Source organism: Rattus norvegicus, chromosome 7, assembly GCF_036323735.1.
Source record: "Rattus norvegicus strain BN/NHsdMcwi chromosome 7, GRCr8, whole genome shotgun sequence".
Classification (NCBI taxonomy): Eukaryota; Metazoa; Chordata; class Mammalia; order Rodentia; family Muridae; genus Rattus; species Rattus norvegicus.
The window spans coordinates 67,082,110-67,620,687 of NC_086025.1; the positions used below are offsets into that span (position 1 = coordinate 67,082,110).

The 538,578-nt window shown below is 43.8% G+C and overlaps 8 protein-coding genes, 2 long non-coding RNA genes, 3 other non-coding genes and 2 pseudogenes across 23 annotated transcripts; 9 read left to right on the plus strand and 6 right to left on the minus strand.

Annotated features, from left to right (window-relative positions):
• Positions 1 to 42,555: 42,555 nt before the first annotated feature.
• Rps17-ps10 (ribosomal protein S17, pseudogene 10) lies at positions 42,556 to 42,964 on the plus strand (annotated as a pseudogene).
• A 1,713-nt stretch (positions 42,965 to 44,677) lies between these two features.
• Positions 44,678 to 47,939, plus strand: Gltp-ps1 (glycolipid transfer protein, pseudogene 1; annotated as a pseudogene).
• A 54,037-nt stretch (positions 47,940 to 101,976) lies between these two features.
• LOC134479891 (uncharacterized) lies at positions 101,977 to 110,405 on the minus strand. The gene is made up of 2 exons (XR_010053749.1): positions 110,278 to 110,405; positions 101,977 to 102,118 (listed from the first exon to the last, which is right to left on the minus strand). It is a non-coding gene; the product is annotated as an uncharacterized LOC134479891 (long non-coding RNA).
• Positions 110,406 to 110,482: 77 nt separating this feature from the next.
• Mtdh (metadherin) lies at positions 110,483 to 168,710 on the plus strand. 6 transcript variants are annotated; one of them, XM_006241520.5, is made up of 13 exons: positions 110,483 to 111,241; positions 126,671 to 126,772; positions 138,366 to 138,450; positions 139,126 to 139,302; positions 140,609 to 140,674; positions 142,095 to 142,331; positions 145,390 to 145,479; positions 147,788 to 147,886; positions 155,357 to 155,481; positions 158,743 to 158,850; positions 161,521 to 161,661; positions 164,947 to 165,103; positions 165,777 to 168,710. In XM_006241520.5, the coding sequence occupies exons 1-13, from the start codon at positions 110,483 to 110,485 to the stop codon at positions 165,845 to 165,847; spliced, it is 2,217 nt and encodes a 738-aa protein (XP_006241582.1). In that variant the 3' UTR covers positions 165,848 to 168,710. The 6 variants fall into 6 exon arrangements, with proteins under 6 accessions (XP_006241582.1, XP_006241583.1, XP_006241586.1 ...); XM_006241521.4 differs by lacking the exon at positions 140,609 to 140,674; NM_133398.2 differs by lacking the exon at positions 145,390 to 145,479 and having other exon boundaries at positions 110,551 to 111,241; positions 165,777 to 166,019.
• A 3,004-nt stretch (positions 168,711 to 171,714) lies between these two features.
• LOC134479890 (uncharacterized) lies at positions 171,715 to 175,832 on the plus strand. Its single transcript, XM_063264606.1, has 2 exons — positions 171,715 to 174,467; positions 174,813 to 175,832. The coding sequence occupies exons 1-2, from the start codon at positions 173,653 to 173,655 to the stop codon at positions 174,985 to 174,987; spliced, it is 990 nt and encodes a 329-aa protein (XP_063120676.1). The 5' UTR covers positions 171,715 to 173,652; the 3' UTR covers positions 174,988 to 175,832.
• A 48,563-nt stretch (positions 175,833 to 224,395) lies between these two features.
• On the minus strand, positions 224,396 to 226,551 carry LOC120093852 (uncharacterized). The gene is made up of 2 exons (XR_005487604.2): positions 226,039 to 226,551; positions 224,396 to 225,131 (listed from the first exon to the last, which is right to left on the minus strand). It is a non-coding gene; the product is annotated as an uncharacterized LOC120093852 (long non-coding RNA).
• A 10,777-nt stretch (positions 226,552 to 237,328) lies between these two features.
• Laptm4b (lysosomal protein transmembrane 4 beta) lies at positions 237,329 to 280,438 on the plus strand. Of its 2 annotated transcripts, none has more exons than XM_039079227.2 (7): positions 237,329 to 238,205; positions 256,621 to 256,732; positions 266,960 to 267,033; positions 268,081 to 268,203; positions 270,557 to 270,655; positions 273,322 to 273,417; positions 279,380 to 280,438. In XM_039079227.2, the coding sequence occupies exons 1-7, from the start codon at positions 238,101 to 238,103 to the stop codon at positions 279,458 to 279,460; spliced, it is 690 nt and encodes a 229-aa protein (XP_038935155.1). In that variant the 5' UTR covers positions 237,329 to 238,100; the 3' UTR covers positions 279,461 to 280,438. The 2 variants fall into 2 exon arrangements, with proteins under 2 accessions (XP_038935155.1, NP_001013192.1); NM_001013174.1 differs by having other exon boundaries at positions 237,578 to 237,748; positions 279,380 to 280,435.
• Positions 280,439 to 298,030: 17,592 nt separating this feature from the next.
• Matn2 (matrilin 2) lies at positions 298,031 to 447,658 on the plus strand. 3 transcript variants are annotated; one of them, XM_017595223.3, is made up of 19 exons: positions 298,031 to 298,293; positions 316,632 to 316,793; positions 356,986 to 357,555; positions 367,326 to 367,448; positions 389,432 to 389,554; positions 393,064 to 393,186; positions 409,563 to 409,685; positions 412,980 to 413,102; positions 419,904 to 420,026; positions 420,259 to 420,381; positions 433,905 to 434,027; positions 435,373 to 435,495; positions 437,986 to 438,108; positions 440,200 to 440,613; positions 443,286 to 443,438; positions 444,520 to 444,591; positions 444,960 to 445,034; positions 445,360 to 445,458; positions 447,103 to 447,625. In XM_017595223.3, the coding sequence occupies exons 2-19, from the start codon at positions 316,655 to 316,657 to the stop codon at positions 447,156 to 447,158; spliced, it is 2,808 nt and encodes a 935-aa protein (XP_017450712.1). In that variant the 5' UTR covers positions 298,031 to 298,293; positions 316,632 to 316,654; the 3' UTR covers positions 447,159 to 447,625. The 3 variants fall into 3 exon arrangements, with proteins under 3 accessions (XP_017450712.1, XP_038936080.1, NP_001414084.1); NM_001427155.1 differs by having other exon boundaries at positions 298,059 to 298,293; positions 444,903 to 445,034; positions 447,103 to 447,658; XM_039080152.2 differs by lacking the exon at positions 444,960 to 445,034.
• Positions 447,659 to 450,422: 2,764 nt separating this feature from the next.
• LOC120093957 (small nucleolar RNA SNORA28) lies at positions 450,423 to 450,546 on the minus strand. The gene has a single exon (XR_005487666.1). It is a non-coding gene; the product is annotated as a small nucleolar RNA SNORA28 (small nucleolar RNA).
• A 764-nt stretch (positions 450,547 to 451,310) lies between these two features.
• On the minus strand, positions 451,311 to 454,446 carry Rpl30 (ribosomal protein L30). The gene is made up of 5 exons (NM_022699.4): positions 454,368 to 454,446; positions 454,208 to 454,260; positions 453,816 to 453,961; positions 452,412 to 452,542; positions 451,311 to 451,607 (listed from the first exon to the last, which is right to left on the minus strand). Exons 2-5 carry the CDS (start codon positions 454,226 to 454,228, stop codon positions 451,558 to 451,560), a joined length of 348 nt encoding a protein of 115 aa, NP_073190.1. The 5' UTR covers positions 454,229 to 454,260; positions 454,368 to 454,446; the 3' UTR covers positions 451,311 to 451,557.
• LOC120093944 (small nucleolar RNA SNORA72) lies at positions 451,803 to 451,934 on the minus strand. The gene has a single exon (XR_005487655.1). It is a non-coding gene; the product is annotated as a small nucleolar RNA SNORA72 (small nucleolar RNA).
• Positions 454,447 to 456,044: 1,598 nt separating the features above from the next.
• Positions 456,045 to 487,324, plus strand: Erich5 (glutamate-rich 5). The gene is made up of 3 exons (XM_006241547.5): positions 456,045 to 460,767; positions 478,569 to 479,480; positions 480,749 to 487,324. The coding sequence occupies exons 1-3, from the start codon at positions 460,707 to 460,709 to the stop codon at positions 480,877 to 480,879; spliced, it is 1,104 nt and encodes a 367-aa protein (XP_006241609.1). The 5' UTR covers positions 456,045 to 460,706; the 3' UTR covers positions 480,880 to 487,324.
• Positions 487,325 to 494,476: 7,152 nt separating this feature from the next.
• Rida (reactive intermediate imine deaminase A homolog) lies at positions 494,477 to 508,384 on the minus strand. 2 transcript variants are annotated; one of them, NM_031714.2, is made up of 6 exons: positions 508,167 to 508,302; positions 499,000 to 499,105; positions 498,163 to 498,217; positions 497,324 to 497,392; positions 496,037 to 496,092; positions 494,477 to 494,968 (listed from the first exon to the last, which is right to left on the minus strand). In NM_031714.2, the coding sequence occupies exons 1-6, from the start codon at positions 508,229 to 508,231 to the stop codon at positions 494,906 to 494,908; spliced, it is 414 nt and encodes a 137-aa protein (NP_113902.2). In that variant the 5' UTR covers positions 508,232 to 508,302; the 3' UTR covers positions 494,477 to 494,905. The 2 variants fall into 2 exon arrangements, with proteins under 2 accessions (NP_113902.2, XP_063120287.1); XM_063264217.1 differs by having other exon boundaries at positions 494,478 to 496,092; positions 508,167 to 508,384.
• An 8-nt stretch (positions 508,385 to 508,392) lies between these two features.
• Positions 508,393 to 536,078, plus strand: Pop1 (POP1 homolog, ribonuclease P/MRP subunit). 2 transcript variants are annotated; one of them, NM_001130550.1, is made up of 17 exons: positions 508,432 to 508,523; positions 511,962 to 512,102; positions 514,318 to 514,485; positions 515,707 to 515,882; positions 517,096 to 517,344; positions 518,788 to 518,875; positions 519,297 to 519,484; positions 520,370 to 520,626; positions 520,949 to 521,042; positions 522,526 to 522,637; positions 523,325 to 523,444; positions 523,677 to 523,766; positions 527,103 to 527,218; positions 529,048 to 529,239; positions 530,971 to 531,125; positions 534,302 to 534,649; positions 535,292 to 536,074. In NM_001130550.1, the coding sequence occupies exons 2-17, from the start codon at positions 511,964 to 511,966 to the stop codon at positions 535,932 to 535,934; spliced, it is 3,135 nt and encodes a 1,044-aa protein (NP_001124022.1). In that variant the 5' UTR covers positions 508,432 to 508,523; positions 511,962 to 511,963; the 3' UTR covers positions 535,935 to 536,074. The 2 variants fall into 2 exon arrangements, with proteins under 2 accessions (XP_006241605.1, NP_001124022.1); XM_006241543.5 differs by lacking the exon at positions 523,677 to 523,766 and having other exon boundaries at positions 508,393 to 508,523; positions 535,292 to 536,078.
• A 627-nt stretch (positions 536,079 to 536,705) lies between these two features.
• Positions 536,706 to 536,815, plus strand: LOC120093927 (U6 spliceosomal RNA). The gene has a single exon (XR_005487639.1). It is a non-coding gene; the product is annotated as a U6 spliceosomal RNA (small nuclear RNA).
• The last annotated feature ends 1,763 nt before the right edge of the window (positions 536,816 to 538,578 follow it).

Genomic DNA, 538,578 nt, shown 5'->3' on the forward strand with positions numbered 1-538,578 from the left:
CACATAATTTTGAAAAACTGGAAATAAATTTTTAATATAGTTTATTCATTATTTACTGACTCAGTTGGCAAATATTTAAGGAGTGAATACTGAAAATAAGCTGAACCCAAACTGTTGGGAACAAAAGGCAGCCATCAGATAGTCTAACTGGGAGATAATGTAGCAGGAATTGCTGAACATCCTACCGAAGGGAGCGACATCAAAGGTAGAAATGATCTTGCACAGGAGGGTGCACTCTAGGTCACGGAGGAGTAGGTCTGAAAGTCTCCAAAAGCAATGCTTGAACTAAGAGCTGATGCATAGCATCCTGGTTTCCAAGGGCTACCAGAGCAGATCACACAAATTGGTTGTGTGACACAACATATGTTTATTCTGTTGTGGAAGGTATTCACAAGGCCATTTTTTTTCTTATAGAAAACATCTTGCCTCTCTCTTCCTAGCTCTCAGGGATGGCTTCCAGTCCTTGGTGTTCCCCAGCTTGTAGCTATATCGTCATTCCTTCCTTTGATGTCACCTAGTGTTCCCAACTTGATGCTCATGACCATAAAGTCAGGATTTTAATATACATTTTTAGGGACCAAAGTCCTTCATTAAAGATGATGGGGCATTATCCAGTGGATAATAAAAGCACTTGGTTTTTTTTTTCCTGACCTCAATCTCAAATCCATAGAAAGAAAGAAAAAAAACTCCACAAGGCTGTCCTTTGACCTCTACACATGTGCCTCTCTCTCTCTCTCTCTTCCTCTCTCTCTCTCTCTCTCTCTCTCTCTCTCTCTCTCTCTCACACACACACACACACACACACACACACACACACACACGATAATAGTGGTGATGGTAGTGGTGATGGGGATGATGATGGTGATGTAGTAAAACAGAAGGAAAAGCCTGCCAAAGGCCCTGTGGAAAGCACATAGCATACCTGAGGGTAACTGACTGTCCTGTGGTCTCCCTTCTTGATTTACCTTGATGTTCTGATTTTTTTTGTCATGATAATTATTCAACAAAACAATGATAGTGACCTAGATCAGAATCAGAGAGTGCGTCTAGCACTTACATTTCATTGCCTGTTTCTGCAAGTCCTCTCAGGCCTATCCTTAAAGGTGGAACATGGAGATCTTCCTGGACATTATTGCTATTGCTAGCCACGAATGAAATGAAGTTTAAAACAGTTTGCCCTTCGTTCCTTCACATCCTGGGGGGTTGTGCATGTAGTTTGAAGTCTCAGAATAAATTACTAAACCAAGCCTCATTTTAAAAGAACAAACAAACAAGCAAAGAAGAACACCTTGATAGTCTCTCTCATTACAGAACAAAATCTCCTTCCTGGAAGGCTGCATCTCAATGAGTGCTGCCCTCATTTAAGGCTAGTTCACACACTGATGCTGTGGTCACTTGTTTCTTTGAATCCAGAGCAACTACACAACCAACTGTGAGACCACAAATAAAGATACAAAGCTTGATTATGTGATTCCTATAAACCATTCTTCCTAAGACACTGAATGTTGCAACAGATCCCAAAGGATGGGGAAACTCGACAATTCATGCTGAGCTGACCGAACAGTGCCAGGGCACCAAGGAAACCATACAGCAGCCCTGAAGGGCTGGATCCAATTTGGTATGGTTGTCCTAGAAAGAGCAGAAAAATAAGGGTGTGTATGTTGTTGTAGTCCAAAATACAGTCTACTTTGGAACAAGTTCTCCTAAGAAACTTCATGGGACCCCGAGAACATTGAGCCTCCCCAAGTATTCTGGAATACAATACAAGTTGCTTGAAATCCATCAAGTAAAACATTTGTCTCCCATTTACAAGTTTTATTTGACTTCTGAAAGCCCAGACACATATGCAACACTAGGATTATTGTTAATATAAGGTTCAAAACTAAATTTCCCTTGATTATATCACCTTAGTTGCACTTCAAGGTGCTAAAGGCAAACCTGGATAATGCAATATGGAGCAGAAATGATCACACTGATTTTCCCTCAGCCTTTCCTATCCTGTTTATATCTTTTCTTTTCTTTGGTGGTGGGGTTGTTTGTCTGTTTGTTTGTTTGTTTGTTTGTTGGGGGTTTTGTTGGGGTTTTCGGGGTTTTTTTTTTTTTTTTTTTTACTTTAAGGCATGTATTGTCATGGTGGAAAATGGATGTGGAGAACCATACCTCACACCTCAGGGTGGACCTGAGGTTGAATACCTAATACAGGGAAGAGTGTCGGGAAGGAAAACTTATTAACTAAGTCCAACAAGCCTTTAGGTACCTCATTAAAATGGAGATCTGTCTTGAGCCTATGTGACCTAATGGCCACAAATATATGGAGGGCTGTGACTAGTGATAGGGTCACTGGGGTTTCTAGCCTTAGCTCACCCGGGAACCAGGCTGCCTTTCACGGTACCACAAGAACTTTAATAGTATTCTAAAATAACATTTATGTCATTTTCTTATTGCAGGAGTAATTTTTTGGTAGGCAGCTAACTTTACCCTACTGCTTGCTGCTTGATCTCTAAAGACAAGAATTATACAGCCTTCCTTTCTATTTCAAATGGGAAGAAGGAAAAGTTTTAGGGGAAAAATGTTAGTAAGACCTGCTACTTGGTACAATTAGTACATGTTGATAAAGCAGGGGGGGGGTGAACTACTATTTCAGCAAAATGCTTATTGTGCTGCTGTACAGAAATGAGATTGAACTATACAAATGAAGAGACTAGTGTTGCTATATAATTTAAAAAGTGCACAACGAGTTCCTGCCAGTTCCAACCCCATGCTGATCTAGCTGTTTCTCTGTCAGCCACTTTCACACACTGTCCCCTTGACAGGTTGTTACCATGCCTGACACACATGTCGTATTCTGAGGGCCATGCTAGCATGGCTCCATGCCATGCTAGCCCCAAGCATTTTATAGCCTAGCACAGCTTCCTCTCACAGACTTTGCTTATACTCCTAATAACTCAGTGAAGGAATGACTCAACAAACTGTAATCCAACAACCAGATTTATATGTTAACTACTCAATGTACAATACATCCACACAATTAACTTACAACCAATGGATAAAAATATAAACCACCAAGGAAATCCGCTGCGTCTGAGACACTGCTGGAACCTGAAGGGACGTACCAGATAAACAGTTCTCTGCACCCAAATGCCATGGGAGGGAGAGCTAAACCTTCAGAAAGGCAGACACGCATGGGAAACCAGAAGAGTCTACATTCGGCCCACATCTCTGACTCCAGAGGAAAACACCAAACACCATCTGGAACCCTGGTGCACGGAAGCTCCCGGGAAGGGCGGCGCAGAACTTCCTGGTTGCTGCCACCACAGAGAGCTCATAAGGAACACTCCACGAGCAAACTTGAGCCTCAGGACTGCAGGTAAGACCAACTTTTCTGCTGCAAGCGAAATGCCTGGTGAACTCAAGACACAGGCCCACAGGAACAGCTAAAGACCTGTAGAGAGGAAAAACTACACGCCCGAAAGCAGAACACTCTGTCCCCATGGCTGGCTGAAAGAAAACAGGAAAACTGGTCTACAGCACTCCTGACACACAGGCTTATAGGACAGTCTAGCCACTGTCAGAAATAGCAGAACAAAGTAACACTAGAGGTAATCTGATGCTGAGAGGCAATCACAGGAACCCAAGCAACAGAAACCAAGACTACATGGCATCATCGGAGCACAATTCTCCCACCAAAGCAAACACAGAATATCCAAACACACCAGAAAAGCAAGATCTAGTTTCAAAATCATATTTGATCAGGATGCTGGAGGACTTCAAGAAAGACATGAAGAACTCCCTTAGAGAAACACAGGAAAACATAAATAAACAAGAAGAAGCCTACAGGGAGGAATCACAAAAATCCCTGAAAGAATTCCAGGAAAACATAAATAAACAAGTAGAAGCCTATAGAGAGGAATCACAAAAATCCCTGAAAGAATTCCAGGAAAACACAATCAAACAATTGAAGGAATTAAAAATGGAAATAAAAGCAATCAAGAAAGAACACATGGAAACAACCCTGGATATAGAAAACCAAAGGAAGAGACAAGGAGCCATAGATACAAGCATCACTGACAGAATACAAGAGATAGAAGAGAGAATCTCAGGAGCAGAAGATTCCATAGAAATCATTGATTCAACAGTCAAAGATAATGTAAAGCTGAAAAAGCTACTGGTCCAAAACATACAGGAAATCCAGGACTCAATGAGAAGATCAAACCTAAGGATAATAGGTATAGAAGAGAGTGAAGACTCCCAGCTCAAAGGACCAGTACATATCTTCAACCAAATCATAGAAGAAAACTTCCCTAACCTAAAAAAAGAGATACCCATAGGCATACAAGAAGCCTACAGAACTCCAAATAGATTGGACCAGAAAAGAAACACCTCACGTCACATAATAGTCAAAACACCAAACGCACAAAATAAAGAAAGAATATTAAAAACAGTAAGGGAAAAAGGTCAAGTAACATATAAAGGCAGACCTATCAGAATTACACCAGACTTTTCGCCAGAAACTATGAAGGCCAGAAGATCCTGGACTGATGTCATACAGACCCTAAGAGAACACAAATGCCAGTCCAGGTTACTGTATCCAGCAAAACTCTCAATTAACATTGATGGAGAAACCAAGATATTCCATGACAAAAACAAATTTACACAATATCTTTCTACAAATCTGGCACTACAAAGAAAAATAAAGGGTAAAGCCCAGCATAAGGAGGCAAGCTACACCCTAGAAAAAGCAAGAAACTAATCATCTTGGCAACAAAACAAAGAGAAGAAAAGCACACAAACATAACCTCACATCCAAATATGAATATAACAGGAAGCAATAATCACTATTCCTTAATATCTCTAAACATCAATGGTCTCAACTCCCCAATAAAAAGACATAGATTAACAAACTGGATACGCAATGAGGACCCTGCATTCTGCTGCCTACAGGAAACACACCTCAGAGACAAAGACAGACACTACCTCAGAGTGAAAGGCTGGAAATCAACTTTCCAAGCAAATGGTGGGAAGAAGCAAGCTGGAGTAGCCATTCTAATATCAAATAAAATCAATTTTCAACTAAAAGTCATCAAAAAAGATAAGGAAGGACACTTCATATTCATCAAAGGAAAAATCGACCAAGATGAACTCTCAATACTAAATAACTATGCCCCAAATACAAGGGCACCTACTACGTAAAAGAAACCTTACTAAAGCTCAAAACACACATTGCACCTCACAAAATAATAGTAGATTTCAACACCCCACTCTCATCAATGGACAGATCATGGAAACAGAAATTAAACAGAGACGTAGACAGACTAAGAGAAGTCATGAGCCAAATGGACTTAACAGATATTTATAAAACATTCTATCCTAAAGCAAAAGGATATACATTCTTCTCAGCTCCTCATGGTACTTTCTCCAAAATTGACCTTATAATTGGTAAAAAAACAGGCCTCAACAGGTACAGAAAGATAGAAATAATCCCATGCGTGCTATCAGACCACCACGGCCTAAAGCTGGTCTTCAATAACATTAAGGGAAGAACGCCCACATATACGTGGAAGTTGAACAATGCTCTACTCAATGATAACCTGGTCAAGGAAGAAATAAAGAAAGAAATTAAAGACTTCTTAGAATTTAATGAAAATGAAGGTACAACATACCCAAACTTATGGGACACAATGAAAGCTGTGCTAAGAGGAAAACTCATAGCGCTGAGTGCCTGCAGAAAGAAACAGGAGAGAGCATATGTCAGCAGCTTGACAGCACACCTAAAAGCTCTAGAACAAAAAGGAGCAAATACACCCAGGAGGAGTAAAAGACAGGAAATAATCAAACTCAGAGCTGAAATCAACCAAGTAGAAACAAAAAGGACCATAGAAATAATCAACAGAACCAAAAGTTGGTTCTTTGAGAAAATCAACAAGATAGATAAACCCTTAGCCAGACTAACGAGAGGACACAGAGAGTGTTTCCAAATTAACAAAATCAGAAATGAAAAGGGAGACATAACTACAGATTCAGAGGAAATTCAAAAAATCATCAGATCTTACTATAAAAGCTTATATTCAACAAAACTTGAAAATCTCCAGGAAATGGACAATTTCCTGGACAGATACCAGGTACTGAAGTTAAATCAGGAACAGATAAACCAGTTAAACAACCCCATAACTCCTAAGGAAATAGAAGCAGTCATTAAAGGTCTCCCAACCAAAAAGAGCCCAGGTCCAGACGGGTTTAGTGCAGAATTCTATCAGACCTTCATAGAAGACCTCATACCAATACTATCCAAACTATTCCACAAAATTGAAACAGATGGAGCACTACCGAATTCCTTCTATGAAGCCACAATTACTCTTATACCTAAACCACACAAAGACCCAACAAAGAAAGAGAACTTCAGACCAATTTCCCTTATGAATATCGACTCAAAAATGCTCAATATAATTCTGACAAACCGAATCCAAGAGCACATCAAACAATCATCCACCATGATCAAGTAGGCTTCGTCCCAGGCATGCAGGGATGGTTTAATATACGGAAAACCATCAACGTGATCCATTATATAAACAAACTGAAAGAACAAAACCACATGATCATTTCATTAGACGCTGAGAAAGCATTTGACAAAATTCAACACCCCTTCATGATAAAAGTCCTGGAAAGAATAGGAAGTCAAGGCCCATATCTAAACATAGTAAAAGCCATATACAGCAAACCAGTTGCTAATATTAAACTAAATGGAAAGAAACTTGAAGCAATCCCACTAAAATCAGGGACTAGACAAGGCTGCCCACTCTCTCCCTACTTATTCAATATAGTTCTTGAAGTTCTAGCCAGAGCAATCAGACAACAAAAGGAGGTCAAGGGGATACAGATCGGAAAAGAAGAAGTCAAAATATCACTATTTGCAGATGATATGATAGTATATTTAAGTGACCCCAAAAGTTCCACCAGAGAACTACTAAAGCTGATAAACAACTTCAGCAAAGTGGCTGGGTATAAAATTAACTCAAATAAATCAGTAGCCTTCCTCTACACAAAAGAGAAACAAGCCGAGAAAGAAATTAGGGAAACGACACCCTTCATAATAGACCCAAACAATATAAAGCACCTCAGTGTGACTTTAACCAATCAAGTAAAAGATCTGTACAATAAAAACTTCATGACTCTGAAGAAAGAAATTGAAGAAGACCTCAGAAGATGGAAAGATCTCCCATGGTCATGGATTGGCAGGATTAATATAGTAAAAATGGCCATTTTACCAAAAGCGATCTACAGATTCAATGCAATCCCCATCAAAATACCAATCCAATTCTTCAAAGAGTTAGACAGAACAATTTGCAAATTCACCTGGAATAACAAAAAACCCAGGATAGCTAAAGCTATCCTCAACAATAAAAGGACTTCAGGGGGAATCACTATCCCTGAACTCAAGCAATATTACAGAGCAATAGTGATAAAAACTGCATGGTATTGGTACAGAGACAGACAGATAGACCAATGGAACAGAATTGAAGACCCAGAAATGAACCCACACACCTATGGGCACTTGATTTTTTGACAAAGGAGCCAAAACCATCAAATGGAAAAAAGATAGCATTTTCAGCAAATGGTGCTGGTTCAACTGGAGGTCAGCATGTAGAAGAATGCATTCGATCCATGCTTATCACCCTGTACAAAGCTTAAGTCCAAGTGGATCAAGGACCTCCACATCAAACCTGATACACTCAAAATAATAGAAGAAAAACTAGGGCAGCATCTGGAACACATGGGCATTGGAAAAGATTTCCTGAACAAAACACCAATGGCTTATGCTCTAAGATCAAGAATCGACAAATGGGATCTCATAAAACTGCAAAGCTTCTATAAGGCAAAGGACACTGTGATTAGGACAAAACGGCAACTAACAGATTGGGAAAAGATCTTTACCAATCCTACAACAGATAGAGGCCTTATATCCAAAATATACAAAGAACTCAAGAAGTTAGACCACAGGGAGACAAATGACCCTATTAAAAAATGGGGTTCAGAACTAAACAAAGAATTCACAGCTGAGGAATGCCGAATGGCTGAGAAACACCTAAAGAAATGTTCAACATCTTTAGTCATAAGGGAAATGCAAATCAAAACAACCCTGAGATTTCACCTCACACCAGTGAGAATGGCTAAGATCAAAAACTCAGGTGACAACAAATGCCTGCGAGCATGTGGAGGAAGAGGAACACTCCTCCATTGTTGGTGGGATTGCAGACTGGTACAACCATTCTGGAAATCAGTCTGGAGGTTCCTCAGAAAATTGGACATTGAACTGCCTGAGGATCCGGCTATACCTCTCTTGGGCATATACCCACAAGATGCCCCAACATATAAAAAAGACACGTGTTCCACTATGTTCATAGCAGCCTTATTTATAATAGTCAGAAGCTGGAAAGAACCCAGATGCCCTTCATCAGAGGAATGGATACAGAAAATGTGGTACATCTACACAATGGAATATTACTCAGCTATCAAAAACAATGACTTTATGAAATTCGTAGGCAAATGGTCAGAACTGGAAAATATCATCCTGAGTGAGGTAACCCAATCACAGAAAAACACACATGGTATGCACTCATTGATAAGTGGCTATTAGCCCAAATGCTTGAATTACCCTAGATGCATAGAACACATGAAACTCAAGATGGATGATCAAAATGTGAATGCTTCACTCCTTCTTTAAAAGGGGAAACAAGAATACCCTTGGCAGGGAATAGAGAGGCAAAGTTTAAAACAGAGACAGGAGGAACACCCATTCATAGCCTGCCTCACATGTGGCCCATACATATACAGCCACCCAATTAGACAAGATGGATGAAGCAAAGAAGTGCAGGCAGTCAGGAGCCGGATGTAGATCTCTCCTGAGAGACACAGCCAGAATACAGCAAATACAGAGGCAAATGCCAGCAGCAAACCACTGAACTGAGAACGGGACCCCCGTTGAAGGAATCAGAGAAAGAACTAGAAGAGCTTGAAGGGGCTTGAGACCCCATATGAACAACAATGCCAAGCAACTAGATCTTCCAGGGACTAAGCCACTACCTAAAGACTATACATGGACTGACCCTGGACTCTGACCTCATAGGTAGCAATCAATATCCTAGTAAGATCACCAGTGGAAGGGGAAGCCTTTGGTCCTGGTAAGACTGAACCTCTAGTGAATGTGATTGTTGAGGGGAGGGCGGCAATGGGGGTGGGTGGGGAGGGGAACACCCATAAAGAAGGGAAGGGGAAGAGATTAGGGGGATGTTTGCCCAGAAACCGGGAAAGGGAATAACACTCGAAATGTAAATAAGAAATACTCAAGTTAATAAAAAAATATATATATATAAACCGCCACCTAGATAAGAGATAGTTTGCTTATCTAGACACACAAAATCCTGTACACATCCATCCCTTAAGAATAGTTACAACAACCTGTAAATGTGTAGAGAGAAATCTTTTTTTTTTTATTAAGTTGAGTATTTCTTATATACATTTCGAGTGTTATTCCCTTTCCCGGTTTCCGGACAAACATCCCCCTCCCCCCTCCCCTTCCTTATGGGTGTTCCCCTTCCAACCCTCCCCCCATTGCCGCCCTCCCCCCAACAGTCTAGTTCACTGGGGGTTCAGTCTTAGCAGGACCCAGGGCTTCCCCTTCCACTGGTGCTCTTACTAGGATATTCATTGCTACCCATGAGGTCAGAGTCCAGGGTCAGTCCATGTATAGTCTTTTTTTTTTTTTGGGGTAGTGGCTTAGTCCCTGGAAGCTCTGGTTGCTTGGCATTGTTGTACATATGGGGTCTCAAGCCCCTTCAAGCTCTTCCAGTTCTTTCTCTGATTCCTTCAACAGGGGTCCTATTCTCAGTTCAGTGGTTTGCTGCTGGCATTCGCCTCTGTATTTGCTGTATTCTGGCTGTGTCTCTCAGGAGCGATCTACATCCGGCTCCTGTCCGTCTGCACTGTAGAGAGAAATCTTAACATCTGCCTCCATGTTCTCTTGGCTGCTCCCCCCATGCTCCAGTCTTCTCTGCCTTTCTAAAACTTTTCTCCCTCCCATCCTTCCATCTTGTCCAATGAAAGGCCTCATTCTATCCTGTAACTGCCTTCACCTGCATAATTACATCAACCTACAGACTTGTGTCTACAGCCACATAAAAATATAGGCACAATGTGCTTCAATTATTCTCCCATTGTTGACCTTTAAGATTATGTACTCTTTTGAATTATGCAAACTAGCATGGTGATGGACACCTTTGAATATTCATCTTGGTCTGCACATCAGATCATCCCATCTGCATAAGTAACAATGATCATCAACAGAAAGCTCAGCACAGCGTATTTTAATGAGATACCCCCTGTCAGTCTCCATGACCTCTAGCTATCCACATTCATGTATTATTTGTGACCTTTCCTTGTTTGGTGCCTTTAGCAGTTTCTGGCTATGCCTCTAGGCTTCTGTTCTATTTTGTTTTCAACGACTCTTCTGAGGATTCTATTTTCATCCAGTTGTGCCAGGTGTCCTGATCATCAGATCTGAGCTCCTAATTAAAGCGGACTCTCCTTGTTGATGCATTCTTTTATCCCCTTGAATCCTATTATGCTGCTTTAGAAACCATTCCCCAGCACCTTCGAGGACGTGACTCTGCTCTTCTAATACCCGTGTTTTCAAAGTATATATTAAGATTAGCATAAAACAGCCTTTCTGACACAAGCCTGCACTTTGTGAACTCTATTTTTTTCCTGTAAGAAATCCCTTATGCTTAGAGGTTGTAGCTTTGGGTAATTCTTTAGATCAGAGGTTCACAGGGAAATGTGGCTGGAATTTGCACACATTGGCATCCAAATTGTAGTCAAACACCTTTCTATATTCTGTGCCTAAGCAGAATAGGCCCAGAAAACTATACCAGCCATCTCCTACAGCTAAACAAAAGGGAACCACACTTTAAAATCTAGAAACACAGAGAAAGCTTCAATGTCAAAGTGTCTTTGTTCCTTAATAATTTCACACTTTGGTACCTGTGACCGAAGACTGTTTGGATTTGTTTGTCTCAGGTTCTTGAACAGTCCTATGTCTGCCACCATGTCCTACTATGGCTTCTCCAAGCCATCTTCTTTCTGAGAGCCCGAGGATTGTCCAACGCTGCAGCAGCAGAGACAACTCTGCTATGTGGGCTCCTTGAATCCTTTCTGTCAAGCAACTGGTACAGACAGTTCTAGACAACATCAATGTTTTTCCACTCAGCTATTCAGCCTATGTAAAAAGTTCATCCTACTTCCCAACATCCACCCTCCCACCTCCACCCCCACTCCCTGACCTCCACCCTCCACCGCCACCCCCTACCTCCACCCTCCCACCTCCATCCTTCACCCCCAACCCCCACCCTTCTAGCACTTTAGTTTCATTTTCTCATTTATTCTCATGTCCAATTATTCAACAGATATTTACTAAGCTTCTTTATACTCAGTGGTATTCAGGGAATAGTCATACTGCAAGGAACACAGGAACACAGGAATAAAGATAGCTAAATAAATTGTTTCAATACTGTGTGATAAATACTCAAATGTGGCAAAGTCAACTTTGTGAGATCTCAGAGATGGAGTAAGTTACAGGAACAGCCAATGGTGAAGGTGAAACTTTAGTGTCATTCATGGTAGATGCCTACAGAAAGGTCCAGAAACCCAGTGAAAGCAGTAACTAGTTCATGAAATTGAGTATAAAGAAGGTGAGAAGTTAAGCCAAAGAATGATTTGTCTTTCATACTACACAACACAATTGTGTTTAAGCTAAAAATGAGTTGAAGTTGGCCATTTTCATTCCTGGGAAACTCAGAGCAACAAGGTTACGAAGCTATCCTTAAATTTGCCACAATTCTGATGATGATTTCATTACCAAGACTGCTCTGCATGTCTCCCAAGATTCCCCAGCCCAGCAGACACATGGCAGTGAGAAAGACAAAGAGCAAGGAAGAGTCTATAGTCAGTTTCCAGGATGATAAGGCCCACACCAAGATTCCTTAAGGCTGATGGCCCCAGTATGGTAATTGGTGAATAACATATGAATAGACATATCAATGGGTAGATGGACAGACAGATGGAGATCAGTAGCCTTCCTCTACTCAAAGGATAAATAGGCTGAGAAAGAAATTAGGGAAAGGAGCAAGTGGACAGGTCTTAACAAGCAGCTTCTCTGAGGTGTAGACAGCTGGGCATGGGCCTCCCGAGGCTTCGCCATGAGTTTCCTGATTGACTCCAGCATCATGATCACCTCCCAGATACTGTTCTTTGGATTTGGGTGGCCTTTCTTCATGTGTCAGTTGTTTAAGGACTATGAGGTGAGAAGAAACCAGTTATAATGGAACAAGAAAAATGATTCCATAAAAAAAAAGTGTGTGTTCGCTTCCTCAAATAGAAAACCTGTGCCAGTCATGGATGTGCAAACATGAAACTACACATGGGGGCTGGAGAGATGGCTCAGTGGTTAAGAGCACTGGCTGCTCTTCAGAGGTCTTGAGTTCAAATCCCAGCAACCACATGGTGGCTCACAACCATCTATAATGAGATCAGATGCCCTCTTCTGTTGTCTGAAGATAGCGACAGTGTACACTCATATAAATAAAATAAGTAAATCTTAAAAAGAAAAACTAAAAAAAAAAGGAAAGAAAAAAAGAAATTAGAAAAAGGACACCCTTCAAAATAGCCACTAACAATATAAAATATCTAGGTGTGACTCTAACCAAGCAAGTGAAAAACAAGAATTTCAAGTCTCTGAAGAAAGAAATTGAAAAAGACCTCAGAAGATGGAAAGATCTCCCATCCTCATGGATTGGCAGGATTAATATAGTAAAAATCGCCACCTTGCTGAAAGCAATCTACAGATTCAATCCAATCCCCATCAAAATTCTAACTCAATTCTTCATAGACTTAGAAAGAGTAATTTGCAAATTCATGTGGAATAACAAAAAACCCAGGATGTCAAAAACTATACTCAACAATAAAAGAACTTCTGGGGAAATCACCATCCCTGACCTCAAGCAGTATTACAGAGCAATAGTGATAAAAAAAAAAAAAACTGTATGGTACTTGTACAGAGACTGGCAGGTAGATCAGTGGACTAGAACTGAAGACCCAGAAATGAACCCACATACCTATGGTCTCTTGGTCTTTGACAAAGGAGCTAAAACCATCCAGTGGAAAAAAATACAGCATTTTCAACAAATGGTGCTGGTTCACCTGGCAGCCAGGATGTAGAACGAAAATTGATCCATCATATCACCTTGTACAAAGCTCAAGTCCAGCTGGATCAGGGACCTCTACATAAAACCAGGTACACTCAAACCCAAAGATGGTCCATATATATAACAAGGACATATATATGTATATATACATACATACATATATATATATATATATATATCTCAAGGACACACACTCCACTATGTTCATAGCAGCCTTATTTGTAATAGCCAGAAACTGGAAAGAACCTAGATATCCCTCAACAGAGGAATGGATACAGAAAATGTGATGCATTTACACAATGGAGTACTACTCAGCTATTAAAAACAATGACTTCATGAAATTCATAGGCAAATGGATGGAACTAGAAAATATTATCCTGAGTAAGGTAACCCAATCACAAAAGAACACACATGGTATGCACTCACTGATAAGTGGATATTAGCCCAAAAGCTCGTATTACCCAAGATACAATTCATAGACTACATGAAGCTTTAGAAGAAGGACAACCAAAGTATGGATGCTTCAGTCCTTCTTAGAAGGGAGAACAAAAATATCCACAGGAGGAAATTTGGAGATAAAGTGTGGAGCAGAGACTCAAGGAAAGGCCATCCAGAGACCGCACCACCTGGTGATCCAGCCCATATACATATAGTCACCAAACCCAAACAATATTGCTGATGCTAATGCCAAGAAGGGCATGTTGACAGAAGCCTGATAGCTGTCTCCTGAGAGACTCTGTCAGAACATGACAAATACAGAGGCAAATGCTTGCAGCCAACCATTGAACTGAGAATGGGGTCCCCATTGGAGGAGTTAGAGAAAGGACTAAAGAGTTTGCAACCCCATAAGAACAACAATGCCAACCAACCATAGTTCCTAAGTACTAAACCACCATCCAAAAAAGTACATAGGGACAGATCCATGGCTCCAGCTGCATATTTAACAGAAGATGTCCTTGTTGGACATCAATGAGAGGAGAAGCCCCCTGTTCCTGCATGGCTGGACCCCCTTCAGCGTAGGGGAATGTAAGGAGACGAGAAGGGGTGGGTGGATGGGTGTGAGAGTACCCTCACAGAAGAAGGGAGAAGGGGGATGGGATAGGGGGTTTATGGATGGGAAACCAGGAAAGGGGATAACATTTGAAACATAAATAAAAAAATATCCAATAAGAAGGAAAGAAAGAAAGAAAGAAAGAAAGAAAGAAAGGAAGGAAGGAAGGAAGGAAGGAAGGAAGGAAGAAAAGAAAGAAAGAAATGGAAGGAACACATGGATTAGATGCCAAGAAGGAGGAAATGATAATGTCTATTTGCTGTAAAAAGGGAAAATAGGATTTTAAATAAAAAGATTGTTTTTGTTATTGTAATAAAAAAACTAGAAGCAGATAAAAAGGAAAAACATAAGAGGTAAAGATCTTTGTGAGTCCTCTCTTTCATTAAAAGCAGAAGTCTTTATTTGAGGTATATTCTGTAACTGGAAACCTGAGATGAAAGAAAGCAAAAGCTTGTTTGCACAGAAAAGCAGGGTATCAGACAGGACTGAACTAAGGAGAGACAGGAATCATACATATGGCTACTGTGCTGATCACACAGCAGAATTATAGAAACAAAGAAATTAAGCAAAACTACTGTAGATACTGACCACTGGTGGTGTTCATTAACTATAGATATTGTTTTAGTTTCTTGTTGATGAATAAAATAACTGATGAACAGGATCCTATATGGGGGAAGGTTTATTGTGGCTCACAGTCTGAGGAGATACAGTCATGGCAGAACAGGCAGGTGGCAGGAGCAATAGACAGCATCTATAGTCAAGAAGCACAGAGAGATGGATGGTGATGCTCTGCTCACTTCTCCCTTTTTTCCTTTATTCAGCATGGAACCCCATTCAATGGCATAGCCGTACCAACATTCAAGGTGAGTCTTCCTTCCTTAGATAAACCTCTTTGGGCAATTCCCTCAAAGTCACATATCCTGATTTTTGTATTATCATTTTCTTATGTGTATGGGTGTTTGGCCTGCATGTTTGTCTCTGTACCGTGTGCATATAGTGTCTACAGAGGATATAAGAGGGCATCAGATCCCCTGAAGTTGGAGTTACAGATTTTTGTGGGCCACCATGTGGCTCTGGGAATCAAATGAATGCAAAAAAATCAAACCAGGTTTTCTGGAAGAGCATCCAGTGCTCTCACCCACTGACTGAGCAGTCTAGACCCTAACATCCTGATTTATATCAGGCATTGGAAAAGAAAACTCTCCCTTACACACACACACACACACACACACACACACACACACACACACCACACACACACACACCACACACACACACACACGCATAATAATACATGCAAATTATTGAAGGGAATAAAATTCTTCTAGAAAGACAAGCAACTCAAAGTAAATCGAGGATCATTTGATAAAAAAGAAAATGGTGGCAGACGACAGTGTTGAAGAAGCAGGCATTTGCAATCACAAAGGGGCTCTGCACAGAGCAGAGGGCTGCAGCCTAGAACTGAGGCAGCCCAGTCAAAAGTTTCGAGCATAGAATGCTTGAGTCCCAGATGGAATTCTCTGTCAATCATCTCTGTCAAAGTTAGAAGTGACCATGTGTCTTGTTTTGGTCATCTGAATGTGAATAAAAAGGACATGGCTCACCTCCCTATGTACATCTAAGAACCAGTGAGAGATCTGCCATGTCTCATTCACTTTGAGCCAATGACCAAGAATATTAAGATATTTTCTGAGTGAGTGACTACCATGGGCAGAGCCCTCCTGCGGAGTGACAGAGGCCTTGTTTGACTGAGTCACTTTGATTTTTGGGTTGTTTTATTGCTGCAATAAAACTACAGGCTATTCTGACTAAACATAGGAGGAGAATAGCAACATTGGATTTTTTTTTCAGTAATAAATGACAATACAAAAGATGGAGTAGAAGTAAGGGAGGAAGTTAATTACAGGCAAGAAAACCAATAGGGAGTTTGCAAACTGCAGTAGTCTGGAAACGAGTTGATAAAGGTCTAAGAACAAGAACAGTGTAGGTAAAGAAAAAGTAGTAATAAGTTGCTGCTGTCTTAGGGTTTTATTTCTGTGAACAGACACCATGGTCAATGCAAGTTTTATAAAAGACATTTATACTGGGGCTGGCTTACAAGTTCAGAGGTTCAATCCATTATCATCAAGGTGGGAGCATGGCAGCATCTAGGCAGGCATGGCGCAGGAGGAGCTGAGTTCTACATCTTCATCCGAAGGAAGCCAGAAACAGACTGAGCATCCTCAGGCAGCTAGGAGGAGGGTATCTAAGCCTAACTTCCTCCAACAAGGCCGCACCTTCTAATAGTGCCACTCCCTGGGCCAAAAATATGCAAACCAATCACAGTTGCCAAATACTTTAACTGAAGAATCAACAAATCTTACTGACACAATGTAACAGAGATGTTTCATCCATCTCTCCTACAAGCAAGTTACTTCTAAAACTTACCAAACTAGAGCAAAGACAGATGTATTTATCTAGGTGGACAGGAGATTCAGGAACAGCTTAACCAATGAGTCTCACTCAACAGTTTCTTTAGGTTGCATAGTCAAGAAGTTGAAGGTTTGGCTTCCTAACAAAGATCCCAGAGTGACTGCAAACATATCCAAACCAAAGACAGCTGGGCTGACTGTGGTAGGACCCCATGTTAACCCACTCAGATTCTCAGGAACCAGTAACCCAAAAATGATCTGAAACCTACAGTGATCTGATGATCTGAAAAGAACCAAATCTAATGAGATTCTCAAGTGATGGCATTGGACATGTTCTACAGTACCATTGAGCCTCTTCTATACCTAAATGTCCTGCCAAGAAACTACAGAAGCACCCTCAATCACAATAAAAGACCCTGCTATGAGGAGCCAACCCTATGGATATACTCTCTTTTAGTCATGCATTCAATTCACACAGTAACTTTCTTTGAGTAGATGCTACAGTCATTCAATGCTAGGCTAAGCTAAAATCTTTCTGGAATAGTATCTGCTAAAGTTTCTGTCCAACCATGATAGCTATTCTTGTTACAATCTTCACAATAGCTGTGCAAAGCTAGAGGCATGGGAAGCATCCATGGGAACCTGGGGAAAGGTATCTAGGTGTCCTGGACTTATTTTCCTACCAAATGATGACACTTCTGTAGCAGCAACTTGGCTCACAACCACCACCAAGTTGTTTTGTCCTAAGGGTTAAACTCTCCATTCCTTTTATGTGAGTCCTGAGAGTGGCAGAAAGCATTTGTCTTATTTCAGATGGCAGGTTTTGTCTTCCTACACTGTCGATCATCCTCCAGCTATAATTTAATAATGAGAATCCTGTAAGCCCTCAGGGGGGTGATGGGCAAATGGAAACCGGGGGCATCCAATCTTCATTTTCATTCTAAAATCTTGATTCTGGTATCTACCACCTTTCAGCTTCTTGCAGGATCTGTTACAATACATTGTGTTACACCAGGAACTACATAGGAGCTAACAAGGTGCCAATTACTGCCATGTACACCTAGGAATAGTCATGGTGGCACATGAAAAGTCAAGGTATCAGACTTTAGCTACAGTCTCCAAAGGCCTTCTGGTTCAGTCAGTAAAGCACTTCTCTTACGCTTGAATTCTAATCCCAATACCCTCGTAAAAGCCAGGCATGATACACATTTTATAACCAGCTCTGGAACAGGCAGAAAGAGGGAGAGCTCAGAGACTCTCTGGCAAGTCAGTCTAGCCAAAATAGTGGTGGTAGGATTGCCCATGTTCGTGAATGGCCCTACATTCATGAACATACGGACATCACTAAATGGATTCAGCAGGTTATAAAAAAAAAATGAAGACATGAAGTTGTAAATACATTGTATTCATATATGAAATTACAAAAGACTATATAATAAAGATACTGTTCTAAAGAAATCAGGACATCTGGCTCTAGAAATTTAAAATTATCAAACACATCCCTGAATTTAAAAGTAACAATCCATCTTACAGGAAGGCCATGTTTCAAAGTCATTATTCCCAAAAAGAGTCAACTGTAGCCAAGATGTGAAGAGCAATAGAGAACACGAGGCATTGACCTCTGGCATCTGCACATGCATGCACATACAAACACAGCTACATACATGTGCACACATGCATTGACCACATGTATACTCTCACATACACAATCAAGAAAAGAGTGGATGGTACCTGAGTATGATACCTGAGGTTAACACACACACACACACACACACACACACACACACACACCTGCTACTGATTACTGTTCACTCTCCCAGTCCTCTCTGCCCAGCTCTCAAAACATCTGATCCCCACTCCTAACCTCATTCCCCTCTCCATCCTCCCTACTACCCAGTTGCCTCCCTCTATCTAACCCCAACTATTTTATTTCCCTCTCTGAGTACTCAAGCATCCTCCCTTGTGCCCTCCTTTGCATTTAGCTTTTTTAGGTCTGTGGATGTAACATGGATATCCTGTTATGGCTAATATCCATTTATAAGTGAGTACAAACTATGCATTTCCTTTGGGTCCATGTTACCTCATTCTAGATGTTTTCTAGTTCCATCCATTTGCCTGCAAATTTCACGATGTACCTGTTTTTAACAGCTGAGTTGTATGTCATTGAGACTCCTAGCAGTGGGGATACAGAGCCCGAAGTGTCTACCCCCGGTAGCCAGCCAGGACTCCCAGTGGAGGGATAAAAATACCAACCTACCCACAAAAGCTTCTATCCAAAATTTGTCTTGCTGACCAGAAGTTCAGGGACAAAGATAGAGCAGAGATCAGGGAATGTCCAACCAATGACTGGCCCAACTTGAGATTCATCCCATGGGTAAGAACCAGTCCCTGACACTATTCATGATATTATTATGCTTGCAGACAGGAACCTAGCCTAACTGTCCTCTGAGAGGCTGTTCCCAGCATCTAACTGAAACAGATGCAGAGACCCACAGAGAAACATTAGATGGAGCTGGGGAGTCTATGGAAGAGTTGGGGAATAATTGGAGGGGATAAGGACTCCACAAGAAGACCAACAGAGTCAACTAATCTGGACCCTTGGGGGCTCCCAGAGACTGAATTATCAACCAAAAAATGAGCACAGGTTGGACCTAGGCTCCCTGTACATATGTAGCAGATGTACAGCTTGGTCTTCTTGTGAGTCCCCCAACAGCTGGAGCAGGGACTGTCCCTGAACCTGTTGCCTGTCTATGGATCCTGTTCTCCTAACTGGGCAGGCTGACTTGTCTGTCCTCGGTAGGAAAGGATGTGCCTAGTCCTGCAGTGACTTGATGTGCCAGAGTGGGTTGGTACCTAGGGGAGCCTCACCTTCTCAGAGGACAAGGGGAGAGGCTGGGGAGGGGACTGTATGAGGGAGAATATGGAGATATGGGGCGTTGATCATGATGTAAAGTGAATAAATTAATTAACAGGGGAAAAAAAGAATTTGCCTTGCTAAATTCTGGCAAGACACACATAGAGTCGTATCTTTCAGTCTGGCCCTCACCAAAAAGTCCTTAGAATCTTGCCTTCCTCACAAATCTCCTTAGGCCTTCCCTAAATTGCCCATTGATTCAAAAAGTTCTCAATGCAATGCCTTAATTTCCTTGGGTTGCTGCAGCAAATGACTCTGAGCTGGATATTAGGAGATATCAGTGTTTCTAAGATGTATTTGTTTATTTTATATATGTGAGTACACTGTATCTGTCTTCAGACACACCAGAAAGGAGCATCAGATCTCACTACAAATGGTTGTGAGCCACCATGTTGTTGCTGGGAATTGAACTCAAGACCTCTGGAAGAGCAGTCAGTGCTCTTGACCTCTGAATCATCTCTCCAACCCAATATCGGTGTTTCTAAAATAGATTTAGTCTATCACAGTTCTAAAGACTAGAAGTAAGAAAGCAATGTAACTACAGGGCTATTCTCTCTCAAGGCTCCAAGAAAGAATCCTTCCTTGCTATTTTCAGATCTAATATTGCCAACAAGGCCTGGCATTCCTTGCAGGTTGTCGCTTCACCACTTTAATTTCCATCTTTATCTCATTCAGATAGCTGGTCACCCTTCCTCTATGTGCCTATGCCTGCCCAGGTCTCCCTCTCCTCATAATGCCAGTCACTGGGTCCACACTCCATTCGAATCCAAGATGGCCTCATCTTCATTTGATCATATCCATAAACACTGAAATAAAGCCACACTGTCAGAAGCTGCTTTTGAAGACACAATTCAACCCAAAGCCATTGCCAAATGGTAAGTGTTGTACATCTGAAAACGCACTCCCAAATCGTGTTTCACCTCCCTGGCCTTCTCTGTGAAGCTGTAATGCTGTCCTCCTGTCTTCTTCAAAGGCTTACAGCCACTTAAAGCAACCTCCTTTCCCACTACCCTTTTCATCATTGAGTAATTTCTCCACTGGTGAAATGAGTCAATTCAAGCCAGATTAATATACATATATGTGTGTGTTGTATTCTGCGTGCATATATATGTACACACACACACATACACACACACACACACACACACACACACAGGTTTATTGGGTACCCGCTTTCCAGTGGGCAAGTTCACTGGCCCCCAAGAAAGGAGGCCAGGGAAGTCACCAATGGAAGGGAGAGGAGAGGGGGAAGAGAAAAGGAGTATGCCAACAGAGAGGGAAGAGAGAGAAAGAGGAGACCAAAATGGGCTGGGAAGTTCAGGCTTTCGGGGAGGGTATGCCAAATAAGGACTAAGGGATGCTGGGAGAACCTGGAGATCAGTTCTGCTTTGATGTGTGAAATATGCACCTCAGCCTCTTGTCCCAAAACCAAACAATCACTCCTACTTTTCTTTTCTCTTTTTTCTCCCTCCCTATACAAATACTAAGAGTTGGAGGCAAGATTAGCATTCCAAGTTCATCCCTGGCTACACAGTGAGTTCAAGGCCAGCCTGGGAAATGTGAGACCTTGTGTCAACACTAAACAAATAAATAAAAATAAACTTGGGGGCTGGAGGGATGGCTCAGAGGCTAAGAGCGCTGACTGCTCTTCCAGAGGTCCTGAGTTTGATTCCCAGCAACCACATGGTAGCTCACAACCATCTGTAATGGAATCCGATGCCCTCTTCTGGTGTGTCTGAAGACAGCCACAGTGTACTTGTATACAATAAATAAATAAACATTTAAAAAATAAAAATAAAATAATAAGTAGAAATCAGACACTCAAAATTTAGACTCAGACAAGATGGTGCATAAAAATCACAATATAAAGCCCAAGGAAGTCAATGCCATAAGAGAGCGGCATGGACAGTGGAACCAAACACAGAGAGAATGGACTGATTTCTGCTGGGAAGACTCCAACAAGACATTTGAGCTCAGCTTTCTCAAAAAACAAAAAAAAAGTATGTAGGAGTTGTATTTTCAGAAATGTTTTCAGAGAGATTTCCCAGTTGTGCTATGAGAAAGGGAGGGGAAGATGAACTCCCAGCCTAAGCATGCCTATCTCTGCTACAAATACATCTGAGAAACTTTAACACCAAAAACTGCGGCAGCCAAAAGAGCACATGACTCCAGCAGCAGCCGTTGTGTCTGCAGCCACCCTTTCTCAGCCACTATTTCTCTTAACGTGCTTTTTCTGTTCTGTATCTTTGAACTTTTTCTTTAATGGTCATGCATTATTTTTAATAAGAAAAAAATTGTTTTGTTAAATTGTTTAATTAAATATTTCACCTCCAAATTATTGCAATATAAAAATCTTCAAGCTAATTGCCAGCTAATCTTCAAGAATTGTAACTGAGCCTGACTGTGTTGTGACAGCAGGGGACAGACCCAGCCACCAGCCACAGATGGTTCCCAGTTTTGTTCTGGCTTTCTAGAGGTCTGCAGCTTGAGGTTTTCCTTTAGGTAAGCATTGCCTGCCCTCTGCTGGTGACTCAAAAGTCACCAAATGCAAGGGTTTGCCTTTCCTGTCTCCCAAGACAAAATGATTAAAAGACCAAAAATGTAAAACCGTCCTTCCTATATTAAAAGCATTAGTTATGTGGCTGTGATGTGTTTTCACCTTCTTTCTGCACATCCCCACATCAGAAGGGAACGTCCACACATTCACTGCCCTTCTTGTGCAGGTCCCAGGACTTCAGATCATCAGTCAGACAGGAGAAAAGGCTGGGGCCCATAGTATGCAAGGCAGGTTTCCTTTGGTTTGTAAGCTACAGGAGATCAGAGGTGAGCAACTGTAAAGTGACTGGGGTCAAGGAAGGGGTTTGAAGTCAGAAAACAGTCAGATGGGGCTAAATCCTCAACCTCATCACTGCTGGCTTTCAAGTGGGCAGTGCCTGACAGTGGGGATATCCTATGTAATGCAGGATATCTCTAAGCATCCCTTGACTTCTACCCACCAGCCATCAGTACCCCTCCTCCCCTCAGTGATGGCAGCCAAACATACCTCTGGGCATTGCCAAATACCTTTATACCATGGAGATGTGTGTATGTGTCTGTCTGTCTGTCTGTCTGTCTGTGTCTGTGTGAGTGTCTATGTGTGTTTGTGTGTATGTGTGTGTCTGTCTGTGTCTGTGTGAGTGTCCATGTGTGTTGTGCATGCCTATTTCTGTATGTTTGTTCCTTTGAGACAGGGTGTCCCCCTGAACCTTGGTTTGAGTTTTCTCAGTGAGCCCCAGTGACTGACCCTCCTGTCTCTGATCGCCTCAGAGCTGGGGTTATGAGTGCGTGCCATGCTTGACTCTCATTGCCTGGGTTCTGGAACCCAACTTTCATCTTCATTTCTCAGCAAGTGCTCTTAATAACTGAACCACCTCTACAACCAGAGATCGCCGTCTCCAGACCTGCCTTCAGTTTCCTCTTAAACCATCGATTTTTATTGTTGTTTGTTTTGGCAGTGGTGGGGGATGGGGGGTGGTAACAGTGGTGGTGGTGGTGACAGTGGCAGTAGCAGTGGTGGCACTGGCAGGGGTGGTGTTGCTGGGACTCATATTGCCTTGGGTTTCAGGAAAGCAAAACTATGTCCCTGATGTACATGATGCATCCTGTTCCCTGCACCTCAGGCTGACTTCATAGTTGCCATGCAATCGGTGATGCTCTTGAACTTTTTTTGGCATTTATTTGCGTGTGTGTGTGTGTGTGTGTGTGTGTGTGTGTGTGTGTGTGTGTGTGTGTGTAAAGGCATTTTAATCCAGCAACATGGCTGCTCTGGCAAGAGATCACATCCAAAGACTTAGGTCTGTGTGATTCAGCTGGAATGACACACATTTAATCCCTTTCTAGTTCTTTCTGAACTCTGGTTGGCTGTTTTAACTCAGCTGTTCTGGCTCCAAACTCCTCTCCAAGCTGACTGATTCAAACTGACTTCTTTCAGCTATTCGCTGAACTGCTCTGCTGGGAAAAACTGCCTCTGGATTCCACAAACTAAACTGCACCAACTACACAAACTGAATAGAACTGTGTGAACTCATCTGAACTCCACTGAATGGCCTGAACTCAACTGAACTGCACTCACTGAACTGCCCTCCAGTCCTGAATCACTTTGTGCTGATACTAAGTAACCTCTCTATCTTACCTCTGAGTCATTCTGTCAAATCTTTCTCTGATTTGTCACTTTGTCTTCCCCCTCGGTTAGACACCACTTTCAAACCTGACTACATCTTTCTTCAAACTAACTTTGCCTTCATTGTTTGAAATTAAAGATGTGTACTAAGGGCATGTCTATATTCCAGCTACAGGGATTAAATGTGTGTCATTCCAGCTGAATCACACAGACCTAGTTTTTGGATGTGATCTCTTGCCAGAGCAGCCATGTTGCTGAATTAAAATGCCTTTACACTCACTCTCTCTCTCTCTCTCTCTCTCTCTCTCTCTCTCTCTCTCTCTCTCTCACACACACACACACACACACACACACACACACACACACACACGCAAATAAATGCCAAAAATTCAAAAATTTGAACTTATATCTTGTTGTTATAACAATATTGTTGTCTGTGGAGTTAACCAAAACATATGAAGCAGCCACCATGTATAAGGCAGTGTGCTGAGTGTCCTCACAATGAACAACCAATGAGATCCCTGAGAATGGGTACAGGAAGCAGAACTCACGTAATCTACAGAAATGAATCATAGGGTTGGGATGAAGCACCTTAGAGAAGACTAAAAACTGTTCCTCAATCTTTTATTCCCATTTTTTCATAACTAAAAAAACTCTGACAACTTCTCTTCCTTCTCTTCTTCAGCTTTTTTTCTTGTCTCATTTGTTTGTTTGTTTTTGCATTTGACATCAAATTTATTTGGGACATTGGACAGGTATGGTCACACACACCTTTAATTCCAGAACTCAGAAGCCAGGGACAGGCTATTCTCTGAGTTTGAGGCCAGCGTGGTCTACACAGTAAGTTCAGACCAACGAGGGCTACGTTATGTATGAGACACAGTCTCAAAAATTATTTTCACTTAGATACCCATAATCCCTATTTAAAGAAGCTGAGGCAGAAAGACTTTGAGTTCAAGGGAACCCTAGGCTGTGTATTAAAAACTCGTCTCAGCAAAACAATTTTTAAAAAAACTGTCTGGTGTAAGCCTTGACTTATGGTTGTTTATGCTGCATCTGTTCTGAGGGTGTTTTGGTTTTTTTCTGTACAGATATTGAGGTCCAAGGATGCTTCTCTAGACTGTATTAGCTTTGTCCCATAACTATATGGAAAGTTTAGATGTATAAACTTTCTGGAACCTAACACATATGGCCCCAAGGCCTTTTTGGACAATGGACTATAGATAAATACATTGAAATTAACAGAAGACTAAGCAATATGGGAGGCAATTTTTCACAATAGGTATGTGTTCATGTCTCGTTTTCATCTTGTGCCATATAAAAATGTGTCTACAATAAGTGGGGAAGATGGGTGTGTGACCTGCAGGCGGGGCCTTATCCAGAGGCCAGTCACTATTTACATCCATTGCCCTAGACAGAAGTCATATCTCATTACAGAAGCAGCCAGGTCCCTCGCCTCCAGACTCAAAACAGGTCCCTACCACAGATGATGTTTCCCTCCAGCTCCTGACAGCAAGGGTGTGCTTCAGCCTCCCCCATGCATGCTGCACTCAATAGCTTTCTTCTTTCCTCATCGGCTGGTTCAGCAGGCTGAGGCCAAGACCAGCACCTCAGCCTCAGCCTCAGCCTCAGCCTCAACTTCAGTCTCAGCCCTGCTCTTCCCTGAGTGCATGCATAAGATATTTTTGAATATCCAACATGTGCTTAGGCATCATGCTTGCTAGTGTAGCCTTTCTTTCTGCCTCTTTTTGGGCAAGAAGGGCAAGGGGCAGAGCTATATCAACCTTTTTTCATGTCCTTACTTTGCAGGCAGTAGGATCCAAGCAGTAGAACAATTACTTAACACGTATAGGTTCCTGAATAGATCCCAGCACTAGAAACTAGAAGTAAACACCTGATAATATAAAAATACTTTTAATCGGTCATAAAAATCTATTTGCTTATTCCATAATCAGTAGTCATGAATTTCTTTTTCCTACTATGTGCATAGGTCAGCAACTCTCATTGCCTATAGCATGGTGTACCTTCACAAACAGCTTGGTTGAAAGCAGTCTGTGTTATTGTTGTGTCAATAGAATCTAAGTCTCCAAATGCTCATCTGCTGTTCTATTTGTTTATGCACCTCTATTCCCCTCTGAATACCCTTTAAAACCTTTGTATATGCTAACTGCAGGTGCCTAATGAGTGTTTGATGAAGAAGTGAAAATGCTCTTCTAACACTGTGTTAGGATTCCTTGCCTTTCTCACAGGGTTTCTCCTGTTCCCTGCAGACAGCGTAAGAGTGATTTAAGTAAGTCAAACTGTACAACTTTCTGAAAGAGTTCATGCATATTAAAAAGGAATTTTAAAGCCGATAGGTGATTGGTTTCTGCCTGCACTTGGAACAGAACTGAACCAGTCCCGTAGGGAAGAGAGCAGGACCTTCAGAAGTGCAGACAATCCTGAGAACTCAGAGGAGACAACTACTTTCTGCCCACATTCCTGACCAAAGAGGAAACCAATTAGTGCCATCTGTGCCCACTCGGCACAGGGACCTAGGAGCAGTCAGGGGCAGGACCCTTCGAGTTTCTGCCTGCACTGAGAGCTGAAAGCCAGTTGTCAAGAGTGCCTACATACCTGAGAGCAGAAGTAAGACCATCTCTTCTGCTCCAAACAACCTGCCTGGAGTAGTCAGGTCACACAAACCCAGGGGCAGCTCTCTGTTCTCAGATCCAGCTGGAAGAAAACAGGTCTACATGAGTGCTGACACACAGGCCTACAGGACAGTCAAGTCACTGTCAGAGACAGCAAAATAAGCTAACACAAGAGACAGTCTGATGGCTAGAGGCAAGCACAGGAACATAAGCAATAGAAAACAAGACTACTTGGCATCATCAGAGCCTAGTTCTCCCACCAAATCAAATACTGCTTATCGAAACACACCAGAAAAGCAAGATTTGGATTTAAAATGACATCTCGCTTCCTGGTTGCTGCCGCTGCAGAGAGCCCCTGGGCAGCACCCCACGAGCGAACCTGAGCCTCGGGACCACAGGTAAGACCAAATTTTCTGCTGCAAGAAAGCTACCTGGTGAGCTTGGGACACACGGAAGCAGAATTTCTCTAGAACCAGGCACATTCTGTGTTTACCGGAAGTCCCACACCCGCGGATCCCGGCCCGCAGCAGCTCTCTGCTCCCAGACCCGGTGAGAGAGAGACCCAACCGCCTGACAGGTGGGCACTCCTGAGGCTGCAGAGCGGAAGAGACCACCAACACTGCTCACCCCTGCCCACATCCCTGGCCCAAGAGGAAACTGTATAAGGCCTCTGGGCTCCCGTGGAGGAGGGCCCAGGAGCGGCAGGACCCCTGCCAGAGACACCGCCGGACCCTGAAGGAAACAGACCGGATAAACAGTTCTCTGCACCCAAATCCCTTGGGAGGGAGAGCTAAACCTTCAGAGAGGCAGACAAGCCTGGGAAACCAGAAGAGACTGCTCCCTGCACACACATCTCGGACGCCAGAGGAAAAAGCCAAAGACCATCTGGAACCCTGGTGCACTGAAGCTCCCAGAAGGGGCGGCACAGGTCTTCCTGGTTGCTGCCGCTGCAGAGAGCCCTTGGGCAGCACCCCACGAGCGAACCTGAGCCTCAGGACCACAGGTAAGACCAAATTTTCTGCTGCAAGAAAGCTGCCTGGTGAACTCAAGACACAGGCCCACAGGAACAGCTGAAGACCTGTAGAGAGGAAAAACTACACGCCCGAAAGCAGAACACTCTGTCCCCATAACTGACTGAAAGAGAGGAAAACAGGTCTACAGCACTCCTGACACACAGGCTTATAGGACAGTCTAGCCACTGTCAGAAATAGCAGAACAAAGTAACACTAGAGATAATCTGATGGCGAGAGGCAAGCGCAGGAACCCAAGCAACATAAACCAAGACTACATGCCATCATCGGAGCCCAATTCTCCCACCAAAACAAACATGGAATATCCAAACACACCAGAAAAGCAAGATCTAGTTTCAAAATCATATTTGATCATGATGCTGGAGGACTTCAAGAAAGACATGAACACACTTAGGGAAACACAGGAAAACATTAATAAACAAGTAGAAGCCTACAGAGAGGAATCGCAAAAATCCCTGAAAGAATTCCAGGAAAACACAATCAAACAGTTGAAGGAATTAAAAATGGAAATAGAAGCAATCAAGAAAGAACACATGGAAACAACCCTGGATATAGAAAACCAAAAGAAGAGACAAGGAGCTGTAGATACAAGCTTCACCAACAGAATACAAGAGATGGAAGAGAGAATCTCAGGAGCAGAAGATTCCATAGAAATCATTGACTCAACTGTCAAAGATAATGTAAAGCAGAAAAAGCTACTGGTCCAAAACATACAGGAAATCCAGGACTCAATGAGAAGATCAAACCTAAGGATAATAGGTATAGAAGAGAGTGAAGACTCCCAGCTCAAAGGACCAGTAAATATCTTCAACAAAATCATAGAAGAAAACTTCCCTAACCTAAAAAAAGAGATACCCATAGACATACAAGAAGCCTACAGAACTCCAAATAGATTGGACCAGAAAAGAAACACCTCCCATCACATAATTGTCAAAACACCAAACGCACAAAATAAAGAAAGAATATTAAAAGCAGTAAGGGAAAAAGGTCAAGTAACATATAAAGGGAGACCTATCAGAATCACACCAGACTTCTCGCCAGAAACTATGAAGGCCAGAAGATCCTGGACTGATGTCATACAGACCCTAAGAGAACACAAATGCCAGTCCAGGTTACTGTATCCAGCAAAACTCTCAATTAACATTGATGGAGAAACCAAGATATTCCATGACAAAACCAAATTTACACAATATCTTTCTACAAATCCAGCACTACAAAGGATAATAAATGGTAAAGCCCAACATAAGGAGGCAAGCTATACCCTAGAAGAAGCAAGAAACTAATCGTCTTGGCAACAAAACAAAGAGAATGAAAGCACACAAACGTAACCTCACATCCAAATATGAATATAACGGGAAGCAATAATCACTATTCCTTAATATCTCTCAATATCAATGGCCTCAACTCCCCAATAAAAAGACATAGATTAACAAACTGGATACGCAATGAGGACCCTGCATTCTGCTGCCTACAGGAAACACACCTCAGAGACAAAGACAGACACTACCTCAGAGTGAAAGGCTGGAAAACAACTTTCCAAGCAAATGGTCAGAAGAAGCAAGCTGGAGTAGCCATTCTAATAGCAAATAAAATCAATTTTCAATTAAAAGTCATCAAAAAAGATAAGGAAGGACACTTCATATTCATCAAAGGAAAAATCAACCAAGATGAACTCTCAATCCTAAATATCTATGCCCCAAATACAAGGGCACCTACATACGTAAAAGAAACCTTACTAAAGCTCAAAACACACATTGCACCTCACACAATAATAGTGGGAGATTTCAACACCCCACTCTCATCAATGGACAGATCATGGAAACAGAAATTAAACAGTGATGTCGACAGACTAAGAGAAGTCATGAGCCAAATGGACTTAACGGATATTTATAGAACATTCTATCCTAAAGCAAAAGGATATACCTTCTTCTCAGCTCCTCATGGTACTTTCTCCAAAATTGACCATATAATTGGTCAAAAAACGGGCCTCAACAGGTACAGAAAGATAGAAATAATCCCATGCGTGCTATCGGACCACCACGGCCTAAAACTGGTCTTCAATAACAATAAGGGAAGAATGCCCACATATACGTGGAAATTGAACAATGCTCTACTCAATGATAACCTGGTCAAGGAAGAAATAAAGAAAGAAATTAAAAACTTTTTAGAATTTAATGAAAATGAAGATACAACATACTCAAACTTATGGGACACAATGAAAGCTGTGCTAAGAGGAAAACTCATAGCGCTGAGTGCCTGCAGAAAGAAACAGGAAAGAGCATATGTCAGCAGCTTGACAGCACACCTAAAAGCTCTAGAACAAAAAGAAGCAAATACACCCAGGAGGAGTAGAAGGCAGGAAATAATCAAACTCAGAGCTGAAATCAACCAAGTAGAAACAAAAAGGACCATAGAAAGAATCAACAGAACCAAAAGTTGGTTCTTTGAGAAAATCAACAAGATAGATAAACCCTTAGCCAGACTAACGAGAGGACACAGAGAGTGTGTCCAAATTAACAAAATCAGAAATGAAAAGGGAGACATAACTACAGATTCGGAGGAAATTCAAAAAATCATCAGATCTTACTATAAAAACCTATATTCAACAAAATTTGAAAATCTTCAGGAAATGGACAATTTCCTAGACAGATACCAGGTATCGAAGTTAAATCAGGAACAGATAAACCAGTTAAACAACCCCATAACTCCTAAGGAAATAGAAGCAGTCATTAAAGGTCTCCCAAACAAAAAGAGCCCAGGTCCAGACGGGTTTAGTGCAGAATTCTATCAAACCTTCATAGAAGACCTCATACCAATATTATCCAAACTATTCCACAAAATTGAAACAGATGGAGCCCTACCGAATTCCTTCTACGAAGCCACAATTACTCTTATACCTAAACCATACAAAGACACAACAAAGAAAGAGAACTTCAGACCAATTTCCCTTATGAATATCGACGCAAAAATACTCAATAAAATTCTGGCAAACCGAATTCAAGAGCACATCAAAACAATCATCCACCATGATCAAGTAGGCTTCGTCCCAGGCATGCAGGGATGGTTTAATATACGGAAAACCATCAACGTGATCCATTATATAAACAAACTGAAAGAACAGAACCACATGATCATTTCATCAGATGCTGAGAAAGCATTTGACAAAATTCAACACCCCTTCATGATAAAAGTCCTGGAAAGAATAGTAATTCAAGGCCCATACCTAAACATAGTAAAAGCCATATACAGCAAACCAGTTGCTAACATTAAACTAAATGGAGAGAAACTTGAAGCAATCCCACTAAAATCAGGGACTAGACAAGGCTGCCCACTCTCTCCCTACTTATTCAATATAGTTCTTGAAGTTCTAGCCAGAGCAATCAGACAACAAAAGGAGATCAAAGGGATACAGATCGGAAAAGAAGAGGTCAAAATATTACTATTTGCAGATGACATGATAGTATATTTAAGTGACCCCAAAAGTTCCACCAGAGAACTACTAAAGCTGATAAACAACTTCAGCAAAGTGGCTGGGTATAAAATTAACTCAAATAAATCAGTTGCCTTCCTCTATACAAAAGAGAAACAAGCCGAGAAAGAAATTAGGGAAACGACACCCTTCATAATAGACCCAAATAATATAAAGTACCTCGGTGTGACTTTAACCAAGCAAGTAAAAGATCTGTACAATAAGAACTTCAAGACACTGAGGAAAGAAATTGAAGAAGACCTCAGAAGATGGAAAGATCTCCCATGCTCATGGATTGGCAGGATTAATATAGTAAAAATGGCCATTCTACCAAAAGCAATCTACAGATTCAATGCAATCCCCATCAAAATACCAATCCAATTCTTCAAAGAGTTAGACAGAACAATTTGCAAATTCATCTGGAATAACAAAAAACCCAGGATAGCTAAAGCTATCCTCAACAATAAAAGGACTTCAGGGGGAATCACTATCCCTGAACTCAAGCAGTATTACAGAGCAATAGTGATAAAAACTGCATGGTATTGGTACAGAGACAGACAGATAGACCAATGGAATAGAATTGAAGACCCAGAAATGAACCCACACACCTATGGTCACTTGATTTTTGACAAAGGAGCCAAAACCATCCAATGGAAAAAAGATAGCATTTTCAGCAAATGGTGCTGGTTCAACTGGAGGGCAACATGTAGAAGAATGCAGATCGATCCATGCTTATCACCCTGTACAAAGCTTAAGTCCAAGTGGATCAAGGACCTCCACACCAAACCAGACACACTCAAACTAATAGAAGAAAAACTAGGAAAGCATCTGGAACACATGGGCACTGGAAAAAATTTCCTGAACAAAACACCAATGGCTTATGCTCTAAGATCAAGAATCGACAAATGCTGAAAATGCTATCTTTTTTCCATTGGATGGTTTTGGCTCCTTTGTCAAAAATCAAGTGACCATAGGTGTGTGGGTTCATTTCTGGGTCTTCAATACTATTCCATTGGTCTATCTGTCTGTCTCTGTACCAATACCATGCAGTTTTTATCACTATTGCTCTGTAATACTGCTTGAGTTCAGGGATAGTGATTCCCCCTGAAGTCCTTTTATTGTTGAGGATAGCTTTAGCTATCCTGGGTTTTTTGTTATTCCAGATGAATTTGCAAATTGTTCTGTCTAGCTCTCTGAAGAATTGAGTTGGAATTTTGATGGGGATTGCATTGAATCTGTAGATGGTTTTGGTAAAATGGCCATTTTTACTATATTAATCCTGCCAATCCATGAGCATGGGAGATCTTTCCATCTTCTGAGGTCTTCTTCAATTTCTTTCTTCAGAGACTTGAAGTTCTTGTCATACAGATCTTTCACTTGCTTGGTTAAAGTCACACCAAGAAGTTTTATATTACTTGGGACTATCGTGAATGGTGTCCTTTCCCTAATTTCTTTCTCAGCCTGTTTATCCTTTGAATAGAGGAAGGCTACTGATTTGTTTGAGTTAATTTTATACCCCAACACTTTGCTGAAGTTGCTTATTAGGTTAAGTAGTTCTCTGGTAGAACTTTTGGGGTCACTTAAGTATACTATATATCATCTGCAAATAGTGATATTTTGACTTCTTCCTTTCCAATTTGTATCCCTTTGACCTCCTTTTGTTGTCTGATTGCTCTTGCTAAGACTTTGAGAACTATACTGAATAAGTAGGGAGAGAGTGGGCAGCCTTGTCTACTCTCTGATTTTTAGAGGGATTGTTTCTCTCTATTTAGTTTGATATTAGCTACTGGTTTGCTGTATATTGTTTTTACTATGTTAAATATGGGCCTTGAATTCCTGATCTTTCCAGGACTTTTTTCATGGAGAGCTGTTGAAGTTTGTCAAATGCTTTCTCAGCATCTAATGAAATGATCATGTGGTTCTAATCTTAGAGTTTGTTTTTATAGTGGATTACGTTGATGAATTTTCATATATTATACCATCCCTGCATCCCTGAGATGAAGCTACTTGATCATGGTGGATGACTGTTTTGATGTGCTCTTGGATGCGGTTTGCAAGAATTTTATTGAGTATTTTCTGCGTCAATATTCATAAGGGAAATTGGTCTGAAGTTCTCTTTCTTTGTTGGGTCTTTGTGTGGTTTCAGTATAAGAGTAATTGTGGCTTCATAGAAGGAATTCGGTAGTGCTCCATCTGTTTCAATTTTGTGGAATAGTTTGGACAGTATTGGTATGAGGTCTTCTATGAAGGTCTGATAGAATTCTGCACTAAACCCGTCTGGACCTGGGCTCTTTCTGGTTGGGAGACCTTTAATGACTGCTTCTATTTCCTTAGGAGTTATGGGGTTGTTCAGATGGTTTATTTGGTCCTGATTTAACTTCGGTACCTGGTATCTGTCTAGAAAGTTGTCCATTTCCTCCAGATTTTCCAGGTTGGTTGAATATAGGCTTTTGTAGTAGGATCTGATGATTTTTTTAATTTCTTCAGATTCTGTTGTTATGTCTCCCTTTTCATTTCTAATTTTGTTAATTTAGATAGCCTCTCTATGACCTCTGGTTATTCTGGCTAAGGGTTTATCTGTCTTGTTGATCTTCTCAAAGAACCAACTCCTGGTTTTGTTGATTCTTTGTATAATCCTTTTCGTTTCTACTTGGTTGATCTCAGCTCTGAGTTTGATTATTTCCTGTTTCTACTCCTCTTGGGTTTATTTATTTCTTTTTGTTCTAGTGCTTTAAGGTGTGCTGTCAAGCTGCTGACATATGCTCTCTCCTCTTTCTTTTGCAGACACTCAGAGCTATGAGTTTTCCTCTTAGTGCTGCTTTCATTGTGTCCCATAAGTTTGGGAATGTTGTATCTTCATTTTCATTAAGTCTTAATTTTCATTAAGACTTCATTAAGAAGTCTTTAATTTCTTTCTTTATTTCTTCCTTAACCAAGTTGTCATTGAGTAAAGCACTGTTCAACTTCCACGTATATGTGGGCTTTCTGTCATTATCGTTGTTATTGAAGACCAGTCTTAGTGTGTGGTGATCTGACAGGATGCATGGGATTGTTTCTTTCTTCCTGTATCTGTTGAGGTCTGTTTTGTGACCAATTATATGGTCAATCTTGAAGAAGGTTCCATGAGGTGCTGAGAAGAAGGTATATCCTTTTGTTTTACGATGGAATGTTCTATAAATATCTGTTAAATCCATTTGGTTCATAACTTCTTTTAGTTTCTCTACATCTCTATTTAATTTCTGTTTCCATGATCTGTCCAGTGATAAGAGTGGGATGTTGTAATCTCCTACTATTATCATGTGAGGTGCAATGTGTGCTTTGAGTTTTAGTAAGGTTTCTTTTATGAAGGTACGTGCCCTTGCATTTGGAGCATAGATATTTAGGGTCCTATATTCAACCAACCTGGAAAATCTGGAGGAAATGGACAACTTTCTAGACAGATACCAGGGTCCAATCAGAGTTGATCTTGGTGGATTTTTCCTTGGATGAGTATGAAGTGTCCTTCCTTACCTTGTTTAATGACTTTTGGTTGAAAGTCAATTTTATTCGATATTAGAATGGCAACTCCAGCTTGTTTCTTCACACCATTTGCTTGGAAAGTTGTTTTCCAGCCATTTACTCTGAAGTAGTGTCTGTTTTTGTCTCTGATGTGTGCTTTCTGCATGCAGCAAAATGCTGGGTCCTCTTTACGTATTCAGTCTGTTAGTCTATGTCTTTTTATTGGGAAGTTGTGAGCATTGATGTTGAGAGATATTAAGGAATAGTGATTATTGCTTCCTGTTATATTCATATTTGGATGTAAAATTATGTTTGTGTGCTTTTCTTCTCTTTGCTTTGTTGCAAAACGATTAGTTTCTTGCTTTTTCTAGGGTGTAGCTTGCCTCCTTGTGTTGGGCTTTACCATTTATTATCCTTTGTAGGGCTGGATTTGTAGAAAGATATTGTGTAAATTTGGTTTTGTCATGGAATATTTTGGTTTCTCCATCTATGTTAATTGAGAGTTTTGCAGGATACAGTAACCTGGGCTGGCATTTGTGTTCTCTTAGGGTCTGTATGACATCTGTCCAGGATCTTCTGGCTTTCATAGTCTCTGGTGAGAAGTCTGGTGTAATTCTGATAGGTTTGCCTTTATATGTTACTTGACCTTTTCCCCTTACTGTTTTTAATATTCTTTCTTTGTTTTGTGCATTCGGTGTTTTGACTATTATGTGACGGGAAGAGTTTCTTTTCTGGTCCAATCTATTTGGAGTTCTGTAGGCTTCTTGTATGTTTATGGGCATCTCTTTCTTTATGTTAGGGAAGTTTTCTTCCAGAATTTTGTTGACTATATTTACTGGCCCTTTAAGTTTGGAGTCTTCACTTTCTTCTATACCTATTATCCTTAGGTTTGATCTTCTCATTGTGTCCTGGATTTCCTGAATGTTTTGGGCTAAGAACTTTTTGCATTTTACATTATCTTTGACAGTTGTGTCGCTGTTTTCTATGGTATCTTCTGCTCCTGAGATTCTCTCTTCTATTTCTTGTATTCTGTTGGTGTTGCTTGTATCTACAGCTCCTTGTCTCTTCCTTTGGTTTTCTATCTCCAGGGTTATCTCCCTTTATTGTTTCTATTTCCATTTTCAATTCCTTCACCTGTTTGGTTGTGTTTTCCTGTAATTCTTTCAGGGATTTTTGTGTTTCCTCTCTAAGGGATTCTACTTGTTTACTTGTGTTTTCCTGCATTTCTCTAAGGGAGTTCTTTATGTCTTTCTTAAAGTCCTCCATCATTATCAAAAAAATGTGATTTTAAATCTAAATCTTGCCTTTCTAGTATGTTTGGATATCCAGTATTTTCTTTGGTGGAAGAACTGGGCTCTGATGATACCAAGTAGTCTTTTTTTTTTTTTTAACTTGAGTATTTCTTATTTACATTTCGAGTGTTATTCCCTTTCCCGGTTTCTGGGCAAACATCGCCCTAATCCCTCCCCCTCCCCTTCTTTATGGGTGTTCCCCTCCCCATCCTCCCCCTATTGCCGCCCTCCCCCCAACAATCTAGTTCACTGGGGGTTCAATCTTAGCAGGACCCAGGGCTTCCCCTTCCACTGGTGCTCTTACTAGGATATTCATTGCTTCCTATGAGGTCAGAGTCCAGGGTCAGTCCATGTATAGTCTTTAGGTAGTGGCTTAGTCCCTGGAAGCTCTGGTTGTTTGGCATTGTTGTTCATAAGGGGTCTCGAGCCCCTTCAAGCTCTTCCAGTTCTTTCTCTGATTCCTTCAACAGGGGACCTATTCTCAGTTCAGTGGTTTGCTGCTGGCATTCGCCTCTATATTTGCTGTATTCTGGCTGTGTCTCTCAGGAGAGATCTACATCCGGCTCCTGTCGGCCTGCACTTCTTTGCTTCATCCATCTTGTCTAATTGGGTGGCTGTATATGTATGGGCCACATGTGGGGCAGGCTCTGAATGGGTATTCCTTCTGTGTCTGTTTTAATCTTTGCCTCTCTATTCCCTGCCAAGGGTATTCTTGTTCCCCTTTTAAAGAAGGAGTGAAGCATTCACATTTTGATCATCCGTCTTGAGTTTCATTTGTTCTAGGCATCTAGGGTAATTCAAGCATTTGGGCTAATAGCCACTTATCAATGAGTGCATACCATGTGTGTTTTTCTGTGATTGGGTTACCTCACTCAGGATGATATTTTCCAGTTCCAACCATTTGCCTATGAATTTCATAAAGTCATTGTTTTTGATAGCTGAGTAATATTCCATTGTGTAGATGTACCACATTTTCTGTATCCATTCCTCTGTTGAAGGGCATCTGGGTTCTTTCCAGCTTCTGGCTATTATAAATAAGGCTGCAATGAACATAGTGGAGCACGTGTCTTTTTTATATGTTGGGGCATCTTTTGGGTATATGCCCAAGAGAGGTATAGCTGGGTCCTCAGGCAGTTCAATGTCCAATTTTCTGAGGAACCTCCAGACTGATTTCCAGAATGGTTGTACCAGTCTGCAATCCCACCAACAATGGAAGAGTGTTCCTCTTTCTCCACATCCTCGCCAGCATTTGCTGTCACCTGAGTTTTTGATCTTAGCCATTCTCACTGGTGTGAGGTGAAATCTCAGGGTTGTTTTGATTTGCATTTCCCTTATGGTAGTCTTGGTTTCTGTTGGTTAGGTTCCTGCACTTGCCTCTAGCCATCAGGTTGTCTCTGGTGTTTGCTTGTCTTGCTGTTTCTGAGAGTGACTTGGCCCTGCTGTAGGCTTCTGTGTCAGCACTCCTGTAGAACTGTTTTCCTGTTTTCTTTCAGCCTTTCCTGAGAACAGGTGCTCTGATTTCAGGTGTGTTTGCGCTCCTGGAGAATGTCTTCCAGCTCTAGACACGGGCAGGAATCAAAGGGTCCTGCCCCTGATTGCTCATGTAGGTCCTTGCACCCAGTGGGCACAGTTGGCACTATGCAATTCTCTCTTGGGTCTGGACTGTGGGTAGTCTCCTCTGACTTCTCAGGAGTATCCACACTTCTGCAGGTCCAGCTCTCTCCCCCATGGGATTTGGGTGCAGGGAGCTGTCTGACCAGTTCAGTTCGGTCCTGGACTCAGTCCAGAACCGCAGGTACTGGTGACTGTCTGTTCCTACATTCCTGTGTCCAGAGGCACTGTGCAGTTTCCCCTTGGACCAGGGATGTGGACCGAGGTGTGCAGAGGTGGCAGTCTCTCCTGTGGCCTCAGGATATCTGCCCAAGGCAACTCTTATAAAGACAAGCTGCACTGGGTGGAGCTTGAGCACATCTCATCCCTACAGTGACACACTTCCTCCAACAAGGCCACACCTCCTAATAGTGACACTCCCTGTGGCCCAAGCATTCAAATACATGAGTCCATGGGGGCCAAACCTATTCAAACTACCACCGGGGACTAGTGAATCTGGGGTAAAGGGGATGAGAACTAGGAGGAATGAAGAGTGGAAAAACTGTGGTCAAAAGTGTTGTATAGGGGTTGGGGATTTAGCTCAGTGGTAGAGCGCTTGCCTAGCAAGCGCAAGGCCCTGGGTTCAGTCCCCAGCTCCGAAAAAAAGAAAAAGAAAAAAAAGTATTGTATAAGAATTAAAATTAAAAAGAAAAAGAAATTTAAAAGTAAAGAAAGAAAACAAATGAATGCCAGTTATCACCCAGCTAGATTTCTCTATGCTTATAGGATCCAGGTCTCAAAACTAAGAAATGGTGCCTGCTCCCCCTCAGACTAGTCTTCCCACACAAATTAAAGCAATTAAGGCAATCCCCCACAGTTATGACCACAGGCCAGTCTGACCTAGACAATCCCTCCTGATATGCTCATCTCAAGTGATTCTAGGTTGTGTCAAGTTGAAAATAAAAACCAACTTTCAGGCTGGAGAGATGACTCTGTGATTAAGAACACCAGCTGATCTGGGTTAAATTTGCCACACCCATAGATGGCTCACAGTTGTCTTAACTCTAGTTCTAGGAGATCTAATGTCCTCTTCTGGCCTCTGCAGGCACCAGCCACGCATGCAGCTAAAACATTCTTTGTGGCGATTTGAATAAGAATGGCCCCTATAGGCGTATTAATTACTAGGGAGTGGCATGATATGAGAAAGATTAGGAGGTGTGGCCTTGTTGAAGAAAGTGTGTCACTGGGTGTAAGCTCATGACAGGCCCAGTGTCCCGCTCTCTGCCTCCAGCAAGGCCACACCTATTCCAACAAGGTCACAATAATAGTGCCATTTCCCATGAATCAAGCTTATTCAAAACACAACATCCCTTGTCAACCTAACAAACACATCACTGTTAAACTATAATGATTCCTTTCTTGTTTGTCCCCACGACCTTATGTAGTATAAAATGTAGTGCAACTCTAAAATTACCAGTCTTTAAATTTTTCAATGCTCTAAAAGTTCAAGGTCTATTTTAAAACTCCAACATCTCTCATTAACATGCTCCTATAATATTTTTTAAAATATTATATTAATTTGACAACACAGAAGTACTACAACATGGAAACCAGCCATTATTGCAAATCAGGGCTCTTCTGTTTGCCAGAAAACAGTTTGTCAAACATTCACCAACCTAGTACCAGAAAAGAAGACTCTAGGAAGTACTAAGAATTAGTGTAATTCTTGGGAGGCAGAGGCAAGTGAATTTCTGTGGATTCAAGGCCAGCCTGGTCTAAAAGCAAGTCCCAGGACAGCCAGGGTTGTTATACAGAGAAGCCCAGTCTCAGAAATTAAAAAATAATAATAATAAAATAAAATAATAAAAAAGGAGGAGGAGAAAGAGGAAGAGGAGGAAATGGTATTAAGTTCCTGAAATAAGTCTCTAATATAGGTGACGTATTTATTGGTACATTAAAAGTACTTTTCTGAGACATAGCACACAAAATGCACATGTCTTACCTTCCTAGAGTTTAGATCCCATCAAGACTAATATGACAAAACATTTAAAAGTCAATTCACTTAGTAAGATAAATGAACACACTTGGAATAGAGGAATATAATGCTGAAAGGGTACTACAAGGAGGTGCGATCAGAATTGGAAGAGTTATTGACAATTTAAAAGAGAGTGGTTGAGAAAGACTTCACCAAGTAGAAACCTTAAGGATATGAGAGAACAAATCAGCCAGACAACTTGGAGCAAAGGTAGGAGGAAGGAAGGAAGGAAGGAAGGAAGAAGGGCCAGCAAAGACAATGTGCAGGGCAGGAGCATGCATGGTTTGTTCAAGAAGTGGGATAGAACACTGAGGTGGGGAAGTGTCAGTACACAGCTTAGGGAAGGAAAGGGGGAGAGAATGGGCAGAACCTTATAGGTTGTCACATTGACTGAAGCCATTGAGTCTCTCAGATAGAAGACTGAGAAATAGTAAAAAAATGTAACAAAATGCCTGAGTATCTTGGTTAGTGTTTCTAGTGTTGTGATAAAACATCATGACCAAAAGCAACTTGGAGAGGAAAAGGTGATTTTAGCTTACAACTCCCATGTCATACTCCATCACTGAGGGAAGTAAGAGCCGGGACTGAGACAGAGGCCATGGAGGAGCACTGCTTACAGCCTGCTTTCTTCTAGCATCCAGTACCACCACGTTGAACAAGAAAATCCACTACAAGCTTCTCCACAGGCCTGAAGGACACGAGGGGCTTTTGCCAGCCTTATACCCACCCACCTAAAGTCAAGATTAGGCCAAGTTCCATTCTCCACCCACAGTTCTCGGGAGGAGCAGGAACATTGTTGAAAAACCACAGAATGTACCGACTGAGAGTCACCTGACCCTCTGGTCCCAGATGGAGTCATAATCTGCCCATGCTTGCTAACCAAAAGATTCAAAGGTCAATACACTTAGCTAATATACTTAAACTGTAACCTTGCTGATGTAACCTGTACCCCTAAAAGTATAAAAACTACTTGTTATAGCCATTCGGGGTCACCTTCTAGTCACTCGCCTTGAGGGACTAATTGAAGGTTAAACGCGATGCACCAGAAAATAAACCTCTCCATTCTCAGGTCTCACTTGGTGGGGAGGGGTTCTCCCAGTAGTTAAGTAAGACTTCAAGTCTTACAGGTCAACCTGGTTAGAGGCATTTTTTTTAACAGTTTCCTCTTCCTAGATCACTAGTTATATTGAGTTGACATATTTCCAAACAGTACACCAAGACTGGGTAGTTTAAAAAAAAAAATTCTTACAATTTAAGTGGCTGGGAAGTTCAGGAGCACAACATGAGCATCTGCTCAACATGGAAAGGGCCTTGCTCTGCACTGTCGAGCGGACCGCTTCCTGCACTGTCGAGCGGACCGCTTCCTGCACTGTCAAGCGGACCGCTTCCTGCACTGTCGAGCGGACCGCTTCCTGCACTGTCGAGCGGACCGCTTCCTGCACTGTCGAGCGGACCGCTTCCTGCACTGTCGAGCGGACCGCTTCCTGCACTGTCGAGCGGACCGCTTCCTGCACTGTCGAGCGGACCGCTTCCTGCACTGTCGAGCGGACCGCTAGCAATGCCCTGGCTCAAGTCCCTTCCTCTGCTTGAACAGTAACATGTGCTACCACCAGAGCTCAGCCTCAGAATCTTTCAAGTCCTGATTTTCTCTCCAAGCCCCACTTCTAACTACCATTAGCATGTGGACTTTGTGGCTAAGTTTCAACAAAGAAGGCAGGGTGTAGAGACCACCTTCAACCCACAGCAAGTGGCATGATCCAGCCATGTCTTTCCAACATCTTTTGGGCTGTTGTCACAGAGGACTAGAGTCCATCTGTCCAATAGCCTCTACCTCCAAGGGTGCAGTGTGTCCCATTTACTCTGGCAATGTCATCTGGTAATGATCATACTTTAATCCCACTCTGAAAAAGCGAGGAAAGGATGGGGGGGGACAATAAAATGAGAGTTGATATGATAGTCAATTAGTTTCCTAATAAATAAGAAAGACGTAAGACTATAATCTGTGTTTCCATCAGGGAAATTGAGTGGATCCCTGTCACTTTAAGGCTAAAAAAGCTAAAGCTGGTAAGTTAAGAGTAACACTATAGTGGTACTAATTAGCCTTGGAGGGTGGGTGGCCCCAGCATTCTTATTATGTTTCCTCAAGTGACTTCCACAGCTACAGCAGATGAGTAACTGGGAGCACTTGGTCACCAGGAACAATAGCCTCATTTTAAAATTCTATCACTTAACCTTGCCATAAATGGTAGAGTGCAAAAACATCAGTATCAATTCAGGTCATTAAGAAAGGACAAAATTCTGTTGTCCTGGAAACAGATCTCTTTGAATGCACCATCATGTGTTCACTGTGTATCATGACCATTAACTGCCAGTGTCCTGGACACCTACGAGATGAACAGAAGAGAGGCTGTGGCATTTAGGTTGTACTGCACTGTTCAATGTATACTTAAAAAAGAGGGTTCTTTTCTTAAACTGTACTAAGAAAAGCCAATGCCTGCTGCTTAGAGGACAAAGCTTTGCAGCAGGCAGTGATCTCTTTTCTCTGACCCTGTCTTGAGTGAGCTGAAACAAAAACCAATTACCCTCCAAGATCAAGAACTGTTTTAACTAGGTTTTAGAATTCTGGGCTGCCTTTCTACCAGCCTCCCTACTGGTGTGGGATGTAACCAAATTTAAAACATCACCAAGTAATGGAAAATTGCTCAACTCTTTCTCTTACAGGCATGTTCTATTTACAATCATTACAGCCATTTTGGGGTGAGTCTCAGACAGTTTTTAATGGAATGCCCTACAGCTCATTTTGAACCATTTTTCTCACCCTCCTTATTGACCTCCATCCCATCACCTCATTCTCTTGGGAACCTGAAACTCAACCCCATAAATACAATAAAAATTCAAACTGACCCCATTTGGAGCGAGGTCCTATTGTTGAACATGCTCTTTGATTATGTCATGACTCAAATATTCCTGGTCAGCTCTGCAGTGTAAAAGGGTCCACATGGGATTAGATCTCAAGATCTTGGTGTTACTGTGGTCACAGTGAACCACTCAAGCTGCACAAGTCCTTCCCACACTTGAGCTGATTGCTGATCCTGCCTGGACTTTGGGGTGGACTGTCCTACCACATCTCAGCATCTGGCCCAGTCCTTGCCCATTTAGTGGCTATAAGCAGTAACCAAGAATGATTCTGGGTTTCCTCTTTTACTGAGACCCATCAACATGGGCCGAGTTCGCACCAAGACCCTGAAGAAGGCGGCCCAGGTCATCATCAAGAAGTACTACACGCACCTGGGTAATGACTTCCACACCAACAAGCGCGTGTGAGAGGAGATCGCCATCATCCCCAGCAAAACCCTTCAGAACAAGATAACCGGCTACGTCACGCATCTGATGAAGCGGATTCAGAGAGGTCCTGTGAGAGGCATCTCTATCTAGTTGCAGGAAGAAGAGAGGGAGAGGAGAGATAATTATGTTCCTGAGGTCTCAGTCCTAGATCAGGAGATCCTTGAGGTAGCTCCTGACACCAAGGAAATGCTGAAGCTTCTGGACTTTGGCAGTCTCTCCAACCTCCAGTCTCACTCAGCCTATGGTTAGGATGAATTTCAAAACACCATGTGGAGCTGTTTAATCCATTATGCCATATTTTCAATAAACCTGAAAACAAAACAAAAAAACACAAAAAAGCAAACAAACAAAAAAAGAATGATTCTGCTTCCACTTTGAGATCCATCCAATTTGAGGTCTCAGAAGCCAATTCTCTGCAGAAAGATGGTCTCTGCCTTAATGTGAGACCTTAGCTGTTTGAAGAAAAGGGAAGAAGGCCATGTCAAGACAAAAGCATAGGGATAGACCTTACAGAAAGACACTAGTCAATCAGGAAATAGCAAAAACTGACAGATGAGATGATATAAAAGTATTTGCACAGCAGAGCAGAGGAGACAGCTCAGTGGATGAAGCATCTACACAGAAGTGTGAGAACTAGAGTTTGGATCCCCAGAATCCACATCGAAGACAGACGTGGTGGTGCACATCTATAATCCCAGGATTCCTGTGGTGAGTTGGAAGGCAGAGACAGGAGAGTCCCCAAACAAACCATCTAGATTGGATCCAAGGTGGCCCAAGACAAAAATCATAAACTTACTTAAAGTACTATGAGGTTTTTGTGATTTTTTTAGTAACTTGATTGTGCCATTCATAAGCATAAACCTTGAAAATTACAATGTAATATCACAATGTCAAAAGGAGGGAAACCATGTAACTGTTGGTGACATTTCCTCAGTGACTAGAGTCCTTTTCAGAAAATCCTTCCCTAAGCCTCTGACTTTTACCCCTAAAAGTTTCAGAGTTTCAACCTTACATTAACGTAGAAGCCACTTTTTTGCAGAGGATGGCTTCTGAAATGGTGAACTGGCCAGTCCACAAAGCACGAACATAGTTGATAATTAGTGTAGAATTGAGTGAGCAGGGTCCAGGCCAGGGGCACAGATAAGGCAGGACAGTCCCCCCTAGAAACAAGGCAGGCTCAAAGCAACAATAAAGATCACTAAAGGGAGAGGGAGCAGTAACAGCAGAGGGGGGGTGGGATTGTACGCTAGAGAGGCCCACAGAATCAACTAAGCAGGGTTCAGAGTTTCACAGAAACTGAAGCGCAAAACATGGACCAGTCTGAGCTGGGTCCTCTGCATGTACTTATGGTTGTATAGCTTGGTGTTCTTATGGGACCCCGAACAATGAAAGTTGGGGTTGTGCGTCTCTGAATCTTTTGCTTATGCTTGGAACTATTTTCTTCCTCTAGGTTGCCTCATCCAGCCTTGATCTGAGTGTCTATGGCCAACCCCACTGTGTCTTCTTAGGCTGTGCTGGTGAATATCCCTGGGATTGCTGTTCTTTTGTATTTTTTATTTTATGTTTGAAGGGAAAGGGAAGAGGAGTTGATCTGAGGGAGAGTAGAGGTTGGGGAATGGACTGGAGTTGTAAAGGGAGGAGAATTGGGATGCAATACCTGAGAGATGAATAAAAGTTTGAAAAAAACAAAACAGAAAAAAACAGAACAAAGGAAGAATATGAGGATACTGTACTTAATATTCTTATATGAATATACAATATTTCATATAATATACTTGTGTGAAAATGTCCTCATGTAACATAGTACCATATGTATGTATGGTACTATTGTGCCAGGAAACGTTCATGAACCTCAAAAGGTCACCAAGGAGCCATTTCCAATGTAATCACATTAAGGTCTCTTTATTGCAAACTTGAGTTTGGGCTTACTACTGACCCACAGGATGGTTTGTTGAAACAGTCTCCAAACTCTCATTGAGACAAGGTTTTCTAGGAAATGGAAGTAAGTGGGGGGGGGGGGTTGTGTCCATCCTCACAAGCATCTAACTCAATGTCTATTGTAAGCTGACAGGTGGGTACTCTGAAGCAGAGCCTTATATAGTCACAAACAGTCTGAAAGTGCATCTGAAACAATCTGACTAATATTTCATTAACTGTTGCTATGAAGTAGCTAGGGAGTAACTCTGGCCAAGGACAAGCCCTGAGGTCCTTCCTGGGTGCAGTTTGAGTCAGCTGCAGGGCAAGTTCTCAGCCTTTTTTCCATTTTTTTTATATGATGGAGACCGGTTCCAAGGTGGAGTAGGTTTGGCCTCTCAGTACTAGGTTACATGTATAATAAATAAACACAATAAATTTTTAAATCATTGGTTTTAATGAAGAATGGTATCTTAGTTTTACTGCTGTGAACAGACACCATGACCAAGGCAACTCTTATAAGGACAACATTCATTGGGGCTGGCTTACAGGTTCAGAGGGTCAGTCCATTATCATCAAGGCAGGAGCATGACAGCATCCAGGCTGATGTGGGGCTGGAGGAGCTGAGAGTTCTACATCTTCATCTGAAGGCTGCTAGCAGAATTCTGACTTCCAGACCGCTAGAGTAAGAGACTTAACACCCACATTCACAGTGACACACTTACTCCAACAAGGTCACATGTCCTAATAGTGCCACTGCCTGGACCAAGAATATTCAAACCATGACAGTTGGTCTTTAGTCTGGACAGATACATTAGTGCTAGTCAATAATGCTTCCACACATTATTATTCATTAACTCAAATCACTGAATTCGGTGCCTATTAGGAGCAAGGCATTGTGTCAAATGGAAAAGTCAATGGTTTGCCCACAGCTGCATCTCTTACTGTTCTTACAGCTGTTTCCTAACCTATACTGTTCTTGGGAAACCCAGATTTCTAACTCTCCCTTGTTTCTCTTAATGGTGACCTATCCTGACTCAACTTTCTACAGCACCTTCCCACCCCCTGTCCTTCTCACCCTCCTCTCCCCCGTCCTTCTCACCCTCCCCTCCCCCATCCTCACCCTCCCACCCCTTGTCCTTCTCTTCCTCCCATCTTTCTCATCTCCCCATCTCCTTCAGCAGGATAGCACCTCTTCCTTACCAGTGGTTCTTTTTCAATTATACCTTAATTCTTTTTTAGATTTACTTATTATTTTGTGTCAATGAATGGTTTGCCTTCATGTATGTATGTGTAACACGTGTAGCTGGTGTCCTTGGAGTTCAGAAGAGAGTATCAGATCCCTTGGAGTTGGGGATATAGAAGGTAGTGCTACCATATGGGAACTGAGAACTGAACCCAGATCCTCTGCAAGAGCAGAAAATGCTTTTAATCACTGAGCCAATTCCTCAGTCTCTTCAACATTTTTTTAATATTTAGGTTGATCCTGAATTCAAACTAAATGACCCATCCCCTAAGTCTTTCTCAAATATCTTCCTCCTCATGATCAAGCTTTTGGAAAGAGAAATCTTCACATTCTATCCTGTATACAGTCCAAAACAATTGAGCACATGTGCTCCCTGCAGGCAAGTAGCTCCCCAAAGTGAAGGCAATGGAAGGGTCTCTTCTACTCCCATCCCCAAACTTGCTCCTCAGGGGAGGTAACATGCTAAGGAAAGTGCTTTCTTCCAGGAAATCAGAGGAGTGGGAGGAAACGTTCCCTCTAATACTCAATATATGATTTTAGGAAGAACTATGAATAAATTACAATGGGAACCTAAGACACATAGTAGAGACTAGAGAGATGGCTCAGTGGGCAAAGTGCTTGCCATGCAAGCATGAGGATGTGAGTTTGGATCTTCAGCGTGCACATAAAAATTTAGTCATGGGGGTACATATTTGTAACCCCTGCACTGGCTGGCAGAAAGAGAACCCCTCACAGGAGATCCCAGAACTCATTGGCCAGCCAGTCTAGCTGTTTCTGCACCAGTGTTGACCTCTGGCCTCACACACAGAAAAAAATATAATACACGTGAGAAGGAAATAATAAAGGAAGGAAGGGAGAAAGAGAGAAAGAGAGACAAGGGGAGAGAGTACCCACTATGATGCAAGACAGTAGGGGAGAGGGCTTGTGTCTCTTCAGTGAAATGCTCAAAGAAGGTCTCACCTGAGACGCATTTGTGCAAGTCAGTGAGTAGGAAGGACATTCAGGCTGAAGGGAAAATAGAGAGACAAGATCTCGAAAATAGTGAATTAATAGTGAATTAGTGGGACTGAGACTTTAAATGGTCAGTGAGGCTGGAGCCATGGTTGAGAAATACCCTCACAAAAGATACCCACACCATAGTTCCTAAGGCCTAAGAATCTACCTTAACAGAACTTTGCAGATATGGTTAAATTCAGGATCTTGACATGGATTAATTATCCTGATTTATCTGGACCTTATGGAAACACATGTCCTTACAAGACGGAGACAGGAGAGTCACAGAGATTAAAGACTCTACACTGTTGACTTTGAAGAGGTAAGATGAATTCATGAGCTAAAGATTATTGGTGGCCTTCAAAAACTAGAAATGGTAACTGGAGCCTCCACAAAGTACACAGTTCTACCTTGACGTAGGGCTTCTGACCTTCAAGTCTGTACAGGAACAGGGATGTTAAAGTCTGATCATTCTCTCTCGTAGCAATACAAAACTAATGCAAGCCAAGTGAGTAAGAGGAGAGTGGCAGACCGGCAGACAGACACGGGGCCCTTCCTGGAGGCGGTGGCCCACCTGCCATCCTGCAATTGCCTTGGGTCCCCAGTGTTCACGCCCATCAAGACAGACATAAGCGATAACATTACCAAAATCAAAGCAGCCTATGACACTGACCCAGCCAAGTTCAAGACCCTGTAGAACATCCTGGAGGTGGAAAAGGGGATGTACGGAGTGGACTGCCAAGTTGGGGCCACGCTGGCACTGCTGTGACTGAAAGGGGCCTGCGCTTCATCCAGGTGTTCCTGCAGAGCATCTGCGATGAGGAGCGGGATAAGAACCACCCCAACCTCATGTGAGTAACCGCCAACAAGGCCTCTGAGGTGGCCCTTAAGAAGTACCATGGCCGGCTGGTGCAGACCTTCAAGGCCTCACTGTATGCAGCACCATACAAGTCCGACTTCCTAAAGGCTCTCCCAGGGACAGAACGTGACGGAGGAGGAGTGCCTGGAGAGGATCTGCCTCTTCCTGGTCAACTACACGGCCACCATCGACACCGTCTATGACATGTATACCAAGATGAACAAGGAGCTTGACTACACCATGTAGGCACCCAGACACACAGCCCACGTGGGCACAAGCAGCCCCATCTCTGTGAAACAAGCTAGGCTCCCCAGCTCAGCGCCTGGCCAGCCTGGGTCTGCAGGGGGCGGCCTTAGCTTGTTAGAAGTCTTTTGTTTTCTTGTTTTTGTTATCTTGGCCTATTCTAATGGAGCAATAAACACCTTCCACTCACCCCAGCTTTTCAGGCTGAGCCACCCTCCTTCCAATGTGGTTAAAACCAATTAATGTTGCCAATGATGAATTCCTAGGGTTTTGTCTTTCCCTCCCCTACCTAGCATAGGAGGAGACCAGCTCAAGGGAGACTCTCACTTCACCCAGCAAAGAAGCCTGGTCCATCTGGCCCAAAGATGTCTTGGATGTTTGAAGGACAATGGAGTCTGATTGGAAGTTCAGAAGGGGCCCTACTGTGGTGTGTGTTTAAAAGGTGAGCTGACAGGAGCCTCACAGGGTTGTACATCTGGCATTACCAGCCCTGGTCTCTCTCTCTCTCTCTCTCTCTCTCTCTCTCTCTCTCTCTCTCTCTCTCTCTCTCTCTCTCTCTCATTCTCTCTCTCTCATTCTCTCACTCTCTCTCTCATTCTCTCTCTCTCTCTCTCTCTCTCTCTCTCTCTCTCTCTCTCTCTCTCTCTCTCTCTCTCTCTCTCCCTTTGTCTTCTGTCAGATAGGTTTTTTGCTTTTCCTGAAATGCACCAGCAAGCCTTTTCAAACAATTGACTAGGCTCACACAGATGACCATAAGTGACTGAATTCGCATTCTTCTGCATAATTACTTTCTTCAGGGTTGGCTCTTCCAACCTAAGAAACTGCCTGTCGTGGGAGTCCTTCAGCTGCAGAGACCCAAGAAACTGCCTTCCTGCCATAACCATTCTTCTGGAGCTAAAAGAGCTATATTTTTTAAAGTATTGGGGTTAAACACACCCTGAAAGAATTGATATATGTTTAAAGAATGAGGAACAATTGGTGATTTTTATGCAGAAACTAAATAATCCTTCATGAATAAATCTACATTTTGAAATTACAAAAAAAAAGGAAAGAAAAGGATGCTGAGGTCATTAGGCAGACACATGGTAAAAACAATAAGGTATCAATGTTCGTAACAAAAGAGAAAGGCTTTGGTGGTGAGAAGAACCCATCTTGCAGGATTTGTGGTGCTACAAGCTCCTCAGACTCTCGATTGGAAACAGCAATTTAAGATGTGGATATTTAAGTTTGGAGAACAGAAGAGAAATTTAGGTTGGCAATTAAAATTTGGATTCCTGGCTCTTTAGCCACAAGCTGAAGGAAACTACAGATCAGAGGTGTAGGTGGAGGGGGAGGACTGAGTTCTGGAATGTTCTTCCCTTTTAATGTGCTGCTGCTGGAGGAGGAGGCATACACAAGGGAAATTAAGCTGGTGATTGGTGAGAAATGAGGAGATCAGTAGGTGGGTGTTTCAGAATCTAGAGGGAAACACTGTTTCCCAGCAGAAGCAGTCCACTCAGGAACTCGGAGTTGTTTCCAGCCATGGTTCAGTCAAATCTAATGAGTGACAGAGAGCTGAGTCATAGTCTCACAAACTTAACAAGGGAGAGAATACATAATTCTCCCTAACAGATGCCACCCTGAGAACTGGGCACAGGGTGGGTGAGACAGTTCAACAGGTAGGGAGGGCATGTGAAGACAAGACTGATGGTCTGAATTCAGTCCCTGAAACCTACATGGTAAAAAAAGAGAACAAGTTGTCCTCTAACCTCCTCTACATGCATGCCCACACCTAGAAAATACATAGATAGATAGATAGATAGATAGATAGATAGATAGATAGATAGATAATTATAAAAAATAAAATTCTCCTCCACCTTTCCTCCCACCTTCATCAAACCTGTGGCTCTGGAACCATATGGTCTAAAGATAAGCATCAGAGGCTGCTACACCAGGACCATGGAGGTCCACACCCCCCCCCCAACACCTAACAAGAACATGATCAAAGGCCCTCAAAAGAACATAATCAACAAAAGCCATGGTAATATGACACCTCCAGAGCACAGCCACCCCACTACAGCAAGCCCTGGATTTCCTAACACAACTGAAACACAAGAAAATGACATTAAATCCAATCTTATAAAGATGATGGAGGCCTTTAAAGAAGAAATTAATAAACCCTTTAAAGAAATACAGGAAAAGACAATCAAATAGACAGAGGTATTTAAAGAGTAAATGAATAAATCCCTTAAAAACATACAGGGAGGCTCAGTGGTTAAGAGCACTGACTGCTCTTCCAGAGGTCAAATCCCAGCAACCACATGGTGGCTCACAATCATCTGTAATGAGATCTGATGCCCCCTTCTGGTGTGTCTGAAGACAGCTACAGTGTGTTTATATATAATGAATAAATAAATCTTTTTTTAAAAAGACATACAGGAAAACACAATTAAACAGGTGAAGGAAGTAAATAAATCTGTGCAAGGCACGAAAGTGGAAATAGAAGCAACAAAGAAAACATAAACTAAGGAAATCCTGGGGATGAAAATCCTGGGGAGGAGAATAGGAACAACAGATGCAAGCATCACCAACAGAACACAGGAGATGGAAGAGAGAACCTCAGGGGCAGAAGATAGAAATTCCTGACACGAAACATCCAGGAAATCTGGGATACCATGAAAAGACCTAACCTAAGAATTATAGCAATAGAAGAAGGTGAAGAGTCCCAGCTCCAAGACCACACACACGCACACACATACACACACACATGTACACATACACACATACATACATACACACACACAAATACACACGCATACACACACAAATACACACACATACACACATACACACACATACAAACACACACACACAAATACAAACACACATACACACACGCGCACACACACACGCACACACATACACAGAGAGACACATACACAAATACACACACACATACACATATACACACACACATACATACATACATACACACACACGTACACACATACACACATGCACACATGTACACGTACACACACACAACACACACACACACACATTAACACCACCACCATCAAAATAACAGGAAATAATCACTGGTCATTAATATCTCTCAACATCAATGGACTCAATTCCCCAGTAAAAGGACACAGACTAACAGAATGGATGTGAAAACAGGATCCATCTTTCTGCTGCATACAAGAAAGGAACCTCAGCAAAAAAGATAGTCTTTACCTCAGAGTAAAGGGCTGGAACAAAGTTCTCTAAGCAAATCGACCCAAAAAGCAAGCTGGAGTACCCATTGTAATGTCTAATAAAGTAGACTTTCAACCAAAATTAACCAAAAAAGACAGGGAAAGACACTTTATACTCATCAAAGGAAAAATCCACTAAGATGATGCCTCAATTCTGAGCAACTATGCCCCAAACACAAGAGCGACCATATTTGTAAAAAGAATCATTGCTATAGCTTAAATTGCACATCAAACCCAACACATTAATAGTGGGAGACTTGGACACACTACTCTAACCAATCGACAGGTCATCCAGACAAAAACTAAACAGAGAAATAATGAAACTAACAGACATTGTAAATGAAATGGACCTAGCAGACATCTATAGAATATTTCACCCAAACACAAAACAATATACTTTCTTCTCAGCACCTCATGGATCCTTCTCCAAAACTGACCATATAGTCAGTCAGTCACAAAGCAAGCCTCAACAGACACAAGAGAATTTAAACAGCACCTTGTGTTTTATCAGACCACCATGATTAAAGCTGGGCTTCAACAACAACAGAAACACCAGAAAGCCTACATACTCATGGAAACTCAACAACTCTCTACTCAATGATCTATGGGGGGAGAAATAAAAAAAGAAATTAAAGACTTTCTAAAATTCAAAGAAAATTAAGACACAACATACCCAAATTTATGGGACACAACAAAAGCAGTGCTGAGAGGAAAGTTCACAGCACTGAGTGCCTCCATAAAGAAATTGGAGAGATCTCATACCAGCAATTTAAAAGTACACCTGAAAGTTCTAGAAAGAAAGAGAGAGAAGCAATCACACCAAAGAGGAGTAGTAGCCAAGAAATAATCAAAATTAGGGCTGAAATCAGTTAGAAACAAAGAAAATAATACAAAGAATCAACAAAACCAAAAGCTGGTTCTTTGAAAAAAATCAACAAGATAGACAAACCCTCAGCCAAAGTAACTGAAATTAACAGTACCCAAATTAACAAAATCAGAAATGAAAGGGGAGAAATAAAAACAGAATCTGAGGAAATTCAAAGAATCATTAAGTCTTACTTCAAAAGCCTGTACTCCACAAAATTGGAAAAAATCTTAATGATTTTTCTAGATAGATACCACTTGCCAAAGTTAAATCAAGATCTTAAAAAAAAAAAATCCAAGGCCAGATGGTTTTAGTGCAGAATTCTATCAGACTTTCAAAAAACTAAATCCAATACTCTTCGACTAGTCCACAAAACAGAAACAGAAGGGACACTGCCAAAGTCATTCTATGAGACCACAGTCACCCTGATACCTAAACTACACAAAGACTCAACAAAGAGTGAGTGGACCAAGAGTAGAGCTCAGGACTCGGGTGGTCTCACTGAATCTTCTCCCCATTCTGACTGGCCAGATAAAGGCTAGAGCTGATGATTGAGCTGTGGAAGGGTGCGATGGGAGGTCTCAGGGAGGTAGATGAGGTAAGAAGGGAGATGGAGCAGAACCACGTGACCGGGAGAAACCACAAGTAGCTAGGGGTCTCATAGCTGGGTATAAATTAGTATTAGTGATAGATCTGCCCGATCTAGGCATATAGCTTATAAATATAACTGAGTTGTGTGTTTTTATACGGCTTATTGGGGTAAGTACCACAACATTTGGCATATCAGTATAGGTGAACCCAACTAACCTGAGATAAAAGTTCACCCCACCACCACCCAATAAATGGCTGAGGATGAATAAATGGATGAATAGATTCTATCTAGGGCTGCCGCCACATGTGGATTGAAAGCTGAGTAGGTCTGAGGGGTCTTCAGAGAACTGGGTCCCCAAGCCCCAGGCAGACCTTGACAGCTAGAGGCGGCACCACCCCAGCCCAAGGTAGGACTTGAGCAGTGCTGGTGTTGCAACATCGTTGGGGGTTCCCCGAGCCTAAAAGGACCACCAAGGACTCTAGGGCGAGATTGCCTTCCTGTAGTGCAATTGAACAGCTGAAGAAACAGTAATTGACCTTCTAAAGCCTTCTCGCAGGCATAGCTGGCTGATCTGGGCATCTCTGCCGAAGGGATCCCCCGGTACTCGATTACCCTGCATCCCCCAAGTCTAAACAGGACGCAAACCAGCCAGATCGGCTCTACCAATTTAGATTAGCAAGCAAACGCTCAGGCTGCCAAACGACCGCAGCAGTCCAGAAGTGAACTGCAGTGTCCCGAATCAAACAGCAGAGGGAAACAAAGGTACAACAAGCTCCGGATCAGGTAACAAGATAATTTTTAGATACTTAAAGAGAGATGACGGTTCAGAGATTAAGAGCACTGCCTGCAGCACAGACTGCTCTTCCAGAGGTCCTGAATTCCAGCAACCACGTGGTGGCTCACAGCCGTCTGTAATGAGGTCAGATGCCCTCTTCTGGTGTGTCTTAAGACAACTATGGGGTACTTATATATAATAAATAAATAAATAAATCTTTTTTAAAAAAAGATGAGAAACTTTTTTATATCTATATTTCTTGGAGTAAACATTTTAAATAAATAGCATCATTGTTTAAAAAAAGATGAGAAACAATAAATAACTTTTAGATTTTATGGAATGATATTTTGATGGTGTGACAGGGATATATTTAAAGGAAATTGACACCTTGTCCAGTTATAATTATTACAATATTGAGTAGCTTGATTTACTATGTCTTCTCAAGAAACGTGGCCCTAGATGAACAATAACGAGCCTTAGAAAAGGGGTTAGAGGAAACACTGGGACTAGAGGCACAGGAATTTATAGTCAACATAAAAGACAGAGAGAGGAAAGTGAAGATTAGAGAAAACACTGGAAAAGATGCTAGAACAAAAGATGCAGAAGTTCATAGATCACTAAACAGCAAAGAGGTAGCAATAAAATTTGGAAGCAGCATCTAGAGGATAATTTACTTAAACTAGAAAATCAAAATAAGATAGAGGCTACAATATCAGAATTACAACAAAAAGAAAAATTAAAATCACGGAAAGCAGGCCTAGAGCAGAAGACACGGGAATTTATAGAGGGGCATGAACAACAGAGAGAAAAATTTACGACTTGGCAACATGGCCTAGGGAAACACTGGAGCTAAAGATACAGGAATTTATAGGTCAAGATGAGTGAAAGGGTGAGGAAAATGAAGGTTATAGATACCAGCTGGAGAAGATGCTAGAGCGGAGGATGCAGAAATTCATAGATGAGACTGAGTAGCAGAGAGACAAACTGAAGACTTGGCAACATGGCCTAGAGGAAACCCTGGAACTAATGGTACAGAGACTTATAGGTCCAGAGAAGCAACAGAGAGAGGAGAGTGAAGGTTGGAGACCGGAGCTGGAAAGACGCTAGAACAGAAGATGCAGCAGCTCACAGACCAGACTGCGTGACAGAGAGAAAATAATGAGCATTGGAAGCAAGGCTTGGTGGACAGCCTTTTAAATCATTCAATCAAAATAAAATAGATAGCAGAATATCAGAATTACAGTATGAAAAGTCAAAATGTGGAAGCAGAACCTTGAACAGAGAATACAGGAAGGCATGGAAAAATGAGGAACGTAAAATATCAATTAGGGGAAAGGAGTTGTTAGAAAACAAACTTGAGTTTAACTGGTTAGTGTATAATAAAGACCTCCAGACAAAGATCATCCACAGGGTTAGCAGGACTTTGAATGGCAACCTGTGGATGTGTTAGAACTGAAAAAAAAAAATGTAAGGAAAGAGTCACTAATTTGGGGATGCATTCACCATTTGTAAAACAAATCCTGACTTCTTGGGCTATTAAAAATGGAATAATCTCCCAGGACTGAAAGGATGTGGCAAAAGAAATACTAGATCCTGTGTCACATTTACAGTGGTTTTCATGGTGGAAAAAAGAGGTGAGGGAGATAGCGCAACAAAATAGAGCCGGGGTAGAGAGAGTTCCAAATATCAGCTGCTTGGTGAAGGTCGATTTACTGAGCTATAAGTACAGACACCAACCCACCCTCAAACTGTCAACCCAAAATGTATCCTGTTTAAAAGAAACATAGGCAAGAGCAGAGACTGAGGGAATAACCAGCCCAACTTGAGCCCCATCCCATGCACAAGCACCAGTCCCTGACACGATACTCAATTATGCTTTCGGGCATAATTGAATGGTGGTCCTCTGAGAGGCTCCACCCACCAACTCACAGACAAAATGGTGGAGCGCAGGGACTCTTCTGAAGAAAAGGAGGAGGAAGGATGGTAGCCCCTACAGGGATAGGAACTCCACAGGAAAACCAAGAGTCAACTAACCTGGACCCTTGGGGCTCTGAGAGTCTGAACCACCAACCCTAGAACATTACACGGGCTGGACCTAGGCCTCCCTGTTCATATGTAGCAGATGTGCAGTTTGGCCTTCATGTGGGTTTCAAACAACTGGAGTAGGGGCTATGTCAAAAGCTGTTGCCTGTCTGTGGGGTTCTTCTAGCTGGGCCACCTTTTTCTGGCCTCAGGGGGAGAAGCACCTAGCTTCGCATAGGCTTCAAGTGCCAGGGTTGGGAGCAAATCCCAGGGGACTCTCACCCACGAAGAGAAGGAAAGGGAGGATTGCGGAAGGATTGTGGTAGGAATTTACTGGGAAGGGGGCAGTGAGAGGGATATAAAATGAATACGTGAAAAATAAAATGTTTAATGAATAAATAAAATATGTATACCATTTATAAATATTTACATTCATATACAAATAATAAAATAAGTATAAAACATTTTTAAATAATTAAGTCCAGGCAGTATAGTGTCTATAAATGTCTTATTGTCCACATGTTATGGTAATGTATAACATAAACCTTAATATTTTTTGGCTACTGCCTTCCTTCCCTCTGCCACATTCTTCAATTCTTTACACATCATTACTTATGGCATTCACATCACTTTAATTAAAATATAATTACATCACTTCTCTCCCCTTTCCTCCCCACAACTCCTCCCATGGCCCTCCCCTAATCCCTCCCAAGTTCATCAAATTCATGGCTTTTTATTTCTTCTTCTTTTTTTTGTTTTTGAGACAGGGCTTCTCTGTGTAGCCCTGGCTGCCCTGGAATTCACTCTATAGACCAAAGTGTCCTCAAATCCAGACACCCACATACGTCTGCTGGGATTAAAGGTACACACACACACACACACACACACACACACACACACACACAAATAAAATCTGCTGAGTCCATTTGGTGTTGCTTGTGTGTATATGATGAAATCAATACCTGGACATTTCTTTGGTAAATACATTTTAGACTCAGCATATCTTTACATTGTATTCTCTAATTCTTCATGGGGCTGGGGCTGAGGCTCCATGATAGAGTACTTGCATAACAAGCTTCAGACCCTGGGATCCATCCCTAGTAATTTTCCAATCCCAATAAAAGGAGTTAATCTTCAAATTTTATCTTTTCAGTTATTTTATGACATAAGATTAGAGTTAGAAAGTGGCTGGAGAGATGGCTCAGAGGTTAAGAGCACTGACTGCTCTTCCAGAGGTCCTGAGTTCAATTCCCAGCATCCACATGGTGGCTCACAACCATCTGTAATGGTATCTAATGCCCTCTTCTGGTGTGTTTGAAGACAGCTATAGTATAGTCACATACATAAAATAATAAATCTTAAAAAAAAAACTTAAATCATTTTAAAAAAAAAAGTTGGGTTGGGGATTTAGCTCAGTGGTAGAGCGCTTGCCTAGCAAGCGCAAGGCCCTGGGTTCAGTCCCCAGCTCCGAAAAAAAGAAAAAGAAAAAAAAAGTTGTATCCCAGCCCCTGCCCCAAAAAAGTCAACAGCAAAACCAAATTTCCCAATGTACATATGAGGGAAATGGGGCGGGGGGGGGGGGAAGAGGGGAGAGAAAAGGGGAGGGAAAGACTCTGACTGCAGTGTGTTCGACGTGGCCCCCAGGATTTGATCCAGGCTGTGCATTATCTTGTCAGGAATATCACAAAAACATCCCATGGCAGGCTCTATTGTGAGCACTATTACCTTCCGTCACTTGACTGAGGCTGTTAAATTTCTCAGCACTTGTTAAATTTCTTCATTTTCTTATTTATAACCTATTGGTCCAAAAATTTTATTTTATTTTATTTTATTTAGGGATTTGGGGGATTGTTTGCGTTTTGATTTGGGGGGGGTTGTCTTGGGTTTTTTGTTTTGTTTTGTTTTGTTTTTGGGGGTTTTTTTTTCCATTTGTTACTTTATTTGAGACAGAGTCTCAATAAATCCAGTCTCAGGATGGCCTCCAACTTACTTTATTGCCAATGATGACACTGAATGTTTGATTTACTTCCCACCTCCAAGTCCCAGATTACAGCTTGGGTCACCATGGCCAGTTATGTGTCATACTTAGAGTCAAGCCCAGGCTTTAGGGCAGGAAAAATGACTCAGGGATGAGAAGTGCTGATGCCTTTCCAGAGGACCTTCAGCATGATGCTCACAAGCTGTGATTCCAGAGGATGTGGTCTCTGTGGGCACCTGTACTCGTGTGCACACACCCACAGACACAGTTCTGAACCTCATGCATTATAGACAAACACCAACTGAACTATATCATCAGCCCTAAAAGTTCTGTCTTAGTCAATGGATTTCAGTCCATTATTGTCAAGATGCCTCACATGTGCATCCTTTTAATATGCCAGATGTTTTGCCTCTTGTCTACAAGGTTCTAGATTCTATCTCTGGCACAAGGAGGAAGAGGAGGAGGACGAGGAAGAGAGGGGGATAGGGCTCATCCTGCACTGTGGGAATGAGGAAGCCATTCTTAAAATTAGCAACTTCTCCAATTGGTCCTGGATCTGTGATTGAGTCAGAGGATGGTTTTTAGGTCTTATCCATTTTTTGTGGAACTGAAGATCAAAACCAGGGCCTCATACCTCAAACTCTAGCCAAAGTAAATCTTTAGGCCTGTAATCCCAGCAGCTATAGGTAAAAGCAGAAGGGTCAGGAGTTTAAGGTCATCTTTAGCTCTATTGTAGATTCAGGCCAGCCTGTGCTACAAGAAACTCGTTTCAAAACAATTTTTTTCAAGTGTGTGTGTGTGTGTGTGTGTGTGTGTGTGTGTGTGTGTGTGTTGTGTATGTGTAGGGTGTATGTGTGTGTGGTATGTGTATGTGTGTGGGGTGTATATGTGTGGGATGTGTATCTGTGTGTATGTGGTGTGTGTATGTGTAGGGTGTGGGGGGGTGCATGTGTATGTATGTGTGGTGTGTCTGTGTGTGTGTGGTATGTGTGGGGGTGTGTGTATGTGTGTGTATGTGTGGGGGTGTGGTATGTGTGTGTGTATGAGTGGGGTGTGGGGGTGTATGTGTGGGGTGTATGTCTATGTGTGTGGTATGTGTATGTGGGGGGGGGTGTATGTGTGGGGTGTATGTCTGTGCATGTGTGGTATGTGTATGTGTGGGGTGTGTATATGTGTGGTATGTGTATGTGTGGGGTGTGTATGTGGGGGGGTGTATGTGTGGGGTGTGTGTCTGTGTGTATGTGGTGTGTGTATGTGTAGGGTGTGGGGGCGTGCATGTGTATGTATGTGTAGTGTGTCTGTGTGGTGTGTGTGTGTGTGTGTGTGTGTGTGTGTGGTGTGTGGGGGGGTGGAGAGGTGTGGTGTGTGTGTGTATGAGTCGGGTGTGTGGGGGGGTGTATGTCTGTGTGTGTGGTATGTGTATGTGTGGGTTGTGTATGTGTGGGGTGTATGTCTGTGTGTGTGTGTGTGTGGTGTGTGTGTATGTGGGGGGCGGTGTGGTATGTGTGTGTGTATGAGTGGGGTGTATGTCTGTGTGTGTGGTATGTGTATGTGTGGGGTGTGTATGTGTGGGGTGCATGTCTGTGTGTGTGTGGTGTGTGTGTATGTGGGGGGCGGTGTGGTATGTGTGTGTGTGTATGAGTGGGGTGTATGTCTGTGTGTGTGGTATGTGTATGTGTGGGTTGTGTATGTGTGGGGTGTATGTCTGTGTGTGTGCGGTATATGTATGTGTGGAGTATGTATGTGTGGGGGGTGTGTATGTGTGGGGTGTGTGTTTGTGTGTATGTGGTGTGTGTATGTGTAGGGTGTGGGGGCTGTGCATGTGTATGTATGTGTGATGAGTGTGTGTGTGGTGTGTGTGATGTATGTGGTGTGTATGTGTATGTATGTGTGGTGTGTGTGTATGTATGTGTATGTCAGGGGGTGTATTGTGGTGTATGTATGTGTGTGTATGAGTGGGGTGTGTGTGTGTGGCATGTGTATGTATAGGGTATGTATGTGTATGGTGTGTATATGTGTGGGGGATGTATCTGTATATGTGGTGTGTATGTGTGGGGTGTATGTCTGTGTGTGGTATGTGTTATGTATGGGATATATATGTGTGGGGGGGTGTATGTATGGGGTATGTGTATATGTGTGGGGTATGTGTGTGTATGTGTGTGGTGTGTGTGTATGTGGGGGGGTGGGGGTGAGTTTGTGTGTGTGTGGTATATGTGTATGTGTATGGTGTGTATGTGTGTGGTGTGTGTATGTGTTTGTAATATGTGTGTATGTGTAGGGTATGTATGTGTGTGGTGTGTGTGTATGTGTGGGGTGTGGGGGGGTTTCTATATGTGTGTATATGTGTTTGTATGTGTGTGTGTGGTGTATGTATGTGTGGTGTATGTATACATGGTGTATGTGTGTGTGTGTGTAGGTGTGTGTATGTATGTGGGGTGTGTGTGTGAGTGTATGAGTGGGGCGTGTGTGTGTGTGTGTGTAGTGTGTATGTGTATGTGTATGAGTGGTGGGGGGGTGTGAGTGTGTGTGTTTGTGTATGAGTGGTGTGGTGTGGTGTGTGTGTGTGTGTGTATGAGTGGTATGGAGTGTGTGTGTGTGTGTGTGTGTGTGTGTGTGTGTGTGTATTTGCTACTGTCCACAGATTATTTTCCGAAAAAACAAAGAAGCAATAGTAGCCCACACTTCTTAACTCAGCACATGGGCACAGAAGCCAAAGAGTTCAGGCCAACCTGGTATTAATAGAAAGTTCTAAGCCAACAAGAGCTAAACAGCAAGACCCTACCTCAAAAACAACAGAAAAAAAAAAGAAAGGAAGGAAGGAAGGAAGAAAGAAAAAGAAAAAAGAAAGAGAAAGGGAAAAAACAAAGAATGGACAATAAATAATAATTTCTATTCAGCTCATTGCATGCCTTATTAATGTCTAGATCATAGGAGTAACATACACTAATTATAGAGTCAAGTTTTCAAACATTTGGGAGAACCTCTTGAACTGGGCCTATCTATATTGAAAATAATAGCGATGATCACAAAATGAAATGTATAGGTCTTATGACCCAGCAAGCCAAAATCAGTTCTTTAAAGGTTTCTGGGAAACACTGAAAGAAGGCAAGATGCCATCCAAATGCATAGGATATTTTTGGTAAAAATACTCAAAAATAACCTATAAGCCCCACCAGCCCAGGAACCAGGAACTTTCTGGAATGCTGGGAATTGTAGTTCTTGGGAAATAACAACGCCTCATAGGAAAGTATGGTAGCCTATAGGTTTCTCCTTTTAGGCCTCCTGTAACACATGGCTAGAGGCCATTCTCAGGTGGAGAATTCTGGGAAATGGTCCTGACCAAAGTTAGTATTTAATATTTAATAAAGCTTTCTTTAAATTTGGCCCAAAATGGTAGAGTTGTTTTTTTTTTTTTTTCTGGCGAATCACAGGATTAACAATGGGAGGCTGTATAGACATAAAATGCAAATGCTTCTGGGAGAGGACACATCACAGCCAGCACATGGGAACATGAGTCTATAAAATAGACAAACATCAGTCCAGAAATGGGTAATACCTTAAATGATGATCTAAGTAAAACTTTGAGCAGAGGTAGAATAAATGAAAGGCAGGTCATTGTCCCCAAAGCAATAGAAGTGCATTTCTTTATTCCTAGCAACTTCCACGGCTTTCTGGTGCCTTCGAGTACAAAATAGCATTCGTGTTTGCTTTTTGAGACAGCCTCACTATGCAACCCTGACTGGCTTGGAGCTCTATGTAGGTCAGGTTGACCTGCAACTCACCGAGATCCCCCGCACTCGGACTCCGGGTTGCTGGGATCAAAGGCCTACACCACCACCACTCCATGTAGTCTTGTGGTGGTGGCGGCTGTGCCCATTTCTAGGAAGAAGTGATTGTAGCTCCAGCGGCCGGTGTGAGGGTTAAAGCCAGTTCAGGCAGTTGAATCTCTGAGGAGGGCAGGGTGCAGAGGTGAGGAAGGCCAATGTTATCCCCTTCACACCTTTAGTTTACTGGGGTTGTCTGTGTTGCAAACCCAATCCTTTCCCTCAGTGAGGGCTCCATCTGGTGGGGGAAACCGTCAACGAAAGCAGCAAGTGAGGAACCACTGGGGAAATGCAAATGAAAAGTTACTAAAATGGACTAGCCACATTCGGAGAACTCAAAAGCCACATGTTGCCTGTGGCTACAATAACAGAAAGTACAAACACAGAATCATTTGTTGCTGGAAATCATTGCCTGGGAAACACTTCGGTTCCAAAGACTTCAGGTGCCAAAATGCATGAGCCGGAGAGCTCGCTCATCAGCTTCAAACACATGTTGCCCTTGCAGAGGATCAGAGTTTAGTTCCCCACAGCCATTCACATGGCAGTTCCACAGGATCTGATGTCCTCTTCTGACCAGTAGTGACCTCCATGAGAGTGGCTCACACGTTTGAATGCTTAGACCCCAATGGATGGAAGGTTCAGCTCAGAATGCAAAGGAAACAAGGTGATTTTAACTGTGTCTTATATAACATCCCAGTGTCAGGAAAAGACGATGTCAGAACAGCATCTGTCCATCCGTCTTAAGTCCTCACTGAACCATGAAGTCCAACTTACGAAGGCCGGCCCTGAGGAGGAAGTAGAGAGACATACATACTTGAGCACAAGGGTCTCAAAGGAGGATATTCTTTCCTACAAGAGGGAAAGATGCCCAGTCCAAAGAGACTGGGAAGAGCCTCCTGCTTCAGGTCCTTCTCCTGGCGGTCCTGGGAAGGGGAGAATAAAAGACTACAGAGGAAACGAGATGGGATTGTTCTTGTGGTAGTGAAAAAGCCAGAGTTGGGGCCTATCTGGGACCAGTGGGAAAATTCCCACCACGAACCTCCGAGCACAGGGACCCTTCCCTTCCAGGAAGAAAAAAGCTGGCTTAGTTCCTGAAACAGCTGCAAGCCACACTGTCACACAAAGCTACCTGACTCCCAACTGAAAGTCCTGAACGGTACACCGAGTCTGTCTGAAAGTTGCCCTGACTGGAAGACATAGGCAAAGGTCACCTCCTGCCCCGTCCTGCTTGTTCTAGTCAAGACTCAGGTGACTTAGGTGAGGCTCCTGTTAGAGCATCCTGATTTCCATTTTACTGGTGCAAATGCACACTCAACAGATGCCCTCATACCACACCCAGGTTAATGTGGAGCCAATGGCCCATCGAGGCATAGCAAAGCCTATGTGCAAAGCTGAAGGGCCACCTCCATACACTGAACCCTATTTGTAATAGATCGGTGTCAACATGAAAGGAGATACGTTACATGCTAATTTAAGTGGGGGAGTCAGATTACAAATCACTAACATGCAAAGGCAGTTGATTTTTTAATAGTTTAAGATACTTTTATATATTAAAAGTACAGAGGACTGATTTTGGAGGCTGACACCTTTAATCCCAGCACTCAGAAAGCAGAAGGAGTGGACCTCTTTGAGTTCCAGGAAGCCAGGATTACCTAGTGAGGCTATGTCTAAATAAATAATGACACTACTTCACCATGTTATTGTGAAGATTGCATGGGGTCTCCAGATAAGGGCCCAAGGACAGTATCTGACATACTGACATATAGTATAGAAGGGTCTCAGTTGATTTCAGCTACCAATACTGTGTAATCTCATTACCTTTTTTTTTAATTTCAGGATAGGGTTTCTCTGTCTAGTAGCCCTGGCCTTCCTGGACTCACTTTGTAGACCAGGCTAGCCTCAAACTCACAGAAATCCCCTTGCCTCTGCTGGGATTAAAGGATGCACTACGAAGCTTAACCTCTCATTTCTTTTTAAAAAGAACCTGTGTGTGTGTGTGTGTGTGTGTGTGTGTGTGTGTGTGTGTGTGTGTGAATGTATGTATATATTTGAACATGAGAACTCTCAGGAAAAAAATACCTAATTGTTTCAATACGTGGTTAGTATAGTAGCACACAGTTTTATAATCATCTCAGAGGAAATTCTAATGGTGATGCTGTCCATTCAGATGCTAAGCACTGATGCAGAACCATGACTTACATGTTTCTAAGAAAAAAATAAAGTCCAGAAAGTGTCTGCTTTGTAAGCATGGGAATCTGAGTTTTAATCCCCATCACCTGGGTTAGACCCAGATGCAGTCATTCACAGCTGTAGCCCAGCACTGGAGCTGGGGTGGGTGCAGACAGTTTCCTAGAGCTCCTTGGCTGAATCAGTGCGATGCCTTGCATCAAAAAATAAGGTGGAGAGCAAAGAAAGATACCTGACACCAACTTCTGGTCTCCACATTCACACAACACACAAACACATGCACAAACTGGTGGGAGGGAGAGTAAGAAAAGAAATTTTACTTAGAGCCATTTACTTAAAAATAAGTCATTCTTTTAAAACAGAAGCCTGCAATAGACCTATCAAGTTTTCTTTTTCATGTTTTCCTGATTTTATTAACACTCAGAGTTTATTTTAAGTAAACCTTTGTCCCAGAGTCCCACACCCAACTGCAATGCACACACACACACACACACACACACACACACACACACACACTTGTACACACACCCTGGCCACCAGTGGTGTGGTTTCATCCTAGTCAGGCTGGATATTCCCCCTCCCAGACCTCTAAAAATAGGACAGAACAGGATCCCCCCACCCCACTACTTCCTTTCTTCGCATCGCAAACACTCCAAACTACTCTGGGTTTGAGAATAAGGAAGTCCCTGATTAGCCCGCGCCAGACACACCATTCCTCCTTTCTCTGCCACCATTTCCCTTTTTGCTCCCCTGAGATATAAGAATGTCCCTCCACCCACCCCGTCAGCCCCTTCCTTTTTCATTGTCTCTCATGAGCTGTGCCTTCCCATCCAGCAAGTTCCTCCAGAAACCAAGAATCACGTTTCAAAATCCCCACCTCCACAGAGTGGCCGGCCAAGAAAGCTTAACCCTCCGACTTCTGAGCTTTGTGACATTGGCTTGGGCTCCTCCTGACCCCCACCCCACTCCATTGCTGGAATAAACTTGATATGGGTATTATCTCTTTTTTAAACACTTGCTGTCGTTGCCGAGAACAAACAAATGGCACTCAGAAGGAGGCCACTGCATCTGAACTTTTGGAAGTGAAAACATGGCAAGGTGTCAGAACTGAGTCAAAACTGTCCCCTTCTTCCCGTGTAAGAGGCAAGGTCTCTGCTGGCACGGAGAAATCGCCAAAGCAGGCGCTGGCTACGGCACAGGGCAGTTTACTGCATCTGCAGAATGATGAAAGGGAACAACAACAACGGCTACGACAGCTGTCCTCCTTAGCCACAATGAGAAAGCCCCTAAAATCAATTACTATCAATACAACTTGCAGATAAGATAATAGCAGAATTTAGTAATGGATAAAACATGGCAAAACACAACTTCTGATTTTCCTAATACACTTAGAAATTTAGATTACATTGACAAAACAAAACAAAAAACAAACAAACAAAAAAAAAAAACACATTTATACTGGGTGGATGTGAACCTTTAACCCCAGCACTCCAGAAGCAAAGATTTTTCTTCTAGTTCAAGGCCAGCCTGGTCTACATGTTGAGTTTCAAGTCAGCCAGAGCTACATAATATTACCCTTCCTCAAAACAAAAACAAAAACAAAAACAAAAACAAAAAAAAGCCTGCATTGAGTTGTTATTTCTTTGTGGTAGAGAAGGTCAGAGGGCAATCTGTAAGAGTAGACTCTCCTTCGATCATTCAGGTTTCAGGGTTTGAACTGAGATCATCAGACTTAACAGCACGTGCCTTTATCTGCTGAGCCATCAGTCAGCCCTCTAATATGGCAATCTTTTTAACAGGCCTTATATTGCTTCATGTTCACCTCACAGAATTCCTTCCTGTCGGGAAAATGAACACGAAGTCCATGCTGAAGACTTATTCACGGCCAAGCATTAGCTGAGCTCTGGCCACATAGAGAGACTAGAGCTTTGCCACAGACAGTTCAAAACATTTATCCTCTACTTAGAAAAACATAGAAATAAAAATCACTCTCAGAAAAGCTAGAGGTAACTTATCAACGAGCATAATACCAAAGCTCTATGATCATTTTTAATAAGACCTTTAGGTTTGAGTGGGCCAGATAGGATCCCTATTAATAATAATTATTAGTAAAATGGAATAAGAATGGCCTATGTTTTTTAAAAATGTTTTCATTGTGTGTCTAAAACTCAGGTTTAACTGAACCTCCTGTATTACTATTCGCTAATTCTGACAACCTTAAAGTTGAGACATGTAGGGTACAAAAAAAGATCCTAGGCCAGTGGAGTTGGTCAGACAAGCTTCCTGGAGAATGCAGGCTTTAAGCCAGCTGCTGAGGAGAGCTTGAGATGGAAACAGAGAACGTTCCCCACGTAGGAAGTTCATGTCCTTGACACTGAAATGGAGATGAGCAAGTAAGTCCTGCTTGGGATGGCGACCAAGCTGGCTTAGCTGGTCCCCTGGACTGATGAGAACTGCAAACCCCAACAAGGAAGATCCCCTGGTTACCCTTGTTTTTCCTGTGTGGGCAATCTCTTGGCTGGATTTCTTTCTATGGAGCTTGTGAGTTTAAAAAAAAAGATAATGTTGCAGCTATTCACAGTGATATCCTTTTTACTAGGTTCTTTATTTATATAAAGCAAGACCAATTTTTAACAGTGTGGACACAAAAGCATTCCTATTTACAAGTTATACACATGTATATCAACATTAGCCTTGTATTGGATACACACCTTTTTTTAAATTTTATTTTATGTGCATTTGTGTTTTGCCTTCATGTATGTTTGATGCCGCCAAATCCCCTAGAATTGGAGCTACAGACAGCTGTGAAATGCCATGTGAGTGCTGGGAGTTGAACCCAGATCCTCCAGAAGAGTAGCAGTTCTCTTAACCTTTAAGCCATCTCTCCAGCCTGCATGGGTACACATCTTAATGACCAAAAATTATTTAAATGATTTTGAACAAGGGCATGTGTCTGTAGTTCCAGAAGGCAGACACAGGGAAACTACAGGAAAAATCATAAGTCCAAGATCAGTCTGGGCTATGTGGTGAAAGACGAAAGACACCTTATCTTAAGACAGAACAATTTGCGAGGTGTGTGTGTGTGTGTGTGTGTGTGTGTGTGTGTGGAGAGAGAGAGAGAGAGAGAGAGAGAGAGAGAGAGAGAGAGAGAGAGGAGAAATCCAGTAACAGTCTGTGTGTTCTAATCCTGCTGATACTTGGGAGTGCCTTTTGGTTTAGGTCAGCAGGATCTGCTGTCTTTGCACTGAAGAAGCAAGCCTAAGGGTAAAGAGCATGGCTGTCAGTGCTGGGAAAGGTGTTATGGTAAAAAAGAAAAGGTGTGACTGGTTCTCTTGTGTACCGCTCTGCACTTTTCTCCCAGGCTCCCTGGTCGTAGAGCCATTCCAGCGTGGCACCCTGCCATGCTGTTTTGCTTTCACTCCCAGTTCCCTTGGCGGGTTGCTACCACGCCAGGTATATACATCCCAGTTCTGCGGGGGGCTTGCTGTGTCCCACCACCACACATTCTCTTGCACTCAACTAAGTTGCCACATGAAAGAACACACCACACAATAACCTCTGATCCAACTGATAAGATATAATTTGCCCATCTAGACAGCACAAAATCCTGCACACTCCCATCTCTTTAAAATAGTCATAACAACCTGTATGTATGTGCAGAGACGAATCTTAGCATCTGCCGTCATGTTCTCCCAGCTCATCTTCCTAACTCCAGCTCCCTCCTTCTAAAACCTCTGTTCCTGCCTCTCTTCCTTCTCCCCCAATGACAGGCCTCATTTTTTCTCCGCTCTCACCTGCATGATGATATCAACCTACAGAAAGTTACCAAGAAACCACTAAGTAAATGGAGGGATAAAGAAATAAAATCCCAGCCAGACATAAAATCCCTGTTTCCTTGCTTTCAAATTCCTAGTTTTCATTCCTAGCAACCCTGTGTCTAGACTCCTACAACAAGTACACAATGGCAAAGCCAAGATTGAATATACATATATATATATATATATATATAGATATATATATATGTATATGTATAGATATATATATATATATCTGTATATATATATATATATATATATAAAATCTCCAGAACTATTCATTGTAACACTGTAACAAAACAACCGGCAGTGACCATATCTTGTGTAAGTGATGGCTAGAAGGAATAAACAGAAGCCTCCATATGACGGAGGACTCCACAGTCATCCAAAGAAAAAGCAAAGTCTGAGGTATCGCAGGCTGGTGGGAGACAGAGTCAGCACTCGGGCCCTAGGTTTGACCCCCAGCATGGCAAACAAAGAAGAGAACAAATCAGGAGAGGAGAAGCTGCTAAGCAGGCGACCTACAAAGTGTGCACCATATGCTTTAGAATGCAAGAACCAAAGATACAATACATGTGCTTACATTTAATCAATGATCATATTTTAAACAACAAGTCTAGCCTTCAAGTAAAACTTTTTTAAAGCCCCTTTATATGGGGGAGGACAGAATAGAGCAGAGATAAAGGTGAAAGAAACAAAATTCCTCCTTTGTTTATTGTATGTATATAAGTGCTCTATCTGCATGTATACCTGTGTGCCAGAAGAGGGCATCAGATCCCATTATCGATGTTGAGAATTGAACTCAGGACCTCTGGAAGAGCAGACAAAGCTCTTAACCTCTGAGCCACCTCTCCAGCCCAAAGCAAGGCTTCTTTAAATGCACTTTGTTGGGCTAGACTTAACTTTGGGATCACGTGGGTATTTAAATAGTTTATCATTTAATTATGAAAAACAAATCTTGAAAAATGGAAAAATGGGAGATAAATTAATATAAGTGTGTAGCCAATCGGTGACAAACTACTTCAAGTGACTTAAATATATTGTAATGTAAGGCTGAGGAGATGGGTCATTAAAGCCGAGGCTCACAACTAAAAGTGTAGTAGGACAGATGGGCATCGTGGTTCAACTGTAATCCCAGGGCTGAGGAGTCTCATATAGGATGGTTGCTTCAAGCATAATGCCAGCTCAGGACTCACAGCAAAAACTCTCTCAATAAAATAAAGTAATACAATAAAACCAGTGATGTGGCTGGTGTTCCTGCTGGAACTGTAAAGATAAGAATTGTAAAAAATTGTGAAGGAGCCTTTAAAGTTTAGAGTTATACTGAGGATATCTGATAGGACCCTACAGATCATGAGGAACAAAGCAAATGAGTAATTAGGAGAAATTCTCCCCTACTCGGGTCACTGAGCACCAACATTCTTGGCATAGGAAGTAGAAAATAATCTAGATAGACCGGTTAAGTTGAAGTCCAATGGCCATAAATTTTAAGATAAAGTATCAAGGAGAAGAATAACGCTTTGTATCTTTTAAACAAAAGCTGAAGCATTTCCTAGACCCATCCTAGGGAAAGTAATAGAAACGATAGCAACTGAAGTAGCAATGAACATTCTTATGTGACCTTGAAGTACCATTCCCACCAAAAGAACGAGGCTACCTTAGGAAAAAACTAACTCTAAGGACTGAAGACATCCAAGAGAAACTTGGACCATCTTGTCACTCAGGCAACAAAGAAACTATCAGACGACTGCAGCTACTCACCCAAATGGTGGCTGTAGGATCCATACTCATCTCAGCTCTCATCACAACAGCCAAGACCGGGAACCAGCCTAACTGCCCATCCACACTTAAACAGATAGAGAAACTGTGGTACCTCTATACAGTGGAGTATTATTCGGGCACAAAGAACAAAATGATGTCGCTTGCAGGAAAACAGAGTCAAACCATTAAGCAAAACAAGCCAGACTCAGAAAGGCAGATGTCACATATCTTTCTTCACATGCAGAATCAAAAGTCAAAAATAAGGGACTGGAGAGATGGCTCGGTGGTTAAGAGCACTGACTACCCCAACCACATGGTGGCTCACAACCATCTGTAATGAGATCTGATGCCCTCCCTCTTCTGGTATGTACGGAGACAGCTACAATGTATTTATATATAATAAATTTTAAAAAACTTTAAAAAACAGATAAATTTTAAAAAGAAATAAAAATATACATGAATACACATGAAAGAGTGGAGGGGCAGTTTGGATTAGTGAGAACAAGAGAGAGTAGTGGGGTGATGAGTATGAGCAAAGTACAAGATGTGCATGTGTGGAAATGACCCCTGTTGTGGAGATGACATAATGAAGCCTATCTGTGTGCTACAGAAAATGCAGATGGAAGACTCCATACTCATCCACCAGGCTCCACAACCAACTTGAAGAGGATCCTGCTGCTAGAGGATGGGCAGTTAGAGCTTTGATGTAAAGATGGCAATGAACAGAAACCTATCAATGTTTACACTATGGGCTCGTAAAGGCAGCAAGTATGACGTCATCAGTTACTCCTGGAGGACGCCAGCAAGCCAGCTCATTATTGTGAAGACTGGCCATAGACAGACAATTAGCAAGAGTAATTACTGAAAACTTGAAGCTCGAATGAGACACAACTAAGATCCAACCACACACCACAAGAACTCTAGAAGACAAAGGAACGTTCCACATGCCACAGGGGTCCAATGAACAAAGTCTAGATGACCCAGGTCTCAAAAATTAAACTTCAAACAGCAAAACAGTAGAAATTTAAAAATATTCACTAAACACACCACCAAAAACCAGCACATCTGTAGTCTCAGCACTTGGGACATAGGGACAAGAGGATCAGGAGTTAGATGCCAGTATGGACTACAAGACCCTGGTTTTTGGGTTGTTGTTTTTTAATAAAGAGTTATTTATTTATTTATTTATTTATTTATTTATTTATTTATTTATTTGGTACACAGTGTTCAGCCTGGTTGCTGGGAATTGAACTCAGGACCTCTGGAAGAGAAGTCAGTGCTATCAACCTCTGACCCATCTCTCTAGCCCGGGATGTTGCTTTTTTTAAAGACCTATCAATAATCAAAATATGAAGGCATTAATTGGAATTGGAATCTGATTTAAACAAGTAGACTGGTCCATTACAATTTTTGATACCCTTGCTGTCCAGGAACTCACTAGGTAGGCCAGGCTGGCCTCAAACTCCTAACAATCCAGCTGCCTCTGCCTCCCAGGTGCTGAGATTATCCTATTACTTTTTTGAATCAGGAAACAAGATTGTGAAATAGGCACTATTATTACCTCCATAAAACAAGAAGGAAACTGAGCCTCCAAGAGAGTAATTACCATCTTGAAGGTCACACAGCCAGAGAGAGGCTCAGCTCTACCAACCATCATCCTCTAAGTGAGCTTTCTGGAGGTCACACAATGATGCCACATGTACAGATTTGTCTAAAAGAAGAACGGAAGGTGTCCTTAGGGACAGCTGGCATCTAGGTTTTAGACATTTGAAACTTTCAACTCTCCAAAATGCATTTAAAAATGTGGGAAAGAAGAGTATGTTCAATCCATGCCAAGGAAATATATCACTGTTTCTATTCATAGAAAAAAAAACTATTTAGAACAACACATGACCAAAAAGGAAAAAGGAATACTGACCCTTTCAAGAAATGAAAACGTAAGCATAGTGCTTGTCGACAGGCAAAAAGACACACGGTCCTTAAGGGAATATGAATTTGAACAGGAAAATTTAAACAATAGAGAACAGGCTGCCGCTTAGATTCGTGGTGTATGAAGGTTGGTGCAACTCCAGAAGCCATCAAAGGACATTGACACGGGCCCAGCTGGCCTGCCAGGAAGACCATCTGGATGGGACAGAAGTGTCCACTACACATTGGTCAGTCTGACATGAGCCCTGGGGTGTTTATAGATGTGGAACTACCACAGAAGGTTAGTAAGGAGCACTGTAACCCCAAATCACAAGTTCTCCCAAAGCCTGATTGAGATATGAACAGTGATCAGAAACAACTAACCCCGTTGAGAATAAATTATTACCAAGTTCTTTTTTTTTTTTTTGTTCTTTTTTTTTTTTTTGGTTCTTTTTTTTTTTTTTTTTTTTTCCGGAGCTGGGGACCGAACCCCGGGCCTTGCGCTTCCTAGGTAAGCGCTCTACCACTGAACTAAATCCCCAGCCCCCCAAGTTCTTAAAAATCAACCTGAAGTTCATAAATCCAGTCCTACCTTGTCCCTGAATGTAGTTCAGCAACGCTATCATTATGACTCTGCTTCAGTCTGGAAATATAGCTCTGAGATTGAAAATTGTTATCTCCCTACACACTCTGCTGCGGGAGAAAAATCACTTGTTAATGTAGTAGAGACTAATTTAATCTTTCACTCTTCCAGGAAACAGAGAGAAATATTTGAAAGTTCTTAAGATAGCAGAAATAAAATATTTAACAGTTTAAAGGTGATTTTTTTAAACATCTAATTTGATTCTTAGAGAAAGGGAATGTGGTGTTTGAATGAGAATGAGCCCATATCTTTGTGTTTGATGCTTAGTCCAAAGGTGGTAGCCCTTTACCGAGAAAGAGGGTGTGGTCTGACTGGAGAAGCTATGCCACTGGGAACAGGCTTTGAGGTTGACTCTTAACACCCCGATATGCTCATAGATCAGTATTTTGCACTTCTGCTGTAGTAGATAGGAGCAAACACAGAGACCCACAACTAGACGGTAGATCTTGGAACGTTTGATCCTAAATGAAATACCTACATCAAATTCTCTTTCTCAGGACTTGGGGAACTCTGTGGAAGACTGTAAGAGCCAAAGAGCATGGAAAACTCCAAGGAAATATGGTCTTCCAGACACAGCACACGTATGAAGCCTATATGAACACACAGAGACTGTGGGAGCATGCCCAGGTTGCACAGGGCACGCACAGATCTAAGCCACGTGGGGTCTCAGTGCTAAGAGGGGGAGTAGACATGAGCCTGCGATATTAAACACTATGTTCTAAATGTAAGTTACTATGCCTATCAAACAAAATTGCCTCTAACCTAAGAAGCCCGGCTTGTTCAAGGACAGATAGCTTCCCAAAATGCTAGGGGCTATTCTTATAATTGCCTGGCCTTGTGTGGGCAAGATACTGGTCACAACTCCACTGCTTCTGTTTCTGCAAACAAAGCTTGCTTACTGGAGACATCTAAAGACATCTGTTTGCTAACTGAGCCCTTGAAGGATGTGAGCCTGCACTGAAACACAAGGTAACTTTATGGGACCTTTTGCCTTTATAAACCCCTAACTAAGTGGCTCTGCACTACATTTGAAGATCCTAGGTTTAGCTCTGACACCAATATCTGAATAAAAGCCTCTTCTTGGTAAAATATATTCACAGTCAGATGGTGATCTCTGGATGACCCCAAACCCATAACAAACCCACATCCCTAACACAGAAGCTATCCCCAACTGATAGACACTCTTAAGGGAAAAACTAGATTTCTAACTGAGGCTCCCTACCCAATAGGAGATGGCCAACATAGAACAAATTCAGTGGTATTTTTAGAGGTTTTTTTGGTCTCACAATGCTTTGTCTGAACTTTTTCTGTGTCTTTTTTTCAACCTACAATATCTTTGGCTTATACATTATAGTTTTCAATTTTGTTCTTATACCTATTCTGTGTCTGCAACTGTGTATGTCTCAGTGTCTGTATGTGCTTCTTGGGCTTTTCTTTTTTTCTTTTTCTTGTGTGCTTGCTTTGTCCTATTCCAGTTTGTTCTTTTTATTATTATTATTGTTACTTTTTTTAAAGATCCCTGCTTGTATGTTAATAACGGGCAGAAAGAAAGGGTGTGGATTTGGGTAGGTGGAGCAGTAGGGAGAATCTGGAAAGGAGGAGGGGAAACTAATTAGAATGTACTGTATGAAAAAGATCTATTTTCAATTAAAAATTAATAAAATAATAAAACAAGATAAAAAACAAAATAAATAAATTAAAATGTTTTCAATAAAAAAATATCCTGTTGGGCTGGAGAGATGGCTCAGTGGTTAAGAGCACTGACTGCTCTTCCAGAGGCCCTGAGTTCAAATCCCAGCAACCACGTGGTGGCTCACAACCATCTGTAATGAGATCTGATGCCCTCTTCTGGTATGTATGGAGACAGCTACAATGTACTTATATGTGATAAATAAATAAATCTTTAAAAAATAAATATCCTTCAAACTAGAAGGCATGTCTAGGCCATTTGCCACGGTGATGAGAGGAATTAATTTACTTCTGTAACAAAGAGAGAAGCAGGGCTACCCTTTGTTGAGTATCTGTTTGTGACCTATAGGCTTTGAACTAAAGATTCTCCTATTATCTCCTTTAGCCTTCTCCCAAACTATCTCCTCGTATGAATAAAGAAAGGCTCTAATTCAATAGTTCTCAATCTGTGGGTTCTACCCCACTGAGGGTTGAACAACGCTTTCATAGGGATCACCTAAGACCCTTGGAAAACACAAATTATTTACATTTTGATGCATAACAGTAGCAAAATTACAATTATGAAGTAGCAACAAAAATAATTTTATGATTAGGGATCACCACAGCAAAGGGTCACAGCAATAGGAAGATTGATAACCACTGTTCAATTGGTATTAAGTAATTTATCTGAGCTGATGATACAGAGCCAACATTTTTGTAGATAATTCTACAACCATCTTTTATACCAAGTCCCAGCCTTAGTACCAAGTTATTCTTGTCAAGAATAGCTGAGTAGATGGGCCAGCAAGATGGTTCTTCAGGTAAAGATTCTTGCTTGATCCCTGGAAACTACAGGTAGAAGGCAAGAACTGCAAGTTGTTCTCTGACAGCATACAAATAAACAAATAAAAGGACAGAGAGAAAGAGAATATTTCAGTGATGACTATTATTAGCTACAACTGGCTACTTGTAAACTTATACAAACGTTAAATTTGAGCTAATGTGATGGAAAACCTTCTACTCAATGATAACTTAGTCAAGGAAGAAATAAAGAAAGAAATTAAAGGCTTTTTAGAATTTAATGAAAATGAAGGCACAACATACCCAAACTTATGGGACACAATGAAAGCAGTGCTAAGAGGAAAACTCAGAGCTCAGAGTGCCTCCAAAAAGGAGCTGGAAAGAGCATACACTAACAGCTTGGCAGCACACCTGAAATCTCTAGAACAAAAAGCAGCAAATACACACAAGAGGATAGACTGCAGGAAATGATCAAACTCAGGGCTGAAATCAACCAAATACAAACAAAAAGAACTATACAAAGAATTAACAAAACCAGGAGCTGGTTCTTTGAGAAAATCAACAAGCTAGATAAACTCTTAGCCAGACTAAGGAGAGGGGACTGAGACAGTATTCAAATTAACAAAATTAGAAATAAAAAAAGGAGAGATAAAAACAGAAAGTGAGGAAATTCAAAAGAATATCAGATCCTACTACAAAAGCCTATACCCAACAAAACTGAAAAAACTGGATAAAATGGACAATTTTCTAGACAGATACTAGGTACCAAAGTTTAATCAGGATCAGATAAACCATCTAAACCATCTCATAACACCTAAAGAAATAGAAGCAGTCATTAAAAGTCTTCCAACCAAAAAGAACCCAGGACCAGATGGGTTTAGTTCAGAATTCTATCAGTCCTTCATAGAAGACCTAATACCAATACTCTTCAAACAAGTCCACAAAATAGAAATAGAGGGAACATTACCCAATTTGTTCTATGAAGCCACAACTATGCTTATATCTAACCACACAAAGACCCAATAAAGAGAACATCAGACCAAATTCCCCTATGAATATCAATGCCAAAATACTCGATAAAATTTGTGCAAACCAAATCAAAGAGCACATCAAAATGATCATCCATCATGATCAAGTAGGCACCATTCCAGGGATACAGGGATGGTTCAATATATGGAAATCCATCAATGTAATCCACTATATAAACAAACTCAAAGAAAAAAATCATATGATCACCTCATTAGATGCTGAGAAAGCATTTGACAAAATTCAACACCCCTTCATGATAAAAGTCTTGGAAAGATCAAGAATTCAAGGGCCATATCTAAACATAGTAAAAGCAATATAGAGCAAACAAATAGGCAACATCAAGCTAAATGGAGACAAACTTGAAGGAATCCCACTAAAATCAGACTAGACAAAGCTTCCCACTCTCTCCCTACCTATTGACTATAGTACTTGAAGTCTTAGCCAGAGCAATCAGACAACAAAAGGAGATCAAAGGAACACAAATTGGAAAGGAAGAAGTCAAAATATCACTATTTGCAGGTGATATGATATTATACTTAAGTGATCCCAAAAGTCCCACCAGAGATCCTAAACCTGACAAACAACTTTAGCAAAGTGGCAGGATATAAAATTAACTCAAATAAATCAGTAGCCTTCCTCTACTCAAAGGATAAAGAGGCTGAAAAAGAAATTAGGGAAAGGACACCCTTCACAATAGCCACTAACAATATAAAATACCTGGGTGTGACTTTAACCAAGCAAGTGAAAGATCTGTATGACAAAAACTTCAAGACTCTGAAGAAAGAAATTGAAGAAGATCTCAGAAAATGGAAAGATCTCCCATGCTCATGAATTGGCAGGATTAATATAGTAAAAATGGCCATTTTACCAAAAGCAATATACATATTCAATGCAATCTCATTCAAAATTCCAACTCAATTCTTCACAGACTTAGAAAGGGTAATTTGCAAATTTCATTTGGAATAACAAAAAACTCAGAATATCAATAACTATTCTCAACACTAAAAGAACCTCTAGGTGATTCACCATCCCTGATGTCAAGCTGTATTACAGAGCCATAGTGATTAAAAAAAAGAGACTCTGCACACATCTCGGACGCCAGAGGAAAACACCAAACGCCATCTGGAACCCTGGTGCACTGAAGCTCCTGGAAACGGGCTGGACATTGAACTGCCTGAGGATCCAGCTATACCTCTCTTGGGCATATACCCAAAAGATGCCTCAACATATAAAAAAGTCACGTGCTCCACTATGTTCATCGCAGCCTTATTTATAATAGCCAGAAGCTGGAAAGAACCCAGATCCCCTTCAACAGAGGAATGGATACAGAAAATGTGGTACATCTACACAATGGAATATTACTCAGCTATCAAAAACAACGAGTTTATGAAATTCGTAGGCAAATGGTTGGAACTGGAAAATATCATCCTGAGTGAGCTAACCCAATCACAGAAAGACATACATGGTATGCACTCATTGATAAGTGGCTATTAGCCCAAATGCTTGAATTACCCTAGGTGCCTAGAACAAAGGAAACTCAAGACGGATGATGAAAATGTGAATGCTTCACTCCTTCTTTAAAAGGGGAACAAGAATACCCTTGGCAGGGAATAGAGAGGCAAAGATTAAAACAGACACAGAAGGAACACCCATTCAGAGCCTGCCCCACATGTGGCCCACACATATACAGCCACCCAATTAGACAAGATGGATGAAGCAAAGAAGTGCAGACCGACAGGAGCAGGATGTAGATCGCTCCTGAGAGACACAGCCAGAATACAGCAAATACAGAGGCGAATGCCAGCAGCAAACCACTGAACTGAGAATAGGACCCCCGTTGAAGGAATCAGAGAAAGAACTGGAAGAGCTTGAAGGGGCTCGAGACCCCATATGTACAACAATGCTAAGCAACCAGAGCTTCCAGGGACTAAGCCACTACCTAAAGACTATACATGGACTGACCCTGGACTCTGACCTCATAGGTAGCAATGAATATCCTAGTAAGAGCACCAGTGGAAGGGGAAGCCCTGGGTCCTGCTAAGACTGAACCCCCAGTGAACTAGACTGTTGGGGGGAGAGCGGCAATGGGGGGAGTGTTGGGAGGGGAACACCCATAAGGAAGGGGAGGGGGGGATGTTTGCCCGGAAACCGGGAAAGGGAATAACACTCGAAATGTATATAAGAAATACTCAAGTTAATAATAAAAAGAAAGAAAGAAAAAAAGAGAGAGACTGTATGGTATTGATTCAGAGACAGGCAGGTAGATCAATGGAATAGAATTGAAGAACCAGAAATGAACCCAAACACATATAGTCACTTGGTCTTTGACAAAGGAGCTAAAAACCAGTGGGAAAAATACAGCATTTCATCAAATGGTGTTGGTTCAACTGGCAATCAGCATGTAGAAGAATGCAAATTGATCCATTCATATAGCCTTGTACAAAACTCAAGTCCAAGTGGATCAAGAACCTCCACATAAAACCAGGTACACTTAAACTAATGGAAGAAAGAGTGGGACAGATCCTCAAACATATGGGCACTGGGGAAAATTTCCTCAAGAGAACACCAATGGATTATGCTCTAAGATCAAGAATGGACAAATGGGACCTCATAAAATTGCAAAGCTTCTGTGAAGCAAAGAACACTGTCAATAGGACAAAAGAGCATCAAACATATTGGGAAAAGATCTTTACCAATCCTACATCTGATAGAGGACTAATATTCAATACATACAAAGAACTCAAGAAGTTAGACTCCAGAGAATCAAATAACCCTATTAAAAATGGGGTTCAGAGCTAAACAAAGAATTCACAGCTGAGGAATCCCGAATGCCTGAGAAGCACCTAAAGAAATGTTCAATATACTTAGTCAACAGGGAAATCCAAATCAAAACAACCCTGAGATTCCACCTCACACCAGTGAGAATGGCTAAGATCAAAAACTCAGGTGACAACAGATGCTGGCGAGGATGTGGAGAAAGAGGAACACTCCTCCATTGTTGGTGGGATTGCAAGCTGATACAACCACTCTGAAAATCAGTCTGGTGGTTCCTCAGAAAATTTGTCATAGTACTACCTAAGAACCCAGGTATACCTCTCCTGGGCATATACCAAAAGATTCTCCAACATATAACAAGGATACATGCTCCACTATGTTCATCGCAGCCTTATTTAGATTAGCCAGAAGCTGGAAAGAATCCAGATGTCCTTCAACCGAGGAATGGATACAGAAAGTGTGGTACATCTACACAATGGAATATTACTCAGCTATTAAAAACAATGACTCCCTGAAGTTCTTAGGCAAATGAATGGAACTAGAAAATATCCTGAGTGAGGTAACCCAGTCACAAAAGAACATGAATGCTATGTACTAACTGAGAAGTGGATTTTAGCCCAAAAGCTTGGAATTCCTAAGAAAAATTCACAGATCATATGAAGCCCAAGAAGGAAGACCAAAATATGGATGATTAGAAGGGAGAACAAAATACTCATGGGAGAAAATACAGGAACAAAGAGTAGGGCAGGTACTGAAGAAAAGGTCATTCAGATACTGCCTCACCTGGGAATCCATCTCATCTGCTGCCACCAAACCCAGTCACTATTGGGGATGCCAAGAGGTACATGCTGACAGGAGCCTGATATAGCTGTCTCCTGAGAGGCTCTGCCAGAGCCTGACAAATATAGAGGTGGATGTTTGCAGCCAACCATTGACTGAGAACAGGGTCCCCAGTGGAAGAGATAAAGGACTGAGGTAACTGAGGAAGTTTGCAACCCCATAGGAAGAACAACAATATCACCCAACCAGACCCCCCCCCCAGAGCTCCCAGGGACTAAACCACCAATCAAAGAGTACACATGGAGGGACCCATGTCTCCATCTGCATATGTAGCACAGGATGACCCCTTGGGGCATCAGTGGGAGGAGAGACCCTTGGTCCTGTGAAGGCTGGATGCTCCAGTGTAAGAGAAAGCCAGGGCAGGGAGGCAAGAGGGAGTGGGGGGTGGAGCACCCTCATTTAGGCAGGGTGTGGGGGGATGGGATAATGAAGAAAATATACAATAAAAGAAAGAAAGAAGAACACTGACTGCTCTTTCAGAGGTCCCAGCAATCACATGGTGGCTCACAATGAGAGCTGATGCCCTCTTCTGGTGTGTCTGAGGACAGCTACAGTATACTTATGTATAATAAATACATCTTTAAAAAAAAGAAAAGAGTGCCTTAAATGGATAGATAATCTCTGCATTTATACTACTTGAGGTAATTAGACATACAATATTTTATCCATTCCAGATGTACTTTCCTTCTCTTATTTATTAACAACTCTGCAACCTCTGTCTCTTGTTGTGGTGATTCGAATAAAAATACTCACAATAGCCCATAGGGAATGGCACTCTTAGGAGGTGTGGGCTTGCTGGAGGAGGTGTGTCACTATGGGAGCTGGTTCTCTTCCCGTTGCCGTAGGATCCAGGTGTAGACCCCTCAGCTTCCCCAGCACCATGTCTGCCTGCATACTGCCATGTTTCCTGCCATGACAATAATAGACCAACCCTCTGAGCTGTAAGCCAGCCCCAATTAAATGTTTCTCTTTATGAGAGTTGCCTTGATCATGGTGTCTCCCCACAGCAATAGAAATGCAAAGACAGATGTATTTCATACACACACACACACACACACAATACATACACCCATAATGTGCACACATTAATAATAACTTTAAGTACATTGTTGCCGGAATGCATCTGAAAAAGTTTAGTAGCAAGAAACTTAGACACTTTGGTGCTGTTTTGAAATTCATTGATACATCATGGTTAGCTTTATATGAAGTCAAATATATTTTCCAATACAAAAATATCATGCATTTTTAAAATCTCTCTAGGGCTGATGAGGTGGGCAAAGACATGTGCCAAAAGTCTGATGACTTGAGTTTGGTCCCTAGTGCCCATGTGACACAGAACCAATTCCCACAACTTATCCTCTGACTACATATTTGCACCTTGGTACATGTACTTTGGCACCTTAGACATCACCTTCTTACTGTAATGCATTGCCAGTAAAATAATAAACACCCATGTTAGAAGATCTGTACACAAGCCCCTCACGGGCCTATGGTTGATGAATGACCTACCATACAGGGATTGAACTTGACCCCACACCCCCTTCACCCCATCTGCTTCCACATCCAATCAGGAATCAGACTGTCGGTCTACTGTCATACAGTCCCTGCCCTGCATCTCCATCCTCATGGCCACTATCACACAGCCCAGTATTTCCTATGAAACCCATTCTACACATGGAAACACTTAGAAGACCAAAGCCCACGTGGGCAGGGCATCCTCTTCTTGAGATAGACGGTTAGTGTAACTTAAAAGGAAGATCCTTGAGCACACTGGCCAGCTAGTCTTACTAAGTCAAAGAACTCCAGACACCCTGAGAGACCCTGTCCTAAAGAATAACATGGAAAGTAATTACAAAAGACACCTGACATCAGCCTCTCCTCTATATGCAAGTACATGCATGCGCATGTACACACAGAGAGAGAGAGAGAGAGAGAGGGAGAGAGAGAGAGAGAGAGGCAGACAGACAGAGAGAAACACATATAGAGACATACACACATAACACACACAGAGATACACACAGAGAAACATACACACACATACACATCAACACACACACAGAGATACATACACATACACAAATACACACAGAGAGACATACACACATATACACACTAACACACACAGAGATACTCACAGAGACACAAATACACATACACAGAAAGAGAGAGATACACACACATACATCCAAACATACAGAGAGAGAGATGCACACACAGACATAAACACAGAGAGACACAAACACACACACAGGGAGACATACACACAGAAACACAAACACACACAGAGACATACAGAGAGAGACACACACAAACACACAGAGAGAAATACACACAAGAATTCTGCAGTTTTTGTACAGTGCCTAATCTCAGTTTCCCTGCTGTAGTGCCCATCGTGTCTACAAAATTATTTCACACACCTCATGTTTAGACATATTCATATTTTGGAACTGACCAATTGCTCAGTTTCTCCAGCCAGGAACAAGATCACCCAATGGATATTTCACCCATCACCTGTTTCTTCTGGCTTCATTTCAGTTCCATTCTGCACCCTATTTAAAGTTCTGAGTGTTAGATTTGAGCCAAAGAAATATCTAAGAGGTGACACAACTGAGCCCTAAAGCAGGCTTTAAATAGAGCAAGACTGCAAAGGCAAGGCTTTCATGAAACACTAGTCTGTGCCACAGAGCACTTACGAAAACCACTCCAAACACTCTCGGTTTAATAAGTCTAAGGCTGGAGTATAGTCCAGTTGAGGAAAAGGTTAGATTGTGTTATTACAAAGTAGGAGAAAATATCATTTGTTATGTCTGAAAAAAATACATATCACAAAACAAAGGAAAGAGCTGTCATGATTGAATCTTTATGTTATGATAAGATCTACACACTTCACACAAATGGTTCGCCACATAGTTACTCCTAGACAAAAAGGGAGACCAGGCAACCCTTAATATGGGGTTTTAAAAAGTGGAAAATGGGAATAGCAAGGTGGCTTAATGGGTAAAGATGCCAGCCACCAATTTTGATGATCTGAGTCCAGTTCCAGGGACCGCGTGCTCGGAGAGACCTGACTCCTGCAAGTTGCTCTCTCTCTCTCTCTCTCTCTCTCTCTCTCTCTCTCTCTCTCTCTCTCTCTCTCTCTCACACACACACACACACACACACACACACACACACACACACACACACACACACACACACGTAATTTAAAAATAAATGGAAAAAGCCACCCAGATTAGGTCGAGAGACTACACAAGTCATAGATGTTTGGGGAGGTCCTCTCCCTCCCTGGACCATGTGGATTAAGTCTACACAGCATGGATTGGCTCTCTGCTCTGTGACATTCCTAGCAATTGTTCCCACCTATGCTGTTCCTCTGGTTCTCCCCGTTGCTGGTTTTCTGTGTGTAGCCAGGTTATAAGCATTGTGTTCTATAATGACCACATTCCCTGCTAGTCTTTACTCTGTTCCACGGTAGATCTGAGGTTCACTGCCGGTCCTCTCGCCATTCCTAAAGCTTTCGTCTTTACTCTGTTCCACGGTAGATCTGAGGTTCACTCCCGGTCCTCTCGCCATTCCTAAAGCTTTCGTCTTTACTCTGTTCCACGGTAGATCTGAGGTTCACTGCCGGTCCTCTCGCCATTCCTAAAGCTTTCGTCTTTACTCTGTTTCTTTGACTGGATTTCAACACGAAGGATGGTTTTGGGGTTTTTACCTTTTTGGAAAAGGAGCTTTCAGGTTCTTTGTGTGTGTTTCTATACAAAACACTGTGAGTACGATGTTCCTTGTGTATTCATGTTCGATGGGAAGTAAGAAGATCCTCCTGCCTCCACCTTCCAAGCACAAAGAGCATACACCAGCTCACCTGGATGATGGCTTTTTTTTAGCTTGAGTTGCAGCGCTCCTTGGATATATTGTGGAGAAGAATGAACCTGCCCTGTCGCTTTAGTATTAAAAGAATGAACAAAAGAACATTTTCATAAATGTGGTTTTAAAAAGTTTTGAGATGGGAAATGACTTTTAAAATAATGAAAGCATACCTCACTGTGGTGGGGAATGATTGTTTGAAAATGCTTTCAGGTATAAAGTAACTTTATGCTGCCAGTGTTCTGTAAAGCCAAGGCCTAAATGAAGCACCAATATAATTGGCTGAAATGAATGGGGTAGCTTTCAGACTAAGGAAGCTAATTGAGCCCTTGAAAGTCAGTACAAGTCTAATAACTAATTCAGGAATGGCAAAAACTAGAATTGTCATGGCCGAGAACAGAATTTGTGACACAGAGGAAATATACACTTAATAGTGATAAGAGGATCAGGAGTTCAAAGCCAGCCAAGGCTGCATGAGACCCTGTTTCAAAAAACAGAAAACAAAAATATTCATGAAATATTCACAGTGACTGGGGTTATGATAACAATGAATATTGCTTCTACTACAGGCATTCTAAGCTTGAAAGGAGTCATAATGGAAGCAACCTTGGATAAAACACACGGGCTAATGCTCTTCACGTGTCCAGGTACCGCACTCTTCTTTTGGACAACGCTACAGCAAGACCCTGACCTCCTCAGCTCAGCCCTGGCCATTCTGTTGCTGCTATGCTTATTACACTACCGTAGCCTGGAAGACAGATGCTGCTATTCAACTCTTTCTTATTTGCAGCTCACCACACAGGTCAGTCACAGAGGCTTGTGAGATAAACAAGACCAGAGAAACAATTCCACTCACTTTGGAAACATTTCAGAGAAAATGCATGCTTGCTTTTGTTGCCGCTGTGTCACCTTTATTGCTTAACCTAAAGGAATGTTTTCAATGGTGAAAAATCCGTGACACTGAAGCCCCAAGGAAGCTAAGGCAACCTGCATTTATCAGATAAACCTAAGGACTCATAGGCTACTAAATGAGATATAACAAGGCTGAATTTGATGTAAGAGACCCCTGAGAGAAGCCGGAACAGATCTCTACCTAGTTGTGTTTGCTCATCAAACATGAGAAGTCACAATGACTCTAGCACTCCAGGAGATGGGATCCTCACCCCCAACTAGGACTACTCTCTCCCTCCCTGCTGAGATTCTGGCACTCCCACGGGCTAGCACCACATGACCTCTCCCTACTGATCTGGGACCCCTACCCTTTCTGGTAGACATCTTCTGGAACCCACTTGGACCCTACCTGGGTCCAACTCTTCTGTTCCTGGAACTTCACCTGTTCCCTCTCCCAGGCAGGGCTCACAGTGCCACCGCAGCACTGATGGGGACACCGGAAAATGAGCTGAGCTTTCCCCAAGAGCAGCTGGGCAGACTCTTCTCTGCGCCTCAAATCAAACTGCAGAAATTCTCCATACCGGCTCCACACCCATGAGCTCAGCTGCTCATAGAACAAAATCTACAACCGTACTGAGCATGGACAGACTTTGTTGCCATCGTTCCTTAACAGTATAATGGAATATTTTTACATATGGTTTATGTATTTATTTATATCTTATTAAATATTATAATCACAGGTGACAGAGTATACAGGAAGATACGTATAGATTATATGAAAATATTACATTTCATATAAAGGCATTAAGCATCTTTGGATTTTGGTAGCAATGAAGTCCTAGAACCAATCCCCCATGATCTGTACTTTCTACAGACCAACAGACAAGATCTTTCTAGAAAGTACTAAAACTCATTATACTGTGTTAGCTGAAGACTAGACCAGTCAGAGGCATCTAGCTTGCTCTGTAATACTGATTCTACCATTTAAAAGATTAAGGATAAAAGCTGAGGCAGAGAGTGCTAGCATGCAGGGCCTCACAGCCTGGCATCCTGGAAGCGTACCCCTCCCTCTGACCTGCTGTCCCCAGGACCTCGAGCCCTGACCCTCACTTCTCTACAGATTCCCCGACTTCAGTGTGGGACAAGAATGATTCAGATAAGCAAAGAAACCTGGTCTTGTTGCTTCCCAGAGAATCGAGAATAGGAATACCTTGCCTTTATCAATTTTCTTTATATAAAAAAAAAGGTATGTTGCATTTACTTTACTGAAAAAAAAAGCTAAGGCAGAAATCATCTGGGGCAGGAGTATTACTCACTGCCTTCTTATAAAACATGTGACTCATTAGTAAACTCAAAGACCACAAACTGAATAATAGATTTAACAAGTGTGGAGTGTCCACGGCTGGCACATCCCTAAGATATGTAACATTTAATCGCACTTCATCTGTATACTATGCACTTGGGTCGGCTTGTGCAGAACTGGGGTGGAATCCAAGGGTGTTGCACCTCCATCCCCCATTCTCAGACTTGTTTTTTGACAATTTCCTTTCAGGGTTGTACTGGTGGTTCATATTTTTACTTTTGTTGTCTTTGCTCTGTGACTAGACGACAACACGCTTAGTCCATGAGCACATATCTGAGGTGAAAAGTGCTAACATGTGGCATGCCATGTCTGTCGGTCCCATGCCCCTTTAGGAAATGGAGTCGAGTTTTAGCTAGAGCCATTTTCCAATGTCCCTTGTAGCTAGGTTGACTGTGTCACTAAGTGTTTCTGGAATTCCCAACCCTATTAAGCCCATATAAAAACCACGCAATCCAGATATCATAATTATAAGCTATATGCCGAGATTGGGAAGATCTAGCACTATACTAACTTATTCCCCAGCTAAGAGACCCCTTGCAACTTGTGGTTTCTCCCAGCCATGCAATTCTGGTCCATAGCGGCTTCTCCCAGCCATGCAATTCTGGTCCATAGCGGCTTCTCCCAGCCATGCAATTCTGGTCCATAGCGGCTTCTCCCAGCCATGCAATTCTGGTCCATAGCGGCTTCTCTTCTTCCTCCATCCTCTCTTCTCCCTTTCCCTTCCTTCTTGTCTTTTCTACCTCTCTTACCTTCCTCCTCTCCTCCTATCCCCCTCACTCCCCACTCTCAAACCTCCAGTTCCACCTTTCCCCTTTATTGCCCAATCACCAACTCTAACCTTCTATTGACCAGTTACCATGGGGAGAAGGTGCAAATGACATCACCTGACTCCCTGGTGGTCTGCTCATCAGGGGCAACCCCTCTTGAGGAACCAGTACTAACATCAGAATACAAACAATATCAAGCCAAGCCACCACATTTCCCCCTTTTTGACCAATTAAAAAGGTCCTTTCTCTTACAGCAACAAACAATACATAGTAGGAACTATTTTCAAACAATCATGAAAGCTATTAAATATAAATTACACTTATAACATCCAGTCCATTATACTTGGCAATTTAGATGAAGTATCTTATCATCTATCATAACTCAAAGAGTTCACAATTCTGTACCTCAATCATGTTTGATTTTAACTTGCATTACCATCTGAAAACCATGTTTTTAAATCTAGAACAACTCCAATACTAAGCAACTGAAGTTCCATTGTGAGACTGTAGCTAGCCTTCAGCTCTGCCAGAGATTTGAGAAGGAATTAAACATCACCGGAGTATGCAGGGAGCACAAAGACACAGCTTCCAAAAATTAACAATCAGCAGAGAAAACTGACTGCCTGGACAGTCACCAATATTCCTACAACTAAGATCTGGTCAAACTAGCAGAAATAACAAGTAGAACTCACTATATGGGTGTCCTAAAAAGACCGTGTATTCTACTCAATATTCTCCCACCTTGGGGCAAGGGACCAGGGATTGGCAGCAAGGCATCTAGGACCAAACAAATGAAACTAATACTTTAATGTACATAAATTTACGAATGTAAGAAGCCAACACATTATCACTGTGCAAGAAATAAACCAGACTACCAATAGAAATAATCTTATCTTGATTAAGTTTCTAGTATTAGTTAAAGCGGCTGAATCTTAATCCTTGTTGAAATATCCTGCAATTTCTATCTAAATTTTATCACATTTAGATTATATTATGTTCAGTTTATGTCCTGCCATTAATTGCTACTTCATTTCCACCTAACTGCTAGAATATTCAAGGCAATAAGCTATAGAACAGTCAAAGAAGTTCACAGGTTTCTTCACAAAGAGGAATGGGAACGTTGCAAAGTTTGATGACAAACGCATAGTGTTTCAAACGGTCCCAGTAGTCATTCCCTACGAAAGTCCAAGTGCAAGGAATAACCATACTCCAGAGAATGCAAAATGCCTCCCATAGCCAGGAAATTGTGCATTAAAGGACTGTGCAGGACACTGAGTTTCTTTCTTGGCCTCGTGCATCAGCTACCTTCAAAACTAGAAAACATTCCAGGTATCCACAATAAACCAGTGATTTCCTAGGGCGTAATCCTAACAGCCAGTGTAGTGCAATCACTCTGAGTCTATATTTAACAGTCTTGTATGCTTCAGTTTTAGAGTAGGCTAAGAATAGTTTGTCCAGACAGAGAATGAACATGTTTTGAAAGAGTTTGATATAAACTGGGATTGTGATGAGTGTGAGCTCTTTCAGAAAGTACTTTGCCACTAGATGCAAATTTCCATTCATAAATAATTCATTCTGCTAAAGGGAAATGGGAAAGAAAGCTGAATCTTTTCTTATGGAATAATAATAGCAAAGAAATAAACAGGAAACAAATTTTGTTTTTAAGACAAGGTATCTAGCCCAGACTGGCTTGAAACTCCTTCTGTAGCCAATGATGGTCTTGAACTTCTGACTTGTTGTATCTACTTCCTAAGTCCTGTAATTACAAGCGCATAACATCATCCCCAGTTTACACTGGTGTAAGGGAGGGTACTCAGAGCCTCATTTAAGCTAGACAAGCGCTCTGCCAACTGCACCGCATCCCAGTCCAAGAGAATTATTTACTTTCTTTATTCTATGTGTATGAGTGCAGTTTAGCTGTCCCCAGACACACCAGAAGAGGGCATTGGATCCCATTACAGATGGCTGTCAGCTGTCATGTGGTTGCTGGGAACTGACCTTGGGACCTCTGGAAGAGCAGTTTTATTCTCTGAGCCATCTCTCCAGCCCCCAAAAAGTAATTTTTAAGTGAAGATCTTTAGTGACGACGGCTGATGTGACCACATTTCTATGTCTGCATTTGGTGATCACAAATAAAAGAAATGCTATCAGTACAAGAGAAACGTGCATCCAATTCTCATAATTGCCTTTGGGCTACCAAAGTTGCGTGAGAATGATAAGAAAATAACAACCCTGAACATATCTGAGACAGAAATCACAAGTCTTCAAATAACGCTCAGGAAGCACCTGGAAGTAGCCACAAGGAGTTTCAGTTTCACAATTATAAATGTCCTAAGAGTCACTGTGTTTCAGAATGAAAGTTGGTGGTGATAACTAGTTTGGTAGTGATAACTAGTTGGGTAGTGATAACTAGTTTGGTAGTGATAGCTAGTTTGGTAGTGATAACTAGTTTGGTAGTGATAGCTAGTTTTGGTAGTGATAACTAGTTTGGTAGTGATAGCTAGTTTGGTAGTGATAACTAGTTTGGTAGTGATAGCTAGTTTGGTAGTGATAACTAGTTTGGTAGTGATAGCTAGTTTGGTAGTGATAACTAGTTTGGTAGTGATAGCTAGTTTTGGTAGTGATAACTAGTTTTGCTGGTGATAACTAGTTTGGTAGTGATAGCTAGTTTTGGTAGTGATAGCTAGTTTGGTAGTGATAACTAGTTTGGTAGTGATAGCTAGTTTGGTAGTGATAACTAGTTTGGTAGTGATAGCTAGTTTGGTAGTGATAACTAGTTTGGTAGTGATAGCTAGTTTTGGTAGTGATAACTAGTTTTGCTGGTGATAACTAGTTTGGTAGTGATAGCTAGTTTTGGTAGTGATAGCTAGTTTGGTAGTGATAACTAGTTTGGTAGTGATAGCTAGCTTGGTTCAACTTCACCATTTTTCACTAAAGAACAGTTATCACGTTGCTCAGTCACATTAGCCATCCACGGCTGCTTCTTCCCTATCCATAGTCACTCACTGTCACCCTTTCTCCATACTTAGGCACATGCTACCTCATGTTTCAGACCCAGGAACAGCTTCTTTTCCACTTTATTTTCGCTTAGTATAGCCATTAGTTTCTTTCATCAACAAATATCTTTGGTAACAATGACTGTTTGGTAACAAGGGCTAGCAGGTCCACAGACAGCAGGGTCAGGTAAGCAGACATACCAACTACATCCTTGTGGAGAAAGACTGTAGATATTCCGTACCCTCCACCCCTACCACTAAACTCACACGCTGGAGCCCTCCGTCAGGTGATTATCTTTGGATAGAGCTTTTAAGGAAGTAGTTAAGGTGGAATAACACCATAAAGGTAGCTCTAACTTGACACAATTGGTGTCTTTACAGGAAAAGGGTGTGGTGGTGCCTGCCTGTAATCCCAGCACCTGGGAGGCAGAAGCAGGATCTCTGAGTTCAAGGACAGTCTGGTCTATAAAGGAGTTACAGGACTGCTGAAGCCACACAGAGAAACTCTGTCTCAAAAAAACAAATAACAACAACAACAAAAACCCACAGAAAGACATCTCAAAACCGCCCTCAGCATACACACATGTGAGAACAACAACAAAAGATCATGTGAAAACATATCAGAGAGAAGGCCATCTAACCGCAAGAGAGAGGCCCGGGGGAAAGGCTCATCCTAGCAGCTCCTTGACCTTAGTCTTCCCAACATCAGAAATATTAGAATAATAAATTGATATTGCTTAAGCCATCCCGAATGCAGTATGATTTTGTCCAAAGTGGAATAAGAAAATCCCCTTGGTACTTCAGGTCTAGCTTTCCCCTCCATCAACTACTCGCACTTTAGTACTAAGCAGGAAGAGCTAGCTTTGTCTGCAGTTCAGCTCCAAACTATAATGGGTTCTTCATTCAAATCAGGTCTAGTGTCAGGTGATAGGGGTACAATATGTCTCTGAGTTTAAGGCCACCTTGATCTACAGAGAGTGTTCCAGGACAGCCAGGGTTACATAGAGGAAGACTTGTCTTGAGATAAACAAAGAAAAATTAGGTCTGGTGTTGAGAATGGGCAACTGGGGCAGAGGTTGGGTATAGAAAAGAAGAGGTGGGGGGGGGGGGTGGGGATTTAGCTCAGTGGTAGAGCGCTTGCCTAGGAAGCGCAAGGCCCTGGGTTCGGTCCCCAGCTCCGGGGGAAAAAAAAAAAAAAAGAAAGAAAAGAAGAGGTGAGTGTCTGGAGAATTGTATTTAACTGGAGGGCTGATATTGCTGTCTGGAACCTGAGTTTGGTGGGAACAGGAGTAGCAGGGTGTGTGGATCACACCTTGTTTGTGCCTCAGTCATACTACATTGAGAGTGACCTAAGCAACATCAGTTTGTGTGATGGGAACCAAGTGACTTAGCAATAAGACTCCTGAGCTTTGTTTCTGCATGTGTCCAACACATATATTTCTTACTGAAGGGTAGAGAGTTGACAATCTCCACCACATAGGTACAATTATGAAGCTTTAAAATAATTAAGTATTTCATTTAACTATAGTTTTTCCCTTTTGGTTTCTTAGAAAATGATGTCCTGGCACAAGTATGTGAAAAAGTTGTGTTTCCCATCAACAGCGTCCTTTTATTGGTGATGGTAGCAGATTTGTTTGGAAGCAAGTGGAGCTCTCACATCCAGGGGCAAAGCACAGACAGCATGAGTTTGACCAGACTTGCAGTGTGCCATGCTAGCTAGAAAGACAGAGATAGAGACACAGGGAAAAGAGAGAGGAAGAGAGGAGGAGGAAGGTGAGAACAGGCAAGGGACACACACACACACACACACACACACACACACGCACATGCACACGCACACGCACACGCCCAGGACTCAGATAGTATGTAAACACAAAGAATGTTTTTCTGCAGAAGTCCAGCATGCTGGGGTCTCCCATTACCAAGAGGGAGACACCCAAGTGAGCTTGCAGGCCTGATTTAAAGCACATTGGGGAATCTGGGGTAGCTGACCTCTATGTTAATCTGTTGGTCCATCTCTAGGGAACATTCCATAACTGAGGTGTGGGGGATGGAAACTTGCTGGGGAGGTCCAGGAACAGTTACTGGAGAAGTAGCTGAGAAAGTCTGGAAACTGCTGCTGGCCCATTGTCCTTGCCTCAGGCCAAGTGGCAGAGCAGCTTCTGAGGTCTGGACTTGCCTGGAATTGCCCAGGTCTTGGAAACAGATTTAGGCCCAGTCTCCTTAACTGTAATTTGAAGTCTGTCATGGAGTCAGTCTAGCCTTCTCAGTAGGGAATAGCCTCTGTAGTATATATAAAGCCAGAGCTTAGTTCTCGGATTCTATGCTCAGTTCCTCTCTCAGCTTCTGAGTAACTGAGTTATCTAATTTACATAAACTTCTCTGTTTTACTCAGCGGGGGCAGCTGCCTCTTTCCTTCCCATTAAAACCCCAGAATAACTCCTCAGTTTTACAAAGTTCAGGTTTTTCATGAAGTCTAAAATGCTACTTTTCCCTCTCTTCCAAAGGTGGTCATTTATCACCTCTGAAAAACAGCTTTTTTCCTTTTATTAGTTAGTTTCACAGTGTTAGAAAACATCTTAAAAATTTAGCTGGGACCCTAGAAGCTACTAGGATATTGGTAAAGGGCCTGGGTTCACCTATTTTGACACTCAGTGGTTGTCTTAGTCAACAAATATTCTTCATGAAATAAACAGAAATAAACCACAAAACCTATTCAGGAAGGCATTGGAATTCAAAGTACACTAAGCTATGTGTAATTCCTAAAAACAATAACCTTCAGGAGACAGGCATAGTGGCATATTTCAGCAATCCTAGCTACTTGGAAGGCTAAGCTGGGGGTTGGGGGGACAAAGTTTTGAGGCCAGCCAGGGTCTAAAGTAAAGTACACTCAAAACTTCCTAGTTCTGGCCTGCAGTAGTAGTGCAAAGCTTTAATCCCAGCACTCTGTAGGCAGAGGCAGGCTAATCTCTTTGAGTTCAGGGTCAGCCTGGTCTACAGAATGAGTTCCAGAACAGCCAGAGCTGCACAGAGAAAAAGAAGTTTAAAAACCATCAAGTCCTTGTTCTTTTCACATTGTGGTTCCCTTAGTTTCTTCATGTTTGATTTTGGACCCTAGGACAGAGGGGCATGTCTTACTTACCAAAGCAGACCTGGCCTCCAGGTTCTCCCAGCATCCCTCAGTCCTTCCCCGGCATACCCTGCCCCCAACTGTGAACTTTCCAGCCCAGGGACTGGGCTGATCCTCCCCTAGAAGCCCTTCCCCATATAATCCAGACATTTTAGTCTCCTCTCTCTTCCTTTTCTTCTTTCTCTGCACATACACTTTTTCTTTCTCTTCTCCTTCTCCTCTCCTTTCCCATGGCCTCCTTCCCTGAGGCCAGTGAACTTGTCAGAGAGCAGCTACCCAATAAACCCACATTTAATGTAACTTAATGTAATTTAATATGGTTCAATTCACCAGCAGAGAAATAACTTATCACTTCTGCCTGTAGTCGTATTTTCGAGAAACACCTGGTGGTACCTTCGATGCCTTACCTGGAATAACTACCACTGCACAGGCAAGTCCTCTATGTGGTCAGCATCCACCTAGTTTCATGAGAGACTTGACTGAGTTTTCTGCTGTGATGTAACAAAAATGGACATTCCTCCAGTTCTAGAAATGTGTTCATGTCCTTTTGAGATATCACTTTAATTCCTGTTTTTACTAATAGTAGGTTTAAGGCAATTTGGATTTTATCATGTTCTTCTAGCTGAAGACCTTGCTCTCAAAGCCACTCCATTTTCAGATTTTTATTATAGCAACATCCCTTCACCAGATACCAGGAGAGATCAGTTGTCTCTTCCTATGTAGCAATATCGCCACAAGCATAGCAATGTGAACAATGCATGGTCTCTGTGGTAAGGAGGGCACAACTCAGTCGGGTCTTCTACTCTAGGACATCTCAGAAAGTGTTAGTCAGTACTGGAACTTGTTTGATGCTCAACCAGAGGGAATCTATTCCCAAACTCTTGAGAGTGTTAGTAAGATTCTCTTCTTCCTGGGTTGTCTGACTGGCTATGAAGGACCCCGACCCTCAGTCAGTGGTACTTACTTAAGATGGCCCCAAGTGAGACTCCGACGTGCAGATCAATGGAGAAGATGATTCCGGTGCATTAGAGCCGACCCTCAATCAGTCCCTACAGGTAAGTGACTGGAAGGAGACCCCAAATGGTTTATACTTTTAAGGGGCACATGTTACATCAGCAAGGTTACAGTTCAAAGTTATTGACTAAGCATATTGACCTTTAAATCTATTGACTAGCAAGCATGGGCAGATCAAGACGCACATTTGAACTCTACCTGGGACTTTCCAGGGGGTCGGGTGATGATCGGTCAGTACATTCTGAGAATTTTTTACTCAAGAATGTTCCTGTGGGTGAGGAGTAGGACTTGGCCTAGCCTTGACCCAAGGTGTGAAGCTGGAACCTGGCCTAGCCTTGACTAACTCATATTCTTCAGGCCCTGTCCTCAAGGTCTCATGTCATTGGCACAGGACCATCAGCTGCACTGTTCCTGTTCTCTCTTTTATGAAGGCTATACACTTGTTCAATACGCAGGGTCCAAAGGTCAAAAATAGCAGGAGAACAATTAGGGGTCCTGTGGATATGAGAACACGGTGGATATGGGGTGGCTAGCCAAGGGAAGGAGTTAAACCAAGACTTGAACCAGCCTTGACTCTGTTTTTTTCTCTCTTCCATTTGGTTAGCCCTTCTCACACCTTGGCCATTATTGTACCCCAATTTGTACAACCTGAGTCCCCAAGTTTTTCCTTTAGGCCATCTCATTGCTTCTCTGCCTTTCTGAGTGAATCTGATTATTATTGGGTTACAGGAGGCATTTATGAAGGGGATGTCCCAATGTGCTCGGTCCCCCTGATAGGGCCTCCCAGTCGTGTAATTTCTTTCACTATGATCAAGTCCCAAGAGGAGGAGGGGTTCTAGTAGGTGTCTCCTGTAGTCTCACATCCCCAGGTGGCACAATAAAACTGGTCTGGACCCTAAACCATATGGGCAGTTTGCTTCCACCAGCATCCCCATCATGGGTAGGGATGTCCCATGAGTCAAGTCCTGCTGCCTGCTGGCATAGGAATAAAGTGAGGTCAGGCCACCAGGTGTTGAAGGGTTTGGAGCCATCAAGGAGGCAACTTCATCTCCAGTTCCAGTGGAAACCACAGTCCAGGTTTGATGGACAGGCACAAGGGAGCTGCATAGGATGGGGGAAGGGATCAAAATCCAGAGGTATCACCAGGCGGACATGATCAGGGTCGAGCAATCTTGAGCTTGAGTGGATTGTCCCTCTTTTGTACCAACTAGTGGGGGTCCCGGGGAGCAAGGCATCTGCAGGCTTCACATGGGACACGTGTACCCAGGCTGCAATATGGTTCACCTGAGGACTGTGGGAGTGGTTAACCGCACCAGGAAGGATCCCTTCCATTGGGGTTCCAGCGACTGTGCCCAATGCCTCTGGACATAGACCCAGTCACCAGTCTGGAAATGGTGAGGGGTCTCTGGCTTTCCTGGAGCATATAAGGCAGAGTTTGGGCCAAATCTCATGTTGTACTGACTGAAGGGCTTGGAGCCTCAAGAATAGGTTCCTGTCAGTGAGTTGGGATACCTTCAGGGAGGGCCCAGTGGACGCCAAGGGAGTTGGGGTACCAAACAGGATCTCAAAAGGGGTCAGGTTAAGATGGTAGGGTGTGTTTTGGGCTTGGAACAGGGCCAGGAGAGGGAGTACCACCCAGTCAGCACTAGTCTCCAAGGTCAATTTAGTTAAGGTCTCTTTTAGGGTTCTGTTCATTTTCTCTACCTGCCCTGAGCTCTGGGGATGGTACACACAATGGAGCTTCCAATTAGTCCCCAATGTCTTTGCCAATCCCTGCCTTACCTTAGAGACAAAAACGGGACCATTGTCCGATCTAATTACTTTGGGCATTCCGAACCTCAGAAAGATTTTTTTCTAATACCTTCTTGGCTACCATGGTAACTGATTCTTGCTTGGTAGGGAAAGCCTCAACCCATCTATAGAAAGTATCTACAAACACTAGGAGGTATTTGTAACCATATTTTCCTGACTTAGTTTCTGTGAAATTGACCTCCCAATATACCCCAGGTCATTCTCCCCTAGGTTTCTTGCCCTGTTTGCTCTTGGCTGCATAAGCATTTACGTGCTGACATACCTTACACTGTTTTATTGTCTCTCTGGCTAAAAACCTATGGTCCATTACATATACCTTAGATCCCTTGACTGCTTGGATGAACTCCTTATCCCCTAAATGAGTTCATCTATGCATTTGGTCAAGTAAGTCCTCAGCTTGTTTTCTGGGGAGTATAGTTTTTCCTTCTTGTGTGCGCCACTGCCCTTCCTTCTCTAGGTAGTAGTTGGTAGGGTGGCTATCAACCTGAGTCCTTTCTTTTTCAGTATATTCTAAGTGAGGCCATCCCTTAGTCCAGTCCCATTTCCCAGCGGGTGTCTCTTGCAGGCCCATAACCAGGACAGGCTCCTGCATAGCCACTTCTCGAGCCACTTGATCTGCCTGGTTATTGCCCCAGACCACTGAGCTTCTGGAGAGTAAGTCTTGCCCCATCAGAGGGTTGGGGACAGTCTGGGATGACAATAAATGAATGGACTACCGGAACCATCCCTAGGTCCACTGTTCTTCAGGTAGTCCATGAATACATTTTGGTGCCAGTGGCTCCTTGGACCCAAGTTTTATTCTTGGAAACGGGGCCATCAGCTCTGAGGAGGACCAAGTGTCGAGCCTTTGTGTCCACTAAGAATTGAGTGGGTTTCCCCTCTACTCTCAGAATTACCCTGGGTTCGGGAAGGGGATCTGAACCCCATCCTCCCTAGTCGCTGTCTTCCCCCAAGGCTAACACCTTCACCATTTGGGGTCACTTTTCCCAAAGCCTGGGATTTTCCTCCCCTGGCTTCCATTTGTTAGGGCACTCTTGGACCCATTGGCCCCTCTCATTACAATATGTGCACTGGTCTTTTTCGAGGGGTTTTCTGTCTCTTTAATTGGATTCTCTCAACTCTGCTTTCCCTAACTACTGTAGCCAAGATTCCCTGTAAATTCTGTTCCTGTTGCTTTTCTTTCTTCTTCCTTTCTCTTTCTCCATTCTTTTTCCTCCTCTGTCTCCCTGTTATGGTAGACTTTCTCAGAAACCTGCACTAAATCCCTCAATGATTTATCCTGTAGTCCCTCCAGCCCCTGATATCAATACTAGCCTGGTTTATAAAAGCCATAGTCACAGTAGCTTTGTGCTCCTCACTTCTGGGATCCTAGGGTATATATTGGCAGAATCCCTCCATGAGCCGCTCTAGAAAGACTGCAGGCGATTCATATGGTCCCTGCTTAACCTCACGAACCTTGGTTACATTGGTGGGTCATCCTGCGACCCCCTTGAGGCCTGCCAACAGAGCCTGGTGGTAGACCTTCCTGTGCTCCTTACCTTCTGCTGTATTAAAGTCCCAACCAGGTCTAGTCAGGGGAAACCCACTGCCAATGACAACCTGGTCAATCGATGGCGCCCCTGTATCTGAGGGGACATTCTTTCTGGCTTCCTGAATTATTCTCTCTCACTCTTCAGTCATGAAGAGCACCGTCAGGAGTTGTTGGATATCATCCCAGGTGGGCTTATGGGTAAATAAAACAGTCTCAAAGAGATCCGCTCCTTGGGGTTATCTGAAAAGCGGGTAGTGTTGGGCCTAACAGTTGTACAAGTCTGCCAAAGAGAAAGGCCAACAGTGCGTGGCCTGATTGCCATCCTCATCTATGAGCCCTTCGGCTCAGAGAGGGAGGCCCACTGTTGTATCGGGTGAAATGGCCCTTTTGTATCAGGTGACCATGGTTGATCCCAGTTCCAAGGACCCCTCCCCACCATCCTCCCTTACTGGAGGAAGGGGAGGTAAAGGGACGCTGGACCAGAGCTCAAGGGAGATCCTTGAGGACGGGCTGAGGAAACTGGGGCCACGGTAGGCGGGTAAGGGGTGAAGGCTCCATCAGTATCAGATCTGTTGTGGAGGGTCCTGGAGGATGTTCTTTACCGACTCGTTGGTCCCTACAGGATTCTTCTCCTTCATGGCCAGGACCTGTGAGAGTCTTGGAGATAAAAAGTCTTTTATTGGGGGGGGGGGGCTTCCTCCACTAGATCCTTTCAGGTAACTAAGGTCTGGGTGCCTAAAGACTCTTTCCTCTACTGCTTTGATCACTTGCAAACAGAAGGTCCCTACGGGTGGTCACCCTACTTCGAAGGTGGACCATTTGGAGGAGCAGAGAGTAACTAACCTGTCCTACTACTGACAAGTTTTCTCCTCTTTCCTAACTTCCCTGCAGTGGTAAACTAGGATGTTTAACGGGGTAGAATCAGTCTGTCCCATGTCCAAAAATAGTGTCAGTCACAGTCCAAAAACACAGAGAACGACAAACACACAGACAGTTTGCCCCTGCCACGGACACGGAGCAAGACTCGGTCAGCTCCTGCCAATACTTAAAGACAATCAACATAGAGAAAGACAACCAAACACACAGACAAGTCACCCCTGCCACAGGCTCAGTAACCAGTGTATAGCAAGACTCAGTCAGCTACTGCCAATACTGTGTCTTGCTGTTTCCAAAAGGAGTGGAATCTTCCCAACTTCCTTGGGGGCAAGGGGCGGGGGTGGGGGTCGGGGGCGGGGGGAGACCTGAAGCGTCCTCCAAACTCCCCAAGGTCGTGGTGTTAAGGCACATCTGCCTGCTACAATTGACTGGACCAGACCAGAGGCTTTCCACCATGCTTGTGAGCAAAAAGTAAAAGCAAAAACAGAGAGACAAACACAAGTAGGCATCTGTTGCAGAACTTGGTCTTTTTCCCTCCAATCAGTCTAGTTGGTAGTCCCTTGGAAGTCTCCCTGATTCTGAACAAGCCCCCAAATGTAAGACTTACCCCAAGACTCTCGGTCAGTGGTACTTACTTTGAGACACCCCCCAAGTGAGATCGATGGAAAAGCAAGAGGTTTATTTTTTGGTGCATCAGGGTCGACCCTCAATCAGTCCTTAGAGGCAAGTGACTGGAAGGAGACCCCCAAATGGCTATTACAAGCAGTTGATACTTTTAGGCGCACATGTTACATCAGCAATGCTATAGCTCAAACTTATTGGCTAAGAAGCATATTGACCTTTAAATCTATTGGCTAGCAAGCATGGGTAGGACATGACACACATTTGAACTCTACCTGGGACTTTCCAGAGGGTCAGGTGACTATCAGTCAGTACATTCTGAGAGCTTTTTACTCAAGATTGTTCCTGTGGGTAGAAAATGGAACTCAGCCTAGCCTTGACCCAAGGTGGGAAGCTGGAATCTGGCCTAGCCTTGACCAGAGGCAGGTGGGTGTAAGGCTGGCAAAGCCTTTAGGGTCCTTCAGCTGGAAAACCCAGAGTTCGAATGGTGCTTCCTTGCTGTGTGACAGAAGACCACCCCAGTCTATTAGCTCTGTGCCTCTCCCTGTGGAAGGTTATTTTCCAAAACTAGTACAAGAAAGGGAAACCAGTGTGCCAGCAAGATGGAGGCTGTCTTTAGGAAGTGACACTTTTTTTTTTTTTTGCCATATGCTATTGACTGGAAGGAAATCACAGGCATCTCTGTCCCCAAAAGACTCCGTTAAGTCATGAAAACTGACAGATGTCTTAGACTGCCACAAAATACAGATGTACCATGTGTGTGAGCATTTAATAGTCTGTATATCCCCATCCAGTTTGTGTAAACTACTCTCTTAAATCTGTTCAGAGGCACTGTGCTGCATATAGCATGTAGTAGTGGTAACCAAAAACAGACACGGTTCCCATCCTTGTAGAAAATATAGGGGCATTGAGGAAACGACTGAGTAAACAGAAAATCTGGCCAGACCGGGTAGTGTATAACTTTAATCCCAGGGCTCAAGGAGCAGAGGCAGGGCAGTTCAAAGCCAGCCTAGTCTCCATAGCAAGTTCCAAGTTGGCTGGGGCTAGATAGTGAAACCTGTCTCAGAAGAAATTTTACAACTTTGATAAATAATGAGGAACTATCACAGTGCAGTGAAAATCTGTAAAAGGAGCAAATAAACTGACCCAGTGGTTGGGCACAGCTCCTGAAAGAAAATTACTTTTTGCTTGAGATATAAAAATTGCTTGGTAAGTATCTTGGAAAAGCACATAAATGAGTTACACACACACACACACACACACACACACACACACACACACACACACACACAAGAGTATGTACAAGGATCTGGAACCATAGCAGCAAAGGAATGAAATAAAATGAAAATTTGAAACAAGGAAACCAAGACCTGCCTCCAGTTCTGCTCTCTCCTCTGAGTTGACACTATTGTATCTATTTAGTTGTTCTGATTCTCTTGCCTACAAATTCCTCTCTATCCAGTTTTTTTCTTCTTATCAACAATGGTAACTTGGCATTCGAGTTTAAATCTTGTTGCATTTAGTGTTTCTCTAAACCAATTCAGTCTTCAGTGACACCAAACACTCTACCGGTCCTGATAGAACCTGGTCCTGTGGGAAGCAGACTTTGGCAACCAATCAGCATGCAGGTTTTGTGTTAGTCTGTGCTCTTGAAACCAATCAGTGGAGAAAGAATGAGAAAGAGGAACTTAATTTGAGATGAAAGGGAATTAATTTGAGATGCAGCCAAACTCATGAGAGTTTGGTGTTGAGAAAGTCTTTGAGGTTGCAACAAGTTGAAGCAAACAGCACAGAACTTTATATTCTACTAGGCTAATGACTCCTTGAAAGAAAGATGACTTTGGCTAGGGAAGTTTCAGTAATTCCTCCAAAAGAATGATGAGTAAGAAATGGCTTTTGCTGTTATTGCCTGCTCAGAAATGTCTTTATTTTTAGAAGGATCTCAGGATACACTGGTAACAGCCAGCCCTACATCGGCATTGACTATCCTCACGGCCTTGTTACAAGGCTTTATTGTCCTCACCAGCCTTTCAGAGGGGGTTGTTTGTTTGAGACATGGTTCTGCTGTGTAGGTCTAGCTATTCTGGAACTCACCAGGTAACCCAAGTTGGCCTTGAATTCGTTCACAGAGACCCACCTGCTTCTGTCTCCTTGGTGCTCAGATTAAAGGGTTGAGGTGTTTTGTTTGTGTGTTCATTTGTTTTTGGTTTTGTTTATTTTTTCAGTATTAAGATTTTTGATAACAGAGATCAGATATTTAAAAACAAAGCACTGGGATTTAATAAAAATCAGGTGAACAAAACATTGAATAATGTTCAAAAGACTTGATTAACCAAAAACACAGGAACTAACTGAAATAGTTGGCTTGTTGTTGGAAGATTTGTTTTTTATCATGTCTTTGTGTGTATCCGTATGATGTGGGGTTGCCTGTGGAGGCTACCGTGTCAGATCTCCTGGAGCTGCAGCTAGTTTATCATAAGCCAGCTGCTTTAGCTGTTGACAAACGCATGTACCCTGGAAGAGTAATTAATATGTGATCTTAACTGCTGAGCCACCTTGACAACCCTTGTGTTTTCTCTGTAAAATATCACTAAAACTTGTGTTTTAACACTTGATTTTCATCTGGTAGTGCCATTTGGGTAGGGGTTGGGTAGTCCTGAGGAGACAGGACCAGAAGAAGATAAGCCTTCTTCTAGTCCTAGCCCCCGTGCTTCCTGCACCAAGTTATGAGAACACCCTGGGCACTCTCCCATTGCCAGCAGCTCTACCATGCCTTCCCCAGCACGACCCAAGATACCCTCTCCAAACAAGACCAAGATAAAGCCTTCCACCTTTCAACTACTTCTTCCAAGAGACAGACAGACAGACAGACAGACAGACAGACAGACAGACAGACAGACAGAGATGGAGACAGAGATGGAGACAGATAGAAAGAGAGAGAGGTATGCATTTTTTTTTTTTTGAGACAAGGTCTCATTCTGGTCCTGAATAGCCTAGAACTCACTCACTTTTTATGGAAATCAGGGTGGCCTTAAACTCACAGAGATCTGCCTGCTGCCTGTCTCTGTCTCTTAAAGTATGGAGGTTTAAGAGTGTGTTCCACCATGGCCCACTTCTGCTATTTTATCACAGCAACAACAACAACAACAACAACAAAGACAACTAGGGGGCTGGAAAGATAGATGGCTCAGAGGTTAAGAGCACTGACTGCTCTTCCAGAGGTCCTGAGTTCAATCCCCAACAACCATCTGTAAAGGGATCTGATGCCCTCTTCTGGTGTGTCTAAAGAGAGCTCATATACATAAAATAAATAAGAGAGAGAGAGAGAGAGACAGACAGACAGACAGACAGACAGACAGACAGACAGAAGCAACTAGAGCCAGTGAGATAGTGCAGGGTGTAAGGCATTCGCCAAGACTGATGACTTCCGTTCTACCACAGAACTCATGTGATAGGAGAGAACTGACACCTGACAGTTGTTCTCTGACCTCCACACATGTGATCTTGCACTCATATACAAGCACAAGTAAAGTAAATGTAAAAAAAAAAAAAAAACTTTCCTAGAAGAAATCCACTTTTATTTTGACAGGGTTTAGCTATATAGTACAGTTCACTTTTTTTTTTTTTAAGATTTATAAATGTTGGCCTCTATGTATGTAAATTCACCATGTGCATGTAGTGCCTGAAACTGGCCTGAAGAGGGCACTGGGTCCCACAGAACTACATGTAGTTAAGGTTGTGAGCCACCATGTGAGTGCTGGGAACTGAACCCAAGTCCTTTGTTTTGTTTTGTTTTGTTTTTTCTTTTTCTTTTTTTTCTTTTTTTTTTTTTTTTTTTTTTTTTTTTGGAGCTGGGGAACTGAACTCAGGGCCTTGTGCTTGCTAGGCAAGTGCTCTACCACTGAGCTAAATCCCCAACCCCTACCCCAACCCAAGTCCTTTGTAACAAGTGCTCTTAACCACTGTGCTATCTCTCCAGGCCTGTCCTTGATTCTCAATCCTTTGGGCTAGGCCATTCAGGTGCTGGGATTATAAGAGTGTGACCCAATAAAAAACAGACTGTTATTTTCTTTCTATCACAGTTTTTCAACCATTTTTCATTATCCCCTAATATTCTAATGCCCTGTATGAATTTTTAATTCCACAGATACACTATATCTCAGTATACATACTAGAACTGGACTTTATACAATAAGGTTTTCCATTTCCTCCAGGAATCAATGATTTTCACCCCTTGATTGTCACTAAACTCAGATGGGAATGCATGAATTACTATAGAGCCTCATAATACACTTCCACCTTCCAGAACTGTAGGGCTCTGGCTCCAGGATGCTCTCCCATGGCGATCTCTCGCCTACCTAGCTGTGTGGGTTCAGGCGAAGGGGAGAGAATTCAGGCAGGGAAGGTGTCTTAGCTAGGGTCTTATTGCTGTGAACAGACACCATGACCAATGTAAGTTTATAAAGGACAACGTTTAATTGGGGCTGGCTTATAAGTTCAGAGGTTTAGTCCATTGTCATCAAGGCAGGCAGGAGTATGACAGCATAACAGCATCCAGGCAGGCATGGTACAGGAGGAACTGAATTCTACATCTTCATCTGAAAGAAGCCAGGAACAGACTGAGCATCCTCAGGCAGCTAGGAAGAGGGTCTTCAAGCCCATCCCCACAGTGACACACTTCCTCTAACAAGGCCACACCTTCTAATAGTGTCACTCCCTGGGCCAACCTTATGCAAACCATCACAGAGAGGAAACAACTTTGGCTGCCCCCAGCTGCCAGTCCTCCTTTCAGCCGCTGTCTGCTGCTTCAGTTGCTCGGGCTGGGCTGGGCTGGGCCAGCAGGAGACTGACTAGCCGTCGAGGGATGAAGAGTAGCTTTTGTGGCAATTTTGGGGAGAGCCGACCTCTTCCCCAAGCAGTGGTGTTACAGCTCTTATGACAGAAGCTCTCAGACAATGGAATATTTCCAGCACACCTTTAATTCTGAACATTACAGTTAAATAGTTTTTGAATGGGTCAGTGTCTGACAACAGGTGCTTCCTATTGGTTCGGCCTGAGAGCTTGGGAAAGCCTCATCTACATATTCGGGGGCGTGGTCCTGTTTCTACCACTGATCTGTGTCGAGCCTACGGGACCTGTGGTCATGTCCTCACTTGTAGAGGAGGAGCTTGGGACATTGCTCTACATGACTTAGTCTATCTCAAAACTCTCTACAGGGGTTTGTGGGGGATGCAGCTAGTGACACCCTGAGGCTGGGAATGCACCTGCCTGCCTTTTTAGGGTCCCCTGGAGATTCAACCTGTCTTGATCAGGAATCAGGTTCCTTTCACTGCCTATGGCCCCACAATTCCCCCTTTTATTTTTTTTTTAAACAAGAGGTGTCATTTGTAGTGAAATTTGTAGTGTAGGGGTGGGATTGAAGTATCAAAAGAAAACACTAAATAGGCCGGAGGGGTAGTGCAACTAAGCTAGAGTGGTAACGAGGGGTGAGGGTGGAGGCTGGGAGGACAAAGGATCATTGAACCAAGTAATTGCCCCATGGGTTGTACAGTTTGAGGGTATTAACATTGGTTTTAAACATTAGATTAATCTAGCTAGACATCATGTTTTCCTTGCCATCATGTAACTTTCCCCAAGTTCAGTAGCCATTTGGCTTTGGCAAGAGAGCTCATCTGTAGCTAGAAGATCCCAAGTCTGTGGGTCTCAGCTGTCATCTGTGGATCTCAGCCTGTGTCTCGGCTGAGATCCTCGTCTGTTCAGTCAGATGAGGTGTCTGGAGGAAGGCAGCTTTGTTGTCGTAGGCAAGTAGGAGGAGATGGCGTTCAGTGTCAGGTGGATCTGTGGGAGCAGCACTGTAGATAAACCTGTAGGGTGACCGCAACAGGGGAGCAGAACCCTGGCAGGGGGATGTCTGCCTAGGATGGGTAGCGTAGGTTAAGCCTGTAATGGTTTGCTTGGAATCCTGGAAATGCAAGGGTGTTTGAGGAGTTTAGTCATGGAAGGTATCCTTCAAGTCTGTTTTGGATGGCTGAGGAAGATAATATGTTAATTATGTGTCTGGGATAGCAATAAGAGTTTGTCTGTGAAAGAAACTGGTTAATTAAGGATTAGTTGGTTTGACCTGTGGGAGAAGATTAGATGACTTTTAAACCTTAGAGGAAATTTGGAAAATTTTTGGACATAAATCACAAAAGCTAGGGAGAAAATAAACATTTAAATGAAGAGACATACAAATTTTAGGTTGAGAAGCACGAACATTGCCTTAGGTATTCCTGTTAGGGAGAACAAGCATTTAAGCAAAGCCTGAAATTTTTCGTGTTTCAGGTGTGTTTTTCCATTGTCTTTGGCAGGCCTAAGATGTAGTGGGGGAGGGGCCTGCTCTGTCCTGTGCTAGGGCTGTTGGGGCTGCGTGCTCTAAGCAGGCTGATCCCTGTGTTTTCCCCTGATCTCTGTTTTTTCTTGGCTGGTAAATCCTAAATGTAGATTGGAAGGAGATGAAAGGGCCAACTTTGAAGAAAAGCTCAAAGGAAGAATAGAATCTTGATAGCACAGTCAGGGGCAGAGGAAGTGAGAAGCAGTTGTTGGGTTAATGGTGCGGGGCTGGCGGGGTTGGGGAATGTCTCTGCATCTGCTCCACTACTGGGCACAGGGAAGGCAGGACATGGGAAGTATGATATGTTTACCCCACACAGCCGCCAGGCGGGTGTTGAGCTGTGGGAAGCCACAGGAACACCCCTCTGGGGGTGAGGAAGCTCAGTCTGAGGCAAGGGGACAAACAACTGGAGCTGGCTCTGGGGTCCCCGGGCTGCAACGAGACCCAGGGCCATCTGATTCCCAGCCTCTTGGACATTCTGAACGCTGCAGAAGAGCTGAGAATGGAGTGGGGGCCCGTGGGCGGGATTTGCCCCTGGCCAAGAAAAATGGGGGGAACTACGGCTGGTCCCGTGGTGGGAATCCTTGGCTTCTCTGTGGTTGGCTGTAGGCTTGGGATTAATGGCAGCTGCAGCTGGGAACATAGAGGCCTTCCAGGGAAGTTAGTCTCCGTCTCTGTAAGCAAAGGACTTCTCTAAAGTTCCAGGCAGCGGTGGGACTTCTCAGGGCAGGCCTGAAATTAAAACCTTTGCAGGCAGGAATATCTGCGAACAAAGACTAATTGGCTAAGTTTCTAGTCCATTAGGTATCTCATTTTAATGAAGATCTGTCTACTGCTAATAGCTGGACATTGGAAAGGATGGCTGAGATGTGTGTTAACTCTCTTTGTGGGGAAACCCAGACTTGTATGGTTTTGTTAATTGCCCTCAAATCTCGTAGCACCAGCTGTTATTCTACCAGCTGTGTGGGAGCTCTAAGCTTCTCCCTTAATAGAGGCCACTGTGGGACCCAGACGGCTTTGTTGGAGAGCCAATCAAGGCAGGGAGTGTTAAATCTAACAGTGGTCCTTAGAATTAGGGGTGATTTGGAGGACAGTTTTTAGGATCTCTTTGCATATTTCTTTCTGTCTTTATGTGGTCTCTTTCTGGTTGGGTGTTAAGAACTAACTTTAAGGCTTGTAAGATATCTCTCCCTAGTTGGATAGGGGGAGGTAGAGTAAGGAGAGAGGCAGGTGGAAACTCCTTTGTTCTTTAAAGGAGCCCTGCCTTTGGGTGGGAGAGGGAGGGGCAGAAGAAGCAGATGGTTTGTTTAGTGTCTTCTCTGAAGCATTGAGGGGTTCCCCTGTCTGCTCTGCCACAGGGCACACAGGACGAGGAAAGTGGCCACGCTTGCCCCACCTGCCTGGGAAGCCACAGGACACCACTCCAGGAGTGGGGAGGCAAGGTCTGGGGGAATTTTTTATGTGGTGGTGAATTATTCTTTACAGAAAAGAGGAGAAACACTTTGTCCAATGGGAAAATTCCCTTGGCTTTGGGGTTTTCCACAGAGGTACAAAACGCTAAGCCTTCCCACAGATTTAATAACTGGCAGCTGCCCTGTGGCTTCTAAATGGCTGCTGCATTACCAGATTTTCTTTTTGTTTTAAGGAGAGTTTAGATAGAGAGTCTTTGCCAATGCCCTTTGTAGGCTGTTAGGATTTAGACAAGGGGTAGAGCGACCTTCAGCCAACACCAGAGAGTAGCTCTGGCCACGAGACTTCAGTTGGCCCTTCAGCTTGTCCAAATCCACACGATGGCACTGACTGAAAACACAGCAGAAAAGGATAGTTGCTTGTCCCCAGAATTAGGGGAGAGGGGTCACCTTCCTGCAGTATCCGTGCAGTTATGTTGAAGTTCAAGTCCCACGTTGGGCGCCAGTTGTGCAGCTCTGGCGCCTGGTGCTCTTCACAGCAATTTCTTGCCCTGCTACGTGCCATGAGAAAACACATTTCTAAATAATGATTAATCTTCGCTGTCAACTGGATTTGGAATCACCATGGAAACACACCCGAGTATAGCTGTGACAGTGTTTCCAACAGGGTTTGGCTGATGAAGAATTCACCTTAGTTGTAGATGATGTCATCGCATATTTAGGCTGGGGTCCCAGGCTGTAGCAGGAACAGGAGGCAGACCTCATGTAAATTCTGTGGGCTGTGAAGCTACAAAAGCATCTTCTGCAGAAGGACCTAGCTGAGGGCTGTCTGAGAGACCAAGGATTGCTGGTGCAGATGATGTCAGCCAATCAGGAATTGCTGTTTAGAGGAGATGCTTTCTTGGGGTCAAAGGTGTATTAAAGGAGTTTGCAGCATTAGAGAGCTTGGTGCAGTGTTTCTCACCTGCTCCTAGGAGTCTGTTGACTCTGTGTCACCTCACCATCAACCCCCAAGGGCAGTTAGGGCCGAGTGATGAGTACTCCAGGGTGTAGGCAAAAGCAGGCTGAATAAGAGATGGCATCACCTCCCTCTGCTTGTTGCCTTTGAATGTAATGTGACCAGCGACCTCCCATTCCTACCTGTGACTTCCCTGACATGACTGAGAGCAATATCCTCAACTGTAAGTCAAAACACAAACAAAACAGCAACAAACCCCTTCCCTTCATTGTCACAGCCACAAAAGGAAAGCAGACTCTATAACACCCAGTCTGTAGTAACTTGTGGTGTCATGTGGAGCATATTCACTCATGGATAAAATCCAAGAAATGACTACACAGTCTACTGGAAAAGATATGTTACCAATGGGTCAAGAGTAGTGGGGAGGGCTGTATTCTGATCTTAGGTCTGAGCTCAGTCCCTTAACAATGGGTTAAAATTTAACCCTTTTCTCTATAAAATTACTGGCCTCAAATAATATTGCTTCAGGCTCTTTGAAACAAACAAAAATTGAAACAAAACTTTCAAACTAAAAGTATTTAACTCATTTTCACTATACTACTGCTTAAGCATTACAGGAATTCTATCCTCAGGGAAGTAAGAATGGACATTTAAGAAGATTTAGTTGCAAGTGTGTTCATGACAATTATATTTAATGTCAAGACAAAATCTATAGTTTAGCCAACAACAAAGTATATAAGAAGATATGGTAGAAGGTGCTAGAGATGGCACAGCAGTTAGCAGCATGGGCTGCTCATAAAGAACCCTGGTTTGGTTCCTAGCACCCAGATGAGTAGCTCACAGCCAACTACCTGTATCTCCTGCCCCAGGGACCTGGTGCTCTTTTGTGGACTCTGCAGGCACTACACATACGTGGTGCACTTACATATATGAAAGCAAAACAGAACTGGACTGAGGTCAGTGGCCCTGCTGTAACTGCCCTGGGTTGGGATGAAGCTGAGACTCTGGTTGGGAATTCTGGGAATTCTGGGTAGGCTGGGGCTTTGTTGTTTGTCAGGCAGCAGTAGATGGACAGTGCTTGGCCAGAGGAAGGAAGGTATGAGCCAAAAGAAATGCACATAAAGTAAAAAAAAAACAAATCCCTTGTGTTTTTTAATCACAGTAGAGATGAGCAGTATAAAATCTTGCCATTCAGTTGACAGCCGCTGACCAAAAGAGAATCATCCTGTTTTGAGGTTGTTCTTACTGGTAGTTTTCCCACATTCCAGAGGATAGCCACATATCCATGAACAAACAGGGATATGTGTGTGTGTGTGTGTGTGTGTGTGTGTGTGTGTGTGTGTATGAAATTTAGTGATTACATGTTTAGTGATTACACGTTAAGAGCTGATGTGAGGGGAGATAGAGGGAAATTTGATGAGTGGATTATAATCATATATATGTATGAAGTTCTCAAAAATATAAATTTAATTACACATAATATCCTGTCATTAACATTGATACTATATATATGCATATTTATTGTATAAAAGTATAAAATGTTATTTTTATATAATAAATAATTGTAATACTGAGAAATTTTGTTCTTAAAAATCATGGGTGGGGAAAACCTTTGCTTGGAATCCCACTTTTGTAGACCTAAAGCTATGAGTTTTTCCTTGGTTTGGAATGAGAAGTCCCTCACAAGTGCAAATATTTTAACCTTTGTTGGCACTATTTTGGGAGGTTAGGGGACTTTAGATTGTGTTTGAAGGAGAAGGCCACTGGGGTTGGGCTTTTGAGGGTTATAGAGTCATCCCACCTTCACTTTTCTCTCTGTGCCCTCCTGTCAATCAAACTGTGATCAATCAGCTTCTTGCTGCCTTGCCTTCCTGGCCTTATAGACCCTAACCCTCTACAACGGTATATCAAAATAAATTCTTTCTTTCACACTTTGCTTCTGGTCATATTTTATCACAGCAATAGAAAGTGTTTGGATTTTTGCTTGTTTAAAATGGGGCTTGGCTACGAAGCCCAGAGTAGCCTGGAACTCCTGCCCCAGCCTTCTGACTACTGAATCAATCACAAACATGCACCACCACATCCAGGGATGAATGACTCGAATGGCTTCTTGGAAGCAGTTGATAAATAGTGCTAAACCAAAATATTTAAAGCAGATAACTTGAAGCTTTGGAAAACCTATGAAACAATCACCACAACAAAGAACATATTCACCTCTCCCATGTTTCCTTGGATCCCTTCTTAAGATCTTCCTCAAACTTCCTTGCTCCTACCCCATGTCCCTAAATAACCACTGATTTGCTATCACTGTAGATCAGTTTTCATTTTCTAATTATACCCAAATGGAATCATACACTGTACTTTTTGTCTGGCTTCTCTCTCTCAGCATTAACAGATACATTTATATCACTATATGTGTTTATAGTTCTTTCCTTTTTATCTGACTGGCAGTCCCTTGAATGAGTTACTCAGAAAAAGCACTCATTTCCAACCCTGAACTTCTCATAGAGGGTTTTAGGCATATTTTACATTTTATCTTTGTCATTCACCAGGAATTAGGACTTTGTCTACCTAGATCAGAACTATTATTTTATCACACACGCTGTTGTGTCTTGATTCTTTCAAAATACTGTTTCATTTAAATTTTAATCTAATCGTTGTGCTGTTGCAAGGAATAACCCTAACTTTCTGGAAGTATAATTATATTCTTACAAGTTTTGTTAACTTAACGAATGCAAACCAGTTGGGTGTGACCCCACTTTTTTGTTTTTAAAATATAAGTGCATGGTGGGATAAAGATACAGCTCAGTGGGAGAGTGCTTGCCTACAATGCTTAAGGATCTGGGTTCAATCCCCAGCATGACCACAAAAACAAAGTGCAGATGCATGTGCATACACAAAAAGGAGGGAGGAAGGGTGAGATAGGCTGACAAGTATGTCCCTGATACCAAATACAGCAAATTGAAAAAACACACACAAGATGACATGATCTTACTAAATCATTTACTTGCTAGACTATCAGAGGGACTACCATACTCACCTATGATTACTGCAATCCTCTAATTCATAAATCTGAGTGGGATAATCTAAATTGATCAGTAGAATTTCTCAGGAAACTATGACCAACACAAATAGGTGAGGTTATAAATCCTATTCCAAAACTATGAATGGAATTTGTTAATTTTTAGAGTTCATGAAGATCTCATTTTAAGGTTCTGGCCTTTATAATTTAGCCCTTAATTATAAGCGTGCAAAAAGCTTAGTAAGAGTAGTTTATTACTTATAAAACTCCAAGCCACCCATTAATCACAAAACTCATTACAATACTGATGGGTCAAAATACATGAATAGGTTTTTAGTTTGTATTTCAGTTGTTTACATGCTAATTATCACTTAATTATAGACACTGTTTCCTTACAGCAAAGGCAAAATACAAGTACTAAGGTAGTCCCCAAGCATTTGTATAATTAAGAACTGAAGAAGCGCCTCAGTTATTTTTGGTCCTGGGAATCAACGCCAGAGCCTTGCATATGTTCAGCAAGCATGTTCTGTTACTGAGCGACACTCCACAACCCACCTAGTTTCCCTCTATTGCTACATTTGACTGTTGGACAACACATGCACTCAAAAATTGCAACTTTTTGTGTCGTATAAAAGCGTAAAATAATATGCTTCTCTTGCATATAAATACAGTCTAATGGGCTTCCTCTCAATACTTCCTATTAAGGTTACAAATTAGTAGGAAAATAATAGTGCCTCCCACGGGTTTGCGGACTTTTTAATTCTGGAGCCTGACAACAGACAGCAGGAGTGAATGAGAGAACCGACGCAAACGCTGGCAAATGTTAATATGCTAGTCTGCCACGAAGAAATACTCAGATGTGAATTACACGTGCCCGTGGCCTCAGACTCCACAGAGCTCCCTCTGGAAGCATCCAACTGGCCCCTGACCTAGGGAGAAAAAGTCGGTCCACTGCACCATCACTGCAGGAAAGAGAGCGTAAAGCCAGCTCATACTCTGATAGATCTGACCGTCTTGCTCGCGCGCAGGCCTCGAACCGGAGCCCCTTCTGCACTCAGAGCGCCCGAGCCTGCAGAAGTTCCGCAGCCAGGCTTCTACTCCGGCTCCTCAAGCGGCGCGTGGCCCCAAGCCGCCAACAGCTCAAGGAGACCCCTCCAAGACCAAGTCTGCCCGGCCCCACCCATCGCACCCACGTGACCCATGCCACGCCCACAACCTCCACGTGACCCGGTCGGCCTCCGCGCGCAGCGTGGATCGCGGCCAGAGCCGCCATTGTTCCGCCGGGGGAGGACAGCGAGGCCTGGCGCTGGCGCCCCGACGCCACTTAGCGGCCGCCTCTGGAGACACTCTGTCCCCGCCGCCCCGTGTCCTCCTGGCGGCGGCGGCGTGAGGCCGACTGGAGGGAGTGGGAACCCTCGGCCCTCCCCGTGGCGGCGGCGGCCACCTATTCCCCACTCTGGAGTGAGGGGCGGCCGCGATGCGCTTGGCCTGAGGTGTCGCGGCCCTCGTCGCTTCCCACGACTGTTCCAGCGGCGTCTGTGCTCCCCGGCGTCATCCCGAGAGTCTCTGACGGGAGGGAAGATGGCTGCACGAAGCTGGCAGGACGAACTGGCTCAGCAGGCCGAGGAGGGCTCTGCCCGGCTGCGGGAGTTGCTCTCTGTCGGCCTAGGTTTTCTGCGCACGGAGTTGGGCCTCGACCTGGGGTTGGAGCCGAAGCGGTACCCGAGCTGGGTGATCCTGGTGGGCACCGGCGCTCTCGGGTTGCTGCTTCTCTTCCTCCTAGGTTACGGCTGGGCCGCTGCTTGCGCCGGCGCCCGCAAAAAGCGAAGGAGCCCGCCCCGCAAGCGGGAGGAGGTGACCCCGCCGACTCCGGCCCCCGAGGACCCAGCCCAACTGAAGAATCTCAGAAGCGAGGAGCAAAAGAAAAAGAACCGGAAGAAGCTGCCTGAAAAGCCCAAAGTGAGTAGTGGCGAGGAGCCCGGTGGTCAAGGGAGGTGAGAACACTAAAGCGAGAGCTCAGGACGAGGCGGTAGGTGAACACGTTCCTTGAGTAGGGGGAAGTCGGAAAGTATAAGAACCAGTAGGAAAGTCGAGTTTTTCTACAAGGAAATTAGATCCAGGGGTAGGTATAAATAAAAGTGCCCAAACTTAGAGCCATCATATGGGAACCTTGGCTTCCCCAAAAGCATATCCTTCTTAGAGGCCTATGGAAGTAGGCTGCATATGTGGAGGTTAATGGGACCGTACAGTGACGTTGGGAAGTTCTGAAAAGACTGTCTGGAAGAGAGAGATGTCTATCTCAAGTCACGTTGAGACCTGAAACCGCGGCTAGTGGAGGATATACGGTGACCTAAAAACTCTGGCTTAAAGGATTAAAGGTGTCCATATCAAGACATACTCATCTTAGTTGGAAATGTTAAAGGGAAAGGGTAACCCTGTCTTAGCTTGGTGAGTATGGCCATTGGATTGCTGGTACAGGATCTGGAGATCTAATACTCCTTCTGGATATAATGGCCCTGAGCAAAACATGAGGCAAGTTCAGCAAAGTAGTCTATAGTATAGTCCACAGGGTGGAAGGTTTTTGTTTTTAATAAAGTAAAAAGGGGTGACAAATTGGAATGCTGATGGTTGAGAGGTTTCAAACTGCAGTTTGCTGGACCACATGTGGAAATGCAAAAGTTATTCCATTTTTATTAGGCCTCAGTGTGATTAGGCCTGTAGCATTTTGTTATATGTTATTTGTTGGGGAGATCTTGTGCCATGGCAGGCGTGCAGAAGTCAGAGGAGAAACTTGTTGGAGTTGGTTCTCTCCTTCCACCACGTGGATCTTTAGGGTTGAAGTCCAGTACTCAGGCTTATTGGCAAGTGCTTTTACCCACTGAATTATTTTAGTAGCCTTTTTTGCATTTTTATGTAATATGAAAGATAAGTAATATTAGAAATATCCATTAATGTAGTATAGGTAGTATATGATTTAATCCTAGCACTCAGGAGGCAGGGACAGGTGGATCTCTTGAGTTTGAGACCATCCTGATCTACATAGTTTCAGTCTGCCAGGACTACATAGAGAAACCTTGTCTCCAAAAAGAAAAAGAAATACCTCCTATTTTTCTATCATTTTAATGTAACTCTTCACCTTTTCAGAACAATTCAGTAAGCCAGTACCAGGTTCTTACTATGAAGAGATGTGCTCTGGTATGTTTGATGGGCTTATAGGAATTAAAGTCAATCATGGCAGCTAGTGTGAGACTGTGTTCATAAAAACTGTGTTCATGGACCCGTAAGTGCTAAATACGGGTGTGAATGCAATGTTGGTGTGATTTAGAAGGTGGAAACTAATTACAGCTTGAAAAATTTAGGAAAGTTATTTCAGGAAGCTGGGATTCACATCAGAAAAGAATATTGTTAGTAATAATATAAAAAGAAGGCTGACAGCTCATATCATAAGCATTCATGTTTTGATTGCTGAGTGGAAAGTTAGAAGAGAGTAAACCTAGAAAGTTATCAGTATAATACTTCCTGAAGTTAGAAGAGGAAACAGCACACTGAGAACATGCATAAATAAAAGTTCTGTAGACAACATCAAGGGTTAAGTAATGTTTTAATGAAAATAGAACACTTGGCTTCAGAGTAAAGGTGATCTTGAAACAAACCACATGCCTGTGTGGATTGTGGCAGGTTATGAAATTTTCAGAGCCTCTTTAGGATGTTTAGAGTTTAAGATGGACCTGAGGAGAGAGACAGGTGCTCCAAGAGTCCATTTGAAGTGCATCATGACACAGATGACTCATTTGAAGGAAGAACACACTTGCTTCACTATAGAAAATGTACAACAGATAGGATTTGGCTCATCCTGCTTTTCATTTGTGTTAAGGAAGGGGAATGGGTAATAAGTAAATCCACTGAGATCTTTGAGGAGCTGGAATTGAAATTGGATCATTGAATTTGAATTGGGTGGAAAAATAACCATCTGCCAAATAGTATTAGAGAAGTTATGGTCCTGAAACTTTTTTTTTTTTATTAACTTGAGTATTTCTTATATACATTTCGAGTGTTATTCCCTTTCCCGGTTTCCAGGCAAACATTCCCCTCCCCCCTCCCCTTCCTTATGGGTGTTCCCCTCCCCAGGTCCTGAAACTTTTGACTGTAATTCAGAAATATATTTTTGTATTCCAGTACAGGCATAAACTTGTTTTTTTTTTTTTCCAATGCATCTGTGACTCACAAAATTGGTTTCTCATTTGATTATAAGGCCTGACACCCACATCCCACACTCCCCTTAGAAAAATACTGCTTTCCAGGGCAGGTATAAATTTCATTATTTTCTATTCATTTTGTTTCTTGTACTGTACTGCATTTTTACATAGGGTAGGAAAAAACAAATAAGGCCTACTTACAGGTTGAAAGCAAGAAAAAGGAGTGTTTTACTTACTATGAAGGAAACAAAAAGTAAAAACTCAGTGTCTCCCCCGGGAGCTCTATGCCAGTTACAGAAGGTGTTTGTACACAGTCCACTCTCTGTATAAGCTCTGCTTTCATGGATAAAACCAGCTAAGGACCAACATTTTCTTTGGAGGGGCTGCTGGTGTTGCTAAGTTGGTTAGAGTGCTTACTTGGCATGCATGAATCCCTGGGTCTGTTGGCCAGAACTGCATAAACTGGGGGTCTTGTCATATACCTGTAATCCCAACATTCAAGTGGAGACAGGAGAATTAGACTTTCAAGGTCATCCCATACATCTTAAGCTTGAGGCCATCCGGGGATACATGAGACCTCTCTTTCCCAGATCAATGATTTTTAAAAATTGCAATTTTACTGAATTAGGTACAGACTTTTTTCTTGTCATGAGTCCCAAACTTACACTGCATAACAACTGTAAATAAAATATGTAGTTTGGACTAAGTATAATTACTCTAAAGATGATTTCAAGTGTATGAGTTATATGTAGGTGACATACCTACGTTTTATTTTATAAAGTATTTGGCATCTGTACTTCTTGGTATTTTTGAGAGTTCTGGAATCCCTTTCCAATGGATACTGAGGGACTTTATTCAAAACATTGACAATACAGCCCCACTGTGGTCCCAGGGGTCACCAAATGTCTAATCACAGAAGTTGCTTTTAAAGCAAGAGATTGAATCAAATTAGTGGGGAAAGCCTGAGAAATGCTAAAAGCTGGAGAAAAATAGTCTGTCAGCTTGGGAGGAATAGGGAACCCTAAATTTGAATAAAACATTTAACCTAATCTGTTTGACTTACTATATGTCTAAATTTGAAGATCTTGGTCAAAACACTAAAGGAGTCTCCCTTCTTGAGTATTTACAGTGGAGTCAGTTTGAATGCTCTTAAAATTTGTGGATTTCTGAGTTGTATTTCAGACCATTAAAGTTCAAACTTTTTAGAACTGGATCTAGGGAACCTGCTTTCTTGTACCTGCCTGTTACCCAAGATGAACTCCTGGCTGCAGTGGTCCTCCATCCTCAGCCCTGAGTTTTTGGCACTATAAGTATGCATTGCTTTTTAAATGTGTATTCATAGCAAGCTGATTAGTTTGAAAATCACTCACTGGAATAGAGCTATACATAAAGCCCATGCTATAAGAACTTTTATTTTCTTTTTTTGTATGTTTGTTTTAGAGACAAGGTCTCACTATGCTGCTCTGGCAGTCTTGGATCTCACCGTGTAAACCAGGTTGGCCTTGAATTCAGAGTTACACCCTCCTCTACCTCCGAAGTGGTATTAAAAGTGTACACCACTACACACAGATAAGCTTGTAATTTCAGCACTGAGGCTGGAGAATTACATAGTGAAGTCCAGGCCATTTTGAACTATGGTATGCATCAAAAAGCTGTTAATAAAGATCTTTCTAAATTCAAGCAGAGGCAGGGGGATCTTGAATTTGAGGTCAGCCTCAGCTATACAGCAAAACTCTGTTCCCCCCACTGCCACCCCACCCCAAATTTTTCTAGTTGAGTCACTAAGGTGGATTTGGTATGATGTAAACTACTAGTTTCTTTGAATGAACATTTTATGTTTCAGGATACATTGCCTAAATTATGCAACCCCTATTTTCAGATTGTTTATGTGTGGTATATGTATGGCTGTATAAGCCAAAAATCAGTCTCCTCTTTCTGTTTTAAATAAGCATTGCTTATAAGCTGCACATAAGCGTTGCTTGGGGCCATGGAGGCCAAAAGAGAGCAGTGGAGTCCTTGGTACTGGAGTTACAGGTGGCCCTCTTCTTTTTATTCATTCTTGTTTTTTCTTAATAAAGTAATAAATTGTATTTTAATTTTTATACATTTTGATCATATTCCTTCCCTTTCCCAACCACCCATATCCTTCCCACTCAACTTCATGTACTTCTGCACCCTAAGAAACAAAAGGCTAGAGAGATGATGGCTCAGTGGTTAAGAGCACTGACTGCTCTTCCAGAGGTCCTGACTTCAATTCCCAGCAACCTCATGGTGGCTCACAACCATCTGTAACAGGATCTACTGCCCTCTTCTGTTGTGTCTGAAGACAGCAACAGTGTACTCACATATATAAAATATATTTTTTAAGCAAAAAGTCAAAACAGATCAAACCAGTAAGACAAATAAATAAAAAAAGGTGTACCATAAAACATGATTCTGTTTTGTGTTGGCCAACTACTCCTGGGCATCAGGCCTGCCTTGGGATATGTTTTGATAGACCTCCCTCCATTGAAGAAAAGCTTTTCTTTCTTTTTGTTTTTGTTTTCATTTTTGGAAACAGGGTTTCTCTGTTCAGCCTTGGCGGTCATGAAACTCTGTAGACCAGGATGGTCTCAAATTCAAAAGATTTAAGTGCTGGGATTAAAGGCATGTATCACCACCACTGACTTTTTGTATCTTAATAAATTATACCCATATCCACTCCTCTCCAACTCCCTCTCCTCCTTCTTAAGATGTCCCCAACTTCACATATCTTTTTATTCAGTGACCCATTGAGTCCAATTAGTGCTCCCTAGATGCACAAAGGTATGAGGGTGTGAGACTTTCCCATCTGCTGTAATTTAGGCAGCCTATCAGTAGTTATACCCTGAAAGAAAAATGACTCCCTCTATCCCAGCACCTGTCAACTTCCAGTAACGCCTTATCTAAGAATGAAGCCTTGGGAGTTCATGCCCCATCCATGAGGGACTTTTGACTGGCTTGATCTTGGGCAGGTAACACAGTTACAGTTTCTGTGAGTATAGTAGCCATATTGGGTCCAAAAGAGCATTTTCCAGCACTCTCTTCATCCTCCAGGACTTATATTCTTTCTTCCCCCTCTTCCACGATGTTCTGATGTTCTCTGAACCTTGAGGGGGTGATACAGATGTTGCAGTTGGAACTGAGCACTTACAACATTTATTCTCAGCATTTTACTTGGTTGTGACTCACTTGTTAACTACTGCCCATCACAGAAAGCTTCTGGCCTATGTTGAAAGCAGCACTGATCTATGGCATAAACACAAATTTCTAGAAAGGCAGTTTTGATATCATGTCCCTTTACCATAGCAATGGTAGTAGCCAGCTGCCCAGGTTTTGACTAATTTGTCTTACTGGTTTTATGTCTTGATTTTCTTTTGTTGTTGTTGTTAATGAGAGATCGAAAAAAGGAAAAAAGGTGGGGAGGATATGGGATACTGGAAAGGGCAAAGAATGTGATGACAAGTCTTTATGACTCCTCAGCCATGGACTTATGTCCAGGTTTATATAGTACTAAGCATGAACCTCTCCTGTTGTTGCCCCTTAACAGTCATTCCACTAGGGCACCAATTGGTACATACTGCCTGGCAGGTGCATATACTGTAGCATGCAGTTTTCAGTGCTAGATAAAGATCATTGATGTTATTTCATGCACAGCAGCTTCCACAATATGAAAACCTAGCCAGTGGGGAAGAAATATCCCAGTCAGCTTCAGATTGACTTCTCTGTGCTATCTACACCCATGCTATCCTGAATGCATCTGATCTCATCTGATTTTTTCATGTTCTGCAACCAAAGTGTCCCACCTTGTTTTTTTAGATAGGGTCTCTCACTGAACCAGGAGCTTTCCAGTTGGCTAGACTGGTTGGCCTGCAACCTTCAGGGATCCCTGTCTATTCATGCCCCAGTATGGGAATTATAGATACAAGTGGCTTTTATGTGGGTGCTGAGAACAATTGAGCCCTCTCCCTAGTGCCCAATATTTATTTTTAAAACTTTGTTTTTATTTGTAGAATGGTTATGTTAAGCCTAAGTATTGGGGTTAAAGATGTGTGCCACCACCACTTTGCTTTTTGCTTTTTATTGTTGTTAAATATATTTTCAACCTATATTGGTTTGCTTTTTATCCTCTAGTAAAAATCTAGCTATAGGTCTTTTTTTTTTAAGATCTACTTATTTACTTACTATATATGAGTACACTAACTGAAGAGGGCATCAGATCTCATTACAGATGGTTATGAGCCACCATATGGTTGCTGGGATTTGAACCCTGACCTCTGGAGGAGCAGTCAGTGCTCTTAACCACTGAGCCATCTCTCCAGCCCAAACTATAGGTCTTTTAAGTGAGAATTGCAGGTACTCTATCTCTAAAACTGAAAGGAAAGGGTACTTTTCTTTTTTAAGATTTATTTTGTGTGTGTGTGTGTGTGTGTGTGTGTGTGTGTGTGTGTGTGTGTGTCTGTACACTGTCTCTCTCTTCAGACACACCAGAAGAGGATAGCAGATCCTGTTACAGATGGATGTGAGCCACCGTGTAGTTGCTGGGAATTGAACTCAGGACCTCTGGAAGAGCAGTCAGTGCTCTTAACCACTGGGCCATCTCTCCAGCCCAAAAGGGTACTTTGATTTCCTGGCTTTTTTCTTTCATTCATTTTCTCTTCTATTGGCATTTAAAAAATCATTCTTTTCTGTGGTTTTTCATGTTGCCCAAGTCAGTTCAGGTTTTAAATGAGTAAATATATTCATTTGATCTTTTAGTCTGAGTAATGATTTCAGAAGATGTAAAATCTTAGATGAATGGTCTTTGGCGTTAGGAAGGTTGAGAACCACTGCTTTAATTGCCGGACTATCTCTCTAGCCTATTTTTTTTTAGTATCTTTCTAATTTAGAAGCACAAGCTCACCTCTAACTCAGGAGCCTCCTGTCTCAAAGCAGGGATGTCCTGCCTCTTGAATGTTGGGATTGCAGGCGTTTGCCCCCATGCTTAGCGAGTAAGGAGTCTTTTTAAAATAATGAATATCCATCCTGCCCAAAATCAACACTGCATAGCTCTTGAACTAATAATCAAAACCTCTTTCCAAGGCCTTTATGTCCCAGCACCTGCTTTTTCTTTCAGCGCCTGATGTTAGCTTCATCTTACTTGCTACTTTAAACTACACTGGTAGTTTGTTGTTGCCTGATTTGGTTCTTCACAAATGTTTTCATAGTTCATTGTCTTTACATATTTCATTTACAAATGATGAAGCTTGTAGAACAGTCTTTCGCCATTAGTTTTATCAGTCCTTAGATCTTGTCTTTAAAATCATCTTAGAAAGCCAGAAGAGATGGCTGAAGTCTGCAATCCCAGCATTTGGGCAGTGGAGGCAGGAAGGTTTTTCAAGGCTGCCCTGGGCTCCATAGCAAGTTTAAAGCCAATTGGCTTGACATATATCAAAAATAAAATCACCTCAGAAAATCATTTTCCAATCACTGTATTTGAAGTTGTTATCACCTTCAGTATTCTGCCTTCAAATGGATTGCGATGGCCACTGGGATATGTTCTTGTTTACTTTTCAAAGGTCTTTACCAAGATTGACTACCCTAGTACAGTACAAGGCAGTGGCAAACCCTGCATGACATGTGAGGCTCTGTTGTTTGGTGCTGATGAAATGCCTAAAATAACACTTGTAGTCATTTGAGTAATTTGTTATTGCGCTAAATAAATATATAGTTTAATATATTCCCAGTGGAAGTAGTACTGTTCCTGGGTTATTTTATTTTGGTAGTGGTTTTGCTGAACTCCTGAAAGTAGTTTTGGATGGGACTAGCTTTAGTACCCAGCACCCACTTAGCAGCTCACAATCATTTATGATTGTGTTCCCTCTACTTCCAGGGAATCTGATTCCCTCTTCTGGCCTCCAAAGACATCTGTGTACACATAGTGTATACCCAAACAGGTTCATAAAAAAAATTTAAATCTTGAATTTTATCATTTGACACATAGGTCTATTTTCTTTTTGATACATACAACAGATTGAATGCAAGCCTCCTATATGCCACAGAAGTGCTCTACCACTAACTTATAACCATCTCTTTACTTTAAAGTCTATTCCTCTGGCTTTATTAAAAGAATAGTAGTAATGTGGGGTTAGAGAGATGACTCAGCAGTTAAAAGATACCTGAGTTCTCTTCCTAGCACACATTAGGTGGCTCTCAAATGCCTGTAACTCAAGCTCCACAAGGTTTAGACGCCTCAGGTCTTCATGGATACCTCCACATGCTTACATATACTTACAGACACAAATGTTTTAAAACGTAAAATCTTTCTAAATAATAATGGACTAACAAACTTTTAAGTGGGGCTGGAGAAATGGCTCAGCAGTTTAAGAGCACTCACTGGCTGTTCTTCGAGGTCTTGAGTTCAGTTCCCAGGAACAACATGGTGACTCATAACAACCATCTATATATAATGGGATCCGATCCCCTCTTCTGGTGTTTCTGAAGACAGAGACAGTGTACTCATTCACATACATTAAATAAATAAAAAGAAAGAAACCTTCAAGTGATGTATCAAAAATACTCCTGGTTTCACAAAAGAGTGTTGAGATTAAGTTAATAGGTCATCGACAAAAGGAGTTTCATAAGCAAAATGGTGTTCTAATTTCCAATCTAAGAAGGTCATGTTGCATTTTGTTTTGTTTTTGATTTTTTTGGCTTTTCAAGACCGGGTTTCTCTGTGTAGTAGCTTTAGTTGTCCTGGAACTCTCTCTGTAAACAAGGCTGGCCATGAACTCAGAGAAGCGCCTGCCTCTGCCTCTGTGGGATTGAAGGCATGTGTTAACCACTGACTAGCCTAGGTCATGTTTTTACTGTACCTATCTGATTTCCATTATTTCCCAGGATATTAAATTGTATTCATAGAATAAACCCAACTTCCCCAGATACATCTTTATTGCTTCAGTTTTAGAAGTTTCTACTGAAAAAAAAAATAACTTTTTTAAAAGTCTAGAATTGGGGCTGAGGATTTAGCTCAGTGGTAGAGCGCTTACCTAGGAAGCGCAAGGCCCTGGGTTCGGTCCCCAGCTCCGAAAAAAAGAACCAAAAAAAAAAAAAGTCTAGAATTTTGCCTCCATTTTTTTGGGTATGTGACTTTTTCTTAATCTTTTTGCTCCATACTGGCAGAGTCCTAGCATTATAAGACCATCAATATTTCTTCTTAGACCAAGAGCAAATAAACCTCCTGAATACTTGTATTTGTTCTACTTTCATGTTATTGATCCATGTTGTGCTTTTTAAGTATAAGAAAGACTTGGAAGGTCACAGAGACCAAACTGACAATGAGGGAGCATCCTGATGTAGACCCCCTGCATATATGTTACAGTTGTGTAGATCGGTCTTCTTGTGGAACTCCTAACAGTGGGAGCAGGGGCTGTCTCTGACTCTTGCCAACTTTTAGGACTGTTTTCCTCATACCAGGTTACCTCGTTAAGCCTAGGACAAGGGGAGGAAAGGAGGGAGGGGAAACTTCAGTTGGGATGTAAAAACATAATAAAAATTTTTAAAAAGAATGCCTTGGATATGTTTCTAAGTTATTTTTCAAGCAAAATAGAAAGTTCTAAGTTTGATGTCATTTAGGGAGTTTTTATATTTCTTGTGTTTTCTGTCCAGTTCTACTAGTAACTTTGAAACTGGTGTACAGAATGCTAAATTTCTAGACACCATCATCAGAATCTAGGCAAAAAATACATAGATAATCTGCCATATCTATTATAGTCCTCATTATCTCAGTTCTCATTATGTCAAACTGAAAGCAGTGCTTGTATTTCATTTTTTTCAGAAATCATCCAGAGCATAGTTAAGCCATTTAGCAGGTATTGAGCATCCACAATACAATTAATCAGGAAGTAGTTTGTAATCCCTGAAGAATTGACTTTTGACTGGGATATTCACCACTGAATGAAATAGCTCAGACTATATGGCAAAACTTGCAAATTATGTTATAGATTATATTCATAAGATTGTTCTGGTGGTTATGAAGAATTTTTTAATTAAAGTTGGGTTTTAAAATATATAAATTACAGTAGTTAATAAAGTATCTCACATGTCTGTTTTGGTTTTTTTTTTTTTTTTTTTTTTTTCAGTCAAAAAGAACCTTTATTCTTTGTGTAGCCTCCTCATGCTTTCTTGCCAGCTGCCTTTGGAGCAGGTGCCTTCTGGGCCGGGGTCTTCTGACCCTTCTGACCTTTAGCAGGGGGCGCTGCCTTCTGGCCTGCAGCCTTCTGTGCAGAAGCCTTCTGGCCTGCGGCCTTCTTCACATGTCTGTTTTTAAACTCCTAAGAAATTATCTGGAATTCGTATCAGAATTTTTCACAACTAAAAGTCTTTCTTGTGGGGATTATATCAGAGTTAATTTTGCCTGACTTCTTAGACAGGCTCCGATACTTTCTTGTCCATAAATAAAAGTCATGTATGTGAGGCACAGAGCAAGTGCTCAAAAATCACTGGTTATTGTAAGGATACATACATTGTAACTTCTCTGCTTTGCCTCTTTTCATTTTTCTGATGTACACTGACACACTTAATGACTCCTGCATGTTCCCTATAGCTTTAAACTAAGTAAAAATGTAAAACTTAGTGAAGTAGAAACATGTTCAGGGTGACACACATTTGGAATTTCAATCTCGGTCTCTCTCTTTGCCTTCAAACTTTATAGTATTTGTATAAGGAGGGGAGAGAGGGAGTTAATTACATGTGGTTATCTTCTACAAGCACTCCCCCCCCCCTTTTTTTTATTAAGTGCTGGGGATCTGAGTCCCCATGCTCCACCATGGCATTCCACAGACTGAGCCATCTTCCCAGCCAGGACGCCCTTGATCTTCCAAGAGAAAGAATACTGTTCCCTTTTTATTTTTGTTTGTGCTGTTGTATACTTCTTTGCTAGGCTCTATCCTTTCTGTCATTGCTGTGCTTTTGTGGTTTTTGGAGTGGGACTAATGATATGGCCTATGTTGATCTAGAACTTGCTTTTACTCTGTTGCTGGCCTCAGTCCTGCCTCTACCCCCAAGTTAGGGTACACATTCTGCTACCATGCTCTGCTGTTTGTAAACTTCTGAAGAACAGGGATCATGCTTATCTTTGTTCCAGGATCTTTGGGAGTCTGCATGTTACCCTGTTGTTTACTTTTACTGGGTATTAGCTGTATGAACACACGTAAATGCCACATAATTCTCTTAGGAATGGAATTTCACTGTTTAACCTTGGTTGGTCTGAAATTCACTATATAGACCAGGCTAGCCTTGAACCTGCCTGCCTCCTGAGTGCTGGGATTAAAGGTGTGCACTGGGCTAGTAATTTTTGTGTTTTAAAAGAAAGTAACATAAAAATAATGTTTCTTGAAAAGCAAGTCCTATACTATTTTTAGCCCTGGAGAGAGTATGTTTACATATTAGTTGCAGTTTATTAACTTTCTGAGAGAATTTATATCTAGAGTGTTGTGCCTGTTGGATGCATGTCCAGGATAATTTAACCACTAGGCTTTAACATTTGTGAGATTTTGCTAGTATAAAAATAACCATAAGCGCTTGAGTATGAGATTAGGGTACATGGGCATCATGTCTTTAGACAGGGAAGAATATTAGAAGTGAAGAAACTTTATTGAACAGGTATGTTTTCACATGCTCCCATTTGATATAATCTAACAAGAGCCCTAGAAGATAGGTACACAGTTTTCTTATACTTACAAATCATGAAGTTGAGAGTGAAATCAAGAAAAATGTTTAAAAATCAGTGATTAGGGCTAACAAGATGTCCCAGTGGGTAAAGGTGCTTGTTGCTACCCCCAGTGAGCTTTAATTTCTAGAACCTGCATAGTAGAAGTAGAGAACCAACTCCCAAAAGTTGTCTTCTTGTACATGTACTCTCACACAGTCGGAAACAGTTTGAAATCACAGGGTTAGCTGCAGCTCTTGCATCTTAACTCAGCTGTCCAGTTCCAAAACCCATGTTCCATTTTTGGGACAATTGGTAATTGAACTTCTAGTTTCTAACTAGTTTCCAACTAATTTCAACTTACGTTGTTCAAATTTTGTAGCTAAGTATAATAAAATTTGCATGCCTAAGTGAAAAATAGGGCTCAGGTTAGAAGTCAGTCCTTACCTCAGATACAGAATGTTTTTCAATCCTGTTAAGTAAAGGCTGCTCAAATGAAATAGAAGTCTGCTATTAATCATTGTACCAAAATTTTAAGAGGAAAGATTGTTCAGTTACATAGAGAGATGGAACAGGCGCTATGCAGTAGCACACGGCTTTTAATTTCAGCACTCCAGAGGCTAGAGCCAGCCTCTTCTATACAGCAAGAGCCTATAAGACTTACACAGTGAAGGGGTTGGGGATTTAGCTCAGTGGTAGAGCGCTTGCTAGGCAACCGCAAGGCCCTGGGTTCGGTCTCCAGCTCTGAAAAAAAAGAAAAGGAAAGGAAAAAAAAGAGTTACACAGTGAGACCTTGTCTCAGGGGAGGGGAGGGGAAGAGAAAGAGAAGGAGGAGGGAAGGAAAAACTACCACAGGAAATGAGAACCGTTAAGTTTGGCTAGAGGAGACAGTTAATATGAACTAAAAAACAGTCTTATGATATTTGGGTGCGATGACTTTCCAATATAGGTTTAGCTTCCTGGAAGGCTGAAGTGGGAAGTTTGCATATATCCAAGAGTTTGAGGCCAATTTAAATAACTCATTGAGATTCCATTTCTATTTTAAAAGAAAAAAGAAGTCAAACTGGTAGCACACACTTAACCTTAAACCTCAAAAGATGAGTGAGAAAAATAGTTTGAGGCTAACCTGGGCAGTGTAGCAAGATTTCACCTAAAAACCAAAGACAAAATTTAAAAGACAATCAGTATATGGGAATGACAAGTAAAACAGAGGTTGGAAAGTGGAATCAGCGGGTTCTAAGTACCGGATGTAGATACCCTAAGTCTACTTGCCTGCTGAGGTTTCTTACCTTTCCATTCACTACTCCATCCTATGACATACATTTACCTAGAGAGTGCAAAAAGCAACACAGAAGAAAGAAACCAGATCAAGAGTAAGGAAACTTGGTTTGGCTTTTACTGTCTTATTTTAACAGGTTAAGATACAGCAGATTAAATGTTGATTAAGCAGATATTTATTCAGCTGTGAAGACAGCTTTTGTTTTGACTTCATGCCACAAATCTTTGGAAAACCTACAAATTTGGTTTTTAAATGTAAATGGGCTTTGATGTTTTTAATGATTTATTTTTATATTAGTTTATATGTGTAAGTAGTTTGCATCCACGTCTGGTGCCAAGGGAGGACAGAAGAGGGTAGCAGTCTCCTGGAATTAGAGTTATTATGGTTGTTAGCCACTATGTGGGTGATGGGAACCAAATTTGGGTTCTCAGCAAAAGCAGCAAACTTCTAACTACTGAGCCATCTCTCCAGCTCCTGCCTGATTGTTTTTGACAATGCATGTAAAGTCACATTGTAGATACTTTTTTAAAATTTAAAATAGATATTTTTCATACAACATGTTATGATTTCCCTTTCTCCAATTCATTCCGGCCTCTTCCCAGTTCCTTAGCCATTCAAATCCACACCTTTTTTTCCTTTCTTATTAGTATACAGACATGCATCTAAAAAAAAAAAATAGAGTAAAATAGAAACCCAAATAGGAAAAGGCAAAAGAGGGTTTTGGGAGGAGAGCCAAAGAAAAAGTACATAAGGGCTGGAGAGATGGCTCAGTGGTTAAGAGCACTGACTGCTCTTCCAGAGGTCCTGAGTTCAATTCCCAGCAACCACATGGTGGCTCACAACCATCTGTAATGGGATCCGATGCCCTTTTCTGGTGTGTCTGAAGACAGCTACAGTGTACTTTGTATATAATATATAAATAAATCTTTAATAAAAAAAAAAAGAAGGAAATGTACATAAGAAGAACACAGTTATTTAACATTCATTGTTTTTTCCCCTTCAGTACATAGCTGTACCATGATGTGCAGTTTGGTAAAAGTCTATTCTGCAAATATTAGAGACAGTGTTTTTAAGACTATTACATTAATTTACTGACTTTAGTGAGTTGAATATGAGAGAAATAGATAAGTGAAAGAAGTGATGCAATCAGAAAGGAGAATAGATTAATAGGCTCCTTTTGTCAAATTTCTCAGTCTCTCCAATTCTGTTAATAGAGCTTAGAATTGTTTAAAAGGGGGGAAAGCAGGAACGATTCTAATTACAAAGTGATTGGGGATCACAGATTTGATTCTGCCCATAAACACCTAAGCGTAGTCTCTCATTTTAGAAATGTTAGGAATGAAGTAATTGTTTTGTTTGTGTGCGTGTGTGTTTGTGCCTGTGACAGTGGGATTTAGCCATTACATTATAGAATTAGAAGCAACATTAGGGTCTTCTAACATGCATTGATCTGTATATCATCTTTGCCGACTTTTTTTTTCCTATTACGGGTGAGTTACAGTTTCAATAAAGACTATATGACCCATACATCTAAAATATTTTCTGTCTAGCTCTATAGCAAAAAGTTAGCTTCCCAGTACTTGGGGATGGGGAGGAGGGAAGCAGAATCAAGTGAATATGAGTTCTAGACCAGCCAGAGCTACATAGAGAAAATCAGTCTCAAAACAAACAAAAAACTGTGCTGGGGGTTCTAGACAATGGAGTGATAGAAATGTACCACTCTTACAGAGGACCTGAATTTGTTTTCCATATTGAGTAACTTGCAACCACCTGTAACTAGGCTCCAGAAGATCTTATTAGGGAAACTGCTGTGTGTGAACAGAAAATTTGTGGTACAGGATTTTGTTTATAAGTTCATTATTAGGGGGTTGGTGAGAAGGGTCCTTTTCTAGAGGGCCCAAGGTCAGTTCCCAGCACCCACAAAGGGGCTCACAGTCATCTATAACTTCTGTTACAGGGGATTAAGTAAATAAAGACGTAAAACTTAATAAATTCACTTTTATATATGTATATATATATATATAAGTCAATATCATAAAACACTTATTAGTCCCTTGAGATTTAGCTGATATGGGTATATATAAAGCAACCCTTTTTTAATTTTGTTCAGGGAAAAATATCATTATATATGTTATTTCCCAGTTATAAACCTGGTTTTATCTTAACAGTCAGTTTGATAATGCAGTGTTTTCTTGTTACCTATGCAGCCAAATGGACGGACTGTTGAAATACCTGAAGATGAAGTTGTTAGAACTCCCCGAAGTATAACTGCCAAGCAGCCACCAGAGACAGACAAGAAAAATGAAAAGGTGAGCTTGGGAACACATGTATACAAAGTTTTAATAAAGCAAATGACATAAAATTATGCTTTTATGTTTAATAGGATTGTAAATCTTCCATTTAAGGAAACTGGAAAATCTAAAGTAATCATACTAGATAGGTTGTAAAAATTAAAATTTTGTTTCTAAAGAAGACTATGTCACCAATTTTTTAAACATTACTGTGGTGTTAGTAAATGTTCATTATGCCAAAAGTAATTTATGACTTGAGTATCTCTTTGAGAGAGGGAGGTTCTTGCTTTATAGGCTACTTCTGATACAAATCTTAACATGATTCTATCATAATAGAATTGTGTTACTCATGATAATGTACTTTTTAATATTAAAAATGCTTAGCAAAATTGACCAGTGATATTGTTTAAATTGATTTCCCTAGTTAGGGGAATAAAATTATCCCCTATTAAACAGTTGACTGTATTTAACAAAATAATCCTATGCTGAGAGAACTATTTAAAAGGTTTGTGTAAGGGCTAGCAACATGACTCAGCAGGTAAGAAAAGACATTTGCCACCAAGCCTGAAGACCTAAGTTTATCCCTAGAACTCATCACCATAATAGGAGAAACTGTCCTCTGGTTTCCACAAGTGCTTCTGTATGTGCATGTGTGTGCACATGTATGTGGGAGTGTGTGCGTTTACGTTCTTGTGAAGACCAGAAGAGAGCATTAGATTCCCAGGAGCTGGAGTTACAAAGAGTTGTGAGCTGCCTATTGTGGGCATTGGGTACTGAACTTGGGTCCCCTGGAAAAGTAACAATTGCCTGGAACCACTGAGTTGTCTCCAGCTCTATGAAGCTTGATTTTTGTACACAGAGTAATTATATCTCAAGTTATAATACTGGCTTTCTTTCTTGTTAAGTCTATAGAGATAAAACTTGGTCTAGAAAGGAAAAAACACACACCCATATATTTTATAAATGGAAAGCTAGAGTGAGCTTATTTGTATAAATCACATTAAACTGCTATAGTTTTCTAGCTTGTTTTTTTTTTAATATATTTTAATGTCTGATTTTAGAGCCCAGACTAGCTTCAAAGTTATGATTCTCCTGCCTCCACCTTCATAATGCTGGGATTACAGGTGCATGCCACCACATGTAGTTGTTTTCTAGATCTTTATTTTGATATGGAAGCAATCAGTGCCTCATTGATAACTAGTTTCTAGTAGAGATCATATAGGGCTATTAGCCAGGCACTGTGCTAAATAATTACTGAAGGGATAGAGAAATAATAATAGTTTTTTGTATTTGTCTGTTTATCTGTTTAGGTTTGGGTTTGGTGGGTTTTTGGTTTTGTTTTGTTTTTTCCATGATAGAGTTTGTTTGCATAGCCTTAGCTGTCCTGAAACTCGATCTGTAGACCAGACTTGTCTTGAGCTCAAAAAGATACACCTGCCTCTGCCTCCTAAGTGCTAGTTTTAAAGATATGTGCTACCACAAGCTATATTTTTACCCTCAGAAATATTGCAGTCTAGGTAAGGAGAAACAAACAGAGAAACTATTAGAGAAGGCAAATAAAGAAGCTGTCTAATAAAATAGGGTATTTGGTGCCAGGAGAAAAGAAATCCTACTTGGGTAGCCAGAAAAGATGGACTTGCTGGAGATGATGGCGCACACTTTTAGTCCAGCTTCTGAAGGAAGAAGCAATTAATCTCTGTAAGTTAAAGGCCATCCTGATGTACACAGTGAGTTCCAGGCCAGCCAGGACTATGTAATGAGACTATCTCAAAAAGAAAGGAAAGAAGAAAGGGGAATACTGACTTAATTAAAGATGGGTGGGTTTTTTGTTTTTTGTTTTTTTTCCCCGCAACTGGAAAGGGAAGCCAGTTTTGGTGGGAGAGAATCAAATGAACATGTTATTCACACTCAGGGAAAAAGTCTTAAAAATGCTTGAGAGGTCAAGTTGCAGAGGCATATGATTTTTTTTTTATTTTGTATATATGTAAAGCTTTAGGCAAATTCATCTGTTAGCAATATTTATGATTAATGAATCCACTTTGCATCTAGGATTATAAAGGTCTGAATAAAGGGGGAATGTGAAGATTGCTAATTAGAAAACCAGTCTTAAGCAAAATGTATAAAGGTTGCTTACTAGTAGATTGTTAAAAGATAAAGTCAATGATATCTACTGAAATCCTAATATCATTCCTAATATCATTCATTATAAGAACTAATAGCATTCAATGAGCAAAATATCTTCACATCGCTTCATCCTGATAAGCAACACTGAGGGGGTGCTTTATTTATCTTTAATAGCTAAATAAGAAGCTAACTACACCATGTAGCTGGTAATAATATTTCTTCAATTACTCTAAGGCAGCAATTCTCAAAATTTGGTCATTGAATCCCTGACCAATGATTTGCCTTTTTTACTGTGTTGATATTTGCACTGGCATCAAAGCAGTGGGTGAAATTACTGGCGCCTGCACATACATAGTAGATGTGCAGCTTGATCTTCATGTGGGTCCACCCAACAACTGGAACGGCGGTTGTCACTGACTGTTTCCTGCCTATGGATCCTGTTCCTCCAACTAGGCTGCCTTGTCTAGCCTCAGTGGAAAGGATGTGCCCAGTTCTGCATGTACCTGAATGGGCTGGTACCCAGGGGGGCTTCTATCAGGATGTAAATGCATAAATTAATGGGGGGAGGGAAGCGAAAGAAATGACTGGCTCTTTACCGTGACTCAGACAACAACACTGAACTATAGCTATTCTTTGTACTTACTGTTGTTTGCTAGCTTCACTTAAGAGTGCTTTATCAAAGATGCAATAAAAAAGATGGTTAATCTGTATTTGTTATCACATTTATTTTGTATGTATCTATATCTCGGCACACATGTGGTCAGGATAATTTGCAAAGAGGAATCATTTCTCTCATTCTGTCTTGTGGGTTCTAGAGGCTGATGATGAACTTGGGGTGTCAGACTTGGAAGCAAGCACTTTCACCTGATGAGCCATCTTAAAGTACATGATTTTTTAACTATTCTGTGTGGTGAAATGTGACTGTGTATAAAGGTATACTTTCATATTGGGAGAACAGTGATTGTTTTAAGGAAAAACACTTGTACTGTGAATTGTAAGATGAACTAGCAACTTACATGTCCTGATGATTCTTTGAAATAATGATTGGCTTTTCAGACATGAGTTTCTGTAGGCATTTTCTCAAGAATAAACAAGATTATTCCATCATGACAAGGAAACAAGATAGTGTTTACTACAAATGATAAAAGGATTTGTCAAATGAAAATTAGAAATTTGGAAGATTTAGATTTACTATAACATTAACAACTTCTAATATTAAAAAAAACTCTGATTATATCACTTTTGATATTATAAATATGATTCTTTTTTTAAGCCTGGAATAGTGGGACCTGGTTTTCATGCCAGAATTTGGGAAGTGGAAACAGGAGGATCAGAAATTCAAGGATAGTTCCATCCAAGTAAGTACTAGTTCAGTTTGAGGCCAGCTTAGGCTACATGAGATTCTGTCTCAAAAAAGAAAAAGAAATTTACAGTGGACTATCTTCAACATTTCATAAAATTTGTGTAAGTTAGTGAACCAGTATTTTGTAGTTGACAATACCTTTATACTACAGAGTCATTTATAAGCTAGGCATGGTAGTGTAAACCTTTCATCTTGGCACTGTAGAAGCAGACAGATCTCTGTGCGTTCAAGGCCAGCCAGGGCTACATAAGATACCCTATCTTTTAAAACAAAACAACAACAAAAAACATTAAATATTCATTCAAAGTTAATTTTAATATAAGTATGAAAAGGGTTTTTTAAAGATTTATGTGTATGGGTGTTTTGCATGCGTGTGTGTGTGTGTGTGTGTTACAGATAGTTTATTTGCTAAAAATTCTTAATGTTTTCTCTGTGATCTTAGAAGACATTTCACAGGGCTTTTATTTCTTTTTAGATTTATTTAAATGTATGCTTGTGTGAATTTATGTGCATAATATGTGTGTGGGGACATGGAGGGGCGGGCATCAAATACCTGATACAGCTCCGAGTTGCCAACATGGGTGCTGAGAACTACCTTGGATCCTCTGCAAAACTATAAGCCTCTTAACCAGTGAGCCATCTTTCCAATCCTCAACACTCCACAGTTTTGAACCTAACCTAATCCCTGCCTGTGGAACTAGTTTGATCTCAATTTCTTAACCTTCTGTCCTGCCACGTTGATTTTTTTTTTATTTTTTTTAAAGGAGTTTTATTTTGAAAGAAATAATAAAAAATTTACTAAACTGGGCATATGTCTTAGGGTTTTATTACTGTAGACATCATTGCCAAGGCAACTCTTAAGACTACATTTAATTGGGTCTTGCTTGGGTATTGAGGTTCAGTTCTTTAGCACCATGGCAGGAAGCATGGCAGCATCCAGGCAGGCATAGCACTGGGGGAGCTGAAAGTTCTACATCCGTTTCAAAACAGAAGGTTGGCTTTCAGGCACCTAAAAGGAGGCTCTCAAAGCCCACACCTACAGTTCTTCCAAACCTACTCCAACTAGGCCACACCACCTAATAATAGAGCCACTCCCTGGATCAAACATATTCAAAGCACTACAGCATAATTGTGCATACCTTCAATCCCAGCAGAGGCAGGTGTGTTTCTCTGAGTGCCAAGACAGCTAGAGTTACTTTCATATTGACCCTGTCTCAAAAAAAAGAAAAAAAACCAGCCACAATCAAATTATAATAATTTCCTCATTCTCAAAAGAAATCTCATGTCTTTTAGTAATTATTCATTGTTTTCTTTTTTTCCTTCTAATCATTTCCAACCCTGAAAACACTAATCTGATGTAATACTAAGGGAGAATGCTCAGGATTATCTGAAGAAGAAAAAAATTCTCCCTTCTCTATTGGCTGGATCTCTATGTGAGCCAGGGATATATAGCTCAGTAATAGATCATTTGCCTACCATGCACATTACCCTGGGTTAAAGCCCCAACACCACAAAATAAAACTTATCCACACATTTGTGAACATCTCTGGATTTTCTTCATGTTCCACAATCAAAACAACTTGTTATAGTAAGTTGGACACAGAAGTAGATAGTTAAATTAGTGATACATTTAAACATTAAAGATGTTTGAAATATATATAATGATGTTCTCACATTGTCATTTGTTGTGAAAAATACCACTAGATATAGTTATATAGATAGTTGTGATTATTTTGAAATACATTAGCATAAGTCACTAAATAAATCCTTAGTGTCTAAAAGTATTCTCTGACCAAGAGTTTTGAGAATTGTGACCAACAAAACAGTCCCAAGCAGCATGCATTAAAACAAGCATCAACTAGAACAGACTGTAATAATGCTGAATGCCTCCTGCATGCACATTGTGGTTTATCTTGTGTAATGAATGCATCATAGAAATTAGAGTCAGAATTTAAGTAAGAGCTTTATAAGTCATAGCTGTTTTTCAAGTATATACACACTTTAAGTACTTAAGTGAATTTATCTGGTTTCACAATTGAATGTTGAAACTACTTAAACTTGCCTCATATATTATGATTTCTTAAATTACTTATATATATCTATAGTAATATGTATTACTATATATAATGTGATGAATAAATGTCTCACATAAATTTTTTACTCTCTTGTTTTTTTGAAATGGGCATATCACTCTGTAGCCCTGCCTGTCCTGGGAATCACTGTATAGACCAGGTAGCCTCAAGCTTACAAAATTCTGCCTGCCTCTGCCTTTGGAGTACTGAGATTAAAAGGTCGTGGCCCTGTGTGACCAACTGTACGTGTGCGCGCCTGTGTGTGCGTGTGTGCAGTAGGAATGGAACAAAAAGAATGGAGCATGAGCTGCACCCAGAAAGTTAGTACAAAGATTAAGCATTGAACATGAGGTGGAGAACCGAGAAACACTTACCCGAATAGTAGTTGTAACACTTTGTTCAGATTCATGCAGCTTAAAGACAAGAATGTTTGTATTAATAACAGTCTTACAACTAAAGTTTATATGTAAAGGAGTATAAATGTAGGTGAAATCTGTTTATAGAAGGTCCTTTACATATTATACAAAGAAGCCAGACTTTACAGGTGATGGGAAGCATCTACAGTTGTATTTGTGTATATGTGTAAGTACATTTATGCTTGCCTGTGTGTATAGAGACTAGAGGTTAGTGTCTTCACTCACTTTTCTTACTGTATTATAATTTTTAGACATTTATTTATGTGTCTTGCATATTTGCTTTCATGAGCTTATATGTACCCTATGTATGCAGAACCCTGAGGATGTCAGGAAACGGTATCAAATCCTCTAGAACTGGAGTTTGATGTAGTTGTGAGCCTCCATGTTGGCTCTGGAATCAGAACCCAGATCCTCTGCAAGAGCAGCAAGTGCTCTTAACCACTGTGCATCTCTTCAGCCACTTCACTGTATTTTTTGATACAAGATCTCACTAAAACTGGAATGCTGGCTAGATTGGCTGAATAGCCAGCTCCTGAGATCTACTTGTTTGTGTTTGTTTTTGTTGTTTATTGTTTGTTTTTTCTTAGAAGGAATGAAGGTAAATGCACTAGTATATTTGCTGGGAATTAAGCAATAAGAAGGGTAGTCCTTACTCCTAAGTGTGTAAACAAGAGTCTCTTGATTTTTGTGCCTTCTCTTTGGCTCTTCTATTGATTTGCCTTGTTCAACTTTGATGTGACTATCTTTGTTTTGTCTTATGTTTTATTTTGCTATGTTTTGTTGTTATCTCTAGAAACCTGTTCTTATGAGGGACGACAATCGAATACATCCAAATAGGAGAGGAAACTGATAGGAGAAGGAAAAAGGAAACTAGTCAAGACATATTGTATGTGAAAAGAATGTATTTTCAATATAAAGAGGGAAAAGGTAGCACTTGAAGATGAAAAGTTTTCCAAATATCTGTTTACTTACGTATCTCTTGTACTAAATTTTGGCACAGCTGGTGTCCGCTGGCATTTAGTTCTCTGTACTTACTTTTATTGATACAGAGTATTTGTACTTACAGAGTTTATAATTCAATACACATGTAATTGTCAAATCAGAAATCAGCGTCTTCCATCTCTTCAAACACTAGCATTTCTGTCAACTGATGCCTTCAACCTCTTTTTCCAGTAGTTGTTTTGAAAATGTATAATTAATTGTTGTAGACTATAATTATCCTTCTGTTCTGGAGAACATTAGAGCTGTTGCCCCCGGTTCTGTGTGCTCCTGTCATCTTCTCTACACTTCATACCCTGTAGTGACCTCTATTCTACTTTATATTTCTATGTTGAATCCCAACATGGAAATCCCCCAGTTGAATGGAAGCATACAGTATATCTTTGATAGAATGATTTCACTTCCTAGGATATATATCTAATCAGAGTGTTGTTAGAGTTATACGCTAGGTTTATTTTTATTTTTGAGGACTTTCCATAATGTTTATGGTACTGGCTATATCAGTTTACATTCCCAACAGTAGAGTTTCTTTGTTTATAGCTCACTATCATGGGTGTGTGTATTGTGAGTAGGCATGTGTGTGCTACAACATATGTGTGGGGGTCAGAAATAACATTTGGGGATTGATTCTCTCATACCTTGGTGAAGTAGTCTCTTGATTTTGGTACCCTGCATACTCCTATCTCTACCTCCTTATTCCTCAATGTAGTTCTGAGATTACAGATGCGTGCCAGCCACTACGTTAAATGGGTTCTGCGGGTTCTAGATAAAAATCAAATCTTGTGCTTGCATTACAAGCACTTAGATCTGCTGAACCATCTCCCTTCCCTCCTGGATAGATAGCTCATTCATGAATGGCCACACCAGGACCAGCCATCAGGAAGCAGATCAACTTTACTTAGGGTGATTTAATGCTTATAAAGTTTTGGGGGACTGAAGGTAGAAACATCCAGGATGGGCAAATGTCATCGGGCTTGGAGTACCTGGGATGCTTCCTTAGGATAGAGAAGCATTTCAGGAATCTCGGGTGTGGACTGAACAGGTTTTTGTCGGAAGAAAGGAAATTGATCCCGTAATCTAATTAAGGCTATGTGATATTACTCAGATTGAGGCAAATATGAGCTTAGAATTCCCCAAAGGAGAAGCCCCACTAGGGGAATCCCCCATTGTTGCCAAGCCACAGAAGACTATCCAGTCAATGGTAGACTTCAACCTTAATTAGCAGAGTTTTCCCACACCAGCCCTTGTTTTGTTTGATTGATAAGAGCCATTCTAACTGTGGTCAAGTAATATCTCACTATAGTTTACATTTCCCTGATTATTGGTGTGTTACTCATTTCTTCATACACTTATTGGCCATGTCTTCTTCTCAAAAATGTGTATTCAGATCATTTATATTTTTAAATCAAATTATTTGTGATCTTTACTGTTATGTTGTTTAGACAAGATTTAATAATCTACCTGAATTCATGGTGAAACATGACAAAATATGGTTGGGAATATAGTTACAAGAAAGCTAAACTATTGGGTCAAAGGTTTCCCCTAGAAGTCTTAGCTACAGTAGAGCTCCTTAAAAGTGAGAGGGCACAGGTCTGTTATTTCAGCCACATGAGAGGCCAAGACAAGAAAATCACAAGTTTAAGACTCACCTATGCTACAGAGTAAGGGCTAGAGATACAATTCAGGGACACAGTGTTCACATAACATGAATGCACTCTATACATAAAAGAAGTCTTTGTCAGTAAGATGACTGGGGCAAGTAACTATGTACTGCGTGCTTATCTTAAAGTTTTACTTGCGTGCTATTCAGTCTCATAGGATACTGGAGTGAGTATAATCTTTTTTTTTTTTTTTTCTAATTTGTATCTTGAGGAAGGTGTACCACTCAGTTTAAGTTCAGAGGGGCACGGATAAGGCTTTATTTATAGGATAATGGGTATCCAGTAGCTACAGACTGAAGAAAATGCCCCACCACACCTCCCCCCACAAAACATTGTAATAACTCAGAGGGACAGGGCCTTGTAAGCATCTTCGCACTCCATGGTGGAATGTTGACAAGCCTCATCTTGCACAGATCTTGTGCAAATCCCAGGGGTTAATGGTCATGTCCTGTGAAGAACACTCTGCCGCATCTCCTGGCTCTTAGAGCCTTTCCAAGAGTCCTCGTCATGGTGTTCTGTAAGCCCCTGGAGTGACACAGACGTCCCATGTAGGGCTGAGCATTTCAGTCATTCTTGGAATTTTGAAAAATTATGAGTCTCTAAAATAACCACTGACCATTGCAAAAAGAAACTTGTCTACCAAAGCTAACAGCAGCACTAATCTGCTGGTATAAACAAATATTTAGAAAACACTTTCAGAGTTACATCATGTTTCTTTAACAAAACCATAGTAGCTTCCTTACTAAAACCTCATGGCTTATCCTCACTATCCCCTTTTTAATGTTTACAGTACTAAATGTGAATTCCCTCCTGTGGAGCAGGCCTCACATCCAGTCAAACTGATTGGTTACTCCCATACCAGTTGTTCCACTATTGCACCTCTGGGCACATCTTGCCCGGCACAAGAGAACAGTTTGTAGGATCCACAGCTGAGTGAGACCATTGATGACAGTTCTTCCCCTGCAGCCTATGTAGCACCTTCTAGCATTTAAAAGCAAGATAGTAGAAAGGAAGCTTTTTAGCTCACCTCCACCTTGATTTGTCTATTACATAAATTATTTTATATTTAATCACCATTATTACATGTGCTTTGGCAACTAGTTAAAAGAATATTTGTAAGTGCAAAGTATGGATTTAGAACTGCACTTTATGCGTAGTCTCACACTTAATAACCTATGATTGTAGACAGGTTCTGTAATCTCCTTATAACCTCAAATTCCTTATCTGTGAAGGAGGGGTACTTACTAGAGTTTCTGAACTCATACTATTGATTATAGCAACCACCTGCCACATATGGATATTAAATACTCAAAATATAGCTAATCTGAATTGAGATTAGGTGTACTGTATACACTATGTTTCGGACAAGATTAGCCATGATTATTCAAAGATTTGGATTACCTTCTTTTTCATACTATATCTTGCAAATAGAGTCAGCCTAACATATTTTTGAGTTTCCCACCTATGGTTTCAACCAACTTCATATTGGAAATACATGGAATAAAAATGTTCCTGTACACAACAAGTACAGACTTTTTAGGTCAGCATTCCCCGAAGAATACAATATGAAAACTTTATATAATTCATTAAGTATTATAAATAATCTAGAACAACTAAAAGTATGGGAGGATATATGTAATATGATAGATATTACAAATACAGTAACATTTTATAGTATAAAGGATTTAACTACGTGAAAATAATTGGTATTGGCATGGAATTGAAGTGCCAATACCATACAGAGATTGAAGGACAGCTGTATTCTTAAATGATATGAATTTGAAATGTAGCAAAAACTGTTTTTGACATACAATCTTATGTTTAAAAAGACTTTTTGCAAGTTGTTTTATTCTCTTCATAACTGATCTGCATTTGGCTTTACAAAGTTTCTTATAGATAGGAAAAGCATTTTTGATGCCATCTATTCATTTTATTAATATTATAAATATCTTGTAATTAAAATTAACCTGTAGCTTAAAGATGGTATACAGTAATGGGTGAGTAGCTAATCTCAGAAAGTAGCTAAATGAGTGGCTACAGTACATGTATGAGCAGATGTTTAAGGCTGGGTGTGGTGATATACTGTAATCCAAATGACAGTACTGCAATTCCACACTCCAGAGGAGAGGCAGGAGGCTTAGGAAATTGAGGTCATCCTCTGCTATATTTGAGGTCAGCCTAGGGTAAAGAAGAGCTTATCTCAGTCAAACAACAGCACCAAAACCCTACTATATTGTTATTTCTTTTCTGGACATCCCTATCCAAATACAGAAATAATGTGGAGTTTTTGGCAAGCTTTTGAAAGGAGAATATAAAATTAGCAGTAAGGACTTAGAAGACTGTTCCAGAATTTTATGTATCTTGTGTTGGTATTTTTATCTTTATTGAACTGTTAAGCATATGCAATCCAAGGGGTTTTTTGTAACATTACTTTGAAACTGGCCAAATACTATCTGTTTATACAGTTGATTCATTGATTAGCTATACATAGGGTTTTATCAGCAATATACCTTGTGTGATTAAACCACTATTTGGTATATAATTTTCCTTCTGAAAATAATGATGGATTTTAATTTTATTGCTCCTAGAGCAGCGTATTACAGTATTATATTTATACTATAATGTAGGACACATTATGTATAAGAGCATAGTGTGGTTTTGGAGCCAAGCAGATCTTTTAACTTTTACTTACTAAAGTTAATGTGACACAGTAGAGCCTGTTCTACTTTTGTTTACTCATATGTAAAATAGGGTTATACCTTCTGTATTTAAATAATAAGTTAGAAAATTACTGTAATTAGCATAAAGTAACCACGCAATTATAACCTCTCATTGAAACTTAATATGCTGGGTTTTTTTAATCAAACTGAAATATCTTAGTGGTCAGTTTCACACATTTTATTATGTATTTTACTGGCTCCTACCTTTTCAAAAATATAACAAGATAATAAGTAATATTCTATTTTACTATTTCAGTCAAAGAAAAATAAGAAGAAGTCAAAGTCAGATGCTAAAGCAGTGCAAAACAGTTCACGCCATGATGGAAAGGAAGTTGATGAAGGTATTTGAGCAAGGGAAAGGCCTATAGAAAATATTTGATTTTTTTTTTTTAATTGAGGTGTGTGGTATAAAAGCTGCATTTGTTTCACTTAATCTTGTATGTAGCTCTTTTTAATTGCCATAAATTTTATCATAAAGATCTGTGACGTTGCTAAGAAACACTTTGGTTATCCAAATCATTTAAGCATCCAATAGTGCTTATTTATCTTTTAAATTTATGTTTGCTCAATATTGTGAGCAATTGAGGCCATTCATCTTGTCTTTGTTTCCTAAAAATATGGTTTGGAGTTTCCCATTTTTCTTAAATATACCATTCCTAAAAGGCTGTGTGCAAAATTCTTGAATAAGCCATTTATTATCCCACCCTAAACTCATGTATTAGAGCATATATAACTCTCTGTCACTTCTACCCAACAGGATAAAAAGATAAGAGATGATTCTTTTCTGTCACTTTTTCTAAACCATAGTTGACACATTTTGTTAAAAACAAATAGTTTTTTGCCTAAAATAACATAAGAATGAATTCTTAGGGTAAATTAATATAATCAGCACTCTTGGTTTTTAGCTTAATATCTAAATTTATTATATCTGTCCCACCCCATTTTTTTCCCCTCAAAACTACAACTTTTTTGTCTTCCCCTTACTGAATAACATCTTTTTTCTCGGGCTGTGTCAGGAGCCTGGGAAACTAAAATTAGTCACAGAGAGAAACGACAACAGCGTAAACGTGATAAAGTGCTGACTGATTCTGGTTCATTGGATTCAACTATCCCTGGGATAGAAAATACCATCACAGTTACCACCGAGCAACTTACAACTGCATCATTTCCTGTTGGTTCCAAGAAGAATAAAGGTATATTAGTGGAACATAAGACTGGTACATCAAGTCAAACTCCTTTAAGTCAGATGTACAAAATATATCACAATCTTTTTGATCTGCTAACTTTATGCTGATATACCCTTCTTCATGAGAGTATTGTGAACCACATCCTGGTTTACCTCATAACAGCAGTGTTGTTAATATTGCCTAATGAATGGCTTATTAAATTAAAATTTGCCTTTCTGCCTTGAGTCACATTAGAGAATGTTGTTGCTTCTTTTCCTTGTGTGTTGCTTTGCCCCAGTCCTCTTACATCTCCATTTCTACAGTGGATAAGGCATTGATTAAATGGAATATTTATCACCATTCTGCATGTTGGGCACTTTCATTCCAAGATGAAACAAGCATGTTCTGGTTAGTGCAGGTTCTGTCTATCCACCCCAGTTTTTTGTTTTGTTTCAGGCAATTCTGTAGATATTAATAAAACTAAACCAGAATTTCAAAGATGGTTGAGCCAGTGTCCTTCCTACCAAGTACTCAGATGTGTAAGCAATCCGATATTGATAGCTACTTCGTGGGAGCACTAGTTTATTTCCTCTGTCTTTTGTTAGTGGCCTCCCTGTTTTCTATCCTTAAGTTGTTAGCAGATCACCTTCTTAAGCTTATTATTTCTTATTTTATTTTTTGCCTGCTAACTTACTAAAATTGTTGCCATAGCACAGTAATGAGCTTTCCTTATTCACTCTGCTGTCATATACTATCAATGCTGTGAGCGCTTCTGTTGGTGACTTACTGATGTGGGCATGCCTTCCCTGCTTGCACCTTGTGTTTCATGGGATTTCAGTTAGTTTGGTTTGGTTTTGGTACATTGTGATAATTGTGCTTATTTTGTGCCAGAGAATTGGAATTTTTATGTTAAAACATATATTCTCACTTTATAATCCCAAATCTGGCAACGGTTTTCTTAATTGGTATGCTTGCTTCTGGGATTATTGAAAAGGCGGCTCATGTTAAGATGAGGCAAAGTTGAATCCAATTTCAGAGCTCAATTTTTCAGTTCCTACCTAAAAGAACCTTCAGAATTCAGAAGCATTGCAGAATCATGGTCCCTACTTATATTTGGGCAATTTTCTAGGATTTGGCATTGACTAAAAATATGGTAACTAAAGACTTAGTTCCCTGTGGACATGTGAAATATGTTGTAAAATCACTTTTCCAATGTCAAAACTGGCACTTGAAGGAGCATTTTATTATAGATCACAATTGTATGTTCCACCTGATTTAATGTGCATAGTGGCCTGTTTAGTATTAAATAAATTTTATTTCTATTTCAACCCAGGTGATTCTCATCTAAATGTTCAAGTTAGCAACTTTAAGTCTGGAAAAGGAGATTCTACACTTCAGGGTGAGAGAAATTACATGACACTTAAACTGAAGGCCCATCAAAATAGAAACTTGGATACATGTCTCTTTCCTTACATGAATGATGTTAAAGGAAAGAAGGGGGATTAAAGTTATTTTTAATTTCTAAATTAATGTGATCATAGTTCAGAGAATTTGAAAATTGGAAAAGAAAGATCATTCATCCTCTGGGTTTGTTATATTGTAGCTCCTCCCCCTCCCATATATAAAAACATTCAATAATAATTTATGTACAGTTTTGCTTCTTGCATCATTTGAGCCAAGAGAGAGGATCTTTGTTGGGCATGAATGTAATATGGGCATGTTTGGGATAAAAGACTTAACTCTATCTTAAGAAAATGTAGTTCATATAAATTATAACTGCTTCCTTGGTGGTATCAACTGTTATAATAAATGAATATAGTTTAAGTTTATTGGGTGCTTCACAAACAAAATTAGCCTAATTCACTCATTCCTCATCACTGCGGGCAGAGCAGTATACCAGCCTTAAAGCTAAAGTGTCGGGGTTGGGGATTTAGCTCAGTGGTAGAGCGCTTGCCTAGCAAGCGCAAGACCCTGGGTTCGGTCCCCAGCTCCGAAAAAAAGAAAAGAAAAAAAAAAAAAAAAAAGCTAAAGTGTCACAGGAAAAGAAAAGCACCTTCTCATTTCGTGCTCGTTCTTAACACCATTGCTTGCTCTATGCCCTCATGCCCCATGTCTCAATCTTGGCTACTCATCTAGGAAGAGTGCTTGCCCTCCCTCTCTCTCCTCCCTCCTCCCTCCCTCTCTCCCTCCTTCCCTCTCTCTGTATGTGTGTGTATCTCTCTGTCTCTGTCTCTTACACACACCTGCTCTCTGTCCTTGAGGTTCTGACATTCATTTGGTCTTGGCTGATGCCATAGTCTATTTAAATTTCTCATTTGGTTCTAATGTGCAGTCATTGTACGTACTATAATATACAAAAGTGTATCTAAGGAAAGAGCATGTAACTAAGGAAAAGTCTTCATTTTCATAGTGGGTAAGTATTCAGAATATATTAGATATGTGTTTTCAGTTTGTCATTTTGCCATTGAGAACATCACTAGTATGCATGTTACATTTTAAACCTTTTGTTGATTTTTAAGTTAAGGAATCCGTTAGCCAGGCATTGTGGTGCATGCTTGTAATCCCAGCATATTGAGGCAGAGGTAGGAGAACCATAAGACTAATGTAAGATACATAGTGAGACCCTGTGAAACAAACTTTAAAACCATGTCAGAATAGCATGGCTTACCTTTTTATACTCAGGCTACTTAAAGAACACTTAGAGGGAAGGAAAAAGTTCTAAGTACTGATAAGCTGAGCTATCCTAGAAATGCAAAAATACCACATTTTTAACAAGACATCACATATCTGTTTTTAATCTTTACTTTCTTTTCTTTAAGTTTCTTCAGGGTTGAATGAAAATATTACTGTCAATGGAGGAGGCTGGAGTGAAAAGTCTGTAAAACTCTCCTCACAATTGAGTGCAGGTGAGGAGAAGTGGAACTCTGTCCCACCTGCTTCTGCAGGCAAGAGAAAAACAGAGCAGTCTGCTTGGACTCAAGACCCTGGTGATACTAATGCAAATGGGAAAGACTGGGGAAGGAATTGGAGTGATCGCTCAATATTTTCTGGCATTGGTAAGAACTTTTAGAAAAAAATTTAATTCACTTAAAATTGGTAATCTGATACAGTTTGAATTTTTCAGGTCTCGTAAAGGAAAGCAAGCCATTAGTAGAAATATTCCTAAACTGGGCATAGTAGTGCATTCCTGCAATCCCAGGCTTGAGGACCAGGAGTTAGAGTATAGCTTGGGCTACACAAGATAATGTTTTTAAAAAATCAGAAAGACAGACAGACACTAAGAAATACTAGTCCTGCCATGCAGAAGTAGTATCTCAGATCCTCTGCACAGAATAGAGCAACTAACATGACTAACATTACTTACCTTCTGTGTAGTGCTTTCACTTTCTCTATCACATTTGCTCATCAGTATGATGACTAACTCTGTGTGTGTGTGTGTGTGTGTGTGTGTGTGTGTGTGTGTGTGTGTGTGTGTGTACGTACACGTGTATACCTGTCTCCAGACACACCTGAAGAGGGTGGTAGTTGTGCACCACCATGTAGCTACTAAGAATTGAACTCAAGACCTCTGGAAGAGCAGTCAGTGTGCTCTTAACTGCTGAGCCATCTCTCCAGCCTGTAATTGTATATTCTTAGTGATGTTATAAATGTAATGCATGAGTAGACATGATAGATTTTTGCAGCTTGAGTCTAAATAAAAATAGTAAATAAAAGTACTAAAAAAGTTTATAGCATCCATTTTATTATAGTCTATAAATACCTATTATAATTTTTATCTGAATTTTAATGGTAAAAATTAGTAGTTGAGCAGTTTGTTTCTACTGAAAGGCATTCTCTTTTAAGCAAAATGTACTTATACATTATAGAAAAAATCTTTACTAAATATGGAAAATTGCAAATAAGGGGAAATATATTATCACACCACCCAGTGACAGCTCCAGTTTTTGTATTTTTCTTCTTCGTTGTGTATAATTTTTGGTTTTTACATTAAACTAAATTGAATATGCATTTTTATGTTTTTCCCCATCCCCAAATTGATAAGCATGTCTTATAAGCATGTTTGCCTAATGGCATTGTATGCTATGTTATTTAAATATAATTTACTTACCTGTTTCTGTATCTGACTTTTTAAAAACAAAAGTTTTAAAAGGTAATGTTATGTTTAGTGTATTTTTTAGGATAGATTCTTGGGAATAGCTTGGGTTAAAGTGAACATGAATGTATTTATTGTATTGTCATTTACTCTCATACTTCATCTTCAATGTTCTTTTCTTTTTGTTTTTTTAAGATTTATTTATTGTATATAAGTACACTGTAGCTGTCTTCAGACACACCAGAAAAGGGCATCAGATCAGATTATAGATAATTGTGAGTCACCATGTGGTTGCTGGGATTTGAACTCAGAACCTCTGGAAGAGCAGCCAGTGCTCTTAATCTCTGAGCCATCTCTCCAGCCCTGTCTATCATATTCTTACTGAGGTTGAACTTTTTTTTTTTGTCTTCTATTTTGATAAGCATAAATGCATAAATAATTTTGCCTGACTTTTAAATCACTGATGCAGTTAGGTTTTTTCCATGAATTAATTGATCATTTCTACATCTTTCACCAATTTTTTTATTCAGTGTTCTTTGCCATTTGTCTAATGGCCTTATGCTTCTTTTTGGGCTTCTTAAAATTGAATTATAATTTCTCATAGTAAATAAACAAAATTTTTTCTTTATTTTGGGGAGTTTTGTTTTTATTTCATCAGAGTCACTATATAGCCCTAGAAAACTGTTTACCAGGCTGGCTTGGAATTCTTGGACAATCCAGTCTGCCTTCTAAATCAAAATCCAGTTGGGAGCTACCGTGCCACACTTGAACATGCAGGTTTTTCTGTTGTACTTACGGCAGGTAATTCTCAAAACTTAGTTTACTAGGAAGTTTTTAGTTGGTAAGTAAAAACAAAAGAAAAACCCTACAATGTCTTCCTTAGCTATTATCTTTCATCCTTTTTAAAAGACTAATCTCTCAACAAGCAAACTGTGATTCATTCACTAATTCTGTTTCAAGTTACTCTCCTCACTTGTAATATCCAAAAACTGTCTAGAAATACAAATATCTGTCTACAAAGATAATCTCTAAAATTCCTATCATCATTTTCAACAGAAAGAGCAAAATTGCCATAGTAAAAGTATCCTTAGTAAAAGAAATGATCAGGTTTTATGGAATAATGTTAGGAACACTGACGTTTAATATATTTCTAGTTTACTTGTAGAAGCTATGTAGTTTCACTATTAAAATGTGGATTTAGGTAGTATTTGGTTAATATCATTACAGATAAAATTAAGCAGCCAATTAGATAGGTGGGCTTTCCTAGCTAGATCTAAAATTTTGTTGAAATTGAAAGAGAACTATGTTAGGTTAGTGAAGGGTCACTGCGGAGGTGTGTGTGCTCGTTAGAGGACAGTCGTGTCGAATAACAAGCCACCTGAAAAAATGCTTGCTAGGTAGTTTGTCGTTGTGTAGGCATCATGGCATGTACTTGCACACTAAGAACCCAAGATGTCCGTAGGTAAGAAAGTCTCATAGGCTACATGTGTATGTAGCCTACTGTTGACCAGAGTGTCAGTCTGTTTTCAGAGAAATACATTGAAAATATTTTAAAGATACATGGTTTAGTAGAATGAAAATAGACTAGTTCAGACAGACCTATTAGGAGTTTATGGACATTTAGTTATATAGCCTTAATGAACCTCATATTAAGTAATTGTGAGAATTGATTGTAGTGAATATCAGGCGCCAAGCGTAAAGACTTGCTTAAATTATGATAGAAATGATTGTATAGTGGAACGAATAGGCTTGGAAACTGTTATACCCAAGCAGTTTTCTAAGTACTAGCAAATGATTTGCTAGCTCTAAAATGGCCTAGAAGAGATGCTGTAAGGATTAGAACTCAATGTATAAAAGAGCCATCCACATGGTAGACACTCAGTAAATAATAGCTATTGCTATATTTTTGGTTCTCATTTTTTAATATAATCTTTAAATATTGCTATCATAGTTTTAATTCTGTACATCTTTCAAGTTCTTTGCAAATTGAAGGTTGCAAGTGACGTTCTTTATTTTGCCAGCTGCTTGGTCTAGTGTGGCTAGGGGAGTGAGTGCCTCTCAACAGAACTCTGCTTCTTTTGCATCTCTCACACTTAACTCTGCTGTCTCTGGTATGTGAAAACAGTCTTTCGTTGAGTTAACCAAAACATTTTTGTTGTAGCACTTGTTACTTAGAAAATTGAATAGCGGGGTTGGGGATTTAGCTCAGTGGTAGAGCCCTTGCCTAGCACGCGCAAGGCCCTGGGTTCGGTCCTCAGCTCCAAAAAAAAAAAAAAGAAAAGAAAAGAAAAGAAAAAAAGAAAATTGAATAGCATCATATATTGCTATCAACATAATATATGTAATACCAAAGGTCTTTAAGTTATAAGGGACATCTAAGTCCCTATGTGCCAGTGGCTTAGATTCTGTAGTGTACCACTGGCAGTTTAGGTTAGGACAGTAGTTCTTAACCTTCCTAATGCTACAACCCTTAAATACAGTTCATATTGTGATGACCCCCAACCATAAGATTATCTTCATTGCTACTTCATATGACTGTAATTTTGCTACTGTTATGAATCATAATGTAAATATCTGTGTTTTCTGGTGGTCTTAGGTGATCTTTGTGAAAGGGGTCGTGACCTACAGATTGAGAACTGCTGGGTTAGGACATGCTCTTGTTACTAGTATACTTTGCCAAACTTCTGGTTGAATTTAGCATATTTCTATTCACTTTTACTTGTTATGAATTTATAGATAAGCCTCTCTTACATACATATACACAATAACTCTTTTAATTACCTGTTGATACATTGTAAATTTTAATTACCTGTAGAGTATACATTGTAAACTGTCAATCCAACATCACTTAAATACATAGGTCTTTCATTACTCAACAGAAGCTACATATATTTATCAAATGATACATAAGTAGGGAGGCACTTTGATTTATACTACTTGATTCACAAAGCTTCCTTCATTTACTAATGTTATTTCATGAAGTCTGGAACAGTAGCCTAGAATGGATGCTAGCAGACTTTCTGTAAAAGCAAATAATAAATAGTTTAGGTTTTGTGGACCACATTGTCGCTGCCACAACAGTCAATTCAGTTCTGCCATGATAACACAGAAATCGAAGATCAAAGACATTGACTTCAAAGATACTGACTTCAAAACACTATTCATTTGAACTTTTCTTCAACCGTTTGAAAATATGAAATTCTTCTTGGTTAATGGACCAATTATGGTGGAGTTGACCTGTAAGATGCAGTTTGCTCCACTGGTCTTGTTGACCACACTCCGTTTCCAGAAGGGCAAGGGAGCTGCTTCCCTACATTTGAGGACTGTACAACACAGGCTTCAGAGGTGCAGTAGGAGCCACTGAACGATGAAGCTATGGTTATACAACCTAAGTGGCTAATACACTAATTATCACATTCATAGGGTGATCTGCTAAAGTTTACATTAAAATAGATAACATTTTGAGTATATAATTAGATAGTAATCATTAGTGAAATGCTATCAATCTCATCTTCATAACTAAGTGGAAATGTAGAAATTTGCCAAGACTATGAGGGAATGAAGTGATTGTTAGTTTTATTTATACTGACCACCTAGTTTTTCGTGTCAGTGGCTCTGAATCTAAGTGACTATCGGAGTCACCTAAGAACTCTTAACACATGAAATTTGGATTCAGAAGGTCTAGTGTGTATAATGTGTGTGTCTCTGTGCACATGATAGAATGCTTTAATTTGCATTGTAGCCATAGAGCAATGTGTTTGACCTTACTTTCATGGACTTTTATGCCCCAAAACTATTTTTAGATATTTGCATAAAAAGTTCTGGACATTGGGCCGCCACCGCTTTCATCAGGTTCCTAGGAAACCTTGTAACCCCACACTTATCCCTCCTTTTCAAACAAGTAAACTTAGAAAATGCTCTTTTTTTTTTTGTAAATTTATGCATCTAAATGTTAACCCTCTAAACTTGCAGCAACCCTTATTTCTCTTACTTTTCTCTGCCTCAACTCTCTGGTTAATTTTCTTTCTTTAACTTTCTGTGGCCTAAAAGTTCAGCTAACTCAAACATTTTCTAATGTTTTTCTGAGTTGTAAGGATATATGCATACCCTGGAGATCTAGCAAGATTTGTTGTTTGTTTATCTTAAAGGGGAAAAATGAAACTTTTTTCAACATTTTGAAATTTGCAGATAACAAGTCAGATTCTAATTGAATGGAATGGTGGTGGTGTTGAATTAGATCTAGCTATTATCAGACTCAATTTAAAATTGCCCTCTATTTTACTTTTTCTTTTGTTATGTCTAAATTTTCCTTTTAGGAAAAATAAAAAATAGAGTCCATGTGAAAAGTTAGAACTTTTGTTATGAAGCAGCCTTAGGAAGTTCCATTTTTAATTTTATTGCATTCGTTTTTCATTTAAGGATCTACTGCTGAGCCAGTTTCTCAGTCTACCACTTCTGATTATCAGTGGGATGGTAGCCGTAATCAGCCCCATATCGATGATGAATGGTCTGGGTTAAGTATGTCCTTTTAAATCTTTTCAGTTACTTCTCTCAGAATTTTCTTTTTAGTATCCTGAATTTATGCTTTATGTCTTAATTTTAATCCTAATTTCTCCCCTTTAAAGGTCATAGTAATATAATTTAACACCAACTGTGTACTACTTGGAACTTGATCCTGAATACTTAATGAAATTAAAACCAACTTTCCCTAATGACTGAGGCAGTGTTAGTTTTATCCTAGTTTTGTAGGACTAACTTTTTTAGTTTTTTTTTTTTTCTGTTAAAATAGTTTTATTTCTCTGGTTTTAGTATAAAAGAAGAAATAAATTCTGTAGTAGTGGCTTTGAGTTAATCATGATGTATGCACATTTTTGTGCTAGTTGACAACCACTTTCATAGCCCAATTTCCAATAAAAATATGTTTGAAAGAATTTTAGAAAGAGTGTAAGGGAGAGTGTGTGTGTAACCTGGGCATTGTGGCACCCATTATGCCAGGAAGCAGAGGCAAGGCTGATCTCTGAATTCAAGGCCAGTCTGGTTTGTGTAGGAGTTCCAATCTGACAGGGCTACATATAAGACCCTGGCTCAAAATAAAAGTAAGAAAAGAAAAAAGAAAATTGTCTCCATATTGAAAAAGCGTACTATTTTTGTTTAAAATTACAAACTTACAAGGTTCCTCTACCCCCTAAAACTCTCCAAATTTCAGAATTTATTCTTTCCTCTGAATTTTTTTTTTTTTTTTTTTTTGGTTCTTTTTTTCGGAGCTGGGGACCGAACCCAGGGCCTTGCACTTCCTAGGCAAGCGCTCTACCACTGAGCTAAATCCCCAACTCCTCTGAATTTTTATGTCACATTCTTTCCTACCTTGTATATATTCCATCATTTTAGTCCCTATTTTAGAAAAGAAAGTATAGATTTAATGTTTTTGTATAAAATCTTTTAAATAATTTTATAAAATTGTCTTCTGGATGTTACTTTTTTCTCTTTGACTTTATTTTAATAGGTTTGGTTTGGTTTTGAGTCAAAACCTCCTGAAAGAAAGACTTGATAACTCTCATATATGTATATAGTACTTGGGGGCAGAGGGTCTAGCTAAATAACTCTTGCTAGTCTAGAACTCAGTAATCCATCTCCTTACTATGCTTCCTATACTGGGATTAAAGGCAAACACCACAGTCCCCAGCTAGTGCGTGCAGTTCTTTGTAGAGTGTTTAATGTAATGTATGATAAAGTTAATGATTTAGTAGTAGTGATGATGATGATGATGAAAGTGTATCTGCCCAGGACTGGCCCCAGTCTTCTCACTCAGTACTTCACACTGTTTTTCCTCACACTTTTCAGATAAAGAAATTGAAACAAAAAAGTTGTAACTTTCTACAGGCTAGTTAAATGGAAAAAGATGAAATTCAAACCTTGCTGGTCTTGTACCACTTGTTTTCATTAACTCCTGCTTGTTACAGTACAGTAAAAATAATAATCATGGGGCTGGAGAGATGGCTCAGCCAGTTGTCAAGGGCAGCTTACAACTGTCTGTAACTCCAGTTCTAGGGGATCTGACATCCTCATATGTAAGCAAAATGCCAGTACATGTAAAAATAAATAAATGGAAAAATAAGATAAAAGTAGGTATATTTATTTTATAATCATAGTAATTATTATATTACTAGTATAATCATGAAAGCAAGCTTGTAACACAGTAAATCAAGCAGAGTCCTTAAAGATTGAGATGGGGTTAGAAAGGCGATTAGAGAGGCCCATGTCCAAAGATGAAAAAGATGTGATCAAGACTGTCTTACTCTGTTTATATGTCAGGAGAAGGGGTGCACACCTTTAATCTCAGCACTTTGGCAGCAGAGGCAGGAAGATCTCTGAGTTCAAGGCTAGCCTGGTCTACCAAGTGAGTTCCAGGACAGCCAGGACTGACTACACAGAGAAACCCTATCTTGAAAAACAGAAAAAGGCATTTATTTTGCTGTGTTGTGTTGATGTCTCAATTTGTGGCCCAGTTGGCATCAGATTCTCAGTCCTTGAGGTCTGGGATGGATTACAGGTTTGTACCACAATTCCCAACTAAGGGTACTTGCTTGGAAAGTTTAGTTCTAGTCCTGGGTTTAGAATAGAGCATCTGTATTGAACTGTAAAGTAGAACAAATAATTTCTGTGTACTCTGAATACTTTTGAGAAAAATTAAATTATAATGTGTTGGCGTGTATGAGGATGCAAAAGCATGGGTTTTAAAATCAAAATAATCTATGCTGCTCTAGGGAAAAATAACTCTGTCTCTACACTACAGAGCTAGGGAGTGATTACAGGAGAGCCCCAATAAGAAATGGATCTGGGGGTTGGGGATTTAGCTCAGTGGTAGAGCGCTTGCCTAGGAAGCGCAAGGCCCTGGGTTCGGTCCCCAGCTCCGAAAAAAAGAACCAAAAAAAGAAATGGATCTGGGCTGCTAAGAGTTAAAGAGTTAACACTGAACTAGCAGCCACAAGTTTCCTACGGAAAATTTTTACCTTACCTGTATGAAAGACTTTTAAATATGAAAAACAATCATTGGCAGCTAAAGAAATAGTTTGAGAAAGAAAAATTACATATAAAAGTGTGTTGAACTAGAGAGATGGCTCAGTGGTTAAGAGCACTTGACTGCTCTTCCAGAGGTCCTGAGTTCAATTCCCAGTAACCACATGGTGGCTCACAACCATCTGTAATGAGATCTGATGCCCTCTTCTGGTGTGTCTGAAGACAGCTACAGTGTACTTATATATGATAAATAAATCTTTTTTTAAAAAGTGTGTTGGTAAGATTCTAGATGCTTAAAGCCAGGTGTGGTCTGGCAAGGTAGTTTAGTGGGTAAGAGCACTTGCCTTCAAGTCTTGCAACCTGAGTTGCAAACCCACATGATAGCAAAGAACCAATTCCCACAAGTTGTCCTCTCATTTCCACATACATAAACAATCTTATTGGGAGGGGTGGTCCTGGTGGGTCTAACAAGGTTGCTCAGGGTCTAAAAGCACTTTCTGCTCATAAAGGAGACTTGGGTTCAGTCCCAGCACACACATAATGGCTCATAACTCTCTGAAACTCTAGCTCCATAGGATCTCATACCCTCTTCTGGCTTCCATGGGCATGGCACACATGCGTAGCACACACCCTTAAACCCAGCACTCGGGCAGGGGTAGGTGGATCTCTAACATCCAGGCCAGCCTGATCAATAGTATGTGTTCCAGGACAGCCAGGTCTACTCAAAAAAGTCCTACTCCTGTAGGACTCAAAAAAAAAATGTATTTTTGGAAAGCTACATGTAGAGATAAATGAGTGAAATCCTAGTATTTGGGAGGTAATAGCACTTGGAAGGAAGAAGCAGAAGGATCAGGCATTCAAAATCTTTTCTTGATTATAATCAGTATTAAATTCAAGGGCAACCTGAACAAGATACTATTGTAAGAAAATTTTTATACTGAATACATATCAAGAATAACATCTTTTAAGTTTTCTGTGCCATATTGGCAGTCTTCTACATCCATAATTTCTTTTTAGCTTATTTCCTCTGAATTTTATTTTGGTGTATGTATATCATCTTTAACGTCTTTTTTTTTTTAACTCAATGAATAATTGTACTCATTAATTATTATTCTTAAATTTATAGAATGAATTATAAAGTATATTATGGTTGGTTTTAGTATCATCTTGCCACAAGTTAGAATCAATAGTCCCATTACTGCGACCTCTAATTGTAGGGCAACACTTAGTCCATAGGATAGGATGCTTCAATAGTCCCAAATCTGGTGCCGGAAGCTTGGAATGTTCCTAGGGAGCCACTGGTCTCTAGTCTGTGATGAAAGCTTTGAAACATGGGGTCTGCTGTGAGCAAATGCAACAGCAGCCGCTGGACAAATTAACTTGGTAACAAGAGGGAAGGTCAAGTGAGCAAAAGGCTATTCAATGGAGTATTGATACTGTTTTTAAACACTGAAGAATATCTTTCAAACATAGCTGTGTTTTACTAAATTATAAAACTTACTGCTTACAGGAGTTCTGCTAAAAATAGTTGTCCCCCAGATTGAGGTCAGCAATGCTGTACTTGAACCTAAAACATTCCACAAGATTAAATGAAGAGATGAATTTCTTACCCATATATATATAGTGTGTATATATATATATATATATATATATGTTATATATATGTATATACATATATATATTTATATATATAGTAGCTCTTTTAAAAGGCATTGGCAGACTTGTAAAAATACTGCGGTAGGGAAATTACCCCATTTAATAAATGGATAAAAGTACACCATGAAGCCAGGCAGTTGTGGAGCATGTCTTTCATTTCAGAGGCAGTGGTAGTTTGAGTTAAAGCTAGCCTGGTCTACAGAGAAAGTTCCAGGACAGCCAGGGCTGTTAGGCACTTGAGGATGGGGAGTGCGATAGGCTATACAGTATGACTTGTTTTCAAGAAAACTATTCAAGAAGTTTATTAGTAATGGGGATATAGCTCATGGAGTTCCTGCCTGGCATGCACAATGCCCTATGTTCAATTACTGTCACTACCAAAACAGGCAAAAACTACATCGTTTATTAGCACAGTAAAACCTATGAATCTTGAGCATTATTCATTGGAAAATCTCTGGGTAATATTTGGATTTGGGTTATTAAACTGTTAAGTAGCTTTTGTTTGATCCCAGTTATTTGAAAAATTAATCTCTACTCAGTAAACAAAAAAAGGCATAGGATTTTATATAGTCACCACAGATTTATGCTTCTGTTAATGTTTTTACAGACAGTGAACCAGAGTGCAGTTGTTTTCCAGACTTGAAAGCCATCTATACCTTTTGAAAAGTAATTCACTAAGTATTAAACTAGATTTTTATTTCTTCCCACACACACTATAGTATTCATTGAGGAATGGGTCATATGTTAGTAGTATGCTGCATATTTAATTGTCTAAACTCTACTTGATAGTTTCTTTTCTGGCAATCAGTCTTAGAGACAAGACTAATGGATAAAGTTTTCAAACTTTTTCATCAGTGAGATTTAAATCTCACAGTGAAGCTCAGACAGTTGAAGTCCCCTAACAATATTGGTAACAAATGTTTGGTATAACGTAAACAGCTCGAAAACATCTACTGGATCCATTTGTGCTTATAAAAATAACTCATACATTTCTATATTTAAGATATATCAAAAATATCTGGTGGGATGTAGCTGTAATGGGCAAGGCCCTAGATTGAATCCCTATCATTTAAAACGAAGAACAAATGTATCTCGCCAAGATTTTTCAAAAATCCATCAGTTTTAATTATAAATGCCTAGCCAATGTACTGAGCATTGATTAACAATAGATCAAATTGCTCTGTGTTCTGACATAACCCAAGAATGTGCAGTCATTTTTCCAGTAAGCAAGGCAGGAGTGGAAACACCATTGATAGTAAAAACAACAGCCACAATTTGTTGAACGCTGACTCTATTACTATGAGCTGCTGCTTTAAGTGTATCTTCTATGATCTTGTTAGCATGCCGTGAAGTTGATCTAGAGCCCCTTAAGATTAAGAAACTTAGTCAGAGGGCTGTAGAGGTGGCTCAGCAGTTAAGAGCACAGGCTGCTCTTCTAGGGGACCCCAGTTCAAGTCCCAGCACTTACATGGCAGCTTACATCTATCTGTAACTCCAGTTCTAGCAGATCTAGCATCTTCACATAGACACACATGCAAGCAAAACACCAAGCACCAAAAAATAAATCAGGGTTGGGGAGTGGAAACTAAATCATGCTTGGTAGTGCACTTGGAGGCAGAGTTCTAGGACAGCTAGAGCTTCACAGAAACCCTGTCTTGAAAAGAAAAAAGGAAGAAAAATTAAGCAGTGTTGTGATAAAGGGTTATTTTGACAATGAGGCCCATGTTCTTAACCTCTATATTAATACTCCAAAGTACTGACTGAATATTCATCTGTTCATGATACTTGGTAATAAATTTTGAGATGGAAGAAAAGACTCTTTTGTTGCATACTTCACACTTGTAATCGCTTGTTGCATTTTTTTTTTACTATAAACTCTGCTTATTTTTGGACTTCCCATCCTTCTGTTTTCACAGTCCCCTGTGGTAAAACGTGTGATTCTTTTATTATGCTTACATATCTCCACTGAGTAGACTGTTAGCTGCATATAAGAGTGGCTCCTGCACACATAACTCTTGCCGACTTAACTCTGGTTCTACTACATAGTTAGAGCTTACTGAGGAACTTATTCATGAGGAGATGAATTTTCAATCCTGAGAGGATATACTTACTATTTATGTATTTCTCACATAAGTTTGGGAAAATACTGTGTAGAAGATTTTGTCTATTTTGTGTTTGTTTGTTTTCCTATGAGCATTCTCTCAGATCATTCTTTGGTTTTCTCAAATGTATATTAAAGCTTTTGTGAAGATCTATGAGTATCTCTCCTATAAACAAAAAGTTTACCTGGGAAAATTAAAATAGCAAAAAGTAGTAGTAAGATAGGCATCCTTGTTAATAAAATGTCTGTCTGAATCATGTGTAGCATTACCCTAGGAATAGATCAGTGGAACAGCTTAGAAATTCCAGAAGCAATAGAGTGCATATGAAAATAAAAACTTAGTTTTGGTATTAGTAGCATTAGGGAATGATGGGAAATTGTTGGACTTCTTTCAGTTAAACAATGCTAGGAAGACTTATTGACCACTTGTAAGTAAAGTATAACGTCTGTCATCTTAAACAAAACTTGACTGTAAGAATGTGTGTGGGAACGAATGGTTTGCAGCGGGAGAGGGAAGAGTTACCTCTGAAACTACTTAGCCAAAGAGAAGCAGAGGTTTGTGCTCCCCTCTAACATTGACTAATGACAATTTTCTAAGTAAAATGGCAGTGCCTCAAGACTAAAAGACAGGAATTCAGAATGCTAGGATAAACATAGGTTTGAGACTAGGCTGATGAAGCCCTGCAGGTGATTTGGGTGCTTTTAAAGTCACTGGATAAGAGGCACTTGAATCATCTGAAAACGTTAGGCTGCAGGTATTAGAAGAGGAAAGAAAGAGCTTGTGATTTGGTAAAACTAAAGAGCCTCATCTTGAAAAGCTTACAAGGATAGGATAAGTGTATTATGAGGGTATATAATTTTGGTACTGTTATTAAATAAAGTTTAATTCTGTACCCTAAAAAATAAATTGGTTATAAAAATATGGCTAGGTTAAAAATAGATAAGTAAAATGAAGATTTAGAAAACTGACAAAGGAGAATGACATTAATAACTAATAAATATGTCTTGTGTGTGTCTAAAAATTCCGCTAAATCTTGTGCTTAGCAACATGTGGACAAAAGCTACTATGTTTCCACTTTATCCTAAGTCTTAAAATATGCTCAGGGGAAAGAGTAATTTAAAATACAGCTTAATTCCTTATAAAGAATTTTTAGTGTTTGGATTTTGGCTTCTGGCAGAATGACAGATCACTAATTCAAATCGTTATCCCTTAGATGGTTTGTCTTCTGCTGATCCTAGCTCAGACTGGAATGCACCAGCAGAAGAGTGGGGGAACTGGGTAGATGAAGATAGAGCTTCACTTCTGAAGTCCCAGGAGCCGATTTCTAATGATCAAAAGGTATGTGCAAGGAATTAAAAGGTAATTACTTGTTTAAAACACTAAGGACAATTCTAGGGCACAGAGGCAGGGACAATTGAGTCTCAGGAGGAGGTGGTGTGGAACAGCATAAGAAACAGAGTGCTTAGGCCTAAAGATCGGCACTGTAATTTAGAGCATTTTCATTACAGATTTTGGAATCAGGGTTGAGGGTGTAGCTCTATGGAAGAGCATGTGCTTCATAGTTAAGAGATTAGTATTAGGGTTTGGAAAGATGGCTCAAGGATTAAGAATACTGGCTGCTCTTAGGACTGGATTTGATTCCCAACACCCACATGGTGGCCTACAGCCATCTGTAACTCCAGTCCCAAAGTATCCAACACCTCAGACACAGCAACTGCTGCACAAACAGGCAAAATACCCATCCATACACATAAAATACATAATTTTCTTTTCAAAGGAGTATTAGCAAACAAGGTTCTGGAGAAAAAGTAGATAGAACTGGAGCGAGGCAGGAGATGGCAGTGATGCACAGTATGAGGAAGGATGGGAGGTGTTGGTGGAGATTTTAGTGCAGATGTGGCCGACTAGCTACCAAAGAGCCATATGGGCTAATGCAGCCCTGTGTTCTTCGAGTAAGGCTAGACAATATAAAAATGAAATTTGCTTGTACAAACAGATGTGGGGAGGGCTGAAGAGATGGCCCTACAAGCATGAGGACCTGAGTTGAGTGCCCAGAACTTACATGAAGCCACACCTGGTAGCACACACCTTTCATCCCCGTGGTCCTTCACCAAGCTGGGAGGGAGGTGGAGACAAGCGAATCCCAGGAAGCACTGACCAACTGGGCTAGTGTACATAGCAGTAAACAATACAGAGAGTCTCTCTTAAGATGGAAGTCAAGGTCTCTTTGACCCTCATGCCATCGTCCAACTGGGCCTCAGTTACACAAACACAGATGTGGGGACATGGGCATGCACATACCAGGAAGGAGAAACTGTTGGCCTTGAGAGGTACTATAATTTGCCATCCACTGCTTTGTTATATATGTGCAAATAAGAAAGGTCAAGAATAAAGTTTGAGATGTAGAGAGTGGTGTGAATGTGTGTGCAGCTCAGCTGTTCAGTGGTAGATCCCTTGTTTAAAACCCTGGGTTCAGTCCTCAACACTGCAAAAAGAAAAAAGGAATGAATTAAAGCTCTATTCAATCAATTATGAATAGATACTCAGCAGAGCTGAGTGATATTGTCTATTTCTACAAAATTTTATATCCATATAAATCTCTAGAAAACTTTGTATATACACAAAATTTCAAGGTCGTGGTGCCTTTTGGGAACGAGAGCTTGAGAGTTGTTGGTAATGTTGATTTGGGGCAATTTTGAGAGAGCCTCGTCTAGCCCAAGCTGGCCTTAAAGTCCTGATCCTCCTGTTTCCATCCACTGAGGTTTTTCCCAAGTTTTTATTGATTGCTTGAGTTTCACATCATGCACCCAAATCCCACTCATCTCTGTGTTCCCTCATATCTGCCCTCTGCCTTTACAACCTTCCCCCAAAAAGTAAATTAGACAAAACAAACAAACAAAAAAACCCCAGAGCATTAGAAAACATCTTGAGATGGATGCATATAATGTGTCTGTGTACAGTATACCCCTCTGCCCACACATCTCCACTTGCAAATGTTCATTGCTGCAGTGAGTCACTGGTCTCTGTTCTAGATCTCTGGCTTCTGTTACATCATCAATATTGGATCCTCACCGGGACTCCTCCTAGATAACCTGTGGTTTCCCTGTGTTGTGGAGATCCTGTAGCTTTGATCAGCAGAACTGCCCCTTTCACAAGCTCCAACAGTTCACAGATGATCTAGATCTTAAGTTGGGCCAACTCAAAGCCCTTGATCTGAGCCTGGTTGGTAGCTGAGGTAGTCAGCCTACTGGCTCTCCCAGTTTGCCCAGTATCCATTGCAGGAGGCGGGGTCAGCTCTCCAACTCTCATCCTTCACCCATACCTCTAGAGCCAGGTCCACTGTGTTGCCCACGTGAGGTGCAGGGCCAGCTCTCCTGTACAGGGGACAAGGAACAGGAAGGCATCACCCTAGTTCCCAGAGCCACTCTACGTCATGGTTGGGGGCTATTCTCTCTGAGCCTGGCAGCAGCCGCCTTATTGTAACTCTATCATCTAGTTCCCAAGGCAAGTGGAACTCATACAGGAGGGTATTGCCCAGGCGAGGCGCAGAGCCCACTCTCCTGAGTGCTTAAGCTGGCGAGAGCTGGAGCCAGTGAGGTTTTTGTAGGTTGTTGTCTTTATGCAGGTGAAGACAGGCACATGGTAAGGCAAGACCTGTGATTGGGCAGTGAGAAAGTGAGGCCCAGGGACAGTTTTTAAGGCCCGAGAGCAGAAAAGAAAGGGAAGAACCAAGATGAAGGCAGAGAAGGATGACCCAGATCCATGTCTTATCTACATGAGCAGTTTATATCATTATCAATTGGTTGTGAGTTTATTATGCAGACATTCTGTGGAATTTGAATTTACTGATATAAATCTGATTGATACATTATAAGCTTATTGAGTTTTGATTTTAACGGGTTGCTGCAAGTCGTGACTATAACCACAGTGGTCAGACACTGGAAATGTGAGCAGAGTCCGCAGCTAGAGAGCCACGAGATAGGTGGACTCTATGGAACTGCCGTGGCGACCACTCCCCTTGGGAACTAGGTGATAGAGTTACAATAAGGCGGCTGCTGCCAGGCTCAGAGAGAATAGCCAGTGCAGCCTGGAATGGAGATAGGAGCTTAGCAGGTAAGAGGCTTTGCTGACTGAGATGAAAATACCTCACAGATGCCATGTGGCCCACCAGAGCCAGATAGCCCAGGATGGTAGTGAATCTTTATTAATATTTACCACAATAAGTTTTTAAAGTTTCATTAAGTTTTTGTTAATTAGCTTATTCTTATTTATATTTTTTAAACCAGTGTCCCATTTTTTTAAAGAAGCATTTATTTTATGTATATGAGTACACTGTAACTATTTTCAGACACACCAGAAGAAGACATTGGATCTTATTACAGATGGTTGTGAGCCACCATGTGGTTGCTAGGAATTGAACTCAGGACTTCTAGAAGAGCAGTCAGTGCTCTTAACCACTGAGCCATTTCTCCAACTCCCTTTCATTTATATTTTTGAAGATAAAGAATGTACATAGTGACTGAAATTATTTCACAATTGTTCTGAGTAATATAAGCTTAACCAGTTCGTTTTACTTCGGTATTATATTTTTAACCTCAGGATTCAGATGATGATAAGGAAAAAGGAGAAGGAGCTCTTCCAACTGGAAAATCTAAAAAGAAAAAAAAGAAAAAGAAGAAGCAAGGTGAAGATAACTCTATCACCCAGGTAAAGTCCCCGAACAATGAACATGCATCATGGTGCACCCACTGTGGGCGGTTATGGGAAGATGATGTGTAAGCACTAAGAGAGTGTATAGAGATAAAGGACAGCATGTGAACAATTATAAAAATGTGAGCGCTTGGCTGCATATAGTATGTATGTATACCCACAGAGGTCAGGAGAACCCATCAGATCCCCCAGAACTAAAGTTATGGATAGTTGTGAACTACAGCATGCACGATGGTGATCAGACCCAATTCTAGTACAAAAGCAGCAAATGATCCTGGCTACTGCCCTCTCCAAAGAGTTCTTAACATGTGATAGTTGGACATTAGAGAATTGCTATATTATATTATTATAGTAAAAGTTGTATTACCCTAAAAAATACCAAGGATTTATTTATATTTTTAAAGCTAAGTCAAATTGGATGTATTTTTATTATGAAATGGTGAGGTGGGAAAGACAGCACAAGGTCATCCATAACAAAACAAATTCCAGAGGTTCTTTTAGCTTCACCAGCCTGTGATGGGACAGACCTAGGTCTGCTTCCATTTTCCTTTCCACCTGTCTTCTAATCCTCCTCTCTAGTGTTAACATTCCTCAGGGAACATCCTACCTATTTCCTGCCTCCAAACCTGCCAACACCATTTTTTGGCTTTCTCCATACTGTTAACTCACCATGGGCTGGAGAGATGGCTCAGTGGTTAAGAGCACCGACTGCTCTTCCAGAGGTCCTGAGTTCAATTCCCAGCAACCACATGGTGGCTCACAACCATCTGTAAAGAGATCCAATGCCCTCTTCTGGTGTGTCTGAAGACAACTACAGTGTTCTTATATATAATAAATGAATAAATCTTTAAAAAAAAACCTCACCATGACCTTCCGTATACTTCAGAAGTAGTCCGCCAAGATGGAGCTTACATCACTTTGCATCAGTGAGACTCTCTGAAGTACTGTGGGGTCAAGGATAATACATCATTTTCCACAAACCACTTGGTTGTGAAGTGTAAGTGTTCCAGGGTTTCCTAAACTTATTTAACCATCTAATCTTCAAAAACAGTAGAAAACAAAAGCCTTGGGAGATGAAAGATAAAATGTTGGACTCCGTGGTCCTGAAAAAACATGATCCATGTACTCCTCATGCCGTGAGTCCAGCCTGGACCTCTAATCTGTCCCTAATCTCTGACTTCCTAGAGGACCATTTCTTTATAAACGAAATGGAGGTTGGGAAATGGTTCATTTGCTGAAGGACCTGCTACACAAACACCTGAGTTTGAATCCTTAGAACCCACAGGAAGAAACTAGGCATGGTGACGTGTGCCTATAATGGTCTCAGCAGGGAAGGGCAGACAGGGTTAGAGACATGTGAATCCCTGGAACTGTCCAGCCAAGCTCACCAGCGAGCAACCCTGTCTCAGAAAAAGTAAAATGTGGCTGGCTGGATTTGGTATTCCATACCTTTTAATCCTAGTTCTTAGGAGTTCAACACTATGAGACCCTGTCTGGAGAAGTGGGGAAAAACCTACACGCTGAACTTAAATTCACATCAGAATTTTTAGTTGCTATTCAAACTCACTACTGTCATGTCACATTTTATAGAATAGCAATATTGGAAGGAGGCTTTTTTTTTTTTTAAGATTTATTTATTCATTTATTATATATAAGTACACTGTAGCTGTCTTCAGATACACCAGAAGAGGGCATCGGATCCCATTACAGATGGTTGTGAGCCACCATGTGGTTGCTGGGAATTGAACTCAGGGCCTCTGGGAGAAAAGTCAGTGCTCTTAACCGCTGAGCCATCTCTCCAGCCCAAGGCTTTTTTTTTAATGGCATTTATTTATGTGTGTGTGTCGCAGCATGTATGTAGAGAGAGGTCAGAGACCAACTTCTGGGAAGTCAGTTCTCTCCACTGTGTGAGTACTAGGGATCAGATCCAAGCTGGCCTGGTAGCAAGTGAGTATTCTCAGTGTCTGGGATGGAAAGTTTTGTAGTCATCTTGGGCAGTTGTTAGAACAGTCACTAGAAATGGCATTCCCATGCATTGACGTGCAGTACATTCTGTGTGTTCTTTATGTATGTAAGCATGTAATGTGACTTAGGATTATTTTGTTAAAACTTTAAAAATGCAGACAATGAAAATGGAATACATTAAAACTTAGATAGGACCTTGGAAATTTCCTGTTCAAACTTTTACAGTTAAGGGACTAAAGAAACAAACCAAGACATTAGTCCCTGACATTACATTTCTTAAGTCATGTCATGACATATTGGCGTCCTCTATACCCCCTTTATATTTGTACATATAAACACATTACTCCTTGAAGTCACTGAATGAAGTGCTGTTTTTAGAGTCTCGTTTCCTCTCGTAAATTAAATGCTAAGTTTATTTTCTTCCAGTTCTCTTTGACCACAAAGGCTCCCATTCTGGGATGTGTGTTAGGATATATAATTTAAGGGAACAGGATTTCACTCTGCAACTCAAGCTGGCCTTGAACTTATAGCAATCTTCCTGCCTTGACCTTCCTAGTATTGAGATTACAGCCATAAGCTTGGACACCTTAGGGTGTCTTCAGGACAGTAACAAAGTCAATTCTAATCAGTAAAGAGTGATTGCTATAATCAATTATTATAGTCATCAAGAAGTTTAATATAATAAACAGCTTTCTTCTGCAGGACACAGAAGACCTAGAAAAGGACACTAGAGAAGAGCTTCCAGTGAATACCTCGAAAGCCCGTCCAAAACAGGAGAAAGCTTGTTCCCTGAAGACCATGAGCACTAGTGATCCAGTTGAAGTACTCATCAAAAATAGCCAGGTAACTTTTAATGAATAATAAAGTTTTGTTACCTTAGTAATTATACAGTAATCAATATTTTACTGAAGTACTATGATAAACATATGAAATGAGGCAAGCACAAAGAGAACCTGAAACGAAATCTAGAACAAGCCACGGATGGCAGTTCACACCTTTAATCCCAGCACTCCGAAGGCAGACGCAGGTGGATCGATATGAGTTCAAGGGCAACCTGGTCTACAAAGCAAGTTCCAGGTACTACCTGTAGTTTCAAGCACCCACTATCAATCATAAAACCGATCCCCCCCAGTGCTAAAGGGGATCACCATATGATGCTTCCTCCTAAAGAATAGAGGACCAAAGAGAAAGTGCTTTTACCAGCCACAGTGACCCAAAGTATATACCTTATTGTGATCAGTTCAGTTTCCCAAAATGTAACATTTGTTTACATTTTTGATAGTAATTTTTAGAGTTTTTTATTATTATTTTGCTTCAGTTTGTTTTGGTTTTGCTTTGTTATTATTGTTTGAGACAAGGTTTCATATATTACTGGCTGATTTTTTACTGTCTAGCCAAAGCTGGCATAAATTCCTGAACCTCCTGTCTCCGTATCCCAATTACTTGGATTTTAGCCATGTACCTTCCTTTGTACCTGACAGTGACAAAAAAATTTTTTAAAGATTTATTTATTTGTTTTATGTATGTGAGTACACTGTAGCTCACACCAGAAGGTTCAGACACACCAGGAAAGGGCATCAGATCCCATTACAGGTGGTCATGAGCTTATCCGCTAAGCCATCTCTAGCCCCCAACAATTTTTTTTTAATTTCTTTATTTTGTGTATGAGTACACTGTCGCTGTCTTCAGATACATCTCTCCAGTCCCCAACAAATTTTTTTCGTCACTAGAAGTCCAATGCGCTATCCATTGCGCCACAGAGCCACCTCCAACAAATTTTTTTAATCACATGCCTTCTATGGAAAAATTGATGGGTCAAAAAAGACTAATTATGAAAGGTGACATGAAATAAAAACATAGTTTCTAATTGGGTAACCTGCAGTGGTATGGGGGGGGTGGCTCATAAATTTGAATGTTTTAGTCATGAGAGAGTAAAACTCTTTGATAGGGGGCTGGAGAGGTGTCTCAGTGTTAAGAGCACTAACTGCTCTTCCAGAGGTCCTGAGTTCAAATCCCAGCAACCACATGGTGGCTCACAACCATCTGTAATGGGATCCGATGCCCTCTTCTGGTGTGTCTGAAGACAGCCACAGTGTACTTGTATATAATAAATAAATCTTAAAAAAAAAAAAAAAACTTTGATAGGATTAGAAGGCGTGGCCTTATTGGTGTGTCATTAGCAGAGGGCTAGAGGGCTTTGAAGCTTCATATGCCATGCTAGATCTAGTTTCTGTGTGTAGATCAGAGTGTAGGGCTCAGCTACTGCTTTGCTGCCATCTGCGCCCCACGCTCCCTACCACAATACCTAACTCTGAAACTGGAAGCAAGCACCCAGTCAAATGCTTTATTTTATTAAGAGTTGCCTTAGCCATGGTGGCTCTAAACAAAAATATAATGTTGTTATACACTGAGCCTTATTAAAATAAGGGGCTAGAAAGTTGGCTCTGGTTGGGAAGACCTTTTGCTCTTGCAGACCAGGGTTTGGGTCCCAGCACCCACATGGTGGCTCACAACTGTGCGTAACTCCAGTTGAGCACCAAGCACATGAAACACATATTTGTAGGCAAAACACAAATAAAATAAATCTTAAAGGTGTAAATAAAATAACATTTTACTGAATTGCCTGACTCACACATTCAGAAATTCTTTTTGAGGTCTATGAACAGTGGACAAGCCATAGCACCTTATCTGATGAAATCTTTACAGTAGTAGACTGGCTTTGACAAACAGTGCTGCTAAAAGAAGGGACAGTGGCAGCACTGTTCTAAAACAGTGATAGTCATAGTCACAGGTAGATTCGATACATTTAAATCCCTAAAAGTATTCTGAGGTAAAAGGATTTAATCTCAGTATACATAAAGGTGCTTACTATTATTGCAAAGAATAGTTTGACACTCTGGTGTTTTATTTAAATTATGCTTGAGGTCATCTTATAAAAATGAGCCTTTGTATGAGTAGATGTAAGTAAAGTGAGAAAATAAAATGGAAAGGTGAGAAGTATGTAGTAGAGCTGCAGACATGAGGTAGTGTACGGAGCTACATGCACATAGCCAGTCAGTGCCTCTACAGAAGGACAGAGTGCTGAGCACACATCACTTCTCTTGTGTCTGTAGAGCCAGGAAGAGTAGGAGCAAGAGAAACACAGCTTCTCCTTTGTTCTGAGTGACAGTGGAGGTGAAGCTGGCCAGTGAAAAGGTCCACTCATCTCTCATAGCCCCAAAGCACTCCGGATAAGTGTTCTCACTATTGCCCTGACTGGTCACTACCCTACACTTGTTACTTTCATTGCTAGACTCCATATCTGAAGATGTAGACAGGTCAGTGCAATCAGCAGCACCATTCCCACAGTCTGCTTGTGGGATGCACAAGCTGCTGCCGCTGTTTGCGATATCCTTAGTTGTTAAGGAGGTTAGGGTGTGTCAGCAAGGATGCCCTGAGTTCAGAGCCAACCTAGGCCAGCCTGGGTTATGAGACTTGAAGTCCCAAAAGGAGAGAAAAAAAATGAATAAATATTTTTGTCTTTTAACAGTTTTGATGAATTCAAAGCTGGCAGACATTGATTAAATTTTTCTGATGAGTCAGGAAAATGAAAAAGTGGAATTATTCCCTCTAACTTGAGATTCAATAGCTATTCTAATTTTTTTTTCAATGTAGGCAACATAATAATCAAACTAATTGGATAGCCCACTATGGAATATTCATTCTGCCAGGTAGCCCAGGTTAGTAGAGATGATTTTTTGAAAAAAGCTTTTCCCCTCAAAATTAGATTTTTCTAATTTTGACCTGTATATGTTTAAGTGTTGACTGTCCTGGAACTCCATCTGTAGACCAGGCTGGCCTAGGACTCACAGATGTCTCCTCCCTCTGCCTCTGGAGTATTGGGGTTAAGGGCAGCTGCCACCGCCACCAGGCAGAGCTTATAGTTTTTCTCTCCAACTGTATGTATGCATAGATGGTATCGATGATAGCGTGTTTAGTGGTGACTCTAGAGGGCAGAAATGAATTCCGTTGCTACATGTAAACTAATTAGAAGCCATTTTAATTTTGCTTGCTGTTAGTCTCTGGATACTGCTTCATTTATTATATGAAATTAATGTAAAATTCTGAGCCAGTTTTATTCCAAAATAGCCTATCAAGACTCTTCCACCTGCTATCTCTGCCGAGCCATCTGTTACTTTATCAAAGGGTGACTCTGACAAGAGCTCTTCCCAAGTGCCACCGATGTTACAAGACACAGACAAACCCAAGTCAAATGCTAAGCAAAACAGTGTGCCTCCCTCACAGAGTAAGTGCTTTGTTTGTCTTGCTTTTTTTTCTTACATCGTATAAGATCTTAGCCATCTGGTGGGATAGAAGAGCAGCCCTGCCTTCTAAAAGTGTGTGCTTCCTTGTAACTTCACAGGCTTGGGTTGTGAGGGCCAGGCTGCTACATGAATGTAAGCAACAAGGGTGATGAGAAGCCCACTTGGGCTTGCCTGCTCACTTGGCCCCTTGCCCTTTGATCTGCACATGTCCCCAGGGCTCCATGTTGCTCCTTTCCCTCCTTCAGCGGGATGGAGAAGAAAAAACAGATTCTGTAGGTTGCCACCAGTTGAGTATCAGCAGTTACATAGAGTTAATACCCTGGGTTGGAAAGGAAGGGAGGTAGAGAATAGCTAACTTAAAAATACCCAAGACTAGAAACCTTAAACAGTAAAATTTGAACATTAATAGTTTTTCATTGTTGTCACTTTTTGTTTTGAGGGCATGTTTTGGGTTATGTTTCATTTTTTTGTTCTGTTGTTGTTTTGAGACATGCCTTGCCTGTCCTGGAACTCAGTTATCTACCTGCCTCCCTAGTGCAGGGATTAAAGGCATGCACCACCACTACCTTGCACATAGTTGTTACTTTTACATTGTTGATAAATACTGATTATCGTCCTTGTGATTTTTTTCTCTTCCCCTTTTTTCTCTTTTAGCCAAGTCTGAAACTAATTGGGAATCTCCAAAACAAATAAAAAAGAAGAAAAAGGCCAGACGGGAAACGTGAATTTTTTTCCTAAATTGGACATGTGTTTACAAACACTGTCTTGAAGATTATGCTGTTTATGCAATAATTTGTGAACATGTACAGAGTTTTATATAAATTTAAACCAATTTTTAAAACAAAACTGAACACAACCACCATAAAATGGAATCAAAGGAAAGTTAATTTATGAAATTAAGAGGTCAACAATACATACTACAGTGCTGGAAGACACTCGGGAGAGACTTTGCAATTGAACGAGAATGATCATAATTTAAGAATATTATCCTGGTTTTACAACAGTTCCCTGTTTACAACAGATTGTGCCCTGTTTCATCTGCAGCTGAGGAATAATGGATTCTGATTAGAGAGAAGGCTGCCTAGAAGCCAGTAGGCAAGTCCTTGGATCTTATGCACGACCTTAGACCATTTGAATCTGTTTTATGCTTAAATCAAAGTGCTTTGATTAAATGCATACCTGCCATATCTTTACCTATTTGTTGTAGCAATTTGTATTAAAAGAATCACAAGTGCAAATAAAAGGTCATTTATCATTTATTTAACTAAACTGTCTTGGTTTAGTTTACAGTTCTTTAAAAGTTCTAAATTAAAACATTGAAAAATGCAATTGACAGACACCTGTATGGCTTACAAAGTTATTTTTGATAGTCTTGCATTACTTGAATTATTCAAAGTAACAGTATATTTTAAATTAAGAAAGGTAAATATATTATTTGTTTGATACATTAAGACTGAGACTAACAGTGCTCTTGTTTATGATTTGAAAACTTTTCAGGCAAAATCCAACTTAATATTTTTCCTTTCCCTAGCAATTTTCCAGTGTCAACTCTTAGTTGCTAGTAATTTTTTACCTTAAAAATAAAGTAATTCGCAACTTTTGAGCATACGACGGAGAATGGAAAAGTAGTCAGACAGCTTTAATTGACATTGTGGAGACCTCCGGTTATCAGGAATACATTTTTTTACTGCCTTAACCTCCTGTAGTGCGTAGAATATGCATCAATTTCTTGAAGGGGATTCATGTTTTTATAAGAATTTTCATGTAACTATTGCAATTGTGGTCAAAAAAAGGAACATTTTCTGCTTGAAACTGTGTTGATTTAAATGACGTATGATCTGTCACCATTTTCAGGCACTGTGTGATTCCTAGGAAAGTGGCAGGCCTCTCTGTAACTGTTAATAGTGCATGCTCGGCCATGTACACTGTAAATAGCCTTTACCAAACGTGTTTGACAAGGACCATAATTAACATCACTTTAGTGAATTGTAATTTTAAAAAAGCCATGATTTATTGATGTGAGCGGCTTGTTTTCGTGTGGCGCCAGGAATGAACCTGTTTAAAAGCTATAACCAATGGTACTGATCTATCCATTAAATACTGTCCTTATATTTGACTGTAGTTTAATAGTATTGTCAACTAGGAAAGCTACAAGATGTAAAATGGTTTTCGTTCTGTTGAAGACTGGCCTTATTAATGGACAGCTTTCCTCAGAAGTGATTAACAACTTTTTTTATTGGGTGTTAACATCTGTTTCAGGAACATGGCAGTATGTTTACATGTTGTCAGAAGTTTTGTTTGATTGAATGGGATTTCTAAATTAACTTACTTGTTTAAATAAATTCAGAAATGGATAGCATTGTTTTTATTTGCTTCACTATTGGGGTAAATAATAGCTGATGTGCCAGGAATGGAGCCTTCAGATGGCTGCTGTGAGCTTCATGTTCCCTCAGGGGATGCCACGCTATGTCTCAAGGAGAAGTTGATAGGGAGTCTGTAATTACAGAGTGTGCCAAAAGGTCAGTGCTCACAAGTTTAATTGAACTCTCTCAACTCTACCTCACTGTTCCTTTTCCTTATAATTCTCTGGGCTAGAACAAATAAGAAACTTTATTTTTCACTTCAATGTCTCCGGATGCAATCACTTATAGGAGGTGGCACCTACACCAGGTAGCAAGAATACCGTCTTTTTGCAGAGGAATATATAATGGGGGGAAGCAGAGTGACACTGGGTGGGTCAGTGTGGAGGTGGCCTCTATGCCTGCCTTCTCTCTGGCTTGCGAGCCAGGCAGTGTGTGTGTGTGTGTGTGTGTGTGTGTGTGTGTGTGTGTGTGTGTGTGTGTGTGTGTGAAGGAGGCAGGTATATGAGTGAAAATTAATCATTCACTGCTCTTTGCCTCTGTATAGATCTTTGTGTGGCAGGGCAGGGATTTCTTGTCACTGATCAGAGGAACTGGTTTCTGCCATCAACTCAGAAAACTCTGAGATTTAGGTAATGGTGATTAGAGAGTGGCAACAGAAGACTGGGTATTCTCTGCTGGCCGGAATGAGGGCCCCTGATGCCACCTGTTTCCCCAAAAGGCTCTCTGAAAAGCCTTTCTGTTGTGGGGCGGGGCATGGGCATGTCAGAGTTCTCCAACTGCATTGTCCCTATCTTATACCCTAAATTGAGAAACAGTTGAGAGAGTCCAAAAAGAAAGTTGAAATAAAATATCATTAATGTAATTTACCTTGTTTAATTTGTGCATGCATTTTATTGGGGAGGGGAGGTTGGAATAATTTATCTAAAACTAATGGTATTATTTCATAGGCTAATCCAGTTTGTATTTGAGTTAAAGATCCCAGAGGGTAGTAATTAATTACAGAGTTTAGTTTTTCTTAATTAAAAGCAGTCCTCTATTAATATAGTATGAAATGTCAAAATTTAGGATTTAAGTTTAAGGTCTAATGGCTATTTTAAAGTTTTTCTGTAAACTCATTGCACAAACTGGAATTGGAATTGCTTTCAAAAGACTTGGGAAATGAAAATGTGTCATGTAAGATGCACTGAGTGTTGTAAATAAAATACTGTTTTTGTTTTGTTTAAAATGTTTGTTACATTCTCTGTGGGAATGTGGGCACTTTGTCCTTATATGTCATGGTCTAATAAGATAACAGGCCTTTAGTTCATGGGTTTTATTTTTCCTTTTGTTAAAACCATCATTTCAGGCTTTGCAACAAATCCAATATTTGAAGTTAAACACCTCTGAAAATGCGGCGATGTGCAACTGGGCGTGGTTATACACCGCTTTAATCCCAGCACTCAGGAGGCAGAGACAGACAGATACCTGAAAGTTTGAGGCTACTACTCTACACACTGAGTTCTGGGACATAGTGAGACCCTGTCTGGGGCCTGTGGTGGTGGGTGAAGGGTTGGTCAAAAGAAAGAGAATGAGCACTTATATAGTGTCCTCCATGGGAAACAACCATAGTAGTTAGTAGGTGTGTCCTTTTAGGTTAAAGGAATTGAAGTAGAATTTGGCATGCATTCATTGGTATGTAGTTAGTCAGAAACATCCCTGGGCCTTGCTGGCAGCCTGTCTAATCAAATTGTTGAGTTCCAGGTTCAGAGAGACCCTGCCTTTATAAAGGTAGAAAGAGTTGTCTAGGGGCTGGGGATTTAGCTCAGTGGTAGAGCGCTTGCCTAGCAAGCGCAAGGCCCTGGGTTCGGTCCCCAGCTCCCAAAAAAAGAAAAAAAAAAAAAGAGTTGTCTAAGGACGCCTGTGTTAGTCTATACACACGCACAAACATAAATATATACTTACAGATGGTCTGGGATATAGCCAGTATACTGTAGAGCGGTGGGGAACCTTCTGTGTTGTTTCCTGGTTGAAGAACAGATGGTTTTCACTACACACACCTATCAGCACCTAAGCCATTTGGAAAAAGCATTTCCCAGAAAATGTTCATAGACATCACTCCCAAGACTTAATTTGCAAAAGTTGCTCGGTTCCATCATATAAAGAATTGAGTGGTAGTGGCAAGGAATAGCTCTTACTCAAGGTCCCTGTTGAGCAGATTCATATTTTATGCTTCTGTTACTGAAAGACCCCAGCTTAACAGCAGTAACGCCATTTTGCAAGGCTGTACTTAAGATGACTGGTTCAGGGAAAGGTTAGAACACTGAGTACACAGCGGCTGCCAAGCAGGATGTGTTTGGTTGAAGGCCTGGCAACAGGACGACTTCGGTTGAGCACCTGATAATAAAAAAAAAAAAGCCCCGGGAGAGGTCCCACACCCTGGTGGGGGGCCGAGTCAGTCGTTATGTTCCAAGAAGGTAGCTAAGAAACTTGCCCCCGGGCTGAACCCTTGGGGGGGCCGAGTCAGTCGTTATGTTTCAGGAAGGTAGCTAGGAAACTTGCCCCCGGGCTAAACCCTTGCCATATTAGAATCCACCAATTATATCCCTGTAACCATGCATCTGCTTCTGTATGCTTGCTTCTGCTCCCCAAAATCCTATAAAAGCCCATCCTTGGTTCCGTGGGGCGCGCCAGTCCCCCGAGTGACTGAAGCGCCCGCAGGTGCCTGTGCCTGTGTATCCCGACAATAAACCAAATCCTCTTGCTGATTGCATCCTGTGGTGTCTCGGTCTGGTCTTTGGAGTTGGAGGATCTCCATCCCGAGGGAAAGTTCTCCCTGAGAGCTTTTCATTTGGTGCGTTGGCCGGGAAAGGAGATCCTCCACCCAGGGACCACCGACCACCCACTGGGAGGTAAGCCGGCCGGCGTCTGTCTGTCTGTCTGATTTTGTCTCGTTCTGCCTTATTCTGTCTGTTCTGTGAGCGCTCAGCCAGGTTCTGTGAGCGCTCAGCCAGGTCTGTTCTGTGAGCGCTCAGCCAGGTTCTGTGAGCGCTCAGCCAGGTCTGTTCTGTGAGCGCTCAGCCAGGTCTATTCTGTGAGTGCTCAGCCAGGTCTGTTCTGTGAGTGCTCAGCCAGGTCTGTTCTGTGAGTGCTCAGCCAGGTTCTGTGAGCGCTCAGCCAGGTTGTTTGGAATTTGGGCGGGACGAAGAAGGAGCTGACGAGCTCGGACTTCTCGCCCCGCAGCCCTGGAAGACGTCCCAAGGGTGTTAGGGGCCCGACTTTTCGGGGCCCAATCTGGGAGGAGAAAGATCCAGACTAACAGCACCTCTGTCTGTATTTTTGGCTTTCAGAGGGCCCCGGACCTTTGCCACCTCCATCTGACTTTTTGCTTTCAGTTTGGTACCAAAGCCGTGCAGCACGCCTGTCTGTTGTTTGTTTGACTGTTGGTGTTGTTTGTTTTCTCTGTGTTCTAATCTTCCTTAGAACTAACATGGGACAGTCCCTAACAATGCCCCTAAGTCTCACTCTTGATCATTAGAAAGACGTCCACGACCGGGCACACAACCAGTCCGTCGAGGTTAAAAAAGGAAAATGACAGACTCGGAGCGGGATGGCCAGTGAATGGCACATTTAATAAGATCATTATTTTACAGGTTAAAGATTGGGTCGTCCACGGACATCCTGACCAGGTTTCTTATATTATCACTTGAGAGAGTCTCGCCTTAATCCCCCCCCGGGCGGAACCCTTCGTGGACCCGAATTGGCCTCCCCTCAACCCCCAGCCTGTCCCCTCGGCCCCGCCCGGTCTGCCGGCCACGTCTTCCTCTCTCTACCTTTGTGAAATCAGAGCCTTCTAAGAAACCTGTCCTCCCGGCAGACCCAAACTCCCCTCTCATAGATCTTCTCTCTGACAGGCCCAGCTAAAACGGAGGAGGCAGAGCCGCCGGCCAGATCAGTTGCCGGGCCACAGTCTGATAAGGGTTTCTCCCCTGTCGCAGGGAGATTGCGCAATAAGCGCGAGGTGATGCCAGATTCAACCTCCCAGGCTTTCCCCCTTAGACAGGGAACCGGTGGCCAGACCCAATACTGGCCGTTTTCAGCAGCTGACATTTACAATTGGAAACAACACAACCCTTCTTTCTCCAAAGATCCGGTGGCACTCACCGACCTAATAGAATCTGTTTTACTTACCCACCAGCCTACTTGGGATGACTGCCAACAGCTCTTACAGGCTCTCTTAAACTCAGAAAAAAAAACAAAGAGTGTTCCTAGAGGCCAGAAAGCATGTTCTGGGAGATGATGGGCGTCCCACCCAGCTGCCTGAGGACCAAACTGGGATTTTAATACAGCTGAAGGTAAGGGACACCTACGCCTTTATCGCCAGACGCTTCTAGCGGGTCTCCGAGGGGCTATATGACGCCCTACTAATTTGGCTCAGGTAAAACAGGTATTACAAGAAGCAGGGGAAACTCCCTCCGCCTTTCTAGAGAGACTTAAGGAGGCCTACCGTATGTACACTCCCTATGACCCAGATGACCCAGGACAAATGACGAGTGTCTCTATGTCCTTCATCTGGCAGGCTGCTCCAGATATCAGGACTAAGTTACAGAGGTTAGAAAATTTGCAGGGCTATACATTACAGGATTTACTTAAAGAAGCTAAAAAGATTTTTAATAAGAAACTAAGAATTGAGTCGAATCTTGGCCGCCGTAGTTCAGGGCCAAAAAGGAAGGGAGATAGCGGGGGAGCTCGAAAGGGGCTGAAGCTGGATAAAGATCAATGTGCCTATTACAAAGAGAAAGGGCACTGGGCCAGAGAGTGCCCCAAGAAGCCTGGCGGACCCCGAAAGCCTCGACCACGAACCTCCCTCTTGGCTCTAGATAAAGATTAGGGAGGTCAGGGCCAGGAGCCCCCCCCCCCCGAGCCCAGGGTAACGCTTAAGTTGGGGGGCAGCCGGTTACTTTCCTGGTAGACACAGGAGCCCAGCATTCAGCCCTCACCCAAGCTTCAGGACAACTCAGCGACCGGACGGCCTGGGTACAAGGAGCTACTGGTGAGAAACAATACCGATGGACTACGGACCGCCGGGTTCAGCTGGCTACGGGTAAGGTGACCCATTCCTTCTTACATGTTCCAGACTGCCTGTACCCTCTGCTGGGCCGTGACCTGCTCACCAAACTAAAAGCACAAATTCATTTTGAGGAAGGAGGGACCCAAATAACTGGCCCCCACGGAACTCCCCTTCAAGTTCTAACCCTATGAACCGGGACAGGACACTGGCTTGGACAGAGACTGGTGGGATGGGGTTGGCGCTCCAACAGCCCCCCTTAATTACAACTCCAGTCTCCATAAAACAATACCCCCTGTCACATGAAGCTTATCAAGGTATAAGGCCTCACATTATGAGGCTTCTGGATCAAGGCATCCTAGTCCCCTGCCGGTCGCCTTAGAATACGCCTCTTTTGCCTGTTAAGAAACCCGGCACTGGAGATTATAGGCCAGTACAAGACTTGAGAAAGGTCAACAAGAGGATAGAAGATATTCATCTGACTGTTCCAAACCCTTACAATTTGCTCAGTAACTGTTCATTGATGAGAAACGGGTATGCTAAAGGGGTCCTAACACAAAGGTTGGGACCCTGAAAACGCCCTGTGGCCTACCTGTCTAAGAAATTGGACCCTGTGGCCTCCGGCTGGCCACCGTGCCTAAGGATGGTGGCTGCTATTGTTGTCCTGATCAAGGATGCTGGAAAATTGACTTTGGGACAGCCACTCACCATCCTAACACCCCACGCAGTGGAGGCCTTGGTAAAACAGCCCCCAGACCGCTGGCTCTCTAATTCCCACATGACCCACTACCAAGCCTTGTTACTGGATGCAGAACGGGTTCAGTTTGGGCCCGTAGTCGCCCTCAATCCTGCCACCTTGCTTCCTCTACCAGAGGAGACAGAACAGCATGACTGACTACAAATCCTCGCAGAAGTACATAGAACCAGGCCGGACCTATCGGACCAGCCTCTTCAGAATGCTGACCACACATGGTACACAGATGGCAGCAGCTTCTTGGCAGAGGGAGAACAAAAGGCTGGAGCTGCGGTCACTACGGAGGACAAAGTGATTTGGGCGAAAGCCCTGCCTGCTGGTACCTCCGCACAACGGGCTGAACTCATCGCCTTGACTCAGGCGCTCAAGATGGCAAAAGGTAAGAGGCTAAATATATATACAGACAGCCGTTATGCCTTTGCCACGGCACACATCCACGGGGAGATCTACCGGAGGCGGGGGCTGCTCACATCTGAGGGTAAAGATATGGCTAAAATTCTGGCCCTCTTAGAAGCCCTATTCTTGCCCAAAAGACTGAGTATTATACATTGTCCAGGACACCAGAAAGGACACAACCCAGAGGCACGAGGAAACCGGCTGGCCGATGCCACGGCTCGAGAAGCGGCCATGAGCAAACAAATCTTGCCCTTAAATAGCCCAGACCAACCCACGCCCCCACCAGTGGGACAAACTAGTTGGGTTTATGCCCATGAGGACATAGAGCTCCTAAAAATGGGGGCCATCTACCACCCTCAACTAAAACAGTGGGTCTACAAAGGAAAGACAGTTATGCCAATAAAAATGACTTTTAAATTGATCTCCTTTTTACATAAATTAACCCATTTGGGGTTTAAGAAGATGACCAGACAGAAATTTCTTGAAGAGATAAATCTGTGTTTTTTTTTGAATTGGGACAAAGCGATACAAAAGGTGACTGAGAGTTACAAAGCGTGCGCTCAGGTTAACCCGGGAAGGACCAGGATTGGACAAGGAGTTCGTCCTAGGGGACACCGTCCCGACATCCATTGGGAAATTGATTTTACTGAAATTAAACCAGGTATATATGGATACAAGTATCTCCTAGTGTTTGTAGACACCTTCTCAAGATGGGTCGAAGCCTTCCCCACAAAGCACGAGACTACAAAAATGGTCACCAAGAAGCTCCTCGAGGAAATCTTTCCCAGGTATGACATGCCTCAAGCGTTGGGGTCGGACAACGGGCCCGCTTTCATCTCCCAAGTAAGTCAGTTGGTGGCCAAATTGCTGGGGATTGATTGGAAATTACATTGTGCCTATAGACCCCAGAGTTCAGGTCAGGTAGAACGCATGAATAGAACAATTAAGGAGACTTTATCCAAACTTACGCTTGCAACTGGCTCAAAGGATTGGGTGGCCCTCCTTCCCCTAGTTCTATATCGGGCCCGGAATACCCTGGGCCCCCATGGTCTAACTCCTTTTGAAATAATGTATGGAGCACCACCCCCATTTGTCCATTTCTTTGATTCAAACATTGCTGATTTTGCTGACAGCCCTTCTCTGAGGGCCCATTTACAGGCCCTACAGATTGTACAGAGAGACGTCTGGAGACCTTTGGCCGCTGCTTACCAGGACAAGCTTGAACATCCGGTGGTGCCACACCCGTTCCAGATTAGAGACACCGTGTGGGTGCACAGACACCAGACCAAGAATCTCGAGCCACGGTGAAAAGGACCCTACACCGTCCTCCTGACTACCCCGACCGCCCTAAAGGTAGACGGAGTCTCGGCTTAGATCCACACACCACACATCAAGACAGTCCGGTCTGAGGAATTGACTAATCACAACACTACACCCCAGACATAGAGAGTTCAGCACACTCCAAACCCCTTAAAGTTAAAACTCCTACGTGGCTCCTCCTAGCCCTTTTGTGGCCTAGAGTCAGTGGGGAAATAAGCCCCCACCAGACAGAAATTTCTTGACCAAGTCGAGTGAAAGATTTCACTCAAAGTTAGCAAAAAAAAAAAAAAAAAAAATGGGGGAATGAAAGACCCCAGCTTAACAGCAGTAACGCCATTTTGCAAGGCTGTACTTAAGATGACTGGTTCAGGGAAAGGTTAGAACACTGAGTACACAGCGGCTGCCAAGCAGGATGTGTTTGGTTGAAGGCCTGGCAACAGGACGACTTCGGTTGAGCACCTGATAATAAAAAAAAAAGCCCCGGGAGAGGTCCCACACCCTGGTGGGGGGCCGAGTCAGTCGTTATGTTCCAAGAAGGTAGCTAAGAAACTTGCCCCCGGGCTGAACCCTTGGGGGGGCCGAGTCAGTCGTTATGTTTCAGGAAGGTAGCTAGGAAACTTGCCCCCGGGCTAAACCCTTGCCATATTAGAATCCACCAATTATATCCCTGTAACCATGCATCTGCTTCTGTATGCTTGCTTCTGCTCCCCAAAATCCTATAAAAGCCCATCCTTGGTTCCGTGGGGCGCGCCAGTCCCCCGAGTGACTGAAGCGCCCGCAGGTGCCTGTGCCTGTGTATCCCGACAATAAACCAAATCCTCTTGCTGATTGCATCCTGTGGTGTCTCGGTCTGGTCTTTGGAGTTGGAGGATCTCCATCCCGAGGGAAAGTTCTCCCTGAGAGCTTTTCATTACTGAGGAAGAGGCTTGATATTAGATGCTGCTAGTCTTTAACACGATCTATCTGCCCATCTAAAGCACTGATGAAGTCCATTTAGCTTTTCCAGATGTGCAGAAATTTGTCTTTAAGTCTCTGTCTCTCTTCCTCCCTCCCACACTCCCTCCTTCCCTCCCTCTCCCTTCCCCTCTCCCTCCCCCCCTCTCTGTCAGCCCAGTTTTCTGTGTAGTAGAGTCTAGAAAGAATTTCTGCTGCTCTGTAACAGCTTCAAAGCTGGGGAGTTGGCTGAAGGTAAGAGTGCTTATTGCACAAGCAGGACTGACTTCCATCCAGCATGTCTGCTTATAGCCCCAGAACTGTGGTGTGAGAGTGAGACAAAGACAGTAGGGTCATGGGCTTTGCTGGTAGCAGCCTAGGCCACCAGCCAGGCTCCATAAACGCACCAGTGTCCTACTTTTTAAATACTTTTTAACAGGACAGTGATTTCTAACTGGCATCAAGGCATACATGTGGGGTTTGGGGGGGCAGGTGGTTGGTTTTCCGTTGTGGGGTTGGTTTTTGTTGTTTTGGTTTTGGGGTTTTCTATTTTGTTCTTGGATTTTATTTGTTTTGGTTTTTCAAGACGGTAATCCCAGCACTGGTATTGGGAGGTGGAGATAGGATAGTGTCCAGAGCCAGCCTTGACTATATATTGCATTTGAAGGGGTGAGAAATGGGAAAAAAAAAAAAAAGGTGGACAAGCTACACAGACATGAGAACCTCAATCCAAATCCCCAAAGTCCATGTCAAAGCTGGCCACTGCAGTTTGTAGCTGTAATCCCAGCTCAACCCTGAGGATGCAGAGACAAGAGGATCTTGTAAGTATTCTCTTTAAATGTGGGGGATATGTGAAGGGTATGTGTGTGGTGTATGCATGAGTGTGAAATGTGTGAGGGCCCAGTCTGGCATTGGTTGCTGTCCTCAGTTACTCCATACCTTAGATACTGAGACAGGCTATCTTACTTGAACCCAGAGCTCACTGATTGGGCCAGTCTAGTTAGCCAGCTTAATTTCCAGAGCCCTGTCTTGTAATCTGCTGGGATTATAAGAGGACCATATGTTCCACTCAACCACTTTCTTTTCCTTTTTATAAGATTGCTTTACTTTTAAATTGGGTGTGGTAGCCCACACCTTTAATCCCAACCAACGCTCAGGAGGCAGAGGCAGGAAGGTTTGAGTTCCAGGCTAACCTGATCTATTGAGGGGATTTCAGGACTACCAGAAACACCTTGTCTCAAAAAAGCAAAATATAAATTAATTTAAACTTTTTAAAAATTTTACTTTTATATATGTGTCTATGTACCACATGCATGTCTGTCTCTCCCAAAGGCCAGAAGAGGACATCAGATCCCCTGGAGCAAGAGCTCTGGATGCTTGAGCTCCAGCATGTGGTAATGGGAATCAAACCCAGCACCTCTGCCAGAGCAGAACCACAACCACATAACCCCCTCTAATGTATCCAAACTCCGCCCTCATGCTCAATCGAGCTGTTTCCATGGCCACTAAAGCAGTAACTCTAGTTTGTAAATAGTAGCCAACACTTGGACAGGACTAACAGTTTCTTTGTTTTTGTTTTGTTTTGGGGGTTTTAGAGACAGACTGTCCAACGCAGGCCAGGCTGACCTTGAACTCAACCATTCTCCTGCCTCAGAATCCTGACTACTAGTGAAAGACCCCAGCTTAGCAGCAGTAACGCCATTTTGCAAGGCTGTACTTAAGATGACTGGTTCAGAGAAAGGTTAAAACACTGAGTACAAAGCGGCTGCCAAGCAGGATGTGTTTGGTTGAAGGCCTGGCAACAGGACGACTGCGGTTGAGCACCTGACAATGAGAAAAGCCCCGGGAGAGGTCCCACACCCTGGTGGGGGGCTGAGTCAGCCGTTATGTTCCAAGAAGGTAGCTAGGAAACTTGCCCCCGGGCTGAACCCTTGGGGGGCCGAGTCAGCCGTTATGTTCCAGAAAGGTAGCTAGGAAACTTGCCCCCAGGCTGAACCCTTGGGGGGCCGAGTCAGTCGTTATGTTTCAGGAAGGTAGCTAGGAAACTTGCCCCCGGGCTGAACCCTTGCCACATTAGAATCCACCAATTATATCCCTGTAACCATGCATCTGCTTCTGTATGCTTGCTTCTGCTCCCCAAAATCCTATAAAAGCCCATCCTTGGTTCCGTGGGGCGCGCCAGTCCCCCGAGTGACTGAAGCGCCCGCAGGTGCCTGTGCCTGTGTATCCCGACAATAAACCAAATCCTCTTGCTGATTGCATCCTGTGGTGTCTCGGTCTGGTCTTTGGAGTTGGAGGGTCTCCATCCCGAGGGAAAGTTCTCCCTGAGAGCTTTTCACTAGGATTAAAGACACCCAGTGCTTGCTGTGTCTTCTGTAGCTCTTTTCTCTCCTTACAGCCACTCAGAGGGAACTATTAATCTAGTTAACAGGTGAAGAAACACTGAGCTAATTTCCCATTCTCCAAAGGCTGGCCTAGATACTGTATGCATGCCTTTTGTTGATGTTTTGGGGCTGTTTGCTTTGGTTTTGGTTTTGAGGCAAAGGCTGACCTCAAATTCGTGATGTAGTTGAGGGTGACCCTGAACTCCTGAAACTTCTTCCACAGGAGGTACAGGCATCTTTTGCCACTCCTGGCCATTGTTTTATGTTTAAAAGAAATGAAGTTAGCCCTTGCAGATTGCCTTAACACTTCACTATAAATCATGGCTTCATCACTTGTAAAGGAAGAGAGCCGACAGGAAGGAAGGGGAAGAGGGAGAGAAGGCAGCCCTTTATTATTACTAGGCCAGCAAACTGGTAGTCATGCAGGTAAGAAAAAAATTAGTTCTTCGGATGTAAAAATGGAGGATTTGTACAGAACCAAGTGACTCCTTAGGCAGAGCAAACTCCTTGTTTGTTTCAAGACAGTCTCTGTGTAATAGCCCTGGCTGTCGTAGAAGTTGCTTTGTAGACCAGGCTGGCCTTAAACTCAGAGACCCACCTACCTCTGCCTCCCAGTCACTGGGATTGAAAGATGTGTGCCACCATGGTCCAACTATGAGTGCATATTTTAATATACTTCTTAGACTTAACACTGCTTTCATGTGCTTCCCACTTAGTATACCAGAGAGAATAGAATAAAAATTTCTCCTTGCCACTTGTTAGCTTCCCACCAGATGTGCAAAGCATATTACTAATTTCACACATACTCTTGTGCAGATGTTTTTACTCAAATTCGAGTAAATCAGTGTACAGATAGGAGTGCACAAGTACACTCCCTCTTTTAAAACAGATATTGGCATGTCATAACTAGCAGCATGCCTGTTGTTTTTGCTATTTCACAGTGTATCTTAGAGATCTCTCCACCTCATTCCACAAACACATCAGTTGTTCTTATCACGGTGCCATGTAGATATATTGGAAATCACCTAATCAGCTACCTATGGAAAGAATTTTAAGATTAGACACTCAATGCCAATAATTAATTGTTTACCTGTTAAACTTTGATAAAATCTTAGTTTGCAAAATTGATAAGGCATATAACATGAACACTTGCAAGTGATAAATTTTCTAGAATGCCTGCAAAAGTTTGTGTCACACAAACTTTCCGGAGTCAGGGATAATGGTTCACACCTATAATTTCAGCACTGAAGAGGTTCTGGCTAGAAGAGTGCCATGACTTAAAGGCCAGCCTAGGCTACCAATTTCAAGCTGGACTGGACATACACTGGCAAGTCAGCTGGAGCAAGAACCAATGTTGGGGTGAAATGAGACATCCTTAATGCCATTTTATTTTCATACTCCATTTTGATCATAAGATGAAGTTGAGTTTGAGATCCCAGACTCCAGGGAAGCTTTGTAGATGGCTAGCCAACTTGTGAAAGACCCCAGCTTAGCAGCAGTAACGCCATTTTGCAAGGCTATATTTAAGATGACTGGTTCAGAGAAAGGTTAGAACACTGAGTACACAGCGGCTGCCAAACAAGATGTGTTTGGTTGAAGGCCTGGCAACAGGAGGACTGCGGTTGAGCACCTGACAATGAGAAAAGCCCCGGGAGAGGTCCCACACCCTGGTGGGGGGCCGAGTCAGTCGTTATGTTCCAAGAAGGTAGCTAAGAAACTTGCCCCCGGGCTGAACCCTTGGGGGGCCGAGTCAGTCCTTATGTTTCAGGAAGGTAGCTAGGAAACTTGCCCCCGGGCTAAACCCTTGCCACATTAGAATCCACCAATTATATCCCTGTAACCATGCATCTGCTTCTGTATGCTTGCTTCTGCTCCCCAAAATCCTATAAAAGCCCATCCTTGGTTCCGTGGGGCGCGCCAGTCCCCCGAGTGACTGAAGCGCCCGCAGGTGCCTGTGCCTGTGTATCCCGACAATAAACCAAATCCTCTTGCTGATTGCATCCTGTGGTGTCTCGGTCTGGTCTTTGGAGTTGGAGGGTCTCCATCCCGAGGGAAAGTTCTCCCTGAGAGCTTTTCATTTGGTGCATTGACCGGGAAAGGAGATCCTCCACCCAGGGACCACCGACCACCCACTGGGAGGTAAGCCGGCCGGCGTCTGTCTGTCTGTCTGATTTTGTCTCGTTCTGCCTTATTCTGTCTGTTCTGTGAGCGCTCAGCCAGGTTCTGTGAGCGCTCAGCCAGGTCTGTTCTGTGAGCGCTCAGCCAGGTTCTGTGAGCGCTCAGCCAGGTCTGTTCTGTGAGCGCTCAGCCAGGTCTATTCTGTGAGTGCTCAGCCAGGTCTGTTCTGTGAGTGCTCAGCCAGGTTCTGTGAGCGCTCAGCCAGGTCTGTTCTGTGAGCGCTCAGCCAGGTTGTTTGGAATTTGGGCGGGACGAAGAAGGAGCTGACGAGCTCGGACTTCTCGCCCCGCAGCCCTGGAAGACGTTCCAAGGGTGTTAGGGGCCCGACTTTTCGGGGCCCAATCTGGGAGGAGAAAGATCCGGACTAACGGCACCTCTGTCTGTATTTTTGGCTTTCAGAGGGCCCCGGACCTTTGCCACCTCCATCTGACTTTTTGCTTTCAGTTTGGTACCAAAGCCGTGCAGCACGCCTGTCTGTTGTTTGTTTGACTGTTGGTGTTGTTTGTTTTCTCTGTGTTCTAATCTTCCTTAGAACTAACATGGGACAGTCCCTAACAATGCCCCTAAGTCTCACTCTTGATCATTGAGAAGACGTCCACGACCGGACACACAACCTGTCCATCGAGGTTAAAAAAGAAAAATGACAGACTCTCTACACATCCGAGTGGCCCACTTTCGGAGCGGGATGGCCAGTGAATGACACATTTAATAAGATCATTATTTTACAGGTTAAAGATTGGGTCGTCCACGGACATCCTGACCAGGTTTCTTATATTATCACTTGAGAGAGTCTCGCCTTAAACCCCCCCCCTGGGCGGAACCCTTCGTGGACCCGAATTGGCCTCCCCTCAACCCCCAGCCTGTCCCCTCGGCCCCGCCCGGTCTGCTGGCCACGTCTTCCTCTCTCTACCTTTGTAAAATCAGAGCCTTCTAAGAAACCTGTCCTCCCGGCAGACCCAAACTCCCCTCTCATAGATCTTCTCTCTGACAGGCCCAGCTAAAACGGAGGAGGCAGAGCCGCCGGCCAGATCAGTTGCCGGGCCACAGTCTGATAAGGGTTTCTCCCCTGTCGCAGGGAGATTGCGCAATAAGCGCGAGGTGATGCCAGATTCAACCTCCCAGGCTTTCCCACTTAGACAGGGAACCGGTGGCCAGACCCAATACTGGCCATTTTCAGCAGCTGACATTTACAATTGGAAACAACACAACCCTTCTTTCTCCAAAGATCCGGTGACACTCACCGACCTAATAGAATCTGTTTTACTCACCCACCAGCCTACTTGGGATGACTGCCAACAGCTCTTACAGGCCCTCTTAACCTCAAAAAAAAAAAAAAAAAAACAAAGAGTGTTCCTAGAGGCCAGAAAGCATGTTCTGGGAGATGATGGGCATCCCACCCAGCTGCCTGAAAAAATTGATGCTACATTCCCACTTAAGAGACCAAACTGGGATTTTAATACAGCTGAAGGTAAGGGACACCTACGCCTTTATCGCCAGTTGCTTCTAGCGGGTCTCCGAGGGGCTATACAACGCCCTACTAATTTGGCTCAGGTAAAACAGGTATTACAGGAAGCAGGGGAAACTCCCTCCGCCTTTCTAGAGAGACTTAAGGAGGCCTACCGTATGTACACTCCCTATGACCCAGATGACCCAGGACAAACAACGAGTGTCTCTATGTCCTTCATCTGGCAGGCTGCTCCAGATATCAGGACTAAGTTACAGAGGTTAGAAAATTTGCAGGGCTATACATTACAGGATTTACTTAAAGAAGCTGAAAAGATTTTTAATAAAGAGATAAAAAAAGAAACAAAGAATTGAGTCGAATCTTGGCCGCCGTAGTTCAGGGCCAAAAAAGGAAGGGAGATAGGGGGGAGCTCGAAAGGGGCTGAAGCTAGATAAAGATCAATGTGCCTATTACAAAGAGAAAGGACACTGGGCCAGAGAGTGCCCCAAGAAGCCTGGCGGACCCCGAAAGCCTCGACCACGAACCTCCCTCTTGGCTCTAGATAAAGATTAGGGAGGTCAGGGCCAGGAGCCCCCCCCCTGAGCCCAGGGTAACGCTTAAAGTTGGGGGGCAGCCGGTTACTTTCCTGGTAGACACAGGAGCCCAACATTCAGTCCTCACCCGAGCTTCAGGACAACTCAGCGACCGGACGGCCTGGGTACAAAGAGCTACTGGTGAGAAACAATACCGATGGACTACGGACCGCCGGGTTCAGCTGGCTACTGGTAAGGTGACCCATTCCTTCTTACATGTTCCAGACTGCCCGTACCCTCTGCTGGGCCGTGACCTGCTCACCAAACTAAAAGCACAAATTCATTTTGAGGAAAGAGGGGCCCGAATAACTGGCCCCCACGGAACTCCCCTTCAAGTTCTAACTATATGAACTGGGACAGGACAAGCCACAATCCCTAGAAATAGACACTTGGGTCACAAATTTTCCACTGGCTTGGGCAGAGACTGGTGGGTTGGGGTTGGCGCTCCAACAGCCCCCCTTAATTATACAGTTAAAGGCCACTACAACTCCAGTCTCCATAAAACAATACCCCCTGTCACATGAAGCTTATCAAGGTATAAGGCCTCACATTACGAGGCTTCTAGATCAAGGCATCCTAATCCCCTGCCGGTCGCCTTAGAATACGCCTCTTCTGCCTGTTAAGAAACCCGGCACTGGAGATTATAGGCCAGTACAAGACTTGAGAAAGGTCAACAAGAGGATAGAAGATATTCATCTGACTGTTCCAAACCCTTACAATTTGCTCAGTAACTGTTCATCGATGAGAAACAGGGGTATGCTAAAGGGGTCCTAACACAAAGGTTGGGACTCTGAAAACGCCCTGTGGCCTACCTGTCTAAGAAATTGGACCCTGTGGCCTCCGGCTGGCCACCGTGCCTAAAGATGGTGGCTGCTATTGCTGTCCTGATCAAGGACGCTGAAAAATTGACTTTGGGACAGCCACTCACCATCCTAGCACCCCACGCAGTGGAGGCCTTGGTAAAACAGCCCCCAGACCGCTGGCTCTCTAATTCTCGCACCAAGCCTTGTTACTGGATGCAGAACAGGTTCAGTTTGGGCCCGTAGTCGCCCTCAATCCTGCCACCTTGCTTCCTCTACCAGAGGAGGCAAAACAGCATGACTGCCTACAAATCCTCACAGAAGTACATAGAACCAGGCCGGACCTATCGGACCAGCCTCTTCAGAATGCTGACCACACATGGTACACGGATGACAACAGCTTCTTGGCAGAGGGAGAGCGAAAGGCTGGAGCTGCGGTCACTACGGAGGACAAAGTGATTTGGGCGAAAGCCCTGCCTGCTGGTACCTCCGCACAACGGGCTGAACTCATCGCCTTGACTCAGGCGCTCAAGATGACAAAAGGTAAGAGGCTAAATATATATACAGACAGCCGTTATGCCTTTGCCACAGCACACATCCACGGGGAGATCTACCGGAGGCGGGGGCTGCTCACATCTGAGGGTAAAGATATTAAAAATAAGGCTAAAATTCTGGCCCTCTTAGAAGCCCTATTCTTGCCCAAAAGACTGAGTATTATACATTGTCCAGGACACCAGAAAGGGCACAACCCAGAGACACGAAGAAACCAGCTGGCCGATGCCACGGCGCGAGAAGCGGCCATGAACAAACAAATCTTGTCCTTAAATAGCCCAGACCAACCCACGCCCCCACCAGTGGGACAAACTAGTTGGGTTTATGCCCATGAGGACATAGAGCTCCTAAAAAAATGGGGGCCATCTACCACCCTCAACTAAAACAGTGGGTCTACAAAGGACTTTTGAATTGATCTCCTTTTTACATAAATTAACCCATTTGGGGTTTAAGAAGATGACTAGATCGGGAAGAGATAAATCTGTGTTTTTTTTTTAAATCGGGACAAAGCGATACAAAAGGTGACTGAGAGTTACAAAGCGTGCGCTCAGGTTAACCCGAGAAGGACCATGATTGGATAAGGAGTTCATCCTAGGGGACACCGTCCCGACATCCATTGAGAAATTGGTTTTACTAAAATTAAACCAGGTATATATAGATACAAGTATCTCCTAGTGTTTGTAGACACCTTCTCAGGATGGGTCGAAGCCTTCCCCACAAAACACGAGACTACAAAAATGGTCACCAAGAAGCTCCTCGAGGAAATCTTTCCCAGGTATGACATGCCTCAAGCGTTGGGGTCGGACAACGGGCCCGCTTTCATCTCCCAAGTAAGTCAGTTGGTGGCCAAATTGCTGGAGATTGATTGAAAATTACATTGTGCCTATAGACCCCAGAGTTCAGGTCAGGTAGAACACATGAATAGAACAATTAAGGAGACTTTATCCAAACTTACGCTTACAACTGGCTCAAAGGATTGGGTGGCCCTCCTTCCCCTAGTTCTATATCGGGCCCGGAATACCCCGGGCCCCCATGGTCTAACTCCTTTTAAAATAATATATGGAGCACCACCCCCATTTGTCCATTTCTTTGATTCAAACATTGCTGATTTTGCTGACAGCCCTTCTCTGAGGGCCCATTTACAGGCCCTACAGATTGTGCAGAGAGACGTCTGGAGACCTTTGGCCGCTGCTTACCAGGACAAGCTTGAACATCCGGTGGTGTCACACCCGTTCCAGATTAGAGACACCGTGTGGGTACACAGACACCAGACCAAGAATCTCGAGCCACGGTGAAAAGGACCCTACACCGTCCTCCTGACTACCCCGACTGCCCTAAAGGTAGACGGAGTCTCGGCTTAGATCCACGCACCACACGTCAAGACAGTCCGGTCTGAGGAATTGACTAATCACAACACTACACCCCAGACATGGAGAGTTCAGTGCACTCCAAACCCCTTAAAGTTAAAACTCCTACGTGGCTCCTCCTAGCCCTTTTGTGGCCTAGAGTCAGTGGGGGAATAAGCCCCCACCAGACAGAAATTTCTTGACCAAGTCGAGTGAAAGATTTCACTCAAAGTTAACAAAAAAAAAATGGGGGAATGAAAGACCCCAGCTTAGCAGCAGTAACGCCATTTTGCAAGGCTATATTTAAGATGACTGGTTCAGAGAAAGGTTAGAACACTGAGTACACAGCGGCTGCCAAACAAGATGTGTTTGGTTGAAGGCCTGGCAACAGGAGGACTGCGGTTGAGCACCTGACAATGAGAAAAGCCCCGGGAGAGGTCCCACACCCTGGTGGGGGGCCGAGTCAGTCGTTATGTTCCAAGAAGGTAGCTAAGAAACTTGCCCCCGGGCTGAACCCTTGGGGGGCCGAGTCAGTCCTTATGTTTCAGGAAGGTAGCTAGGAAACTTGCCCCCGGGTTGAACCCTTGCCACATTAGAATCCACCAATTATATCCCTGTAACCATGCATCTGCTTCTGTATGCTTGCTTCTGCTCCCCAAAATCCTATAAAAGCCCATCCTTGGTTCCGTGGGGCGCGCCAGTCCCCCGAGTGACTGAAGCGCCCGCAGGTGCCTGTGCCTGTGTATCCCGACAATAAACCAAATCCTCTTGCTGATTGCATCCTGTGGTGTCTCGGTCTGGTCTTTGGAGTTGGAGGGTCTCCATCCCGAGGGAAAGTTCTCCCTGAGAGCTTTTCACTTGTTCTTCTGTTCCCTAAAGCAATGTTGTTCCTGTTTGGTTTCAGACAAGGGACTGAGTGCATATTTTGCATAGCAGACCTGGCCTCCAAGTTCTCCCAGCATCCCTCGGTCTCAGCATCCCTGGCATACCCTGCCCCCAACACTGATCTTTCCAGCCCAGAGGCAGGGCTGCCTCTTCCACAGAGACTTTTCCTAATGTAATCCAGACATTTTGGTCTCATTGTCCCTTCTCACTCCCACCCCTAACCAGTCTCTCCCGCCCTCCTCCTCCTCTCTGTGAGCCTGGATGTACAATTCACTTTCCGTTTCTGCCCCCTCTTCTCATGTCAACTTCCATGTCCTTGGTCCTTGGGCCCTGTCTCTAGAGCTGCAAAATTTATGGGTAGTCTCTGTATAATAAATGAATTGGTTGATGACTTACAGTCTTGTAGTCCAACTCCCCAACAATGATCAGCAGCAACTGTGAATGGAAGTCCAAGGATCTAGCAGTGGCTCAGTCCCACAAGGCAGGCAAGCAGTCAAAAAAAAGGGAGTGTCTTCTTCCAATGTCCTTATGTAGGTCTCCAGCAGAAGTGTGTCCCAGATTAAAGGTTTGTACCACCATGCCTGGACCTGAGACTTGCTTTGTTCCAGGTGACCTTGAACTCAGAGATCTCCTTGCCTTAAGCTACTGGGATTCACAGCCACTTTGCCTCAAGATTTCCATACCAAGATCCAGGTCAGAAACTTGTATCTCCTAACCTCAAGACCAGGATCTAAGGTGAGCCTTCCAATTCTGGATTGTAGTTCATTCCCGATATGGTCAAGTTGACAACCAGGAATAGCCACTACAGGCACAATGAAGTTACTTGAGAGCAGCTTCCCAATAAGCCTGCCTTTAACATATTCTAATCTGATTTTAATTGGCTCATTTCACTGTCTAGAAACAACTTATCACTAACCATGAAAGAACAGATGATTCTGATTGATGAAATATCTTAACTGTATCTTTTTTTTTTTTCCCGGAGCTGGGGACCGAACCCAGGGCCTTGCGCTTCCTAGGTAAGTGCTCTACCACTGAGCTAAATCCCCAGCCCCATCTTAACTGTATCTTGGCACATATGCTTGTGGATTTGGGGATTTTTTTTTTTCTTAAATGGTTACTAAGATGAGCATTCAAGGATGCAGTTAGTGAGTCCTGAGTCTATGTTGCTGTCCTTGACTGCTCAGTTTCTGCTGCCTAATTCAAATAAAGATATTGCTTTTGTGGACTCTTGTGCCTGTGTGGAACCAAAGGAAAATTCCACAAGCTACACCCCTCCCCTAAGAAAAATTCCCCTACCAGGAAATTCCACCAATTGTACCTCCCCTACCCATTTGTGGTTTTATGACCTAGATACACCCTGTCCTCGTGGTCCTATGACCAGCAGGTGGTAGTCTCATGACCCGCAGGACCTGCAGGGACTTTCCACTACCCAAAACTATAGCATTGCTCCAGGCACCAAGGACAATGTGACCACAATGTGGACCAATGAAGTTAAAGGGTAAATGGTTCCAACCAATCCTTGTGTGCCTTGATGTACCCATCTCCATTTCTGTGGGTTTTGTGGGTTTTGTGCTTAAAAGTAGCCTGTATCTGTAGGACAGGGTTCTTCTCTTCCTTCTCCCGCTTGAAGGCTGAGGAACCCCGGCATGCCAGAACCAATAAACTTCTTGCTGATTGCATCAAATCTCAGCTCCAGTGATCTTTGGGGATGAGCAGATCTTTGGTGGTGGTCCTTTGGGTCCAACATCTACTTATGTTGTTCTGGATTTCAGACCCTGATACTGTAGTTAAGAAGCAGGAGAGTGAACTACAAGTAGCTCGTGAAGCCCATGCCTGGCAACATACTTTCTCCAGCAAAGCAGAACCATTGAAATCCTTCCCAAACAGCACCAACAACTGGAGACAAAGTGCTCCAATGCCTGAGACTTTGAGGGACATTTCTCACGCAAACCACCACATTGGACTTGTCTCAAAAAATAACAGAAGGCTCAGCAGTTAAGAGCACTGGCTTCTCTTCCAGAGGACCTGGATTAGATCCCCAGTACACACATAGAAATACTCAACTGTCCAGTTCCAGGGGCTCCAATGCCTTTGACCTCCATGGTCCCCAGACATGTGGTGCATAGACATACATGCAAACAAACAAATGAAATCAATATAATTTTTCTCAAGACAGGATTTCCTCTATGTAGCTTTGGCTGACCTGGAACTCTCTGTTGACCTTGTGATTTTTTTTCCCAGTGGTTTTCTGGTTTCACTGTTAAACATTCAGTTTTGAGTTTGAAAAGTAATATACTCTGTATTAGAATTATTTTGAACCAGATACTGGCAACAAGGCAGTTTGTCTTGTAAAGCCCAACCAACTCCATTTTTGAGAAAAAAAAAACTCCATTTTGTGCCTGACCAGAGGCTAAATTCCAATTACAGGAGGAAAAACACAAAGTCCACTTGAGCAAACATCCTATGGTAGCCCATCACCCCATTAGCAACAGTCAGTAAGGCTACAATAGCAGGGTCAAGGTACATCATTAGGGTTTGGGAATCACTGAAGGAAGACCCCAGATTCAAATAGCATGCAAGAATAAAGAGTGTGCAGAAACAACCAGCATGCCGGAGTCACCACTGCATCAAAATGGCGACCCTAGACAAAAGTACACAGGCCTCATAGGGTAGCAGGAAGAACTCTCTAGAAGGATCAGATAATCTCTAATGTGATTGGTTGGGGACAAAGCCCTATATTAGTACAATTGTGTTTGGCTACTATGATAGGGTTAGGTAATCCAAAACCTCACTGGTGGGTGTTGTGATGTCCCAGATGGACTGGATTCCTGTGTCATGAATGATTAACCACCAGATGGGCCGCCCAACACAGATGGCCTATCCTGAGATAAGGTATCTTCCATTCATGTGGCTCTCTTCAGTCTGTTCCTTGGGGATTGTCTTGTTCCTGGACTTGGGTGTCTGGTGCTAGAGCAGATGGTTTATGGCCTAGCTTCATGGATTAGTTTCTGAGTGGAGGCAAAAATGGAATGAATAGACCCCTTCATCATATAGATAACCTAAGACATTCTGCAAAAAATAGTTAAACCAGCAACCATCCTGTTGGTCAGGTGGTTTTGCCCCTGTGTTTGGTTCCTGCAGATTATGCCAGAAATGCAGTTTTTAAAATATTAACTTGCTGACCCGTATAGAAATTTCCCAAACTTGACCCGCACCCCTAGACCTGAGGCTGTCACCTCTGACCCGCTGTGACCATGATGGTGAGAGTCCATGCTCAAGAGCTCATAATAAAGACCCTCGTGTGTTTATATGGGAATTGGCTCCTTGGTGGTTTGGGGGTCCCTGCCACTTAGGCATAACAGTCTCAGGGAGCTCATAAGCATCTTCCTCATTAGCTGCTACTTCCTCTATGTGAAGAGTGTTACATTTCAAACCCATGACAAATTGCTGAGATGCCTATTTACACATCAAAGCGAACCTGGTTGCCAGGTTCCCCCAGCATCCATCATTCCCTACCTAGTACAGGATATGGCTGGCATATCCTGGCCTCTACTCTGAACTCTTCAGCCCAGGCACTGGGCTGCCCTTTAAAGGCTCTTCCCTATAAAATCCAGACATTTGGTTACTTGCCCCCCTTCTTTTGTACTTGTGTACGTTTGTGCCAGTATTGGTGGATTACGAGGGACCATTGATAGCAGAAAGAAAACCACTACAAGATGAATTCAGGTTTCTTAGCATCAGGGGATCAGCCTCGGTGGGAATGACCCCACCCCCACTGGTAACCTCCTTGAAGCTCTTGTTATTGTTACACAAAGGCAGCTTTAGCAAATCAATTTCCCATATTTGACCAAGGGGCTATCTTGAAAGACCCACTGCCTAAGCAATTCCCAACCATGGAAGACTTCCTGTTTTGCCAGGTCTGTTTCCAGACTAAGATATGCAAAAGTTCTGAGAAATCTTCAAAGGAATAGACCCATAAAATTTCAGACAATGCTGGGCAAGGTGGCACATGCCTTTAATCCCGGCTCTCAGGAAACAGAGGCAGGTGGATCTCTGTGAGTTTGAGACCAGCCTGGTCTAGAAAGGGAGTCCAGGACAGGCCTCTGTTATACGGAGAAAACCTGTGCCGGAAAAACAATCTCAGCTAACAATCGCTGACAAAAGGTTTCTTCAGAGCTTAGGTGCCGTCGTGCCAGATTCATGCCAGATACAAAGGTTCTGCTAAAATCTGCTACACCTTTGGTTGTTATAGTTGTCTCCCCCCTCCCTTCCCCTCCCTACACGGCTCAGGGTCATGACAACTCTGGACTCTCCAAGATGTGTCTGCCTCTGGCTGTGCTCTCCCACATATCTATAATAAACCTTCCCCTCTCATACATAGGACCAGTTGTGTTTGTTCCTTTCCTTTTTCTTTCTTTCTTTCTTTTTTTTTAATTCAAGGAGGAAGAAAGCATTTCTTTTTTTTTTTTCTTTTCTTTTCTTTTTTTCGGAGCTGGGGACCGAACCCAGGGCCTTGTGCTTGCTAGACAAGTGCTCTACCACTGAGCTAAATCCCCAACCCCGAAGAAAGCATTTCTTATCCTTGCTTGTAAAATTGCTGGAAAGACAGAGAAGTAGGAAGTTCTAGGCTGAACTCTCAAAAGGCCATCCCTTTGTCTAAAAGAACTTACAGAATATGATATGCACTATGTATAAGGCATTGTATTTAGTCCTGAAAGATTATAGAAATAGTGCTGTAATCTCAAGAAAATGACCATATGATCAAGCAAACCAAGAGTTTTGCTTGTATAGAAAGCAGGCACGTAATACCGCCCCTGGGGCAAGGGGACCCCAACACAGAGGAGCACTGTGTCTGGTCACTCCGTGAAGTCATAAATCAGCTCTCATTTTTATGTGATTGGTTAACCTAAAGCAACACTGCCGATAAGCAAAGCTTATCAAAAAAAAAAAAAAGCTTTAGAAAGCTTGTGTTGGACAGATGGCTCAGCGGTTATAAGCACTGGCTGCTGCTTTTCAGAGGTCAATTCCCAGCAACCACATGGTGGCCCACACAACCATCTATATGAGGGCTAAATAAAATAAGCAAATAAATAAAAAGAAAAAGATTCTAGCTTAAGAAACAAAAACTAAAATAAGAAACTTCAGAAAGCAGGAGCAACTCTGAGCACAGGAACATCCTTGGGCACAGAAGCTACCATGAATGCACATTTCCATCTTAGAAAAAATGCTCACATACATAATGATTACATGTTTAAAAATGTTAAAGCAAAAAAGAGTGTTCTGTACGTGAATTATACAACCTGAATAATTTCTGTGAAAAGAGCACAATGGTATGTAGGTAGTCAGTTACTATGTATTTTTAAAATATGCTACAAATGTTTAAATCTCCTGGGAGACTTTCCTGTCCTGTCCAGCTTTTAACTTTTTTTGAATAAGCTTCAGTGAACATTCCTGTGGCTATTTTTGTATAAATGAAAGTTTCATCAATCTAGACAAATTGTCTAGATTATAATTACTGTGTTGTATGGTCATTGCTAATATAGTTTTAGTATAAAACAAGGGGCTGGAGAGATGGCTCAGCAGTTAAAAATTCATAATACTTTTGAAGAGGACCTGAGTTTAGTTCCCCATACTCACATAAGGTTGCTCACAGCTGCTTTTAACCCCAGCTCCCAGGAATCTGGCACCCTCTTCTGGATTGCATGGGTACCTGCACTCACGTGTGTATACACACATACACACACACACACACACACACACATGCATGCATACATGCATATGCACAATACATACATATGCACACATATACACACACATGCACATACACACATACACACAAATGCACACATACACATACACATGCACATACAAATATAGACACAATTAAAATAATTAAAAAATCTTTTAAAACAACTAAACAAAACTCACTAAACTATTTCCCAAAGTGACTGTACTATTTTACACTCCTGAACAGCAAGGCTTTGTGGTTGGGGTCAATGCAGTTGGTAGAAGACTTACCTAGCATGCAGGAAATGCTGGGTTCCACCCACCGCACTGTATAACTTGTAGTGACACATGCTACAATCTCAGAACCTGTGAGCTGGAGGTAGGAAGAAAAGATGTTCAGGGTCATATCCAACTACACAGCGATTTCAAGACAGCAAATTTTGAGACACTGTCTCAAAAATACATATGATACATAATACATAGATACATAAGCAAATCTTTCAACATAAAAGTAACTTGAAAATAAGTTTAACTCCTGTTGAAAATTAAATGCTTTATTAAAATTAATGTGCTCAAGACTAACAACTCTGGAATGTTAAGATCTGCTGCTGTGTAATACCATATAGGCTCCACTTGGGGGCAGTTGACTTGGTCAGCACCAGAAGCTTAAGCATGTCGCAGTAGTTTGGAACAGTCATTGTCTCAGGCAGGCTTTGATAGGCTGGTAAAATTGAGGCGAGACCACAGGCTATACCCCCATTCTAATTTGGGATATGTTTTTATTTTTAAAGTAATATTTTTCACAGTGAAACAGTGCTGTTGACTCTTTTTATTTTAAACCCTAAATTCTTTTAAACAATCTAATGAAAATCAATATTAACAGGGCTGGAGAGATTTGTTGCTCTTACAGAGAAGCGGGTATGGACACAGTGCACACAGAGATACAGGCAAGACATCATAAACATAGAATAAAAATAATTCCTAAGAAATCAGATCACCTTTGATCACAGCACTTGGGAGGCAAAGGGAGGTGGATCTCTTGAGTTTGAGACCAGCCTGGACTACAAAGTGAGTTCCAGGACAGCCAGGTCTATACATAAAATCCTGTTTGGAAAAACAAAACAAGAACAATAAAAAAGAAATCATCAGTACTGGGCTAGGCATAGTGGCACACACCTTTAATCCCAGCATTTCAGAAGCAGAAGCTGGTGGACACCTGTGAGTTTCAGGCTGGCCTGGTCTACATAGTAAATTCCAGGACAGCCAGGCCTGTGTAGAGGACTCTGTCTCAAAAACGAGAAGGGGGGGGGGTGGAGGGAGGGAGGGAGAAAGAGAGAGAGGAAGGAAGAGAGAGAGAGAGGAAGGAAGAGAGAGAGAGAGAGAGAGAGAGAGAGAGAGAGGGAGGGAGGGAGGGAGGGAGGGAGGGAGGGAGGAAGGAAGGAAGGATGGATGGATGATGGGGGTGAAAAGAAGAAGAAAAAATTGAGTCTTAGGTTAAGGGGGTCCCTGGAGGGAAGCAAACTGCAAGAAGAGATATGGATGCAAACCCAGATTTGGTTTTCATTATTCAACCTGGATCAGACTTCAGAAAATACTTCCCAATGTATTTCAGATCAGTACAATTTGAAAACAAAAACAAAGCTTTCCTGGTATAATATAATCCCTGGTACACAGAGAAGTGTAATTACATTAAAACTCAGTTCAGGGTAGTGTCATTTCTTCAAAGAAAATGGTTTCTAGCCTTCTGCTACCTGTACTGGCTTAAGGACCTGAGGGACCTTAAGGACCTGGTCATGAATAGCACAGATGTCGTTTGGGTCACCTCTGGTCATGGTTGTAGGAGCTTAATATGCCCTGGCCCAACGGATAACACAGATCACCAGGCAGTTAATCATTTCCAAATCTCAACTTACTGGATGGAAGATCAGGTTTTTTGTCTTTCCCATTAGAAAGACAATCTGGTGTCCTTAACATTCCTGGTTTCTCTGGAAATCTGTGGGCACAAGGACTGTGTGCTCCCAACATTACCTGTGAACACATGCACGCATTCATGTGTGTGTGTGTGTATATATATATGTACACATATATATATATACACACACACATGTCATGTGTGTGTGAGAGACAGACAGAAAGAAAGACAGAAAGACAGGCAAAGAAAAGTAAAATCAAAAGGGAAACTCTCGGGGTTGGGGATTTGGCTCAGTGGTAGAGCGCTTGCCTAGCAAGCGCAAGGCCCTGGGTTCGGTCCCCAGCTCTGGAAAAAAAAAAAGAAAAGAGGGAAAAAAAAAAAAGGGAAACTCTCCAAGGAAGAAGGACGGAAACTACCAAAAGGGACAGGAGAGGACAACCATTTGGAGGTAACTATTGATGGGGTTCAGAAGTCACCCCACAAACCACATGAACACTGATCTCAGTCAGACAAGCAGACAAGGATAGTTTATTGAACACACACCTAAAGACTCATCAATCAGGGCAGCAGCTTCAGACTCAGGAGCTGAAAGTTTCTTGCCTATACATTATCCATGGTCAGTTTATATAGGGAAAAAAACATGGTGAACTCATAAATAGTTGAGGAATGATTGACCTTTTTTCCACATTTCTTTAGACATAACAGCGAAAGCTCCCCTTTATCCTGCTTGGTCCTGAGTGAAGGCTGCAGCTGGGGAGTTTCCAAGGAGAGCAGTTCTCAAACTATGAAAACAAACCTCTGAGCATAGCATATATATGGTCAGTTTGAACTTTCTCTGAGCCAATTTCCCTGTGCCTTATAGTCAGGCTGTCTTTCATTTCTTAGTATTATTACTATGGAATGGCTGGCAGGCCTGAACCAAAATAATGGTTACAGTTATTTCTAAGAAGTAATTCTTGGGGGCTGGGGATTTAGCTCAGTGGTAGAGCGCTTACCTAGGAAGCGCAAGGCCCTGGGTTCGGTCCCCAGCTCCGAAAAAAAAAAAAAAAAAAAAAGAAAAAAAAGAAGTAATTCCAGGGAACCAGGTTAGAGAAATAAACTTCAACAATATACAAAGCGCATGCTATGCATACATGAAAATGTCATAATAAAACCTATTATATTGTGGCTAACTTCAAGAATAATAAGAACAAGAGATAGTAAGAACTATATAGAAGAATGTATGGGGCTGGAGAGGTGGCTCAGCGGTTAAGAACACCGACTGCAGGGTTGGGGATTTAGCTGAGTGGTAGAGCGCTTGCCTAGGAAGCACAAGGCCCTGGGTTCGGTCCCCAGTTTCGGGAAAAAAAAAAAAAGAACACCGACTGCTCTTCCAGAGGTCCTGAGTTCAATTCCCAGCAACCACATGGTGGCTCACAACCATCTGTAATGAGATCTGATGCCCTCTTCTGGTGTGTCTGAGGACAGCTACAGTGTACTCATATACATTAAATAAATCTTAAAAAAAAAAAAAAAAAAAAAAAGAGCACTGACTACCCTTCCAGAGGTCCTGAGTTCAATTCCCAGTCAACCACATGGTGGCTCACAACCATCTGTAATGGGATCAGATGCCCTCTTCTGGTGTGTCCGAGGACAGCACCAGTGTACTCCTATACATAAAATAAACAAATCTTTAAAAAAGAATGTATGTTGATTTAGGTAGATAGGAAAACAAATTCTTCCTTTTAAAAAATTATCCTTCATTTTATGTATGTCTTTGTGTCTGTGTCTGTGTCTGTGTCTGTGTCTGTGTCTGTGTCTGTGTCTGTGTGTCTGTGTCTGTGTCTGTGTCTGTGTCTGTGTCTGTGTCTGTGTCTGTGTCTGTGTCTGTGTCTGTGTCTGTGTGGGTATGCGTCTGTGAGCATAGCTGTCTAAGGAGACCAGAAGGCACTGACGCTCTGGAGCTGCTTGCCACCAAATTTGCTGGGAACCAACTTGGGTCCTCTGCAAAAGTAGTGTATGCGCTTAACACAGATGAGCCTTGAGCCATCACTCCCACTCTGAGAAGGGTAATGGGGGGTTACCTGTTTTATCTTGATTTGGTTTAGTTTATTGTTTCATTTGTTTCGTTGAATGCAACTTTTTTTGGTTTGTTTGTTTGTTTGTTTTCTTGTTGCTGTTGTTTTGAGATCAGGTTCATCTGTGTAGCCAGGGCTGTCCTGAACTCACTCTGTAGATCATGCTAGCCTCAAACTCAGATCCACCTGCCTCTCCCTCCCCACTGCTAGGATTAAAGGTGTACACCACCACACTGGGCCAAGAAGGATACGTTTTAGCTATTAAAGTATTGGTTTTGAAGCTCAAGAGATGGCTCAGTGGTTAAGAGCACTGACTGCCCTTCCAGAGGTCCTGAGTTCAAATCCCAGCAACCACATGGTGGCTCATGACCATCTGTAATGGGATTCAGTGCCCTCTTCTGGTGTGTCTAAGACAGTGACAGTATATTCACATGCATAAGATAAGTAAATACATCTTTAAACAAATAAAGTATTAGTTTTAATAGGAATGTGGCAATTTGAATAAGAACCCCCACAGTAGTCTCACACATCTGAATGAGGGAGTGGCACTACTGAGAGGGATGAGGAGGGATCACGTTGTTGGAAGAAGTGTGTCACTGGGCATTTGTTGGAGATTTCAAATGCCCAAGTCCATGCATGTGTCTTTCTCTCCCTGCTGCCTGTGGATTCAGATGTAGAACTCTTGACTTCTCCAGCACCATGTCTGTTTACATGCTGCCATGCTTCTCACCATGATGATAATGGACTGAACCTCTGAAACTGTAAGCCAGCCCCCATTAAATGCTTTCTCTTACAAGAGTTGCCTTGGTCATGGTGTCTCCTCACATTAATAGAACACTGACTAAGATAGGGATGAAAAGTGAAAAGTTTAAATTAAGAAGAAATGAAACAGATCAATGATGATGCCAGAGAATGCAAAGTTATAACAGTAGTGAGAGAATTGTTCTCTGATGTTGGAAGAGAGAGCCCTGCTCAAGACACCATGTTCAGGATGTGGGTAAGAGCAGAATGATAGGTCAGGCACCTTAAAGACATTAACAGCAAACTATAGTCAGTTCTGACTACTTCTTTTTTTTTAAAGTATTTATTTAATTTATTTAATGTATATAAGTACACTGTAGCTGTCTTCAGACACAAGAAGAGGGCATCAGATCCCATTATAGATAGCTGTGAGCTACCATGTGGTTGCCGGGAATTGAACTCAGGACCTTGGGAAGAGCAGTTAGCACTATTAGACATCTCTCCAGCCCAGTTCTATTTCTAATGCTTCTTCCTATTACAGCCTTTAATTATCCACTGTGTAATAGTGTGTGTGATCCAAATTTTGAAAAAAATTACTTACTACTTTTATGTGTTGTTTGTTTGTTTGTCTGTTTGCTAGTAGGGGTGGACATCAGAGGACAACTTCAGGAGTTAGTTCTCTCCTTCTACCACACGGTTCTCAGGAGTTGAACTGAGTAGCCAGCCCTGGGGGCAAGGGTCTTTACCTGCTGAGCCGCCTAGCCAGCCCGAATCTGGAAATTTTATACACATTAACCATATAAGACATAAAGTGGCATTTTATGTGTGCATGTGTGTAGTGTGTACGATATGTGTGTGCCTGTTTACGTGTAAATATTCATGTATGATAGACTATGTATGTATCTACATGTGTGTGGGTGTACTGTGTGTGTGAGTGTGTGTGTGTGTGTACTGTATGTGTGTGTGAGAGTGTGTGTGTGAGAGTGTGTGTGTGTGTGTGTGTGTGTGTCAGGACCTGTATGTGGAGGTCAGAGGACAATCTTGGGAGTAGCTCTTTATCTTTCACATTGTTTGAAACAAGGTTTCTTGTCATCTACTACTGATCTGAGCAGAATAACTGGGCACAGGCTTTGGGGGAATCCTCCTGTCTCAGATTCTCAATGTGCTGTAAGTGCACTGAAGCTACAGACATCAGTCTAAGTCACGAGGTGGACTGACAAGTCTGAAATCAGGAGGTAGCCCAGCCAGCAGGAATCAGTGGTCCAGGCTAGAGATAGAAGCCTCTCTCCTGGGGACATCAGGATTTCCTTTGAGGCGCTGCAGACAACTGGCAACTCCACACTCTCTGAGGCAGGCCATCTGCTTCTCTCAGTCTGTTGACTCCATTGTGCATGATGCATACAAAATACTTTCATAGGTAACATCGAGACTCTGGTGGTTGGTTTGACTGGGACTCTTTTTTCCTTTTTCTTTTTCCTTTTATGTATGTATGTATGTATGTATGTATGTATGTATGTATGTGTGTGTGTGTGTATGTACGTACTGTTTTTGGATAAAGTCTACTGTAGCCCCTGCTGGCCGAATTTGTCAAGTAGCTGAGGATGACCTTGAACTCCTGATTCTCCTGACTCTACCTCCCCACTGGTGGTATTTTGGGCATGTGCTGCTAGCATACCAGGTTTTGAGACTGATCTTTGCTCAAACAAACTGCTTACCACAGCCTAGTTGATACATAAAATTTATCACCACAGTCTCCAAGACAAAAAAAAAAAAAACCCTCTAGTGAGGGAAATAATTGTCTGTCTGGTTGTCATAACACATCAGAGAAAGTGGAGTATGAAAGACAGAAGCCCCCTCTTTACTTCAAGGGGTAAGAGAAAACTGGAGGCCCTCTATTTCCAGATCCCTAAGAATATAGCCTAGCCCAGGGGAGGATGAGGTATGAATGTTAAGCTGGAGTTCTACACTGAAGAGAGATGACTGGAACCGATGGTGTCTTTCAACATTTGAGGGACCTTAAGGTCTTTTCCAATCCCACACCCCCTCCCACCTGGGACCAAGGCTATGCCAAGTTCCATTCTCCACCCACAGGAGTAACCTTGAGTAAAACCTTCTCAGAATGTCTAACTGATAAATCACCTGACCCTCTGGAAGTTTTCAGGTAGAGTTCAAATGTATGTCATGCTTGCTAGCCAATAGATTTAAAGGTCAATATGCTTAGCCAATAAGTTTGAACTGTAACCTTGCTCATGTAACTAACCTGTGCCCCTTAAAATATAAAAACTGTAATAGTCAATAGGGGTCGCCTTCTTGTCACTTGCCTTGAGGGACTGGTTGAGGTTGCATCAATCTGCATCTCGATGTCTCACTGGGGGGGTGTCTCAGAGTACAACCCGGGGGCGGCTGGATCTTCCATTTGACCGTGTGGAGTCTGGAGGACGCTTCAGGCCCCACGGAGGGAGTTGGGAGGACTCTGCTCCTTTTGGAATCTGCTAGAATCGATACCTGGTTTCTGCGGGCATGGCAGGAGCAAACTGTCTATGTGTTGATTATCTTCTCTGCATTTGTTGGTGTTGGTTATCTCATTCTGTGTTCTTGGACTTGGACTGACAGTATTTTGGGACATGGGGCAGATTGAATCTACCCCGTTAAACATCCTAGTTAACCACTGGAGGGAAGTTGGGGAAAGAAGATAACACTTGTCAGTAATAGTAAAAAAAGGGCAGGTTAGTTACTCTCCTTGAAATGGCCCACTTCAGAGTAGGGTGGCCACCCATAGGGACCTTCGACTTGCAGGTGATCAGAGTAATAGAGGAAAGAGTCTTTAGGCCAGGATCCCTCAGGCACTCATTCCAAGTGCCCTATAAAGTTATCTGGAAGGATCTAGTGGAGAACCACCCCTCTTGGATGAAAGCTTTATTATCTCTGAGACTCTCACAGGTCCTGGCCATGAAGGAGAGGAAACCAGTATAGACCAACAAGTCTGTAAAGAACATCCTTCAGGACCCCTCCATAGTGCATCTGCTGCAGATGGATCTTCTACCCACTTACCTCCCTACCATAGTCACAGCTCCCATGGTCCCTACTCAAGGATTGGCTCCTCCTCAGAGTTCTTCCTTGAGCTCTTGACCAATGCCCATTTACCCCCTCCTTCCTCTGGCCCCAGCAAGTGGGGGAGGGTGGGGAGGGGCCTTCAGAACAGGGACCGACCATGGGGACCCAGAACAAAAGGGCCACTTCACATGATTCAGCAGTGGCCCTCTCCCTCCGAGCGGTTGGACCCATAGATGAGGATGGCAATCAAGCCATGCAATGTTGGCCCTTCTCATCAGCTGACTTGTACAGCTGGAAGGCCCAATACGCACCACCCTCCTTTTCAGATAACCCTGAGGGGCCGATTAATCTCAGACTGTTTTATTTACTTATCAGCCCACCTGGGATGCTATCCAGCAGTTCACGAGAGCAATCTTCATGTCCGAAGATCCAGAGAAGATAATCCAGGAGCCAGAGAGAATGTCCCCTCAGACGGGGGCACCACTGATCGACCAGGCTGTTATTGACAGTGGATTTCACCTTACTAGACCTGGCTGGGACTTTAATACTAGGGCAGAAGGTAAGGATCACCTGAAGGCCTACTACCAGCTTCTGTTGGCAGGCCTCAAGGGGGCCTGCACAAAAACCCACCAATTTATCCAAGGTATGTGAGGTTTAGCAGGGACCAGGCTAAGCCTGCAGCCTTTCTAGAGCAGCTCATGGAGGCATTCCACCAATGAATGACCCAGGCAGCAAGGAGCACAAAGCTACTGTGACTATGGCCTTTATAGACCAGGCTTGTAGAGATATCAGAAAAAAGCTTCAGAGACTAGAGGGACTACAGGATAAGTCACTGAGGGATTTAGTACAGGTTGCTGAGAAAGTCTATCATAACAGGGAGAGAGAAGAGGAGAAGGAGCAGAGAAAGAGAAAGGAAGAAGATGAAAGGGAGAGGAAATAAGAAAGAAGACAGAAAAGGAATTAACAGAGAATCTTGGCTACAGTAGTTAGAGAAAGCAGAGAAGAGAGACTCCAACCAAAAAGACAGAAAACCCCTTGAAAAGGACCAGTGTGCATATATTGCAAGGAGAGGGGCCACTGGACTGGAGAGTTTTCCAACAAATGAAAGCCAGGAGTGGGAAATCCCAGGCCTTGAGAGAAGCACCCCCAAATGGCAAAGGTATTAGCCCTGTGGGAAGACAGCGGCTAGGGAGGATGGGGTTTGGACCTTCTCCCTGAACCCAGGGTAACTCTGAGTGTGGAGGAGAAACCCACTCAATTCTTAGTAGACACAGGAGCTCAACAATCAGTCCTCCTCCAAGCTGGTGTCCCCATTTCCAAGAAAAAAATCTCAGGTTCAAGGAGCCACTGGCACCAAAATGTATTCATGGACTACCCAAAGAACAGTGGACATAGGGATGGGCCAGGTATCTCATTAATTTATGGTCATCCCAGGCTCTCCCTACCCTTTGTTGGAATGAGACTTACTCTCCAAGATGGGGGCCCGGATACACTTCTTGCCCGACAGGCTGCAACTAACTAGCCCAAAAGGGGAGCCCATACACGTTTTGATTACCAGACTAGATGATGAGTATAAATTATTTGAAACCACCTTTATGTAGGTCATAGATGAGCAGGTGCTGCTGTGGTGGACTGCACCAATGTCACCTGGGAGGAACCTCTACACCCAGCACATCAGCACAGAAGTCAGGGTTAATTGTCCTCACCAAGGCCTTGGAACTTGGGGCTGGCAAAAAAAAAAAAAATGAACATCTACACAGATAGCAGGTATGCCTTTGCCACAAGCCCATGTTCACAGGGCTATATACCGAGAGAGAGGACTGCTTACATAAGAGGGAAGAGAAATAAAAAACAAGCAGGAAATCTTGAGTCTCTTGATGAAGCCAGCAACTGTAGTATTCATTGCCCAGGACATCAGGAGGGAAGAGACTCAGTGATCTGGGGCAATAACCAGGCAGATCAGGTGGCTCGAGAAGTGACTATGCAGGACCCTGTCCTGGTTATGGGCCTGCAAGAGACACCCGCTGGGAAATGGGACTGGACTAAGGGATGGCCTCACTTAGAATATACTGAAAAAGAAAGGACTCAGGTTGATAACCACCAACTACTACCTAGAGAAGAAGGGCAGTGGTGCACACAAGAAGGAAAAACTATACTCCCCAGAAAACAAGCTGAGGACTTACTTGACCAAATGCATAGATGGACGCATTTAGGGGATAAGAAGTTCATCCAAGCAGTCGAGGGATCTACGGTATACATAATGGACCTTAGGTTTTTAGCCAGAGAGACAATAAAACAGTGTAAGGTATGTCAGCACGTAAATGCTTATGCAGCCAAGAGCAAACGGCAAGAAACCTAGGGGAGAGCGGCCGGGGTAGGTCAATTTCACAGAAACTAAGTCAGGAAAATATGGTTACAAATACCTCCTAGTGTTTGTAGATACTTTCTCTAGATGGGCTGTGACTTTCCCCACCAAACAGGAAACAGCTACTGTGGGAGCCAAGAAGATATTAGAAGAAATCTTACCGAGCTTCAGAGTGCCCAATGTAATTGAATCGGATAACAGTCCTGCTTTTGTTTCTAAGGTAGTCATGGGTTGGCAAAGATATTGGGGACTAATTGGAAACTCCATTGTGCATAACATCCCCAGAGCTCAGGGCAGGTAGAGAGAATGAACAGAACCCTAAGAGACCTTAACTAAACTGACTTTGGAGACTGGTGCTGACTGGGTGGTGCTCTTTTCCCTGTCCCTGTTCCAAGCCCGGACCACCCTGTACCATCTTAACCTGACCCCTTTTGAGATCTTGTTTGGTTCCCCAACTTCCTTGGCGTCCACTGGGCCCTCCCTGGAGGTAACCCAACTCACTGACAGGAACCTCTTCTTGAGGCTCCAAGCCCTTCAGTCAATACAATATGAGATTTGGCCCAAACTGTCTGCCTTATATGCTCCAGGGACACCAGAGACCCCTCACCATATCCAGACTGGTGACTGGGTTTATGTCCAGAGGCATCGGGCACAGCCACAGGAACCCAAGTGGAAGGAACCCTTCCTGGTGTTGCTAACCACTTCCACAGCCCACAGGGATTTTTGTAGGACAGTAGAGAAGACAGACAATCTGCTCAAGCTCAACATTTCCCACCCCTCCATCAGACAAGAGACACCATGTCGTGGCTATGGTACTTCCTCCTGCCTGGCTGCTTTATAGCCTTAAACCTCTACCAACCCTTCAATCTGACTTGGATAGTTGAGAAGCCTGAGACGGGATACCTGGCTCCATTCAAAACCACCAGACAACCTGTGGGTGGCTCCTGGTTTCCCGACCTAACATTTGATCTATGCAAACTGGCTGAAGGTTCATGGCCAGATTCTGATACTCAAAAGACCCTAAGGGACTCATATCCCAGCTGCCGATGGAGAACATTCTACATCTGCCCCAGAGGAAAAAGGACCTCCAAGTGTGGAGGACCAGAGCAATCTTACTGTGCGGCATGGGGATGCGAGACATCTGTGGGAGGTAATAACCCTCGGACAACTTCATGGGAGGACCTTGTCACAGATACACTGGTAAAGCTTAGGTTTTTAGACAATGGAAAACATGCAAAAGGATGGGAAACTGGGAAGGTCTGGGGTCCTAGACTATGGGTCATAGGAGGATATGACCCCAGGTTACTAGACTTTTGTACAGCCATTTACTGACCTTTTACCCAGAGCACTGGGACCTAACCCAGTGTTAGCACCCTCTAAGCCTGTAGTTCTTAGCCCCTCTGAGCACCGCACTCCAGGACCTCAACCCCTGTTCCTTTCCTCAAGCCCTCTGAACTAGTAGACCTCTCTGGTCTACGATGTTAGAAACCTTTCAGATCCTAAATACCTCACACCCAAACTCACCACCTTATGCTGGTTTTGTTACAATGCAAAACCTCCCTTCTATAAGGGAATCAAGCTGGTTGCAGAGTATATAGCATTCCAGAAGACAATGAGACATGCACTGGGGCCTGGGTTGACTTTACAGACCACATCAGGCCAAGCAGCTGTATCGGAAATGTTCTAACTCCCTGTCTACATGTGTGCAACAGGACTGACTAACTCTTCTGTACCTTCAAGCTGGATAGTACCCCCTGTCAAGCCTGGTGGGCTTGCAGCACAGGGTTGACCCCTTGTGTACATGGAGAAATTCTCAATTCCTCCTACCCTAAAGGGTTTTGTGTGCTAGTCCAGTTGGTGCCCCTAATGACCTATTATTCTGAAGAAACTGTCCCCCGGGCTCTATTATTTTCATCCCAATGGATAACTAGAAAAGCAATTCACTTTATTTTCAGGTATCACACTTGGGGAAGTAAAGTTTTTGAAACGTTTATACAGAAATCATAGTGGTAGCCAGACATGCCATGCTAGACCTTTGAGGCTGAGGACTTGGAGTCAGGAACAATGACACTGTGTGATGTGCTGCTCAGCTGCTTCTGGAAACCTCTTCTGTCTGCATTCCTACACTTCCCCCAAATTCAAAGGGAAATGCTGGAGAATGTTCCTGGAAAGGTAATTCACATTTATACCAACTCATAATACTCCATCATTCACTTCTCTGAATCTATAAAACTTAAAAGGTAGGAATCACCAAGTGACATTTTAGAAAGAGGAAAGTGGGATGATAATGAGGACATTTAAAGCCTCCCCCTCTGTCCTCTTGTGTCACCTGCAGCTCAGTTCAGATTTACTGAGTACTTACTGTAAAATGAGCAGAATTAAGAAGGAGAAGGGAGGTGGCCCCAGCACGGTTCTGATCTGCCAGGAATTTCAAACATAGCTCCGGCTGGGTAAAAGATTGTCTGTTGGTGTGTGCCTGCAATCCCAGCACTGGGGCTGGGGAGACCAGGACAGGAGTGGGGAGGGGGAGCACTAGACAGGACACTGAGGGTTGCATAAAGAAAAGGAAAATAAAACAAAAAAAATTAGAACTCAGTGCAAGGATTTCAGGGCAAGATGGTGGACTGTAACCTCCATGTGGTCCAGTGACGTGAAGTGGAAACAATAATCTCTTATACAAGGAAGAGAGAGAGCTTAGAAAATCCAAAAAGAAGCAACATCTGGAAGGTTCAAGGACACAGAGTAAGAAGCTCAGACAGGAAGAAAACAGCAGGCCTCCATTCCCGGTGCCCAACAGGTGGGGGAGAACACAGTGGCCTTTGACAGTATTTCGACTTTATCCTTTCGGATCTTTAAAGATTTGTATGGTTTTGTTTGTTCGTTGTTTCCCTTCTTATATCTGATTGCAGGTTTTCTGGTTGAGAGGGGTTTTTTCCCTCCCCTTTCTATTTTTCCGTTTTTCTACTCTGTTGGTCTTTTGCCCCTCCCCCTCCATTCTTCCTATCTCCCTCCATTAACTAACCCTCCTCCTCCTCTATTTTCCTTTTCCAGATTCTTCCTTCACATGACACATTTCCCATTTTCTATTAGTTGTCAGTTGATGATATACAAGTGGGCTTTAATTAATCTTAAATCTATCTCTCGTTCTAGTCTCATTTTTGTTGCTGTGGTTAAAAACACGATGGCCAAGCCAGACAGTGGCAGCACACACCTTTAATGCCAGTGGAACTCTGTAAGTCGAGGCCAGCCTGATTTACAGAGCAAGTTCCAGGATAGCCAGGGATCCACAGAGAGACCCTGTCTCAACAAGACAAAACAAACAAAAAACAAAAACAAACAAACAAACAAAAACCACACTGACTAAAAGCAACTTAGAGGAAGGAAGGGTTCTTTTTTTTTTTTTTTTTTTTTTTTCCCCGGAGCTGGGGATCGAACCCAGGGCCTTGCTCTTGCTAGGCAAGCACTCTACCGCTGAGCTAAATCCCCAACCCCTGGAAGGAAGGGTTCTTTTGACTTAGTTTCAGGTTGTGGTCCATCACTGAGGGAGTGTCCATGTGTCAAGCAGATAATCACATCACATCCACTGTTAAGAGCCCAGAGAAAACTCAATGAGATGCTCAGTGGGTAAAGGCACTACCCATCAAGCCTGAGAACCCAAGTTCAATAGCTGTGACCCACGTGGTAGGAAAGAACCTTCCTCACAAATTATCCTCTAACCTCCACATATGTGCTTTAGCATGCATGCATGTACTCTTCATCCAAATAAATTTATATTTTTTAAAGAGTAGAGAGAAGCAAATGTACCCATGGGTCTACCTCTGCTTCTATATCAATCAAGTTTCCTCCTATCTCATGTAGCTCGTGACTCCATTCCTAGGAAGCTACTCATAATGAGCTGGTCTTCCTATGGCAACTAACAACTGAGAGAATCCGTCAAAGACATGTCCACAGATAAACCTGATAAAAACACTTGATAACTTGGAGGATTAGCTGGCAGTTAAGAACACTGGCTATAATAAATATCCTAGTAAGAGCACCAGTGGAAGGGGAAGCCCTAGTCCTGCTAAGACTGAACCCCCAGTGAACTAGATTGTTGGGGGGAGGGCGGCAAGGGGGGAGGATGGGGAGGGGAACGCCCATAAAGAAGGGGAGGGGGGAGAGGGATGTTTGCCCGGAAACCGGGAAAGGGAATAACACTCGAAATGTGTATAAGAAATACTCAAGTTAATAATAAATAAATAAATAAATAAATAAATAAATAAATAAACAAACACTGGCTATTTTTCCATCCCACCGGGTTTGAGTCCCCAGCATCCACATGGCAGCTAAAAAAAAAAAATCCCCTCATAAAACTAGAAGAGATACTGAAGTAGTGCACCTACTCCAACCAGGCCTCACCTACTCCTACAAGGCCACACCTACTCCAACAAGTTCTAATACCGCCACTTTAAGACCGTCTTCCTAGCTCCCTGGAAGTCAGTCTTCTACTAGCAGCCTTCGATGAAGATGTTGAACCCTCAGCTCCTCCTGTACCATGTCTGCCTAGACACTGCCATGCTTCTTCTTTGATAATAATGGACTAAACTTCTGAACCTGTAAGCCAGCCCAATTCAATGTTGTCCTTATAAGAGTTGCCTTGGTCATGATGTCTGTTCACAGCAGTAGAATCCTAAGACACACATTGATCCATTTTTTTTAATTTCTTTAAAAGAGGAGGGGGCTGGAGAGATGGCTCAGTGGTTAAGAGCACTGACTGCTCTTCCAGAGGTCCTGAGTTCAAATCCCAGCAACCACATGATGGCTCACAACCATCTGTAATGAGATCTGTTGCCCTCTTCTGGTGCGTCTGAAGACAGCTACAGTGTACTTATATATAATAAATAAATCTTTTTAAAAAATTCTTTAAAAGAAAATTCATGTACCAAAGCACATTAGTAGGGCTCAGAGGATAATCTACAGGAGTTGATTCTCTCTGTCTATCATGTAGAGCCCCATGGATTGAGCTCAGATTATCAGGTTGCCACTCAGTTACCAGAGAGTGAAAGGATTAGAAGAATTAGGAGGTGTGCCTTGTTGGAGTAAATGCTTTGGGGTTTCTAAAGCCCGTGCCAGGCCCAGTCTCTCTCTCTCTCTTGACCAGGGCGTACATCTCAGCTACTTCTCAAGCCTACTTGCCATGCTCTCTGCCATGATGATAATGGTCTAATCCTCTCAAACTGAAAGCAAGCCCCCAGTTAAATGCTTTTCTTTATAAGACTTGTCGTGGTCATGGTGTCTCTTCACAGCAAAAGAACACTGACTAAGATAAGACATTTCTGGTAGAAATATAAATTAGTATAGTCTCTATAGAAATCAATATAAAAGTTCTCACAGGTTTACCATTACTGGGTACCCACAGCTCAGAGACCACACAAATAGATTGATTCATGTCAAAGTGCTGACCATTTTCTAAGGAAGTTGTGCCTACCTGACCTGGCACTGAAGATGTGCAATGGCTCTGCCCCTGAGTTCCTGGCCTGCCAGCCTCTGTCTTAGCATTGGCTCCCCATAATGGTAGGAATGTTGAGCTTATGTGTTTACTGTGGTGCTAGTCACAATAGTCAAAGGTGACTATTTAGCCTTCAGAAAGGATGAAATCCCATTATTTGAAGCAACATGGGTGGAACTGGGGATGATTAAAAGAAATAAGCCAGTCAAAGGAAGATAAATGCTATATGATTCAACTCATCTGCGAACTCTAGAGAAACCGACTTCATAGTGTTAAACCCAAGAATCTTAAGAAAAGACCAATTAAAGTGAACTGTATTTTGGGATACACCCAGAACCTACCAGCCAGCTGCCTCACCCTAAGTGGGGATTTGAGAGAGCAACATCTGCCAACCTCTTGAGGTCCTTTTCATAGGAGAGATAAGGTGTTCCTAGAGACTAGAGAGAAGGTTGTTATACATTGTTAGACACAATAGATACAGTGTTCATAGAGGCCAGAGGGAAGGTTGTTATACATTGTTAGACACGATAGGCCAATAGGAGGGGATGGGGAGCTAAGTGGGATTAGAGTGCCTGCTATAAATTTCACAAAACCAATAAAATTTTTTTTAAATACAATGAAAAGGAAGGAACGCAGGTAAGGATACACATATGTCATGTGAGTGAGGTCACAAGCTTAGTGTAGGCTGAAAAATGTGTTTCACAGTTCACATCAGATCTAAGAAACTTTTAATTACAAGTAGAAACCTTAACTTGCAAGGACTTAACACAGGAACTTATTCTTTTTTTTTAATTAGTTAATCTATTTTACGTATATGAGTACACTGTTGCTATCTTCAGACACACCAGAAGAGGGCACCAGATCCCATTACAGATGGTTGTGAGCCACCATGTGCTTTCTGGGATTTGAACTCAGGACCTTTGGAAAAGCAGTCAATGCTCTTAACCATTGAGCTATCTCACCAACCCCCAGGAACTTATTCTTTAACTACAAACAGAAACTTTAACCTGACTCTAACTTTAACAGGACAAACAGGAACTTATTCTTAACTGTCTCAACTGCAAACGCAACCCTTAACCTGCAAAGTATATTGTTCCTGTTTTGGTGTGTCAATTGGAGTAGAGAGATTAGTGGCTATCAGAAGCTGGAGAAGACAGTGCAGAAGGCAAAGAGAGGGGGACTGATCAGCAAGTATAGAGGCAGGTGGCAAGGGGTAGGAGACTGTTGAGTGAGCACAGAGGGCAGTGGAGGATACTGATCAGCAAGTATAGGGCCACACTTAGGATGAGATTTCTCTGGTTGCATGGTAAGGAGCACTGTAGCTCACCATGGTGTGACTATTTCAAAACAACTAGAAGAAAAGAATTGCGTGTCTTACCACTAAGAAATGATAAAGGTATAAGATAACAGATATGCTAAATACTTAATGATTTTGTTGTTACACAATACATATATGTATCAAAACATCCCACTTCTCCTTAAATACAACTATTAGGTACCAATTAAAAAAAAAAAAAAAAGCATTGTGTTAAATCCAGGTTAGCACTGTGCCTGTCAGTCAACAGGAAGATGTGATTTCTTTTCTCATCTTACTGACTGGTCTTTAGGGAGTAAGGGAGTCATTCTGAGACAAAGGATGAATGTTGGTAGAGTTCAGGGTAAGCTCACCGTAACCGAACAGGTAGATGTATTCGGGGCAAATGATGTTCTCTAAAAATATTTTCTGGAGCCAGATGTGGGCAGAGATTAATCAAGGTCCTGTCTGTGGTTTAGAGAAGGTAGCTTGAAGGGGTCTGATGTCTCTTGTGACATGTGGCTGTGGTACACTCAGCATTGAACCACAATGTGACAGAGATGAGGAACAGAATTATGATACCCCATCCTGCTCCCAACCCACAAGTGAGAAGCTGTCAAATGGCTTTTGCCACTCTATCTCCACCGTCATTTCACTCGGGAAAGAAGTTTAATCTCCTTCTTAAGCCAGAATCACTGGGCCTCCAATTCAGTAGCCAGAAGTCATCCTAACAAATACATAGCCTGACTCAAACCAAGTGGGTCAGCTAAAACTCAGCAGAGGTCAAAGGAGGAGGCTGCTGCAGGCAAAGTCTTCTGGCCTCCTAAAGACTCGACACAGTTTTTTCTTGGCAGGGTTCAGTTTGTGAATGCCACAGGGTAGCTGGCCCTGAGTAGGGGCTAGAGAGAGGACTCCTGGTTAACAACAAAGCCAAGAAGCTTAACAGCAAAGCCAAGAAGGACATCAGGGACTGGATCCTAAAGAGCTCCTGTCCTTGTTTAAGTAAAAGGCCTTGACTTTAAGGAGTGTGTGTGTGTGTGTGTGTGTGTGTGTGTGTGTGTGTGTGTGTGTGTGTGTGTGTGAGAGAGAGAGAGAGAGAGAGAGAGAGAGAGAGAGAGAGAGAGAGAGAGAGAACATGGGGGAGGGGAACTGAAGGGGAAGGGGGGAGTGGAGGGAAGGGAAAACACAAGACTGGTTGCACCATCAAGGCTTGCTAGCCAGGAAATGACATGATCAGATTTGCCTGGCTCTTATACAAAGCCAGATGGAGGTGGGAATGACCAGGAACAAAGCTACTGAAGATGGCCAGCTTGTCCCAGTTCCCCTGGGAGCTCTTTGTTTTAGAACTGAAGTGAAGTATTCTGGGATGCCTCACTCTACTCCAAAACCCCCACCCTCAGTCTCAGCTAACACAAAAAGACTGCTGTATGGAAAAACCCTAAGAGTAGAAGCTTCCTGCCTGCTGCAGCTCAGACAGAACACCTCACAACTCTATGAGCAGGGGCCTCGTAGCCACAGGGCAAACACAGGCTGTGTGTCCCCAGGAGCTGGAAGGACATGACCATCAAGGTTTAAGAAAAACATTCAATTTTTAATTGTACTTATTTATTTTTGTGTACATGCATATGATTGACAGCAGGATTTGCTTTATACGTAGAAGTATTCTTCCTTCCTTCCTTTCTTTCTTTCTTTCTTTCTTCCTTTCTTTCTTTCTTGCTTCCTTCCTTCCTTCCTTCCTTCCTTCCTTCCTTCCTTTCTGTGTAAGCAGGCTGGCTTGGAACTCACAGAGTTCCTCCAAGTGCTGGGATTAAGGGCATGTGCCACCACCACCTAGTCGAAAGTATTGTTTCTTAACTAAAATAATGGTCAAAAAATTATAGTATAGTGTCATAGAGCCATTTCTTCAGAATTGAAACATTCTGTAGGGAAGAGTGCAGTAAACTTTGGAAACTTAAAAGATTTCTAAGCTCCTCTCAGTTCATATACCAAGAAGAGGTTCCTGGGCTGGCCAGACTGCCTGCAAATTGTCAGGGAGCTCCAGGGACATGGCCGTCCTGAGATGTCACTCTGGTCAGGGTGGGCTTTCCAGTGATACAGCTGCAGTCACCCACACTCCTGGAAATAATTCCTCACTGGTAGACCTTGGGGGTGGGGGGAGCAATTTCAACTGTCTGGTTAAAGCAAGCTGTATTTAGAGGTGCATCAAGTGACTGGCCAGACAGATGCCTCTCCCAAAGTCTGGATTTCAGAAAGCAGCAGTTCAAAGGCTTTTGAGGTCTCTTTTATGGGGCAGGGTTGGGATTGGTAGAAAACAACTGTGGTGATAATTGGCTGTTGGCAGCTGCACAGAAAAGTGGGGTACTCAGGGCTTAAGGCTGCCTGGGGTGGATAAGTACAAGAATATATCTTCTAGAAGGAGAGTTATCAAGGGATCTGGGAAGATGCATTTTTGTAAGGCAAAGGGACAATCATGTATCAAAGGTTCAAGAGTTTAGCAAGGCAAAAGACAAACATCATGGGGGTCATAAGTTCAGTATAGTGGGTGGGAAACATGGACCAAAGGATACATAAGGCTTAGGAAACAGAAATGTATCCTTGTAAGATGTGGAGACTTTGTATCAATGTGTAACAATGAATAACAATGCAGCGATGTATGACAATGTGGATTCTGTCTTGGTTTCACACTCACCTGTAAGCAGACCCACAGAGGTCTTCAGCTCAGCAAGTTATATTCTGTCATTGGTGCCCCATCTGAGGTAAATACCCATTTATTCATGTCTATCCACAAAAATAGTACAGTATGTATAGTAAAGATATAAGCCAGTAGCATAGCTAGGATCAGACATTATTCTGTACAAGTATGATCTGATGGGCTATCCTTTTCCACCGGAAGCAGTGTGGTGTGCTCATTTACATCTCTCCCTCAACATCCAAACAGCCTGATCTACCGTCTTACAGCGGCTACGTTTTTGTCTGGCTGCAGTGATTTTCAATTACAAGAACACCATTACGTGGGATGTACACCATTAACCAAAATGTTATATGGTACATGACCATTTCAGAAGAAAGTAGATTCTATGGCTTCTAGATCTAGAATGTTCCCTCAAAGGTCCGTGAGGTAGAAATTTAGTTGTAGGTCGTGGATTGTGGGGTTCTTTAAAATTCAACATAAACCTAACTCAAACACCAGGTCAAGGCAGATGACACAAACTATTATAATAATGGATCAGGGCCAGAGCAAAGACTCAGAAGCTGAACTACAAACCCTGAAGAGAAATTGCACAGCATATTTAAAGGATGAGACCATAAAGCAAGGAGGAGTGGGGTGGGCTGTAGCATTGTCCAATCATAGCTTGACATAAAGAGTTGAGCAAGGGATTTTTCACCAATCAGATTAGGAAGTAGGGAGTCTGGAACATGAATTTATTTGACCCCTCCAGTAAAATGGAGAAGTTGTCCTTGAGATAGCTGTGCTCGGACAACTGTTACTTCACAAGTTGTTTCTCAGATATCTGGACTCAGACAACAACTTCCTTAAAATGGAAGCTGTTCAGCTATTAGGAGGCTCCCCTAGAGCCTGGGACCTTGAATTTAGTTTCTCCCTAAGATTAAATAGAGTCTGGGGGGGTTGGGGATTTAGCTCAGTGGTAGAGCACTTGCCTAGCAAGCGCAAGGCCCTGGGTTCGGTCCCCAGCTCTGAAAAAAAGAATAAAAAAAAAAAATAGAGTCTGAAAATGAAATGGTAATGCTTAGAATAAGTTTCTTTTGCTTGTTCCTAATAGTGGCAAGACCTTTGAGAGTTGGAATCTTGTGTGAGCTTAGGTTGTGTGGTCACTCCTTCCAAAGTGGAGTGCTAACTTTTAAACCCTTTCTCCTCCCGTCTCTCCCCTCCAGGCTGAGGAGGGAGTGGTTGTGAGGTGAGTGGTTTTGCTCTCCCACCCTGAGGTGCTCCCCAATATGGCCCAAAGAAACAGTTAATCCTGTACTGGAATTGCCAAAGCAAACTTCCTCTTTTTCATTTGGTTATCTATGCTGCCTAATTCTTGTGAGAGAAAACCAGCTGACAGACCGGTTTCTCCACTTTGCCCACTCTGTGCTCTTCCGAAGGTAGCCACTGTGCACAGCCACACTAAGGAGCTGAGATTGTGTGCCACCTCCTTCTGGCAAAGTAGCTACATAAACTAGTTGGAATTTTTCTGCATGGAAAATTTGTCTCCTATTTATTTTTTTCAACCATTTGTTTAGATCAGAATGGACTCCAGATGTTAACACAGTTCGTTTTGTTGTTGTTTGTTTTAAAGATTTATTTATATGAGCACACTGTAGCTGTCTTCAGACACACCAGAAGAGGGCATCAGATCCCATTACAGATGGTTGTAAACCACCATGTAGTTGTGGGAATTGAACTCAGGACCTCTGGAAGAGCAGTCAGTGCTCTTAGCCACTGAATCATCTCTACATACCACCACAGTCCTTTTTAAAACAGCAGTTTGCTACTTTCTTCCCTCATGGGGAAAAACAGAAAGAATACTAAACATTATCACCAACAAAATGCCATCAGTCTGGTTTCAAAGTTCCTCTCTTGAGTGTGTTAAATCCTGTGGCTGGGAGCATAGCATAGGGATTGCACCATGCAATCACAAATGGTTGACTAACTCGATGAAAATTTCCTTGCAAAAACTTCCCCAGAATTGTCTAATCGGGGTTGGGGATTTAGCTCAGTGGTAGAGCTCTGGCCTAGGAAGCACAAGGCCCTGGGTTCGGTCCCCAGCTCCGAAAAAAAGAACCAAAAAAAAAAAAAAAAAAAAAAAAGAATTGTCTAATCTAGTCTAATGTAAACTTGCATTTCAATAAGGAAACTGTGTTTAAATGCATTCTTTGTTTCTGCTACTATGTAACTTGCAGCAAACTGAGGGCAATACCTGCTTTAGACTATAAAAAACAAACCAAACCCAAGAGCAGTCCTTGTTCATGAAGCCATCTGAGAGAGGGTGGAGTCAGGTCCCAGTCTGATTGCACAGCTTTCTGGGTCTTAAGAATCCTGATGCCCTAGAATGGAGCTTTATTCTCTGCAATCCCAGCACAACTCATCCTAACAAAAGCCCCTGGTAGTCAAGGTTACACCTGCAAAGCAGTGCCTGGTGTTGGGATACAACCACTGGGCATTTCTTGACTTTCCAACCTCTGTGGAAAGGAGACCAGTGTCAAACATGGGACCACCTGGCTTCTTTTTCAGCCACCACCTCTGACACCTTAGGGCTGCTATTCTCACCCCTCTGTGCTTTGGACCCATAGCCTTCCTCCCCAAAACCTCTCTTGCTTATCAGTTTTCAGAGGTGATGTCCTGTAGGATCAAACTCTAGCCTGAGTTTGATCAAGCTAACTCTTGCTTGTTATGGATTAGCTGTGAAACTCTAGGCCGGTTGCTTGGCCTCTCTAATTATAAAATGGCTGGTTCAGGTAGATTCCAAATGCTTGCCAGCTCTGAAATTCCATGACCTTATTACCCTTAAAGGCTCCTAATTCTGTGTGAGCAAACTGTTGGTGTCCAGGGATTGCCTCGCACACCACACAAACACCAATTTCAGTCAGACAGGGATAGTTTATTGAGGACACCCCCCAGGACAGATCAATCAGGGCCACCATCCATATTCAGAAACTGAACCCTGACATTGAGTTAAGATCCTACAGGACTTTTAAGCCTAAAATCCACAAACATTTGTGCTAAGTTATTCCACCAATCAGGATTTAGGGGATTTCTTTAAGGAACATTTTTTTGTTGTTGTTGTACATTCATCTTGCTTCCATTGGTTGGAGTATTCAAGTGTGGCAGGGGACTGGGCTTGTCTGACATTCATGGCTTAACTTTCCAACCAGGATGTCAGTTACCCACATAAACGTCTTTTCCTGCCAAGGATGTTAGTTCCCAGGGAGGTCTTGGGAACTTAAACTTTACTCGACCCCTACTCAAACTTGAAGTCTTCTTATATTGGTGCAGGTATCTCTCTTACGTTGGCATCCCAGGGGCAACTTACAAAAGCAGATACCACAGAAGTTTATACACAGGTGTAGGAAGTGCTGCTGGGTGGTTGGTTCAGGTCCAAGCTCATTGTGGGTAACTGGACAAAGCAGTTCCACTGATTTTACTGACTTCTAGCATTGTCTTAGTTAGGGTTTTACTGCCGTGAAGAGACACCATGACCAACACAACTCTCATAAGGACAACATTTAATTGAAGCTGGCTTGTAGGTTCAGAGGTTCTATAAGGCTCAAAGTGAGTCTTAACTACCGGGAGACCCCCCCCCGTCCCCCACAGACAGGCAGACAGACAGACAGACAATAACTAGCAGTTCTTATATGCGAGCCTTATGCCTTGCTATTGGTAGGTAACTGTTGGGCAGAGTGTAGGCGTAATGCCACACAAACAGTTAAAACTATTTGCTCTCGGGCTGGAGAGATGACTCAGTGGTTAAGAACCCCGACTGCTCTTCCAGAGGTCCTGAGTTCAATTCCCAGCAACCACATGGTGGCTCACAACCATCTGTAATGGGATCTGATGTCCTCTTCTGGTGTATCTGAAGACAGCTACGGTGTACTTACATATAATAAATGAATAAATCTTAAAAAAACAAAACAAAACTATTTGCTCTCTTATTTTAAAACATACAAACAGGTTTACCTTGCTCACAGACTTCATGTTCAAAGATACACAAACAGGTTTCACATATAACCTTTTACGTACTTTATAGAAAGGAACTTGTATCACAGTGACTGCTCCCCATAATCACTGTGGCTAATTGGATAGGAAGAAAAGGTGCCAAGTTTATGTGAGGTCTGAGGCTATGAAAGCTTAGGTTGTGAGGATCTAGGAGAGTGTTTTAGGGTCTGAGAAGGTGTTTTAAGGTTGGAAAATGCTAATGAAAGCTTAAATGGTGATAAGAAAGTGATTTAAGGTATAAAAGGAACGAAAAATGCTTCAGCTTTCTTCGCCTCGTAATGCTACTGTTATTTTAAAATTTCACAATTCAGAGCTTAAACATTAATCAATGGAATTCTGATAAATTAGACTAATTCTGATAAAGCCTTCCACTATACAATTCACTACCATAGCCACAAGTTCAAGGTTTTAAGTTCCCTTTGGCTGGTTTTTTTTTTTTTTTTTAAGACTTTATTATAGATGGCTGTGAGCCACCATGTGGTTGCTGGGATTTGAACTCAGGACCTCTGGAAGAGCAGTCAGTGCTCTTAACCACTGAGCCATCTCTCCAGCCCCCTGGTTGTCTTTTAAGGACAGACTTAAAAGTGTTTCTCGGGCTGGAGAGATGGCTCGGAGGTTAAGAGCCCTGTCTGCTCTTCTCGAGTTCAGTTCCCAGCAACCACATGGTGGCTCACAACCATCTGTAATGGGACCTGGTGCTTTCTTCTGGCCTGCAGGCATGCATGCAGGTAGAACGCTGTATATATAATAAATCTTTTTTTAAAAAAGTGTTTCTCGTTGTGCCAAATCTGTGTACACCCAGTCTTCTAGAGAGAGGGAAGAAGTCTGTAGTCACTCTGAAATTCAAGATCAAATGAGCTTTTGCCCCTTCTGTTCCACAGAACGTTTGTCTTCCTCAAGCCCGTTTTAGAGAGTGGTTATGCTTTCAACCCAAAACTGTTTTCCAGTTCTTTACTTTACACAAAGTTCGTGAGTCTATGGCCTTCCTTCAGTGTGGATTTCAATACACATTACAAACAATTTTTTAAAAGATTTATTTATTATATACAAGTACACTGTAGCTGTCTTCAGACACACCAGAAGAGGGCATCAGATCCCATCACAGATGGTTGTGAGCCACCATGTGGTTGCTGGGAACTGAACTCAGGATCTCTGAGAGCAGTCAGTGCTCTTAGCCGCTGAGCCATCTCTCCAGCCCGCAAACAATATTAATACTAATTTATCTACAATGTGTCTCTTTTTGTAAAGGTAAAAAGGTTCCTGTAAGCTTCAGTGTCCACTTGGTCCATCTCTCACGGTTCATGGACTCCGGATAAGTAATTCTATCCATCAAACAGCCTAAGTTTCTGACCTGCTGCCTATTCCAGAGGGTGGATCCCTGCCCCCTTCCTTGGTTTTGGAATTCTTCTCTCCCAATTACCAAGACCATGGGTGTAAAAGTCTCAAATGTATATTGAAGTAAAAAGTTTTCTCCCTAAACTCCTTAACTTTATCTTTTGCCCCTAATGCAGATGCACACGTGCCAGCATCCTGCCAAGTCCAGGTGTTCCCTCAAGATTTATGTCAAGGACAGCTCCAGAGCAGCTCCAATCCAGCCTCACACACTGCTTCAACTGGGCCAGCACCCTCCTAGCCCCAAGTGGTTCCACAGAGCCTACATAGCAAGTGAAACAGCCAGCTCTTCCAAGACTTGGCCAGCATACAAATTTCCTTGCAGTCTAAAGGACACAATGTTTTCATTTCTGCCCCACCACCCCTTCCTAATCTCTCATTATTTTTAATTAAACAAAAAGGGAAGAATATTAGTGTACGGGCAATTCTGTTGACCTACACTCAGGGACCTCACAATTGCTTCTTTCTCATGGCTGTACATGTCTAGTTGTCCCCCTCTGTCCCTTTCCCAAGCCCCCCCTCTCCTCTCCCTTCCTCCAATAAATCTCTTTTACACCAGGTCTGTTGCATGGTGTGATTACTTATGGGCACACCTTGGCATGGGCCTGTCAAAAGTATTCTCTTGCCATATTACATTTCATAACATCCAGCTCCCACAGTCCTTCTTATATGTAATTAAACTCATACAAAACAATGAACTCTGGGTTATAAAAATAATTGGTTTTATATTTATTTATTTGTATGTGTATGAGTGTTTTGCCTCCATGTATATGTGTACACTAAGTAAGTTCCTGGTGCCCACAGGAGTCAGAAGAGGGCATCAGATCCCCTGGAACTAAAGTTGAAATTATAAGCTGTCATGTGGGTGTTGGGAGCCCTGACTTCAGTAGGAATAGCAAAGGTTCTAACCACTGAACTATCTCTTCAGCCTTAGATACTGTTTTTTTGCACCTATCTATAAATCTTTACTCATAAGTTACACAAAAAGCCATAGGTGCTAGACCAGGTATCTTGGTTCACACCTGTATTCCCAGGCTAAATGCAAATAAAAAGTAGCAGATGTTATATATTAATGTTTTCAAATCCATCATGTACTATTGCTGTGGGTTTGGTCTAATGCTGCTTTTACTATGTTAATTTGAGTCCCCCAAATTGCACAAGAATCCGAATGTTTGAACAAGAAAAGACATGAGGGAACCCTGCCCCTAGTTGGTTTTGATTGATAAAGTTGCTGGTGGCCAATTGCTGGTTAGGACAAACAGAGGCAGGACTTTTAGGATTCCTGGGCTAGGAACAGAGAGAGAAAGGAAGGAAGAGACACGACTTACTTGGAGAAGGTGAAAGAGAAGGTCCGTGCCTGAGAGGATGAGAGATTTATAGATAGGTGCAAAAAAACAGTATCGGGGTTGGGGATTTAGCTCAGTGGTAGAGTGCTTGCCTAGGAAGCGCAAGGTCCCCAGCTCTGAAAAAAAGAACCAAAAAAAAAAAAAAAAAACCAGTATCTAGGGCTGAAGAGATAGTTCAGTGGTTAAGAACCTTTGCTATTCCTACTGAAGTCAGGGCTCCCAGCACCCACATGACAGCTTATAAATGCAGGACAGAGGACATAGCTGTCATGTAGGAGGGGGAGAAAAACAGCCTCCGACTGGCAGGATTATATAGGATTATATAGGATTAGTTGGTAATAACTCGGGTATATGGGAGAGGGGGATCAGTCACGTGGAGGTTAAGAAGTGGCCCAGCCATTGAATGGTTTAAGGCATATCAAAATATAAAGGCTGTGTGTGTGTGTGTGTGTGTGTGTGTGTGTGTGTGTGTGTTTCATTCTGGAACTCAGAACATTGGGCTGGGTAGGAATATGCCGCAACCAGGATCAAATCGAGTAGCATTAGTAGTACAGATACATACTGTACTTACTCTGTGTCAATCAAGCACGGGACATGTTTTACCTTGTCATCCTCTCAACAATCGCAGCGGTAGGATTCTTTTTCTTCTTTTAAGATTTATTTATTTTATGTATATGAGTATACTGTTGCTCTCTTCAGTCACAACCAGCAGAGGGTATTGGATTCCATTCCAGTTGTGAGCCACCATGTGGATGCTGGGAATTGAACTCAGGACCTCTGGAAGAGCAGTCTGTGCCCTTAACCACTGAGCCATCTCTCCAGCTAGCAGTAGGAGGATTCTTCTTGTCCTTTACAAAGTTCAGGCAGATTAACTAAGTGTCTCTAGGAGGCAATTATTTTCCCTCCCAGTAAAATTAGACAAACTCATAAAGAAGAGTTTACTTAGCCTTCCTGTTTCATGTCCTAAGCCACTGGGAGAGTCGGCCTTTCTAGATCAGTGAAGAGCAACCGGTCTTGGTGTATCAGACCCTAGACCTTCCAAACTGATTCCTTAATAGAAGGTGTTAAACCAGGAGAAAGACCAAATCCAGGATTGTTCAATTAAAGCAAGATGTATTTTGGAGTGCACCAGGAACTGGTCAGCTGGCTGCCTCATCTTAAGTCACGATTTGAGAGAACAGCTTTTGCTGGCCTCTTGAAGTCCCTTTTAAAGGAGAGATAAGGGGTTCACAGGGTGAAGAATTTGTTATACATTGTTAGAAAGATACAATGAAAAGGAGAGGAACAAAGGCAAGGATTACATCATGGGAATGGGGTTGCAAGCAGTCTATATCAGACCTCAGAAGCAGGAACTTACTCTCAATTACAAAGAGAAACCTTATGTAACAAGGATGTGTCAAAGGACAAACAGAAGCTTGTTCTTAATTACAACTAAAAAAAGCTTAACTTGCAAGGACTTAACCTAAGTCAAACAGGAACATCTTAACTGTCTACACTACAAACAGAGCTCCTTAACTTCAAGGTATATTGTTCCTGTTCTGGGCTCATAAAGTACTGCTCAGGTGGTAAGACTCAGTCAGACAGGGCTGGAGAGATAGCTCAGTGGTTAAGAGCAGTAGCTGCTCTACCAGAGGTCCTGAGTTCAAGTCCCAGCAGCCACATGGTGGCTCACAACCATCTGTAATGGGATCCGATGCCCTCTGAAGACAGTGACAGTGTACTCATAAAAAATAAATAAATCTTAAAGAAAAAAAAAAAAAAAGAAACTCAGCCAGACTTCTGGTGGTAAAGTCTCTAAGTATACTAACCTTGCTTTGTCTTTTAATTTTCTGTTTGCAGCTAACTGTTCTTGTTAACTAAGTATGCTAACCCAGGGCGTGGTTTTTGTGCTTAAAAGCTCATCCTAATAATAATAAAGGGTTTCTATTGGCTTAAACCCATGTCTGGTGGATACCCCACAACATTTGGTATCATTTCAGAGGTCAGATCATGTGTGGCTTGCTTCAAATCCATTTCTTAATTTTTCTCAGCTTTTAAATGTATATGAATGTGGTAAATGTATATGAATGTGGTAAATGTATATGAATGCGGTAAATGTATATGAATGCAGTAAATGTATATGAATGCGGTAAACGTATATGAATGCGGTAAATGTATATGAATGCGGTAAATGTATATGAATGTAGTAAATGTATATGAATGTAGTAAAATGCACAAAACAGCTGGATAGTGACTTTACTTGTCATTTTTAGAATAGGGAGGCTTGAGGCAGGAGGATTGCTAGACTTCAAGATGAGCCTGGGTTACACAGTAGTAAATTTCAGCCCAGCCTGAGTTATAGTGTAAGACCTTGTCTCCAAAATCAATCAATCCACAATAGAAAAAATCTATATAACATAAACATTTACTGATATTTTAAGCACACATTTCAATGGCATCAAATATTGGCAAAATACTGTGCAATAACGGTCACTGTCCAGTCGAAGTTCCATCTTGCCTAGATTCCCCTTACCCCTTCCTCTCTCCTGGATCCTCCGTCAGGGCTTTGGGACTGACTGGTCACTTCCTCCTTCTGTGAGTTTGCTTTATGCATGTATTTGTCAAGTTCAAACCTCCCCTCCCCCAAAATGGCAGTGCTGGTGGCATTGGCTTAACAGAGGAATCTGACCAACTAAAGAGAATTGTTATTGGGTAAATAAGCCAAAATGTTTTTGTTTACTAGAAGAGCAGATTTTCACTGGGCAGTGGTGGCACACACCCTTAATACTCATGAGGCAGAGGTAGGCAGATCTCTGTAAGCTCAAGGCCATCCTGGTGTACAGAGTGAATTCCAGGACTACACAGAGAAACCCTGTCTCAAAGCAACAGCATAAACAAACAAAACAGAAGAAGAAAAAAAAAAGACAAGCAGATGTAAGGCGAGAAAGAGGGTTCCTGTCTGCTTCTGTATCAATCACCACAATCTTCTAGAACCTCTCTTAACCTTCCCCAAAGCTCAGTTGGGCTCATCAGTTAGCCAGTGTCAACTCAGACGCCCCCTGCTGACTGTCATAAAATCTGTCGGCTTTTCCAACCTTTTTCTCTTTTCTCTCCACCACACGGTAGGCAGGCCTCAAACTAACTCACCAAGATCCTCTAGCCTTTGCCTCCTGAGTGCTGGATTAAAAGTGTGCACCACCATGCCCAGCTCACAAACAACTTTATCTTTGTTTCTGTGGCATGTTGTGCTAGCATGTATCCGAGTGTCCTCCTTGTTTAAATGGCTGGATAATGTCCCACTGTAGGCTTATTCGTTCATCTACATTTCCTCTCCTGAGTTGCCTCACTGTCTCTTGAGTAAGCCACAATATATTTGTGGTAGAGTTCTCTATGTAGTCCATGGTTGTGTTTTATAAAAAAGAAAAAGAAAAAAACTAGTAAAAAAGAAAAAGAAGCCAGGGATATGTTTGGTAGAGGCACAGTATGGTGCAGGGGAAGAAGGTGCCTCCAAGGGCCCATGCTGAGGCATCCCTTCCCTCTGAGGTATCAGCCACTACGGAATAAAGTTTATTTAGGGCATGGGTTAGGGAGTTGCAGGGGTTGCAGGGGGGAGGGGTGGTGGTAGAGAAAGGCAGAGAGAGAGAGAGAGAGAGAGAGAGAGAGAGAGAGAGAGAGCAGCCCCCTTTATACTCAGTTTTATACTGAGTCAGGTATACCTGGCTGTTTCCAGGTAACTGTGGGGCAGACCCTAGAAGAAATGTTAATCTTTATACTGTGTCTTACTCAAAGAGACAGTGAGGTAACCCAAACTCCTGGTTGCTTGCCTCAGCCTAGAAATATGTACTGGAAATACGTGCTGAAAATATATTGTGGCAAGGGAGTTTCCTTGGTGGGCCTGAGCCACGGTATGCTGAGAAATTATACCACGTGCAACAGATATGGTGTAAGGAGATAGAAGTGATAGAGAGAAGGGTGGTGCAGAGAGGGGACACCTAGACCGGGGAGAGCCAGGGTAGCATGCTGGTCCCTTTTATCCACAGCACACCTGGCAAGTGTGGTGGTGACAGGTGATAACTTAAAGCAATTGCTAGGACCCTGAGGGCAGGTCAGCAGAGTCACTATATGCTAACACTCCCTCCTTTTGGTTTAATTAAAAAGGAGGAACTAGGAAGGGATGGTGGAACAGGAATGCCTACCCATGGTCTTGGAAGTTGGGGGAGAGGAGTCTTGAGAGCAAGGAAAGAAGAGATCCCACCTTCCGGAATAAGAACTAGATGGGGGACCTTGGCTATTGATTTTACAGGGGTACTTATCTGGAGTCCATTTGAGCCATGAGAGGTAGATTCAAGTCAATTCCCTGAAACTTGTAAGACTCTTTTTAAGTTTTAAAAAAGAGATAAGTTTAAAAGCGTGAATAGTCTTTCTGGTGAGCTCAGGGAAGACAAACCTTCTGTGGAGCAGAAGGGGCAAAGCTCATTTCAACTTGCTTTTCAGTGTGACTACAGACTGTGAGAGAGGGCCTTCTTCCCTCTCTCCAGAAGATGGGGTGTATACAGACTTAGCACAGTGAGAAACACCTTTAAGTCTATACTTAAAAGACAACCAAAGGAAACTTAATCCTGAGCTTGTGACTATGATATTCATGTATAGCGGAAGGCTTTACCAGAGTTAGACTAAGAAGCTTATTAGGACTCCATTGATGTTAAAACTCTGAACTTTTGAAGTCTTCCCCCCCCCCCCCCCCAGAGCTGGGGACCGAACCCAGGGCCTTGCGCTTCCTAGGCAAGCACTCTACCACTGAGCTAAATCCCCAGCCCTTTTTTTTTTTTGAACTTTTGAAGTCTTAATACAATAATCGCATAGTGGGAAAGAAATCACAATCACTTTTTATTATTTATATTCCTTCAATCACTTTATTACCACGTATGCTTTCACTTGCAGCCTTAAAACACCTTCATAGCCTTTAGGACACTTTCTTTACAACTTTAACTTCTGTATCCTCAGACCTTAATACACTTTATACCTTTTTTTTTCTATCTAATTATTTACCCTGAGACACATGAGGTTGACTATTAGGGACAGTCATTTAAATGAAGGAATAGTAAAAAGTTACATTGAAATGTGTTTTCTGAGTCTGGTAACAAGGTGGACTGCACAGTAGTGGCTCTAGGAGACCGAGGTCTGTGGCTGATTTTTACACATGAAGAAGTTTTTTTTTTTTTTTCTTGTTCTTTTTTCTTTTTTCCGGAGCTGGGGACCAAACTCGGGGCCTTGCGCTTGCTAGGCAAGCGCTCTACCACTGAGCTAAATCCCCAACCCCTTCATGAAGAAGTTTTATAAGGCGTCTGAAACCTTGGTTTCTGCTGCTAAAATGACAAATCTTTGTAGCAGAATGTATTCAATCCAGGCCCAAGATTTCTACCCTGCTTTCGCTATTTAACTTCCTGAACGAAAGACACACAACATTTATATTTGCAATAAGCCTTAAACGACACAAGAGTTGAGCAGATACTACTTTCTATGCTGTTAGTATCTACTTTCCTATGGATAACCCTGAGTTATTACTTAGTCATGTTTCATCTGGGCCGCTCTTGACTCCAATTGGCCAGCCCTCAAGGCCACATTCTCTTGACTCCCAACCCATGGCTGCTTCTTCTTCCTTCTGCACTCTTCTTTCCCTGGTGGTCATCCTTGGACCCCAAGCCTGGGAAGCCTAAACACCATTTTTGTCTCTTCCGCACACCTATTAGCTGTTGGCATCTTTATTTACCAATCAAAAATAACGTGGCAGCAGGGTCACTTAGCAGCTTACTTGAGGACTCTCTTGTGTCTAGGGCAACCAGTCCCAGGCCCCAACATTAGCATTAGAATACGAGCAGCTTTAAGACACTACAAACCTTTCACTAGTCTAGGCTCAAGTCCATCAGAGACCTGAGAAGGATAAATTTTATCTGAATAAGCAGGAAATACAGACCAAACAGCTTCCCGAGTCTATTTAGAGTGGCAGGCTGGAGAGATGGCTCAGTGGTTAAGAGCACTGACTGCTCTTCCAGAGGTCTTGAGTTCAAATCCCAGCAACCACATGGTGGATCACAACCATCTGTAATGGAATCTGGTGCCCTCTTCTGGTGTGTCTGAAGACAGCTACAGTGTACTCATATAAATAGAAATTAATAGTAAAAATTAAAAAAGACAGAGAAGCTAGACAGACATTACTATGACTCCTTGAGAGTTTATAGATCTTGAGTGTTAAACCCACCTTGTTCATTAAACATTGTTGTTACTTATCTAAATTGTAAGACATCTTACAATTAGCAAAGACATAAGTAATTAGAGATAACACCTTAAGGGGCTGGAGAGATGGCTCAGTGGTTAAGAGCACTGACTGCTCTTCCAAAAGTCCTGAGTTCAATACCCAGCAACCACATGCTGGCTTGCAACCATCTGTAATGGGATCTGATGCCCTCTTCTGGTGTCTGAAGAGAGTGATAGTGTACTCACATACATAAATCTTTTAAAAAAAAAACCAAGAGATAACAATTTTTTTAAGAGTGGAAGTAGAACCTTGAGTGTAGTGCAGAGCAAGTTTAGATACATTTGGGGATCATTTGTCCATGGCAGTGAGAATTTGGAAGTCAGGTGTGCCATTGAATTAAACCAAGTTGTAATAAAATCTTGAGTCCAAGAAGGGAGCGAGTGAGCACAGGCCGGCTGCAGGAAGCCAGGTGCTGTAGGAAACCAGGTGCTGTAGGAAGCCAGGTGCTGCAGGAAGCCAGGTGCTGCAGGAAGCCAGGTGCTGCAGGAAGCCAGGTGCTGAAGGAAGCCAGGTGCTGCAGGAAGCCAGGTGCTGCAGGAAGCCAGGTGCTGTAGGAAGCCAGGTGGTGTTAAGAGCACATGGTCCACCTGGGCAAGCTGTAGGAGCCAGAGTCATGTGGATGACGACACTAGAATTTGGAGTCAAAGTCATAGACGAATGATCCATTCGCACTTCAGCAGTGGCTGGATTACTAACTTGTTTTGGAGCAGACCTTGTAGGGAGCAAATGTGTGTGCTGCAGAGAAGGGGAAGGTGGGTAGTGAAGTGGGAGGAAGGGACCAGGCAGAAACAAGCAGAGCTTGGAGCAAGGAAAAAGAAATAAAGTTGAATTCTTTTCATATTCCTCCAATCTCTTGAGCAGTATATCACAGACGGAGCTGATCAGTTTAGAAGTTAGGTGTACCAGGACACAGTTCCAATGGATGAGCCTGGGTCCAAGGCGTCCCAGGGACTCAGAGGAGACCCATCTGAGAAGGCACAAGTTGTCCTCGTCATTCACTCAGACAGGGGCCAGTGCTAAGACGAGAGCCGAACGGATGAGACTCATCCGGTACCAGGAATTTGGAGATTAGCCAAGGGGGTGAGAGAAACCATGCTGGACAAAAGGAAGCCTCACCCAGGGAAATTGCCAGACTCTCAGAAGCATTTAAAAGGAGATTAGAGAACACACCAATTGTGTTGGATGAAGTACCTAGCAGAAAGCAGAAGTGTTGCCATGTGTAGCGATCCTAGTGTGGCTAGACAACAAGAGAGCCCCCGGAATCGGAATATTAATGTTATGAAATATAAAGCGGCCAGAGGGTAACCTTGGCAGGCAGGAGCCAAAGTGTACCCCTGAGAAATTATGCCTGTAACAGATCTGGTTTAAAGAGGGTTACGGAGGGAGGGGAGAGGAGTGAGGACCTGGGGAAGGGGTAGAGGGGATGAAAGAGACATGAGGAGAGAGTGAAGGGGGTGGACAGAGATGGGGCATGCAGGGAATAGAGGGGGTGTGGAAGGCAGAGAGAGCTGCCTTTCCTTTTCATCCAAGCTCACCTGTAGTAGCTGGTGGTGGCAGCAGGGGGCGACTTAAACAGTTGCTAGGTTCGAGAGAGCAGGCCAGCAGAATACCCTGTAGGCTAATGCTATGCTAGAAATAGGGCAGATTTACTTAATTTGTTAATGAGGGGGAAACCCAGGGCATAGGCAAGTGCTTCATCACCGAGCACACCCTCAGCCCTAAAGCTTCCTTTAACGATAGGACACAACCCAGTAAGATAAAAGGCAGAACGCTGTCATGCATAGTACCATAGGAGAGTTCTACTATATACCCCGTGCTAGGATGTGGGTGGTGGAGGGCAGAAGTGCCTTCTGTAGGGCAAACTGAGGGAATATATGGGTGTGGCGGTTTGAATATCTCTGCCCATGGGAAGGGGCACTATTAGAAGTGTTTGGTTTTGTACCCTGGAACAAGGGACGGAAGTGTATATTTTATGTAAAAGGGAGACCTGGCCTCCAGGTCCTCCCAGTATCTCTGTATCTCTCTCTCTCTCTCTCTCTCTCTCTCTCTCTCTCTCTCTCTCTCTCTCTCTCTTTCTCTCTCTCTCTCTCTCTCTCCTTCCCCTCCCCCTTTGCCTTCTCTTCTCTCTGTGTGCATGTGCCCTTTCTCTTTTCTTCCTGCTTCCCACCTACCTATGGTGAATCCCCTGGCCCCATTTGCTAGCATTCTGTCTAAGCTCCACCCCCACAGTTACCTGGCAACAGCCAGGTCTGACTGACCCACTATAAAAGGGGCTGCTTGCTCCCTCCTCACTCTCTTGCTCCCGCTTCCTCTTGCTCTCTCTTACCCCTTTGTGCCTTCTCTCCACGTGCTCATGGCCAGCCTCTACTCTACTCCTGTACTCTCTTCCTCTCCTCTTATATTTCTCTATTTCTCTCTCTCTTTCTCTGCCCTACTACCCTCTTAACCCCCTTCCCATGCCCTGAATAAACTCTATCTATACTACACCGTCATTGGCTGGTCCCTCAGGGGGAAGGGATGTTTCAGCATGGGTCTGCTGAGGCACCTCCTTCCCCCAGACCCCCTAGAACATAATCCCCCTCTATCTTTTATAAACACAACAGTGGTGCTGAAACCCGGGACATGTCCTCTCTATCTTTTTATATCACCAGTGTTTGGGGCCACTAAACCTGCCCAAGGGCTGCTTCCCTTTTTATCCTTTTCCTTTAATATAATCTAATCTTGTTTGAATTGGCTCATTTCACTGGCAAAGAAATAACCTATCAAGGAGGTGTGGCCTTGCTGGAGGAGGAATAGCTTTGTTAGTGGAAGTTTATCATTGTGGAGGTGGGGCTTTGAGTTCTCCTACATATGTTAGAGTCTGGCCAGACCCTCCCCTGGCTGCCTTCAGGTCAAGATGTAGAACTCTGAGCTCCTCCAGCATCATATCTGCCATGCTTCCCACCGTGATGATAATGGACTTAAGCTCTAATTTTGTAAGCTAGCTCCAATTAAATATTTTCCTTTATCAGAATTACCTTGATCATTTTGTCTCTTCACAGCAAGGGAAATACTTTTCTTCCCCCCCCCCCCCCCCCCCGGAGCTGGGGACCAAACCCAGGGCCTTGCGCTTGCTAGGCAAAGGCTCTTCCACTGAGCTAAATCCCCAACCCCCTGCAAGGGAAATCCTAACTAAGACATATGACTTCCTAGGGTTGGGCAATTTTGAATAAGTCTCTATCTAAGAAAAGGTCATTGTTAGCAGTCTGTCTAAGCTCTGCCTCACAGTTACCTGGGAACAGCCAGGCATGCCTGACGCTATAAAAAGGGGCTGCTTGCCCCCTCCCCTCTCTCTGGTTCTCTCTTGTTCTTGTTCTTGCCTTCTTGCTCCTGCTCTCTTCATTGCCTTTCTCCCTCTCTCTCCACATGCTCATGGCTGGTCTCTCTCTCTGTCTCTCTCTGTCTCTCTTTGTCTCTCTCTGTCTCTGTCTCTGTCTCTCTCTCTCTCCCTTTTTCTGCCCCTACTAGCCTCTTAACTCCCCTCCCCATGCCCTGAATAAATTCTGTTCTATACTATACTGTCTGTGGCTGGTCCCTCATGGGGGAAGGGATGCCTCAACACGGGCCCTCGGAGGCAGGCACCACCCTCCCCCATACTTCACCACACCTCCATAGAACATACATCCCTTCTCTTTATCTTTTTATAAACACATATTATCTGTATCCATATTGTTAACTCTTGAACTGTGAGAGCCTGATAGAAAAAGCAGTTGGAGGCGGGGCTTACAGATTGTGGAAAGGAACCGAGAATTTTCAGCTGTGATAACTAAAGGAAATGGCCTTTGGGAAGCAGTTTAGCACAGCAGCCCTGTATTGCACTCTGGCTGTGTGGACTATCTATAGCGGTTTCCATTTTCCTGACTAGAGTCTGAGCAGCCCAATGTTTTTGATTGCAATCCAAATCTTTAAACATTGATGGGCTGCACAGAGCGCCATATTAATATCACTATTAATCAGGAGCTGTTGTTTTACTGTTAAGCACATTATCTGCCACTAACAACTGACTTCATCCGCCATCTTCGTGTCTCTCTTGTTTTTTATTTCTTGGAGGCAGGGTTTGCGTCTCATGAGCTTTGTCTTTAGTTCGGGCTTGACTAAACCCCGACTCTGATTAATCACAGGGGCCTCCGAGAGCACATCGACCTGACTCTTGACTTCCGCTTTGGCTGCAGTTCAAGGCTGCAGTCAGCTCTGTGTTCTGTCTTTCACAGTCCTGACCCTGACTCAGACAAGCTCAGATTCTCTAATGAGTCATCTGGCGTACTCCTTATTTTCTTCCATACACTCCTACAAATGGCTTCTGGCACAGCCTCTCTGGAACGCCTCTTTCTTAACTGGAGCAAGAAACAGCTCTCTCAAAACTTCTTTAGTTTCATTTTTAATTTCAGGTCTATCCCCACAGCCAGCTTCCTGTGTGTATGAGATGGGCACGTGCACAGGGATCCTTCCTCAGAAAAGTCCTGAGCTCTGCTGTACCCATTTAGAAAGTCTTAGTGCTTCTGTTATTTTGTTTTATGACAGCATCTTACTATGAAGCCCTGGCTGTATTGGAATTCACAAAGATCCAACTACCTCTGCCTCTCAAGTCCTAGGACCATGCCTTTCTCTCCACTTATTGTTGTTGTTTTGTTCCAAGACAGGGTCTCACAATGTTGCTCTGACTCACTTTGTCCTAGAACTCACCATGTAGACCAGACTGCCCTTCAACTCACAGAGATCTGCCTTAGACAGCCTCCCGGAATGCTAGGATTAAAAGTATACCCACTATACCAAGCTTCTCTAATTATTTTTTTTAAGGTTTATTTATTTTATGTGTGTACAGTGTTGCTGTCTTCAGACACACCAGAAGAGGGCATCGGATCCCATTACAGGTGGTTGTGAGCCACCATGTGGGTGCTGGGAATTGAACTCAGGACCTCTGGAAGAGCAGTCGGTGCTTTTAACCACTGAGTCATCTCTCCAGCCCAATTATTTTTTAACAGGTAGATCCAAATTTTCCCTTTTGCTGGACCCCAAAAGTTAGATAGCTGTTCCTCTCTATATTATCTGTTGTGTACCTTAAGTCTGTGACATTTTATATTTAGGAAATTTCAATGATTTTTTTTTTAAATCCTCGATTTTCCTTCATACACTCCTACAAACATATTACAAATATTTTAATTCAGTGTCATGTGACATGAGAAGGGTTTCATCTTCTTTACCTCTAGTACCTCTTTGTCAAAGGTATCTGGGAAGTCCTTATACTCACAGATAAGTACGGGGTACTAAGGATTGTTAAAAACACAGAGTTGTCTGTTCAAAGAGAGGGGTGTGTAACCCATTTTGTGCCTGAACTCTGGGCCTATGCCACGTCCTCGCCTAGGCCCTTATCGTGAGCTGGTCAATCTGTAGAACCTATGTTTGTGAAAGGGATCACATACAGTCAACCCATAGACCCAATCTTTGTAGTAGATGTCATACGTACTTTACAAAGAGTTTTAATGTAGGGCTGGAGAGATGGCTCAGCGGTTAAGAGCACCCGACTGCTCTTCCAGAGGTCATGAGTTCAATTCCCAGCAACCACATGGTGGCTCACAACCATCTGTAAGGAGATCTGATGCCCTCTTCTGGTGTATCTGAAGACAGCTACAGTGTACTTATATATAATAAATAAATAAATAAAAATAAAAAAAAAGAGTTTTAATGTAGTCAGGCATTAAACTTTATTGTGCACATGGAATTTAGTTAATTATCGCCAAGAAATTTTTTTCGCCAAGTTGTGCTGTGCATAAATGTCTAAATTAAACTCCTCTGAGTCAGACTCAGGACATTTGAGGGTTAACACTTTCCTCCCTCCGGTTGTTCCTAGGCTGGCCATGGGTACCTGCATAGCCCCTGCACTCCCACCAAAGCAACCTCCTGCTCCCTTCAAACCTCAGAGGTTGTGTTAGGTGGCTTGTTTGTGTCCCCCTCCTCCCCCCAATTGTAGGCTCACCAGCTGTGGCCCTGCATATCCTCCTTCCATTCTGTTTCTGCCTGAGGAGGTCCTTAGCCTCTTCCGAAGGGCAATTGCAACTTAACCTACAGGTCTGAATTCCATTGTTACTGTAGCTGTCCTGGCAGGAATTAAAGGCCTTCTAAAGGGACCCTTGGGAATCTTCTTTTGGCAATCTATGGAAACAATGGGTATTGAGACAATGCTCCCTTTCAAATTGGAATTTCCCCAGGAATCTCCTGCTGGGGGAAGAAAGAGGTTTGAAAATAGTGCCAGCCAGAGGATGAACCTGTCCTCTGGAGAGATTTACAACAACCAGTCAGACCACTTTGCAAGAGCGACAATGTAGGGTGAGGCCTCACCTTGCCTGCTTGTTTGTACCTCCTTTGCCTTCCACAGAAACCTATGTTTCACGTCAGGCCTGAAAAGGGGTTAGGAGCTGACACAGAGTGTCTTCTCTCCTTTCCCCAAGGAGCTCACACTGAAAATGGTCCTGGTTTTTATGCTTTCCACTAGTATTTGTTTAATTGTTATGAGGGCTGATGGCTAAGTCTATCTTGCTGGGGCTGCTGGTCTAACTGTGACAGCCCTGGTAACTTCAGCACCTCTGGGACAGCTCTCCATGGTCCCCTTAGTATGTTGATGTAGACATACTAGACTTCCAAGTGAGAAGGCTAGGTTGACTCCCTGACAGGCTTCCAATTGGCAGTTTAGGAGACCAGGCCTAAGGACTGGGCAAGCCCAGGCAAGTCAACTACTAGAAAAAAATGCTCAGAGGAAATGGTTTGGGACATAATGTATCATCTGCCATTTTTACAATTGGAAGTTGCAGAATCCTCCATTTTTAGGGTCTTCTAGATTTGATCAGACTGATTCACCTGCCCACCTGGTACGATGATCTGCAATTGCTCCAGCTCCTCTTCAAGACAGAGGAGAGAAAGGAAAGTGGTTTCCAGAAACAAATGGGCTGTCAACTTAAGTTCAGGCTGATATTGATGCAGCCTTTCCTTTGATTGGACCTGACCCGGACTGCTGAAGGTAAGGAAAGGCTCCAGGTTTACAGCCAGATTCTGACGGGGGTCTCCTGGAGGCTGCCAGATGCCCCACAAACTTCCCTAAGGTGAGCCAGGTGATGCAGGGAAAGAATGAGAGCCTCGGGGAATGTCTACAAAGACTTTTAGAAGCCTATAGGACCTACACAGCTTTTGACCCAGAAGCCAGAGAGCACCAGTCAGCTGTGAACTTGGGTTTGGCTAAACAAGCTGTTTCTAACATCTTTTGGAAGCCTCAGCCACTGAATGGCTTTTGCAGCCTGCCTTTGGCTCCCAAACACCAGACTCTATTTGCCTGTGAATGGCAAGACTTGGAGAATGGCTTCAAGGGACAACTGACTTGGACATGCCTGCCTCAAAGGTTTGAGAACTCACCCACCACCTTTGAGGAGGCACTGCTTAAGGACTTGGGTGCGCACAGGTGGGCCCACCCCTAAATAACTGTCCTCCAGTATGTATTGTAGCCCCCAACTTGGAGACATGCCAGGAGACCACACAGACCAGCTACAGAAGCTGAGTCAACTTGGCTACCATGTGTCTGCTAAGAAGACCCAGCTTTGTCAACTTGAGGGCACCGATCTGGGATACATATTCAAGAGAGGCCGGCCAATGGGTGGCGTCAGATGCCCCAGAAGCAAACCATCCTTAGCATCCCAGTCCCATCAACTTGAAAACAAGTACGGGAATTTCTGTGATCTGCTGGATTTTGTAGACTTTGGGCACCAGAGTTCACTGAGATAGCCAAACTGTTGTTTGAGGCCAACAGAGGCCAAGAAGACAAACTAGAATGGACCCCTGAGATGGACCTGGCTTTAAGACTCTAGGATGAGCCTTATTGGAGGCTCTGGCCTTGGCCCTTCCAGACAGTCACAAACCTTTCTACCTGTTTGTGGATCAGAGAAAGGGGATAGCAAGTGAGGTACTCACCCAAACCATGGGACCATGGAAAAGACCAGTGGCTTATTTATCTAAGAAGCTGGACCTGGTGGCCCAAGGATGGCCAGCTAGCTTTCAGATCATAGCTGCCACTGCCCTGAAAGCTACTGTTAAGGATGCTGTTTTAAAGATGTATTTATTATATGTAAGTACACTGTAGCTGTCTTCAGACACACCAGAAGAGGGCACTAGATCCCATTACAGATGGCTGTGAGCCACCATGTGGTTGCTGGGATTTGAACTCAGGACCTCTGGAAGAGCAGTCAGTGCTCTTAACCGCTGAGCCATCTCTCCAGCCCCAGGCTCTATTTTTTAATCCCCTTCCCATAAGCTATCACCCACTATTTGCCCTAAACCCAGCCACCCTGCTACCTGTCCTCAGATTTGCAGCATGGTTGCTCTACAGCTCAGGGGCACATCTAGAGCATCGTGCTGGACTTGACTGACATATCCTGGCCAGATGCAGAACATACTTACTTCAGGGATGGGGGCAGCTTCGTCCAGAGTGGAATCAGGTGTGCAGGGCGGCGATAATACACTACGACTCTGCTGTTTGGGTAACTGCTTTGCCACCAGGAAATTCAGCCCAGAAAGTTAAACTAAAGGCTCTAACCCAGGCTTTAAAATGAGCAAAAGGAACCACAGGAATGCTTGCTTTATTGGAACCATGATTGCTTCCTCTCAAAGTGGCCATAACTCATTGCCCCGGGCACCAGAAAGGGACACAGAAATAGCCGGAGGGAATAGGCTACTGATAAAGCCGAAAGGGAGGCTACCCAAGCTTCCCCTGCCAATATCCTGGTTCAGTGTTGCCAGACAACTGTGACCAGTTTGTGAAAATACACTAGCCTCTGAAAATGGATCAAAAAGGTCCTTTTCCAACTGCTGTTCTGCCTTGCTGTGAGAACAAACATTATCAGGGTTTTTTTTTTTTTATAAGATTTATTTGTTTGTTTTATGTAAGTACACGGTATACTGTCATTGTCTTCAGACACACTGGAAGATTGGGTTCCATTACAGATGGTTGTGAGCCACCACATGGTTGCCGGGAATTGAACTCAGCACTTCTGGAAGAGCAGTCAGGGCTCTTAACCGCTGAGCCATCTCTCCAGCCCACATCATCAGTTTTGAAGGACGCACTCTTTTACCCTCTACCCAATCATGTAACCCCAAGGCTCAGTAGCCCCAGCTTGCGCATCTCTCATACATACCCTAAACCCCTAGACTTGAGTGTTGCATTCCTAACCTGCAAAGCAGGGAAGGTTGTGATCCAGGTCTGGACAACAGTAAAGACTGTGTTTACATCAGTGTCTTGATTTCTGGCAGTCTCCTGGGGTTCCTGTGAACTGGACATAACACCCCACCCCCACTTCCCCTCTCCCTTCTCTCCCAATCTTGCCTATTTCAATTCTGCCTAGCTACAGGCTGTAGGCATCTTTATTCACCTTCAGGGATATCTTGGAGAGCAAGGTCACATAGGGGCCAGCATTTAGCATGACAATACATAGCCATGCACCAAATGTCAACAAGGAGGCCTAGACTGAGTCACTTGGGTCTATGTACAGACTCTCCTATCCCTCCTGGGGAGCAACTGGGCTGGGGGTGGGGGTCACTATTTAGCATTATATTTCGTAGCAAAAGACCAACCCATCAATCAGGAGGCCTAGACTGGGATACTTAGCCTGATTCTGTCTCTAAAAGAAAACAAACAAACAAGCAAACAAAGAAGGGAACATAAAAGAAAGGTTTTGGGAGACAAAGAAGTTGCCAGTCCTAAAATCCTAAAGAGAGAGGTGTCTAAATGGTTTACGGAGGACAGCATGGAGACAGTGTGGCCTGGAAGAGTAGAATCAAGTTGCAGGGCAAAATGGCCGAGGTCAGGGAAGCTGCTACGCACGCCTGGACAGGAAAGGGACAGCTGTGCCCGGAGGCTTCTAGGGATGAAAATAAAGTCACTTTCTCAAATAATGGCCGTACTGCAAATAGAGGCCTTGTGCCAAGCTCAGTGTCACGTGCACAGCCCTTGGGAAGCAGAGGCAGGAACCCTGGAGGCTCCTCTGGGCTATGGAGCAGATCCAGTCAGGGCTACAGAGTGAGTCCCTGCCTCAAAAAGCCCCAAACGAAAACTAAAAGTGAGCAACCTGGCTCTGGGCTCTAAGTTACAGGGGGAAGCCCAGTTCTCTCTGCTGTTGTTTGGGTTTTGGAGACAGGGCCTGTCCACTTAGCTCTGTCTGACCTGGAACTCACCATGAAGACCAGGCTGGACTTGAACTCACAGAGACCTACTTGTCTCTGCCTCTGGCCTCCTGAGTGCTGAGATTAAAGATGTGAGCCCCCCATGCCTGGCACTCAGTTCTTGTTTTTCAGCAGTTCTCTATTGCATTCCAATAAGATAATTCCAAAGATGTTGTAGCTGTTTGGTTTTTCTACTAAGATTCACCTGTGCACGTTTTCTCCAGTTAGCTTCTACATTTTAAAATCTATAGCAATTTGGCTACTGTGACTTCCTATCTAGAAGAGTAAATTTTCTGAAATATAAAAGTTCACCTGAGGGGTTGGGGATTTAGCTCAGTGGTAGAGCGCTTGCCTAGGAAGTGCAAGGCCCTGGGTTCGGGCCCCAGCTCCGAAAAAAAGAACCAAAAAAAAAAAAAAGTTCACCTGAACCAATGAGTCATTTGCTTAATAAATCTGAAATCCTGGTGCGAAAGAAAAGAGAGAGGGCGGTAACATGGTAATTTTCTAAGCGTGTGAATTTGCAGAGTCTTTCAATGCAACTATATTACCATCCTGTCTTAGTCAGGGTTTTTATTCCTGCACAAACACTGTGACCAAGAAGCAAGTTGGGGAGGAAAGGGTTTATTTAGTAAACTTCCAAATTGCTGTGATAAACCAAAGGAAGTCAGGACTGGAACTTGAAAGAATAAAAAATGCAGCTAAGAAGTCAGAAGTTTAAAAAAGCCCCAAATACCTCAAGTTCCAGACCCTGCCCTCTACCTGTACTAGCTGACCATAAAGTTAGATTAAAATCTTAGAGAATAATCTTGAGAAACAGGAAGCTCCTCCTTGTGATTTTTCATTAGTATTCTCGGCACTTTCCAATGACACCATTCCTGCCCCCTCGGGTTGTGGTTTCTCCCTTTAAATACCCTTTCTCCCAGCCTTTCGGGGTCGAACTCCACTGCCTCTGCTTGGGATACGAGTCTCGACCCCAGTGCACTGGTTCCTATCAATAAACCTCATGTTTATTACAGCAAGGACGGTCTCACGTGAGTTCTTGTGGGGGGGGGCGCATCGAGACTTGAGTGAGGGTCTCCCCACTCCCGGGGTCTTTCAAACTCAATCAGGGCAGGAAGCAGGAGCTGATGCAGAGGCCATGGAGGGATGTTACTGGCTTGCTTCCCCAGGCTTGCTCTCTTATAGAACCCAAGACCACCAGCTCAGGAATGGCACCGCTTACAATGGGCTGGGTCCTCCCCACTTGATCACTAATTGAGAAAATGCCTTGCAGTGGGGTCTCATGGAGGCATTTCCTCAACTGAGGCTCCTTTCTCTGTGATAATTTCAGCTTGTGTCAAGTTGACACACAAAAGCAGCCAGTACACATCCCTTTTCTGAACACTAATGCTTGTGGCTTTGGGCACTAATGGCTGTGGACAGAATTGTATACTAAGTTTTCGCAACCCCGAGGATGGAACTCAAGGCTTCCTGCTAAGATAACACTGCACAGAGAGGAAAGCCCCAGCCCATACCTAACAATAGACAATCCCAGAGAGAAAGTTATCTTTAATGTTAGGAGGAGAAGAACAAAGACTAAGCTTTCCCAATTCCTCCCGCAACAGTTATCACCGTTTGCATCTCTGCTCAAGGTCCTTCACTTGGTATCTCTGGGAATAGAGGCCAAGTTTAAACTACACAAGAATGCGGTAGATGCCCGTCTTTGTGAAACTAACCAATCTTGCACGGAAGCAACCCTACCTAGCATTATCGTCGTCTTTCATCCTATTTGACATGTACTTAAATTTAAATCGAACCCATTTTATTTCTTTTTCCAACCCTGAAATAAAAACTTTCACTCGGCCTTTTGTCGCTCTTCCCCCACGCCCCCTCTCCTCCACTTCTTCTTTTTCCTGAAACAGGGTTTGCCTGTGCAGCTCCGGCTGTCCTAGAATTTGCCCTTTAGACCAGGCTGGCCTACCTCAGCCTCCCGACTGCTGGGATTCAAGGTGTGCACCACCACCACTGTTGGGTTTCACATGAACTTTTAAGTTATCAGAGATTCTTAGCTATCACTGTGGTCTTCAAAGGCTAAATTTGGATCCTATCCTTCAAGACAAAAAACAGCTGGAAGAAGACAAAACAGCAGCTGGAAGAAGACACCCCCCCACCCCACCCCCAGTCTTCTGGGCTCTTTCAACGCCGCCGTGCATTGTGTCTTGCATAGACCTCTTGTCAGTAATTTGTTTGATGATTTTTTTAAAAAGAATTTCAGTCATTATTAAAACTGCCAGGGAAGCACAGTGAGGGTGCCCTTGACACACATTCTATTTTCTGGGAAAAGATTGCTACCAGAGTAATTGAGCTGGGAAGCTGAGACAAATTACTCTCTGCAGGTTCCGCAGTGGTTCAAAGTACCGCAGTTGACTGGAATAATCATACTAAACAGTTTTCCTTCCTTCCGCCAGTTTGCAAGATAACCACAATCCTAGCACAGCACCCACGGGTTATCTGCAAGCTAGATGCGAGGCAAACACAGCTGGGATGAATCTGAAAACCAAGCAAAGGGGCACCCCATTTCCGGAGGAAAACTCTGGAGCCTCCCTGAGGGTCCAGCAACCATGCATTTATTTGGCGCAGCGCTCCCAGCTCCCGCAGCTGGCTGGAGCCCGCGGTGACATCACGAGCCCGGGCAGGCCACGTGACCCTCGGCCTCTCCTCCCCCGCCCCCTCGCGTCGCCGCGGTCCTCGAGCCCAGTGTCCCGCCGCAGCGGCCACTCGTAGCTCTCGGTGCAGTGCGGAGCCAAGGGTCGGGCGAGCGGTCGGAGCGTCGGGGCGCCAAGGAGAGGGGCTGGAGCAGCGGACCGTGTGAGCGGAGCCCGGGACGAAAAGAGAGAGACGGTCTCGCAAACTTGTGCGAGCGCCTGAGCTATGAAGATGGTCGCGCCCTGGACTCGGTTCTATTCCCACAGCTGCTGCCTGTGCTGCCATGTCCGCACCGGCACCATCCTGTTGGGCATCTGGTACCTGGTGAGCGCGGCCGGGCGTGGAGGGCGGCCCCCGGGGTCCCCACTCGCGCCGCTCACCCCGCACCGCTAAGTCGCTTAGTCTAGGTCGGCTTCGGTCTGGGGGCCGCCGGCGATCATCCGCCTAAAGTTGTATTATTAGAAAGTTAATTCTCGGGGAGAGCTGGGCTGCAGTGGCGGGGCCGTGTGTGTGTGTGTGTGTGTTGGGGGTGGGGGGACGGGGCCCTGCGTTGTGCGGCCCGGTCATTTTCACCCCCGTACGGCACCACGGCTGGTGAGCGTTCGCCCTCGCGAGTTCGGGTCCGAGCAGAAACGGTTGGGAAGCTCTTGCTCCTCTCGAGAGAGTTTTCCCGCAAATGCCTGTTGAAAGCTTACACAGGGAAGGCACCCCAGTGTGCCTGCGTTCCAGTTGGCTTGGAGAAGCCATCTTAACAACCACTCAGGTTTCTGCCCGAGGACAGGTGATCCCTCTAAACAGGCACGGCGGGGAAATGTAGTGTTTTTAAAAAATGTCCTTCAGGTTGGTGCTCTTAAGGTCTCATTGGCATCGAGAACAAACGGTGATTCTCTGGGGCTGCGAGTTAGCTTGATGGATCTTGCCCTGTGGCCTGCCCTTGGTTGATGGTTGGCAACCTTGGACTGAGTCGGATTCCTCTGCATTTTGGATTTTGTGACATCATTTTAGCGAGTTAAATCCGAGCTAGTTGGCAGTGAATAACGCTGCAGGACAAAGACGTGTCTTTAAAAGTGGTAATGAAGTGGCATATAAAACTTTTTTAGTCAGAACACATTCTTAGCTCCCTTTGATAGTTTTAAAAAATATAATGTACAGTATTGAATTGTAAACTGCCTCGTGCCATTTTAAACAATGCATTCCCCTTCCGTGAGATGTTACTGTGCTATTTATAGTCTCAAGTTTTCTTTAGTTGGGTTCATTATGGCCACATAATAAGAAATTTTTAGCCCTAAAAGCTTTCCGACAGACTGTCGGTATGTGCGGGTTCTGGCTGTGCAGTGTGAATGTAGATTGAACATTAATGTATTGGCTCAACCCCGACTTTTCTCAAAGCCAGGGAATTTACAGGAATTTAAAACCATAGTTGGAGTGAGGTAAGTGGCCTCCGGTAGTGCTTTTATCGATGGTCAGGGCAGACAGTCGTCTACAAATGTCTGTGTCCTCCTTGGAAGTGTTCAGATCTGCAGGCTTGCAAGTGCTTCGGTGGACGCAATCCCGAAAATCTAGGGCACTGCATTAGGCAAATGTACTACATGAACTACGGGAGAGATAAATCTACTCGAGCCTTGTTGTTGGCAGTCATCCAGCCGTGCTGTATCACTGTGACAGAAGCAGACCTCTCCTTAGGCTTCCTGTCCTGTAGGAACCCTCCCTTTGTGTGGCATATGCATTTGGAAATTCAGCTAATTCGTGGTAGCTTCCAAGAAGACAGGAAACCAGGGTCAGGTACTCAGCGTCTGTACAGAAATCACAAGACTATCGAAAATATTTTGTTCAGCGGTGGGGTTCTCTTATACAAATCGTTCTAAATACAAATCGGTTATCTAAGACCTTAAATTTCATTTTAAAAGATCAAGGTGGTTGGGGGTCTAAGGCCTAAGGAAACACCTTTCCTACAACACCCCACCTCCCCACCCCATCTTGCCTGCCACGTGTTCATGTATAAGAAAAGTGTTTTATGGGAAAGGAGTGGACGGCTGTTCAAATAGAGCCCAGTGTAGACTGATCCCAAATAAAGTGCACTACATGATCTACGGGAGGGAGAGATAAACCCACCCGAACCCTGTAGTTGGCAGTTCTCCAACCATGCTGTATTGGTGTGGCAAAAACAGACTTAGTCCAAGTAAAAATCACCGAGTTTCAATTGCTGTTCCACATCCCTGCTTACTGACTAGTATTGACTTTTTACTAAGGCTGCATGCTATATACTGTGTTCCGGAAGCTAGATTTAAACATTTCTAGTGAGGTTAATTTTCATTACTGCTTTAGGGATGGAAATGGAGGCTAGGAGCTTGCAGTTTATTCAGTCACTGGTTACAGCTCATGCTATAGTCCTGTTTTTCTTTAAAATGTTGAGGTTTTGCCTTGACTATCAGAAATAAAGCATTGACTCAGCTATTAGTTTTTCTGTATTAAATTACCCTTCACAGATGTGAGATTCACTTGTTCCTTGTACAGTTCATTGACAATGGATGTGCAGTATTACCAGCCCATATCTCTAGAGAGGGTCTGAAACCCCACAAGGTTTTCTTTGCCTCTTCCTGGTCCTATTCGGTGTGTCAGGGTAGATCGCTCAACAGACAGGGTCTTCCTGTGTGCACCTGAGTTCATTCCTATTCCTTTCACTTAGAAGGCGTAACTTATTTTCTTAGTGTTGGAGTCTGTGATTGGCTCATGTTTAGCTGCTTAACATTATCTAATTCTATAAGTACACATCTTATTTGTGCATTTCCCAGAGATTGAGCTGTCTTTAGTTTGGGGCTATTATATGTACATTCAAGGCAAGCGCTCGACCACTGAGCTAAATCCTCGACCCCCCCCCCCCTTTTTTTAATTATACATAAGTGCACTGTAGCTGTCTTCAGACACACCAGAAGAGGGCATCGGATCTCATTACAGATGGTTGTGAGCCACCATGTGATTTGAACTCAGGACCTGTGGAAGAGCAGTCAGTGCTCTTCACCATTGAGCCATCTCCAGCCCTGCTCTGAGCATCCTTAAGTAAGATATTGTTTCTAGACATGTGTTTGTATTTCCAGTGGGTGGAACTTTTGCTCACTGGGTGAGGTGTGTTTGACTTACCCAGTGCTAGCCAGTTTTCCAATCTGGTTGGTTGTACCAGTTTGTTCTGTTAAGCACTAGCGTATGAAGTACTGATGGTCTCGTGGGCCACAGTATTTGGTGCTGCCAGTCTTAAGTGGCTTACAGTGCAGTCCTGCTTTAATTTGCCTTTACCTCATGAAGAGTGATGCCGAAGTGTTTGACTTTGCTTATGAACCAGTTGCGTGCCTTATAATTTTTATTGGGCTGTCTCATTAATTTGTAGAAACTCTTTATGTACTTGGGATACCAATATTTTGTTAAATATGTTTATGTGACTGTAATGTCCCAGACTGCTTGAATTACTCTTGCTATCCTGGAACTTTCTATGTAGACCAGGCTGGTCTCCAACTCTGCCTCTAGTGCTGATGAGATTAAAGTCGTGTCACTACGTGTGGCTCTACATGTTCACTTTTTCTTTCTTTCCCTCCCTCCCTCCCTCCCTCCCTCCCTTCCCACCTTCCCTCCTTTCTGAGATAGGGTTTCTCTGTAGAAGCCTTGGCTGTCCTGAAACTCACTTTGTAGACCAGGCTGGACTCATACTTGGATCCACTCGCCTCTGCCTCTGAAGTGCTGGGATTAAATGTGTGCACCACCACACCAGGCCTCATTTTCTTAACGAGACATTTTGATTAGAAGCTTAAACGTTCAATTTGTGAAGCTTTTTCTTTCAAAGTTAATACTTTCTGTGTCCTATGAAATCAAAGGCTATAAAGAATTTCTTTTCCCTTGAAGCTCTGTGGTTTTAGCTTTTCTGTGAGGTAGGAGCTGGCATCCGCGCCTCCCCACCCCAAAAAAAAAGGCTTTTTAAGCTGAGTGTGAGGGCTCGTGCCTGTACTCTCAGCACTCCAGAGACTGAACCAGGAGAATTGCTATGAGTTAGAGCAGCCTATTAAAACCTCAAGAAAGAAAGAAATATGTCGTTGATTGCTGTACACTCTGGAACATTCTCTCTTTCCGTCACAGCAGAATAATAGGCCCCCTGTATTCAAGGGTTTGGGGACACATCTGTAATGAACATATGCTGTCCATCATTCATTAAATAATACAGTATAATTATGTAATTATGTTGTTTCTGCATAGTATTACTTCTAAGTAAGCTAAACGTGAGTTCTAAAGGTTTGCCAGGCTCTAGGCAAATGCTGAACCACTGTATTCGAGACTTAGGCACTGGAGAACTCTGCCGTACTCCTCCGCTGCCCAGGTTTCCCATGCTCTAACCTCAAGCCATCCATTTAGACTCCCCAGCTCAATGCCTCTGGTTTTACTTTAAAAAGTTACGTGTGTGAATGTCCATCAGCATGTATGCATGTGCGTGTAGTTCGCAGAGGTCGGAAGAGGGTTACAGTTACGGGTCCTCTGGCGCTGGATAGCTGTGACCTATGGTGGGTCCTGGGAACCAAATCCTATTTTTTTTTCCAAGAGCAGTAAGTATTTTTAAGTGCTGAGCCATTTCTCCAGCCCTGTCCATTTCTGACACCTTACTCTTTATTACAACCCTTGTTGATTTTTTTTTTTTTCTGTTTGGGTCTTCCTCTTAACCATCATATGTCTCTCTCTTTTTTTTTTTTTGGTTCTTTTTTTCGGAGCTGGGGACGAACCCAGGGCCTTGCGCTTCCTAAGTAAGCGCTCTACCACTGAGCTAAATCCCCAACCCCCCATCATATGTCTCTTACTGAGAATGTTCTGATTAGCTCTCACTTTACTACTGTAATATCATGTCTGATTTTTTTTAAAGATTTATTTATTTTATGTATATGAGTACACCGTCACTGTCTTCACACACTGGAAGAGGGCATCGGATCCCATTACAGATGGTTGTGAGCCACCATGTGGTTGCTGGGATTTGAACTCAGGACTTCTGACTGTTGACTTTGTCTAAGAAATTGGCATTGCTTTTAGCAGGCTTCCATGTATCCCTTTAACTTTATTTTCCTTTCATTGTATTTGTATTATTAGTATTGTTGTTAATTCATGTTGTTGTTGTTGTTGTTGTTGTTGTTGTTGTTGTTGTTGTTTTGAGACTGGGTTTCTCTGGGTAGCCCTGGTGCCCTGGGTCTTGCATTATAGATCAGGCTGGCCTCGAACTTAGAGTTTGCCTGCCTCTGCCTCCTGAGTGCTGGGATCAAAAAGGCATGGCTGCAACCAGCTATCCTGTTCTGTAAGAGCAACCCCGAGTTAGGCCTGATAGGTGGCAGTGTGATCATTTAAGGTTAATAGTTTGTTGCCAGATGCCAGATTATATGACTGCCAGTAGGTCCAGGGCAATATATAGATTGACCCATGGTACTCATAGTTCTTATTGTCTACTGCTCAGTCTGTAAACGATTGAAATGCCATGCCGAGGAGACAGGACTTTTGTTCTCTCGGCAGTGGGGGAACCATTGAAGAGCTGTGAACAGGGGTGATAGTATATAGGATTTTTTTTTTAATTGTTTTGAGATAGAATTTAACTCTGTGTATGTAGCCCTGGCTGGTCTGGAACTCATTATATGGTTTAGGCTGGCTTTGAACTTGTATCAGATATTGCTTCCTCGGTCTTCCAAGTGCTGAGAGTACAGGTATGGGCTAGCCAGCTCTTAGGGAAGATTACAATGGCAAGGTGTTTCCGATGGCTGCAGCTCAGATGAGGGCATGTTAAACTGTGAGATATCAGGTTCCTTTCCGGCACATCTCATTTGCTGACAGTGAATACAGGTGGAGGATTTCTGTTCGTCTCTGTTGTCATGTAGCCTTTAACTCTCTGATTTGAGTCAACTGGGATGGCTTTGTTTTATTTTGTTTTTAAATATACATCCCCCTCTAGCTGCTCCCCCTCTTTTAAAAGTCAAAGGCAGCTCTGTAAAATAGTAGCCGGTAGAGTTGTTTAATGGAACTCTTGGAATCTATTTACTCCCCATTATGAGTAGTTTTCCTAATGGTAAGTTGTTAGAACATCTATCGAATGTGCATTTTATGTGCATGCATGTCTGAGCGCCACCTGAATGTCTGATGCCCACAGAGGCTACCTATCTGGTCCCCTGGAACTGGAATTGTAGATGGTTGTGAGCGGTCATGTGGTTGCTGGGAATTGAACCCAGGTCCTTTACAAGAGCGGCTAGTGCTCTAACTGCCGAGCCATTTCTCCAGCCTCTGTAAGGATATTTTAAAGGCAATCTGGACAAAAACAAAAGGTTGCTCTTAAAGCTGCTTGTCATTATCAAATTTCCACAACCCCTTTAAGCATATCTAACAGAATACCTGGTATTAACTTGATTAAAGCGGGTTCTACATTGCAAAGTATATTATGTTGAAAAACAAAACAAAATTCTTATAATTTGTTTTGTCAACTTTGAATCTCATGTACTAGGAGGAAGAGGCCAGAATTCCCCTTTCCATTCTCCTTTCCATCCATTCTACTCCCTTTTGGGCAGCTTTTTTTTTTAATCCCCCCTCTCTCTTTTAAGATTTGTGTGTGTGTGTGTGTGTGTGTGTGTGTGTGTGTGTGTGTGTGTGTGACATGTATGTAAATGTTGGTCTTCTGAAAGAGCAACCCATTCTTTTGATTGCCTGGGCATCTCAGCCACAGCATTTTGTATTCTAAGACAAGCATCATGTATCAGGCTAGCCTGGGACAACTCCACGTGTAGCCCAGGATGACCTTGGCCACCTGATTCTGCCTCCATCCAAATGGTTAGATGGCAGGCATGCATCCCCACGCCACTGGGCACCATTTTATTGTTTATGAGTTGGTGCTGGGGATTGACTGATGCTCTAGCAGTTTAACTCACTTTCTCTTTCTCTTTTTCCTGATTCCTTGGCTTTCTAGAGCTTTTGGAACTTTGGAAATTGTTGAAGAGCAGTGGATTCACTACACCCACCTCCACCTTCTAAGACAGGTTTTTTTTTTTCTCTGTGTAGTCCTGCTTAGAACTCTGTAGACCAGGCTGGCCTTAAACTCAGAGATCTGCCTGCCTCTCCCTCCTTCCCGAGTGCTGGGATTAAAGGCTTGAACTGGTTCTTATTTTACTTGAAGAAAATCCCCCACCCCCAAATACAGAAGACAGACAGACAGACATGCATTCACCCTGAAAATAAATCTGCGTTGGAGATGTTAAAAGCATTCGGGTTTAGTTGCCAGTATCCACAGGGTGGTTCACAACCATCTGTCCATAAGTCCAGTTCCAATTTATACACATAAAGTAAACCTTAAACATTTTTTTTTGGTAAAGTAAAATAAAAAATGTAAAACCCAACTTTGAGGGTTTCTCTTTGCAGTTACAGCTTTCCAGGGGTGCCTCTCAGCCGGAGACAACCTGAGGGGTCAAGGGAAGGTTTACAGCAACTATGTTGTTCATGCGTTTTTAGTTCATTAGTTTTTGAAGTTTTTCTGTTTTCTGTTTGCCTGCATGTGTGTCTCTGCTCCCTATGTGTTCAATGCCTGTGGAGGCCAGAAGAGGTTGTCAGAGCCCCTGGAACTGGAGGTTGTAAACCATCATCATGTAGGTGTTAAGAACTGAGCTTGGCTTCTCTGAAGTGCAGGCAGTATTCTTGACCACAGAGCCATCCCTCCAGCCCTGTTTATAAATTAAGAAATATGTTTACTTCCTTTGTGTGCACATGTGTTCAGTAGGGCGCCTGTGGAAGTCCGAGGACAGCTTTAGGGGCAACCTTGTCTCCTTCCACTCAGGTGGGTTTGGCAGGTGCCGCTCTGCTGAACCATCCTGTTGACCTTGTTTCTAAACCCTTGACTCTGCTTGTGAGCGTAGAATCAGATAGCACTTGATTCTGTAAAATAGAATATTAACTGAGCCAAGGTTGGTTTCCCAAAAAAGCTGCAGAAAGTAAAAACAACCCAAAAAAGGTCATTTCAAAGTTAACTCCCCTTCTAGAGCTGGGACCCGGAGACAGAACAATGGAAAAATAACTTGTCAGCATTGGGGTACTTTTCTGTCTAGGGGTTAAGGCAGAGGGAACTCTATTCCCGTGGCAGTTGAAGCCAACGGATCTGGGAATTGTTGTTCCTTCTCAGAATGTCTCATAAACATCCCGGTTTCAGTTGGGTAAAGTAGGTTTTGGCACCAGGGACTCTTAAAACTTTTGGCCTCCAAGATGACATGGCCAGCTGCTTCCACAGTGCAGGTTTGGTGAGGCAGTGGCGTTGGGCATGGGGTCTTTATTTGTAGGGTGATCACTATGGAGGGCCTGGTGCTGGCAAAAATGGAGGTGCTATGGATGGGAAAGGAAGGCATGACTTTGGGTTCACATCTCTCCTGGGCTCTGGCAGTCTTGTTAGAAGCCAGGCTTGGCCACCAATGTGCCAGTTAGCAAGAGGAGAAAAGAGATTGATTCAGTGTATGAAGGGGCTGGTATCAGACGAAGTTCTCAGCACAAAGTTACTTGCTCCAGAGGAACAAAGGGCAGGGACTAAAACTAAGACAGGGCATAGAGGACAAGGGAGAAGAGGAAAGGAACACGAAGAGGGACAGAGGACACCTGGATAGATTGGAGACAGAGGCGGCCCACAGGCAAATAGCAGTTTATAAAGTTTTCTCTGTATAGCCTTGGCTGTCCTGGAACTCTGTAGATCAGGCTGGCCTCCCAAGTGCTAAGGTTAAAGGTGTGCCATGCCCCCCCTCTACCACCAAGTGGATTTATTTGCAGTCTGGGCTGTAACTGGGAAGGGGGAACATTCTCACTCCATGCTGCCCTTGGCCATGTAGTTGACAGAAAAGACAAGACAAAAGCCAGCAAGTGGCATGGCTCAGAGTCAGGGCTCTTGTTGTGAGCCATATTTGTTTCTAACACAGTATTTCAGGTAGGGATCCCCATATTCAGGTCCCCAGCTAAAATTAGGCCAGGTCAGGCCAGAGGGACTGCATCACAATTAGCCTTCCTACTAGTGCGAGCTGTCCGCCTTTCTGGAGATAGCTTATCTGTGCCCTGAAATTGAATGCCAGATTTCACTCCCGGTGAACTCATGTAATGTGAAACCAGCACACCACGGTATCAATACAGTGGAACAGAACTGTCACTGACATGAAGTCTGCCCTTAGCCTGTGTACTCCTTTCCTGTAGACGACACCAACTCTGATGGTGGAATTCAGTTCATCAGGGGCCTGGTGAATCAAATTTACTAATGAGTTTACAGATCTCTAGGACTAAAGGACCAGTTCTCCATCCCAGGATGTTGATGAAATTTAATGGGTCGAGGTGTGTCCCTGAGAAGTTATGGCATACCTGGTATAGGCTAACTGGGGGAAGGGAGAGGAGTGAGGGCCTGGGGAAGGGGCAGAGGAGCAGGGTGGGCATGTAGACAGGCAGAGCCATGAGGAAAGAGAAAAAGGGCAGAGAGGGAGAGGGACCACAGAGGAGAGAAATAGACAATGAGAGAGACAAGGACAGGGTAAACAAATGCTGGAACAGAGAAGGGGCTGGGGAGGCAGAGGGTCTTATCTGACCACTTGTCTATAACGCCTGGTAGAGGAGGCAGGTCATGACCTATGCTAAGTCCCTGAGGGTAGGCCAGCAGGATCTGTCTGCTAACAGGGAGTAAAAGATGAGTTCGCCTCCTGTACGACCCTTTGTGAGGTCTCCATTCTGTTTCTCTCACTCTTTGGGTAGTCTGTCTTATTTCTGTGCCCGGTAAGAAGTTCAGAATTGCCTCAGTCCTGCTTTCCTCTGTAAGGAAGGAGAGCCCCCTCTGGTAGGGAAAGCTGCTGCCACCTGGTTATTCTAATTCCTAGAGTTGTGGGGTGGGACCTGTGGGCCCTTCTGAGGTAGAGAAGCCAGCCCTGGCTCACCTGGTGTGTGGTGGGCACTGCTCACCATCATATTTGGCTCCGGCCAGCTGCAAGGTGGGAAGTGAGGGGAAATTTGGGGGACATGAGTAGGAAAAAAAACTTCTACCTTAGTTCCAGGTGAAGCTTCTTGGCCACAGAGAATGAATTTCAGCATGTATCCAGAGGCTGAAGGCATTTCTCCCTTCTTTCCACAAACCTGCAGTCTTCTTGGACTCTTGCGGAAACTGGTTTATAACTGTATGTGAGTCTCCTTTTGCAGCTCCAGTTGTTCCTAGTTCAGGCTCCTCTCGGATTCTGATTACATTCAGGATATCTCTACTTATCAAGAAGAAGGGGGGTTGGGATTTTCCGAAGCTGGGGATCGAACCCAGGGCCTTGCGCCTGCTAGGCAAGCGCTCTACCACTGAGCTAAATCCCCAACCCCTCTTTTTTTTTTTAAGACTTATTTATTTTATGTCTATGAGTACCTTGACTTCATGCACACCAGAAGAACACATTGGATTCCATTACAGATGGTTGTGAACCACCATGTGGTTGCTGAGATTTGAACTCAGGACCTCTGGAAGAGCAGCCTGTGTTCTTAACTGCTGAGCCACCTCTCCAGCCCCTTAAAACCTCTTCTTAATAAATACCAACTTTCCTTGATACTTGCTCACAATGAAATTCTTTTCTGCTGGAAAGTCAAGGATCCCAACTTGACCCAAGGAGTTTGTAGAAAAACTCCTCATGCTCCTACAACCATCTGCACTGAGCTGTGTCTCCAGGTCTGCTGCTAGGCCAACCTGCTCTCCAAGGGAATTCTTACTTCTAAGTTTCTTAGGGTCACCCTGTTGTATAACAGTTTCCTCAGAAATCGAAACATTCCATCCTGCAGGGAAGCCCTTTAAACAGGAAGGTAAACAACTGAGATCAACTTTAGGAAGTTCCTGAAATCGACCAGATTCTCTAGGCCCCTCCCTACCATTTTATGTAATAAAGACAGAGTTGCTTTCAGAGTAGTTAATTGAGGTGCAAAGAAGACTCTGGAGACAAGCTGCGCAGTGAAGACTCTGAGACCAGACCAGCTGCCTGGAAGATGCAGAAACCAGCTCAGCTGAGCTTCCTGGAAGTTTAGACCAGAGTCTCTTGGAAAGTATTCTCTCAGGCCTGTTGAGTACCTGCAGGCCATGAAGTGTGTTCCAGGTTTCCCCCTTTTGTGAGCTGTCACCAGGCTGGGGTGGGCCTTGGTGATGCATCTTTATCTTTTGAATCATTTCTACTCCTATAAGCAACCTCAATAAAACTCATGGTTCACCAAGTTGGTCTTTGGTGGTATCCATACTGTGGTCTGTTGTAGGTTCCCTATCTGTGGTGAGTAGGCCTGTGTGCTGTTACACAATATGTTTTGTTACCCAACAGAACTCAGTATGAGTTAGGAGGAGTGAGTGAGTTGGGGAGGATCCTGACAATGGGTAGGCTGAGGCCTGAGTGGGGGGCATCAGCAGAGAAAATTCTGATAGGGCCCTCTGCTGTACAGTGTATGTTAGTGTGCCTTTGTGGTAGTGAGACATGTAGCTAAGGTAATCTATCAGGATTAGGAGTATCAATAAGAGGAATTCTGAGATGGCAGTCTTTATCTGTGTGCTATGGGACAGCATGCCTGATTGAGAGTGATGTCTGCTACGTGGATACAAACACCCCAACAGCACTTAGGTTAAATTTTGCAGCCTTTGAGATTTAGAGCACAGTGATCAGCTCTTGGCAAGCAGCAGTGTAGGCTGAGATGGTGGCCAGCAAGAACTTGGTTTATCTAAAGGGGCAATTGCAACAAGAAAGGCCGATGTTGCTCGGTTCCTCCTCTATGTAAATAGAGGACTTGACAAGTAAATTGGATTATAGAATGACAGATGGTAAAAATGATAAGAGATACTTTTTTTTTTAAAGATTTATTTATTTATTATATATAAGTACACTGTAGCTGTCTTCAGATACACCAGAAGAGGGCATCAGATCTCTTTACAGATGGTTGTGAGCCACCATGTGGTTGCTGGGAATTGAACTCATGACCTCTGGAAGAGCAGTCGGGTGCTCTTAACCGCTGAGCCATCTCTCCAGCCCCCAAGAGATACTTCTTAAGGCTAGCCTTTAGTAGAAAAAGAGGGAAAAATCTGTAATCCAGCATGCAGCAAGAAACTGGGATGATCAGGAACTCTGGGATTGAGAAATACCTTTAAACAAGCAATAAGTGAAGCTGTCTCATGGCTTGTGAGGCTGTGGACAGGGGAGAATCTGGGATTAGCCTGACTGCTGTGGAGGCAGAAAAACCCGAGTTAACTTAATCCTAAGGCAAAGGCTGCATAACCTGAAACAGAAGGCAGTGCCTTGTGGCATTGGAGCCATTAGGAACACTTGGCTCTCTCCATCTGAGGTTTCCACAAATAGCAGGGGCTTGAGGGCCATAAAGGAGGAGGATGATGCTATTGAGGGAGCTGGGAATAAGAGAAGTTGTGTTTGAACCCCAGTTCATTGGGCCAGAGAGAACCGTGTTCCCAGAGGAGTTAATGGAAAGGCAGATCCAGCCTTGAGGTTGGTGTAAAGCTTCAGGGCTTTGTTGAGTCGGTCTGTGGGGCAAGATAGGAAAGGCTTCGGTAGGTCTTAGTGACTTGGACCAGCACGTGAAGATAACCCGTAGAGTGAGAGAGCATCCTAGAGGAGATAAGAGTGACAAAGAGGAAGACGTTTGTCTTGGTCACTGTGACAACAAATGTGCCACGATTTATATTTAGCTGGAGTTGCTAAGGGAAAAACTGATGGAAAGCCACCAACCTGCTGAGGAGCTGCTGGGAGGCTTTAAAGCCTGAGCGGGAAGCCATCAGTGATAGAGGTCCAGGGGTAGTAATTATCCCCCAGATTAAGACTAAGGAGGGTGCATTGCTCCCCAGCAAAAGGTTGTTATGTTCTAGGCGTAGAGATGGTTTGCCCAGCCAGGGTGTGGTGGATTGAAAGTCAACAGTGATAGCCACAGCCATAGTGTCAACCCAGGGCCATCTGATCCAGGGACCCAGCAGGTGCCCCAAGGGAGAGCGGGTTATGTCACTGAGTAGGTCTGAGCAGTTCGCCTGTAGCAAGGCTCTGCAGAAGGGCTCCAGGCTGTGGAAATGGCTCAGAGAGAAAGACTGAGGATTAGAGAAAACCAATTAAAGCCTCCTGTTCAGGTTTTCTACCTAGCCTTGGCCTTCGGAGGAAGCAACTGATACAAGTGGATGGAACCTTTCCTGTCCATTCAACCCTGCCTTAGATCCAGGCCTTGCTTATGTTCCACTTGAGTGTCTTAGTTGTGAGCCTCTGGGGTCACCTGGCACTCGCTCAGAATACATGACAGCAGACATTCAGGGTGCCTCACTCACCAAGAGTTTCTTTATAACACCACCATTTGTTTTGGGTAGGTGGTTCAGGATGTTACCTCGTCCTGCCCTTCCCTGGAAAAGGTTTTGTTACTAGTGACATATAACCAGCCCGGAGTGATGCAGATTTGGAAAGATCCAGGTACGATGGTTCTTCCGCCTGTCAACAGCCATCCTGTGGCTGGGTAAACTGAAAGGAAAAAACCTGAAAGTTTCCCTATAGGAGTGGAAAGGGACACTCCCAGAGATCTCCTGTCTGTTGTTAGCAAGGGAAAACCCCGAGCTCCCCCGCAAAATGTAAAGGCTATTGCTACTGCTGTTGGTTATATGCCAGACCTAGGCAGGAAGACCCTATCGCTGAAGATCCTGTGCATGCAGGGTGAGATTACAGGACATAAGGATTTAAGCTGGGCCTGAAGGACCATCCTGCTGGCTGGCTTTCCTGGTGCCGGAGGGGGCTGGATAGGGTGCTAGTGGAGAACTGTCAGCAGCATTCCTGCTTGGCTGTGGACCCTGCATGCAGAATACCAACACTGCAGACAGGACGCGTCTGCGTGTGCAGTAGCAGCCCCACTGTTGTGGGTAGGACCAACAGCCGTGTTTCCATTTGATTTAAGGCCTGCTCTCCAAGAGGGAGTTCACGTCTGGAATTGCAAGCCAAAACAAAAGCCTGTACCTGGGGAGGTCATAGGTCCCAGTGGTTTTAGATGCCTCGTCACATGCATAGAATCAAAGTTACATGGTATAAATGTGACTACTTCCTTCCAAAGCATAGATCTCTTAAGAAGACTGTCAGGTATTGTTCTCGCCTTTGCTGGGGGTGGAGGTGGGGGGCATCCTTTGCTTCTGTCCACTGCCTAGTATATTTTAAAAACTACCTTTCTTATCTGCAAATATTTATTTTTATCAAGTGCACGGGTATCTTGGCTGCATGTCCATCTATGTACCACTTGCAGAGGGTGCTGGGTTCCCTGGAACTCTCCATTATATTTCTTGTTAATTACATGGTCTTGGCCTTTTTTTTTTCTTTTTAAAGGTATGCACCACCTCATCCATTTCGAGTCCTGCATTTTGAGTGTATATAAAGATGACTCAGCCTAAGTAAGAGTGATGACCAGAGCTCAACCAAGTCTGTTCAGAGGAATTGGTTGGAATTGTTTCTACGGCCTTTGCATATTGGTTTTGTTAGTCTTGCACTGAGCAATTGCCGGTGCCTGTACCTCTGGAATCAAAGGCCACAGCAGCACATGCCTTGCTTTACTGAGGGTCTTGAGCTGCCAGCTCAGGGGTTATGTTGGTTTCTTTAATGGTAGAGGAGAAAGCTTATTGTGGATAAAAGAGAGGCATCATCAGAGGCAGGGGCATCTGGGAGAGTCCAGAGTGGGCATGCCCCTGAGTCCTGTGAGGAGGGAGTGGGGAGGCGAGAGCAGAACCAGGAGGCCCAAAAGATAGTAGCCAAACCATCTGCTGACAGTTTTTTATTTTTGTTTTTTTTTAATTAACTTATGTATTTCTTATTTACATTTTAAGTGTTATTCCCTTTCCGGTTTCCGGGCCAACATCCCCCTAACCCCCTCCCCTCCCCTTCTTTATGGGTGTTCCCCTCCCCATCCTCCCCCCATTGCCACCCTCCCCTGCTGACAGTTCTTGATGGTGCTGTAGGTGCTGGCTACAAGCTTGTTTGAGATCTGCCACATGATTTAAGGCTGAAAGCATTTCGGGTCTCTAGAGAATGTACAAGGGCCTAACACACCACTTAAGTAATTAATTAAGATCAAGGAAAAAGGTGTTGACAGCACAGGAACTGTTGGTACTCACATCACTGAAAGACACAGCCCAAATACAAGCAGGAAAACCGAAAGCAGGGGTGTGTCTACTGGGTCTTTTGCATGGAGATTAGCTGTGGCCATTACACTCCTGGCAAGTCTTTGCACTTGTCATGGTTCTTATTTGTACTTGGTCAGAACTGATGATCTAATGGCTTCTGTATTCTCTTTCAGGAAGTTCTTGGTGTTCTCAGGCCTTTAGCTTGTATTTGGCCTCTTCATCTGACTGTGTTTGTTAGTTGCCTTAACAACTATTGCCCCACCTTTTTGTGTTGCCCCAACTCCTCATGGACATTCCTGCGTTCATTCCATCGGTGGTGCTAAAGCCCTGTGCAGCTGTTGAGTGAATACAGAGAAGGCAAGTCCTACTGATTCTTCAGAAAGGTCTCAGCTCTCAGAAAAGCAGCAGTCTTGTGGGGAGAGCTGGAAAGAGCCACACCTTCCACAAGCCGCCTGAGAGATTGGCTCTCTGTTTACACCTCAGGGATGTGAGCCGCCTGGAATGTTGTAAGGCCAGGGCCATCTTTAGCCCCATAATAGCTGCTTATTACCCGCCTTTGCATGAGACCTCGTATCTCCAGAACTATGAGGTAGTTGGAATGTACAAACCCCAGGCTCCCACCAACCAAAGGCTAAGAATGCTCTCACCATCTGAGGCTTGTTGCTGGGATTCCCGTTTTCTGTGCCACCTACCTGATGTTACACCAGCTTATGTGGAAGTAGAGCACGGAATCTGGGGCACTCCAGAATACACTATTTTAGCCCTTTGAGGCGAGAGTAGTGGTTTGTTTTGTTGTTTTTTGTTATACTGTTGTTGGCAGTCATTTGGATGTGCAAGAAGCTTACCACATTTTTTTAAAAGAATAACACTCGGGGCTGGGGATTTAGCTCAGTGGTAGAGCGCTTACCTAGGAAGCGCAAGGCCCTGGGTTCGGTCCCCAGCTCCGAAAAAAAAAAAAAAAAAAAAAGAACTAAAAGAATAACACTCAAGAGGCAGGTGGGTCTTTGAGTTTTAGGCCAGCCAGAGCTGCGTAGTAAGACCTTGTCCCTCCAAAGAAAAAAAATTTAAAAAATTTCTGTGTATCTGTGGTATGGTATATGTGTGTGTGTGTTAATTGTGTGTGTGTGTGTGTGTGTGTGTGTGTGTGTGTGTGTGTGTGTATGTCAGAGGACAAATCAGGAGTCAGTTCTTTCCTGCCAGGGATCAAATCATCTCATCAGGTCTTGATGCAAGTACTCCCTCTACCTCTTGAGCCGCTCACCAACCCCAACCACTGATTGATATCTGAATTACAGCACAATGTTCAGGGGTACACTTGGAGGCTGCAGCTCCTGGGCTGACCCTGGGATACAGAGGCCTCAGCCTTGAAGGTTTGGCGAGTGTAATTGTCAATGCAGTGGGGAATACTAGGGAGGGAGGAGTTAAGTTAAATCAGCAGAAGTATTGTGAAACCCTCAAGAGGAGACCAAGAGGGAAGGGCAGAAATGCGCTAGTTATGCTATCAGAAACAGGGCAGGCAGGGGTGCCAGGACTGAGGAGGGTTAGAAGCTGGGTGGAGCAGGTGACAGGACAGGTGGAGGAACTTGTAGCAGCGAAGATGGTCCCAACCATCATTCCTGGCAGTGACCGTCCCAACCATCCTGGCAGTGACAAGATACCTTCTCACCCACGCTGAGTCGGTCGGTCTTGCTTGCTTCCCTCCCTCGCCCCTCCCTTGTTTTCATCTCTGTTTTGTCTCTAAGGATCCTGTCTCTGGTGCCACCCTACTGCCATACCAAGCACCTAAGACCACTGCAGATAACATGGTGTGACATTCTTACAGAGATGTGAGAGTGAAAGACGCTAAAACCTAATCTTCCTGAGCATTCAGAGAGGGCTCACCTTAGAGAGGCTCTGACCGTGTTACACACCCCTAATTCTGGCCCTGGCCTTCAGGGATCTCCACCATCCTGCAAACAGCCCTCAACCTTCAGGCTCTCACCCTGGTGTCAGGAGTTACTGTCTCCAGGTTGCCCCCTGCGCCCCCCAATCCCTACATCTTTTTAGCATCACTTCTGAGACTGTGGCTCTGACCATGGTCCACACGTGATAACCAAAATAATGTTTCTGCCTCATACCCTTAGTTGGCTTAATTGGTCATTGGCTAATGGCTGTTTCTAGCTCTCTCGGGGTCAGTTCCATTGCTTATGGTTGGTGTTCCTCTCCTCCGTGCTGTGCAGTCTCACAGCCCTTATCTCTCCATGGGTGTCACCAACTTCCTCCACATGAAGTTTGTCAGCCATACCATCCAAGTGTCTTGTGAGTTATCTTGGCTCTTTAGAGAAAAAGAAGAAATGTTACTATTAATAACCATGTCAGGAAACCGACTAGTTCATCAGCGTGTATCACATATCTTTAACCGTAGCTCAGAGAGGGAGAAGAGGCAGATCTGAGTTTCAGGCCACACCAGCCTGGCTACATGTGAGTTTCAAACTATCAAAGCTGCATAGTGAGAGCCTAAAATGTTTTTTTAAATCAGGGCTGAGATGAAGGTCAGTGACCAGGACGTTGCTCCCCAGCACCATACACCAGACATGGTGGTTGTGCTCCAGTAATTTAAGAGCTTGTAGCACTCCGAAGGTGGGGATAGTAAGTTCGAGGCCAACCTGGGCTGTGGGAGAGCCCACACCCTTGACCTCATTCTTGTATCTATTTAAAGTAATCATGCATGTGTATGTATTCTGTGAGGGAATTGTTCTCATCAGGCTACCTCTGACCATTTGGAAAATGAAATCCAAGTGATACAACAGTTCTGAAACAATCTCTTGAGGTGGTCGTGTTGAAAATTCTGTGGTGGGTGTTTACCAAATAGTTGTCTCTGAATCTCTTCTGTAGTAAGTACTTCCAAGTAATGGGATGTGCCTCTGGTTAGTAAAAGGCCTTTCTCTCCATTTTGAGAAGAGTAGACAGCACGTTCACATTAATGAACTTGGGAGGGGTGTCGGGAGATGAGCCCGGATAATGAAGTCCCACACATGAGTGGCAGACATGAAGGCTAGGTTTGCCATTTAAGTCTCTGAGTCAAGTTTCCTTTCTCCAGTCCATGATTTTTGAGCAGTGTTTTTAACTTCTGAGTCTCGGTTTTCTCCCAGTGGGGATTATTTTGCATTGCTCTAATTAATTAGGATTTGTAGGCTTCAGGAGTTCACTTATTAAGTGCTTACTGTTACGGCTGAGCACTGTCCCTTTTAATCACAGTGTGTGGTACACTCCTAAGAGGCACACAGGAAGGGATGGGTAGAGGTGGGAGACATGGGCTACGGATCACCTCCATGTGGGTGTGCTGGGTTTGAAGGACACCGTCCTCACCAGAAGTCAGATACTGGGGTGGGCGGGTGGCGATAGTGCTTTTAACAGCTTCTGGCCTTGTGTGTGTTCGTGCGCGTGCACCTGTTGGCTGGCTAGTACATTTCAGGGACCTGCCCATCCCCCGTGCTTCACCATGCTCCCTGTACTGTGATTATGGCCACACGACACTGCACTGTGTGTATGTGCATGTATCTGTGTAGGTGCACATACGAGTACAACTTGGAAGCGTTGATTCTCCCTCCATGTGAGTTGTGGGGATTGAACTCATTGATAATCAGGTTTGATGACAAGTGCCTTTATCTATGTCACCGATCCACCCTTGCACTTTTTATGTTTTTGTTTTTTAAAGATTTGCTATTTATTATACATGAGTACGCACCAGAAGAGGGCATCAGATCCCCATTACAGATGATTATGAGCCACCATGTGGTTGCTGGGAATTGAACCCAGGACCTCTGGAAGAGCAGTCGGGCGCTCTTAACCACTGAGCCATCTCCAGCCCCCACCATTGCACTTTTTAAGTGGACTCTGGAGGTCTGACCTCATGCTTGTCCAGCTGAGCCTTCTCCCCAGCTTAGTTGACCAGAGCCCTCTGCCTGGGAGGGAGCCTTTGCCCTTACTCAGCTGCAGACTTGCAGCACCATGCATGGGTGATGGGAGACTCTGCCCTGTGTGTCTTACATCCGTTTTTCCTCTGCAGATCATCAATGCCGTGGTCCTGTTGATCCTGCTGAGTGCCCTGGCCGATCCCGATCAGTATCACTTTTCAGGCTCTGAACTAGGAGGGGAATTTGAGTTCATGGACGATGCCAGTAAGTACGCCAAATAACAGCTGGCGATATTTTGGGATTCCTCAGGACAAGGAGTCTGACTGTCTCTTTCCGGTTAAATTAAAATTATTGATGCAAGGGCCTATTTGAGCTGCTATTTTAACTTTGTTTTCTTTCTTTCCATCATTCCAAATCAAATCAGCAAATGCTTACGTGCTGCCCTATGCCCTGTGCTCATAATGAGCATCAGATAGTAAATTTTCCATATCTTATGTGAGTATCCTTTTCCCATTCTTGGAAGGGAGAGTCATGTATTATATTTAGTTCAAATTTGTCTCAATATTCACTGCGTACCCTAGGGTGACCTTGAACCTCCAGACCCTCCTGCCTTCACTCCCCAAGTGCTCAGTTCATGAGCTACTCTGCCAAGCTGGAATTTATACATTTAAAAACTATCACTTTCTAACAGACTTTTTGAGGCAGGGTTTCATGTGGCTTTGGCTGACCTGGAACTCCTGATCCTATATACTGTCATACCCAGCTTTGCCATAGACTTTGGCTTTTTGCAGAAGAGAGTGAAGAAATACCAGGAAAGAAGATGAAAAGGATTACATGTCTCTCTCTGGATATCTGATAGCTCCAGGAGCTGCCTTCCTTCCAGGAAGTGATCATTGCTGGTTAATTGTAAGGGAGCCTTTCCAGGCAATGGAATCAGGCCTGAGGCGGAGTGGAAATGGATGGCCAGCCCAGTCATAGCTCTAGTGCAGACCTTGTCTACTCAGTCCTGCTGGGTCTTGGCTAAGAGGCAGAGCTAATCAAGACCACAGAGGGCAGGTTGGGCAAACTGGTGGGCAAACTGATGATCAGCATTGTAGACCTTTATAAGAGTTTAAGAAAGTGTAGCTTGGGGCTGGAGAGATGGCTCAGCGGTTAAGAGCACTGACTGCTCTTCAGAGGTCCTGAGTTCAATTCCCAGCAACCACATGGTGGCTCACAACCATCTGTAATGAGATCTGGTGCCCTCTTCTGGTGTTTCTGAAGACAGTGATAGTGTATTTACTTATATAAAATAAATAAATTGATTTAAAAAGAAAAAGGAAAGTGTGGAGGCAAAATGGTTTTGGAGGCTTGGCTCGAGCTGCAGAGATTCGGTTTTGAGAAATTACAAGAAGTTGAAAGAGTAGTGGGTGTTGTAGGTTTTGTTGTTTGTCTTTTGCCTTTTTTACTATGTATGGGTTTGCTTGCACATGTATCTGTGTGCTACAAGTGCTGGAGGACAGAGGAAGAAGATACCGAATCCCCCGGAACTAGACTTACAGATGCTTTGTGAGTCAAACCAAGGACATTTGGTAGAGTGATCAGTGCCCTTAACTGCCGAGTTATCTCTCCAGCCCCAGGTTTTGTGGATTTTATCCTCAGTGAAACAAACGTGTGCAGGTCAATGTGTAAACTGCTGTGTGTTGTAAGAACCCCTTTGCCTGCTGTTGACTGAAGAGCTGGGTGGTTTGCTGTTAAGTGGCTTGGATTCTAGTCTCAGACATTTTGCTCTTGAGAGGAGGTACTGCGGATGGAACGGAGGCTGAGTATGGACAGAAGAAGTTGGTGAGTGGTCGGCCAAAGATGACTCATGTCCACGTAGGCAAGAGAAGTGGGGAAGAAGATGGAAGCCCGTTTAGGGTGAGAACCAGATTTCGATTGGAAGTGTGCAGGCTCCAAAGACAGAAGGGCTCAGTCTGAACGGCCCTGCCTGAGCGGCCTCAGAGCCCCTTGAGAAGCAGAAGAAGTGGCGAAATCTAACACAGAAAGGCTGTGAAAAGGCCTAGGATGGGGTCTGTAGTGACTGCTCAGCTAAACCCTCACTGTCTGGGTCTGTAGATAGAGCCGTGGGAGTTAGTGTAAATAGACACATAGAAAAGAGTCCCACCTGGGGGCTGGGGATTTAGCTCAGTGGTAGAGCGCTTACCTAGGAAGCGCAAGGCCCTGGGCTCGGTCCCCAGCTCCGGAAAAAAAAAAGAACCAAAAAAAAAAAAAAAAAAAAGAAAGAAAAGAGTCCCACCGATTCCTCAAGGAAAGGTGTGGATTGAGTTATCTGTTTGCCCTGGGTGGGGGAAGGGCAGAGACAGAGGAAGGAGGACAAAGTCCTAGAATAGAGTTCTAAAGGGCTCAGGCAGAGCTGCACACCACACCCATCTTCTACCATTTCATATTAAGAATCCAGAGTCTGGCTAGAGAGATGGCTCAGCAGTGAGTTCAATTCCCAGCGCCCACATGGTGGCTCACAGCCATCTTGTAAAGGGATCTGATGCCTCTTCTGGTGTGTCTGAAGACAGCTACACTGTGTGTGTGTGTGTGTGTGTGTGTGTGTGTGTGTGTGTGTGTGTGTGTGTGTGTGTGTGTGTGTGTCTGTGTGTGTGTGTGTGTCTGTGTCTGTGTGTCTGTGTGTGTGTGTCTGTGTGTGTGTGTCTGTGTGTGTGTCTGTGTGTGTGTCTGTGTGTGTGTCTGTGTGTGTGTCTGTGTGTCTGTGTGTGTGTCTGTGTGTGTGTGTCTGTGTGTGTCTGTGTGTGTGTGTAATAAATCTTCAGTGGGAGGCTGAAGCAGAAGAATCAGAAATTCCAGCTACTCTTGAGCTGCATAACAAGTTCAAGGCCAGCTTTGAGCTGTGGAAGACCTCCAAAAAGACAGACATACAAAGAAACAATAGACAAACAGTCAAGGTCCTGATATCTTACAGACTGAGACCTTGTCAGATACAAATGGAATCTCTCTACAGTTCCTAATTGTTCTGTTTTGAGATGGTTTCACTGTAGCTCTGTCTAGCCTGGAGCTCACAGAGATCTGCTAGCCTCTTGTCTGATTGACCTATAAAGATACATTTTCTTTCCCCGTTTCCAGACATAGGAGTCTTTTTCTAAGGTAATTGGGAAATTTAAATGGTAGCACTGTGATCCAGGACTTAGTAATTTGTATACTTTGAACTTATCAGGGCCAAGCTGGCCAAACACACTGTCTGATGAGAGGCTTGCTGGTACTTCAGACTGAAACAATAATTATTTTGTCAAGTCCTGAGTATTATAGCGTGTGTGAGGTTTTGCACATGTTCCACACCACACATTTGAAAAGATTGAATGAGTAGCATATAGTTGCTATTAAGAATTATTTAAGCAGGGTGAAGCTGGCACGTGCCTTTAATCCTGGCACTTGAGAGGCAGAGGCAGGGGGATCTCTGAGTTGCAGAACAGCCAAGAGAAGCCCTGTCCCAAAGAGGGGTGTTGGACAACATGAGATGGGTCACATGAGCTGGGACAGGGGGACAAGACTAACTGGAGGAAGAATTGAATATTATGTGCCTACAAAGGTACAGGAGAGTAGGTATTCGTGTGATTCTTTTAAAGATTTATTTATTATATATAAGTACACTGTGGCTGTCTTCAGACACACCAGAAGAGGGCATCAGATCTCATTACATATGGTCGTGAGCCACCATGTGGTTGCTGGGATTTGAACTTGGGACCTCTGGAAGAGCAGTCAGTGCTCTTAACCGCTGAGCCATCTCTCTATCCCCATTTGAATCTTTTAAAAATACGTGTTTCCTCTTAATGTTTCTGTATGTTGATTGACTTTTTAAAATAAGATGCTAGGTCAGCTGGGCCCGGAGGCTCAGACCTCTAATCATAGCTTTTCGGAGCGGTGAGGATTGGCGCTTGCCTGGGCAACTACCTAATAAGGCTTGTTTCCAAACACGAGGCTGAGAACAAAGCTCACTGCTTTGCCAGAGTATACACGAGGCTCTGCTTTTGGTCCTCAGTACTACAAAGGTGGGTGGGACACTATGTTTGTAGGTTAGACGTCATAGTACCAACAGGCATAGATGGAATTAAATAGTCCTTGAGACTTGGTTCAGTCAGTTCCATAATTGTGATTGAAAAGTCTGCAAGTTAATAGAGCTTTTTGGTAGGGTGAAATGGCCAGTTAGAAGCCCTGCTTTAAAGCACTTGCTGCTTACTGAGGCTCTGGGTTTGTTTCTCAGCAATATTTGTTATCTAACTCCACTTTTAGAGGGTTTGATGCCTTCTTCTGGCCTCTGGAGCTACATGTGGCCTTTTGTACATACAGTACACATATACATGCAAGCAAAACACCCATGAACATAAACTTTTGTTTGTGTGTGTGTTTTTGTTTTTTGTTTGTTTGTTTGTTTTTGTTTTTTTCCCATATAGCTCTGGCTGTCCTGGAATCCTTACTATGTAGACCAGGCTGACCTCAAATTCAGAGATCCTCCTGCCTCTACTTCTTGAGTGTTGGGGTCAAAGGTGTCCTCCATCACCACCCCATTTTTTTTTAACTTTTCTTTTTTAAACTCTAAGATTTATTTATTTAAGTATGAGTGCCCTATCTGCATGCATGTACACCTGCATACCAGAAGAGGGCATCACATCCCAATTCAGATGGTCATAAGCCACCATGTGGTTGCTGGGGATTAAATTCAGGACTTGTGGAAGAGCAGACAGTTCTCCACCTCCTTTTTAAAGACTCGTGTGTGTGTGTGTGTGTGTGTGTGTGTGTGTGTGTGTGTGTGTGTGTGTGTGTGTGTGTGTGTGTGTGTAAGAGAGACAGAGATCTTACATATCTATCTAACAATGACCTTGAATCTGTAGCCTAGGATAACCTTGAACTTCTGATTCTCCTGCTACAGGTATTCACCGCCATGCTTGGCTTTAAGCTGTTAAATGGAGATCAAACCCTGGACCTTGCACATGCTAGGCAGAGCATTCTCCTCACCACGCTGTAACCCAGCTCATGTTGCTGTCTCTGCATGCTGGCAGCGATCTGACTGAGGATGTTGCCTTGACAGACAGAACACAGATTTATTTCGTTGCCATGTCATACTTCTCAGGGGATCTGGTAGATGATCAAACTAGGGGGTAAAGAAAATAAAGGCATTTTCTTTAACATCTAGCTTTTAGACATTTCTGCTAAAGAAATACTAATTGTATATTTTTAATTTATAGATTTTTCATATCAAAAGACCTGAGGACTGGAATGGATCAGGTGCAGATTAACTGTCCCTTGGGTCTCAGCTGTGAATTAATTTATCTATATATCTTTTAAGTCATGTTCTGTAGTTGGCATACTTGGTATCTTGACTACATTTTGTACATCTAATAGATTTTGATTAATTTCTTTAGACTTTTGAAGATAATTGGGTAAATGTATACCTCCTCCCTTTGCAAAAAAAAAAAAAAAAAGCATAGGGCTCCCAAGCACCACCTGACTTCAGTCCTGCTGTCCTTAGGCTGAAGGGAGGCTGGGAGACAGAGTTTGCTGGAGCTGAAGTTAGCCTCTTCCTGAAGGGCAGACAAGTGACCTTTGTTTGGCCTAGGGTCTCCACCCCTAGCCCCATACCTTGTACTGGGCAATGTGGTCTTTCTTCCTCAGCCAAGAACAGAGGAGCCCTTATAGTAGAGTGTCTCCTTGATCCAGGAGAGTCAGTTGAGGAGGGAGGGAGTCTTACCTGAGGGCAGCATTGTTTGCTTGGTACGTGGTCCTCGGATGTACGTATGAGAAAATTACTTAAGGATGGTTATAGTGGAGCCAAAAAGCAGTTTCTAGTTCAGGCTGTTGTGGAAATAAAAGTTATAATTTCCTTTGGTAATGGATTGCAACATGGAAAACGAACCTTTTCTTCCCCAAAGTTGCTTTGGTCAGAGTGTTTTATCACAGCAGCAGAAAGGCAGCAAGGATATTAACCCCACAGGTCTCCATGGGCAGAGCGCAGCATGGGGAAGGTGGATTTGGAGAGGTGAAGAAGAATCATCTTGTGGCTGTGTATTCTGGCTAACCAGTCTTGACCTGGAGCCCCGCTCCGTACTCTGCCTACAAGAGCACTAAGATCCTAAAAAGCCTGGTACTGCAGTATGCGCCTGTTGTGAACTTGCTGCGTGTATTAAACTCATTTTCCTCTCAGGAAGGGTTTCTCTTAAGATCTACAGAACCTACAGACTGCTTGATAGCTTTGTGCTCTTAAGTTTGCTAGCAGCCAGTTGAGAAATAGAATAGCTCTGGATTCTAACATTTGCCTCACATGGCCTCACACCAAAGCCTCGCTGACATGCCTTATGATTGTTGCTGGTCAAATGTTAATGTTTTTGAAGTCTGAATGTGGCTTTTAAAAAAATTATCAGGGGCTGGAGAGATGGCTCAGCAGTTAAGAGCACTGACTGCTTTACCAGAGGTCCTGAGTTCAAATCCCAGCAACCACGTGGTGGCTCACAACCGTCTGTAATGGGATCCAGTGCTGTCTGGAGACAGTGACAGTGTACTCACATACATGCAATAAATAAATCTTTTAAAAAGAATTATCAGATTCAGTGTAGGATTTTTGACCATTTCCCCCTATTATCTGTTTTTCTGTCTGTCTGCCTACCTACCTGCTCAGTTTAATTAATTCATTCATTAATTAAAATGATGGGGGAGAAGTTGATTCCAGGGCCAGGACCATGTAGCACATACTGGATAAACATCACAGAGCTCTATAGTCCCAGCCCTTTTGTTTCTGCTTGTTTTGTTGGAAATAGGTTGTTGGTAAGTCACCCCAGCAGCCTCCCACTGGCAGACCTTCCTGTCTGAGCCTCCAAAGTAGCTGGGATTAGAACTCATTGATAGCACCAGGCCCATGTTCCTCCAGAACTCCATGTTGAAAAGATCCAGACATATCAGAAAAGTAGAGTGTATGTATACTTCTTAATGCGTTTGCTGTTCCCCTTCGCTTGCTTGCTTTTTGCTTTATTTCTGAAGAATGGTTTCTACTCTTGGCCCCCAGGCTGACCTGGAGCTTTGGTGAACCTTCTGCCTTAGCCTCCATCATTTCTTTGCTTTCTCCATTGATTTGCCACGTTTTCCACATTGCTGTAATCTGCCTGTTTGGTTTGGAAGGAGTTCTATTCATGACATAGCATACATTTATGGCGCAGGTTTGCTTCAAGTTTACCATGCCAATTACCATGTCAAAGAAAGTTATCCAGACACTTGCTAAGGGTGGGACAGACCTTAATTCAAGAGGAAAGGCAGAGCCCGGCATGGTGGTACGGGCTTGTAGTCACGACCTGGGGAGGCTGAGACAGGAGTGTGAGTTTCAGGCCAACTCGGACTAAATAGTAAGACCTTGTTTCAGTTGTACAAGTGAGCTCTGCAGTCACATGGGACTTAGGAGGAGCCCCTGCAGCCGGACTTGAGCCTGGGTTTTCTGGTCTTCACTGTGGCATTGGAGGGCTTTCCACTTTGTTCCAAGTTGTGACATACTGTTGGAAGTTCAGCTGGAAATAGTTCCTGCACTTTGTGATGACCAATACTGTTTTCATGAGCAGTGCCAGCAATGTGGCCAGAAGTTAGAGAAGCGCTAGATGTAAATGGAGTTGGCTGAAATCCTTTTGCAGAGTAAACAGTCCCCGAGCGGGGGGCACAGAATTAGATGACTGGACACAGGCATTTCAGGTAGCCTTTATGCACCTTGTCTGTCTCGGTGACCCCTTTGGATTCAGGAAACGTCTTCTAATTATGCCCCCTCTACCTGTGGTGCAGCTTCTCAAAGTAAAAACTGCAGTATTAAAGCAGGAATTTAATTCAGAAAACAGTGTGATAACAGTGTGCTCTGATTTTGGGGTGAGGAAGTTACTATCCTAGCACTGGCCAGAGCTGTTGGTCATAAAATCCCCTCTTACTCATCGTGTTAACTGGCTGTTGGCTTTTCATGCTAGGATTGGACCCAGGGCTTTGCATTAGGCAAGCATTCTACTGCTGAGCTGTCCTGTGAGTCTCAGGAATGAAGTGCTTTAATTCCTAAATAAATAACCTTTATTTACTGTGTGTACTGTGTTATTTCTGTGGGGTTGGCAGCTGCTTTGCAGGTGGTAGCCCATTTTCATCCTACCTGTTCTGTGTTCTGGTTTACAGTTTGGGCCTGCACAAGCTGCTTTCCTGTCTTAGTTAGGGATTCAGTGCTGTGAAGAGACACCATGACCGAGGCACCTCTTTTTTTTTTTTCCCGGAGCTGGGGACTGAACTCAGGGCCTTGAGCTTGCTAGGCAAGTGCTCTACCACTGAGCTAAATCCCCAACCGAGGCAACTCTTATAAGGACAACATTTAATTGGGGCTGGCTTACAGGTTCAGAGGTTCAGTCCATTATCATCAGGCAGGAGCATGACAACATCCAGACAGGCATGGTGCAGGAGGAGCTGAGAGTTCCACATCTTCTGAAGGCTGCAGGAGGAAGACTAGTTTCCAGGCAGCTAGGATAAGATTCTTAAAGCCCATGCTCACAGTGATACACCTACTCCAACAGGGCCACACCCTCTAACAGTGCCACTCCCTGGGCCAAGCATATACAAACCACCACACTTCTGAGCTTGGGATGTACAGAAGAGCTGGTAGAAGTCCGTATAGAAATAGGATTTCTAAAATGTCCTCACCTCTCATTGTTCGTGAGAAGCCGACAGAGTATTCATTTTATGGATTTTATTTGAACCTTTTAAATTTCTTTGGGTTTTATATTCTTGGATAAAGATATAAATCATGAAATTTGAGATTGTGACTAGTTCTGGAGTGTGCCACTCAGTCCTTATAAAGCCTTGTATAGTGCACGTTAATATTTTCATGTCTTGAGCAAACCTCTGAGTTTATTTGCTTGTATACATTTATTATCTATCTCTCTAAAGATCTTTGAAATAGTCAGAGACTACCCTATAATGGCCTGGTTTTCATAAATTGCTTTTTTTTCTTATTAAATAAACAGAATGTTTCTCCCCCTCCTCATCCCCTCGTCCCCTTTCCTCTCCTCCTCTCCTTTCCTCCAGTTCAGGGCATTTGAGTTCATTATGGGCAACTCAGCAGGGATTGGGGACACGGTTACATGCTCTAAGGGGCCTTTCTCCTAGTTTTGTATTAGGGACTGCAGCCTACGTGAGGGCCTTCCTTCTTATTTAGCCTTCCAGAAACTCTCTCATGGACGCGGAAGAGATGTGCTTGACTAGTCAGGCCCGTCTTGATCCAGTCGATCCAGTCAAGGTGGCAATTAATGTTAACCACTGTGGCAGAATTAGTCACAGCCCAGCCTCTGCTCTCAGAATATCCCCAAACCCTCATTTCATCTTCTGTTCACAAAGAACAGCATCCTCCTCAGCCAGGAAGAATAAAGCCTCTCTTAAAAACCATCGAGTAGAACTACTTTGCTGCCTTCTCAGCATGGAGCTGGCAGCTTAGTTACACCTAAAGACACAGGCTTCCTGAAGAAAGACTTGTTCCCCTTGTGCCTTCCATGTACAAGTGTCGTTCCCGATCAACATCGTTCAGTGGTTAATCCTGGTGTTTTGTTGTTGCTTTTCATAGTGTGACATAGAAAATGATACATTCATAAAAACCAGATTAATTGTAACTATTGAGTTCAGTATAAATGTCACTGAGATATTTCATATTCTCTGAACTGCGTCTGGAGGACTGGAGTGTGTGTTCCTCCCAACACCAGTCTGCTGCTGCCAGAGGAGGCATGCCTCATGGATTTCTCACCAATGGTGGCAGCCAACAATGTACTGTCCTTTTATCTGGGGAGAAACTGGCAATAACCATGGCAATGAGAATAAGATTAATAATGGTGCGTGCTGAGGGAGGGCACAGTGGTTGGAAGGGTGGGAACTACATCAGCTTTGGGTGCTGAGGGAAACCTTCCCAAAGGTGAGTTACCTGGGCCCACCTTCGTCACTAAAATGGAGCTTTGATCATACTAAAAATGAAGAAAACTGCAGACATAAGACCTAGCGGTTAGTGTTTGATCCTGGTTAGGTGCCATAGACGGCCAGGGTGATGAAGTGAGATGAAGATGAGAGGTCGCTTTAGAGTGAAGTGGACATTAGCATCTTGAACAGAAACAGATTTTTAACTTTGAGTGAGTAAGGCTAAGGTATCAGAGTTTTAATTTGTGACTTATGTGTGCACTTATAAAGTGCAGAGACACCTGTGTGGTAGGTACAGGGTGACCGACTTAGTGAGGACCAGAGGCCTCCTTTGGTTTCTGTAGCCAGCACCTCTGCCATTTGCAATCATGTAGTCAGTCAGGTAGGATTTAGTGAGAACATCACCTGGCATGTGTTGGCTCTGGTTGATGTACCGTAAAGTCTTCACCTATAGTTGGTTTATAAACAAAAGGAAGAGGAACTCATCCATGTTCAGTAGTGGCTCTAACTGTCTCTCCCCACCCCCTTTTTCTGACCTTGTGCTAGACATGTGCATTGCTATCGCGATCTCTCTCCTCATGATCCTGATCTGTGCCATGGCTACCTACGGTGCATACAAGGTAAGTGGCTGTGGTGAGGTGAGCGCCAGGCCCTTCTGCAGGCTCCTCCACCAGAGCAGTGCTTTTCAGCCTTCCTCATGCTTCGACCCTTTGATAGAGTGCCTCAGAGCATCATGACCTCCAACCATAAAATGTTTTTTAAAAAGATTTATTATGGAGTTGGGGATTTAGCTCAGTGGTAGAGCGCTTGCCTAGCAAGTGCAAGGCCCTGGGTTCTGTCCCCAGCTCTGAAAAAAAAGAAAAGAAAAGAAAAAAAGATTTATTATATGCACAGTGTTCTGCGTATATATCTGCATGTCAGAAGAGGGCACCAGATCCCATTACAGGTGGTTGTGAGCCACCATGTGGTTGCTGGGATTTGAACTCAGGTCCTCTGGAAGAGCAGTCAGTGCTCTTAACTGCTGAGCCATATCACCAGCCCAATTATTTCATTTTTGTTATCTCATAACAATAATTTTGTTAACTGTTATGAATCGTAATATAAATATCCGTGTTTTCAAATGGTTGTGAGCAACCCCTGTGAAACAGTTGTTCAACTTCCAAAGGGGTTGCCACCCACAGGTTGGGAAGCACTGCTGTGGCATAATCTAAGGTTGTCTTTGCTGAGTGTGGAGTCATTCAGTTTTCTGCAGGAGCCTTCAGAAATCTCTTACTCACACATGGTATTAGAAAAACTGGTAAAACTGACATTATTATGAACACTCGGTTTTTTTTTTTTTAAGAGCTATTTATTTTATGTATGTGAGTGCTCTATCTGCATGGGTGTCTGCACACCAGAAGAGGGCATCAGATCCCATTATGATAGAGTGAGCCACCATGTGGTTGCTGGGGGTGGAACTCTGGACCTCTGGAAGAGCAGATAGTGCTCTCACCTGAGACGTTTCTCCAGGCTCCCGGTACTGCTGTGTCTTGACAGCTTCGGCTTGGCACGCCAGTTGCCATCCTGGCCTGGTTACTGACTGCCAGTTCCCCCAGGTCCCTCCGTATTGATGAACCCAGTGTCTTGTTATATCCAGCAGACTAACATTTCTTTGTTCTTACTTTTAGCAACACGCTGCCTGGATCATCCCGTTCTTCTGTTACCAGATCTTTGATTTCGCCCTGAATACTTTGGTTGCAATCACCGTGCTTGTCTACCCCAACTCCATTCAGGAGTACATAAGACAGCTGGTAGGTGGTCCTTCCACCACGTTCGCAGTCGATGGTGTCTTTCCTCTGCTGGCTTGTGGGAGGCAGGGAACTGCTGTGGGGTTCTCTCCAGACTTAGGTCGCCAGAGCTCCCTCTCTTCCTGACTCCTGTTAAGCCCTCTATGGACATCTGAGTAGTATTGGTGGCTGCTGTCAAGGAGCATCTAACAGCATCAGATGGAGTAGTTATGGGCCCTTGCACTTTTTAATCTTGGATTTTTAAATTATGAATGTGTCAGAAAGTATAATTTCCTTAAAATTGTTTAAATGACAAAACATTCACTCTTGGGGGGGGTCAGAATTGTGTTGTTTTTGTTCTTGTTTTGTTTCTTGAGACAAGGTTTCTCTGTGTAACCCTGACTGTCCTGGAACTCACCCTGTAGTCCAGGCTGACCTTGAACTCACAGAGATTCACCTGCCTCTGCCTCCCAGGTGCTGGGGTTAGAGGTGTGAGCCACCACTGCCCAGCAAATGTTCGCTCTTGAAGGTTCTCTTTGTATGATTTTGTTTTATTTTGTTTTTTAAATGTGGCATTAGGGATTAAACCCAGGGCCTGCCACATGTGAGATAAGCACTTTACTGCTGAGCTGTATCCTGGTTTTAGAATTTCATTTTGAGACCAGGTCTTGCTGAGTTACCCAGCTTGACCTCCTACCCCAGCCTGCTCCCTGTCCCCTTGGGTTACAACTGCCAGTGTGCTCATTTCTTGTGGCCTCTGTAGCCGTCTCTGAGCTCGGGTAAAGACTACAAGAGGCGAGGCTACAGTATGGATGCACGAGGCATTGGGAACTGGGTGGTCCAGTGGAAAGGATGGCTGAGGGGTACAGGGAGGAGGGAGTGAGGAGAGAAGCTTGTAGTCTTGCTGACAGTCCTGCTCTGACCTGTCCCACCACAGACAGCCCCAAAGTTTTGCTCCTTAGAAATGTCTACATTGCCATTCTTGTCATTACTGTTTGAAGAGCCAGGGGGACCATGCTTTGGTGGGCAATCGTGTCTTAAAAAGTTCCACATGCCAGTTTTGTACTCCTGGGAGACAGTAGAACATGAAGGGGCCTGATCTGTGATGGGCAGGTAGAGCCTCTAGCCTCTGTGTTGGTCTGCTTCCTGGACTCCTCGGGTCATGCTGCAAGAGAGGAAGAAACTTAGTCCCAACAGGCTTATCGTGTACGGGACGGGGCTGGTGGTGACAGCAAGGACACATAAAGACGGGGCGGTAACTGCCCTGTGCTGTGCAGTGGTGCGCCGTGAGCCCCAGTCCATAGACTGCAGAGACTGACATAGAGCCACACAGGTCATTCAGCAGCTTCGTTTGACCCTACCTTGTCTGCTGCTCTCCATTCATTCACCTCAGAACCCCACGTGGTACAACGGCAGCATTATAATACTGTAAAAAAAAAATAGCTTTCACTCTTATTTGTAATGACAAACCAAATACTAGAAGTGAGATATTTCAGGAAGCCGGGTGAGGTGGCAGAAGTTCAAGGTCAGGAGTTAAAGGTCATCCTTATGTACATAGCGAATTTGAGGCCAGCCTAGGTTACTTGTGATCCTGTCTTGTCTTCCAAATACCCCTCCAAAAACCATTCTGTATCATTTAATAACCATTCTGAGCAGGGCATGTGGTGCATGCCTGTAACCCTAGCACCTAGGAGGCTGGGGAAAGTCCGCGGTCAGCCCGAGCTACTCAGAACCTGCTTTCACAAAACAAGCAAACCTCAGATTCGTCTGAGCTGCAGTAGCAAATCGTGCACATTATCAGCAGTGCCTAGAGACGGCAGTGAAGGGACTGTTCACAGTCCCTGATGGCCACTGCTGACGTCTTGGAATGCAGTGGGTTAGAAAGGCCATCATCTGAGAAGGCTGCAGGCAAGCCCAAGCTGCAAAACACAGTTAAAGTAATTCATCAATCCTTGTTTACAAAACAAAACAAACATGTAAGAGTTTGCTATCTAGAAAGATGTGCCATTAGCAAATATTTTCATTTTAGTGGGTTTCTCCTCCTTGTCCTGCACACAGCCTTTAGAATTTCCAGAACCTGACGAAAATAAGAAAACACTATCATGGCAAACCCAGGAGTGTACAAAGCACCACACAGGTGGGTCCCCGAGGTACAGTGGAGGGTGGAGTGGCGCTGCACACCTGATTGTGTCTGTCTGCCCTTGACTTCCCTTCTCTGGAATTACCGCCAGGTTAGGACAGTGTTGGTTTTCCCTAACTCACCGGTTGAAGCATCTGTCCCAAATAACAGTCACCAGTCTCTGGTGTGCTCTGCTGCCTGTGGCATTCATCTTGAAAGGTAAATGAGGTTTGCTAATGGGTCCCCTTTCTCTTCCAGCCCCCCAGCTTTCCCTACAGAGATGACATAATGTCAGTGAACCCTACCTGTTTGGTCCTTGTCATCCTTCTCTTCATAGGCATTATTTTGACATTTAAGGTAAGCATAAATATTCTCTTTATGGGCTAAATATTAAATGTATCCCTGAGTGCCAGAGGGATAAGCAAAATGGCTAGTTCATTGCCTCTTGATTTCCTAACATTACGATTTATTCTGTTGTCTGTGTGAGAAATACTAATCTGCGTTCCATAGGCCAGTCAAGGAGACACGGTTCAGTGGTCAAGAGTACTTGTGCTTTTCCAGAGGACCCAAGTTCTGTTCCCAGCACCCACATGGTAGCTCACAGTCATCTATAACTCTAGTTCCAGGGGATCTGACTGACATCCTCTTCTGATGTCTGTGGCACCAGGCATGTAAACAGTGCACAGATGTACATACAGACAAAACATCCATACATATAAAATAAGAAAACAACAGAATGTATTTGGGAACAGATTAAGGTCATATAGAACATAGAGTGCAGCACTGCGACGTGCGTGCATTACATGTTCCGAGTGCTTCTTAGTATTAATGTCTCAAAGCTAGATACAAGTATTTCAGTAAACATAACACATGGAGTTTCAATAAAACTACAATGCCTGTCACAGAATACAACCAGTCAACACATGGGCTGATGACATGGCTTAGCGGGTAGAGGTCCTTGCCACAAAGGCCGGTGAACTGATCCGATTTCAGTTCCTGGAATCCACATACATGGAGGGAGAGAACCAGCTCCCAGAAGCTCATGTCTACGCACATGAGCACACGCACACACTCTCTAAATAAGTAAATGTTATTGAAAGAACTGTGAGTTGGTTTAGTGCATAGGTGTGTGCAGCTGCAGCCCCAGCCCTGCACGTGCTCTATCTTACGTTTCCGTGTAGCCCTGGCTGCCCTGGAACTCGGTCTGTGTAAATCAGGCCTGCCTCTGCCCCCCAAGTGCTGCTACCGACGGTGTGTGCTGCCGTGCCATTTAGCACATTTTTTACTACATCAGTGCGTGCCTTGTTTGCGTTGGTCTTCATGGGGATTCTCCCACCCATTGGGCCGCTGCCTTGGTTTCTAGAACTGTGATGGAGACCATGGCCAGAGGCAGCTTGCAGGAAGAAATGGTTTGTTTGCTTCACATTCCAGGGTCAGATCTGATGCTGGGAGGAGCTGGGGCAGAGACCATGCAGGGACACTGCATGCTGCCTTTCTCGGGCGCTTGGCTCAGCCCCTTTTCATACCATCCAAGTCCCAGGGGAGGCACCGCCCACACCAGTTACTGCTTAGGAAAAGAATGCCCCCCAGTCTCGCCTCCAGGCCAACCCGATGGAGGCCTTTTTCCCAGTCAGGCTCCCTCTTCATAGATGACCTGACTGCATCAGGCCGGTAACTCTCACCAGGACAGTTGCAGTGGTGTCCTGCTGTGTGACATACCTCAGATCCCTCCATCGCAGGACAGGTATCCAGCTGCCCTCCACCTCGGCTACAGTGAACAATGCTGCTCTCACATCCCTGCAATAAAGTTTAGGGACATAAACGTCCTTAGGGTAGGATTACCGAATCCTGTGGTAACTTGATTGAAACCTGGGTACCATCTGACATCATTACTAACCGTGTGTGCATTTTCTATTTTCTTTCTCTCTTGAACCTTTTTTTAGTCAAAGAATTTTAAAATTAGGGAGGGATTTTGAAATAATTAATCCAATTAAACTAATCCAATTAAAGATGGTCGGAGCAAGAGCATAGAGTTTCTGATCCAACATCTCATGTATCACTTCTAGCACATGTTCTTCTGGGTGTTAACACTGTTAGATGCTTCATTTTGACAGTGGTTTAATACAATCGGATGATCCTGTAGAATAGAAGATTGGAAAAGTGCATGCCTGTAATTAATTGTAGGCATATGTTTTGGCTACTTTATTGGGTTCTTATATCTGCCGTCTCTACTACAACCCCACCTCCACCGACCCAATACTGGATAAGAGAGAAAGGTTAGAGGGGAAAGGAGGCATAGACCTTCAGACCACCTCCTGCCGATTAGGGGGTTCGAATTCCAGTCTTAGAATATTTCCAACCAGCAGACAGAATTCCAGCACTACGAGAAGCAACAAATGCAGTAGTAGCAAGAACCAGTAGCAGCAGGGGAAGCTCTCACATTTATACCCTCTCATCTCCAGTCCCCAGAATTCCAAATACAAGCTGTGTGCAGCTGACAAAAATCATGTCCCTCCTATTGCACTAGGAAATTATAGTTAGGGGTGTAGACAGACAATCTGAAGCAGCCCCATATCCCACACCTGGGATTAAAACAAAAACAAAGTCACATAACATTACTGGGTTATTTAAGAAACCAAAATTATTACTACATGTAATACTGGAAATCAGAGTGCTAAGCAGGAGGAACTGGAGGGAGGCTGGGCTACACATCGAGTTTGGCTTAACCTCTTGCCAAAGAATAGGCAACACAGTGAGTGGTGAGATGGTTTAGTAAATTTGACCAGAGTCTGTAGCCATTGTCCCTTTGAACTGCTCACTTCTGGTGAGTCCCATCCTTAACCCCCACCACCCAGCACCAGTACCATCCTGTGGTGTACTGTGACAGACAGAACAAGGCTGTGGCGGTGCACCCCGTGTAAGTGCATGAGGTTCAGTAACATTGACATGTCTATGTAATGAAGCCTTCGTAGCGTGACTTCACAGTGCTCCAAGGTTTAAAACCCGGTAACTGTTACTTGCAGGGCTACTTGATCAGCTGTGTTTGGAGCTGCTACAGGTACATCAATGGCAGGAACTCCTCTGATGTTCTGGTTTACGTTACCAGCAACGATACCACGGTAAGTATGTTGCCCCCAAAGAGGAGGCCTCCTCCACCCTCTACTGCATGGTGGCACCTAATGTTTTAGTGTTTCACTTCCTGCTCCATTTGAGACATGTTTTTTCTCTATGTAGCCCTGGCTGTCTTAGAACTCACTCTGTAGACCAGGCTGACCTGGGCCTCACTGAGATCCGCCTGCCTTTGCCTCTGAGTGCTGGGATTAAAAGTGTGTGCCACCACTGCTTGGCCAAGACATATTTGTCATCTGTGTGCTCGCAGAGCACCAGGGTGTAGTTTTTTGTCAGTGTGACAGATAAGTGAAAGAAATGACTTAGGAGGAGAGAGGGATTCTGGTTATTATCTTTTAGACATTTCTGTCGTGTGACAGGACTTGTTCTGTTACCACAGGTTTGTGGTAAGATAAGAATGTCATTGCTGCAGAGCCCGTGGTAGAAGAGGTTGCTCCCAAAGGACTGCCACTTCCTCTAAGCCCCACTAATGCCATCAGATCAGGAACTCAGCAGTTGGTTAATCCATGGGTGAGATCAGAGCCCTGGTTACCCAGCCGCATCAGTGAGCGGACCCACGAGCTGGGGACCCAGTGAGTCTTGGCAGTGAGGGGAGTTCCAGGGTGTTTCACATCCAAACCATAACGTAGATAATAATCGGACCTTGGAAAACAGCAGCAACAAATAAAACAAAGCAAAAACCAAACCAACACCCCCCCCCAAAAAAAACCCCAAAACAAAACAAAACAAAGCAAAACAAAACAAAACACAGCCTGAGGGCTCTGCTCTTCCAGAGTCCCGGGCTCATTTCTTAGCACCACGTGGTGCCTCCCAACCACCGGTAGTTATAGTTGGAGTTGATCTGCCTCTGCCTCTCCACAGGTACTGGTCATCCACATGATACACAGACATAATACGCAGCCAAAACACTAGTACATGAGTAGAATAGACATAAACCATACACAGTGAATAGCCGAGGCTGTCCTATGGAGAACCACATGCATTTTGATAAGTTGTGTAAACTTCTTGTCCTGTACCTATTCTGTATCTCTAGAAAGGGAAGCAGCCACTTTCTCTAACCACTAACATATCACAGTTCACAGGCTAGACCGTCCTTGGCCAGTTGGGGCCTCCTCAATAGCTCGAGGGTGTTCTTGCTCTCTAGTATACCACAGGCTTGTGTTTTTTTGTTTTTTTTTACACCATCCCTGGGGTGTGCCATTTCTCCAAAGAGCCCCATTCTTGGTGCAGAATTAATGCGGAGGCCATAATGTAGTCCCAGAGGGTGGGAACATTCTAAGATTGTTTGGCAAGAGCTAGGGTCTTAATGTTGGCATTCTAATTTAAACCCAAAATGCACCAATGCCTGCCTTAGGTCATCCAGAAGGCGGGGTAATCTAGTTTTCCACAGCACATAACCACATACGTTTCTCCTTTGCCCGTGTCGGTATGGGCATCCACACTGACATAATAACATGTCATGCTTGGCTTTCACTTCCTATTAGTTTTGGGCCAGATGGCTCTTCTCCCAGGCTAAATGAATTCACGTCGACCTTTGTGGAGAGATGCTGGTGTTCTCGTCATAAAGTAAACATGCCTGTCTCCCTTTTCTAAGACAGTGCACATGCTGTGATCCAGATTCTTGCTTTCCCAAGTACTGCACACAGAGAAGACAGGAAAGAGTCGTTAATACTGGACATCCTTCCCAGACCATGTTTAGCCTTGCTTCCATGTCTAGCCAGACCATGATGGGAACACCGGGGGCTGTGGGTGCCTTAGGGAGATGCGCCCTCGCTTTTAGAGCCCCCGTTGGAGGAGTCATGTGGTGGACACGTTCTGTAACATCAGACTGGCTTCCCAGTGCCACGAAAATGCCTGCTGGAGGGAAAGCACATTAAAGGGCTAAATAGATCGTGGCTTTTTTTCATAATTAAACATTGGCAAATTGAAGCGGTTGAAAACGTCATCTGTGCAGCTTTGTTTCACCAACACCACCGAGACCAGGGTCCCAGCAGAGCTTTGCCAAATGTAAAGTATGATACAGAATCGCTGTGGAACCAGGGTTCTTGGAGTCAGTGAGGGAATATTTAGCCAAAACAGCGTCTGAACTTCTGATTCCAGATAAGAGCTTTATAGTCTTCAATATGATAGGAAAGCTCTTCGTATTTTAAAAGGAGACTGTAAGCTGTCATGCCATGCACTGTTGTAGACACTAACTCAGATACTTATGTAAGTCTATTGCTCCGACTGATCGAAATATTCCATATATGAGGCTTTCTTTTTAGTCTGTCTGAATAAGAAAGACCTTCAGTGCATGGTCAGACCATCTCCCTAGTAGCTGTTGCCCAGTAGATTCTCTGACATACTGAAGGTCAGTTAAGGCTGCCATTTGGCCATAAAAATGCCCAGAACTCAGCAGTGGGAGTGACCTTTATGGTGGTCTCAGTGACTTTTCCAGTAATTACAGCACGGTTCCCGCAGGCCTTCTTCCCCCTTTCTTCTTCACCCAGCCCTGCCCCCGGGGCTACTATTCTGATTTTCTTCACTTGGTATACTAGACATAGTTAGAGCAAGTTCTTCACCAGGCTCTGAGTACCTGTCTTAACCATAGAGAGATGAGGGTCTTTGTGATCCGATTGACAGGGAGAAAGATCTTTTGTTGGTCTTGGTTCATTCGTCCCCAAGGAACTAGACAGTCAGAACCTAAAGCATTAACAAGTCTTCATCCTGTAGGTTTTGCAGATGAGTCATAACTAACCTGCCAGACAAGCTTAGGGAAGTCCTTGTTTCCAGGGCAGTTAGAGGGCAAGCTTCAGATGTGTTTTAGCTGGATTCAAGAGCATCTGCTGACCTAGCCATCTCAGTCAACCAAACAGGGTCTTTTATTGTTTGGATGATGGTGTAGCCATTTTTGTGATGTAAGTCACTTCTACAGTGTTGACATGAGATGCCGTGGTCTGTTCGTACATTTCTCAAACATAGCCCCACTGTTGGGTGAAGCATGACTGTAGCTCTCCCCATAACATTTATTATTAACTGATGAAATGAATTCCTTTCTCAGGTTTTATTTATTGCATGTGTGGTATTGTTTGTGCGCACATGTGTGTATGTACACGCCAGAGGCTGACACTGGGCGTCTTCCTCTGCCTTGACTCTCTAGGCAGGCACTTCACTGAGCTGGCTCCTTCTGGGAGAGAACAATGGTGTTTGCGTGTGTGTGGAATTCGTGTTGGACACATATAAAGTAGCCCCCAGTAGTAGTGCGTGCTTGAATGTTCTGGCACTCGGCTACTAACTTCTGCTTGGTAGCAGCAACTTTACACTGAAGTAGGACGTATGGTCTATTCCCTCCCTCCCCCATTTATCATGTCCTGACTGCAGTGTGACCCCTGCCCCGTGAATGGTTAGGGTTTGTTTTTGTTTCATTTTTGTTTTGTTTCCATTCAACTAAATGTCAAAGTGATAACAAATTTGGTGTTAATCACATGACAGTTATTTCTCTTGATGTCCAAGAACTTCATCCCACTTTTCGAAAAAGAGGATGGCCACACCCTCAGTGCTGACAGACATGATAGGAACAGACGGGCAGTCACACGTCACCCATCCTGTCCTTCAGTCAGGACCAGATTCAGCATCATTTAGATATGATGATGCTGAACCCTCAGGAATTTAAACTAGTTCCGTCTGGAGGGCTCTCAAAAGTACTCTGATAGTACTCTTTGAGGTGTCATGTCAAGAATATCTCACAGCCAACAGAACAGTGAGCAAGGGTGTCATCAGCCCCGTGGAGGGAGGGATTCCTCTTGACTTCAGATTGCAAGGCAAAGTCAGTGAGTATTTGAGGAAAGACATCAGTGTTGAAGTTTGTTCAGTGACATGGCATTTGATCCAGGCCTGCCTGATAATGAATATAGCAAGTGTGAGAGCTCTGTTTTGACAGAACATAATTACTCTTCCCGTGATGGAGAATGTTGTGTTGCGTCTCTGAACATTTTGGGGAAATTTGGCCCGAATGTTTCATTTTGTGAGAAATGGAAGACACAAACCCGAATGTGCCGGTTGCTTTCATTTCTCCAGCAGCCCTACTGCGTTCTAAGATTTCTCCAAAGACAGTGGTAGTTGTGGTCCATTAATTCTTCAGTGAGGCTGCAGAACCCATCATTCCATAGTTAATGTTTCTACTGCTGTTCACGGCTTCCACGGGCCATAGGTGACCCTGCGTGATGCATACACACACATGTGTGTGTGCTGGACCTCAGGCCACAGCCACAGGTAGAGAGAGAGCCTGGCCTGAATCCTCTACTCCATCTCCCCGGCCTTCTCCTGTAAGTAGACAGTGGCCAGGCGCCTCCGTCTTCCTGGAAACTGTTCCACTGCCCACCTTCTTTCTCCCTACCGCAAGTGTACACTCACCCTATTATGAGAACGAGTGTTCCCTCTAATGTCTAGTCACTACCTTCTGGCCTTTGGGGAAAGCTTTTTTTTTTTTCCTGGTCTGCACTGTTTTTCCTCCTGTACTTGGTCATCACTTTGTGTTTTGCCTGCTCTGTTGCTAATGTGAGTATCCCCGAGGAGCCGGTCCTTCTGTGGGGAGAGCTCTGCAGAGCTCCTTGCCTCCTGGACCCAAGTGCGTCTCAGGTGTTCTGTCCCTTGAGTGATTTGTGAAACATTTAGGACACAGGGACACCATTAACTGCCCCTCTGAGGAGACAGACACACAAGCTGACAGGAACAGTGGCATGTGGGAGGTGGTGTCAGATGCCTTGCTATGAAGCAGGGCCACTGTTGCCTGTTAATGTGATTGCAGCTAATCCTTGCCACTTGTCTGTCACCTGCTTGCCTGTGAGCTATGCCAGTCAAGTACACTGTAGGGAGGCAGGTTACCTGGTTCTGTGTGCCCTGCAGGGTGTCTAGGTCTGGTTGGCAGTGTCCCTGAGTCTGAGTAGAAAGCACGGACAGCAGCCACAGCACCTGGCTTCTCCTGACATGTCTGCTTCTTGGGCACTGGGGAAACATCTGAGCGGGGTGCTGACAGTAGGTGACCTCTGCTGTGTTCCACCAGGAGAAGCTCTCCACCCAGCAGCTCCAGCCAGCCACACCTCCTTAATCAGATCCTCAGTCCTCCAGGCCCACATTAATCATTTATTCAACTTCCCTTGTTCACATTACTGTGGCTTCTGACTTATGGTTGAGGACTTCTGCCTTAAGGTGCATTTTCTCTGTGGGGAAACCTCAGAGGCACCGTAAAGGATTCCTGTTGTTTGCACCTACAGAGTCCCACCACCAGGTGAACATGAAGCCCCACTCTTGGATGAGGTAACGGTTGCAGCCTGCGGGAGTTACTAGTGGGAAAAAGAAACTGGTTAGTGAGGGTGGGAGTGTCGTCCGGAGTTTTCAGCGCTCCTCGTCTGTTACTGCTTTCCATGCAGTGAATAGCTAGAAACAGTCCTGGTTTATGATTGAAATGTCAGCACAGCTGTCTAACTAAAGCCTACCCTCTCAGGTTCATGCCAAGCACAGGGCTCTGGTCTTCAACAGACGTAAAACCCAAAACTATATAATCTACCTAAGGACATGCCAGTAACAATGTGACTTGTGACCACTCAAGAGTGTGGGTACAGCACTAACCATCACTTGAGGTCAACACTGCATGGTTTCTGTGGTCGGCTTCATGGCTGCCCTTATGCCTTCAGACCAGGAAAACCGTTCTCTCTCCCGTAGTCCTTTACATACACCGTCTGGCTATGAAGACACATGTAAAAGTGGCAGGAAAACAGAGGTGGGAGAAGTCATGCCCCAGTTGCTTCTTTAAGGTTTCAAAGTCTCATACTAAATGTGTCTACTTAGTGAGCCGCTGACGGGAGTACCAGTTACAGGAAGGGGTTTAACTGTGAGCATGTTCAGTTAAAGCCTGACCTCAGACAGAGGGAGTGATGCCTGCTTTTAAACACTGGCTCTGGGCTCTCCTTTCAGGTGCTGTTGCCACCATACGATGATGCCACTGCTGTGACCGGCACTGCCAAGGAGCCACCGCCACCTTACGTGTCTGCCTGAACGTGGTGTGGAGGAGCCCAGAGCGCCAGTCTGAGCCCACAGCTGCTTGATTGACCCTGTGGTTTCACCTCTCCTCCGTGATGAGCTCTTTGAGCCTGTTTGTTGTTAAAATGCCATGTTTTAAAATTTAGATGTTAAGTTGAAGCCTCTGTTGTCTGACGTACCCTGTACCCAAGCACCGAGTAGTAAGGCTGTAGGACTGTTTTGGTAGGAGGGGGCTGTGATGAGTTCTCAGAGTCTTTCTCAAAACTATGTACGGCGTTCCCTGGTCTGGTTTGTACCTGCCTGGCCCCAAAGCCAGGGGGCAGTCATACTTTTCCTCTCCATTCCTTCTGACTGTTTGAAAGTACAAAATAAAAATTAGATCATACTTAAACTATTCCAGAATCCCTAATAAAAACAATATTAATTGTTCTAATTATGTAGTTAGGAGCCCTTATATATGTGATATAAGAATTTCCCTACTATCCCCAAGTTCAGTGATATTCTGAATTTGCTGGTCAAGAATTTTCTTTGGGCTAAATAAGGACTGTGAGGTAATAGGAACAGTGAGGGCAAGGGCTGCCCAGGATGTCTGTTTTGAGCTAGGGCTGATGTGTCTCCCTGTGTGAAAGGGGGACCAGCTTGCTTGGCTCAGAAAAACTCAGACTCACTTTTCCTCAGCGTCCTCCAGCAAATACCTTGCTTTGTCAAGCAGAACCACCCGTGTACGTTTGGGAAAAGGTGTTCACACTCTTTCCTTGCAAGGTACACCCTACTTTGAATTTCTAAGTATGCCTAATCATTTATTAAAGTGTCAAGCAGTCTTCAGAAAGATAAGGAGGCTCGTTCCCATGTGGAATGCTCTAGATTGTCTGAATTGCAAACGATGTTTGTGTCCATGTCTCTGAATGTGAACAACTCTCCTGCTTGTTCATTGCTCAGTGTGCTGTACATGAAGGCTTTGCAATTAAAGTTTGTCTGCATCCAAGAAAACAATCATGGCTCTGGTGACTGCCTGGTGACTCTCCCCGTCCTTGGGGCCCCACAGATACACAAAGCTCAGCCCATTTCACACAGAGGTCCTTATAGCTTTAGCTGATGAATTTTGTTGGATCAAGAATGATGGACCAACATCATCCTGTGGCCAGTGTCACTTAGAGTGCTCAACAGTGTGATGGAGTCCGTGCGTCCCTGGCGCCCATACCCGCTCACCTTTTTTCCTAAGAGATGGGCCTTTGCTTTGTCTCCTTAATATTGGGTTTATAGGCATGTTCCACCACACCAGGTCACCAAGCACTTTTTGTTGTTTTTGGTGGTTGTTGTTTCGTTTTGTTTTTTTGAGGCAGGGTTTCTCTGTGTAGCCCTGTCTGCCCTAGAACTTTGTAGACCAGGCTGGCCTCAAACTCCGAGATCGCCTGCCTCTGCTTCTGGTTATTGTCAACTTGATAGGATTTCCAATCACCTGGGCGGCGGACCAGTGGGCATGATGAGAAGGTTGAGAACTTGAAGTGGAAAAGCCTGCTTGCTGTGGGCATGGCCATTCTCTGGGCAGCAAAGTCTGGACCCCATAAGAGTGGGGGACACTGGCATATGCTGCTTTCTTCTGACTGGTGGACACAATTTAAGCAGTGTCCTCAGCTTCCTGCTGCCTTGCCTGCCTTGCCATTTCTGAAGTGAGCTAGAATAAATAAACCCTTCTTGACATTGCTTTTGTGGGTGTTTTATCTTAGTAATGGAAAAAGAACATAAGATTTGGGGAAGTTAACATGAAAGCTAGAGGGTGGTATTTTACCCTTGAATCAGCCTTAGCAGAGTTTTTTGTTTTTATTAGAATTAATCCTGAGACATTCTGTCCCTTGAACCTTTGGGACTGTAGGATTCTTACAAAGTCAGACACATAAAGCGCATTGAAATGGCTTCTCTCAAGTAGTTTATGATCCCCATGGAGGGTTCATAAGGAAACTATAGCTGTATGCTGTTCCCCTCCGAGTTTTAAGCTCTTTGCCTAATAATTTTTGCAAATGGCATGTAGTCAAATGCATATGTGTGCTTGCCTTTGGAGCACCAGTGCACCTCTTGGCAAGGATTGCACATCCTTCCACTGATTCCCATAGTAATCCAGGAACCCTTGGCTTTTTCATATTCACCCTCAAATCTTAATTAAATTCTCGGCTTCAAACCAGCTCCCTCAAAGGTCACAAAAGGGACTGCATTTATAGCAGTTTGTGTGAGGGAATTTTAGACCCCTGCTAGGCTGCAGGAAAGGTACCCTGCTGAGTTTGTTAACTTCAGAAACTGAGCTTTTGTTTGAACCAGCTGTTCAGACTGTTGGAGGGCAGGCCAAAGGGCCCACCACTTCCTGTTCTTAAACATCTCAGTGCCTCCCCAGTCAGTTTTCACCCTGGCTCCTCTCTGCAGACCAAATGCTCACCTTTATCCTTCCCTTCCCCCACCCCTTTTTTCTTTCTATGAAAATGCTCTTGCCACCAATATTTGTTAGTTCGACTGCTTAACCAAATCACATCCCATTTCATTTGTCCCTCCACCCTTAGTGACAATAGTCCTTGGTAATAATCTCAGTAGATCACCTTCAAGACTGTTGCCATTAAAGTAGCTTTCTCCATAGAGAGCTTTTGCAGTTGAAATATTCATCATTTGAAGGAGACAAAAAGTCCTGCTGTGCAGACCAAGCCTCATGATAAGAGAAAGCTAATGAGACTATAAAAACATTTCCTTCCATTTTTTAAAAAATGTGTTATTTTTTTGCAGCCAGTGTGGAAGCTGACTTAAATACTGCACTGTCGTGCTGCAGAACCATAAGCAGGACCGGGCTTTGCCAAGGTCCCAGAAGAGCAGCCCTTGCAGAACTGACGACATAGGCGAAGCCATCTCAGGGTTCCCTACCTCCAGTCCTAACAACAACCAAAAATAGTGCTGTGGATGTGTGAAATGGGTCTTGGCAGCTCATAGCTATGTGTTCTGAAGGGGAAGGGAGAGGGAGGTATTGCAGGGAGGTCTCCACACCCATGGAATTCACTTAAAGTGTTTCTGCACAGTGGCCAAGTTCTCTGCTAAAGGTCTCATGGTGTATGGAAGCCAGCCAGGTCTGCCCCTGTCTCCCCAGCAGCCAGTGCTTGCCTTCTACAGACCAGAGCACCAGGACAGCAGAGAGAAGCTGCCTCTTAGCCACTAGAACATGTCTCATCAAAGTGGAGCCTGGAGCCCTCTCAACCAACAGAGGACTCCAGTCAGCGAGAACGGCTTTACCCTGTACATGTTCTGCATGTTTTGTCAGAGACTCATTAGCGGTATCGTTTTTCTCTTAGCACAGGAACCTTCAGTACAGCAGAGCCTGACATCACCAACTGCTACAAGGTTTACTTTGGCTCTTGTTTTGGGGGTTTTCAGCACAGTATCATTTGGGTCTGTGGCAAGGCCCAGATCACTGGCATGGCAGAACGCTTAGCTCACTGTAAAGATGTAAATGGGAAAGAGAAAGGCTAGAGTCACATTGCCACTTTCAAGGGGGAGCCAAAGATTTCTAGCCAGATTCCACAAGGACCTCATCTTCTTTAACATTAGCTTTTAAAAATGAAGTTTTTTGGGCATCAGGGGACATGCATTTGAAATTCTTTTTATGTGTCTACCTGGAGACATGGCTCAGAGGTTAAAAGCCTGTACTGACTGATCTTGCAGATCTGAGTTCAAATCCCAGCACCCATGTTAGGCAACTCACAGTTGCCTGTAACTCCAGCTCCAGGGGATCCTGCACCCCTGGCCTCCTCAGGCATCCAAAGACAGATCGATTCCCTGGCAGCCATGGTTCCTCAGAACCAACATGGACTAGATGTTCTTATGGCAAAAGAAGGTGGTCTTTGCCTTTTCCACCAAGAAGAATGCTGCTTCTACGTCAACAAGTCCGGAATAGTGATAAACAAAATCCAGCAGCTACAATCAGACATCCAAAAATGCAGGGAACAGTGTGAGGCCTCCAATTCCTGTGTTTTCAAAAACTCTATATGGAGGTGGAGACTGCCTTTCCTCACACCCTACTTCTCATTTTTCTAACATTACCGTTTGCTCCAGCCACATTAACCTCATTTCCACATTCCTCCAACGACAAATTCAAAAAAGTTCTAACCAAACAATCGGTTCCTTTTACAGGACTACCAACCACTGTCCACAGGGGAATCTGATGCTAACAACAGGATCCCTGATGGTGAGGGTCAGCTATGCCCCAAAACAGGAGGAGGCAGTTTAAGAGATCTGACGCCCTATTCCTGCCTCACCATTGGCCCTGTACCTTTCCCCCCCTCTATGACAAGAAAAAGAGAGGAATGTTAACGTGAGGTGCATCCATGGACAGCCAGAAGCTCTTTAGAGCCAGCTCCCATACCCAGCGAGGAGACACTTCATCCCTAGGTGACAGCGCCATTCCTGTGCATTTGTCATGGCCTGGATAAGAGACTCATTCATCCCCTCCCCCACCCATCCCTCTACACACACACACCCCGCCCGTAGCCTCTTCTCTCTCACCCCCTCAGAGGCTGCCAATAACACCTCCCTCATGAGACCTGCAGCTGGTCCAGGATTGCACGGCATGTTCTAACAGTACATGCTGCCTATTTGCTCCCCTGGCTGTGGAGATCCTTTGGCAAACTAGACACCAGCCCACTTTCCCTCTACTCTTACCGGGAAGAGCCTCCCTCATCCACATCTGGCATGTCAGATCTCTAAGTTTCATGCTGCTTCCCCACATTCCCCCTACTCACTTCCAAAGAATAATAAAAACGTGCTCCTTTTGTGCATCTTGTATTACTTTTGCAACAGAGTCACAAACATTACAAGTTGTTGTGTGGTAGAAGGTCAAAGGTAGGGGACTATGGAATTTGGTGGGTTTTTGTCAAAGCATTTGGTAGGTCTATGGCTTTGGTGGCTCAGGGAGAGGGAGGAGAAATATCTTTCTCTGGTTGGGTTGGGGGAGGTGGAGAAGGGGGAGAGGCCAGGGGAAGCTCATTTATTTTTCTAATGGAGTCCGGTCCTTGGTTTAGGGGAGGAGGGGCAGGTGGGGCAGTGGCTTGTTTAGTGTTTCCTCTGAGGGATAAGCGGGCAGGTAGGTAGATGGATTCCCCATATTAATTGGTAAGGACTGTGAGGTCTTTAGTAGGTTGGTTTTTCAGACCTTGATCTTTGGGCCCATCTGACTGAGGTGGCTCAGGGGCTGTGTTATCAGCCTGTCCTATATTAGATGGTCTGTTCTATGCATTGCCGAATTGCAGCTAAGATCAGCAAAAAAATAAATCATGCGGGTTTTTTTTTTTTCCTTCTTGGGTGAGAGAAGCTTTGGTTGAGAGAAGCATGAGTAAGGGCTGTACATATTACCGTTGGCCATGCATGGCACTATCTGAAGAACTTCCCCAAACAAGGAGGCTTGTTTTGGTTTTTTGTTTCTGTTGTTGTTGTTTTTTTGTTGATTTTTGTTCTGTGGGATTTTAGTAGGGCACATACCTCCTTGACCTGTTTGTTACCATTTTCTTCTCAGGACGCCGGTAGGAACATTTTTAATAACTTCCATGCTCAAGGGATTGGTCTTCGACGCCTTGTCCCTACTTCCTGGGATGTCCCTTCCCTCAGTTTGATTCACAGTACCCAGCAAACAATTCCCCCAGCAAATAATATCTCTACATGGCCACTTATGGCCCTTGGAGACTTATAAGCTAGCGGTCCATAGGCTTTTCCTGGCCTCCTTTCATTCTCTGCCCGCTCTGCTCCCTGTTCGCCACCCTTGGGAAAAAACAATTCTCACCTTGCACCCCTGCACGTCCACGTTCTGCCTGGGACTCTGATCTGATCAAACACTGCTTTATGCTCAACTCCCCTGTCAGGTATGAGTGTGAGCACCACCTTGAGTGCACTCACTCCTCCACCTTAACTGAGTTGCCTCCCGCTGCGGAGGAAGCTCGGCCCTGTGGACCTGATGCCGCCCCGCCCCTTCATTCTGCCTGGAACACTCTTCTGCTGAGAAGCTGCTTTCCTGCAGCCATCTTCCCCACCCCCCTCATGCTCTGCCTGCTTTCCTGCAGCCACCACGTCACTAGTTGGGGGGTTAGAGAACTTGTGCCTCCTGAGCAGAGTTACTAGGGCACCAGCTGTTGTCTCGCTCCGCTCCCTTGCGTCAGCACTGCACCACCCTGCCCCCTTGATTCTGTTGCTGCCCCATCGGCGGCGTCCTCACAGCTGCTCCCAGGCCTCTTTAGGCCTGCACCACAGTCTCACGCCACCACTGTCAGCCTTCTGATTTCTTTCCATTCTGGTCCACATGGACTCTAGCCAAGTGTACACTAGACAAAACTCTGCCTTTTGTCTCTTGGTGCATGTGTCTCTTCATGTGTTTTTCTCTGCTGATACATAGCTGCAAGGCCAAGATTTCTAAACAATATAAAGGTTAAAGATCACACCACACACACACACACACACACACACACACACACACATATACATAAACACACAGATACACACACATGTATATGTTTTAACCTTGTTTGTGCTAGTGCCATTAAGTTATAGTGTGCTCTATTTGCTAGATACATTCTCAAACAATTGATTGAACAAACACAGGTTGTTTCACTCTGATCATGCTTAATGGACCTGCTCTCAATCTGGTCAGAAATATGCTAAATGCAATAATGTTTAAGCTTATGACAAAGAGACTCACAAAACCTAACAGTTATGCCCCACCCCCACCCAAGGTCTCCAAGAAGATAATGGACACAGAGACAAGAGTCTACCTAGATCGTGGTATGAGAACCTGTGAGAACTATCACTCCATCGCCTTGCCCATTCTCAGGGCTTGTTCTGCACTGTGGACAAGCAGGTTATCCTGAATCAAATGTCTCATAATGCCTATGTCAAGGAGGCTCATTTCTCATCTCACACGTTATCTACTCCACAGGAAAAAAAAGCCTTTTGTCTTCTGCGCTTGGCAGCCAGACTGACTCGACACAAGTTGCCATGGAGACCACAGAGACCTGGGAACTCTTTAGGTAGTGGACCATGGATAAACCTCTGTCACTTTAATTAATACATGAGTCCTAGATTATAATTTATTCTTTCCAGACTTCTAACTACATTGACAGCTAAGGTAACTGTAGCTTGACAGCTAGAAAACAGACCTAGCTCCTTACCCTAAGGTAAGCTACCACCTCATTTGCTCATTAGTGTATCGGTTAACTAGCTAAGCCTGCCAGGTTTCTTACAGACGTCACAATAAATACACAAGTTCAGATATAAGCTTTCACAGGAGTCACCTGTTACTTCCTTACCTAAACTTCATTTCCAGTGACTAAATGCTTCATATTGCCTCATCGTGCTACGCCATTGTCCTAACATTAATCGGTATAGCTCTTATAAATTAGCCTAACTCTAACGAAACATTCCACTACACAACTATACTTGTATAATCACAAGTTCAAATTTTACATTCTCTTTGATTGTCTTAAAATGTTTCTTGCGCTGAATGTACACTATAAGATATCATGCTCAAATGTAAGTTTCCCGACTGAAGGTGTTTCTCCTGCTAAGCTATATAATCAACTATAATATTCACACGGTCAACACTTTGAGTTTCCTTTGTCTTGCAAATATGGACTTAAAATTGTTTCTTGGTATGTTAAATTATATATTCAATCTCTTAGACAGAAAGAAAAAGCCCTTCTTGCTCCTTCTGCTCCACAAAAGATTTTTGTCTTCCCTAAGCTCATCTTAAAGACTGTTCATGCTGTTAACAAACTTATCTCTTTTGTAAAGCTATAAGCTCCAGGGAATCCACTCAGATCTTCCTCTCATGGACCAAATAGCCTCCCTCCAGATAGGCACACCTGCCAATCAACAGCCTATGTTCCCACTTGCTACCTGTTCCAGAGGGAGGGATTCCTCTCCTGTGCCCCGGGACTGGGATTTCCCTCACCACAACCACCAAGACCTAAGGGTTTCAAATGCACACCTAAGGAATTTTTTTCTCCCAAATGTATTTAACCTTATTCTCTACCTGTAATATATATGTGTGGGTTTCAGTATTTTGTCAAGTCCAGGCACTTACTACCTCCAGGACAGCTCCAGAGAAGCAGCCCACAGATGCTCCAATCTTCTCGTTCAGACACAGACACTTCTACTGGACCTGCTCCTTCCTGTCTCTCCATAGATGGTTCTACAGGCTGTAGACAGCAAGGAAACAGCCAACTCTCCTGAGACTGGACCAACATACCCATACTCATTTTTTCAGGGTTCCCAGAGACCTGTCACCCCAAGCAAGCAGGAAGTAGCTAAGATCACAATGACCTTAGTCCTGCTTCACCATCATCTCTTTCTAATTTTTCCTGTTTTAATTAAACCAAAATGGGGGAATGTTGGCATTTAGTCTAGGCTCTGCCTCGCAGTTACCTGGCAATAGTCAGGAGTGCCTGACTCACTATGAAAGGGGCTGCTTGCCCCCTCCTCTCTCTCTTGTTCTCTTGCTCCTGATCCCCCTCTCTTCCCACTCCACTCCCCTCACTTTCCATGTACTCATGGCCGGCTTCTCCTCCTCTACTCTACTCTTCTTCTCTCCCCCCAACTCCTTTGCCTTTCTCTCAATTCCCCTTCCCATACCTTGAATAAAGTCTATTCTATACTATACCATTGTTTGGCTGGTCCCTCATGGAAGGGAGGCCTCATCATGAGCCTACAGGGGTACCTGCTTCCTCCACAACATATTGTGCCTCCACCAAAAACATATCCCTAGCCTATTTTTATAAAACACAACAGGTGTCCATTATGGGGTGTTGGGTTTTAGACAGGGGTAAAAGTACCTTCAGCCCACCCCAGAGAGTAGCTCTGGCCAGAAGGCATCAGTTCCTTCAGTTTGTCCAAATCCATGTGATGGCGCTGACTGAAAGCACAGCAGGAAAGGACAGGTTGCTTATCTCCAGAGCTGTGGGGCAGTGCTCACCTTCTGGTGGAATCTTGCAGCGTGTCCGCTGTTCTTGCCCAACTTGGTCACCAGTTACTGATCTATGCACCAGATGCTATCCCCTGAGATCTGTGGGACTCTGGCCAGAGTGGCCAAAGAGTTGTGTTCTCTGAAGGGGAAGGGAGCCAGATCAGGGCTACCTGCTTCTGCAGTTGGTGGCAGGCGAGGGGGCACAGAGGTCAGTAGCTAGAAGCCAAGGTCAGATCTACCGAGCAGGAAGTGACTGCAGTAGACTCAAGTAGCTTCAAGCTGTAAAAGCTTTGGGAAAGAATTCTCTTCCCCAAAGTGGTACAGCTCTAAAAGGCAGATGCTCTCAGAGACTGTGATGAAAAAACTCATGTTTTATTCCCTGTAGACAGGGTCTTATATACATCTTGGGGTGGGTGGGGTCTAACAGGAGATGATTTCTATTGGCTTCGTCTGTGATGTTAGAGACACCTCATTTGCACGTGGAGGAGCTTCAGGGGTTGCCCCCACATAACTGATTGTCACACTCCTCTCCATGGGGTGTCATGGTCATGTGTTCCAGGACAGGACCCTGGTCAGGAGTAGATGAAATGCCTGCCATTCTCAGATATGAGAGAACTGGGGTTTCTGAATCCACTCAACCTTACCAAGTTTGCTGTCTGGCGTCACAGTCCACTGCCCCACAGAAAATGTGGTACATCTGCATAATGAAGCATCACCTACTTGTTGAACAAAATGATATCATGAAATTTGCAATGGATGGAACTAGAAAAAAAAAGTCCTGAGCGAGACAACCCACACTCAGAAAGACAAACATGGAATGTACTCACTTAGACGTGGGTATTAGCTGTTAAGTTAAGGATAATCATGCTACAATCTCAGACCCGGAGAGGCTAAGTAAGAAGGAGGGCTCAAGGCAGGACACATGGATCTCCCTGGGAAGGGGAAATAGAATAGATTTCAAGGGTGGGTGGGATGGTAAGGAGGGGAGCATGTGGTGGGTAGAGGAAGAGAGTATTAGGAGAGACAACTGGGATTAGGGAGCATTTTGGGAGCAAGGTAGAAACTTAGTGCAGGGGAAACTCCTTACAAGAGTGACCCTAGCAAAGACTCCTAGTAGTGGGGGATATGGAGCCTGTACCAGCCATCTTCTATAAACAGACAAGGCTCCCACAGTGGGACTGGGACACCAACCCAGCCACAAAGCCTTCCACCTACAATATGTCCTGCCTACAAGATGTCCTGGCGGCACAGAACTTGTGGGAGTGGCCCCCCCCCAATGACTGGTCTGACTTGAGGCCCACCCTAAGAGATGGAGCTCATGCCTGAGACTGCCTGAATGAGCAGGAACCAAAGGCTGGGCAGCCCAGAGACCCAGGATAGAACCAAACACAACTGGAAAAAATTCAATAAATGATTACTATTGATATTCTATTGTACTCATAGATCAGCCTAGTCCAATTGTCATCAGAGAAGCATCATGTAGCAGCAACTGATGGGAGTGGAGACAGAGACCCACAGACAAATGTTAGGCAGGTCCAGAGGAACCCCTGCAGAAGATGAGAACAGCACCCACAGAGTCAACTAAGCAGGCCTTATAGGGGCTCACAGACACCGAAGTCCCGATTGTGGACCCTGCATGGGTCTGAGCTGAGTCCTCTACATACATGTTAGAGTCCTGTAACTAGGTATTCTTGTGGGATTCCTAACAATGGGAGTGGGGGTTTCTCTGGCTCTCTTGCCTGCCCTTGGGACCCTTTTCGTCATACTGGATGAGGGTTTGTGCCTGGTCTTATTGTAATGTGTTATGCCACATTTGGTTGATATCCCTGGGAAGCCTACTCAGTTTTTGAAGGGGAATGGAGGAGGGATGGATGTTGGAGAGACGGGAGATGGGGAGTGGTGACTGGGAGGAGTGGAGAGAAGGGAATCTGAGGTTGGGATGTAATGTACGAGAGAAGAATTAAAAAAGAAAAGAAGTACTTCCATTTAGAAATCTTACAAAACTGGGCTATGTACACAAAGAAACTCTGTCTTGAAAAACAAACAAACAAGAAGAAAAGAAGAAAAAGAAGAAGAGAAAGGAGAGAGAGGGAGGGAGGGAGGGAGAGAGGGAGAGAGGGAGGGGGGAGTATATAGGGCTAGGATTTGCCTTTAATTCCAGCACAGCATAGGCAGAGAGGCAGAGGCAGAGGCAGAGGCAGAGGCAGAGAGGCAGAGAGGCAGAGAGGCAGAGGCAGAGGCAGAGGCAGAGGCAGAGGCAGAGGCAGAGGCAGAGGCAGAGGCAGAGGCAGAGGCAGAGGCAGAGAGGCAGAGGCAGAGAGGCAGAGGCAGAGGCAGAGGCAGAGAGGCAGAGGCAGAGAGGCAGAGGCAGAGAGGCAGAGGCAGAGGCAAAGGCAGAGGCAGAGGCAGAGAGGCAGAGGCAGAGGCAGAGGCAGAGAGGCAGAGGCAGAGGCAGAGGAGGAAGATCTCTGCATTTGAGGCCAGCCTGGTCTACAGAGTGTGTCCCAGGATAGCCTGGTCTACAGAGTGAGTTCCAGGACAGCTAAGGCTAAGCAAAGAAACCTTGCCTCAGGAAAAACAAACCAATAAACAAGCAAACAAGAAACCCCCAAAACCAATTAAAAAAAAACTAAACAAAAAAAGGAAGTTTAATGAAGCACTGATCTGGGAGGCAGTTTTTGTGGTTCCCATAAGGTGCTCCCAGGACCCCTCTCTTGTCTGTGACCTTCTCATTGTGTATGTGTTGCTCATTTTTATGTAAGTGCCACGCATACATCTGGCAAATAGAAAGGCCTCAGAAAGTATTTACTAGAATGAAAATAAGCACATGAGACAAATTAAAGCCAGCTGTAATCCCACCCCCAGAGATCACCAAAGATTTTTAACAGCTCCATGGAGCTTGAATCCTACAGAGAAAAATTCTCACAGACTGGGGTGGGGATGGGTGGGGGGAACACATTCCTAGGAAGCACTCTAAGGGAAGAGTCCCTCAGGCATATCCCCCAAATCACAGCTGGAGAAGTGTTTACAACATGTATACAAATGTGTGCACATGCGCACATGTGCATGTGTGTGAGTGTATGTGTGCCTATGCATATGCACATGCATGTGTGTGAGTGTATGTGTGTGCCTGTGCATATGCACATGCATGTGTGTGTGTGTGTGTGTGTGTGTGTGTGTGTGTGCATGTTGACCTTTAAAAAAGAATCTAAAAGGTTGTTTGGAAAGAACATTAACCCAGTAAGAAAAGGATTGATCGGGCTGGAGAGATGGCTCAGCCGTTAAAGGCTAGGCTCACAACCAAAAATATAAGAAAAGGATTGATCTATGAAGAAAGATTAAAGGACTGTAAGATCAGAGCCTACCTAACACTCTGCTTAAATTTGAGATAAAAAAACAAACATTCTTACTATTCTTGTGATCATATTCCTTTCACGTGAACTTAAGTCACGAATGTCTAAATGAAAAACTGCTAGATAAGCCTTCTCACCAAGGCTCTCTCCCTTTCCCTGTCACTGGATCATTAAAGCAGGAAGTTACCAAATCTAAACCCTGATATCTAAGGTGTTCAGGGGAATTCTGAACAGAACGTGCAGCTCAGATTCACGTTTATGCACTTCCTGGCACTTTAGATTCAGGAGAAGCCCCACATGTCAGGTCTTGTGTGCTCTTGAACAGAATCTCCACCCACAGAGGATCTGGGCAGTACAGCGTTTGCCTCGTTCGCAAGGCCCTGACTTCCATACCCAGCACTGTTTTGGATCATTGATTTTTGTATCCTGAAGACTTCATAACCTCTCATATTCATCCTAAGGGTTCTGTAGTCTGCCTTCAAGTTTCTGCATGGCGGTGTGTCTCTGCCAATGGATCTGGCTTTCTTTTTTTCCCTTCCATGCGTGAAAGCGGTGAGACAGTTAAATTGCTCCCAATCCCTGAAAATCCCAGGCTCTCAGAGACAAACATAGCTTTTTGCAGATAACCTTTATTAAGTTAAGGAATTCCCTTTTTATTTCCCATGTGTGGACTGTTTTATCTCTTGTGTATACTTTATGCTTCTGTGGAGAAAATTGTGTGGGCTTTGTCCTTTAGCACACTGATACTTTACATTATATTTAAACCTTGTCCTGACAAGCGTTGACAATATTGTTCTGTGGGGCAGTATTGCTAGGTACATCCTCACTAAGCCTGATCAGAAAGGCTCAGCTCTTGTAGAAGCCTTGCTCTCAGAAAAACAAACAAAAACAAACAGACAAACGAACTCTTTCAACTGTGGCAGGAGAGATAATTCAGTGGTTAAGAGCACTGGCTGCTTTTGCAGTTCCATGCAAATTGAGTTCCGTTACCAGCTTAGACATGGTGGCTCATGACCCTCCGTATCTCCAGGAAATGCAAAACCTTACCCTGAAGTTACCAGGCATGCATGTGGTACAGGCACACACACACACACACACACACACACACACACACACACACACACACACACTTCTATGTAAATGTATATATAATATAGATGTGTATATATGTATGTATAAATATATAAGTACATGTATATGTGTGTACATATATGCACACATACGCAGGTAAAACATATACATGAGCTAACTCTTTTTTAAAGAAGAAAAACTCATTCAAAGTCTTCAGAAATGTGGTTGTAGCATCAGCTTCCATTGCTTCCTGGAGACTTCCCTGTCTATGAAATTGTTCACTTTATTGCAGTGAAGATGGTTTTCTCCACCTCTCAGGTGTGACTCTCAGGGGACTATCACGTTACTCTTTCCATTACCTATTTGTAGTGTTTCTTTTGTTGGACTTGGGCACTAGCCGTGTTACAGTTGCTCTCATGGCAAAGGAGGATTTGGAAAAGTCCTCACATCTGCTATTTTGTTATTCTCAAGCCTATCCTTGCTGAGCTCTGCCAGTGCTGGAGATCTTATAGGGCAGATGGATACTAGCACTGCCCAAGGGTCTCCCGACCTGGTTTAGCACCAGACAGAGCAGACGGAGACTGAGTAATGTCTTTACGGAATGATAGGTAATTGACTGCTGGCTTCTTGTCATGGGCCAGTCCATCATAGGTTTTGGATGAAAAGCCAACAATCTGCTTCCACGAGATGCCTCCACACACCCAGGCCCTTTATTTAAAGCCTGCTCTGCATCCTCTTCCAAGCATGGCATAGTGCAGGTTTCGTAAAGTCAAAGGCCTGACTTCATGTGAAGAGCCTTACGCGTAGTTCAGGACTGCATAGCGACATCTGAATCCACGGGAGATGGAGCAATGCCTCACAGCTTAGGACTTCACTGCTCTTACAGAGGACCAGCGTTTGGTTTCTAGTGTCCATGCTGGGGAGCTTGCAAATGTCCATAGCCTCAGCTTCAGGGACCCAGTGCCCACTCCTGGCCTCCTGGCACCACACTCGTGCACGGATTCACACTCACGCACATACATATAGACATAATCAAAAAATAAAGTTCAATCTTTAAAACACACACACTTTGGAATCTATGGGCGTTAGAGATAGTTCAGTTGTCAAAGTGCCGGCCTTGAAAGCATGAAGAATTGAATCAGATCCTCAACTTCCACATCATCCACAAAAAAGTCAGGCATGGCCACATGTGCTTGTGTCCCCAGCTCTGGGGAAGCAGAGACAATAGGTGTCTGGAGTACACAGGCTGGCCAGTCTAGCCTAACCAACGAGTTCCAGGCCAAATTAAGACCCTGTCTCAAAAACCAAGGTATCAGCTCCTGAGGAATGACAGCCAAGGTTGTCCACTGGCTAGCACATGCGTACCACATGCAATATGTATGCATTACCCAATGCCAAGCACCTCCCACCACACACACACCAAAACAAAATCTGAATACTCTTTGGAATGTGCTTTGTTTCTTCAGCAAAGTTTTGACTTGCTATACTAGTTTTCCTGATCCCTATTACCTCATGTAGTAAAAAATATCATATAAATTCCAGCTTGGGTTTTCTTCCCACCTTAGACCGTTTATATTCCCAGAAGAAAGATGCTCGCAGCCTTATATTTTTAATACACTTTAAGCAGCAAAATTGTGGGCAGCTGCCTACCCTCCGTGCTGTTAAAATCTACCTCCTATTCATAACCCCAGTTGTTACTTACTATGTTTATCTAGGCTACTCTTAGCTCCAATTAGGCAGCTAGTCCGTTGGGCCAGGTTCTCTGGGCCCCTAGCCCATGGCGGCTCTCCCTGCTTCTCTGTGTCATGGCAGCTCCCTTGCACATTTTTACCCTTCCATGGCGGCTTTTTTTCTCTTCCTTATTTGTTTTTCCATGTATACATAAAAGCACTTATTGGGTTTTCTGGGCTAGAAGTGTATTTATTTTATGTATGAGTACACTGTAGCTGTGTTCAGACACACCAGAAGAGGGCATCGGATCCCACTACAGATGGTTGTGAGCCACCATGTGGTTGCTGGGAATTGAACTCAGGACCTCTGGAAGAGCAGTCAGTGCTCTTAACCACTGAGCCGTCTCTCCAGCCCCCTCAGCTTGCTTTTTAAATACAGTTCAGGATTATCTGTATCAAGTTAATAAAGTGGACCCCAGCACAGACCCTCAGCAGAGACAAAATGGACAGCTGATATGCAGCACAGTTACAAATAGATAACTGTGTGATCAAACAGCCATCTCATGAGCTCTCAGGTACTATTGCTTTCATTCTTGTGTGCTTATCTGGGTTCCCATATGAACTAGACACCTTAGCCCAATGCTGCTTCTGCTTCTTCCTCTTCCTCTTCCTCTTCCTCTTCCTCTTCCTCTTCTTCTTCTTCTTCTTCTTCTCCTTCTCCTTCTTCTCCTTCTTCTTTTAAGATTTATTTATTCAATGTATATGAGTACAGTGTAGCTGTCTTCAGACACAGCAGAAGAGGGCATCAGATCCCATGATAGATGGTTTCGAGTCACCATGTGGTTGCTGGGATTGAACACAGGACCTCCAGAAGAGCAACCAGTATTCTTAACCATTGAGCCATCTCTCCAGCCCCCAATGCTTCCTCTTAATAAGGTTTCCTTGAGTCTATAGTGGAGCCTCAAGCACAAAAGGCAGAGCTGGCTCTTCTGTCCAATACCCCATTTCAGCAACTTGCATTTTTATCCCCTTGCCCTGCACACAAGGCACCAGAGAGGCAAATCATTGTTCAACCATGCATATCAGGAAGTTGAGCTTCCACTTGATTTGCTGGGGGCTATGTTTGTTTGTTTTGGTTGTTGTTGTTGTTTTGCAGACCTAGATTGCATCCGATAAAGCACAACAAGTCCTTTGGCTCGTTAGTCCTGCCCTCAGCCTTGCTCCACCCACAGATTTCCTATTCCGATGAATCCCTATAGTGCTCCCTAGGGGGAAACACCCACTTTAGCTGGCACTGACCAAATAGTGCGGATCATTATTAAATCAGAGTCTTCTTAAAATGGGAAGGATTTCCAAATAGCTATTGTTGTCCTGGTAAATTACTGGATCCTATGGGTATCTTGGAGTAGACACACATTTGAAATATAAGTTTCCATAATTTGTAACTCAGCTTTTCCAACTCCTCTGGGATTTTCCCTGTCTGTAACTCAGGAAAACTTTTCTTCTGTGGGATCCAAGACCATACATTTTCTAAAGACTTCCCTCTGTTTTCTGGTCTCCATCTTCTTTCTCCCAAAGACTGAAGGAGAAATTTCTGACCAGTGCAGGCAGCCAGCAGCATTCTGTGGCCCAAGGTTCAGGTAAGGAACACAGGGTTGTGAGGCTGTGGTTATTTCTTGGCAATAAGGCCCGAATGCGTTAACCCTTTGTTTTCCCTTGGGTTTTTATTGTTGTTGGTTGGTTGGTTGGTTGTTTTTGACTGCTTATCTATGTCACCCTAGGTGGCCTGGAAATCACCGTGCAGGCCACTGTTCTCCATCTCAGAGACCCACCTTTACTCCTGGATGCTTGGACTAAAGGTGTGCACCATCCTGTCTTAGTCAGGGTCTTATTGCTGTGAACAGACACCATGACCAATGTGAGTCTTAAAGGGCAATGTTTAATTGGGGCTGGCTTACAGGTTCAGAGGTTCAGTCCATTATCATCAAGGCAGGAGTGTGGCAGCATCCAGGCAGGCATGGTGCAGGAGGAGCTGAGTTCTACATCTTCACCCAAAAGAAGCCAGGAGCAGACTGAGCATCCCCAGGCAGCTAGGAGGAGGGTCTCCAAGCCCGCCCCCACAGTGACACAATTCCTCCAACAAGGCCACACCTTCTAATAGAGCCACTCCCTGGGCCAGGCACATACAAACCATCACATTCCACTCCCTGGGCCAAGCATATGCAAACCATCACAGTCATCAATGGCCGTAACTGAGATTTTATTTATTCTACTTTACATCTACACACTGTAGCTGTCTTCAGACACACCAAAGGAGGGCATCAGATCTCATTACAGGTGAGCCACCATGTGGTGCTGGGGCTGGAACTCAGGAAGAGCAGTCAAAGATCTTAACCACTGAGAGATCTCTCCAGCTTCATGGCTGAGATTTTAATTATTCTTTGTAGGAATAGGTCTTGCACATGACGTTTTTATTCTAAGATTTGAGACTAGTTAGTTCTGATTTTCTCTGATGGCTTGTTAAAACTTGGACGGGGGTGTGTTGGCTTAGCAATTGGGTGATAAAATTAGGTTGTTTTTGTTTGTTTGTTTTTGTTTTTTAAAGATTTATTTTGTTTATGTGTGCTCTATCTGCATGTACATTTGTATGCCAGAAGAGGGCATCAGATCACATTACAGATGGTTGTGAGACAGGGTGTGGTTGCTGGGGATTGAACACAGGACCTCTGGAAGATCACCCAGTGCTCTTAACCCCTGAGCCATCTCTCCAGTTCCAGAATTAAGGTTTTTATTAGATGTCCGGCCAACTGTAGAGTCCTGTCATCCCAGACTGGTAATCCCAGAGTTTGGGAGTCAGCTCCATTCCCTGCTACTGACCAGGCCTGTTTTCTCTGTCTCTTCTAGGATGACTGCTCTCTCAGGTAATGTTTCTTCTCTTAACAAAGTTATAGAAGCCTCACCCATAATTTCTTGAATCTTGTCTGAACTAGACTCTGTTCCTTCAGGGGAGGAATCGTACCTCTTCATCTTGGCATCTTAATGGCCTTTCCCATCCCAAGGGCTGGTCCAGGGCCAGTGGTTACTAGTAATATGAATTGGAGCTGGTGGGGCGGTCCTAGACTGCCAAGACAACTTCTGGCCCTGTCATCAGTCATCTCAAATCTCACCACTTCTTTCTTCATCATCGTGCTTCCTGGATGCCTTCTGAAGAAAATGATCCTCCATTCAGGTTATCTGACTCCAGCTGTGTCTTCTGTTACCAGGAAACCCTCACCCCACCCCACTCCAGGCCCCAGGCCACAAGCCCCCTAAAGCCTCTAGTTACTCCTATTCTGGAGACCCATCAGTCCCAGCAAGGCTGGGGGTGTACCGGGAGAGTGCGGTTGGCAGCAGGCAGGGAGAGAGGCCAGGGTCCCGAGCTGGGGGGCTGCCTACAGTGTGGGACAGCTCTGGCTGCTGCCTCTCCCCGCCTTCCCCATCCCCAAAGAGGACACCCCTCCTTCCGCCCGCCCGCTTCCAACCCTCACGCGGTACCGCCTCCTCGCGCCGCCCTTGCAGGGAGCCTTGCAGGCAGCCAGCGAGCGCGGAGAGCGCTCTGGAATGGGACTTGAAGGCGGCGGCTTAGGATACGGCGTTGGCGCGGGCTTCTTGGTCGCGTCCCGGGAGCGGTGCCCAAGGAGCTCTGCGGTCCTCTGTGGGGCGAGGCGGCGGACAACGGAGACGGATCCTCACGGCTGCGCCCCTGCTTCACTTCCCCGGTGCTGGTGGCGGTGGCTGCAGGTGAGCGTGGCGTGCTGACCCGGGCTCAGACAGATGACCCACTGACCGACAGATGCACAATCTGTCACGCTCCGGGGGAGCCGCTGTCTCCATGGGAGAGTGGGAGAGGATGGTGGCGCTGCCGGGTGTCCTCGGCTGGGAGAAGTCCCGCCACGCCGGGCTAGACGCGGGACACACGGCATGGCAGTAGTCTACGAGTGCCCCGCGGGGGCGCTGTGCCGCGCTTCAGGGACACTGACCCGCTCCACACTTGTTGAGTGGGGTGGCAATCTTTTCTACCAGGTAGAAAATAACTTGGATCGCCCTATAGACTAGTATCTCAAGACCAGTGACATCTAGATTTCCTTTGCCTTCTCTGTCTAGCTCCGGCTTCCTTGTATTGTGAAAGAGGGATAGGGAAGAGGAACCCATTTTGTGTTGCTGGAAAACTGGAGGCACTTTGGGGAGAGGATAGAAAAATATAGGGACAATCTCTTGTAAGGTCTCCAGGAGTAGGTGTAGGAGATACTCTACAGTAATAACTGCGGCGCTCCCACAAGGCATCTACAGAGTGCCATTCCCCTTAGCCTTTGAAGAATGGACAATGAAGCTGTAAGGTCAAGGACCGAAGCTTGGGAATCAGTAGGCCTCGTTCAAACCCCAGCTGCTAAGTTTACAGGCTGGAGTACTTGAGCATAACCGGCACCACAATGACTCAGTTTTCTCATCCATCTAGAGGGGATTTTAACGCCTACAGGGTTAAATGAGATTTGATGGAAGTATTGAGAATAGTTCTAGAAGTCTCTTACGGCTAGTGAGCTCTGCCACCCACCTTTCCAGAAAAGGAAGGAATCTGTGCGAACATTGAATTCACACCCCCCCTAACTCTAGGCCAGAGCCCTTTGAGGGATGCTCTAAGATGGCAGATAGTTTATATGTGTTAGTGGAGTTTTTGTGCAAAAGTCAATTCTAGCACATTCTCCCTGCCCTCTTTCAAAGTGGTAATTTCACAAAGCCAGTCAAGACACCAAGGTGAGTTTGTGGCTTAGAAGGTTTCCTCTAAGCTTCTGAACTTTATTCTCTTAGAAACTCCACACCAAAGAAGACAAAAGCTGCAGGTTTTCATCTCCTATCTCCCTTCTGTTCCTACTTTTATTCCAGTTGATAGAATTCATTTTCAGACCCCCCAAATCACCAGCCAGATCTTCCCTATAAACCCAGGCTTTTGAGGTCCTGGCTTCCAGAGTCCAGACCCAGGAGGCATGGGGCCTGAAGTTCATTGCTGAGGGTATCATGGCATCCTCTTAGCTAAGACCATCCATGTCTGACAGCAAAAGTCTAGGTGAAAGCTGGATATGGTGTGCACACCTATAATCCCAGCACTTGAAATGTAGAGGCAGGAGGATCAGAAGTTCAAGGTCACCCTTGATTGTATAGTAAGTGGAAAACAAACCTGAACTCCATGGAATCCTTTCTCAAAAAAAAAAAAAAAAAAAAAAAGACATTTGGAAGGAGCCTCAAGATTTCAGGGAAGGTAAAGAGAAAGACAAGGAAGGAGGATGAGCCACTGGACAGTCTGAAAAACAATTTCCAGTTTGCCTAGAAGCAGTTCTTATTGGTAACTAAGAGAAGGCACAGAGATATGGGGGTGGGAAGGAGAGAGGGAGAGAAAACCTGGTCTCAGGGGAAGCTGGGTGAGCGAGTGGTGACCAAGGAGTGAGCAAGGAGGAGCGAGTGCTGGGATTCTACAGTAGAGCTGAGTGGAGAGGTAACACCAGCCAGGCCAGCAAGGGCCTTTCTAGGACTTCCTCTGGCATTTGCTTGCTGGTTCTATCCCCTGGACAGCCTCCTTTCCTGAGAGTCCCAGTTCTCTGGGGAAACTAAGTAGGATTCCCCTCCCTGTCTAACGTGAACACGGGGATGACGTGCAAGGCTGTGGGGATGGCTGATACCTCAGAGAGCAGTGTACGGGTGTTGCTAGGAAATAGTGCTAGGATGCTCTTCCAAGAGCTCTCGGAGCTCCAGCCCATTAGGTCACCTTTAAGTTCTGCAGTAGAATTCAGCAGCCAGTCACCGTAGCCTGAAGGCAGCTTAGTGGCAGGGCTGGATTAAATTTCCGAGCCCTTGGCCGTTGTCAATAGTGACAATGACAGTGACTTGGTTACTTGACGGAAAGCAAGAGAACAGCTCAAAGCACCACACTTGACATCTGAAGAACTAGACTTCCAGTCCTATTCCCTCATACCTGGAGGGGCTTTAAAAGATGGCCTGTGCTCTGTGCCTCAGTTTCCTCGTCTGTAAATCAGGAGTAGGATTGTTGGGAAAACTGACCTCACTTGCACATGCCAAATGCTTAATGCGGTGGCTGGTCTGAGCAAATGCTTGGTGCTCACTGTCTAGCCTTATTGCCTTGGCCTTGGTGAGATCATCAGGTGAGATGCTGTCAAAGGTCATGCCATAGGTTCTGAGTGTCAAGTGGAGCTCATGTGACTCCATCTAGTACTCTAGGTTTCAAACCGACTTGGTTGAAACAGAAGTTTTCGCAAAATAGTTACACATAAAAACTAGTGACTGAGCAGGCCCAAAGTTCCAGGAGAGCTGACAGAGAAGCCACTGTTGCCCATGGATGTGCCCAGTAGGATACTCACCACCACTCACAGGTTATCGTGACAGTTCCCCATGGCTGCTACATCAAATCACCACAAATATAATGGCTTCACACCAACTCATTGCCTTGCAGCCCTGGAAGTCAGAAGCTGAAATGGGTCTCCAGGAGCTACATGGGCACATTCGTTCTGTTGGCTCTAGGGAAAATGTGGCTCCTTATGTTTTCTCACTTTTCCCCCTCTCAAAACCAGGACTGGCATCTTTCAACTTCTCTGTCCTGTTTCCCAGTATCTCTGTCTCTGTATCTCTCTCCTCCTTAACTGGTCTACCCCCCTCCCTTCCTATTTCCATCTGCCCCCACCTTCTTGTCGCCATTCACCCATTACTGTCTCTTAGATTCTTATCATTACGTTGATCCTGTGAGGAAAATGAAGGCTCCCTCTACCATCTCAGAACCTTGACTCATCCATACCAGCTAAGTTCCTTTTTGAGCCCTTGGTTTTTTTCAAACTCAGACCAGAAGTTGCTACTCCTGTTCCTTTTGTATTTTCTCTGTTTCTTCGATCAACCACAACTTTTGATTCTGGGCCCTTAACACAGACTATACTCCCAACAACAGAATTAGGTGGTGTTTTTTTTCAGTCTAGAATTTCTAGTATCCAGTCCTCCTCGGTTTCCAGTGAATCCGTTTGTTAGTTTCCCAGGTAACAAGTCACTGCACTTTTAATTGCTCAAACCAATACACATGTACTAGCTCATTGCTACAGAGGTCTGAATTCTGAATAATTCTCATTGGGTAAAATCCTTGGTCCTCGGGTCTAGAGCCATTTGCATTTCCTTCCCTTTTTCTCCTTCCAGAGGCTTCCTTCATCCTTGGCCTATTGTCTTGACCATGATGTTCAAAGTCTATGAACATCACAATGCCACGTGCTGGGGTCTCTCTTCTGTTACTGTTGAGGAACCTTGTGATTATGTTTGGGTTCCTTGACTAGTCCAGGGTTATCTCACCATTCTTTTTATTAAGATTTTTTATTTATTATATATAAGTACACTGTCGCTGTCTTCAGACACACCAGAAGAGGGCATCAGATTTCATTACAGATGGTTGTGAGCCACCTGTGGTTGCTGGGAATTAGGCTCAGGACCTCTGGAAGAGCAGTCAGTGCTCTTAACCACTGAGCCATCTCTCCAGCTCAACCATTTTTGTTTTTTAAACATTTATTTATTGTCATGTGCATGAATGTTTTGCATGCTTGGTGTCCTCACTGGCCAGAAGAGGGTATCAGATCCTCTGGAGCTGGAGTTACAGTGACTTTGAACTTCTGTGGGTGCTGGGAGCTGAGCTTGGATCAGTAAGAGCTGTTAATTATTGAGCCCCTTTGTTATTATTACTTTTTTTTTTTTTTGAAGCAGAGGTCTCACTGTGTAGCTCAGGCTGGCTTTGAGCTCATGATCCTAATGTAGCTTCCAGAGTGCAGCTATTACTGGAGTCTGTTTCACCATATGTGGCATCTCTCATTTTTAAAATTAATTTGTTTTATGTATATGAGTACACTGGAGCTCATCTTCAGACTGTAACTGTCTTCAGAGGGCATCAGATCCCATTACAGAGGGTTGTGAGCCACCATGTGGTTGCTGGGAATTGAACTCAGGACCTCTGGAAGAGCAGTCAGTGCTCTTAACCGCCGAGCCATCTCTTCAGTATCTGTTTTAAAGGAGTTTTTATTATTTTAAAGGTCATTTGATTGGTGGTCTTAATTCTTGTTCTTAATTTCCTTTAGCACAGGGACACCTTTAGAATGCTATTACTCTCCCTGCATAGGGTTTGAGAGGGTGCTCTGGGGAATGGCAGTGGTACAGTCTTGTTCACTAATCATTCCCCTCTAGAAGATACACGGTGACCCGTGTCAAAGAGGACCCTATGAAGTATTTTTTAAATGCTTCACTTCTGGCTGGTCCATAGCAGGATTTGAGAACCGAACCTTGCTTAGCATTGAATGCTAATCTAGGGTTGTAGCTCTACAAGACAATGCTTGCCTAGCACGTGCAAGGATCAGGTTTCAGTTCCCAGCATGCAGTTATTTCTGGTGGCTCTAGGGATTGAACTCCAGACCTTACAACATGGTAGGCAAATGCTTTACCAACTGAGCTTAATCTACAACTTCCATTCTCAGCACTGAAAGACAGTAACTGAGTAAGTGTATAAAGATAGACACAGTGTAGGTCAGTGGAGCTTCACATAGTGAACAATGTAACCACCTACTGGCTCTGTACCTCTAAAGCTCCACATTGCGTTCAAGTGAATTACTACCTATCTTCTGAAGTACCTCTGTCAACAGAGGTTAATTTTTAGAATTCAACTTTTTGTGATGCTAACATATCGAAAAGTACACAAATCAAGGAAGATGCTGGACATGAACAAGGATATAAACAGTAGTTTGATTTATCAACAGAATAATCCCAGCACCCAGAATTCCTGTTTATACCCATGTCTGAGTGCCAATCTTCTCATGTAGCCACCGTACTGATTCCTATGATTACAGATTAGTATTTTACCTTGTTCACTATTATACTGATAATTTATCATGTACACTATGTTGTATACAAAGCAGTGATTCATTCCTGCTGCCACACAGTATCTCACCATGTTATAGTTTATCTACTCAGCTCTTAGGAGCTGCTTAAATTATTTCCATTCACACTGTTTCCAAAGGGTGATAGCCTACCCAGTACCTCAGTTGTCATAATTCCATTCAGGCCTAAATGAAGACACTGAATGGAGGCATGCATCTGCAATGGAGGGTTAATGCCAGAGGGGCAGGGAGAGGGAGAGGGAGAGGGAGATGGAGAAGGGGAGGGCGAGGGGGAGGGAGAGGGAGAATATAAGAGTTTATATGAGAGTGTGTGGGGGTACCCACAGAGTCCAGAAGAGAACATCAGATTCCCTGGAGCTGCCGTTATGGGAGCTGCCAAAAATAAGTTCTGGGAACTAAACTTCAGTCTTAGAAGTTTAGTTGGAAAAGCATCAAGTGCTCTTAACTCCTAAGCTAAGGCTGATTTAAAAAGAGTACCACAATGTGTAGCTAGGTGGTGTAGAGTGTGGATGTATGCTTTCAAAACATACTAAAAATCTAAAGGGTTGTGGGTTCCACATCCACTCTGCCACAGGGCACAGCTGCTTAGGGAGGCAGGAAGTGGGGAGTTTGACTGTGTTTACCCCACACCTCACCCAGGCAGGTGTAGGCTGTAGAGAATCCCAGGACACTGATTAGGGGGTGGAAAGCCAGAACTGGTTCCGGGTCACTGGCCCGCTCAAGGCTAGAGCTGTCTGTTTTTCATGCACTTGGACATCCAGGCACCACTGGGAGCTGCGGAATTGCTGAGAATGGAGTTGGGGGCCCCATGGGCTTCATCTAGCCCACAGCCATGGAGGGGAGGGGAAGGGGAGCTCCAGATGGTCCCACGGTGATTGTTCTTGGCTTGATGACTGGGAGTGCAGAGAGGCCTTCTTCAGGAGACTAGATCGTAGCTCTATAATCGAAGGCTTCTCCATGGCTCCCCATAGCGCATCTCGATGAAAAGAGACAGTCTGTGGTTCCAAGCCATTTATGGCCGTGGTGGAGAGTGGATGTGTAAAATCATATTCCACTTCTCAGGGTGGGCCTGAGGTTAAATACCTTTTGCAGGGAGGAATGTCTGAGAAAGAAAACTTATTGGCTATGCCCTCAAGACCGCTAGGTACCTCATTAGCATGAAGATCTCTGTCTTGAGCCTACATGACCACAGGTCACGTCTCTTTTCCCATTATCTTGGTTTGAAATATTAGGGATGCCTCATTTACATGAAGAAGGGCTTGGGGCATTGTCCTTACATGACTGATGGCCACAAATCTATGGGGGGTGGGGGAGGGGGGAGGACTGCAGCTGGTGACAGGGGCTGGTGCTTGGGAGCAGGTGAAGCACCTACTGTCCCTTCAGGGTCTCCAGGACTTCAAAGCCTTTAGCTCAACCTAGGACCAGGCTACCTTTCACTGTCCACTCCCCTACACTGACTGTCCACACGTTTTGTTAGTTAGAACTGTTGGCGTGGGATAAAATTTCTAGTGACATATAATACATGGATTGGAAACTGACTGCATCCCAAGCAGCGTAGAAATAAAAATACTGGGAACCTCGGATAGATCTTTAGTGTTAAGACATCATCTGTGTTAGAGAGGCAAGTAACACTCAAAAACATCACTTTGTGAAAACAAAAGTAGAACTTTATTTTTACAATTTTTTTCATCAAAAGCATTATTTTTTTTTAAAAGATTTATTCATTTATTATATATAAGTACACTGTAGCTGTCTTCAGATACACCAGAAGAGGGCATCGGATCTCTTTACAGATGGTTGTGAGCCACCATGTGGTTGCTGGGAATTGAACTCATGACCTCTGGAAGAGCAGTCAGTGCTCTTAACCGAAAAGCATTATTTTTAAGTTCATATATGGCTTTACAATCCAAAACATCCGTGGATTGTATGGATCTGTGACCACCGACTCATCTTGATAGTTCATTTATAGTCTTTTGAAAATATCTGTTTAAGTTGGTCAAGAAATTGCATGTGATAGGCTGAAGAGGTGGCTCAGTGGTTATGAGTACTTGTGTCTGCAGCACCCATATGGAGGCTCACAACTGCCTGTAACTCTAGTTCCAGAGGACCCAACGCCCTCTGCCTACCTCTGACGGCACTACCCACACATGTGCCCACACCTGCGTGAAGGCGAAACATTTACACAGTTAAAATACAGTAAATAAGTCTATTTTTTGTTAATATTTATTTGTTTATTGTATATGAGTACACTGTCGCTGTCCTCAGACACACCAGAAGAGGGCATCGGATCCCATTGCAGATGGTTGTGAGCCACCATGTGGTTGCTGGGGATTGAACTCAGGACCTCTGGAAGAGCAGTCAGTGCTCTTAACGGCTGAGCCATCTCTCCAGCTCAAGTTTATGAATTAAAACATTATTTCATAAAGAGATTGCACGTGAGGGGCCTGCCATTAGGAAAATGAGAACCTGCTATTGGGGTTGACGACATCTGAGCAAACACAGTTTGCAAAGACAGGGGCTCAAGTTACCAGTTTCCTTTGGCCTTGATTGATCTTCTATCGATTAGGCATTTGTCTAAAACATTGATACTATACAAACTTATTCACAAAATTTGGAACCAGCATTATGGGAGACACAGGTGACAGGGCATCATCTGGAAGAGTAGCCTAGACAAGAAGAGATTTGAGGTGGCAAGAAAAATAAATGAAGTACGCGGACACAGACAACAAGCCCATCTGTGATGTGTGGAAGTCAATCCTTGTGAAAACCTGAGGACATCTTACTGCGTGAGTGACCTATGAGTCAAACACGGAGGGCGAATATCATCCTGATTAATACAGAGAGTAAGCACTGAAGACTGTGGACCCAGCAGAGGAAGGCCACCCATTGCAAAACCATCTGGGTGCTTCAGGCTCCACTCGGAAGGGTAAATGCAGGGACATCCATATGGGGGAGAGATGGCCAGTGGTCAGTCATGGAGGGGCTTGAGGATAACATTTGTTCAGTGAGGCCATTGGCAGACCTTAAACAGATGAAGGAATGGACCTTTTAGCAGTGCCTCAGAGAGTCTGGGTGCGAAAGGCCTAGGCTGTAAAATTGGCTGCAGCCACGGAAAACAGCCTCAAGGCAGGAAGGAGGCCGAGAGAAGAAAGTGAAGTTTTTGCATTCCTGAATACCATCAGGATACAGGGCAGATGGAAACTGGTTTGCAGTTACTGGTCTAGGTGTAGACAGCTAAGCCAAGGGGTAACCTTGACCACAAAAGGACTTGAGGAAGAGAAGATGGATGGGTCCCTGCCTGGACAAGCTGATATGTCAGCAAATCTTCACTTCTGGTTGGAAGTCACAGTCAGTCATGTCAGGTCAATCCGGTAATAACCAGGGTGTAAAATTTTGAGCTGCCTATGGGTGCCCTTATGTTTCAGCATACGTTGGTTTCCCGTCTGCTGGCCACGCAGGAGATGGCAGTTCTGATAGTGGGAGGAAGAGAGATAGGAGGGGCCGCCTCTGAGATTTATTCTCTGTTTATCTGTGACTGCTTAGAGTCATGTATTATATATGCTGACAGAAGTCTGTGAGGGACACAGTGATGTCCCTCTGCCTCTCTCTGACTGCCTGAGAGGTGGCATGGGGGTAGTCTTTATGGTTTTACCAGTTAAGTAGCTCTGAGACCTTGGAAGCTCTCTATCTATAAACTTTAGCACACTCTCCTCAAAGATAAGATCTTGGGGCTGGGAATTTAGCTCAGTGGTAGAGCGCTTGCCTAGGAAGCGCAAGGCCCTGGGTTCGGTCCCCAGCTCCGAAAAAAAGAACCAAAAAAAAAAAAAAAAAAAAGATAAGATCTTACCTGCTTTGGCGGAGATCAAATGAGATGACAGTCTGCAAAATACTTGGTTCCATGCACTAGGCCAATGTTACTGCTCTTCCTACTTTTTTCTTACTTACATTTACATTTTTATTGTATGAATTTGTGTGTATGTATGTCCATAAACACACATCTGGAGGTCAGAGAACAACCTGTGGAAGTTGGTTGTTCCAACTTCCTGCTACCAGCCACATGGGTTTTGGGGATAGAACTCAGACTGCTGTTTGGATAGCAAGTGTGTTCGCCCCCAGAGCCTCTTCCCAGCCTGCCACTTCCTTTTCTTGTGTGCACGGGGCTAAATGCTGGCTGTACACTTTTCTAGGAGGGCAGGGTGCACTGGGCCCGTGTTCTTGTTCAGACAGAGACACCACTTTCATGATGGCTTCACTTTCACTTACTGATGGCTAACTGAAGACCAGAGAGTTAGGACACACAAGTGAGGTGCACGGATATCACAGCCAGATCTCTCAAGACCCACAGCTCATTGTTCTTGGCTGTGGAGGGACCCTTGCCTGGTGAGTCAGACAGTGGTGCTTAGAAGGCTGCGAGAGCAGCCTCCTTTCTCTGTCCCACTCCCTTGGCAAAGCTATACAAAGAACTCATTGTCTCAGGGAAAGGAGACAAATGGCTACAACAGAAGTCAAAGTGCTGGTATCACTTCAAAACATTCTCTCCGTGCCCCCTGTTGCTTCACTGTTTCTCACACAAAAGTTCTCCTCTTTTGCTCTAGAGTTGAAAGGACTGTCCTTAACAGCCAGTTCATTTTCCTCTCAAGGATGTTACGTATTCTTCAGATTCCAAGAGCTCTAAGTGCCAAACCGAGAAAGCACCATGGACTTGAGAGGACATGCATCAACTTATCATTATGTGAAAACTCCATATTGTCTGACTATAATAATTATATAACATAACATCGCCATTATTAGGTATTTATATAGTATCTTTCCTATGTTAATTCGCATATGCTAGTGAATATGTTCACTAGCATCCTTTCAGTCACATGCCCAATGCATTTAGACTATATTTGCCCCCATTACCCTTTCTTGGTCCCTCCCTTCTCCCACTCATCCCCTTCCTCTTCCCAGCACATCTACTTTTATGTCCTCAAGCTTTAATGGGGGTCACGTGGAGGTGGAGAGCAGCCTTGTAGTCAGTTCTTTCTAACTAGATCTCCAGCCTTGAGAAGAAAGTACTTTATCTCCTGATCTGTCTCACTGTCTGTCTCACTGTCTGTCTGTCTGTCTGTCTGTCTGTCTCTGTGTGTGTGTGCCTCTCTCTCTCTATCTTTCTGTGTGTGTGTGTGTGTGTGTGTGTGTGTGTGTGTGTGTGTGTGTGTGTTTGTTTTAAGGTTGGTTACAGGAACGGGCAACTTACAATGGCTACACTACTGAAGAAAATCAATCTCTCTCTCTCTCTCTCTCTCTCTCTCTCTCTCTCTCTCTCTCTCTCTCTCTCTTTCTTAGCAACCATTAGCTACCTAGAGATCCCCAGGGAGGGACAGGGCCTGGGAGCTTGTCTTCTGTGCGTGGGGAGATGTTAACAGGCCCACCCAGTCTTGGGCAGGTCTAGGTAACCAGAGCTGCCAAGAGCTCAGCCATGCTACAGCCAGGCCATGCCCAGAAGACAGTGCTCCACAATATTCCAACCCTTCCTTCCACTCTTCTTCGATGCCATTCCTTTATTTTAAATAGCTTTTTTGAAATTTAACTTACAGTGGACTTCACTAATTCTACAAGGTATGATTTGGTAAATTTCAACAAATGCATCGCTCCATCATAGCCATAATGTAAACATTTCTATAGCCCCAGCTTTTCTCTTTGGCTTCCCCAGGGCTGTCTCCCTTTTCTTACCCACAAGCCCACTGATTTGCTTCCTGCTCTTGCTATGTAACGTTGCCCTTTATTAAATTTCCTCTAGTCAGAGAATGCAGAGAGTAGTCTTTTTGTGTCTGTTGCTTTCATTTGGTGTGGTTCTGGGGTTCAGCAAGCGGAGCACTACTAGTTGTCCAGTAGGGGTCCAGTGTATGGACACTCTAATCTGTTTTCCACTCAGCAGCTGACAGCCACTGGGCTGTTTCCATATTCAGCATTGGAAAGAACAGCCACTGTAAACATCTGAGAAAGAGTTATCATGTGGACGGATGCTCTGGTCTTCCCTGTAGGGTCAGGACTCGGAGAAGAAAATGCTTTTGATTTTCGTGAGGTTGAAGGGTTTCCCAGGGTGTGGCCTTTTGGGCTAAAAGCATGGGTGAATAGAGACACTGAGTTACCTTGTGCCGTGTTATTTAGGTATAACTTTATAAGAAGCTGGCAACTATGCTCCAAAATGACATGCTAGTTTGCATGCTTATCAACAAATCGTGAGGGTTCCAATGTTCTTTCATCCTTTCAACATGGCGGGCATTGCGCTGTGGTGGCTACCCCAGCAGGTTTGTCACGGTGTGTCATGGTGCCTTTATCTGTATTTCCTTAACAACTAACATTTGAACATCTTTTCATGTTTGTCCTCTGGTTATCCTCTTTATGGTGGTTTGAATAGAAATGGCCCCCATAGACTCATTCTGTGTTTGAATGCTTGGCCACAGGGAGTGGCACTATAGGGCGTGGCCTTGCAGGAGGAAGTGTATTATTGTAGAGGTGGACTTTGAGGTCTTTTATATTTTCAAGCTACGTCCAGCGATAGATAGTTTCCTTCTGCTGCCTGCTGATTCTCAACTCCTTCTCCAGCACCATGCCTGCCTGGACACTGCTATGTTCCCACCATGATGATAATGGACTGAACCTCTGAAACTGTAAGCCAGCCCCCAGGAAATGTTTTCCTTTATTAGAGTTGCCATGGTCATGATGCCTTCCCACAGCAATAGAAACCAAACTAAAAAATTCTTCAAACCTTTGCATATTTTAAAGTGGTTCTTTTTTTTAATTGAAAAGGGTATACTTTTTTATATTAACTATACAAATAATTTATCAAAAATATTTACAAATATCTTGAACCAGTTTGTGGCTTACCATGCCATTTCCTTTTGAAATAAGAAAACTTTAAATACTTTCAGATGCTTACATATATTTAAAAATTGTGATTTGGGGGCTGATAAGATGGCTCATTGGTTAAAGTTGCCCATTGCCCATCCTGACGACCTAAGTTTACTTCCTGGAGTCCACATGTAGAATTCACAAGTTTTGCAAGTTGTCCTCCAAGTTTCATGTGCATACTGTAGCATACATGTATCATACATGTGTATACACATACATAAAAAAATAAATGTAAACATCTTTTAAATGGCTCACCATGGCAAAATTAGTGTATATTCTCTACTAATTGGCTTGTGTGTAGAATGATAAGAATGACAGGTAGTGCTGGCAAGATGGCTTAGAGGATAAAGATCCTTGTCCCTGAATCTGACACCGGAGTTCAATTCCTAGGTTCCGTGCACATTGTGGACGGAAGGAACTGACTTCCACAAGTTGTCCTCTGACCTGCATGTGCACACTGTGGCATCTGCGTGCCCCCCACCCTCCCAAATAAATAAATAAATAAAGTAAAAAAAAGAGTAACAAAAATAGCTAGCATTTATTCAGTGCTCATTTATGTGCCAGGTACTTGTGTGTGTGTGTGTGTGTGTGTGTGTATGTACATACATATGTCTGCAAACTGATTGAATTCATAAACAGTGTACTGGCTGGTTTTGTGTGTCAACTTGACAGAAGCTGAGTCATCACAGAGAAAAGAGCCTCAGTTGAAGTAATGCTTCTATGAGATCCAACTGTAAGGCATTCTCTCAGCTGGTGATGAATGGGGGAGGGCCATGTCCATTGTGGGTGGTGTCATCCCTGGGCTGTTGGTCCCAGGTTCTATAATAAAGCAGACTGAACAAGCCATGGGGAGCAAGCCAGTAAGCAGCACCTCTCCATGATGTCAGCCTTAGCACGTGCCTCCAGGTTCCTACCTTGCATGAGTTCCTGTCCTGATTTCCCTGGTGATGGACTGTGGTCTGGAAGTGTAAGCCAAATAAATCCCTTTCTACCCAACTTACTTTTTGGTCATGGTGTTTCATCACAGCGGTAGAAACCCTGACTAAGACAAACGGTGTCTATTGTTTTCTCAATTTAAAGATGAGGAGGCTGAGGCAGAGAAAGGCAAGTAACCACCTAGTTAGATGTCTTGAAATATTTGATTTTGTTTACTTTTCTTTCTTTCTCTCCCTTGTCTTCTGTACCTTTTGCTTGATGATAGTGACTTGACATTCTTTAAAATCTAGTGAAGCACCCTTACCTGGGCAGCACAGTACAGCTGATCCTGACGACTGGGCCTGGGTGAGCTGCCGTGAGGGTATAAGTGTGGGAAAACTGGCCCCACAACTTGTCTGCTGTTTGGCAGTGCAGGGTAGGGAGATATGCCTCTGCCTCACCCTTACCCCCTGCCACCTACTTCAGGTAGAGAGCTGGCTCTGTCCCTTTCCTGCTGCAGCATTCTGAATAGTGGGCCGTCCACCTTGCCTCCAGAGAAGAGCTGACCCTAGTTTGGGGGGTTGCTGGTGATCTAGTCCTGAGGGAGAGAGTGAGGGAGAGCAGGCAGGTTGACCAGCTCAGCTATCCCTCAGGCCCAGATCCAGGACTTTGAATTGGCCCACCCCAGTATCTTGTGTCCTATTGATGAACTGCAGGATTGCATAAAGGGGCTGGCCCTACAGATCCAAAACTGCAGGATCTCCATGACACAAGGCAACAACAGATATCAGAGAAGAGTGCCAGTGAGGTTCCGGTATTGATAGTGTAGCCTCGTACCAGACCAATGAGTCATTGCAACGAATACTTGCAAGCAAAGAAGTGTGGACGAAAGCGTACACTGTGGACACTGTGACACACCACAGCTTCCACAAGGAGATTTTTTTCTCTGTTGTGGGGTAGAGGTTGCTAGGGCAGAGGGAGATGAGTGGAATTGTGGTGCATGATGTGAAATTCACAAAGAAGCAATAAAAAGTTAAAAAAAAAGTCTAGTTAAGCACAACCACAATGCAATGTGGCCTATTCTGGGGAAATGATAATTATTCATTACATCATCTTCCAAATGTTTAACATTAGTGCAGGGATGTTCGGCGTTATTCACAGAACACCGAATGATTCTGAAAACATAAGAAAACTTTTTATTTTTTTTCAGTGTGGAGGAAAGAAAGGATACTATTTTATATATATAATAGTAAACCAGGAGATATGGAGATGACTTAGCAGGTCAAATCTTGGCTGAGCATGCTTGAGGACCTGAGTTCAGATCCCTGGAAGGGCCACAAGCCAGGCCTGGCAATGAACGTTTGCAGTCTGCAGTGAGCACTGGGAGTGAGAGACAGGAGGACCCTGCAACTTGCTGCTCTAGAGTCAGTGAAGGATCTGGATTCAGGAGAGGGAGGAAGATAATGCTGATGAATTTCTGTCTTTCACATATACAAGCAAACACAGCAGAAGCCATGTGTATATCATAGCTATAACACACACACACACACACACACACACACACACACACAAATCACAGACAGATCTGGATTTGTATGGTTATCTTAGCTGTGTGTATTTCTGAGGTGGTATAATAATCTGATAGAGAATCTATAAAAATTTATCATACTAGGGATTTGCATCTCCTTAAAGTATAATTTATTGTTTTAAAATTATAATTTAATTATATAATTTCCCCTTTCCTTTTCTCTCCCCAGTCTCTTCCATCCCCCCAACCCCCACTCTCTGTCAAATTCATGGCCCCTTTGTCTTAATTGAAATACAAGCTGCTCAGTGTGTATGTTACCTGTATGATGTGGGGGCTGACCACTTGTTATTGGAAAGCATGCTGCCATGGAAGGGGCTCTTCCCTGAGGAAGACCATGTCTCACTCTCCACATTTCCCAGTTGCCTGTCATTCTTTGTATAGGCCTTAGGCCCTGTGAGCTTTCCCCTTCCTGAGTTATCATTGGTGGTGATGGTATTCAGGTCTTGTTAAGGAGCTGTGATGAGATTTCATGTGTGTTGCATCTCTAGCATTTTTAGAACTCACAACCTCATGGCAACCCTTCTGTTCCTCTGGCTTTTACCGTCTTTCCAGCCCCTCTTCCACAATGATCCCAGAGCCTTACATGCAAAAACATATTTTAAGCATGTCAGTGAGAATTGGGTACTACACAATCTCTTGATCTTTTAGCTGTGATTTTCTGTAATAGTCTTTGTTGCTAAGAAAAGTTTCTTTTTGTTTGTTTGTTTTTGTTTTTGAAACAGGGTTTCTTTTGTGTAAACCCAGATCCTTGAGGCTAGACTGGCCTCAAGCAAACAGAGATCCACCTGTCTCTGCCTCCTGAGTGTTAGGATCAAGGCATTCAACACCACCATGGGGCTAAGAAGTTTCTTTGATAAGGGGTATGAACTATACTCAACTGTAAGGATAGATATTTAGCGTATGGTTAGAAATTGTACTGGTTTAATAAAGTTGTGTTTAACCCATTTTTAACCTTAGATCAGAGCTTGGCACGGTGGTGAGCAGTTTAATCACAATACTGGAGAGGCAGAGGTAGGACATCCTTGTGAGTTGGAGCCAGCCAGAGTTAGATAGTGAGACCCTATCTTGAAAAACAAATTCTAAAATCAACATGTAAATGCATAAAAATAAGAATAAGAACAGATATGGCTGGAGGGATGGCTCATGGACAAAGGTGCTTGTCCCTCAGCCTGACAGGGTGAGTTCAGTTCATAATATATTTATGTATGTTTCAAAACAGATTAAACTGGATGATAGTCTACTACACTAAGTGAGTCAGACACAGAAAGATAAAATCTAGTAACTCACTCCCAGTGATGGTGCCACACTATCTGTGTCCCAGTGACTCCTAGTGATGGTGCCACACTATCTGGGTCCTAGTGACTCACAGTGATGGTGCCACACTATCTGTGTCCTAGTGACTCCCAGTGATGGTGCCACATTATCTGTGTCCTAGTGACTCCCAGTGATGGTGCCACACTATCTGTATCCTAGTGACTCACAGTGGTGGTGTCACACCATCTATGTCATAGTCACTCACAGTGATGATGTCACACCATCTATGTCATAGCAAATTGTATGATTAATATTGAGCCATTGTGAAGACAAGTAATAGGTTTTAAGATTAGAAGAAGAGCCAATGGCTACAGAGATGGCTCGACTGTTGTAGAAAGTATTTAATCCCAATCCAGGGTTTCTACGCTGTCTTTGACCATTTAGTTCCTGGATAAAAGGCACATGCAACCTCTGTGTTTGCAAAAAAGCCTAATCAACACCCTTTATGCTAGTAAGATCTATTTCCTATGGCTAACCTTGAATTATTACTTACTATGTTTCATCTGAGTTGCTCTAACTCCAGTTGGCCAGTCCTCAGGGCCACATTTTCATGAACTCACCTAAACCATGGTAGCTCCTCCTTCCTCCTCCTTTCTTCTCCTCCTTGTGGTTTTCTTTCAACTCCCCACCCCAGGCCTGGGGACTCTAAAACCTGCCTATGTCTCTTTTTCCCAGCTATTAGCTGTCAGCATCCTTATTTACCAATTAGAAATAATCTGGGGGCAAGTATCACTTGGGTCTACTTGCAGACTCTCTCTCAGGGGCAACCAGGTCTTGGGAGCCCGCACTTGGCATTACACTGCACGGCAAGAGACCAAACAGAGCACTGACCAGTAAGGAGGAACACTGACCAGAAAGGAGGAGCACTGACCAGTAAGGAGGAGCACTGACCAGTAAGGAGGAGCACTGACCAGTAAGGAGGAGCACTGACAAGTAAGGAGGAGCACTGAATAGTAAGGAGAAGCACTGACCAGTAAGGAGGAGCACTCACCAGTAAGGAGGAGCACTCACCAGTAAGGAGGAGCACTGACAGCTCTTGAGGAGACTGGGGATCAGCTCCCAGCACTCACTTGATGACTCCCAGCTCTCTACAACCACAGGTCCACGGGATCTGATGCCCTCTTCTGGACTCCATTCATGTAGTGCATAGACATAAATGCAGGCCAAAAACCTACGCACATAAAGTAAAATAATTTTTAAAAAAAAGAAAAGAAAAAGAGACAAGATAGTTTACATTTCCTTCCTTTTCCTTTTCAGAAGGAATCTCAGAATTAAAGGTATAAAAAGTGTCCAGATCATCTAGAGGACTCTAAACTATTTAAATGGGGGAAGATAGAGAAGAGTTATCTATAATGAATGAATTTAGTTTACTTGTTTGAGTTACTTTAAGAATTCCATCACTTAGTGTGTACAAAGCCTTTGCCCGGTACCTGGCACATAGTACCGCACTAAATCAACGGTGCCTATTTTTAGTACAGTTTTGATACTTAGTAAAGTTTCGGGAGTTGACAGGATTGAGCTCCTCAGCAGGTCAGCTCCTAAAAGCAATCTGCTGAACCGTGGTTGGGGCGGTTGTTTGTTTTAATTCCTGAAACTGGTATTTGCCTCATCCCTGCCCTCTTCCTGCCTATATCAGTAAACAGCCGTGACCTTTCCTGAATGGACACCTGGGATTTTACATTGTGTCTGTTTAGTTCTGTGCTTGATTGATGCTATGCACGACCTTGGCAAGCTAGTGGACTTCACTGCTCCTTCGGGAATGTAGGAAGAATGTTAGCTTAATCAATGAGTTAATCCAAGTAAAGGATTTAGATGTGACTGGCACAGGAACCCGGCCTAGGACAGAGTTCTGGCCTTAGTCACTGTGTTCTGCTCCTTCTTGGTAAATGAATACAGGTTTGGTGTGGTGTTACATGATAAGCTGAGGCAGGAGGATGATGAGTTCAAGATCTACTCGGACTACATAGCAATTCTCTATCAAAATAGAAAGGATGCAGGAGGCTGGGGTTGAGGCTGGGGTTGAGGCTGGGGTTGGAGTTGGGAGCGCACAACTGGCACCGTCATACTACGTGAGGTCACATTGATTTCTAGGGACATTAGTGCCTATCAATTTGTGCAATTTGCTGCTGATAGGCAGAAAGACCATTACTATCTGAATTCTAGCGTGCCCTTTCCCTTTTTCAAATCTAAGATGTAGAATGTGCCTATGATTAATAAGTAGTAACTTGAATTGATAACCTTCAAGGTGATAGTGGACCCCTCACCCCCCCCCCAGCTCGAGTACTCCAGAGGACCTGCCCAACATGTGGCACCCTCATGTTTGGAAGGGGCAAAATCAGACAAGTAGCATGTTTGGGACCTGAAAAATCAGGGCAATGGGGAAGCAGCACCCCAACGTCAGGGATGCCCAGAAATCTCACTTGCCTTTCTCGTGTTGTATACAGCTGCAGACCTGCTCCTCTTGAAGATGGAGAAGATGTTGGTGGGGTGCTTGCTGATGCTTGGGCAGCTCCTCCTGGTCCTCCCAGTTGGAGCCAGAGAGCGTCGTCCCCAAGACAGGTTCCCCTCCAGAGGCCGCAGGATGCATCCGCAGACTGCACTGCTGGGTGAGTGAGGGTCCCTGCAGCAGCAGGCAGAGTGTGTGTGTGTGAGTGTGTGTGTGTGTGTGTGTGTGTGTGTATGTGTGTGTGGTGTGTGTGTGATGTGTGTGTGGTGTGTGTGTGTGATAGGTGTGTGTGTATGTGTGTGGTGTGTGTGTATGTGTGTGTATGTGTGTATGTGTGTGTATGTGTGTGTATGTGATAGGTGTGTGTGAGTGTGTGTGTGTGGTGTGTGTGTGTGATAGGTGTGTGTGAGTGTGTGTGTATGTGTGTGTATGTGTGTGTGTGGTGTGTGTATGATAGGTGTGTGTGAGTGTGTGTGTGGTATATGTGTGATGTGTGTGTGTGGTGTGTGTGATGTGTGTGTGTGTGGTATGTGTGTGTGGTATGTGTGTGTGATGTGTGTGTGGTGTGTGTGTGTGATAGGTGTGTGTGTATGTGTGTGGTGTGTGTGTATGTGTGTGTGTATGTGTGTATGTGTGTGTGTATGTGTGTATGTGTGTGTATGTGTGTGTATGTGATAGGTGTGTGTGAGTGTGTGTGTGTGGTGTGTGTGTATGATAGGTGTGTGTGAGTGTGTGTGTATGTGTGTGTATGTGTGTGTGGTGTGTGTATGATAGGTGTGTGTGAGTGTGTGTGTGGTATATGTGTGATGTGTGTGTGTGGTGTGTGTGATGTGTGTGTGTTGTGTGTGTGGTGTGTGATGTGTGTGTGTGGTGTGTGTATATGTGTGTGTGAGATGTGTGTGTGGTGTGTGTGATGTGTGATATGTGTGTGGTGTGTGTGTGTGGTGTGTGTGATGTGTGATATGTGAGTGTGATGTGTGTGTGGTGTGTGGTGTGTGTGTGGTGTGTGGTGTGTGGTGTGTGATGTGTGATGTGTGTGATGTGTGATGTGTGTGTGTGATGTGTGTGTGGTGTGTGTGGTTTCTAGGGACATTAATGCCTATTTGTGCAATTTGCTGCTGATAGGCAGAAAGACCATTACTATCTGAATTCTAGCGTGCCCTTTCCTTTTTCAAATCTAAGATGTAGAATGTGCCTATGATTAATAAGTAGTAATAAGTGTGGTGTGTGTGTGATGTGTGTGTGGTGTGTGTGTGGTGTGTGTGGTGTATGTGGTGTGTGGTGTGTGTGAGTGTGGTGTGTGTGATGTGTGTGTGATGTGTGTGTGGTATGTGTGTGTGTGTGTGTGTGTGGTGTGTGTGTGTGTGTGTGGTGTGTGTGTGTGGTGTGTGTGTGTGGTGTGTGTGTGTGTGGTGTGTGTGTGTGTGGTGTGTGTGTGTGGTGTATGTGTGTGTGTGTGTGTGTGGTGTGTGTGTGTGTGTGGTGTGTGTGTGTGTGATGCCATCTCTGAGTTCTCTGCTGGCTGTACTGGGACCATGGGGGTGGAGGGGATCCCTCTGGCAATTGACACCTCTGGATTGAGGATGCAAAGTATCCAGGTTTTTAAATTGAGGCTTCTATTTTAAAGCCTTGAGTTTAATGTGGGCATATAACTTTGCTCTAATACACATGGTCAAAGTGTTTTCTTCTGAAGATATCCTTGCTGGACTTGCCTGAATAGGAGTGTTATGAGAAAAGAAAATGTATTAAACTTGTCTGCATAAGGCCATCCATTTTCTAGCATATGGTGCTATAGGAAGAAGTAGGCAATGTAGACAGGCAGAGCCTGTACCCAGACATGGGGAATGAAAATGGCAGGTCTCAGTAACTTCCGCTTAGTAAACATGTTTTCTTCAGAAAGAATATGCCACAAAACATACAGAATACCAACAGGCCTGTGCAGGGAGGAGCATTTTGGAATGAGTGTGGCTTCAAGTCCTGCTGCTGTTTCTCACCAGGTGACCTCTCTGAGGCTCTGTCCCTCATTTGTCAAGTGGAAGCAGAAAGGCTGGCTTTGGAGCATTTTCAGGGAAGTAAATGAGGCGATGTTTGTAAATTGTAAATATATAATAAACGTTGGCTTTAGCAAAACCCTGCATGATCTCTGAACCCACTTCACCCTCATAGCTTGCAGGCAGCTATTAGAACATAGGCCTTCAGACAGGTGTCTGGGGGACCACACATTGCAGTCAGGGACCAAAGGATTGAAGATCCCTGTTCTGATAGGGCAGAGCCTGTTCTGACTGACCGAGTAGTGAGCCTGTCTTCATTCTCCTGAGAGCCCCTGGTTCACAGCGCCATAAATGCATGTCTTCTACATACTTTGAAAAGAACTGGGAAATGTTTAGAACATAAAAATATTAAAGATATTTATATGATAAACATATATATTTAAGTATATATAAATAACTGAACATATCTTGATGCTTCCTGTATTACCATCTGTGACTGCATAGTTGGGCTTATTTTATTTTATTTTTTTGTGATCTTAGGGACAGAACCCAAGGCCTTTCACATACCGAGGAAGCACAGCATCTTCCTTCCTTCCTTCCTTTCCTTTCTTTTCTTTTCTTTTTTTCTTTTTTTTTTTTTTTTCGGAGCTGGGGACCGAACCCAGGGCCTTGCGCTTCCTAGGCAAGCGCTCTACCACTGAGCTAAATCCCCAACCCCTTCTTTTCTTTTCTTTTCCTTTCTTTTTTTTTTTTTTTTTTTTTTTTGGTGGGTGGTGGGCTGGTGGGGATGGGGAGGTTTGAGATAGGATTTCAAAGAAAAACAGACCTGTGTATTGCTTTGTAGACCAGGCTGGCCTTGATGCCCCAGTGCCATCTTGTCTGTTCCATACTCCCCAGATGGTGACCATGGACTGACCCTCAGAAACTGTAAGCAAGCCCCAGTTAAATGCTTTCTTTTATAAGTTTCCTTGGTTAGGATGTCTCTTCACAGCAATAAGTCAGTTACTAAGACACCCACAACAAGATTATCCTCTCCTCCTTATTTTACTGGGGAATGTGACAGGGACAAAGGGGTGGGACAGGACGTGTCTTCAACCTGGGCTTGGAAGCTGCATGCTATGTGCAGTCGCCTCTCTGCTCCCTGAACCTCACGTACTGAGGCTCCCAAATGTGAGGGAAGCATGTTTGCTCACAAAGGATGCTGGGAGACAGCCGTGAACTGGAAGGCAAGCTGCCTTCCGTGTTGGGGTCCAGGAGTCACCCCACAAACCACACAAACACTGATCTCAGTCAGACAGGGATGGTTTATTGAACACACACCCTAAGACTGGTCAACTAGGTTGTAGCTCAGAATTCAGGGGTTGAGCTACAACCTTGAACATTTCTCAAGGTCTGCTTATAAAGAAAAAAAAAACCACAATAAACTTGTGCAGGTGCAGGAAGTTGGCTCTGACTAAAGCTATTTTGGATATCTAGACAGAACAGTTCTAACTGACCTTTATTCTGATTGACCTTAAGTGGAGCGTATGGTTGTTGAAGTTCTTAAGATTAACAAATCTCAGAATATACAAAACATAGCAGGATATGTGATCAGCACGATCTTGCTCTGAGTCAGGTTACTTATCTATGTTAATGAGTGGCAGACATATTACAATAGCAATACGAAATAGCTTGCAGGCATGGAACAAAATGGCTACAGCTATGCTGGAGGCAGGGACGGGTGGGTCAGGCCTCAAAAATCCTCCCAGTAGGGTATCTCCTGTTTATGTGTTTGCTTTTCTTTCTATGCTCAGCACACTGTCCAGGGCACATTGCAGTCCTGGAACTTGTCACTTTGGCCACAATTACAGCACCTCTTAGCATGACATGTTCCCTGGTTATTTGCTTACAAGCATTTCCCTGAACTTTGAGTAGAAACAAAGTTGTTTCTTAGGTCATTCATTCATTCATTAGTTCGTTCATTCATTACAGGATCTCAGTACATAGCTCTGACTGGTTTGGAACTTTCATGTATAGTAGGCTGGCCTCAAACTTACAGAGATCTGCTTGCATATGCCTCCTCAGTGCCGTCGTTAAAGGCATATGTCACCATGTCCAGCCTACTTAGGTTAAATTTTTGTTCAAACTTTTTAGGCTTCAAAACCTCATATTTTATATCTGTATAAATCAGAGTCTCAGTAGTAAAAGGGGGGCTGGGAAGGTGGTCCTATTGATAAAGTCCTTGCTGTGCAAATATGAGGACACGAGTTTGATGGCCAGAATCCATGTTTATTTCTTTTTTTAAGCCTGGCATGGTTTGTATGCCAGTAAGTTCAGTACTGGGGAGGTGGAGACACAGGATTGGTAGGGCTCCATGGATAGTCAGTCTAACCTACTTAGCCAGCCTAAGGTAAGTGAGAGACTGTCAACAGATAGAGTCATGAGGAGTAACACCAATCATTGACCTCTGGTCTACACACACATGTATATGCACGCACCTCCACACACATAAACACGTATCCACACACATATACCATCATCAGAAATGCACTTCTCCACCCATTCCACCTACCAGTGTGTTAGGCCCCTCCTTCCTATATCTACGTGGGCTTATTTTGTCCTTTTCATCCACCTGGGGTTTTGTGGTAGACATAAGATACAGTGTGGGAGGCTTAAGAGTGATGGCCTCCATGAAGAGTAGTGAGGTGGTGGGGAACGGGTTTATAGACAGATCAGTAATTTGGTAGAAGCGGTGTGACCATTCAGGCATCTCCAACTTAGCCAGTCTGCCAGCTGAGCATGCTTTCTCTAGCTTTTTGATCTCAGGAACCTTCCTCATACACTCAAGAGTAAATTGAGAGCCTAAAAGAGCTTCTTCTTATGTGAGCTAGAAAATACCATGAGTCACTGTACCAGAGCTAAAGTAAAACTTAAAAAATACTGGCTAATAGACAATTATGGTGGTGCATGCCTTTAATCCCAGCATTCAGGAGACGGAGGCAGGCATCTCAGAATTCGAGGCCAACCTGGTCTACAGAGGGAATTCCAGGAAGATCCAGAGCTACACAGAGAAACCCTACACAATTGCTTTACCACTGAGCTATACTTCCAGCCATGGGATGTTCTGGTTGGTCTATACATAGATACCACATAAATACACATATCACATGTGGTTGGAGAATGGACTTATAGAAAGATCAGTAACTTTGTACACACGTTTACAAAATGCATCTTGTAGCAGTCTTCTCATGTAGAGTCTTCTTTGTCAGCACATGAAACTGGACAGTGGTTCTTGGAGTTAGTTGTAGTGTGGAATTAAAAACCTTATCAGTCAACCTTTGTTATATACACTCATGAAAGTCTGAGAGAATGAAATATGTGTTTCTGACCTCATGAATATTCTGAAGGAGTTTTAGGAAGCCTAGGGGGCGCCCGAACCACCTCAGTGATAGGCAATTTAAGGGAACACTACCTGTGAAGATCCTGGAGAACCATGGCCATGGAGAGAGCCTTGGGTTGAACAGGCAGCACAGGGATGAGAATGGAGCTCAAAGGCAGCCTCAGACATTGCCCGGAGGATGCTAGGTCAGCTCAGGAACGGGATGTATAAAGGATACAAGCTAAGAAGAGCAAAGAGCTAACAATTTAGAACTTCGGGGGCTTCTGGGAAAAGTCTGAGCCTTTCAGCAGACAGTAATGCTGACCACTTTGACTTGAACCCCAGGGGCCTTCTAGACCATCACAACCTTCCTAGCTGGACAAAAGTCAGCTCTAACTAGCCATGTGACTTTCCAGGACCATCCAGAGCAATGCTCTTAGGCCAGTAGGAGGGCAAACGAGCCCAAATCCCTTCCATGATGGTGGCAGGTAGAGTCTGAGCAGCATTTGTGCTGTCCCTAGAACACAATAGGTTTCTTCCCACTTTACTAGTGACACACACCGCCTTGCCAGTTCCTCTCCGGGCTCAGACACTGCCTGCATCATCTAAGCCATCTGTTCTCTTTTACACATCACTGTCCTATGGGGGTGGTGGAGGCGTGTGTGTGTGTGTGTGTGTGTGTGTGTGTGTGTGTGTGTGTTTGTACTGTTTCCAGGGCAACCAGCACAGCATTACAGCTGTTTTAGAACCCCTCACTGTTCTTGCCCAATTGCTCAAATATTCTCCATGTCCTTCGTTCTGAAAGTGAGTGTGAAGGGAAGCCTCTTCATGGTCTTTCCACGTGGGCTTGCTTTGCAGTTTTGTCTTTCCCAGGTATCGTTGCTGGGGTATTCCTTTCTGCATTTGCCGGCTGTCTTAGTTAGGGTTCTACTGCTGTAAAGAGACACTATGACCACGGCAGCTTTTACCACAGTCTCTGCTTGTGAACTGCCCTGTAAAGTTACTATGCATTTCATTAGAAGGCCAAACCCTTCCTAAATTATCAGTGTAACAAGAGGAACTGACTGCTCTGGAGAGTGAAAACAGGGCAGGGTTTGTTACCAACGAAGGTTTCATGAAGCTTGATAATTACTAGTATTTTTAATCACTGACTTCTGGTAATTGAGTAGGAAGGATAATCATAATCTCAAACAGTACCCATAACTGGCATTTGCTGGAGCCACTGTGAGGGAGGGAAAACAGATGCCAGCAGCCATGAGATTCCTTGGCTCCTGAGGTGACTTCACTAAAGCTAATCACCTTGGCTCAAACTCTTATTTTCAAGTTTCCCCGAGATTTCTGGTTTTTATTTTCTTCCTTCTACCCAGAATATCTTTCTTTTTTTTATTTTTTATTTTTTATTAACTTGAGTATTTCTTATATACATTTCGAGTGTTATTCCCTTTCCCGGTATCCGGGCAAACATCCCCCTCCCCCCTCCCCTTCCTTATGGGTGTTCCCCTCCCAACCCTCCCCCCATTGCCGCCCTCCCCCCACCAGTCTAGTTCAATGGGGGTTCAGTCTTAGCAGGACCCAGGGCTTCCCCTTCCACTGGTGCTCTTACTAGGATATTCATTGCTACCTATGAGGTCAGAGTCCAGGGTCAGTCCATGTATAGTCTTTAGGTAGTGGCTTAGTCACTGGAAGCTCTGGTTGCTTGGCATTGTTGTACATATGGGGTCTTGAGCCCCTTCAAGCTCTTCCAGTTCTTTCTCTGATTCCTTCAACGGGGGTCCTATTCTCAGTTCAGTGGTTTGCTGCTGGCATTCGCCTCTGTATTTACTGTATTCTGGCTGTGTCTCTCAGGAGCGATCTACATCCGGCTCCTGTCGGTCTGCACTTCTTTGCTTCATCCATCTTGTCTAATTGGGTGGCTGTATATGTATGGGCCACATGTGGCGCAGGCTCTGAATGGGTGTTCCTTCAGTCTCTGTTTTAATCTTTGCCTCTCTCTTCCCTGCCAAGGGTATTCTTGTTCCCCTTTTAGAGAAGGAGTGAAGCATTCACATTTTGATCATCCGTCTTGAGTTTCATTTGTTCTAGGCACCTAGGGTAATTCAAGCATTTGGGCTAATAGCCACTTATCAATGAGTGCATACCATGTATGTCTTTCTGTGATTGGGTTAGCTCACTCAGGATGATGTTTTCCAGTTCCAACCATTTGCTTACGAATTTCATAAAGTCGTTGTTTTTGATACCTGAGTAATATTCCATTGTGTAGATGTACCACATTTTCTGTATCCATTCCTCTGTTGAAGGGCATCTGGGTTCTTTCCAGCTTCTGGCTATTATAAATAAGGCTGCGATGAACATAGTGGAGCACGTGTCTCTTTTATATGTTGAGGCATCTTTTGGGTATATGCCCAAGAGAGGTATAGCTGGATCCTCAGGCAGTTCAATGTCCAATTTTCTGAGGAACCTCCAGACTGATTTCCAGAATGGTTTTACCAGTCTGCAATCCCACCAACAATGGAGGAGTGTTCCTCTTTCTCCACATCCTCGCCAGCATCTGCTGTCACCTGAGTTTTTGATCTTAGCCATTCTCACTGGTGTGAGGTGAAATCTCAGGGTTGTTTTGATTTGCATTTCCCTTATGACTAAAGATGTTGAACATTTCTTTAGGTGTTTCTCAGCCATTCGGCATTCCTCAGCTGTGAATTCTTTGTTTAGCTCTGAACCCCATTTTTTAATAGGGTTATTTGTTTCCCTGCGGTCTAACTTCTTGAGTTCTTTGTATATTTTGGATATAAGGCCTCTATCTGTTGTAGGATTGGTAAAGATCTTTTCCCAATCTGTTGGTTGCCGTTTTGTCCTAACCACAGTGTCCTTTGCCTTACAGAAGCTTTGCAGTTTTATGAGATCCCATTTGTCGATTCTTGATCTTAGAGCGTAAGCCATTGGTGTTTTGTTCAGGAAATTTTTTCCAGTGCCCATGTGTTCCAGATGCTTCCCTAGTTTTTCTTCTATTAGTTTGAGTGTGTCTGGTTTGATGTGGAGGTCCTTGATCCACTTGGACTTAAGCTTTGTACAGGGTGATAAGCATGGATCGATCTGCATTCTTCTACATGTTGCCCTCCAGTTGAACCAGCACCATTTGCTGAAAATGCTATCTTTTTTCCATTGGATGGTTTTGGCTCCTTTGTCAAAAATCAAGTGACCATAGGTGTGTGGGTTCATTTCTGGATCTTCAATTCTATTCCATTGGTCTATCTGTCTGTCTCTGTACCAATACCATGCAGTTTTTATCACTATTGCTCTGTAATACTGCTTGAGTTCAGGGATAGTGATTCCCCCTGAAGTCCTTTTATTGTTGAGGATAGCTTTAGCTATCCTGGGTTTTTTGTTATTCCAGATGAATTTGCAAATTGCTCTGTCTAACTCTTTGAAGAATTGGATTGGTATTTTGATGGGGATTGCATTGAATCTGTAGATTGCTTTTGGTAAAATGGCCATTTTTACTATATTAATCCTGCCAATCCATGAGCCTGGGAGATCTTTCCATCTTCTGAGGTCTTCTTCAATTTCCTTCTTCAGTGTCTTGAAGTTCTTATTGTACAGATCTTTTACTTGCTTTGTTAAAGTCACACCGAGGTACTTTATATTATTTGGGTCTATTATGAAGGGTGTCGTTTCCCTAATTTCTTTCTCGGCTTGTTTCTCTTTTGTATAGAGGAAGGCAACTGATTTATTTGAGTTAATTTTATACCCAGCCACTTTGCTGAAGTTGTTTATCAGCTTTAGTAGTTCTCTGGTGGAACTTTTGGGATCACTTAAATATACTATCATATCATCTGCAAATCGTGATATTTTGACTTCTTCTTTTCCGATCTGTATTCCCTTGACCTCCTTTTGTTGTCTGATTGATTGCTCTGGCTAGAACTTCAAGAACTATATTGAATAAGTAGGGAGAGAGTGGGCAGCCTTGTCTAGTCCCTGATTTTAGTGGGATTGCTTCAAGTTTCTCTCCATTTAGTTTAATGTTAGCAACTGGTTTGCTGTATATGGCTTTTACTATGTTCAGGTATGGGCCTTGAATTCCTATTCTTTCCAGGACTTTTATCATGAAGGGGTGTTGAATTTTGTCAAATGCTTTCTCAGCGTCTAATGAAATGATCATGTGGTTTTGTTCTTTCAGTTTGTTTATATAATGGATCACGTTGATGGTTTTCCGTATATTAAACCATCCCTGCATGCCTGGGATGAAGCCTACTAGGTCATGGTGGATGATTGTTTTGATGTGCTCTTGGATTCGGTTTGCCAGAATTTTGTTGAGTATTTTTGCGTCGATATTCATAAGGGAAATTGGTCTGAAGTTCTCTTTCTTTGTTGTGTCTTTGTGTGGTTTAGGTATAAGAGTAATTGTGGCTTCGTAGAAGGTATTCGGTAGTGATCCATCTGTTTCAATTTTGTGGAATAGTTTGGATAATATTGGTATGAGGTCTTCTATGAAGGTTTGATAGAATTCTGCACTAAACCCGTCTGGACCTGGGCTCTTTTTGGTTGGGAGACCTTTAATGACTGCTTCTATTTCCTTAGGAGTTATGGGGTTGTTTAACTGGTTTATCTGTTCCTGATTTAACTTCGGTACCTGGTATCTGTCTAGGAAATTGTCCATTTCCTGAAGATTTTCAAGTTTTGTTGAATATAGGTTTTTATAGTAAGATCTGATGATTTTTTGAATTTCCTCTGCATCTGTTGTTATGTCTCCCTTTTCATTTCTGATTTTGTTAATTTGGATGCACTCTCTGTGTCCTCTCGTTAGTCTGGCTAAGGGTTTATCTATCTTGTTGATTTTCTCAAAGAACCAACTTTTGGTTCTGTTGATTCTTTCTATGGTCCTTTTTGTTTCTACTTGGTTGATTTCAGCTCTGAGTTTGATTATTTCCTGCCTTCTACTCCTCCTGGGTGTATTTGTTTCTTTTTGCTCTAGAGCTTTTAGGTGTGCTGTCAAGCTGCTGACATATGCTCTTTCCTGTTTCTTTTTGCAGGCACTCAGCGCTATGAGTTTTCCTCTTAGCACAGCTTTCATTGTGTCCCATAAGTTTGGGTATGTTGTACCTTCATTTTCATTAAATTCTAAAAAGTTTTTAATTTCTTTCTTTATTTCTTCCTTGACCAGGTTATCATTGAATAGAGCATTGTTCAATTTCCAAGTATATGTGGGCATTCTTCCTTGATTGTTATTGAAGACCAGTTTTAGGCCGTGGTGGTCTGATAGCACGCATGGGATTATTTCTATCTTTCTGTACCTGTTGAGGCCTGTTTTTTGACCAATTATATGGTCAATTTTGGAGATAGTACCATGAGGAGCTGAGAAGAAGGTATATCCTTTTGCTTTAGGATAGAATGTTCTATAAATATCCGTTAAGTCCATTTGGCTCATGACTTCTCTTAGTCTGTCTACATCTCTGTTTAATTTCTGTTTCCATGATCTGTCCATTGATGAGAGTGGGGTGTTGAAATCTCCCACTATTATTGTGTGAGGTGCAATGTGTGTTTTGAGCTTTAGTAAGGTTTCTTTTACATATGTAGGTGCCCTTGTATTTGGGGCATAGATATTTAGGATTGAGAGTTCATCTTGGTGGATTTTTCCTTTGATGAATATGAAGTGTCCTTCCTTATCTTTTTTGATGACTTTTAGTTGAAAATTGATTTTATTTGATATTAGAATGGCTACTCCAGCTTGCTTCTTCTGACCATTTGCTTGGAAAATTGTTTTCCAGCCTTTCATTCTGAGGTAATGTCTGTCTTTGTCTCTGAGGTGTGTTTCCTGTAGGCAGCAGAATGCAGGGTCCTCGTTGCGTATCCAGTTTGTTAATCTATGTCTTTTTATTGGGGAGTTGAGGCCATTGATGTTGAGAGATATTAAGGAATAGTGATTATTGCTTCCCGTTATATTCATATTTGGATGTGAGGTTATGTTTGTGTGCTTTCATTCTCTTTGTTTTGTTGCCAAGACGATTAGTTTCTTGCTTCTTCTAGGGTATAGCTTGCCTCCTTTTGTTGGGCTTTACCATTTATTATCCTTTGTAGTGCTGGATTTGTAGAAAGATATTGTGTAAATTTGGTTTTGTCATGGAATATCTTGGTTTCTCCATCTATGTTAATTGAGAATTTTGCAGGATACAGTAACCTGGGCTGGCATTTGTGTTCTCTTAGGGTCTGTATGACATCAGTCCAGGATCTTCTGGCCTTCATAGTTTCTGGCGAGAAGTCTGGTGTGATTCTGATAGGTCTGCCTTTATATGTTACTTGACCTTTTTCCCTTACTGCTTTTAATATTCTTTCTTTATTATGTGCGTTTGGTGTTTTGACAATTATGTGACGGGAGGTGTTTCTTTTCTGGTCCAATCTATTTGGAGTTCTGTAGGCTTCTTGTATGTCTATGGGTATCTCTTTTTTTAGGTTAGGGAAGTTTTCTTCTATGATTTTGTTGAAGATATTTACTGGTCCTTTGAGCTGGGAGTCTTCACTCTCTTCTATACCTATTATCCTTAGGTTTGATCTTCTCACTGAGTCCTGGATTTCCTGTATGTTTTGGACCAGTAGCTTTTTCCGCTTTACATTATCTTTGACAGTTGAGTCAATGATTTCTATGGAATCTTCTGCTCCTGAGATTCTCTCTTCCATCTCTTGTATTCTGTTGGTGAAGCTTGTATCTACAGCTCCTTGTCTCTTCTTTTGGTTTTCTATATCCAGGGTTGTTTCCATGTGTTCTTTCTTGATTGCTTCTATTTCCATTTTTAATTCCTTCAACTGTTTGATTGTGTTTTCCTGGAATTCTTTCAGGGATTTTTGCGATTCTTTCAGGGATTTTTGCGATTCCTCTCTGTAGGCTTCTACTTGTTTATTAATGTTTTCCTGTGTTTCCCTAAGGGAGTTCTTCACGTCTTTCTTGAAGTCCTCCAGCATCATGATCAAATATGATTTTGAAAGTAGATCTTGCTTTTCTGGTGTGTTTGGATATTCCATGTTTGTTTTGGTGGGAGAATTGGGCTCCGATGATGCCATGTAGTCTTGGTTTCTGTTGCTTGGGTTCCTGCGCTTGCCTCTCGCCATCAGATTATCTCTAGTGTTACTTTGTTCTGCTATTTCTTACAGTGGCTAGACTGTCCTATAAGCCTGTGTGTCAGGAGTGCTGTAGACCTGTTTTCCTCTCTTTCAGTCAGTTATGGGGACAGAATGTTCTGCTTTCGGGCATGTAGTTTTTCCTCTCTACAGGTCTTCAGCTGTTCCTGTGGGCCTGTGTCTTGAGTTCACCAGGCAGCTTTCTTGCAGCAGAAAAGTTGGTCTTACCTGTGGTCCCGAGGCTCAAGTTCGCTCGTGGGGTGCTGCTCACGGGCTCTCTGCAGCGGCAGCAACCAGGAAGATATGCGCCGCCCCTTCCGGGAGCTTCAGTGCACCAGGGTTCCAGATGGCCTTTGGTGTTTTCCTCTGGCGTCCGAGATGTGTGTGCAGAGAGCAGTCTCTTCTGGTTTCCCAGGCTTGTCTGCCTCTCTGAAGGTTTAGCTCTCCCTCCCACGGGATTTGGGTGCAGAGAACTGTTTATCCGGTCTGTTTCCTTCAGGTTCCGGCGGTGTCTCAGGCAGGGGTCCTGCCGCTCCTGGGCCCTCCCCCACGGGAGCCCAGAGGCCTTATACAGTTTCCTCTTGGGCCAGGGATGTGGGTAGGGGTGGGCAGTGTTGGTGGTCTCTTCCGCTCTGCAGCCTCAGGAGTGCCCACCTGACCAGGCGGTGAGGTCTCTTTCCCAAGGGGTCTGGGAGCAGAGAGCTGCTGTGGGCCAGGATCCGCGGGTGTCCAGAATATCTTTCTTTAGCCAAGACCCATTTTTATGTCAATTTGACACAAACTAGAATCATTTGAGATGAGGGAGCCTTGATTAAGAAAACTCACTGAGATCAGGCCGAACCAGGCAGTGGTTGTGCACACCTTTAACCCAGGTCTCAGGAGACAGAGGTAGGCACATCTCTGAGTTTGAGGCCAGCCTGGTCTATCAAATGAATTTCAGGACACCCAGAGCAACATAGTGAAACACTCTCTCAAACAAACAAACAAACAAACAAACAAACAAACAAACAAACAAAAAAACCAGGCAAACAAAGAAAAGATCTGTAGAACATTTTCTTAATTAGTGATATATTGGAAGGGCCCAGCCATCTCTGGGCTGTAGTCCTGGGCTATATAAGAAGTCAGACTGAGGAAGCCACCTGAAGCAAGCCAATAAGCAGCTCCCTCCGTGGCCTCTGCATCAGCTCCTGCTTCCAAGTTCCTGCCCCGTTTGAGTTCCTGTCTTGACTTCCAATGATGAACAGCAATGTGGAATTATAAGCCACCCCCACCCCCACTTGCTCTTTAGTCATGGTGTTTTATGATGGCAGTAGAAATCCCAAGATGCACATTATCACTGGTGGTGGTGCACATCCTTAATCCCAGCACTTGGGAGGTGGACCTCTGAGTTTGAGGCCAGCCTGGTCTAAAGAGTGAGTTCCAAGACAGCCAAGGCTACACGGAAGAAACCATATCTTCAAAAACCAAAAACCACCCACCAAAGACACCATTATCAGCTAGAGTGAAGTTAAAAAAAACCAAGACCCGCCTTCAGGAAGCCACACACACCGTGGGTCCTCTGCCAAGGCAGCTCTTCTTGTCTGCCTCATGTTATAAGGACAAACAGTGGCTCCTACTTGGAAAGACTGGCATTCCTGCTATTTTTATACTTAATGTTTACAGACTGTGACTCTCTTGGAAAGAAGGCTGAGTACAATGCGTGAAGGGCACACGAAGGGCGACTGATTTGTGAGCCCCTGAGACAGTAGAGACATTATTTCATTTTATCTGTGGGTAAAACACTGCAAGGTGAGTCTTGTTCTGTGCTTCATAATGCCGAGGAAGCAGCCTCTGAGAGGTCGGTCAATTTATCAACCTGTCAATGCTTCCGCAAACCTCATGCAAACCATGCCCCGCCTTGTGAAAGGAATGCATGGCTTCGTGTAGCCTGTACTCAGAGCAAAGAGGCGAGCCAACAAACAAAGGCATGTCCTACCCCTGTCCATTTCAGCCTGCGGTGACGTCCATGGGGACTTTATGGAAGCTGTGAGGCATCTATGCACTTGCCTGTGCGGCCCCCATGTGTCCTGCTGAGGTCCTGCTCACCTCCAGCCTTGATCTTGGTTTTGCCCACAAAGTAGCGTATTAATATTCTTTACACGTGCAATGTTCTGTGTAGACAGAGCCACATCCCTCCTCTCCTGGATGATTCCGGCTTGAGGTTTTTCTTTACTGTCTTTTCTATTCTCCTCTCTCTCTCCCACAATCCCTTTGCCTGTCTCGTGTGCGTCTGTGTGTGTGTGTGTGTGTGTGTGTGTGTGTGTGTGTGTGTGTGTGTGTGTGTTCCATCAGTCTTCCCATCTCTGCCTCCATGGTGCTGGGATTACAGACATGCACACACCACACTCAGGTTTCCCCTGGATGGTGAGAACCTGCATTCAGATCCTCATGCCTGTGTAGCAATGTTAACCACCGAGCCAATCTCCCAGCCTGGATTCCAGTCTTGATTTAACTACTTTTTACTTAGACAAATAGTTTTCTTCTCTGAGAAGTTTCGTTTAGGGTCCGCCTTTCTCTGTTCCTCCCCAGAAGGAAGAGAAGGGCATTGATTCCTCAGGTTTTATCTAGTTGATGTGATGTTGCCATTTCCTTCCGAATCCCTCTAATGGATGCCGGAGGCATGTGCCCGCTCTGTTTCACTCCCTTCAGGTACATTTTGGAAGTGAAGAAGGGAGAAGTTTTAGGTAGGAAGAGTTGAGAAAGAAGTTCAGAGGTAGGGAGGATGGACAACAGGACCAGGCACAGCAGAAGCCCATGGAAGGTTTGTTGGAATACAGGTTATTTAGTCCCACACCCGGAAGGTTTCACTTAGCTCGTTTGCTAACTTAAATAGCTGTATTTCTGAAGACCCCAGTATAAGAACCATTACTGAAGAGCAATCTTTGAGGTGGGGTGGAAATGGGCAAAAGGAAGGCCTTGGGAGATGCTGTGTTGCGTGAGCCAAGAAGAGGATTCGAGATGAGTAACATCTGCGGGGAAATTTGCAGCTGGAGAATTAACTAACTTCAGGCTGGGTCCGCCCCTCTCTCTGAAAGTTCAAAAATAAGCTGCTCCCATTTTCCTACCCAGGGAGGGGTTGGCAGAGGTTGAGCCCACGCCTGCGTGGGAAGCCAGTCTCATCCAGCACAGCAGGTCGCATGGCATTTCTACAGGATCCATTTGCTTGGAGTATCTTTTCATTAGAACTGGTCATAAAAGTGAAGGTTGGTGTGTAGAGTTTATGTGATTGTTTTAAACTTAGAAAAGACGTTTGAAGTAAAATCCTCCCCTGTTCTTCAAACGCCCGGTCACTATGCACATTCAACAGAGTCAGTGGAACTGTGGAACCCACAGAGGGAATCATAGCTGCTTCTTGGTATGGGCATGTAGTTCTATATCAAATACACTTTCATGCTCGATTAGTATATAAACCAACCTCTTTTATTATTCATTTTTAATGAACTGTATAAAATAAATTCCCCTCTCTTATCTTGTAATTAATGCTTGGGGAATTCAAGAAGCCACAGATTTAAAAGCTTTCCTAGCCAATGGGCAAGGATTTTTTTCCCTCCTACAAAACATGCCTCTTTCCTTCTATTTCCTATTAAAGTCTTTCCTCACCTCCTTCCTTTTTTATTGCCTTCTTTTATTAACTCTTACCTCACCTTCTCCTGTTGCCTTCCTCAATTCCCACAAGCTGTATCTCCAGTGGCTCTTGTACCTGCAGTATGTGGATGTCATGTGGAGAAGGGGAGGAGTGGGGGTGTCCCCTCTGTAGGTGACAAAGTCACTGTTCTCTAGTCTCCTATTTCCTTCAAGGAAAGTCATGTCCTGGTCTTTATAACTGATACTAATGATGACGGTGAGACTTCCATACAATGTATTTTGATAATATCACCCCCATTTCTCCCTTAATTAAGTGACTCCCCACTTCCCACTCTTCCTAACTTAGTCATCTGTCTTCTTAAATAGTTTATTGAAGAGGCACTTCAATTTATGCTGCCCATATACCATTTCTTAAAATAAGTACTTTATATTCTTTTTGAATGTTTATATAAAGATTATCATTTACTTTTTAAGACCATATCTAAATACTTAATGAGCATTACTGGAAAATGCAAAAGAGCTTGTTTTAAACATTACCCAAACAGCTGATCTATAAATATTTAAGGTCTTTTTGATGAGAAAGAGTGATATGTCAGTTTGTTGGAGCCTCCAGAAGAGAGGACCAGAGATGGGGGTTTAAAACAGCATGAATAGATTGTTCCATAATTCTGAAGGTTGAAGGTCTGCCATCAAGGTGTTGGAAATCTGGTTTCTTCTGAGCTCCCTGCCCTGGTTCTGTAGGTATTTGTCTCGCTCCTGTGTCTTTACATGGGTTCTGCCCGTGTACCTTTATGCATCTAAATGTCTTCCTTTAACAACATTAACAGTCACATTAGGTTAACCTCTTCATGACCTCATTTTAATTTAATAACTTCATTTGTTTGCTTATTTAAAGAAGTCTCACTTTGTATCCCAGGCTGGCCTGAGACTCACTACATAATCTAGGCTGGCTTCAGATTATTTGAGACTGTCCTCTTGCCTCAGCCAGAGCACAGGTGGGAGCCATCATATCCGACTCTCTTTTTAAAATTTTTATTGGTCATTTTATTTATTTACATTTCAAATGTTATCCCCTTCCCAATTTCCTCTCTAAAGACCCCCCTACTCCCCCTTACCTGACTCTTAGTAACTTTTTGTTTGTTTGGGGTTTCATGCATCCCAGGCTAGCCTCAAACTCACTGTGTAGTTCAGGATGACCTTGAATTTTTAACCCTTCCCCTACTATTCTAGTGCTGGGGTTATAGGTGTGACTCCTACACCTAGCTCTTAATAACGTAAGAGCTTATTTTCAGAGATGGCTACCTTCTGAAGTATCGTTCAAATTCAATATCTAAGTTCTTAGAGGGTTCTGTTAATCTCCTAGAAAGTCACTATGCTTCCCACTCTCCTGGTTTGCTCCTTAAATAGCTTGCGTCTTCTTTCTGACTCAGCTGATGTGACGTGTGGCTTCTGACGTCCCCAAGCACATTCAGACTTCAGCAGAGTGGTTGGTGCTCATTCACTTCCAGTTGCAGCTTCGAGTCACTAACGTGAGCCCAACCTTCCACCCAGTTGCCCAGACCTGATCCCAGGGCACCAGATAGAAATTGAGCATAACGGAACCAGAGGTTGAAACCCCCAGTTTGAGGGAGTTTTTTCAAAACTCAAAAATGAGAACCCCGAGTTGAGAAAGTCTTGCTTCCATACATGCAAGTGGACAGGGAAATATGAAAGAGAGGCAGTGTGTGTACTTTGGCTGCTCAGAGTTTGGTGGGGCCAGGGAGGGAGGACAGAGAAGTTCTCATAAATCCGAGAGCCAGCAAGTAAGTTTCAACGTCAAGGGAAGGTCTGGGTGACCAAATGTACAAAGAGCTGAAGCTTGGGAAGGGCTTCGGGAGGCAAAACAAATGCTGGTGTTGGATAGTGTGAGCTCAGAGCCAGGAGGGGCTATGGGAAGGCATGATGGGTTACATGTAGTGTGGGCATTGGGCCATGAGAGGTCATGGGAACAAGTCCAGAGGCCCTTCAAATCAGGTTGAACCATGAGGCTGCATCCAAGGGGACTGGGCCTGGCAAAGGCAGCGGGAACCTGCCATCCATCTCCAGTTCTTCACTCCCCAGTGCTGACTCAGTCCAGGGCCGGTGCCTCTCTACTTGACTTATTCAGTAACGAACTCTATTGTTCAGGACCCCTTAGACCCAGGGCTGAGTTTGGACCAGTGAGAGATGGAAAATCCTTACATCTTAGAGATCGGAGGGGCTGTCCTGTTCATCCACGTGCATCTAGAATCAGGTGCATCTTTCTTTTGTCATTGTAACATGATGTCACCTTCAAAGTTTAGGCTTCTCAATTGCACAATTCTCAATCCTCCCCCGCACCTCTCTCCTTATATTGGTTTAGGCAACTCTTGCTATTTTTCATTGAGCTGCACTCATAAGTTACCCTTGACATATGAGCCACGTGCTGGACATGTCCGATAGACATTTGTGTTCTGTGACTGTCCCAGCTTCTAAATAAAGCAGTATTTCCACTCTTCTAATCAGATTTTTGTCTGCATGATGAGAAAAATCCATTTACTTTACATAGTTTATTAGAGATACCGTAAATCACCTAGTTCTCACACACTTTGTTTCTTTTCATTAATTTGCCTGGCTTTTCATTCGTTCAACAAACCTACTGGGACCCTATAGTGTGTAAGCATTGTTCTGGATGTCAAAATGTTGCAGGTCATGCCAAGGTTACAACCAACTCACTGTGTTTTGCTTTCCGATTTGGTCAAATTCTAAAGCCTCGAGTGTAGAGAGTTAAGGAAGAGCATTTGGGGAAAAAATTTCACAGGATCAATAAAAGACTTTTTTTTTGTTTTTTGTTTTTGTTTTTGTTATTTGTTTTTGAGACAGGGTTTCTCTATGTATCCCTGGCCGTCCTGAAACTCACTCTGTAGACCAGGCTGGCCTTGAATTCTGCTTCCCAAAGGTTGGGATTACTGGTGTGCACCACCACTCCCTGGTGAGAATAGATGTCTTGATTAGGATTTCTATTGCTGCCATGAAACACCTTGACCAAAAGCAAGTTGGCGAGGAAAAAGTTTATTTAGTTTATCCTTCCTCATTGTCGTTCATCACCAAAGGAAGTCAGAACAGAAACTCAAAGATCCTGGAGGCAGGAGCTGGTGCAGATGCCACGGAGGGGTGCTACTTACTGGCTTGTTCCTCATGCCTTGTTCAGCCTGCTTTCTTGTAGAACTCAGCACCACCAGTCTAGGGATGGCACCACCCACCACCCAGAGAAGCTTTTTCCTCTCTGATGACTCTAGCTTGTGTCAAGTTGACACAGAATACCAGCTGGGACAGAGATTTTCTTGACAGCTTATTGGATTTCTTTGAAAGCTATTCATTGATTTGGCTTTTGTTATTTATTTTTTCTGTCTCCTCAGGTAATTGGTTTCCTTAAAAGCTGCCCCACTTATCTACGCTGTCAACTTTATTGGTGTAAATTGCACTTCCCAACATTGTGCCACAGTTTAAGAAGTGTCCTTTAATAAAACATGCCTATTTTGTTTTCAGAGATCATAAAACTTTTAGCAGAAAATTCTGGAGAAACATTGAGACGTCAGGATAGGCTTGTGTTTTATATACATATATAGGATATGAGCTCTTGGTTTCCCTGTGAGATTTGACCTTGATGACAGAGCTTCAACAAACAATTTCTTATCTTACTACTGTCTTGACTCCTTGGCCCATCTAATGACACCAGCTTCTCAGAAGTGCCACAGCTGAGCCCACAGTGTAAGCCTACGCCCCAGTGAGGTGGAGGATCATCTGCCTTCCATAGCAAACTTGGGACAGTAGGCTTTTGGTGATGTAGGATCCAGTCTACTTGGGGCCAGATTTGGGGGCTGCCTGCAGGATTGTCTGTATTTGTTATCTGACCAAGGATCTCTGAGTTTCCTGGGATGCTATAGACCCTGTGGTATGAGGGAGTCCATGACCCTGTGAGACCTTGATTTAGGTTGGTCCACCCTTCTGGAAAAAGAGGGGCTACACATGTGATGTCTAGGTAGAAGAAGTGCTCAGGCATTTTCTGACAATCTCAGTTTATGGCTCTAAGCTATGCTGTCACACAGCATACTTTTTAGAAAGCATCCAGTGTTTTCTTTCCATTTATCATAAGTATTCTCATAAAAATCTGAAGAAACATTGCGACCTGAGGCATGGTTGTGTCTCTGGGAAGAGAAGCTGCTGTTGATCACTCCTGCCATTTATGGGAGAGCTTTACAATGTCGAGCACTTAGTGCTGGTCTTGTCTCTCTTGACTTCATCAAGTCCTTGAGAGTTAGGTTTTATAATGATGCCTAATTTATAGATGAGAAAAGCATGACCTGAGATATCATCTTCATTGCTTTTCTATTGCTTGAGAGTTAGGTTTTATAATGATGCCTAACTTATAGATGAGAAAATTGTGACCTAAGATATCGTTTTAATTGCTTTTCTATTGCTGTGACAAAATACTACTATCAGCACTGTTAGACAATTGGGCTTTTAATTGGGCTTATGGTTTCAGAGGGTTAGAGTTCATGATAGTGGGTCAAAGTTATGGTGGCAGGAAGAGCTGAGAGTTTATTCCTCTCCACATAGGAGACATAGTGAATGGGAATGGTAGGAGTCTTTTAAAATCTCAAAGCCCACCCCGAGTGACACACCTTCTCCAATAAGGCCAACCTCCTAATATTTCCCAAGCAGTTCCACCAACTGGGGACCACGCATTTAAATATCAAGGCCTTTCTCATTCAAAGCACCATAGATGTTTAAGCACCCATAATGGTCAAACGAAATCAGAAGCCACTCCTTGATCATGCCATTTCATTTAGAAGAGACCATATTCTAGGTTAAGATTTTTTTAGAGATTTATTTATTTAGTATATGAGCACTCTGTTGCTGACACCCCAAAAGAAGGCATCAGATCCAATTACAGATGGTTGTGAGCCACTCTGTGGTTGCTGAGAACTGAACTCATGACCTCTGGAAGAACATGAGTTCTTAACCTCTTAACTGCCGAGCCATTTCTCCAGCCCCAGTAGGTTAAGATTCTTAACCTAAGTTCCTCCTGTGGAGTGGACCTTACCTTCAATCTGAAATAAATTGGTTGCACTCCTGACAGCCACGTCATTATTTCACCAGTAGACATATTTCCCTGACATGTTGATATGGTAGCACGCATCCTTCACAACCAAGCAGGACTTATGAATCTCTTCCCTTAGCCTCCAGGCACTGCAAGAGCTATTCAACAGTAGTGGATTTTAAGCTCAGTTCTAGTTTATTTTTTATGTTCTACAACTAAAGCAAGCAGTGTCATTGGTAACAAATAGGGTCTTAGCATCTAGTTCTAGCTTATAACCAACAGCAACTGCTATAGCCCTTATGGTTTGTGGGGACCTTGGGCTTTCCTGCCAACAGCTCACAGAGATAACCCACATTGGCACTGGGATATTCAATAAAATTGTAGTTTCTGGGCTTTCTTTTTTTCCTATCCATAGAAAATCTGTTTAAGTCTTTGACTGCTGCTCTTATTGGTCTTCCATATGCCTTTACCCATCTGTAAAATGCTCAAGGATTAACATTGTATTATATATAATTATATAATGTATAAAGATAAATATTATATAGTTATATAATATTTAATTATAGATAACATTGTACAATATTTAAAAGTCTTTCTACCACATAGGCAGGATCTCTGAGGGCCCATCACAACCCATCCCGAGTAAGTGCCATTGGTTTGGGGATTTCATGGCTAGGTAGATACTACAAAGTGTTAACAAAGGTCTAAGAGCATGAAAGGATCCCATCCCTCACCTCAGTTGTCTCCTCAGAAGAGCAGTGTTGGGTGCAGTGCTGCAGATCCATCTAGCTCTGTAACACTCAGCCATTCTCCACGAGCAGCCCTATGTCCTTGTCTTGGCATTGTTGAAGAGCTGCCATATACCACCCAACTTGACTGGCTAGACAGGGCTGGCATGTGCTGCTTGGTTCTCCTTAGGGCAAGAGGAAGTGGGGCTGGCTTGACTGTTATTCCCATGGCTTGAGCTACCCTCTCCAGTCTTACAGGCTGGAGCCAGCACATCTGCTGTCTTTCCATTAGCCACATCTGGATGCTGAAAGGCCCAGAGTTGGGTGAACAATCCCAGTGTGCTTTCTGGCAGGGAAGAAATGTATGCAGTAACCCTGGGGACACCACCTGGGGCAAGCTTAGTCTTTTCCACCTGTACCGTTTTATCATTTCGACTTCCGCTGAAGTTTTATTTAGGTTTTAAACCCTTCTAGAGGCTCACAAGCACTGAATCATTGCTTCTGGTCAGTACCCCCTCTCCCAGGACTTCTGGATTCATATGGCTCTTGCCATATTTGCTTTTGAGCAACCTACTTTGCCCTATTTTGCGGGGATGGCACTTTTTGGTTATTGATTTTGTTTGTTTGTTTGTTTGTTTTGTTTTGTTTTGTTTTGTGCTTTGAGCCAGGGTTTATCTGTATAGCCTTGGCTGTCCTGGAACTCACTCTGGACACTAGGCTGGCCTGGAATTCGCAGCGATCTGCCTGCCTCTGCCTCCCAAGTGCTGGGATCAAAGGCATGTGCTGCCACCACTGCCCAGCTGCTCTACTCTTACTTGGGATGGATTGTGTTAGCATTTTGAGAATCCAATTTATGGGCTGGAGAGGTAGCTTAGCAATTAAGAGCACTGACTATTCTCCCAGAGGTCCTGAATTCAATTCCCAGCAACCACATGGTTGCTCACATCCATCTGTAAAGGGATCTGATGCCCTTTTCTGATATGTTTGAAGACAGCTACAGTATACTCATAAAATAATGATGATGATGATATATAATAATAATAATAGTAATAATGATGATGATGATGACGATAATAATAATAGAATCCAATTTATATGACAGCCTGAGACATTTGGGTTTGCTGAGCTTTTCCACCTCATAAACATGATATTTCATATTTCTGTAAAGTCACTGAAGCCCCATGATAGCCCCACGATCTTTTCTACGTTAACTCCTTCCCAAATGCTCCTGTGGGTACCATTCTACCAGGTCCAGTGAACTGGGCATCACATATCTGGCCTCCAGGTCCTATGTGTCCCTTCTCTATCCTGATGTCTTATGCTCACTGAAGACCAAGTGATCCTAATGGCATAAGCCTGTTCGTTAGCGACCAATTTCCCATGGTTTGCACAAGTTATGGAGCCTCTGTCATAAGAAGGGATGAGTAGTTCAAAGGAATGAGAGGATTTCACTTGGCTTTTTAAAGAATTAGTCTAGCTGTGTGATCAAGGCTAGGATGTAGAGGACACAGGCAAGCTCTGCCTGGGGGGTAAATATTGCAGTCTAGGTAAGGGCTAATGGTGGAGCTGGAAAATCTCTGCAGTATAGTGGGGGAACTCAGCATCATTTTATTTTGTTCAGAGTTTTCTTTGAACATTATTAGGTTGATGAACAACACGTATCTCAGGATACAGCCTGCAGTTACAACTGGGCAACATGAATACATATAAAGTTCAACAAATTATGTTCTTGTACAGTTGTGTGTGTGTGTGTGTGTGTGTGTGTGTGTGTGTGTGTGTGTGTGTATTTGCTCTTCTGGTACAGTCATAGGAACTCCAGAGTCAGATACACTTGAGTCCTCACCCACTATTTCCTATGCGTGTGATCCTGGGCCTCTCAGAGCTTCCCATCTGAAACAGAGGCTATGTGAGGAGTACCAAGCTAGTACACTATGATGCTCTATAACCGTTACTCCATAAGTATTAGCTATCACAGCTGTGGCTAGAACCATGAATAGAAAAGAGCCAAAGAAAATTTTTACTTAATTTTTAAATGTAAAACTATAGCACACTAGAGCTGGGAAGACATAGCTTCATCCAACACCTATTTCCCAGGAAAGGAATAGAAAATGATAGAGTATATATATATGGTCAGTGTTCTCTCTCTAGGCCTAGCATGCAGCTTCCTGGCCTTTCAGGGTGTCTACCTCTTCCATTCTTTGCTACCACAGACTGTAGGGAGCGGCTAAAGATGGCGCCGACATCCGGTGGTCGTTGGTGATAAACACCTGCAATGCGCATGTGTTGGCATTTCTCCGGCAGTTATCAGACTGGAGTGATATTCATGCTAATAAGGTATTTCATGCTCCACCAATCCCCAGAGGACAAGTTTATAGCCACAGCCTGTCTTGTATATAAGGCGAGTGCCTTTGTTCCTCGGGGTCCCCCGTATCAACAATGAGGTGTTCCTACAATAAAGGCTGTTGAGAAGAATCCAACGGTGTTGCGTCTTCTTTGCTGGATGAGGTGGGTGCTTCAACAGACCTTAATGTGCTCCTAGTTGGGGATACTAAAAACAATAGCAAGTTATCACGATTCTCCCTCTGTGTGCAGTACCATCCTCAGTCCACATTCTCTCATTCAGTCCTCACGACCGCTCCACCTTACTGTCCAACCTGTGTAGAAAAGAAAACTGAAGATCACAGGGACGTGACTACTTGGCCCCGTGATAGCCCCATGATCTTTTCTAGGTTAACTCCTTCCCAAATGCTCCTGTGAGTACCGGTCTACCAGGTCCAGTAAATTGGGCATTGGGCATCATATATTCTCTCTCTCTCTCTCTCTCTCTCTCTCTCTCTCTCTCTCTCTCTCTGTGTGTGTGTGTGTGTGTGTGTGTGTTTGCTCTTCCGGTACAGTCATAGGAAGTATGGTTTGGAGACGGGGCAGACTAGGAGACAGAAGCCTCAACACAGCATGGGCTTCTTCACTGTTAAAATCAAAACATTGACTCTAGCCTTTAAAGTGCCCCTTTTAGGTTTAAAATGTTCAAGCACCAAGTGCTCGATGGCTCTGGGCTTGAAGCAAAGCCATTTCAGCTCGTTAGCCGGCTATCTCATTCGTTATAATCAGACACATGTTAATGATCAGCTACGAGAAGGGCTTTCTGTAAGACCAAAGGCACCAAAATCTGTGTGGAGTGGATTCCCAGCATGTTATTTCTGGCTTCCATGGCAACCCTAACATTGGGTGGCAATGCTGAAGGCAGCAGCTGGAGAGAGAGCATTTGCTAAAGTGCTGTGAGCAGCAAGGAAATGAATTGCTTGCCCAATAGTTTTCCTTTTGAGTAATTACTGTCCCTGTGTGTTTGGGGAGTTGAAACTGAAGCCAAGTTAATAGGAGTGGAGGAAACAAAGCATTACACCAAAGTGAAAGAGGAAAAATTTTCCAACAAGTTAGAGAACGAGTACGAACAGCCAGCTAGGAAGTCACTGTAGAGGGCTGTAGGGGTGGGTATTTACAAGTGCTAGGTGACCAGAGGAAGAAGACAGTTTCCACAAAGCCTGGGGTCGCTGAGTGTTCTCAACAGTACTGACCATGCTTGGTTGGATTATTCTGCCACAACAAATTGGAGCCTCCAAAGGAATATTTTGAGGCCAGACAAGGCATTAAGCAGAGAGATAACTATTGAGAAAGCTATGAGAGCCAGTTCAGGAAGCAGACTGTGCCAGGTACTAAGCAAAAAGAGATTTAATATAGGAGGCTGAGTGCTTACATGATAGTAGGAGGAAGAGGTTATGCAGGTCACTACACTAACACACATCACTGGACTCTGGATACTACTGTCACCATAATCCGCCAAGGGTGCTGCTGCCATTGTAATCTACCAGGGTGCTGTCGCTGTAGTGCACTGTCTTCTACAGTGTTAGCAGAGTTAGCCTTGACGTCTCAGCGCCCTTTGTGACCACGTCTCATAGTTTAGCTCGTTCTTATCTCAAACTCAAACTGCAATGGAGTCTCTGGTGATTTTAGCTTTTCCCTTTAAACTTCTGTAGTACTTGAAGACTGGGGGAGAGGTGGTATGTATGAGTTGATGTTCAGTCAGTATTGCTTTTGAAATTTGAAACTAGGTATAGGGTAATTTGAAAAGCCCTCACAGTCAACCTGAACTTTCTCCTTCAATTACCCAAGCATATGATAGACTTATTCTTGTGGCAGATATGCAACTCTTAAAATCAAAGGAATTTAAAAGAATTTCTCTGGAGTTTTGTTTTAGGCTTATCAATAGGGAGCTGAGAATTTATAACTGAGACCTTGTTGAGGACCTAAATGAAGGATCACATGGGTAGTAGCAGGTTGGGGACAGACCTGGGTTGGACCAGACATGAAGTCTGGACTGAGTGTGTGTCTGAAGGGAGTATGAACACACACACACACACACACACACACACACACACACACACACACACACACCACAACCTTTTCTATAGCTCCACTTCAGCTCTTGAGTACTGACTATATGTGTCACCTGGCTCTTTAGGAGCAAGTCTTACCACCCACTTTCAGTTCCTTGTATAGTTGGGTACTACACTCTGGTCTGGCTCTGAGCCTGTGCTCATGCTGCTCTAAAGTGTCTACTCAATCCCTGGCCTAGGCCAATCTATCATACCGTAAACTTGTGATACAATAGCCTTGTTCAGTAATCCCCCAGTCCCCAACTCTAGTGTGGACCTCTGTTCTAGGCTCTAATTTTTCATATTTTTTGTAAACCTTCCAAATATGCCTACTCTGTGAGATATCTTGGTGAGACCATTATATGGTGTCTTCAGAACCTGGTACAAAAGTGTCTGTGTTTGTAGAGTTGAAAGTGTCTCTCTTGCTGGTCCAGAGACGCCGCATTCAGAGGTACGTTCCCTGGCATATAACTCATCTTTACTCGGGAAAAGACACCAGGACCCCATGCCATGAGGCTGAACATAGGCTTCCTTTTCCTCCTGACTCTAAGAGCTTAGCTGTCCTGCATTGCTGTTCACAGGTCTCTCTGCCCTGCTCTTGGCTTCTATTTGTTGAACTCTTATAAAGCAGATGAGGCCACTGCTCAAGTTCTTAAGTATAAGTGCCCCTGTGGGTCAGTGCCATTTGTTTTAGACAACTGGTTATGCTATATGATGCTCTCTCTATAGAGAGCAGAAGTCACATAGCTGTTCCCCAGGAAGTGCTTTGCATACAGTTTCACATTGGAAAATGTGTGTTTGTGTGTACAGGCACACTCAAGCACACAGGCCACGGGCACCCGCATGCGCACGCTCAGATCTGTAGACCCTAATGGAAGATAGTGCTATTTCTCAATTTGAGAAATAAAAAAAAATGCCCATAGTGTTTGATAATAATACTAAGACTTTTTTTCTTCTTTTTAAAATTCTGTCAGCTCCTATTTTTTTAAGGATCTAAAGCCACTGAGTATGTATGTGTTTGTTCATACTCTCTCAATTTCAGGAAAGTTTGTGCAGCAAACTCTGAGCGGACCTGTTGAGCATTTCTTAGTGAGGTTGGAGCAAACTGCTTTACCTTGCAAGGAAATTTCAATTCATCGGAAATTTTTTTCTTCAGGGCTAAACTGGGGCAGCATTTTCCTTGGCTCCCTTGTAAAGAAACCCATCCAGGGTTCTGGAAGCCACAGTTGTTGAAGTTCATATGATGTCTCCTTTCAGCTCCTGTAATACTTACCAGAAGAGACTGGTGTGATGTGGCACTTTTTTTTTTCCTTTCCCTTTTTCTGGCTCCTTGGTGCATGTTCCCTAAGGGCCTTAGAGAGCTGTGTTCCTGAAGGAATTTATGACAGTCAGTCAAAGGGAACAACTGACATTTGAGCTGGTGTCAACTGGGATCTCTCAGGGGGCCCCTGGCCTGTGACTCTATTTATTGAGCAGTATTGCTATGCAAAGGTGACCACTCATTAAAATCTTTGTAAAGTAACAAAAAGAAACAAGTATATTTTTGCAAGGACTCCGCCTGTGTATGTCTCCAGGTTGTGAAGGATTTGTCCATTGGGGTTTCTCCCAGTACATTTGTCTTTTTATACATTTCTTTCTGGGTTCAAGTGCACACAGAGCAAACCCGGCAATCCCAATGCTTCAGCTTCTGCCTTTGAGCTTGGGTTCCTTCAGTATGGATTACAAAGAACATACAGGTTGGTATTCAGATAGTGTTTGGATATTCCTGAGAGAAGCCATGACCCAAATGAGTTCAACGGTATCAGCTGGTTTTTACCCAGCAAAATGTTCTGCACAGAGAGAAGCAAACCTGAATGTCTGGCAGGAAGGGGAGCCAAGTTATTGTATTTTCCCTCTCTTCAGTCATGTCCCCCCCCTTTTTTAACCAGGCATTCTACTTGGGCTGTGGAGGGATGGCCATGAGTGTTGCCTCGTCTTAACGTATAATGCAACTTTTATTCTCAGTGGTGGGCCAGGACTAGAGATTGTGTGTGCTTGTATTTGCACTGGGTTCATGAAATTCTCTCTGAGTCTTTCAGTCAGATCTCTGGGGACTGTGATCGGGGTAGGATCTTCTAGTAAAGCACACACGATGCATCTTGGAGGTAGCTCATCTCACTCCGCCTTGCTCTACGGTCACTGGTATGCTTCCTTGCATCCGTGAGCACCTCAAGTCTCCTTAGGCTGAGATAAGTGCACGCAAAACTACCTGTCACATCTTAGAATGCCAACGTCCCCACAGCAATAGGCACTCTCTCTCTCGCCTATGATGCCTTCAGTTCACTCAGATGTACACATCTGAGCTAGGCTGTCACACAATGAGGATGAATGCGGTCTGATTTGTGGGGCTTCTGCAGCAGCAAACGTCATGTTTATGGGGTGCTACTACACAGCATGTGTCCCTACTTACCCTGGGATGCACAGCAGGTAAATCTTGTGATGTTGGTCGTATTTTATCATCTCCTCCCAGTCTTGGGTACCAGTTAGCGTGCGATCTGTCGACTAGGAGTGTAAGGGACCTTGTCTGTGGAGCATTTTTCTGTTGAAAGGAAACTACATGCCAGGTTACCTACTGCAGTGCAACAGCGGTTGGACATGCAAAGGGTAGAGTCAGGCTTATGGGTTTTCAATGCCTTTCCACCATTTCCCATCAGCCCCATGTCCACGACTTGCTAAAGAACCTCTAAGTCTCATCTGCCCTCTCTTCCTTCTCACATTCCTTTCTGTGTAATAGTGGGCCTGCCTTTGTTACTGTCTGAATCTAACTGGAAACTATGACATAGCTGTCACATACATGATTCAGCAATGGAACAATATTTGCACCAGGAGACATGAGGGAATCCAGGATATAGTGTCACTGTATTTCTAAGACCGCTCCCGGTAATGGAGACACAGGCATGGAATGCTCTGCTGTTATCCTCTCTTCTAGACTCTTGGCAGACGGCCCCTCATGACCACATGTCTCTAGAGGCAGAGTGCTCAGGCTTGTGTCCAAGAACCAACCACCTGGAAGGAGTGCTGTTCCTTGCCTGCAAAGGATCTGACTCATTAACTGTAGGACTCAGCATTTTGAATATATTTGCCAAGTGTTTCTGACATCACCAGACCACTAGAAATTCTGTCATGGCTGTCCCTCATTGAACCTCCAGATCAGCTTTTCCATCCATCCAAGCCCATGGAGGGATACCTACATCTTTTTTTTTTTGCTTCCTTTTCACTCCTTATACCTACATGTACACAACAAAGGAGATAAGCAAAGATTCAGATACGAGCATCCAGCTACATACGTGGTGGCACTTTGCTGAGTCCCAGGATTCATAGAAGATGGTGCATGTGGCTAAATAGCTTCATACATGAAACATGGAGAGAGGAGTTTAGTTAGAGGTAAACATGGGATACGAGAGAGGTCATTTAGGTCAATGGAGATCCACTAGGAGAGGTATTCAAAACAAGAGACCCCATGACTTAGGGCATCAATAGCAGAGTGGAATAGTGTGGAGAAAGCCTCCTGCAAATGTCAGTGACCTTGTTGTCAGTGACCTTGGGATGGTACAACCATAATGACCTTATTGTTTGTGACCTTGGGATGGTGGCTTTAGGAACCATTCCCTGAGGTTTCATTGTCCTGGGCACTTCATAGCTGTCAGACCAACTGTTGTGACTCAGATCAAAATGTCTCCAGATATTCATGGGAAGTTCTGATATGAAGAGAAGTTCCTTGAGTTAGGAGAGGCCAGGAGGGCCATTGTCGGGATTGTTAATATACTAATATTAGGAGGGGTCTAATGATGTCCTGGCACACTGATGTTCTTCCACAAACCCCTGGTTGGGAGATCTTGATGTGTGGTGTTGATGGGAATCCTATAATTAAAATTTGAGTTTTAAGCCAAGGAGCTGGGGCTGGGAATAGAGGCTGTGGTGTAGATTTACCTGCTATTCTGGTCCTGATTTTAATCTGTAACCAGCTGTCAATCTGGAAGTCCCTCTCATTGGGGTTCATAAATTGATATTTGAACCCCATGTAAAGTGTGCAACACTAACTTCTCTTAGGTTTCATCATTTAGTTTTGACTCATTATTCTAGAAATACCTCATGACCTCAACTCCGTTTCTTCATTAATTCATGATTCCTCCCAACAGTGTGCCTAGAGAGACCACAAGAGCTGTTTTTTCCCCTGACTTTGGAGAATACTTGGAAAGTATTATAGAGAACGAAAGACTCTGTCAATGAGTCCAAGAGATGTCCTGGCCCCAGTAAGCAGTGGAGGGTGTTGTGCTGTCCTGAGACACGAGGTCGGGGTTCATGCTCTTCCCAGCAGTATGCTTGGAAGATGTGAATGGAAGTGACGGGGTCAGAGAAAGCTATTGCTCAGCAGCCTCGCACAGTGTCTAATGTGAGGTAATGAAGCAGCTGGCTTTTGACTAACAAGGGAGTTGGAGAAACAAGAGTTGATTACAGGTCTCCAGGCCTGGCCAGGGTCCAGACACTCTATTAAAGCGCCTAAATATGTGGGAATTACAGGTCAAGTGACACTAGGGACAAGAGCCAAAGATGAGTCAAATTATTTCTGAAATATCCCTTTGACCATCTGTAAGCCCTGCAAGTCAATCACAGTCTTCAGGTGCACAGGGACGGAATCGTGCATGTCATGTGCTTGTAACATGGGCCAGGAGTATCCCAGCATTGCTTGCGTGATGGTCTTTGCTCAAGGCACTCTCCACCCCCACTGCCCACCTCTCCTGTAGAAAATCTTTTGAGGTCTCCTTTCTCTCTGTTTTTCTATAATGTTCTAGTCACAGTTTAAATCCTGTCCAAGTCCCTGTGGTTAACCTTAGAAACAAGAGCAGTTGTAGCTGTTAGTTCACCATCACTGTCTCCAGCATTGCTCTTGCCATGACGTTGACAAGCTCGGCATTCTCACATTATCCTGAGCTCAGCTATTAGCTTCTTATCTCCACCCTGTGCTTATAGTAACTGCACGCCCAGCCTCACACCTGCACTTTGATAATGCTGAGGTCTTAGCTGGACTTTGTGTCCATTGATCTTACCGTCTCCTCCGCCCTTCACTTTCCCAGTTGCTTGCCCTCCCAGATTTATTGTTGTCAACCTTTGTCTCCTCCTGATCTACCCGATAACCCTGTTACATCCAGCTTTTGTCCAGGTCGGAGTAGCTGCAACGGAACACCCTAAAGTGTTCTCTGGTCTCACATATTGTGATTCTCTTTCTTCCTGTCAGCCTTTGGGCTGTTTAAGATCACTCTCTAGTTCTTAATGAAGCCAGAGCTCCAGAAACCATTCTCTTCTTCTTTTTTTTTCTCCACTTGTATCATTAAAATCTTCAGTTCTCTCAGTGCCTACAAACCATCTGCCTGTGGAGCTTTGCTCAGGAGTGATATGAAGCCTCTGGTCTCTGCTATCCATTCTCTTGGCATTTGTCTCTTGTCCTGACTACATTCCTCCTGGTCCCTACAAGACCAGCTGGTCAGTGCAAGACCAGCAGTCTCTCTCTCTGTCTCAGTATCTCCTCCTTCAGTCTCCTTAGTTCTCACACCTGCTGAACCCTCATCAAGCCTTGTCAAGAGAGTGTGGATATGAGTTAACTGGCAGCCTAAAGTCCTAGGCTCCTACTGTGATGAAGGCCAGGGTTTGTTTTTATCATTTGGTTAAGTTAAATAAGTATTTAGCAAGGGGAAAGCCCTTGATGAGGTGCAGGCAAGTTTGAGTCATGTTGCTTGGCCTACATTCCAGAAAAGGAAAGAACTGACCCCAAGAGCAGCAGATGCAGTCCTGGTGGACCCAGGATTCTGGGAATGAAGGTGAAGAGGATGGGGAGAGCACAGCGTGGTGGTTAGAGTGTGAGCCTTGGTTCCTGTCACTGGCACAGTCAGGTGGAGGGCTCAACCCAGTGTCTCTGCTTCCTAGACAGGAAGGAGACTGGACGCAGGTTGGACTCTCTAGAGCCATGTCCTCATCTGTAATGTGGAAACAGAAACTACCCAGTTCCTAAGGTGACTAGGGAATAAACAGGCCGGCATATGGAAAACATTCCAAGCAAGGTTGGGCAGCTCAATGTGATCTACAACTTACTGCAATGTTCTCTTTGAATCTTACAAGTTTTTTGAGGTTTTCTTGTCCCATTTTACAGAAGAAAAGACTGATGATTGGGCTGGGGAGAAGGTCCCATCACTAGAAACTTAAAACGAGCAAACAAATAAAAAACAGTCACAGTGTGATGCACTTTTAATCTAGTGCTGGGATAACAGAGGTAGTAGATCCCCAGGGCTTACTGGCTGACAAGTCCAGCTTAATCTGTGAGAGAGATCCCACCCCAAAACAAAGCACAAATCAACGTGAAGGGAGACAGTGCTGAGGAGTCACAGCCAAGGTTGTCCAACATCAAAGCATGGGCATGTACGTGCACACTTATACACACAGACACACACGCGCACACACACACACACAGACACACACACAGACACACACAGAGACACATGCATGCACACACATTCACATATACACAGAGAGACACATGCACACACAGAGAGACACATGCACACATGCATGCACACACACAGACACATGCACACACACAGATACACACACAGACACATGCATGCACACACATTCACATACACACAGGGAGACACATGCACACACACACACAGACACATGCATGCACACACACAGACACATGCACACACACAGATACATGCATACACACAGATACATGCACACACATTCACATACACACAGAGAGACACATGCACACACACAGAGACACATGCATGCACACACACAGACACATGCACACACACACAGACACATGCATGCATACACATTCACATACACACAGAGAGACAAATGCACACACACACACAGACACATGCATGCACACACACACAGACACACACATGCACACACACAGAGACACATGCACACACACAGACACACACAGACACTTGCATGCACACACACACAGACACATGCATGCACACACACAGACACACACATGCACACACACACACACACACACACAGGTTCACAAGAGACTGAGGGTCAAAGAACTTACAGAGAAGCTGAGGACTATTTAGGCAGAAACTGACTGAAGTTGGACTTGTACTGAGATCATAAGACTTTTTTGCTATTTCCCTGAGAATCCCCGAGTCCCTTTCAGATGAAATTACTTTACCCTCATTATCACATCCTTCCCCATTCCAAAATGCCCTGACTTCCCCAGGGGATGGCACCAAATACTTACCATACTGCCACATACGTGTAGCCGACCTGAGCCAGTGCCAGCAGTGACAAATCTTCAGCTCAAGGAGAGGAAATAGTTGTGAGATTGCACACTGTCACCCAGCAGGGCAGAATGTTCTTAAAACTCTCTGGCGCAGATTCTCCTTCTCTGGAAGGGCAAAAGACTATTTCCTCTTAGCCAGAACCTTGAGTCCAGATGACAAGATTGGGAGTGCAGTCGACAGAGTCCAGATTACCGCTTACTGGCGAGAGGGATGACATTTTATTATGTGCTCACAAATCCTCATCCAAGTGTGGCTGAAAGCCCTGTCCTGGGGGGCCAAGAGGAAGATCATTGAATGTTCTTTCCCCAGGCTGAGGAGCAGTGGCACCCTTTCTCAGAACCAGTGACTAACATGAGGGGATCACTCAGAGGAAAGTCAGTTTTTCTGGAAACTTCTTTCAACTTCTGGAGAAGCTACAGGTTTTTCACAGAAAGTATTTCAGTGTTCTCAAGAATTTCAAAGCTCGGGGTTGGGGATTTAGCTCAGTGGTAGAGCGCTTGCCTAGGAAGCGCAAGGCCCTGGGTTCGGTCCCCAGCTCCGGAAAAAAAAAAAAAAGAACAAAAAAAAAAGAATTTCAAAGCTCATATTGCTGTGTTATCTGCCTTGAGGTTGTGTTAAGAGGACCTTGAAATGATAAGAAACTACTGTGTCACCACCACAGCCTGACTATTGTAAGCCTCAAGACCTTGCATCTGGAGGGCCATTTTTGTAAGCCTCACCTTGCTGTTCTGTAAAGTGGGTGACTTACCTCTACATGGGGCCCTTTGGCTTACATTTCATTAGTCTGGAGACCAGGAACTGAGAGTTCAACCCTGATGATGCTGTGTATAAGTGTAGGAACTAAAGTTATGCCACACCAACAGGAGGTGCCCATGAGCTCTCTGGCTTTAAGATTCTTGTTGCTTTCTTCAACTGATTGCCCTGACTCAGTTTCTTCCCCTGAAGCCTTATTTAACCACCTGAAATTTCACTTAATTCTACAGATGTTGATGTGGTGGAATACTCACTGTATTTCTATAACATACACGTTCACAAAGACATATGCATGCACACACATATGCATGCATGCCTACACACATATATGTGCACACACGTGCACACATGCACATGAACATTATGTACACACATGCATATGTACACACACAGACACATGCATGCACACACATACACTTCAGAGTCCCACCTGGTGGAACTTCCAGTGAGACAGTGAAGTCAGGATATACCAAAATTCTTTTTCTTTCCAGAGATTTACTTTCTAGCATTCTCAGATCGTGGTCCCTTGACCAGGAACCGCAACATCACCATTCAACTTGCGAGAAAGGCAAGTTTTCCTATGCCTCTCCAAACTCAGAGTCCAGCAGCTCTAGGCATGCAGCTCACTGCTTTGACCTTTGACACATGCTGCAGGGTATCAGGGTGCGTGCTCAGGCTTGAGAACCACTGGACTAGCCTTCTAGGGGCATGCTGAGCTGGTCTGAGTTTTTTTTTAAATTTATTTAATACTTAATAATAATTCTTTGGTTTCCGGGCAAACATCCCCCTCCCCCCTCCCCTTCCTTATGGGTGTTCCCCTCCCAACCCTCCCCCCATTGCCGCCCTCCCCCCAACAATCTAGTTCACTGGGGGTTCAGTCTTAGCAGGACCCAGGGCTTCCCCTTCCACTGGTGCTCTTACTAGGATATTCATTGCTACCTATGAAGTCAGAGTCCAGGGTCAGTCCATGTATAGTCTTTAGGTAGTGGCTTAGTCCCTGGAAGCTCTGGTTGCTTGGCATTGTTGTACATATGGGGTCTCGAGCCCCTTCAAGCTCTTCCAGTTCTTTCTCTGATTCCTTCAACGGGGGTCCTATTCTCAGTTCAGTGGTTTGCTGCTGGCATTCGCCTCTGTATTTACTGTATTCTGGCTGTGTCTCTCAGGAGCGATCTACATCCGGCTCCTGTCGGTCTGCACTTCTTTGCTTCATCCATCTTGTCTAATTGGGTGGCTGTATATGTATGGGCCACATGTTGGGCAGGCTCTGAATGGGTGTTCCTTCAGTCTCTGTTTTAATCTTTGCCTCTCTCTTCCCTGCCAAGGGTATTCTTGTTCCCCTTTTAGAGAAGGAGTGAAGCATTCACATTTTGATCATCCGTCTTGAGTTTCATTTGTTCTAGGCATCTAGGGTAATTCAAGCATTTGGGCTAATAGCCACTTATCAGTGAGTGCATACCAGGTATGTCTTTCTGTGATTGGGTTAGCTCACTCAGGATGATATTTTCCAGTTCCAACCATTTGCCTACGAATTTCATAAAGCCGTTGTTTTTGATAGCTGAGTAATATTCCATTGTGTAGATGTACCACATTTTCTGTATCCATTCCTCTGTTGAAGGGCATCTGGGTTCTTTCCAGCTTCTGGCTATTATAAATAAGGCTGCGATGAACATAGTGGAGCACGTGTCTCTTTTATATGTTGGGGCATCTTTTGGGTATATGCCCAAGAGAGGTATAGCTGGATCCTCAGGCAGTTCAATGTCCAATTTTCTGAGGAACCTCCAGACTGATTTCCAGAATGGTTGTACCAGTTTGCAATCCCACCAACAATGGAGGAGTGTTCCTCTTTCTCCGCATCCTCGCCAGCATCTGCTGTCACCTGAGTTTTTGATCTTTGGTCTGAGTTCTTAAGGGTAAACTGATACAACTCGATTTCAGCTCAGAGCTGCAACTCTCATGGAACTTCTTAATCACATTTTTGAACCATTGTGATGTTTTTGTTGTGTCCCGAGCATTGTGGGAACTATCCATTTGTTTTGATGGGAATTAATTCTGTTTACCACACAACTCCACATGGACCTTCCTGGGTTTTCTTCAAATTGAGGTGCTCAGAAGGATGTTGATGCCACCGGTAAGACTCACAATAAAAATCTTAGTTTGAGCAAAAGCCCTCACTACCAAAGGTCTCTAGGGGAGGAGAACTTTCAGTGATTTAGTCCTTTGTGGGTCTCCTTCCTTTGAATCGTTAAAATCCTTATCTGTGGTGAGGTCAATTTGATTCCCTGATTTCCTCAGCAGGGAGAGACCATTGAACCATTATCCCAGAAGTAAGTTCAGACTTAGTTATTACTTAGAAGGGGTAGGCAGGTGTGGCTTCTGGAGGGGAACTGACAGTGTCTAGCTCCAGCCTAGGGCCAATGCTAGATCATGCCCCCTGGACGCCTTTGGGGCTCAGGGCTCACCTGGTTTTTATTTCCCCTGCCTTTTTTGGGTGTGTGTATGCAGGTGTCTTATCTAGTGCCAATTGAGCAGCTATGAACTCTAGTCCTGCTCTTGCCCATCCTTGAGCTGAGTGTGAGAGCTAAGGAAGAGGAAAGACCTTAGGAGAGGAGGGTAGGCAGAGGAGAGTCTAAATGCTTGCTTATGTGCTTCTGTGGGGCTGTCAGCCCCTTGCTCATAGCTGCCCCGAGTGCTGGGAATTAGTGTTATCTCTGTGTGTTTTCTCTTTTCCTGAGTTATGAAAGACTCATAAATGCTTCAGCACCTCCATTTTATCATCTATGCAATGGGCACAACCCTAGCACTTTTCTCAGTAGCTTGTTCTGAGAATGAACTTAGGCACCTATGATGAAATCACTTTGAAAAGGAGATTTTAGAACATCTTGTGAATGTGGGAGGCTCTGTCTTGAGAAACTCTCCTTATATGTACCTAGATCCCAGTACTGGATTTGGGTGTTATATGGGAATATGTTATATGTGGCTTCCTGCCAGGCTACTGGTACTGGGGGTACCCTCTCTTCTCTGACATGGGCTTGTCTGGCTGCAGTGGAGAGATGTGTAGAGGCTGTGCATGACAATTCACCCCCTGGCAAGGTGGCCTGGGCAGGATGGCTTCCCAGACCTTTCCCATGTCCCATCCTAATGACTGGCTTCACTGCCTCATCTTTGGCCTTCTGTCTCATTCTTGCAGCTGTGGTGGATGGGATTTAGGGAAAGGACTTGGGGTCTTTTTTCTAATCCCTTTCAAATCCTTCTTGAGTTGCAAAGTCCAGGGAGGGCGTAGAGAAGAGGCAAGGGAAGGTTTACTCTGCTTAAAGGCAGTGTATTGGGGTGCTTTCTTCTGAGCTAAGGAAATAGGTGCAACTAGGTGATTTTATTAAGAAAGTCTGGGGCTGAGAGATGGCTCAATTGGGGAAAAGCTTGCTGCAAATGCATAAGAAGCTGTTTGGACTCCCAGTGTCCACATGAAAAGCTGGGCTGTACATGTCTAAATCCCTACCATGGGCAGCAAGGGAGAAAGGTGGAGTTGACTGGTTAGCCAGTCTATGCGATTGGCTGAGGGAGAGACCTGCCGCAGAAGGTAGAGAGCAAGAGAGAAAGGCCTAGACCTCCAGTCTCCACTCCCACACACCTACACAAACCCAAACACATGAACACACATAAAATACATAGAGTGGGTGTGTCAGTCTGGAAGGCCATACGTGGTAATGACGTTTTGCTTTTAGGTACTCAAGGAAGCATAAGGCATTGTGTGATCAAGAAGTGCATGTATAGATTGTGTCTCTTCTGGCCTCTGTCTCTCTTCTTAAAATGTCATCAGATCTCAGCAACAGAGGCTCTGCTCCGTTCAGTCCTGATTCCTGGTAAGGGCCCAACCTCTGGATACCATAGCTACATTAAGCTTCTATTCTCCTCAAGCTTCACAAAGGGATTGAACCTGGCCACGCGGCCCTCTGAGGCTCTCGAGCCCCATCCAAACAGGTGTCAGTTTCACCTCTGAAATTCCTCACACAGGGGAATTTCTGGAACTTCTGTAAGACGCAAGCTCAGCGGACTTTCTTTTCTACGCTGAGGATTTAACTCAGGGTATCATGCATTCTAGGCACATGTTCTACCCCTGAGCTGCATACATCTGCAAACTCTGCTTCAGCTGATTGCAATCATGCGCCTTCCCTACAAGAGACGTTATGTAACATGGTGCTGAGACATCATGGCATCTGTGACCTGTGTACAGATTCCCGAGTATGACTTGAAAAGTTTCTATGGTTGGCTTCAGAATATTCTCAGCTAATTCTGCCCAGTAGTTCCTAGCGTTCTCTGTGTTCTAGACGCCCTTCCTTAGTTCTCCACCACGTTTATCCTGCTCAGGACTTTGTTCACGAACACATTTCCACATATTCTTTCAAGCCAAATGTTCGGTATTCATAAGGCAGCTCACGATGATCTCTATGACCTCAGCCCCCAGTGCACTCTCCCTTACTCTTCCTTCCTCCTTCCCTCCTTCCCTCCTCCCCTCCCTCCGCCTCCCCCTCCCTCTTTGAAAAAAAGTTTTATTTATTTTTATTCTATGTGAGTTTTGACTGCGTGGGTGTCTGTGAATCTTGTGCATGCATTGGTTTTTGGAGCCAAAAGGAAACTTTGTGTGCAGTCTAGGATCATGATTATCTAGCACACACACACACACACATGCCTGAGAACTTGCCTGGATAAGAATAAAACTGAACTTTGGAGGTTCGAAAGGTGTCCCTGGGTCTCAGGGTTTTCCACAAGAGGCAATTTGGTTAGATCCTTACCTCTTATCATTGTTTTTGCTCAGGTTGGCAAAAACCTACACATACCTGGGAAGAGAGAACCCCAACTGAAAAGTCGTCTCCATCTGACTGGTCTGTGGCCACGTCTATGGAGACATTTTCGAATGCTGGTGCTGTAAAAGGACCCAGCCCACTGTGGGAGTCCCTGGGCAATACAGCCCAAGCTGTATAAGGAAAGTAGCCGAGAAAGGCTGGAGAGGCAAGCCAGTAGATCGTGTTTCTCCAGTCTGCCTTGACTTTTCTTGCTGTTGAACTATAACCTATAAGCCAATAAACCTTTTCTTCTCCATTGAAAGAAAAAGTATTAGCTCAGGACCCCAAGACCAAGCTCTCAAGACAAAGGAGATTTTTTTTTTGCCCCAGAGGAACAGAGGGCAGGGATAAGAGACAAAGACCAGAGATAGAGGATGAGAGAGAAAGAGAGGGAGAGGGGAGAAAGAGGGCAAGGGAGAAGGGGAAGGGACAAAGGACTGCTTCTGGATAGAGAAGAGACAGATGACAGACTTAGGAAAATGTAGTTTTCCCCTGCAAGGAGAAACCCCCACGTTAGGATGAGGTATTTGATTTTAGTTGAGCATGGTAATTAGGTAGCCAACGAAGGTTTTTGACTGCTGAACTTCGATACTTTGGTAGCTGGACCTTAGTAGTCAGCCTCAGGAGGAGGACCAGGTAAAGGGCTAAACCTTGGGAGCTAGCTTTAGGAGTGCACTCTAACAGAGGGAAGGGGAAGAAGGGCGACGCCTTCCAGCACCCTGCTGGTCATGCTAGATCGCCATCCTTGTCACACTGGCCTCACTTACCACACTTGCCACTCTCCTCATTCATGAGGTAGCCAGAGTTGTCCCTTTACCCATGTTACTTTGGAGTCAGTTTTTTGTTTTGGTTTTGGTTTGGATTTTCGAACCAGGGTTTCTTCGTGTAGCCTTGGCAAGTCCTGGAACTAGCTCAGGAGACCAAAGTGGCCTTGAACTCACAGAGATCTGCCTGTCTCTGCTGGTATTAAAGTTATCAACCACCACGACTTGGCCCGAGCCAGTATTTTATTACAGCAACAGAAGAGCAGATATGAGAACCCCTCCCTCTGATACTTGTGACCTCTGCTTTTTCCCCAGAGAGTTCCTGTGAGAATAAGCGGGCAGATCTGGTGTTCATCATTGACAGCTCCCGAAGTGTCAACACCCATGACTATGCAAAGGTCAAGGAGTTCATTCTGGATATCCTGCAGTTCTTGGATATTGGTCCTGACATTACCCGAGTAGGTCTGCTCCAATATGGCAGCACAGTCAAGAATGAGTTCTCCCTGAAGACCTTTAAGAGGAAGTCTGATGTCGAGAGGGCTGTCAAGAGAATGAGGCATCTATCCACAGGCACCATGACAGGGCTGGCCATCCAATATGCCCTTAACATTGCCTTCTCAGAAGCAGAGGGGGCCCGGCCCTTGCGGGAGAATGTGCCACGGGTCATAATGATTGTGACTGATGGGAGGCCTCAGGACTCAGTAGCTGAGGTGGCTTCCAAGGCCCGGAACACAGGCATCCTGATATTTGCCATCGGTGTGGGTCAAGTGGACCTGAATACGCTAAAGGCTATCGGGAGTGAGCCCCACAAGGACCATGTCTTCCTGGTGGCCAATTTCAGCCAGATTGAGTCCTTGACCTCGGTGTTCCAGAACAAATTGTGCAGTAAGTACGGTGCCTCTGTGGTTCATTTGTCTTCAAGGCCTTCATTCTGTGCTTAGGTCCATGGGCAAAGAGAGATGCACCGTTCTTTGGAGGATTACACATATATATATATATTAAGCACATAATCACACAAGTACAAAAGTAGCCTTAATCGTTAATAGTGTAATGGAGGAAGAATTCAGGTCTAATCTAGACCATGGTGTTTATAAAGACCTTCCAAAAGAAAAGAGTGTGTGTGTGTGTGTGTGTGTGTGTGTGTGTGTGTGTGTGTGTGCATGCGCACGCCACAGCTTCTATATGGAAGTTGGTTGGAGGACTATTTGCTGGAATTGGTTCTCTCTACCATATGGGTCATAGACTCTGATCAGCAGGCTTGGTGGCAGGTCCCTTTACTTGCCAGCTCCAAAGGGCATTGAAATGCAAAGAGCAGAGTGGGTAAGGACAGGATATAGGTTTCCTCCGACATGTTCAGCTGACATGTTGGCATTCCCAAAATCAGAACTTTCAAGTTGGAGTGGGAACAGGAGCAGGAGGTGGAAATCGTAGTATCTTCCCCGCGTGTGGGGGAGACCAGGGCATTTCTGCTACATGATAGTGTGAGCAGTGGATGCTTGTTAACTGACAAAGAGACAGTACATAGCAAGGACTGAAAGGGCTTTAAAGGCCAATTCTCAGAACATGACAAACTTCAAACCTTGTTACATAGTGCTTAGAGAGTGGAAAACAAGTGCTCTTAAAAAACATTTTAAAATTAATTTATTATTATTATTATTATTACTTATTCACTTTACAGCCTGCCCATTGTTTCCCTCCTAGTTCCCAGCCCCCAAATCCTCCTCCTCCCTCCATCCCCTTCTCTGAGCACATAAGGGAACTGCTGGGGATCCCTTACATCAAATTCCTGTGAAGCTAGGCCCATGCTCTCCCACTGAGGCCAGACACGGCAGCCCAGCTAGAAGAACATATCCCATAGACAGGCAACAGCTTTTGGAATAGCCCTGGCTCCAGTTTGGGACCCACATGAAGACCAAGCTACACATTTCCTACATCTGTGCGGGAGGCCTAGGTCCAGCCTGTGTGTGATCTTTGGTTGGTGGTTCAGTCTCAGAGCTCCAAGGGACCAGGTGAGTTGACTCTGTCGATCTTACTGTGGAGTTCTTATCCCTTTAGAGGCCAAAATCCTTCCTCCTGTTCTTCCCTAAGATTACCCAAGCTCCATCCACTGTTTGGCTGTGGGTATCTGGATCTGTCTGAGTCAGCTGCTGGTTGGAGCCTCTCAGAGGAACACTCCCTGCCCCCGAATAAAAAAAAAATTTCATTTTTTTTTGCCAAGACAGGACTTCTCTGTGTAGCTCTGGTTGTCCTGGAACTCACTCTGTAGACCAGGCTGGCCTAGAACTCACAGAGATCTGCCTGCCTCTGCCTCCCAATCGCTGGGATCAAAGGTGTGTGCCACCACTGACCAGCTTCATTTTTTTTTTAATTCTTTTGATACAAAGTCTCAATAATCCAGTTTATTTCCAAACTCTCTCCATAGTGGGGAATGACCTTGAATTTTATTATTATTATTATTATTATTATTGTTATTATGCTGTTGCTTCTACCTTCCACATGCCAGGATTCCACATGATGAGGATGAAGTCTAGAACCTCATCATGTTGGACAGGCACTCTCCTGACTGGGCTACATCCCCAACCCCAGGGTGTACTTTTGTATCATTAAAAAAAAAAACAACCCTGCAAACCTTGCAAAAACTAACTTAAGCAAACACTCCATTTTCTCTTGACTCCAGAGTCAAATGATTTACTTAAGAAATCAATGCTGTGAAAGAAAAATAACCTTTTTCTGAGCAATGTCAGTTGGAAACCATTCAGAGGTGCCATTTCCCTGGCGCCACAGAGAGGCTGCGTTGTTGTGGTGCACCGTGGCCTAAGTCAACTGGAAAACTCCAATCAGGAGAACACACTGCAAACATTTTTAAAGGTTTATGACTTTAAATGGCTTCAGCAGAATTTATGTTCCCCTTTCCTGGAAATATTAAAAAAAAAGAAATCGGTTCTGTAAACCTCTTGACAGCTTCTTCGTGTGTATTGGCTGGTTTTAATGGAGGAGTGCCTTTTATAAGCACTCTGCATTCTTCGGCAAATGGAAAGATAATATGATAAGGCAGAAGAGCCATGCAACATGAACGACCCCCATGTGACTGAAAGTGGACTTGGACTCAGACGACCTTCTTTCTCTGTGCGCTTTAGACAGGCAGCGAGTTTAAAAGGCCATTTGGATATTGCCCCTCCCCCATCATCTTTGTCTAATCTGGAAGCTTTGAGAAAACACTGGTATCATCTCACTCCTTTGTGCGGCCTGAGAAATGAATCCCCTGGGACTCCGCTCATCCACTCTGTGAAATGCAGCTGAGCTCCAGGCCCTGCATTGCCCGGCTCCGTCGAGCAGCTTCATCAGCTCTCCTGAAAGGTTGAGGAGGCCCCAGAGCCTCTTTATCAACCACACACTGACTACCACAGTAACTAATGTTCATTAAGCACTTTCCCCCATGCATTTGATGCTCATGGAAACCAAGGAGGCAGGCTACGTGGTACTACTGCCTGGTATGTCTGTGTGTGGGTGTCAATCCCCCAGGATTGAGATTACAGACAGCTGTGAGCTGTCATGTGGGTGCTGGGGTTTGAACCCTGGTCCTTTGGAAGAGCAGCCAGTGTTTTTAACTATGGAGTCTCTCCAGCCCTGACCTTAAAGGTTAGCAAACTTCGCTGATTCTAAAGTTTCTATTCTCCTTCACAGGCCCTGAATCATAAACCCCTGTCTTAAGGTGAGCCATTTGCTAAGGCAGCCTCCACATGGAAAATGGCTCTGCTAGTGCTATCCATCTGATGAGGGTAAACCTGGGAAGTGACCTGTGTGTAGGTCTAGGACAGGACTGGCTGCTCAGTGCTGGGTGAGACACTGGCTGTGTGGCTGGCTCTGACAGGGTAAGCTCAGAGGGCTCCTTGAGCCTCCCTTACCCCATCTGTAAGGTGGGGCTTTTACAGGCTGGTGGATGTGCAGACAGGTGTTATAAGCTGCGGGTCCATTCAGTGTGCATGAATTACCATGGCCAGATCTTCTCGGGATGCACACGTGAGGCAGCCGGCTTTCCTTCTGATCTGCAGTCTGACAGGCAGACACAGCCATGAGCATCTTCTGAACTGCAGATGACATCTCCAGCTTCTAGAAGTCTCATTGGCTCCTGAAACATTGAAAGCACCTGATGCCTATAGCCGGTCATGTTTCATGTTCAATTCTGTGCATTGTTCTATTTAATACTGAAACTATATTACCAGGCAGGTAATCTCAGGGCGCTGAGTATGAGAGTGGAAACTGAGGCTTAGGGAAGAGTAAGCAATTTAAATACCAGCTCCCGAGATTCAGAGCCTACGTGCTTCATCTCCAAGCATGAGCACCAGGATTGTCGGGAAGATGCTCTCCTTATAGAAAAATGGGTGGTGGACTTAGTGTGTCCTTCGTAGCCCCAGGATAGTTGTGTGGACTAGGACCTCATCCCAAAGAGTACCTGGGTCTGCCTGGGAGCTCCAGGAAAGCCTTCAAAATGAATCAATAAGATTAATCACTAGCAGTTGCTATTATCAATATATCTGTGCGTCTAGGAATGGTAGCACACTCCTGTAATCTACACAGTCAAGATTGAGGGACCAAGGAGATGGCTCAGAGGGTAAAGACATTGACGTGGAAGCCTGACACCCTGAGATACATCCCCACAACTCACACTCACAGAGAAAAGTTGGAGGCAGTGGTGAGATGAGGCAAGGAGCTCCCACGCGAGATAGCCTGGGGTACACACAGCATGGCAGTGAAGAGCTGGGCAATGAGGATCCACTCCTGAAATGCTACCCTGACCTCTAAAGGACACGTTGACATGTGCCTCTGTGTGTGTGTGTGTGTGTGTGTGTGTGTGTGTGTGTGTGTGTGTGTGTGAGAGAGAGAGAGAGAGAGAGAGAGAGAGAGAGAGAACAACTCATACACAGAGGCAAAATAAAAGGATAAATAATGTTTTTAAATAGGCTGAAGTAGGAGGATCTAGAGTTTAAAGTTAGCCTAGGCTATATAGGAAGTCCCTGGCCAACCTGAGCTACAAGAGAGAAACCTATCTCAAAGGTGTGCCTATGTGTGCCTGAGTGTGTGGGGCTCTTAGCATATGTAAAATCATTTTATTCACACACCAAACATGAGAAACAAGTACTCTTAAAACCCAGGAAGCAATCAAAATGTAAAGACTTAATAATTGCCTTGCCCAGCGTCAGTCAGCTCTGGGTGAAGGAATGAGGGCAGCCAGTTGTTCTGGCTCTGACGCTACAGCTAAGCCACGTTGTGCTACTCAGATGGGAAGAGGAATAGCAGTTCTCTGGTCAGGGTGATCTCCATGCTCCAAGCACAGAATGATATTTAAAGTCTGTTTTATTTGAAAATCTATCTATCCATCTACCTACCTATCATCTATCTATCTATCTATCTATCTATCTATCTATCTATCTATCTATCTATCTTATCTATCTACCTACCTATCATCTATCTATCTATCTATCTATCTATCTATCTATCTATCTATCTATCTATCTATCTACCTATCATCTATCTATCTATCTTATTTATCTATCTACCTACCTACCTATCATCTATCTATCTACCTACCTACCTATCATCTATCTATCTACCTACCTACCTATCATCTATCTATCTATCTACCTACCTATCTACCTACCTATTATCTATCTATCTATCTATCTATCTATCTATCTATCTATCTATCTAATTATCTATCTACATGCAAGTCCTGGTCCTTTAGCTGGCTTCAGTCTCCCACTAAGGGGCAGTGACTCACAGTTTGAAAGTGATGATGAAGGGCCAGCATGGGGAGGGCAGCCACTGTGTGTATGGAAGGACAGGATAATGGAGGGAGAGCCACTGGCCCCTGAAAAGTGAGGAGGGCCTATGGGAGCAGCAGGCTGTGTCTAGATATATGCAGGGAAGGAGCCACTGTCATGCAGTGATGTTGGTTATGTGCTGGATCCAGACTGCCCTGAGTAAGACAGAATACTGGATTTGGCTCTGGCTTGCTGTATGACCATGAACCTGAGCACAATAGCAGTCTTATGCCTGTGGTTAGTGGCCTCCCAGGACAGCCACAGCATGGGGAAATCATGAGGTCATAACTCCTGGAGCCCACCAAAGATGTCGAGACCATAGTCCTGTGAATCAAGGTCCTGTGTGCAACCTGACCAAACCCCACACATCCTGGCATCCATTTTTGTTGCCCAGGAGTAGAAAACACTTTCTCTACAGGTTGAAAACTGCGAGTCTTAAGGTTAAAAGTCTGTCTTCTGAAATCTGGTGACTCAGTGCAGCTTGGCTAGGGCTGCATTTACTTAACCCCATCATGTCAGCCTAGGTGGCATTTTGGAGCTCAGAGCAAAGCTATTCCTACCCTAACAGCCCCTTCCCACTTAGGCACAGCTTAAGGCCCTAAGAGCGTTCTGAAGGCACATCCTGCATCTGGGCAAAGCCTACACTGATTTCACCCCTTTAAGGCTCCATTGTGAAGCAAGGAGGCAGATCTACATAGATGCTGGCTTATGTATTCAGTGAGTGCTCCCAATGAGACCCTCAGTCAGCCACACAGAGCAGAATGCAGTCTGATTATTCACACACTTTATAAAAATAGATTTCTCAAGCAAACTGGGCGTGATGGTACATACCTATAATCCAGCATGTGGGAGGATGAGGCAGGAGGATGATGAATTCTAGGCCAGTCTAGGCAACAGAACAAAACTCTTACAAATCAAAACAGAAAACCCTACTTCAGAAAAATTAGCTACTTATACTTCTTCCCTTTCCTCCACACCTCTCTTCTGTCTTCCTTCCTTCCTTCCTTCCTTCCTTCCTTCCTTCCTTCCTTCCTTCCTTCCTCCCTTTGAGATAGGACCTCATTACATAGGTCTGGCTTGTAAGTCACAGATCTGCCTGCCTCAATCTTCTAAATGCAGGGATTAAAGGCATGAACACTGTTGTGCGTGCATGCATGTGCAAATGTGCTTGCACACACACACACACACACACACACACACACACACACATATACACTCTTCCCTTAGGCCAACAGACTGAGTTAAATGAGACTTTGTCTAAAAAAAAAAATTCAACCAGGAGGGGGGCAATGAGAGGGATATAAAGTGAATAAGTAAAAATTAATTAACTAATTATAACAACAATAATAACTCCATTTCTAAATCCCACAAAATTTAATAATAAATTTAATAAATTTTAAAATCCAGTCCCAACACTGATTTAAAGTGGATTATTGTTTGTTCTAAGTAAAAAAACTTTGGTGGAGCTCAAACCTGGTGGAGCTCTGCTTTCTGAGGAACAGGGCTAATTGGCTCACACAGTTCTTCGGCTCAGTGGTGGAGGCAGAATGCTACCTTCTCAGCACAGCAAAGGTGAGCAGGCATGAGACCCAGACGTGTGCAGAGGCACTCAGCATTCAGCCATCGCACCCCACAGATACACAGCTTTTATTCTGCCCTGTAAAACATGACTGAGATTCTTTTGGTTGAAAGTGATGTAAAGGCAACCTGACTTGGGTCTGGTGGCTAATTACACTGGAGCTAATCTTGGAGAAATAACTGTATGCCTTCTGGAAAAAGCATTTGAGCATGCTCATTACATCTGTGTAAGGGTGGAAGACTAGAAACCGTCCCCATGCTGACCAACAGGTAAATGTCTGAGCAGGCTGAGAAATGGCCTTTGGACCAATGGATGAAGCCATTAATAGACTTCAGTCAGAGCCAACTAATTTAATTCAATCGAAAGGTTAATTAAGTTACCGCTCAGTTGTGAGGTTAAATCCAAAATAGAATTGTTTTTCATAGTTCAGTGTGATTTTGCTCTATGAAGTCACTGTAAACACTGAATTACAGGATATGGAATCATTTTTTTTTTATATAAAACACAGGCAGGATCAGTTGCGATGAGCCTCTGGTCAGCTGACATTTTCGTAGCTGGTCAATATATAATCTATTCAGAGACAGCAAGTTTAATATGTATTATTGACTCTCTAACCTTGAGCTTGTGGCCATCAAAGACCCTAAATCATTCCAGGTTGGAATATATTTGAACATATTCATTTTCCTAAAAGGGCTTTATCATAGCTTTTCTTGAACTTAGTGGGTCATTTCAAACAGGAAAATTACCTACAAACCCCACAAAAATGTAGAAAACACAGTGCTGCCTGGACTATGAAAACAGCAATTTGCTATCATATGAAATAGAACATTAAAGGAAGCAATGCTACCTTGTTCAACCCACCCAAGGGCATCAAAACCAGGAGGTAAAGTAATGTTACCTCTCAGCAGCTCAGTAAGCCTGGGAAGGCGCTGTTCTTACTGGTCTGGGGTTACAAGGGCATTTAAATGACCAGGCGCATCCACAGATGTGGAATCTGTCAGTAATGAGGGTCATTTTAATATCTTTGAAATTAGAGCACATTTTGGATGCTGTAAAATACAGTGTTTGAGTCAGTACAGATAGAGTGGACAGACAGACAGACAGACAGATCGATGGTAGGGTATAGGAGTAGATGATGTCTCCAAATGTAAAATAAATGATACTGTGATGGAGAGATGGCTCAGTAGTTAGAGCACTGGTCGTTCGTCCAGACGAACTTGGTTCAATCCCCAGCCCTCCGTGGTAGTACCCAGTACTCTGTAACTCCAGTTCTAGAGGATTGGACGCCCTCTTCTGGCCTCCTCGGGCACCAGGCATGCATGTGATACACAGACATGCATGCAGGCAAAACACAGAGAATAAAATTAAAAAGAAAAATCAAACATCATGATACTTTTCTTTTGCTATGAAATGGTTAACAGTTGTTGTGCCTTCCCAGCTCTTGATCACCGTTCTGGCCACTTTATCAGGTTAGTCCAGTTAACTCTCACAAGGCCCCGATGGGGTCGGTGTAGTGTTTAGCTTTGTTTAATACAAAGATATTAAGATTTCTCAGGTCACAAAAAGGTCACTATTTCAGCCTGCAGTAAAAATGGTTGGATTAAACCTACAACTTATGTGATTTGTATCCTAACAGGAGCTAAAACTCAGTTTTTATCAGAACAATGTGTTCTAAATTGTGCTGTTATAAAATAAAACAGTTTCGTCCCCCTAGCTCATGCATTGCTGTCTTTGAGTTTCTATTGCTGTGATAAAAACACCATGACCAAAAGCAGCTTGCAGCTTACAACTTTCAGATCAAGAATCATCGCTGAGAGGGTCAAAGCTGGAACCTAGAGACAGGGAGGTAGCAGAGGCCATGAAGCAGCGCTGCTTACTGGCTTGTTCCTCATGGCTTCTTCCTTCCTTCCCTCCCTCCCTCCCTCCCTCCCTCCCTCCCTCCCTCCCTCCCTCCCTCTTTCCCTCCCTCCTTCCTTCCTTCCTTCCTTCCTTCTTTTTCTTTCCTTTTGCCTCCCTCCCTCTCTCCCTCCTTCCCTCCCTCCTGTTCTTCTTTCCGTCCTTCCTTCTGTCCTTCCTTTGTTGTTATTTCAAAACAGGATCTCACTATGTAGCCCCGGCTGTCATGGAACTCACTATTATAGACCAGGCTGGCCTCAAACTTCCAGAGATCTACCTGCCTCTGCCGCCTGAATGCTGGGTTTAAAGGTGTGCGCCACCACACCTGGCACAGCCTGCTTTCTTATACTGCTTAGGACCACCAGCCAGGGAGTAGCACGGCCCACAGAGATGGGCCCTCATGTCAGTCAGCAATAAGAAAATACTCCATAGGCCAAACTGGTGGGGGCATTTTCTTAGCTATTCCCAAGTGACTTATGTTTACAATTGGCCACAGCATTCCTTACTTAAATGTAGAAAGGTGAATATGCAAAAGTAGCCCATCGGTAGCTGAATTTCCCTACCTACTGGCTAAACACGGGATTGCTTTAAAATTTCTCCTTTATTGTATAAGCGTCAGAAAACTATTTTCTCATATGGACATCTTTTGTCTATGAGAACACTTACAAAATGTGTTCTGTTAACACCGATGCCTGTTAATTTTAAATATGCTCAAGTTGTACGAGCCTGATTAAAGTCATAAATTGAGATGTTGAAAAATAAGAACCACACGAGCTCCAGACAGACTTATGTAAGAACCTTCGCATCCGAAGCCGTGGTGCTTTCAGAAACTAAGGCAACGGTATTTAAAATCGCGACACAAAGAGCATGGCAGTATAAAGCATTCGGATACAGTGCTGTTCCAAATTTTTGTAAACTTTATGCAGATTCGAAAGTACAGCATTCTTAAGATGTATGATTGTGGGGGCTGTTGGCTTCTAACGCCTTCGTTTAACCAGTAGCTCTCCTCCCAGCTCCACTTCTGTCTACTCAGGGCTCCAGCTTGCTAAAGACATTCTGAAATCAGAAACTTCTCTGATCTTCTCTGCCTGTCAAGTGGTGTTAGGCTGAACCTGAGATTTGTGCATTTGTAGGTCAAAAATCACACAGAATCAGCAATTTCATATAGTTCACCCTGACACCATTCCTCTTTCACCTTACGTGGTCCTTTATTTATCTGTCAACTTTAGACAGTGAATCTCCCTGCTGAAAGGGACTTCAGATTGTTTCTCTGTGGGCTCAACCCTCTTCTTCCCAGGCTGGACAGACTGAAGCCAAGGGAAGGCGCCACTGCTCACTCTCTTCGTCTTCCTTTGCAGCGGTCCACATGTGCAGCGTCTTGGAACACAACTGTGCCCACTTCTGCATCAACACGCCTGGCTCGTACACCTGCAAGTGCAAGCAAGGGTACATTCTCGGCCCGGATCAGAAGACGTGCAGAAGTAAGACCGTTTCGCTGATGTGTCCATTTGCTTGTGCTTTAGCTAGGAGTGTCTTATTCACACATAGTCCCTCTCCCAGCCTGCTTGCCACCTCCTTGGAGCTGGAAACGGCTTTTGTATTTTGTGGTATTCCCCCCTCACCCATCACAGTGCCTAGGCCTGGCACATAGTAGGTCACCAGGCAATGTGTGAAAGGTTGGAAGGGATGCTGTCTCCGAGAAGCAGTCCCTTTCGCCTCTACTGCTTGTTGAAAGCATTTCCGCCCTGGCTTTATTAGCTGGGCCCTAAGGAACTGTTTCTCTCTTTTATCTTCTTCCGAAAGCATGAGCTGAGAATCAGTTCTTGACCTCAGCGGTGAATCACTGGGTACATTCCACTCTAGAGCTATGCAGGGACATGGCTGCTTTGGTGATAGACATTTTATTGTTCTCCTAATTAAAAAAAAATGGCAAACAGATATAAAGGATTAGAACTTAGAGTGTTCTTCTCTGGCCCACCTTCCAGAACTAGACAACACACTGATATTTAAGCCAGCAAGAGGTACCCCAATCTTTCGGGAATTAACCATATAATATAGTGAGTGCATGCCCTTCCTCCTCCTCCTCCCTCCCCCTCCTCCTCCTCCTCCCCTCCCCCTCCCCCTCCTCCCCTCCTTCTCTGCATGTTGTAACTATATGCAAGGCCTGGGAAGACTGGCTGCAAGGAAGGAAAGAGAACTCCCTTAAGTCTGACATGTAGTTTATGCAATGCAAAATTGTTACATACCACATGGCGAGCAATTAAGCACTAATGGAAAGCAGTTTGCAGAAATGGCTGTAATTAGCACTGCATTTAGGGAGCCAAACCACAGTTTCCACTTTTCTTCTCACTTCTCAGTGTCAGCACTGAGCCATTGATGGAAGGACCTCCCTGTCCCCCTATCGACCTGGCTCTCTGTTCTGAGGCTCCAAAGGCATGAGATCTTTGTGCTCTTGGGCTCCTCTGTGACCTCAGGACCCCAGCTGACGTCATCTTCATCTTTTACTGGAACCTTTGACACTTCCTCAGGTTCCCCAGCAGAAGTTGGTCACAGCAATACTCACGGATTTAATAGATTGACTGATGAGCCAGGGTGCCTGGGAAGGGTCATCTAGAATCATCTCTTGGTCACCCTGTCCTCTTCAGGTGTGTTCAGCCATCAGGCCCACCCCCTTTCTGTCCTCTCCTCTTTGAGGAGCACAAAATATTCTCTGTGTCTCATGCCCCATGGTTGCCTGGGGATGGGGAAGCTGCCAGTGCCCATTTTCTCTGGGTTGGCTTAGTCATGTCAGATGAATTCCGACACCAACAAGTAAATAAATAAAACTGAGGAACTCTTCTTCCGTTCACAAGCAGCCTTTGTCAGTCCTGCCTAGCCCAGTGTAGTCCTGCTGTCCTCAGACTCCTCTCAGCCTCCCAGGGAAAAAAGGAAGGGGCCAAGTAGAGCACTGCCTAGGGCTGTAGCACCAAAGAGCTCAAAGCAGAAGCCACTTGGGCTTTAAACAGACAGTTAGGTGCAGGAGTAGGGAAGACTGTTAAAGGGAGGACAGGAGTCCAGGGTAGAGGCTTTTAAATTAAAGAATGACAAGTGAGTCAGAGAGCAACTCCCAGAGTTCACAGAGACTCCGCCTCTACAATCCAGGTCTCCCTTGGTTTGTTCTTTTTCACAAAAAGATTTGCTTATTTTACTTCATGTGTGTGGGTGTCTTACCTGCATGAATGCTCACTGCATGAACCAAATACCTGTGGAGGCCAGAAGACATCAGATCCTCTGCAACCGAATTGACAGATGGATGTGCATTGCCACATGGGTTCTAGGAACCAAACTCGGGTCCTCAGTGAGAGCAACAAGTGCTCTTAATGCTAAGCCATCTCTCCAGCCTCCACCTCCTCCTCTCATCCCTCTTCCTCCTCCCCATCCCTCCTCCTCCCATCCCTCCTCCTCCCCATCCCTCCTCCTCCATTCCTCTTCCTCCCCATCCCTCCTCCTCCATTCCTCTTCCTCCCCATCCCTCCTCCTCCATTCCTCTTCCTCCCCATCCCTCCTCCTCCCATTCCTCTTCCTCCCATTCCTCTTCCTCCCCACCCCTCCTCCTCCCATTCCTCTTCCTCCCCATTCCTCCTCCTCCCCATTCCTCCTCCTCCCATCCCTCCTCCTCCCATTCCTCTTCCTCCCCATTCCTCCTCCTCCCCATTCCTCCTCCTCCCATTCCTCCTCCTCCCCATTCCTCCTCCTCCCCATTCCTCCTCCTCCCATTCCTCTTCCTCCCCATTCCTCCTCCTCCCATCCTCCTCCTCCCATTCCTCTTCCTCCCCATCCCTCCTCCTCCCATCCCTCCTCCTCCCATTCCTCTTCCTCCCCATTCCTCCTCCTCCCCATTCCTCCTCCTCCCATTCCTCTTCCTCCCCATCCCTCCTCCTCCCATTCCTCTTCCTCCCATTCCTCTTCCTCCCCATCCCTCCTCCTCCCATTCCTCTTCCTCCCCATTCCTCCTCCTCCCCATTCCTCCTCCTCCCATCCCTCCTCCTCCCATTCCTCTTCCTCCCCATTCCTCCTCCTCCCATCCCTCCTCCTCCCATTCCTCTTCCTCCCCATTCCTCCTCCTCCCATTCCTCTTCCTCCCCATTCCTCCTCCTCCCATCCCTCCTCCTCCCATTCCTCTTCCTCCCCATCCCTCCTCCTCCCATTCCTCTTCCTCCCCATTCCTCCTCCTCCCCATTCCTCCTCCTCCCATTCCTCTTCCTCCCCATTCCTCCTCCTCCCCATTCCTCCTCCTCCCATTCCTCTTCCTCCCCATTCCTCCTCCTCCATTCCTCTTCCTCCCCATCCCTCCTCCTCCCATTCCTCTTCCTCCCCATCCCTCCTCCTCCCATTCCTCTTCCTCCCATTCCTCTTCCTCCCCATTCCTCCTCCTCCCCATTCCTCCTCCTCCATTCCTCTTCCTCCCCATCCCTCCTCCTCCATTCCTCTTCCTCCCCATCCCTCCTCCTCCCATTCCTCTTCCTCCCATTCCTCTTCCTCCCCATCCCTCCTCCTCCCATTCCTCTTCCTCCCCATTCCTCCTCCTCCCATCCCTCCTCCTCCAATTCCTCTTCCTCCCCATTCCTCCTCCTCCCCATCCCTCCTCCTCCCATTCCTCTTCCTCCCCATCCCTCCTCCTCCCATTCCTCTTCCTCCCCATCCCTCCTCCTCCATTCCTCTTCCTCCCCATCCCTCCTCCTCCCATTCCTCTTCCTCCCCATTCCTCCTCCTCCCCATTCCTCCTCCTCCCATTCCTCTTCCTCCCCATCCCTCCTCCTCCCATTCCTCTTCCTCCCATTCCTCTTCCTCCCCATCCCTCCTCCTCCCATTCCTCTTCCTCCCCATTCCTCCTCCTCCCCATTCCTCCTCCTCCCATCCCTCCTCCTCCCATTCCTCTTCCTCCCCATTCCTCCTCCTCCCATCCCTCCTCCTCCCATTCCTCTTCCTCCCCATTCCTCCTCCTCCCATTCCTCTTCCTCCCCATTCCTCCTCCTCCCATCCCTCCTCCTCCCATTCCTCTTCCTCCCCATCCCTCCTCCTCCCATTCCTCTTCCTCCCCATTCCTCCTCCTCCCATTCCTCTTCCTCCCCATTCCTCCTCCTCCCCATTCCTCCTCCTCCCATTCCTCTTCCTCCCCATTCCTCCTCCTCCATTCCTCTTCCTCCCCATCCCTCCTCCTCCCATTCCTCTTCCTCCCCATCCCTCCTCCTCCCATTCCTCTTCCTCCCATTCCTCTTCCTCCCCATTCCTCCTCTTCCCCATTCCTCCTCCTCCATTCCTCTTCCTCCCCATCCCTCCTCCTCCATTCCTCTTCCTCCCCATCCCTCCTCCTCCCATTCCTCTTCCTCCCATTCCTCTTCCTCCCCATCCCTCCTCCTCCCATTCCTCTTCCTCCCCATTCCTCCTCCTCCCATCCCTCCTCCTCCCATTCCTCTTCCTCCCCATTCCTCCTCCTCCCCATTCCTCCTCCTCCCATTCCTCTTCCTCCCCATTCCTACTCCTCCCCATTCCTCCTCCTCCCATTCCTCTTCCTCCCCATTCCTCCTCTTCCCCATTCCTCCTCCTCCCATCCCTCCTCCTCCCATTCCTCTTCCTCCCCATTCCTCCTCCTCCATTCCTCTTCCTCCCCATCCCTCCTCCTCCCATTCCTCTTCCTCCCCATCCCTCCTCCTCCCATTCCTCTTCCTCCCCATCCCTCCTCCTCCATTCCTCTTCCTCCCCATCCCTCCTCCTCCCATTCCTCTTCCTCCCCATTCCTCCTCCTCCCATCTCTCCTCCTCCTCCAATTCCTCCTCCTCCCATTCCTCTTCCTCCCCATTCCTCCTCCTCCCATTCCTCTTCCTCCCCATTCCTCCTCCTCCCATCCCTCCTCCTCCTCCAATTCCTCCTCCTCCCATTCCTCTTCCTCCCCATTCCTCCTCCTCCTCCATTCCTCTTCCTCCCCATTCCTCCTCCTCCCATTTCTCTTCCTCCCCATTCCTCCTCTTCCCATTCCTCTTCCTCCCCCATACCTTTTCCTCTCATTCCTCCTCTTTTTCATTTCTCCTCTTCTCATTCCTCTTCCCATTCCTCCGCCTCTTATTCCTCCTCCTCCCATTCTTCCTTCACCTCTTATTCCTCTGCCTCTCATCCCTCCTCCCATTCCTCCTGCCTCTCATCCCTCCTCCCACTCCTCCTCCTCCCAACCCTCCTACCATTCCCCCTCCTCCCCCAAAACATACTGTTATTTGTAATTACAGGTGTGTCTGTGTCACAGAAGCCAAAGGTATTATTTCTGCTGTGATATGGTGTTACAGGTGGTTGTGAGCCACCTGATACGGGTGCTGGGAATCGAACTCAGGTCTTTGGCAAGAGCAATACATGTTCTTAGTCTCTAAATTATCTCTCCAGCCCCTTTTCTCTTTTAGCACATGGTCTCACTATGTGAGTAAAGCAGGAAGCTTCTGTCCTCCTGAATTTGGGGATTATAGGTTTAGAGTTTCAGAGAGCCCAATTGTTGCTACCTTTGAGGTCATATAACCTTATGCAATGAAGGTTAGGGGAAGTGTCTAGCCTTAGGAAAGTTGGTGGAGGGACTGAAGTGTGACCTTCAGCCTAGGTCTAGTTGCCCTGAGGCCATTACTATAACCAGCACCAGAGGTAAAGGTGCACCCTTCCTTCTCAGAAACAAATCATACTGTCTCAACTGCATTTCTGAAATGGAGCTTATGAGACTAACAGGGGCATTGTTGTCCTTAGGTTTCAATTTGGATCCCGACATCTTCTGCTTTTGGCTGCCTCAGCCAGACCTGCTTATTTAAACTCTTTGACCCTCAGTTTCCTCACTTACTGAAGGGGAACAATGGTCACAAGTTAGGACTCACCCCACTGGTTGAACTGAGGTAGCCCATGTACCCAGTCTCTAGATGAGGGAGGCTGTGTGAAGGCAGGCAAAGCTGAGCAGGCTAGACCTCTGTCTACGTGCTGCCTCCCTGCAGACACTGGTACAAAGCACCTAGGGTGAAATGAGACACAGCTATGAGCCATTTTTTTTTATTATCCTGTTCTGATTGTAGCTGGATCGTTTCCCAGTTAAAAAGGAAAGTGAATTATGCCTCTTTCCCTGAAGCACCTTGTGTTCTCTAAGAATTGCTTGCTATTCATTTTTTTTCACGTGCTCACTGGTGAATCCAATTGTCTTTTTTGGGGGGGGGGGTCTGGTCACAAGTGTTTAGACAGAGAACATGGTTAAATGCAGAGCCCTAGAAACCAAATAATGACTGGAAAATCAATGCTTCTTTTGTCTGGAGCCTGTTTTCTTACATGGGAGAAAACCAAATAAACACTGATTGACAGCTGATGCAGCCCTTGCCCAGTTCACGGCTCAGGAAGTGAGGCCAGTCCAACTCCAGACACCCTTCAAGTGTTTCACATGTACCAGGAGATTCCTGAGAACTTTATGTCTGTTGCCTTGTGTGACTGCCCCAACAAGATCTTAAATAGGTTTTAGCACTGTCATTCTACAGATAAGGAGAACAAAGGACAAAAACATTAGACAATTTAGGTAATGTGGCCATACCCCAATCAAAATGGTCTTGTGTCTAGCTCTTAGTCACTGCATGATCCAGATGGTCTTGGGTCCAGTTGATGATCCAAACAGTATTTTGTCCAGCTCTTAGCCACTGTATATCACATGTTTCTAGAGAGACCCTAGAGGGCTGCAACCAGAGATTCCCTAAGCCCAGGTTTGACATGGTCCATGACCTGCTGATTGTGGGAGGCGTGGGACTAATTCATCCACTAACATCCCACCAACTGTTAATTCTCCATCTGTTCGCTGTGTTACTGTAAGTACAAAAAATGTAGAAGGGACCCTGAGCCACTGCCTTTCCATACAAACATTCATTATGGATTAAAGTATACTTTCCTCATTACTTTCCGTTTATACTCTGCTTTTGTGGGGAGAGGGGACGAGCATAGGTGATTCATAGATTTGCAGAGTGTCATGGACAGCTGTCTCAGAGTTCTAGCTCCCTTTCCCATGCAACTGCAAAACTCTATCCTCCGTGGTGTCCTGGTGGGAATAGCTCTAGAGAAGCTGATTTCGTATTGCAAAGCACCTGGATCCTAGACACCCTGTGTTATCAAGTGAACTGAAACCGTGTTCTCTGTCATTTCTACCTTGGATCCTCTGAAGCCATATTTAAGACAGATGAATACCCTTTCAGGTATGGAAGACTATTCCTATCTGCTCCACCCACAGCCACTAATGTCTCTTTTTCAGACGCTATATAAGCTCATTTCAGGTGACCTGGTTTGGGGCATCGTCTGAGTCTAAGTAACCCTTAGCTTAGTGAACACCAATAATTGTAAAGTTCCCTTCCATTCAAACCTAGATCAAATGCGTTAGAGCTCACCTTCTGAGTTCCACTCATGAAATGTACAAAGGAAGGTCTACATTACTAATTCTTTCTGCCTTTCAAAGAGTTTTTCCCACTCAGTCTTATCATATGAGACATTTACTGCAAACATACTTTTATTTGCCTGAAGTAATTGTCTTTGAAGCTTACTACTGAGTAAGCTCATCCTTTCTAGTTCTTTCTGAACTCTGGCTGGTGGTTCAACTCAGCTTTTGTGGTTCAAACATCTCTCTAAGCTGACTGACTCAATTTGACTTCTCTTGGCTTCTCACTGAATTGCTCTGCTTGGCCTCAAACTAACTCTGGCAATCCGTTCTAATCTTCTGGCTTCTTTTTATTCTCTGGCTTTATCTGCCCTTACTCCAGTGCACGGCACTCACCCACACTGACTCCCAACTGACCGACTCTCTCCCTGCACTGCTCTTAAGTAGCTGCCCTTTCCTGCCTGTTCTCATGAGAGTTTCCTATCTCTAACATATTCTGTCAAATCTTTCTCTGATTCATCATATTGTCTTCCCCTCAATTAGATGTCACTTTCAAACATGGCTGTTTCTTTCTACAAATTAACTTCACCTGCATTGTTTGGGATTAAAAGTGTACACTAAGGGCAGAAGGACCAAGTGTGTGGTATAGCTTTATTCCAGCTGGATCACACAGACCTAGAATGTCTCCGGATGTGATCAAAGCACATGGTGCTGGATTAAAATTTGTCTACAGTTTATAGATGTGTTATAATAGTGCTAGAGCAGTGAACATTTAAAGGTAGGTGTGGAAAAACCTCGTGTGTCTTTCTATATAGTACTCCCTGGCTGCCCTGGAACTCACTCTGTAGCCCAGGCTGGCCTCAGATATGTGGCAACCTCCCCACTCTCTGCCTATCAAGTGCTGGGACTGCAGTTGTGTGCCACCAGCCCAACTTAATTTTTTAAATTTTAAGTTATTTTATTACTTTACGTGTGTGTGTGTGTGTGTGTGTGTGTGTGTGTGTGTGTGTGTGTGTTGACCACATGTATGTCTGTGTACCACATCTGTCAGTGCCCATGGAAACCAGAAGAGAAAACTGAATTCCCTGGAACTAGAGTCAATGAGCTACTGTGTGGGTGCTGAGAATCTAACCTGGATCTTCTAAAAGAGCAGGCAGTGATCTTAACTCCTGAGCCATCTTTCCACCCACCCCCTACCCCCAAGCCCCAACTTAAATTTTAAAGGAAAACTTCCCCTCCCTTTTGGATTATCTACTTTATGTAAAAGGTAATGAAAAGGCAACATTCATAAAACTCCATCTGGCAGAAAAATGTAACCTTTGTATATGGATTTAAGTTTCCTATCTCAGGACATTCTTCCCAGGCTACAGAAGTGACTCAATACCTCTTTGTTAAAATATAAAGAAAGCATGATCCAGAAAAACAAACAAACGAAAAATAACCAAAAGAAGAAAGCCTATAACCATTACCTATTGTGGTTTTAAATGTAAAAGCTCTCTGTTTTATGTATGTGGTGTATGTGCATCTTCATATATGTGTGGAGTGTATAGGTATATGTAGGCCCAAGCTTTCCACCTTGATTTTTGTGCATTTTCTTGGTGACTTTGCTGTTTAAATGGTTCTCCAAGGTAATGTTGAAGCACTCTCTAGTGGTCCTTAGTGCAAGAAGATTACAGTATATAAAATGCAGAAAATAAATGTTAGATAACCCTCATCAGGCATGGTTACCGTGTGACTAGCTATAAATCCAATGTCAGTGAACCAACAATATATATGTGTGTGTGTGTGTGTGTGTGTGTGTGTGTGTGTGTGTGTGTGTGTGTATACATATATATAATACTACACAGTGAGGCTTCCTTAAATACCAACACGGGCATAATATGTGTAGGACCCTGGGTTCAATCCCAGGACTGGAAGTCAGACAAAAAAAGCATATGAATAACAAAGATGCTCATGGAAGGATGCTTGTTACTAGGAAAATGCAAACTCAAACCACACTGGGTACCACTACGTACTTACTGGACTAGATACATTTTTAAAAGATTTTCCTTTTTCTCTCTGTTTCTGTCTGTCTGTCTGTCTGTCTGTCTGTCTGTCTCTCTCTCTCTCTCTCTCTCTCTCTCTCTCTGTGTGTGTGCATGCGCGAGCCCGTGAGTGTACTCCATGTGTGCATGCATACTCTCAGAGACCAGAACAGTGAGTTGGACCCCCCAAAGCTGGAGTTACAGATAGTTGTACACCACCCGGCACAGGTATTAGGAACTGAGCTCAGGTCATCTGGAAGAACAGCAAACTCTAACTGCTGAGCCACCTCTCCAGCTCTGGAACAGAGTGGCTGACACAGTCAAAACCTGGGACTTCCACACACTGAGTTTTAGTTACTTTTCTATTGCTGGGATCAATAGAAACACATGAGGCAACTTATAGAAGAGTTTATTGGGATTTACAGTTTCAGAGGGTAAGTTAGAGTCCATGGCTGTCATGTTGGGGAGCGTGACAGCAAGCAGGCAGGCATGGAACTGTAGCATTAGCTGCACACTGCTTGAAAGAATGTGAAATGTTCTACCATTTTGGAAATTATTTTTTGTAAGATTGGATGTGAACCTAATACGTGTATCTACCGTTCAATTCGATATTTACCCAAAGAAGTGAGTTCTGACTGAAGATTTGAGCATAAGTGTTCACACCCACTTTTCTTATACTAATCCTACACTGGCAGCCATACGTGTTCCTTATCTGGTGAATGGATATCACCCTGCACTCAAGCACACACTGTAATACTACATAGCAATGAGGAATGAATTCCACAGGCAGCAGCCAGTGTGTCTCAGTGTAAACTTTCTGCATGAAAGGAGCTAGATGTCAAAATAGAATACTTGCTATAAATTAAACAAATTATTCCTATCCTATCCCCATGTAGCTTCAAATGGATGAGACTCAGACTACGATTTATTGACTTAGCTTTGCTCAGTTGTTGGAGGTTACCCCCAATCTAGTTGTCTAATGGTTAAAATGGCTACGTCCCGGACAGTGGGCCCCAAATACTTGCTGTTTGTGTTTTTTTCCGGGCTATTTCTGCTCCAGCAGTCTGTTGGGGAGGAGGGGGGAGTGGCGAGAGGGGGTGGCGCGAGGGAGGGGACAGGGGGATTTCAGTCAGCCCTGTGCTCCTGCTCTGTAAGTCTAATGGAGACCTGTGCTTCCCTTCTTCCTCATGTTCCCTACCTTCCCCCCCACCTCAGCCGGGTAACTGAATTTCCACCTACTTCTAATTTCCCCAGCCACTTTTACTTAACCAATAGCTGTAAATTGAGGAGCAAAGTTTACATTGTATCACTTGGCGAGTGAGGAGCTGCTCATGGTGGGGAGGGTGCAACCAGATCTTGGAGGCCAGTGTTTAGCATTTGAACACATAGCAACACCAGACCAACCCCCAGCAACTTGCTGTGTCACTGAATCCATGCTGACCGGGAGAGCGGATCAGTGGTTACCCTGGGACCAAGAGGAGGGACAGGTGGAGGAGTTACAGGATGAACAAGGAGTTTTGGGGTTGATTATGTTTGCTATCTCGACTGTGTTGATAACGTGTAGATATGCCCCGTTTATCAAGTTATTCAATTTAATCTTTATTGAGATGCACTTTTTCATTTGTAACCCGATCTGGTCTCTTACTCACCATTCTTTGGCCTCAGCCTCCCCAGGGCCAGACTGCACTCCCACAGTTGCTTGACCTTGCATTTAATGCAGTTTGTTTCTGCCGATTACAAGTCAATAAAGCCACCATCTGTGAATCAGAATGAGGGCTCCAAAGGTAAGCAGTGCTCAAAGTGCTGCAAGCAAAAGAGATTATAGAAAGTGTCTTGGAACTAGACGGGGACACATGCTAAAGCAGTTGGAAACTCCAGCTAGTTTCCAGCTGGGTCTTTGATGACTGAAGGAGCTGAACATGTGTATCAAGGGCGAAGTTGCATTAAGTCCTGCATATTAAAAATCACGGTTGGAGATGATGGTAATGTTTGCTCTGTACCAGAAGGCAATAATGATTCAAAGACGCCATTCATTTATTCAGTCCCCTTGGGATCTTTTCTGTGGGTGAGCACTCCTCCTCGGCATTTCTCTTGTGTATGTGGGACAAGAAGCTCACATTTTAGCTTCCCCTACGCCCCTACGCAGGATATGAAGACTACAATCAGTTTATGATTCTGATCAGTTTCAATTCTGTGTGCATTCTTTGTGCCTACAGAATTATCAAGACCACAGCAATGATTTGTCCCAAGGGTGACTTTATGACATAAAGTGGGGTGATAGGTGGGTAGTGGTATTGAGATGGACATGTTTCTTGAGAGAGAAACATGGTTTTGAGAGCAAGTTACAGGGTCCAAGAGCTAGGCCACGCAAGTGCCTAGAGAAGGAAGATTATCAATGAAGGGAAAGCCGGGGCAGAACATGCTTGTTAGTGGTTAGGAGAGGAGTCTGGAGAGAGACAGAGATAGACAGAGAGACAGAGATAGAGAGACAGAGACAAAGAGAGAGACAGACAGAAAGAGAAAGACAGAAGTGGGGTAGGGAGACAGGGAGGTTGGGTGAGCAGGGCAACAACTGCTCAAACCAGCTACTAACACAGCTGCCATCACAGCTGCCGCTAGGAGCACCTGTGCACGTGCAGAGGACTTACTGAGAAGTAAATCCACCCCCAGCTTCTTCCTAATCCTGGCTGCTGAGCCTAGAGTTTAGATATCGTGGTGTATCATCTGCTCACTCTCTGCCTGTGTCAGGATGCAGAGTTAAAAACAGAAGGAATGTGGGGAGAGAAAAGCCCCGTGGGAGAACTGAACTGACAAAACTAGAAGCAATAATAGTTTTGAAAGAATTCCACATATGGGGAGGCGAGCCTAAACCTTGTGCTGCTTCTATGTGTTTCAGTTTCCACCTACCTAGACCGGATAAATCAGGTCCTCCCACCAGGGCTCACAGCCACCTGTGGATTCTAATGTTAATTCTATCTTAAAGCCCCTTGATTCAGACATGTAACTCACTAGGAAGCCTTCTGAGCGTGTGTGTGTGTGTGTGTGTGTGTGTGTGTGTGTGTGTGTGTGTGTATTAAGACCATAATGATGTGATAACTTTGAAAACTGGAAAGCATTGCTCTCCCACAATGAAGTATTATTTCATTGATTACTTCGTTCAGTCAGGGTCTTTTTAAAATGTATATGTAAATGGTTGTTGCCTATATGTATGTCTGTGCATCGTGCTGTATGTGTGGTACCAGTGCAGGACAGAAGGGAGCACCATATCTCCTGGGCCTAGAATTACAGCCTGTCGTGAGCCTCTGTGGAGGTCCACTGTGGGAGCTGTTCTTACCGCTGAGCTATGTCTCTAGCTCATTACTTGGGGTTTAGGATTTTGTGTGGGATACCTCCCCATATCCTCACTTTCCCTTCCCCAAGGAAAGCCAAAATCTCACAAGTGAATAGGAGAATTGATTCAAAGGCTCTAGGGGAGAGAGGAACAGGCCCAGCTGGAGCCTGCCAAAGAGGGCAGCTTTGTTTTCTCTGGGACATTGGGTTCATTTTGTTTCTTTCAGGAGAGAAACACAAGGCCGATGACTCACATTTACTGTTGAGTCTTAAAATCCAAATTGCAGCTGTCAAAATAAGATTAGTGCTTTCAGGCAGGATGAAAAAAGAGGGGATGGTCCCCAAAATGTGGGCTTGGAACTTGCCTTTGTAGATGTCGAACCCAGGGGTGAGCTTTTGGGCAGGCAGAGACCCCAGTGTTGCCAATGACGTGAAATCACAGCTGTGGTAACAGCTTTCCTCAGTCTCTGTTATAAGCCATCCCTCATTTCTCCATCTTGAGTTAAGTACTAGGAGGAACTATTAAAAAATAGAGTGCCCAGTGAAGGTGTTCATCTGCTTTCACTCCAGAGGAGAAATTAGGCTGTCGTTGGTGCCAACAGTATGCGCTGTGGCTTGTCTAAAGTTCTGAAACATTTATAAAAGCCCTTTGATTAAGCCCTGGGTGAGGTTACCCTCACAGCCACGGCCTCAGCCTTGTGCTCCCCTCCTCCAGCGTTAACAAGACGCACATCCCAAGTTCTCTGGGCTGAGACCCAGCACCAAGATCAAGATATGAGCGAAGGGACATGCTTAAATGCAGGGTTCAGGCGCCCCTTGGGGGAGGCCCCCTGGATGGATTGCAGCCCAGCCTTAGGCTCAGAGCTGGGGTGCCCTTACTAATTGATTTCACCTGGGCTTGCGGTCCACCACGATAGTAACAAAGACAGACAGGCGCATTTGCTGACTGTGTGCTAATAGTTACTTCTGGCAAGACATAGCCTGAATTTGGCCAGACCTTTTGTTATAAGCTTCGAAATGCCAATTTTGCAGTATCGGACCAATTTAGCAACCCAAACGTAGCCAAAGATACTTTTAAAATATTTTGTAAGTGTCATACCCATGTCTGAAGCTTCCCCAAGTACCCAATAAAATGAAACCATCTTTATGGAATTGTGATTTGGGCAAATCTTGTCTCTAGAGTCGTGCCTGTGTCATGTAGACCTTTCTCCATCCTGTCTCAAGACTTAGGAAATGAGGAGTGTGTGTTTGTTAAGCCTGCTCCAGGCCACATGTTCCTCCATCTATTATTATCTCCTTTAACCCTGTTAACAGGGTACTTTCTACACTCAATATTTGAGCTGTATGAAAGCTGTTTCTTGCTGGGTGTGGTGGAATACCCTTTTAATCCCAGCCTGGTCTACACAGTGAGTTCCAGGACAGCCAGGGCTCTGTTACACTGAGAAACATCTCAATAAAAACAAAACAAACAAATAAAAATCCAAAACAAAGACAAAAGAAAACTGTTTCTTGAAGGTCATTTGCTGAACTCTCCCAGCTAAGGCCACTTTTGCCTCCAAAGACGATATTCCACCTGCTTGCCTCAGCCCTTGCTCTGCAGAAGAGACAGGCGTACTGCTATCCTCAGTGGCGAGACTGTTTCCATATCATCTCTTCACATCTTTGCAAAGAGTCACCTCAGCAAAGCCACCTTTCTGTCACATCATTTAGTTAGGGTTTACTGCTGTGAGGAGATACCATAACCAGGGCAACTCTTTGGAGCTAGCTTACAGGTTCAGAGGTTCAGTCTGTTATCGTCAAGGTGGTGCAGGAGGAGCTGAGAGCTCTACATCTTCATCTGAAGGCTGCTAGGAGAAGACTGGCTTCCACACAGCTAGGATGAGGGTCTTAAAGCCCACATCCACAGTGACACACCTAATCCAACAAGGCCACATCTCCTAATAGTGCCACTCCCTGGGCCAAACCATCACACGTGGTAGCAGTCCTTAAACATGCCTTACTCCCTGCTTACAAGATAGTGTTGCGATCCTTCATTAGTGATGTGCTGGTAGGTGTTTAGCCATCTCTTTAGGGGAAAAGGCTCTGGTTTGCAGTGTTTGCCAACCTCCTTGATATAAACACTCCTCACATGGTCATTTCAAGCTACCTCTGTGGAGGAAATGCCAGTCAACAGTTCTAGATGAGCTGACTCCAGCACACCAAAGAATTCCTTACTAGATACTCAATGGAATTTTTTTCCTTACATCTTTTTTTTTTTTTTGGTCCATTTCATTCACCATTGTTTTCCTTATATAATGGAGAATTTTCTTGAATGAACAAGTAGAATAATTCTGTCATTCACAAACATTCCTTCACTGGCACATGCCAGGTATCAGGCTGTGTAGTTGAGCTTGCTGGATCAAGCAAGCATAAGGACCTGTCTGCTCCTGCACAACAGGCCAGACAGGTTCATGTTATTTACAAATTAAGCATTAAATTATAACTGTGAAAACTATAGAGGGAAACTGTGAGGGAGGACGTGACAAATGCAGCTGAAGTCTCCTTGGAAAACATACTTTAAAAATATTATATATATGCTCTGTCTTCACACACACCAGAAGAGGGACTCAGAGCCCATTATAGATGGTTGTGAGCCACACACGAGTGCTGGGAATGGAACCCTCTGGAAGAGCAGCCAGTGCTTTTCGCTGCTGAGCCATCTCTCCAGCCCTTGTAAAATACACTTTAAGATGTACCCTAAAGGATACATAAAAAATCAGGCAGGTAAAAGCAGGCAAGGAAGGGCTATGGCCATTTGAGGTTAAAAGAAAAAAAAACAGCATGTGCAGAAGTCTTAGGGCATGAAAAATATTAATTTGAAGGATAAAGAGAAGTGGAGAGGCATTAGCTAAAACTGAAGAGCAGTCAAGTGATTGAATGGTACTCTGCTCACATTGGATGGTTGGGATCTCATGCTAGAGCAGCCGGAAGCCCCTAAGACAGTTGAGCAGAGGAGAGACCAGAGTGGATTGCTGTACTGTGTTGGAGCAGACACCAGAACAGGTGGCATTTTATCATGGTTGGTTGAGCTGATCCCACTCCTTTTAGCTGGGGAGGTTAAGAACAATAGCAAATAGTATCAAAGAGTAGATTGTGCTTGAAAGACACAGAAGTGGGAGGATACCCATGACGTCCAAATTTCTGTGACCATCTTCAATTCCAAGGGCAAAAAAAATCTGCTAATCAGAAAAATTGTCTTCGCTGAAGGGAAATTAAGGAACAGTAAGGCTCTTTTCCATTCCTGCCCAGGAGCACCCACCATGTGGCAGTGCTCTGGGGTGGGAAGAGAGGAGGCTATCAGGTCAAACCAACAGCATCATCTAAGCCTGAGGCATGAAGCTCACAATTTGACCAATCCCAGCCCCAGAGGAATGCCCACACTTCTGCGTTGGCCCAGGCCTTCGCTGAGCTTGCAGCCCATGTACCAAAAATAAATTAGAGACACACAGCAAGCCTGTGTTTGTGTGACACAGGTGTGAATTTATTTTTCTAGCCAACAATGACTTGTGCAACTCCAACGTGTCCGGCACTGTAATTGGTACTAGGCATTATTGGCAGGTTGCAGGCAGATTCTCTACTCATCATGACAGCTTTTCTGGTATCTTCAACTAGAGACCGGTACCTCCATGTCCCTATCCTCAGACAGGAGTGTGTTTTTGCTGAGGATGAGCATGAAGATGTACAGAAGTTCGTTTTCATCTCTCTCATCTTTCCTGGATCCTATTTCTGTTGGGGGAAAGGGCTTTGGGGAGTTAGGAACATCTTTGTTGGAAGGCAGGGGATGTGGACCTTTGTCATTGGTAGCAATCAGGCACCTTCATGGCCAGCCCAAGGGGCCTGGCTACAACAGGACATGTCATCTGTAGTTGCCGAGAGTCAATTCCCATTGCTACCTAGTGTCACATGTCCTCCTCCTGCGCATTTACCACATTCTGGATAAAAGGCCTGTTCCTCTTCCCCTCTTTCCTGTTTTCTTTCCACCACCCAGAGGCAGCTTCTGTATCCCCATCCCCTTCTCCCCCTGGATAAACCTAAGTAAGACCTGTCCCACGGTATGACTTTATGGATCCTGCCGCATAGATCCAACAGTCACTGTCTCTTCAGCCATGAACATTTATGAGACATGTGCATAGGGACAGTGCAGGAGGCTCTGAGCAATTGGGCGGAACGAACCAGTTTGTGTTCACTGGGCCAGGCAGACGCACAGCCAGCCTTTCCGGAACCAGGGTATATATAATAGCTGCAGGACCCTGCGGAGGAAGTCTTTGAACAGGCTTGTGGAAGAAATGATGCTTGACTGATGTGGTAAGCCATACTTGGGTCACCAGGCAGAGAGGGCAGGAGGGTGTGCCAAGGTAACAGGAACTCCAAAGCCAAGGTCTCTTCCATGCCTCAAAGTGGGTTATCGCTCTTCAGTGAAGTCCTTCCAAGCTGTGAGGAAGGAAAAAAAAAAAAGATGTTTTTCAAAAGCGTAAGGAGTTGCCCAAAAAACATTTGTACTGTTTTTCAAATGGAAGTGATCAATGCTAGGAAAACAAGAAGGCATTTGGTTAGAGCCCAGTCTCCGTTTATTCCTTTGTCTTTGTTTAATAAGATTAATCCCTCAACAGTCTCCCTTGGGTCAGTACAAATCACTCATGGTCATAAATCCCGACATTCTAAACACAGTGTGAAAGAACAGCCACATAGAGCCAACTGGCAAGCTCGATATTCCTGGGATAATTCTTTGGGACTGGGAACAGTAATCTTTCCTGGTCCTACCACACTCTGCTTTCTCATGTGGGTCTGGAGAGAGAAGGCTGAGCCTTGGGCTCCCAGGTCACAAGAGAAGTCTGTACTTTCCCCTCAGAGGATCATGGGGAGTTTTTCTTTTTCATGGGTTTTGATGATTCTTGACTCTGGGGATTTTGAGGATGTTTAGCAAACACTGCTGCTGAATCCTACTCTTTAGCCAGGGGTGTAACTTGGCATTGGGAGAGTGGTGTGTGTGTGTGTGTGTGTGTGTGTGTGTGTGTGTGTGTGTGTGTCTGTGTGTGTCTGTGTGTGTCTGTGTGTGTCTGTGTGTGTCTGTGTGTGTGTGTGCACTTACACACGCACACAACTGTAAGTAAGTGAATTTTATGGTTAGTGTAGTGGAATGGGAGATAAAAGGGGGAGCTCTTCTCTTCCCTTAACCTTCTCCTTTCCTTTCCTCTTCCTCCCTTTCTTTTTCTTTCCTTTTTCTTCTTCTTTCTCTCTTTTTTATTTCCTTTCCTCAACACCAATAGAGTCTCTCATTGGGTCCTGGAGTTTGTCAGTCAAGCTAGGCTGGCTCGCTGGTGAGCCCAAGGATCCGCCCATCTCTGACTCCCCAGTGCTGGGGTTCCAAGCACCTGTGCTTAGCTTTTTACATTGCCTTGGAATTGAACTCAGGTCCTCGTGCTTGTTCAACAAGCACTTGACTAGCAGAGCATCTTCCAGTCCTAACATCAGTGTTTTTTTAAAAGGACTCCAGAATGTCTAATAGCATCCTGTTTCAGTAGACGAGGCCACAGTTATTACTTGGACTTCGCAGAGCCCTGGCCTGTCCAGAGAAAAATCAGCATTTCCTTGCCATCTGCTCCATCCGCTCTATAGGGGGAAGTCTTTTAGTACAAAAACGAAACCACACACCAACTCAAGGACCTGGTTCGCTTGTTTTGAAATGCTATTTTCTCCTGCTATTACAAACGCTCTTCCTCAGAATTTTGAAGCCAGGCAAGTGTAAGTAAATTCTAAAGCCCCTGTTTTCACCTTTTTTAGCTCTTCCTTGCTAGTTTGTGTGTGTGTGTGGGGGTGTCTAGTGACTCAAAGGAGGCCAGGTAACACTTGGAGCAGGGGCTCAAGCTCTTGCCTCCTGCAAAGATGGCTAGGAACATCTGTTGCCACGAGCTGGACACCTGCAAAGGGACTTAGAGTCTAGTAAGGATGACATAGTGACTGCATCGCCACATAAACGCATACACCATTAATATCAGGATACTTGCTGGGGAGGGGACGAGCAGGGGTGCACAGCCAGCCAGTGTGTGAGGTCAACTCTCCTCATAGTACGAGGCAAACTGGCTGTCACCTGACAGGCACACTGAAGCCTGGGACTGAGGACCCTGGTACTGTTCTCATACAAATAGTTTTCACTGAGCTATGCTGAAGTCTGCTGAGGTCCCCAGAGCTGAGAATGTCTGAGACAGATGTTCTCAGACATGCAGGAGCACAAAGCACAGTTTGGATGGAATCACTGGGCTCTCCCCAGAGGATGGCCCTTTTGTCTGTTGAACAGAGTTTGGGTTCCTCAGGCATCTGGTGTTAGCAATCCTTGCCAGGCTTTCCTGTCACTTTCCAGGGAATTCCCAGAGCAGACTCCAAATGCCAAGCCTATCCCGGTCTCTTACGTACCAACATGTGCCCTCAGACTTCATTCTCCTTCTTAGACCTGAGCATGTGAGAGTGTAAATCTTATTTATTTTTTAAGGGCTCATCTCAAGCTGGAGAGAGATGGCTCTGTGGAAAAGAACACTGGCTTCCCTTCCAGAGCATTGGGTTTGACTTCCAGCCCCCCTATGACAGCTCACAACTGTTGAAACTCCAGTTCTAGCGGATACGATGCCCTCTTTTGGCCTGCTTGGGAACTATGTGCAGGAGATGTGGTACACAGACATACACACAGACAAACATCCACACGCATAAAAATAAAAAGTAAAAAAAAAAGTGCCCAATTTATTTAATGGAGATGCTGAGTCAGACCAGTTTTTATCTTTTTGCCAATTTAAAATGTTTATCTGAAAGTACAATACAATATTCAAAGACCAAGTAGATGATAAATTTATTTGTGTATGTTCTTGTGTGTATGTGTGTGTGTGTCTGTGTGTGTGTCTGTGTGTGTGTGTGTGTGTGTACATGTGTGTGTACATGTGTGTGTATGTGAGTGCATGTCTGTGGAGGTCAGAGGACAGCCTCAGATATTATTCCTCAGGTGCCATGTACCTTTTGCCTGAGGGTCTGTCCTTGGTCTATGTCTTCGCCAAGTGAGTGAGACTAGCTAGCCGGGAGTGTCAGCGATTCGGTTCTGCCTCCTGTCTCACTGCCAGGACTACAAGTATCTGCTACCATTCTTGGCTTTTTATGTGGGTTCTGGGGAGCAGCAAATTCGGGTCCTCGTGTTGCCAAGACAAGAACTTTGCAGACTGAGTCACCGTCCCCAGGGGGGGACAGTTAGAGAAACTGCTTTTTACAGTGAGTGAAACAAATACAGACCCATGGATGTTCACAGTGCTGAGAATAAAGGACAGTTGAGGGCTCATCCCTAAAAAGGGTGCTTATGGCTCAGCGGTTAAGAGCACTGACTGCTCTTCCAGAGTCCTGAGTTCAATTCCCAGCAACCACATGGTGGCTCACAACCATCTGTAATGGGATCTGATGCCCCCTTCTGGTGTGTCTGAAGACAGCTACAGTGTATTCATAGAAATAATTTTTTTTTAATTTAAAGGCAGGGAGGGAGGGGCTATGACACCCCCTTTGAGGCCAAGGCGAGATCACAGAACAGGAAGCAGAGAGAATGTACGAGCTGGGATATGGGAGAAAGGCTACAGAATGCTATCTCCAGGGCATAGCAGCCATTGCAATCACGCTATTCCAACAGCCCTGGTTGCCCTGCACTGGGCTTTCACAAGACTGGGCATAGTTAATCACAGATCCACAGGGACTTAGGGGCACAGCCTTTCTTTGCTGAGCTTTTGCTTATGGATGGATTTCCTGGGAAGGGACAGTCATTGTCTTTAGTTGTAGCCCTTGGTAACTCCACCCCCAGGATGCAATGGATAGTTCCAAACTCAAGGTTTCCCAGGGTAAACTCAGTGGCTCCCAGAACAAAAGGGCATGAATATGGGAAGGAGACTGGCAGGGAGAAGGAAGATCAAGAGAACCAGAAAGCATTACTTGTACAAAATTGTCAAAAGCTAATTGAATACAGGATATTTTAATAACAAGGAATGTAATGAGGCTGGAGAAGTGGCCGAGCTACTAAGAGCGTCCTGCAGAGGACCTGAGTTCAGTCCTCAGCACCATGTGAGGTGACTCACAGCAGCCTGTGCTCGCCTCTGTGGGCAGCTGTGCTGGTGGGCACATCCAAACAGACACACAGAGTCGAAGATAAAGTCAGTCCTTGTTTAAGTGCTATAGGCTTTTCCTTTCAAGTATAAATGTTAGAGTCAGAGACTGACAGCTTTCTGGGTACCTGAGTTTTCATCACCTTTGATATAGTGATACTTTTTACCCAAAGGAATGTCTCTTTAATGCATTCAGTCCCCTTTACGCTCTCTGGCTTTCGCTGATTTTAACGGCAGGATCGTGAGTAGAGTGTCATTCCATGGCATCCAAGCAGTCTCCTTGCCAGGAAACAGCACATCATGTCTGCCCATCTGTGCCAAGGAGAGGCTGAGTCAGTGGTGGGCCAAAGGTGCCTTTAACCTTTTCTTCCTCTAACACATTCCTAAGCCCGTAGCTGAGGTGAATCCCTGTGCACACATTCCCAAACTTCGTGTGAACGACTAGCCAGCTTAGCACTTTGCGGGTATGTGGTAACTCAAACCAGACCGTGAACAGTCACTCCTCCGTCACTCCCTGTACTCTGTCTTAGCTCCTCTCCTGGCATCTGGTGTCTGTTGTGCAGTGGACAAGTAGAGCGCATGGAGAGCTTTCAGAGACCTTGCTTGCAGTCGTATGGGAAGAGGAAAAGCTGATGGGAACCTGAAACTCGGTGTTGTGCCTGGACTTGCCATGTGTGTTCATCAGTGTCCTACTGCTGTGAAAGGGATATGACGGCCATGGCAACTCTTCAAAAGGACAACATTTAACTGAGGCTAGCTTACACTTACAGTCCATGATTGTCCTGGTGGGATGCATGGTGGAATGTAGATAGACACTGTGCTGGAAAGGTAGCAGAGAGTTCTACATCTTGACTGGCAGGCAGCAGAACGACAGAGTACTTGGGCTGAGAGTGAGCATTTGAAACCCCCAAAGACTTTTCCGAGTGACATACTTCCTCTAATAAGGCCACACCTACTCCAACAAGGCCACAGCCAACCAAGGCCACACCTACTCCAACAAGGCCACACCTGCTAATAGTGCCACTTGGTGAGAGTCTATGGGGATCGTTCTTACTCACACCGCTGTAGTAGCATGCTTCCAGCAGACTGGAAAGTCAGTAACTTCCGTGGCTGCCTTTCTGCACGCCATCAAAGGCAGCTCAAAACAAAGCCAGCCTAGCATACGCTGGTGAAGCTACGCATGTCCAAAGGCTAGGAGTGGCACTTTCTGGGAGCCAGAGAAGCTCTCACTCACAACTCAACTCATGAGCCCTCAAACTATGTTCGAAGTGGTATTGATATTAATACAATTATTTCGTTTCCATATGATTCCAACTTTGAAAATGTTTTTCTCAATGCTAAAATATCAGCAGTGGTTGCCTCTGGGTAGCAGACTTCAGGTGGATTTTCCTTTTATGAGTCTCGTCCCTCAATTTTCTATAATGATAAGATATTAAAATGTGTGATGTTACTTAATATTACTGTAGTGAGAGCTGTCGAGTTGAATTGTCATGGCCAGGAGCTCTTCTCCTCCAGAGCTGTGAGCTAATGGTGTCACTTTGCCTCAGTCCAGGATCTGTGTGCCACAGAGGACCACGGCTGTGAGCAGCTGTGCGTGAACATGCTGGGTTCCTTCGTCTGCCATTGCTACAGTGGCTACACCCTGGCTGAGGATGGGAAGCAATGTACAGGTGGGTATCTCTCCAGTCCTGTGTGCTGAGGGAGGGCACACTGACAATAGGAAGGACGGCAGGTACAACACAACATGCACAAGGCCCAGATTGTCTCTTGGGGCTTTAGTTAAGTTCTTGGTTTTGTGGTCTAGTTTTTAGGCAGATTTTAAACTTTAAAGACTTTGTTTTTGCTTGGGCTCAGTATCTGCTCATTCTAGATCCTCCACATAAAGCATACTTGGTGATAATCTATGTAAATATAATTGCTGTCTAGTTCACTGCTTGAGAAGGGCAGAGCTTGGAGACGTAACTGTACAGCTCATGTATTATACATTAATTTTACTTGGTGATGGAATACCGTGTAGGACCTCAAAGACACTGGCAGTCTTATCTCTCACTGGCAGTTCAGTGAAAGGCTCAACTCTCTGAATTGGCACCACGGTCACAGAAAATAAACAGTCTCAAACACAAAGCCAGCGGGGAGTGGGGGCGGGGTCTCCAGCAAGTGCGAGCTGCAAGCACAGATGCACAGTTGAACACCATCCCAACTTGGGGACGCCACCCTGAGTGAGTGGTTAGAGGTCGGTGTGGCCTCTGATTTCTTCACTGATGAGTTGGAGAGCAGGCCAGCAAACCCTTAATGTGTATGCAGGGCCTTCCTGATTGATTGGCTATAGTACCCTTACCTGATCTCATTCATCAGCAAACCCCTAATGTGTATGCAGGGCCTTCCTGATTGGCTATAGTACCCTTACCTGATCTCATTCATCATTAGAGCAAGAGATAGGAGGTAAATAGCAGGTGTTCAGGAAGCTGAGCTGAAGTGAATGTATCCTGACCCATCTTGCTTTTCTGTTCTGTGGCCCATTGCTTTCAGAGACCATGCCCTGTTTCCTTCCACAGCCTATGTTCATTCTTTTGTATTTCAAATGCATATTTTCCAGCATACCCTGATTATTAGGTGTGTGAAAGAGGAAAAGACAACAACAAAAAGCGGTCATTTGCTGTTTGTGTGGCAGTACTGGGAGTCTTGCGTGGGAGTACTGGGAGTCTTGCGTGGGAGTACTGGGAGTCTTGTGTGGGAGTACTGGGAGTCTTGTGGCTTTGCTTTTATACGCTGGTATGTTTTATGTTTGAAAACTACCCTCGTCTGAGATTGGCAAATGGAATTGGTCTCCTAAGCCTTGGAGCTATTTCCTGGGGATGGGGTGTTAGTTTCCTGGTGGTGACTATGACAAAGTCGCAGGGTATTCTGTTGACACACAACTAAAATGGAAGCCAACACAGATCCAGCAATTATTATTTTGTTTCACGAATTCTTTATTGTACAGCTAATATTTAGAGGACGAGAAAATCACTGCTAATAATTCATTGTATTTTCTACCATACTTTTCCCCATAGAGATATGTACTCTTTGCCCCTCCCTATTGTTAAATGAGTAGAAACTTTGTGAACTGAAAAAGAAAAGGAAAGGAAAAGGTGGTAGTGGGGCATTTATGAGGATGGAGATAGTGTCAAGGAGCCCGGAGAAAAGTTCTAATTGAGGAGGGGAGAAACAGAATGAACTAACAGTGTGAGAGTCATGGAGGACAGATGAGCAGGAGGCCAACGCTTGGCCCTTGGGAAACTGGAGGGTGGTGGGGAACCCAGTCCTCTTTGTTACCAAATAATTGTCTAATTGTCCCAGCGTAGTAGAGAGTCTTTGTTTCTCTCAGGATTCTGCTGTAAGTTTGGAATTTGACATTTACTGAAGAGTGAGTCCCTGCTGTGGTTGCCAGGGAGCAGCACTGTATTCTTTCAAGAAGGACGCTTTTCTCGCTGATGCCTACAAGCCTGTGTTGTGTGTAATTTTAAAAACACGCTTGCTCCTTTCCCGGAGGCTGCGCACTTGACTTAGCTCTCGGCCCAGCTCCGAGCTCACGCTCCCACCAGCTCGCCTACCTGCTTCCCAGGAGCTCAGCCCGTGCTATGAGATCGCTGTGGCAGGCCTCACTTCCAGTTTGCCCGTTCCTCCCGGCTAGCTTTGTCAAGCCACCGACAACCACCCCAGCTGCCCTCTTCCTCCTCCTGCCCATCTTAGCCCCACATGGAAAACTCTAGGAGAGAGTTTTGTTATTTTAAAATTAGCCAGAAAACACAATGGCTGGGCGAAGAATCCCTCCCCTAATCTCAACAGCTAACAGCTCCTACCAACCTCCTCAGCCTCCACCCGTGGCAGAGGCTGCGTGCCCTAGGTGCCTCGAAGCTTTACATGGTTGTTCATGTTTCTTCTTCCAAAGCCTGGCTGAAAGCCCTCTCCCCTCTCCCTGTGTCTGCTCTTCCTCCTCCTCCTGGGACCCAGAAGTCCCACTTTTTTCTTTTTGCCCAGCAATTAGCTTCTGCCTCCTTTATTGACACAATCAAGAACCAATTAGGGAATCAACACCCCCTTCTACTAGCATATGAGCGTGTCTTGGGCTGGAGAGATAGTTCAGCCACTAAAGGCTAGGCTCACAACCAAAATGCCAAAGTATCTTGCCTGTATTGGGCTGTCAAGCAGAAAAATGGGAAGCAAAGAGAAACTCTGTATCCTAAGGTGACCCAAGTCTCATCTCCTGGATGATCCTGACAGTACCATCCTTACCACTGCCCTTGTCAGCTATTGACCAAGCTCTGTGGGGAGCTAGGTGTGAGGTGACCAGGTAGATCTCTGTGGCCAGGAGCCTCAGATAGGGGATCAATTTCTCAAAAGCCAGTTGCTATTCTGTGGAGCTGTGTCAAGAGCCCAGGGAGGGCAGAGATAGAGAAGAGAGACATCTGGAGAACTAGGTTGGAAGATCTGCATATAGAAGCAGGTATAGTCATTGCATAGATGTGCAAACAGGAGCCAGTGTGATGGGAGAGATGGTGTGGAGGTGGAAGTGCCTTCAAAACGGAGATACAGTGAAATATCAGAAGCTGTGCAAGCAGCCTAACAAAGGCACCATTCTCAAAGACAGAGACTCCAGGAGTTACAAAATATCACAACACAAAACATCATTGTAATGTTTGAAAAGATTATAGTTTTGTGTTGGGCCACTTCATGGCTATCCTGGGTGGGACACACCCAGAATCCCAAGACCGCTAGCTTGGGAGTCTTAAGACTCAGAATGATATGGCAGTAAGCAAAGAGAGAGAAGAATGGATACAAAGGAAGACAGAAGCTTTAGACAAAGCAAGGTCAGAACTGGGGATTGTCTTGGAGCCTCTTGAATGCAAGGCAAGTGCTCTCTCATTGAGCTACACTCATAGCTGCCACTAGGTTTTTATCTGATCTCCATTTTCCCCAGTCCAATAAATGTGCCTTGTAGTAATTTTGATTTGCCTTTCTTTGACTTTTAAGTATAGTTGTCCATATATTCTTTATCTTCCAGAAGGAAATCCTGATCTAGATTCTTGATTTTTTTAGGGACCATATTAACTGTATTTTTATTATAGGTATTCTGATGTTCTACTGTGCCCTTCTTTGTATTCCTAATTAAAGTCTAAATGTGTGTTGTTTTCTGCAGCTGTGGACTACTGTGCCTCAGAAAATCACAGATGTGAGCACGAGTGTGTAAATGCTGAAGGGTCCTACCTGTGCAGGTGCCACGAAGGATTTGCTCTTAATGTAGACAAGAAAACATGCTCAAGTAAGTTACACGCACATGACACGCGCATGCACACGCACACACACACACACACACAGTGCTATTACCATGGGTACTGTGGACCTCTCCCAAGCGTGGATTAGCCTGTGTTGTCATGGGGTCTGCCCCTATCCCTCCTATGTCGGCCTTTCTTTATAGTCCTAAGATTGAGGCTTACTTGGTCTCAATATCCCCAGTCAAAGTTTTTGGAGACAGCATCTTTTGAGAGACAAACATGTTAACAACCAAACCAGTGTGGCTGTGCCTAGCATCATAACAGGGCCTGAAGAACGTTTTCACTGAAGCTCTGTGGCTTGTGGGCTCCAACCCTGACTCCACATGAGGACCAGAAAATCGCTGAGCCAAAGGAACTGAATGTGGTTTCTCCATGGCGGTGGGAATAGGTGGTCAGCATCTTACTGAAATCTGCTCAAGTTTTCTGAAAATTATTTAGTTCTGTTTGATTTTAGCTATATGTGTAAATATTGAACTTAATTTAAACTCCTAAAATTGGAACAGAAAAACATATAAACTAAAGGTGATCACCAGTTTCATAAAAGATGCTAGGAGTATTCTTTTAAATATAATGGTGCAGGGGAACACGTTGTGGCTTCTATGGATAGATATTTACCCTGTGATACAGTGGGATGGTCACTTGAGGAATGCCTAATTCTGAAATAATTGGGGCCCGGTGATATTTTAATGAGGTTCAATAACAATTAATAAAATAAGGCATCTCTGCAATGTATATCAATGAGAAAATAGGATTTTAATTTATAAAACGTTGGTGTGCGTTCCACCTTTTAAAAGTATATCCAGTGTGTACTGCTGTGTGCGTCTTCTGTTTCCTGTTCTCTCCCTTACTATTAACAGCTTAAAAACCCAGAGCTGGAGACAGGGCATATTACATCGAAAACATATGTTACTGGAACCCAACCACAAGCCAGTAGAAACAAAGGAGGCGAAGTCCTTGGATGAGGACAGATCTTGGCTGGGTTTAAAGTGATCCATCATCTACCACACAAAGCAGGGGAGAGCCAAAGGAAGAAAGGAAGTGCTAAGATAGGAACAGCTTAGTCCAGAGCTGGACGGAGATGGGGTGTTTAGACCTCCATGCTCAGTACACAGCTCATGTACAGCTATTTGTTTGCTTCTGGAAGGAACGAGTGGTTTAATAGGCTGCTCTGCTCCCAGCCTCCCCTCCTTTCTGTGCAAAACTTGAGCAGTTCTCATCAAGATGCTGTCTACCTAGTCCTACCACACCCAAGAAACACATTTGAAACTAGGAAACAACAGTCAGGCTGTTACTGTGGCTGAGAGCTGTGGTGTCTGGGCTGATGAATCAGCATTCCTGATCAAAGGGAGACCCTGTTCAAACCTCAGCCTCTCCGCCTTTCCTTTGGGTGGTCTTGGGCAAACCTTATGCTGTAATGTCCTCAACTGCAGCAGGAGATAATAACACCTGAAGATAATCTGCCATCTTAAAGACTAGATGAGATCGTTTACAGAAATGATTTATCAAGCTGCCAAGTGCTAATTACATTTTCATGAACGATGATGCTGGGATCTGGGGGTATGGATCATTTGGTGAGGTGACTGCTGTGTCAGCAAGGAGATTTGAATCCCTGGCACCTCTGTGAAAAAAAAGGGCACACACTGAGGAGGTTGAAACAGGAGGCTCCCAGGGACCCACTGGCCAACAAGTCTAGATGAATAGGTCCAGGTTCAGAGAAAGACCTGGTCTCATAAGAATCAGATGGAGAACAACTGAAGAAGATACCTGACATTGACTTCTGACCTCCACACATGTGTGCGTGCATGTGCACTCATGAATACATACACACTAACACAAAGATGACCACAAAGATTTTAGTATGAATGTCCTTGACTAAACAAAAAGGTACATAAAAACTTGAAAGTTGGTGGGAAACCAAGTCCTACCACACAGAGAAGTTCAGTCACATTGCTGGGATGCATGTGACCCAGAACCCTTGGCGTGATGGAGATAAACTGGACTAGGGGAGGTGGAAGCATGGCTCCATGGTCAGAGGAATGGAGGAAAACACATCTGTCTGATCTCAAAACTTCCTCCCGGGAGGAATCCCAGAACAGCATCATCCTCCACAGCGTCCCTCAGCACATCCCCAATTACTAACTCCTATTCCCAACCTGAGAGTGGTGCAGACAAGGTCTGAGCTTCGAGGTCAGATGCAGTAGTAGAAGCCGCAGTGTAGGGGCCTGGGAGAGGTTTGGCTGAGAGTCAGGGAAGGGCTCTTCCAGCTGGGAGGTCTCCCCATCTGGGTGTGCAGCCAGCAGCTCAGCTATCTTCAGGCCATGTTAAAGGCAAACCTTGAAGCTGGCAGCCCGATGTGTGGGCAGAGAGGAATGCTGGGAGAGATGTGGGGTCCAGGCCGTCAGCACTAGGGTGAGCTGCCCCGAGAAAGGCCTCCTTCCCACCATCCCTGGGGGGTGCGAGGGAGCCAGATGGAAAAGCCTGGCAAGAGAAAGGAGATGCTCCAAGTATTCAGAAAATGGCGCAGGAAGTAAAGAGAAATCCCACTTGCACAGATACAGTACTGGGGTGTCCCTGTCTCCAGCAGGACAAGAGAGAGCTGAGAAACAGTCAGTGGAATGGACTGTGACACAAGGAACAAATCTAGTAGCAACCAGGCATATCATTAGTAGCTTTGAGGCATCACAGCCCCAGCGACCTGGCCACTGCTCTCATGCTAGGGAAAAACAATCTAGTTCTTACACACTTCCAAAGAATTAGTAAAATTTAAAAAAAAAATCAATTCTTTCAGTCTCTATAAATCTATTTAAAGATAAAATCTCTCTCTATATATATATATATGTGTGTGTGTATGTATATATATATATATATATATATATATATATATATATATATATATATATATATATAGTATGTATGTATACATTCTAGCCAATGTATGTGCAAACCAGTGCTATCTGAGTGCTTTCCTCTTCCCTCTGGGATGTGTTCAGCTGATTTGTTCTAAAGGGGGCTTTGTTTTTATGTTTGAACTTAGCTAAAACACAGAAGTGATTGTTTTTGTTTTAGCTTTTGGGGTTTGGTTTTGTTTCTTCATTTTTGAGATCAGATCTTTCTACAGGGCCTGGCTGGCTTCAGATTTACTATAGAGACCAGGTGGACCTTGACTTTCAGGGCTGCCTCTTCCTCTGCCTCCCCAGGTCCCCAGTGCTAGGGATATACATATTCATATACATACATATATCTCATCATCATCAAATTTGCCACTGTGGGCCTGGAGAGATGGCTCAGGTGTTGGGAGCCTGCCTGTCTTTCCAGTGGACCCCAGTTTTTTATTACCAGTGCCCACATGGTAATCCAGTTCTAAGGTATCCAACACCCTCTTCTGGACTCCAAGAGCATCAGACATGCTTGTGGTGCACAGATATGGAGACACACAAAATAGCCACTATGTATTACTCTATTAAGAACAGTAATAATAAACATTTATTCGTTCAACCATATTTATTGAGTAGCTCCTGTGTGCTAGATAAAGTTGTAGACACAGGGCTTACCTTTCAGTCCTAATACCTTGGAGCAGGAACTCCAGGCAATGCCCATGTCTCAGTGACACAGCTCCTCCAACAAGGCCACACCCGCTCCAACAAAAAGAAATGGCTCCCACAGGTTCATATATTTGAATGCTTAGTTAATAGGGAGTGGAACTGTTTGAGAAAGATTGAAGGATTAGGAGGTGTAGCCTTGTTGGAGGAAGTCTTTCAAAAAAAATAAGCTTTTTTTTTTTTTTTTTTTTTTTTTGTATTGGGCGGTATTTGAGGAGGCAGAGAGAAGCAGATTTCTGTGAGTTTGAGGTTTGCCTGGTCTACAGGGTGAGTTCCGGAGAAACCCTGTCTCTGAAAAACAAAATAAATAAATAAGGTCATGGAGGAAAGCAAAGGAATAAACAAACAACAACCACTGCCTAAGAAAGACCTGAATAGACCACAGCAATAGACGTGCGAATCTCACGATGCCTCATCCATAGACAAAGAACTACAGGCAACTCAGGAATGCTGAGGCGTAAGAGCAAATCTTCCCCAGGGCGAGCCCTAGTTGGTTATCTAATACCAAATGGTGAGCCCTGAAATCATCCACATAAGGCCACACTAAATGGACTCAGCAAGATATGTGCGTGTGCACGTGCGTGTATGTGCGTGTGTTATGTGTGCTCGAGAGTGTGCATGCACATGCACATGCATGCTCATGCTAAAGAAAAAGAGGCTTTGAATTTGAATTTGAAAAGGAGGGAAGTGGGTGTGGGAATAAGACAGGTTGGAAGGAGGAAGGAAGAGGGGATGATGTAATTATATTTTAATTTTTAAAATTAAAAACAAGGAAATCTCAGTACTCCAGAGTCAGAAGCAGGTGGATAGGTGGATCTCTGGGAAGACACCCTGTGTTGAGGTCCAGAAGTCACCCGTAAAACACAGGAACACTGACTGATCTCAGTCAGACAGGGATGGTTTATTGAATGCACACCCTAAAGACTGATCAATCAGGGCCGTAACTCAGACTTTGGGCCTGAGACTATGACCAGAACATTTTTTAGGGCTGGCTCATAACAAAAAAACAGCAAAAACCACAGTAAGCTCATTCATAGGTGCAGGAAGTGCTGCCCAGTGGTCAGCTCTGACTCAAGCCATCTTAGACGTAACAGTTCACACTGACCTTTAATTTGATGGGTCCTACATAAAGCTTCATGGAATTTCTTAAGATTAATAAACCTTATACAAGATAGGTGATCAGCATGACCTTGCTCTGAGTCAGGTCATTTTTCTGTGTCAATGACTGGCAGACATATTACAACAGCAATATGAAATAGATGGCAAGCATGGAACAAAATGGCTACAGCTATGTTGGGGGTCGTGGTGGTCTCAACACCCTGGTCTACATAGTGAGTTCTAGGACAGCCAGAGATACATGGTGAGACCCTCAGGAAGAAAGAAAGAAGGAAGGAAGGAAAGAAAGAAAGAAAGGAAGGAAGGAAGGAAGGAAGGAAGAAAGGAAGGAAGGAAGGAAAGAAAGAAAGAAAAAAGGAGAGGAAGGAATGAAGGAAATCAATAAATTTCTAGCCAGACTCACTAGGAGAAAAAGGAGAGAGCAGATGGAAACTCCCACTATTAGAAATGTGCGTATTGTTGGGGTGCAGGAGTTGCCTCACAAACCACAGTCTCAGTCAGACAGGGAGAGTTTGTTGAGCATTTGTCCGAGAACTGGTCACTAGGGCCACAGACCACACTTGGGAGCTGACTGTGACCTCCAGCCAAAATCCTACATAGCTTCTAAGCCCAAAACCCACAAACATCAATCCAAGATATTTCACCAATCACAATTTAGGCACGGAGGATTTCCTGAGGAACATGTCTTTGTTGTACACTTATCCTGTTCCCAGTGGTTGGGCTATTCAACTGTGGCAAGAGACTTGCTTTGCCTGACACTCACGACTTAACTTGCCAATCAGAATGTCACACACTCAGGTACGTGGTCCTTCCTGTCAAGTAGAATGCCAATTCCCAAGGAAGTCTTGGGAAATGGGAAACGTAAAACTTAAAACTTGACCCCTACTCAAAATGGAAGTCCCTATTCCAAGTGGCTTCTTATATTCCAAGTGCACTTATATTAAAGATGTGTGTTAAGGGCTGAACCATACCACTAGAAACAGGATTTTCTAGTAAACAACACAATCTTGGGGTTCGCAGTGTGATCGAATATCCTGCAACACATTGCTCTTTTTGTGTATTTTTAATTTGTTGCAAATGGCTAAAGAACTTTTTTGCATATATAAGAAGAATATAAGAGAAGTGCAGGCGTTTCTCTTATACACTTGATCTTAGCCAAAAGGCCGAGAAGCGATAGGCGTTTCTCTTATGTTGGGGTCCATCCCAGGGACAACTTATCATACACAGGTGCAGGAAGTTCTGCCCAGGCAGTTGGTTTGGGTCCAAGCTTGGTACAAAGCAGTTTTGAATGACCTCTACTGTGCTTGCTTCCAGGAACATCAAAGCACAGAACATAACAGACTATGTAATCAACTCAAGCATGAGAAAGTTTCCTAGTAACATTAGTAAGACCGTAAAATGGTTGGCTAGACAGGCAGCAGTTACCCAGGCCTTTGCAGATATCACTATTGACCCATGGAAAGGAAAAATAGCACACAAATATATGATGATAACTTATATGTTATGGACAAATCCCTTGAAGGACACAAACTACTACAGTTTTTTTCAAGAAGAAATCGGTAATCTGAATAGTCCTTTGTCTCTTAAACTTTATCTCTTAAACTATGTCTCATAAATTTTAATTTATGCCTTAAACCTTTACACAAAGAAAATTTTAGATCTAGTTGATTTAACTACTGAACTCTACCTTTTATTTGAGCAATAACTAATGCTAATTCTCTACAAGTGATCCCTCAAAATTAATAAGGAAATATATTTCAGATCATTCCCAAGCCAGCATTACTCTGATGCTCAAACCAAAATAAACTGTAAGAAAAATTTACACACAAATATTCCTCATCAAATATATGCAAAACAGTTCTTTAGCCATTTGCAACAAATTAATAATACACAAAAAGCGCAATGTGTTGCAGGATATTCAATCACCCTGTGAACCCCAAGATTGTGTTATTTACTAGAAAAAACTGTTTCTAGTGGTATGGTTCAGCCCTTTTTTTTTTTTTTTTTTTTTTTGGTTCTTTTTTTTTCCGGAGCTGGGGACCGAACCCAGGGCATGGTTCAGCCCTTAACACACATCTTTAATCCTAAACAATGAGGGTTAAGTTACTTTGTAGAAGGATGCACCCATGTTTGAAAGTAATGTCTAAGAGTGGCAGAAAAAAGTGATGAATCAGAGAAAGATTTGGCAGGATAGGATATGCCCGCGTATCAAGAGAAGTGAGAGCAAAGAGCAGTGACTTAGAGAGCAGTGCAGAGAGAAAAGGCAGTGTTACTGGCCCATTCAGCTGAGATGGATTGCAGAGGGAGCACAAGCTAGACACAGGTGAAGACAGTGAGTCAGAGAATGCACAGGAGCCAGAAGATTAGAATATGTTGCCAAAGTCAGTATGAGGCCAAGCAGAGCAATTCAGGAAAAGCCAGATTGAATAATTCAGCTTGAAAAGGAGTTGGAGCTAGAACAGCTGAGTTAAACCAGCCAGCCAGAGATCAGAAAGAACTAGAAAAGCTGAGCTTATTCAGCAGTGAGTCTCAGAGGCTGACAACATTCTAGGCCTAGCTTAGATTATGGAAACTAGAAGCTTCCAGGAGTAGGCTGAGGTTAGCAGACAGAGGTAGTCAGCCTCAGACACAGAGAGGACAATTTCTTTAGGGGAAGAAAAGTTACTTTTATGGCGATACATCAAAACCATGTGGAATTTAGCCCAGAAATTCAAGGTTGTGTTAATATTCAAAATTTAATCAACCTGATGTATGGTATTAACAAGCTAAAAGAAAACGGATTAGCCGTTTCATTAGATGAAGAAAAAGGACAGATAATAAACGATACTCAGTTGTGATTAATAAAGAGCTTTCTGTAAACTAGAAGTGAAAGTAACTGCATCCGTGCTTAGGTAAAAAAGCAGGGGCGGGATGAACTGAGAGGCCTTGCTGGACAGCCAGTCTGCTGACTCAGTGAGCTTCAGGTTCAGGGAGAGACTCTGTCTCAAAAATAAAGTTGGGAGTAATTAAGGAAAGCATCTGAGATTGACCTCTGACCTCCACACACATGTGCACATACACCCCCACACACGTGCACCCACACAGACCACACACAGTATACATACATAATATACAAAAGGTGCCTTAATGAAACATTACCAATTATTTTATTTAATGGCGGAAACTTGAATTATTTCTTCATAAGCTCAGGAACAAAGCAAGCGCAATGGCTCATTAAGGGAAAGTGACTGCTGCCAGACCTGTGACCTGAGTTTAGTTCATCACGAGCTCAGTCTCCATGATGGAGGGAAATGGCTTTCAGAAATTGTCTTCTAACCCCCACAGGCATGCTGTGGCATGCACACATGCACATGCTCACAAAGAGATGGAGATCATAAGTTAAAGAGGATGACTGCTCTGAAAACGTCTATTTAACACTCTCCTGGAAGTTCTATTGAGGGAAATAGGAAAGAAAATAATAGAAACAAGTAGATGACACATATATTGACAGTGTCTTAGGGTTTCCTGCTGTGAGCAGATACCATGACCGAGGCAACTCTTAGAAGGACAACATTCAAATGGGGCTGACTCACAGGTTCAGAGGTTCAGTCCCTTATCAATAAGGGAGGAGCACGGCAGCATCAAGGTAGGCAGAGGAACTGAGAGTCCTACATTTTCAGTGACACACCTACTCCAACAAGGCCACACCTCCTAATAGTGCCACTCCCTGGGCCAAGCATATACAAACCATCACAGACAGGAAGAATTTAAATTGTCAACATTGTCGTCTACATAGATAATCTAATCAATTTTTATAAACCTATAAAGAACTATTAACTAAACGTAAGTTTGCTTAAGTTCTATTCAAGTCTAAACTTAAGTTATACAAACTTAAGTTTGTATAAGATGAATTCATAAAAACTTGCAATATACAATCAAACTTTAAACTAAAAGTGTTCAACAACACCAACTGTGAACAAATTTGAGAGTAGACATGAAATAGCTATATAATCAAAAAGTACAAAATATTGCTAAGAAAAACTGAAGATAACTTAATTAGCTAGATATATTATGTTCATGGAGTGGAAGACTATAGAGTATGGAACTGTCCAAATATGGACATAGAGAACAGTAGGACAGAAGTGTTAAGAAAGTAAGCCACAAATATATTGTGAAATGACTTGTTTAAATAAAGTTGTCAAGGTACTTCAACATGAAAAGGTTAATATCATCAACAAATACAGACTTATCTTTTAAAAGATTTATTCTTATCTTTTTAATAATGTGTGCGTGTGCATGTGTGTGTGTGTGTGTGTGTGTGTGTGTGTGTGATACGTATGCATATATACGTGTGGAGACCCGAAGAGATCACTGGGATTCTCTGGAGCTAGAGTTATGGGACATAAGTCACCCTACATACATATTGGGATCCAAATCCAGGTCCTCTGAAAGAGCAGTAACCACCGAGCCATTTCTCTAGCCCCAAGCAGTCATTATCTTGATTGTAGTTATGGGTTCATAGGAGTAATACATATGTCAAAACTCATTAAATTATTCACCGAAAATATGTACTGGGGTTGGACCAGTTGCTCTTTTATTTATTTTTTTTTGAGAATTTCATGCATGAGTACTAGATTTCTACCCCTCCACTTCCTCCACTTCCTCTCTAAGTCATGACTAGTCTTTTTTAACTATTTTTAAGCTATTTCATAGCTCTGTAGTTTTTTTAAGATTTTATTTTGTGTGTGTGAATTTCACATTATGCACCCCAATCCCACTCATCTCTCCCTTCATCATACCTGCCCTCTACCCTTGCAACCTCCCCATAACAGAGGGGAAAAAAATCTTGTTCTGGAAGCTGTAGTGTGTCACAGTGTGTCTGTTCCATAGTATATCCTTTTGTCCATATTTCTTTGCTTGCAAACGTCCATTGCAAGGACTCGTTGGTCTGGTACGAGGCCTCTGGCTTCTGTTACACTATCAGTACTGGGTCCTCACACCCGAACTCCTCTCAGAGTTTCTGTTGTTGCGCTGTGTCATGGACTCCTGTAGTGTTGGATCTGTAGGATCAGCCCCTTCATGTAGTCCAGTAATTCACTGATGGGGTAGATGTCGGGGTGGGCCAACTCAAAGCCTTGGAGCTGGGCCTAAGAAGTATCTAGGCTACTCAGCCCCCAGTTCTCCCACATCCATACCACCAGGGTGAGCTCCCCTACCCTGCCCTGCCCTGGCTGATCTATCCAATGCCACAGCCAGCAAGGGGCAGGGCCAGCTCTCTCATTCTCACACCCTAGGTCTCTGGGTCAGCTCTGCTCTGTTGCCCAGGTGAGGTACAGGGCCCATTTTCCAGAGTGTTGCAACCAATGTGGGACAGGGTCAGTTCTCCCTCTCTCATGGCCTCCAGGCCAGCTCTCCTACTCTGATACCTTGGGGCCAGCTCTCCTGCCTGCCTTAGGTGGCACAGAGTGAAAGGGGAGCGTCTCTCTCATCACCACCACCACACAGCAGACAAGTGGCAAGGCTCCATGCTCACACTCTGGGGGCTGGTATTCTTCTTTAACTATTATTATTAGTCTCTCTCTCTCTCTCTCTCTCTCTCTCTCTCTCTCTCTCTCTCTCTTTCTCTCTCTCTCTTTCTCTCTGTGTGTGTGTGTGTTGTGTTGTGTGAAGTGTGATGTGTGATATGTATATGTATGTATAAATACAAGTTGCTGAGTTTATTTGGTCTGGTACATGTGTTTGAGTGTTTAGGGCTGACCACTTAGGATTGGACAACCTATCAGGGGTTCTTCCCTGGAGAAGACCTATTCTCCCTCTCTCAGCAGCCAATAATTAATTGCCTATAGCTCTTCATCCAGTGGTAGGGGTGAGATTTCCCCTTCCACATTAGTATGTTGTCTTACTTAGGGTTTCTATTGCACCAATGAAACATGGCCAAAAGCAAACTGGAGAGAAAAGGGTTTATTCAGCTCATACTTCCACAATGCTGTTCAACTCCGAAGAAAGTCAGGACAGGACCTTAATCCAGGCAGGAACCTGAGGACAGGAGCTGATGCAGCAGCCATGGAATGGTGCTGCTTACTGGTTTGGTTCCCATGGCTGGTTCAACATTCTTTCTTGTAGAACCCAGGACTACCAACTCAGGAATGATACCACCCACGATGGGCTGGGCCCTTCCCCCTTGATCACTGATTGAGAAAATGTCCTACAGCTGGATCTCATGGAGGAAATTGCCTCAACTGGGCCCCTTCCTGTCTGATGACTTCTGTCATGTTGACACAAAACCAACCAGTATACATGTCAACTGGTGCTGTCATTTTACTGGTCTTGTTTAGGCAACTGTATGGTTGAGATTTCATGAGTGTAGTAGCTTCCTTGTTATACAGAGAGGAGACTATCTTATAGAACTTCTTCCTTTCCAATTTGTATCCCTTTGACCTCCTTTTTTTGTCTTATTGCTCTGGCTAGGACTTTGAGTACTATATTGAATATGCAGGGAGAGAGTGGACAGCCTTATCTACTCCTTGATTTTAGTGTGATTGCTTCAAGTTTCTCTCCATTTAATTTGATGTTGGCTACTGATTTGCTGTATATTGCTTTTACTATGTTTAGGTATGGACCTTGAATTCCTAATCTTTCCAAGACTTTTATCATGAAGAGGTGTTGAATTTTGTCAAATGCTTTCTCAGCCTTTAATGAGATGAACATGTTTTTTTTTTCTCTTGAGTTTGTTTATATAGTGGATTACATTTATGGACTTCCATATATTGAACCATCCTTGCATCCCTGGAATGAAGCCTACTTGATCATGGTGAATGATTGTTTTGCTGTGTTCTTGGATTCAGTTTGGGAGAATTTTATTGAGTATTTTTGCATCAATATTCATGAGGGAAATTGGTCTGAAGTTCTCTTTCTTTGTAGGAACTTTGTGTGGTTTAGGTATAAGCATAATTGTGGCTTCAAAAAAAGAACTTGGTAGTGTTTCTTCTGTTTCTATTTTGTGGAAGAGTTTGAAGAGTATTGGTATTAGGTCTTCTTGAAGGTCTGACAGAATTCTGAACTAAACCTATCTGGTCCTGAGTTGGGTTTTTTGTTGTTGTTGTTGTTGTTGTTTGTTTGTTTGTTTTTGTTTTTTTGTTTTGTTTTGTTTTTTGGTTGGGAGATTTTAATGACTGCTTCTATTTCTTTAAAGGTTATAGGGCTGTTTAGATGGTTTATCTGATCCTGATTTAACTTTGGTACCTGGTATCTGTCTAGAAAATTGTCCATTTCATCCAGATTTTCGAGTTTTATTGTGTATAGGATTTTGTAGTAGGATCTGATAATTTTTTTGAATTTCCTCAGTTTCTGTTCTTATGTCTGTCTCCCTTTTCATTTCTGATTTTGTTAATTCGGATACACTCTCTGTGCCCTCTGGTTAGTCTGACTAAGTTTATATCTATCTTGTTGATTTTTCTCAAAGAACCAGCTCCTGGTTTTGATTCTTTGTATATTTCTTTTTGTTTCTGCTTGGTTGATTTCAGCACTGATTTTGATTATTCCCTGCCGTATACTCCCTTTTGGTGTATTTGCTTCTTTTTGTTCTGGGCATTCAGGTGTGCTGTCAAGCTGTTAGTGCATGCGCTCAGTCTTAGTCAGTGTTTCTATTCCTGCACAAACATCATTACCAAAAACAAGTTGGGGAGGAAAGGGTTTATTCGGCTTACACTTCCACACTGCTGTTCATCAGCAAAGGAAATCAAGACTGGAACTCAAGCAGGGAAGGAAGCAGGAGCTGATGCAAAGACCATGGAGGGATGTTTTTCTTACTGGGTTGCTTCCCCTGACTTGCTCAGCTTGCTCTCTTATAGAACCCAAGACTACCAGCCCAGTGACCGCACCACCCATAATCAGCTGGGTCCTCCCCCCAGATCACTAGTTGAGAAAATGCCTTACAGCTGGTTCTCATGAAGGCATTTGCTCAACTGAGACACCTTTCTCTGTGATAACTTCAGCTTGTGTCAAGTTGACACACAAAACCAGCCAGTATACTCTCCTCAGTTTCTTTTTGGAGGCACTCATAGCTATGAGTTTTCCTCTTAGCACTGCTTTCATTGTGTCCCATAAATTTTGATATGTTGTTCCTTCATTTCATTAAATTATAAAAAGTCTTAGTTTCTTTCTTTATTTCTTCCTTGACCAAGTTATCATTGAGTAGAGAGTTGTTTAACTTCCATGTATATGTGGGCTTTCTGTCATTTTTGTTGTTTTTTTAAGACCATCCTTAGTCCGTGGTGATCTGATAGGGTGCATGGGATTATTTCAATCTTTTTGTATCTGTTGAGGCCTGTTTTGTGATTGATTATATGGTTAATTTTGGATAAGGTACCATGAGGTGCTGAGAAGAAGGTATATTCTTTTGTTTTTGGATGAAATGTTCTATAGATATCTGTTAAATCCATTTGGTTCATAACTTCTGTTAGTTTCACTGTGTCTCTGTTTAGTTTCTGTTTCCATAATCTGTCCATTGATGAGAATGGGGTGTTGAAGTCTCCCACTATTATAGTGTGTGGTGCAATGTATACTTAGAGATTTATGAATGTGGTACCTTTGCATTTGGACCATAGATATTCAGAATTGAAAGTTCATCTTGATAGATTTTTCTACTGATGAGGAGTATAAAGTGTCCTTCCTTATCTTTTTTGGTAACTTTTGGTTGAAAGTTGATTTTATTTGATATTAGAATGCCTACTCCAGCTCGGTTTTTTTTTGGGGGGGGGTACTATTTGTTTGGAATTTTTTTCCAGCCGTTTACTCTGAGGTAGTGTCTGTCTTCGTCACTGAGGTGTGTTTCCTGTATGCAGCAAAATTCTGAGTCCTGTTTACATAGCCAGTCAGTTAGTCTATGTCTTTTTATTGGGGAATTGAGTCTACTGATATTGAGAGATATTAAGGAATAGTGATTGTTTTTTCCTGTTATTTTTGTTGTTACAAGTGGAATTATGTTTGTGTGGCTATCTTTTTTGGAGGTTGTTGAGAGAAGACCACTTTCTTGCTTTTTCTAGGGTGTAGTTTCCCTCGTGTTGTAGTTTTCCATCTAGGGCTCATTTTGTAGAAAGATATTATGTAAATTTGGTTTTGTCGTGGAATATCTTGGTTTCTCCATCTTTGGTAATTGAGAGTTTTGCGGGATATAGTAGCCTGGGCTGGCATTTGTGTTCTAGCTTTCATAGTCTCTGTTGAGAAGTCTGGTGTGATTCTGATAGGTCTGCCTTTATATGTTACTTGACCTTTTCCCCCTTACTGCTTTTAATATGCTTTCTTTGTTTTGTACATTTGGTCTTTTGACTCTTATGTGATGGGTGGAATTTCTTTTCTGGTCCAATCTATTTGGAGTTCTGCAGGCTTCTTGTATGTTCATTGGCATCTCTTTCTTTAGGTTAGGGAAGTTTTCTTCTATAATTTTGTTGAAGATATTTACTGGACCTTTAAGTTGTGAATCTTCACTCTCTTCTATACCTATTATCCTTAGGTTTGATATTTTCTTTGTGTTCCTGGATGTTTTGGGTTAGGAGTTTTTTGTATTTTCTTTGACTATTGTGTCAATGTTTTCTATGGTATCTTCTGCCCCTGAGATTCTCTCTTCTATCTCTTGTATTCTGTTGGTGATGCTTGGGTCTATGACTCCTGATCTCTTTCCTAGGTTTTCTATCTCCAGGGTTGTCTCTCTTTGTGATTTCTTTATTGTTTCTATTTCTACTTTTAGATCCTGGATGGTTTTGCTTAATTCTTTCACCTGTTTGGTTGTGTTTTCCTATAACTCTTTAAGGCATTTTTGTGTTTCCTTTTTAAGGGCACCTATTTGTTCACCTATGCTGTCCTGTATTTCTTTGAGGCAGTTATTTATGTCCTTCTTAAAGTCCTCTATCATTGTGAGATGTGATTTTAAATCTATATCTTGCTTTTCTGGTGTGCTGGGATACCCAGGACTTGCTGTGGTTGGAGAACTAGGTTCTGATGATGCCAAGTAGCCTTGGTCTCTGTTGCTTACATTCTTGCACTTGCCTCTCGCCATCTGGTTATCTGTTAATATTAGTTGGTCTTGCTCTCTCTGACTGGAGCTTGTCCCTCCTGTGGGCCTGTGAGCCTGTGATCTTAGGTGTGAGAGCACTACTGGGAGACCAGCTCTTTCTGGGCAGGATTAGCATCTGGAGTGCTGTCGGACAGCCTTAGCTCTGGGCACAGATGAAGACTGAAAGGATCCTGTCGACCAGGCTTGTTTTAAAGCCAGAGATCCACCTCCACCTTCACCTCCTGAATGCCAGGACTAAAGATGTGCACCAGTGCTGATGGCAAAATAAAGTTTCCTGGGTTTTTGTTTTGGTTTGGTTTTTTGTTGTTGTTTTGTTTGCAAGACAGGGTTTCACTGTGTAGTCCTTGCTTTCCTGGAATTCTCTCTGTAGAGCAGGCTGGCCTTGAACTCAGAGATTCACCTGCCTGTACCTTTGCTGGAATGAAAGGTGTATGTGCCATCACTGCTCAGCTGAGTTTTAAATTCAGAATATTTCTGTCTTTTCCCTTCTAGACTCTATGTTTCCTAGAATTTGATTATTTAGTTCAGTGTATAAAGCGTTTAAGTGGTTTAGAGTTTGATTTGGGAAAGTTTTCATCTATTTAATTGCATAAATTCAATTAAATGCTCAGCTATTCTCTCTCCTTAGCTTGTAACACAGTAAACAAAATCCAGTTCGGTTTTTTTTTTTGGCATATGTATGTGTGTTTATATGTATGAGCACTTATGTTGGGGTGGGGTGTGCATGCACATATTTGTGCATACATGTAAAGGCCAGAGTATGACCTGGAGTATCTTCCGTGATCCTTGTCCACCTTATACATCAAATTGAGATCTGAATCCAGAGCTTGCCAATTTGGCTAATCTTGAAGCATGCATGCTCTGGGGATCACCTATCTTGCCTCTGAGTTCTGGGATTACAGGTGGGCATTTATGTTGGTACTGGTATTCTGAACTCCTAATACTCAGCAGCAGACACTTTAGGCACTGAGTCATCTATAAAACATTTACCTCTTTTTTTGGTGCTGTTCAGTCTTGGCAGGCTGTGTCACTTCTTTACCACTGAAGTATTTCCTCAGACCAACGTGTGTGTGTGTGTGTGTGTGTGTGTGTGTGTGTGTGTGTGTGTGTGTGTTTTGTTTTGTTTTGAGACCAACTGTCACTATATAGTATTGGTTGGCCTTGAACACACAGAGATCTGCCTGCCTTTGCCACCCAAGAGCTGGGAATGAAGTTATGCCGCTATGTCCCGCCCCAATGTAGATTTAAGTCCAGTGGCTTTTATGGGAACCAACTCAAGGAATGTGCATGTTCACAAATTCCTCTGATATATAAATATTTTATAGAATCAAATGTCAAAAAGATCTTTGAGATGAGGACATAATATCTAGACATGGAAATGTTTTTGTTTTTGTTTTTGTTTTTGTCTTTGGTTTTTTTTTTGTTTTTTTTTTTTGTTTTTGTTTTTGTTTTTTTTTTTTTGAAGAGGCTCTTCTGGGTCAAAATTATAAGTTCTGTACTTTATACCCTTGGGGAAAATAGAGACAGGGAACCCTTGGTTTTCATGCCTCGCCATATTGACTTATTCATGATTCCCAAGACCTTGCTTTCTTTCCAGAGATAGACTACTGTGCCTCCTCGGATCATGGATGTCAGCATGAGTGTGTCAATGCCCAGACATCTGCTTTCTGCCGCTGCCTGAAAGGCTTCATGCTAAATCCAGACAGGAAAACCTGCCGAAGTAAGTGGTCCTGTCCTATTCCTCCAAGTGTTCCTGTCAGCTTTCCTTTCTTGGCAGACCTTTTGCTTCTTGTGTTTGTTTGTTTGTTTGTTTATTGTTCTTTTTAAAAAAGACTTATTTATCTCTGTACCTGTCTTCAGACACACCAGAAGCAGGCATCACATCTTATTACAGATGGTTTCGATCCACCATGTGGTTGCTGGGATTTGAACTCAGGACCTCTGGAAGAGCAGTCAGTGCTCTTAACCACTGAGCCATCTCTCTAGCCCCAGCATTTTGTATTTGTAATGGTTGTTTGTGTTTATTAACATCATTCTGTTCTTATTTTCCTTTGCCTCAGCAGAACCTTTTGTGGGACATTTTTCTAGAGATTGAATAGACTGAGTCTGGTCCTGAGATTTGCTTACCAACTCAGTCCATGCTGAAGCTACTCCTTGAAATGAGGGTAAACACCCCTACACCCCTGTCACATGCTCCTACAAACGGGAGAAAAAAAAAGACAGAGATGTGGCATAAAAGGAGCTGGTTTCTTCAAGTTTTACTAGATGGGGCACTTGATGACAGCTGAGTGTGGGGACATTAAGGCTCTGTTCTCTTTGATAGGAAGGAAAGAGGAGGGTGATACACTCAGTCATTGCAGCCATTGTTTCAAAGGCAACAGAGCATCAGCAGGATGGGGGTGAGGAAGTCTATGACTCAGACGTCTGTCACCTGAAATACTGAGGGGTAGCCAGCCACTGGAGCATCTACTCCAAACCAGACTTCTAGACTACATCTCTAATATCTGCAGATGCATATGCATACATACACACACATGCATACATACACACACATGCATACATACACACACATGCATACATACACACATAAACACACACACACACACACACACACACACACACACACACACGCACACACACACACGCCAGATTCTTCCTGAAGGACACCAAAGTGAAAGTCCTACCAGGAAGAGGTGATTGCCCTTTTACATTACAGAATCCTCAACAGTTCAGAGTGCTTGGGTCGTGTGGGTTGAGTGCAGACTTGTGGAATAGATTATGTATGAAAGAATGAGTGATGGAGCTGCTCTGAGATACATTATCCTGGAGAAATTATAGTGTAAACGGAACTTCTTGATCTTTGTGATTTCCTCACCACAGCATTTGTAGAATTTCCCAGAACTTCTGATTAGTGATGTATATTTCCTTCCTTCCTTCCTTCCTCCCTCCTTCCCTTGCTGTTATTTTTGGTTTGGATTGTTTTAAGACAGACTCTGGCTATGTGGTACAGGCTGGCCTCAACATTACACATATCTTTCTTTAACCTCTGAGGGCTGGGTTCTCCAGTGTGCACTACCATGCCTGCTAGGATGTCTCCCTGTGTATTGTGCCTGCTACTTCTTCCTAGCCTTCATGTGTTGCATGGCAAGACTGTACCATGTACTTCTGAAAAGTATTGTGGCTCATATGTGGAACTGAATCTAGACAAGTCCCATCCTGCTTATGGCACAGACTAAGTTCAACACTCTTTCTAATGAATATTAAACTTTGTGTGGTTACAGAGCCCATATTTTGAAACTGAGCCTTCCTTATAAAGGATAATTCCTACCCCCAAACCTGGATACAAACCCTTGAAACAGTCAAATATTATGAGAACCTGAATGAAGAGATTCAAACTGTGAGGACAATGAGGTGGAATATTTCCATTAGACCACACACCCCTAACATTGTGTTGGAGGGACAGCTTCGTGACCTAGCTGCTCTCTTCTGCACTGCTGACACCTTTGCCTAGGGATGACTGAGGGGCTGACTACACTGTAGGAAATCAGTTGCTAGTGGGCTCCTATTAGTGGATGAGGGTTTCTAGGAGATAATTAAATCTGGTTCAGCACAGACAGGCATTATGATAACATGCTTCCTGTGTTACTAATGGGGAAGAAATTGGCATGTAGCCATTAATAGAGACTTTGCTTGAGGTACTGCATCTCTTGCCAGTCCTCTAAGGTTCTTTGGACTCAAACCCTCCCTCCACACCTTGCTGGAGGATCCTGAAGAGGAGAAGCCTCACAGGTAGCCATTGTACAGATCATCAAGGGACGTGTGCTGAGAGAACAAAAGGTAGGAGAGCTGCTTTAAGACCCCACAAATAGTCCCTTTGGTAGGCCGTGGCCTCTGCCAGAGTCCCTAACACTCATCCACATGTTTGATAATGACAGCTCCATTTCCTCTTCAGCTAGGTGCCCTGCTTTTATATCCAGGAAAAACAGATTTTTCCTAAAAGCTGGTGTCTTTGTTGGCCCATCTCCAAATCCTCCTCCTCCTCCTCCTCCTCCTCCTCCTCCTCCTCCTCCTCCTCCTCCTCCTCCTCCTCCTCCTTCTCATTACATTTTCTGTTGTCTTTGCTGGGAACTCAGGCCTGGATCTCTAAGATCTGCCTGTCAGAGCTGCCCTTAATGCTTGCATCATGGAGGTGGCAATGCCATCAGGATCTGAGGTTGAGCAATTGCAGTGTGACCTGGATGTGGGCTGTGAGATTTCGGGCTCTGGTACTCAGGTTGGAGCTCGTTATTGCTGGAATAATACCCTTAAAAGCCAGTGTGAATTTCCTAGTTAGCCCGAGCTATGAGTCTTGAGGTCCAGTCTGGGAACTGCCATCCACATCAGCTATGTCATTTGGGCAGGCTATTTTTACTTCTCTGGACCTGGAGCTCCTTAGTGAGGAGTTTAGATTCTCTGCTTCAACATTTTTAACCTTTGTAGTAATTCTGGAGTTTCTTTCCCAAGTCATCTGACACTGTGACTTGATGTGTGATGTTTCTCATCGTTCCTGTTTTTGGTCTGACCTTCTTCATTCTCCTTGAACTCTTTATGAGTTGACATAAATAAAAGAATATTATGTGACAATTCTGGCATGTGACTTTGGCATACCAGACCCTACTAGATGAAGTTACATCCACTCACCTCCCTTTATACTGCTCCTCAGTTTATGGTTTAACCAGCAGTGCAGTGCACAGAAGGCATCAATAGCCTCACCTCATTTCTTGGCACTCAATTTCCTGATTCTTTTTTGCTGTATCTCCAGAGTGCAAACCCTTGAAGGCCAGCCCTCAGCAGCACTCACATTTACATTAGTATCTAGGGCCTCGCACTTGGCTGGTGGATGACTGACTGAATGATAATTCCTAGCTTGCCTTAGCAAGCAGTATCCAGCACTCTTTCTCCATGTGGGAACCCTGGAGCCCACCTAATAGCCTCACACAGTCTGAAGAGAGAGGTCTTCGCTTTCTCTCCTCAGGGATCAACTACTGTGCTCTGAACAAACCAGGCTGTGAGCACGAGTGTGTGAACACAGAGGAGGGTCACTACTGCCGCTGCCGTCGGGGCTACACTCTGGATCCCAATGGCAAGACCTGCAGCCGTGAGTGTGCACAGGGGAGTGGGTGCTGATGGAGTGGGGGCCATTTACAGTCCTTTGGGCTCATTAGCATCCATATCCTTCCAGAGTTACTGGGTTTCTTGCAATTTGCAAACCATCAAATGTCACTGTTAGTACAGCTCACTTTAAAGGTTGAATTGTGGGGTTGGGGATTTAGCTCAGTGGTAGAGCACTTGCCTAGGAAGCGCAAGGCCCTGGGTTCGGTCCCCAGCTCTGAAAAAAAGAACTAAAAAAAAAAGGTTGAATTGTAATGATCAAGAGAATCCATATGGGGTCTAGAGAGGTGGATCAGTGGTTAAGAGTACTTGTTGCTCTTGTAGAAGATCCAGATTCTGTCCCCAGCACCCATCTAGTGGCTCATAACTCTAATACCAGTTCCAGGGGATTCAACACCATTTTCTGATTTCCATGGACACCAGACATACATATAATACACATACATGCATACATACATACATACATACATACATACATACATACAGGCAAAATTCTGATACACATAAAATACATAAGTCTAAAAGAAATTTAAAGAGAGTATATGCTAAGTACAGTGGTACACTCTTAGCACTCAGGAGGCTGAGGCAGAGGATGGTGAATTCAAGACTAGCATGGACTCTAGAGCAATATGTCATCTCAAAAAAATTGGAAGAGAACAAGATGGGTGTGGGGGATGGAAATAAATAAATGTATAGGGTTTGTGGCAGTTTGGATATGTTTGGCCCATGGAGTGGCACTATTAGGAAGTGTGCCATTGTTGGAGGAAGTGTGTTATTTTGCACATGGACTTCGAGACCCTCCTTCTAATTGTCTGGAAGCCAGTTTTTTCCTGGCTGCCTTCAGATCAAGATGTAACTCTCTCAGCTCTTCCAGCACCCTGTCTGCCTGGATGCTTCCATGCTTCCTGCCTTGATGAAACTGTAAACCAGGCAAATTAAATGTTGTCCTTTATAAAAGTTGCTTTGGTGTGGTGTCTCTACATAACAATGGAAATCCAAATTAAGACAGAAATCAGTACCAGGGACTAGAGTATCACTGTATAGGCCTGACCATGTTTTTGTTTGGAGGAATGTGGATTTGAGGACTTTGGATTTGGAAAGCCAGGGAATGCTTTAAGTGGGACTTAATGGGCCATTCTAGTAGGACTATAGAAGACATTGGCATTGAGATGATTTGAACTCTGGAGATTGTTCTTACAATATTTTGGTGAAGAATGTTGCTGCTTTTTGCCATTATCCAAACAGTCTTCCTGAGGCTAAGGTAAAGAAATTTATATTTATTGCATTGACAAAGGAAATCTCAAAAAAGCCCAGTGTAGGCTTTGTTCTCTGGTTTACTCTCATGAAGAGCATTTTGATCAAGCATAGCCAGCTTAGAACAGAAAAATACAAAATGTATGGTTCAAAGAGTAAATGGGATACCAGGAAGTGGAATGAAGCTAACTCCTGTGTTTGAGGATATTAAATGGAATTAAGGAAGTGGTGACCTCTGGGCAAGGTTCCACCTAGCTAAACTTATATATTTGCAGTTGTATGAGGGAGGGTTTTATCACTTTAGGTGTTATTATGACCTGGTTATTGTTTTCACTTGGACATAAATAAATAAGATGTCATTGTGTGTCAAATTATCAAGGGACTGATTGTGATAGCTATTCTCAGTTTTCAACTTGATTAAGATCTACAATGAAAAGCTTAGGTTCAGGCATGATGGTACACACCTTTAATCCAGGAGACAGAGACAAGCAGATCTCTGAGCTCAAGGTCAGCCTGGTACAGAATAAGTTCCAGTTAAAGAAAAGCTTAAGTCCAGGTATGGTGGCACATGCCTTTAATCCCAGCATTCAGGAGCCAGAGTCATGTAGATCTCTGAGTTCAAGGTCAATCTACAGACTGAATTTCAGGAAAGCCATGCTTAAGCCATGAGGGAGTTGAAAAACAGAAATCTGGCAATACAATAAGGGGGCCATGGTCCAGCCCAAGAAAGTAGCAGAACTTGGCATCTTTGGCCATGTGGCTCTGGCTTTAGAGTCAAGAATAGAAGAGATGACTGGGGAAATTGAGGCTGGTTAGCTGGAGTTAAGAAATTAGCGGTGATTAAGAAGACACCAGCATCTAGGAAGTGTTTTCTGAGAGCACAAGGAAGCTGTGTTCCAAAGATAGCCAAGGTTGTACCTTGTGTTGCAGTTGGACTTGGTAATGTTTAAGAATCACCCAGATGATATTGGTTTTGAAGGCATGAATGGGGTCATGAAGAGCAGCTGAGGCTTGGCACTGTGAGAGGCCAGGGAAACCATTGGTGAAGGCGCAGCTTTTGATGGCCCAGAACTAAAAGGATCACACAAAGTTGAGCCTTGGCACCATGAAGAGAGCCTTTGAGAGGCTATTGGTGAAGTCTAATTGCAGCAGAAGATTCCAGCATATCGGAGATGCCAGCACCATGGGATGACCACTAAGAACAGCAGTAGCAGTGGAGTGGAGTCAACCAGAGCCAGACTTCTTCAGAGAACAGAACTGGAGAAGTGGCCCAAGCCCTTTGGAGGAGCCCAGAAGATTATGTGTGGATCCTAGACATTGGAACAAGAATCTGTAAAGTTGAAGTTGCCTTGGATATCCCAAGATGTCGAAGATGTAAGAGCTGTGGGACCCCTGCTGAGGAAAGCTGCTAGCATGGAGTTGAGCTAGCCCAAGAGGAAGAAGTTTGTTGCTGTCAACAAAGATGAATAGAGTTGGACATTTGAAGAGCGATTTGACCTCAGACATGGAGACATAGAGTTTGGAGTTTGCCCAGCCAGTTTTTTGTCTTATTTCAGCCCAGTATTTTCTCATTATGATGTTTTAGAATGGTAACATATAATGTTGGAGGTATGTGATCTGCTTTTTGATTTGATTTTACAGGAGATTACAGTTAAGTGATTAGACGAATCTTAGAAGAGACTTTGGACTTCTTACATTGTTGAGACTGTGATAGACTATGGGAACTTTTGAAGTTGAACTAAATGTATTTTGTATTAAGCTATGGCTAGGTATGGCTCCCATAGACTCATGTGTTGAACAAGCCTATGAGGGCTAAGACATAGAATATGGTGGTTTGAATATGCTTGGCCCAGGGAGTGGCACTATTGGAGGTATGACCTTGTTAGAGGAGGTGTGCCCTTGTTGGAGGAGGTATGTTGCTTTGGATGTGGACTTTGAGACTCTCCTCCTAGATGCCTGGAAGCCAGTCTTCTGGCTGCCTTCAGGTCAAGATGTGGATCTCTCAGCTCCTCCAACACCCTGTCTGCCATGTTTCCTGCCATAATGAAATTGTAAGCCAGCCTCAATTAAATATTGTTCTTTATAAAAGTTGCCTTGATCATGGTGTCTTTTTACAGCCATGGAAATCCAAATTAAGATAGGGGTTGAGGGTGTAGTTAAGTCAGTAAGTTGAGCGGTAACTTTGCATGCACAAAGCTATTGGTTAGATTCCAGCAATAATAAAGCTGGGAAGAGGTGGCAGGGGTGGGAGGTGAAGAATGCAGGCTGCTTAGAACAGGGCTGCTGGCAGTTATTAGTCTTTGCTATTAAAAGCATTTGCTCAGTCAGATAGGCCCAAATTCAAATCTAAGCTCTGTTGCATTCTATAGATGTGACTCAGACAGGTTGTTCTCCAAGCTTTGATTGCATATTTTTAAAAGTTAATAGCATTGATTCCTGAGATGGTTATGGGAAATAGTTGAGGCCATTTCAATCTCTTGGCCTAATGCCTGGTTTGTGATAAACATAATACTGAAGATAAAAGATAATAGTCCACATCACCAAGCCTGTGAGAGTGACTAATGGCCAGGACCAGGTTGGAGCGAGGAGCCAAAAGGGGTGGACCTTGGCAAACTTTCAACTACCCAGGCTGATGTAAGGGAAAAACTGGGCAACATGGGAATTTTGTGAAGCTGTTCCATTTTTTCCTTATATGAGACCCACAATAATCTTGGTGACACAAATACATGAGAAGTTTCAGGTCTTGTCAGCGGGGTGGCCCTCACTTTCCTTTTTTGAGGTACAGTCTTCACAGTCCCAAGCCAGCCAAGGCTAAGACCATGCGGGGGCTGTGCTGGATACCAGGACCCCGACACACTGAGAGCTGGGGCTAGTGGCCCTGGCCTACATAAGTCGTTCCTTTGTGCCTTGCACACGTATGCTATGCATCTGCTCGGCTCTGCAGACAGAAGACTGTGAGTGAGAACCATGTAGCTGTTGAACATCTGGACCCTTGACTGCCAGGAGGGGAAGTTTCACAGCTGAAGTATGAGATACAGAGCCAACCTGTGGGAACCTCATTCTCCTGTCTGATCCCAGAAGTCAAGGGACTTCTGAATGAAGAGGTTGATGCGAAAGTCAACACTGTGCTGTATACTTCCTTCTGGCTGTTGCTGGATCCTGTGCTAATGGGGAATAGAAGGAGATTTTCGTTCAACAAGAAGATACCTGGTTAATGGAGGTGCCAAATCCTGCTGGCCCTGGAATTAATCTGCAACTTTGCTGAACCTACCTTAGGCATCAAAGAGTCCTGGACTCCCTGACTCTCCCAGCATGCCTTGAGGAATCTAGAAGAGCTCAGATATGAGACCAGAAAAGTTGGGGGGTCTTTATAGATGTGTCAACATTTAGAAAATATAAACCAACTGCTTCTGTCCAGAAGTCCCCAGGGAAATTCATGGCGTTCTTAGAGAGCCCCAGACATAATGGCAGCCAACTCTTCTGAGGTGCTCAGTCCATGCAGACACAGTTGTGAGCACCTTCAACACCCTAGCTCTCACATGCTTCCCAACAATTCTGCCTGGTAAATGGCAGATCAGGATGTGAGCACGAGCCTGTGGCTCCTGAGACCCCGAAAGAGTCTGCAGTAGCTATGGCTACCAGTGGACTATGCAGAAGGCACTAGTCCTCAGACATGCAGGGTGAAAAGACTTACTTCTGTGGGCTGTCATGAAGTCTTCAGTGTCTGTCTGGCCAGTGAGGGTTACATTTTCTCCATTCAGTAAATCTGGGAGGCAGCCCATGGGGCTCTCTGTGGAAGCTGTCCACCATAGCTGTGTGTTCCCTGGCTTTCCATTCTCCCTGCCCAAGGAACAGCTGTATGATGTTCAGATGCCAGAAGAGGCCACACAGCAACTGAAGCTTTTATTTTCTGAATCTGGATGTCCTGATTAAGAGAGTTTTTTAAATTGACTTTTAAATTTTCAAATAGAAATGAATTACACAGTAATTCTCTCTAAGCACTACTTAGTATTAATAATAATAGCTATTCATTAAGTGGTTGCTATATGCCAGCCACTGGAGGGCCTTAGGTGGATCAACTCCTCTGACTTTGTGTTATTACCAGTAAGAAATTGCCAGGTGTCTAGGGGAGATAACCATTAGTAAACGGTTTTGCAAGCCAGGGGTCTGAGTTCTACATCCATTACCTAGGTAAGAGTGGAGATGTGTCACCATGCATTGTGGTCTCAGCACAGGGAGGGTAGAAACAGAACAGTGTAGGCTTGAGTTTTTTCAAAACCCATTTTGATAAAGGTTCTTAAATGCTTCAAGCCCCCTTCTAGCCCACCAAGCAAAGGTAGGGGAGAAGAAAGGTTAATAAGAAACGGGAGAGGTGGAGCTGTTTAGAAGTAGTTCTTTGGGGTGATTCCAAACACAGATCAGTAGCAGCAATCCAGTCCAGTCAGCAAACACCAAACATGAATCAGCAGCAGCGGCTCGATCCAGAGGAAACCACAAGGCTCTGCCACATTAGTACGAGTCCTCTCAAGTGTCAGGAAGCAAGTAGAACACCATGAGAAGCTCTTTGGCTCTTTTCTATGAAGTCAGGACAAGGGAAGATCAGCAGAGACCTGCAAAGCGTTACAAGGCGAGTTACCAGTGGGGGTTTGTTGGGTTCTGCTCATACTCTTCCCAAACATCACAGCGTCCTCTCACATGTCTGCTTCAGCAGAACATCCTCTCATAAGACAGTTTCCAGAAGAGCATCACATGACACAACCGAGTTTCCAAAGAAACCAGAAATTTCCACTTGAGAAAGGCTCCTGTTAGTCAGGCAGTCTAGCCTAACTGTTGGTCTCCAAGCTAGTAAGAGAGTCCCTGTCTAAAGGAGGTGGACTACATTTCCTAAGAATGATAAAGTGGCCCCCACAAGCTCATAATGCGCTGTACCATATGTGAACACACAGAGTCAAGGGAGGCATAGAAAAGAAAAGGGACTGCCATCACCCCAGGGTCACGAGGTCACGGTGCAGAGAGGCTAAGTGTGACCCACATCCATAGCAAGGACGTGGGAATCAGACCTGACCTAGTTTGCTTCTCTGCTGCTGGGATAAACTCCATGGCCAAAAGCAGTTTGTTTCGGTTTACACTTCCAGGTAACAGTGTGTGACTGAGGGAACTGAAGGCAGGAACTGAGGCAGAGACCACAGAGGAGCTCTGCTTACTGCCTTGCAACCAGGCTCACAGTCAGCTTGCTTCCTTATACCACACAGGGCTACATTCCTGGAGGTGACACCATTCACAGTGGGCTCCGATCAGCATCAAGGACACAGCATACACAGGCCACTTTTGGGGAGACAATTTCTCAGTTGAGATTCCCTCATCCCAGACGACTCTAGGTTTGTGTCACTGACATGGAGCAAAGCCGATGTCTCAGCGAGCACAGTACCATCCCCGTGGCTGCTGTTGCCGCCAGGAAGGCTTTGCTTAGCCTTACTCAGTGGCATGTGGGCACCTGAGTTCCTTTGTGTTTTTGGATTTGTGACCGCTGCAGGGGTGGACCACTGTGCACAGCAGGACCATGGCTGTGAGCAGCTGTGCCTGAACACGGAGGAGTCCTTTGTCTGCCAGTGCTCCGAAGGCTTCCTTATTAACGATGACCTCAAGACCTGCTCCAGTGAGTCCCCCTTTCACCTTTCTGCAGGGAAGGGTTCCCAACAGAGTGTATAGACAACGCAGAGAACAGCATGTTCTCCTCTGCCTTTTCTCTCTCCCCCACAGGGAGACTAAGGGGAAATCTGCTGGGGACCACATGTTTTCAAAGGCAGTAAATGTTACTTGTCACCCACCACAACCCAGAAGGCTGGCTGACACAGGCTCAGGAACCTCACTTGGCTTTGGTCTTACAGGGGCAGATTACTGCTTGCTGAGCAACCACGGTTGTGAATACTCCTGTGTCAACACCGACAAGTCCTTTGCCTGCCAATGTCCTGAAGGTCACGTGCTCCGGAGCGACGGGAAGACCTGTGCAAGTGAGTCTCATTATATCTGAGATCCTAGGACAGACAGGCTCAGCACAAGCTCTTATGGGTGCCAGTGGGCTGCTGACATGGGCGTACCTGAGCGTCCTCCCTCAGGCTTCACTGGGATCCTGGTCATGTGTGTGCCTGTATCTCGAAGCCATTGGTGTTCTGCCCAAACTCCTGGAAATGGCCCTGCCTTGCCAGCATTAGAAAATAGGCCCTCGGTTTTGGCATGCTGCGGTGGTTTGAGTTGTGGTTTTTTCGAAGTTAGGTTCAAATTTGGTTGCCATTGTGATACATTGGAGACACGGAGTTTTTCCAAGGTGATTGTGCTGGTGGGACAGATTAATGCCTTTCTTGTGGGAGTGGGCTGACTATGGAGAATGAGTAAGTACAGCACGGGACCAGTCCCTCTGTCCCCACCTCTTTTGTACATAAGTCCTCACTGTGTTTTCCCACGATGAGATGAAGCAGGACGAAGTCCTAACTTCTTAAGCTTCTTTTCTTCCAGGTCATTCTATCCAGGTGCTAGGGTATAATCCAGAGCACAGACTAAGACACTCTCAGCTCTACCCCTAGCCAGTCACCTGCGACCCACAGTACAGAGACTGGCTGACTGCCAGCTGGCTGCATGCCAGGGGCTGAGCACTGTGCTAAGCACATGCTGTCATCATACGCCAGGGACAGACTGATGGCTGCAGCTCAGACTCAGGGAAGAGGCCAAGATGGCCTTCTATTAAGTAGGGTCTCAATCTGTGTGGGACCCCAGTTAGCTCTGAAAGGGAGATATCTGAGAAATCCTTTGCCTTCCCTGAGCCCTGTCTGTCACCTTAGCACAAGGCCAGGTTGGCAGTGACATTATCTAGGTTTATGTTTCCTTATAGCTGGCTTTAACTCCTTTCTCCATTTAAACAAACAACCAAACAATAAGAATCCAGATTCTTTCACTGGGCAGTCGTGGTACATGCTCTATCCCAGCATGAAGGCAGAGGGCAGAGGCAGGAGGATCTCCATGAGTTTGATGCCAGCCTGGTCTACAGAGCCAGTTCCAGGACAGCTAGGGCAACACAAAGAAACCCTCTCTGGAAAAGCCAAAACTATTTGAGGCTCCCTCGTCTCTTCGACTCATGAATGTTGTGCTTTCTGCCCAGCGCTCCTATTTCTACATAGACCAAGATGAAGGGCTTAGAACGGTTTGAGAGAAAGGTTTAAAATAGAAAAATGGAAGCAAAGACCACACATTGCTTTCCCCAGCCTTTCTGGTTGTAGGACCAAGTTCCTTGGCTGCTGGCACAGCTGAGGGTGCCGCGGTCATCCCCCTGCTCTCTGTGTTCCCAGTTCACACGGGCAGATGAGCTGCCTGTACAGCTGTGCAGCCATAACTGCACTTCCTGTGAGGAAATCGTTTCCCAGTTTGGGATGGATTCTTGGATCTTGGCAAGTAGGTTGTCCATGTTGCTGCTTGCTTGTTGATCTCTGCCCGGATGCCTTGCAGCCAACTCTAGTAGGGCCTGAGCACAGGGGGTGTAGGAAAAGGGTGGGTACGTTAAATACCATCTATACTTGCCTGCCTGCCAAAGCCGGATGTGAGGGGATTATGGTGAATACTCCAGCATCTAGGGTTATTTCCCTCCTTTGTTTTCCTCGCTCTGATAAGCAGGAGCCGAGTGTGAGACGATGGCACGACTTCCCGAAGCATATGCAGACCCTTCCTTCATCCTCCTGCCTCTCACCTAATCAGACTTTAGCTTTCACTGCCCTTAAACGTTGCCTGTTGTCTCAGTTAAAGTGTGTTTGTAACTGAGGGAATGGTGTCATCGTCTATATGAGTGTAAGTCCAACAGGGGTCTAAATAAAGAGCCAACAAGCAAGTACAAGCGAGCTTTATGTCTGGTTGGGTGGTTCTGAGAACATGGGAGGTAACCCAATGGGTTGCAGCGTACCTCAGAACACATGGGACAGGAGCGTTTTACCCACCAGAGCTGTTCCCCTAGTTGAAGACTTTCTGTCCGCTCCGAAAGTGATTCCGTGCAGCTGCTCCATCCTGTGATCAAAGCCTAGGTTTTCACTGTGGTCACAGCTAGTGAGGTTGGGATGACTGTGCCTCTGCCCCATGCCAGATGACACAAAGCCAGAAAGCATGACTGTACCTCTTTAGTAAAGTCTGGTGGACTTTGTTAAAGTAAGCCAGTGTGGGCCAGGCCTCGCTCAACACACAAGGAGCTCCTCAGCCTTTAGACAACAGATGGTTGGAAGAGCCCATCACTCATCCTGGAAGGCCCTGACGTGTAGATCTAAGTCCGAGTTCCTGGGTCAAAGCAGGTGCTGGCTGGCATGAAGCCTACCGAGGGAAATGAGGAGCCCCTCTTCTTCCAGCCACAGCTCAGGGGCCTCTTTCCCTCAGTTTCCCTTTAAATGCAGCCTGTACAAAATCAGCACAGTGCCAAACAAGACTCCACGGGCACAGTGTGCACGGAGTACTCAGCCTGCAGCCTTCAAGCCCTTGGGAGGCAGAGGTCAGAGACCAGGCCTTACCTGGAGTTCCCAGGGCCCAGTCTAGCAAAGTGAAACGAGTGGGTTAGCGAGTGAGCAGAGACCGGCTCTCTCTCCTTTGACTCCACACTCAGTCTCCTGTAATGGCTCCCTACTGCCTGCCAGGAATAAAATTCAGTGACAATCCTTGATAAGCAGTGTGGGAGAGCCCCCTGCTCCACCTGTGAAGGCCTTTCCCTCACAGCTCCCTGTGCTTCAGCTAAAGGAGTCGCTGAACAAAGGCTCTTCTCTCTCCATTGAGGACCACCACCCTTCCCCAGCCTTTCCCACCGTGCGTACAGAAACCCAGCCTATCACCAGAGTGAGCCCCACGGAAACTTCCTCCTCCCTAACCACTGGGTGCCAAGCTCCTCCTCCCACCCCTGGACACCGTGTACACATGGGAGAATACACACAGAGTATACAGAGTATGGATCTGGGATCCAAAGATCCTGATTCACACTTCTAACTTAGGCAAGAAAGCTGGCCCTCCTGTGTGTCTGATTGCTCACCTTCAAACTGCGAATGATTATTCCTGCCTCTCAGGGTCCAAGTGAGACATATTCAGAGACATGTTTTGAAAATGTGTAGTGGACCTTAAACCATATGGCTCTCCTGTTAGGGTCTCACCCCTCAGCTTTAGCCTGCTCTTCACTGAGAGGCCCAAAGGGAGAGCCCTGTATTGGTATCTGGAGACCCATCTCTCAGGGACAGGCACAGGCATGCTCTCCTTGCAGGGCTCAGAAGTCAGCAAGCTCAGGAGTTCACACACTGTCCTAGAAGAAGCCCTTCTTTCCAGCTGTGGAGGACACTGCTTGTACAGGAGCCAGAGCCTTGAAGCCTCTGGGATCCAGCTGGCCACACTCCCAGTCCATCTACCACAGACTAACATGAAGAACCTCTTCAGCCTCAATGTTCTGCCCCTGCCCCACCCCAATCCTAGTTGTTTAAGTCTGCTCTGAAAGCCATGACAAAATACCACAGACTGTATATTGTTTTCTAACCACAGAAACATCCTTCTCATAGTCCTAGAGGCTAGAAGTCTGAACGCAGGGCGCCAGCATGGTAATGCTCTGGTGAAGGCTTTCCCCCACCTGTGACTGTGTCCTCACGAAGGGAGAGGGCTGGAGTCCGGGAGTGAATGAATGAGCTCTTTGGTGTCTTTTAAAATAAAAGCACTAGTCCTGGGCTGACAAGATGACTCAGTAAAGTGCCTGCCCTGCCAGCCTAGTGAGCTGTTTAAGCCAGAGAATGCACATGAAGGTGGGAGAGAACTGACTCCAGAGTGCAGCATAGCACCTGAGCTCCTGATCATATCATACACGGAGGAGGAGGAGGAGGAGGATGACGGTGGGTGATTGTGATGGTGATGATGGTGGTGGTGTGGGTGGTAGTGGTGATAGTGGTGGTGATGACCATGGTGGTGATATGTGAATGCTTCTTAGTTTAAGAAAAGGCTTCTACAGGGGCACCAACGGGTCAGCTGCCCCCATTGAAACCATCATGTTTAGCTGTTGACCTTCAGTTAGTGACCTTCTTGGCAGACTACCCATATGACCATCTCCTCCTGAGGTCAGTGTGTTTCAGTTGCATTGTATGTAGAGTTCAGAACCAGGCAGGAGTTGCTATCTGTCATTGTTGACAGTCTGACTACACTGGACATGTTTCCCCACAATTCCGGCAACCCCCACCCGACACCCACCGCCTGGTTTATAACTTAGATGTGGGAAGCACACTTTGTGTCAGTGTACAGGACGCTACAAAACCTAAGCTCTGCTGTGCAACCTCTAGCCATCCTGACCACAGAGGGCAGACCTCATTCACAAAGAGACCTTAATTAAATGTGACCTGGGAACAGAAAAGGGAAGGCATGTCTTTGAGTGGGAGATGTTTTTGTCCTGCTTCCTGAGACTTCTTAGGCCTTTTAAGTAGACCCTGTTCTACTTCAGCATTGATTAGTAACTGAGTCTGACTCATCTCCTTGCCCAGGCAGGAGTCTTAATATCTGCTTAAGCACTTGTTCATTCGTCCTTCTCCTCTCGAGTATTTGCCTATGGTACACCCGGTGCTGGTGGTCCCTGGGACTGACCTAATTCAATGTCTGCCCCAGCAGTGGTTAAAGTTCCTCTGGAAGAGATATTTAAGATGTGTCAGCCAATCTGTTTGGTGACCACTGGGATGTGGGCAAAATGGCCACAAGAGATGGAGTAGGGAATCCCAAGACTCAGGAAAGATGTAAAATGATGCTAGACACTCAATCTGAGGAGTCAGCCATAGGTGCAACCCATTCGCTCCCCTGACATGGGCAGCATCAGTGCATGATCCCGACAGGCCAGAGGGAGGGCAATAGGCTCCATGCCAGAGGGAGCCACGGGAGCAGGTGTGACTTGTCACCTGGAGCACGAGAGTGACAGGAAACTTTCTGGAGCTTACCTTGAGCCAACTATTAGTTTGTCTTCCAAGAACCTTACCAGACTGATTAGCCCCCATAGAGCTGGGAGGGAATGGGTCTGTGACCTACTGTGGTCAGTACTAAGTACTGTGCTAAGACAAGTCACCTCTTCAGGTTAAGGAGCCTTGAGACAGTCACTTCTGCTCGATGGCTATCAGTTTCCTCATCGCTAAAGTGGGGTTGGACCAGCATACTTCCAAGGCCTATTTTAGCCTCTAAATATAAACAGTAGTGGGCACAGGTCTTTGTTCTACAGATGCTTGCTAAACAAGAACAGTCATGACTGGAGTGCACACCATTTCCCCAGGCTGGTGGCAAGTTAGAGACGGTGACTGAGAGGACACACTCAAGTGCTTTCCTGTAGCAGAGTATCATTGGCCCTGGGAGAAGCTGAGGCCAAGATGTTTTCCAGAGCGGGTAGGTAGGTAAAACTAGGGTCCCTTGCAGGGCAGAAAGTGAGTTCAGGGCTCACTTAGCAGTCTTTCTCTTATGGCATATGGTCCTTGGAATTCCTAAGTGACCTCACACACCCCTTACATGCAGAAAGTGGGCAGTGTGACCAACAAGTGAGAAGTGTTCTGCAAGTCTGTTGTGGAGGAAGAGTGGGGAGCCTGGGAGTGGGGAGCCCAGCTGACTCCCAATACTCTCCACCCACAAGGCTGCCATGGAGGAAGAGTGGAGAGAGCCCAGGGGTGGGGAATTCACTGATTTCCAACACTCTCCACCCCGAGTTTTCTTTGAGAACACTCACCAGATCTGATGATGTGGATTTAATTACCGCAAGTTTTAGAGTAGAAAATTGAGAAAATGTTTCCTCTTACACAACACGCCTTTACTGGGGACAATTATATGCCAGGCAGGAAAGGTGCTGGTGATAGAAGAAAATGATAGGTATGTTCTGTGAGCTCTTGGCTATCATGGCCCATTTAGACACAGCCACACAGGATGTGGACATAGATTCCCCCAAAATGACATATACAGGTTGATACTGCCCCAAAAGTGAGACACCTGAGGCTTTGAGATCTGTGATCAATCTGCAGTTCATGAGGGAAAAGAGGGAAAGGGCTCAGAGGAGGAGACCCTGGGGCAGGAAGGAGACTGCTGGGAGATGGGGGAGGAAGGGCTATGGGAAGCAGGAAAAGTGGGCTGATGAGACTGGAAGGCAGGTGTCCCAATCTTACTAAAGTTTTCAAGTCTTAGCATCATCAGGAAGTACAGAGGACTGGAGAGATGGCTCAGCAGCTAAGAGAACTTGGCTGCTCATCTAGCAAACCTGGGGTTCAGTTCTCAGCACCCACATGACAGCTCTAAACCATCTACATTCCAGTTCCGGGGGATCCAACACCCTCTCATGGCCTCCAAGGGCACTGCTCACACATGGTGCAAACACGCAGGCAGGCAAAATGCCCACATACTTGTCAAATGATTAAAGAAGAAGCTTAAAGTCCCAGTGTTTGGTGCTTTTGAGACACCACCCTAAGTGCATGATAGGCCGGCGCCCTACCTCTGAGCTTATTCACAGCCCTGCTTTCACTTTTATTTTGAGATGAAGTCTCATAAGGTTGTCCAGACTTGAATTTATCTGAGTTTGCTCTATAGATCCCACATGGTAGAAGGAGAAAAACGACCTCCTGCAGGTTGACCTCTGACATCCATTTGCAAGCTATGGTATATGGTTCATGAGTACACACACACACACACACACACACACACACACACACACACGCACATACACACACACACACTCACACACACACACACACTAAATAAATGTAATTAGAAAAAATGTTCAGTTCTTCATTGCTTTTGAGGAAGGGCTTAGTAATGTAGCCCAGGCTAGTCTTGAACTCAAGATGCTACTTTAGTTTTCCAAGTCCTGGGATTATAGGAATATACCACCTAACTTTCCAGTGCTCCTTTATGTGAATAAGTGCAAATAAATACATGTGTTGTTCTTTGTTTTCTTCCACACACACAGATAGTATTCAATATAATCTGTTCAATTTTTTCACTCAATACTATTTCCTGAAGATCTCTTTGTATCATTACTGTCTTTTTTTTTTTTATCCTTATTAACTTGAGTATTTCTTATTTACATTTCGATTGTTATTCCCCGTCCCAGTTTCTGGGCCAACATCCCCCTAACCCCTCCCCTCCCCTTCTATATGGGCTTCCCCTCCACATCCTACCCCCATTACCACCGTCCCCCAACAATCATGTTTGCTGGGGGTTCAGTCTTGGCAGGACCAAGGGCTTCCCCTTCCACTGGTGCTCTTACTAGGCTATTCATTGCTACGTATGCAGTTGGAGTCCAGGGTCAGTCCATGTATAGTCTTTGGGTAGTGGCTTAGTCCCTGGAAGCTCTGGTTGCTTGGCATTGTTGTTCATAAGGGGTCTCAAGCCCCTTCAAGCTCTTCCAGTCCTTTCTCTGATTCCTTCAACGGGGGTCCCGTTCTCAGTTCAGTGGTTTGCTGCTGGCATTCGCCTCTGTATTTGATGTATTCTGGCTGTGTCTCTCAGGAGAGATCTACATCCGGCTCCTGTCTGCCTGCACTTCTTTGCTTCATCCATCTTATCTAGTTTGGTGGCTGTATATGTATGGGCCACATGTGGGGCAGGCTCTGAATGGGTGTTCCTTCTGCCTCTGTTCTAAACTTTGCCTCCCTATTCCCTCCCAAGAGTATTCTTGTTCCCCTTTTAAAGAAGGAATGAAGCATCCGCATTTTGGTCATCCTTCTTGAATTTCATGTGTTCTGTGGATCTAGGGTAATTCAAGCATTTGGGCTAATATCCACTTATCAATGAGTGCATACCATGTGTGTTTTTCTGTGATTGGGTTACCTCACTCAGGATGATATTTTCCAGTTCCAACCATTTGCCTACGAATTTCATAAAGTCATTGTTTTTGATATCTGAGTAATATTCCATTGTGTAGATGTACCACATTTTCTGTATCCATTCCTCTGTTGAAGGGCATCTGGGTTCTTTCCAGCTTCTGGCTATTATAAATAAGGCTGCTGTGAACATAGTGGAACACGTGTCTTTGTTATATGTCGGGGCATCTTTTGGGTATATGCCCAAGAGAGGTATAGCTGGGTCCTCAGGTAGTTCAATGTCCAATTTTCTGAGGAACCTCCAGACTGATTTCCAGAATGGTGTATCATTACTGTCTTAGTCACTGTTGTATTGCTATGAAAAGACACCATGACCAAGGCAACTGCTATAAAAGAAAGCATTTAATTGGGGGTTTGCTTACAGTTTCAGAGGTTTAATGCAGTATCACCATGTCAGGGAGCATGGTGGCATACAGACAGACACTGGAGCAGTATCTGAAACGTATATGCTGACCCAAAGGCAGAGAAAGAGACTCTGGGCTTGCTCGCCATGGACCTTTGAAACTTCAAACCTTAGTACCAGTGACACACTTCCTCTAACAAGACCACACATTCCAATCCTTCTAATCCTTTTGAATAGCACACTCCTTGGTGACTAAGCATTCACATGCCTATGAGGGATATTCTTATTCCAACCACCAGATTTCACTTCCTGGCCCCCAGAGGCCTATAGCCATATCATATTGCAAAATTGTTGTGTGTAGTTTTAAATTCATTACCACCTTTGCCCAGGATTGCAGCACTGCCAGCCCTCCACCTTTCCCTTTTGCTTTACCCACCTTTGGTTCCGGGAGGTGACTGTGCTACCAGCTCTTTCCCAGATTCCCTGAATCTGGGAGGAGACACAGACACACAGTTTGTTATTTTATGATTTGCCTTCTTGGCACAATTGCTGGGCGCAGATATCTCCTACCTGAAAAGCATGTCCTTACCAACTTATTATCTCTGTCTCTCCACCTGCCCTGAATGTAAAAGCAAGTCCCACCAACCCCTTGTCAAATACCCACCTGGAGCAAAGGCCACAGCCTCAGTTCTCTCCAGACCTCACATGGTTACAGTGTTCTTCTTCCTCCAAAGCATGACAGAAAGCCCTCTCTCCTTCTCTGCATCTCCTTTGTCTTAGAAGTCCCACCTATACCTTCCACCCAGCAATTGGTCCCCTGGCTTTTTTTACTGGCCAATCAAGAACCAATTGGGGAACAAGACCTTTGTATCAGAACCTCTCCTTACACAAAATGCATTCCGATCAACTTCAAAAGTTCCCATAGTCTATTACAGTTTCAACATTGTTTAAAAGTCCAATGTTCAAAATCTCTTTCTGAGACTCAAGGCAATCTCCCAAGAGTTATAGTTAACTGTAACCCCCATAAAATCAAACTCAAAAGCAGATCACATACTTCCAACATTCAGTGACTCAGGATGTACATCACCACTCCAAAAGGGAGGAAAGAGAGCACATTGAGGAAATGCTGAACCAACACAAGACTGAAAATCAGCAGGGCAAGCTCGTCTGCACCCCATGTCTAGTATCTAAGACCCCCCAGTTCTTTCAGCGCCGTGGACTGCAGCATGCTTCTCTGCCTTGGCTCCACATCTGACCTGCAGCTTTCCTTGGGAGGCGTCCCACATCCCTAGCATCCCCAACATCCTGGAGTCTCCAACACAGTCCAGCAGGAGCACAGCTTCCCAGCTCGTGCAGGGACTTGCTCTGCTCAGAAGGGAGTGTCCCCAACACTCCTTGCCCCTGTAGCAGAGCCTTGCAGCTAAAGCTGCCGACTCTGCTGCCCCTGCTTCAGCTGCACCAGCTTTCCAGCGCTGGCAGTTCCATGTGCAGAACCCTTCCCCCATTACTTCTCAGGAAGTGGGAGAGTCGTGAGTAGGGTCTTGCCCTGGGGTCACCACTCCCATTTAGCATCAGGCTCTTCTTTAACCTTTTTATCTCCTCATGTGATGAACTCCGTTATACTTTCTGGTGCTCCTTTTAGCCTCAAACTGTTCATTTTGAATTTTCCCCTGCCTAGCTCGTTCCTTTTCACACAGATCTGCATAAGAGTGGTTACTAATAACCACACGACAGAATAAATACTAGGCTGTCTTCTCTGCCTACACCAGTAACAAAACTCTTCGATTTATCCTCAGGTAGATTTTTAGGACGAGGGCAAAAAGCAGCCACACTACTTACCACAATATCACAAGAATGTCTCCGGCTCACTTACTAATCTTCTTCCCTACAAACCCTCAGAATCCCAGCTGTCATAATCTGCATTTCTCTCATCACCACTATCACCTATAATACTACTAGTGTGGCCCATGAGGCCCATTAAACCATTCAACTGCTCTCCTAGTCCAGAGTCCCAGAGTCTACGTTCTGCCATGAAGCAGCACGGTCAGGCTGCTTACAGCAATTACCTCAACATCTGTTTCAGTCACTGTTCTATTGTGATGAAGGGACGACATGACCAAGGCAGCTCTTATAAAAGAAAACATTTAATTTGGGGCTTTCTTATACTTGATGACAGCAACTTGCTTGTTATCATCATGGCAGAGAACATGACAGCATGCACATAGGTGCTGGAGCAGTAGCTGAGAGAGATACACTGACTCAGACACACACACACACACACACACACACACACACACACACACACACACACACCCGGGGCGGGGTACTCTGGGATTAACTTGGACTTTGAAACCTCAAAACACACCCCCAGTGACACACTTCCTCCAACAAAGCCACCCCTCCCATCCTTTCAAACAGCGCCCCCCCTGGTGCCTAAGCATTCAAATCTATGAGCCTGTAGGGGACATTCTTATTCAAACCACACGAGTGCATAGGCAACTTCCTCATTCTCTCCAGCTGTGTGACGTTCCACTGCATTTGGCTAGTCCCGCTTCTGGACACTCTGGGTGACTCTCACCTTTCACCTTTACAGACAGCCAATAACTTGACATTACATTCCTTTATGGGGTACAAGGGTATCTGCAGACGGGAGTCCCTACATGAAGCTGCTGGGTGAGACGTTCATTCTGTAACTTTCACAGACACTGCCAGATCCTCCTCCATAAACAGGCAAGTATGCCGTGTAGTTCAGTTGACTAAACTGAACTCTGGGAGAACTGAGGAGCTGGGCTGCGAGCTGCTGGCATATAGCCAAGGATAAGGACATGACCCTATGGGCACAGGGCTTCTCCCTGGCTACCCTGACCTCTGATAAAGAAAAGCAGTGTCATCTGTCAGACGGGCTTGAGCTCAGGAGCCTTTATCTCCATGGAAGAAGACCCTGTAGTCTTCAAGAAGAAAGCCTGAGTTTAGACAGTAGAGCAGGGCTGGGGTTAGGGAGTCCCAGGAGAAGAGTGTGATCAGAAAGTTCACTCTGGATTAGGGCTTGGCAATCTTGGCCTGGGAAAGCTTTTGATATTGTATTATCTTGGAAAATGGAGTATCCTTAAGAATGCATGGTGAGGGCTGGGGATTTAGCTCAGTGGTAGAGCGCTTACCTAGGAAGCGCAAGGCCCTGGGTTCGGTCCCCAGCTCCGAAAAAAAGAACCAAAAAAAAAAAAAAAAAAAGAATGCATGGTGAAGGAGGGAGAATTCTCCCCTCTGTGCCAACCAGCTGCCTGTTCTGTGTGTCACCTAGTGGTCCTTTTAACTCTGTGAGGAACTACCCAGCCACAGAGAAGTATTCTGCATTAATGATGAGTCCAGAATGTGCCCAGGGAAGTAAGTCACACTCAGAGCAAACTGGAGCCCCCAACTCTCCTCTGCAGTTAAAATTCCAGCCCGCATCATTTCCCTGTTGTTCAAACATTCTGGCAGAAAGGCAAAATTCCCTTTGTGTCTGAAAGCTTAGCAGATGGTAATGCTGTGTAGTTGGGAAAAGTCATGTGCTTATCAAAAAAAATAATAACATTTTTAATCTGGTTCCCCCATTTATTAGCAAATGGTCTTGGCAATCTGTCATAAGCCTTCCTCAACTTTAATTTCTCTTGCTGGTAAATGTGAATAATATTGGATCCTTTAACTAGCCTACAGGATATAGTTCTGAGGACTTCCCTTCTCTGAAAAGAAATGCTGCAGTAATGCTTAACAAAAACAAAGTTGATGGGTTCTTCCTGTTGTGACCCCTGCCAGATCCCTTTACCACTTTGGTGCACACCCTCTGTTGAAATCCTGTTCATTTTCTAAAAGGATGGGTTAGCTTTCAGTTAACTGTATGGTTCTCATAAAATCTTACTGCCCCCCCCCCGTGGGGCTGGAGAAATGGCTTGGCATTTAAAAACACTCGCTGCTCTTCCAGGGGTCCTGAGTTCAGTTCCCAGCAACCACAGGGTGACTCACAATCATCTAAAAGGGCATCTGTCGCCCTCTTCTGACATGAGGGTGTACATGCAGCCAAGCACTCACATTTAATCATTTAATTAATTAATTAAATTTGCAAAATGCCATTGCCATCCAGCCCTATAAAATAAAATGCTATATTTCAAAAGCTCAATCTGATGATCTCAGAGTTATCCTTGACTCTTGTCCTAACCATGTGATGGTGGACTCTTCATTTCCATTGTTGGAAAGGACAGAAGTTGACACAAAATTGCCCTTTAGATGAAATTTATTAGGAGAGATCCTCATGACCATGGGCAGCTATGATCAGGCCATGACATGGGAGACCAGTAACAGAGCGAAGAGGCTGGTGGGAGAGAGTCCTGGATTCTAAAGAACAAAGGCCATTGATTCCTAGCTGTCAATGGAGGTGGCCAGATCTATACCGTGTGATCTGGCCTGGCACTGACTTAACTTGTAGTTCATGGTTGTCTGTGGTCTAGGGGGTCAGGGTGACTGGGCTTCTTCACAGCTGCAAGAGGGAAGAGAGAACTTCCAGGAAGACAGGGAGGTATGGCCTCATTACCTAGACAGCTAGAAGATCTGTGGTCTAACATCAGTCTACCAGCAAATCTTATAGGCTCTACCATCAAAACATAGCCAGTCTGACCACACGGTCACCACTGTGTCCCGGGCCTGTAGGACCACTGCAGTAGGCTATTTTCATCTCCCATGTCCCTTCTCTACACTCATAGATAGCTCTCTGTGCTTTCACAATGCAGCCAGATGGGGGACATTCTCCTGCTCAAAACATCCCTCAGACATGCCCTGCCTATGTGCCCCCATGCTGTGTATCTAGGTGTGTTGAAGCTTACCTAGTGCTCAGGCTGAAGCAAAAGATCATGGGTTCAAGGCCAACCTGGATTACATAGTGGTAGCCTATCTTGAAATAACAACAGAAAGCTTGGCTGCCTTGAATGAATGAATGAATGAATGAATGAATGAATGAATGAGTCAAGTGTTCCTCATGCATATGAAGATTCATAGGAAAGCTAGTATTACACTTATTCTCTTCTAGTCTTAGCTATCTACATCTCCTTTTGGAAACTGCCCCTTTCTGTTTTCTTTTCCCCATGGAGCTGGGCGTTTCGCTTTATGTATGTGCTTTGTATATATTAGGAACTTTCGCTCATAGATACTTTCTAATCTGAAATGAACTATGTGAGAAAAGACACAGTTTTACTTAAGATGTCTGAAATGTCTTTTAGAAATGAATAGGTCACTAGTCACTTATCCATGAATAATTTTCTTCCGTTCCTGCATTTCTATTCAGAACTGGACTCTTGTGCTTTGGGGGACCATGGTTGTGAACATTCATGCGTAAGCAGTGAGGACTCATTCGTGTGTCGGTGCTTTGAGGGATATGTCCTTCGTGATGATGGGAAGACCTGCAGAAGTAAGTTTGCTAGAGCTGGCTCATACAGCCATGCCTGAAATCTACCACGGCAGCCTTGGTGTGAGCCAATGGTTCTCAACAGCTAACACCACACAATCGAACGTCCTGTGGTGTCCTCGGTGGGACCCTGGACCAGAAGACTTGTGCTGTGTGATAACGAAGTAACCATATAACTACATGTTTTACTAAATACCTGCTAAGCCAGGTGTGGTGTAACACACTTTGATTCCCATTACTCGGGAGGCAGAGGTAGGTGATCTCTGTGGATGCAAGCCCCGTCTAGTCTACAGAGCAAGTTCTAGGCTGCCCTACATAGTGGCACCCTCTCTCGGTAAGAACAACATAGTAAGCTGGGCCTGGTGGTATATTCCTATAATCCTGGCTACTTAGAAAGCTGAAGCAGGAGCAGACAAATTCACAGACTTCCCGGGCAGTAGGCTATCCTAGACAACTTAGTGAGACATTCACTCAAAATACAAAAAAACAAAAAAACAAAAACAAAAAAAAAAAAACAAAAACGATGCCTGGAGAGATGACAGGTGATTAAGAACCCTTGGGCGGTTCCAGAGGGTGTGAATCCAGTTCCCTGCACCCCTGTCAGGCAGCTTACAGGCTCCAGTAACTCCAGCCCCAGGGACTCTGGCTCCCTCTCCTGGCTTTTGCTGGCAGCTGCACTCATGTACACACCCATACACAGACATAAAAATACAGATAAGTAAATAAATGGGCTAAGGATGCAGCTTAGTGGTACAGCACTTGCCAAGCACACATAAGGTTCTGTCCCTAAAACCTCAATAACAACAGTAACAGTCAAAGAGCAGTGTGCAAGTCTGAGCAAATGGCTCTCATCTGTCAGTCCTTTTCTCTGACTTCTCAAAACTCTTCCCAAAGAGGAAAGAAAGGAAGAAGGAAAGATGAGTGCCTGAAGTCATTACTCTCATTTTCAGACAAGAAAGCTAAGATTCTAAGAGGTTACGTGATTTTCCTAAATCATAGATTATGCCAGGGACAAAGGCAAGATCAGTTCTCAGTGCTAGCAATTGTAAAGAAAGCTTTCTCCTTCGTAATCTTACCAATGACACCTTCATGTGATACCAGAGGCCATGTCTGCTAACTGCTAGGGCTGGCTTGCATCCTGAGACACTGAAATTGGTGCTGGAGAGTGGAGGTGGCTATAGCAGTGGGTATGTTTGAAGATTGAGGTCAATCCAGAGCCACAAAACTTCATCCAGCTTCACCTTTCCACTCAAGCAGCAGTCTGGAGGCTGAGATGGATGGATCTTCCAGGGGAGTCTGTGTAGACGTTTTGTTGATGCAGCTGTTCTAACTACTGTACTCTCCTCAGGGGAAGATGTCTGCCAGGCTGTAGACCATGGCTGTGAGCACCTTTGTGTGAACAGTGGCGAATCATACATCTGCAAGTGCCTGGAGGGATTCAGGCTTGCTGAGGATGGGAAACGCTGCAGGAGTGAGTAACCTCCGTGCTGCTTATGTCTCTGGGCACAGCTCGTCACTGGATCCTCACATTCTTCCTTTGTAGACTTCATAACCACGTCACAAACTCAGATTCCAACTTTGGGTGAAGGTGTTTTCAGGGGATCAAGTAAGCTGACTCCGGGCTCTTCAGGAATTTCTCAGTGGCAGTCCTAAGTTGTCAGGCTCTTTGCTCTGTTCTCTCTCAGCTCTGGCATGGTGGTTGGGTGCTGCACAGGGCCTAGTGTAGTGCCTAGCAAGTCAGCAGGCAAGACTAGAATCACTGGTAGCAACTGACTACCAGGACCAAAAAGATAATTTCAGTGCTTTAAGGTAAAGGGTAGGAGAAGGGCTGGAGGGAGGCTCTGTGGGTTTTTAAGACGGGGAAAACAAACCCAAACTAACAACAACAACAAAAAAAAAAAAAAAAAAAAAAAGCCCTACCATTTGCTTCTCTAGACCAGGTTTCTCAGAACAGTTTCATTAGAAAGTTTGGGGGCTCAGAGATGGCTCAGTTGGTAAAGAGCTCGCTGTGTGTGTTGGTAAAGAGTAGGCATGAGGACCCAAGGTCCATCCCCAGTGCGGTGTGAAAGCAAGCATGGTGGAGAACATCTGTCACCTTAGTGTGAGAGGCAAAGACTGGAGAATCCCAGAGACTTGCTGGCCAGTCAGTTTAGGTGATTTTGTGAGCTGATAACTCAGAGAGAGAGCTTGTCTCAAAAAGTAAAGTGGGGGGCTGGGGATTTAGCTCAGTGGTAGAGCGCTTACCTAGGAAGCGCAAGGCCCTGGGTTCGGTCCCCAGCTCCAAAAAAAAGAACCAAAAAAAAAAAAAAAAAAAGTAAAGTGGATAGTGATTGAAGAAGACATTGACCTCGGACCCCCCACAAGCACATACAAACAGGCACAAGTGCACACAGACGTTCATGTAGACTCATGCTAGGATTCTCCAGGAAAATAGATAACAGTGTTTACGTAGCAGAGGAATGTGTACACACATGTTGTGGATAAAGGAAAAAAAGGGGGAGAAAAAGAAAGAGAAATTGACTTTAAGGAATTGGCTTATGAGATTGTGAGGGCTTGTGAGGAGGTCTGAAGGGCAGGCTGGAAACCCAGTATGAGCTAAACTTACAGGTAAAGAGAGTCTTCCCTTTGTCTGGGAATCATAGCCTGCTCTGAAGGCCTTCACATGACTAGAATAGGCCCCCACACACTAGGGAGGGTAGCCTGCTTTACTCAGAATCTGCTGGTTTAAATGCTAACCTCATGTACAAGGTACCTTCACAGCAACTTCCAGACCCACACTCGACAAAACAAAACAAAACGAAACAAAACTGGGCACTATAGACAGCCAAAGTTTACATAAAATTAGCAGTTTCTACTCAAAAAAGAGCAGCTCAGTAAAGTGGGGGTTAGAATATAGGCATAGACTTTCTTCCCTTTCTAGATGGTTCTCTTTCGGGGACAGGGGTTGATAATATCTGTGTGGTTTTTGTGACTCTGCTACAGTGGGCAGAATGGGCCTTTCTTGGTTAAGCAAAGCAAGTTCATTTGCCTCTGAGGTTGCTTTGTGGGCAGTTTCCTCGAAGACCCCTTGAGAGCACGGAGCATTGCACATGTCAGCAGAGCTGAGTGGAGAACTTATTAATGCCATTCTTCTCCAAGAGCAGGGCTTGTGTCTAGCAAGGACTCTGAGTGAGTACCTCTGCCAGCCCTCCTTACTGCCTGGCCTTCTTGCTGTACACGACAGTCCTTCCTTCATGGAGATCATGCTTCGGTCCTGTCCACATGTCTGCCTGAGCCAGTCTTTCTATTCATTTAACATAGGTATCAGTCAATACATTGAACAGATGTGTACAAGGCACAATTTCTAGCCTTGTAATTTGATTCCTAAATTAAATCCCACAGTTTCCCACTTCCTAGAGGTATCTATAGTTACAGATTCCAATTGCATGTAAGGTTTCTTCTCCTTTTAAAGGTTAGACAGAGGCTCGGGGGTATCATACAATCAGAAAGTGCAGACAGAAAAGTGTGCCTCAACTGGGCAATCCTCTGGCCAGACAACCTTGTGAAACTCAGACACGTGGCATCCATTGCTTCATTTATTCTGTGTGTACCTAGCCATGCCCCCAGGGTGCTGTTAGGATCAAAGGGTCATTAACTACTTCAAAAAGTTCAAATCACCTCACCTGTGAGAAATGCTCATTAGACAACGGCATGGGGTATCTGGGATCTCTACTTTGAAGCTAACGCCTATATAGCCATTGTAAAAATCAAATGGCAAATCCACCATGTCCTGTAGGATCAAGGGAGCTCCGAGGGGAACTGCTTCTTGATCTTGGCCTGTTCTGGCATGGATTGCAAAGATGAGCTCTTTAAAAACTGTGTTCTTTAAGATGGATTACTTCCTCACCCTCCCCTGGCATGACTGTTCTCAATAGCTTCTTTCTACAATAATGGGTTGTTCATCTCCCCACATTTTCCCCAGGGAAGGATGTCTGCAAGTCCATCCAGCATGGCTGTGAGCACATCTGTGTGAACAATGGGAATTCCTATCTGTGCAGGTGCTCAGAGGGCTTTGTCCTCGCTGAGGACGGAAGGCACTGCAAGAGTAAGTGACTGGGACCAGTTCACTGCTTCCATTTGTTTTTGGTGCAATGGCTTTTTGTAGCATTTCCAGGCAATAGACCCCTTAGCCCTCCTTCTTCCATATACATGGATGTATACACAGACAGCAATAACAACAGCCTTTGATTTAGTAGATAGCAAATGCAATAGCTGGTTCTGTTCTGTAAGCAAAGGGTACAGACAGAGGAGTGGCTTGTACATCACTCCAGTACCCCTGACATCTGCTGGAGAGCCACATGCATGGCATCTGAGTCTTTTCTGATCTCCTTTCTATGATGAATCAATAGACTGGGTAATGAGGACAAGCATTTCATGAGGAAAGAGAACCCTCAGGGCTGAAGAGTTAGCTCAGTGGTTAAGAACAGTATCTGTTCTTTCAAAGGACTCAACATCCATATGGTAGCTCACAGAAGATCTGAGATGTATACATGCAGGCAGAACACTCATACAGATAAAACAAAGTAAAATTTAAAAAAAAGAGAGAACTCAGCCCCCAACTACTCCCCCTACACACACACACACACACACACACACACACACACACACACACACACACACGGGAGCACTCACATTAGCATTTTCTGCTGGCCAAACCTAGAAGTATTTTTGCATATGTATGTTTTTACTTGCTTTATTATTGTACTTCGCTTTGAAAGATTAGACAGTTGCTTGATCTATATAAAAAAGAATATTATAATAACATACTGTACACTGTTTGAAATGAGATAATCTATTTGGAATTGGTACAATTCTCTTATGCAACCCTACATACAAAGTCTCTTAGCAGCGAAATTGCCTATATATTTATATAAAGTATTTCTTTTTACTGTTAACCATCTAAGTTTCCCATAAAGCTTTTTTTTTTCCTTCGGAGCTGGGGACCGAACCCAGGGCCTTGCGATTGCTAGGCAAGTGCTCTACCACTGAGCTAAATCCCCAACCCCTAAAGCTTTTTTCAAAGTTACATTTTTTAAGCCTTAATAGTTCAGTAGAGCACTTATTCATGTGCTACCAAATAAAGACCGCCAGGTTCTTTTATTCTGTCAGCAATAATATATAGCACACCTATTGTGTGCCAAACATTATAAGCCCAAAAATAAAAGACCCTTAGTATCTACTGCAGGAGAATTCAGGCTAGGAGAGAAAGACACGTTGTTAAATAATTATCCCACTGCATGGATACAGCACAGGGCACATTAGGTTTACGCAAAGTGGTTTTAGACATTTTGTGTTAGTCATTACCATAGTCCTGCTGTGTCCACAAAGCAGATACTCAGTACATTGATTCTGACTGAATAAATTAAGGTGTTAGGGTATTCAGAAAGTAGCTGACATAGCTGAGTTACTGTGTGAGCTTCTTGGAAGAGGTAATGGCTGAGGAGAAACTAAGCATGTCTTCTACTGCCAAAACATTAGCACTCGTGTATCTCAGCATCCCACAACACAGCACAAGGAACTGCCGTGCTCTAGCCTAACCCAGTGGTTCTCAACTTGTGAGTCATGACTCCTGAGGGGGTTGGTAAAGCCTTACAATTCATAGCAGTAGCAAAATTACAATTATGAAAATAACTTTATGGTTGGGGGTTATCACAACCTGAGGAAGGGTCACATCACTAGGAAGGCTGAGAACCACTGGTCTAATCCTTTACTGTAATCTGTGCACAGAAAAGGACTTGCTGCCAGTAATCGGTGTGATTTCCTTTTCAATATGTGTGTACCGTGTAGCTTACTTAGGGGAGTTACTGCTGTTCATAATTGGTAACTCAAACATAAAAGGATAACTGGAAAAACTTGTATTTGTGATATGTGAGAATACTGTTCTTAACCACTGAGCTAACTCTTCAGCCCCAGGGTTCTCTTTCCTCATGAAATGCTTGTCCTCATTACTCAGCCCATTGATTCATCATAGAAAGGAAATCAGAAAAGACTCAGATGCTGTCCTGTGTGCTAGGTGAAAAACAAAAAATGGCTCTCTAAATTCACCTATGCCTCCTGCTGAAGCACGATTTTTTATACTTTGTATACACTGGATCTCTAACTTTTTAACCTTGTTACTTTCCTTTCCTTCCTATAGGATGCACTGAAGGCCCAATTGACCTAGTCTTTGTGATTGATGGATCCAAGAGCCTTGGAGAAGAGAATTTTGAGATTGTGAAGCATTTTGTCACTGGGATCATAGATTCCTTGGCAGTTTCCCCCAAAGCTGCTCGCGTGGGGCTGCTGCAGTATTCCACACAGGTCCGCACAGAGTTTACCCTGAAGGGCTTCAGCTCAGCCAAGGACATGAAAAAAGCTGTGGCCCACATGAAATACATGGGCAAAGGCTCTATGACTGGGCTGGCCCTGAAACACATGTATGAGAGAAGTTTTACCCAAGTAGAAGGAGCCAGGCCCCTCTCCACACGGGTGCCCAGAGCAGCCATTGTGTTCACGGACGGACGGGCTCAGGATGATGTCTCCGAGTGGGCCAGGAAAGCCAAGGCCAATGGTAAAATGGGATGGAGTTGTGGCTTATATTACTCAAAGTTTGTGTCTCTTCAATTCACAGCTGGTCTTAGGAGTCAGTGTTTGAGCAACCAGTAATTGCTGGTTAAGCCAAAATACACCTTGGCAATACTGCCACCTACAGGCCATAATGGGACCCTGGAGATACTAAATAAATGTTCCTCACAGCCTGGGTAATAGGATTTACCCCCTAGTACGTGACCTTCAGTAGAGACAATCACCTCAGCAAGTGTTATTTAATTACAACACCCTGGCATGTTTCCTCCATAGTCACCTGAAGAAATTTTTTTAAAAGATAGATTTCTGGTGGCAACTTTACTGACACAAGTACACTTTTAAAATTTTTTATTTTTATTTTCATGTGCATTGGTGTTTTGCCTACATGTGTGTCTATATGAGGGTATCAGATCCCCTAGAACTGGAGTTAGGGACAGCTGTGATCTGCCATGTGGGTGTGGGAATTGAACCCAATTCTTCTGGAAGAGCAGCCATTGCTCCTAACCACTGAACCATCATCCCCGCCTACCCAAGACACTTTAAAAAAATGTAGGAGGAGGAAGAAAGAAGAGGGGAGTTACCCAGGGAGGGAGGGAGGAACACAGAGAGAGAAACAAAAAGGAAAGATTCTCTTTCTAGCTTGGGCTGGCCTGAAACACACTGTAGCACAGAATGAATGGCTTCAAACTCATTGCCTCAGCCTCCCTAGTACTTGGACTACAAGCATGAGCCAACACATGAATAGATTTTTGGTCAAGCCTTTAAGTGAATACTCTGAAGCCATGAAGTCTTTGAATAGAGAAGACCTGTGTTGGCAGAAGCCTAGCTTTTGAAAGGAACAGAGCTGGATGGGTCCAAGTTCCTATTGCTCCATGACACTCAGACCGTCCTCTGGGGTTTTCCTGACTTTGTGTATTCTGCAGGAAGGGTCTGAAGGGTGGCTTTATTTGCATAGATGTGGAACAGTGTGGCCTTTGATTCATGGGAGGCCAAAAGCCAGGATGGATGTTGGAGCCAGTTCATGATGATTATATATGGCTTTCCTCTGGTGAGATGAGAAGACTCAAGCAATCTGCTTCTAAGTCAAACTCCTTCAAGTAATGAAGGCACACTGCTAAGAAAAAGGAATGTATGCAAGAAAAAAGCAGTATGCAGTCCTAACTGGAGACGCTCTAGAATTTGAGCCTAGATGGGCCCAGATGCATAGATGATTGACATTTGCTCAGTCCATTAAAAAAAAAAACAAACCCAGAACTCTAAGTCCTATTGGCAAACTCCATCCTCCCTCACAGAATGGCTGATGGTTTCCAAACAGGGTTTTTGTTTTTGTTTTTGTTTTTTAAGAGTCCACTTTTCTTACCTCAGTGTTCAATCTTTCCCTGCCCAAGAGTGAGGGAGCCTTTAGAGGTGTCTATCCCTGGGTCATCTGAGTGCTTTGTAAAACCGGTTGTTCACTCTAGACTGGCTTGCTAGAGCTAAGGTATAACCTAAGCCCTGCTAGCCTGCATTCTTAAAAAGTACTAGGGGAGACTCTCTTTCTCCCAAAATAGTGATTAGCCTTTTATTAGACTCGTTGAAACTTGCCCACCCTACATCTCCACAAATTGCTTCAAATTTCTCAAAGGCAGCTAGTAGAAGCAGATATTTAGTTCTTGAATCAACCAGGCTTATCCAAAATGACATCCTCTTAATGAATTTAGTTTCTCTGAGTATGGCTAATATGACCTTGAACTAGTAGTTTTCCTCTTGAAAGAAACTTCCTGGCTCCCAAATATGCTGAGCTCAACTGTTGTCTACACAGACCCAGAACAAGGTGTCTCCTTTGCCCACTGGCTTTAAAGGCCATGCTATAATGCACTCTGAAACCTCTAGTCTAATGGTTTAGCCAGAATAAGATACCGATGTTGAAAATTCCTAGAAGCCAAGCAATGTTCAATTGCTTACTTCACTTCAAAACGAGGGAATGGAGTCTAAAGACTAACTTGATTTAGAAAACATTTTATAGTAACCTCATATCCCCCTTCGAAATCTCAGGTAGGTATTTTAAGTTTCTTCTTTATCCTGACTGGGAATTCTAGTGCTCTGAAGACTTACATCTTTAGCTTCTCATTTCTGTTCAAGACAATTCGCCAACCTTCCCATTCATCCAAGAGAGGTGGGCAGAAGGCAGCTCCACTTGGTCCCAAAACAGTTAAGATTCTTCTCATTTCCTTTTGAGGTTAAACCATCTGAGCACTCAGAAGGCTGAGGCAGGGGTTTAACACCCCAGCCTTAGCTATATGGCAAGGACCAATTTTGTTTGTAAACTAAACAATGTTATAAATTAACCTGCTTAGAATTTTCCCAGAAAACTCCATTTTACCAAGCTGTGAGCCTTTTTCCTACTGTCCAGAGGCCAATTCAGGAGAAAGCTGTACATTTGTTACCTGACCCTCTTAAAAGCTAATCGATAAATCTATGCCTTCGCAGTCTACCCCCTTCTAGATGCTACATCTCTAGGATCCTTTTGTTCATAGGTCCAAAATAAAAATGTTAGAAACTATAAAGGGGTTGTTGGTATTGATGCTTCAAATTCACAATACCTAACTGAATTAGGGCACAGCACATGTCCAGACTGTGGGAATGCAATGGTATCCTATTCTAATTTCTGTCCCTTAGGTATCACTATGTATGCTGTTGGGATAGGAAAAGCCATTGAGGAAGAACTACAGGAGATTGCCTCTGAGCCCATTGACAAGCATCTCTTCTATGCAGAAGACTTCAGCACAATGGGTGAAATAAGTGAAAAGCTGAAGCTAGGCATCTGTGAAGGTATTGTAGAATCCATCTAGGGTAGACCTTAGCCACAGGACAGCATGAAAATCCTCAAACCCCTTCTTCAGTGCTCAGAAAAATGTTTCCCTGCTGACCAAGACAAGTAATACCAAAGACACTGCACCCAGAAAGAACGGAGAGAGGAAGACAAATGTGATAGCTACCATGTCTTGCTGTGCCAAACAGCGGTTTCTTTTTGTTTTTTTAAGATTTTATAAGAGTGTTCTATGTGCATGTACACCTGCATGCCAGAAGAGGGCATATCCTGTTATAGATGGTTGTGAATCATCATGTGGTTGTTGGTAATTAAACTCAGGACCTCTGGAAGAGCAGCTAGTGCTCTTAACCACTGAGCTCTCTCCAGCCCCCATTCTAAATGTTTCAATATACTAGTCTTAATCCTCACCAAACTCTAGAGAAGTTTAAGCAAGGAGCCATCACTAAAGAAACCAAGACATAAGTACTCCTTCAAGAAATTTGTGGAAAGGGATGCCTGTCCTTGAGGGCTCCCTGTTGGACACCTAAAAGGTGCCTTCCCACAGAGACTTCTATTTCTAGAATGATTATCTTTTAGGTGCTTGACATTTAATACTTTTCCCACAGTTCACTAATTAATCCAGTTATGCTTACACACAATACCCAGTTTGCCTTTTAGTCACATTTTGGGTTCAGACACCCTTAAAATCCAATTTAAATGATACCTTATTCCTCTAAAGAAAGGACTCTGGAGTGAAGAGGGGACCCAAGGAGAAAGCTTTCCCAAGGGTAGAGCATGCTTTGCCTTGTGGCTTTCATTCCTACTGCAATGTCTCAGGTAGGAAGGGCTGCAGTGATCGCACTGGGTCTTTTATTGACTTCAACTTTTCCTCAGCACCATCTTCTTGACATGGCATGGGGCATCCTTTAGATGTAATTTAAGTTCTCTTCTGAAGAGAACTGTTCTAACATAGTCAAAGATCCTCACAATAGCTAACTGCTTTTTTGAATCTTTGGTGTTACCAAATAACACCTAAAGACCCTGGTCCTAAAGAGCATGTGTGAAGCTATCCACTCCCTTTGGCCATCTCTTTCCATTCAGCTCTAGAAGACTCTGATGGAAGACAGGACTCACCAGCAGGGGATCTGCCAAGGCAGGTCCACCAGCCAACAGGTAAGTCTTAAAAGGCACAGCGGTCCGGTCCGTCTTACTTGGGGCTTCTGCCTCAGTTCCCCTGTAGACAGAAGTTGAGTGATAGTTAAGATGTAAATGCCAGCTAGGGCCCCTTTCCTCTGACAGACAGGAAAGCTTCACTGTCCTTTAAGCCACAGGGGCAGCTACCATCTCTAAGTCCTGTTGTCACAGTATGTCTCAAAGCAAAGCTCTACACCAAAGTTGAGGAATACCAAGTGCCTCACCTCAGCTGGTAGCTGCTTCAGACAACAGTGGGAAGCAGATTTGAACCCACTTTTTTCTCTTTGCAGAATCTGAGCCAGTCACCATAAGTATCAGAGACCTACTTTCCTGTTCTAATTTTGCAGTGCAACATAGATACCTGTTTGAAGACAATCTTTCACGGTCTACACAAAAACTCTTGCACTCAACACAATCTTCAGGTAACTCCACATGAACTGTCACCACTAGATAAGGTGCAGCAGTCTTTTAGTTTGCTAACAGACTTAGATTTTTAGAACTGGGAAAGAGGAGATTAACTTAAGTGCAGTAACTGCTGAACTAAAGCAGCAGTAGTCGTTCTGACCCTCAAGTACACTGCCTCTTCCAGTGTTTGAGCCTGCAAAGCCCATTCCCAGCATTCACTTTCCCGGATCTGGATGCATGGAAAAGACTTCTCTATGGTTTCCTGTACACTGATCGGTCCTATTATTGTGTCTGGGAAGTGTGGTAAAAGACAGAGGCGAACTCTTTCATCTGCTTTCTCAGGAAACCCTCGGGAAGAAACCCAAGACCAATGCAAATGTGAAAACCTTATACAGTTCCAGAACCTTGCAAATGAAGAAGTAAGAAAATTAACCCAACGCTATATCCTTTTCCAGTAGAATACTCTGTTGTTGAAAATATTTAATCTCAATTAGTGGTTTGTGCCCCACCTTTGATCATTCAGTTCCTGGACAAGAAAAACACTTTATTATGCGTCTTAATCAGCACTAGAACTGGGCAGACATTTACCCTCTACCCTATTAAATTTATTTCCCCATCAATAACCCCGAATTATAAGTTCCTATGTACATCTAGGCTGCTCTTAACTCCAATAGGCCAGGCTTGGTGGCCACATATCCATAACTCTCCCTATGTCAGCTCCTCCTCTCCTTCCTCCTCCCATCAGACCCCAAGCAAGGAAACCAACAGCCTCTCCTCTGCCCAGCTATTGGCAGTAGGCATCCTTCAACCAACAGGGATAACTTTGGGGAAAGGCGGGGCAAGGTTACATAAGGTCATTTGGGGGCAACCAGGCCTTGGGGGTCAATATTTAGCATTACGAGCAAAAGACCAAACCCTAATAGATTAGCAGGACTTTACACATAACTGTGTAGACTCCACTGAACCAGGAAAGGCTTTTTTATAAGAGGCAGCTGGAGAGGTGTTAAAGTTGAGGACAAGCCAAGTTTAGTGACCATGGTCAAGCAGCCAACACTTGGTTGGCATCCGCTGACCAGTGCAGGAAGAGTAAAAGCCAATCAGGCGACATGTGAGGTGTGAGGGGAGGCACTTACCTCTGCATTAGGATGGATATACACTAGGAATGAAATATGGCAGCTCAAACGCCATCAAACCTCTAAACCTTCAACCCTAAACCACAGGGGCCACATATATATATATATATATATATGTATATATTAAAGAGCTGGGTGTTTCCCTTTTGTTTTTTGGCAGCAGAGATCCTTTTTATCAATTCTCTTTAAAGATTCATGATTCTACCAGGGGAACTGGATACAACTCATTTAAACAGGAATGCACTGGGATAATAGGGGTTTGGTACCTTTACACATTGAACAAACTGCCAACTGCTCTCAACTTAAAATTACAATAAGCTTACTAAAGCTAGTTGATACACCCCTCAGTGTCAACTAGTCCATAAATGGCTTAATTCTGAACGACTCCTGTGAGCACACAGCAATTCTCCATGTAACGGAGTGGGGATGGGGGTGCTAGTCCTCCATGTGGACTAAGTCTTCCTCATGGTAGACATATGAAGCTGGACTCAATCTGTCAGGGGGGCAGATGATAAGGTCAAGTGGCTTAGAGGGAAGACAAGCATTTTAACTCTGCACCGCTCCCCATCCCCTCCCCCACTCCCTAGCGTGTAGCCTTACCATCACTTAGCTCACTCCCTTTCCAGTCTGATGTGGCACTTCACGCTGGCTACTTAATTATAAGCAACAATGGTGTGGATAAGGGTTTGTTTTTTTAAACCATAAGGAAAAGTAAATTCAAACTGAACTTATCTGGCTTTGATGTTTTGAAACTGAGCTTAACATTAACAACTTTTTAGTCTTAAAGTCATGTTTAATTACTATAAATGTACAAGGGTTTTTAAATACAGGGCAGTTTGGTTTTGATCATAAAGGTTTGTGTTTGTTTTTATTAGTTAAATCAAACTATACTTGGTTTACTTGTAAGCTAAAACAGGCATCCTAGACTCCTCTTCCTTAATTTGTGATTTACTAGAAGAAATGACTCAAAGAATGGAAGCCTTGGAAAATCGCCTAAGATACAGATGAAGACTAGAAGTGCTTTTATATCTGTATTTGTACAACATTGTAAAACGGATTTTAACACAGGTAGTGGAGCCTGAAAGCTCATACCATAAGTAGATCTACAAGCTATAAAGCAAAATACAACCAGTACAGAAGACACTGGATTGCTTGACTGCTGGACAAGAGAAAATGGAGACATTGAGGTGTCTAAATCCAATGGGGGTGGGGGGAGGAATCCTGAGTTTACCAGAATAAGCTGTGCAGGGTCCCATGATGTTCTGTGGACATGACTTCCTTCTGCCTCAACACTGAAATTTCATTTGACAACTGAAGTATCTTAATTCAGCAGAAAACTGACTCTACAAATTGCTTTTTTTTTTGTACTGCAATTTACCTTGATGTGTATACAGACATGTGCATAAGTCACAGGGACCTGTGTTCTGTAATAAGTTGAATTTCTACACAATATTAAAGTTCACCACTCCAGAAAAGAATGTTGAGTAAAGTTCCTATTTTAAATTTGAGAAGGGGTCATGCTATTTGTTGGTTGTTACTCAGACTGCCTCAAACTCCCAATTCTCCGGTTCCCACCTTCAGAGTACTGGGAACACAGGCAATGGCACCAAGTTCAGACTCACTGTGAGTATAAACTATACATGAAAAAAGCCAGTATAACCAGGGAAAAGCAGGTTTAGATTCTGTGTATTTCTTCTTTTTTGAAACCTCGTCAGCTCAACACAGCCACTGACTTGACTAGTGATGATTACTAAGGTAGAAATACAGGTCCTTGCATGCTGCTAGGGAGAGCACAAACTGACAGGCTCTGGACACAAGACTTTAACTATGATAACTATAGCAGCTGCCATCTGAGATTAAACTAAGTGGTCTTAACGTATACCAGGGAGACCTGCAGAGAAATGTCACAAGTGTATAAAAGCAAATTAGGAATAGCCTAAACATCAGAACTGATTCATCATGTAGTCTATATCACAGAAATACTACACATTTATAGAAACTTCCCACATCAATGATATTGGTGAAGCCCAAAACTAAGATAATTTTTTTAAAGGTAGGATTTCAAGTATCCCCAGCTGGCCTCAACCTCACTATGTACCTGAGGATGACCTTAACCTCTTGCTTCACCTCCCAAGGGCTGAGGATTAGTCCCCCACCACCATACCTGGTTTACCTGGTTCTAAGGATTGAACCTAGGGATTCATGCAGCTCAGGAAAGCACTCAATAACTGAGCCACATACCAACATTCAGATGAATGACAATTTGGGAAACAGGCAGATGTATCTGAGTTCAAACCCAGCCTGATCTATATACTGAGACCCTGACATCTAGCATTCTGGTAATTCTACGAATTAACATATACACAATTAGCTATTGCAAGGATATAGTAGTATGCACATTAAGGGCAGAAAATGAGTCAAGGGGAACTTAACAGTATCGAGTGCACTTAGTGGGCTCAGTGGTTAGGAGCATTGACTGCTCTTCCAGCAATCACATGGTGGGTGGCTCACAACTACCTGTAATGAGATCTAATGCCCTCTTCTGGCATGTCTGAAGACAGCTAGTGTACTCACATACATAAAATAAGTCTTAAAAAAATGCACTTACACACATACATAAGTCTTTAAAAAATGCACTTAGTAAGAAGTAGCAGGGACAGACAAGCCACTGAGTAATATGAACCTTTTTTACTAAAAAAACTGTAATTAAGTTTATACTGATATTTCAAGTGCTTTGATTAGAATATTCTCCCAAAGGGTAGCTGGGTTAAAGAACATTTACCAGGCTTCACGCTCAACTTAAGAGGTCACTATTGTGATTCAAAATAGATGCTTTCATTGCAAAGCATTAACTTGGATGACACAAAGACTGAGGCATCTTTCAACCTCCCTCTAGCTGCACAAAACCATCCCTACCCTTTTCTCCTTGATGCCACATACAATGCACAAGCCTGCAGCCAATCCACCAGGTTATAGATTAGGGACTAGATAGTGACTGCTGCTGAACTGGGTTCCCACACCAGGCAGCTGTGTTGTTACCAGTAACTCCAGTTATAAGCCATCAAACGCCTCATCAGGCATGCATACTCACGTGTAGACATGGTAAGTAAAGTTTAAGACTTTAAAAAAAAAAAAAACTCATAGGGCTGGGGAGGTGAGATGGCTTAGCAGCTAAGAGCACTGGCTGTTCTTGCACAGGACCCAGGTTCAATTCCCAAGCAGCTACATGACAGCTCACCACTACCTGTAACTCCAGTTCCAGGATAAACACCTTCACAGACATGCACAGGCAAAACAGAGGTGCACATAAAATAATCTTTTAAAATAATTAAGCAAATCTGCACATTTTTAAATGAATCATGCTTGATGGGTAGGTGTACTTGCTGTTATCAACATCTGTGACTCGGTTCCTGGGACCCAAGAGCAGCACCTGGACTCTTTAAGCACTAGACATACACGTGGTGCACTTAAATGCACATAGGCAAAATGCACACACACAGCTAAATACATCTTTGTGCTGGATGGATGGCCTGGCAATTAAGTGCACTTGTTTTTGCAGATGATCCAGGGTTTAGGGAATCCAATGCCCTCTGCTGGCCTCAATGGGGACCATGCATGCAAGTGGTACACAGATAAGCATAACTTCACTCAGAATCTTCATAAAAAAAGGCATGCATTCAAGCAAATGCTACATATGCAAGTGCCCAGAGGAGAAGAGTGTACAGCAATCTCTCAACGTCTTAAATGCTCAGTATTAGTTGTAACAATTTTATTCTTCACCACTGGTCACTCACAAGATAGGGCTTAGGGAGGTTTATACTGAGTAGATAAGGACCATCTTGTTTGCTTTGACTCTGAACCAGATGAAATAGCAAATTAAATGATAAATAAACACAATATTGAAAAATTACTATTAACAAGACAAAATTAAGTTCTGGACTAGATAGTCTCAAGTCTAATGGGGAACTGTTTAAGCACTGGAAAATATTCAAATTGTTTACGTGACGTAAAATGAAAATGCTGAATGAATCCTTAGCTCTAAGACTGTAGTTTAGTGAGAGGTGACTCATGCTGCTTAAGGGGGAAAAGATCAATTTTAACTAGGTGGCACCTAGATCAAATACAGGTAAGCCCAGAATTGGGGCAGGAAACTGTTGCCATTGTCGGCAAAAGAACAAAGTTCCAAAAATGAACCAGAGAACCTTTCCATGAGATGTGACTATCTTACATATTATACAACTAACTCCAATCATGACTCTTTTTTTCTTATCTATTGTTTGGAGTTTATTTACCGGCTTATCTCATGAGGAAGAGAACACTATAGGTTAAGACTTTTTTGCTATAGCAAGCTCAAATTCTGTCAACAGTTTTGTTCATATGCCACAGAGTGCTGCTTGCAATCAACGTACTCCACACCCAACCAGTAGAGCTGTGGACTAAATGTAGCTAGCTAGAATCCCTGCACATTTAAAATGCCATTTTTCACCACTCTTGATTTGGGACAGTGACCTTTTCCCCTCAATAACATTAGTAAGGCACTTCTTTTAAGAATCACGAAACAACAAAGTACGGTATGCTTCCTACCATCTCGCTTTAAACTTTCCTGTGTTTTAAACCCTTCTTACAAACACAATGACTACACAAAAAAATTTTTTAAATTACCTTATACCCTATTATCAGTACCTACAAAGCCCTAGAAACCACACATCAAAAAAAATATTTAAATGCCTGTAGCCAAGTCACAACACAGAAACTACCATATTTTAAGGAACTAAGTAGGAAATAATTTGAAAAGGAAAATAGTTCTAAATCAATTTAAGTAGCACGCAAAGTCCACAGCTTTTGCCCATCACAAGTCTTGGTATGCCAGTGCCTCTAAGACCCAAAAACAATGCAAACAGCCTGAGACTGGCCGGTCTTTATAAGGAGCTGGGGTAACAGCTTAGAGGCAAAGCTTTTTGTGCAAGCTTGAGGACTGAGGCTGAACCTCCAGCACCCATGTAAAGTAAGTGGCAGGTGCTAGCCTGCAATTCTATCACTCTGGGTATCCGGAGAGATCCCCCAGAGGAAGTTGGCTAGGCTAGCTGGCATTGCCAAACTCAGGGTTTAAGGGAGACTTGCCTCAGTATACAAAAGTGGTAAAAACACCAACCAACCTTGATTAGATATTAGATCAACACAAATGTGTATTTCAATATCCGAAATATACTCAGAAACACATTTTGCATAATGATAAACAGTGTACAATCTTTTAACAAAACCCCAGCAAAATGGAAACCAGGCAGTATACATAACTTTCACCCAAGTCTTGCCAGTGGTTTCAAGAAAGCCAAACAAGAAGAAGCCCAGACACCATATTTTTTAAAAGGAGCTCTGGCAAAGTTTTATTAAAGGAGAACTTTCTTGTTTACTTCTCACCAGTCTGTTCTGGCATGCTTCTAATAATATCGGAATCACCTAGAAAATAAAAGGTTTACAAGTCATTTAATGGCAACTGATAATTACAGAATTCCCCTACATGTTTTTTAGGTAAGAAGGCAGATTAGCATAATGTTAAAGTGGCGGCTGTCACTCTTAAAACCAATTAAAAATACCTTAAAATCTCAGTCATCCTATGACTATACAGCTCATACATTTAATGAATCAGACCTGGCTTGTCACCAGCATTGAGAAAACCAGACCCAGGTAAAGAACTAGGTCTGGGGACACATGCATGGTCGTACTATAGCGAATGTTTAGCCTGTCCTGATTATCACAAAATCAGAACAGCGAGAATATTCGCATGTTCTACCAGGCAACTAAAATGTCTAAGCTCAAAACACAGGATGACGAGTATTTGTGGGCATTCACCACAAAGCATTTGTTCCCAAGCAAAAATGAGATGACTCTTTATCTGGCCTGGTATTTTCACCTTCTAACAAACACTTCTTCCCAAGGATGTGGGGTGTGGTAAGAGGGGTCAAGAGGGGGAAGAGACACAAATAGTTTCACTGTGTTGCCCCAGTTGTCCTGGAACTCATTCTGTAGGCCAGGCTGGCCTCACTTCATTAAACAAAACTCCTAACAAAGTTAAAAAAATTTTTCTTTGTATTTATAGAAAAGCCAATTACAATGTACTGATGTGCACTGTCAATTCTTTGCAAAATAAAATTATGGCATATCTTTTTCAATACTGAAGTTCTAATGGTCTGAACTCAGGAACCAAAGCCACTGCCTAATAAGTACATACATTAGAAAAAAAATATAATTTTAAAAGCATACCTGGGTCAATGATAGCCAGTGTGCATACTCTGTAGTATTTTCCACACGCTGTGCCCAATTCAATGTTATTGCCACTGTAGTGATGGACACCAGTTTTAGCCAACATGGCATAGTATTCTATTTCAGATTTCCTTGGGGGAACAACAACAAAAAGTCAGACAAAACCCCATACAAAGGTATTGACAGATTCACTACAAATTGGTGAGGCTTTAAAAAAAAAGATCATATTCGGTCCCCAGCTCCGAAAAAAAGAACCAAAAAAAAAAAAAAAAAGATCATAGATCCTTTACTAGTGTATACTGTACTTTTCTACTAAATACCTACTTTGTTGAGGTAGTATTCGGTACTAAATACATTGTATTCATGTTTCAATTTACTAAATACGTTTAAAATGTGTTTGAAATAAGTTACTTAGAAACCACAGGAAAAAATGGTGTCTAAAGTACTAGAAAAGGGATAATAGACATAAAAAAGTCAATGCTGGCCTGGTACACTGACAGCCTGTGCTGCTCTTAACAAAGTTCTGTTCCCAGCACTCACACCAGCTGCCTCACAACTACTTAACTCCAGCTCCAGGAGAATCTTCTGGATTCTCAAAGGGTGTTATTTCTCATGTCAGCAACAAGTATTATATACTCCATCTTAACAAACTGAGGCAAAGACTAATAGGAACGAGGGGTGGAATAGGAATTGGAATGGAGGGTAAAAAGTGTAAAAAAGATAGATAAGCCACCTTACCACCTACTACATACTGACCACTGCGTAAGGACTGCTGATACTATTACTCAAAGAATAAACACTTCAGTGCCAGGTTAATGGATTCAAATGGTTAAGATGTGAAAGTTCCACAGAAACTTGAGCTTATTATGTGGCCCATAGACCATCAACAGTGCCCCAAAGTGCTTATGAGAAATGAACTTCAAGCCCCAGACTGGACCACTAAGTCTGAACTACATAAAAGAATGAAGGTGTGCAATCACCATAGAAAAGTCAAGAGGCTTATACTATACAAGTTTCTTTAGCTTACTTAAAATACTATGCTCAAGTTAAAATGGTTAATCAAGAATAAACTAATGTTCAAAAAATTGGACCCTGCTAATAGGTGACTTTATGAATTTAGCTGAAATTTTTTAAAACTAAAACACGCACAGCAATGGAGTGTTAACACTTCAAATCTTGAAAGACGATCAAAAATAGGGATGTTCCAGATACGTGGGAAAAGCCACCGTGCTTCCCTGAACCTGCGTGTTATCATTTGTATGCGACCTGTTACACACTGTGTATTTACACTTACAGAAGAATACACACACAAATCAGGGTCCAAACATCAGAAAACAACCATCATTATTCTTCCCAATGCTGGAATCTACAATAAGCCACATACATTCATATTCCCTCCATTACCTCAAAGCTGGACAGTTGTTGGCGAGGATAACCAATTTCGCTTTGCCTTGTCTGATCATCTTCAGAGTCTGTTTGTACCCCAGCACGTACTTTCCACTTTTCATAACAAGTTGGAGCCGAGAGTTGATTGACTCCAGAGACTTTTTCTACAATGCAAACATTTGAGACTTGAAAACCACTCGCAGCCATCTCAAAACCAAACCCAGTTCCAAATTTCTGGAATTGAACACTTTAATGATGCCTGCGAAGTCACGTAGGGCCTCTCGGATTCACTTTGAAACCCTGAAACGTCAGCGGCATGCAATCCACCCAGTGTGCTCAGATCTATCCGCCCCGGCCCAGACCCAGCTCTCCACGTGAAGCGGCTTCCGGGCTCGGTCGGCTTCACTTACCGTCTTCTTTGCAGCCACCATCCTCTTGCCTTAGGTGCGGGACAAGCCCCAACCTAGAATACACAGAGGGCAGAAGTGAGGATTATGATACAGAGCGTCAAACACCAACTAGCGGAGCTCCCCGAGCCGCCTAGTCCTCTACCCAGCAGAGCTCACTCACCAAGATCAGACGCCAAGATGGCCGGGGAGCGAGAAAGGAAGGAGCTCCCACAATGCAAAGCTCTTCTAGGCGAACAGAGGATTATGGGACAGGAAGCGGAAGCAGAAGCCGAGCCTGTCACTAGCGGAAGGGCACTTGCTGGAGTGAGCTGTGGCAGTTGGTTGCTATGGGGATCTGGCTGGGCTGCTACGTGGCCTGGGCTGCGGCCTACGGTTCTCGGTTTGTGTTCTGCTGCTGTGGGCTGAAACCGCGGAGAACGGGAACTCTATAGGAGCTGGCGACGACGGCCGAGGGCGCCGTGTGTGAGGCGGCAGGGTCTGGGCTGGTCTCCGCCGGATGTGGCCTCGGGATGTTGTTCCGGGAAGACCACGGGACGCGGCGTTACCTTTGGAGGCAATTTCTGTCCACCTGCCGCTGATCTTCTTGCTTGCCGCTCGTAGGAGACACCCCCCGCACCCCCCAACACACATACATACATACACTTCCTGTGGCGGTTTTATTCCGTGTACTTGGGAGCCGACTTTGCACAGGGACCGCAATTAAAAAAAATAATCTAAACTCGGTGAGGTGGCTGAGCGGGTAAATGCGCTTGCCACTAAGCAGATGGATTGCGTTCCAAACCCACGTGGTGTAAGGGGAGCGCCAGGCTCAGCAGGTTCTCTGACCTGCGCTTGGATGCACACATAAGTATACAGAAGTAAACTGTCACAATACGAATACTTTTAAAATCACTTTGCTACGAAACTTGGGCCGTTGTATAAATGTAGTATTCGTGGGGAAAAAAAAAAAGAGAGAGACTGAAAGCCTCTATTTATGCACTCTAGCACCAACAAAAACCCCGGGTTGTTGAGATTGTTCAGTCAGTATAGTGCTTGCCTTGCAAGCATGAGGACCTGAATTCTATGCCTAAACCTCCCCGCCACACCCCACCCCCAAAAAGTCTGGCATGGTTGTGCAGGATCGTAATTCCATTTCTGGAACAGATCCCTGAGGCTAACGCCACCCAACCTAGCCTAACCTGTCAGCTCCAGGTCCCAGTGAGAGATCCTGTGAAAAATAATGTGGACAACTATCGAGTAAGCACACCAGAAATTGACCTGTGACCCCTGCCCAGCTGCACAAACACCCGCGCCACCAAACATATATAAGCATAAAAAAGTAAAACCAGGTTAGTAAGTAAGCTGTATGGTGTGCTACTTTGCCCTGGAGGTTAGGAGAGGGAAGAACAACCCTGCCTCCCCTTAATAAAAATAATTTTAAAAACATCCGTGAGCCATGCGGGTCCTAGTAACCTATGCCTTTAATCCCACCTTGGGCAGGCAATCTCTGTGAGTTGATCTTTTAAAAAAAGTCAGAAATTAAAACGTTTATTTTACCTAGCTAATACATACACTATGATATGAAATAGTAACGTTATTCTCAAATTTTTACAGCTAATGTATTACAGAAGTATGAATAGAACCAGGCCTGTAAATTAAGTAGTTTTACAAATGAAAGTTTATTCAACTGTTGTGGCCCATTTTGTTGTGAATTTGACCAAATGGTAGTGTTCAATTACCATACTATTTGCTTTAACATTTAGGCATAAAGTACTTAAGATGGTACAAATCTGGGCTGGAGAGATGGCTCAGCGGTTAAGAGCACTGACTGCTCTTCCAGAGGTCCTGAGTTCAATTCCCAGCAACCACATGGTGGCTTCCAACCATCTGTAATGGAATCCGATGCCCTCTTCTGGTGTGTCTGAGGACAGCTACAGTGTACCCACATACATGAAGTAAATCTTTTAAAAGGGGGGGGGGGGGGCGGGGGACAGGCTGTATCCCTTGTTAGAGCACAAACAGTTCTAACAATTTCATCTGGTAGTTGTTGAACTGGCCTGGCTGTCCAGCAGCTAAAATGACCATATTAACAGTTACTTGATGTTCATAGTGAGGCATGCCTCAGTGCTTGTGGAACGCATCCTTCATATTCTTGCCAGCCCACCTGCACATTAAGCATGCTGATAAATATGTTGGTAAGGAGGAACGATGAACTCAAGGAAACAGTCTCTGACTTGGTGAATAACCATTGTGCACTTGAGCATCCTAAGGGGGCAAGAGAGAATGGCAGCTACCCAGACCCCTCCCATCTGACAGACTACAACTTCGAGTTGAAAGCCAGCCAGAGTAATGCTTCCCCTTGTCTAATTCTACTTTATTTTGCCATTTCCTATCCAAGGTAGCATAAATTTGTATACCCATTGATACAAAGAGCCAAGCAATACTTCCTGTGTTTATTGTGAGGAGTGATGCTATTGGAAAGTGAAGTGCTATCTATGTACTTGGTCTTTAGGTTAGCACTCAGGAAGCAGAGGCAGATGGATCTCTGAGTTCAAGGCCAGCCTAGTCTACAAAGGGAGTTCCAAGATAGACAGGGCTCCTACACATACAAGCCCTGTTTTAGAAAATCAAAAAAGTAAAATAAGAAAAACCACAGTAGCAGTTCTGACCAGATAGAATTAAGCCAGTAATCTAATAAGACTAAGGGAGGTCAGGTGATTGTTGAGGTCAGTCAGGCAGAGGCATGCATTGTGTTGTCTGCAGGCTTATGTAGAAACAACAGAAAGAAGCCCAACTAAGTAGAAAAGCAGTTTATTTTGCAGTTCAACAAAAGGACGAGACCCAGGTCTGGACAGATTAGGCATGGGAGAAACAGCAGCATGTTTCTGGTTCAAAGCAACCTGCAAAGCACAGGACAGGACCTCAATCTTATCCTGGGTGGTACCATAATTGGGTGCTTCATTTACAACTCTACCACACTCCAGGTTTGCCTACTTCTGGGTAGCTACATGGAGAGACCAGTAAGTCATGTAGAAATTAACTTACTATCATCCTTGTGACATAATAAAGTAAGTTCTTTGGAAAGGAATGTGTTAGGCAGGTAGGGTGTCTTGTTTTCATTTTCTCTTTTCGACATCTCCTTGCTTAGCATCACCCCCCCACCTCCCCGAATAGCTGGGAATGTTGGGATGGGGTGGGGTGGTGTATTTACATCTAGCAAAAGATGTCTAATATCTTAAGGACAGGACCACTGATAAGTGATCCTGGTGAAGATGTCAATAGGAATAACAAGTCTGATCTAGCATCCATTTCAGTAAAAAAGTGTCTGCTCACCTAGGAATGCAGAAATGGTTTGGTGGGTAAAGTGATTGCCTCAAAAGCATGAGGACCGGACTTCAGATCCCTAAAATCCACATAAATTGGTTTCCACAGTGTATATGATCCCAACGCTCCTTCAACAAGATGAGAGGTAAAGAGATAGGAGGGTCCCTGGATGCTTGTGAGTCAACAGTGTCAAACAAAAGTCTCTATCAAAGTTGAAAGTGCAGGTCAACACTAGAGATTGTGCCAGCCACTCCTGACTTGGGTTTAATCCCAGCACTCAGAACGCAGAGGCAGGCAGATAGATCTCTGTATTCCAGGACAGCCTGGTCTATAGAGTTCCAGGATAGCTAGGGTTACACCCAGAAACCTCATCTCAGAAACAAAACAAAACTAACCTCCACATATACACCATATACAAACATGCGCGTACACACACACACACACACACACACACACACACACACTGATGTCCTAAAAGGCTGCTAGATCTCATCCGAGTATTGTTTCAGAGACTTCACATTTGTGGTCACCTTTGCTGGGAAGTTACACACTCAGCCAGGTAAACTCTGGGAAATGGAAGGACAAGTTGTTGAGCCCAAGTCTGGCTTCTGTCCCTGTTCCTACATTTATTTTATTCCTGTGCTGATTATGAAGCGATGAGCTGATTCCTGAAAAACAATATTCATTAAGTACCTGGTTGTTATTGTTTGCCTAATCACCAAGAGCCCCCTCTGAAGATGATAGAAGTCACCAAGGCTTAGTCAACAAATTATCACTGAGGGAACTTCAGGCAAATCCTAAATAAAATTGATTGATTAGGAAAATGGAGAACTTAATTGGATCCTAGTTTAGCATGAAATGTACAGTTTAGGGAATTTAAAGTCACATATTTACTTTTAGTTGATATATAAATTATATCTTACTGTAAAAAATTTAAAAGCCTTCACTAGCTAAATTAAAAATGGCTTTTGGGGGCTGGTGAGATGGCTCAGAGGTTAAGAGCACTGGCTGCTCTTCCAGAGGTCCTGAGTTCAATTCCCAGCACCCACATGGTGGCTCACAACCATCTATAGGGAGATTTGATGCCCTCTTCAGCCAGGCGGAATGTGCAACAGAGCACTCATACATTAAATAATTTTTTTTTATTTTTTAAAAAAGGCTTTTATGTGGCTGGAGAGATGGCTCAGAGGTTAAGAGCACTAGCTGTTTTTCCAGAAGTCTGGAGTTCAATTCCTAGCAATCATGGTGGCTCACCACCATCTGTGATGCCCTCTTCTGGTGTGTCTGAAGACAGTGACCATGTGCATAAAAATAAAACAATAGCGAAAATCTGTTTTTAAAATTGACTTATTTTTAAAAGTTTGGGAATGGAGTCCTCTATGCCATGAACTGTGTCTCTGCACCCAAATTGATTTTATAAAGATGGACCTCCCAATGTGCCCGTTTCTATAAATAGGATTTTTAGAGTATATTTAATGTTAAAGGTATTCAGAATGATGAGTCCCCAAACCAAAATTTCTGTAGTCTTATAAAAGGGAGTATTAAGACATAGACATACGGAAGACGTGGAAAAGAGAGCCATCTATCAGTCAAGCAGAGGGCCTTCGAAGAAACCATTCTGTGGCTGTTTTCTAAACTCGAACTGGGAGCAAATAAATTTCTGTTGTTCAAGGAACTCCATCTATGGTGTTTTGCTATAGCACCCCCAGCAAACTAATACAGATGATAATGAAGTACACTGGATAGTTAAGTCTGTGAGTATCTGCTGGTGCAAATCACCAAGGAAAGGGCTTCCCTAAAGAAAAATGCCAGTTAACAAATGTAGAAGGTCACCATTCCATAACAGTAATAACTGATCCAAGTTAGAGATGATAAAAGTAGCTATAATAGTTTGATGGGAAACTATTATAGGACATTAGTTAGCCTAACAGTCTCACCCTTAAATTACAAAGCACACAGTAGTGACTCTGCAGGGGAGAAACCCAGTAAACACTACCTTAACTTCCTAGTATCAGGACGCCCTGGTTTGGGTGACTCCTTAGAATGAGTGAGAATCACTGCGGTCAAACTTCATCACGTGAAAACAATCGAACAAATCAAACAGAACCAAAGCAAAAAAACGAGAAGATAAATAGCCTGTTCTCACGTTAGAGCCATTGAAGACAAAGCAAGGGGCTGAAAAGTGGCTCAGCACTTCAGGGCACTTGCTGCTCTTTCAGGCGACCCGGGTTAGATTTCCAGCACCCACACAGAGGCTCACAACCATCTGTCACTCTAGTTCCAGAGACTCCAACGACCTCTTCCGGTCTCTGTGGGCACTATGTACACACGTGATACCAGACCACCCAAACACAAAATTTAATGATCTGGCCTAATAGTGCTCACCTTTAATCTCAGCACTCAAGAAGCAGAGGCAGGTGGACCTCTTTGAATTTGAGGCCAGATTGGTCTACATAATGAATTCCAGGACAGCCAGGACTATGTATGGATCCCATCTCAAATGTGAAAAAAGTACAAATAGCAATTTAAAAAAGTTAATTTAAAAGGCAAAGCATGATTAGGGGAACTACTCCAGATGGAAGCAAACCAAAAAGAAGCAGGACACCAGAGTGCTAGGTGTAGTTCTGGACGCACCAAGAGCTTGGAGCTGACTGTGGAGGGCAGGTCAGGCAGTTTGGTATTCGTTTTCAAACTTCCTTGTGGTAACTGTGTTTGAGTTATGTAAGAGGATAAGGCTGTCACCGCACATCTAGTCTACCAATCAATTGCCTCTGGCTGCAGCCGCCGCTCCCCTCCCTAGCTATTTAGGGACGATTGTTCGCACTATCCCTCCCAGTGCTTCGCCCTATCCCCCATCTCATCTCCCGAGCTTTTCCCCATTTCCCTTTCCGGCGCCCTCCGCCTCCTGTACAGCTGGTTCCTTGGTTTTAATTGTCCCTGCTCTCTCTTGCCTGCTGGTCCTCCAGCTGTCTGGCACTCTGCCCTCTCCACCTTTATCCACCTGCGCGTCTCTCGCTTGCCCCTCTAGGTGCGCACCCTGTAGCCCGAGCTCCGCTACGCGTGCGTCTTGAGCTCTTGAGAAAGCAAGATCGCATAGTTGCAGAAACTTCAGCCGCTAAGTTTGCGGTGAGCATCGCATCCTCGACCGGCGACCTACACCCGTGTGGGGCTAGGCCACCTGACTGCGCTTTGCGCGATGGGCTGCTCCAGCAGCGCCCTCAACAAGGCGGGCGACAGCAGCAGGTCCGGCAGCGGAGGTGAGCAAGGTACCCACACTGCACCAACGCTGGGGGATTCTGTGTGCTGGCTGCCCCCAGACCCAGAGGGTGCGGCCCTGGCCCTACCTCGCCAGCAGGGGGAGAACTCGCAGGAAGGGAGTGCAACTGGGAGGGTTGTGTTCCCTGATGGGACTGAGGTGGGTCCATCCCCGTGCGCCCACCGTCTGTGCGGGCTCACGACGCCAGGGCCAAGAACTGAGTGCTGCCTTGCCGGTGGAAGCGAGGGTTCTTGGTGCTAAATTACTAACTTAACTAGCTCCGACGTCCCTTCACCATATAGGTGAAAAATGTCCCATTGAAAGTCCCATTTTGCTCTCCCTTGAATGGCTCTGCATCGCCAGATGACAAAATGCAGATAACACCCATGTGCATTCCCTCCATAAAATAGGTTCCTTCTGAGGTTTTGAGAGATCATAAACACTTTCCCCTGGCCTCGATTTATATATTCTTGAAGCACGATGTGTGTGATGAAAGGTGGCCATCACTGATTAGTGTGAAATTCAGTCAGCACATTTTGATCATCTGAGTACAGTAAGTATACACAGATACTGTAGAGAAATATAAACACGTACAATCATTCTGACAGCGGTAAATACTGTCGAATGAATAGACGATGTAGATCAATGAACTAGAGAGTGACTGGGTTTTGCAGTCAGTAGATTCCTAGATTATATATTGCTATTATATATATAGTAGTTCCTAGATTATAAATTGCTAGCATTTTGGACATTGACGTCACGTTGAGTGCATTCCTTCAAGCAGCCTATAGTCTTCGTCAAGGCACGACGTTTTAGGTGGAATTCTACTTTTTTTTTTTTAAATACCTTTTCATAGGAGTTACTGCAGAAGCAGAGGTTTTTGGTTGTTTTGTTTTGAGGCAGAGAACACAAGAACATCTCGCAAGATATTTCAGAATCTAACCAATATGTCCTTCTGAGAAATGTACCGCTGTTATTTTTATGCTGTGAGCATCGAGATTTCTACAGAAGAAAGTGAGGAAGTAGACAAAAATCAAAGCCCTTTGTGTAAATGATTCAAACCCTTTGTCACTGACACTATAAAGGCAGCAGTGTCCACTGACCCAACCCCACCTCTACCAGGAGTTCAGAACCCTCATACCTCAAGGAGTTCCATTAAGGCCAGTGCAGTTAGAAACTGTTTTCATGTTTCATTTCTCATTGTATAAAATCAGATGGATTTTGCCCTAGTCCATGATAATCGATGAGAATTTATGAGAAACATAAGAAAAAGTGATGTTTTCAGGAGATGTTATCACCTCTCAATGGTGTCCTGGCTTAAAGAGCCCTTGGTTAAACTGAGTGTAGCTCAGTGTTAGAACAAGTAAGCAGTGGCCCGAGGTTCAGCACACATGCACATGTGCACATGCACACACACAACACGCATGCCAGGGAATGTAACGCAAGGAGCAGCAAATGTCCCTAATCGATAGAATGGAGGCTTTACTTCTCTCATTTAGAAGGCATTTGATCGCTATATTAACAATTCATATGAGTCAAACTCATTTTTATCCTTGATTTTTTGTAAGTTTGCATAAATGTTGTTCTGAAAGAAATGTTACTTGCCAACAAACTGGAGTATATAGGAAATTGATTAGTATGTACCATAAATTGCTTAAAACATACTGAATCAACCAACAGGTGTATGCCTCTGAGCTTCCATGGGACAATACCCTGGTAAGCCAATACCGTTGTATGCGCAGCATTTCAACCTTGTGATCTTAGAGGCCTGATAAATAATTCATTACTCTCCCCACAGTTTAAAATGTCTTTAAATTCTAGATAGAACCCAAGCCTGTGTATGTGTGCTTTTAGACAAAAGCAGCCCACGTTTATTAAGTGCATGTAATATTCATCCATTCACCGCATGTTCCGGTGCCCAACAACGTTTAGTATGTAATAGGCTCTTGCTGAAAGATAGAAGCTTCACTGGTGAACTGTTCTGGTCGGCAGAGGTGCAGGATCGTAAAGGGAATGACAGTCTAAAGTGGCAGGAGACTATGAAAGACTCCCAAACTGTCACTTCTGTCCATTCTTAAACTATTATGTCAGAAACTTTGCCAGATCGCAATTAAGTTCCATTGTGAGATACACTTGCTCACCCCTCTACCAAACGCCAGTGGTGGTGAAGCCTTTAATCTTGGCACTTGGAAGGCAGAGACAGGTGAATCTCTGTGAATTGAAGACCAGTTTGGTCTACAGAGTGAGTTCCGGGCCAGCCAGAGCTACACAAAGGAATCCTGTCTTGGGAAAACAAAAACACAAACATAAACAGATCCCCCAAATCTTAATATTTGGGGTGGCTTTTCATTTATGTATTTATGTAGTTATGCATTTATGTATTTATGCATTTATGTATGTATGTATGTATTTATTTATTTAATTTATAGACAAGGTCTCTCACTGTATAGCGCCCTGGTTGGCCTGGAACTCAGAGTGCTGACCCCCAGATCACCATGCCTAGCTTCAGATCTCCCAAATCTTGTAAATACATTACCTTTCACTTCCACTGTGACAGTGACCTTAGTTAAGGTCCCTATTGCTGTGATAAGCATCATGACAAAAAAGCAACTTGGGAAGGAAAGAGTTTATTTCAGATCACACTTAGCCACTGAGGGAAGTTAGGCAGGAACTTAGAGGCAGGAACTGAAACGGAAGCCACAGAGGATGCTGCTTACGGGCTTGCTCCTCATGGTTTGCTCAGCCTGTTTTCTTATTTATCATCTGCCCACAGTGAGCTGACTCCACCCACACCAGCAATCTTCCCACAGGCTAATCAGATAGGGGCATTTTCTCAGTTGAGGTTTCTTCATCCCAAACGACTCTGGCTTGCGCTAAGCTGTAAAACAAAACCTACCCAGGACAACTGCTAAGAACAAACTGTCAGGGCAGTGTTTTCCCTTACTGCAGCTAAACAGCAAAATTCAACAGACCGTTTTATCAGCGGGCTATTTGAGAGGGGTTAATGTTTTTATTTTTTTTTTTTTTGGTTTTTTTTTTTTTTTGGTTCTTTTTTTTTTTCGGAGCTGGGGACCGAACCCAGGGCCTTGCGCTTCCTAGGTAAGCGCTCTACCACTGAGCTAAATCCCCAGCCCCCGGTTAATGTTTTTAAAAAGAGGTATATTTATTTTGTTTTATATGTTTGGGGTTTCATCTGCATGTATGTTTGTGGACAATGTACATGCAGCACCCAAGGAGGTCAGAAGAGCGCATCTGATCCCTGAGAAGGGGAGTTACAGATAGTTATGAGCTGCCATGTTGGTACTGGGAACGGAACATGGGTCTTCTGTAAGAGTAGCCAGTGCTCTAAATTGCTGAACTATTCTCTAGCCTCCCTGGGAAGTGTTTTAAAGAAGACACTTTTGACAATACAGAAAGTGCCATCAAATTCTGACCAAGATTTCCTAAGTGCTCAACTTGCAAGCAGTCAGTCCACAGTACTGGGGACCCTTGAGCCTCCTACACAGTCTCCAGTAACAGAATGAGGTGAACTCATATTGGGTTTCACCTCTAATATTTTGGTTTTCATTGAGCACAGCAAATGATACATTGTATTCATGAGTACTACCTTGGAGAATGAATCCCCAGTCTCACAGAGACACAGGAGTAGACTGTTGGTTGTGAGTAGCAGGGGTAGACAGAGGGATGAGAAAATGTCAGTCAAAGAGTATGGAGCGGCAGTTATGCAAGACGATTAAGTCCAGAGATATAAACACCATAATGACAAGAGTTGATCTAGGTGATGTCATGCATAAAAAAGAAGATGCAGAATCAAGATACGTATTTTAAAACATCATGGTGCTGGTGAGATGGCTCAGTGGGTAAAGCAACTGCCAGACAGGGAGAGAGAGAGAGAGAGCTGAGCTGAGACGTTGTCCTCTGAGCACTCTACATGTGTGGTCGTACAGTGAAGCCTACATCATGAGCCAGGCATGGTGATGCACGCCTTTAATCTTAGCAGAGGTAGGCAGATCTCTGAGTTTGGGGTTAGCCTAGTCTACAGACAGGAGTTCCAGGACAACCAGGGCCACACAGAGAAACCCTGTCTTGAAAAACAGAGAGAAAGAAAGAAAGAAAGAAGGGAGGGAGGGAGGGAAGGAGGGAAGCAGGCAGGGAAGGAGGGAAAAGAAAACCTCATCATGTATACTTAAATGTAGATAATTATGGGGCTGGGGATTTAGCTCAGTGGTAGAGCGCTTACCTAGGAAGCACAAGGCCCTGGGTTCAGTCCCCAGCTCCGAAAAAAAGAACCAAAAAAAAAATATAGATAATTAAAACACTCTTTAAAGTTGCTGTTGGTAATTATATGTTGAACAGCTCACGTCATTTAACCCTGACAACAATGCTGTACCTAAGAATTATGCTTATTTCTACTTTACAGAGACATACAAATAATTTACCACAAGTCAGGGCTGCCAAGGCTTGAAGGGGGACTTCCTGCAGAGGATTTTGAGCCAGTTTGTGCTAACTATAATGAAGTGTTTTTTGTATCAGATCATTCTGGACCCCCATTAGGTATGTGGTCACTCTGGAAACAACCAAAGAAATGCGCTAAAAAGTACTTATTCTCCTACCTAGGTGTTATGCAAATATTAGCTAACATATATCATATATTATTTATAAATACATAATGTATTACATAAAGATATGATATATCACACTGTTGTATAAATGTCACATAATTTATATTGTATACTAGCATATTATACCATTCATTACTATTCTATATTCATAATACATTAGTATTATATTTCTTTGGTTGTTTCCATAGAAAGTGACTACATACTTAATGAGGATTTAGAGTAATTTGAGGCATACAATATAAATATATTATAAGCAAAACACCTATTATAATGCCTAAGACTCAGGGAAGTAGAAATATTTGGTGGACATTTTTAATTTTAAAGCCTTTTAAAAACTACATGTGCAGGTCAGTGTTGGTGCCTGTGGCACTGAGTCAGGTGGTTGTGAACCACTGATGTGGGTACTGGAAATAGAACTCCCGACTTGGGCTCTTTAGCTCTGAGCTGTCTCTAGCTGAATCTAAAGATCACTGGACCAGTGAGCTTCAGAAATCTGTGTCTGGCCTTTCAGTTCTGAGATTATAGGTGTCATCTCTGGGTGGTTCTGGGAATCTGAACTCAGGTCCTGTGCCTTCCTGGTACTTTACAAACTGACCTATTTTCCTGGACCCAGAAGACCCTATTTTCTAGGCTCAAATGTCAATCAAGGTGATACTGATTAGATAGCTAATGGGAGGCCTGGGAACAATGTGTTCCAGTAATGGTGGGTGGCTATTTGCTGGGACTCAGTTCTCTGCCTCCCCGTAGGTCTGTCCATCAACCCTGAAGTCAGTGCACAAGTATGCACCTTGGGGACAGAGGAGAATGGCCCCTGGCTGCTCCACGCTTAGAACAGGTCCAGATTTGCTGCAGTACCATTTGCATTTTTATTTAGAAAACTGTGAGGAGAGAGGCTTTTGTTTTGGGGAAGAAAGGCACAGGTTAGAATTTGTTGGAGTAAATTCTAAGCATTACAGCATTTCTGGTCTAATGGAATCTGAGCATGAGGCTTGTATCTACTTCATAGGCTTTAATGTCTCCACTGGCCTCTTCCCCATTCCGCCAGCTCCTTGCAATCACTTGAGTAATGACTGCTTCACCATTAGTTCCTGATATAAATGCCCTTTCTGCCAGGACTCTCCACCTCTATGGTTTACAGTTTAAGCACCAATGTGAACAAAACAAATACAGGGTAATTATTGATGAATCCATTGCTAGGTTAATGTGTACATTTCTACTGACAGCTATCATCATCTGTTTGTTCTAACTGAAACTTTCACTAGCTGCTTGGAGTCTGCTGCTTAGGCAATCGGGGAGGTTTGAATTTCACAGGGTGAGAGAGTGGCCTTTGTTCATTCAACACAGCGGCATGTCAGTCCTCATCAGATTGTTGTAGCATTGTGATTGAAGGGCATCACTAAGATTAACATTAACTCATAGTTCTTTTTCTTCCGTATAGATTCTCTAAGGATGGGATTTTTTTTTTCACGTGCTACAAGTGTCTGGATTGAGTTTTGGATGCTCAAAATGCCTTTGGCATGGACCTAGGTATCACACACCTCTACGTTAGGGAAAATGTAGGGAATGCAGATGCAGGGCTCAAAATGTGAAGCTTTTGAGAAAGGTGTGCCACTTCCCTTGTCCCCCTTATTCAGTGTTTTGTTGGGAATACGTTTTGTTTTGTTTTAAACTCTCCCTCTGTAGCTCAGGCTAGCCTTGAATTCACCATGTAGTCCATGCTGCCTTCATGACCTGAGGCCTTCTGGCTCTCTAAGAGCTGAGATTACAGGTGTGCCACCCCGACAAAGGTGGGGTTTTGCATTTTTGTTTGTTTGTTTTTCAATTGCTTGTTTTTGTCCCTTGAGTTTTGTTTTTATTTTCCATTTTTGGTATCTTTTCCTTTTATTGAAAATAGATTTTTTTTCTCACGTAACATATCCTGATTATGTTTTCCCCTCCGTCTCCTCCTCCTGGTTCCTCCCTACCTCCCTCCCATCTGGATCCACCCCTTTCTGCCTCTCATTAGAAAACAAATACGCTTCTAAGGGATAATAATAAAATAAGATAAAACAAAACTTCACAAATCAGAATAGGACAAAACAAAAAGAAGGAAAAAAAAAAACCAAAAAAGACACAAGAAACATGCAGAGAGTCCTAAAAACATCGGAAGCCATGATGTCTGTGCAAAGAATCTGCAGGGTAAAAAGACAGAAGAAAATAATAAATAAAATAAAAACAAACAAGATAACTTTTTTTTTTAAAGAAAGGGAAAACTTCTGATAAGACACTGTAGGACAAGGAACCTCCAAAATACCCTTGAGTTGGTTTTCTGTTGGATCTCCTGCTGGGCATGCAGCCACCCTTAGGAGTAGTCTGTTTCTGTGTTAAGTCTCCCTTGGAGAAAGCTGGATTCTCATTTGCAAGTGGTGATCGGTTGGAGATAGCTTCTAGGCACGGGATGGGGTGTGTGCCCACTTCTCTCACTCTAAGACCCCATCTCATGTAGACCCCATCTCATGTAGAGCCACGCAGGCTCTGGTTTTGAGGCAGAATCACACTATGTAGGCCAGGTTGGTGATCCCCCTGACTCAGCATCATGGATTCTGGGCTTGTAAATGTACACCACCACCCTCAGCTGAGAGGTTTTTTTTTTTTTTTTTTTTTTTTTTTTTTTTTAATGCATTGCAGATATTCCTTTCTTGGCTTTGTTTTTAAAACACAGTGTATCTACCCACTGGTTTTCTAGTCTAACAAGATAGAAACGCTGTTATCCCTTCTATGCCTGCAAAATAATCTGTTGTGTGATTTATTTGGCTAGTCCCCTGCTGGGGGGCATTTGATCTCTCTCCAGTCTTCCCTTTTGTGAACAAGGTTGTGGTGAATTCCTTTGTGCACACATCATTTGAATGTGTGTAAACATATCTGCAGACAGTTCTCGGAAGTGGCATTACTAGGTCGAAGGTGATACACATTTATAATTTTGATAGAAAGTGGCCTAAATGCCTCTACGACAGTAGCATAAGATCATAACCTCCATACCGAGTCTTTCTCACAACAGAAAGCTTTCAGGCACTTATATAGCCACATCAATGCATGAGAAGACAGGATGCAGGAAAGAGGCTAACCCCTTGATTCCTACTTCGTTTTGTGCTTTTAGTGCCCAGAGAGGTCTTAGAACAAACATGAGTACCAAATACCCCTGGAGAACTAAAGCTCCGTGAGGAGGAGCAACCTGCCAGATTACTGGATGTGTTAAGCTATAGCCTAAGCCCATGTGTTACCCCAAAGCTTCCACTTAGCTGGCAGTCTAGCCCAGCATAAATGTGTTTTGCCATATCACAACCTTACATATAGGAAAAGTGGAATCAGTAACTACTGAGAATGAATGGAAAGTATGTGGATTGACTGGAGTCTGTGAGGATAAGAGGACTACTCAGAAAAGCAGAGAAAGAATGAGGACTCTAGAGACAGCCCTGTGTGAGCCTGGGTCTGTGGTGAGCCTCTCAGGTCTGTAGGAAACAGTAAAACAAAGCTTCATTGTGTGGCATGAGCTTCTGCAAGGCTGGCTCATCCAAGCTCATAGGCAGTTCTGTTTCTGTGTTAAAGTTTTACAATGTCAAGTCAGAAAAGATATCACAGCGCCTGGGAGGCTTACTCAAAGCCTTTCCAATATTTGTTAAAAAGCATAAAACTCTAGTATGCATGAGATCTGATGTGTTTGTGTCTTGGTAGTATTGTTTATTTTTTCATTAATTTATTTATTCACTTTACACCCCAGAATCTGCCCCTCTCCTCCTAGTCTCCCCCCAACAGCTCCTTCCCCCTTATCCCCCTTCCTTCCGCTCTGAGAATGGGGAGCCCCACACACACCCTGCCCTGGCACATCAAGGTCCTGCAGGACCAGGCACATCCTCTCCTGCTGAGGCCAGACAAGGCAGCCCAGTTAGGGGAACAGAATCCAGAGACAGGAACAGATTCAGGCACAGCTCATTTCCAGTTGTTGAGGGACCTGCACAAAGACCAAGCTATATATCTGCCACATAACGTGTGTGTGTAGGGGGGTGTGCCTAGGTCCAGCCCATGCTAGCTCTTTGGTTGGTAGTTCAGTCTCTGGGAGCCCCCAAGAGTCCAGGTTAGTTGACTCTGTTGGTCTTCCTGTGGAGTTCCTATCTTCTTTGGGTCCCTCAATCCTTTCCCCAACTCTCCCACAAGACTCACCAGGCTCCATTTAATGTTCAGCTGTGGGTCTCTGCATCTGCTTCCGTCAGCTGCTGGGGGGAGCCTCTCAGAGCTGAGCTATGCTAGGCATAATTGGTTTTTTTAGGTGAAATACTAGAATTCAGTATTGACCAATGAGTGTAAATGTCTCCCAAGTGCCACATGACCTTAGAGGCTTTGGAAATTACTTTCTTTGACCCTCCCCTTGGGAATTTTCCTTAAAGTTCTAGAGTGTACATGGAGAGAGTATTGCATTCTTACGTATAAGTCCAAGGCTATCCAACTTTGCCTCTAAGAATGAAGATAGTTTTTTTAAAAAATGCCCCTAGGAATTCCAGCAGAAGAGGGGGAGGAAGGATTGTAGGAGCCAGAGGGGTCAAGGGACAGCACAAGAAAACCCACGGAATCAACTAACCTGGGTCACAGGGGCTCACAGAGTCTGAACTGACAATCAGGGAGCCTGCATGGGACTGACCTAGGCCTTCTTCATGTATGTTACATTTGTGAAGCTTGGACTTCTTGTGGGACTCCTAGCAGTGGTGCAGGTTGTGTCTCTGACTCTTTTCCCCGCTTTTGGGACTCTTTTCCTTATACTGGGTTCTCCCATCCAGCTTTAATATGAGGGGGGTACCTAGTCTTACTGCAGGTTGATGTCCATGAGAGGCCTGCCCTTTACTGATGAGAAGCAGAGAGAGAATGAATGGAGTGGGGGCTTGGAGGTAGAGGGGAAGTAGGGGAGGGACTGGGAGGAGAGGAGGGAGAAGAAACTCTTTAGCCACAATGTAAAAAACAAAAATAATAATGAAAAAACATTTTAAAATGCCCCTAAGAATTAAGCTTTGCAAAGGTTGGTGAAATTTGCCAGTGTGATTTACCATATGCCTTCTATGTTGTGTGTCTGTCTCTCAGTCTGTGGGAATGAATGACTTACAATGTGCTGGTGATTCTTCAGCCCTCAGGAAACAGCCAGCCAGGGTGGCAACAGCCCAAGTCCTTAGGGATCAGCTCCCTTCCTTTGTCACAGTCTGTGTGCCAGGACATGAAAGGCGGCAGCAGTGGTGTGTACGGGCCAGCCCTGGCACCTCCATTTCTACCACTCTACTCTCTGCAGTCAGATGCCCTAAAACAAATAAAGACCCGTGCTGCCGTGTCCCCCTTAAGACATTCTCTTTGCTCAGTCTTCTCTATAGTCATAATAATGATAACGGATTTTTAAATTTTTTGTCTATAAGCTGGATTTCTCATCTTTTTACAATTTTCCATTACTCTGATAAAAAATACATAGTTTCTTTTGGCTATTTCCTTTTCCTGAAGCTTTAGTTATCTGTGTGCTGTTTGTGTATATGTTTCAACATACTGAGAAGATGGCACGCGTCAATGATTGAGAATATAGGAGTCTGGAGACAGCTCAGGGGTTGAGAGCATGTACTGCTCTTGCAGAGGATCTGATTCAGTCCCCAGAACCTCTATGAGGAGGCTCACCCTGTAACTCCAGGCCCAGAACCTCTGTGGGGAGGCTCACCCTGTAACTCCAGGCCCAGAACCTCTGTGGGGAGGCTCATCCTGTAACTCCAGGACCAGAACCTCTGTGGGGAGGCTCACCCTGTAACTCCAGGCCCAGAACCTCTGTGGGGAGGCTCACCCTGTAACTCCAGGCCCAGAACCTCTGTGGGGAGGCTCACCCTGTAACTCCAGGACCAGAACCTCTGTGGGGAGGCTCACCCTTGTAACTCCAGGCCCAGAACCTCTGTGGGGAGGCTCACCTGTAACTCCAGGAGAGCATCTGTGGGGAGGCTCACCCTGTAACTCCAGGACCAGAACCTCTATGAGGAGGCTCACCCTGTAACTCCAGGACCAGAACCTCTGTGGGGAGGCTCACCCTGTAACTCCAGGACCAGAACCTCTGTGGGGAGGCTCACCCTTGTAACTCCAGGACCAGAACCTCTGTGGGGAGGCTCATCCTGTAACTCCAGGCCCAGAACCTCTATGAGGAGGCTCACCCTGTAACTCCAGGCCCAGAACCTCTGTGGAGAGGCTCACTCTGTAACTCCAGGACCAGAGCATCTGTGGGGAGGCTCACCCCTGTAACTCCAGGCCCAGAACCTCTGTGGAGAGGCTCACCCTGTAACTCCAGGACCAGAGCATCTGTGGGGAGGCTCACCCCTGTAACTCCAGGCCCAGAACCTCTGATACCCTTTCTTAGTCCTGAGCACTGCACTCATGAGCACAGCCTCCCTCTCCATGGCTCACCAACTGCTCTTCCAGATGACCCAAGTTCAGTTCCCAGCATCCATCTGGTGGCTCACAGTTGTAATCCAGTTCCAGGAATCCTGTGGCTTTCTCTAGCCTCTAAAGGCATGGCAGTTGTGTGCACATAACGCCCCTACCCCAACACACACATAATAAAAATAATTCTTTGGGGAAAAAAAGAATCTATATAAGAAAAGTAGGTGAACTGGGTATAGTGGTGCACACATTTAATCCCAGCTGTCTGGAGGCAGAGGCAGATGGGTCTCTGTGTTCAAGGCCAGCCTGGTCTACATAATGAGTTTCAGGCTAGCCAGGACTAGATAGAGAGACCCTGTCTCAAAACAAAACAAAACAAAACAAAACAAAACACAAATCAAACCAAGAATGTAGTTTCTTCAGGGGTGGCAGCAGGTAAACAGTCATATTCCCAACACTAGGAAGATGTAGGCAGAAGAATAATAGTCCCTTCTTTCAATCATGGGAAGAAAGAAATGAAAGGATGCAGGTCTATTGGAGGGACTGTCTGGGCTCAAATCCTGGTTCAGGGCCACTTATTAACTGTGTTACTTTGAACCAGTCACTCCTGTTTCTTTGTCTCATGGCTAACAGTGATGTCTGTTTCCTGAAGTTGTTCTGAGGAATCAACCAGTTAACATGTATAGTGCATCTAGATAGAGATTAAATGCTGCCCAAGACAGGGATGGCAAACTGGGCTGCCAGCAAAAGGCAGCCCACTACTTGATTTGTAAGTCGAGTTCCAGTGGAACACAGACCTAAACATTTATTATGCATTGTCTATGGCTGCTTTCTCAGTACAGCGAGATGAGAAATCTTGTACTAAAATGTCTAACTGGTGGTTAGAAAACATTGGTTCTTCCTATTAATCAATTAATGTACTTAACCACTTTACATCCCAGTCACTGCCCCCTGCCCCCGTACATAATTCCCCTGAAGACACTGGTTTTTAGATTTCATCTCTATAAGTCTTCTTAGTTACTACGTTGTTCAATTACACGGCATATTAGGACCCTGTTGATATCTACTGGTAGCTAGAGAGCAAAGCATCACGCTTTGGGGTGGAACCAGAGTCCTGGTAGTAGGACAACGCATTCACACACTGCTGTAGGAGGGCGGGGAAGGGGTACAGCCATGCAGAGTGGTTCCCTGGTGCTGCTGTGATAGGGAGTACCCTTCCCAGAATAGGACTGGGAGGAAAGCCAGGGGAGAATGAGTATGGTGGACCACTCTGTGGGACAGGCTCATACTGTACCACTGTTTCTCAAATTTGCCTAATAGTAGATTTCCGCGACTATGCTTATGAGACAGATAGAAGACACCATGACCTGAGAGGGAGGGCCTCTCAGTAGAAGAACTAAAGTAAAAGTTCTCAGAACCTAAAGCCTCCACAATGGCAACACAGAACACACCAAGAGCATTTCCTTGGGATACTGTAGAAATCTATAATGATTGGCCTTTGGGATTCTGTGTGGCTTGGCCCAGGGGATATTGACCTCAAGTGTTCCTCCTTGCTGGGTAGAAAGTTTTCATTTCTAATCAGGGCAATGATCTTGATAGAAAAGCTTCTACCATGATGTGGATTTCAGGTATGTTAGCTGTAGTTCTAATCCTTCCAGTAATGTGGCCTGGTATTTAGTTTCTTTGTGTGCCTATCACAACCCTGCTTGCAACAAGGGTTCTGTTGGTTCAGCTGTCACAACACATTTGTGCATAGGCCGGTTTAGAACAAAGTCAGAGATAATGAACATCAGAGGATTAGGCCCAGAGCAGGGTAAGATTGGACGAAACAGAGGGCTCAGAAAGCAGACACATTTTTAACCAGTTCTGGGTGTGGAACCAATGCATCTGTCCTCAGCACTTATTACGAATGATGTAGACTAGGTACCAAAATAAAAGTAGCTCGCTGCCATTAAGTTAGGGTGCCAGGGGACATGCACTGCTGTATCTACCTTAAGGGCGGGGCTCATGTGTCGATGCTTGGGTGCCAGAAACTGTATGAGGACCAGGTTGTGGTTGGTGAGGAAGTAAGCCCTAAGATAGCAGGGACGAGCCCTTCCTTGACGCCTGCTACAATCCCTGTGCCCAGTCCAGAGCCTGCCTATGATGGGCGCTGAAGAAGACTTGATAGGAAATGAATTCGAAGCCACAAGTGGAACAAAACAATTCTTACGTTTAATTTTAAAATCATTTTTTACTCTTTTCAATTACGCATATGGATGTGTGAGTGTGTGTGGGAATGGGCACGTGAGTGCTGGTGTACGTAGAGGCCAGAGTGGAGCTGGAGTTATAGATGGTTTGTGAGCCACCTGATGTGAGTGCTAGCCATCAGGTTGGGCCCTCCTGAAGAGTCGCACACATGCTCTTAACCTCTGAGCCGTCTCTGTTTTGTTTTTGTTTTCTGGAGTTGTTGTTGTTGTTGTTCTGTGTAGAAGCTACCAGTAGCACGTTTTGAGGTCAGTCAAGATTGATCAAGTTGTCGCTGCCATTGTGACCATGGTTCCACCATCCTTCCCTGATCATGCTTCCAAGCCCACCATGAGAATGCTACACTTTGATACACCAGTATTGACAACTCATAGTATTTAGGGGACTGTGTACCAAAGCCCTCTTGTGCCACAGTTCATTCTTTCTGTTGCAATGGACAAATAACAGATTTAACTAATAAAGAATAACACTTGTAGTTTAAGCTCATTAGGTTCCTCAGGGGTGGATGCTGCTTTGATTCAGATATTGTCTACTTAACCGTCACCTTGTACTACTGAGTGAGTATCAGGTGCTCCTGTTACTCTTATTTAGCAAACTGAGTGAAGTCTACCCATTTAACTTTTTGTGTGTTTGCTGTTAAAAGTTCTACATAAAGACCCGTGCCTGTGTTTTGGGTGTGGCGGCACCTTCCCCTCCCCTAGAAGGGCAACACCTTAGGAACACACCCAGCTGCCACAGGAGGGTGAACACAGCTTGCTTCATTTCACTGACAGCACTAATCACCGTAGTAACTATTTCATCGGGAAATGTCACTGGGCAAACATCCGTGATTAATACAGTAATGCACTTCTGTGCTCACTCCCGAAGGTGGTTTCTGCCAGGACGGCCTTGTGCGGGAGCAAAGTGAGTTGTTTTTTTTATCATAGTGGGTTTCTCTGTGGTCCTGAGAAAGCACTGTCAGTATGCAGCCTCTCTTGCGGTTGTTTTGAACGTTTCATTCATGCTGAATGAGGTAGGGAAGGCAGAAGAAGAGAGACCTCTCTCAGTTCGGTCATGAGCCCTTAACAGTGACGACAGCCGGTACCTGGCTGCTCAGAGAATTGTTACTGCGTTGCGCTTTTTCGTCTCTAGACCTTCCTGTGAGAATCGCGCTCACTCTGCAGAGCAAGGCGGAGAGATATACGATCTCTCTGTCTCTCTGCACACCCCACCCCACCCCCTCCCTGCACCCTCTTTTTGACTTTACACCCAAACTGCCCTTTTCTAGACACAGGCAACAGGCATTTCTGGTCAAGATCTGGCTGCTCCCAGACGCTGCCTCTGTATTTACGACTTACTCCTGCCTCCACCACACGTGGGTCAGGCGAAACTATGCAGGTCTCGTTCTCTCTCACCCCGAATCCTTTGCCCATGTTTTCTGTCTTCAGGACCCACATGATTATTCCCTTGTGCTGTCATTACATCCAGCTTTTATCCCTCCTTTCTGGGTCCTCGAGCGCTGAACTAAGCCCCTACCCCTAAGAAGGAGGCTTTTCAAAATCCGTATCTGAACTACCCACTCCCATGTTTACAGTTTTTTCCACATTATTTTATTATTTTTAAATTAGCAGATTGGGGGAGCATTGCTGATATGTTGATGACATATTCTGCACATTTACCGTGACATTTCAGCAAGCTTTGCACATGTGTGCACCCACAAATGTACCCATAGCAATCAGCAATCTAGATTGAGCCTGTTTCTGCTTTTCCGAACGTTTCCTCATGCCTCTTGGAAATCTCCTGTCCTAACCTGTCCCAGTCCCAGGCGTCAAACATTGCACCCATCACTGACGAGCAGGAAGATTTTCTAGTTTATATTAAAAAAAAAAAAAAGTGACCATACAGTATATATTCTGTCTTCTTTCATGAAGCATTTTTAAAATTTTTTTGAAATTTAATTTCAAAAATTAGTAAATTCAGGCTGTTGCACTTATCAATTTCTATTTTTATTTGTTTGGATCAGGTCCCACTGTGTAGACCTGGATGGCTTGGAACTCATTATGTAGAGCAGGCTAGCCTGGAACTTGTGGTCCTCCTGATGGTTGAGATTCGCTATATTGACTTTATGTGCATTAACTTTGGTGCTGAGACCTGAGCCCAGGGTGCTGTGTAGTCTAAACACACGCAGTACTTCTGAGCCCTACTCCATATATTTAACTTTTTCCTAAAACCTAGTTCACAATTCTTGTTCGTCATGCTTCATTCTGAGCTCATCAGCACCACCTACAGGCTCCTCCACGATCCTACTCCAGCCCTGAACTCCAGCTAGCCTTCCTCAGACCTCCTTGTGCACTCTTTGGGAACTCCAAACATGCTGTTTCATGCAGTTCATTGCTTGCCAGATCTCTCCCCAGTGCATCTATGAATGGTCACAGTGCATCACGTGATTCTGTCATATCAGAGGGCATGGGTTTTCATGTTTGCCTTCATACATCACTTGGGGGTTTAGTTAGAAAAAGTTCCTTCCCACTCATTAGAGTGTCTGCTGAGGTGACGTCAGATTGAGAACATGGCCTTGGTTTTGTGTTCTCTATATTATGACACGTGACTACTCTATGTGATCACCAGTACACAATTACTAAACCGAAAGACGATATGAATGTGTGATGGGAATGGGGGATGGGGGTGGAAGTAGGTTAGAAAAATGAGCTACGTTTTTTTCCCTCTACAGTTGGAGTTGACTGAAATGCCTCAGGGTGAAATATCCTAAAGTACAATTCATTTAGAAAAAAAATTCTCCCAGCAGGGTGCGATGGGACACACTCATAATCCTGGTACTGGGAGGCTGAGCCCAGAGCATCCTGTGCAGGCAGCAGCCTGTGTCAAGCAAGCATCCTCTGCAAACAGCTAACAGAGTGAAAATATGTGTTCCAAGCGGGGAATGAGAGGAGACTGAGTATTACTTGACTCCCTTGAGGACCAGGAAACACATCTTTACATCACGAATATATATAACTGGGCTGGGAAAGAGAAGGGAGACTAAGGAAAACATCCCTTTAGAAGGGGGAGAGGGTCTGGAGAGATGGTTCAGAGGTTAAAAGCACTGGGTGTTCTTCCAGAGGTCAGAGGCTGTGAGTTCAATTCCCAGCAACACACATTTATACTGGGATCCGGTGCCCTCTTTCGGCATGTAGGCATATATGCAGTACAGAATTCTGTATACATAATAAATAAATACTTAGAAGAAGAGGATGAGCAGGAAGAAGAGGAGGAAGGGAGAGGGGAGGAAAAGAAAATATCACCTTCAGACCCACTTTGACACTAGGGGTTGCTTTCTCCCAGCTCCTCTCCCTCCGTGACTTGTTTCTCCTTTCTTCTTTCTCTTCTCCCTTTTTGTGTCAGCTGTAACCTATAACACCAATACTTGACCTCACGGGCTTTCCACTACGCCTCAGACCTTATGTGCTTCCCCATGTTTGATCAACCCAAGGCAGATGCATCTTTTGTTTGCATTTACATGTGTCCAGCACATGGTCTTCACTGTCATGTTCTTTTACACGGCAGTATTTCACTCAGTGAGATATAATTTTAGACTCTTACATTGCTTTTCAGCCTCTGCTGTTTTAAGCGCATTTGGATGATCCTCTGTTTCATTAGGTTTCTAAAAGCTTTGGGATAAATTTCCAGGAGTAGGAATACTAGGCCACCAATCCAGGAGTACACACATAGTTGTCTGTCCTAAACTGTCCTGGGCACTCTCCCGGTGTTCATTTAATGTGTCGGGATCCCTCACAGGACTCTGAGATGGAGGAGAGACTCACTGCCATGTTACAAGTCAGGCTTGGGGCATTTCAGTTCACTCCTACTGTGGAGGAAAAGGATGCCGTGGCTCATTTTTCTAACCTACTTCCACCACCACCCCACCCGTTCCCATCACACACTCACACCATCTTTCAGTTTAGTAACTGTGAACTGGTGATCACATAGAGTAGTCACGTGTCGTGATTTAGGGAACACAAGGCTGTGCGGATGCAGGAGGGCCTAGAACAGCCCTGAATGAACGATGTGCTTCCCGACATTCTGAATTTCACTTATCCCTGTCCGCCCGCCTGACAGGAAACTCAGACTGAGCTGTTCCTACAGTTCCCTTCCCAGGATACTCAGTCTTTACCTGTGAAGGCTTCTCTACTGTGGGGTCTTCCCCTTTCATCAAGGGACTCTGAGTTTATGAGCCCAAGGTCCACACATGGGAAGCTAAAGAGTCTGAGAGGGTGAGAGCAAGAGAAGCATGCAATTGTGATAAATTTGTATATGGAACAGATGCCTTGACAGGAGGAAGCCGGGTTAGAGGACTCTGGTGCTTAAGGTGAGGAGTTTAGGCTGATGGTATTAAAGGGCTTTGATCTGGAGTGAGGGTCATGGTTTGACTGAACCATTAAATCTATTTGGTACCTATTAACTTTCCCAAGATAGCTAAATAACAATTCTGTTCTCTCTTTTCTATTTATTTTTCAACTAAACGGTCAAAAAGTACCTTCGAATGAGAATTCTTCCACTGTAGAACAAAACAAGTTCTGTGTAGCCCAACCCAAGCCATGTACACCAGGAAGAGAAGCTGCCTTTCGTGGCAATGCACAAAAGGAAAGCCATCCTCCCCTAGAGAGGCCCAAGGCTTCAGTGGTGCCTACAGCCAATGGTGTTAAATCCTACCACCAACTCTCTCTGGCAAATGATGAGATTTCTGGAAAGGAAGCCACAGATCAGTCACGACCCACAAAGAAGACTGAGCCTCTAGTGCAAGGGGGAGAATGTGAGCTACCTCAGCCAGGAGGCAAAGACGACACACTGGGAACGGAGGAAGTGAAGAAAGATGTGGAGGCAAGGGCAGAGGTCCAGGCTTTACCAGGAAAGGCTGAGACTGAGCCTCTGAGGATGCCGGCAGAGAGGGACGCCCCTGGAGCGGGGGAAGACATCGAGCTTCCACAGGCTGGAACGACGAAGTTTCTACAAACAGCTGAGAACATTCTGTCTCTGGAAACCGCTCAGGAGCTACCACCTGAAGAAGCAATGGGAAGGGACAAACAGCCCCAGGTTCTAGAAGCAATTCCCAAAGAGAACAGCTCTCCGGAAATAGCAGAAGGGAGCCAATCTGCAGAAAACGGCGAGAAGCAGCAACTTTCAGAAGCACCCGGTGAGGCTGAGCAGCCCCAAGTTCTAGAAATAGTTCTCAGAGAGAACGAGACACCACAGATGCCAGACGGAAGCCAGCTAGTGCCAACACCTGTAATGAACGACTCACCCTGTGAAGCTCCCGATGGTGTCAGAAATGAATCTCAAGTAACACGTGAAAACAGGGTACATCCGGTCGGAACTGCTGAGACAGCAGCAGAGGTGGAAATGACCAGAGAAATCCACCCGGATAAAGAGGAGCCACACATTGAAGGTAAATGGAGGCTAACCAGGGGTCCGACTGCTAGGGTAGGCTCCAAGGGGATGGAGGCCAGCTGTGGGGCCAGAGGTGCTGGCATAGAGCTGCTGATGTTGAAACGCTGCCGATGTTGGGTGGTTGAAATTCACTTGACCCAAACACAGGACTGTTTACCTGGGAAACACTCTACCATGGCTCAGTTCAGCTCCCAGCAAATCATTTCTAAAACACAAGCTGTGTGAAATTTTTAAAAATTGACTTTACTATCAGTATATCTGCCTGGATGCCCATGTTCATGTGGGTGTGTTGTGGGCACATGTATGCAAGCCAGAGGTCGGCATCAGGCGTCGTCCCTGACCTGCTTCTGTTTGGGGTAGAGACTCTTCAATCTACAGCACATTGCTTTCGTTGTAGTTAACTGAATGATGACTCTGCCTGGCTCATGAGCTCTAGGATCTGCCTGGTTTTGCTGCATTACAGACGGGCTCTGCTGTAACCAGCTTCTTAAGTAGGTGCTAGGGATCTGAACTCAGGTCCTCGCGTTTGTGTTGCTCTTATCCCCCAAGGTATCTCTTCAACCCCAAACAAAACTCTTCAAAACCTTTTGTTTCTTAGGGAATTTTGCATCTTGGCTTTACAAGCAGGGCGGGACCCAGGGATGTAAAGCGACATGACGCTGGCCTCTCAGAGGCTCTGGGTGATGAGACTGCTGGCATGACAGCACAGAAGAAGCCTACTGTGTAGACCTAGAGAGCAAAAATTGTCCCCAGTGGGGTTATATGCTTTCAGTGTGTCTTAGCCAGGGTTATTATTGCTGTGATGAAACACACCCGACCAAAAGCAAGTTGGGGTGAAAAGAGTTTATTTGGCTTACACTTCCATACCATAGCCCACCATTGAAGGAAGTGAGGACAGGAACTCACCACAGCGGGAACCTGGAGGCAGGCGCCATGCAGAGGTGGTACTGCTTACTGGCTTGTTCGTCATGGTTTGCTCAGCCTGCTTGCTTTCTTGTAGAGCCCAGGACTTCCGGCCCAGGGATGGCCTCGCCCACAATGGGCTGGGCCCTCCCCCATGGATCACTAATTAAGAAATTGCATTGAATGGATCTTATGGGAGCATTTTCTCAGTTGAAGCTCCCTCCTTTTAAATAATGCTTGATTGTGTCAAGTTGACAAAAAACAAACAAACAAACAAAACAAACAAACAAACAAACCCAACCTAGCCAGGACACACTGCTAACCAAGCGTCTCTTATTGTCTCCTTTGGTTGTTTTTTTCTAGGAGAAACCGGAGAAAATGTGGAAGCAGAGATGAAAAATGAGGAAGAAAGTGAAGAAGCTGAAACCAAAGAAAAAGAAACCGGAGAAGCTGTGGATCCCGGAGTAGCAGGGGCTGGCGACAGAAGGGCTTAGTGCTCACAGTTTCACACCTCCGGGCAGAGATATTTGAGGCTGGGAGGGTGGGCAGCATCTTTTTGTGGCCTTGAGGTTGATGCAAAGAGTGTAGCTTTAGAATGACTATAGGAACCCAGAGAATGATGCTGGTTTTTATTGTTTATGCCATAAAACTGCTAAGCCAGACACAGTTTTCTTAGGGACTTGGGATAATTATGAATTCAAAGTGACAATAGCTAGGGCCAATCAAAACTGTGAGATCGCTTAAGAGCATGAAGACAGTTTTTGTCCTTGTAGCCATGGGGCCATTCAGGAAAAATGAGACCCTAAAAGGAAAGTATAAACCTTTAAATGGGGTTGGGGATTTAGCTCAGTGGTAGAGCGCTTGCCTAGCAAGCGCAAGGCCCTGGGTTCGGTCCCCAGCTCCGAAAAAAAGAAAAGGAAAAAAACAAAAAACAAAAACCTTTAAATGTAGGTGGCTAGAGAGAAGAACTAGCAAATTTTACAGAATGCATGATAAGAGCATGATAATAGTGATAATAGTGATAATAGTGATGGAACAAGACTAAATACCCCCAGAACACAGTTTGAACTATCTAACATTTCTGTTTGGTAACAGACATTAAACTGACGGCAACCCTAGGGAGCCTGTATTCTAATTACTTCTCTCCTGAAATATATCTACTACCACAGATCACTGTGATCCATGGCATACTAACCATTAACAAAAATTTCCAGGGGAATGCAAACTGGGGGATTGTTGCATGGGTTGGGATTTTTCAGTTAAAGAGTTCACATTTTCCATGTGCCATTTTGAATTGGCTGGTGATTTTATTCTTAAGGGAGATGTTTCAGTTGGCGATTCTTTCATTCTTTCTCTCTCTCTCTCTCTCTCTCTCTCTCTCTCTCTCTCTCTCTCTTTCTTTCCCCCTTCCTTCCTTTCTTTTTTCTTTCTTTCTCCCTTCTACCTCCCTTCCTCTCTCTTTCTTTTGTTTGACTTACTAGCAGTAAAATAATTTAAAATTACTTGACTTTCAATGCATTTCTGAGATGATAACAAATGGAGCACAAGCAGCAAGGATTAAGTCATAGGGCTGTAGAGACAGCTTAGCACTTTGCAAAGTGTTTGCTGCCAAGCAAAGAATGGGGATGGACCCTCAGAAACAACTCTGGTGAAGAAGCTGCCTGTAAATCCTGCCCAGAGGGCAGCCCAGGCAGGGATCCTCAAAGCAAGCTGGCTAAGGAGACTAACCTTACTGGCCAACCTTGAGTTCCACTGAGGGATGCTGCCTTAAAGAATAAGGTGAAGTGGCGATCTGGGAATGTTTCTAATATCAGCAGTGTATTTCTCCACACATGTGTACACACATTTCTCCACACATATGAGAGCATATATACATGTACATGTGGGGACAAAAGGTAAAACAAAATCAAAAACTCCAAAAAACAAACCCCAAATGCCCTCGCTTAGCTTTATTCTTTACACATAATCTTCCTGAGCCCTGCTTTCTTTTAAGTGACTCAAAATTAGCGTTAGGTCTCAGATGTGAGAAAGAGCTCAGAAGTCAAAAACATTTATGTACCACAGAAGGTCAGTTTTTCAGAATTCTTCCAAAGCATGTGAGGGATTCTGCTGATGATTGTGTGTGAATTACAACATGGCAATTGATTTGGTCTTTATTAGGTGCTTTGTGCTTATGAGTATCAAGGTAAGTTTATAGAAAGATTTACTGTTTTGGGAATACATAGTTTTAAGGTAACCACTTAGATGAACCAACTAGCATCTTTGACTTTAGTGACTACATTAAAGTAAAAACCTTCTAAGGTGAGCTGAGACTAAGTGTGACACTGTGGAGGGGTGTGTATTATCAGTGTTCTGATGTCAGAGCTACCTCATGCCTCTGACAACATGACCAGATAGGTAAGAGCAGTTCCTTAACAGATGACATCATCCCATTTGCAAAATAGAGGCTGGCAGTTCCTTTTTTTAAAAAAGAGTTATTTATCTATTTTATGTACACATGTACACTGTAGCTGTCTTCAGACACACCAGAAGAGGGCATCAGATCTCATTACAGGTGGTTGTAAGCCACCATGTGGTTGCTGGGATTTGAACTCAGGACCTCTAGAAGAACATTCTGTGCTCTTAACCACTGAGCCATCGCTCCAGCCCCTGGCAGTTCCTTAACATGACATCATCCTATTGTGAAATAGAGGCTGGACTGCTCTCATTAAGAGCAACCAGTTTTATGTAACTTTGAATCCAGGTATTTGGTTCCCTCAATGGACTGCTATAGATCCTCTATATATCTATTGAGTCAATGTATAAATACCAAGAAACAATATATTGCAAACATAAATTGTTTGCAATAAAATGTGACACTATACCAGTTCTATCTCATAAATGGGAAAATCCATTTTCCTGTCAAAGTTGTTCAAGCTCAACATTGAGAGTAGTTCCCCAAACAAGATGTTAAGGTCAGAAACTCATATTAATAGAGACTTTATACAATGTGCATTTCAAGTTACATTTGTTTAATCTAGTTTTTCCTGATTAGGAAATTCAATAACTAGAAAATGTCAGAGCAGGTGTGTGCAGTGATATTTGACATACCCATTCCAGAATATATTCATATACATCACTATAACATATTGTACTTAATAGTTGACAATTAAAAATAAAAATATTAAGTGTAATGGCTTAGTATAAAGTATCTATGATCATGCTTTTTTCTGTTTACTTCTTGAGACAGGGTCTGACATGTAGTTCTGGCTGTCCTGGACTCAGGTCTCCAGTGCTAGGACTAAAAGTGTCTCCAGCTATTACAGATCATTATGACAGCTGAATCTTCCTTTGTTGCAAGCACTCAGATGGACAGATTTAATTAATAGGTACAGACACAAAAGTCCATTCTTCATTGGGTGGCCTATCTTTTTGTGTCTGTGTGACAGGGTCTCACTGTGTAGTCATGGCTAACCTTGAACTCACTCTGTAGACCAGGCTGGCCTTTAAACTCACAGATATCCACCAGCCTCTGCCTCCTAAATGCTGGAATTGTAGATCTCTTCCACCATTTCCAACTCAAAACCCTTTCTTCCTTAAAATTTTGTTTTGAGACAGGGTCTCCTGCAGGATGACCCTGAATTCTGGTCCACCTGCCTCCACTTCCTGAGCGCTGAGATCACAGGTGTGTAGTACCACGGCAGGTTTATACAACAGTCATTCTAGAACACCTCTCGAAGAGTACACTAGAGCTCTAACATAAAGGTTTCACAGACTGCCTACTAATACTCTACTCTCTGTTAGCTAGCCAAGCACTTTCCGACCTTTAGAAATTAGTATACATTTTTTGTGCTTTCTATACTTTTATCTTTAATGTAGCTACTAGGATATCAGAAATCTTTAAAAATTTAAGGATTTACTTATTTATCTTTAGATGTCAAGACAGGGTTTATCAGTGTAGGCCTAGCGGCCTTGGAACTCACTATGTAGCCCAGATTGGCCTAGAACACCAGAACACAGGAAGATCCATCTGACACTATGTCACCACCGCCCAGCAAGGATTTATTTTTAAATTGTATGTGTGTTTCTGTACACATGGATACAGGTGCCCACAGAGGACAGAAGAGAGCATCGGAGTTGGAGTTAAAAGAAGTCGTGAGGCACCTGGCATACATGAGTTCTTGGAACTGTTAACACAGTTTACTACAAAGACCTTGGATTGAGTGGTGCTTTTAAAGGGAAATGCTTTCTTCACATTTAAAGGATGTAGGGTGGCATGGTCGAATAACTGTAGTCAGGTTTACCTTTTGCTTTTAGAGACTTCAACCATACAGTGTCTATGAAGACAGTTGGTTCCAGCTCTCAGTAGTCTCAGGCCCAGGGGTGACTTTTCCAACTGTCAGCTCACCCCAGCAGTTCAGCAGGAGGAAGAACAAGAAGTTGGTTTCAATCAGCAATTATTTTATGGTTTTGTTTTAATGTTTCCTGAATATCAGAGGTGTCAATCGTTTGAGGCGAGGGATGTAAAAATAGCTTTCTACCTAGGTACTCTCTAGGCACATGTGGATTATTTAGTCAATAATTGTAGAGAAAGCTTTACTAAAACATTTTTTCTTAGTACAAATGAATATGTTCATTGTAGAAACCTAAGAAAGTATAAACTTTAGAAGATAAATAAAAGTTTTTTTTTTGTAAAAAAATTGTATTTACTTAGAAGCATTCAGAATGTCAACAAAACAGCCACCATTTTTTTGCAATTACAGAGTGGTATTCAGTTAACAGAACAACAACCTTCGTATAAGCTGCATCAGAAACAACTGAAGATGAAAAAAAAAAAACCCAAAAAACCAAAAAACCAAAAACCAAAAACCAAAAACAAAACAAAACAAAACAAAAAAAAACAAAAAAAACAAAAGAAAAAAAAACAGGGGTTGGGGATTTGGCTCAGTGGTAGAGTGCTTGCCTAGCAAGAGCAAGGCCCTGGGTTCGGTCCCTAGCTCCGAAAAAACAAACAAACAAACAAACAAACAAACAAAAGAAACCAAAAACCAAACTACTGTCCCCATATATAACTAATTTGTGCTGTGGACCAACAAGAACCTGCTTTAATTTCCATGCCAATTTACAACCTCAGACTGTACCAGGCAAGGTTAGTGGCTATTGAAAATACCACCAGGACAGGGCTAGCTAAAGACACATTTGGTAGTGTGTTAACTATACAAAAAAAGACACTGTACAGTTTAAAAACAAATCTTACACAGCCTTACATTTCAATTTTTTTCTTTAAAAGGAGTGAGTTGTGTACAGGGCGTTTAAATGCTTTATAGACAAGGAAAAAAAAAACTGCCCTAGAACCAACTTATTCATCATCATCATCTTCATCTTCCTCTTCGTCTTCCTCTTCGTCTTCCTCTTCCTCATCCTCTTCATCCTCCTCGTCGTCTTCCTCTTCCTTCTTTTTCTTGCTCTTCTCAGCCTTGACCACCCCCTTTTTCGCTGCATCAGGTTTTCCTTTAGCTCTGTAGGCAGCAATATCCTTCTCATACTTCTCCTTCAGCTTGGCGGCCATCTTCCCATAGGGCTGCTTGTCATCCGCGGCAGTGTTGGTCCACATCTCTCCTCGTTTCTTTGCAACATCACCAATGGATAAGCCAGGGTGCTCACCTTTGATTTTTGGGCGGTACTCAGAACAGAACAAGAAGAGGCCGAAGGAGGCCTCTTGGGGGCACTGGGTCCTTGAACTTCTTTTTGGTCTCCCCTTTGTGGGGGATGTAGGTTTTCATTTCTCTTTCATAACGAGCCTTGTCAGCCTTTGCCACATCTTCAAATTTCCCCTTTTCTTTAGCAGACATGGTCTTCCACTTCTCTGAGCACTTCTTGGAGAACTCTGAGAAGTTGACCGAAGCATCTGGGTGCTTCCTCCCGGCAGGTTTGCACAAAGAATGCATATGAGGGCATTTTGCCTCTCGGCTTCTTAGGATCTCTTCTGTCCATGTTTAGTTGATTTCCTCTGCGAGGTACAGAGTCGCCCAGTGCCCGTCCGGCTCTCGCTTGCCCCGGCGCTGTCTCTGTGGAGCTCAATGTACTGCAATGGCTATGAGAGCAGGAGCCAGACTCGATAAATAAGTTATTCACAATTTAAGCAACTAAAAATCATTGCCTTTAACGTGTATGTATATGAGAGAATGTTTTCCAAACTTGTTATAAGATGTTAGTCAAAACTCAACTCTTATTGGAATATGGGGTCTTCTTTTTTTTTTTTTTGGTTCTTTTTTTTTTTTTTTCCGGAGCTGGGGACCGAACCCAGGGCCTTGCGCTTCCTAGGTAAGGGCTCTACCGCTGAGCTAAATCCCCAGCCCCTGGAATATCGGGTCTTCTGACTGAGCACAGCCCTTCTGGAGTCTCTTCACGAGAGTCTGCCAGAGAGAACAGCAGTAGCTATCAGTTAGTGTTATAGAGGAAGCAATGTGCCTGAGTGAATCTGTGCTTGGCTGACAGAGTGATGACTCAGGACGGTGGAATAGTGATTGAAATGGAATATTTGAAATCATTATCACGTTCCCCTCCTGGTACTAGGGTTCACCCAGGGCCTCAGACTTAAAGGCAAGTGCTCTACCGTGAGCTGTATCTTCAGCTCGGAATTCTCTTTAAAGTAATTAAACCTGAAGGCTGCTCTTGCCAATCAAGTAGCGTTGCTCAGGAGAGTGGGAGTCTTTTGGGATCCGGCTCATCCTTGTTTTTCTCCACAGGGCCAACGCGATTAGCATTATATGAATACTTGTCTAGGGCAAACGTTCCTTACAACCATGTAACTAACCATGGCGGCTCCTTACAACAACTGGCTGTAGGAGAAATTATGGCCAAAACTTTTTACAGAATTATTTTGTACCATTAGCTCAACATTTAGAACTCTGATTAAGCAAATGTGTTATTACAACTAATAAAGTATGTGAAAACTTACTCTGGTGTATTTGTTTGAACTGTGGTACACAGACACAGGCTTCTTGTTGTGATCTGTTATTCTCTTCAGAAGAATGTCAGATTCTGTCTACTCTGAGGTAAAGAATATGACAATCGGTCAGGTGTGGTGGTGCTGACTTTAATCCCAGCATATGGAAGGTCGGGGCAAGTAGATCTCTGTGTGTTGGAGGCTAGTCTGGTCTACAGAGTGAGTTCCAGGCCAGCCAGGGCTACGCAGCAAGACCCTGTTTCAAAAATAACAATAAAAAGAACATGATAATAGTAAAGGAACATGGGTGAGCTGTATTTGGGCACCGCTAGTATGTTTACCTTTTATTTATTTGTTTAAGGCAGGGTCTCGTGGCACCTAGGTTGGTGTCTGGACCTCGCCTACGTAGCCACTGATCATCTTGACCGTCTATTTCCTGTCCCCAGTGCTGAGCGCTCATTCTGGAGACGTGCCTGGATACTTTAACCGTGGGCCAGAGGCCGACACTGCCATTCTTTTTTACATTTAACAAATTGCAGTGCTTCTCTGTCTGGAGGGGAGACACAAAGTCCTGACCCAGTCAGACACAGCTCAGTTCCCATGGGTGCCACGTCTCACTGTATTTCCAGTCCTTTCATCCAGAGTTTGGTTTGGAAGTCATGACCTAAGTGTAGGGAGTTGAGAGGGTGTCTCTGTGACCTTCATGCCAATGGAGGACAAGAAGGCAGTTTGGCTCAATGGGAGTATGACCCCAAGTCGTTTATTTTAGGCATATCGGTGAAGCTACTGGTGATAATTAACTCCATCCACATGCACAACAAAGCATATGTAAATTTCCTTGAGGAACAAAGTCAGCTAAGGATAGATCAGACTTGGCCTCATCAAAGCTCTTTGTGAAGTCCATAAGGATACTGTTTTAGTCAGTGTTCTATATCTGTGAAGAGACGGCTGGCTTACAGTTTCTAAGGTCTAGTACATTAGCATCCTGGTGGCAGGCACACAGACATGGAGCTGGAGGAGGAGCTGAGGGTTCTACATTCCAGACAGGCAAGAAGTAGGGAGAGCACTGGGCCTGTTAAGGCTTTTGAAACCTCAAAGCTCACCCCTAGTGACACACTTCCTCCAACAAGGCCACACCTCCTAATCCCTCCCAAGTAACGCCACTCCCTCATGACTAAGCTTTCAAACATGAGCTATTCGGGCCATTCTAATTCCAACTAGCACATTCCACACCCTGGCCCCTGTCTTGTGCTGTATCAAGGTTCCACATGGATTCAGGCTCAGAGGGATAGCAAAACCTTCCTTGGAAGACCAAGTTTGAGCAGTTGTTAGGTCTCAAATCCAGGACAAACTACTAAGGTACCTATTTAACCTATCAAAGTAGACCTGGCTGTGAGGTTCTCCCAGCATTTCTCAGTCCCTATCCATTACAGGGTATGACTGGCATGTCCCATCTCCTGCCCTAAACTTCTCCAGCCCAGAGGCTATGCTGCCCTTTCCCCAGCTGCCTTTCCCTGTACAGTCCAGCCATTTTGGTTACTGGGCTCCCTTTTCATGTACTCTTTCCTCTCCCCTGGTCTTCTCTCTCCTCTGCTCACTCACCTCACATGGCCCCACTAAGGGTCACATTCTCTGGACTCTCCTAGCTCTCTCTGCCTTTACTCTCCCTCATATCATAAGGGGAGGGGGAGGTAGAGGAGGAGGGGGAGGAGGAGGGGAAGGGGGAGACAGGGGTCCTCCACCACACCTCTGATCAGTCCTGTTCTTCCTTTTCTATTTTCATTCATCTGGTGCTGATGTGCCTATTTAAAATATCAAAGAGGACTATTTTAAATAGGTATCTTAGCTGTTTGTCCTGGGTTTGAGACCCAACCACAGTGTGGGCAGAAAATGTTCAACAGAGATCTCAGCCCCACTCCCATACTGATGGCCTAAAGACTCTTCCTCACTAGAGACTGCTTCTACTGAGGTCAGGTAGATGCCTCCTAATGCAGCTAACACCGTAAACCCTGCCTCCTTGCTTCTATATACATAATAATAACCTCACCTCATTCAGCTGACTGCAGTAATACCACCTCTCTGTTCGACTGTATGTATGCATGTATGTATGTATGTATGTATGTATGTATGTATGTATGTAATAAACATGCTCAACTCCCAGAATGTTGGGCTTTCTCTAGCCCAAACCAATCACAGTTTTCTGTGTGTCCTGTGTGTCCCCACGTCCTTTCTTTACTCCCTCGATGCCCCATTTGTCCATTACCAGTGCCTTGCTGGACAGAGCATAAAAGAGACTGAGGGCTCTTAGGAAGCCCTTAGGAAGTCCTCACAAGCCCCACCCCCAAGCTTATAGAAGCAGTAAGGATTGTGAGGCAGAGGAGTCTCTGCCCAGTTATGCTGCCTGCAAGGTGTGTACTGAGCCCCGGAGATTAGCTTTGCATGATTCGTTGCCCATGGTAGGGTGGGCTCTTTGGTTACTCATACTCCTAGAGGTAACCCCAATACACTCATAGGTTCACTAAGGTAGACTTGGGTTGAATCATTTCTTTGGCATGTTGCTGGTGTCCTATCTGGGATACAGAGACATCTGTCCACATCTTCTGCAAAAAGTCACCCAACAAAGACCACAGCAGCACTGATGTAAAACACTACCTTTGAAAACACTGGTTTGTACAAGCAGTTAATCACCTGAAATCTATCCACACAAAAGAACAGTCTACTGTGGTTTTAAAACTTTAAAAGTTTGTAAAATCAGGGACTAGACAAGGCTGCCCACGCTCTCCCTACTTATTCAAGTAGTACTTGAAGTCCTAGCCAGAGCAATCAGACAACAAAAAGAGGTCAAAAGGATACAAATGGAAAAGAAGAAGTCAAAATATCACTATTTGCAAATATATATTTGACCCCAAAAATTCCACCAGAGAACCCCTAAACCTGATAAACAACTTCAGCAAAATGGCTGGATACAAAATTAACCTAAATAAATCATTAGCCTTACTCTACTTAAAGGATAAACAGGCTGAGAAAGAAACTAAGGAAACGATACCCTTCACAATAGTAACAAATAATATAAAATACCTTGGTGTGACTCTAACTAAGCAAGTGAAAGATCTGTATGACAAGAACTTCAAGTCTCTGAAGAAAGAAATTGAGGAAGATCTCAGAAGATGGAAAGATCTCCTATGCTCATGGATTGGCAGGATTAATATAGTAAAAATGGCCATCTTGTCAAAAGCAACCAATTGATTCAATGTAATCCCCATCATAATTGCAACTCAATTCTTCATAGAATTATAAAGAGCAATTTGCAAATTCATTTGGAAAAGCAAAATACCCAGGGTAGTGAAAAATATTCTCGACAATAAAAGAACTTCTGGGGGAATCATCACCCTTAACCTCCAGATGTAATACAGAGCACTAGTGATAACAACTTTATGGTATTGGTACAGAGACAGGCATGCAGTTCAGTGGAATAGAATTGAAGACCCAGAAATGAACTCACACATCTATGGTCACTTGATCTTTGACAAAGGAGCTAAAACAAGCCAATGGAAAAAAGATAGCATTTTCAACAAATGGTGCTGGTTCAACTGGAGGTCAGCATGTAGAAGAATGCATTGATCCATTCTTATCTCCTTGTACAAAGCTCAAGTCCAAGTGGATCAAAGACCTCCACATAAAACCAAATCACTGAAACTAATAGAAGAGAAAGTGGGGAAGAGCCTTGAACACATGGGCACAGGGGAAAATTTCCTGAACAGAACACCAATGACTTACTTATGCTCTAAGATCAAAAACCAACAAATGGGACCTCATAAAATCGCAAAGTTTCTGTAAGGCAAAGGACACTGTCAATAGGACAAAATGGCAACCAACATATTGGGAAAATCAATCCTACATCAGATAGAGGACTAATATCCAATATATACAAAGAACTTAAGTTAGACTACAGAGAACCAAATAACCCTATTAAAAAATGGAGTACAGAGCTAAACAAAGAATTCTCAACTGAGGAATATTGAATGGCCAAGAAACATCTAAAGAAATGTTCAACATCCTTAGTCATCAGGGAAATGCAAATCAAAACAACTCTGAGATTCCAACTCACACCAGACAGAATGGCTAAGATCAAAAAGTCAGGTGACAGCAGATTCTGGTGACGATGTGGAGAAGAGGAACACTCCTCCATTGTTGGTGGGACTGCAAGCTGGTACAACCACTCTGGAAATCAGTCTGGTGGTTCCTCAAAAAATTGGATGTAGAACTACCTGAGGACCCAGTTATACCACTCCTGGGCATACACCCAAAAGATGCTCCAACATATAACAAAGACACATGCTCCACTATGTCCATAGCGGCCTTATTCATAATAGCCAGAAGCTGGAAAGAACCCAGATGCCCTTCAACAGAGGAATGGATACAGAAAATGTGGTACATCTACACAATGAAATACTACTCAGCTATCAAAAACAATGACTTCATGAAATTCTTAGGCAAATGAATGGAACTAGAAAATATCATCTTGAGTGAGGCAAACCCAATCACAAAAGAACACACATGGTATGCACTCACTGATAAGTGGATATTAGGCCCAAAACTTGGAATACCCAAGATGCAATTCACAGACCACATGAAGCTCAAGAAGGACAACCAAAGTACGGATACTTCAGTCCTTCTTAGAAAGGAGAACAAAAATACTCACAGGAAGAAATATGGAGACAAAATGTGGAGCAGAGACTGAAGGAAAGGCCATTCAGAGACTGCCCTACCTGGGAGATCCATCCCATATACAGACACCAAACCCAGACAGTATTGAGGATGCTAAGAAGTGCATGCTGACTTGTGCCTGATATAGCTGTCTCCTAAGAGGCTCTACTAGAGCCTGACAAATACAGAGGCAGACGCTCACATGTGGAAGACATAGAGAAGCAGCTCCCAGGCAGGGTCAAGAAAGGACTGGTGACAGGTGCAAGTAGGGGCTGGAATGCTCCCCTTGAGAAGAAAATGTTTTTCTCACTTGGCCTTAAACTATTTTCTGCTGTGTCCTGTTTCTGTGGAAGCAGTTCTCATGCTCTTTTGGTAATGACGAGTATATTTTGATAATAAGAAGAGGAGTGATTTGTTATGTGAATATTTTGAGAAGAAACCTTTGTTTAGTCGTATTTGTTTAGTCTTGACTCAGTTGTTCCTGGTATCATGGGAATAATGACCTTATGGTATCTTGCCAAAATGGAAACTGTAGTAATGCATATTCATATCTATATAAGGACTAATAAAACTTGCAACTTCGTGCAGTTGCTTCTGGCTTTGCTCTGCATCCCCTGTGTCCTGGTGGTATGTGACTGTACCCAGGGCCCCCAACGGACTAGACGTTGACACTCTCTGGCAATCACTGAACTGAGAACAGGGTCCCCATTGGAGGAGTTAGAGAAAGGACTGAAGTAGCTGAAGGGGTTTGCATCCCCATAAGAATAACAATACCAACCAACCAGACACATACTTCCTTCACCCCCATCCCCCAGAGCTCCCAGGGAGGAAACCACCATCCCAAGAGAATACAGGAATGGACCTATGGCTCCATCCACATCTGTAGCAGAGGATGGTCTTGTGGGGCATCAATGGGAGGAGAGGCCCTTGGTCCTCTTAAGGCTACATGCCCCAGTGTAGGGGAATGTCAGGGAGGGAAGGTGGGAGGGAGTGGGTATGTGGGTGAGGGAGCACCCTCATAGAAGCAGGGGGAGAGGGGATGGGATAGCGGGTTTCTGGAGAGGAAACCGGAAAAGGGGATAACATTTAAAATGTAAATAAAAAATATCCAATAAAAGAAATTTATAAACAAAAAGTTTTTAAAATGTAGTTTTAAAAATTGACTATAGTTTTAAAATCTATACCTGTATATAGAAGTAAGTTGTAGTATAATGTATATGGTGACTGTTTAGTTATATAAATTGACAAAATAAAGGTAGATAATCGAGTGTGTAAAAGGCCATCTGGAGTCTCACAGAAAGCACTGGCAGTGCCCACTCTTGGGGGAGGTAAGTGGGACGGAATGGGACCCACCAAGTTCCTTTCTAATTTATGTTATTCTGTGCTAGGATTTACTCTACCATGAGAAATTATTAATGCAGTTGGAAAATGTTGACAAGCTTTAGGGCTCAGCACAGCTATCATTTGACTATCTCAGTGGCTGAGGCAAGAGGACTGTTTGAGCCTGGGAGGAAGCCCAGGCTAGATAACACAGCAGGGGTATCAGTCAGGGTTTCACTGCTGTGACAGACACCATGACTAAGGCAACTCCAATGAGGACAACTTTTCTCAGTGAGGCTGGCTTACAGGTTCAGAGGTTCAGTCCATTACCATCAAGGCAGGAGCATGGCAGTGTCCCAGCAGGCATGGTGCTGGAGGAGCTGAAAGGTCTACATTTTGTTCTGAAGGCAGCTGGGAGAAAACTGCCTTCCAGGCAGTTAGGAAGGTCTTAAAACCCATGCCCACAGCGACACATTTCCTCCAACAAGGCCATACCACCTAATAGTGCCACTCCTTGGGCCAAGAATATTCAAACCACCATAGCATCCATATCTCAAAATCCAACCAAACAAAGACCTTAAAGTGGAGATGGAGAGATGGTCAACAGATAAAAATGTTTTCCAGAGGACTTGGGTTCAATTCCTAGCACTTACATAGGGGCTCAGTCTTCTATCTCCAGTCAAGGATCTGATGCCCTCTTATGGCCTCAGCAGGCATTGCACATATGTGTACAAAACAGACATGTAGGAAAAGTACTCATATACAAAACATAAGGCTTTCAAGAATAAACATGCAATCTGATTACAACTGAAAAAGCTAGAAAGCCAGAAATAAACTTTAAGCAATAAAATAGCTGGAGATTTTTCTTTTTAAGATTTTATTTATTTTACATATAAGTGTTCTATCTTTGTGTACACCTCCATGCCAGAAGAGGGCATAAGATCCTATTACAGATGGTTGTCAGCCACTATGTGGTTTTGAACTCAGGACCTCTGGAAGAGCAGTCAGTGCTCTTAACCTCTGAGCCATCTCTCCAGCCCCTAATTTCATAATTTCTACTCACCCTTTACTTGGTAGTAGTTTTAATATATAATTAAACTGTTTAAATAAATAAGAGAACAAAAGTACAAACAGAGGGAAAGTTACACATCTGTTTTTTATTCCATTAAGGCAGTATTATCTTATAAGATTTTGGTCCACTTTTTTCTCCTGGTACTATTAAAGTTTGAATATTTTAATTTAGTTTCTGATATCTAACATGAGAACTAAGTATTCCACACAAGCAAATTGATATGATTTAATTAGGTGTGCTCTTTACTGTTTCGTCTTTGATTCTGCTCTGCATGTTAGCAGCTATGTGCCTTTCTCTCACACCCAGCCACATAAGTGAAATTACAGCACTAGCCACTGTACTGAATAATCCCCAATTAATGTCAAATCTCCACATGTATGATCATTTCCACGATCACTTCACACGGTCATGTGTGCACTTCCCAGAATCATTTGTAAAATTTAAAGTGTGAGAGACATTGTAAAGACTCCAGAGTCAGCATCAGCATGGCTCCTTACAGTCCTGCTGTGGTGAAAGGCCCCTGGACAGCGATGGCTTCGATTTCAATTCGACTTCCCTGGAAGGAGAACAAAAGCCCCAGTCTCAATCCTTTAATGCAGATCAAGGTTCAATAATGCATAGCAACATGTATTTTTACCATTAATCTCCTCACAGAAAGCAAGGATGGGAGAGAATTCACTAAGGCCTTACAATAGGTCAGGCTACCATGCTAGGCACATTCATATATTAGTTCCCTTGATTCCCACAGCAGCCCTGGTTGTAAAACAAGGCACTGACCTCAGAAAGGCTGAAAAAGTCGTCCTATGTCACAAAGACTAGCAGTGGATAATCGAACCTATGTCTTCTGGTTCCAAGTTTAAAGCTCTTTCTAATACACCTAATACCTTCAGTTTGACAATGACCCTTCCGGGGAACAACAAGCTAAAGCGAGAACGTATGACGTTCCTAGGTGGCACAGTTATACCCTGCAGGTGTAGTGTGGGCAGGAGGCATAGGAAAAGAGACCCCAGTGAGGGAACCCCGGAATCAGGATGGAGAGCATCGTTCTAGTGAATGGTCTAGATTCTTCATTATGTGAGAGCCAGGTGAATTTGTTTTTATTAAGATAAATGGCAACACTATCCAAATTCTCTGGCCAATACTCTAAAATACAGTAGAGCTGGCCAGAGCGTTAGTTTCACACCTTGCTGGTAATGTCAGTGAGGACAGAGGCTCTCCAGAAATCTCCATGTAATTCTATACTGTGCTCTATTTTCAGAAGTCCTTACTGAAAGGCAGACACTAGGGAAGAAGTCACACTGCAGGGAGTCACACAGTGGGGCCCAGAAATCCACACTCCTCCAAGGAACTAAAGCCCCATCACAAATTTCCTCCCCTAAGTAACATCACAACACAACTGCTCTTAAGGTGTTTCTTATAACTTAAGTCGTCGGATTGTGTCCAACAAATCAGGTCATACCTATGCGCTGCTTTGTACGATTTCTTAGCTTTCTCCAGATCACAACGGTGATCAGGGTATTGACTTTTAGACTCTGTATTTCTGAGGAACAGGAACTGTACTAATTTTAAGTTTCCTTTCAAAGAGACAGGACACATACCCTGTATGCACTGGCATCATACTTACTTTGGGTAAAGCGGCGACTTGGTAAGCAGCCCTGGCAGGAAGGTTACCCTGGAAATCTGAATGTGGAACAGTGTCAGGTTAATCTCCAGACATGGTCCCTTACTCAGGAGGAGAAGCAAGACTCTGGGAACTGCCTCATGGCCTGGCCCACTCCCACACACAAATGACAGAAAAACTTACATTTAGATTGTCTGACAAGATATTCTGCCACATGACTTTATGATCTTTAGTATTTTCTAAAACAATGAAACTCATCTTTGTCTTATAATGATGAGCATGGGTTTGGTCTTTAAAGTGATTTCTATGAACAGGGAATGGCTCCTTATCTTCAGCGAGGACATTCCTGTGAACTTTAACCTTCTCTAGTCTTTTCTTCTGCAGAGAATAACGATGAAGTTTTCCCCATACCACACCTCCATTTCAACCCACCAGGAGACAAGGACTCACGTTCTCTGCCGCAGCAATGACAGCATTTGCTCCGAGCTTACACCCTGCCAGCATCTGTTCTAAGTGGTGTACAGGATACTTAATGTAATCATTCCAACAACCCCTTGTGGTGGCAGAATCCTGTCCTCACTTTACATACTAAAAACTAGAGTGCAAACGTTAAGTAAGTTCCCAGTGATTCTGAGAGAGCCACAAGATGGTAGCTAGACCACATCATAGCAATGGCAGTAAGTCTGTATGTCTAAAAAGATTTAGGGGAGGCTTAAAAAGCCAAAGAAGCAAATAATAAAGTTAAGTTTTAGGAAAATGAATATATATTATATTTTTAAGAACTGAGATAGAAATATAGATCTTTTTTATGAGGGCATATTACTACTGTGTCTTTCCAACCAGATGATGGATTGTGTCAGGAAAAAATATCATTTTAACATACATCTCTATTACTTTTACTTGACAATGATACTTTTTTTTTTTTTTTTTTGGTTCTTTTTTTTGGAGCTGGGGACCGAACCCAGGGCCTTGCGCTTCAAGCGCTCTACCACTGAGCTAAATCCCCAGCCCCGACAATGATACATTTATATCAGCAGATTTATTCCCCTTTAAAAGTAAGTGGGGGTGGGGTGGGGAGGGGGCTGGAGAGATGGCTCAACAGTTAAGAGCACCGACTGCTTTTCCAGAGGTCCTGAGTTCAAATCCCAGCAACCACATGGTGGCTCACAACCATCTGTAATGGGATCCAATGCCCTCTTCTGGTGTCTCTGAAGACAGCCACAGTGTACTCACATACATAAAATAAATAAAATCTTAAAAAAAAAGTGGGAATAAAGTCAAATCACTTACATGTTTTGTAGATCTCATTGACAGTGCCAAAGTCATTTATGTCAGCCAGTAAAACAGTTGTCTTCACCACTAGAAGACAGTTACATATGTATAATTTTTTTCTTCATTAGTGTTAGCCATTTCATCAGACTCAAAACATGCCTTTAATTTCAGCACTCAGGAGGCAGAGGCAGGTAGATCTGTATGAGTTAGAGGCCAGCCTGGTCTTTAGAGTGAGTTCCAGGACAGCCAAAGCTACTCAGAGAAACACTATTTCAAAAAACAAAAACAAAAAAACAAACAAAAAAACCCCCAAAACAAAACAAAGCAATAACCCCCCAAAACAAACAAAACAAAAAACAAAATTCCAGTGTATAATTTTTTTATGAGTATCTCGATGAAAACAAGACTAAAGAAATGAAATGGCATTGTGTTTTAGACCATTAAAAACACAATCCTTAGGGCTGGAGATGGCTTAGGTAAAGAGCACTGGCTCCTCTTCTCGAGGTTCTGAATTCAATTCCCAGCAACCACATGGTGGCTCACAACCACCTATAACGAGATTTGGTGCCCTCTCCTGGTGTGCGGGAATATGTGCAGGCAGAATACTGTATACATAATAAAAACACACCACCCCATAACCCTTAGCAACAAAGACATGCATACCCAGATTATTGGATAGTATATGTCTTCTACAAAGACCCAGGCCATAACAAACACACATTAACAGTGTTGGGGGTGGGGCTCAACAGTGGAATGCTTGCCTGGTAAGCATGAAGCTTGGATCGTGAGTGCTGCAAACAACACAAACAGACAGCAAACCCCACCCATGAACGGGGAAGAAAGGCCCAGTTGCTCACCATTAGTGAAGTCACAGCCTGCAGCCTTCAGAATCTCACCCAGGTTTTTAAGAGCCTGTGGATCAAGTCACGAAAGGTCAAGGATGATGCTGTATAATTGCTTTAACTGATGTTTCCACACAAGCCAACTATGCACTGGCTTTTTGTTAGTGGACTGCATCTCTCTGAACTGTAGTGGAAGGCCTTCTTATTTCGTAGGACTACTGGGATGGATATGGTGCTAGACTTGGGAGGTTAAGGCAAGAGGATGGGGGCCCAAGATCACCTATAACTGCGTAGTGAGTTCAAAGTCGCCTAGGCTACATGAGACCCTGTCTCAGAAATTAAAACCCCTAACCCCGATCCAAAATAAAACCTCAAATACTCAAATCATCAGTAATGAGTTACATATATGCATACTCTGGGGAGAGCAGGGAGGTCAATGGCCCTGAAAACAATTCATCAGGACACACCAGCATTTGATTTTGCTAACCAGGTGATAAGGTGGTTTTCTCTGTTGTTAAGCCATCTTAAAAGGGCTGCAATGATGGCCCCTGGTTAAGAGCGCTTGCTGCTCTTGCAGAGGACGCAGTTGAATTCCCAGCACCCATGTGTAACCCCAGTTCCAGGGAATCCAAAAAGGCATACATGTGCTAAACATGCATGCATGCAGGTAAAATATTTATACTCATAAAATAAACACATCTAAAAGAAGCTTTTTTAAAAGTCTTAAATCTAGTAGTGAGTAGCTGAAAACACATTTATCCGTTGATCGCTACTCAGGGTCATAGACTGTCTGCACTGCCCAGTATTACGAAGGCGTGGGAACTGGAACCTCTCATGTGGAGGATGACTTACTTGTTTAGCTTCTTCTGCTACCCCTCCTGGCACAAGTTGTCCACTGGAAGGATCCATGCCTATCTGTCCAGAAACGTAAATGGTCCTGTCCACTAGCACAGCTTGGCTGAAATAAACAAAAGCCAATATACATACATACATACATATATATATATACACACACATATATATATAATAGATAACATAAAAGCCAATGCTAAAATAGTAATTTAATAAGGTACAAAAAGTATAAATTGTAAAATAAAAACTAATAAATCTGACTTTTAATAAACTAAAATTCTGTTTATTGATAAGACATCTTTAAGAATGTGAAACAGTCACAGGTTGGGAGAGAATATTTACAACATATATCTAACAAAGGACTTGCACCCAGAATCCGTGAAGAACTAGTAACTAAATATATTAAGATACATGACCTAATAAAATACAGGCAGTTGATTTTGTTAGCTACATATAAACAAGTAAGGAGCACAGGAAAGGTGCTATACCTTATTAGTCATTAGAGATAGGCAAATCAAAATGGTACCATGCCACTGGCATCATAGCACTGCATTGCAAGTAACATATCACACCAGTGAGCAAAAGGCACAGTCAGAAATACAGAGTGATTGCGCTCTGTGGTTCATAGGACACACTCTAGGAAACAGTAGGGCTGTTTCTTAACATTTCAACACACACTCAACACATTACCCAGTGTGATGGTTTGTGTATGCTTAGCACTAATATTAGGAGTGGCACTGTTATTAGGAGGTGTGGCCTTGCTGCAATAGGTGTGCTACTGTGTGGGCTTGGGCTTTGAGACCCTCTTCCTAGCTTCCTGGAAATGAAGTCTTCTATCCGCATTCAGATGAAGATGTAGAACTCTCAGCTCTTCCTGCACCATGCCTGCCTGGATACTGCCATGCTCCCGCCTTGATGATAATGGACAGAACTCTGAACCTGTAAGCCAGCCCCAATTGAATGTTGTCCTTATAAGAGTTGCCTTGGTCACGGCAACTCTTCACATGGTCTCTTCACAGCAGTAAAACCCTAAGATCCAGTATTATTCCATCCCTTAGGCAAATATGTAAGTGAGAATTAAAACATCCCAAAGCTTTACATGAATGTTTGGAGACTATATTCCAATATACAAAACGAACCTCTGCTAGGTCCAACAGATGACTACACCTTGGCTGACAATTCCAGCAAAGACAAAGTAAGAGCAGTGAGAGAGTTGCCTGGGGCCAGGGCTGGGGACTGAACGCCAATAAAACTGGGGACTGAGTACCACGAAAATGGTAAAGAATTTGAAGCTGGGAGATGACAGTGAAAATCTTTAATCCCAGCTCTTAGGAGACAGAGGCAGGCGAATCTCAATGAGTTCAAGGCTAGCCAGGTCGTACAGAGTAAGTTCCAGGACAGCCAGAGCTACATAGAAAGAAACCCTGTCTTGAAAACAAACAAAACAAACAAAAACAACAAAAAATTGTGTTTGTATAAACATGACTCTGTAGACTGGTGGAAAACTCACAGAACTTTACTCTTGAGATGAGTGATTTTAATGTCGCTTATATTTCAATAAAACAATGAAACAAAAAACTGATAGAACCCTTAACAAGGTTGCCCAGTGGAAGAGTAAGTTAGTCACTGCTTGTGGCACACCTGTAGACTCATTTCTGAGAGCGTGTGCTAACAGTGCTACACGGTGCTAACTGAGCTTCCATGCCTCACTACTTCTTTTAACAGAGACAGCATACTGAATTATACAGGTACACTTCAGTCACCACTGAACCCAACCCCTGACCTCCCTGCCTCTCTGTCTGCCTCTCTCCTTAAAACGGCACTTTTTCTTTTTCTTTTTTGAGACAGGGTCTCTCTGTGTAGCCCTGGCTGTCCTGGAATTCACAAGATATCCTCCTGCCTCTGCCTCCCCAGTGCTGGCTCAAAACAGTACCTTTTGGGGAGTGGAGTTTGCCTTTGCTTTTGAGACAAGGCTTTTTATCATGTAGCCCTGGCTGGCTTGAAACTTGTTGTGTAGTCTAGGTTAGCTTAAATTTATGGTGAACCTCTTGCCTTTGCCTCCTGAGTGCTGGATATACAGTATGTGCCACCACAACACTTAGAAAATAAGAGTTTTAAGTTTCTGGGCTGGAGAGATGGCTTAGAGGTTAAGAGCACTGGCTGTTCTTCCTGAGGTCCTGAGTTCAATTCTCAGCACCCACATGGTGGCTCACAACCATCTGTAATGGGATCCGATGCCCTCTTCTGTGTGTAGAATGACAGTGACAGTGTATACACACACATTTAAAAAAAGGTTTCTATTTTTTTTCCTTATTTTTATTTAAAAAAGATGGCATCTCCCGTAGTCAGGCCTTACCATGTAGCCACAGCTGGATTTGAACTTCGGATCCTCTTACCTCCACCTCCCAAGTGTTGACAATATAATCATATGCTACCACCTGGGGGTTAAGGAACTTTCTGTTTGTTTGTTTTCTTGAGACAGGGTCTCACTATGTAGCTCTGGCAGTTCTGGAATGTAGACAAGCCTGCCCTTGAACTTGCAGAGACCTTCTGCCTCTGTCTCCTGTGTGCTGGGACTAAAGGTGTACGCCAGTATGATTGGTTTAAGGAATGTTGTGGCGAGTCCTATTCTGATCCGGAGTAGACTGTAAGCTTTTGAGGGTAGGGCTACCACATTTTTGTAGCTGTGTAGGGCTTAAGTGATTCTCTGCACACAGTAGGCATGCTGTGTCTGCTGCCGATCATCTGCTTTCTAAGCGCTCAGCACCACCAATCCTGGCAGCATCTGGTAGAGAGCCCTCCCCCTTGGTCGAAACCTTTCTTACCTCCCACCATGCTGGTCTTTCAGGTTCAAAGGAAAATACCTTCCTGTCCCCTTATCACCTTATCCTGGTGCCCACCCAACCCTTACACAGCAAGTGCTAGAGGTTGACTCTGACAACTCAGAATGCACAGGGCTCTCCTCTGGCTTTCTTTTACCCTTATCTTTAAACAGATAACTACTGAGCTTGTTACGGTGTGAGCTTTCCTCAGGTTGAACAGAACTATTGCTTAACACTATTAACTCCTCCTTGTAGAATTAGGCCAACTGCACTAGGCCCATTACAAAATACCTTCAATTCTCACAACATCTGAAAGATGTTCAAATATATTATCAATAATCCAAACCTTTATGATAGTAAAAAGATCCATTGATTTTCAGCAGTACTTATTGGAGCCGAGACTATTTGCGTTTAAAAATTAAATTTGCAAGGATTTAAAGAGGTTTAGTTACAAAAAAACCAATTGACTACTTGATACTTCCTGGCCTAAGAATCCTACTGCTTCAGTTGTAGGTTCAAGAAATTGTTTCATAATTTTTTTAAAAATTATTTTGGGGCTGGGGAGTTGGTTCAGTTGTTAAGAGCACTTACTGCTCCTGCAGAGGACCCAGACTCAATCCCAGGCATCAACATGGTGGTTCACAACTGTGCGTAGCTTCAGACCTAGGGGATGGCACTCCCTTCTCACCTCCTCTGGTATATAGTGTGTGTGTATATACATACACACACACACACACACACACACACACACACACATATATATGCATGCAAGCAAAACCTTATGCATAAATTAATAAAATGAATAAATCTTACATATAGACTTTATTTTTATTTATGTATGTATGTTTTCTTGAGTGTATGACACATTTTGTGTGTGGGTACCCAGAGGTCAGAAGAAGGGTGCCCTATACTGGAATTACAGATGGTTGTGAACCACCTGATGTGTGTACAGGGAACCACACTTGGGTTCTGTGCAAGAGAGGAAGTATTCTGAACTGCTGAGTCATCTCTTCAGCATTGTATTTTGTGTGTGTGTGTGTGTGTGTGTGTGTGTGTACATGAGTGTGTGCTCTTGTTCACTGTGGTGGACACATGGAGGTCAGAGGACAAATTGTAGGAGTCGAGTCTCTCTCTTTCTACCATGTAGGTACCAAACTCAGGACACAGGGTTTTGAGACACTGATGCTTTTACCTGCAGAACCGTTTTACCCACGCAGGCTCCAGGAACTTTAAAAGCCTTTTATTCTACTTCCTGTCCAGAAATACACTGGGCATAATGCTGCAAACCTATAAACCCCAGGAGGCTTCCTGAGGCACCCTTCTTCTGACCTCTGGGTACCCATACACAAAAGTACTCAGGAGGCTCTTGAGTGTGGTGCCAACCTGGGATGTGGAGTGAATTCTGGGCTGTCTAGGACCACAGTGAGATTGTCTGGAGGGAAAAAAAAAATCTGCACAGAGAAAACACCTAAGTGAAAGCAAACCATGCCCAAAACTCAGAGGAGGTAAAACTTTCAGAAACATTCCAATTAAGTTTCAAGTCATGATCTGTGCCACATTATGGCAGTGCTAATAAAACAGAAAGCCCTTCAGTAGAACTGGTGTTGCAATACCTCCAGGGCTGTCCGCAGTATCCTAAAATGTGCTGAGCTGTGCTTGGTTAATCAGTAACAACACCCCATTCATCCCAATGCCAAGGACTAAAATGCCCAGCACATTAGCATTCTCTCTCGAGAAGCTAGAATTTCAAAAACTGTACTCATCACAAACTTCCTACACTAAAGACTTTATTTCTTAATGGTTCCCAAAGCATCTGTGCATACGGAGGCCAGAAGTGGACATCAGGTGCCTTCTTCAATCCCTCTCTACCTCATACATTATATTGAGGCAGGGTCTCTCACCTGAACCCAGAACTTGTTTGACTCGTCTATCTAGACAGCTTGCTCTGGGGAGTTTCTGTCTCTGCCTCTCATATACTGTTATCACAGGAGGGCTGCCACATACTGTTTATATAGGTGCTTGGTAGGGATCAGACTCTGGTCTCCATGCAGGACAGTTCTAAACAGGATGAGGGACTAATTCTACGAAGAGCTGTTAACAGTTAACCAATGCCTCGCTTTCACGGGAGAGGAGCTCACTTTTTAACAAGCTCAAGAGATACCTCTTTGAACACACACTTTGGTTACCAGGCTTCTGGACAGTATCTCTTTTGCTACAGATGTCTTTTGTTCTGAAGTAAAGAAGTTATTCTGGTGCAGCTATCACTAATAATTTAAAGAGCAGGATTAGGGCCAAGGAACCAAAACAATTACTACTTTTTGGTTTTGTTTTGTTTTTTGTTTTTCAAGACACAGCTTTTCTGTGTAACAGTCCTCACTGTCCTAGAACTCACTCTGAAGACCAGACTGCCCTTGAAAGATTCCCTTTCGATTAGTGCAGCCATTTCTTAAGAATGAGAATCTTTTAAGCTGGCCCTTGCTTAGCCCCTAGACAGTTAGACAATAGACCAGAGAGTACAGAAAGCACCCACTCTCTAGGAAGCTGCCCGACCATAAGAACAGATGGTATAGATCATATTTACTGCAGGGCAATTACAAGGCAGGAAACATCTCTGGGAAGCTGACTGACCACTATAGATTGTGCCCCAGGATGAGAAAACCAATATCAAGTTAGATGTCCTTGGTACTGACATAGCTATAGCCTGGTCCTGGGAACTCCAGGAGAGAAACATCTGCCAAGTCAGATATCCTTGGTCCTTGTCCTGGGAAACCCAGGATGGGAAAACATATATCAAGTCAGACGTCCTTGGTACTGAAATGGCTGCGTTGATATGGTTACAGCCTTGTCCCAGGAACTCCACGACGAGAAACATCTGCCTAGTTATCCTTGGCACTGAAATAGCTGAGCTAATGAAACTGTGTGTGTAATCTTTTTTTTTTTTTTCCTTTTCTTTTTTTCGGAGCTGAGGACCTAACCCAGGGCCTTGCGCTTGCTAGGCAAACGCTCTACCACTGAGCTAAATCCCCAACCCCAAAACTGTGTGATCTTAAATGACTATTTAAGCTTACATTTCTGTTGTTCGAGGCTCTTTACATCCCTCCTGCGTGAGGACCGTGTGGAGCCCCAGTGCACTGGTATCCCAAGTAAACCTCTTGTTTTTACATCAAGACTGAGTCCTGTGTGTTTGTGGGGTGGTGGGTGTCCTCAGGACTAGAGCGAGAGTTTCCTCTGTCTGAGGGTCTTTCAGCCTCAACTCACAGATATCCATCTACCTCTGCTTCCTGAGTGCTGGGATTAAAGGTGTGTACCACTGTTGCCTTGCATTAATTTTTAATTATATAATATCTCCTGCTTTTACTCTGCTCCAAATTTCTATCAGAATTCCTTTCTTAAAAGGGATTTGTTGGACTGATCTCTTCCTTATTTTTTTTTTTTTTTTGGTTCTTTTTTTCGGAGCTGGGGACTGAACCCAGGGCCTTGTGCTTCCTAGGCAAGCGCTCTACCACTGAGCTAAATCCCCAGCCCCGATCTCTTCCTTATTTAAGGTTAAGAACTAGTGTTACTGTTTATCATTTAGAAGATAAAGAAGCAAACTAGGAGACAAAGTCTCTGTGTAAGGTCACACCATTAAACAGAAGTCAACTAAGAATTTAGATCCAAAGTCCGACTTTCCTGTCCAGACAAAGTCCAACGTTAATGCCAGCTTTTGAATGTTTTTTTCCAGAAAGTCGCCCACAGACAGGGAATCATATTGTCACTTTTTAGTTTTCTTTCAATTCTTCTAAGCTGGGAACAACAAATGAAATTATTCAGATTGAGCCCTGGAGTCCATTACACTTTCAAACCGTATTACACTTCTTAGTGGGATGATCTTGGCAAATTATTCAACTTAGTATATGTCAGCTCTCACATCTGAAAAATGGAGTTGTAGCTGGGTGGTGGTAGTGAACACCCAGACCCTCACACTGTTCAGCGTGGCCTTTCACTGAGCTATATCCATCACCGGCCACAAAGACATTGAGATTATTATGACTATTTATGTGCACGTGTATATGTACACCACCTGTGTACATGGAGGCCAGAAGGTCCTCTGGGTCCTCTGGAGCTGGACTTACACCAAACTTGGTTCCCTAGAAGAGCAGAAAGTGCTCTTAACTGCTGAGCCATCTCTCTCGTCTCTGCCCAACACTTTAACAAAGAGAGCAGGCCCAAGGTTCTGAGCCAACTGCAATAGGTCCATGGAATTTTGGAACTTACTAATACTTATTATTTGAGTTTTTTAAAAAAAATTTTCCATTATATCGTTTTGTATTTAGAGTATTTTGACAAAGTTTTCCTTTAAAATTAATTTAAGTGAAAGCAAGTCATTTTCATTTTCAAAGAAAATGTTATAAAACATTAGGTACACCAGTTTGGCAGAAAATAGTTCAACTGAAAAACTATCTTCCCCAAATCTCTACATTCCTGTATCCTTTTACATCTGTGCCCTCACTTGAGCAATTTCCTCTGGTAGGAATGTCAGTCTGTAACTAATTAACTTTGAAGAGTTTAACCCGACTATCTTTTACAGGGTGCTTCTCCAAACCTTTTTAAATTTCTCTTCTACAAATCAGAATCAGATTTTCTCCCTTTCACTTGGTCTCTCATTCCATTAAGTTCCATTTCTGATCCTATATCATAATTACTGCGTCGCCACATCGGACTGTTATTTCTCTTGATATTAAGGGTAGTAGGGTTTGAATTCAAGTCAAGATGTCACTGGCTGACTGTATTTCCTTGAAAAGGTTGACCTTGAGCTTGCCCTTTTGAAAAATGGAGAGAGAACTTGGAGTTTGGCTGTCCTAGTGCTGGTCGTGTAACATTTGCTAAACTAATACTTCCTTTTCTTTTTCTTACATAGGTGGAGGCCTATATATAACCATGCCAGATCCTTCTTACACATTGTTGTGTCAGTTAAATACTTGGCATGCACTACACATCTTCCACAGTACTAATGTTGCAGCTGTAGAAAATCTTCCGTGGTTTTTTTTTTTTTTTTCGGAGCTGGGGACCGAACCCAGGCTCTTGCGCTTGCTAGGCAAGTGCTCTACCACTGAGCTAAATCCCCAACTCCCGAAAATCTTCCGTTTTGATTGACAGCAAAGAGACACTATGTCAGAGACGACTTTTTCAAGTAGCTCTAGATACATTTTAGTGAAGACTTAGAAATTAGGGAGGAGAGAGTTGCATAAGATACGATCCAGTGATTTTTAAAGCTGAGGCATTTTGAGGAATAAGGTTTTAAGCTAGGTGCGCTGGTCCTCATGTCAGCACTAAGAATGCTCAAACAGGAGAATGGCAAGTTCTAGGTTAGTCTGAGCTACAAATGGAGACCCCCATCCTTCATAGCTCCCACAGAAGGAAGTGAAAAGAAAGTATCATGTCTTTTTAAAAGCACTTCTGGTAAGTGGAGAGAAATGCCAAAGGATAGGTTTTTTTTGTCCAGTACATATATGGCTAGCTCTAGTATATAGGGTAGTCTCAGAAGATCACCTTTGGTGTTACCTGCCTCTGGTATTAGTGGTAAATAAGCATGGATAAACCATTCATACGCGTTATAGCATTCCTACATGTTGTAGAAACCAGCGACTTGCATAGACATACAGGTATTTGCTGAGTATTGTTGTCCAAATGAGACAAGCATATCTTGTAAGTTAAGAAAAGGTTGGATCGAATTTCATGCTAGTAAAAGAAGCCTGTCACAGAGGACCAAACAGTGTATTACTTTTTCATAGCAAACGTCTTTAACAGATAAACCCTATAGTGATGGTGAGTAAATAAATGGTTGATTGTAAGGAGCTTGGGGGAAGAGGTCATGTGGAATAAAAGCTAATGGCATAAACCTTATTTCAGGGTGGGTGTAAATGTTTTGAGAGTGAAAGTGGTGATGGCTGCACAACTTTTGGACACAGTAAACGCTACCGAATTGAACACACTAAGGGAATGAGAATTCTATGGGCTGTTTATTCTGTCTTAATAAAGTTGTTACGAAAACCAAAACCAGAAGCCACCAAGACGAAAGGCTAACCACTTCTAACGAGAGAAAGAGCGTGTGGCAAGCTCGCCTTCCGGGCTGGGTAGCTCCAGATGGGGGCAGATCCAGGAGAGCAAGCTTCTGGTCACACCAGGGCTCACCCATTCCCTAAGGGATTTGGACGCACTGTCCTCTTTCTGAACTCAGTTTCTTCACGCATTCCAAGGGGGTGGTTCTGACACTCTCTTTTGCTCGGACCCTTAGAAGCCGGAGCTCCAAACTCCCAACTCTGCATCCACCTGGCCCATCAGTGCTACCGTAAGAAACATTACCTGTAGGCACCAATGGCCGCCGGGGCTTTTGAAGTGCTGATCACTTTTCTGATTATTGACGACATGCTAATCCTTCCCTCTTGAAGATCCTCCAGAGAAGAAACGGCAGTAACAACATCCACTCTTTTTGTCACTGACCAAACAGCCCTAGGTAAAGAGTTTTGGTTCAGGGACCGCCTCCGGTGAATTCGCAGGGTCCGATGGGAATTGTAGTTCATATGTGACTCCACGACACGTGGAGGAAGAAGCCGTGCTGCTCATGCGCGCTCAGTTCACTTGCTCGCCCGCCGTGGTGGGATCTTCCAGGGGTTTCAGAACCTTGTCACTGACCGGCGAAGCCCTCGGAGCATTTGGCAGGTTGGTAGTGAGGCGCTAGTGCCTAGCGGGCGCCGCGTGTGTGGGCTTACTCACAGTGGCGGTGTCCGGTTGCCGCATCTTTCACTTGCGGAGGTCCATGCTGCCTGGGCGGGCCCTCTTGCAGTCCAGAGCCTCTCGCTCCTGCGCTCCTTTTAAGTTTGTCGTTGCCTTGCCAGGCGGAATCCCCTCTGGGAATGTGCTTGTATCCCTTTCCTGGTACAGTAAAGGACCCGGATAGGTCATTGCGGGGGGCGGGGGGGGGGACCAAGCAGAGGTGTGGCGTTGCCTGCTTTTCGCCATCCCCTGCTTCCTTTCTATGCACGATCTCAAGATTTGAGCAGAGCCCTAGTGACTGGGGTCTGCTTTCCGGAGAAGAGTCATCTTCCTCTAGCTCACGACTTTAGCTTTCCCACCCAGGACCTTGGGTATATTAAGATATACTAATCAGTAATTGATAATATATCATAAAAAGTGTATTTTAAAGCAGTTCTTTAGTGTATTTGATGTAATTTTGCCTTTTGAGAAAGATAAAAACTAATTTGCACCCTCTAAGATAGATGTATGTTTGTGTTTTTTTTTTTTTTTTGTTTTTTGTTTTTTGTTTTTTTTCATAAAGACGAGTTTTGGCTGAGTATTTGATACTGCAGGACATAAAGCATCTAAAGTGTTTTTTCAGAGCTGATGTTTGATTTTATAATAGTCAGTGCTGAGATGATATTTTGCCTAAATATGTAGTACAATTGGAACTACGATTAGGGTCAGTTGTTGGAAAAGTCTATCCCAATCCAAACCAAAATTATTTAAAAAATAAAGCTTAAGTTAGCGACTCAAGCAGTTTTTGAAATCCAACAGTGCAACCCAGCACAATCCGAAGACTTGCTAACTTGGCATATGATGAAAACAATTTTAAGAGAAATTTAGGCTTGTTTTTATAACATCATTTCTTAAGAGCGTAAACCTGGATGTACAGTATAAACACCAGGTTCATAACTTCCTTGAATCTTGGCTGCTATGTTTCAGGCAGTATTCGTTGGTGTTGTATGGTGGGTAAGTATAGGCCATCACTGCTGAACTAAGGCTGGAGGGAAGTCAAGGTACAGCACAGCCGGACACTGCCAGATTCGCTACCCGATTGACTTTTGAATTGCTCTTGCTGGACTTTTCATCACCCCTCATCCAGCTACATGACCCTGTATGGGGTTTTGACCTACAGTCGAAGAAGGTCTGAGGCTACATAGAGTTTCCATGCTGTGTCAGAGGGAATGTAGTAGTGGGCTACATGTTTCTTACCTTGCTAACATAGCTTTCTAGTGACGCTTCGTTTGTATGTGCACGTGAATCTGCAATACTTGTGTTGTTTTGATCCCAGACTTGGTCTGTGGTCGTCTTCTGAGTGCAGTGTGACGGTGAGGAAGGTCAGTATGTACTGTAAGAAAGTCCTCTTTATTCCTTGTCATCCTGTCCCCATCTTGTCCCATGTAATGCTGAAGGGCTGCTCCCCTGCTCATTAGTCAAGAATGACGGGATCCCTGTGCTTGGTTTAGGGCTTCATCTGGAATAAAAGAGCTTCCTGCTTGGACTCCACAGCCTGTTTGGCTCTGTCGTCTTCTACCCATGTCCTCCTGGGTTCTGATTCCTGTGTTTACATGGTAGATTCCTAAACAAAAATTACAGCTGACATTTTCTTTCTTTCTTTTTTTTCTTTTTTTCAGAGCTGGGGACCGAACCCAGGGCCTTGCACTCGCTAGGCAAGCGCTCTACCACTGAGCCAAATCCCCAACCCCCAGCTGACATTTTCTTACTGGCTCTCCCGTAGGTTGCGCAGTTATCCCCATATAGAACACTTCATATGTGCTCTCAGTCTCCAGTTGTTTTGAATTTTAGGAGTAAGGAATGGGGCTAGCAGGCCTGGATGGATCTCAGAATGTTCACCAGCTTGGAAAATTACATCACCAGCGGCTTGGTTACCTTTTCTTTGAGGCACAAGGATAACACACTTGTCTTTGCTGTTGTCTACATGGAAGTTTATGTGTTGGTAGAAGTAAATCCTAATATTAAGGAGTCGAAGTGCAGGCTTGGTAACTGCTGCTCTGAGTTTTCCTTTATTTCAGCGTCTCCACGGTGCACAGTTTAGCCTTCCCTCCATCAGCAAAAGAATCAATGGCTGTTCTATGGGGGCGAAGGCTTTATGTATTATGCCAAGTGCCAATGTTGGTCCCTTTGTTTACGTGAATATCCACTAGGTTTTAAATCTCCATTTCAGACTGTTATCTAGTGTAGTTGTGGAAAAATACAGAAATGCATATTGTTTTATTAAAACAACATCTCTGGTTCTTTATGTTACCTGGTGTGGGATATTAAAAGTTATATCTCTGGTCAGCCATGTTATGAATTTTATTTTTGAAAAAGGAAAGAAGTGTTTCAAATTGACTCAGTGAATAAAGGAGGGTGTTGGTCCAGGTGTGGGAGTGAACTCCTAATTAACCCATCAGGTTTTCTCTGCAGTCAGCCTTTATGTGTTTCCCTTGAAGTCTGAGTGAATTCAACACCAGTAACTTATCTTCAGTGTGGACTCAAATATTTTAGTTATAATTTATCTCAGTCTTCTTGTTTCAGCTAAGAGCCAAGATAAAGTGTTATAAGTAATTTAATTTTAGTGCCCCTGCCTCAGCTCACTTTATGCATCATTAGTGTTTGTATGTAACTTAGTTATTTGGCCGTGTAAAATATGCCAGTTGGACAGTTCTGTGAAGAAACTCTGTTCCTTTGTTTTTTGAGACAAAAACTGTGAAGCTCAGGATGGCTTGCTGTGTAGTCAGTCCCGGTTGCCTTCAATCTCGAAGAGGCGCCCCGCCCCCCTACAGGAAAACATGTCTCTGTACCTGTTAATATCTTACTGATGTGATTGCTGTTGTATGTATGTGATGAGTTTTGGGTCTGGGTACCTTTCATGACTTTATTGAAATCTCTCTTTTTTGGAATCTCTGCTACAGATTGAGATAGTAACATTTTGGTATCATCAAACTTTGAGTTATATAAATATTTATTAAAGTTATTATTATTATTTTTTTACCTTTCTTATTTATTTGTGTTGGGGGTGAGGAGCATACCTTGGTGGGCATGTAGTTGTTGGAAGACGGTTGGGAGTAGGCTCTCTCCCTGCATTGTGTAGGTCTCAGGATTGACTTCAGACCAGCAGGTTTAGTGGCAATTGCCCTTACCCGCTGAGCCATATTACTGGCTTGGTTTAGAATTGTATATTCTTTGTTACGTTTTGAAATTGGGTCTCAGGTAGTTCTGCTGACCTCGTACTGTGCAGCTAAAGGCTGACCTTGAACTCCTGCCTCTGCTTTCCAGACGCTGATGTGAGCAACCACACCTGGCAGTTCATTTGGTGAGCTTTCTCTCCCTCTATTAAGTGTATTGCTCTCTTTCCAGAAATGTCTAACGCAAAGGAGAGAAAACATGCTAAGAAAATGAGAAGCCAGCCCAGTAATGTGACTCTGTCCTCCGGCTTTGTGACTGAGAGAGATGGAAAGCGCCATTTTGGGGGGAAACCTTCCCAATCTCAGAAACAAGGTAAGCCACCCACACCGTCCTTGTCACACACTGTCCTTGTCACACACTGGTCTGATCACACACTGGTCTTGTTCTCAGAAACAAGGTAAGCCGCATACACCGTCCTTGTCACACACCGGGTCTGGTCACACTCTGGTCTTGTCATTTCATTTTGAGTAATTGCTTTGGCCAATTTTGTTTGCTCACCATCGTCTTGGACATAAAGGAGTTCATTTAAGGAAAGATACAGAAAACTCTCATCAAAGTTTGTGCTGGGAAACCTGCCTTCTTGTTAAAGTTGAGTTATAAGCCCACATTAGTACTCACAAACCTGCACCAGTCCTTGTCCCTGGAGGGCAGGGAGAATCTTCAGTGTACTTCCTTCCTCAGCTTCTGCCAGAGGGCGGAGACTGTGGAAGAACAGGGTGCATGGAGCACCAGCTCTGCCTGGGGTTGGAATCTCAGCTGTGGGCTCACCCACTGTGGTCATGGAACACTTTGGAATTTCATTCTCTCTTTTGAAAAATGAAGGAAGTAGAACCCACTTAATGAGTTGTTTCTAGACTTTAAAATTACAGTCTGGTAAAGTGCTCAGGATAGGTGCTCAGTGGGTAAAGTGCCCACCCATGCCTGACCACCCGAGTTCCATTCCCTAAACCCACTGTGAAAGGAGAGAACTGACTTTGAAAGTTGTCCTCTGTAAGTTAGTATGCTATTGATACATAAAGTTACAGTCTGTGTGAGATATTCATTGTGTGTGTGTGTGTGTGAAGGATGGGGCAGGGAGGGAGGGAGGGAGAGAGGGGGGTACGAATGGAAGAGAAGAGAAAGTGGGGAGGAAAAATAGAGGTTTGCTATTCCTTAGGTGTTCACTTGACTTTGTGAGACAGGCATGCCATTATAGGATGATTATGCACACTTCAGAGCTCATAGTTCAACCTAAGGTATACTTCCGTCCCCTGAGAGAAATATAGTCAGTATATCACTAACTAGTGTGGTAATTTCACATCCTTGTGTAGTGATAGGGTGCACATGTCCTCTGGGACAACAGTGGAGAATGACAGTTAGGAAAGCTGATTTAAAGCAGCCTGCTTTATCCCTGTTTAAATAAATGTTAGATATAAACTCTTAAGCTCTAGATTTAGATCTAGAAGTAGAGGACTATGGTTTGACATGTGGTTCACCTTTCCCAAAAAGTATCTCATTTAAACCTCGCAATGACAAACCTTTTAACATGTTTTAAGATTATAGTAGCTTAATAATTCACATCCCAATGAAATAAACAGGAACCCTGTAAAGTTCTCCACTGACCTCTCTTATGTCCATAACCGTTCAGGCCATAGCAAGGGGCTTACATTAACAATTCATGTTGCATTGGGAATCTCAAAGGAAAACATGTCTCTGTACCTGTTAATATCTTACTGATGTGATTGCTGTTGTGTGTGTTAATATGTCACACGGATGTGATTGCTGTTGTGTGTGTTAATATGTCACACGGATGTGATTGCTGTTGTGTGTGTTAATATGTCACACGGATGTGATTGCTGTTGTGTGTGTTAATATGTCACACGGATGTGATTGCTGTTGTGTGTGTTAATATGTCACACGGATGTGATTGCTGTTGTGTGTGTTAATATGTCACACGGATGTGATTGCTGTTGTGTGTGTTAATATGTCACACGGATGTGATTGCTGTTGTGTGTGTTAATATGTCACACGGATGTGATTGCTGTTGTGTGTGTTAATATGTCACACGGATGTGATTGCTGTTGTGTGTGTTAATATGTCACACTGATGTGATTGCTGTTGTGTGTGTTAATATGTCACACTGATGTGATTGCTGTTGTGTGTGTTAATATGTCACACTGATGTGATTGCTGTTGTGTGTGTTAATATGTCACACTGATGTGATTGCTGTTGTGTGTGTTAATATGTCACACTGATGTGATTACCTGTTCTACTGCTTACTTACTTTGTGACTTGGGCTTTTCCTTATTCTACACAAGATTCCCCTTTTAAAAAAGGTAGTAGGGCCTGTGGGATGGCCCAGGGTGTGTGAAAGCCCTTGCTGGATGAGCCTGGAGACCTGAATTTAATACTCAGAACCTGTGCTCGTGTGTGCGTGTGTAATAACTTACAGGTTGTCTCTAGGGTTAACCAGTTAATTCTGTGCTGTAGTCCTGTCTCTTGTGTGGGTGATGTATTTCTTTTTGTTTTGCTTTTGAAAATGTACTAGAGCTTCATTCTGGAACCTCACGGCAGTGGCAGATCAAGATGAGCCCCCACTTACTTCCTGAGTCTGATGCGAATGAGCAGACTTCCTCCAAAACCATGTTTAAGAAAAAGGGAGGCTGGAAAGCAGGTCCTGAGGGCACTTCTCAGGAGATCCCCAAATATATAACCGGTAGGTGTTTGTTGGGAGGTGTGCGAGCTCTTTATCCACACTGCCTCGCTGCCCTGCCTCGCTGCCCACCCGCTCTGTCCTGACCACCTGCTCACCTCTCTCCTGGGCTTTGACCATTGCATCCTTAAGCCTGCGGCTCTCCCTTCTTTAGACTCTCTCTGACTCATCTCCTGAGTCTGTGGGTGGGCTGTTCCCCTCTCCTCCATCTCTCTGCCCCTTTGAAAGGACCTCACACACTCTTTAGCATGGTTCTGTGTATGCAGAGCAAATCTTGTAGACACCAGGATTTAAAGCTTGGCTCTGGGCTCTTGCCAGCCTCACTTTCATGGCTGCATGACCTCCACCCCTACTAAATTCTAAGCTAAATTCTGTGTCCCTTGAACAAAGCTTAGATGTCCTTTTGATATCTCTGATCCTTCTCAGATGAATTTGGTTGTTTCTCTAGTACCCTGCTTTTGCTTGAGACTGATTCTGTTTTATAATGAAGAAAATCAATAATTACAAGTATTGAAAAAAACAAAATAGTAAACTCTGTCTTTTCATTTGTGAATGTTGTACTTAAGAACGGTGATGATTAGGGACTGGCGAGGTGGAGAGGTGGTCACAGCATTTGCTGTGCAAGCATGAGAGTTGTGTCTTTCACGTCCACAGGAAGGTGGGTGTGGTGTACATGCTAATAACCCCAGGGCCGTGGGGCAGAGACAGGTTGGCCCTGGGAGCTTTCTGTCCAGCCGGTACCCCCAAACCAGTAAGCTCCTGGTTCAGTTAAGAAACCCATGTTAGAGGAACAAATCAGAGAATGATGGAGGAAGACATCTTCCTCTGGCCTCTAGATGTGCCTCTGGGCACAAGTGGCCACACACTCGCATATAAGCACACAGCACACATGTACAACTAATAAGAATAGGAAACAGCAGTTGTGATCATGTTACACAAAACTCCTAAGGTTGGCTAATCCTTTTTACTGACCAGATTATTTAGGAAGCTCAATTTTTTTTTTCTAATTAGAAAATGGGATTCTTTTAGAAAACTTGGAAAAATATTAACATTGAGGAGTCTTCTCGAGGGAACAGAGCACAGAAGTGACCAGTGTTGGCGCTTCCCTCATAGGATCATAGTGCCTGGCTGTAAGCTCTTGTTCAACTGGGCTCCCACTAAAACCCAGCGGAGAGACTGCTGACTTGTTAGGAGTGACCTTACCTTTGCCATTCCCGTCAACAGCTTCTACCTTTGCTCAAGCACGAGCTGCCGAGATCAGTGCCATGTTAAAAGCTGTGACCCAGAAGTCCTCCAATTCCCTGGTTTTCCAGACTCTTCCACGGCACATGCGGCGAAGAGCCATGAGCCACAACGTCAAACGCCTTCCTAGAAGGTTGCAGGAGATGGCCAAAAAGGAGGTAGGCACTTCCCTTAGTGTAAATGTTTACGTTTGTCAGTCCTAGAAGAGTTTTAGGGACGTCAGCATATGTCCTAAGGCATTCTCGTTTTCTTCTTGAATATCTGTAGTTTGACCATTACGTAGCCCTATCCACTTCTCTAGCTGCTTTAGCAGGCAGTTAGATTTTATAGCTGCTTTAGTAACCTTTAATCCCGGTGCTCAGGAGGCAGAGGCAGGAGGATCTCTGAATTTGAAACCAGTCTGGTCTAGAGTTATTTTCCAGGCTAGCCAGGACAACATGGTGAGACCCTATCTCACGCCAAAGCAGGAATTTAAGATACAGTATTTGGGACCCCTCTGTTTGCCCCCCCCCCCTTTTTTTTTTGTTTGACTTGTACCTAAGGGCGACCTTGAACTGATCTTCTGCCTTGGATTACAGGCATGGGCTTCCACCTTCCTAAGCAAAACCTCCTCTTTCTTTGTTTTGGTTTTGGTTTGGTTTTTTTGAGACAGGGTTTTTCTGTTTAGCCTTGGCTGTACTGGAACTTACTCTATAGACCAGGCTGGCCTCTGCCTCCTGAGTACTGGGGTCAAAAGGTGTGCGCTGCAGCTGCACCCGCCCCCCCTCAGTCCCTCTCCCCCCAGGAATTGTTTACTTTCTAGATTGCATGTGAGGTCTGTTTCCTAGCAAAATTTAGCAGTTATCTGTCTGTAGTCTAATGAAATGAATGAATTGGTGTTTCTATTTCTGTATTTCCAATCTTAAGTTTAAGATAAGAAATTAGTGTTATGTATCTTGTTAGTATGTGTGTGCTTTGCCTGCATGCATGTATGTGCACTATGTTTATGCCTGGTGCCCACAGTCAGAAAAGGGCACCAGAAGCTGTGGATGGTTTTAAGCCACCACATGGTTGCTGGGAATTGAACCTGGGTATTGGAGAGAATGGTGCCATCACTCCAGCCTGTGTGTTGTATCTCCATAAGGGATAAGGCTTGCTTGTCCTGTTAGCAAGTGTTGGGGCTTTGTCTCCTTTCCAGGCTCACCTGCCTCTGAAACCCTTTCCATTGTCTCCCTCTCAGTCAACTGAAGAAACTGCAAACTAACCAACTAAGCAGAGTGGCCCGTCAGGTCTCCGTCCCATCTGTTCATACTTAGTCGTTTGAATCTTAATGCTCAGCTGTGCTCTGGGACGCTTACAAAGTAGGTTCAGCCTTTCTTGTTTAAACTGTAGGCTGAGAAAGCCGCTCATCAGAAAAAAGAACATTCGAAAAATAAATGCCACAAAGCCCGAAGATGTCACATAAACCGGACCCTGGAGTTTAACCGCAGACAACAGAAGAATATATGGTTAGAGACTCATATCTGGCATGCCAAACGGTTTCATATGGTGAAGAGGTGGGGTTACTGTCTCGGGGAGAGGCCCACGGCCAAGAGCCACCGAGCCTGCTATCGAGCTATGACAGACCTCTGCCTCCTACAGGTGAGCCATGCTGCTGGACTTAGAGCCTTCACTGTGCAGACTCTTAGACTTGCATGATGTGATGAAGCCCTTTCTGTGACGGTACACACCTTACCGGTGCAGACAAGGACTCCACCGGGTGCGGAGAGGAAGAAGCTTAGTGAGAGATACACATCTGTCAGATTACTAGTCAAACAGATGGGCACGAGGGACAGGATGCCTTTCTTTTCTTTTTTTCTTCTTTCTGAGACAGGGCCTCACACTAGGCGGTGCTGGACTAGAGTAGAACACTTGTTTTTAGTGCCTCACATGTGTTTGTTCGTCAGTAGTCCTTACAACAACAGCTCGTGGACATAAGTTCCTGTTTTGTATCTGTGGAGACTGAGTTACCCCTGACCATACAGCCACTGAGCTTGGGGCTCAGGCCATCTGACTTTAGACCATTTTTCTTTGTTGTGACGCAGTTGTATAAATTTGGGTGAGCTCCATCTGGTCACTGGTAACTCAGAGGGAGCCACTGTTGGCAGAAAGGTTTCTGTGTCAATGATGGCAGTGGTTGATAGGGACTTGTTCAAACCACCGCTGTAATTTTCACTTCTGACTGCTTCACAGACTGGACTTACTTCAAGGTGCTGTGGAGAGGGTTGCTTTGGGAACTGGTCACTATCTCGGTGCCTTGATGCCCTCTCCTGGGAGATGAAGAATAGTAGGACTGAGTGTTAACTTCAGTGACTGTAGCTGTCACCACACCACAGTTCTGGAGGATTCTTCATACTCAGTCTAGTCTCTCCTCAACTTCCCCTCAGTTTCCCCGTGCATTGCTTACTCAGACTTGCATGGGAGGGAGATGGACAGATTAATTCTTCATGTTCCAGTTCAGCACTGCACGCCCAGGTGCTGCACTGGCTGCCACGTGAACAGCTTTGGCAGAATTTCGTGGAATTCTTGTCTTACTTCTTCACTGTGGCTTCTCACCTTATGTAGATCTGGGAAACGAGTAGTTCTTTATTTAGAAGCAGCAGTTTTTATAGCCAATTTTGAACTTGCTTGTGAGAGTAAAGTACGATATGCTTGCTAAACTGTAGGACACTGTGTATGGTGAACTAAATGAAGATGCATTTGGCTTTTGACTCGGATGGCTTAAGAATACCTGCTAATAGCAGTGGGCAGGGTTTAGGTTTTGAGTTGTTGAAAAGCTGGCTTCAGGGAATTGATTGTGTTTTTAGAATAGGTTTTCTGGTTGCCTGAGATGTTAGATCAGATCCCCTCTGGACCTGGAGTTACAGGCAGTTGTGAACCACCCAAAGTGGGTGCTGGGAATTGAACTTGGGTCCTGTGCAAGAATAGTTTGTGCTCTTAACCTCCGAGCCATCTCCTGTGTTCCTCAATGGGGTTACTGGCTTCTTAGTATTTTTACCCCATAACAGAGCATAGAATATTTAATTATGTTTCTCCTTTGTTCAGGATTTATCATATTACTGTTGTTTGGAGTTGAAGGGCAAAGAGGAAGAAATACTGAAGGCACTTTCTCAAATGTGCAGCATAGACACAGGTAAATTCTAAAGCTGTGTGCTGCTTTAACCTTGTATCTGTTCATTTGTAAATGAATGTCCATTATAAACACTACTAAGCACCTCACAGTTTTAATATGGAAATGTGAGATATTCCCAGTGAGTATGTTAATTTAAGAAAGGTTGAGTTGATATTTAAATCTTTACTAACATTCTCAGGTGTAAAGTGAGCCATTATTCTGTGGAATAAACTGAGACAGAAACAACCTGAAACTCACTAAATCATTGATTTAACAAATATTTCTTGAGACCTTACTCTGTGCCCAGTTTTCTTTTAAGCTGTGGCCAGAACTAAAGCTTCTCTCGGAGACTGACAATTGCTAATAGTATTCTCTCCGGAATAAATAACGCTGTGTGTGAGCACAGCACCTGCAGTTACACTGTTTCATTTGTGTGTGCCAGGACTGACTTTTGCTGCAGTTCACTGCTTGTCTGGGAAGCGGCAAGGGAGCCTCATGCTTTACCGGGCAAATAAGTATCCCAGAGACATGCTTGGGCCGGTTACCTTCATCTGGAAGTCTAGGGAGACCCCAGGGGACGCCTCTGAGGAAAGGCAGCTGTGGATCTGGCTTCACCCAACTCTTAAACTGGTATGTCTTTCTGTTACATTCCATCTAATTACACAGCGAGTGGAGGGCTTTAACCGTACACATGTGGGAGTCTGCTCTTTCCTTCCACTGCGTGGACGCTTATATTCATAATTACCACTGGGAGACAGCATTTTAGACATTTCAGGGTATACAAGTTTGGCTGACAGTTTGATGTTATACTTTTTTTAATGAATCAATTAAAATGTTAGTTTCCATCCATTCCTCCCTCCTTCCCTCCCTCCCTTCCTTCCTTCATTTGTTTCTGAGTGCCTGACTTTCCTGTATTTGCTGTGTAGACCAAACTGGCCTCAAATTCAAAATGATCTGCCTGTTTCTGTCTCCCAAAAACCCATGTGTCGTCATGCCTGACTGATTGTCTATTTTTTTAAAGATATGTTTATTTGTTTTATGTGAGCACACTGTAGCTGTCTCCAGACACACCAGAAGAGGGCATCAGATCTCATTACAGATGGTTGTGACCCACCATGTGGTTGCTGGGATTTGAACTCAGGACCTTTGGAAGAGCATCAGTGCTCTTAACCACTGAGCCATCTCTCCAGCCCCTGATTTTTTTTTTTTATTTAATTTTTTTTATCTAAAACTATTGAGCAAAGAATGGATATACTTAGCTTGACTATAATGATTTGATAAATATGTATGCATTCGGTAATGTTTAGCATAGTGAGCATACCCATCTCTGTCAATATAACTTAGAACACTGCATTTAACTTAAAAAATTTAAGGATTTACTTATTTTCTATTTTATGTGTATGCCCAGTACCCATGGGGGCCAGAAGAGGTGGTTTAACCATTAAGACATATATCTCTTGAGCCCTCTGTGTTTAAATTTTGAAGATTAAATTAAATGTTTACGTACTTCCTTAGGCTGTCCTAGAGGAAATAAAAACAACGTGCCAGTGTTCAGAACCCGTCAAGCCAAGTGTCTGTGTGCCTGCCCCACTCCTGACACCAGCCCAGGAAGACATTCAGGCAGGACTAGCTGATGACAAAATCGGCAAGAAAAGAAAAAGGAGAGATGATGGGGAAAATGCTAGACGAGCGAAGAAGACCATTGGTGACGGGACAGGAGATCCCTGCCAGCCACGGTCGTGGCTCTCTCCCACTACAGGGATCGTAGTCAGGTAGGAGGGGGTTCAGAGTGAGACTGTCCTTGTGACAACACTCGAACGCCACTCCCCCCTCCCCCCTTCCCCTTTGTTTTTTGTTTTGTTTTTTCAATAGAGGGTTTCCCTGCCTGCCTTTTGCACTCACTGCATACACCAGGCTGGCCTCAAACTCAGACTGCCTGCCTCTGCCTCCCAAGTGCCGGAATTAACGGTGTGTGCCACCCTGCCCGGCTTTCTTGTGCTGTGTGCCACTGTGTCTGCTATGACTTGTCCCATTTTCGCCAGTGGTAGAGACACCATGTGTGATGGACGTTTCTGTTTTCTGGTCTTCTCTCAGTGACTTGACCATGGAGATGAACAGGTTCCGGCTGGTCGGACCTCTTTCGCACTGTATCCTGACCTCAGCACTGAGGGCTGCTCCTGTACACAGAGTGAGTAAACGGCAGATTTGTGAGGCCTCACATACGATCTCCTATCCCAGTGGGTTGCGTCGTAGTGAGTATTTCCCAGCTTGTTTTTGCTAATTTTTGTTTTAATCCTTGACTTCTAGAAGATGGAATCTCAGTGGGTGTGGCAGTCAATTGGGTATTTAAGTGCCATCCTCTGCTTGCTTTCTTGATTCTGTAGAAGGTAATCCCTGCTCCCTAGATGGGCAATGGGATATCTCTAAAATCTCTGCTTTTTTATGTCCGTTTCCCCCCTTTCCTTCAGTTTTTGTTTTCTTTTAGTTTGGCTTATCTGACTGATTTCTGGAAAGTTTTGAGCAACATGTCTCATGTGACAGTGTTGACCACTTATGTGACTGAGCGGCCGAGGAACTGATTTGTACCTTTATTTAATTTTAACTAAGGCTCTTGTGACCTGTGTCCTCTCACACCTGCAGTTCTCCCCTCACCTTTGGTCTTTGGCCATGTTGGCCTTCAGGCTCTAGAATGTGCTACTTCCCATTTCTGTCACGACTCACACCTGTTTTCCTTCTGCCTGTTGAGCACCCTGTGTGCTACTCTCGGTTGGGCTAAATGTCCCTCGTTCTTCAGGTTTCAGCCTGTCTCCTGCACTCTGCACTCCATCTGGAACCTTCCCCTGCTCTGGTTATCTTGCTTGCCTGTTGTTTCTGTTGCATCTGCACATTCCTCCGTTTACAGGTACATTCTGCTCTGCATTAACATTTCTTGACATCTGTGGTTCCGGTGGCAGGCAGTGCTGGCCCTGCCCTCTACCTTGTCCCCAGTGCTTAGCACAGTGCCTGGCATACAGAGGTCTTGTATCTGCTCACAAAGGATGGAGTGAAGATTTGAATTCAGAAGGCTTGATTCTAGGGCCTGGACTTGAAACCACTTAGCTCTGCTAGGGGAGTGGCAGACAAGTTACCACTTTAGGGTCTGGAGGAGGCTTTCAGCATGAGTAGTGACTCTAGGCAGTCGTATTTGTCACACTTCTATACTTGAAATGCTTTGGCAACCTTGCTAAATCCCAGCCTTGCCAAGAAAGACAGAAATGAAGTGTTTACGCGTCTCCTCCAGCGTTGCTGAGAACAATGAGTGCAGTGGTTTACTTAAAGTTTTCATTGGTTTGGTGAGAAAGGGACACTATTGCTTAAATTAGAGAGGATGAGGGTGGCAAGATTCCCGGGAGAGGGTCTCTTAGGGAAAGAGAGGGACAGTGCTTACTTAAGCTGTGTCTTTGAAAAGCACGGCTGTACTCCCTCCCGTGAATGTGAATTGCTAATTAGAGTGTTTCACTGGTAGCGCTTGCTGTCCTAGATAGGCTGTCACCTTCATTGCCGCTCCAGTGAACTGGTTGTTCTCACACAGAAACCAGTCGGGCAGAGCCTTGTTGCAGTGTGCTCCATCTGCAGCAGGCACTGAGCCTGGCTCGTTGTCTTTCTGCTGAGGAGGTGTCCTTGTTTTTCAGGGTGAGGAGGATGCAGAGGAGACACCGCATGGCTGGTGGACTGACACGTGCAGGAGTCCTCATGGCCTTTCTCTTCACCAGAGACAAGAAGCAGTGTTTCAGTTGTTGGGAGGTACAAGGGGCTGGGCGCTAGGGAGGAGCGGGAAGTGGTCAGGAGAGCGGTTTGCAGGTGGGCTCCTAGGAGTAGCCTTGCTTTTTATCCTGCTGTCACTCGTTGTGATGTAACAGGAGAATCGGGTAAGAAGCCCAGAGTTAAAGAAGAAAGCGTTGGGTCCATGGTCGTCAATGAAGTGGCGAGCTTGTTCACATTCTAAGTGACAGCTTTCTGGAGTGCAGCAGTGAGCAGCAGGTGTTGACCTAAGTCTGTACTTACTGCCCCGGATGCACATGCTGTTACTCTAGTGTGTACTCAGTTGTAAGGAATGGTCTTTATGGTCTTTAAAGTTTATTTTCCAAGAAACTTTATTTTTAAAGTGTTAATTTATTTTTGAAGGTATTAGTGGGCAAAGGGTGATATGTATTTTAAAACAGGTATCCCAAGGGAAAACGTTTCATTGGAAAACTCTGAAAGATTTCAAAATACAAACAAGATTGTGTCAATAAAACATTTTTATTACCTTTATTAATTATGTATGTGTACATGTGTGTACTTCTGGAAGTCAGGTCTCTCCTTTACTCGCAGAGATTGAACTCAGGTCGTCAGCAAGTGCCTTTGCTCACTGAGCCACCTTGTAGGTCCTGGGAGTGCCTTTCTGCAAACTCGCTTTTATGCGTTCATTGTGTCTCTGTTTTGTTGAAGGGATATCGTCACCGGCAGAAATTCCAGCAGGTACTATTCTGGGATTGACAGTCAGGGACCCGAGAGTAAATTTGCCTCCACAGCGGTGCAGAGCTTTGCCTGATCCAGAACGATACCACGGTGAGTGCTTGCCCTGGCCCCTTGTTAGCGGCCAAGACGTACAGGGACTTCAGGATGTCACTTGTGTAGTAGCTGTATCTGGGGCAGTGCCAGAGGACATGGCGCTGAGACATCTTTACAGGGGAGCCACAGAGCCAGCTGCTTACGTTTGTTCTTTATTTTTTTTCCCTGAGTTCTCTGTTTTTAGTACCTAATAAAGTGTGTCTTTCTTTATTGTCTCAAACGACTGGAGTTTCAGAATTTATCTGTGAGGAAGGGATGTGCACCAGCAGCTGGTCTTGTGCTCATTGGAAGCCTCTGTCTGACCATACAGATGATCCAGGTTCGAATCCTGGCAAGGCCATCCCAGGTGCTGAAGTATCAGACCACACGGTTCTGACAGAGTAGCGGTACCTGAGAGCTGTTTGGCTGGGAGTGTGGGAAGGTGGGTTTGGGCTGCCCGAGACTCTCAAGGGTTTGCTGCAGTTGTGATGATGTTACATTGGATTTACTGTCATTTAAACACCATTAATTAGGAGACTAGTTTAAACTAGCTTGTGAGCTTTGGGAGAAGAGCATTTAAGTATGTGTCATAACAACTTGACAATTTTGTTTTTGACCTCTCTACATGTAGTTAGCTAGCTTATTAGGGACAAATAAAACGACCCCGTGAGATCGCCATATAAAAGGTGGCTGAGAGGATTTGAAGACACATAGGTAAGTTAGTTGTTGTGGAGCCCAAGTCCTTTTCGTTGCCTTTTCCTACAGTGCATATGGTCTAGCGTGACCGGAAATCGGAGTGTCTCCTGAAAACCTTAAAGCCACGAGCCAGCTCTCTGGCTCCCTCATACAGGGTTTTGGATTGGCAGTTCTATCACATCCTTTTTAACAAGTTTAATATGAATCAGTTCAAAGATGATGAAAGTCTGTTGTGAAAAATATGATTCCGTTTCTGCTGCAAAATTCACCATTGTGATAGATGTTGCTATATTTGTTATAGCCTGTTTTTATTGTTACTGTTTTATCTTTTGAGATAGGGTTTTACTAAGTATCTCTGGCTGGCCTGGAACTCTCTATGTAGAACAGGTTGGCCTTGAACTCTCCTGGGGCTCTGCCTGTCTCTGCCTCCTGAGTGCTGAGATAATTAAAACCTGTTTTAAGTACCGTAATTTATTATATGTTTTATTTGTTATTTGAGCTATACAAAGAAGTATACTTTTTGGCGGGGGATGTAGCTCAGTGGTAGAGTGCTTGCCTAGTATGTGAGAGGCCCTGAGTTTAATCCTTATTGTTTTGAGAGAAGGACTTGTTGTGTCCTATAACCGGCCTGGAACTTGAAGAAGAAGGCTGCTCTTGAGCCTCCTCAGTGTTCCTGTGTCACTGTCCTGAGTACGTGATTGCAGGCAAGGAGGACACTCTTCACATGAATTAGTTGAGTTAGTATCATATCAGTACTTTTAATATCTCACCTAGGAAGGTAAATCAAAATGAAGGATAAAATTATACTTTGGTGGACTGGGTCATTTAAGAAGTCAGTCCTTAGAAGAGTCTCAAACAGTAATGGTAACATCAATTCAGATGTACTCATCCTTAAAGCCTGCTTTGGGTATCAAGTGCCTTATTTTCTTGTATAAACTGGATTTCAGGCAGCTTTGAAAGGAAAAGGTTCCTAGGAACCGGATTGCTGTGTTTTCACGCTTCGTACCATTTACCTCTTAAGAAAGAGTTAATTATTAACATGTTTTTAGAAACACTTTTCACTCTCATTAACAGAACAGCTTACTGTGTAAATAGCTTTGAGGTGGGATTTCAAAATACAGATCCAAGGTCGGAGGTGTAGCTCGGTGATAGCGTTCTTACCCAGCACCACATGGTCCAAGTTCAAGTCTCAACCCTGGGGAAGTGGAAAGGAAACCTCACACCGAATTTGTGCTGTGTGTCTGCTTTATCTGCTGTCTTAGCAGCTGCGACTACACTTTCAGAGATGATCTGAACCTGTCCTGGCAGGACAAGAGCTGTGCTTAGCCTTGGCTGTGGGAGCAGGGAGCAAGGCTGGGAGGCAGGGATACGCTCAGTGTGCATCTAAGCCTGCACTCAGCTTCCTTACGCTCACTCCCTAGCGGCAAACCAACCAAAACAAAAGGAAAGAAAGAAAACACGGAGCCACACTGTACGTGTGGGCTAATTTTAAAATTTTCTTTTGAGATAGTCTGGCTGTATGTCCTCACCAAACCACCAGAGCCATGAAGTACTGTCTGGTTGCTTCAAAATGGCAGGTGAACAGTCGTCTTTTTCCAGTGCTTGTGAGCACTCTTAGAGCACAGGGCAGTAGAGGACTTCCGGAGCTCTGGGCACGCCTACAGCAGGGGGCAGGCAGCTGTGACTTCCAGGACCTTAGTTCTGGGTCCTTTTCTACAACTGATTCTTCTGGGAAGAAAAAGCTACTCAAGCTAGGAGCTGCCTGTCCCTACCTGAGGTGAAGGCTGCAGCTTTCTTCCTGCTCACCCTTGTGTTGTCACTGTGCCTGGAGTTTAGCCTTGTAGGTCACATGGTTGATCATTCTGTGGGTAGTCTGTTCAGACTGGCTCTTTCCCTCAGTGAAGTGTGTCTCCGAGTCTCCTTCTTCTGAATTTGTAGCACATTCCTTTTAGTCCATCATCTAGAATTATTGGAAGATGAACTAGTGCTTTCCTGTGCCTTTGTTTTGAGAATTCTCTCTTGTTTGTAACTCAGTCGGAATAATACCTCAGTTCTGCCCCTCAGATTTGTGTGAGCTCCGCAGGGCAGCATTCTGGGTCAGTCAGGGCTGTTGTGGATGGGGCTGGTCCTTCAAGGCCAGTGTGACCCTCACTGGCACTCAGCACTACACCTGTGATCTTGTGGGTAGTTTCCACAAGGTTAGGTTAGACCTCTTCCGTGAGGTTAGACCTCTTCCACGAGGTTAGACCTTTTCCTTGAGGTTAGACCTCTTCCATGAGGTAGGACAGTTTATAGGAGCCAGTGCTGCTTCTCTGCAGCTCTCTCTTCAGGTCTGCCCATCAGTTAAGATTTCTCTGGCTTTGTTCTCCTCTGAGATCTGTCACACCCCACCCTGTTGGCCCACCTGGGGCCAACAGACCCACAGACACACAGCTGTGTGCTTTCGAGTGAGTTTCTGTGTTGGTATTTAGGGATAATAGCCCCCTACCTCCTCATGTTTTTGTTTTTGTTTTTAATTCTTCAGTCTAACAAAATAAGATTTGAAAGACTTTTTTTTTCTGTCATGAAGACTCTCAAGAAACAATGTAGTTCACAAACATTGCTCACCTTAAAGGAATGGAGAAACCTGTTTCTCCGACAGGAGTGAAGAGCTTAGTAAATGTTAGCTCTAAGAGACCCGAGATAAAGGGTAACAGAAGGGGCCATCTTGAGTTTGATTATCTTAAATGAGAGGGGCAGCTTATTAATATTGTAGTTGTCCGCACAAAAGTAAATATCAAAGAAAAGTCTTTATTAGCCTTTGTTATTTCATGGCCTAGGACACCTATTTTAATAATGTAAGTTTTTGCCAAGGAAAGTCTTCTAGTTCAGAAAATCCTTATTTATTGAGGGAAATCCTTTCCTGTCTTCAGTCTTCCCTGTTAGGTAGGGGTCGATGGAGCTAGAGTGTGGGTTGAAGGCCGTTTCTTTTCCCTCTTAGACAATGAGCAAGTTAAGCAGCTGCTTCTGGAGGGTGTGCCTGTGGAGTGTGCACACAGCTTCATCTGGAACCAGGATATCTGCCAGAGCGTTACAGAGAATAAAATCGTGGACCAGGTAACTAATGTGTCAGCTTGCGGGTAAGCTCAGGACTGCCAGGGAGAGTTGCTGCCGGAGAGACCCTGAGTGGTGATTTTATGTCTCAGAGTCCCATGAGCTTATTCTTTATTGTGATACATTGATTTTTTTTTAAAGAATGATTTCTAGTAAAAGACCTTTTCCTAAAGTGTAAAATCTCGTGCTTTAAATATGTTTTTCTTTGATCTTACTCCTTTTACATTTTCTGTCTGTAAATTCAGAATGATTGAGCCCCCACCAGAGTCAGGCATTGTGTCAGATGCCGATAGATGACTGGGGTGACGGGAAGCCTAAGGAATGCGTAAGGGCACTGAAGCTGGCTTTCTGTGTGGAGAAGCGGATATTTGAATTTACTCTCAGATGGGAACTAGACTTCTTGGAGGCAAGGTGAAGGCTGCAGTGGAGAAAGTTGTCAGGAAGTATAAGCAGCATTTACAGTGGCCTGATCTGTTCATAATCCCCAGATGGGGCAAGAGCTGTGCGTTAGTAGTGGGACAAGGCAGAGTGCTGGAGGGACATACAGGCTAGAGTGTAGAGGACCTCAGGGCATCAATGTGTGGACTAGCTGTGTGGTCCACTGACGGTTTCGAGATTAGTTATAGCATGACCGGATTTCACTTAACAGTATGTGGAGGGAAGGTTCGACTGGGGTTCTGTTTGGGAGAGAGCCGGAGAAAGGGCTCAAATAGCCTTAAAAGAAACATGTATATAAAACAGATGATTGTAAAGAAAGAAAGAAATACACCACAGGGACATGGTAGGGGTCGGGATTGTGCAGCAGCTGGAGTAAAGGGGCTGGGGTCCAGAGATAAAAGTGATGACTCTTTCTGGTTGCTGGAAGATGAGAAAGGGTATCTGTGGATTAGCTCCTAACACGATGGTGATGGCATCAGCTCACGGAGCCAGAGTCATGTTGATTTGTTTACTGCTGTGTTCCCAGGTTAGAGGTGCTCAGTAAGTGTGTGGATAGATGAAGAGTGAGCTCTGGGATTTGTGGGGTTATTCAGTCAGGGGAGGGTTTGGAAGAGGACCATGGGAAGGGTGAGGCATTTGAGAGGCTGTGTGCTTCTCAAGGACAGATGTCTGAAGAGACAGGTCTTAAATTCCAGGTGGGAAGCTTGGGGCTACAGGGAAGATATTGTAGAATGGGCGGTAAATACACAGGCAGTCCGAGAAGCTTAGCAAAAGTAAAAAGGTCAGTGTTTGAGGAGCATAGTAGAGGTTATAGTTATACCAAAACACAGAGGAGTGCTCTGTACCAGTCAGCTGAGACACTAGCTGGGATCTTTGAACTCAGTAGAGGTGATTTTCCTTCTGTGAGCAGACCTGGGGAATTCTGGGAGGACACCATTCACTCCTTATGTTGTGTTGGTTCACACTGTTCACAGTGCCTTCCATTTTAATCATCCAGATCTGCTAAGACATTTCCTCAAGAGCAGAGAACATTTTCCCCAAGAGCCATCTTTGAGAAGTTGTGGTTAATTTTTGTACTACCTTAATGATAGCATAATCGAAATAAAAGGGATGGAGTGTACAAGTATAGACTGATTTGATGAGATTAGCACGATGAGCATACATCAGCTCACCTCGAGTCTTCTGTATCCCCCAGCCCAGACAGCAACCTTCAGGTGTTTGGCCTATTCCTACCAAAGCCTGTGCATAGAGGCAAATCTTTATAAGAAGTATATTTATACTTATACTGGCTTATGCTTGCTATTCCAGAGCTTTCTCTTTTAAGTTTGGTCCTGGGGAGGCCCACTAAGATCTAGAAGACTGGCTGTTTGTATTGACTTGTTCTCTTCCCCTAGGATTTAAACCGCATGAGAAGCGAATTGCTGGTGCCCGGATCACAGCTTGTTTTAGGGGCTCGTGAATCCAAGATACCTATACTTCTGATTCAGCAGCCGGGAAAAGTGACTGGCGAAGACCGACTGGGCTGGGGCAGTGGCTGGGACATCCTCCTTCCCAAGGGCTGGGGCATGGCCTTTTGGATTCCATTTGTAAGTGTCCTTTTGATTTCAACTAATAATTGCAATATTTAAAACACAGTCTTAATTGATCATAGATGCTGCACAATTTAGGAACTGAACAGTGTATTTCTGTCCTTAGAGGTGAAATAGTGGATGTAAAAATATAGAATACTTTATAGCACGTGATTCCTGGAGCCAGGTTCTCATGGATAACCTGTGGGCCAGCAGGACGGCTCAGCAAGTTAGGGTGCTTGCCACCAAGTCTGACAACCCGAGTTTGATTCTCAGTACCATATGGTGGAAGGAAAGAACCAGTTCTCTCAAGTTGTCTTCTGACCTCCACACGTGTGTTATCACACATGTGCCCATGTTCATGCACACATACACAGAGTAAATGAAGTTGATTAATAAAAAAAAGACAGTCGTGTAGCTCTCTTCCTCCAAAGACAGTCTTTCTATGGAGCTCATGCTGGCCTGGAGTTTGTTTCTTCTCAGGCTCCCAGGCAGGGATTACAGGTTTAAGCACAGTGCCCGGCTCATATTGTGCATCCCCTCCACCCCCAATTTATTTATTTATTTTTACAGTGATTAACATATTAACTGTACAGCTGCTGTGGTATTTCCATACATGCTTGATTTATGTGTTGATCATTCATCTGTCTTCCCTTGTCCCGTGATCTCCTTCCCAGGAACCTTCCCACACCCTGCTAAGGAACAATGTTTGAAGATTTTGAAATGGAATTTTTTTTTTAATAAGTAACAATAATGTCACATTTTAAACCTGAATATGTTTACTAACAGTCTTTATAGCAGTTTGGGCATATTGTTGTGATTTTTAAGTGCTAACTATAAGCATATACTGTTCCTATTTTTTAACTGTCAAAATTTTTATTGACTCCTGTGTGGGAGCATCTTCTGGTTAGTTTAAGCATTACTCCGCTAGAGATGGTAAGAGGTGTGTCAGTGTAGACTGCTGGGTTTGTGCAGATAAGTGCATTTTTAGCAATTATGCCTAGTGCAAGGAACAGTTAATCATTTAGGAAGGGGACTTTTTTTTTTTTTTTTTTTTTTTCCTTTTTTCTGGAGCTGGGGACTGAACCCAGGGCCTTGCGCTTGCTAGGCAAGCGCTTTACCACTGAGCTAAATCACCAACCCCAGGAAGGGGACTTTTTTAATTGTTCCCCTTAATTGTTTTACTAGGAAAATCTTTGTTTGCTTTTTCTTCAGTACTGAGTATTGAACTGAGGGTCTTAGGCAGGCTACGAAGCACTCTGTCACTGACCTGCATCCCCAGACGGTTGGGCACATTTCAGTCACACAGAAAGGATGAGGTCCACATGTACTGAGGGGCTGTGCACCCCGTGCTTTCATCTCACTAGGAAACGAAGGTTACAGCTTCGCAGGCAATGTCCTATGTCCCTCACACCTCACAGCTCTCCCCCTACAGTAACACCATTGTGATCTGGTGTCTGTTACCTTCTCATACTTTGTCAGATGCTTATATCTCTGTGAGTACACGTTTTTAATCTATATGCCCGTTGTCTATATGTGTCTGTTACTGGATACTGAATTTTTCCCCTGCTGACTGAGGTTTCATTCATTCAGTTTTACTGAATTTGGTGTTTGGTTATAGGATTATCTTAACATGTATTGATCAGTTTTCCTTATGATGGGCTTGAAGGTTGTTTCTTATTCCCCTATACAGACGTTTAGACAGTTTCACTTTAGGTCGGTAAGCTGACAGGCCCTCTTGTCTTTCAGATCTACCGAGGTGCAAGGGTTGGTGGATTAAAAGAGGCTGCAGTACACTCTCAGTACAAACGGTCACCTAATGTCCCAGGCGACTTCCCAGACTGTCGTGCTGGCGTTCTCTTCGCTGAAGACCAAGCTAAGGACCTTCTAGAGAAGTACCAAAGGTAAGGAAGGAACTGTTCTTCTAGTCTGGTCTCAGGGACAGGGGGTACCTGCCTGATAGCTTAGGGATGGCTTCCAACCTGTGGATAGAGTAAAGGCTTTCCTTGTGCTCTCTGTTACCAGGAAGTGCTTTGAGCCAGGACATCCCTTTTTGCCCCATAGAGGCCCATCTGGTACAGCCCTTCTCTCAACTGTTGTCTGACTTCAGTGATTGACATCTGAACTACAGACATGCAGCTCAGATACTTGCTGTGGGTCTCATACTATCCTACCCATGTCCCCACTCTTGCAGAAATTTCACTTTTAAAAAACCTGGTTTTGGAATAGTACCGATTTATAAAAGCTAATGAAACCATGGACGTAGGTAAAACACTTTAAAGTGGGGGCAGTTCTGCCATCCAAAGAGATACAAACTGTTTTTAATATTTTAGTATTATCCTTGTATATGTCCTTCTTACATATCTTTCACTGGAAATGAGTGAATGAGGGCCTTTATTTCTGTGATATAGAGAAGTCCTGGTGAACCATAGAACCCATGTTTCCATTAAATTGTAGGCTCCTGGAAGCACAGAAACTCTCTTGTTTGTGGTGCTTGTGGATCTAGTCGTGGGTGTAACATGCATGTGTGTGTGTGTGTGTGTGTGTGTGTGTGTGTGTGTGTGTGTGTGGTGTAGGGTTGGCTGGCCTTCTGGCCATTTGTTGAATGATAGACAGATGATTGACTTGGTGGGTAAGTTGTGACTGATCCTGGATTAGCTTCCCAGCAAGTCTGTGCTCTGTATCGTGCCAACTGTGCTGAGTGGCTGAGTGGCTGAATGCCCTGTAACTGAATGTTTATTTTCACTGTTTAGGGTCTTTACGGATATTCTCTATAAGTACAAAGTCTCCCCAATAAAAGAATGGTGTCATCCTTACTTTGAAACCTGAGCTTTTCATTTAACCAATGTGTGGATTTCCCTCTATCAATAAATAACAATCGTATACCAAATGTTGGCAGACTTTTGTAGAGGGTCAAATGTTGTGAACCTTTGCCTGTAGACCCTTTGGTCTCTGTGACAAGGTCTCAGCTTTGTCACAGGGACAGGGAAGCAACCACAGGTGACAGATAAACAGAATATGCTGGAGTTCCAACCCGGGCTTATTTCCCAGTCACTCGCTAATGGAAATCATAGAATTTTCAGTCACAAAATAGGATCACTTTCCTTTTCCAATGACGGGAAGTATGAGAATCATTCTTAGCTCATGCGTCATATAAAAGCAGGTAACAGGCCAGCTTTGGCAATGTGGCCTAGCTGCCGGCTGTGGTGGAGGGTGGAGTTCTGTAAGGCTGCGGCATGGAGGTACACTGCGTCTCATCAGCGGCCTTTTAGGGGACCTCCATCTCTATTTGTCTGGATCATTCATTCACCCAGCACATACTTATTTCAAGTCACCCAGGCACGGTGGCTCCAGCTGGCACAGAGTAACCCAGCATTTGTTTCTTTTTTACTTTACTTTTTGATCATTCATGCATCTGTACAGTGCACTGTGGTTGTATTTACTGCCCCATAGTCCTCTTTTATCACCCTGCCCCTTCCTGCTGACCTCCCTTTCCCAACTCCTCCTCCCGTTTTCCTGACTTTTTATTTTTGACACACTGATTTAACTTGGGTTGCTTGTATGGGCCTGGGTGTGGATGTGGGTATAGCCTTTTTACTGGATCATAGGCAACCTAACAATTTTTATACCACTGAAGAAAATGACTCCTTGGGCAAGTAGTAACTACCAATAGCTCCTCAGAGCCTGGGGAGCCCCTCCCATAGCCATGCGGGAATTTTTGTTCTCTTTGCTTTTCTTTTTCTTTTTTTTTTTTTTTTTTTTTTTTTTTTGGTTCTTTTTTTCGGAGCTGGGGACCGAACCCAGGGCCTTGCGCTTCCTAGGTAAGCGCTCTACCACTGAGCTAAATCCCCAGCCCCTCTTTGCTTTTCAAGACTGGATTTCTCTGTAGTCCTGGCTGTCCTGGAGCTCACTCTGTAGACCAGGCTGGCCTCCACCTCCCAAGTGCTAGGGTTAAAGGTGTGTGCCACCACTGCCTGGCTTAAAAGCACATATCATATCCTCACCCACCCTCCCCCACCCCACTGCCACCCCCTGGAGTTTGACTGGCTTGATCTTTGTAGGTAGCCTGTGTGTCTGAGACTTGCCTGTGTTCAGAAGATGCTTTTGCGTTCTATGCCTCCATTCTTTCTGCCCTACTGTTCCTCAGATCTTGGAAGGAGTAATGTACTTGTTTATGGCCAAGCACCCAGTGTCACTGATTCTTGGGACTTTGGCAAGTTATAAGACCTTATTGTCACCCACTGCAAAAAGAGGCTTCTCCGATCATAGCTGGGAGCCGCAGTCTGAGAGCAAACCATAAATACTGACTGCAGAATTTAGCAGAACATAAGTCATGTGATTCCTCCCAAGAGACCGTGGGTGCAGTGAAGCTTCTCCCTCACTTCTGACTGGAGTGTTAAGCCACCCTCCAGGAGTTGGATGTGGCGATCACTTTCCTACGGGTCCTTCCACATACAGTGTTTGCACACTTAATTTTGCAGGCACACACTTGGTCTTCATACTCTTGCTGGTTTTCTTGTCAGGTCAGGAGTGAGGGAGAAGCTTCACAGTACCCTTGACTTAGAGCCTTCGAAGTCTACAGGGACAGCATGCCCAACCCCAGGAGACCATGGACTTGGAGCTCTCCAGATCAGTACTCAAGTGCTGCACACATTTGCAGATGTGTTATCTCTTAAAGAAACCAAATCCCAAAGATCTGGGCTGGAGAGGTGGCTCAGTGGTTAAGACCACTGACTGCTCTTCTAGAGGTCCTGAGTTTAATTCCCAGCAACCACATGGTGGCTCACAACCATCTGTGATGGGATCCGATACCCTCTTCTGGTGTGTCAGCGATAGCATACTCATATACATCAATCAAACAAACAAACAAGTACCCCACAAAGATCTGGTGATGGTGGTATGCACCTTTAAACCCAGCACTGGGGCGGCAGATGTATGTGTGCAGGCGTGCATGTGTGTGTGTGTGTGTGTGTGTGCGTGCGCGTGCGCGCGCACGCGCGTGAGTGCGTGTTATAATGATCATGGCTGTTTTAATTCTCTACTCTTCAATAGTTTAAAATTTGTTTCTTTTTTTCACTAGACGCCCCCCTGCTAAAAGGCCCAACTATGTTAAGCTTGGCACACTGGCTCCTTTCTGTTGTCCCTGGGAACAGCTGACTCGGGACTGGGAGTCCAGGATTCAGACCCAAGAAGCAGCTGTTATAGATTCAGTGCCTGGTGCTCAAGAGACTGACCCAAGAAGGCTTGGAGTGCCTTGTGTCCCCAAAGAGACCTGCCAGCTATCGAATGAGGCAAGCATAGCTGAAAACCAACCTAGGAAGCCGGAAGTTACAGGCTGTCAAGCTCAGGCGGGGACTGAGGTGGCCCTGGAACAGAATGCCAGTGAGGACCACGCAGCTGCCACAGGTAGCCAGCTCTGTGTTGTTCGGTAAGTGTCGGCACCTGCCAGATACATTTTGAACAGTTTTCCATATTGAACATGCTTGGGGTGTGAGCGTTACCATTCCTGTATGCTAACTGGTGTCTTTCTGAAAAGGGGAGCCATCCCCTTGACTTTCATAGAGGGAAACAGTTTAATGCTTGAGACATGACACTAACCTATGAAATGGTTGAAAATGCTGTCCTCAGCCATGTGGCCCTGATTGGTGACGAGCCTCTGTTCTGAGCCGGCTCTTGTGAACTGTGTGGATGCGGGATGGGCCTGTAGCCTCCTTATAGCATGGTGGAGGTGTGGCTCCCCTGTGCAGTGGCAGTGAGCCCCACCCCCCTGCTGCTTTGCTCTCAGCTCTGTCCACTCAGCACTCTATAAATGCGCTCTCCTGTTGAGTGCGCTCCCCTTCCCTTTGTATCTTCTATATCCCTCTCTTCCCAAGCGCTCCTCCTCTTGCTTTACTCGCTGTAATTATAACCCTACCGTCTATCTTATTTTTTTGCCTTAATTTTTTCTTTGCCCCAATTCTGTAATCTTTACTCTTAGTTTGAGACGACAGACATGAAAAGAAGATTATTAGAACTAAATATATGTTACGCTTTAATAGTTTTTAATCTTTATGTCTCTTCCTTTATGCAGGAGTAGGAAACTACTGAAGCAACTCTCTTCCTGGTGTGGGCCCAGTTCTGAGGTCAGGAGGGCTCCCTGCAGAGGCCAGCAAGAACTGACTAGAAAGGCTTGCCTGTCCATTCTGGCTGATTTCCCCAGAGCGCTGGTGTGGGTCAGCTTGTCCCTGCTCAAGAAGGGCAGCCCAGAGCCACACACCATGATCTGTGTCCCATCCAAGGAGGACTTGTTCCAGCTCAGTCAGGATCAGTGTTACCATGGACCCTGCGAATCCAGACACAGCGACCCATTTAAAAGCTTGATTCTGAAGGAGAAAGAAAAGAAGAAGAAGGAGAAGAGGCAGGATGGGGAGCAGGGGGCCTCCAAGGGCCAGGCAGCAGGGGCACCTACAGCTGGGCAGGAGGCTCGGATTCAGGGGCTGTGGTCAGGCCCCCTTCCGGGGCTGACTTCACACTGCTCCAGGCCCCTCCTGGGCTTCGTGACACATGGAGATTTCTCTATGGCTGTTGGCTGTGGAGAAGCCTTAGGGTTTGTTAGTGTAACAGGCTTGCTGGAAATGTTGTCCAGCCAGTCAGCAGCCATGAGGGGCCTGGTCCTGCTGCGGCCTCCGACCTCGCTGCAATACCGGTTTGCTAGAGTTACCATTGAGGTGTGAATTCGAGTTTACACCCTTAACCTAGGTCCTAACTATTTTTGTCAAATTCCAAAGAGAGTCCTGGCCGTCTCGGTCACCTGAATTAAAATACAATGTGGAACTGCTTGGAAAACAAGAATTAAAATTATATAATTATGTGGATGACGATCTGTTTATAGTCTGAATCTTTTCCTGTCGTGGGGATATGCCGAATTGTTTAACATGCTAGCTGAACACTCTGTATTAAACATTTTACAGTCACGTGATGTGCAATAATTGTTGACGATTTTTTCCTAAGGAAGAGACTGTGGGGTCCTGGGGTGTCTCAGTGTCAAGCTCTTTCATGTAGGAGGCCTGGGTTTGAGCCTAGCGTCAGAGAGCTAAAGAAACAGGCAGATGCCATAGATGCCTGGCCCCTGCATCCGAGCCCAGGCCGTGTGGGCTGCACTCAGTTATGTCCTGCTGAACTAAACATCTTGTGCCATTAAGAAATCACAAGTTGCTGTGTACTGTCAGGTGGGCTGGGCATGTGACAGTGGGCAGCACTCCCTGGTATTGCTTTGTTTCTTAATCTTTCAAAAATGCCATGGAAATACTAGTTTTTATGGGATTGTCAAATTGTCTGGCTGATCTTTAGTTAGAGAACTTTCTGGAACTATTAAGGGAATCCTGGGTACTGCAGCCTGTGGGCTGCAATGTGGATGGCTGCCACCTGAGTGACATCACATATGATGTCACATAATACATCAGGAGTGCTACAGTGGAATGCCCAGTGAGTTAAGCAACCAGAATGCCTGCTTCGGCTGCACATGTACTAAAGTGGTACAGATACAGAGAAGACTAGCATGGCACTCTGCATGAAGGTGACACTCAGGTTCATAAAGCAACAAGAGAAAATATTTCAATAAAAAAACCCGTCTGGTTAAGAGAACAAGAAAAACCACAAAACATTGTTTTTACAGATAATTTCTGGAGGCCATGAAGGTTCATTTTTCAAAATATGTTCTGTTAAATATGATAACAAAGCAAAACCCAAGGTCAGGTTGATTTAAGATAATTTAGGTTAAGCAAAAACATTTCTTTTGGGGCTGGAGAGATGGCTCAGCAGTTAAGAGCACTAGATGTTCTTCCAGAGGTCCTGAGTTCAATTCCCAGCAACCACATGGTGGCTCACAACCATCTGTAATGAGATCTGGCCTCCTCTGGCCTGCAGGCGTACATGCAGACAGAATGCTGTATGCATAATAAATAAGTAACTCTTTAAAATTTTTCCTTTTTGTAATTAAAGGATTTCTGGAAACTTCAGTGTGGCAGGGGTCATTGGGAGTCTCCAGGAAATAGATGAGAGCTCATAATATTCTTCTATCTCTTCGATCTTTTTTGGATGAACATTTTGTAGGACCAATTAGTAAAGACATGCTCTGGTTTGTGTGGCCGGGACACATGACCACACCCTCAGCAGGGTGATGGGAACAGTGGGCCACACCAGTGCAGTCAGGGTTCACTCGAGGTCCTGAAAGGGAGTGGGAAAGAGCTCTTTGGGTGGTCCAGTAAGTGCCACTAGGGCTCTTTTTCTCCTTGGAGATCTTTGACATGGTGGGTTGGAAAAAAAGACAACAGGCCTTGTGGTTAAGGCTTGAGCCACGCCAGCCTCCTTCAGTGTCCAACTCAAATGAGCTGAAGAAAAATAGGTAAGTGGAGTCTATAAACAGAAAAATCCTACCTGAGATCAGTAGCAGCTATCGGACCATTACACACTCGCTTCGTAGGTGGAATGCTGTTTTGTTCGATGTTTCCATGGTAAGCCTTTGAGTATGTGTGTGGCTTCCCAGCTCGTTCTGTGCAGTGTTCAGCCTGTTGCTCTCGTTCTGGGGACAGCACTTCTGCAGTCACTTTGCTCTGTGGTTCGTATAGGCCAAACAGCCATGTGGTAGAGGATTGACCAGCACTTCCAAATCTATTCCTTGAGCACTGGTCCTGCAGAACAGTTCTCCTGACCAAGTGAATCTGGGAAGAGCTGTACTGTATTCCACTGCAGATTGCTGGTGTGTGTTTGTATACTGGAGGCTGCGGGAAGAATTCTGTCTTTCAGAATCTTGCATACCCACTGCCTTCCATTCCCATTGTCCAGGAAACATACTTTCTTTTTTTTTTTTTAATATCTTTTGAAAATGTCAGTCAGAGAGACTCAAATCCCTTAAGAAAAAGACTGGTAGGGTGCCCATTCTCTATGGCAATGGCATCGAGACATGGAGTGAGTGGCATGGCTTCTGTCCTTTTACTGAGGGACAAGGATGTCAAGGTCCACAAAGTCACATGCTGTCCCAAAGATTGTTAAGTTGAACACTCAGATCAATTACATAGAGTCATGTCAGACACAATTCTGGGTGATTTTGTTTTGCTTTTTTTGGAGGAGGGCGGATGTCGTTATGTAGTCCTGGCTATCCTAGAACAATGCTGGCCTTGAATTTAGAGGTCCAACTGCCTCTGCCGCCTGAGTGCTGGGGCCAGAATTAGAGGGCTACATCACCCTTCCCAGCCCCTGGGTCACAGTCTTTAAAATATCATATGAAGTGTTAATGTCCAGATCTGTTGGAGACAAGCCTGTAAAAGATTGTCAAGGTAAGCCTCCAGGTATGCCTGTGGGGTTAACTGAGGCAGGAAG

Excerpts from the sequence above, each read along its gene's own strand:
- Mtdh (XM_006241520.5), top strand. The coding sequence starts at position 110,483 with ATGCCACGCCCACAACCTCCACGTGACCCGGTCGGCCTCCGCGCGCAG. Across the intron at positions 126,773-138,365 it reads CAGACAAGAAAAATGAAAAG|TCAAAGAAAAATAAGAAGAA; the intron begins GTGAGCTTGGGA and ends TTACTATTTCAG. Across the intron at positions 138,451-139,125 it reads TGGAAAGGAAGTTGATGAAG|GAGCCTGGGAAACTAAAATT; the intron begins GTATTTGAGCAA and ends GGGCTGTGTCAG.
- LOC134479890 (XM_063264606.1), top strand. The coding sequence starts at position 173,653 with ATGGCAAAAGGTAAGAGGCTAAATATATATACAGACAGCCGTTATGCC. Across the intron at positions 174,468-174,812 it reads CTCGAGGAAATCTTTCCCAG|CCCTTCTCTGAGGGCCCATT; the intron begins GTATGACATGCC and ends TTTTGCTGACAG.
- Laptm4b (XM_039079227.2), top strand. The coding sequence starts at position 238,101 with ATGCCTGTTGAAAGCTTACACAGGGAAGGCACCCCAGTGTGCCTGCGT. Across the intron at positions 238,206-256,620 it reads AGGTTTCTGCCCGAGGACAG|ATCATCAATGCCGTGGTCCT; the intron begins GTGATCCCTCTA and ends TTTCCTCTGCAG. Across the intron at positions 270,656-273,321 it reads GCATTATTTTGACATTTAAG|GGCTACTTGATCAGCTGTGT; the intron begins GTAAGCATAAAT and ends TGTTACTTGCAG.
- Matn2 (NM_001427155.1), top strand. The coding sequence starts at position 316,655 with ATGGAGAAGATGTTGGTGGGGTGCTTGCTGATGCTTGGGCAGCTCCTC. Across the intron at positions 357,556-367,325 it reads GTTCCAGAACAAATTGTGCA|CGGTCCACATGTGCAGCGTC; the intron begins GTAAGTACGGTG and ends CTTCCTTTGCAG. Across the intron at positions 438,109-440,199 it reads GGACGGAAGGCACTGCAAGA|GATGCACTGAAGGCCCAATT; the intron begins GTAAGTGACTGG and ends TCCTTCCTATAG.
- Rpl30 (NM_022699.4), bottom strand. The coding sequence starts at position 454,228 with ATGGTGGCTGCAAAGAAGACG. Across the intron at positions 453,962-454,207 it reads TGGTGGCTGCAAAGAAGACG|AAAAAGTCTCTGGAGTCAAT; the intron begins GTAAGTGAAGCC and ends TTTGCATTGTAG. Across the intron at positions 451,608-452,411 it reads ACTGGCTATCATTGACCCAG|GTGATTCCGATATTATTAGA; the intron begins GTATGCTTTTAA and ends TTTATTTTCTAG.
- Erich5 (XM_006241547.5), top strand. The coding sequence starts at position 460,707 with ATGGGCTGCTCCAGCAGCGCCCTCAACAAGGCGGGCGACAGCAGCAGG. Across the intron at positions 460,768-478,568 it reads CAGCAGGTCCGGCAGCGGAG|TACCTTCGAATGAGAATTCT; the intron begins GTGAGCAAGGTA and ends ACGGTCAAAAAG. Across the intron at positions 479,481-480,748 it reads AGAGGAGCCACACATTGAAG|GAGAAACCGGAGAAAATGTG; the intron begins GTAAATGGAGGC and ends GTTTTTTTCTAG.
- Rida (XM_063264217.1), bottom strand. The coding sequence starts at position 508,384 with ATGAACTACAATTCCCATCGGACCCTGCGAATTCACCGGAGGCGGTCC. Across the intron at positions 499,106-508,166 it reads GCGGCCATTGGTGCCTACAG|CCAAGCTGTGCTAGTGGACA; the intron begins GTAATGTTTCTT and ends TGTTTATTTCAG. Across the intron at positions 498,218-498,999 it reads TAGCAGAAGAAGCTAAACAA|GCTCTTAAAAACCTGGGTGA; the intron begins GTAAGTCATCCT and ends CTTGATCCACAG.
- Pop1 (NM_001130550.1), top strand. The coding sequence starts at position 511,964 with ATGTCTAACGCAAAGGAGAGAAAACATGCTAAGAAAATGAGAAGCCAG. Across the intron at positions 515,883-517,095 it reads AGGAGATGGCCAAAAAGGAG|GCTGAGAAAGCCGCTCATCA; the intron begins GTAGGCACTTCC and ends TTTAAACTGTAG. Across the intron at positions 523,445-523,676 it reads TGATCCAGAACGATACCACG|TTTCAGAATTTATCTGTGAG; the intron begins GTGAGTGCTTGC and ends AAACGACTGGAG.